General features: G+C 42.0%; 50 protein-coding genes and 5 long non-coding RNA genes across 97 annotated transcripts; 26 read left to right on the top strand and 29 right to left on the bottom strand.

Annotated features, from left to right (window-relative positions):
• Positions 1-2,791: 2,791 nt before the first annotated feature.
• LOC108129392 (dynein light chain roadblock-type 1) lies at positions 2,792-3,753 on the bottom strand. The gene has a single exon (XM_017247369.3). The coding sequence runs from the start codon at positions 3,639-3,641 to the stop codon at positions 3,336-3,338; it is 306 nt and encodes a 101-aa protein (XP_017102858.1). The 5' UTR covers positions 3,642-3,753; the 3' UTR covers positions 2,792-3,335.
• A 49,608-nt stretch (positions 3,754-53,361) lies between these two features.
• Positions 53,362-71,224, bottom strand: abd-A (abdominal A). Its single transcript, XM_043211758.2, has 5 exons — positions 70,216-71,224; positions 69,356-69,612; positions 66,076-66,123; positions 54,087-54,310; positions 53,362-54,013 (listed from the first exon to the last, which is right to left on the bottom strand). Exons 1-5 carry the CDS (start codon positions 71,088-71,090, stop codon positions 53,627-53,629), a joined length of 1,791 nt encoding a protein of 596 aa, XP_043067693.1. The 5' UTR covers positions 71,091-71,224; the 3' UTR covers positions 53,362-53,626.
• A 2,649-nt stretch (positions 71,225-73,873) lies between these two features.
• LOC122321574 (uncharacterized) lies at positions 73,874-164,602 on the bottom strand. Of its 12 annotated transcripts, none has more exons than XR_006246147.2 (6): positions 163,808-164,602; positions 140,297-140,794; positions 131,805-131,860; positions 102,610-102,647; positions 90,093-90,214; positions 75,926-76,090 (listed from the first exon to the last, which is right to left on the bottom strand). XR_006246147.2 is itself a non-coding variant. In XM_070280862.1 (5 exons), the coding sequence occupies exons 1-4, from the start codon at positions 137,230-137,232 to the stop codon at positions 76,074-76,076; spliced, it is 270 nt and encodes an 89-aa protein (XP_070136963.1). In that variant the 5' UTR covers positions 137,233-137,366; the 3' UTR covers positions 73,874-74,948; positions 76,064-76,073. The 12 variants fall into 12 exon arrangements, 6 of the variants coding, with proteins under 6 accessions (XP_070136963.1, XP_070136962.1, XP_070136961.1 ...); XR_011443052.1 differs by lacking the exon at positions 163,808-164,602 and adding an exon at positions 155,115-155,176; XM_070280862.1 differs by lacking the exons at positions 102,610-102,647; positions 140,297-140,794; positions 163,808-164,602 and adding exons at positions 73,874-74,948; positions 137,158-137,366 and having other exon boundaries at positions 76,064-76,090.
• Positions 76,186-77,027, top strand: LOC108129826 (uncharacterized). The gene is made up of 3 exons (XR_001773580.3): positions 76,186-76,408; positions 76,463-76,644; positions 76,703-77,027. It is a non-coding gene; the product is annotated as an uncharacterized lncRNA (long non-coding RNA).
• On the top strand, positions 148,029-154,144 carry LOC138926664 (uncharacterized). Its single transcript, XR_011443276.1, has 4 exons — positions 148,029-148,222; positions 153,091-153,431; positions 153,490-153,797; positions 153,866-154,144. It is a non-coding gene; the product is annotated as an uncharacterized lncRNA (long non-coding RNA).
• Positions 164,603-170,550: 5,948 nt separating the features above from the next.
• Abd-B (Abdominal B) lies at positions 170,551-214,301 on the bottom strand. 7 transcript variants are annotated; one of them, XM_070280857.1, is made up of 7 exons: positions 214,284-214,301; positions 185,840-185,891; positions 178,280-178,442; positions 174,014-174,246; positions 173,703-173,889; positions 172,602-172,820; positions 170,551-172,535 (listed from the first exon to the last, which is right to left on the bottom strand). In XM_070280857.1, the coding sequence occupies exons 4-7, from the start codon at positions 174,236-174,238 to the stop codon at positions 172,066-172,068; spliced, it is 1,101 nt and encodes a 366-aa protein (XP_070136958.1). In that variant the 5' UTR covers positions 174,239-174,246; positions 178,280-178,442; positions 185,840-185,891; positions 214,284-214,301; the 3' UTR covers positions 170,551-172,065. The 7 variants fall into 7 exon arrangements, with proteins under 7 accessions (XP_070136958.1, XP_070136956.1, XP_070136955.1 ...); XM_070280855.1 differs by lacking the exon at positions 214,284-214,301 and adding an exon at positions 214,169-214,187; XM_070280854.1 differs by lacking the exon at positions 214,284-214,301 and adding an exon at positions 206,015-206,112.
• Positions 214,302-218,814: 4,513 nt separating this feature from the next.
• Actn3 (alpha actinin 3) lies at positions 218,815-220,720 on the bottom strand. Its single transcript, XM_070281351.1, has 2 exons — positions 220,377-220,720; positions 218,815-220,325 (listed from the first exon to the last, which is right to left on the bottom strand). The coding sequence occupies exons 1-2, from the start codon at positions 220,606-220,608 to the stop codon at positions 218,866-218,868; spliced, it is 1,692 nt and encodes a 563-aa protein (XP_070137452.1). The 5' UTR covers positions 220,609-220,720; the 3' UTR covers positions 218,815-218,865.
• A 323-nt stretch (positions 220,721-221,043) lies between these two features.
• Positions 221,044-224,558, bottom strand: AhcyL2 (Adenosylhomocysteinase like 2). The gene is made up of 8 exons (XM_017247227.3): positions 224,168-224,558; positions 223,981-224,041; positions 222,776-222,845; positions 222,058-222,724; positions 221,680-221,998; positions 221,379-221,622; positions 221,195-221,315; positions 221,044-221,135 (listed from the first exon to the last, which is right to left on the bottom strand). The coding sequence occupies exons 2-8, from the start codon at positions 224,029-224,031 to the stop codon at positions 221,129-221,131; spliced, it is 1,479 nt and encodes a 492-aa protein (XP_017102716.2). The 5' UTR covers positions 224,032-224,041; positions 224,168-224,558; the 3' UTR covers positions 221,044-221,128.
• Positions 224,559-225,457: 899 nt separating this feature from the next.
• Positions 225,458-229,295, bottom strand: LOC108130056 (uncharacterized). The gene is made up of 3 exons (XM_017248411.3): positions 229,155-229,295; positions 226,288-226,334; positions 225,458-226,054 (listed from the first exon to the last, which is right to left on the bottom strand). Exons 2-3 carry the CDS (start codon positions 226,298-226,300, stop codon positions 225,783-225,785), a joined length of 285 nt encoding a protein of 94 aa, XP_017103900.1. The 5' UTR covers positions 226,301-226,334; positions 229,155-229,295; the 3' UTR covers positions 225,458-225,782.
• Positions 229,296-229,355: 60 nt separating this feature from the next.
• On the top strand, positions 229,356-229,877 carry LOC138926788 (uncharacterized). Of its 2 annotated transcripts, none has more exons than XR_011443443.1 (3): positions 229,356-229,566; positions 229,627-229,711; positions 229,757-229,877. It is a non-coding gene; the product is annotated as an uncharacterized lncRNA (long non-coding RNA). The 2 variants fall into 2 exon arrangements; XR_011443444.1 differs by having other exon boundaries at positions 229,769-229,850.
• A 1,002-nt stretch (positions 229,878-230,879) lies between these two features.
• Positions 230,880-232,482, top strand: MESK4 (Misexpression suppressor of KSR 4). Of its 3 annotated transcripts, none has more exons than XM_070282206.1 (3): positions 230,880-231,137; positions 231,344-231,631; positions 231,690-232,482. In XM_070282206.1, exons 1-3 carry the CDS (start codon positions 231,094-231,096, stop codon positions 232,063-232,065), a joined length of 708 nt encoding a protein of 235 aa, XP_070138307.1. In that variant the 5' UTR covers positions 230,880-231,093; the 3' UTR covers positions 232,066-232,482. The 3 variants fall into 3 exon arrangements, with proteins under 3 accessions (XP_070138307.1, XP_017103789.2, XP_017103788.2); XM_017248300.3 differs by having other exon boundaries at positions 231,305-231,631; XM_017248299.3 differs by having other exon boundaries at positions 231,200-231,631.
• Positions 232,483-232,506: 24 nt separating this feature from the next.
• EMC2A (ER membrane protein complex subunit 2A) lies at positions 232,507-234,078 on the bottom strand. The gene is made up of 4 exons (XM_017248298.3): positions 233,893-234,078; positions 233,362-233,770; positions 233,142-233,298; positions 232,507-233,087 (listed from the first exon to the last, which is right to left on the bottom strand). Exons 1-4 carry the CDS (start codon positions 233,924-233,926, stop codon positions 232,806-232,808), a joined length of 882 nt encoding a protein of 293 aa, XP_017103787.1. The 5' UTR covers positions 233,927-234,078; the 3' UTR covers positions 232,507-232,805.
• A 79-nt stretch (positions 234,079-234,157) lies between these two features.
• Positions 234,158-237,154, top strand: LOC108129666 (xylulose kinase). The gene is made up of 6 exons (XM_017247851.3): positions 234,158-234,371; positions 234,805-234,926; positions 235,219-236,046; positions 236,109-236,306; positions 236,462-236,651; positions 236,712-237,154. The coding sequence occupies exons 1-6, from the start codon at positions 234,315-234,317 to the stop codon at positions 236,964-236,966; spliced, it is 1,650 nt and encodes a 549-aa protein (XP_017103340.1). The 5' UTR covers positions 234,158-234,314; the 3' UTR covers positions 236,967-237,154.
• On the bottom strand, positions 237,075-240,089 carry Sf3a1 (splicing factor 3a subunit 1). Its single transcript, XM_017247846.3, has 7 exons — positions 239,867-240,089; positions 239,579-239,743; positions 239,349-239,520; positions 237,816-239,293; positions 237,585-237,760; positions 237,352-237,522; positions 237,075-237,292 (listed from the first exon to the last, which is right to left on the bottom strand). The coding sequence occupies exons 1-7, from the start codon at positions 239,973-239,975 to the stop codon at positions 237,191-237,193; spliced, it is 2,373 nt and encodes a 790-aa protein (XP_017103335.2). The 5' UTR covers positions 239,976-240,089; the 3' UTR covers positions 237,075-237,190.
• A 450-nt stretch (positions 240,090-240,539) lies between these two features.
• Positions 240,540-244,798, top strand: Irc (Immune-regulated catalase). The gene is made up of 11 exons (XM_017247849.3): positions 240,540-240,872; positions 241,704-241,812; positions 241,871-242,201; positions 242,262-242,445; positions 242,822-243,003; positions 243,065-243,642; positions 243,699-243,840; positions 243,899-244,066; positions 244,124-244,241; positions 244,297-244,459; positions 244,640-244,798. The coding sequence occupies exons 1-11, from the start codon at positions 240,776-240,778 to the stop codon at positions 244,671-244,673; spliced, it is 2,106 nt and encodes a 701-aa protein (XP_017103338.2). The 5' UTR covers positions 240,540-240,775; the 3' UTR covers positions 244,674-244,798.
• A 750-nt stretch (positions 244,799-245,548) lies between these two features.
• On the top strand, positions 245,549-249,843 carry LOC108129663 (epidermal growth factor receptor kinase substrate 8). 2 transcript variants are annotated; one of them, XM_017247848.3, is made up of 6 exons: positions 245,549-245,717; positions 246,455-246,893; positions 246,946-247,836; positions 248,583-248,970; positions 249,238-249,578; positions 249,639-249,843. In XM_017247848.3, exons 2-6 carry the CDS (start codon positions 246,456-246,458, stop codon positions 249,732-249,734), a joined length of 2,154 nt encoding a protein of 717 aa, XP_017103337.2. In that variant the 5' UTR covers positions 245,549-245,717; position 246,455; the 3' UTR covers positions 249,735-249,843. The 2 variants fall into 2 exon arrangements, with proteins under 2 accessions (XP_017103337.2, XP_017103336.2); XM_017247847.3 differs by lacking the exon at positions 245,549-245,717 and adding an exon at positions 246,247-246,320.
• A 1,076-nt stretch (positions 249,844-250,919) lies between these two features.
• Pxd (Peroxidase) lies at positions 250,920-264,975 on the top strand. The gene is made up of 9 exons (XM_017248107.3): positions 250,920-252,115; positions 262,231-262,397; positions 262,455-262,679; positions 262,731-262,942; positions 263,099-263,843; positions 263,901-264,057; positions 264,121-264,490; positions 264,546-264,651; positions 264,710-264,975. Exons 2-9 carry the CDS (start codon positions 262,231-262,233, stop codon positions 264,816-264,818), a joined length of 2,091 nt encoding a protein of 696 aa, XP_017103596.2. The 5' UTR covers positions 250,920-252,115; the 3' UTR covers positions 264,819-264,975.
• Positions 256,021-258,155, bottom strand: Adsl (adenylosuccinate lyase). Its single transcript, XM_017248109.3, has one exon. The coding sequence runs from the start codon at positions 258,044-258,046 to the stop codon at positions 256,601-256,603; it is 1,446 nt and encodes a 481-aa protein (XP_017103598.2). The 5' UTR covers positions 258,047-258,155; the 3' UTR covers positions 256,021-256,600.
• A 667-nt stretch (positions 264,976-265,642) lies between the features above and the next one.
• On the top strand, positions 265,643-267,575 carry LOC108129217 (uncharacterized). Its single transcript, XM_043211639.2, has 3 exons — positions 265,643-265,673; positions 265,742-266,398; positions 266,470-267,575. Exons 1-3 carry the CDS (start codon positions 265,643-265,645, stop codon positions 267,573-267,575), a joined length of 1,794 nt encoding a protein of 597 aa, XP_043067574.2.
• A 1,370-nt stretch (positions 267,576-268,945) lies between these two features.
• On the top strand, positions 268,946-271,119 carry LOC138926740 (uncharacterized). The gene is made up of 2 exons (XM_070281892.1): positions 268,946-269,025; positions 269,085-271,119. Exons 1-2 carry the CDS (start codon positions 268,980-268,982, stop codon positions 271,079-271,081), a joined length of 2,043 nt encoding a protein of 680 aa, XP_070137993.1. The 5' UTR covers positions 268,946-268,979; the 3' UTR covers positions 271,082-271,119.
• A 140-nt stretch (positions 271,120-271,259) lies between these two features.
• Positions 271,260-273,796, bottom strand: LOC108129370 (peroxidase). The gene is made up of 5 exons (XM_017247339.3): positions 272,310-273,796; positions 271,903-272,242; positions 271,643-271,841; positions 271,483-271,588; positions 271,260-271,423 (listed from the first exon to the last, which is right to left on the bottom strand). The coding sequence occupies exons 1-5, from the start codon at positions 273,518-273,520 to the stop codon at positions 271,342-271,344; spliced, it is 1,938 nt and encodes a 645-aa protein (XP_017102828.2). The 5' UTR covers positions 273,521-273,796; the 3' UTR covers positions 271,260-271,341.
• Positions 273,797-273,888: 92 nt separating this feature from the next.
• On the bottom strand, positions 273,889-277,733 carry LOC108129295 (uncharacterized). 2 transcript variants are annotated; one of them, XM_070282285.1, is made up of 13 exons: positions 277,567-277,733; positions 277,266-277,401; positions 277,103-277,213; positions 276,879-277,038; positions 276,795-276,821; positions 276,572-276,734; positions 276,173-276,508; positions 275,287-276,111; positions 275,056-275,227; positions 274,863-274,995; positions 274,674-274,805; positions 274,473-274,614; positions 273,889-274,409 (listed from the first exon to the last, which is right to left on the bottom strand). In XM_070282285.1, the coding sequence occupies exons 1-13, from the start codon at positions 277,659-277,661 to the stop codon at positions 274,172-274,174; spliced, it is 2,670 nt and encodes an 889-aa protein (XP_070138386.1). In that variant the 5' UTR covers positions 277,662-277,733; the 3' UTR covers positions 273,889-274,171. The 2 variants fall into 2 exon arrangements, with proteins under 2 accessions (XP_070138386.1, XP_017102746.2); XM_017247257.3 differs by having other exon boundaries at positions 275,287-276,108.
• Positions 277,734-277,935: 202 nt separating this feature from the next.
• Trm7-32 (tRNA methyltransferase 7-32) lies at positions 277,936-279,076 on the top strand. Its single transcript, XM_017248020.3, has 3 exons — positions 277,936-278,129; positions 278,206-278,882; positions 278,939-279,076. Exons 1-3 carry the CDS (start codon positions 278,009-278,011, stop codon positions 279,041-279,043), a joined length of 903 nt encoding a protein of 300 aa, XP_017103509.2. The 5' UTR covers positions 277,936-278,008; the 3' UTR covers positions 279,044-279,076.
• A 118-nt stretch (positions 279,077-279,194) lies between these two features.
• Positions 279,195-280,450, bottom strand: bdwf (bedwarfed). The gene is made up of 3 exons (XM_070282286.1): positions 280,313-280,450; positions 279,852-280,252; positions 279,195-279,795 (listed from the first exon to the last, which is right to left on the bottom strand). The coding sequence occupies exons 2-3, from the start codon at positions 280,245-280,247 to the stop codon at positions 279,220-279,222; spliced, it is 972 nt and encodes a 323-aa protein (XP_070138387.1). The 5' UTR covers positions 280,248-280,252; positions 280,313-280,450; the 3' UTR covers positions 279,195-279,219.
• An 84-nt stretch (positions 280,451-280,534) lies between these two features.
• Patr-1 (Protein associated with topo II related - 1) lies at positions 280,535-285,531 on the top strand. Its single transcript, XM_043211990.2, has 5 exons — positions 280,535-280,660; positions 280,874-281,846; positions 281,916-283,507; positions 283,569-283,814; positions 283,876-285,531. The coding sequence occupies exons 1-5, from the start codon at positions 280,625-280,627 to the stop codon at positions 284,152-284,154; spliced, it is 3,126 nt and encodes a 1,041-aa protein (XP_043067925.1). The 5' UTR covers positions 280,535-280,624; the 3' UTR covers positions 284,155-285,531.
• Positions 285,532-291,758: 6,227 nt separating this feature from the next.
• On the top strand, positions 291,759-306,026 carry Dad (Daughters against dpp). Its single transcript, XM_070282196.1, has 8 exons — positions 291,759-292,158; positions 293,108-293,246; positions 295,065-296,417; positions 300,838-300,876; positions 300,976-301,107; positions 304,169-304,378; positions 304,441-304,579; positions 304,648-306,026. The coding sequence occupies exons 3-8, from the start codon at positions 295,409-295,411 to the stop codon at positions 304,811-304,813; spliced, it is 1,695 nt and encodes a 564-aa protein (XP_070138297.1). The 5' UTR covers positions 291,759-292,158; positions 293,108-293,246; positions 295,065-295,408; the 3' UTR covers positions 304,814-306,026.
• Positions 306,027-306,173: 147 nt separating this feature from the next.
• Ns1 (Nucleostemin 1) lies at positions 306,174-308,340 on the bottom strand. Its single transcript, XM_017247719.3, has 5 exons — positions 308,210-308,340; positions 307,266-308,148; positions 306,959-307,209; positions 306,489-306,899; positions 306,174-306,430 (listed from the first exon to the last, which is right to left on the bottom strand). The coding sequence occupies exons 1-5, from the start codon at positions 308,229-308,231 to the stop codon at positions 306,255-306,257; spliced, it is 1,743 nt and encodes a 580-aa protein (XP_017103208.2). The 5' UTR covers positions 308,232-308,340; the 3' UTR covers positions 306,174-306,254.
• A 29-nt stretch (positions 308,341-308,369) lies between these two features.
• mRpS11 (mitochondrial ribosomal protein S11) lies at positions 308,370-309,378 on the top strand. Its single transcript, XM_017247725.3, has 5 exons — positions 308,370-308,623; positions 308,680-308,810; positions 308,871-308,971; positions 309,088-309,153; positions 309,221-309,378. The coding sequence occupies exons 1-5, from the start codon at positions 308,430-308,432 to the stop codon at positions 309,326-309,328; spliced, it is 600 nt and encodes a 199-aa protein (XP_017103214.2). The 5' UTR covers positions 308,370-308,429; the 3' UTR covers positions 309,329-309,378.
• A 625-nt stretch (positions 309,379-310,003) lies between these two features.
• On the bottom strand, positions 310,004-315,881 carry Keap1 (kelch like ECH associated protein 1). 4 transcript variants are annotated; one of them, XM_070281131.1, is made up of 6 exons: positions 315,784-315,881; positions 312,127-312,425; positions 311,799-312,056; positions 311,057-311,739; positions 310,793-310,998; positions 310,004-310,728 (listed from the first exon to the last, which is right to left on the bottom strand). In XM_070281131.1, exons 2-6 carry the CDS (start codon positions 312,415-312,417, stop codon positions 310,004-310,006), a joined length of 2,163 nt encoding a protein of 720 aa, XP_070137232.1. In that variant the 5' UTR covers positions 312,418-312,425; positions 315,784-315,881. The 4 variants fall into 4 exon arrangements, with proteins under 4 accessions (XP_070137232.1, XP_070137233.1, XP_017103204.2 ...); XM_070281132.1 differs by lacking the exon at positions 315,784-315,881 and adding an exon at positions 315,667-315,684; XM_017247715.3 differs by lacking the exon at positions 315,784-315,881 and adding an exon at positions 313,518-313,956.
• LOC138926566 (uncharacterized) lies at positions 311,645-311,878 on the top strand. The gene is made up of 2 exons (XR_011443126.1): positions 311,645-311,786; positions 311,844-311,878. It is a non-coding gene; the product is annotated as an uncharacterized lncRNA (long non-coding RNA).
• A 193-nt stretch (positions 315,882-316,074) lies between the features above and the next one.
• On the top strand, positions 316,075-317,049 carry LOC108129597 (lysophospholipase-like protein 1). The gene is made up of 2 exons (XM_017247724.3): positions 316,075-316,850; positions 316,909-317,049. The coding sequence occupies exon 1, from the start codon at positions 316,143-316,145 to the stop codon at positions 316,845-316,847; it is 705 nt and encodes a 234-aa protein (XP_017103213.2). The 5' UTR covers positions 316,075-316,142; the 3' UTR covers positions 316,848-316,850; positions 316,909-317,049.
• On the bottom strand, positions 316,854-317,839 carry LOC108129596 (probable histone-lysine N-methyltransferase set-23). Its single transcript, XM_017247723.3, has 2 exons — positions 317,110-317,839; positions 316,854-317,046 (listed from the first exon to the last, which is right to left on the bottom strand). Exons 1-2 carry the CDS (start codon positions 317,777-317,779, stop codon positions 316,895-316,897), a joined length of 822 nt encoding a protein of 273 aa, XP_017103212.2. The 5' UTR covers positions 317,780-317,839; the 3' UTR covers positions 316,854-316,894.
• An 804-nt stretch (positions 317,840-318,643) lies between these two features.
• On the bottom strand, positions 318,644-320,708 carry LOC108129335 (protein midgut expression 1). Of its 2 annotated transcripts, none has more exons than XM_017247301.3 (4): positions 320,566-320,708; positions 320,400-320,488; positions 319,040-319,242; positions 318,644-318,972 (listed from the first exon to the last, which is right to left on the bottom strand). In XM_017247301.3, the coding sequence occupies exons 2-3, from the start codon at positions 320,432-320,434 to the stop codon at positions 319,050-319,052; spliced, it is 228 nt and encodes a 75-aa protein (XP_017102790.1). In that variant the 5' UTR covers positions 320,435-320,488; positions 320,566-320,708; the 3' UTR covers positions 318,644-318,972; positions 319,040-319,049. The 2 variants fall into 2 exon arrangements, with proteins under 2 accessions (XP_017102790.1, XP_070138031.1); XM_070281930.1 differs by having other exon boundaries at positions 319,032-319,242; positions 320,566-320,707.
• Positions 320,709-321,258: 550 nt separating this feature from the next.
• On the bottom strand, positions 321,259-353,065 carry Cad86C (Cadherin 86C). Of its 7 annotated transcripts, none has more exons than XM_070281128.1 (13): positions 352,886-353,065; positions 352,548-352,830; positions 331,880-332,619; positions 331,289-331,372; positions 331,106-331,231; positions 330,881-331,030; positions 330,704-330,818; positions 328,293-328,485; positions 325,963-327,274; positions 325,768-325,916; positions 325,160-325,250; positions 324,614-324,804; positions 321,259-324,554 (listed from the first exon to the last, which is right to left on the bottom strand). In XM_070281128.1, exons 2-13 carry the CDS (start codon positions 352,738-352,740, stop codon positions 321,947-321,949), a joined length of 5,952 nt encoding a protein of 1,983 aa, XP_070137229.1. In that variant the 5' UTR covers positions 352,741-352,830; positions 352,886-353,065; the 3' UTR covers positions 321,259-321,946. The 7 variants fall into 7 exon arrangements, 5 of the variants coding, with proteins under 5 accessions (XP_070137229.1, XP_070137230.1, XP_070137231.1 ...); XM_070281129.1 differs by having other exon boundaries at positions 352,548-352,815; XM_070281130.1 differs by having other exon boundaries at positions 325,768-325,898; positions 352,886-353,064.
• A 3,866-nt stretch (positions 353,066-356,931) lies between these two features.
• Positions 356,932-359,989, bottom strand: TTLL15 (tubulin tyrosine ligase-like 15). The gene is made up of 4 exons (XM_017247302.3): positions 359,670-359,989; positions 358,431-359,599; positions 358,150-358,363; positions 356,932-358,091 (listed from the first exon to the last, which is right to left on the bottom strand). Exons 1-4 carry the CDS (start codon positions 359,715-359,717, stop codon positions 357,975-357,977), a joined length of 1,548 nt encoding a protein of 515 aa, XP_017102791.2. The 5' UTR covers positions 359,718-359,989; the 3' UTR covers positions 356,932-357,974.
• Positions 359,990-360,005: 16 nt separating this feature from the next.
• LOC108129373 (cyclic nucleotide-binding domain-containing protein 2) lies at positions 360,006-363,147 on the top strand. Of its 7 annotated transcripts, none has more exons than XM_070281135.1 (9): positions 360,006-360,332; positions 360,390-360,494; positions 360,552-360,692; positions 360,743-360,833; positions 361,419-361,552; positions 361,652-361,792; positions 361,849-362,046; positions 362,183-362,539; positions 362,634-363,147. In XM_070281135.1, the coding sequence occupies exons 1-9, from the start codon at positions 360,126-360,128 to the stop codon at positions 363,006-363,008; spliced, it is 1,749 nt and encodes a 582-aa protein (XP_070137236.1). In that variant the 5' UTR covers positions 360,006-360,125; the 3' UTR covers positions 363,009-363,147. The 7 variants fall into 7 exon arrangements, with proteins under 7 accessions (XP_070137236.1, XP_070137235.1, XP_070137238.1 ...); XM_070281134.1 differs by having other exon boundaries at positions 360,008-360,332; positions 360,549-360,692; XM_070281137.1 differs by lacking the exons at positions 362,183-362,539; positions 362,634-363,147 and having other exon boundaries at positions 360,009-360,332; positions 360,549-360,692; positions 361,652-361,796; positions 361,849-362,036.
• Positions 363,148-363,285: 138 nt separating this feature from the next.
• LOC108129899 (uro-adherence factor A) lies at positions 363,286-375,053 on the top strand. The gene is made up of 25 exons (XM_070281127.1): positions 363,286-364,621; positions 364,768-365,457; positions 365,508-365,651; positions 365,706-365,795; positions 365,860-366,018; positions 366,081-366,239; positions 366,303-366,461; positions 366,522-366,611; positions 366,664-366,753; positions 366,814-366,903; positions 366,963-367,409; positions 367,474-367,845; positions 369,194-369,280; positions 369,339-369,455; positions 369,523-369,639; positions 369,698-369,925; positions 369,980-370,033; positions 370,101-370,241; positions 370,318-370,455; positions 370,515-370,583; positions 370,638-370,790; positions 370,844-370,893; positions 370,950-373,029; positions 373,092-374,324; positions 374,384-375,053. Exons 1-25 carry the CDS (start codon positions 363,286-363,288, stop codon positions 374,533-374,535), a joined length of 8,445 nt encoding a protein of 2,814 aa, XP_070137228.1. The 3' UTR covers positions 374,536-375,053.
• Positions 375,054-375,077: 24 nt separating this feature from the next.
• On the bottom strand, positions 375,078-375,841 carry LOC108129901 (abnormal spindle-like microcephaly-associated protein homolog). The gene has a single exon (XM_017248197.3). The coding sequence runs from the start codon at positions 375,665-375,667 to the stop codon at positions 375,239-375,241; it is 429 nt and encodes a 142-aa protein (XP_017103686.1). The 5' UTR covers positions 375,668-375,841; the 3' UTR covers positions 375,078-375,238.
• Positions 375,842-377,831: 1,990 nt separating this feature from the next.
• Positions 377,832-380,346, bottom strand: Mcm5 (Minichromosome maintenance 5). The gene is made up of 4 exons (XM_017248401.3): positions 380,084-380,346; positions 378,919-380,029; positions 378,043-378,864; positions 377,832-377,978 (listed from the first exon to the last, which is right to left on the bottom strand). The coding sequence occupies exons 1-4, from the start codon at positions 380,233-380,235 to the stop codon at positions 377,862-377,864; spliced, it is 2,202 nt and encodes a 733-aa protein (XP_017103890.1). The 5' UTR covers positions 380,236-380,346; the 3' UTR covers positions 377,832-377,861.
• A 183-nt stretch (positions 380,347-380,529) lies between these two features.
• Art1 (arginine methyltransferase 1) lies at positions 380,530-382,298 on the top strand. The gene is made up of 4 exons (XM_017248010.3): positions 380,530-380,677; positions 380,741-381,025; positions 381,093-381,322; positions 381,387-382,298. Exons 1-4 carry the CDS (start codon positions 380,675-380,677, stop codon positions 382,006-382,008), a joined length of 1,140 nt encoding a protein of 379 aa, XP_017103499.2. The 5' UTR covers positions 380,530-380,674; the 3' UTR covers positions 382,009-382,298.
• An 8-nt stretch (positions 382,299-382,306) lies between these two features.
• Rbp1 (RNA-binding protein 1) lies at positions 382,307-384,030 on the bottom strand. Of its 2 annotated transcripts, XM_017248013.3 has the most exons (4): positions 383,906-383,987; positions 383,469-383,819; positions 382,621-383,182; positions 382,307-382,560 (listed from the first exon to the last, which is right to left on the bottom strand). In XM_017248013.3, the coding sequence occupies exons 2-3, from the start codon at positions 383,795-383,797 to the stop codon at positions 383,032-383,034; spliced, it is 480 nt and encodes a 159-aa protein (XP_017103502.2). In that variant the 5' UTR covers positions 383,798-383,819; positions 383,906-383,987; the 3' UTR covers positions 382,307-382,560; positions 382,621-383,031. The 2 variants fall into 2 exon arrangements, with proteins under 2 accessions (XP_017103502.2, XP_017103503.2); XM_017248014.3 differs by lacking the exon at positions 382,621-383,182 and having other exon boundaries at positions 383,892-384,030.
• A 154-nt stretch (positions 384,031-384,184) lies between these two features.
• On the top strand, positions 384,185-385,742 carry mRpL37 (mitochondrial ribosomal protein L37). The gene is made up of 4 exons (XM_017248015.3): positions 384,185-384,446; positions 384,503-384,850; positions 384,905-385,185; positions 385,250-385,742. Exons 1-4 carry the CDS (start codon positions 384,271-384,273, stop codon positions 385,666-385,668), a joined length of 1,224 nt encoding a protein of 407 aa, XP_017103504.2. The 5' UTR covers positions 384,185-384,270; the 3' UTR covers positions 385,669-385,742.
• A 110-nt stretch (positions 385,743-385,852) lies between these two features.
• LOC108129779 (uncharacterized) lies at positions 385,853-387,317 on the top strand. The gene is made up of 4 exons (XM_017248016.3): positions 385,853-386,105; positions 386,189-386,344; positions 386,414-386,580; positions 386,641-387,317. The coding sequence occupies exons 1-4, from the start codon at positions 385,972-385,974 to the stop codon at positions 387,315-387,317; spliced, it is 1,134 nt and encodes a 377-aa protein (XP_017103505.2). The 5' UTR covers positions 385,853-385,971.
• Positions 387,318-387,439: 122 nt separating this feature from the next.
• Desi (DM4/DM12 domain-containing protein Desiccate) lies at positions 387,440-388,627 on the bottom strand. Its single transcript, XM_017248017.3, has 5 exons — positions 388,441-388,627; positions 388,257-388,392; positions 388,047-388,200; positions 387,802-387,988; positions 387,440-387,735 (listed from the first exon to the last, which is right to left on the bottom strand). Exons 1-5 carry the CDS (start codon positions 388,533-388,535, stop codon positions 387,522-387,524), a joined length of 786 nt encoding a protein of 261 aa, XP_017103506.2. The 5' UTR covers positions 388,536-388,627; the 3' UTR covers positions 387,440-387,521.
• A 630-nt stretch (positions 388,628-389,257) lies between these two features.
• LOC108129450 (uncharacterized) lies at positions 389,258-390,005 on the bottom strand. The gene is made up of 3 exons (XR_011443195.1): positions 389,847-390,005; positions 389,581-389,789; positions 389,258-389,518 (listed from the first exon to the last, which is right to left on the bottom strand). It is a non-coding gene; the product is annotated as an uncharacterized lncRNA (long non-coding RNA).
• A 141-nt stretch (positions 390,006-390,146) lies between these two features.
• LOC108129383 (protein qua-1-like) lies at positions 390,147-392,344 on the top strand. Its single transcript, XM_017247359.3, has 4 exons — positions 390,147-390,304; positions 390,365-390,594; positions 390,645-391,911; positions 391,974-392,344. Exons 1-4 carry the CDS (start codon positions 390,261-390,263, stop codon positions 392,062-392,064), a joined length of 1,632 nt encoding a protein of 543 aa, XP_017102848.2. The 5' UTR covers positions 390,147-390,260; the 3' UTR covers positions 392,065-392,344.
• A 1,112-nt stretch (positions 392,345-393,456) lies between these two features.
• On the top strand, positions 393,457-402,813 carry LOC108129726 (protein anoxia up-regulated). Of its 4 annotated transcripts, none has more exons than XM_017247936.3 (7): positions 393,457-393,663; positions 397,423-397,449; positions 397,925-398,410; positions 398,538-398,650; positions 399,073-399,203; positions 401,235-401,436; positions 401,938-402,813. In XM_017247936.3, the coding sequence occupies exons 1-7, from the start codon at positions 393,589-393,591 to the stop codon at positions 402,749-402,751; spliced, it is 1,848 nt and encodes a 615-aa protein (XP_017103425.2). In that variant the 5' UTR covers positions 393,457-393,588; the 3' UTR covers positions 402,752-402,813. The 4 variants fall into 4 exon arrangements, with proteins under 4 accessions (XP_017103425.2, XP_017103426.1, XP_017103427.1 ...); XM_017247937.3 differs by lacking the exons at positions 401,235-401,436; positions 401,938-402,813 and adding exons at positions 399,339-399,506; positions 400,113-400,668 and having other exon boundaries at positions 393,461-393,663; XM_017247938.3 differs by lacking the exons at positions 397,423-397,449; positions 397,925-398,410; positions 398,538-398,650; ... (1 more) ...; positions 401,235-401,436; positions 401,938-402,813 and adding an exon at positions 395,575-396,252 and having other exon boundaries at positions 393,462-393,663.
• A 33-nt stretch (positions 402,814-402,846) lies between these two features.
• LOC108129727 (synaptic vesicle glycoprotein 2B) lies at positions 402,847-404,956 on the bottom strand. The gene is made up of 9 exons (XM_017247940.2): positions 404,872-404,956; positions 404,655-404,816; positions 404,426-404,588; positions 404,237-404,358; positions 403,762-404,182; positions 403,569-403,698; positions 403,224-403,507; positions 403,036-403,163; positions 402,847-402,968 (listed from the first exon to the last, which is right to left on the bottom strand). The coding sequence occupies exons 1-9, from the start codon at positions 404,936-404,938 to the stop codon at positions 402,922-402,924; spliced, it is 1,524 nt and encodes a 507-aa protein (XP_017103429.2). The 5' UTR covers positions 404,939-404,956; the 3' UTR covers positions 402,847-402,921.
• Positions 404,957-405,550: 594 nt separating this feature from the next.
• On the bottom strand, positions 405,551-407,899 carry LOC108129342 (synaptic vesicle glycoprotein 2B). Its single transcript, XM_017247311.3, has 9 exons — positions 407,692-407,899; positions 407,461-407,622; positions 407,151-407,313; positions 406,870-406,991; positions 406,504-406,810; positions 406,342-406,449; positions 406,153-406,282; positions 405,685-406,096; positions 405,551-405,626 (listed from the first exon to the last, which is right to left on the bottom strand). The coding sequence occupies exons 1-9, from the start codon at positions 407,807-407,809 to the stop codon at positions 405,592-405,594; spliced, it is 1,557 nt and encodes a 518-aa protein (XP_017102800.2). The 5' UTR covers positions 407,810-407,899; the 3' UTR covers positions 405,551-405,591.
• Positions 407,900-409,065: 1,166 nt separating this feature from the next.
• On the top strand, positions 409,066-409,949 carry Saysd1 (SAYSVFN motif domain containing 1). Its single transcript, XM_070281487.1, has 2 exons — positions 409,066-409,281; positions 409,352-409,949. The coding sequence occupies exons 1-2, from the start codon at positions 409,138-409,140 to the stop codon at positions 409,748-409,750; spliced, it is 543 nt and encodes a 180-aa protein (XP_070137588.1). The 5' UTR covers positions 409,066-409,137; the 3' UTR covers positions 409,751-409,949.
• LOC108129787 (post-GPI attachment to proteins factor 6) lies at positions 409,890-414,702 on the bottom strand. Its single transcript, XM_017248026.3, has 6 exons — positions 414,190-414,702; positions 413,242-413,618; positions 413,070-413,181; positions 412,866-413,005; positions 411,588-412,800; positions 409,890-411,521 (listed from the first exon to the last, which is right to left on the bottom strand). Exons 2-6 carry the CDS (start codon positions 413,570-413,572, stop codon positions 410,414-410,416), a joined length of 2,904 nt encoding a protein of 967 aa, XP_017103515.2. The 5' UTR covers positions 413,573-413,618; positions 414,190-414,702; the 3' UTR covers positions 409,890-410,413.
• A 1,439-nt stretch (positions 414,703-416,141) lies between these two features.
• Cad96Ca (tyrosine kinase receptor Cad96Ca) lies at positions 416,142-425,836 on the top strand. Its single transcript, XM_017248029.3, has 11 exons — positions 416,142-416,294; positions 417,086-417,272; positions 419,258-419,511; positions 419,572-420,381; positions 421,149-421,416; positions 421,744-421,832; positions 424,577-424,716; positions 424,771-424,876; positions 424,933-425,072; positions 425,128-425,269; positions 425,322-425,836. The coding sequence occupies exons 2-11, from the start codon at positions 417,137-417,139 to the stop codon at positions 425,544-425,546; spliced, it is 2,310 nt and encodes a 769-aa protein (XP_017103518.2). The 5' UTR covers positions 416,142-416,294; positions 417,086-417,136; the 3' UTR covers positions 425,547-425,836.
• Positions 425,837-427,174: 1,338 nt separating this feature from the next.
• On the bottom strand, positions 427,175-427,992 carry LOC108129471 (uncharacterized). Its single transcript, XM_017247448.2, has 2 exons — positions 427,814-427,992; positions 427,175-427,749 (listed from the first exon to the last, which is right to left on the bottom strand). The coding sequence occupies exons 1-2, from the start codon at positions 427,971-427,973 to the stop codon at positions 427,175-427,177; spliced, it is 735 nt and encodes a 244-aa protein (XP_017102937.2). The 5' UTR covers positions 427,974-427,992.
• A 2,961-nt stretch (positions 427,993-430,953) lies between these two features.
• On the top strand, positions 430,954-456,365 carry lobo (lost boys). Its single transcript, XM_017248153.3, has 9 exons — positions 430,954-431,503; positions 431,587-431,715; positions 453,694-454,053; positions 454,112-454,826; positions 454,877-455,055; positions 455,114-455,329; positions 455,394-455,615; positions 455,673-455,867; positions 455,938-456,365. The coding sequence occupies exons 1-9, from the start codon at positions 431,090-431,092 to the stop codon at positions 456,193-456,195; spliced, it is 2,688 nt and encodes an 895-aa protein (XP_017103642.3). The 5' UTR covers positions 430,954-431,089; the 3' UTR covers positions 456,196-456,365.
• On the bottom strand, positions 432,555-441,132 carry dan (protein distal antenna). Its single transcript, XM_017248154.3, is given in 2 exon segments — positions 432,555-435,509; positions 440,382-441,132. A coding segment is annotated over 1 exon segment (2,424 nt). The 5' UTR covers positions 435,457-435,509; positions 440,382-441,132; the 3' UTR covers positions 432,555-433,032.
• Positions 456,366-460,626: the final 4,261 nt, after the last annotated feature.

Raw genomic sequence — 460,626 nt, 5'->3', positions numbered from 1 at the left:
GCTTGCAGCCTGCAACTTGCAACTGCAACACCCGCACTTGGCTTTATGCGCCATTGCCATTATCGTTCCGGCAGAAGTCGGGGAAATTGAATTGAAGTCTTTGATTGGCAATATGCTCCGTTGACCCCTTAACAAGTTGCCAAGACGATCGTAAAGCGGAGTGGTCGAGAGTCCAGAACATGGCAATATAAATAAAGCCAAGGAATGCTTAATTTTAAGATGCTCGATTTAATTTGGAATACCCAAACTGGTGATCTAGGGAGTACGTGTCAGAGGGGTAACTAGGGGACTTGAAGATAATAGGACGAGGGGTATTTATTTTTCAGAAATTAAACCAATATTGTTGGCTGAAAAAAATCACAATCAATGGCTAAGCCCTCAAAATAAACATTTTATAGAGTCAAATTTTTATAAAATATTTTGATTTATTAAATTTTTAATTTTAATATATTTTTTTTTAAATCACAGTTTTACAATAACAGTAACTAAAACTTCAAAGGAGTAACAGTGGCTCTAGAACTGACAGTAGCTTCCAAACCTGTGTTGGAAAAAAGTACCTATAGATGGCGCATGCAAATTATCTACAAGATGCCATCTAGTGGAAAATCTTTGTAGCATCCGTAGTAGAGCAGAAAAATTAAATTTAATATTTATTTATTTTTATTTTAAGCTTTAAATTTAAAACAATTTTCTTGTTTCTAGTTCTCTTCTTCAAAAAATGTTTTTTAAATTTTTGCTAATATTTAAATTTTGCAAGTACTTTTTTTATGTTTCATAAAGATTAATCCTTATATTTTTTTTAAATTGTAGGAATCAATAAATTAAAAACAAATTTAGTTTTTTAACTTTTCTGCTCTACCTTTGCTAATTTTTTCCATCCGGGGCTCTGAGGTCTTTGGGCCCAAAAATCGCTCATCCGTCGCGCTGCCAAGCGACGTCTGTGCCGCAGCTCGTCGAAACTGGAAATGTGTGCGGTGGTTGAGCGAGCCAGAAAAAATCCAACATTTCATCACCAGCAGAAAATGGGCTTGGCCTTTTCGATTTGAGTGAGTAACTTTCGAGGTGCTCATGCTCCTGCAATTCTCCTGCTCCGCATTTCTCCACTCACTCTCTCCTTGCGGGAAGAAAGCCGTCGGGCACTGAAAGTGGAAGAGGTTTTTAAAAAATTAGTTTTATATTTAACGAATCTTTTTTAATATTTAAATATTTTTTAAACCCGTAGTATAGGCATGTCATTAAATTAAGGCATCATTAAAGCTTGTCATTATTTTGTAAAAATAATGATGCTTTTCTAAAATGAAGTTGATTTTTCTTATTGACCTTTGCATCAAAAATATAATGTAATATACATTATCTTATTTAGCTTCTTCCTATTATATCTTAGTATTTTTCCTAGTTAGCTTATTGACTAAAATTGACAACAAATGGGAATTAAATACTAGTTTAATGGGCTTACTTATTTTTAAAATATTTCCATATTTAGCCAGGACTTGTACGCCGTGCTTGGCTTTGACTTGTTTCCTCAACTTGGTCTCTTAATCATGGGGCAGATCCTTATATTTTTATTTTTTAGCTAGAAACCCTATAATGTCTACCATATAAAAGTTATATTCTTTTCACAGCTTCTTAGTTAAATATTCATAATCCTTCTCATGATGATTCTATTTAATATTTTAATAGAAACAGTAGTCGTCCGGCAAGAACATAAATATGAAATTCAAACTTCGTCGTGGACATCCTTTGGCGTCAAAGGAAGCGTACAATGGATGGCTTGGAAAACGTTTTATTCGAATTTAATTCAAAGTGTTTCTAATTTCCAGGGGCATTGATAATTTCGCACGAATCGCTTTGAGACCCCCTCGGCCGCCAGAAGATGAAGTCGTCACCGGGAATGGACCGTGGAGTAATTTCATTTCACGCTGCCTGAAATGAAGTGCGCAATTCTGACAGATACGGGGACGAGGTGGCATGGCAGCCGTATCCCTCGACCTTGCCACCATCGAAGCACCCGAAGTCGCTCCATTGTGCTCGCCCCGGAGAGTTGCCGCATTTTCAGTCGAGTTGAATTAAGTTTCTGTACAAATTTTTATATTTTCATATTTACCCAGGCACCACAAAACGACGCCAGACAATGGGAAACTGCTTAAAGATAGCCCCGGAGCAACGCAGCACAAAGAGCACCCCGGGAGCGTCTCCCGGTGATTATGGATCCGGGTTGAAGTCGGGTAAAAAGGCTAGATAAGTTATTGTTGCAACCCCTGCAAGGCTCTCGGTAAAAATAGGACAAGGCACTCGCACACACCGCCACAATCGCGCTCTCACAGATACATTCATCTGCCCGGAGGGTGCGTCGTAAAAATGAGTTACGAGTCCTGCCATTTTAAATTAAAATAGCAGGCAGCATCCATTGTGGATGAGGACGCAAGATGGAAGCGGCCAAAAAAAAAAAAAGTACGTAGAAAAAGGTCAAAGGCCACAGTTCCACCCCGAAACATTCTACGGCTACAAAATGGTCATGTTGACAGAAGTAAATCTTTTGAATTATCGCATTAGAAAGCCGCATTCTCACAGATCCGAATAGATTCCCGGCCCGATGAAGCCATGTCGTAAATAATCAGGATCGGAACGTCGCCGGGGAATTATAAAGGATTTTCGGGCAGCCCTGTTGATTTAGGCAAACTTTTCGAATTTGTTTGCTTTTCGAAAAAGGGTTCAACATCGAGCATCTTATTTAAGAAATTTTAATAATATTTCCAGTTACCCCCATTTCCAATTAAAAGTCCTGAAAATCTTGTTATATTATACTTTAGTGTAGTCATTGCCAACATATGTACATCAATATTAGGTCTTTATCTTCAGTTTGTTTTCAGATGATATCAGGTTTGTATATCTCGAGTTTATACATCAGCTTCATTTCAATAAAGACATCTTCCGATTTGAGTAGTGTAGTCATTGCCAATATTTGTATATCAATATGTAGTCTCTATCTTCAGTAGTTTTCAGATATGTATCAGGTTTGTACATCAGCTCTTTTCAATCAAGACAGCTTGAATCCAGAGTTAAAATTTCTTTGCCCACGACATTGGCATCCAATTGCCTAGAGGATTTAGGAAACAACTTCCCAAAGTGTTATGAGGCAACCTATTAGGAGATTCTTCCTAAAAGATTTAGGCAATCTCGGTCGCAACGCGGCAAATCTTTATAAATACGCTGCTAAAAGTCATTTTCGCTCTTCGCAGCATAATGTGTCAAAATATCCAATCCTATACGCCTCCTCACAAGATAAACGACCTTGTCGAGTGAAGAGTCTCAAAGCTATTGCGGATCTTCTCCGATTACTGGACAACGGTGATGGTGAAGTACTCCTCGGGGGCTATCAGGTACTCGAACTTGCGGGTAGCCACACGCATGTAAGTGAGCTTGTTGGTGGGGTCCAGGTCCCGGACCACACTCTGGCAGGCCGGCACCAGCGTTCCGTTGAGGTGCTTCACGATCGCCTGGGCACTGGTGTTGTCAAAGGAGGTCTCGGCCACGGCGTTGGCCATGTTGTCGGCGACCACGTAGCCGGCAGTGTGCTCGGCTATAATCCTTTCCACGATCGGGGAATTCTCGTGGATGACCTCTTCCAAGATGCGGTTCATGGTGTTCCCAGAAAGTGTAGAGTGTGTAGTGTGTTAAATGTGTAATGTTTTTTTTTGTTGAGAAAAGGTAGTCCTCTCTGCTCAGACTACAACGCCTTTCTGAACAAATGGGGTAGTACGAACTCGGAATATGACAAATGGAATGACATTTAAGGCAAGGAGGACTAGGAAATGATACAATAACCATAAGGAAGTCAATCATTGAAATTTTTATTTACTTTTAGTACGGAAACATCCAGAATGTTTTAAAAGATTCGACAATATAATTTTTCAAATATACAAAATATGTATAAAAGGAAAATATGTTTCTACGAGACATCCTTTTGAAAATGAGACCCCTTGAAAATGAGGTTTCCCCCTATATGACCCACAGTGATGGCAATATCTTCCCCAATTCTCATCCGATTCTCAAGCGGAGTACCTTAAACGATTTCTAGATTGATTCGCCACCATTCTGCATCAAAATCCTGAGACAAAATATTTTTTAGATTTTTTGTCCATTTTTCGTGATGGGATCCCTTGAAAATGAGGTTTCCCCCATATGGCCCACAGTCATGGCTATATCTTCCCCAATTCTCATCCGATTCTCAAGCGGAGTACCTTAAATGATTTCTAGATCGATTCGTCACCATTCTGCATCAAAATCCTGCGACGAAATATTTTTTAGATTTCTTGTCCATTTTTCGTGATGGGATTCCTTGAAAATGGGGTTTCCCCCATATGCCCCACGGTGATGGCTATATCTTGCCCAATTCTTATCCGATTCTCAAGCGGAGTACCTTAATCGATTTCTAGATCGATTCGCCATCATTCTGCATCAAAATCCTGAGACAATATATTTTTTAGATTTTTTGTCCATTTTTCGTGATGGGATCCCTTGAAAATGAGGGTTCCCCCATATGGCCCACAGTCATGGCTATATCTTCCCCAATTCTCATCCGATTCTCAAGCGGAGTACCTTAAATGATTTCTAGATCGATTCGTCACCATTCTGCATCAAAATCCTGCGACGAAATATTTTTTAGATTTCTTGTCCATTTTTCGTGATGGGATTCCTTGAAAATGGGGTTTCCCCCATATGCCCCACGGTGATGGCTATATCTTGCCCAATTCTTATCCGATTCTCAAGCGGAGTACCTTAATCGATTTCTAGATCGATTCGCCATCATTCTGCATCAAAATCCTGAGACAATATATTTTTTAGATTTTTTGTCCATTTTTCGTGATGGGATCCCTTGAAAATGAGGTTTCCCCCATATGGCCCACAGTCATGGCTATATCTTCCCCAATTATCATCGGATTTTCAAGCGGAGTACCTTAAACGATTTCTAGATCGATTCGCCACCATTCTGCGTCAAAATCCTGAGACAAAACATTTTTTAGATTTTTTGTCCATTTTTCCTAAAGGGATCCCTTGAAAATGGGGTTTTCCCCTTTATGCCCACAGTGATGGCTATATCTTCCCCAATTCTCATCCGATATACCTTATAGGGTTGGAGATGTCTCTTTCACTGCGTGGCACCCTTTTGACCAAAATTAGAATACCCTCTGCAGGCTTATAAAAATAATACTTTTATAGTCTTCTCCCGCATAACCATATCTTCAAACTATCCATATTTTTACAACCCATTTATAATTAGTTTACCATACACGCATATCGCATTGATTAATTAAGTGTGGGCCGCCTTTGGCATTATAACAGATGGTAGGGGAATCGAATAAATTGGACTTATCGAAAGTTTCTTATCTCGATGCCCGCCCTCCTGGCAGGCGGGCAGCCCCTCGCATGCCATTGAACTTGCCCTCCACTTGGCCTGCCCACTGGCCGAGGTCAGTTCGAATTACCGAGAAGCGAGAAAGAAAGAAACACAACACAGAATTGATATTCCCGCTCAAGTTCAAGTGGTCGCGTGGCTTTTCTCCTCCCGCAGGCAGCCTCATCAAGCCGTTTTCATTTAATTTTCATGCACATTTAATGGCGTCTGTTATTGGCTTTTAACGAGATTTCCACTCCATACCGCCACTCCATCCTGCAGCCCTCCGATGTATTTTTAGGTATCCGTATAATTGACTTTTTGACTTTGGATCGTTTTGTGGCAGGTCGTTGACTTTCCCCGCCACAGACACTGCCTCTGGTTCTTCCACAGCCACTTCCACTAATTCCGATGGCCTGGCTTAGCTTAAAGCGGTTTTTGTTTTGAGGCAGAAGCCATAAATCAGAGCTCGCAGAGTTGCAAATACTGGAGTTGCGGGTGTTTAGTATTTAGTACAGCACTCATCTGGGGCCTCGGCTCATCTGTATTCAGGGTTCCTCGTCGCCTCCTCCTTGGTGGCGGAGAAGTGGTTGTCGGACAAGTCGGGAGAGTGCATATGGAGGAGTGCACTGGCATGTGTATGCCACAGAAACACACACGTACTCCCTGCTTCGACGCTGCTCCGATGATCCCCGGATCGACCCAAAATGGCCACTCGAGCGCCCACAACGGCCATAAAACACTTTCGGACATGTTGTTGGCCCAACAACTTTCAACTCTGCTCCGCCCCTTCTTTTCTCCCAGTGATGGTCAATAAAATGTGCATAAATTCCGATGCCATTCAACGGCAACCCGAAACTGGGATTTGCTCGAGGGTCGGCAGGAGGCAATGCATTTAACGGGTTAACTTTTGAGATACAGTGGATTTTGTCCAGAACTTTCTGCAGGTTTTCTTAAAAGAATAGTTCTATAATAATAAATAACAATACCAAAGACTTTGTCATAAAATTTAAGAGCAACAAGGCCTTAAAAACATCTAAATATTCCTCAACTTCCTCCATAGAAATTTATCTACTTTTAAGGCCTTAAAAATATTAGACAAATTCCAAAAATCTATCCATCTATTACCATGGTTAAAAATGTATCTTTTTTTAAGCCGCTTTAAACATGGCAACCTCCAACCTCTCCAACGGCCTGCCATCTATGATTTGTGGTCGCCGAATGCAAAACGAGAGATTTGTGGCCCTGGAAAATGAATTGTGTCCAAGTTCGGGCTCTGGGCCATTTGAAACTATGCAAAATGCGAGCTCATAAATTGCCGCTTTCGAGTCCTATCTGTGGGCTTCAGTTGGGCCCGGGTTCCGGCCCGGGGGCGGGAATAGGCGGCTAACGCTTATCCGAGAGCGAGATATTCGGCGTTATGCCGGGACCATAACTCATTTAATTAGATGACTATCGCTGCTCCGGAATAATTCATCCACCAATAGACACAACTTTCAGATCCCCCGAAAATGCTGCTCAAAGAGGTCAAAAGGTCGGGCGGCAGCAAATGGCGGCATAAAAAACTATAAATTACTCCCAAAAAAAAAAGCACTCACGAAATGGAAAATGCCTTTGTTAATTAGAAAAACCAACATACACACACCAACTGGTGACTAAAATTAAAAAACAAGCTCATCAGAGTGAGGAGGGGCTGGCGATGCCAGAGATACCAGCTCGGTCACTTCCAGGGGCTTTCAGGGCGAAACACTTTCCCTGTCTCTGCTCCTGAAAATGCAAATGAGCTGCTCGAGCCGTGGTGTTCCAGGCCTTGGAAAACCGGAGCCCGAGCCGGGTCCGGTCATTGGCCGGCGGTCAAGCTCTTCACCTACATCTGTATCTGTATCTGGTTTTTTTTCTGCCCTTTTTGTTTTGGCCCTTTCGTTGCACCACACACATGGCACAAAATTCACAAATTGGCCGGGGGCTGTGTCCGAGTGGCCCAAATCTGTATCCTTACCCCCTTTGGAAGCCCACTGACACACTTCCCGACTTCTCATGTCGTCCGAATCCGAGTTTTGATTACAGACCCGGCAGCAGCCATAAATAATATATACAATGCACATAAAACTCATGTACTCCGGCATGTGGACTCACCTCCGAAACGTTTTTGGAATTTTTAATTTGGAACCATGGAGACAGTCCTGCCGGAGAGTCCTTGAGGGTTGCTGGCCAATTTATTTGTTGTGTGAGAGCTTTGTAATTGAAAATTAAATGAAAAGTGGAGGAATTATTTTTTTTTTTGCCTTAAAACTTAAAAAGTGATTCCCACAAAAACTCCCAATTTGGTATTAAAATTGAGGCTTAGTCATTAGCACATGATTTCATGATTTTTATCGACAAATTGTCGAGTCTCCTCCTTTGAGACGCCCGAGAGACAATAAAACCTGTGAAATTATTGCAGCCCCGAATTCGTAATCCTATTGACAAATGGCATTATTTGCTTTTCGAATTTATGTTATGGACTTCTAAATAACAACCAATTTAAGGTATTTATCTTTGAGAAGCGTAATTTCGTATGCAAATTCTGTGGCAGTTGTGGTCTGGCTAATTTATGGTAGCCGAGGTCTGGGCCAAAGTCGATCTGGTTTCGGCCAGCAGAAATACAAATATTTTGCGGCCAACCAATGCAAATTTTTATTAGCCATGAAGTCGGCCGTTAAAGTCATTTCAAAAACGCTTAAAAACGTTGCTCTCCACAACGACTACAAATCGTTAAAAGCATCCGAATCGAAGGCTCAAATGAAAAGGTGCAAAATGCCGCAATTTAATATATCTCATTGGCTAATTTTAATAACTTCATAAGACTCGTTTTTTACAAAATTAAATAAATAAATTTAAAATTTATAAAATTCAAGAAACATATCAGATATCAAGTTTCGGATAAGAACTTGAAACGAAAACGCTTGCCAAAACAAAGAAATCGAAATCATTTACTTTTATGGCTTAAAAAAAGGTGGGAGATGTTAAAAAAAATTACATTTTGGGGCAACAACAAAGGCCAAGGCGTGGCAGCAACGGCACACCACACATACACAAAAGCCATTGAAAAGATAAATTTCTTAATTTAAATTCAAACCCAGAGTTTGGGTCTTGTTTGTTGTTGTCGAGTTCCTCCCCCTTGAACCATTTTCATTTCCGTTACAAATGCTATTCAATTTTGCCAGAGCCGGGTCTAAAGCGAAATTCAATTTTCAAACGTTTTATTTCGACAGGGTTTTGATTTAGTCGCGCTCGCTCTGAATATTTTACGAATCGGTTTGATTTTGGAATTCAAATTGGTCTCGGGCCCGGGGATCGGGTTTAGGATTATAGGGCCGGCCGCCTCCATTTTCTCGCTTTGTGCGTTCGTTTTGTGTAACTATGGAATGGAATATTTATTATTTAAATTTCTCGACTGCGACTGCTACTCGGCGGCACTAAATCATGCGACAGGCTCATTCAAACACATACTCATTCCCGAAACACGAAAACACTCGCATATTCGTAAGTTGTTGTTTTTTTCCGAGGCATGATTTAGGTGCAGTCATAAATTCACTTTTAAGCTTTTTGGTATTTCATTTCGGTCTGGCCCGGGGGATCTGGTTTTGTGTGGCTTTTGGCTTTTTGGCTTCAGCGGGTCCGGGTCCGGCTAAGAGGCCAAGATAAACACTTGACAACGTGCTAAGGCCGGCACTGGCAACGCGATAAGCGCATAAATAAACCTCTCCAGTAATAAATTCAGCGTCGCATTTGACGCCGCCATCTGTGGTGGACCCATGGACCAAAAAAGGGGGACACTCTTGGGTAGAACATGGGCACTGGAGAGGTCGTTTATTTTGTGGAGACTGTACTCATCCGTCAACTGAAGTAGCTTCAAGAAACCATTCATTTCTCCTCTGTTATGCAGGACTCTAATATTCAAAGACTATTTTATAACTTTATTTTATATATTAAAGAAGTAGAATTGTAGCTCCAGCTGACCATGCCATAATTGCCAGCAGGAAGAGTCCTGGAAATATACGACATCTGCGCCGGTGAAACAAAAAGGATACAAAAGTATGAAAGGATAAAAGTCATGCAGCCAGCAATTCACGGCAATCAAGCAGCACGGTGAAAGGATGCGGCGGTAACTGTAAGAGTGCCGAGTCCATTAAAAGGACATTCCACGCCGGCAATCCACATGTGTCCTGTCCATTGAAAGGACGTGCCGTGCCAAACGGCACACCAACTTTGTTTGTTTTCCCTCCACACTCATATTTCCCTTCTTACGTTACATTTTCCTTCTGGATTTGTTTTTCTTTTTTTAATTTTTGTAAATTGAAAATTGTGTGCGGATGCGGATGCAGCATTGCGTGGCAATTACACAAGCCCTCGGCCGGAGTCATAAATACCGGCTGAAAGGAGTAGAGTGCGGCAGGGGGTCGTCTCTCGGTTCGCCTCCATCTGAGGCACTTCGAGGTGGCCAAGGTGGCAAGTAGAGGACCGTGCAGCATTTCATGTCGTGTTTACACTCACTTGGACATCACTCCGCCCCAGCCGGCGATAGGGTCAGGATATTAAAAACTGCAATTAACTCGGGCGAGTGCCCCGCGTCCGCCAATTACCCACCGCCGTGTTGCATGCACCTCCAATGCGACAGGTTGCGGTCCGACATATTTATATTATTAAAGTTTCTTTTTAGTAATTTATCAATTTGCCTTTTTACTTGCCGAGTGCATAATTGGAAAAGGGCTCATAAAAGTAATTATTGCATCAGGTGGAGGGGCTTAAGGAAGGCAAGGCCTTTTCCCTTTAAGCCTTTGGAAAAATAAATCTAGTTCTTAATTTTAAAAAGCCATTTAAAATATTTGAGTGCCACACAAGAAGCATGACGCTTGCAAGCCGAGTTCTTTGACCCAATTTAGAATGCATATGGCCAGGAATGAAGAAGACGGCAACGGATTTCATGGCAATTTCCAATTTTAAATTTGCCAATTAAATGTTTATCTCTGGCTAATTACCAGCGCCGTCCGACGCCTTTTAAGCCATAACAAAAAAAAAATTAAACTACATCGCCCGACGCCGCATTATTCAATTAAAAGTTGTTGCTGTTGTGTGGGCCGTGTTGTTTTTTTTTCGTTCATTTTTTGGCACGCACTAAACCCCATAAAAGTCATAAAGACCCGCATAAAAAACATAAAACGAAAATGAAAAGAATCTTAAAGAGCGGCGAGCAAAAGAAGCGATGAACATCAAGGGGGGGAAGGTAAGGTGGGATGGGGAAACAAGTTTAAGGTGATTTCTGATTGATATGGAAAACCACTCGCTGGGAAATCGCGCTCGCTTTTCCACTCAAAGGAAAAGCGAGTGGAAAGATGCGAGAGCAAGGAAAATGAGTTTTCCGCTTCGCCGCCTGTTGCCCCAAGTTGGCTCTCTTTTCTTGCAGCTTATTTCAATCAGTGCCCGAGCACAATGATTTTTATTTTTATGCGCCAACGTAACGATCTCGTTTCCACTTACTTAAATCTACATTTTAACTGCCTGGCACATTTTATGTCCCATTCTGGCAGCCGTGTGGAGTTGGCCAAGATGCGCGCGCTTTTTTCTCCCAGTTCTCCCCAAAAACGGTAACACAAAAAAGTCTGCCAGCCCCAAAAAGAGAGGGACAAGGAAAGCCTGGAAGAGAGGCTTTCTTCTGGGCGATTTTTGGCCAGTCTAGTGGTCACTTGGCAATTAAATCAATACTAATTAGGGCGGGCAAACATCTCCAGCAAACATCGGCAAACACGGCAAGAGAGAGGGCCAGCCAAGAGAGCCAGAAAAGAGCGCCGGCGGTGAAACAATTGAGCCACATTCACCAAACGATTATGAGGCCATCTCAGTCGCACTTAACGGCCATAAACGACGACAGTTATGGCGACGACGCCGGCGAGATGGCTCGGAGAGCGTGAGAAAAGCAATTCTCACGAAGAGCTGCGTATCGATTATGCTCAGCTGCGGCGATTTACTTGTTTTAATGCGAGCGCGACACGTGGCTGCGCAAGCGAGAGGCAGCCATACCGGAAATGCCCCATCTTGCTCTCGCCAGCCATTACGCTCTCCGGGCGCAGCCATTATGGTGCGCGGCTCTCTCACAGCCCTAGCTGCGTCCCGCTCTGACCAATGGCGGCCCAGTTTGCATCCGTCTCGCTCTCGCTCGCAGTTTTATTTGAGTTATCGGCACTTTGTCCGATTATGGCTTCCGTGTGCGGTGCTGCTGCTCCGGAGGGGGCGTGGCCTATCGGCCCAGCGCAGTAGCACTTCGCACTGGGTTTTATGGCCCCTCGCTGCTGCTGCTTCTTCTTCAAGTTGTTGTTCATCGGGCTGCTGCTTTGACATTTGCCGTCGCTTTGGCGGCGGTGAAATTGTTTGTTTGGATAATTATTTGGATTGTTATTAGATTGTTGCAACAACTATAAAAAGGTCGTAAAAAATATTTTTATTTCGCCTTAAATGATTTTTAGTGGCTCTGTGACGGCGTGGCTGCCTTGCGGTGACAAATTGCCCCAAAGATTATGCGCCTAATCACCGTTTTGATGTTTTCGCCTTTGTCTGCTTCTTCTTATGCTCAGCCTTGACTTTTGACCCGGCTCACATATCAAATAAAACGGAAATGGAGCAGTGAATATCATCAAAAGGGTTAAAATCCTTTTTTTTTATTGGCATTCTTTTAATCTTAAGTGGGTTGTTGCTTCAGATTTGTTCTAAAGAGGTTTTCTAGGGGTACCGAAGGTTCAGCATAGTTAATATCTTGAGATAATCTAGTTATAGTCATAGATTGTCATAGTTTTATTTTATGGTAGTTTACATTTTACATATTAGTTTATATTTTAAAATTGTCAAACTAGTGTTAAACACAGGGAAGAATTATTTAATACTTATTGTACTTACAATAATTGTATTTAATTCCCAATTTAATTGATTAATTAAAAATCTTCTTTAAATTGTTCATTTTACTTTAATAGTTTCTAAGAGGCGGTTGCGTATACTTGATATTTTGAAAGCTCATGTAAACCAAACTTGGTGTTGAAATTAAAAAGTTATTATTCCACAAAATATTTGATAAACTAAAGAAAAACTTATAAAACACCTACATAGGATAAACCAGTCATAAAAATATATGTGTTTCAACACAGTGTAATCTATGTACTACATCTTATAACTCAATTGAAATATTAATACCGACTTTTGAAAAATATACTGAGTAAACTCTTATTGACAGATATTTATTATTAAGGTAGATTGTTTCTTCAGTTTCGATTTCATTTCGAGTCTTTGGCTATACCAGACGCATACAAAAATGGTTTATTTATTTCTTTCTCATACGGCAAACATAATTCTTGTGGAATTCGAAAAGCCAGGCAACATGAAGTCAGAAAAATATTTCAGATAAAGAAAAAGCATTTTAACGAAACTGTCACGGCGCGGGGACGTGAGTTCCGTGATTGGATTGCCCAATAAATGTTTATCGAACGTCGAACAAATGCGTATCTATTCACTGAATGTTTGGCATGTTTCGGGAGTTCTTTTTTTTTTTTTGAGGAGAAAACACTTTGGATCCGACCAAGTCTGATTTGGAGTTTGGCCTTTTGTTGTTGCCACTGGGGGGCACAGCTGGCAACAAAAGACACGTTTGAAAGAGACAGTAATGGAGAGAAAAAGCAAACAGAAATGGCGGTAGAGACAAGTTATTTTTATGAAATTAATATTGAGTGCCGAGGGGCCATCTGAGTCCGAAATGGGTAATTAAAATAATAAAAGCATTTTTTCGACTGCCGATGCATTCGGAATTTTAATTAAAAAGTCGCCTGGGAGAAGAGGCGGCATGGAACGATTGTAAATTCTGCACTGCGACAGTTCAGAATGTTTTCGTAAACAAATATTAAGATATTTCCTTCGGGAAAATGCGTTTTTAAGTAGCATCTCGGCCATAAGCGATCCGATAAATTCTCATTCGCCGGCCATTCCATTCGTTTTAATTGACTCGCATGGTTTGACTAATTTTGGAACTTTTTCCCATTTCCCAGTCCTATTCCCAGTCCCATGTCTTTTGCTGTCCATCAACGCTTCTTCATACCCCGGCAGCTGCATTTTCCTCCCGGTTTCCACCACTTCAGATCCCAATACTTCGCTTTTCCCGTCCGCTTATGAATGTGTTTGTGTAAATTTATGTGCATTTTGTCGTCTATGGCTTGTTTTTTTTTTGGTAATTTCTTTGAAAATGTGCGACTTGTCATTCGGCAACCACCCCCGTCCCTGCGCCATTCACCAGCCCCACCCTTTCTTCTTTCGGGTCAGGCATCCCGTTTTCCACTTGCCCGGCGACCTCCCACTCCCCTGGTCCTAGCTGGCTTAATTATCTGTTTTTTCAATGCCATTTTTTATGTTGCACCTTTTGATTTGTGTTGCCTTGTGACGACGTTTGTCGCATCTCTGCTTTTGTGTTTTCCTTTTGGCCATACCTGTATTCTTTATGACTTTTTTTTTACCAATTACCTTTTACGCCGAAACATGTTCACTGTATTTTTTGTATGTTAACTCAAGGTCATTCACAAGGAGGGTATATGACGTTGACCTGTTCAGTTTTTTGAAAAATCTTCAATTTGTAGTTAAGACTCTTAATGGAAAATCTATTAGAAAAAATGGCTTGTAATTCCCCACCAGTTATCAAGTTTTTTAAACTATTACATATTTTTCATGTTTCTAAAAATTGTTCCACAATTTAAATACAGTTATCGACTTACTGATGCCATTACATATTTTGATGAACCCGAAGAGAAAACTCGCTTTAATTGCATTCATTTCAGTTCGGATCACTTTGCAACTGCTCATTGCAATTACTCGAAGCGCACTCGAGTGCATTTTAAAGAGAAACAACAATTACAAATTATATACATTTCGCATGAGCATCCTGGATGTGGCAGTTGCATGTGCATCTCACCGGCGGCCATCTACTTTCGTCAATTACGAAAGAGCTGGAGCTGGAACTGGTGCTGGACGTGGCATCCATACATACCACCACAGAGCTTGGGCAGCTGGCCCGGCGGCCAAATTATCCGAACGCCATTAAAGTCATTAAAGCCATTATTCGACGAGTAAAGCGTTTAAGTGAAAATACATCTTCTGGATGGGCATGGAGGACAGAGGATGTGTTTGCGCTTTGCCAGATGAAGATGGCCTGTATGGGCTTTGGGTTCTGACGGGTTGGTGGCCTCCACCAGCGACAAACGCATTCGGGATCCTGCTGTGTTATTACCAACATTTCTGGCAAAAAGAGTTGCAATCGGGTCGATTTTGAAGAAACTTGGCCATTTTTTAATTCATGCTCGAAAGCTCTTGGCCACACACATATAATTTGGACAATTCTGGTGCTCAGCGCGAACATTTGCTTAAATGGAATTATCGATCAATAACCCATTGAGGCACTGGAAATAATTTTGGGCCTAATACTATAGGTATTTGTTAAATTTATAATATTCCTCAAATTTCCTTAACTCCAGTTAGCTATCAAAACTATTAAATAAACATAATATTTGCACAAATCTCATCCCAAACCCTTTAATGATTATTTTTCCAGTGTAATACTTTATTATTGCGTTGTCATGCACCATCGATAATGTGGGACCACGTACTCCTTCCCACTCCCCTCCGATTGTAATATAATCCATTTAACTAAAGAGAAACTAGGCCTCCTGCCCCCCACCCGGCACTCGCCTTGGCTCGAAAGGAAGCTGCTGCTCTGGCCGGACTCGAGTGTCAGGTGCTCGTGTTAAAATGCCAACTAATTTCAGTGTTTTGGGCCAGGAGCTGATGGCCAATTGCCGGCTATCCAGTGAGCCTGGCTGGCCGGCCAATCGATTCACTTAATCAATGGGGCCGGAGCAAAGTGTTCCCATTTTTTGGGACGCAAAATGAAAACAAAACCATTATATGCTCATACTAAATGCTTAATACGAGTGTTTAAGTTCGAAAAAGTTGTCGCAGGAAATGGCTTTCAGTAGGGCCCTCCAGGGACCCTGGGCAGATGGGTGGGCGTGGTCAGCGTTTTGCCTGCTATCGGGCCGGGCCATCTTGGCCAAGTTTGCACACGTTCCTGGCCTGGCCGCTTAGTCAGCGCAACGAATGTCAACGAATTTTATTATTTGCAACCTTTGTCAGTCGCGCCAGAGCTGGTGGGTGGATGTGGAATGGCTGCCTAAATTATGATGCACGGCCGTGATAAAGTGCCAACAAACGTCACCAGTCCAGCGCCAATTGCCATGCCATGGAGCACTCAAAGTTGAACGCCTCCGTCGGGGCAATGTCTCCCGATCTGGCAGTGCCAGGAACTATAGTAGACATAATCCGGAGGAGGACGTGAGTCGCCGATTCTGCACTTAGATGGCGTCAGACCAAAGTATTCATATTTCATAATAATAAGCTCTAGACTCTGACTTACTATTATAGCCAAATAAAGAATATTAATTGATTTACAACATTATCCTTTCTGTAATAAGTTAAAACACAATAAAAGTCCAAGCTTGAAATCAAACACACAAATTATTTTTGATTTCTCAATGACCACTCCCAGAAACACGCTTCAATAGATACCAATTGATTAAGTAGACATTCGACGCCTTCTAGTTATATCAAATGGGCCATCAAAACTGTCTGCCCTGTCAGATCACAAAGCATTTGGCTCAACTAGTTTCGGCCCTCCCCCGAAAAACTATGGAATTATAAAATATTACGTATACGCCCCCGACCGCCGGCCCGTAAATAATGCCCGAAACTTTATAAAAACTTTTCTGCTGCGGCTCGGCTTTTATCTTTACCAAAACATACACAAATCTAGAAGTATTTCTGTGGAGAAAACAAACAAAGAAACCCAATAAAGCTCCGTCCGAAGAGCAGGGCCCGGAGCCCAAAGACGAAGGCTGGCATTCGTCTAATAAATTATTTGACAGTAAATTTGAAATTATCTTTTGAAATTGGAATTGCAGCGCATTACTTAAGCTCGCATAAATAAACAATAATACAATTGAGTAAGTCTGCAGCCAGAATATCCGAAAAAAAACCTAAAACAGTGGAAGAAATAAAGCCACAACAACTGCCGGCCGAATAAAAGGCCAAATAAAAAGCAACATTAACGAGCGATTCAATGGGCCCATTAAATTGGAAGCGTTGAGCCGCCGTCTGGCCGGGATCGTAATACACAGTAAAAAAATATAAGATTAATGAAATCATATATTTTGAGTAGCCATTATTAGAGTTTATTGGAGGAGAAAAACAAAGGCAAGCATATTTTGTCAAGATAGAATCGGTCTAAGATAAGAGGATATCAAACTGGTAATAGATTTCTTTAAAAACTTTAAACTTTTTAAGGTTTATCGTATTTTTTTCTATGTAGAAACCCAGGGGCAACCACAATCGGAATCGGAATTGAAGTTGAACAGAAGGAGGAGACATCACGATCACGGATCATTCTGGGGCTCTACCATTGCCCTTTGCATATCATTTTAGGCCGAAAATTTATAATTTTATTGAGTGCTTTCCTCTGGTTCGACCGATTCGTTTCATTATTGAAATTAAGCAATTTGGCGTAATTTAACAACACTTTCGATGCATAAGTTTGGCCATTGCCATTCCGTATGATAACAATGGAGTCGGTTTTTTGTTTATTTCTGTTTTCTGTTTATTTTTTATGCTGGTCAAATGACCGAGCAGTGCGTCGAGTGTCCATAGTCACGTCATTAGCTCAATTGTTCGCGGTTTTTATTGTCTTCGGTTCAGTGTCTGATGTGTCTGCAATGCTGATGTCTGCTGTCTGGTCCCAGGTCTGTGGCATCAACACGTCTTCAGTTGGTTTAATAATGGACTCGGTGCACGATATCATGGGTTATGCGCTTTGTCTTTGTTTAAGCAGTAATTTTAGACTTTAATAACTGAAAGTGCTCTAAATTCAATAGAACCTTAAATCCAGCCAATTACTAAGCATATGGCTCTTTCTTCCGCCCACTTGCTTTGATTGTCTGCCTTTTTATGGCGATGAGACACAATTATCCTTATCAAATCAAAATCGAATCGCTCCCACAATCCGGCGGGATAACGACACGTAAGTCTGCGGGCGCCACTCTTGTTTATAGCCCTTTTACGGCTCAATGTTCAAGTAGCCGGGAAGGGGAGGGTTTTACGAGGCTGCACTTGAACCACATCCTATCCGATCTGATCCGAAATAGGAGTCGAGGTCCGGGGGGAACAAGTGCTAGCTCGTCCTGGTGGCATTTCAACACGTCGTAAAATCATCTGCCCCGGCCGTTAGAACTCGGCTTTTACGATCTATAAAACGCACATAAATCGCCGGGGTGCTACTGCACTTTTGCCACCGAATCGACTCAATGATGGCATTTAATTGTTGAGCGAAAAGAGTATGGTGGAGTGGAAAGCCGTAGTCTCAGGGTCCCAGGGATCTGGAGTCCCGAAGTCCATGAGCGGGCCATAAAAACCTGAGCGTGTGCCGCAGTGGGCCAAAAGGAGAGGCGGGCGTCAAACAAATCGACGGCAGTGTGTTTTGTTTACGGCATTTGTCGAGTTGTAAAAATGTCGTAAACGAAATTGTTATGAATTGCGGCAAATTAAATAAACATCAAATGCCAAACGCTTCTGCTCCAGCTTGTTGTCTGTGGCTTTTTATGTCTTGTCTCATTGAATCTTTATGTCAGTCGCTGATTTCCCAGTCTTTAAAGTGTCGTTAAGTGGTTCCAACATGATTTACCGACTAGGGATGAGGTTGGTCTTAAAAGTTATTGGATGGTTTAATTCTCGCTCTTCAAACACTCGATATCCGCAAACGGAATCTTCGGGGGAAAAGCCATCCCGCTGAGGCTCCTCTTACCTGCAAAGCACGAAAATGTGACCCCAAAGTTAACAAAAAAAAAGTGAAGGAAACCAGAAACCGGGGAGAAAATCCAACTGCAACCGTTGATGGCGATAAAGGGTACCAGAAGAAGCCATAAAGGAGACAAACAACAAACAGGCCAAGACTCGGCTCGATGCCAAAAGGCCAAAATGCTGCTACGGTTCAAGTCAACAAATGGTACAATGGGCTTGAGAGACTATCGTGGTTTTTAGTTAAATTAAAAGATAAATGTAAAGATTAAACTTTTAAATCCCAAGTCTTATTAAATGTAAAACTTAAGCAAACGAATTTTTATGAAAATTTTTTAGTAAATTAATAATACAATGAAATACTGCCTTTCCAACCCATTGTCGTTTGCGGCTGAGGGTACCTTGGCATTTCTCTACCTACCTATGGGCCATATCTGCCCGGGCCTGGCCTGGCCTGGCCAAGCCTTTAAAGCGGCCTGAACCCTGTTCTTGGTGTTGTTGCATTCCAGCATAGCAATGACCGCAACAACGCCGGGTCTGAATCTGAAACCGGGATTGGGATTGCGATAGTGTTGGTCGTTTTGGAAAAAAAGGTAAAAAAAAATATCTACACAGATATAAGAAAATAAAGAAAACACAAAGGAAAAATGTCTTCGGTAATACGAAAGGCAAAAACAAAAACAAGGGGTTCCATAATGGCTGCGACATTCATTCGCATTCGTATCTGTGAGTGTATCTGGCCGAGTATCCGAGTATCTGAGTATCTGTGTGGGATGGCCTGCAAGTCACAAGATTTAAGATTGTCAACCATGTTGTTTATTGCCCTCTCAAGATTTGTCGCTGCCCGATCTGGTTGCCGTTGTTTTTGTATACCTGGAGCTGTTTTTATATATTTTTTTAAAGGTACACAGGGAGGGGGGCAGATGGCCGTCCGACTGCTTTGACGCTCATTCCGCGGAATTACTCAAAACGCTGAGAAAAATCTTGGGGAAAGATACGAATGCGAGAAATGTTTAACCGACGAGATGCGCAGGCATTTCAGTGATTTTTTCTCTGATTTATTCCGACTATTTTTCCTGGTTAAGAGATGTTTTTTGCCGTTTTCATGAAAGAGTTTCAAGGCCTCAGGGGTTTCTTTCGAAACACCATAAGCTTTATAAAAAGTGAGACTTGGTTTTAGTCCTAAAGTAATAGTGTGAAAGTTAAAAAATACTGACCAATTTATTTCGTAACAACGCTGTTATTTTGATCCTTACAAAATGATAGTATTCTTATCCTTTTTTTGTAGCCTGAAGAAGACTCTTGTTACTAAACACATCAACACCACATGGACATCCAAAGGATGCAACACTTCACATTCAACACTTTCCCAGCGAGTATGAGAAACATATGCCATCTATGGATTTTCATATTTTTCACACATTTTAACTCATTTCCGATAGCTGCCTTAAAAAAAGGAAAACCGCCGCCGTCGATGCGTTTTTTTAGCCGATCCGCAACGTCCAAGCACCCGGGAATTGGAACTCATACTGATTGTTTACAAAACAGCAGTCGCCGATTCCCGATTCCCGATCCCAGACAACACAAGAACAGAGGAAGATCCTGCAGATCCCTGGACCGCATGCAAAAGGGTCACGGATGTGGACGGATTTGGACACGGCCCGGCATCATAAATCATAAATTTCCAGAGGCTGCTGCTAAAAAACCAAATCCAAAACGCTTCGCCACGCAACGGGAATGTGCCATAAAAAATGTGTGTGTGTTTTGAGCCTTTTTTCCGCTTAAAAATTCGCACCAAGGTCAGCATAGCTGGCGGCCATTAAAAAAGGTGAGACAAGGTAGCAAAAAAATCCGGAGATAGGACGGCAGAGATCGCTCATTAGCAGCTGCACTTGTGTGCCTTTAATGAGTATAACCTGCCTCGGTTTTGGCCCTGACCTTGGACGTTGGCGTAGTTTTTTATTAGCCATGTCACGAAAATTATGATTGCCTTTTGTTGGCAAAAATCATATTTTGTTTAGGGCGTGCAAAATGATGCAACCTGCTTGGAAAATTGTTAGGGAAAGTCCGAGTCAAGGTTTCTTTTTTACTTTACCCCCATTTAGTGGACCCTCCACAGGCTGCAGTTGCCTCCTCGTCCTGTTGCCTTAAAATTTATCCTGCCATTGCCAACAGGCGTTGCAGGGACATGGAAACATTTGCTTCATTAAATTTATTTTATGTAGTGTCATGTTCAGCCTACAATTTTGGACACATGTGTGCTGTTTAAAGGGGTTCCGCTAAAGAAAGTTCACAAATTTTGAATTTAATAAACTTGCAGCTTTTATGAAACCCATCACGCACAAACATTTAACCATCTGGCCCGGGGACTGCATTATTGGGACCCGCGGAATTAACTTTAATGCGATATCCTATCCGATGACCACCAATCAAAGCGCATTTAAAGCCAGGGCGCATAATTTGAAAATGTATTTTTTAGCACTTTGGGCCGCGTTATTAGCCCGGCCGTATCATAATTAATCCTAAACACGCAATTTGTGCCAAATAATTACATTTAATATGGCTCCGCCCCCCTCGGCGGTTAGGTGGCCGGCAATTTGCATTGAAATGCTTAAAGTGAAATATATATGGCGGGTAATTAAAATGCATTTTTCATTCACGTGTGGCTGCGGCTTTTTCTCCCAGTGCCCGGCCATAATGGCGAGTGCATTAACAATTAGTTGACCGCATCCATTGGTTCTCTTTCTCTCTCTTCATGACCTCCCACCCCAGTAACCCGATCCTCCTAGAGCAGCCTCGCCCACAATCCTGCATCTCCTGAACACTCCTTTCCAATTCCCTTCTGGCCGGGAGCAGGACGACTGAGTGGACAGATTTATGCGAGCCGGCTGCTCGGCCTGTAAATCTTGGCCTCCGGCTGCAGGGCAATAAACACGCGTTGTTGGCCCAAGACAGCGCCCCACCCACTGGCGGAGGCAGCCACACCACCATTACCCACAACAAAAACGCCCACCTTGGAGTCTCGTTTGGCCAGCTTCAGTTTTTGGGCGCCAAAATCTTAGGCCTTAGATGCACAGATGGAAAAAAACTTAAAACTTATTATTAAATTTACGATTCTATAATTTTTTCGCTATTGAAACATTAAGTGAGAAAAGAGCCTAGATTTTATTTTATTCACCTTATAAATATTGTTTAATATCACTTGATTTTTTCACTGTGTTCCGTCCAAAGCTCGGCCACAAACTCCATTATATAAATACAGAAAAAGAAACATACCTTCATATAAATAAATACATGTATACAGGCTGTTTAGGCTCTTGTTGTTACAAGATTTAATTTGGTAAAAAAGTTACTCACGAAATTTACGAGGAGTACATGGCGTGTGGTTGGTGATTTTTTCGCTGGTGTGGTTGTGGGTTCGCATAAAGTGTTGCGGCTGAGATTTATGCGTCATGAATAAACCCCAGGGGGGTGGCGGTGGTGGTGTTGGAGCACTAAGGAACAACAACGTTGTCGCCGCAAACTGGCCCGCCACAACTTTGGCACAAAAAAATAAAGCCAGCCAGCTCCTCGGGGGCAGCACAAAAACATTTCCAATAAATGAATTCCACCGTTTACATAAGGAAATACTTGTGGGCTCGGAAACAAAAGCAAAAATCGATTTAATCATACATATATTAGTTGGCACATAAGCCTAATGCCTTTTGGTTTCAGGCCTAGTTAATGGAAAAGAACCAAAAGAAAGCTATTCCAGCCAACACTAGCAATATATATAAAAATACGTTTTTTTAGAGCTTTTTCTTAAAAGATTTTTCTTGTGTTAGCTTTTTTCAATTTATCCAAAGCAAGAGCTGCAACTGGAGCTCTCTTGCCAAACGATCAAATATTGGCAACACGTTTCGCCAATGGTCCAGACCATGTACTCTGGTAATTGAAGCGATGCGCAGAACTTGTAGAAACAATTGCATGTGGGGCCCACAATTTATTGGGCTGGCTAAATCAAAAGGATCTGGGGATTGGCCCGGACACTTGGGCTTGGCCTCCCTGGCCGGGATGGCAATAATCCAGTAGAACGCCATAAAAGCTGTTTATGGTTTCGCGCTCCTTGTGCCCCATAAATCGAGCCGGAAAAAAGAGGAGAGACCCAGAGACCCTGGAGTCTGGACTCTGTAGCCTGGATCTGGTTCAGATTCTGGTTTGGCGTAGAGCTCCTCGGAGCCACGACGGGCGTATATAATTTAGTTATAAAAATAACTGCTAGAGCGCTGTAAGATGAGATCTCCTAGAATGGCCGGATCCCCAGGTTTTTTATATATATTTTTTTTTAGTTCTGCCTCCTGGCACCGACATGGTGCGGCGTCATTGTAAATTAAAAATAAATGAAGTGCGTGCTTTCCATTTTTCCCATTTCGGGCTCCTATCTTTTCATTGCTGGGAGAACTGGGGGAGGGATATGGAAAAATTTCGATTAAATTATTTATCAGGCTTTTTGCATCGCTGCATTCGCGATTTATGCGCGGTAGCAAAAATGCGATGCGATGCTATGCGATTCGGGTTCGATTTTTGCAAACTGCAAGCTGAAAACTGCACTGGCTGCACCGTGCGAGTAAAAAGCCAATTAAATATTTTTATCAGTAGATTGCCATGCGGATGAGTAATTTTATTATTTATGGGAAATGGGAAAAAATAAATGAAATTAAAAACAAAGTTGGCTGGCAGAAGTGCACAGTAGCTTTTGTATTCAATAACGCATGTTTCCTTGCTGCCCATTTTTTTTTTGTCTCTGTTGCATATTCATAAATAATCCTTGAAGGGGGGGCAGGAGCAGCCGTGGCAGCCATGGGTGTTAAATAAATTCTGTTGGACAAATTAAAAACGCAAATGCTCAGCCACTCGGCCCAGACACTTCCATTTCGCATTTCCTTGCAGCTGATGCGACTATTATTAGACACATTTTGCAGATATTTATGCGGCGCGTGACGCTCAGGCTTTGTGCCGCAGAACACTTCTTTTTTGAAGACTCCCACCGCCAGCTCTCCCCCAAAAAAGCCACCTCCCATGGGTTCATGGCGTTCGCACCGCCATTTGCATAATCGCTTTCGATTCCTCGCACGGTCCGCGCCTCAAATGAGTTATTTGCGAGTGTGTCGCCATGGCTGCCCTAGCGAGTCTGCCATTGCCGATTCGATTAGTGAATCAATAAGGATCTGCTCTGCATTTTAATGCGATTTATGGTCGGGCGGCAGAACCTGCCAGATTGCCGCATAATTTTATTCCAATTCGCTGAACGTGAATAAAAGAATTTAAAGCGATTCAAAATTACTAGTGCCAGGGAGGAAATCTCAATTGAAGTTGTACAGAAATAGTCGAGGGGAAGTTGCAGATTAACAAGCTCTTCCATCACAACTAGAACTCTTAAGTACAGAAATTATGTTGCAAGGTGCAGTACTTACAATTACAGAGGGAAACACGATCACGCATAATCGCACAGCCCTTCAATTAATAAAACATTTCTACAAATGCTGCAACTTGTTTTAAAAACACTCCGCATTCGCTGAAATTAACATAAAGGCGTTGCTGATGGTTTCCATTGCTGGAACAGAGAGAAATCTCATTCCGTCAGTGATATAAATATTCATTACATTATTCTTGTTTTATATTTGCGAGGCCAACTCCCACACAACTCCCATATATCGGGGCGCGGGGATTTAATTAAAACATTTCCAGCTGATGACCAATGGCGGACAATTTACGATGCCTCCGAGGATCGGGCGCGGATCTGACTTGGCATTGGAGTTGGCTGAAAAACGAGCTGCGTTACAATTTCGCTGATTGCGCACAATTGCAAAGATACAGATACTCGGGTAGAATTTACATGCAGCCTCTGAAAGGGAAAAACACAACAATGGCAATCAGCGGAGCTCCGAAAATTTATAGTTCACTCGCGGCGGCGGAGCCAAAGTTCATAAAGTTTCATCAGGAGATGAAGCCAAAAAAAAATATATAAGAAAAGGAGAAGAAAACCTTTTTGGTCGGATCGACAAAAGACGCACATGAATATTGGAAAGCGACCAAGACCAAGCCGGAGGATGTCGGCGAAAAAAATATATTTCGCAGCGAGCTCCTTAAAATATGCAAATGAAGAAATAAATTTGCAACCCTTTCTTGTGCTCATCATGCACACACACTGGCATACCTCAAGCATCCTTGTATCTATGTGAGCTGCAGTTAGCCATGACACGGAGAAAAATAAGCACCAACTTAGAGAGAAAATTTCAAGATCAGGAGACTTTAACTACTTATAATACTTGGTTTAACAATAGAGCATTCCTATTTAATTTTTCTGTGATATATATTTTGTTTAAAAATATTTCTCCCGGTTTTTGGAGGACTGAGGTCCAAGTCCAAGACTCACGTCCCAGGCATAAATAGCACTAGCATATTCAAAGCCTCCAGAGGCTCTCGTGCTCGCCGCAGAGTCAAAAGATTAAGACACAAAATTCTTTATATGCTAAAGCGCAAATAACATTAAATTAAGCAACTTTTTGTGCCCTCCCCAGAGGAGCTTCACCGCATTCGAAACTGAGACAGAGACTGGAGACGGGAGATGGGAGACGGGCATGACTGGCATGGGGATGAGACGGAAGATGAGGTCTGGAGCCTGGAGAGGTCTTCTGGAGTCAAGCCAAGGCTAAAGTTTCTTGCGGTTAACGGCAATTTATGCATTTCGGGTTTTAATTCTAAAATTGTGACTCACAACAGGCCGAGGCACTGCACATCCGGATGAAAGTGTGCTCCACCTAATGGCTTTGGCTTTTCCTCCGGAGTTGCGAGTCCAGACCCTGCCCGGACGTGTAGCAATTACAGCATTTGTGTTTTCAACTTTTAGTCTGCCAGCCAAATGAATTGAGTTCACTTTACAGGACTCTTCTCTTAATGGTTGTACCAAAGGGTTTACTTGAATATTTCCAACTCTTCTTAACTCTTGTATTAGCAGATCTTTATTCGATAATTTAAACGTTGATCCGTGATCTTTCACCTCACCGATTACCTATTTACCCCAAGCAATTGCAAAGTGCAACATTGTATTGCAGGCTTGGTGATGAGGCCCATTCCTCTGAAATAGCAGCTCATTAAATGCCTGGAAATCTGCAGAGGAGTCCGCCAATTCACTTACGTAGGCCCGAAACAATGGAGCATCTTTGCCGCCAACTCTCGACAGGCCATAAATGGCAGCTAAGCAGCAGAGTTATGTGCCTCCGAGGCTGCCGCAGCCTCAGCCTCCAATTTGCCACCAAGGATGCGGGGCCATTAATGGAAACATGTGCAATGCCTCTCAAGAGGTGGAAATGCAGCAGTTGGACCTGTGATTGCACAGGAAAAAAAACTAGATTAATAAATAGAGAATAGATTGTTAGATGACCAAACCATTATATTTAAGAGATCTTTAGTAAAACTCTAGGACCTTAACTTTAACATTGAACTCTAGGACCAATCAATAAGGACTCTGAAAATTATTCTCTGTGTGCAAAATCCAGTTCCCAAATGGCGTGTTGATGCTCTGCCAAATTGGCCGACGACTGGGGAATGCGTGCGAGCGATTCCAAATTACATTAAATCATGCATTAACCATGAGCCTGGTCCACCTTCATCCCCATCCTTTGGTGGCCTCTCCAGCCTCCAGAGCGTTTTGGCAGCAATCCTTTGTTCCCGCAGTGCAGACAATGTTTTAAACATCGTCTGGTTGAAATGAATTTTTATTGGCCACAAGGTTTCTTTGACATTCGCTAGAGTTTCATGAATTTTTCAACCTCCAGCTCGCCAGCTTGCCAACTTCCCTTGGCTGGCTCTCATATCTGGCACCCGATAATAACTTAATATGAGTTTTTAATCCCGGTCCAGGACTACGTCCAGGGCACAAGGAGACGGTGTCGGAGAGACCACCCCAAATCCACTCTGATGATTAAAAATGATAAAATTGTTTAGTGCCGTCGGCAATGGGTCTCCCGGGTGCCCTAAGCTGCTATACACACATTATAAAATGGTCGACGGGATCAGCGAAAAGGGACAGGACGTGTGTCTGATTACGGACCTTGTTGTCCGTCCATTCGCAGTGTCCTTTCCCAGCAGCATCAGCAACATCCCGAAAACAAACAGGAAAATGTCAAAATTTAAGCTCACCAGGAGCCATGAATGCTTAATTGTGTCGCATGTTTCGGGTGCGGGTGGTTTCACTTGGTTGGGTGGTTCAGCGCCTCGGTGGTTGGGGTGGCAGGGTGGGGCGTAATTAAAGCCGGCTTACGGCGGTCATATATGACTTGATGGGCTGCTGAAAAAGGGTTCAACTGGCGGGGTTGCGTGCCGGCGCTTTATCAACCTGATTTGCGAGATTGGTTTTTGCCGGAGTCCTCGCCGGGCCGAGGCTTATACGGCTTTATTGCGGCCTTAGCGGTCATGTGGTCGTTTCAGCCGCAACCCAAACCCAGAAACTCTCCAACCAATAGCCTTTTATGCGCACACATATATTTTAGCAAAGTTTAACAAATTAATTCCGCAAAGTTTTCGCAACTTTGCACAATTTGGCCCAACTCCAGGACACCCGGAATTCGAGGGGTAAGAGGATGATCTCTAACCAGAAAGAAGATAATGGAACCTAAGCCAAATATTCTTGGCCAAGTTCCTGTCATTAATTCACATGTCAAGAACAAAAGAGCCTTTTAAAATTAACAAAAACGGTTAAGGAACTTAAGGATAATTAAAGGGACCAAGAATGTCTCTAAAATTGTTCGATAATCGCTTAGCCTGGCTATCCCGTTAAAGCCCAATTGGTAACCTTAAAGCCTAACCCGGCGATGACTCCATCTTTGAGGCACATTCCCCCCACGGCTATCGATCCCTGCCCCACCCAGTCCCAAAATCCGAATTTCGAATCCTTTTGTTTGGCGAAATGACTAACGGGCAGCCCAAAAATAACAGAGCCCGTTTCGTGATTCGTCTGCGTTAATCAACTTGGCTGGAAAGGTGAGCCAGGAGCTGTTATCCGTTTGGGAACAAAGCCAAAACAAAGCAGAGCAGAGAAATGGGAATGCGAAACCAAACACGAAAGTTGACATCACAGAGTTATTAGTGTGAGTGTGTGTGTGTTAGCCCTTTTGTTTTGGCCACAGAAGTTTATTTTCAACTTTTCCCAGGCAGCACGGCATGCGAGAAATGCGGACAAACTTGTGCTCCCTTTTTCGTCTTAATGGCCCAAAGGGACAAAACGTGTTTTTAATTACTCGTACTACGGCTCCTTTCGCTATTTATGTGTCACATTATCCATTGAAAACTTTGCCCTTACACCAACAAAAACCAAAAGCTACCTAAAATACGACAAAAGTGAAAAGATATTCATGGTTCCCCCAAAAAATGTTTAGATTTTGTTTAAACTTATACATCAGCTTAAATATTTTAAAACACAAACAAAAACTATTTGAAACTTTTTAGGAAAATGCTGTTGAAACTTTTCCCAGTGTCCGTACTAAAAGTTTTGCTGGCTTTGGGACTCCGCCGGAATTCGGCTTCTGGCTGCAGTTGCCAATGTTGAAAATCGCAAACAGTTTCGAAGCGTTCAATGGCGCATTAAAAACCGATTGCCTCTGCCCCGGACACCCCACGTCCTCCTGGGCGCTCCTGCGATTGGACGGCGGCCTTTGGGGCCATAAATTCAATTTCCGCGCCATGAATTCCAATTCCATTAATTCCACTAAATTGACCTGCGCGCCATCTAGCGGCATGTGGACGCACTGCGGCGCAATGGGGCCTAGACCTGCCCCTCGGCCCCACTCCTCCTTTGGGAGCTCCTATTTACTCCAGCCTGGTTTAGGGACTATGTTTACCTGGAAAACCGGTTCTTGAATCGGGAGCGAAGTTTCTGAAAAGCGGGTTTCAGAGCCCTACTTTTAAAGGCATTTAATTTTTGTAAAAAAAAAGTCAGCTTTCAGGCCTAAGAATTATATATTTTTGTAAATTTTAGAGACGTGTCTTGCATTTTTTACCCTCTTCGGATCTAAGCTCAACTGGTGGATATATAGATTCCTCCTCTGTTACCAACCTGGCCTATCTGTCCTGCCCAAAAACACTTCGATTCGGCCATAACAATTACAGTCGTATCATAAATTCCCGCAGCACCCAAACACAATTAAAATAACTGTCATTGTATTGGCATTTAATGTCAATTTAAGCGAGTGCGTGTCATTCACAGTCCACCACTGCCCCCGTCCCAGCCACTGTCTCTTCTCATCGCCCGAACCCTCCCCAACAAGCCCCTCATCCAACTGCCATTCGTGCAACACCCAGATTGGAAATTAGAATCGAAATCATGGCCTGGCAGTCGAGTTTCCGCTTCACTCTTCGCAGCACTGAATAAATATTTTCTCAGGACGCCGGCGGAGGCGGAGGAGGTTTCCAGCCGCACATTCAATAGATTTTCATCACTTGCTCTGCGGAAAATTAAACAAACATCCCCCAGTTGAGCCAAGCCCGGAGCCTGGTGCTGGCCCGGAGGTGGGGGGCCAGGGAGCCCGCCATGTTGGTGATATCGATTTTCCATACTTTTCGGTGGCTGTCTCCTTTGTGGAGTCTTCCATGGCGAACAGGATTTCCTCTTCGGTTCTCCTGCCTCTTCTGGATGCCGCCTGTGGCGACCACCCATTCAGACTCATTCAGCTGCACAGTCGATCAGGCAGTGACTGCAGAAAGCATTACACTCCCGGGAATGACTATAGGAATAAAAATTCTTAAGTTAAGGAATTCAAGCAAGAAAGTTAAAAATATACAGATTCAGATTTAATAAAATATTTATTTAGTTTTAATTTTTTATTAAAAGAAACCTTAATGATTTGCATCGCACTGTATTTTTTACATCGAATGGCTATGGCTTCCTGTCCACACAGCCCCACCACCCACCATCCACCCCTCGTTGGCAGGCGAGAACGGACTCTTTCCGGGATCATGAATCAGGCGAGTGGCCATAATTCTGTCGGCAGATAAAGCTATTACCGCCATGCCGGATAAGTGCGCAACCGTCGCAGAACGCAGGACACAGGACGCATAACGCTCGCGCTCCAGGCTTAGATTAGAATTTAAGTCCCGTGGCAGTGTGGCAGGGTGGGAAAACCACCCTCTCCTCACAGAGTAGAACGCCACTCGCATACACCATTACGGCGGATATCACCCCGAATGGCCAGGAACTCTGATTTCTGCGTGTATGAGGCGGGGAGGGGAGGTTGGCAGGACTTGTGGAGATATTGGTGGTGGCTTTGGGCTCCTTGCTCTCCGCTCCTGTTTCCTGGACAGAGCAGCTTAATACAAACATTGAATAAATCTCATTGTGGCGTTTATTTTAATTTCTACGTAAACATAAACTACGAGCACCAAGGGAGCGAGCTCCCTTTTCAAAAAAGGACGGATTAATGCGAAAAGGGGGCGAGGTGGGGGCGGATGGCGCACCCAGCAGGATATGAAATCCGGGCACCAGGAAACCAGTTCGCTCAGTAGAATTTTTGTCACGTTATATTCCAATTTATAAGACACTTGTAATTTTAAACTTTACAAGAAGTTAAACACATAGGATTAAAGAATATGATAAAAATATTTTATAAATAACATAGAATTTCCTTCTTACCTTCATTTTTAATAAACCCTGATTTCAAATGAAAAACTACAATCACAATTCCATATACTTAATTTATGACCGTTCCTCCTTTTATTTAGGACATTTCCATGCATAATGCCCAATTAATATCTAGCCCAGTTTGTTGTCCTACAAGCTCGTTCGATAACCTCTTATACCCAAATGCAATAGCCCTACGAACTACCCTAATGAACTGCCACCGAGATGGGTCGACGGGCCCAGAAGGGCGGTCTCGAGAAATCAGCCGCTTAATGTTGCATTTTATCGCCAAGATGCTACGGGCTTACCTTCACCTTATCTGGAGCGAGTCAGACCCTGCCCCTGGGTTTGTATCTCATTTCGTTTTCGAAGGTGGTGGGAAAGTCTTGCCTGGGAAACCAGGGAATCAGGCAACCAATTCGGCAGCATGTTTGTATAAATTTTTTATAGGTAATACACTTAAGGAAACGACACTTAGAGTCATCATTACAAGCGCTTCGGCTGCAATAACAGGCCATCTTGCACATAGTTTTCGCAATTTACTTGATCCCGGGCGTGCGGCAGGGTCCCTTGGTAAGGTCCTGACGGCCTGCAGGGGAGGTGGGTAACTGCCTTGGGTAACTGCTGGTCTCAAGTGCCCCTGGCAGTCGATTAGCCATATTTAGGCAAACTTCGGCCCGCAGCCGATGGCGTTTTCATCATTTGCTATTGGCCATAAAGGACACCGGTGGCAGGTTACGAGCTATGGCCAAAATATGCCAGACTTTTAATCTCAAAAAATGAAATTTTTCTCGTATCCGTTAAGCAGAAATGATTACAAATCGTGTATCATCTCCCAGACAGAGTTATACAAAAGGGAATAACGCCCCATTCGCTTCTAATAATGCAATTGATTCTTGATTTCTCAGAGCCATATAAATGTTTTTTTTTTACCCCCACTATAGTTTTTTTTGTGGGATATTGGAATAACAGTGATGAAACGAAGTCGGCGAAGGACCGCGAGGGCAACGTGCACATTCCATAAATCCCTGCTTCATTTTCGCTACATTAAACGTCAAAATATGAACCCATTTGTGAAACATTTTTGCCGCTGCCGAGCGTCCAGAATGGCACTGGCCCATTATAACTACAACAACAAGGGCGGCGGCAGCAACAAAAACACACGCGACTCCTCTACGGACCAAACAATATTACGGCAATAACGAGTCGGACAAAAGGAAAACTAGCAAGTACGGGAGAAAGGAGTCCGGTTGCCTGGACGAGGACAAATGCCATCGGAGTGGCCCGGACTTGAAAAGAGAAATTTCAGAAGAAAGCCAAAGATTCATGGAGTTCCCAAAAGCACAAAATAGTTTAATTAAATGGAAAATTCAGAAATAAAATCAATTAAGATCGAAATTAACTGGAAAGCCATAATGTTCTAAAAAAATAAAGTTGCAGAAAAGTATGCTAAGAAACTTGCAATATCAGGCTGTTTTAAAATTCCTTTTTAAAGAACCCCAAGTTGGAAAAAACTTTAAAACAAAAACTAAGGATTGGGGAAAATCGAAAAAATATGCTAAAAAGAGGCTGGGCGGTACAAGCAATTTCATCTTCTTATTCATGAATTTCCGGCGGAACGAGTCCGCCGAGTGTCATTTCCGCCGATGTCCTCCAACGAATCGAATTCAAGTCGATGTGATAAGCACGTTCCACGTTTTTCTTCTCCGGCTCGTATACAACAAAAAAAAAGCTAAAAAAAATAAGGAACAATAGCACTCATATGAGGCATGCAGCATGGCAGCAGGGTCTCTGGGGGCTTTGACTCCCGCTGCAATTACGAGTATTTTTTAACTGCTTATTGCGTTTTTGTCCTCTGGTCCGCCGCCGCCCTTCGATGCCCCTTTTCCGCTTCGGATGTGCGACCCAGCAACAAGCAAACAAGGACCAACAACTGAATTTCATTCGATTTCAATGCGAAAGGGGATCCCGGGAGTTGGCCAATAAAAATTAACGATACACGCATACACAGTTCACAAAATGTCAGACCAGAGTATCTCCCTTTTTTTTTGTATTTTTGGGTTGTTAGTCCTTTCGGTTGGTGGGTATTTGGAAATTTCAATTTTGCTGAAAACTCAATTGCATTGTGGAGAGCTCTTCGGGCTAACTTTAATTTCAAGTAAAATGGTTAAATTAGAATCCTTACTTTAAGGAGTATGTTCCTTTATCAATGATCATATTTAATATCAGCTTAATAGCTTGTCTTATAAACAAACATAAAAGGAACCCCCCCAGGGAAACAAGGACCTCCACCCATCCGCAATCACAAACATCATTAAAAATCGCTGCTTCACTTTTCTTAATTAACCACTCGAATATCGTAATTTCTCGACTAAAATCTAATTTAGTTCGATGGCCAAGGAAGCTGGTTTCTACAGCCCTCCCCTCCTATATATTTTTTGCACACCATAAGGATGCAGGATCCAGAGAGAGGTCGTAACAATATTTTCACGTTTTTCCCCAAGTGCGGAATGAGTTTTTGAAATTTATTTCGGGTTACGGAGGTGTAGAGAAAGCGGCCTTGCCAAGAGGGCAGCCAGAGGGCGGGGGTTGAGGGCCATTATTTTGATACTCAGGGCTATTAACGTTAATTTTCGTTAGTTACGTAATACGTATTCGAAAGCACCTTACGCCCACAACACGCACATACTCACACGCAGTCGCACACATATCGAGTTCCATTACGGAAACTCTCCTTCCATTTTGGACTTTTTCTTCGGGGTAAACAAGCATCCACCAGGCCCGGCTCATATATGTGTGTGTTGGCAGGATGTGTGGAACAGCTTAACCCCACAGCCCCGCTTGTCGGGCCGCACCTGCTCCCCCCCGGATACTTTCCGGTTGTCTCAGTGTGTCCGGACTCCGGACTCGGGACTCCGGAGGCCGCTGGCATTAAGGAGATTTACGAGTACATGATTTTGCATGTTCGGTGCCCCTGATGCCATTTAGATTCGCTTAGGTACATTTTCATCCTGCCACCACCACCTCCACCCACAAAAACACCCACCTCCCCACAAACACACACACAATCGGGCTGCATGTGTGTAGTGGTACGGGTACGTGTGTGTATTTGCGTACGCATTTAATGGCCCATTAGTGCTATCAAATACGCATAAATATCTGCACTTTGCCAGAAGTACACCCGGACAGATACCCGTACAAATTCAAAATACGGCCCGGATGCGTATCCCGAAAACACACACACATATGGACTGGCTCTCCATGTGTGTGTGAACAAATATTTGCAGATGCCAGTTTATTGCCAACTCCATTTGCCGTTTCAGCAGTGTGAGGGATTTGGAAATGCAATATTATAAATCGCACGCCCACAGCAGGACTTTGTTCTGATCCTTGGCTATTTTTGCAGGCTAGCAGGATAATGGGTTGTATAATTACTTGTCGTACATTCTGGTTAGTTAAACGGTTTCGGGATGGGAGGTTTTATTTAAAGTTCACCATATTACCCCTCGCAAAACTAAGCTAGTTGGAGGATATTTTAAGAATTTTTAAAGGTTTCATTTTAGACAATTGACATCATCCAAGGATCATAACTCGTTTAATATTCGGTAGATTGGCGAATGTCATACCTTTCCGATTTTAGAACTTGAAGTACTTTTATTTCTTATCAAATGTTATTTGATAATGTCTTATCTTACCAATTAAAATGTGGCCCATTTTTCTCCAATTTTCATAGGAGTAATTTTGGCCAAAATTCAACTCAATATTTTATTTTTGGTATTTACAAAATATTTTTAGGCAGTTTGACACAATTTTAAGATATGTAAATGGTATTTCTTTTCCATATCTGATGAAAAATAGTTTCAATATTTAATACAAGCTGACTCATAAATTATAATTTTGTGGCCATCCTAGAGCTTGACTTGGTCTTGCCTACATTTCTTGCCTAATAATGAACCGATCACTGAATGTTATTCCTTTCCGATCTTGGATCGTGGATACAACAAAAATCGGACCCTATTTTCACAAATTTTTCAAAGGGTTTTGGCCAATCATGATTTTGGCCAAAAATTTACCAAAATTTGTGTTTTCTTATTTTGGCACAGATGGAACGGCTCTGAAGTCCTGATTGAATAGGGCCATCGTTTTCAAATTGGATGTAAAATAGCTAAAGATCGGAATAACGACTGAGAAAAAAATTACGATTTTGGCCAAAAGCCATCTTGCATCATCTTGTAGAAAGTTTTTAAGCCTTAAATTTTAGTTTGAATCCAATGAGCATAAAAGCTAAGATAAGATACTCGCTGGGAAAGAGGAACTTCCCACCAGGCCAAGCCAAAATGGTTGAAATCAACTGTTTTTGTGGCAATTAACTTTGTCGACGACGACATTTTCTGTTCCTGGGCACTGTTTCTTGTCCGCGTAATTAAAAGTTATGTTTTGCAGTGTAAATTCATTGGCGGTGCCGGCACATTTATGAATTTATGCGTTGTGTACGCTGAAAGTTGCGTTGAGGCGAACATTCGCACAAACTGGAATCGAGTCGAGTTCCAGAGCAGCGACGGCAACAATCTTGTTGGGTATTGCAAATAAATATTAATTTGCATTTTGTCACATGATTTAGACGGCCATAAAGTCCAATTAATGAGCCACTGCAGTTGGGCTTCTCATTGAGATAAATGGCAGAAAAGTAAATGCGAAATTTTTGGAGCTCGCCATTGCAAAAACTTGGATCGTTTTAATATGTAAGTGTGCCGATTCTCAGTGGTTGGGATCTCGATCATGTCGATTTATCTATCCGCTATTTATTTAATCCACTCACCTGACCAACGGATACCTTAGCCTGCCTTCCCACGAGCAGCGCATGCAAATCGAGGTTGACATTTTGCGGCAAATATACGAGCCACCATAAAAATAGTTTACGACTTTTAATTACGGTCGCAGCATGAGGCCCCCGGACAGCGATTGCTGCTACTCAGAAGCCACTGCACATTGGTATTAGGTTACAAAAATATACTTTTTTAAATAAACACACTATTTTTTGTTGTTATCCAGCAAATGGAAAGATACTTCTTTCAGTTTCAAGGAGGTTTTATTAAATACTATTTAATAAAGCGTATATATATAATTTTATATCCCTATTTAGTAATTTTTTGTTGTGTTTAAGACACTGTTTAATGGCTGGGCTGACGGTTCGGGACCTTCTGCCTTTTGTCTTTTCGTGGGACTCTCCTGCCTAATTTATTGAATTATTTTTAAGCCTCCATTTTGGTGGCTGGTCCTGGCCTTTGTAACTCCCCTGAATTATATCTCAATTCATTCCCAATTCCCCCGCAATAAATTTGATAAATTTCTCATTTGGCTTACCTGTCCCGCTCTCCCGCCATCCCGCTGGGTGCTGGAGGTTCTTCGAACCGATCCGATCGGATCGGCCATGCCGCCGGATCGTAAATTAATGGAGGACTCTGCCGCCGCCATATGTTTTCGGTCCCACAGGCTGATTAAAATGTTCAGCTCCGGCCTGGGGTTAGGTTTCTGGGCTGTTAATTATTCACGTCTTGACGGAAATTTAAATGTATAATTTCTTTAAGTGAAATTTAAGGAAAATTAATTATTCGAGTGTGAGCTTCGAACGGAACGAACAAAGGGAGTCTGGATTGAATTGTAATTAGAGGCATTCGCTAATTGAAATGACATTTAAAGCTTTCTTATCTGTGGAAATGATTAGGTCTCTAAACTGGTATTAGTTTGGTGGAAGGAACTAAGTAAGGCCATGGTCCAAAGTACTCGTATGTGAATGAATAAATCCTCATCTGATAAACCCCAAAAAACACTCAATTTGTTTTCTGACTGACTTCATTTCGTCTTGAGACGTCGGCCAAGTAAAGTTCTTGGCCAGAAGGGCCAAAAGAAAAAAAGGAGAAAAGAATCCAACAAGAAGCTGGTACTGGGAAGCGCATGTGCATAACCGCCCATTTGCGTGGGTGGCGAGTTTTCCTTGGCTGTGTCCTGGCGAAAAGGATGGCAAGATGGCTAAAAATTCAGCGCCACAGCCAACGAAGGTGAAACTGAAACTGAACACTCCACGAACCGGGAGCCAAGTCGTAGTATTGATTTTAGTGGCGCATTTACGCGCGATTATCGTTTAGTCGGCGATGCCCGAAGTATTACGAGAATTGTTATGGCCACCGAAATGGCTCCAAACGATGCTCCCAGCAATTGCCAGGACCGAAGGAGACGAAGCTGCAGACGACATCGTCAGCTCCTTCGGCTCTTGTGGCCACCAAAGAAAGGGAGCCTTGGATGGAAGTTCTTGGCTAAAAATCTGAGATTCTGGGCAACAAAAAGTTCTCAAAGCTAAGCAGCTTGATATTTCTTTGTTCAAAGATTATGTCTTACTATTTCTGAGATCTAATAAATACAAATAATTATAATAATAATTTAATGGCTTTATGGTCTAGACAACTAGGTCTTGAAGTAATTTTTCTAGTAAATTATGAAAGTATGAAAGAATATGTTAAAGAAATAACTTGACATACCACCTAATCTATGTTATATCCTGATTAAGGCCACTCAATCGAAGGACTCTCGACTCAGCTCCAGTAAAAATGGGATGAGAAATAAGAGAATTCTGAAATGTCGAAAGGATGCATGAAAATTGCTTTCATATTTCAGGTGATAATGGTTTCCTTATGTGAATTTACAAAACATTAAAGCTCCTGCCATTGCTGTTGCTCCTGCTGCTGCGAGCGGGGTATACATAATTTGGCCAAAAAGCAATTCACGTTAACGGCGCAAAATCCCAAAAGGATAAGGCGGCGAAAAAAGTGTTTGCCCCCATTCTTCCTTTATTTTTCTTCGCTACCAGCGAACGGAAATGGCGAAAGGACATCCGAAGATACGGGCACGATACGCGATTCGGCGGGCGGGGTGCGGGATCCCCTCCGTACCCCCGTCAAGGCGACGCCAGCGCCTCGTTGTTTATTGTAATGGGCTTTGTACCGGCGCCGCAGGACGAAGGACCCGTCCCCATCCGCCTCTTTGGGAGCTGCGCTCCCTGCTTAGGATATACGAGCCCATAAACGAGATTAAGAACGCTGCTGCCAAGCGAAAAAACCGACCGAGTGGAACCGGGCCAGGTACTAGCTACTGGGTCCTTGGTCCTTAGTCCTTGCCCCGACTTGGATTCGATTTTCTTGTATTGGTCTTGTGGGAAATGCCAAGAATAATTTCGAGCATCTTTTTACATTCCACTCCCACTGACTAGGGTATTTTTTACAAGGATTTGTTTGGGCCGGTGAGCCGGTCTGGCCTTCGGGTCAGGACATTTTACCTGTTTCGGTTTTTTTTATGCCATTCCAAGTGCGCATTTCCAAGCTGATGATAATAACCGTGCAATATGAAATCTGCAAGTGCCCTCGGCAATTAACCTTGGTCGTATTTTTGCGGTGCAAAATAATGAGTGCAAAAAATGAGCACCTTGCCAAGGATAACTGTCCGTAAAGAATCGATTGTCCTTGAGTTTGTGGATAGTATTCAGCATCCTTTGTAAATTGAAGTTAAAAAATGTATCATTCACCTTGTAATAATAGCCTTTCTAATAGCAACATCCTGTTGCATACCAAATGGTTATCTTTCAATATAGAACATCGTTAAACTAAAAGCGAAACGCTTTCTGAATTTCCAACGACTTAAAGGCTCTGAAAGGAATTAGACAGGACCAGGAGCCAAAGAAACTGTAACAGCTGCAAAAAATTAAATGCAAATTAGAAAAACTCTCAAAAAACACAATCGCATTAGTCTCAGATGTGAGAAATGTGATATAGGAATACATATCCACCCCGGGCCCGCCCGGCTCCCGGACTAAACAGGAGATAGGACAAGTGCTGTGTGGGCAAAGTCATTTTTCTTGAGACTCCCCGGCAGAAAAAGCAATTTAGTAAGCTGCTGGGCCGAGGTCGAGCCAAGGATCTCTGCCCAGAGGAGGGGGTGGAGTGGGGCAAGCCGCAACGCGGGCGGGAGAAGTGGCAGAGCAAACCCAATTTCCTTCCCGGCCAAATGGAATCCGCCGGCTACGTGCGCCCCAAGAAGCGCGCGCGTCTTCCCAATAAATCTTCTTTACGAGCGCACACTCTGGCAACAATGGCCGCTTCCCATCATCCTGCACCACCCTGTACCGCCGTCCTGAGCCACCAGCAGCCACCCCCTGCTCGCCCACGGAAAATGAACCTAAGCAAACTATTCGAATGGCATCTCAGACCTTAAGACGTTGCTGCCTCAGAGGAGACGCACTGAAAAAAACTTCTTTTCAATAAAAGAAGAGAGTCTTTCTATAAGTTCTTATAAATTAAATGATTTTTTTAGTGTTTATTTAAGACTTCTTCTATTTTTAATAAAGATTTTTAATCTTTTTCCTTTATATTTAATCATTTCTCTTAGTGTAGCTACACAGCGGCCAAAGAAATGCGGCTAAAGCAAACAAACTGGCAAGGAATCTTTAAGGGTGGGTTGCCTGGCTCGCCAAGCTGCGATGGCAGCCAGCCATCTTCTATGTATCTTCCCCCCGCCGTCGCCATCCTTTTGGTCCTTTGGCACTCTGGCACTCAGGAATTCCGCACAGCCACCCCCGGAACTGCTTCCGGCTGCCTTGGCAGCTGCCTCTGGATGCGAACGCACGAAATGGAAAAAAATGGCATTTAAGAAAAGCGAAACGAGAAAAATAAGGAGCTAAACGACTTTGGAAATTCCATTTGAGCAAACAACAGGCGGCTCCTCCCACTCACTCCCTCCGAGGCATGTTGTGCTGGGAGGGGCAGGCGACTTGACTGAACCAATAAATGGAAACAAGTTGAACAATTTCCAGGCTTTAACTTGCTTACTTGCCCTGTCTATTGTTTTGGCCATGGAATCTAACCTAGGGGCTTCTATTTTTAAGTTAATTCTTTTGAAACATTTAAGTTTTAAAGCTCCAAACCACTTGAAAGCAATTGCATAATGTCATAATGTCTGTGTGTCTAATACTTGTCTATAATTTGCATATATGCCATAACTATATGCCATTTTATATTAAATATATTCTCTGGATTTCCATTTGCGAGCAGTTGTGCTCAGAGAAGGAGTCGCAATAATGCAAATAGCCAAAGACCCGAGCCATCGGCATCCGATCCAATATTTGCGGCAATAAATAAATTTAATGTACAAACTCCGTGCATGCAAGAGAATATTAAAAATGAAAATTATATTCTACCCAGAAGCTGCTGCCAAGCACGCATATTCATGGCAATATTCCCAGCCACCGAGCCACCCAACCTCCGCCCACATGTGCTTGTGTGCGCCTCGCATTTGCATAAATATAATTACGGAGCGGAATATTTAAAATTGCATACAGTTAGAAAAAAATATTTCTGCGCAAATTGAAATAATTGTATGCCAATGCCCATTAAAATGAGAAAATAGAGTTGACCAGCAAGGGAAAGGTGGTAAACTCCAGGGGTGCTGCTGATGCCCGGGTTTTAATTTTAGATGAAGAGTATTTCGTTAGACTTTAGAAAGTTATCAGAACCCAAAAATATAATCTTTTTTTAGCCTTTTTTTCTTTTTTTATGTGGAAAATTAATAGTAGACTTTGTTCAAAAGGAGTTGGCCAAAATGGAGATGGGAAGATTGCAATTGGTAATAATTAAATCTGGTAAAACTCATTCTAGTGAATATGTCAAGAATATCTTAGCCCTTTTGAAATTGGTTACCATTAATAGATCATAGCGGTAACTATTCAGATTTGTTTTAAAATTTAGATATTTCCAATTTCCATAACTTTGTTAAAACCTAACAGATCGGCAACTGTTACACTTTCCTATAATCTTCGTTATAGGCTTTCATAGAGTTTAAAATGGCTAATATATATGTAAGTTAATAAGGCTAGTAATATAGCTTACTTAAAGTTTTTATAAGAAACGTAATAACGGCGAAACCCTTTAAAGTCAAACTCTTTTTTTGTGGATGGAAGCATCCCCTCCCCCTCGAAAGGTGGGGCAGGAACAAGGCATTCATATTTATGCCTGCTCGATGGTGCGCACTTCGTACGTGTTAATATCCTTGAGGAGCACGCAGCCCTGCACGGAGCCATTGTAAAAATAAAATGCCATTGCATTTGTTCGTCTGGGGATAAAGGGGACCTTGTGGGGGCAATCGGGATGCTGAACAGCAACACGAATGGGCGGGGCCGTGGCCATGTTGCCATGCGGGACAAGTGGTGCGTATTCATTAAAACTTTATAATCACCAAACATGAACGATACGTGATTCGATTGCCAAGTGCGTGGGCTATTTATCGAGCATGAACCTTCGGATAAGGGCTGTCAGATATCAGGAAAACATATGGGGGGTGTTCAGCTTTCATGTTTCGGGCTTAAGCCGTATGCGAACCACATGCGAAAGTTTTCCTTGTACTTTTTAGGAAAATCTTGGCAAGTTAGTGTATTTCACTTAGCTTGGGGGCTCACCAATTAAAACTATTGTTAAATTAGATGAAAATTTAAAGAATTCAGCATAAATTATTCAAGGGATTCTTCCGTTCTACACAAATTTGCATTTCTTGATATACAAAAACCCTTTTGATTGGCCAAATTCAAAAGGTGATTGGTCCTGCAATTGAATTTAAACTTTTGCGATTCGAGGCGCAAACTACGGGAAAAGGCGGATAGAAAGCGAATTGAAGAGCTGGCCGCACCCGCCAGCTGCAAAAGGATCAACAATTGCAATCGAGAAAGGATTCGGCAAAGAGGTTCGCTCGCCGTTGAATGAATCCCCGAAGCGGCTTTATGCGCAAAAGTTTTGCTTGTTATTTTTAATGGCCGGCAATAATCGTTAAATGTGTCGACTGTCGTCGTCGTCGCTGTGCTCTTTTCAGCTTTTCTCTGCTCCCAGCTTGCTTTTTCAGGCTCCAATGCACTGTCCTCCCAGCAGTGGCAACTCAGCAGAATTCCCCATTCCAATTTCTGGCGGGTCACAGGGGCGGGTTGAGTGCGGGGGGGGAGCGCTTGGGAAGCGAGTTTGTGGCAACTCAACTGAAAATTTCATTTCGTTTTGGCAACAGAGATCCGATTTACAGCAGCAGCTACGAATGTGAACGAAAACTTTTTAGACTTTTTGTCGACTTTTCGCATTTTTAGTTGCGGCCAAGTTGAAAGTGCTGCCTCAGCAAAGGATGTGCCTCAGCAAGGGGCGGGCAGGCAGGGCTGGGTAAAAAGGCGGTACTACATGGCTGCCTGCTCAAAATGTTAATTTCATAACCCGAATCGTGCCCTGCTAACTGTAGTTTCATTTATTTGTGTTCTATGTAAATTCCCTCAGCTCACGTACGGCCTTCGCGCCTCTAAAGGTAGGCGTGGATCAGGGCCTGCCCCTACTACCCACCTGAGTTTTTATAAATATTTGAGAATTCTAATCAAGATCCAGTTGGGGCTCACACAGACCAAATAGTCAAAAAGCCACCAAAGCATCCAGCTAACTCGCTTTCAAGTGGCGCAAATGTCGTGTTGATTCTTTTTTGGTGGCATTTTAATGTCCTGGCGAATGTGCAATTTGGGAACGAATTAAAATGAGAATTATCCTGTGTTCTAAATTCCACTGCACATGGGAAGCTGAAAACCTAAGCACTATTTGCAAGAATATTTTAAAAACTATAAAAATCTAAAGTTGCATTAAAGGTTTTAGTCTTTGAATCATTTCTTTTAATCTAAATATGTGTATATGGCCAATAAAACCCGTTCTAGCCACTCTCGATCGCATCTTAATTTAAGTCATGGGTGGCCACCAGCTTGGCTTATTAAGAGAAAAGAAAAAAGAACAAACAGCCATTCGGAGGAACATTAAATGGATTTATGGCTCGAAAGTAGACAGCTGAGGCGGTTACGAGACAAAAACTCGTTTGAGCCACTCCTACGGCTCGACCGTTGGCCATCTGGGCCTGGACCAATGCTAAATTCGGCCCTCGGACTTGGTGTTTCAACTGAGTTACCAACACTACAAAGGTCGTAATTAACGAAGAACAACGCGACACCGGCGTTTTTTAAAAACCCATCCACGCCATAATTAATATCAGGCATTGCAACATGTCAGCGACATTGTTGGTTGTCGGTCGGTTTCTGTTGAAGTTTCTGTCGGTGTTGTGTTCATTAATTCAGGTAAAAACCACTCAACATCGGCTGGCGAATGACAGCGATGATGAAGTTGACTACTGAATTTATTGTCGGGCCGGTCAGGTTAACTATCACGTTCCATCTGAGTCAGGGCAACCTCTGTGGTTGAGCCAACCTGTTATCCTTCTTACATCGGAATTTCTCTGTGGAGTTTCGGTCCTTGGGATAGTTTAAATGGATATAGCCTTGGGGATGGGTGGATTGGGGAACTCCAAGATCTCCTTCGGTATATCCTTATAATTCCTTTCCTAAGTAATTGATCTCCTTATAATTTTTTTCGCCATATCTAGGGTAAAGGCTTTTTCTTCTGATGGTGTTTATCTTCTGACTGAAGTTTTCGCACCCATCTCATGCTGAAAATTTCCAGAGCTGAGCTGCCAAGGCCTGCCATTTTCCGAAAGTGCCATAGGGCACCCAAACGTTACATACTTTTTGGCGCCGCCATAATAAAACGGAATCCACTCGTGTATGTATGTATATGATTTTAATAGTTGGATCCGCGGAATGCCCTATTGTGCCTCAAGATGTTAGGGACCACCCATATTTATACTTATTTATATTTAAATATTTATTGTTATTTAGATAATAATAAAAATTTTGAATTTAAACCTACTCTTGGTTTAGCCAACACTCAAACCCAATCTAAGGAATGCAATCAAAATATAGAATCCAATCAGACACGAATTCTATATTTTTGTATCAGCGACATCTGGTTTTGAAGTTTAAGAATTAACACGGATTTCAATTATTCTTTAAATTTATTTCAAACTTAATTTTTATTCAAGCAAAGACGCAATAAACTAACATATTTTACATATTTCCATACATTTTTATTAGATTAAAAAATAAAATACCATTTAGTAATCAGCGAGCCCAGGAGCGACTGTCCTCATTCAAAACATTGCCTAAAAGTGGTTTTCAAATTTTTCGAATTTTTCCAAGGGGTCTCCTTATGAAATTGTGGATTTTCCAAGTTTCCCCACTTTTGCTCCTTCCTATAGACACAGCTCTGGCAATTTGTATCCGATCGGGAAATAAAGTACCATTTAGTAATCAGCGAACCCAGAAGCAACTTTCCTCATTCAAAACATTGCTTAAATGTGGTTTTCAAAATTATCGAATTTTTCCAAGGGGTACCCCCATGAAATTGAGGATTTTTCAAATTTCCCCACTTATGCCTCTTCTGATAGCCATAGCTCTGCCAATTTGTATCCGACCAGGAAATAAAGTACCATTTAGTAATCAGCGAACCCAGAAGCGACTTTCCTCATTCAAATAATTGAGTAAATGTGGTTTTCAAATTTTTCCAATTTTTCCAAGGGGTACCACCATGAAATTGAGGATTTTTCAAATTTCCCCACTTATGCCTCTTCTGATAGCCATAGCTCTGCCAATTTGTATCCGAGCTGAAAATATACTGCCATTTTGTATTTCACGCCTGCCCACCTCTTTTTAACGGATATCAAAAGTAAAAGGATTAACATATTTTAAATAATTAAATTATCTGTAATTAATTAGATTTTTAAGATTCGAAATATTTACAGCGCCTCCTAACGCATTAAGTGGCAAGCATATAGTTCGTTTACCTGCCAAAAGGGTTCGTTTTAAGAAGCGACATCTGGCATTGATGTTTTAGATTTACCAGGGACGAAAATGGCGGAATGTTTAAATTTGAAAATTAAGTTGAAGTTGGCTAGTTCGAATCTTCAAACGAATCTAGTTTTTGAATGTTTAAGTATCCCGGCTATACAATGAGCTTTAACTCAAGGTTTAAAAAAAAGAAGTAACAAAAATAAAGGAACTGTTAATAGAGAAAGGAATAATTCGGTGTCCTAGGACATAAGCCAGTTTGCAATCAGCCCCTTTGAAAGCAGTAACAGAATTTTAACTAGATCGAAAATTTTTTGTGGTTTTATCGATAGGTTCATTCAAAAAGTTCATTTTGCGAAAATATGTACTTATTTTGTGATTAATGTTGGGAGGATCGAACGAGATAAATAAGGGCATGCGCGTTTCAAATAAACAATAATTTAATTGTCAGTTTCCATTAAGAAGATGACTATCTACATCTTGGTTTCAAAAATAAACGTTCAAATCAAAAATATATTTTCTTGTTCGTTTAAAAAACATACCACTCCCAAGACAAAAAGTGCTAATTGGCTGTACACTCCTGCCCTTTAACATTACGGATTCATGAAATGTATCAGCTCATCAAAACGTGCACTTTATGAGCCCGATTATAAGCTCAGCCTCCATAAAATATAAATAAAACCCATATTGGCATTATTTGAATGGCTTTGCTGATTGTATCTTTAAAATGCGCGAATTGCATTCAGAAAATTTTGCGACTTAATTTGTACCTCCATAATTTATCTCAAGTTAAATTGTTTATACATCTTGCTTCAATTCGAACTGGTTTAAATGAGGTATGAATATTCAAATTTTAACTTCCCAATGGACATAGGTTTGTATGACTAAGGCTGATACTTCTAACATAATTTTTGAATAAAAATGTACACAATTATTATATTTGAATTGAGAAATCATCTCCTTGTAGACCCATAAACCATTTAGAGTACCGAAGTCAAAGACAAAGCCCGGGAAGCCATAAACAAGTTTTGGCTTATCTGGAAAGATAAAAATAATGGTTCCTACGACATTTTGCTTTCTTTGAATGTATCTTTGGCCGAGTTAACTCCCTCCCCCTGCCACTCCCAGACTCGGAATTTGTATCTGTCGGATGCAAAGTTACAACTGCCAATCGAGACGACAGCTGGGGATGTGGGGCGAGTATTTCAGAGCTTTAAATGAGCTCCATAAAAATGATTCAATTGGCGGTTGGGCTAATATAAAAGCCGCCAACGGTTTTTAGTGTTGCTCGGAAACAAGTTTCCATTTTGAACCGGGTCTTGCAGTTTCAGTCTCGGTTTCGAGTTGGGTTTTGGACTCTGACTCTGTCTCTGTTTCTGTTTCTGGCTAAATGCCGACTTATAAGTATAATGCGCCTTCGATAAAAAACGACGACAACGACAACGACTACAGCGATGCGAAATGTTAAAATAAAATAAATTTATGTTACAATTAATGGCAGCGATAAATTAGTGCCTACGACATGTTGCGGTCCATAAAGACACAGATCGGAAACGGGGCCTGAAAGGGGTTTGGGCCCAATGAGATTAACACATAATCAAGCTAACATGCGCGACATTTGCATATGGAATTGAATAAAATTTAATCCAAATTGAATCCGGAGACTCACACGAATACACGACACGTCAGAAACAGTTACAGACGCGATTTAAAACTTTAATTAATTCGAGAGAGCGGAGCTCCAGGAAAAGTTTTCCACAGAATTTCGAAAACGAGCATTCCCCAGACCAGCCGCTTCCTCCGAAAGGGTTAAGAACTGTAATCCGAAACCGCATGGCAAAAACTTTTGTGGCAACACACACAGGCACAACACACAAGAAAAGGACCAGGCCAGGAGATCGGGAAAAGAGCTGGGGAGCCAGGCCAGCAGTAAATTATCACAGACAAAGTCATTCGTTCCATTTCGAGTGAAGCGCGCCGAGTCAGAGTCAGAGGCGGAGCTGGAGCTGGAGAATGTAGGAAGGATGGGGGCTTCGCTGCAGGGATAGGGGTAAGCTGGCTTAAGTTCGAAACACAGAAAAAAATATATTTTAAACTCTAGAATGCATTTTATGACATCTTCGCGACTCCATTTCTAGCATAATAAATTTTGAAATTGTCTTTGGATTTTACATTTTTTTAGAGAATAATTTTCTTTGAGTGTATTTGTGGTCTCTGCCTTCGACGCGGTCTCGTATCTTTGGAATCACCATTCCATTTTAAATTAAAACCGAAACCGAAAACGAATGCTTGGAGGCCCCTGACTGGAGGGGAGCGAGAGCGTGGAAACCCAATACAAAAGACCCCAGCAGACGAGACAAAAGGCCAAAAGCAAGATGGCCCATAAAGGGGCTACAAATAAGATAAATTGCATCTTTGGGATCACACGCACAGGTAGACTGGTAGAGGCGCAGCATGGAAACATTAAAATATGCACATGATGGCCGACTGCGGTTAAAAAAAAATTCCAAAATGCGGGAAGCTCTCGTCTCCAATTGCAGGGCGTTTTTATCTTATTATTGCGAGGTAAGACAAGTAATCCGATCAGCTCCCACATCGGATACGTGTTATTCTATCTCCAAATCGAAATCAACCTGTTTTGGATTCCGCCGAAAGAGTTATCCGTCCATAATGCATTCATCTTGTTTTGAGGCTGCCGGCATTATCTATCTCGTTTAGTGCTTTTCATTGTAACTTCCTCAAAACTCATCTGCATATCAAAATGTATCCACAAAAAACACAAAGAGACTAAATAAATGCAGATGGTGGCTTTATTTTCAATTTTAAGTTTTGTTTGAAAACTTTTGAAAGCGTTGATGGCTGAGATAATTGCCTAGTTTTATCTGGGGTATTTCAATCTAAAGATTCCACCAAAAATCTGTTTAATATTTAACACTAGGAGAGGCTCTTGGAGCTATCAGATATACAACTTCCATTTTTGTAACACCTTTTATTGGAATCGTTGTTCTATTATCTCTTCTGAATACTTGCAATTACAAAAATTAGTAATAAACCACTTTTTAATTACATCTTTGGGAAACTACATTCCGAATGCGTAATTCCTTTAGGAGCACACGCTTCAGCCATGAAATATCCGGATTCCGGATATAGGAGCATCTTCAAGTAGCAGATTCGTGTATCTGGGAGCGATTGTGTGCCAGTGAGAGTTCGTTTTTATGAACTGTTTACCGCCGTAAAAGTCAGTTTAATGTGCCGTCCGCAGTCATAACTGTCGCCAGTGATGGCCCCGGCGCTGGGCTAGCGGAAATTGCCGGGATGCCGCGATCTTCGCACAGAAGCCGGACCAGGGACCAGGATCAAATTCAAGATGTGAGATTCGAGAGCCGTCTTCTGGCCGGTTCCCAAGGAAGCACTTGGCCCGCCGATAGATGGGCGACAGTTTATTGTCTGTTTACAGTCATAAATGCCGTTCAATTGCAAACGAGCAGCGGACATTCTGGGCGGACATTCTATGCATCTATGCCTATGCCTTCAAAGGGAAAGCAATTAAAATTATAACCAGTGGTGGGTCAGGGTTCACAGGGGTGGGGGGAGGCTGGCAGACAGTGGAAGGGTACGAGAGCCAACTGCCATATTTGTGTGGAAGGCAGCACAATGGCAGCCCCGTGTCTCTGTGCCTTGGTGTCATCCTCGCTCACCACACTTTATGGCCTTTCCTTAATCTGACAGATACGTCACGGCCGCTCCTTCCACCTCTGTGCCTTTTCCGCTGTGCTACTCTCTCCTGCTTGTGTTTTTATTCTTATCTCAGGTAAAAGTCTCAAGACACAGAGAAACATACCCCAGAATGCTTATTAAATACGATTGTATTGGGTGAAAGTTGAAAAATTTGCGCTGACATCTGTTCAAGTGGCTGCCAAAAGAAGGCGGCCCTTTCTTCCATTTCGTTCAAGGAGTAAAAAAGTAAAAATTATGAGAACGGTTAGTTGTTGGCACAACAAAGACGGGCCAGCGATAACGGTATTGGGAACTCGACGATTAGATGAGGTTGCCGATACACATCATTGCCACCCATATATTTTCCCCGAAACCCCAGAGCTAGAGCCTCGTAAATTGTCGCAGATCAAAACAATTGGCCACCGACCGAAAGTAGGTGCAGGCCATAACGTTTATTACGGAGCAGTTGGCAAATTGCGCTTCTCCTCCGGCTCCTTCAAGCTACGAGATGGCGATAACCGAGGCAATTTTCAGCTCAGCAATATTATGCAATATAAATCAGCAAATGGCATCGACACAAACACAACACACACACGTACTAAAAAAGAAAATGGCGGCAGGCGGCAGGATGGCATACACCCGAAGGATGTGGCAAGGTGAACCGTAAGTCGGGGGGTGGCAACTTTAATTCGAAATGATAACAGAAGTTCCGAAAATGTAACAAGCCACCGTGAAAGCGAAGGGAGCTGCCAGCCGACTGACTTTCTGGCCCGCACAGTGGTTCCGGTTCAATGGAAAGGCATGGTGGTCACATGGTGCTCGAGAGCTCAATGGGGTAATGACGAAGATAATTGGCATTGAACCAGCCAGTTGGGCTCTGTCAAGGTTATGCCACATGTGTTTTTAACCACGTTTTTTAGAGAAAGTAAACATTAATGATTTCATTGGAAAAATGTAAAAAATAACCCATGAAGGTCCGTCTATTTTTGATGAAAATATAATTTTGGATGGTCTATGCTACCAAAACCACCAATTCCCTTTAACTTTGCTCCACTGTACCTCCAACAAGGATGTCTGCTTTGTACCTGAAACCAATTCGGCCTCTCTTCCCGGCTACCAACATTCCATATAAATTTGTCTCTTGGGTGCAATTTTATTAAATCAACAAAAATTTGCAATGTTGGCAACGTGTTTCAGCTTCAGTTCTGCTTGTAGTTTCCCTTTCAGCCCTCGGTCTTTGGTCCTTGGAACTTTCTGGGGTCCTAAGTAGCCGTTGTTCTGGCCGATTTGGGGGTGGCGCGTTGGGATTGAGGGTGGTTACAGGGGCTATACAGGGGCTACTCGTATTAAAAAGATTGTCTTTCATTTGAATGCGGTGCACATTTGTTGGTTGGTTTCTCGTCGGATTATTATAATATATTGAAGATCGCTTAGTTGAAATTTAGTGTTAATGTCAATGGGGTCTTATGAGCGCAATAACAGCAGCCGGATGGCATGGAAAATGGCGTTAACTTTCAGGTCCTGGGATTAGATGGATGGATTTTCTTGTTTTGACATCAGGGTTGAATACAAGGATAACTACTTGTTCTTTAAAATACATTTAGATTTTGAATGGAGCTAGATTTAAAATAAGAAATTTGGTAGACCTCAATAAAATATTGTAAAATCTCTCAAAAAAACACATTGGCCAATTATATACCTTCCAAAAAAATTCTCACAGCCATTTTCTAACCCCTCACTTCATTTTCAATTAATCGAATTGAAAACTTGACTTTCCACTTTCCCCGACTCACTTCAAACCTATTGAAAAGCGAAAATTGTGATAAATGGGCGCCGAGGGTTTAAAATTGCTCTCGGCGAGTGCTGGGCGCAAAAAAGGCAAAACTCATTTCGCCGTGTTAATAAATTATGATGTAGCAGCGCGGCGGGATGTGTAATTTTGCAACACAAGATAAAGGTGGAGAAGGGAGCCGGGCTGGGCATAAAGGCCTACCCAGAGGAGAAGGAGCTGGAGGCTGCGACAGGCCAATCTTTTCCGCCGGAGGCATGAAAAAGTGTCAGGGGATAAAATCAACCTGTGCATTTGCGATGAGCTGTGACCTGCGAGCTGGGTGGGTCGACCAGAAAAAACAGAGGCCTAAAAAAAGACACCAAGCTCATCCGACTGGGATTGCGATTGGGACTGAAAGTACCACCCTTGGACATGATACGAGGTAAGCGGGGGATGCCATCGAACAGGGTGTTTTATGCCTTGTTTTATTTATGCAAAATTATGTTTCAATTAAACGCAACGCGCTCTGTAATTGGCCGCCATTTTGTCGGAAGCCAGGACTCCGGGGGAGGCATGTGGCAACATCTGCGCGCCGCTGTAATTAGGCCTCGCATATGCCGCAGCATCCACTGTCGTTGGAACAGAATTTAAAGTAGGATCAGCGCTTTGCAGTTGCGGCTTTGTTTGCCCTGTCAAAATATTGTAATTCTTTTTTTTCGAATGGGATGGGCCCTGCCCGCGAATGAATTTGAATGCCATAAAATGGCAGAGTTTATGAGCGATTTGGCATTAGAATTACACGGCCGACTAAAGCCATCCGCGGTTTAAATCGCAGAGTGGTGGATAGAGTCATACAACATGAATAAAACATATGCCGGGATTGGCTGTTCCACTGACTTTAAATCTTGGCTATGTTAATTCAGAAATCGTATGCATTTTAATAATGTAAAGTCATTTGTTTGCCTGGTAATTGATAGTGCCGCATTCGCTGTTAATCAGGGAACAGTTTTTTTTACAGAAAAAAATGAAAATAAAATATATTTCTGGCACTGGGTTATCGTGTGGATGATCGCCTTTTGGGGCAGTTTGAGCGACACAGGAAAACTTTTCCAATAACAGCATCCAAATGTGAACTTATGCCCGGCTCTTCTACGTGCCTGGCATCTCGAGCAGGCGACCCAAAATATTTCTACCAACTGCCAGGCTTCCTGCCCCTACTCCTACCCCACCAACTCAACCCAATCGGCCCCCCATCAATGGGACAATCTTTGGAACGCCATTTTGACGTTTTCGAAAGTTTCTTTTATTGCATACATGAGCCATTTGGGTGCCGGGGCTTCCGTTTCCGCTGCCAAGGACCAAGGACTAAGCACTCGTTGACGCTGCCATTACGCTGTCGCAGCTCCAAAAACAGGACGTGGAGTACGTTGTCTGGCCTCCACCTCCGGCAGGAAGACGGGCCCTTACCCACACCACTACAGCGCCGTATCCGTGTCCCGGATCCCTTCTCGGGAGTGCACATGTGTGGGTGTGTCGTAAATGGCGTCGTTATGTGTGCGCTTATTATCATAATCCGTTGAGTTGTTGCCGCATTAATTAAATTTAATTAAAGGCGTTTTGCAACATTTCCGGGTACGTGGCATCGCTGCAAATTGCAGACCCATATCTTACGAGTCCTTACTCCAATCGTCCTTGCCACGAGGCATGAAATCAATTTGCGCAAAATGGCATTCGTTAATTAATATTTGTGGCGGCGACATTAGCAAATGGTAATTTATGCCTCGCATAGGATTGGGCCATCTCCTTGATATTTACAGCATATGCAAGTAAGAACTTGGCAAATAATATAAGCCATTATGGCCACAACTAATGGAATGGATGATTTAAGAAAAGATACTGCCCCCTTTGATAGTCTGAAAGCCACTTATTTGATTTTATTTATTTATTAGTTTTTCTCTGCTGTTCGCTTAGGCTAACGCTATTTTTCAATCGGTTGACTCATAGGTTTATATTTCGACACAAATCTTTTCGAACATAGTACGATTCATGTGTTATATTCAGTGTTTCATGTTCTTATCATAGAATGCAGCTTTATGTACAAAAACGATGGCCAATATCTCTGGGCGCCTCTCGGTCTAATACTAGGATCTCTTTAAACTTCGAATATAATTCAGTTACGTATATGCGGGCTCTGATCCGAATACTTGTGTGGATGGGTGAGTAATCTTGTTTGGTTAGTAAATAGTTTTATCGACTTGATTCTACGTATATATGTTCCGTTAGGCATTAGCTAATAGTTAGTTTGATTTCGAGTTTTTCGACCTCATCGGAGAGGTCAGCGTATGGATGGGTTGTCGTTGCAGTTGCTTCCCAGTCGGAGTGAAACAAGGAGGTTTTTAATTTTTTTCGCATTCATTTTAAAATCGCATAAAATTATATAATACACAATTCGTCACAACTAAACTTAAACTAAAATTAACAGAAGGATTTAGCATTAGGGTTCAAACAAAATATTGATTTATGAGCTAAACTTAAACGAAACTGAAACGCAACAAAAAACAGAAACGGAAGTGGGAACAGGTCTTGAAAAAGGCGTGAATATCACTCGAACCAAGGCTAAAAGGGGAAAGTCGGAAAATGTGAGAGTCTGAGTTCCTCAAAAGATGTTTTTACTGGAAGCTGTTTTTTTTTTATTTTTTTGTGGGTGTGGGCTAGACTTTAACTTCTGACTTGACTGCATTTAATATTAACCATACTAGATACACATACATTTAGTACTTTTATACATATATAAGTTCATATTTGTATATATTTGTAATATATATTCATATATATTTGTCAATAATTGTTGTTTATGTAAATACGCGCTGTGTAAGCCCTCCGCCTCGGTTGTGTATAATAAATAGATTTGACTTTAATTCAACTCGCCATCCTCGAGAGATAATGCTAGTAAATTTAATTTCGGGAAGTTGGAAATCTACGTATATGGGTTTTCGAGCCGTTTTCCCCCCCTATCGGCCTACTCTCGACACATTGTCTGTTGTTGCAACCTTAAGCTAATACGTATTCAGAGTTCCTTTCTGTTTGTTAATTTTCTTTGTAGATTTGTAGTACATACTTTTTGCTTAACTGTATTTAATTTAAAATTGTAGTCACTGGCAAAACGACAATTTATTATTACATCTTCATTATTATTATTACGTATTTGAAATCGTGATTATGCTTTTGGGTATGTTGCATACCGTTTCGTCCTTAAAAACTGGTATTTATGGGAATATTTGCGCAATTATGTATGCAATGTTTGCTCGCTCGTCGAATTAAGATTAATATGGCATTGAAGAAATCATTGTATCAAGCGATGGCAAACAACAAAAATACAGCAAACATACAATAAACATTTTACTTAAACAAAAACATTGGAAGATACTTTCTTTTTTTTCTTACTTTTCTTTTCTTTCTTTTTTTTTTTGTTGACGAAAAACATAAACAGAAATTTCCAATAAATATTTAGATACATTTGTACGCTCTATATAACTCTATATGTAAGTATCTTTAATCTGTAAGCATATCCATATATTTATGTATTCATATACCGTTAAACATAGTCGAACGTGGCTTCTAAATATCGAACTAGGTTATCCTACAGCAGTCGCAAATAATTTTACAATCGAATCCCGAACGTTCTCATTCCTCTACTACCCCTTTTCGATGGAGGGCGAAGTGGGTCTGTGACAGGCAAACGGGTCCTTTGACTATCAAAAATCGCTCATTTCGTCAATATTCATTTATATATTATATAGATCGCGTCTCCTGCTAACTCCTGCCTTAAGCATTTACCGCTATTCTAAGTAGTTCAAATTATCCATTAATATTATCATTTCTCGTTCTCGTTGTGAGCCCCCTGGCCCAGAGGCCCTTCGCTGGGGGTTGAATTGCCGGTTAGCCGGTTTGCTGGTTTAGGGGTTGGACTGCACAGGAGTGAAAGGAAAAACATGGAAGCATGGAAGGATACACAAACTCTCGTTAGAGATCTAGAGAAAAGGCAGTCGTTCTATCAAATAGACAACCGAAAGAAACCTCAGCTGGCCTCCTCAAAAAAAGTAACAACTCAATCCTTCTCCAAACAGAATCACCTCTGAGCCGGTGGCGCCCCCCTTTGCGTTTTGCTTTTCCCTCTCTCGGGTTAATGTAGTTTTTTTTTTGTAGACTTATGCAATTATTTACTATGTAAAACTTTACGTATTTTAGTTATCGAGTTTATCTTCTGGTTTTTGTTTTTATCGCAACAAGATGCGACTGCGATGCGGCGGTGGTGGTGGTGTGGTTGGTGGTGGTGCTAGTGGTGCGGCTGGTGGAAGATTGGCTCGGCTGGGGCTCGTCATTTTGGGGGCCAGCTGCTTAGGAGTTTACCTTGCTGACCGCCTTCAGCAGGTCGTGATTGCTCTTGTCCAGGGCACTCATCATGCCCAAGTTGCCGCCCAGGCCACCACCGATTCCGGGGCCAATACCACCGCCCACACCGACTCCCACGCCAACGCCCATTCCCAGGCCGAGCTTGAGATCGTTCTGACCCACCACCGAGTGGTGCAAGTGACCCGGATTGTGAGAGATGATGGAGTGGTGGTCCTGCGGTTGTTGCTGCTGCTGCTGGTGCTGTTGCTGCTGTTGTTGCTGCTGCTGTTGTTGCTGTTGCTGCTGCTGCTGTTGCACTTGTTTGTTCTGCTGGGCGGATTTCATCGTCTCCTGGGCCTTCATCTTCTCCTGCTCCTCGCGATCACGTCGCGCCTTTAAGAAAGAATCGAGAAAACACCAATCAGTTGATTTAATTTTATTCAAATTCGTGGAAGGGCAGACTCACCTGTTCGTTTATTTCCTTGACGGCACGCAACTCCTTCTTCAGCTTCATGCGCCGGTTCTGGAACCAGATCTTTATCTGTCGCTCGGTCAGGCAGAGAGCGTGGGCAATCTCGATGCGCCTCCGCCGGGTCAAGTAGTGGTTGAAGTGGAACTCCTTCTCCAGCTCGAGGGTCTGAAAGCGAGTGTAGGTCTGGCGGCCGCGTCTTCGGGGGCATCCGTTGGGGCCTGCAAACGAAAACGGGAAGAGAAAGTCACGTCAGATGCCGTTGATGATGATGATGTTGTTGCCGATTTTTGGCAGCGTTTAATGAGCTGCAAAGACACTGGCAGACAGTCGAAAATGGAACTCTGGCTCGCCTTAATGGCCAGCAACACATGTCAGGCGTCGCCCCATGATTTGTGGCCGGGGGTTGGGGCCTGTGGATGCCGGATTAGGGGGGAAGGGAAGTGGGGAAGAGACACTGGTGCACTGTGAATGTCTGTCTGCAAATTACGAGCCAAACAAACAGTTTTTTCGAGCCACCAGTCACCAGCTACCCAGCAACCTGGCAACCTGGCTGGCAAAAAGGGTGAGTTGACGTAAGCAGGCGGTCGCCCCAGGACACCGACTCCCCGGGGTCCATTCCGGACCTGATTCCGCTATAGAATCGCATCTCACACAGTGCATGGAAGGGTGAAGCAACCGAGGCAACCGGCACCGATTCGCTCTCAGCAGCAGGTCTCGCCCTGGTGGCCAGCGCGCTTTTCCTCAATTTTCCCCTGCACATTCCTTTTCCATGTTTTTTTGTACACATTTTTTTTTAGCAATTTTCCTCGCTACCTGTGCGAATTTTTTACGCGGCAGTGCCGAGTTGCGCCTGGAATGGGCACAGGCTCCGTGTTTATGTTACGGAAATCAAAAATTCGCTATCTACAAATTGCTGTCCCAGTGCCAGCCGCCTCTCACTTTTTCTCGCTTGCCGTTTTATGGTTTTTTTTTTTGTATTTTTCCTCCTTGCCGCTTGCCGCTGCCATTGTGCGGAGTTTTTCTCCTAAAAGGTTTTCATGTCAGCGGCAATTTTTTATGGTTTGCAAGTTGCGACTTTCCAACATCATAAGCCCGAAACAATGTACGCAAAAAAAGGGACAATTTTTACGTAATATTATGAAAGGTGCAGATTTTGAAAAATCTTTCTCGGTTGTAGTTGTAAATCATCATCTGCAGTTGCATTTTTTATGAGATTGGGCAGTTGGCAAAATATTTACGGTCCGATGAGGCCGTGACATTCGAATTTACCTGAACTGATAAGCTGAGTTAAGGTGAGTCATGGGTTAAGACACTCTACTTTCCTTTTAGATTTCTCTTTTTTACATTTAATAGAAAATAAAAATACGATAAAATATCTGCTCTACTTGCAAATTAATTTCCTTCTCTTCCACTAGTAAATACTAGAATATTTTTAATTTCCAGAGAGCTGCCATAAAATGGGAAAAACATTCGATGCTGAGTGGACACAAAGTGAAAGGGGGAAATGGAGCAAGGAGCAAGAAGGAAAGCAATTTCAATTCTAATCAACCTCTCCTTTTCCGCTCTCGCAACCAGGAATACCAAACTAATCTAAATTATTTACACGCTACAATGAGCAGCTACAATTCGTCCCATAAATCACGACTCCCAGGACACACGCGCCCCTAAACAAGATTTACGACCCCCGCAATGGCCGCTGCAATGGCAGCAGGTGCGAGCGAGATGGCTGCACAGCGCTCGCAGGACCGGAGAGTGATGGAATCCAACATGGCTGCCGCAGTGTCTGCCCTCGCACAGGTAGACACACGCATTCACACACACACAAACAGAGAAGGAGAGAGAGTGTTGGCATGGCAACGGCTGATAGAGAAAGAGATGGACGGGGGTTTGAGTGGTGAGTCGGCGCGGAAAACCGGAATATGCCATCCACCGGGAAAAGAGAGAGCGTCTGCCTACACGTGGAGCTGCAGCCGGAGCTGAGCGGAAAAGAGAGCTCGGAAATTGAGTCACAAGCCGCAGATAGAGTTTGTTATTGATTTTCCACGGCCGCTGCTGCTTTTCCACTCAAAAACTATTCGGAAAGCCTTAAATCCGCTTGGGAAACGGACAATCGACGTTTTCAAATCGGGCTCTGGAATTTGTTTTCTTCTCTTTTTTTCTTTTTTTGGAGTGAATGCGTCTGGACGAGCGGCTTGGTGGGAGTCTTTCAGGGTTCAATGATCTTTTCACACAAGAGAAAATTTGGTAGAAATTGCTGAGTTAGTTTTTATAATTGAAAAATTACTGATTATGACTTTATAGACAAAACTGACGGCTAAAAATAAAATTGAAGCTTTATATAATGCTAGATTTTAGGCTATAAGCTAGTTGGAAGCAGCCCTGCTCTTTAGATTTCAATACGGAATAGGTGAACCTTTAACCTCTCCTTCTAGGAAATTGGGGACTGCCCTAGTAGGTCCAGATTCCGATGTAAAATAAAATAAAAAATAAAATAAATAAAAAATTAAAATAAAAGAGTGCATTAAAAAAGATCGCGGGCCTATAAATCACAATCCTCGAATCCCGCCGGCACATTGTCAGCTTGAATTTCCGGGTAATTGATGGTCGCCTTTTAATTGCATTCGCCACAAAATAAATTCCACATAAGACACACCACTTGCATCCCACCAGCTGCACCAACAAGCCAACCCGAGACCATATGCAAATTTAACAAAATTTCTTTGTGAATTCGCCAGTTTCGAGCGAAATAACTGCTTGCCAGCTAGTTCCCCATAAGTTCGCTAGAGAAACCCCATCATAGGTTGTGGCTTGGCTCTGTGAAAGTTGCACAAAATTCCAGTGGAGTACACGACCAAGATCGTAAATCACCTTCTTATACACCCGGGTCGATGGGGCCCCCCAAAAACCGGGCTGCTGCTGCCCATAACAATTGATCTCGATTTCGACTTCGGTGACAGTTAAACAGACACTCACTCAAAGCTAGAATCAATTGATCGATTTGTGCCAACAGTCTGTCGTCTATCTGCACTCGACGGGTTGTTTTGGGGCTCGTTAAATGGCTTTTTATGGGCGTTTTATGATCTATTTACGATTTTACGCATGGTCTTGCGCCGTGCATAACGATCGACTACCGAGAGCGATCCGATCCTCGTTTTATAGTCCCTCATAATGACGATTGTTGTTTAGCGAATCACCACTGTGTGTCCCGTTTAATTAGTACAGCGATTGTACAATGACAAGGGCGCTCGTAAACACGAGTAGCCACTGTTGATTTCTGGTTACAATGGGTGGTCATTAATCGGCATTCACATTCACATTCCGATTCCAATTCCCATTCCCATATCACTTGACTTAATGGCGCTCACTTTGTGGTTCAGCCATTATTTCGATTTTTTGAATAAAAGGCATGTAATTGTTAAACAAGTTGATAATTAATTAGAGTTGAAGCTTAGTTTATGATTTAAAGAAGTTTTCACTAAAACCAAGTAATTCTGTAATCTTGTATCGATTAGGGAGTCAGTTCAACCGTATCTGGACATTGCGCATACGCATAGTGGTCACCCCTTTTTGGCTTGCCTCTTTGGGCATGTAATTGCCAGCCGTTTAATTGCACTCGACCACTGACCAAACATTCCCTGGCCGGAGTAGTGTCCAAGCCGTCTGGAATCAGCTGAAATCGGAGCGTTCGTGCCGGGGTTCGCAACACAGAAGTGGCCGAAGTACGTGCCATGGCTCAGCTTTGGGCGTCACAGATCGTTTGATATTCGAGCGGGTTTAAGACCCTCTGCTCCCTCGTATGGGCTCTTGGGGATCCTCTGGTGTTTGTTTTGTAAATAAATCAGTGGCGTTGGCGTTGAGCGGAGTCATTCGGGCAATTTACAGCACTAATAGCCGCTGTTTGACAAGTAATTAACTCACCGAGTTCCAGTTGCCTGGATTGTGGTTTAGGTTTTCAAAAGTCATTTTCCCCTTGCAGAGTGGCCATAAAAAAAAGAGTCTTCAGTAACCAGAAGTAATTGGTTTATTTGAGCCTTACACCTCGGGCCATTCAATGAGATCCACACATTTCGAAAACAAGTCTTTTAGTTGTTTTTAAAGCCAAGAAAGTGGCCCAAACAAGAATTATATACTATGTTCTTCCATTGAGTACTATATCGGATCCTATACCTATATTTGAGATTTATGTTAATTTTTGGTTAATGTATGTTTTAATTTGATAAATTTGGGCAGTGATTTTTAGAGTATTGCTAATGTATTTTCCATTGAATTATAAATTAGTTAAGTTTGATGGAAAGGATAAATGATCGATTTTTGATATGATCTAACCTGAATATCTGACTCACTTCTAAACAAATGCCTTTTGAATTAATCACAGTTTATATTAACTATTAAAATAAAATCCCACGTTCCGATTTAGGAAGGCATCTCTCTCCCATTGCGTTATGATGATTTTCAATTACCCACTCGATCATAAACAGTATTTAAGCGCTCGCTAGACAAGCGCTATGCGGCTGTCTTGATCGCTGGCTTTTCGAATTTAGTTGCGGTGGCCGGTGGAACCGGTCCGTTGCACAATTGCGTAGGAAAAACATTTTCCAATTAAAAATCAATTAGCGCACCATAAATCGTGGCTGCAATTGACTGAAGCGGCGGCGGCCAGTAAACAAAAATCCGAAATAAAACGAAAAATTTGGGCCACAAATCCAAAAGGGAAATTCCAGACGCGGTGGCGTTGGAAACAAATACTATTTGGATGCCTATTCGGATGGAAATCGGTTGGGTTATTCACCGAATCGGGAGACGGGAAACGTAATCCGGGAGGTGACATTATAGCCAGAAAAGTCGTCCCAAGGCGTCGCTGTCAAGATTCGGAATGGGACCGTGAATGGTTATGGGTTATGGGGAGGAGAATGGTTATGAGAATGGGCCCGGCCAGACCCGGGGATAGCCTCTATAACAATGACATTAACAATTAAAAATATTAATAATCATAAACGTAATTGTTCAATAAACAGCGCCGCGTATAAATAAGCACAGAAACATACGAAAACGAGACGCTGAAAAAAACTCGGCGCAGACTGAAACTTATGATGACATAAAAATCATAAAAACAATTCAAAGCGTACAATAAAGATACTCGCACACATTCTCACGGACATTGGGCGCTGGCGGGGAGGTAAAAAGCGCCATAGTTTACCCAAGTATCTGTGTATCTATGTATCTATGTGTCTTTGTATCCACGTATCTGTGTGTTTTCTGTGGCGAGTAGCTGTGTGTGAGTGTGCATTCGAAAGTGGTTCCGTGGGGACGATGACGGGTATGGGGTACGGGTCTTTGGTCTTCTTCTGGCTTCTTGTTTATCAAGCGACACAAAATTGTACAATAAACAAACATTTTGGCTGTACGAGTATTTCGTGTTTAGTGTTTGGCTCCTACTCTCCCTTTCTAGCCACATTCTAGCGTTCTCGCTTTCGTTTTCGTAAATAATAAACAAATTTACATATCGCTTGACACAGACTTTTTGAAACATTGTGGTTTAGCAGCACTATGCGTGCTGTAGCCATATTTCTTTATTGTTCCAGAAGTCGGCAATTCCGGCAATTAGTCTGAATTCGAGTTCTAAGCTTTGACAAGCGTTTTTCCGGCAAAATACCCGGATTTGTCACAAAGAACTTTTGAAACATTGTGCTCCGCACTTTCGTGTTTATTCAGTTTCAGTTTAAATTTCAAATTCTAAGCTTGACCAAACATTTTGCCTAAATTTCTAGCGAATCTACAACCAGTATGTTTGTTGACTTTTGGCGCGCAAATTTTCGGTTGTGTATTTGTCTTTCAGAAGAGAATTTCCAGAAATCTTTCAGAGCTTCCTACTTTTGGGGGATATATCTGATATTCGCTGATTCAGCCAAGAGCCTTTGTTTTTATGGCTATAAAATTAATTTTTAAATGGCTTTCTAAGGAGACATAAACCTATCAGTTTGTAAGACACCAAGACACAGATCTCCCAGCAGCCATTTCTGTTTGAAGCCATATATTTATGGAAGCGTTTTCTTATTTTGGAAAAGAAGAAATTTCACTTGTGAATTGTGTTTGCGGCTTGGTGCATATGTTTTATGCTGATTTGTTTATATTTGGTATGAATTTTCGAAACTAACTTCCCGGATGGCATGTTGAAAGATATATAAACAATCGGCCGACATTTAACATGCCCAAAAAGATCCACCAGCCTCCGAGCCCATATGGATGGTACAGGATGATGATGTGAGGAATGTGGAAGTCCATGTCCCGAGCGCTTCTGATGGCTCAACAGTTTTTTTGGCTTTCCTGGAAGAGGCAGTTCATTGTTTCGCAGAGACGATCTTTTGGGCATTTAGCGAAAATTGCAATGTTCTCGGCTAAAATGATGTCCCAGGGGAGCAGTCTTTCTCCCACCAGGCCCCACCAGCTAGCAGGGATATGCAAATGCGCGAAAAAGACTAATTAAACTTTGAAAGAAAAGCCGCTTAAACGCTGTTCTGACAAGGCTCACGGGCAACATCTGGCTCTTTTGTGTGGCTTTTAGCCATCCAGGGGGAGGATGAGCAGAGGGGTGTTGGCAGAGGGGTGGTGGGGCAGGTAAGCGCCGCCATTAAATTGCGCTCCTGCTCGGCATTTTTGGGGGTGGCAAAGTGGCAAGGCAGAGAGTCGGAGGCAACTCCTGGCTGCCATTGCAAATAATTTATGTTTATTAAATTTATTTAAATTTAATCAGTCGCGCAAAGCATTTTGTGCGCCGAGAAGGACTGAGAGGCTGAGAGAGGGGGCGCAGGCAGGTTGGAAAAGAGGGGTGGAAAACCTGGATGGCGTTCGCCCGGGGATGCTTCTTCTGCAATTTATGTGAAGCGCGTTGCCAATGTTGTTGTTGTTGTTGTTTTGGGCTATCCGATCTGGCACGCCCCCAGTGCCAGAGTGCCAGCCGGAGTGCCAGGACTGCTAATTGTGTGCTTAATCTTGGAAAATATATGGCAAGCTGTCGTTGTCTGTGCTCTTCCTGGAGCGGAGCGGAGGAAATTCCCGGCAAATGTTGCAAATACTCCAGCTCCCGGGGGATTAATATATTCTCATCAAATATTTCACGCCATTATTGGAATTACTCCTCGTTGCTGCTCGTGATACTAGTTAAGGGGGATCAGGAATAGACTAGGATGGAGGTTGCATTCACAATTAAAATGGTATCTAAGAAGTCCATAGAGGAGGTTTTCAAAGCAAGCCGATAACGTATATATCCTTTAAAGTTAAATAATATTATTTAATTCAAGAGTTTAAGAATTCAAGAGAGGATATTGATTTTTCACCGAAATCTTAAAACCATTACGATTTAAGAACTCTTGAGATACAATTTTCTACCAAGTCATAGATCGTACGTACTTATACCATATGCTTTTGACATTATCTCTTCGGATAAGACCCCCGGATATATTGTATCTCAGGAAGTGCAGACAGCCCTAAATTTCAGCTCGGGCCAGCCAGAGCCATAGCAACATGGTAACAGTTCCTTTTCCACTTTTCCTTTTCCTTTCTCTCCAAAGAAATGAGAAAACCAAAAGAGAGAGAGAGGTTGTGTGTGTGCAAGCAGGATGGCAAATAACGGCAACGGCAGCCATTAGAGCCATTCACCCTTACTGTCTTTATGGCATTTTTAATCTCGTGGGTGGTTGGCGGCACAACCTTACCCCACAGCCACGCCCCACGCCCACAGCCCAACATTTTTTGCATGCACTGCAAACACGAGGGTGTGATAAGACAAAATACCCGACATAAATGTGAAAAATATATGGCCAGAAGCGAAAAGCGAAACGGGCCAAAGGAAAGCGGAAGAAGCCAGCCGCAGAATGGGCCTAGGGCCGTGAGTTGAGACACGAGGGCTTTTCTGGTAAGGAAAGCCTGCAAAATCAGACTCTTTTTCTGGGCGACCCCCCCTGCCCCTTTTTGGCCCATCGCACCGAAGTGGTTTCAATAAATTTCTTGGCCCACCCAAGACAGAGACGGAGCAAAGAAAGTGCGCCAGAACGAGAGAGAGGTGGGCGGACTAATTTTGGGCGGACGGACAGCTGTGGAGCATTTGTAGCGATGGCCTATAAATGGCATTAGGCGTCTAGAATTGGTAATCCGCAAGATTTTTGCAAACGGCGTCTGTTCCTGTCACTTCTGGGTGGGTGGGTGTTCTTCCTCCGTTTGGGGGACACGTGTCGCCGCAACTGACCGCAACTCGAGCACCCTCGAATGTATCTGTATCCCCTGCCTAGCTGGCTAGCTGGCTTTGTGTATCTGTCTGTGGCCGGCAATTTAATTGCAAATGAAAGGCGTTTAATGTGCGCCGCTTGCGATTAAAATCGCCGCGAATCGATGCGACACAATCAACGGCCATTCAATGATCACAATGAAGTGGCGCCACAGCGACTCTATGAAATTGTTTGTGTGTATCTTTCGGGTACACAGATACAAAGCTACTCAGATGGGGCTTTCAGCGGGTGGCACTAGGGTTCATCAACACTTTTTGGCTCCTTTGTTTGGATACTCTTATTCGGGGACTAAGAAAAGACAATGGTTGGTGGAAACTATTACTTGGAGGCAGCTGTTACTTATAAACATAATATATTATGATCTTTGTTGACTAAAAATTGATTATTAAATATAAATATTGCTTAGCATGGCTTCTGAAAATTAAAGATACCCTGAGCAGCTAGAAGGGTATGAAAAAAAAGGTTTCAAAGCCGTTCAAACATATCTGCAATTGGCCTCGTCTTGCCCTTTGGACGCCTCATTGGCTTCGGCGTGTTTCTATTCTCGTTTTTTGGGGAAAAAAGGCGAGGAAACTGAATTGAAATTGATTGCCTTCATTGGTTGCCACCGCCACATTTTTCTCTCCTTTTCTTTGGTTTTGTTTTTTTGTTGGCCGTTTCCAAGTTCATTTGCTCGTTCTATGAACCTTGGCAAGCATTATATCGACTTTTATTGAAAATACATATAAATTGAGCCAACTGCTTTCGACTGAGAACGCATTTTGGTATTGTATTCTGGGTGTTTTGTGTTTGCTTTGGTTGGGTTTTCCTTGCCTTTTTCGGCCCCGTTTTTCCCAACTACGTTCACGGCCCAGTGCACACGGGTCCAAGTCCAAGCACTCGATATCGCATACAAATACATATAATTTTTCCTATTTGGTGAAAACAAACACGAACTCCGGATTCCTATTTCCATTATTCCGAATGCAGAACTCGGGGGCAGATGTCGGCCATAACTTAGATTGCGTGGGCCGACTTGAAACGATGACGTATTAAAACGCCATTCGAAGAAGCACCCCCGCCCTCTTAGACCAGCCATCTCCCAGCTCCCTTCTCCACAATCCCCCCTCCCACCAAATGGAAAACGTGACACTTAAATTCGTATAAAAAGCATAGATCGATCGATGCGGGTTCTATATTTACCTAGGCGTGCGCATAACTCATGCTTATCCCCCTCAGCTGGAAATTTCGTTATAATACCCGGTGTACCCCCCGCTCCTGGAGCCACATCCCCCCGCCAGAGACGAGGTGTGGTCCTGTGGAGGGACCGCAGACCACAGAGAACCCACCTCGCCTATTAGTAATTCGAATCTTCCATTTCCTTTGGATTTTTTTTTTTGTGGCTGACATACTTGATTAATGGCTTACGGGGACTCGGTCTTTTGTGAATGGCTCTTGGAAAATGGTGGCTGATGCTGCAGCCATGATCCCAGACGACGGTCTTTTGTCAACGACAGGTTTTATTATTCAGGCCATTGAAGCTTGATCTTTTCAGAAGACGAAGCTCGGCCGGAATAGCAACTCCAATTACCTGAATTGCTTCATTAGGAGAGAGGGGCTAGGGCGCGAAAGGATTCCCACAAAGCCAACAACTGGAATAACGAGTTCCTCTAGGGGAGGATTCCCAAAACACAAAAGGCCCATCAGCTCCTTTATCCTCTGGAGGAATAGACGTTCCTGGAGAACCCATTCTTTACAATTGTAAAGTTGAAAAGTAAATCTCACAACGTATTCATTACAAATAAAAAGTGTTGGATAGACTCTCGGGTATGGAATCTCTCATAAATGCAGTAGACTAGTTACCAGTCGCATTTGGAAATGATTATGGCTCATCACAGAGAACTAAGTGCATCGTAAAAACTCTAATCTCATCCATTAATCGGGTAAAATAATAAATTTAAGCGGAGAACGAAGAGTGCATTAGCCGACACCGGCAGCGACTTGTTTAATTCCGCGATTAAATTAATACTAACTACTCCCAGTCTTTAGAATTTATCACAACCGGAAAAGTCGAGCGAAGTGGCGGCAGTCACGCATGCCACGCGATGTGAGAAGTTATATAGAAGAATATATCCTAAATATGTCGCAGCCAGTTCTATATAGAACTTTTGTGTAAATAAAATATTAAAATTAATGAAATGAAAGAAAACTTTTGACTTAAGCCATGCAATGCTATTTTTAAGCCCTATATGGATATTACTCCAACACTCTTAGGTTTTCTTCAAGTGTGACTAGTATGAGGGGAATAAACTGTGATCAAGTACTTCAAGGGGACTGGGGAATCGAGTTGGCAATTGTCTGTGGAACGTGTGCGCTTTTAATTTGATTTTGTCTGCGCCAAAATTTACATGTCTGACAGGCCCATGCCCCAGTCCATGCCCCCAGTCCATGCCAGAGGCCGAAACCGCGCCAGTCTGGCTGCCATTTTGTCCTCATCTCTGTGTCTGTGCGGCCGAATCCTGCGTCCCGGCTTTGTAATTCAAACCCCTTTGCCAATTTGCGCCACTTGGGTATTAAAACCGCAGATTAACAGCCGCATGGAGTAGTTAAAAAAAAAAAAACAACTCGAAAAAAAAGCAGCAGAGAAACGTGTCATTTCGAATTTTCCGCCGGCGGCAGGCAGGGAAATGGAAAAAAAACTGAAAACAACGACACGAAACGTGCCGATAACACGGTGTCGCACACTCCCCCTCGGCCAGGGGGGAGTCTTTATTAGAGGGAGATGGCAGCCATATAGACAGAGAACACACCAAAATGTAAATACAGAAAAAGGAAAACACAAACCGAAAGAAAACACAGGGAATCGGAAATTAAACAAAAACCGAAACGAAATGGAATTCGCTTATCGCGCCTCATAAATTAACCCTTGCCAGCCGTCGTCCATGTTGCGAGGGAGATAGCACTCCGAAAACCAGAGAGGGATGGGTGAGGGGGAGGTTGCATCAGGGAGAGGGGAGCTGTTGAGGGGTCAGCGGGATCAGCATTTATCTGCGAGATGGCGGCAAGGCGAAAACCCGATCCCAATGACATTGATCTCTCGTCGGCGGCCGCAATCGAATTGAAACATTGATATTGCATTGATTTCAAGCGCGACGTTCGAGTTCAAAGCTTGGAATTTGGAAAGAGACAGAGCCACAGACAGTGAAAGAGAGAGAGGCACAACCCCTATAATTCAATTCCACAGCGATCGAGCTTATCACGACCGCGCTACAATTATGGCTTGTAAAATTAATAAAAATAATATATTTTATTATTCACATAGCGCCTCTATCGCTGGCCGGGGAATGCGAATAAATCACGACGCGAAGATAAGATAACCCTAGAGAGCTGTTCTTTAGCGCAACAGTTGCCGGATGTCAGTGCCTTTTTCAGACATTTGCCAGAAAATCACAATACGATCGAGACAATGGCCCGAAGGATTTATGACAGGACATCACCAGGAGCGAGTCGAGTCGCAGGCGGCCAGCCGAGAAGGGTTTCGGCGGTGAAAGTGGCCGGGTGGAAGATGCATTCCCAGCAGGTAACACTCCCAAGCTTCAAGGCCATCTCAGCCGGCACTAAAAAACGCAGTCATATTCCATGCCCGGTTAGATGGATAACCCATTTTCTCAATGCCAGTCGGGAAATTAACTTCAAGGGTTCCGGTTAATTGCAGTACTTACCGTTGAAATCGCCGCAAACGACACGCTCGAAGGGACTTCCCATCCAGTCTGAAATGAAAAATGAGGAAAAAACGATGGTTAATATTTTTTTTTATTTTTTTATGGCCAAGGAGTTTGGCAAGGAGTTGGGCTAATGCAAAATTGCCCGCCAATAGCCTTGAGCGAGTTCCTGCTGAGTTATGACGATCTCTCAAATCATGCCCAGAGAACCCCTTCTTCTATATTTTTTTCCCCCCATATGTATGCCAGTTTTCATAAACCACTCAATGGGGTCGTTTTCAATTTAGTTGTCAGCGCCGGCCACAAAAAGCAGAATTAGCCGAGTGGAGACCACCAGCACAGTGAACCTCTGGCCAGTTGAACCGGCTCCGCTCTAAGTAGACCACGGAATGGCCCAGATGGACGGGGGAGCTCGGGAGCTTGTGGAGCTTGGGAGTTCGAGGAGATGCCAACGACCAGAGACGCCGACTCCTCCTAATTAATAAGCAGATGAAGCTGCTCGGCATCGTTGGCGTGTTTTTAATTAAAATACACAAATTTCTGTGCATTTGCCATTTGCCAGTCGCTGTTGCCATTTTATTTGACGGAAAGATAGACGGACACGCGGACCCGCGGACAAACGGACAGTGGCCAGGCAATCTCGTGTATAGAAGAGATTCTGCGAGGCCCAGACTTCTTTGTCGCATTGATGATTGCACAATTTATGAGCCAGTGGCTTCTTATCTAGCCAAGGCAGTCTACACCACGAGAAAAACTTTGTCTAAAGAATATAAAATTATTTTATCCTTTAATGAAAATATTCTAAAACTTCTTGCCTAATCAAACTTTTATGATTTGACTTTGTATTTTTTGTGCTTCTCCAAAACTAAAACTATTTTAGTTTTTGTTAAGTGTAATTTCTTTAGCCATTTTCTTATCCATCCTATCCCACCCGCTACCCCCTAAAGCACGTGCTGAGTTTGCGAATTTTCAGTGCGGAGGAAAAGCTTTTGCCATTTTCATGCTTTGTCGGGCTGCGCTTTTCCAGATAATTAAGAAAAGTTAACCTCTTTGCTTTCTTATCAGCATAATCAGGTGCAGGCGCGCCCGCACAGCCCAGGAAGACACCTCCCCACTGGAACGCCACCTAGCCACTCGCCCCCTCGGCCCCTCGGCAATCGTCAAGTTTGCTGGCAACATTGTTGATTTTGCTGTCCGGAGTCGGTGCAACGATGTGAAAATGAAAATTCATTCAGACGCTTTGGCGTAAAATATTAAAATTCATTAGTTAAATTGCATTTGGCAAGCATTCAGCTGTAAAACGTTGCCTTTTGCCGTTGCTGTTGCTGTTAAAGTTGCAGCATTTGTTGTTGCAAGCAAGTCCGGGTGTTGGTCTTGGGTCTTGCTAGTTTTTAGTTTTTTGGGTGGGTTCGGAGGCTTGGCCAAGTGAAAGCCAGCCAGAAAGACTCTCGGGGTAAATGGGGCGGGGAGCAGGGAAGATTCTTGGGCGATTCACATGCAACTGCATGGCTATATGCAGCAGTTTATGTATGTGGCAGGAGAGTGGAGGAGCAGGGGCTCTGCGCCGACGTGTCGCGCACTTGGCTGCCATAATGGCGTCATGCTCGTATTTACTTTCATCGCTGCCAGTCGCCGCAGTCGTCGCGTCGTCTATGATCTCGTTGACAATTTTATCGCCTTGACGCTGTGAGCACAAGATATGCAAAATATTTCATTGTGCGAAATACCGTTTATCTTACTAGCCATTCTTTTTTTTTGTTTTAGCCAAAACAGGTTTGTCCGGGCCAACTAATGGTGTAAAAACCCTATGGGGTTTTATAGTCTTCCCACCATTAGAATATATGTTTTTAATCTCAATCGCTAGTTATCGATTTACCAACACCCAGATCTGACCAAAAACCCGTTTATCTTTTTAGCATTTTGTTTATTTATTAACCGAAATCTTTAGAGAATTCTTAGATGCTCGGAGGTTTCTTAGATCCCATAAAGCTGCTACCTTGTTTTCGCTTATTAATCTGTCTGCAAGCTCATCAATTGGCAATCACTCATGCCTTTTAATTCACATGCCCGGGCCATAAACTGAAGCAAAATCCCAAGTGATTCCCGAGTAAATACATCGGCATCACCATCGCCGCATGTTTTCTCTATCATGGCGACCGATGTGCAGTCTATAACTTTGGGGCCAATTGACAGTCTATTCATATGGTGTCTGCCATTAATCACAAGCCATTCAACCCGGCGGGGGCAGACTGGAAAACTGAATTCGTTCAATTTCTTGTGTGCATTGTGGAAATCGAGTGGATGGCTGCCTCGCTGGCTTTCTGGCCAAAATGATAAATAAATCCTGATGTGCAAAAAAATGCGCGGAAAAAGCGAACGGATCGCGTAAATTAAACTGACCCACATAAATTTAAAGTGAGTTCGCTCATACTACGTTAGCCGCATAAAAAAAAGCGGCGGCCGCCCGCAAAAAGATACAAAAAAAATATCTGTATCTGTATCTTTTGGCGCGCTCGAGTATCTCTGTATCTGCTGGATTTCGTATGCGCGGGGGCACATCCCCAGCATTTGTTGTGTGTATCCACGCCGAGTGTTTGTGTGTGGCAACCTTGAGGCTATTTAAATTACAAATCGACGAGCCACCAAACCACACGACAAACAGACCAGCAGACCAACAGACAAGAGCGTTTTTCAAACTATTTTCATTTTTATTTACTGCCAACTTTTTAGCTCTTTAGCTTGTTTCGGTTTTTGGATTCCGATCCGAATCCATATCGCCCTGGAAGACTTATGCGATATAAACGACTTCGAAGTGCCCCGCAAAGTGTTCATTATGAATCGGAATTGTCGGCGAAACGGCAATGGGAATGGTTGGAAATCGGAATATCTGTTGTTTATATGATGAAGTATAAACTATCAGATCACTTTCAATATTTGGCCACTGGGTATTACAGCAGGTATTAGAATGTCTTACATTTCTTTCAGTGTAATTGGCCATGATTAATGTATACACAAAAATATAGAGCTATGGTTTCTATGGCCCACAGATTCATTCTTAATTTTATTGGATTTTCTTGCCTTGAAGTCGAATGATTGTGTATCTTTTCCAAATAACCAAAGTACATAGTTTTGTTTTTATGGAAAACTAGAAAGATCAGTACTTAGTGGAATGGATTCTTTAGGATTTAATAAGTGGGAATATTAAAGATTTGTAAGATTTTTAAGATAGATCGTCATAACTTTTGGATACGAATTTCTTAGAAACAAAACAACAACTCACCTGTAAGTGTCATCCAGGGATATCTCGGCAGATCGGCGATTCCTGCCCCACCGGCACCCCCGGCTCCTGGCATGACCCCGGAGGCGGGCTGGGTGCAGGCATTTCCGAGGGAGTCGACTCCAATGGCCCCGGCACTGGCGGCTGAGACCGCCGAGGCGGCGGCTGTGGCATGTTGATAGAACTGAGCGAACTGCGCCGAGGCCGAGGCAGGTACGCTCATCGACTGGTAGCTGTTCATCACGGTGTCTGTGTACCTGCTGCAGGTGAGAGGGAGAACAAACCAAAAGTTAACATACGGATGTGATGGCGATCCCTATCTCGTTCCCACCCATGCCCCTGGCCATTTGAAAAGTCAAATGCTAATGAGCTGGCTGAGCCCCGGGCCATTTGCATTTGCCCTTTTTCGAGCAGCAGCAGCTCCGACTGCGGTCGCCTCTAATTGCACACTAATCCGGAACACGCCCACGCACAGCAGGGCGCACTGTATGTAGTTTCAATATGCAAATGGCCACAGCGGAAGGTCAGTGTGCGTGCGAATCTGGTGGCCGGCAACAAATTGCCACCGGCCACCGCAGGCTGTTCTAATTTTCGTCCTTTTATGGCCATTCGATATGAATGTCCGGCCAGTCAGGAAGCCAAGAGGACCAGACCCGAGCCGATAATTAGAGCGCATTCGAAACGGATTTGTGGTTTGCGGTTTATGGCGGGGTTTCAGAGGACGAGGGTGTCAGAGGCATTCCAAATGGGTTCTTGGAAAGAAAGTTTCATATATATGATGACTAATCAGAAGATACCCCTCGAAAGATATCTATCTAAATATCTCCAAGATATACCCCCTTTATCCCTTCAACTTGACTCACCTGCACGACTTATCTTCCAGCCCCGAGAACCCGGCCATTCCGGAGAGCCCTCCATGGGTGCTCGGGTGATTCGATACATAGGGATACATCTTGCTGGTGGGGATCGCAAACGAGGAGCTGGCCGCGGCGGCGGCGGCAGCAGCGGCAGCGGCGGCGGCTACGGAATTGGCCGCGTTTACGGATGCCGACGTGGATGCGGGTCCGGAAACCGGCGAGCTGTCGTTGAGGCTGCGGTGCAGCGACGAACTGCCAGATGCCGACGGCGATGGGGAGCAGCTGCTGTCCCCGGCTTGCGAATTTCCAACTGACGGCGGAGTCAACAGCAACTGCTGGTGCGCGTGGGCGTGGCCGTGGGAGGCGGCGGCTACGGCGGCTAGCTTGTTGATGTGGTGCTGTTGCTGTTGCAGCTGGAGGGCCGCCGACAAGGAGGAGTACTGGTGGTGCTGTTGCTGCGCCTGTTGCTGTTGTTGCTGCTGGTGCAGGCTCTGCTGCTGCTGTTGGTGTTGCTGGAACGGCGAGGACGAGGACACCGGCGAGTGGGGCGACTGACCCAGGTGGTGCTGGCCCAAGTGTAATCCGCTGGGACTGGGAGACAGGGAGCCCGCTGCAAGAGTGATGTTGTTGTGATTGCTGCTGCTGCTGGGACTGCTGCTGCTGTTGTTGTTGATGGTGCTTATGTGGCTGCTGATGCTGCTGGTGTTGTTGTTGCTGCTGCTGGCGGTGGCTGAGACGCTGGCAGATGCGGCGGCGGCTGCAAGGGCGGCGGCTACTGCTGCAGATGACGAATTTGGGGGGGTGGTGGTTAGGTGCGAACTGATAAACGGCTGGAACTGTGGATACTTTGGCAGCATACTATCGAAAACAAATTTTGACATTGCACATATTTTTTCGGAGATCGAATCTTCGGAATTCAGTTCTATTCTTCTTGTTCTTGTTATGGTTTATATTTCGGATTTTTCGAGTCTTTCGGAATATTTATTTTATTAGTCGTTTTTTGGGGAATACCTATTGAATATTGAGCTATTATTTGGTGTTGCCTTTAACAAATTTTGTTTGAATTCTTATTGAAAGCGATATATAGAGCCACTCGAATATTAAATCTTTTAACTATGATATTCATAGACCTCATAAAATGATGTTTCAGTTGTGAATCTTCTATCTGCTCCCCTTTAAACTTTACTGACTTGTAATCCAATGGAAACTACTATAAAATCACTTAATAAATCACTCCCCAAATTGATCAAATTAAAACATACTAAAACCGAAAATAAAGTTCGCATTTAATGCTATAAATAAGAGAATCATCCGAATGGTAGCCACACACATATAGACTTTTTATAAAAATTGCTCGGAAAACATAAAAAAGAACATTAACCAAATTGAATATGTTTAGATTGAACATAAATCTCTCTTATAGCCAAGATATAGACCTCAAGTGGAGAACGTATATAATTCTTGTTTGTGCCTTGAATTTTCTCTGGATTGTGCCAAAGGGTTAGTAGAACTACTTATGGGGTTTTTTTTAGAAGTGACTTTAGCCCGCGATTAGTAATCTATAGAGATGGCAGATAGTTAGTAACTTTTACAGAGATACGGGAGGGGAAAATGGAAGTCTTCTTCCGACTTTAAGCTACTTTGAAATGCATTTCGTTACCTTATGGAGATTTCTCTAGCGAATTTGTTAAATTTGGATATTTTTCAGCTTTTTATTTCGCTCAAAACTGGCGAATTCACAACGAAATTTGTTATTTTATGGAAGAGCGAGGGTTTCCCTGCGGCTTTTTTTACGACTTCTCAAGAGTGTGCGTGTGAGTGTGTGTGGTTGTGTGCCTCCTGGAGAAATGCTTTCTTTTCATTCAGTTTTTAATTACTTTGTTTAAAATGCCGTAAAAACACTTGGCTGGCAGAACTATCGAACTCTCGAACTCGAACCTTGTCGATGTCAACTTTATGGCCTTTTTATTTTCATTCACCGCGCGCACACACCAAAAAGGCGATAAAAACCGAGTGTTTTGACAGTTTTTGTTTTTGATTTTTCACGCAAACATGGGCTTTTCTTTTTTTTTGTTTTATGCACTATAACAGTTAAATGACAATAAGCCGGCGGCGGGCGTAGGAACAATAAACACAGCGAATCGGAATCGGACTCTGGATGGAAATCATAATCCGAATCGGAATCGGGGAGCTGAAAGCCGAGTCTGGGTCTGGAATTGGGAGCTGAGTTCCGCAGACACTACTGCGCGCCACGATAATAAATATTATAATAAAACGAAATTTTTAAAAGAGTATAAAAATTTCGTGTAATTGGTAATTCTTGCTGCTGGCGCTGGCAGAGCGACGCCAACTGCGGCAGAGCAGTGGCAGCGACGCGACGCAACTTTGAGTCGTTGGAGAGTTGAGTTTTGTCTGTCTGGGGTATTGGGATGGCTTTTTGCTATTCTTGTTGGCCCGGACCTGAGAACTGAGAACGGAGAACGGAGACCGATGTTTACGCGCGAGAAGAAGGCCGCTGCCACAGCGTTGTGGCGTTACGAGCAGCGAAACGTTTATGGCGCAATACAAAAGCCATGCGAGCGTTCTTATGGGTTTCGTATCTTATGGATGCTGTTTCTGTTTCGGTTTCGGTTGCTGCGACAATTTCGACACACTCAACAACAATTCCACTCGCAGCTGGCGTCGACGCCGGCCGCAGCAGCGACGGCAATAAGAAAGATACTTGTATACTGCATACTGTATATGCTGTATAACTCATCCGTTTGTCTCGCTCACCCTGCCGCTGTATCCGGCGGAACGGCATCCATTGCTCCCTCTCTTTCGCATGATGGCTGCCGCGATGTTTGAGTGAAATTCGCTCGAGTGAATCAGACTCTCACTCGGTTTTCTTGTGTGTGATTTTAGTGGCCGGTTAATTTTGTTTATAACGTGAGAATGAGCGCTGAGCGAAACTATCGACTTGAGTGGCCACCGTTGAGTGGAATGGTTTTTTAAGTGTTTTACGCTTTGTTTGGCATTTATTAAATTACCCTGCATTATTCATGTCGAGTGGCATTTTGAGTGAGCGCTTTCCAATACAAATTAGCCGAAATTTAGTCACAGCAAATTTGTATTTCATTTTTTATTGCACCCCCCACTCCCACTCCCTCACTTTGCTGCTGTCTCTATCTTTATGTGTTGTTTTTACCCCCAAAACTGAAATTACGAAAAATCCATAAATTCGGGAGATGAAAAACGCCGACTCGGCGAAAAGTCATCTCTTCCTCTTGTATCTTTCGGCCACCGCCTTTTGTTCGCCTTTCTTCCCGTCCCTCTGTGTGTGTTTGGCGTTTGTCGCTGGAATGGTTGTTATGACATTTTTATGAAAAATTTGAAATTTACGATTCAAATTGGCCAACAACACAGATATTGCCCTCACCCCCCCCGTCTGGGAAACTATCTCTTGCACTGCTGTTGGCTCAGAATCGGTATTGAAGCGGAATCCGACTTTTTGCTACAATGTGGTCTACTAGGCGGATGAGTGATATTTTTTAAAACTGATATAAAACTAAATAGAACCTTTTTAAATGAAAATTAAATAAAATATAATTCATTTTTCACAATCTTAACATATCTTTATTATCTTAAAATTACATAATTTCTTTTTTTTATACTTAATAGTATCTACAATTCATTAAATCGTAACATGTACATAATTTATTCAACATTAATTTTATTCCATAGACAAATCAAATATTATTTAGATTTAATTATCTGATTAATAGCTCTTGCAATCCCAAACATCTGCCAATTTAATTGGCCTCCCACCTGGCCATCCAATCGGCTAATTCTTTTATAATGAACTTTCGATGGGTTTTACGGAGCTTCGCCCAATTGGAATGTGCACCATGATGGCCAAATCCAGGGCGATAACAATTGAATAATTGATCAATCAGCAGTGTGGCCAAACGCAATCAATTTTTGGCACACTGGCTTGTTAAATCTTTTATGGTCAGGAGGAATGGAAGAAGGGGGTAAGACAGCGTTAACGACCAGTCGAGTGCCTTAAAATTAATTACTCATAAATTCCAAATTAAACATTTTGCCACACTTTGGTTTGTGTTTATGGGTCAGTAAGAATAAGTGGGCACTGCGAGAAAATACTGAAATAAAGTATATATTACTGAACAAGATTCTTGATCATAAAGACAAAGTTTGTGGCCAAGTGTACATGATGTACTCACTCTTGGATACTCAGACGTTCACAGCGGGCTGTGATTTACTGCTTTTTGGCCCGGGGTTATGGGCCATGGGATGTGGGGCTATAAGCTAGGGGCCCGTGGCAGGTGGGCCGCCCAACGACCGGAAAAATGTAAAACGCCCATTTTGATAATCAAAACAAATAATAAAACAACTTCACACGTTACTCTTCTCCACAACTACCACAAAAACAAGAAAACAAAAACAATGAGGTAAACGCTGGTGGTGCAAACGAGGCCCATTAAAAGATAATAATCGTAATAAACTAATAAAAATTGAAACTGGGTGAGTGAGAGAGCAGCAGAAAGAAAAAATAAATAAATAAAAGATTCGTAATTTTAAGCAATAAAACACTATTTTGAGTTGAGCTCTCCAGGCTGTATGTAAGTTGTGGTGGTGGGAACCGGAGTTGCGTGTGATCCTCGGGAGTGTTAAACGAAAAGCGGAACAAACCATAAAAGAAACAGCTCAGTTGTAATCTCCCGTGCGACAGGTTGTATCTGAAATAAAATAGGCATAAAAAAACGAGGGAACTGAGCAATGAAAACACTTGTAAAACCATAAAGTCAAGCGAGGGATATGGTTAAAATAAAGTACATTTAAGAAGGAGTGAAAAAGGATATATGATATATTTTGAAGATTTTCCGCCAATAAAAATAGTACATTTTAGTTTTATTCCATTTATTAAACAATATTTTAACAATTTTTATTTACACAGTTTACAAAATGGTCTATAAATAGTATATTTACATATAAACCAGTTACTATAAATCCTTAACATTTATATCCTCAACTCTACACATCTGCAAGATACAACATACTACAAGGCTATGGCAGTCATGGCCCACTTGAAAATCCATTCACTTAATAACCAAACAGTCCGTTTTCCTTTCGCTGGTTCCCACAAATAGTGCTCACACCTCGGCGCCCTGCCAGGGACAGGGGAAGTGAAATAAACTATTGCAATTGCAATTCGGGCTCTGAGTGCCGATCGTAAAACCCGCTAGAAGACAGGAGTAATTGCCCATAATAACACTGTAAAATATTTCGGCACGACGCCGGGCCAAGGAGTGAGTAATGAGTCTGGAATCAATTGTCACTCCGCCGTAAAATCAATGGCATTGAGTGAGACGCGCTTTCCACTCAAGCGGCTCAGACACGGCGGTTGAAAATAAAAACACCCTGCACATCAAGTTCATTCCCTAATTTGATACACTTTTATAGCGCCAGTTTATGGCTTGTTTGGCCGGGCTTGTGGTTTTCCCCCTTCCGGCCCTCGGACGACTTGTCTGATGAATGAGTTTTTCGAGAGAGTGATTTCGTTGACGATTACTAAATGCCTTCTCACGCAATCATTTTTTAATCCCCCGATGCGGTCTGGTTTATGGGTCACCCCGGAATCTGGGTCTCCGCACGGCGTCGATCTCCAGTCACCTCCGAATTACTCAATAAAAATTATACGATTGCAAACCTAATGTCCCTATTCTTGTCTCCTTCTGAGTTTATTGTGTTTTAATTATATATACACTGTATTTTAAAAGCATAAAAAAATGTTACACATGCTGAGGACAACTTGGTCTTCAAAAGGATAAAAACGAAACGGGTTTCCACTCACCGAGGACTCGTTACAATAATATGTAATCTGGAAATATAAGAAAAATGGAAATTGTTAGTCTTATTGAATCTCGAAGTGTGCTTTTCGAAAAAAGACTTGGGTACAGGTTGACAAAGATTTTAGTTTAGAATCTGGCTTACAGTTGGAGTAATCATGAACAGACAGGGCTTAAAAAATAAACTAAACCCTTCACCATGGGTACTGAGAAAAAGGCACGAGCAAGAACTCCCAAATAGGGATAATGAACTTGATCCACCAGACCCCGAAGTTGATATTCCCCAACAATTGGAAGAAAAAGCAAAAAATACTTTGGAGACTATTTATAGGATGTGTGGTATTGTTGCTGTAAGTAGACCCCTATTTAAGTTAGACCTTCTGATATAAAAATTCCTATTGTAGATGAGTGTAGCTGTGGCTGTAGCAGGATATTCGAAATATTCGCGTTTTGTTTTTTCTTTAATCCTTATAAGCATCGTAGCTTTCAATTTAATATTATTTTTCCGATGTCGACACTTCCGGCCATCCTTGGGAGCTTTAATGCTTTTATTTGCAACCATTCTATGTTTTGCTATTCCTGTTTGGTAAAAACTTTAAATTACTTCTATTTGGTTAATGATTATTAAAGTATTTGATTTTTAGCCTCCACATCTTGAAAACTCTTAAATCGGACGCTGATGGAGTCTATTACAAGGGTATGATTCAAAACGGCATGGGGGTTCTAATATGTGCTTTTTGCATTGGACTCTTCGTAGTATCCTTTTGCGTTATGAATGATGAAAGGGATACTGACAGTTCCACTAGCGAGACTAGTGATAAAAATAGGGACTCAATGTACGACTAAAAAATATCCCTCCCTAAAATATAATTTCTAAATTAAAATATTAGCTAAAAATATTTATAATTTCTAAATCTTGATATGTTATAAAATGTATACCAATTAAAGATCCCTGTGGAATCTATGATATTTTTATACACTCTTCTTAATTGCTACAAAATATCGGACTCAAATTAATTTAGGGCTTTTCCAATGTTTTCCTTGGCCGTGAAGGAGAAGGAGGGAGTAGAAGTGAATGAAAGCCGTCATCCCAATCGCCATCGTTTCGTCATCGCAACGGGATGACGAGCGTGTTTTATAGGCCTCAACAAGACATTAAAACACACGCATACGCCTCGAGACGGCTGCCGAGAGGGTGGTGGCTGGTGGCCATTATGATACCTGCAGCGGTGGTTTTTCAGTTTTTCCCCCAGCTGGAGCTGGAGCACCGCCGGGAAACGGAAAAAGGGAGACAAGAAGTAGGCATTGGGACTCAGATGGCTTTCAGTTTGAAGATGGGCGATGATGGGCTGGCAGCGAAAGGAGATTTCAATATCATAAAAAATCGTATTAAGAGAATCTCATATTGGGAATCGTAAAGTTTTTACGACCGTTTAATGGACTCTTGCAGTAAGCGTGAGTATTTACGCGCTGCTTAAAAGCGGTAAAATATGGCCAAGTGGTGTTGCGGGACAACAAAAACGCAAGCGCACGCACCGCAAAGATACAGATAAGAAAATGCGAATGCCGATGCTGCGGATGGAAAACTTCAATTAAAGGCAGCAAAAATGTGTCTACCGGATGCATTGACGGGTTGAGCTTGTTATATTTGCACCAGAAATGGTTTTTGGAATGATTTCAAATAATATGGGCGGAACACCATTACGCCATCTGGCTGCCATTACGAGAAGCTGTATACCAGTTAACCTGGAAAAGCAGTTCAAGCAGTTCTTACTGCTTGCGGCATTAAATGTCCTGGCTAAGACTCTAAAGGGGGTGGGAGAGAAAAATAGGATGTCCTGAAGAGAATGAACATTTCCCGGAAGAAAGAGAAGGCTATGAGTTTTCGCAACACGCAAGAGATGGCCAATAACGATCGTAAGGTGCCAATAGCAGGGCGTGGTCTAAGCATTACGTCATTAGTTCTGATTCAGGGATAAGCGGAGGTCCTTTGGGCCTGCCTACCATTACCTGGCAAAGGTCAAGAAATGGGTGTGTTCGAGTAGTAGCAGAATTATGGTTGCTAATCTCTTTCAACTTGATTGAGTTTTCAGTTTTTAAGTTTCTTTAGAGAGTGGCTTTAACGAAAACGGAAAAACAGGCAGTGGAAATTTTTGGTTTAGAAAAAGTGAAAAAGAAAGTGCTTGTGAAAATTATGGTAATTCTTCAAGAAATGTTTTCAACTCTTGGAAATCTAAGTAGAATTACCAGTAAATTAGCTATTTAATAGCCGCCTCACTCTGATGGATGTCTGAGTTTGTTTGATGGCTAGGATGGACTACCACGATGACCATAGACCGGGTGATTGATGCAGGAAAACAGCACTTGGATAAGTCTCAAGTCCTATTAGGAACAACCATTATATTTATCATTATTTCCCGTATACAAACGCAGACAGTGCAATCGATTCGATGAAAATATCTTGGCCCACGTCACCTTCTTAACTTGACTTGGCTAACTGGGCTCATTGGCCGCCATTCGTAGGTGCAGTCACGTAGGGCGATCTATGGCCTATGAGCCCTAACAAATGTTGGCAGTCTGGTGACAACGACCCCACGACTTAATTAGACGCGGCCATCCATCAGCCCAAGGGGCGAGAGTTATGTGACTGGTGGAAAGGATTTCCTACGATTTTCCACCACACGGATAAATCATCTGCCCAATCCAACTTTATGCATAGTGAGAAAATTAAGAGGCTTTTTAAAGAAAAAGGCTTTATTGGAAATATTTTGTATAGAAATTGGTATGTAATTTTTCTCTCGATGCATCCTAGTCCCTCCGGGCCGGGCGTATAAATCAGAAAGTTCGAGCACTGTCGCTCGTAAAACGGATTCCGCCGAATGTTTGTTAATTATGGTTTTGCGTAACTCTCGCATTGGCTGGCTGGTCCCGGGTCCCGGGTCAGAACCACTCGTGAGTGATTTGTATTTTGGCTCGTTAAAGTGTCCAGCGAAATGAAGTGCTGGCCAATGAGTTTCTTCTCAAATGCGGCGGCACGATCGTCGAGTATCTCAGCCCATTCCCCAATATATCGCCAGAGGCATCTTCGGGAAAAGGCACGTTTTCAAACGCAATTTGCAACAATTTAAAGATTTTTTTTTGCGCCAGCTCCGATGGCCGATAGCCGAATCGCCAGAGAGATTGCCTCAGTTCGTGATGGGCTCCTAAAAAAAGGGAGGGTGCTCCAGAGCAGTGGGTCGAAAAAGGGTGGTGGCGCTTAGTGGAGGGGGAAAACTGAGAAGGCTGGAAGCCCCAAGCGCCGCATCTGGTTGCGATATGCGAGTGCTTCTTGGAGTTCAGCTGGCGTCTAAGAGGAAACTGGAATGTTTCGAGTGGTAATCTACGGGATTAAAATGGAAATAGGCAAGTGATTAAGTATGCAATGAAAACCATTAATTATTAAGTTTAGAACTCAAAGACTTGCCGTTCCAAGAACTTGAAGTCTGGGGAAATTATGGTATTTGTTTATGGGTTTCATGTGTAGCCAAATACTTATAGTTTGTTTCTAATATAATACATTATATAACTCGAATATATTTATCCAGACAATTAGACCAAAGGAAACTCGACAATCAATTTAATTCTAATTAGTTGTAAAGTGCCTCTGTAAAACATTCAATAAAACAAGCTCCATTACAATTTAATTAATTAACATTAATTGAACGCATAAACCCAGTAAGTTTGACATTCAGGGTGAATGGAAAACCTTGCCGCTAATTGCGATGTCAGATCCATTTGCATGTTTCCGTTTGGCAGCAAATTGATTCCCCAATCGATTAGCCCAAGTGGGCATGCATAATCGAGGGAGGACACTCACTTTTCTATTTTCCATTTATAATGTCCCCCAGGCCGGAGCTCGCTCAGGTGACATTTGGACCCGCAATGAGTCCCCGATAAGCCACCGACAGATTCACACGAGCTGAGAATGGTTTCTGGGGGTTTCGGGAAACCGGATCAACCACTTCTCGTCGGCGGCGGTGCAATGGCGGAGGCAAATGGCCGTGATAAGAGCACCGCCTCTGCACCGCCATAGTTTTGCTTTTGGATTGTTTGGAAAGACCTTCGGTATTCCGAAATAGATTCAGCTGAGCCCTGGCAGGGCGAATTCCTTTTCATCCACCTCCCTGCCTGCCTGCGCACATCTTGCTTTCTCTCCCTGCGCATTTCTCCAGGGCAAATTTTCTTTGTCTGCCTCAAGACCCAAAAACCAAAACGGGTTCATTTCTTACAGAGAAAGATCCGAAACAGGTTTTTCTTTAATTTTTAGTTTTACACAAAATTTTTACAAAATATATCAGCCATGGTTTCCCAAATATTGTGCCTAAAAAATAGTAGTTTTCGTAAATTTCGTAAAATAGTAATTTAATAACTTCTCTTTCAATTACTTATTATTTTTCTCAGTGCACTCAATGCCTTTCCTTAAACATTCGGTCATCGAGGAGGTCGAACTCTTGTCTGTCCTAATGCGTTGTTTTCGTCATTCAAACTTCGGGTCATAGTCATCCGATTATCGATTGACCGACTTATTGACCAACTGGGCAGGATTTTCAAGAATTTCAATTGGAGAATTGATTTCTGATAGTTGTCATAAATTGTCGGAAGATTAAACATGGAGTATTTGGTCGGAGCATCCCACACAGTAACTTACAAAGATAAATTCCATAAAAGCCATCGCCAATAATCCTCTGGGAAACAAGGAGGTGGATCCCTGGGTTCCTAATTTCCTCTGGCCGGCTGGCGAATTTACGTGACGCTGACACTTGCTATCTGGAGCCATAAACTCGTGGGCCTTATCATTGTCGGCGGCCATTAAAAGGGAGTTTTACTGTACGACTGGTCGCAACTTTAAAGCGGACGCACAACAATTATGCGCACAGCCGGACATGTTGGCAGCCACCCTTCTACACTCAGCGAAAAATCTACAAAATGCATTTTAAAATAATTTTTAATAATACATATATTTAAAAGATAGTCTATAATATAAATTTTAAAAATATTGGACTTTTATAATATCTAAATCATATTCTTCAAGTGCTTTTGCTTCCATCATCGGCCCATGTCCGCCTGGCGGAACTGAAAATTTACGAGAGCCCCAGACTGTCCAAAGTCGGACAAAGTCTGGCTCCCAGCGCAATTATGCGGCGGATTAGCTCGCGAAAAAAAAAAAACAAAATAAATTGGCCAGCCCTCGCCGCGAATAAAGTCTGCCACTGGGCAATGGAACTGCCACTGCCACATCGCGTGCCACACATCGAGACGTGATTACGCCCCACCAATTCAGTTGGCCACATTATGCATATGCATGCGACGGCCCGGTGCGCATCTCTTAACTCACCTAAACGGCCATTCAGCATACTTTACAGGTGCTTGGCGGGCCAATTGAGACGTCTCACATAGGCGGTGAGAAGCTTTCAAGACTCCCAGACAAGCCAAAAATATGGCTCACAAACTACTTGGCTTAAAGCTAAAGAAAAGATTTCAAAGTGTTATGGATATTTCGGTGAATAAATGGGCCACTGCAAAGGCTTTTAACGTAAAATAGTCAAACAGAATACTTTCAATGATTTGTATATCGATTCCCCATCAATCTGCAAGAAAATGAAGCAAACAATTATTTTTTAGATTTTTTGTCAAATTTTATAGAGGGTCCCCTTCAAAATTTGGAAAATGTATGGAAGGAACTATATGAGCCCCTCCGGTGCCTGTATCTTTGCCAATATTGATCCGATTGTTGAGCGGAATACCTTAAAAGAATTGTGGATCATTTCTCCATCGATCTGCATCAAAATCTAGGAATAAATTATTTTTTAGATTTTTCGTCAAATTTTCTGGGGGGTCCTCTTCAAAATTTCGAAAATGTATGGAAGGGACTTTATGAGCCCCACCGATGCCTGTATCTTTGCCAATATTGATCCGATTCTTGAGCGGGATACCTTGAACGAATTGTGGATCGATTCTCCATCGATCTGCATCAAAATCTAGGAACAAATTATTTTTTAGATTTTTTGTCAAATTTTCTGGGGGGTCCCCTTCAAATTTCGAAAATGTATGGAAGGGACTATATGAGCCCCACCGATGCCTGTATCTTTGCCAATATTGATCCGATTCTTGAGCGGGATACCTTGAACGAATTGTGGATCGATTCTCCATCGATCTGCATCAAAATCTAGGAATAAATTATTTTTTAGATTTTTCGTCAAATTTTCTGGAGCGTCCCCTTCAAAATTTCGAAAATGTATGGAAGGGACTATATGAGCCCCACCGATGCCTGTATCTTTGCCAATATTGATCCGATTCTTGAGCGGAATACCTTGAACGAATTGTGGATCGATTCTCCATCGATCTGCATCAAAATCTAGGAATAAATTATTTTTTAGATTTTTCGTCAAATTTTCTGGAGCGTCCCCTTAAAAATTTTGAAAATGTATGGAAGGAATATGTGAGCCCCACCGATTCCTATATCTTTCCCAATATTGATCCGATTCTTGAGCGGGATACCTTGAACGAATTGTGGATCGATTCTCCATCGATCTGCATCAAAATCTAGGAATAAATTATTTTTTAGATTTTTCGTCAAATTTTCTGGAGCGTCCCCTTCAAAATTTCGAAAATGTATGGAAGGGACTATATGAGCCCCACCGATGCCTGTATCTTTGCCAATATTACTCCGATTCTTGAGCGGGATACCTTGAACGAATTGGGGATCGATTCTCCATCGATCTGCATCAAAATCTAGGAATAAATTATTTTTTAGATTTTTCGTCAAATTTTCTGGAGCGTCCCCTTCAAAATTTCGAAAATGTATGGAAGGGACTATATGAGCCCCACCGATGCCTGTATCTTTGCCAATATTACTCCGATTCTTGAGCGGGATACCTTGAACGAATTGGGGATCGATTCTCCATCGATCTGCATCAAAATCTAGGAATAAATTATTTCTTAGATTTTTCGTCAAATTTTCTGGAGCGTCCCCTTCAAAATTTCGAAAATGTATGGAAGGGACTATATGAGCCCCACCGATGCCTGTATCTTTGCCAATATTACTCCGATTCTTGAGCGGGATACCTTGAACGATTTGGGGATCGATTCTCCATCGATCTGCATCAAAATCTAGGAACAAATTTTTTTTTAGATTTTTTGTCAAATTTTCTAGAGGGTCCCCTTCAAAATTTTGAAAATGTATGGAGGGGACTATATGAGCCCCACCGATCCCTATATCTTTGCCAATATTAATCCGATTCTTGAGCGGAATACCTTAAAAGAATTGTCTCCACGATTCTCCACCGATCTGCATCAAAATCTAGGAACAAATTGTTTTTTAGATTTTTTGTAAAATTTTCTGGGGGTCCCCTGCAAAATTTTGAATCCTTATAAAGTATAGATTCAGCGTATGCAACATATGGCCATGCTAAAGCCTTTATCGTTGTCTATTTATTTCCGATCGTTAAGAGGAGTGCCTCAAAGGAACGGCAGTTCCTTGTAAATCTCCGTGGAAATAACTGAGCAAAGCTTTGAAGAAACTTTCAATACCTTTTTCTAGTGGCATACATGAATTCTTGTGTGAATTCAAAAGTTGTTGGCAACTTGGCTTCTGCGCTTTGAAACAATGTCCTTTGCCGGGAATTGCGTGTCTACACTCTCGGTTTCCGGTTATTCTCGACCCATAAATCACAATCAAAAGGAGTAGAACCGTCGCGAGCACAACCACGAAATGTGTGTTGAACGCCTTTCGGCTCCGAGGGAGTGAAGAATAGTAATCCAGATGGACTTCCGCGTCCTTTTTTCTTTGGCTGAAGGGTTAAACTGTCCAATTGCGAAAAGGGCCGTAAAATGCCGGATTTTCTGCTCGGGAACCCCTCGAGGAGTGACAATAAAATGGCAAACAAAAGTCGCAGGGTGACCAGCTCTCGAAACCCCTTGTCCAGGATATGGTAAAAATATGGAAGCAGCCGAGGCAGAATGTCACACCATGTTGTCGCGTTTTACGACCGCCGCTCACCTTTTGTTTACGGACTTTATGGCCGCCAGACCTCCTTGTTGAGTTTTTTTTTAACCGACCTCTGTCCGCCATTTAACCGCTTCACTTTCGTTGACAAACCAACTCGAAAAAAATGAGAAAACCCAGCCAAACGAAGATTCAAAGCATTTTGCGGCAGTCTTGACATTTTTTTTTTTTAATTTATCGATGCTGGTCGGGAACTGTACCCGTTTACCTTGAGTTCAGATATTAACCAGTTGCATCTTTTTTTTTGGCAAACGATTATTAATAGTATACACCTTCAAGGACATTGGCTTGAGTAAAAAACTGCATCCGGAGAAAGGATATTCCATAGAAAGGTTAACAGGTAGGCCGCGGGGCAGCTGTCCTTAAAAAACGCAGGCGCAAGGCTAATTGCTTAGCTCAAGGACTTTGGAATACGGCAGGACCTGCAATGCCTTAATACTATCCGTGCAAATTGCATAACCCTTAATGGGACAGGGTTACAGGCAGATGACCTTGAGAATGAATTCGATGCGATGTGGGAGTTTCAAGATACAAAGGTGTACAAGGTGTATAATTAACATCCAAGCCAATTAATTGTCTAACAGCCTTAATTGCATTCGCTCCCCTTTAAATTCATCCATTAGGTTTGTTGAAGAAATTTAAAATTAATATTGCTTATTTGATTCGAATAAAAAAGCCATTATGATTTTATAAGAACCGAAATAACTTGTTCGCCATAGCCGAGTCGAGACGGGCAGAGTCGAGCCAACTGGCCAATTAACTCCAATCAAAATGGAAACAACCGTAAAAATACAAATAATAACGAACGTAAATTCGTTATTGGGCAATTCTACGGATTGTCACAGCTGAAGACGATTGGGGATCAGATTCGGAAATCAGAATTCAGAATTCAGAATATAATTTCGGGCGGATCGTTGACAACGCTTCAATGTCCGTCCACGCCAAATCATTCATAATTCATTCTGTATGCCGCATAAATGTTTTTACTATCAATAAAAACGCAATCAAATTAACATTAAACTTATTTCGCCGAGGTGGCTCCTCGCCGGGATCGAAAAAGCACGTAATTATTTTAAAATATTCCGCCATTCCGTTAGGTTATCGCATTCTTCCACATGGCTGGGGCTGGGGTCTCTCTCTCATCTGCCATGATTTTCTGTTTTCATCGTTTGTGGTGTCACAGAAGTCAAAAAATTCGACACTTAAATATAGAAATTGGCGGCGATCTGTGTGGGGGCGCCTTCTCCTTTTCTCATTTTTAGACACTTTTGGGCTTTCGCATTCTTATTAATTTAAATCGCAAATGTGTCGTCGGCGTGGAGCTTGTTGACATTTTATTTACAATGGGCGAAGGGGCCATCAAATTTAATGAACGGCTTATGTAAATGGCCAGTAATTGCGGACGGACATTTGGTGAGAAAAGCACAGCAAAACGAGCGTTTCTGCCATTTTCCATTCGCCATTTGTCCGGACCCTGGAAATGTGTTTTCCTAATTAGTTATTCCGAAAGGAGCCATTTCCATTGCCATGCCAGTCACATGCCCCATCCGAAGGGGTGATGATCTAGACTCTTAATTATTTATAGAAGTGCCGCCATAAATAAGTCGAGAACAATGGGGGACTGTAGAGTTAGTAGAAACCTATTCCATTATTGATTTTCTATTTGAAGGAATTTTAATTTAAATTAGTCGAGGATTCTGCTTAATAACATCTTGTTAACCAAAGAACTGAGAAACCACTCAAATATCTTGGATTCCTGAAGGCATAGCCAGTCCAATTATAATCCAATCGAGAAGTACATCTGCAGGTGATTAGGCTGAGCATTCGGCGTTCTTCCATTACCATAACCGCAATGGCCAGGCCAACACCGCGGACGAGTTGCCTTCATGGGCAAGTGCATATGGCATTGGCAGTGGGCTGTAACCGGGCTGGAGGCCTAGGGGGATGAGGGATATACTACGTACACCTCCACTTGAGCCAGTTGCTCATTACACTCGACTGGATAATTACGAGCATTTCAATAAACAAGCACAAGAGTCGTGTGCTCGAACTTGGCTCGAGCTCGGCATTATGAACTGTTTCCGAACTGCGCGCACATAATACCATATTTCAAATTTCAATTAAGTCCAAGTGCTGAGAGAGCAGCTCCCTCCCCAGACTCACGGGCGTCCCCCCTGGCGGAAAAGGCAGCCAATTGCAGTTCTCGGGGCCTTTCGGTCTGATGATCTTTCCCATTTCCTATTTAACTTTTGACTTTTCGAAATATAAACATTTTGTTTTATGGCTTTCAATCGATTTCCCCATTTTCCCACTGCAATGCCTAAAAGGGACTCAAGTGCAGTCCCACTTGGCCCAGTGCCTTGCCAAATTTCTCCATTCCCTCCCAGGTCCCAGGTCCTCCTTTCTAGCCTCTAGTCTTTTGGAAACTGGGAGTCTGAGAGTTTTAATTAAAAACTAGTTTCTTCATTTTGAATTTAAAAACGAGATTGGCCCGAAGAGGAGGGAATCGAACTTTTTTCTTTTTAATAAACCATAAAAATGTTTCTAAAGTGTCACACTCAAAATTTGGGCTGTCACATAAATTTAGATGCCTTAAAACAAATTCCAGCGATTAAAATCTCGAAAATGGACAACATTGACCACCTTGGGCAGCATTAGAGGCCCGATTGAAAACCCGAAATTGAAATCGAGCCTCGAGGCAGGGGCCTAGCCCCAAAGACTGAGTGGTTTGGGTGCTGGTATCTGTCGGATACAGATACGGCCAGATACAGCTTACATTAGGCAGCTCGGGCACTTGGGAGCTGGGCGATATGGAGAGCAAATTCCATTTTAGAATAACAAACTGAAAAGCGCGGTGGCCCTTTTGCGACACAGAGAAAACAAAGAAAGCGCTGTTCAAATTTACATTCCCGTCCGAAAGAGTTTGCTGTCTGGGACGGGGGGTTACTCAGCATACCGCCCTGTTGACTTAGGCGGATCCCGATGGCAGCTCAAACAATATTTTGCATATTCCATCGATTTTTCGACTCCGAAAACGAGTGCGCATAATGAGCCAGAGACAAGGACAGAGACGGCGCAAGAGAGTTTTCTGGGTGTGTCCCCGACTTTGGCTGACGAAAAAAAAAATACACATTATAGGAGGAGGATACAGGGCCATTCCGAGAGAGGAAGTTTGTCGCCAAAGAGGATTATTTAGTATCGATTCCACATCATATCCATGTCCCCGCCGCCGTTTGAAAGCGATTTTCTAGCGAATCTAAGTCTCTGGCCCATAAATCTCGCTAATTTATGTGGGATGCGTGCGAAATGCCAACAAACTAACTCGCCCACGCTCGGAGCCACTGAGCCACTCTGCACCACATCGCCCTGCACCACAACGACAACATGCCGCAGTACGACTGTCACGCGAGTGACTGTTCTGCATATCAAAATCGAGACTCGAGAATATCACAATGCACTGAGGAATAAAAGGGGGCACTGAGGAATTATTTACTATATGATACCTGGTACTTAAAAAGAAATAAAATGCCATAACTTTCAGACTATTTATTATTTATGTTTTATTTTTAATCACAAAATATTTTTGTTGGTGTAAAAACTGCATGTCCAAGCACAAGTCAAAGGCCCCAGTCTTCAACGAAATCCTCCAAAAGCCCGATTATAGTTCCTCCTTCAGTTAGCCTGACTCTTGTCGGGCTGACATCGCTCGATTTATTTAACTATCCATTTCTGTCGCACTTCGACTAACGATTTTCTAGTCAAGTCCGGGGCTCGGTGCGCTAATTTATTTGACTTGCCCGACATTCCAGCGATCATCAGCTGGGTGGGGACAATTTATGCAAATGCCCGGCATATTGATATTGTTATGCTTTTGTAATGGAAATGCCTGCAATTACCACTTGAAGCTCCATTGTGCACTGGCGCTGTGAAGGGCAATTAACGCAAATTAGTTCGCTGCGTTAGTGGAGGAGAACTATGCAAGACACCCAGGGGAATATAAGTTTATATTCCTCAAGTGTTTTAATTAAGTTAAAGTATATTTAAGAGCCATCCTCCAGTTGAATGAGATCAAGGATAGTTTATAAGTTACCTGGTATTCAGCATTTATGTCCTACCTTTGGTGTCTAGGAATAAATAACTCAAAAATAATAATTTCCGCTGTTTTTCATCATTAAGAACCATTATCATTACTCTGCTCTGTCCACCAGTGAATAATATTATTGTAATTGCGAAGCTTAATGAGCTCATATGCGGGTGCAAATGTCATTGATTACTTATAATGAGCTATTATTATTTATATAGATGGCTGCTTTTGTATTCCACATCCAGCAGAGATAGACCCGAAGCCGACTGGCCGGCCAGTGGCCACTGCCCACAAATGAAATAAAGTCATAAAATTATTTAAATCTGTATTTAAGTGACAATAAAGCACATTATGTACACTTAATGATAAGCCTCCATTGCAGGTTACGATTTGTGGCCGCGATTTTCAGTGACTCTCCGACAGTCTATATACTTTAATCTGGTTCTGGATTTACTCAGAGTATTATTAAAGCCCCTGATAAAAATGAAAATGGATTGGATTTGGGCAGCGCGTGATTCGCACCTGACAGGCGAAAATGTTTATGGAGGAGAAGGCTTTTAGTTCATAATTATAAACATTTGTAATTTATTTAATAAACTGAGTGTAATTCGATCGGATTACAAGCTTTTAGGGGGCTTTCAGAGCCTCATTTGTATAATACAGGTGCGGCTAATAAATGGAGTTAATCAAAGGAGAGTAGGGTTACTCAAAAATATTTCTTTACATTTAAAAATATTTTAAGAAACTGATTTTTATCTCGAGCTAAGTTTGAATTTGTTAGACACTACAAGACTAGAAAACATATTTTTTTAAACCCAAAGTGCATCGCCCTAATCCCACTTCTGTGAGTCTTGGATCCTCCATAAAAATGTGTGATTACGAGAATTTAATGCAATATATTAATTACCTCGCCTTCGCACAACCATTCCGCGTCTGAATTGGAATCTGAATCCGAATCCGATGGCAAATCCAATGACGATATCGCTGCCTCCTGGTCCGCCCCCCGCTGCCCGGGCAATTGAGCAGATTAAAAACTGGAATAACGTCTTTGTCAGTGTCTTTAAGCTCGGATGTGGATTCTGATGGCTGGATGTGCGAGTGAAGGCTCTCCGCCAATGACGGGCCTGAACTTGCCATCTTTTGGCGGCAAGGTGTACGGGGGCAGGTGGGTCAGGACCGAGCAGGGACAGGGCGGGGAGACGACACATTCGTTAGCCAATTTACGAGCGACTAATGGCAATAACGAATACACTTTATGGCCTCATCCATAATCGAATCGCAACGAAAACTGCACAAATCGTGCAATTTCTGTTCGCCAGTGCATTGGTCACCGCCAATCATATTTATAAGGTCATTGGAGGTGCCATCCAGCCAGTGACGACCAAACATAGAATAGCAGTTGCCAAATTAAATCATAAAGTCGCGACCAACAAAAGCGAAAACAAAGCCATGCCTCATAAACTTTTATTCACATTTTTGTGAACCATTCCCCATTTAATGGTCGCCGAAGCAGAGTTTAAAAGCCAAACTCTGAGCACTCGAGTTTCTTGGCTTGGTGTTTTTTGTTTTTCGGTGAAATGGAAAGCCGTCGGTTGGAGCTTATGGCCATGTTAATGTCTTTTTAAAGCGATTATGCGAGAAATTTAATGGATGTCCGAGAAAAATTATGATCGATTCATGCGCCGGAGTCGCCTGTTGGGATTAAATCATTATGCAATTAGGTTTTCTGCCAGATTCCAGCTTAGACAAAAGACGTTTACGACTCCGGTGGCTTGGCGCGCCCATAAACCGAATTTATTTAAAATGCTGCCTGATTTATGCGCCTTTGATTTAATCTCCCGCCCAGCTCAGATTCATATTAATATTAGCGGCAATAAAAGGCGAATATTTAAATTCGTATACCTACCCTTTTGTAGTGGCCGGAGTTGGCTGGAGCAGCAGCTCGGCTGGCTCCGCGGGGAGGTGTAGTTTTTATAGGCGTAATCCACAAATGTTATAAAAACACACCACACACGCGAAGACACAGACCTGAAACGAGAGGAGAGGCCAGGGGCTCTATTTAGTTTGTTTTCGAATAAAAATAATTGGTTTTTGAGAATTTGGTAAAAATGATTTAAATTAATTGGTTCATCCGATCTCAAGCGGAAATATAAAAATATTTAAATGAGTTTGGCTATCAAATGTGAAATCATTCGAATTCCTAAATACCATTTATTTTAAAGACTCTTAATATTTATAGAAAATTTTCCTTTATTTTTCATTAAAAGTAATCCCTGTTTTCTGTTTAGTACACAACCTTTAATATTTCGTTCCGCTCAAGCAAAGTCACCCTGAAATAATTTAAAATTTGTGCTTTTCAAATGAAAATTTCATATTTTCCGGCTCAGAGCCAGCCCCCATTTGGTGGCAACTAATTGAACCCAATTTGGCCAAGCCAGCTGCCATTTGGCAGGTCGTCAGGTGTGCAAAACGACAGTTCCCGGGTTAAAATTGGGTTTCATTCTCTCGGCAAAATTCCACTTAAATAACAAAAAGCTTCAACGTTGAGTTTTTGGAAAATCAATTCCGTCCGAGTATGGTTGGTGTTTCCTCCGGGAGCCTTCACGAGTTTTCACTCGAGGCATTTTCGCTCAAAAGGCAAACAAGTTCTCCCCGGCGACCGCTTTTTCCTTTCCCTGGAGCTCCGCAGCTCCAAGATTCCATCACACATCCCGTGAAAGTCTCCAACGCCGGACCGCTGCTGCGCTGCAGTTGCTGTCGTCGTCGTCGCCGCCGTCGCAGTTGCTGCTGACGCCTGCGCTGCGCTGCTCAGCACCCGCTGCCTACATTGCCTTCTCGCTCCCACCAAAATGGCCGCCATTTTGGCCCCACCTCGTTGCCTCTCGCTTGCACCAGCGGTCACCAGTGCTGGGTGCGAGCAGAGCGGACACTGCCTGGGGCCATGTGCGCAACAGGGCGCACACTAGTCACACTGCCACGCCCACGCCCACGCGCCCCCCAAAATGCGCGGTCGGGCCGCTGCTGGCGAAATCGCCGACAGTCGGAGGAAGGCACCGGCGGTCCGCTCGCACCGCCTTATCACCTATCAGCCGTGTTTGCCGTCGCGATTGCTGATGTTGCTGCTCGGCCAGATATTGCTGTTGTACCGCCTGAGGTTGCTGCTATGGCTGGTATAACCGTTGCAACTGATGTTGCTGCCGCAGTATCTGAAGTGGCTGCTGCTGCAGTATCTGTTATCAATGGCAATGGTCGGGGCTGTGGCGGTGCACTTAACTCGTCGCCTGGCCATTTCCAGTTGATTGGCTGCACTTTTCAAGATTTTCGATATCCCCAAACAACGAACAACGATGGAATTTGCATGCAGCAGTTGATGGTCTCTCGAGGGGCTGGGGCTTTGTCTTTATCCTGTGCACTCGCCCGAGGCAAGGACACTTACTGCCGCATCCGGAGCAGCTGCCAGTTGGCAGCCGTATGGTGCCAATGGTGCTGTGGCTTGGCGATGCGAAAAGTGAAAATGCAGTTTCGCATAATTTGATCCCCTGTCCAGCCACCAGAACCCAGCCATGATTGTCTATTTGGGTCCTGGGTCCTTGCAGCAACGCTTGCTTGTTGCAAGACAATGCCCGTTCTAATCGTAATCATGGTTGCAATGTAATGGCACAATGCCAAGAGCCTTCTCCTCTCTCGTCTCTTCCTAGCATTTACCAACTTCTTTCGGTGGTTGTCCTTCGCTTGAATTGCACTTTTTTATGGCATTGCAATTAGGGGTAAGCGCATCCATGCCAACCAACACAGACTCACACACACATACAGCGACAGGGACGTAAGGGTGCAACGGCGGAGCGGGCTAAGGGTTGTTAATTATCTACCGAGGGGTGAACGTCGAACATGCCGTGCCAACAATTATCTGAAAAATCCATATTGCAGTTCCTCGGAATGCTAAGCAAATACTTTCTGCATTATCTTGCTTTGCCAGGATTGTAGTTCTTCAATTCTATAGCTTTAACAAACAAAGCACTCCAGATGGATTATTACTTGATTTTAACCCTAAAATTGAGGGCTTATTATAGTTCCACCTATAACTCAATGTTGACTTTTTTAATTACAGACTTTAAATAAAGTTCTCAGCTTAGTTTAAGCGTCATTTTGTTGGAAAATAAATAATTGCATGCTAAATCTTTTGAAAATCATTAACACGTCCATCCGAATGATTGACGATCTGTTAAAGCCAACTTGAGTTTAATATTTGTAATTATACTAATAGATTCTAGCAGCTTGGGGTTGCTGGCGGAACTATTAGGAGGAGAATTTTTTAATACAAGTCGAGGCCAGAATTTATTATCAACAAACGATTTATTAAATGAGAAAACCAACAATAAAATCCCCAGCCCCAATCCCGTTTCAAGTCACAGTGGAATGCCAAGGTGAGGAGGAGGGGGCGGCCCAGTTGGGAGGAGGAGGTCTAGGGTCGGATGGTCCATTGTCGTTGTATTTGCGCATTGTGCAGAAAAGTCGTAAAAATTTCTGCTGTCTACGGCCAAAATGAATGGGGCAAAATGAGAAAAAGGCTGCCCGGTCCAGAGACAGAGTCAAAGTCGGAGACTGGATGTCGAATATTTTTTTTGGGGCACCAGAAGATGAGCGGCCCGACCCAGCAAACTGTTCTTGTAAACTTTACGAGCGCAAATATAATTCAAATGGTCGTTAATTGCAACAACAGCAACTCGGCTTCGACTCGAGATGGGCCGAAAGTGCCTCATAAATGGATTGAATACCCGTAGAGCCCGGCGTAGAGCCGTGTAGCAGCGTGGGCGGGGTTATATACCGAACCGTACGCACCCAACAAAAGCTAAGAGTCGGCGAAAAAAGCTCCCCCGTTTTCGAAAAACCGACCAGAGTTTGCAGCGAAAAAAGCACAGAAACAAAACAAAAGCAATGCCACCGAGCAGCCAGCACGTGGTTGGGATATTTCGTTAGAGATATGCTTTGAAATATCCCAAATTCGATTCTGGGCCAGTTAACTGGCTTGCCGCAAAAAAAGTACCAAAGAGGTTAGAGCCGGGGTGTGTGGTTGTGTGAGTGCCGCAGGGAAATTTTGGGCGCACGTGCGTGTGCCGCACACACACACACACACACACCAGCTTACCGTGTAAGCGGCAGGAGAGTTGCGCATGAACGGCACACCTATACACCGACAGAATGGCCCTCACAGATACGATGTACGTGCGCTCACACAGATACTCCGGCCGCATGGAGGCCGGATATCTGTGAGATACGCACAGACACAGATACCGCTGCCAGCTGCGTCGCTGTCGGCGTAGCAGTTGGCGTCGCCGTCGCCGGACCAGCGAGCGAGCGGCGTGCAAGAAATCGCTGGGCAACGGCTTCAAATGAACGCAAAACGTTGGAAAGCAAACAACCGCAAAAAAAGTCATCAGCTAAAAATAAAACTGCAACTTCGTTAGTGAATGGTTCTAGATATCTGTACTGTGTGCAATAGTGTGCCTCTTAAGTTTGTGTGTGCCGTTCAAATTAATTTTATTTCACGTTTGTATTTTTGTTTTTGAGAAAACAAATTGTGAAGAGGAAGCTTTTCTGGCTTTGGTTCACCGTTAGGGCGCAGCGTGAAACTGGTTTGCATTTGTATCTTTTACCGCTGCATTTGTATCTGCGGCCGTGAAGGTGTATCTGTATCTGTGTGTCTGTGTGAGTGACCCGCAGCTTGCAGTTTGCAAACCAGTTTCCGAACAATTCTAAAGATTCTAAAGTATCTTCATCTATATTTTGCTTTTTTTTGCAGATCTCGTGCCGCTAGCTGTGAGTGGTTAACACCGCCATAAACACCAAATAACAAATTTTCTGGCCGTTTTTCGTTTGTCAACCAAACACTGTCGCATGTCAAGGTCTTATTAAACATGGAGACGTGGTAGCCCCGTCGAAAGAGTCAACATGGATGGCCCCGAAAAGCAAAGTTCCCCAAATAGCTATGAGTGTGTGCGTGCCATTGACATTGACTTATGGCCGAGGGTGGGTAGAAGGGGCGGAGGGGTGGTGGTGTTGGTGGTAGGTCGACCCTTTGACAAAAACTTTGTGTTTTTGCTTATAGACTTTAGCTTTTTCTTTTGCTTTCCGTCTTCGTCGTCTTCGTCTTCTGCTTGCCACGCACATTTATGGTTTGTTTTGCTCACACACACACCCACCAACACACACACACACCGAACTGCCTACGCAGCGAAAGAGAGGCATAGATGCGGAGCGATAGAGAGGGAGACTCGTCTGGGATGATAAACGCCTTCTGCCTTTTTGGCGGGCCCATGAATGAAACAATTGCCCAGAATGACTGACTGCCAGACAGATAGCTACAGAAATGCCCAGTTCGTGGGTTAACAGAGCTTCCAGGGGGGGTCGTGCTCCAAGGGGGGGCGTAAGTACCGGGGACCGGAAAGCCGCCAGCAATAAACACGGTGCTACGACAAAAGTCTGATGAGGCAGGCCATGATGAAGTTCATCATCATGGGTATGATAATGCCGGCAACTGAAATGATTTTCATTTGCACATTTCCCCGCCCCGCCCCAACACGTTCTTGTTGTTGTTTTTGGCTGCCGGCTCACAGCCTCAGTTTGCATTCAGTGGGGCAGGTTATTTATGGCCCTCCTTCTATCGCCACTCACTGGGGTAACCGATTTTTATTGCATTAATATGGCTTTTCGCATGATTTGGTATCCGTCTCGTTATCACTTGGCAGGTTTTCCCTCGGAGAGGCCTATGGAAGTGCTCTGGACAGGTTGGTGAGTTTATAGTTTATTTTATGAATTTATTAATATTAAATATAGCTAACTTAATGAGAGGAATTTTAAGAAATATGCCTGCTTTTATGACTTAATAGAAAATATGAAGATATTTACTTTTATTCCTTATAAAATCAAATAATAGATCTCCTAACATTAATACCCAATTATTCTATGATTAACACTTCTTAAAAAAACCCTTGCACCTTGCCTTTAGTTAGAACAACGCTAAATTCACCCTAAGAATATTCCCACCGCTCACGGGGCGTATACTTAATTTTTCGGCGCATTGAGTTTTTGGGCCGAAATCGGTCAAGCTGCCACCTGGCTACTTATTAGCGGCTCTAAATCAAACCAGACGGCCCAGACAGACAGTTAACGAGTGGTCCGGGTCGTAGCTGCATTTTTCACATGCGTATAAATCAATCAAACAACGCCACGACTCCGCTCCGGAGTCCGGACCCAAAGGTCGACGAATCCCCCTCTCGGTCGGGAATGCAGAGATGCAGAGGTCGTTCCCTGAACTCGGAGAGATCAGTTACAAAACGACACCGGCAGACGACAGCCATAAAGTTTAGTTTTACGACTGCCAAACGCATAATTACGCACTCTGGCACTCACACACGCAGTCGCACCTACACGAACGCACTGCCAGGGGCGGTTTTTCACACAGAAACACCCATACATGGACAGGAACAGGATAGAACCACCCCTGGGGGGAGGGAGCGATGCTGCAAAATGGCAAACAGCCGGGTTGATTTTCTCTCCATTTATACGAATTTTGATTGCGATATTCGGGGATTTTTTTGTGAAGCGAACAGATGCAGGCGTGACATAGCCAGGGCACATGTTACATATGCACAGTCAGACAGTGGGCATTCGATATAGTTAACAGTGTCTGAGTTAGGTATCATCTCATCTCAATTTTTATATCTCTATAAAATTTAAAAAGTGTGTTCAAGCTTTAGTTATGCTTCAGTATCTTTAAAAAGAAAGGTTTATCTTTTCTTTTAAAAAATAATTTCACAATTATTGTAGCATCCCTCTAAAGACCGCCAGACAATATGGCGTTGCGAGTTTTGATTATTGCGAATTATCAAGCATTCATTTCTGCTGATGTCAGGGGTTGTTGGTTGATTATTTTGGAGGGGATGGCTGGCTATACCCACAACCATAATGGGATGCCTTGAAAGCGCCAGAGATGCGGACAATTTACATGTGTGGCTAACGCCCTCAAACATTAAATTTAATGTTCAGGGTCTCGGGCCCGGCAAGTTAGTTATCAAATTGCCGAGCGCGTCTTGAACCTTGAATGCATAAATAAACTGCTGACAGACAGTCGGGTCTGGCCTGGTCTGGTCTGGGTCTTCTAATTTGGCCATTCAAATTGCAGCTCAGACAAGAGGCAATCATTATGGCTGCCCGACTGCTGCTCCATGGAGCATAAATTGCACACTAATTGTGTCCATTTCTGGGCGTTGCTTTTGTCCAGGGGAGACCGCTGAGCCACCCACTCAACCACCCACTCATGCCACCGACCACCCATTAGTCGTTTTAATAAAACAAAATAAACTAAAATACAGTGGCGAACTCTGTGCGCAAGTGTCGTGGCTATCTCCAAGCCCCGACCAAGTCAGGGTCCCAGCCTGAAATTCAGTCTGTGTCTCTGAAAGACCTACCTCCTCCCCTCCCCTGGAATTCTCATTCTATCTGGGAATTCTCCTCTGCCGTGACTGTCGCCATCGTCTCGTGTTTAGTTTGGGTGTGAAATCTAATTTGAAAAGTTTGTGTAGTCATTTTGATGCCGGAGCGCACTCAGCAGCATATGCTACCCACCGCTCGGGTTTTCTTTTCTAATTTTGTTTGCAAGTCATTGACGCAATATTGCCCAGCTCCTCTCCAGTCCCCAATCCCACCAGTCCACCCCCCAGCCTCTATTTGCTTTCCCGGAGCAGTTGTGTCCACCGGCTGCGACTCGAAAATTTTACAAGAACCGCACCGAAGAACATTCGCCAGACATTGAATCGAGAATTCTGAAATTTAAATTAGAGTTCAAATGCTAGTCTTCAGACAGGGAACTAATAGGAATAATAATATTTTAATAAATAATCGAGGACCTGAAACTGAAACTTTAGAAACTCAAAACCCAAATAAAAGAATTCTCATTTCAAGATAAAAATCCCTTTGTCAGCGTTTTGAACTCTTGAATGCTCAACAAAGTCAGTTCGAGGTGAAACAAATTTGAAAACTAAATTAAACTTCAATTCCTGAGACATAATCCCCAATGGGCGATAAAGAAATATACTCGTAGGTCCTCCTCGCCCGCAAGAATGGAATAGAACAGAGCAGCAGAATAATTGAGAAGCAAAAAAAAGGTGGAAAAAATGGAAACTCATTTGGGAACTACGCCCCAAAGACGTCGCCCAAGTGCACAGGGGGCGGATCACTCTTGTGTTCCCTGAAAAGTTTAGAATGGTGCTGGATTCAGTTCTTTTTTTTGTGTGTGGGTGTGGCTGGGAAGGATACTGGATGGGATGGGGCTGCGGCGGCTGCCAAGCGTGGAAACAATCAACTGAAAGCGTTGATGGCGACGACTCCTTCTTTTTGCGGTCCAGGGCAGGTGAAACCGCAAGGGAGCGGGTCCTGGAGGCGGAGGCGGGAATTGCGGAATCGGAATGCGTCTGCTGGCAACAATGGCGCAATGGCGTCTGTAATTTCAAGCAATTGTTTCCGTTCCCCGGCGAATCCATTGTCTGTGCGTCCCGGTGAAACGAAGCGTGCATTTAACACCACATGCCGCAAAGGACTCATCGCATCCGTTTTGGACGCAGAAGCTCCAGCCATCGCTTAGCACCTTTGGCCAGAATGGTAGAATGGCAGCGATTTGCCATAAAGTCACGTTCCATCGAATCCGGCGATTTGGCGAACAAGGATTTCGGGCGATGGACATTTGAGCATCCCCCCAGGATGTTTAACTGACTCGAATTCTCCGCACCCATACGGCTCGTTGGCCCGCCAAATTGTCGCACATTCTTGGGGGGCGGTCTTTCCGATCCCAGCTGGGAACTCCCCAAAAGCCAACCAAATATAATTCCCCCAAAAACCTGGGTCCACTACTCGTTATGCGAGCGGATGCCCGTCCATATTATATGGTATATATAGTACATTCCACTGGGAGTCGCCGTTTTGCATTGGAATTTGCTTTGCCAAATGCCGCCATTTAGGGTTGTGCCAATAAAAAAATGATATTTATGGTTGTAACGGCCGTTTTGTGTGTACGCCCTCCCCACCTTTAACGTTGTCCTACTGCCACCCTCCCCAAAATGTCTGCCAAGGCCCAAAAGGAACTGTGCCTAGGCACAGTGGTTGGAAATCCAATGAATAATGGAAAAAAATAAATTAAAAATTTAGAGAAGGTTTCTAAAATATGTTGAATATAAAATAGTAATAGTGTGGAGGGGTTGATCTTTAATCTTTTACTTTTAAATATTATTTCAAGGGCTTAAAAATATTATAGAAATAAGGATAGAAAGTTTGCTTATATGGTCGATTAATTCCTTTTTTTAATTTTAATAATAATACATTTATTTTTATCTTTTATTTTTATAAGTTTAAAACTATATTATCCTTAAAGTAACCCACTGTTTTTTCGGGGGGTTGTCTCGGCGCACAAATGAAATCTCACGGGCATAACGAGCTCATGACTCTTTGCCGGCAAGGGTTGGGCGCAGGACCCAGGACTCAGAACCCTCACACACAGCTTGCTGGAATACATAGGCAAATGTATAGTGGCTGAGACTTGGGCACATACACATAGAAAAATATGGCACGTACTCCCCGAGAGCCATAAGTTTACGTTTTATATCGGGCAAACTGTGCAATATTATAAATTTTGAATTTTATCTCAGGCATTAGATTGCCAGAGAGTTGCCTGGTTGGCTGTGAAAGTCTCCGTTCGGCTTTCTTCTTTCTCCCTTGGCTCCTTTTTGGCCTGCTCCTGCTGTGTGTGTGTGTGTGTTGCCTGGGAGGCCGCCCCTTTCTTGTTAGGGATTAAATGAAAGGACGTGCTCGTGAGCGCAAGTAGAGGCTCCCAAAGGGGGCAGGGCAGGTGGGTAATGGATGGCAACAAAGGGTGATTATCGCGATTGGCGAAATAGTGGCACCGGGTGGCGGGAATATTAATGCCAGGTATCTGGGAGCTGGGAACTTTTGTGCGTTGCGTCGTAACTTCTTAAACTTACTGTTCACTAAAAGTCTTTTCTTTTCTTTTTGATATTTTCCAGGAGCCAGCAGCCAGGAGTCAGCAAAAGTCGAGAATAAAGACGGACTGAAGGCACACGTCTTATGTGACAAGTGCCGGGCTAAACGTCTGAGGTTATCGCAATCATTTTCGATTCTCTATCCGTCGCCCCCGTTGAAAACTCGATGAGCCAGCCAGCCAGCCAGCCACCACCAGGGCCAGGCACAGGCACAGGAATAGACACAGGACACAGCGGCCGGAAGTGGCTGTGGGCAGGAGGAAAATGCCTGTGAAAAGCCGCATACGAGTGCGAGCGAGACACGAACGGACGGCCCGAAAGGAAACGACAATTACGAGGACACGCCGGCTGCTTTCCTGCTTTTCCTGCCAGCTCGTTTCAGTTGCGGCCGTGCAATCGTCGGGTCAACAACGCCGCGACTCCCAGAATCCCAGACTCCCGGAGTCCAGTGTCGGAAATATATATCTTTAATTGCAGCACTACTATCTTACCAGCAAATTACGAAGGATGGTGATTTTGTGCAACTTCGTATACGTATACTGAATGTATCCTGAGTGTATCCTATCCGGTATACCTTCAGTATACGTAACACGAGGAAACACTTTCAACGCGGGACGTGAAAACTTTGTACTAGAAATATTTCAAACACTAAACACTTTTAAAATCATATAACACACAAGTTGAACACTTTTCACTGAATATTTTGTAACTTATCACTTTGTAAATTAACAGATTGAATAAATTGAAGATTAATATTGATATCATATACGTTTGTGGCTTTTACTGGATGGCTGGGGGAAGTACGCGCAACCTGTTGATGCGGCTTTTTGTTGCCAGATGATGGAACAGCTGACTTGAACTTGCCCCGCCAGGCAATTATGCAACAATGTTGATGGATTCGCCCCAGGATATATATTTTTGTTGATACAAGTATATGTTCTTCCATTCCAAATATTTTTGGAACAAAATCTGAAATAAATTATATTGTTTTTACGACTCATTGACGACATAAACAAATCTAGATTGTCGTTAAAATTAAATTTAGTATTCGCGATAAAACATTTTTGGCCTCATCATGCATTTTTCAACACAATAAATTAATTATGAGACCATGAATAACTTTTTTGTGGCAAACGAAGCATTCCCTGAATACACTTTATAATCAAATTAATTTTTTGCGTTTTTTATGGGCTATTTCGTTGAATGATCTATATCTTCCATGCATTCTATTGGGCTTAAGAAAAAACAATAAACAAAACCAGTAAGAAAACACAATATGCGGTTAATGCTGGTGTGATTTTTATTTGAAAAACATATAGAAAATTATAATTATTGGCTGTAAAATTAAGAAATCATGAGGCAAAAGAGCTATAACTCACATACATACATTGTTGCATTTATTCACTTTATTTTATATGCATTTTGGCTTGTTCGATTTTACTAGCGCCATTAACGGCCAGTTGCCGAACCTGAAAAGCGCCATCTCTCGAGCAAAGTCGTACTTACACACTTTAGTGCGCACAATCATTGTGAATGGAAATCGGGGTTGAAATATAGTTTCCTATAAGAATAGTATTGCAAAAAATAAAATTCGCAAGTATTTGCTAAAAATGGGTAGCACTAAAAAAATATTTTAAAAATTATATTAGACTATACCATTAAATATTTAATTAAATTAATAAAACTCCTAATGTCTTGCTCCTAAAACAGATTTAGTTTCAATATATTTTTTAAATATTTAAAATTGTTTCCTTTAGTCCTCTGATTTTCAGCTACATATTGTATCTTTAAGTTGCCGGTCGCCAACCTCGGCTCAAAGTCGAGCATACAAAGTATCTGAGAGATACCGGACCGGCTAGTTGTCTGGAGGAGGGGGTGTGGCAGGGGACAACCGCAACGGAGGAGATAACGAAAACCAAAACGAAAAAGAAATAATAAAGAAACTTGCTCGACAACAACAAGCAAATGAATTTATGAGCATGCTCAGCCCGTCTCCCTCTGCCTTCCATCTCCCTTTCCAACCACTCCAACCCCCGGCCAGTACCGTTGCCATGGCAACAATGGCCGCTGCGAAGGAGCGAGCAAAGCGGAGAACGAGAACATTTAATTCGGCCATACTGGATTTTGGACATGCTGTCATTGCTCTCATTTTTTAGTTTTTCCTTTTTCGTTGTCCGCTTTTCGGGGTGGGTTTCTCGGTATCTTGCAGTGCGTCTGCTCCGTTCATCTTCTTGGGCGTTTGCCGGCGTATCTGTATCCGTAGATTCGTCGTCTAACTGAGTATCTGCATATGTGGGTAGGTTTGCCGGTTCCGCCGGCTTTCGCCTTAACCTTTGACTTAATTTCCCGGCTCATAGCACGGCTTTTGGGGCCACAATCATGGCATGTTAATCCCTTATTAATTTTACGATCTCGCAGCCCCGAGGTTGTGTGCTAAACACGTCTTTAAAAGCAAATAAATCAATTTCATGGGGTCTGATGTCTGGGGACTGGGGATTCAGGGGCCCACCTATCGATTCCCCAATATTAATATGCATCGAGAGGCTTATGGGCCTAAATGGCCATCGATTAACTATAAAATTGGCGATTTACGATTGCGCCCATAAAATCTTGATTCGCCGGAGTTGAAGTCAAATCGAATCGGAATCGAAATCGTATCGGTCTCACGGAAATGTCGACTGCCAATGAGGTTTGGGGGACTGGGACTGCCGTTCCGTCCTTTCCTTTTCTTTTTCTTCGTTTTCTTTGCGGTGGGGACTACATTATCTATAAATATACCTAGTGGAATTTATGGGCGAGTCTAAAGATGTCGAAAATTGATTTACGACCCATGAGTCGACAGCGCTAACGATACGATCCAAGCCAAGTGAGTAAGATATTGGCGGAATGTCTCAGTAAAAACACATAGTCGTCCCATACACCTATCCTTAAAATGATTGAGGCTCCATTAGCTATCCAAACAAGCCGAAATAAAAATACCCATTTGGAAACATAATGACTTCGTACTCATATGCAGCATTTGATTTATTTTATTCGAAGAGGTGTGAATTAGTTTAGTATGGCCAATAAATGGATCCAGTAAAGCCAAATATTATTAATTAGTTTAATGGATTAATCTTGGTCTTTGGCATATTCTGCCATTAAAATGGTAATAGCCGCCATTTCCTTTCTTAGTCCTAATTAGATACCGGCCCATGATTAAACCCATAACACTAAGGACATGGCCCATAGCTCTGCCTCTTTACGATCCTGCTCAAATCTTAATGAAAATCAATAAAAAGCTGGCCTGCAATATGAATGCGAATGGGAGCCCATATTCAGATGGATAATAATGCGATTACTTATCGGCTGTTTATATCAATTGGCATAACTTACGAGTGCCCCGGGTATCCATCTGTCCGTCCCTCGAAGAACTGCAAGAGAAATGGAGAGAGATGGCATTAAAAATCTTTGCTTGGACTCTCAAGACTCTGCAGATTGGAGACTCCAATTGTCAATTAATGGTCTGGCGGGCAATTGCACTTATTCCTGATTTCCAGTCTCGACTTTGGACGCTGATAAGGCGCAATGAACCCGCGGCTGGCATCAATTTCAATAACTCGGGAGACGGAGATTTTTAGGCAGCCCCCGTCGGGGGGATGGGTAATTTATGCATTCTTTGTTCTGTCTACATGCCACTCGTGATATTTCATTTAAAAAACAAAAAGCCACAAGGGAAACAGCTCAAAAATATGTGCATGTAGTATTACTATATGTATAAACAAACACGCCAAACGTGCACTTCGCATGACAGACAGAAAACGAGGAGGGAAATGGGTTTGGGATTGGAATTGGGATTGGGTCTGGGATTGCGATTGTGGGACTGTGGTTGCGATTGCCGCGCTGACCACAACAGCCTTCCTCTTTCCGAATATGTAAATGCTGTCAGTTGGCCGTAAGACATTCGAAATTACCATAAATAAGCGGCCCAGTGACAGGCGTCATTTTCAAATTCCTGCACAGGCGATACGAAAAAATGAACTCTCGGTAGGATGCGTCATTGGCTACCATAGATTGTATGCTTCCTCCAGCTACTTAAGGATACAGAAACCACGCACGTCATTTCAAAAATCGAGTGAATATGGAGGGGCTTATTCTTTAGGGCTAGATTCTTTTTTGCGACCTCGAAATCATAATTCAGGATTTTATGGCCTTTTAAGTGCCATTAAGTCAACTCTTGCCTCGCCAGCGGCGTTTGCCGAGGCCACTTTCGTTTTTCCTTGAACACAGTCCCTCCCGGCAATTAAACATTTTGTAATTGCAACTCTTTGACGTGGCAGAACGGAACCGAAACGAAAACGATCGACCCGTCCCGGGGAGATTTGTGATTTTTTAGATTTTCACTCTATTTGCGGTGCTGCGCCCACACAGATACTCCTAAAACACACACACACTCCGATGCGACACTGCGTGGCGGCCATTAAAACGGCTTTATGGTCCCTAAAAACGAAAGCGAGAGTTTCGCCCAAGGAGTCGGTAGCCCAGGGCGGCAAAACATGTGTAGGAGTTTGTTTTCCCAATTCCCATTTGTGTTTTCCTTTCCCGGCCCGGCCACGAGGCGGAAGGATTAATATTTTTATGGAGCACTTTTCTGGCTGTTGGCTGAATTTTGCAACAAATTGTTTTATGGTTCGGGTGGGAGTTTCAACAAAAAAAATCTCTAAAAACTCAGTCAGCGATATAAATTACAAGGAATTTAAATGCGAATGAATAGTACTTTTTTATTGAAATATTTTTAGATCGATGATTAAAAGATTTACTTATGAAATTCTTTCCAAAAGTTAAAGAAAAAAAAGCAAATCTTTTTTTCTATTTTTGGTTCATCAAAACAAAACAAGATTTTACGACCTTATGTTAAAGTGTCAAATTAAAATTAAAGACCATAAATATAAAACAAATCTGCTAAAACAATTTGTAGATAACCAACAGATTTCAATGTTAACTCAGTGATTTCTATGCAAAATCGCTTTTTGAAAGTGTGAACCTAAGCGAGAGGAAACCAGCCAGATAGACAAAAGAATATTAGACTTGATATTGCGTAGACTGTTGTGAAGCCTGGCTTCTGTTCTGATCACCTGTTCGTTCACCTCAGGAGGCCCCACCCATCCACAAAAAAATAAACAAAATTATATATCGAATATTGGTCCCTACCCCGGAGATTTCGATCTCCCCTAGCGACGGGGAAGCGGGCTGGGCTGCCATTTATGTGCGGTTCGAAAGCGCCTAAAGTAAACATTTAATTGCGCCATTAATTGCGCGGTAAGTGTGCCAGATGCACATGTTCCGAGTTGCAGGGGCGGGATCCGGATCCACTGGCGGGTGAGGCTAAGAAAACAAACAAATTCCTTCGGTTTGGTTAAGTGCCCAGCGGAGCACTCGACGAACTCCATTTCCCTCTGGCCCGCTTCCCGAAAAAAAAATACTCCAACCCGCTGACTTTTACGAGCGTTGGAGTCTTCCATTAAGGCGCTCCAGGCTCCCTGCCCCTGATCCTCCATCTCTTCCAAGCTCTCTACCAATTAAAAATACTTAAAAAAATATGTAAAATGTATATAAACTATTTTTTATTTAAAAAGCTTGACTTAAATCAGTATTTTTTTGGAGGTATTGTTCATATACTGTCTGGTGTCGTAGGTGGAGGAACCCCCATTTTCTCTGGGTGTAGCTCGGCCTCCACCTTGTACCCCAAGTTAGAGTCACTTGGCAACTTCTGGGGCATTAACTTTGTGTGTTTAATGCGGAAAATTATTGTCAATACAATTGACTTTTTACGATGCTTAAGTTGACAGTTTCTGTGGCCAGTTCCTGTATTATTGTCTGCCCTTCTGGACTTTCCTGGCTGAAAGAGTTAATCTGGTAGGTCCCAGTTTATATGCGATTTCATAATTATGATTCAATTAATGAGAAATAAACAAAACAAAGCATCAAGTTGAGGAGGCTACTGTTTTTGGAGGTTTTCTTGGGATGTTCCTGGTCTCTATAAGTTCACTAATAGTTTTCATATTTCTGCAGTTTTTAATGGAAGACTACCCTTAATTTTTACCTTGTCCATAAATTACCCCCTTGTTATTTTAATGTAGAAGTCATCGCCAAGCACATTGTGTGCTTGAAAACACCTTGGTAAGCAGGTGTAAACCCAACCCAGAGCCACTGACTATTTGCGTTAAGATCGGGCCTGATTAAGCCAGTTTCATTTGCCAAAAACGAGGGGCGCCGCCCGGCGCCATTAACTTAATCGAATGGAAAACCAAACAAAGGCCGCAATTAACATTAAGCCCTTCTCCGTCTGGCCGGAGTTTCGGGGCAACCGTTTTTGGGGCATGGACTCGGGGATGGCCGGTCGATCCTCTTTCCGAGAATTAAGAAGCGAAAACCTGCCCAACCCATGGGAATGTTGGCTGGCTGTCGTGTGTGAGTGCGTGTGTGTTTGCTAATTTGAAATTCTGTGGCGTAAGCACTGGGGAACTTGCAGGCCTCTCCCCTCGGCCGATGCCAAGCCGAGCTACATTAAATTTTAGAAAACACAAAATGCCGCTTTCCGTGTTCCCCGCTTGGCAAACAATTTCACATAAATTTACGTTGAATTACAACCAACAATGTGTAGCAGCAAATGCACCCCAAAGGGGCCGGCAGGTGGGGGAGCAGTGGTTGTCAGGAGTAGGAGTTCTGACTTGGTTTTGTCGTCTTGTTTTCTGCCATCTTTTTGGCAAGCATGAAAATGTATTCCAGACACGCATCGGGCCATTTTGCAAACGTGCCACCGAATGAGGCTCAACTTTGCTGGTCCGCCTCCGTCCCCCGCCAAATTGAGCAAACATACAACCGCACAACGACATCCGCCCACCCACTCAGAGGATCCGGACTCCGGGAGTCCGGGAGCCGGCGGAACTTTCCGGCTGACTTTGCTTTTATTTTTCGTCCTCCCAAAATTCGTTTCCCTCCAGCATCTGAAATCACGAACGGAAAGAAGGACAAACTTTCCTTCTACTCTCTTTTTTTTTGGGAAAATAAGTAAAGTTTGAATTCGGCAGACATGAATTACTTTCGGGAGGATGGTTGTGGATGGGGCAGTGGATGCTTCTCCAATGCTTCCCCAAGGGCACGAACATAGTTTTCCATATTTTTTTCTCCTCTTTTGCCTTTTTTTCACATTTTATAATCGCCGCTGCTGCAAAATATATGAAATAAATAAATAATAAAATACACTTGCTGGGCGGAGGCAGACTCGAGAGGGCGTGGCCCTGAAATGCCATTTGCTGGCCTGGGAAAAAGTTTGCTCTTATTGCAGCCGTTGCTGTCGGACTGGAGATACTTCTGGGATGGATGGAAGGTAACTTATGGATACGAAGTAGCAGACAGCAAGGTGAGCAAATTGCCAAAGGGGCAGGGAACGAGGATGGAAATGGCAAGGCAGGGGAGTTGCCCACCTTGGGAAGCTGGCGTGTAATTTGTATCTAATCTTGCCTCATGTTTATATAAAAGCAACAGCAGCTCTGAGGGGAAACTATTTGCCCCCCACACAATTTGTGCAATATGGCGATGTGGCTGCCAGGACGAGGGTGAACCATCCCCTGTCAGGACCCTCGTCCTTGCTCACGTTGGGAGCCCTGAACTTTGCCAGAAGATGCCAGAAGGAAGCGAACTACATACATATATTCATAGGCAACTTTGGGTTCTGGAATGGATGAGGAGGGGTGGCTTTTTTGGAATTTTAATAAAATTGCAGCATTGCCAACTAAAGATAGATACTTTTCGTGTAATTTACGATGATGGTTGAACAGCAATGATGGCGAACGATAGCGAAATGACAAAACTATTCCAAGGAGCTAGTGTGGAGGGAAACCCACTAGCTGGAGCCAAGAAATCAGCGATGAAAATCAGCTTAAAGCTTCTCATTTAATGAAAGTATGGGAAAGTTATACAAAATCCAATCTAGAAGAAGACTATGTGCCAGCTATGTGTGTAATACCCATTATTGGTTAACTACCCCCCATATGACACAACTTATTATTTTCATGTTTCTTCGATGATCCATTTAGTTTGAATATCAAGCTAATAGTTATGAAAGTTTACCCTCATTTAAGCTAACCCTTGAACACCCATTTCCCCATGTGGCAACATCGCATTTAATCAGACAACTTATATCGCCGAGCACTCAGGGCGAGTTGGCCGGAGTCATGTCCGTGGAACAGGACAGAGTTCGGCTTATTTATTGATGAGGCCAACGGCACGTTGACACGAAACCCCACCGAAAATGACGGGGCCACCAAAGTGCCTCCTTAATTTTACCCAATTGATCAATTTCCTCCTGCCATCGGAGCCACCGGATGCATATAGAGTCTATGGTATATACTCGCAATCGTATGCAGATACACAGATGTGTGTTTCGCCGTTGATTGGCCCACAAAATCGAGTCGAAGACCTCCAATAATGGCAATCATCATGCGAGCGGGATGGGGTCCTGGCTCCTGGGCTTCTGTCCTCGCAAAGTTAATGTAATTGCAGCTTAGTAATTGCCCGTGGGTGGGTTCATTTCTTCCAAATTGGAAGGCAATCAAGCGACGCACTTTTAATTACGCGTGCGGCGAATAAATTGTCAATCGAATTAAGACCAGAGTCTGGTCTGTTCCCCTTCCCCTGTCAAATTTCACTTGATGGCAGTGTCTACCTAGTCCGAGGAGAAAGTTTTCCGTCCTTTACCTGAATCAGGTGTCCAGCCGCGATCCGGCGAGCGAACGAGTTGCAAACGGAGACCCTTTCCCCGATGCGTAAAATTTGTTTTTAGCCAAACAAGACACCCAAGTTTTTTCAGCGTGACGGCGACAGCTATGGAAAACGCATATTTCTGCATTATTTTTTTTATGATATGCGGCATAAATGGATTTTGAAAATGCTGCCAAACAGGCAGCTGAGTCCCATTGTGCGCGCCCATCCCTTCTGGCCTTTCCGTTTTCATTTCCATTTCCTTTGAACCCCGTCTCGTCAGGTTGCCAGACAAAGGGTTGTCGGAGGATGACAATTGTTGCGATTCCCCGGCACTGGATCGTAAAAACAAGAGGCCGTAAATCAAAATCAGAGTTTCAACTGCGCGAAAAGTGAAAGTTACTGGCCATGCCCCCTTGTAAGATATCGTAACCCCCGGCTCCTGGCAAGCTGCCATATTGAAAATGGCCAACCCCATTCACCTGGTGCCATGGAATGAATGAAAAAAAAAATAAAACTCCCAAAAATAATTCAGAAGTGGAAGGCGGAAGGATGCGGTCGCTTCTGGGGTGGCTTTATTCCGGGCATGTAAATGTTTCGTTTAATCCTTGTAATGGCAGCAGTTGCTGTTGCTCCCAGGGAACTCGGGCAGCGCCTCCTTTGTTGCCCTCCGTGTTTTCCTTCATCAGATAAACCGCAACAAAAGGATCCCCGGCCAGTGCCGCCCATTTTGTTGTTTACCTATTTATGAAATGCGCTTTCTTTATTCCACTTAATCACAGGATGCCATTTATTTGGAAATGCCTTCAATTGAAAGTCCTCTTACCCTGCCCCTATCGAGGGCGTGTCCCAAGGAAACCGCTTTAAAAGATGGGAGAACATTTTCCCATTTGCTTCAAAAAATGGGAAACCTTTTTAATAAATTCCCAGTCTAAATAATTGCGAGAAGTACTTGAATAAATTCTACGGTTATTATCTGGGAGTGACTTGGAATTGGGTTTCTAAAATATATAATTTTGAAAAATAAAACACAAAACAAAAGATAACATGCCTCAAATTAAATACTAATACATTAAGAAACTATTTCTCCTATTGATAAATATCACTTTTAGTAATCATTTGCTTTAAATCTCCTTTCGTATAAACCTAATTAGACTTTTAGATTCGACTGTTGAATGCTTTGAATGTCAAGCTAGATATTTTAATAAAATTCATGCTTCCCGATCGAAAATGGAAGATAATGCCTCGAATCCGTTGGGGACTTTGTTCGAAGAAGTGGTTAAAACAGCCTGATTGATTTACTGCACTGTCCAAAGTGGCTGGGAGATAACCGAAATGGATGCGGTGCGACTTCCCAATGGCCAAAGTGCCAAGAGAAATATTAAAATTCAATGCATTCGAGGCGCTTCATAAATTTCTCGTTCCCAATCCCGATCCCGATACCGATGTCGATCCCCAGAGGAGCTGGGGGCATGCCACAGATCTGTTAACGTTAGCGGAACATGTGTTAATTTCAGAATCGTAAAAATTGTGCCACAAGATATGGCGACAGAGATTGAGTTCGGTTTTGGTTTTTGGGCTGGCATAAATATTTACCAGATTCGAATGGGGAATTCAACAAAACACAACCGAAGCCAAACAAAACCTCCGAGACAATGTAAATTATTTATTTATTTTTTGAAATTTTCAAGTCACGCTGCTCGGCGAAGATAAGAGGGGGTCGTCGATGTGTCATTGTCGTTGCTGGAATTCGGTTACTAAAATACGACCTGGAATATGAAAATGAGCCTGACCACCAGCAACAACAATGTCTACAAAATGGTTTTAAAAATATTGAAAAACTAGTTTTCCGTCGAATTACAGCTTCTCGATTGTGTTGGTGTCTGTTTCAGATTTCGGGCGAGGGCCACCACTCGAGTTTCAAGTGTTAGGGGATCGGAGTTGCAATTAGATCATAGACATCGCTCATTCTGGAGTGATTTGCCTTGGCGGGCATAGAGCCATTTCGAAACGAAGCAAAATGAAAAATGGTGCTATACGAGTGGCATATTTATGCCTATTCCGATGTCGGGAATATCAACGAGTCATGTCGAGTGCTCCAAGGCAACCAGAAAGGAGATGGAGTGAAGTTTTCTGGTCCCGAACCGAACCCGATAAATGCAGCAAAGTTTGCGTGTTGAATTTCAATGGCGGACGGACACATACAAGATCCCAGCAATAGGTGTCCAGGGAAAACGAGAGATGTGTAGATATATGGCCATATATCTCCGACTTTCGACTCTCTGATGTACTTATAACAAGAGTCAAGTGCGAGGGCGCATTGGATAGCTCATTGGATTGGAGGGGAGGCACTGCGTCGCCCATTTTAATGCGTTCCTTCGACAGGCAATCAAAATATGCCCGGAGATTTTTAAAATGTTTTAATTGAAGCCCCAAACACACACACCAGACAACATGTCTGTTTTTCGTTCTCGAGATGCAAAAGTGCCCAAAGACAATTAAAATTCTGAACGCATTCAATTTACTTGGAAGTCTTTATGCTATCTGTATATATTCAGAGTTTTTTTTTCCTTTCCAATCTTGAACTGTGCAAATGGCGACGGCAATACATTCGACGATAGATTCAGATATAACCATATTAGTGTGTACTTTCTGATACGTGCGAAATAAGGGCAAAAGGCAATCGGTTGGCCAAATAGTTTATGCAAGGAAGCGGAATCATAACCACGGGTTATGGTATTTTAATATGTGGGAAAAACATTTACGATGTTTTCTTTCTGGCGACTAGCTTGTAAAGATTGGTTGACACAAATAAAACACGGAGCCCCGAGCTCCGAGCTGGCTGGGAAAAGTTCTAAGAACATCGTTTGGCCAATAGTGGAGTCGTAAAGTTTTAAAACCCAAAACAGCTCAAAAGTTTCTTTGTCAACGTTGCTGGTTATAGCACTTTAAGGAGCGCATTATTCAAAATCAGTTCATAATATGAAAGAAACTGTGGCAACAAGATTTCAAATTCTATTTTAAATGATAACAACTCGCAGGGATTAAGTTGTTAATCCGATTAAAAGTTGATTGTTTATATAAGTTATGGGATATGAGACTATGAGACTTCGTTTCTAATAAAAAGTCTAAAATTTGTAACTTTATTTCTTTGACACGGCGGGGATTCAAGATTGAGAGCCCTAATATTTTCTTTTGTTTTTTTTGGGTGTAATTTTTATATCCCTATTTGTATTTAAATCATTTTTTAATGTGCCTTTAAAAATTATATTTTTAATAAGAAATATATATTCAAATGGGTGATATTGACCGATTTTATGAGAGTTTTAAATAAATATGACACACCTTATAAAAATAATGGGCACTGCCAGTGCCATTAGTCGAAAAAACAAGTGAAGCCATATTTGTTTTTAAAATACAAATTATAACAATTAAATAAGCATTTTTCAGACTTGGTCTGTCGTTTTGGAAATGGCTTATGAAATATAATTGGCCAATTTGTTGGGCTTCAATAACGTATAATGAGTATAAACATTCAATTTACGACCTGAGTCAGACTGACTCGAATGTGCATTATATTCCGGAGATAACGAATGCAAATGCAAAGCTGTCCTTTGGTGGAGTGCCCCGCCAACAGGTTCGCGATAAGACGGGGCCATTAAGAGGCACTTGTCGGCCCTCCCCCGGTGTCCCCCCTTAGTGTCGCCATAACATGTGAGGTTTATGCCGAAAATTGAAATTAATATTCCATTCGATGGCTCGATTAAAATGCGTTAAATAAAGCCAAGCCAATGGGGCGTAAACGTATGAATGTATTGGGCAGCTCTGGGCGTGGCAACTGAAATGCTGTAAAAGTCAACAACGGACTTAAATTGATTTAAAGTTTTCAGCCTCTCCAAAGCCGTTCAAATGCAAATTGGCTGGGCTGACGCTCGTTTACCGTTTTATTGCGAATATTAAACGAAATTAATGAAATTTTCTGCGCCATAATCCTTTGCAAAACGCATAAATTTGCTCATTAAGTGTGCGCAAATACTGTATGTATTCGTCCTTTAGGTAAGGAATATATACCACCGCCTGTCCGCCCACAGTACATATATTCATATTGATTTTTATCTCGCCGGCATCGAGGGATGTTGTTGCCAGGCCCAGGACCTATTACATGGTCGTATATGTGCAGAAAATAAGCTTGTTAGTAACTAAGCGACGCCCCAAAAGGCCAAGCTTTGAGCTGGCTTTTTCGAAAATTCTGCAAACTCGAAAAGGGAAAATTTATGATTAGAGGGGATACGATTTCTTTCAACTTCTGTATATAAAAAGGAAATTTAGTATTTTATACACAAGAATATAGGTATTTATATACTTTTTTTGTTATTTTCATATTAAATTGAATTATTTAAGAATTTAATCATTTAATAAATTTCCTTTCTTGGGGAGTTTTAGCTGATACCCAAACCATCTGCGCTGGCGCCCTCTTGTGCTACTCTTGCGCAGCTGCAGGTTCTCTCTATGCCCGCTAGGCGCACGACGCACCCATCATGGCTGCTGTCATGGTGTGCGTGTGCAGGAGAACAAGAGACGGATATACCATCGCAGCAGCCATCTTGCTCATGGCCACCGTTAATGGCCGACCAAAAGGAATCATGGCCTCGCACTCTGGTTTGTATCTATGTGAACGTTCTCGCTGCGTGTGTATGGGTGAAATGTATCTGCTGCGTTGATGTCGCATTTTGTGTCAACCCCTGAAAACCGAGACTCATGCGCAGTCGGCAGCTGCTCGAATATTTCCAACAGAACTGATTTTTTTTTTTTCGCTCTGGATACCAGTTTATTAGACTGCAGTTAAAACTTGTTCAGCTGCAATCTTTAATAGTGCTGCTGCCAAAAGCAGAATACGCTGCCGAAATGAAAATGCAAATTTCCGCTGTTTTCGTGGATAAACTTTGGATAAAGTCTCTGACTTATTTAAGCCGCTGGCTCCGATTCAGTTTTTTTTGGATAAAGAAACCCGATTTCAGCCATATGCGTGACACGTCCGTATAATGCTGTCGAAAATTGTCACATAAATCAATCATATTTATACAAACGCCCCTGATATCCGAACCGCCCGCTGCCAGTTGCTGACAATATGTTAATTAATGTGGCCCCTCATCCACTTTGTCTTTGTCTCTTGCCTTGGCTGGCCGTGCCACGATAAGCAGTTGCTGAAAACGTGTTTTGGCATTTGATTAGTTGCCAACATGGCCAGGCAGCAGCGACTGGAAGAAGAGCTGGGTATTCTGCCGGCTAACGACTGGCAGACATGTCATTGGTCGCCGGATGGCGAGCGTATCTCTAAAAAACACTCAAAGCTGGGGCTTCAAGCCATCACAGGTGTTAAATTCCGTCTGCAAGTGGGAAGCACAACTGGAATATTCAATTACGGAAAGACTAATAAAAAAATGTATAATGTTTTTCAAAAGCTACCCAACTTGTCACTCTTTTGAAAAGTTTGTCACAACTCTAGCAACTTGTTGTCTTGACATTGCTGCAAAATGCGGCATTAAGACAATAAAATGTCGCTAAAAAAGCAACAAAAAGGGGCACCAATTTCATTCATAAAAACGCAGCCACAAGACGGGTTTCTTTTTTTTCCCATGAAAGTGGGCGGATGATAAGTACTTGACTCGCGTGTTTACGAGGACCAGGCTTGTAGTCAGAAGAAAAAAACTAGATGCTTTATTTAAAGATCCAGTTTCGGATTGAGGAGCAGCCTCAGCTTCCGGCCGCTCTCGACGCGTCATTTAATGACCGCCATAATAATGCTTTATTTTTACTGTCGCATGTGTGTGAGCTGCTGGTGGTGTGGTGGTCGAGTGTGTGCGAAAGTGTGTCTAGGTGTCTGGCAGCCGTCTACCGCTGACCGTAAAATTTTAATACCCCCACTGAATGCTCAACTGCTCATCTGCTCCAGCGGCGGTCTAAATCAATCTGCGGCACCTTTACGGCCGTTTTATGGTCTACGGTACACTTTTCACCTTGACATTGACCAGGTCTCTCCTCCGGCTTTACGTCTCTGGCCAGCTCCTCCATCCTCCGCCGACCTGCCCCACTGATTCTGGTCTGTCTGTCTGAGAGTCTGACTGTCTGTCCCACATGGAAAGTGTCGTAAAACATTAAGTGAGTGATGAGCGAGCGTTGTGCGGTAAGCGGTAGCGGCACAAGAGGCGGTAGCGGGAGCATAATCCATCATAAACATTTTTATGGGCACTCGCATTTGGCCCACTCACCGCTCCACCGCCCCACAAGTCTACCACCATCGTTCTGCCGGCTTTTGTTGGCGGTAGTAAAATTCGTTAAATGCCCAACAAATTGTTTATTACAGCAGTTTGGCAATAAATGCTGCCATTAACTCATTTAAGGTGTTGCCACCGCACTTTTCTGTTTACCCACTTGTCGCTGATACTCCAGAGCGACTCAATTGCCATTGATGGAGGAGTGCCTTGTTTTTTTGGATATAAATGGGCAATTGAAAGTCGCGAACGGGCAGTAGAACGCGCAATATTGAAAGTGAAATGGGGGAATTTGTTTACAATTTTGGTTCTAGCCCAGAGGGGGAAGTCAAAGCTCTGAAATATTTATCATTTTAAAGCTATAAACAACATGGAAAGATGCCAATTCTTGGCTTGTTAATTTACGACCCTGACAGTTGCATTCATTAGCCATATAGTCGCTTAGAGAAGCTTTCTGGTCCCATCACCAAATGCCAAAAATATGAATATACATTTTCAGAGAGACGTGGGTGTGCGTCTCTGTGAGATACATAAATTCTGTACCGAATTTCTGTGTCGTTTGTCCGTAGCTGCTTAATCCCAGTGGAGCGATGGAATCCGAATCTGACCCATCTCACAATGGGCCTCATCGACTGGCAAGCCCCGGACCTTCCCATTATAAGGAAGTTGAATGGAGCCGGAGTCACATCCGCACTACAAAGATACACGCAATTTGGCAGGCTGGCTGGCCGCCCAAAACGAGATATCCCCGGACCCAGATACATTCACTACCAACCCATCCGACAAAAGAAGGGCGGGGCAGCCTCCTAAAGTATGCCTGTTTATTTATATCTGCGGCGATGTGTCACTGTCGTCTGTACCCACTCCCTTGGCCCCCTTCCGTGACCTACTTGCCAGATTTTTGGCTCACAAGTCGGATGTATCTTTGTATCTGGTATCTGTATCTGTGTGTTTATGGGCCAGCACATACAACTAATTGCGTCGTCGCCATCCGTGTCTTAGTCTCGTAATTAATTCTATTGGCTCTGATTGGACTAAATTAAAATGATGATCGCTGAGGCCGGGCCATGTCGAGTTCCTAGGCGATCGCGTCGATCGATAGACGAGCCAAGTGTAAATGCTAATGATGCTAATGATTCCATAGTACAGTGGATGAAATAGATAATTGTTAAACTCAAATTAAATAAGTTTAATGGATTTTTGAACTTTACAAAACTCCTGTATTTTAACCCAGGAAATGACTTTTCATTTTCCACATTACCAGTCTAGCCTATGCTATCTCTATTCCCCGTAAGTACTTTATTTATTTTTGCCTTGTTATCTTATGACTGTGCCCACTGTATAGCTGTGACGTCGGTGGCTCCACCAACTTCTAGGAGCCATGGAAAGACCGGCAAACAGACTAATGGCCCTGGAGCTTTGCCTTTGCCCTGGCGGCATAATTTCTGGCAGTTTTATCGAATTGTGGTTCTGGGTTCTGGTTCGAAACGAAACGGATCGGATCGTATCAGGTCGGGGCCTGGGTCTGGGGAGGAGGGCCCTCCTCAAGCACAAAAACTCATTTAAATTCAATTCGAATGTGACATTTTTGTGTTTTTCTTTTTATTTTCTCTGCCATGGCCCGGACTCTTGGCATTTTTGGGTCTTTGATAAATGTGGCAAAGCTGCCAGGGAGGCGATGGCAGGGGAATCGAGTCACTGAACGCTTAAATCGAATTCCGATTCCACCTTTTACAATCGTCGTTCAGACTTTTTGTTTTTCCTGTTTCTTGTCGTTGTTTTTCTTTCAACCGAATGTTGTTTGTTTGTTCTTTGTTAGCTTCCCATTGTTATCCAAAATGGCTGCATTATTTGTACAGACTTTTTTCAATTCTTTTCCCTTTTTGTTCGAACTTGGCCCGAACCGCTCAGGACGTGATTCATGTGAGTGTGCGGCTGTCGTTTATATTGATGGGGTGTATTTTATTTTATTTTCACTCCGAGCACACCAGGAGACTCTCGAGGAGTTGGAGCATTAGGGAAAAGCTGCTACGTTATCGTTTCTGTCTGATTGTTGGCCATTTTCATAAACACACTAAATAAAATTTATGCGATTCGCGCTTTTTATATGGCTAATACAGCTTACCCTGTTCATAATCAATTTTTTGTTATCGGCTAGACCTTATGTATTTACCTGAAAATAGAGACAAAATGTAAAGAAAATTATTAAACAAGACTATGATATTCTGGTTCTTATTTTGCATAATTCCCTCATAACTCCAGACATCATGAAGTCGTTGGGCAAAATCATAAAAAGCAGCTCATTACATTGTAAGTAATTATAATTGTAGTCGCTCCTTACAGCACAGGATCATAATATGCAAATGCAGCTGGAGTCCGACTATAAAAATCCATTAAACAGCGAGGTCCAGACGCATCCAAGCCCTCAACCCAAATCCTTTAGACATTTAATCTTCTGTATTCCCCACAGAAATAACAAGGAACTCAAGAAAAAAAACTCCTTGAAAAAAACCCCGAAAAAATTGAGGAAAAATATAAAATTTGTTCTGGCTGAGATTTGAAATCCGCCCGACCATCGGTCTGTAAAATGCAGAACTATGTCTGGATTCCTAATCCCAAACAGAAAAAAATGAAAGAAGACTCAGGGGAGTGGAAAGCAAGTCATTTTTATTTTTAATTCAATTAAGCCCAGCTCAGTGAATGGGAAAAATGCGGCAAAGGGGCTTGAACAAAGGGAAAGAGTTTAAATGAGACACCTGCATATCAGATAGTTATAATATCTTTTGCTAAAAGCACTTTAATGTCTTCAACAAAGAGCCCTAGACACGTAGATGCTAGAATCATAAATATTATATGAAATACTATTCCACTTAATGGGTTAGAATAACATGTCGGTCTTTTGGAAAAACAAATTAAACGAAATAGCCAAGCAGACGGGACAAAAAATCTGGCCAATAATGTCCGAAACTAATGCACTCTATTTCACCTTCTAGCCAAGAAAAAAAAAGGACCCAACCATGATGTGGAAAAATGGCAACAAATTTGCGACTGCCAGAGGCAACAAAGACGCAGAAGAAAAAAGATTCAACGCCAGACAAATTTTATATAAATAATTCATTGTTGTAACGTGCAAAGCTCGTCGAGAGTATTTCAGTTAATTAATGAAACGCATCCAGGGGCAAAGACAAAGCCAAGGACCGAGACTGAAACAACAACTCGAGCTGAAACAGAAACTGAGTTGGATACCAAAAAAAAAAAAAAAGGAAAAGAAACGGAGTCTGGCACCGAGACGCAATTGGCGCTCAATGGCCCCATGTTGGGGGAGGCCCCAGGACGAGATGAGGCTGGATGAAGGTTGAAGGAGCAGGAAAATTAATAACACACAGACGCAGGCAAAGCTCGAAATTCAAGCAAATGTTTAAGAACTTTTGGAGAAAAAAGAGCTACAAAAAATATTTAACAAAATTCGTTAGAATTTTTTTTAAATAAATATTTAATTATTTAAAAATATTTAATAATTTCATTCCTAAGTTTAGTAAATCTTTAATATATATTTAAATAAATATTATCCCAGATTTTTTCCCAGTGCAACAAGGCAGGCATTTTCCTCTATGGGCCAAAAAAAACAAAAAGAGGTTTTCGGCTGCGGGCAAAAGTGCAAACAAAGTGAGCTCCTGACCTGGCGATGTGGTGGTTGCAACTCCATTTCCACCACCATTAAACGTACCTCACACAGATACACCACCACATGCATATGTGTGTTCGCCATGGCCAAAGGTGGTTGCTTGGCAAGCGCCAAATAAGCCAAACGATATTCAAATTTTCTGCAAAAACTTTACGAAGCGCATCAACAGCAACAGGACTCTGCGGCTGGGGTGGGCTGTGGGTTGTGGGTGGATAATGGGTGGAGGGCGCTATGGGGGCGCGGCACGTCACGAATTGCGGCTTTGGCATTAGCTAATAGTCAGGCAGCGTCAACAGAAAAATGAAAAAGAAATTAAGGGCATACATGAAGAAAATTAAATACCCTTAAAGGATATTTAAAACGAACTCTTTCTGTGCCCAAAATTATGAAAAATCTTATCATCTTTTAATGTAGAAAATTATGAGATTTTTTCTCTTATAAAGTCGACTATTCCCTGTCAATGTTAGGGTATAATGAACCGTCCCACACTCTCCACCACCGCGCTATGTTCATTACACAAAATTTGCATTTAGACGCAAACAACACGACACCGGGATGGGGTGAACCTGGGGCGGGGCAAGGTGATGGGAGGTCCCCGGGAAAGGCAGCCCAAAAAGTGCACTTAACCATAACTCAAGCTCGTGACATCGCGAAATTCTACCATTAGTTTTTCCCGCCACATCTCCCCCGAAAACCAAAAAACTTCGGCTGCATACAAAATTTTGTGGCAGCAATCAAGAAATCGGGCTCATAAGAGCATCGTCGAGCATCTCTCCATTGTTCCATCGACATTATCTCATCATTATTATCGATTGATGGGAATGCGATGGGGCGCTGTGATTTAAGTTCTCCCCCTCGGAGCGCTTATTTATGAGGCAATCGTGGCATCAGGCCCGGGCAGTGGAATACGGGGAGATGCCACTTTGTGGCTAATAAACCCATCGAGTTCTAAATGCATTGCCTGCCAAGATTCAGACAGCTACTGACTGATTTGCGATCCATTGGAATGCAAATTGCAACCGAAGCCGGCCAGCAAAATGGCTTAATTAGAGCTTAATTTTCGATTCACCTGATTTTTATATGCTAATTAGGCTTTAATGATTTTAGCCGTACAGCTGTTGTTGGCGGCCAGAAATCTAATCAAGTTTATACCCAGGGCACCCTGTGGCGGCTTCTCCTATAAAAAAAATCAAAGAGAACCCCCAAAATTCTCTTTCGCTCTCTTAAATTCTCGGAAATACCTGGGGTGGGGGATTATTTTCGGGGGTAAAATAATGGCAGTAAGTCTAAGAAGGGGGATGGTTTGGTTTTGTTTTGTTTTTTTTTTATTAGAATTTATGGATTATGAATTTTTATGAATTGCTTAGGTAGGGGTCTAAAAATTAAAGATAGTTTAAAAAAATAATCTTAAATCTCTTTAATCTTACCCTTTTATTTACTTTCCTTCCACCTTATTTTCCCGAGAAATCAAATTGGATTTTGTGATGAAATGCTTGAATGGATTGAATGTCGCCTTCCATTGCAAACTTCGCATCGGAATCCTTTCAAGGAGCAGTGCCATTTTTCGATTCAATTATTCTGAATAGAGGAAAGTGAGGGAATGCCATTCAATGCTGGGGAGCTCAAACGTGCAATCAGTAAAGGAATTTCCCAGCAAGCCATTTTTGTAAACTGCAGGGAAACGTCTGCGAGAAATACTTGTAATCAAAATGGTCGTTACTCCCGGCCAGAAGGTGTGGATAATTCATCCCGCTGCAGTGCCGAGTGGCGAGTGCGTTGGCCCTGAAGGACCAGTCTGGACATTTCCCTCCGGCTGCCAAGGATAATCGAGGCTAGCACCCCCACCCGCAGCAAGCTCAATTGAACTTAATTCCAAGGCAAAACGAAACCAGAGGAGCGCAGCATCGAGAATCGGGCTCAAGTCAGGATCCGAGTTTGCAGAATCCCAGGCCAGAGGCAGGGACGTGTTCAATTTGCGCTCATGAATGTTTCAGCATATAGTTATTGGATTTAGTTTCGGCACTTGCCACTAAGCATTTCTGCAAAATTTTCTGCCAGCTTGCGGAGCGTGCACAAAATTCGCAAATAAGCCAAGTCTGAGACGACCGTTCTGGCCAAAAACTTTCATAAGGCATCAGGAGAGTGTGTGGTGTGTATATTTAATAAATATTTTATGCCGAAAGCGGAAAACTTTTGGATTTTGATTAACAAACTGAGTCCTCTCAGTGAAAAAGTTTTGAATATTCTTCAAATAAGACTGCTTCCGATCTTGCCAGTTCGTTGAACTCTCAATAAACTGATTCAAACAATTGCTCAGATACCTGATCCCAGATCCCAGACAAATTGGGTCAATCGATGACGATTCGATGGCCGTTTAAGATGGCCATGGCCATGAAGAGAGAGCCAGAGGCAGCAGCAGCTATACGCCATAAAAGCGACATAAAATTCCCTGAGACGACCTTGAGAAGCAGTAAAATTTTTAATGACTCTCACTTTTTACGGCCAACTCTCGTAGACCGTAAAACTGTGGAACTGTGACGGGCACACGCACACAGCTACAGATACTCTGCATGGAGCACACCAACAGATACAAGATACATCTTGAGGAAAAGAAAGCCTGAGTAGATCGCTCTGCTCTTTCGCCGCAAAACTGTGAATGAGCCCACTGTGCGGCCATAATACGAGGATTTAAACTGGCTCTGCCATGTGTGTGTGATTGCTGTTGTTGTTGTGTTTTTGCCAAACCCTTGCCTTGAGCCTGTGCCTTGCTGTTTTTTACGTTTTTTTATGGCTCGACCTTGTTTTATTGCCGCGGGCCGGGGCTGGGCCTGGAAGTGACATTGAACAGAGCCGAGGGCCCAACCCTTTTGTCTAACAAGGAACTCTCAACCCTTTGCAGGAAAATGAACTAACGATAATTGCACGCAGGTTGCGCCTAATTTAGTTTCAAGGTCTGCTGAAATTATCATTTCATACTTTACTGCAGCAATGTGGCAGAGGCATAGGCAGGCTACATTTCCTTAATTGGCCCTAAAAAACTGGAAATAATCACACTCAAGGCAGCGCCAAGAAAGGTGTTGGCATTGAGGTACAAGACTGGTTTTCATATAAGAAATGATCTGGTATCTAAGATATACTTTGTATTTAAAATCATAAAACTATAATTAGAAAAAGGGAAGATTAATGACAGCTTTTGTATAATTTGTTTGATTTTTAAACATAAAACACGTACTTAGTAAGCTCTTTGATGCAACCTCTACCTTAAAACCTCTTTTTAATTTCATTCATATGAGATATACTTTGTATTTGAAATCATAAAACTATAATTAGAAAAAGAGAAGATTACAGACACTTTTTGTATAGTTTGTTTGAAACATAAAACACGTACCCAGTACTACCAAGTACCAACCTCTTATTAATTAAGCCAGCCATATTTCATTACATCCGATTAAGCTGTCAGACACCTGTCTTTCGGGTTTCCTGTACCGTCCCACCCCATTGGCCTTCTGCATTTTCCGCTTTTCCTCCAATAGCTTCTGTCTGCCGATAAGAATGTTTGTTGAGACAACAAAATGTCGAAAAGTTTTAATGAGAAATGTCGCCAGTGCAGGCGGTACAGGCGATGTGGTATGGCTCCATTTCCGCAGCCCGCTCCCCAGACACTCGCTGGATATGGTTATCCAGTAGCCCCCATGTATACCCCTCCATTTCCATCTCCAGTCATCCATTCCGTTCATCCCATCGGCGTTTTGGCGAACTCGACAATTTTCGTTACGAGCCAGCATCTTGCCGAAATGAGAAAACTTTTGCCAACACCAAACGTGTCGACGCTCCCAAATGCAGACGCAGATGGAGTTGGCAAAATGGAGAAGCTGCCACGCCCTCCTTGCGCCCCTTACTTCATCCGCCCACCAGTAGTGGCCCAAAAGTAAATCTCTTTCGAGTGGCTGCAATCCCCGTGGACGTTGTAGGTGGCCCCCGCCTCAGACCCGCACTTCCATTATTTGCACAGCAGTTGCAACGAGTCCGGATAAGAATGCCGGACACGGACACGGCCAGTGAATCTGGGAATCTGGGCATCGTGTGCCCGGAATCGGGGAAGGAAGCCACCCGCATACCGGACTCGACCGGAACCGTATAGGCACTTATTCCTGCCCCGGGCCGTGGCTCTGACTTTTCCTTTATTTGTGCACAAGGCAACGATTCGGAAGAATGGCTTCGTTCCCATTCCGGATTGCTTTTGTTTTTATTTTTTTGGTCGAAGGGGAGGAAGTGTGGGAGTGGCAGGCAATGGAGATGAAAAGGAAGTCCCTACAGCCGGCTGTTTGGCTTTTCTTGATGGTAGACGTTGCATTTCACCCAAGTGACGTTTCACGACTTGGCACTGAGAAAAATTTGGGATTGTAGAACTTATACATTTTTATACCCAGGGGATCCCATCACGAAAATCGATCCAGAAATCGTTTAAGGTACTCCGCTTAAAAATCGGATGAGAATTGGAAAAGATATAGCCATCACTGTGGACCCTATAGGGGAAAACACCATTTTCAAGCGATCCCATCACGAAAAATTGACAAAAAACTTTAAAAATATTTTGTCTCAAGATTTTGATGGAGAATGGTGGAGAATCGACCCAGAAATCGTTTAAGGTACTCCGATTGAGAATCGGATGAGAATTCGGGAAGATATAGTCAACACTGTGGGCCATATAGGAAAAACCCCCATTTTCAAGGGATCAAATCCCAAAAATGGACCAAAAATTTAAAAAATATTTTGCCTCTTTTGTTCTTTTTGTATAAACTTTTTTTTCCAGTGCTCACCGAAAAGATATGCTTCGCATGGAAGTGCCCCAATTGCCGCGATGTTGACTTCTATTTCGGGGCTGAGGAACACACCTAAGTGTGCCCACAAAAACGAGGCAAACAAAACAAGCCAAATATGCCCGGCGAATATGAAAATATGATATTCCATTCGGCTCCGGCTGTCTCTGTTTGTTTTCGTGAATGTCATGGCCCAGAGACTAAATATAAATTGGCCAGGGACTGGGAACTGGGAACTACAGACTGGGTATCGAGCGCTGAGGCTTAAAGGTGACTAAACTTGGAGCACTTGAGGCGGCATTTCTTTTTAATTTGGCTGCCGAAAGTGTTGGCCAATATTTCGGGCCAAAAGTTTTTTATATCCCCAGCAGATTCCGCTCCGAACGTTCTCGGTAACATTTTGTCAGATTGTCTAATGAAATTCGTCACCTTCTCCCCAACTTAGCCGGCTGACTGCCTGCTGGCTGCCGTTCTGTTTCTGTTCTGGCCATATTGCGCAAAAACTTGGCCCGACAGAACTTTGGCTCGTTTAATTATTTCCGGTGTTGCGAGGGTGTTTGTGCCTGTGACTGTGCCTGTGTGTGGCTGATTCGACTTATCAAGTCGTTAAGACACGGACACAAAGTGCATGCTGAGATGCGAATTGGATTGGAGACCTGAGTCCTGGGGATTACGGATCCAGGGGCCTTCATAAATCAGGCAGCCGAATGGGCGAGGAAAGCCAAGCCAGGCAGCCCAATCGAATGTAAATCGAACACTTAATGGATTCACCTGCGGGATATAAGCTGTAATAAATTTGCATGCATTATGAGCACGATATAAGTTACGAACTTTATTTCTGAATTAAACGCGAATGAATTAACGTGACTGAAATATTCCATCTTGGCCTGGCCAAGCAGAAACTCCAAACAGTCATGTCCGAGTCCGGAGTCGAGGCATTTGCATAAATTGTTCCTGTAATTCCAGCTGGATGGATACACAGATACCCAGATACTCGCTTGTTCAGATACTCGGATACTGAAAGATATTCAAAAGGGGGACGACTGGCTGGGTCTGTGCCAGTGTGAGTGCATATAAAGAAGTACGTTTTATGCAACGCTTGAATTAAAATAAATTCTGCATTCAAGTTATGCAAATTCAGCTGTGTTTATTTTCGATGGCAGATATGCAAAAATGGCCACCGAACACTGGCCACTTAAAGGCTTTAAGAGACTTTAGGATTTAAAATAAAACAAATTCGTGGCATGAATGAATTCTGCGCAATTGTCGCCTCAATTAGCGAAGGCTGGCTGTTTGGCATTCACCATTAGCATTTGTTGGCTAATTGTCAATTAGCTGAAGCCAGTGTGTGGTCCGAGTATTAGAATTTGCATAGAAGCGAGTCATGAATAAGGGAACAGAAACAGCGGAACTTGGATCCCCATCCAATAGATAGAGGTTCCAATAGAGCTCCAAGTGCCGTCGGCAAGTCTAAAATGAATATATGGGGTGTCTTTTATGAAATGGGTTAGGTTCTTTGACTTTTATTGAAAATAACAAGTGAGTAGATGACTTTATAACCTTTTAATATTATTAAAGAAATCTTTACACATTTTTTTATTAAGTTTTTATAAAGATAATTACCCTGTTTCAAGACATCGATTTTAAAGAAATATTTTATATTTAAACTATTCGATTATTTAAAAAGCTATCAAATAATAAAATTTTCAAGGTTTAAGAAGTTGAAAAAATTTAAAATGTTATATACTATGTGCTTATAAAAAAAGTAATAAGTTTTAAATAAATTTATTACCTTTTTCAAGTAGTATTAATTAATAAACAATTAAGAAAATATTCCTCAGACTTAAATTAATGAATTTGTTTGAATTTCGAATCAAAATAAGCAATACAATAAATTATTTTTAAAAGTTTTTAAGACAAAAAAGCATTGGTTATAAATTTTCAAAATCAAAACTCAAAAGTATCTAAACGATGGCCCGCATTTCGTGCGCATGTGAGTCGCCGGCGACTGCCAGTAAAGTCCCGGGCCAGACCCAGACCCAGTCTAAATTCCAGACACAAGATACAAGCTACGAGATACCAGATACCAGATCCCAGTCCCAAAACTCCACAACCCGGGTTACCATGACAACTGGTCCCCGAATAATGGAAGACACGCGCTGCGAGCCCCGCTCCTTTTTGTAGCAGTGAGGGTGCGGGAGCCCATGTGTGCTGGTGTTGGTGTGGTCTGCAGTGGTGTGTGTGGGCGGCGCAGCTGCCACTGCTGTCGACGGCAGAGACGTCAGCGTTGCCACGCCTAAAACGCCATCATGCGCATGTGCGAGAAAAGGACGCACACAGCACTGCGTGGCGTTCAAAAGTATCTACTGAATGCCTGTTCGCCAGATAAATCCAAGATGGCCGACCGGCAGATAAACTCGCTTTGCCACAAAAAAGATACGCGGCACTCGGGCGCCCCCTAGCGGCGTGCGTATACGTGTTTTTATCTGCCTCTGATTGGAACTCGTCTCCCGAGGCTGCAGTTCTGCCGCCGAGCGTGCCTGAAGGATACGAATGTATCTGAGTATCTCCCAGGGCGCAGCTTCCCGGCTTGCCCTCCAGATGGCGCTCCAGTGCCGTCAGATAAGAATGACGTCGATGGCCGACCACCAAATGGAGTCGCGCTCTTGGCTGGAATGCGAAAATCTGGCTAAGGTTGTTATGGCCCTCAATCTTGTTTGTCATCCGACCATTAGCTGCGAGACGACTGCCAATACATTCCTCATGACGATAATTGTCCAGAGAAGTGGAAATGCGATTGGAAGTTATTTTTCTGGGGGTTCAAGTCAATGGGGATTACCAAAAATGAAGTAGTTACATGACTAGCAATTGGTTTAGGGCCTTAGGATTGGTTTAATATTTTAGATATTTATTAAATTAAACAAGTATCGTTGTTTTTCTAACATTTTAAATGCTTTTGTGGGCTAAAATTCAAAGGTATTAAGTGACTCAGCTCATTCAGAAATAAAGACAATCTTTGGTAGCCCAATCCCACATTATAAACACATATATTAAGCTTTATCAGCCAATAATTCAGACAAGCTGTTATGTATTTAAAACTTCTAAGAGGACCGTGAAAGCTAACACTAATTTGTATATTAGGAATACACTTAGCAAAGATACATATGAAATTATTATAAAAACCCTACAAATCAACATGCATTATTAATTAAAATACTATCTAAAAATGTCTTAATCTAACCCTAGTTTAAAGCCTTAACCTTTTGAGAATCCAAAGAAAGTAACCCCTAAGAATCTGGGACCAATAAAATGCGGCAGAGGACATCGCCAGTAAACAGTAATCAGTAATCAGACACGGAGCTGTGGGCCCAACTGCAAAGGGGCAATACAAATAATTTGTAATCAGTGGCGTTAACAATGCGACCCATAAATTTCTATTGACCTCTGTACCCCCTGATCGAGGGCAACCCTGCAGCGCAGTGAATTATGCAAGTGGAGCGATAAAAGCAAAGCCCGCGAACTAAATTTATTGGATGCCATCCACTCATTAGCATCCAAATGCGGAGCGCGAAGACGAACGAACTCATTAACAGCCTCAGTGTCAGGGCTCCATCGCCCAGGTCCCTGATATCCACTCCGCCCAGCGACTATCCCCCAGTACTCAGTAACCAATCCCCCGAAATCCAAGTCCAGACCAGCTCCATGGCGCTGAATAAATAACAAAGTGACAACCACAAAAAACGACCACGGCCAAGGTGGAGCGGGTCGAGCAGGAAAGTGGATGTGGAGGTGGATGAGCAGGAAGATGAGGATGGGAAGTGGAGGCGTACGGGCAAGACAAGAAAATGTACCATAATTGAGCTCACAAATCACCAGGCAGAGTAGCTATACTTGGAAAAATTTAGATACAATATTAGAAAAATATATTTAAGAAGATCGAAAATAGAAAAGTATTTTTGAATTGTTTTAGAGGTTAAATTTCTCATCTAAATCCTGTCCAAATAATCTATAAAAAAGGAACTATGTAAATGCCTACATTTTCTCTCTGTGTATTGAATTGGAGAATCGAAGAACCAGAAGAAACTGACAGAATCTTGCAGCAGCCGGCACACAAGCGAACACGGACCAAGTAAATTGAGATTCTTTAAATTTATGCACATATTTTTTTCAGCAGCAGTACGTGAAGCCACTTAAGCTTCTCGACGGGCTACAGCCTCCTGCCACCCCAGCCCCTCTTGATTCCAACGGGGGACTGAGGGGAGGAGGGGGCAGAATTGACAGCAAATCTGCGCAGCGAGTGCAGAGCCACCCAACCACATCCGTATCCGTTTGCGCCTGGCTCCGACTGGCATTCTGGGTTGGTGCTTGCTGCCTGGATATGGATACAGATGTGGATATATGGACGTGGCTAGAGACGTGGCTGGATGTGGCTGTGGCCAGGCTGGATGTGTGTGGCGTGGCATATTGATGAACCGCAACAAATTGGCTCCACGGTGGCAATGCCAACAGAAGCAGAAGCCGTATGTCAAGCGCCGCACTGTGGTTTTTATATTAAATATTGAATTCTTAAATATAGAATTAAAGGAATAATTTAAGAAGAACTATAGAAAAAAAGAGGTGATAAATAAATATATTTCAGACATAATTATTTAAAACAAAAACTCTATTCTTTTGGGTTGGGATTCCCCCTAACCACCCAACCACTGTGCCACCTCTGGAAGCCTTGGGGATTGGCGCAACTTTTTCTAGCCATTATACTCGAGAGAAAATTGTAAAAAACAACCAAGAAAAAATAAGCAGAAAAAATGAATGAAAATAAAAGAAAAGAAAGAAAACCAGGAGGAGAGACAGACACACTAAAAAGCATGTTGCCTGCCCCTGGTGGCTACCCAGCGAGTGCCATTTGAATCCGTATCCGTATCTAAAGCCCCCCCCCCCTGAAGTTTGTAGCTGCAGCTTGGCAATCTGCCATCATTTGGCATAAATCCCCCTGATAAGGCACCGCGATTGCTCCCCAAAGTTCGTGGTGCGCACTAAGCCGCGCAATTTTGTTTTCGACGCAGGGGGCGTGGACTGGGTGGACCACCAGTCGGTGGTTCATAGTTCATAGTTTGTGCCCGCAACTACTTAGAAATAATATGAATTTTTCAAAAAGTTTGCCCAATCCCCACGGGCAACGCGAATAGCTCTCTGGCCCCTAAACTCGAGAGCAGACTAACTTGGATTGCCACGAAATGTAGCAATTTCTATGCCACCATATCCCTGGGATATTCCTAACAGTACACAGCAAGAATATTTTATATTTAACAAATCAATATCTAAAGATAGAAAAGGATTTTTGTATGAAGTAGCTGTCGTAGCGGTAATTATTTTCACACTTAAGGAATTTTAATGTTTTATCAGAGAATATTAAAATTCTGATTGTGTAGCCTTGAATAAAGTCTGAAAGCCCCAAGTTCATTGCACGATTCCCCAACTCTATGGGTTATAATCTGAATCTCCCCTCTATCTGGGATTGGCAGACATTACGCTGCAGCACCGCAAGTTAATTGCCCCTGCAACAAAGGTCATCATTCATAATTCATGGTTTTCTTCGGGGGATAGAAAGAATTTAAAGGTTGCAATGCAGCTACTACTGGAGAACTACCAGCCGTCATAAATCAAGATAAGTATATTTAATATTTCCCCCCATATCTCTAGTATTATATCAAACAATATGTTAACTCAACAATAATATACAAATCTCATTCAAAATATGTCTGTGAGCCAAGTTGTGGCCACTTAAAAACAAATAAACCTGCGCTGCAAAATAAAACGAATGGAAACTTGTTTGTGCTTTGCTTTCTTTATGGAGTGCATTAAAAAATGTAAATAAATGTGCCCCAGCACGCTTATACAAAAATAATATGAGTCACAAACAAAAAACTCACTTATTGTGTGCAACCGGAGAGCAGCACAAACAAATTTTCGGTTTTTTATCTACTCCTACGAGGGGTCAGGTCAGAGGCGTGGTGTTCTAGGGGGGGCTTGGTCGCCGTCTGAGCCTAGAATATAAATTTAATTTTTTTCTTTTTTCGCCTCAAGTCTATTTCAGGTTGTACGCTCGAGATTTGTTTTTTTTTGCGCAGTTGGTATGTGGAATGTGGCAGAAGAGGGTGGGGTACTGCTGGTACTGGTACCGGGGAATGGCCGCCAGCTTCAATGGCCGCCGCATCAGGAGCTGCCCTACCTGGCAGTGCGACAGAGAGGCAAGCACCATGTGCGCACATCCCACTAGTGGGAAAGAGTAAGCAAGCGGCCCTTCCATAGTGGTTGATTTCTTTTTCAGGTTCGGGTGCTACGTGAGTTTTGATTTTCGGATGGCATAGGTGCCACAAGCCATAACGGTACATTGTCCGAAACAGAAATCCAAATATGTAGCTTCGACCCGATCCATTCAACTTGAACCCGTTCGGTGTGCAGCTGTTTATGTTCGCTGCCACACCACCCCACCCCACCACCACTCCACCACCCATCCATCCATCCATCCATCAGCCTCTATGGAGAACCACCCACCCACCAGTCTGGCCGGCAAAAGTTTGTTTACGATTCGTGGCTGATTCGAATTTTTTGTTGATTTTGGATCTCGGATCCGTCCCGTCCGGTGCGCCGGAGGTGCTTTCATACTCCGTGTGTTTAATTAGCCGCGGCCTTCGGGATTCTGACGCAAATAAATCAAAGGCGAAGCAGCCATCCAAATATTGCCTCAAATATAGCGAAACATCGGTACAGAGAAGCAAGAAAAATAAATGCACTGGGAGAAATTATTAGGGAAACAGTACTACTAAAATATCTGAGATATATTCTAGAATATATATAAATTTTTTATAATTTATTTACATTTATTAAAATATTTTTTTATCCTTTTTAATTCCAGCCCAGTGGCCATTAATAATTTACTTGAAGGACAGCTTTTTAGCCAGCCTCCCGGGCGTGGGCATTTTGTAAATTGCCAGCACCTTCTGGCCCTTAATGAAGCCCTGAACCCAGAACCCTTTCCATCCTCCCAACTGCGCATCCTTAATGTAATCAAGTCAGTCCCCGGGCGAGGACTAGGATAAAGCCGCTTCTATGCAAATGTATCCAAGAAATTAGTTTAATTAATTCAATTTGGCCGCGCAATTGGAAGTTGCTGATTAAAATTTCAAATGAACTCCTCTATACATCTGCCCCGAAATGTTGGAGTACCGAATCCACTTACATGAAGCTATCTGCCTCAGACGAAATTTCATTATTTATTTAGAGGCTTTTAGACATGGCCAGTCCGATAGATAGCCTTCTCCTCCTATTCCGCCCACTGGAACATAGCTTATTTGTTTAAACAAAGTTTAAAAATACCAGAAAAATATTTCTGACAGCGTGAGAAAAATTCAATAATTGTTCCAAGACACCTGGATTTATAGACACTAAGGGGTTTGCAATTAAACAAAAATTTCGTTTAAAAATAAACTGAAATTAATTGCTAGTTGGTGTCTAGTTTAATTTAGTTTCGAGGCTCTCCCCTTTACTTTCGAGTTTTATTTTACGGCTATCTTATCTACTTTCACCTGCTTCAATTAAAGTTTTATTATTTTCGCAAACAATATGCTCCTCAATTACGGCATCGAAGGCGAAAACATTTAATTAAAAGGCACAAAGGTAAAAGGCAAGAGCTGGCGAATTGAAGCCACAAATAAAGCAACCAATTGAAGCGAGTGTGGCAAGCGTTTAATGAAGCCGGCACGGCAACTTGCCACACAGGCACAACTCGGGCAAATAAACGAGGTATTTATGTGGCGTCTCAAGACATCAGTCCCCCTCTTCCCAAACAAAGGGGGCGATACAGAGTCGGTTCTGGTGGGGGCGGAGCTACATACATAATTGACTGACGGGATAATTTACTTCCGTGCACTTGCGTGTTTATTAAATTTCTGGGGCTGTCTTCAGGGCATTGATTCCTCGAACGGAGCCCAGTACGAGAATGGTCTGGAGGGAGGGTCTGGAGCCGGGCTCTGATATTGCGTAACCACATGTAATTACGTGTATTCCTCATTAGTTTGGAATCGTGACTGGCTTTGGTCGGCTTTCTGCAGAGATACAATGTCAGGGAACAGTGGTATGGAAGAACAGTAAAGCTTTGGGAGTATATCTATGTATACAATATTTCTATAGGTAGTACAACTAAAATCATAAAACTCCTTATAGCCCCTGAGAAAGAACTTAATATCATAGTTTAAAAAACTTGTAGATAGAAACTAGATAATATCAGTAGTAGCTTCTATAATGTCCCCACTGTTCCAGCCATTGCTAATATCTGAAGCTAGAGGAGACATGTGCTTCAAATAACCAAAAACAGAGGCGGCCAGTATCAGGGGGGGAGACTCGATGAGGAAACTAAAAAGAAGGTGGGCCCGGCCAAGTCACGTTCGTCAGCCAACCCATTTACTTAGCTAAGCGATGAGGGTTGTGCCATCCGTACCTGCCCGCGCAGCCACCCCACCCCGCCGATGGAGGAAAAAAATAATTCAGGACAGCCACCCAAGGACCTTCCTCCCCTCCACCCAGGAAGGAGATTCGCACAACTTGTTACTCGCCTGCCCTGCCATTTTCCTACATTTCCCATTGCGACTTCGATTGATGGAAATCTTTGAGCTACACGTTTCTGCTCTTATCGCTGGAATATGGAAATTTTGCCATTTATTTGATCAACTTTTGCCTTTTTCATATCGAGCAGAATGGGGATCTATATGTGTATGTTGGGGGATGTGGAAAATAAATGGCAAAAGGTACAATTTTGTTCCTTGAACTATTTCATATGCCAAACACACTCGGTTGCCTTTTTTTGTGAAATGTAATTTAGCAAAAATCATGTTGGCGAATAAAAATGGAAACTGCCTCGGTGGGGTGAGTCTCTCGAGTTGCACCTGCGGCTCAGTTCAATTGGTTAGTTCGCCTGCTGCCAGATGGAGTTTTATGGGAATCCCCATTATTATAACTTTAATTTGGCATACGTATATTGATATTGAAGCTCACCTGATGCAGCTGCCGGCGGGTTCAGTCCTCGCTCCAGGGGTCGTTGGATAAACAAACTGGAATGGTTGCAAAAAAACAGGAATATATTTATTAAGAGAGGTATGACTTAAGGTTTAATAAATAAAGTTTAAAATAATTCCCCTTTAAAGTGGTTTCTATTGGGGGTTGGATATATTTTATATTTTATTAAATGGCTCGTGTATGCATACGATCCACGCTCCATTTCCCGGGTCAGGCAAGCGGAGTCGTATGTAAAACACTTTTCACAGCCGATAACTTGGATTACACCAGAAATGGCCAGAAAGGACCCAAGTCCCGCCTCCCAGTCCGGTGGCTGTGGTGGAGAGGATAAGGGACAAACCGATTTATGCCGGGACACGCTCTTCATTATTATTTCACGCTTATCATTTTATTTCAATTCATTTCGGCCCAAGCCCCAAACTTATTCTCAGAGTGCGCTTTCGTGTTTGCGGAAAACAGGAATACAATAAATTCATAGTTGCTTCCCAGGGACTGGACCAGGACGCTCTCACGCACCAGGGATATGTACTTTTCCGGAGAAGTGTCTTCGATATGCATTCATATTCCATGGGGTCCAGTTGCGGGTCTTCCGTGCGAGCCATTACCCGGCGCTCATTCGATTATGCCGCCGTATAGCGCACTCCCCCTTTTATGCCCACATGTCCTTCGAATGGGCCACACCCTTTCCCTCAATTTGCCACCGATGTTCGCCATTTTACGCCCCCACCACCCACCTACACCCACTGTAGTCGGGGTCCTGTCGAGTGGCCGCTGCTTGTTTTGTCTGCGGTATTTGTTTGTTTTTTCCATCAGAGCCATCTGCCCCCGTTCCCATCAACGGCGTCATCAATTTTCCTTTCCATTTTTTTCAGCTCGCCCCATGCGAGCATGGTGCTTGTGTGCCTTTTGCAAAACTTTTTAGTTTCCTTGTTTGATAGACAAACAGACGGCAATCGACCGACCTCGAATTCCCCAATGGAATATGCTCGTGTGCATAAATTCTGGAACAACGCCCAGCTCTGTTCCGGCCCCGAAACTGCTTTCATTTTCATAATGAGCAGCCAGAGACGTAGCCAGGGCCGGAGCCATTTTCTCGGAGTCCTCCTCAAAGTGGAGTCCTCAAAGTAATTGGCCGCGCAACTTGTAAATGACAAACATGTCCGTGGCAGCCATAATAATGGAGGCCAACCAACTAGCTGGCGGCTGTCAGATGTATCTGTATCTTTCAGTATCGAACTTCCATAAAAGGCCCCGGCGAAACGAACGGAGAAACTTTTGGCTCATTAATATTTTTTCGTTTTCAGAAGATTAGCTGCAGGCGGCAAATGGAAATCGAAACGAAAGTCCATTTTCCCCTCCGACTCCAAAGTGTTGATTTGTGGAATTCACTCGTGTTTCCATTTATTTATGTATGCTCGTTGTTATCGTAACAAGGGTCACGATGGGCCCAAGTCCAGGGATAAAATTGTGGGGAAAATAGAAACGCTTTTAGCTAAGACTTCTAAGAAAATATAGACAAGTCCCAAAATCAGGTCAGCTTTTCAACTAATTTAAAGGGAAACTATTCTTTAAATATTTTTTTAAAAAACCTAAACTAAAATTGTCAACCTGCATTCCCTGCTGCGGAAATAGAACTTCAGAGGCCATCTCCTACCGAAAAAGGGTTTTAGGGTTTCGTGTGGTTCAGACCTCCGACCTGCGACGGCTACGCTCTGAATGCAATTACCAAAAAAAAAAAATAAAGACAGAGTTTCTGGTCAAAAAATGAAGCGTCCCTAATATTCCCGGAAAAGTGAAAGTGATGCCTGGCGGCCCCGGTTTATGACAGCCATATAAATTGCAATTTTCTACATCCTATATATTTTTTTGTACTCGACCAGACTGAACGGGTTGGACTGAGCGGCATATGGATCTGGGATCTGTATCTTTCCGCTGCCACATGCCGACAGGCAACACAAATATTTGCCCTCATAAACTAGTCCGTCTCGGCTGTCGTCCGAGAGGCCTCTAAATGGACTGTCTGTTATGACAATTGATTCCGGACTGCAGCTTCCATTCTATAGCTTTTCATATTTTTCATACTCTTCTAATAGTTCCCCAGTTGACCGGAGGGGAGTGACCAGGGTCGTAAAAATTATGGAAACCAAATGCGAGTCCCGGACACTCGATGATGGCGTCGCCTGGCGGCCATTCGAATGGATCAACGAACCCAAAAATAACAGATGCACATTGCAGATTGCCGATTGCGACTGCGACTTTCGATACGATCGGGCAATTATTAATTGTGATTACTTCATTCAAAGGCAAAATGGAGCCCCCGTTTCGGGCCTCTCCCAGGTCGTCAAACTGGTTAACTGATGCAACCTGGCCTGCCGCTGGGCATAAATTGCAATTTACGTTAAGCCGCTCGGGCATTGGTTAAATAATTCCCTATCGATGGTGGGACGGAACGGGTTTTGGCCATAAGTTTAAATATTTTATTCTCAATGTTGCTGGTTGAACGAGTGACTTTCTTCCTACAAGGAGTGGAGGATTGGCCAAGCATTAGTTTAGAAATTAATTAAAACCTATTTAAAGTCATTAATTGCATTTTAATAACAATAGTTTGGTTGCCTGCAATTTCCTTTTTTAAGTTTATTCAACTCTTAAAAAGGTAATTTGGCATATTGGCCAATGGCCTCTTTTTAAGTAAAGTGCAAATTCAGCCTTTATCGGGCATCGCGTGTGGCCGGGGCCCGAAACCAGTTTAGGTTGCCCCACGACACTGCCACATTCCAACCACCCAGTTCTGCGCATGTGCGGACCAGCTAGCAGGAAAAGCTGCCACGACCCCTGGGAAATTGCTTCGCTTCCCTGCGCTTTTCCTCTGCTTTTCCTCCGCGGAAAATTCTCGCACATGACGCCACGCCAAAGTTCTCCGTGGATGCGAGGCCATATGGTGGCGGGATGCAAGCCAAAGACCGAAACACATGTGGCCCCTATCTGTCTCTGTATCTGTATCTGTGAGGGGGTATTTGTATCTGAGCCTGTGTGTGTGTATCTGTGTGGCACGATGGCTGCTGCTGGCGAGGAATTGAATGCAGTGAGCAGCCACGCGGTGGCCATATCATGGCAACCCAGTCGTCGACTTCATCATCTTTGCATTATAGAAAAGACACATAAATCACAGGGGAAAAAATATTTAAAAATATTCAAACTAATTGGAAAGAAGTAAAGACAATTTCCAATAGAAAGGCATACAAGTTTATTCTAAAATATCTTTTTTTTAAGCCTTCTCTACTCTGAATTTCTCTCTGTGTATTTGGCAATGCAGTTCAGTTGCTGGCTCACTTGCTTTTATACTCAGATAAGCAGCCGCTCAGACAAATTGAATCCCGAGTTGGCCTGGTCCTCTGCAGTCGTGGCCCGGTCCTCGTTTTCATCATCCTTGGCATCTCCACGACGTCTCACTGTCTCCCCAGTTGGCCAATCAGTGAGCCAATCAGTCAGTCATAATTTTCCCTTCGTTAAGCTTTTTCCCGCTCCCCAGATGGCTTAAACTAATGCAAATACTTGCCAAACTAAATAAAGTCAATGGCCACTGTGCCATATACTTTTCTTATCGTTTTACTTAAGAAAACTATTCTGTTTGTTGGATTAAAATAAAACTCAACTTTTCTTAATCAAGTTTTAGACTAGTTTTTTAAAAGTTTTTCTAAATAATTTCCAAAACTAGTTAGAAGGAAAGTCATCCTCCCGTTAAGTGAAACGATTTTCTTTTAGAAGATCAGCATTAGTTGCTGCATTAAATTAATAGACGATAAATGTAATCGGCTGGCTCTCGCTAAATGGCCAAGAACACGTAACGGAAATCTAAAGCCTGTCCCTCCCCCATCCCCCAGATACTCCCCTTTTATTGGCGCGTGCTTTGCTTACAGTACATTTCAAAAGTCCCCGCCTGAAGTGGGGCCTTGGAGACCAATATATAAACCTTCTGGTCCCTGGGAGGAGGTCGGGTCCCAACTAAATACGTAACACGAACTATGTGGGCGTTCCGGCCGGTTGAGTTGGCTCGAAAGGCTGCCGAAAGGGGGAGGCAGGGGGGATGGTAGAAAGGAAGAAAGCTACCAGGAATTCGCAGTTCCTTTCTCCGTCATCAAGGAACGTGATTTTCAATGTCGTTTTCTTTTGTTGTCGTCGGCGTTGGAGGGAAAATTATGATGCGAAACGAAAATGCTATGGAGACGACTTCGGAGTACGAGTTGAGAATGAGTGAGAAGGTGTATCTGGGAAATGGCCAAGAGGGCGGGGAGGGGATACAAAAATTGGCAAAAAGAAAAACAAAATAGATGGCACAAAGGACAACCATTGTCATGATGAGGATATGGACTTGGAAAAAAAAATAGATTTAAGGTTCTACCTCCAAAAAGATATTACAAGAAATAGTTGTTTTTCAAGCAAAAAAATCTTAAATAATTAAAAATAAAAATTAATTTCAATGTATCCTGTATAATTTTTAAATATAATTTTTTCTCCCTGTAATTGTAGCCTCTAGGGCATGCCATTGGAAATGGAAAACTCAACGAAATCAAAGAATATAAAATAGACAAGGGAAAACAACAAAGAGCTGGCAAGACGGACTGGCAAGCACCAGAAAAGAAAACTACAGAGGAAAAATGCTTTTAGACATTTCAAAGATACACACTCACACAGATACACACACTCTGCGATAATGCGGACTGCGGAAAATATTTCAAGTTTCCTAGCCTCGATTTTGTTTTTTCCCTCGGCCTTTAAATATTTCATTTTGTCAAGGAATGCACCGGAAAAAAATAGAGTGGAAAATGGGGAAACGACAGCAGCTGCTAGAAAAGCTTTTAGTTAAATTAAATAATTTTTTTGCTGCGCTCTTTTCTTTTTTTTTTAGCTGGAAGCGCTGAAAGCAAAAAGCGATGGGGCAGCACAAATAGTTTGGTTTCATTTCAGAGTCGGAGCTTAAAAGTGACAGCAGCAATCCATCAAAAAACTACAGAAGCATTCTCGCTTAATTTATGGCTTAATAAACCCGGTTGCTCTCCACGCTGGACATCCATGTTAATCAGATATTGCCGCTGCATATACCCAGATACTACAGATACTTGCCACTCGCCCCTGGGACTGGGTTTTGGACTGGGAATATGGCCGCAGCGGAAACCCTGAATGGGATTGGGTACAGTACAGGTGCGGGCTGGGAAACTTGTATGAGGATATGGGTTCGGAATGGAAATGCATTCCCCAATTACTATTCCCGACTGCGTGTGCACCGGATAATGTCAATCAGCGAACATTCTTCATTTTTGTTTATCCAACTCACCTCGGGGTTCTCCATGCTCGTCGGCTTTCGGTGTTTGTTTGAAATTTCCTGCACCCAGTTCGGCCTGCTGGCCATTTTATTTATTCAAGGAGTTTCCGAGGAGGAGGTGGAGCAGCAGGAGGAGGCGGAGGACCCGGCTCAGGTGCCGAAGCCGGGAACGCGCACTTCGAATGAAGATTGATTTTCAAATAAACATTACCGCTGCCGGTTGGTATCTTTGCTGCTGGCTCTTTCCCAGCCAACTTGCAATCGATTTGATAGGCCGACTTCGTTGTGGCCATAACTCATAATTGGCAATGCAATTAGTTGTGGCCTCAAGGCCCTAATGCATTTGGCATAGCGCGGACTTGATTGCGATAAGGAATTTATTCTGATTTTAATTGCAAACTTTTAAAAGCATGCTTAATATAATTTACTAACTTATTTTAATTAAAAAAAAGTCATTAAAATCAATCAAAATTTGGAAAACCCTTGACAGTATCACGTTTTTCTTCCTCATACGCCTTAAGCATGTAAATATAATTTTGAACAACCCCTCCATATCGCTTCCCTGACTATAAATCCTCTTCGATGTCTCCATTTTGGTGTACATCCATTGGACGGCCATTACGGCAACAATTGACACAGTGATTTACGGCAATGAAAATTATTCACCTGCCAGGTGGAGGGAGAACAGCCCCACCCCCTCACACATGCGAATCGGAGGACACACCTGGCCGGGGCGAGGCAGTGGAGACCGCAGGCGACGCTTGTCATAAAAAATAAAACGAAATTGTCGTCACTTTTATGACTCCCTACCGTGGGCCCGGTTCAGATTCTGGTTCTGGTACTGGAAGCTACCAGCTCCCAGTATTGTGGCTGAGGGGAAGTCGTATATTAGGCAGCTCCTTAAAAAGCCACTTGAACGGAAAACGCTACCAGATACAACTGGCGAACAATTTCAGTGAAAATGCAAATACAGGAGCTCAGTAAAAGTTTTCCTCTCAAGCTTTCTTGACTTTTTTTAATGAGCTGTCAGAATTATCATAAAGCAATTAAACGAATTTCACACTCATAACCGTAGGCAGGGCAGGTATTCAATCCACACGCACTGCCACGCCCCCGTGGCAGCACTGCCCCTCTCCAGCGAGTGTCTTTGGCAGTGACACTAATTGGTTGCTTTATGGCCCAGTTAAATCGTAAAACTCAAATTTTATGCTTTGTCACTGAAACGATTATGACGTCCGCCGCTGCTAGTCCTCCTCCACCGGCAGTTGGGAATCCCGTCAAGTGGCTTCATCTTCCGTCCGGCGAGTAACTGGTCCCCTTGATTTATGTCCCCTTGCCGGGGATATCTGCGCCAATTTACAGATTGATTTCGGTCTTAAGCTTTTAGTGTTTCCCCGGTTTATTCATTGTCCTTTGCACCTACTTGTTTGGCATTTATGTTTTACAAGCTAAGGATAAGGATTTGTGGCCAATTAAATGCCAACTGGTTTCAGGAGGCTAACATACGCGTTCGAACCCGTTTTTATACAAAGTGTTCAATTTTAATTGTTATTTACAGGCAATTGAATGACATAAAAAGGAATATTGGAATCAATGAATATTAATTATTTTTAAAATAAATTTAAAATTTTTTTTTGTAAATTTTAACGCTATTTTCTCCAAGCCCTGAAGGTCATGAATAAATTTGACCTCTTCGCTCGATAGTCACTCTATTCAAATGTGCAAAGTAAACAAAAAGCGAAAACACACCATGGAATATACGTAAATGTTTGTGTAGGCGCATTGTTTCAATAACAAACAACGAGATATATTTAAACATTTCCACACGTGTTGTAAGAAATTCATTTCTGATTGTGAGTATTGTGGGTGAAGGCGCGAAACTGGAAACTGTGACGAATGGAAATGCAATCGGGACGTTATCTCGATTTCGCCGCCCTTGTCCCTGGACCTTTGTTATTATAATGCCGCTCGATAATGGCCGATTTCGATTAATTTGACCTTAATGGTATTCCACTTTCAGTCGAGACACGAACCCTCTTGACAATATCCAATTGGAATAACAGCCGATTGGGAATTGCTTCTTACTTCTCTCTCTTCGGATGCTGATCAACATTGTTGTTGTGCTGTGCGATTGCCCCAATCATCCTTATCAGCGAAAAGCAGAGCACTGCCATTGTTTGGCATTTGCCACCCACAATGCATCCAACTTTGTTGCCAAGCGAGCGAAAAACTTATTATATTCCGCTCCAGCATCCTTCAGACCCCCGCCAGAAAAAAATGAATGCAAGCCCAAAAAAGGCGAATAGCAAGGCGTGTGGAAAAGCTCGGAAAAACCCAGCGAAAAAGAATGGCTAAGGAGGTATCGTAAAAAGAGGAAATTGCATTTCCCCAAAGCAGCGAAACTTGCGCAGGACTTTTGAGATTCTATTAAATTCTAACAAGATTTCAAGCTGCGTGGCAAGAGGCACGGAGCGTGCGGGGCAAGGAGCTGGGAAAAGTGCAGTGGCGTCCAATAAGCAAATGGCAACTGTCACTGGGGAGCGTGAAGAGAGAAAAACTATGGAGGGCGAGCTCTGAGGCAAACAAAAACATTGGGGAGCCAGGCCAGGCCAACGCGCCAAAAAGAAAAACAAACCCTGGGAGAGTGTGGCTTCGATAAAGAGCGCCACGTGAACAGGTGCAGGCAGCGGAAGAGAAAGTTAAGCTAAAAGAGAGTCCACAAAGCGAGTTTTCTCACCAATACATGCGCAAAAAGTGGCTCTTAAGAGAGCCAAGCTAAGAGAGAAGTCACGCACACACTGACAAAAGTCCAATTGGAAGAGAGCGTCCTCCTTTGGATGTATTGGTAAGCAAGAGAGCAGTTGGGTTTTTGAATAATTTGCGGTTTCAGTTTCTCACAAAAAATAAATGTAAATATTCAAGCACAAAAAACTGTTAAAAAATTTAAAAAGCGGAATAAGTTTTTAACTTTTATTCAAAATAAAATATTCTATGGAATTCTTATAAGCTTAGTTAGCCGTCCAATTGGCCTAACTGTTCTAGTAGCTTAGCGGTGACATCAACTATTTGGTTTGTGTATCAACTTTCTGCGCATCCACAGGATACTTCCATCCCTTTTTCGGGCGAACAACCCCTAATATTCTTCACTTACCCCTAGATGTTTTCTCCTTTTTTGTAGATTTTATTTTGCAGAACAACGCAGTCGCAGAGACTCTGGATAAAATTGGGCCGCACAAACGCACCCCTCGTTCCTCTGGCCATCCTGCAGCTGGTCCTGTTTGGTTTTCTGAATTTCGGAAGCCCCGAAAATCGCTCGCTCACGTCGCAAGAACTTCACAACAGCCGCCGTCGCAGGTGAGTGCCAGGCATGGCCGCTCCGAAGTCGCATACCTCCGTGGGCACGAGCGAGAGGGGCAACGCTCTCTTTCACATCCATGATGGCTGCCGTGGACGCTGGCAGCGCTGTCGACGCAGCCCAATCTCACACATTCCAATGGAATTCTGCTGCTGCCTGCTACATCTTCTTCTTGCTCGACTGGGCCATGATGGCGCTTCATTAATTCCGCTCTGGACTGCTTCTTCTTCTTCTTCAGCTGCGCCATGAATTTGTATGGCTGACAGCCGACGGCATTTTGTTTGGGAATTTCAGCTAAAAGTTGAAAAAAAATGATCACTTTTAGTTAAAATTTTTAATATTAAATTTGTTTTTGTGAATAAAAAAATATTTATTTAAATTTGTAAAATTGTATTGGACAGAAATCCAAGGGAACGGATAAGTAAAGCCACTTTATATTAATTTTTAAAAATGTATTAGTTTCATTTAAAACATTCTCTTCATAAAAATATATTTGAATTAAGGCTTTTTGTTAAAATTGATAATAAAACTTCAGCTTTATTAAGTCATTATTATTTTATTAAATCAAGATAAAAACCCAAAATGTATAAACAATTAATTCAAATTCAGATTCTAATGACTTTCATTTTTTGTCTTAAATATTTTTTAGCTTAAACTCTACCTTTTTAAAATTCAATCAAAAGTAAAACCATATTTTATTCCATTTAATAGCAGTGTTTTAAGTGGATATATAATATATTTTTAAACTCTTTCATTGTTTTTATATAATTTTAAATAATAAACAAAGCAAAGCTGCAACCAAACAATAAACTCCCTACTGCTACTTAAAAATTGCCAAAACAATTTCAACTTTTAACCGAAAATCAAATCAAATTCAAAGTGAATCGCTGGTGAAGTGTGCTCTTTGGTCTTAATGTGAAGACCGAAATACATTAGCGAAACTATTCCATGGGGCTGGCAATAAACCGGGAGACGGATACGGAGACGAAGACCCTTGCCAGAATTAAAACTCAGCGGCCAACAAAGGAAGCGACGCCTCGTTGACATTTGCCAATAAAAATAAATAAAATACCATTTGTTCAGGAATCCGACGACATCGGTCCCCCGGCGTCCCTTTCTATAAAAACTTTGGCCGTGTTCACCGGCGACGGCGACTAAAAATAAATGCCGTCTTTTAGCCAAGGCGCTCAGGGACCACTTTTCGGGGCGTGAGTGGGTGTTGGGGTTGGTAGAGCCCACTAGCTAGTAGAGCCCATAGACGTGTGTGCGTTGCGCATTTTAATACAATTTAATGCCCCATCGTGTGCCACCTCGACCTCCGACCGACATCCTGGCCCGCAGCTTCCATCAACAATCGAACGCGATAGCATCGGGATTGGGGCCGCCAGGAACTGGTATTGGGACGGCGATTGAGATTGAGATTGGCAGGATTCCGGCACACAGGCCGTACAGGAGGCTGACGAAAACCGAATTTCCGGGCCACTACCAAAGCCGTATTTTTATTGGAAAACGTTTATCCCGGAAAAGTCCCAACCTCGAAGTAAAGACGTGCCTTGGCTTGGAAAACTCTCCTGTACAGTGGTAGAGATTGGTTTCTTTTTTTGAAAGAAAATAGGGGTTTTTAACTTAGAAAAATATTAATAATATTTAATACTGCTAAACGAACTCATTTTAATATTTCACTAACTTATAGCTCACAAAGACCAACCCGAAATATTTGCTTCAGGATTTCAATATATAATTTCTTGTATCTGATTTCTTAGGATTCACTGTCGGAGGGCTGTTAGCTAATTAGGTTTCCCCCACGCACCCAATCCACTGTGCTCCCCGCCAAACCAGCTTTTGTTTTCGGCCTCGCCATTTAAGACACAAACGACGGAATTAGTTTTCCGTTTCGTTGGCATTTCAGATGCCGGGCATTATCCCGGGCCCATCCGCCCCCTCCGTGGATATCCTCCCACTCCAGACTCTCCTGTCATTCCATTCCCGAATGCCCATCTTCTCATCATTATGCGCTCCAGAGCTTTTCGGGATTTTCTACTTCATTGCTATTATCGGCCCCAGTGAATGGAAACAGCGTGGATGGGGTTATGCGGGGTCTCATCTGGAATCGCACTAATTTGACTCGGGACTAGCTCCACCCACCGTCTATCACCCAAACCATCCTGTGAGGCGTGTGTAGTTGTCGTTGCTCCGATTTTATGATGATGAGTTCAGAGTTCGGGCATGTTCTGCATTAATCGCATTACTTTATGCGGAAAAGGAGAAGCGGCAGCAACTTGGCCCAGCAACAACCTGGTCTCCAGCCGGGTAAAGAGTTCGATCTGCCTTGGATTCCCAGGGATTTCATAATGTCCTCGCATAACTGCGATAGGCCATAAAAAAAAGAGGTCAAGCCAATGACCCTGGGACAGATTTCGAATGAAAACGAGAGCACAGTTTCGATCAAATTTATTGCTGCCGGATGACCTTCGACACTGCCGAAAGGATTCAAATTTCATATTTCATGCCCTCGCCAGGGTTTTCTACTCAACTTCTGGGTTTCAGTTTCTCAGTTTCAGAGTCTCGGTCTGTTTCGGGGCCAATAAAAGCATTAATGACCATAACAAACGCCTTTGTGCCGGTGCAGCGCGGTTTGCCTCGAGGTCGTTTATCCCGCAGCGTATTTGGTGCGCGCATCTCGAGAAACAATGACATCCTGACCCTGCTCGGATACCTCTGATCCTACGCATTATCGATGTTTGTTCTTAAAGATTGGCCTACGTAGTCTACAATCTCCCGGGCACTCGGAGAAAAAATAAATATCTATCTTTATGTGATTCAATCGTTAGCCCTTTTAAGGTCATTTTTTAAATATCGTTTTCTAAAATTTATCTTGGTGTGTCTTGTGCAGTTTTTATATATTTTTGTTAAGCATCTGTTTCTGAATTCTGTCCCTGGGCCTCATAACTGCCACTGAGTTATGCGAGGCTGGGACCCAAGATAAACCCGTTCCGCCTCCCTCGCTCCCGACTTGAACTCATTTAATCCTTGAAATGGGAATGCTTTAAGCCGCTTCTGGCTGCTCGCTGGTTAGAAATTCTATTTTATGCTTGGGTTCCCATCGCCATCGCTATAGCCATCGTCTGCCAGCGATTCAGCCAGCCAAATGGCGATGGCATCTTGCCATGCAATTCGAGCCAGGGGCGTGGATGTGGCTTTGGATATGGATGAGGTTGAGGTTGAGTTTGAGGATGTTGATGTGGATGTGGATGTGCCGGAGGGTGTGGATCCTGCTTGGCTGCCCCAATCGGGCTGGGTTTCTAAGTTTTTTCGCCGACAATTTTATGCATGCCTTACACTGCTATAATATTTTTAATTAAATAAAAGAAAGGTTTACAATAAGAGTGGCTCGCAGAACAATGAAGACTGTAAAGGCAAGCCTGGTAGGTAAGCCTTTCAAGTATATTAAAATTTATGACTAGTCCATAATTTTCTTTCAGTGCATTTGTAATTTGAGCCAGAGAAAGAGCCAAATGTGAAAAACTGGAAAAAGGGCAAAAAATGTAAAAGGAGAAAAGAACGAAACAAAAAAATAAAAGCTGCTGCTCGACGACGTCGACATAAAACTTGCAAAATAAGTTTCGCATGTTTCAGCAAACTCAGGTGAGCAGAAAAGGGCGGAAAAGCCAGGGGTGGGCGTGGATTTGCAAAGGGCAAAGGCTCACTGGGGGAAGGGGCAGTGCCAGGTAAGGGTAAGGGTCTTTCGGTTCCTTCAATATGCAGCAAATATTCTTCAAACGGCTCTGACGTCGGCTCCATTTTATATGCCAAGTGCTGTGGGTGGTGCTGGGGCGAGGTCTGGTCCGCCCACCTTAACGCCAGCCATCCCTGCCACCCACCGCCTTCCCCCGCTCACCATCCATCTAGGTAAATGAGAAGATGGTCGCCAGTAAGCCGTGGCACGGGACGAAGCACGAAATGTACTCCAATTTAATCAAGAATTCTATTCTGTAAATTACTTGCACAAAAACACGGGGACCTGCCTTGGTAGAAGGTCGAGCGGGGCCAGAAAAAAGGGTGGGGATGGGAAACAGCCTTCTTTTCGGAGCGCGAATTTCCATTTCACGGAACAAAAACGTAAGGTACGTACGGAATTACCTGTAGTTGGAGCCGTAAAGCTTTAGAAGTCCGGAAAGGAAGGAGAGATATTTTTTCCAAAAGTACAGTGTCAGTGCCTGAATGTTGAATACCTGAGTGGTGAAGCTAAATGGAAATCCATGGTTTCTTTTTACATATTTTGTCCATAAACATCCCGATATATTGTATTAGAAACTCTCCTCTAACAACAAACTGAACTGATTAACAAAAGTAAACATTTAACTAATGTTCATAATCAGGTTGATAATGAAAGATGTCGTGTTGGGTCTCTGGATGCCATTAAATAAACATGAAAGATCTAACAATGCGATAGCAGGTGGAAACAACTGTTGGAAACCATATCATGTCAGAGTCGGTCTTTTTTTTTATTCACACTTTTCGGGTAAAGTAAGCTCTTTGAATTCAATTCCCCGGGCTGGGAGTTTTCTTTGCCCTCGAATCGATTGGTGGAAGCACTTTCCCCAAAAAGCATTCCATCGGAAACTGTAAAAATATGCCGGCTCCCCAGTTCTTGAAATGCATAAATTGGTATTCGAACACTCAGGCCCCTTCGGAAGATGAAGTCAGTGGGGAAAACGAATTCCGAAAGATGTATGGGGAGGGAGATGGATGGCCGACCGGCGTTGTTATTGAAATAAATTATTATAAATAAATACGCCAGTCGAATTTATGAAGTCGTAGTTGTCGGCTATGACGTTATGGTGTTTTTCTTTCCTCGGTCTGTTTGCCGGAGTTCGAGTGGTCTTGTCCGTTGCGGGGAATCCAGTGCCATTACTTTTGTTTATGTTCGCCGGTGAAGAGGCCTGGCCAAATGCGACGTGGAGCGCCGTTAAAACAAACAGCTTATTACGCCAAAAGAGAGTGCCCGGCAATGGACAGCGGACTCTGGACAGTCGGACAATGGCCTGGGGCGCCAATGACAGCCATTGATAACTGAAGAAGTTGAGTGGGGCGAGATGGAGGCCATGACTTTTGAATTTGTTTATCTTTCGTTTGTCAACATGATGTCGATTTCCGTCCGTCCGTCCGTTTGTTTATTTGTTTGTCTTCGATGCCTGTAAACATTGCGCCGCCAATTGAATTCGTTTCAATTTATTTACTGCACAGCGAAAGGAAAGGAAACTTTGTGGGGCCACACTTTTATGGCAGGGCTAAAAAAGACCAAAGAAGGTGGAGGCGGCATGCCACTGACAGTTCAATTAGAAAACGGAATAGGCTGAATGCCAAAACACATTCATCCGACACGGGGGCCAGCTGCTGTCGCGGCCAGGAGCCTCGTATTTGGTGACAGGGCGCCGGAGGGACAGGACGACATTAATTGCGACTGGAGACAGCGTTGGGCAATCATTTAGCTTCGCTTTTTATGGCACAGAGATTCAAATAGTTTTGAACTTTTCGCATCTCGGAGGATTCTTGATGCCGGGCCAAAACTAGAAACTCCCATAAGAAAGTTTACGATGCGAGATCCGAGATGTGCACAGCGCATATGTAAATACACAGTGGCGAATCAAAAAAGTTGTGTCCGGGGGTCGGTGGGCCTCAATTAAAGGCCTCTTAATTGTCGAGACCTCAATGGGGGGAACTCGTCGACGTCGGTGAGTTTCCAGAAAATTTACTTTGAATTTAATCAGCAATCGCAATGGGGCGGGCCTGACAACTCGACAAGTATTTGTGTGCCAGAATGTCCTAGCCCCAGCTCTCTTATTATTCCTTACCAAAACTTTGTCTTTGTCAGCTTGTCTTAGGGGGAGGTCAAGTGGCTTCTATTGCGTTTTTCGCAGTGCAACATTGCAAAGGGTTCGCCCCGGTTCTTGGCAACATTTCGTTACGCTTCCTTGGCAGCCGGAATTGCTTTGCCCAATAACGCGCAGCGAAATTCGCTTGGCTCCAACAGCGCTGTCAGCGATCTGTGGCTTTTACGACGAACCACCCTCCACACCCAGCCCCCTCAATCCTGGGCCACTGCACCGCCTTGCCAGTCCTTGTTCGCGTTTTAAGCGTCGAGGCAACAAAACTGGAAATGCAACCAGCGCGAAATTGCACAAACAGCGGCAAGGAGCCAAGTCGGGAGTGGCTAGAACATCATTTGCTGCAGGGGGGCTTTAACTAAAGAGGGGGAGGGTGGATGGACTGACTGTAGTTGGCTGCAAGTTGGTAGTGGGGACTCTTTCACTGAGAACTCGACCAGAGGCGCCAGTTGGCTAAGCGCATATAAAAAAGTTTAGCTGGTTTAAGGTGGGGCTCCAATGAAATCATTTACAGCTGCAGCGCAGGGAGCTGCCGAAGCCACTGAGTTTGGGTATCGAAGGACACAGGACAACAGGTTAAAGGATTTGGATTGGAAATTTTCTTAAAATAAGTTTATAATATTTAGATTCAAGCCTAATATAAATATTTATCAGACAAATTCTTAGTAAGTACTATAGATATTTAGATAATGCTTCTGGTTTGAAAAAATTAAAAAAAAAATTTTATTTTTGAAAGGGATGTCTAGAACGAATAATAGGATGTTTAGTTTAATAATATAGGTTCTAAGATGTGTAAAATTCCTACATTATTTAACCAACTGAGTATTTAAACCTCAAAATTCATAAAAATGTTCTTAGCCTTGTTAATAAGTGTTGTATCCACTGGCAAATCGATGGCTGAAATAAAACCGGCTAAAAGCAAAAGCAAAAAAAAACTGCAGATCTCTGGGTGGACAGGAAAAAGTTAGATATAGTTGGCACAACATATAGAAGTGTGTGTGTTTGCCTCTAAGTGGGTGTATGCAGTGGGCGTGGCATTTGTCGTGACTCGGTGACTTATTACTTTTCATGCTGCTCTCGTTTCGTTCCGTTACGTTTCTGTCCCGTTGAAGGAGGATGCTGTCAAATGAAGTCGTAAAAAGATTGGGCAAAAAAAGTTTTTTGTGGGCCACTCGCAGAAATACATGCATATAAAAATGGCAAAGTTGGGATTAGTTTCATCAAGGATAAGCCAAATGGCTGGACATGCCGGGCATGCTGGAGCATATAAACAGGCCATGGCATAAGGACTCAGGACTCAGGACTCTGTACTCTGGACTCTGGTATCCTCGTTGTCCTTTTGACCATTTTGCTATTTGCGCGAAAAACTTTTTATGCAGTTGGTGTCGGTTGATGTTTGTGGCATTCTGGCAGCATTACGTAAATGATCCATCCCCCACTCCCCCCCAACTACCACCTCAAACATATATGTTTGTTTGCTTGGTTGTGTTACCTTTATGGACGCACCACATCTCCGGTCCTTGGGAAAAATGTCATCTAAGCACGTTTGCAGGATCTGCATAATTTATGTTTGCATGTACGTATAGTATACTTCGTAGGTGTACTACCCCGGTTTCAGTTTCCGTTATGTTGGTGGCTGCTGTGGCGGACTGTGCCGGATTACCCTAGAAAATTAGGTTTCCCATTTGATGGAGGACGCGGAGAGTGTCGCTCGCATAAAAACCCGGCACGACCTGTCCGCCATCTTCATAACTCCCGGACGGGGGCAGCGACACGTGGAGAGGTGGTTCCTTGGGGGCGGTGCTGCATGCCCAAATGAATTTATATATGTATGGTAGGTATATATATTTTTGTGCCCGTTTTATGACTAATATCTTGGAATATATATCTCTCTGGGCAAACGGCGAAGCCCGGCGACTGACAGCAGCCGCCGCACTATCCATCACCACCCCCATACTCTGCCCCACACCCAAGCACACACGGTGGCATATTTTGCAGCGCTGTGAAAAATAAAACAGCAAAATAAACCCGGCCAAACAGAGACTAAAATAAAAAAAACACAGAAAATAATAATAAGGGAAAACACCGAGAAAACAAGTATAAAATTTGTTTTTCCAACATTTGTCAACGATGGCGCGATGACGATGACACGAGCTGACGCAGAGCATGGCGTCCATTTTCATCCTCATCCCCCCATTCCATTGCCAGCTCAGATCCCATTCCTGATCCCCGGCCTTCTGCCTTCTATATGTATAGCCCCGCGGCGTGTCATTGTCGTTGTTTTGCATGTGACGAGCTCTCGAAGTGCTAGCCTCCTCGCAGTCCACATTCAGAGCCCCCTTCCTGCCCATTCCAGGTGCCCCAGGGTCGCATCACAGTGGCACAGTGGTAAGTTAAGGTTTTTAAAAAGAGATTTTTTTTTAAATAAATTTAGATATAAGCTCCTTAAAATATCAAATAGATACTATTCAGGAAATCTACTACTTACAGTATATATAAAATCTTTTGGATAAGTAAGTTAACTAAAGAGAAAAAATTATTAAAAGAAATATCTTCCTTTCCTGACATAATGGGTGTTTCTTTATAAATATTTTTAGAAAAAGGATACACCAAAATAACCTGGCTAACCTTTTTTAAAATTGCCTAAAATATTCAATTCTTAAGCCACTGTTATTCCCTTGGCAGCATTTTGGGGCACAAGCGGACCGCCGCACAAGTTGCAGCTTTATAGATATATTTTTTGTGTTTTTTGTATTTTGCAGTTGGACGGACTCCTCCGCGCTCCGGTTGGTCTGACGACTTGGTCTCTAAAGGGGGGTCGTTGGAGGGATCGCCCAGCCGGAGTGGAGCGGAGCGGAGCAGAGCTCTTTGGTTATGCATGTCGCATGAGCAATAACAATATTTCCTCCGCTTTCGCAGTCGCTGCTGCTTATTCTTTTCGATTTGCTTATTCTCATTGGGGTTTTTTCAGTTTTTTTTTCTGCTTCTGAATTCTTATTTTTTACGTTTTTTATTCGCTTATTTGCAGGGATCATGATATGCACCCAAAAAAAAAAAACAAAAAATAATAATCATGGGAAGGGGCGTGGTGGGAATGGAAACACATGTATTTTGCCTTACAGGGGGAAAAAATGAAATACAAAATTTAAAATTTATGTACATGTATTTCCATTCTTTATTCGCATCCACACATGTGTGTGGGCCGTCACTGCCCGTATCCACACCCGTATCTGTCTCTGCAAACGTATCTGTATCTGTGGCTTTGTCTGGGTCCGTGCATTCCAATTCTGCATGAGCAGACCAAATCCCCGCGTCCGATATGACATCCAACTCTGTTTCTTTCTAGGTGGGGGCACATCATAACTTTCTGCCCCATTCCGTCCGTCCTGGTTGCCATAAACGAAATCCAAGGGAACGCGACACGTTTCGCTGATGTTCAATGTTCGTAAATTGAAAACAACAAAAAGCAAAATATTGAAATTTTCGCTGTGCTCTGAATATTGAGTTTGGTTTTCAGAAAATATTACTGCTGCTGCCAAAGGCCATCAAAAATTGGCGTAAACTTGGCGACTGTGGCGACCACCGGAAATGGAAAACCCCAGTATGACGCCAGCCATTGACAACAAACTTGCTTATGTGTTGAAAGGATTTACGTCCAAATATATATGACTATCTGCATTGAGTGCAATCTGGATAAAGTGTTAATTTTGTGTATGATATGCAGAAAAATTAAAGAAAATTTTAGTATTGCATTACGAGATGCAATACCATCTCTACCTATCTCTAAAGCTTCTATCTTTCTCATTATTTATCTGTCCTTCGAGACGAATACCTTAAAAGAATTGTATATTTATTTCCCATCAATCTGGATTAAAATCTAAAAACTTTTGGTGATCCCTTTTTTTTAAATTTCCCTGTCCCCTTTCTCTATAGCCCCTTTTAAAATATTGAAGAATCGCAGGACATGAATACCATTTTGAGAAGTACATATATCTTTATTATGGTTTATTCAATCTTTGAGCCGAATACCTTAAAAGATTTATAAATCGATTTCCTAATCTGAATTAAAACATATAATAAAAATTTAGGATACGTTTTTTGTCAATTTCTTTAAATTATTCAATAATAACAAGGAATTTAAGAAATCCCTTGTTTATCCCTTGTTTTTGAATAACACCTGGTATGAAAATATGGTGCACTGAAGAGTCTACATCTTTTCATTAATCATCGGAAACTATGAAACTACTAAGCATTAAACATTTTTTAACCTTATTATATCTAAAGTATTTGTTCACCTCTTTAAAACATAAACTTCTACCATATATCTTCCATATTTCGTGGTTTCGTTTAGATATGGCCCACTTTGAATCGTGAATGCTGGCACTCTGATTCTGTCTCAATAATGCCCGGCTTGGGAATATTACATCAGCTGCCCGCATTTGGGAACCCCATCACGCACTGCCCCTTTCGCTAGCCCCTAAGCCCCTCTGTCAGTCACCATCGCAAGCCTTTGATATGTGAGAAATGATTGGCGCAGACCGCTTATAGAAGCGAATGTCTCGGGACCGCTAATTGAGCGCTTAGCCAGCCGATTGCATTCGATTTCCATTAAGAGTCGACCGGAGACGGTTATGGGTCCCCTGCCTCCCCAGCCCCTTCCGTGAGCCATCGAACAGCGAATGCAAAGTGGAGAGCCCGCTCGAATTAAAATTGAATCATTATTGAAATTCGTTTGTCCTCGTTCCGTTCGACTGGCCATTAAAATGGATGGCGATGCCGGCGGAGGGTTAAAGCCAACCAGGCAGCCAGCCAATGGCGGCTTCCAGAGTGTATTTGCATTTGGCAAATTGTAAAAATTTAATTCGCATATCATGCGCGATAATCAGCGACGTACATTATAAAACCATAAAATCGCAAAGCGCTGCCATAAATGCTCCGGGAGAGCTGGATAGCTGGATGGGAGGGGGCAGCATGATTTTGGTGTGGGGTGGCTGGTGGAAGGGCAATTGTCGCATGCGGCGGCCAGTGACAATAAATATCCGTTTATATGGTAATTGTGACTGTAAGCTTGCTTCTAACTTTCAGTTTGTCTGCCGACTGCCTGGCGGAAATTTGCATTTCTGCACAGCTGCCAATGGCGGAATATGCAGACCAGGATTGCCAAATGGCATATTTATTTTATTGCCCTGCCAATGGGTATCGGTATCCTATGGCTTGGAATCCGAAAAGTCTATACCCCCACCGCCACCACCTTACTTTAAATTTCACATTAAATCTAGGACCAAGGCAAAATGGCGTCGTCAGGCATAAAATCTGTTACAACACCGGAAAAGGTGCACGACATGATGAATGGCGAGGGAGGCGGATCTTGAGGTGGATGAGGAAATGGGGCAGGAGTCCCGAGGCCCGGGTTTAATTTTCATGTCCATTAACCAAGCAAAATGGATACGCTCGGTAACGAGCGAAAGGATAAGCGAACCGGCCAGGCATGTCCTGAATTTTGATAGAACCATACTGGGGCGGGGTTTTGGAGTTCGAAACTGGAGCCAATGCGGGTATAAATTCAAATAAAGTTAAACGAAGCCCATCAGTGCACAGGGAGAAATATTTATCGGAATGAAAACCTACTCAGAAAATTATTTAGTTTATAAAGAAACCTATTCCTAAACCTACTAAACCTAACCAACTCAAGTGGCTCAAGAAACCTATGAGTGCAGCTTACTAAAGATTAATGCTTAGAAGAATGCTTATAATTCCTTGTCATTAGAATGAATAAAGAATGTGATAGAATGCTTGTCATTGAAGACTATAAATTATAGAATTTATATATCAATTTGCAAAAAATATAAATAAATTTAAGGCAATGATTTTAGAAACTTATCTAACCAAACCAGTTAGTTTTCAAATCTATTCTCAACTAATTACTCGAATTGGTTTGAAAACAAAGCTTCAATGATATACTATAGAACAGCTATCAGGCATATATTTTCTTTCTCTGCACTCTGAAGGATGGCGTTTGTGGGTTTGGTAGGCGGCCATGAAAATTATCAAAGCGTGTTATTACGGCCAACGAAGCGCAACGCGATGCCAACTCAAGTGGCTGCCTTCTGGAGGATAAACACGATTTTTCAGTTGGAGCTGGAGCTGGATCTGGGAATGCTGATGAAAATGAAGAGGACGTGGATTCTGGATATGGACATGGATGGAAATGGGAATGGGGATATTGGATGAGGGTTCTTGTGAGTGAGCAATAGCAACAGCAGCCACTTGTGGTGTGTGGCTGGAAAATAAATTTGTTTTTTCTTCGGGTCCCTCACGCACGCAAAATAATCAAACGGAACGCATCAAATTGGTGAAAGGGATAAATAAAAACAACAAAATGGTTGTCGATTTTTAAAAATACCCCAGTGCTTCAAACCCATATAACCCCAACCCACTTCCGCCCACTTTAGATATCGTTGAGTCAGCCCAAAAAAAAAATGGAAACAAAATTGTAACGAAAGAGGTACACAGGTTTGTTCTATAACTTTAAGGCACAGTGTACCAAGCTAAGAATTAAATTAAACTTTAATAAAATATGTTAAGGAAAGGTCTTTGCCATCAAGTCGAAATTATTTTTAATGTCTTTCTTTTTTTGTTTTAAATAAAACTTTATAAATAGAATAAACATTTTAGAAGAAAGACTCACCCCACTGTTTCCAGCTCCCCCTGATTTTTGATGGCCCAGATGAATTTCGCTGAAAATGCTCGCCCACCTAATAGGCCGAAACGGACGGAAATCGACCTCTAACTCCACGTGTCTACTTCAAACGCCCAGTTCCTCACATCCCAGAAATTGAAGTGGAGCGGAGGAATACAGGGCGTTGGGTTTCAATTTATCGCTCCAGCCATTGCCGAGTAAATCCCGGTGGAGCGGTTTTTAGGGATTTTTAAAATAAAATTTACGGATTAAGTTATTGTGCAACGTATGTATATACTCGGATATCCATGCATGGCTCCCATGGACTCCTGGGAAACGGAGTATACGAGAAGGGGGCGTGACGGTAAGGTCGATTACGTTTTACAGCGCAAGCATAAAAGTTGATTGAAAATGCTTATTAGATGCAAGATTAGATGCGATATGCATCAGAGACCCGGCCAGAGAGGACCAGGCCAGGGCAATCCCGATTCGAGAATCAGAGTCAAGCATAAAAGTATCCAGGAGCTGCGACGTGAGCAAATTTAGCTCTGGATTTTATATAGCCCCCGGACAGGATGTGGAGGCGGGACTGGAGATTCAGGATGGTGGCAAACTTAATTGAAATGTCATGGTAGAAAACTGTAAAGTTTCGAAAACCCAAAAGACGCTGAAAGGGCGGGCAAAAGGTGCGAAAGCAAAAATTAAGTCCACAAAAATTTACAACCGGCAGGTAATCTCATTAAGTCCGGATAATATTCCCACTCGGCGCGCGTCAGCCCCAAATTGAACATTTTCTAGACTCCCCCAAACCAAAGCGAAAAAAAACAAAATAAATAACCACAACGGAGCCAGAGGAAAACAACAAAATCATTTAGCCTGGAAAGAAGGCCACTAAAAAGTTGCTTTTGATAACACGGCTCATCAAAATTTCATCTACAAGAAAAAACTTTTTAAAACAACAAATTTAAAAGAAAAAGCCACACACAGCGTCCTCCTCCGTCCTCCTTCGATGACTCGACCCCGAATCAAGGGCCTTGGGGCCTCCAGAAAACTCATCTAAATTGTGGAATGGCAGAATCGTCTTCAGGGAATACTATGAAGAACTTTGGTTACTCTTTTAAAAGGTTTTCTTAAATACATTTATTGTAAAATATATTATAATGTAAGTCCATAAAATTACCTAAATAAATAACTCTAGATATGACTAGTACTGTAAAGATTTTACTACCATAAGAGTATTTTTATCATGCTAAGTTTTCAGCCAATTTTATGAAAAGTTCATAACAAACCATAGTCTCAACTGCCAAAGAGAAAGAATAATTGACCAGTCCAGAAACAAAATTAAACAGATTCCACAGAAAGCCAAACATTATTGGTTGCCTCAAAAATTTGGTCAGCACCCACAAAACATTCCTCTTTCCGGCTAGTTCGTTAACTTTCCGGAATTGTGGTCTCCATCAGCAGTTAATAAAAAAATGTTAACGTTTCAAGGCATTGGGGCTCGGGAGCTACAAAGTTAAATGGAAAAAGTTTTTGGCCCGAACTAAAAGTAAGAGTTTATTAACCGCAAGTAATTTATAGAGAGAAGCCTGAGGCCTACAATTTTAATTATTTCATAGCTTCTGTACATAATGCTATTTTTTTTTTTTAATTTTTAATCATTAGTTAATTGGTATGTATGGAGAAGCACTCAAGGTGTGAGATGTCATATCATTAGGAAATAAAAAATATATTTACCAATTCATTTAACATGGCACAACAATTTTTATGACAATATTGTATGAAGGCAATATTCAATAATTGCTGTACTCCATACTAAATATTTTTTATAGGTTTGGGTACGACACTACCAGCAGTTGGTACACTTGAAGAAATTAGTGTTTGTTGCATCAGAAAAAAGTTATATCATGACTAGAATTATTTATAAAAAAATTAAAATAAACAAATCATTATTTTTAAAAATTAGAAAAGTACTGTCTTAATAATTAAAATAATAATAATTACTAGAATAATTTCCAGTGCACTTTCTCTGGCTGTGAAAACTCACCCTCTGGCATAGCCTTAGTATGTGTTTGGCTAAAAGTAGAGCAGCAACCGATGGTGGTGGATTCCCGGCCTCGTCTCCCTCCCTCCCCTGCCTTGGAAATTCATGGCTGCCGAGATGGCAGGCAGCCAGCAGCGGCCATGGATTGCCGTCGGAGTATCTGACAGATACACAGCCGGCAGTTGCCACAACGCATGCACAGTGCGGCGCTTCTTGGGCGTGGCACGCCGACTACAGGCCGCAGATACATTTACATGCCAGACCGACTAGTTTATGTAAGCAGCCTGTTTTGGGCCGCAGCGACGATTGATGCAGGATTTTGAGCTGTTTTTTAGTTGGGAGACCAAATCCCGGCAGCCGCTGAATGACGTTGAACGGGCGGCCCATGGCAGCCCTGGGTGGACCGGGGGAGCATTTGCCTATTTGCCGTAAAGCCTGTCCCGTGTGTAATTTACGAGCAACTCGACGTATGTTGCGTAGGTGAGATGAGCCGGAGAAGGAGTCGGAGTGGGAGTCGGGTGGTGGGGAATACGGAAAAGACCAAGACTGCCGGGGCACGGATTTATGGGCGCATCATAAAACAATTAACAAGACCGAAACTCGTGCCACATAAATTTCTGCAGCTTCCAACTTCCCATTTGGCTCGTGGATTTTGGATTGCGGCTTGTGTTACATTTCACAACGTTTTATTATTTTAGCGGCAAGGCTCTGGGAGGGAGGAAAGATGGTGTGGCTCTTTTTTAATTAACCACACAAGATTTCTACTCATTTTCATATCGTAAACGTTTATCCAACTTAATAAGTCGTAAACACCGCTGCGACACAGCCTCTAACAAAGTTTCTTGTTGGAATTGCAGGCAAGGGCCCTGAACTTGGCCCGCATGTGTGTGGGATTTGGCGATTGGACTTTTGCTGACTCTGCAGGTGAAAGTCTCTGGAATGGCAGTGGAATGGGGCATGCCACATCCTGTACCGCTTTAGATCCCTCTTTCTATATTTTTTTTTACATATTTTTAGAGAGCCGTGCCCTGTCGCATATGCAGGCGATTACAAGACAACGCCGGCAAAGGTAATAAAAGAAATCGTTAATAACCAGCCGTGACAATGGGTGGAAATTGGTGTGAGTAGGGTGTTTTATAAATATAGAAAATATATAAAGTACTACCTAACTGTTCAGAGTTAAGTTAAGAACTGGAGTATGTGTCTGAAAATATCTTAGTTAGATTCTATTACTAGTTTTAGATCTTTTTCTAAGCATATCCTTCCTCGCCCATTGTAAAGGTTGCTATTAATTTTATATTTCCTGAACTGCGAGTGGCTAAATGCTTAAAACTGAAGCTTCAACCTCATTTAATATTCATTGCTGCTTCTGCTTTTTCTCCTGTTGCAGGTGGTGGAGATGCTCGTGCAGCTTTTTGTTCCAGCAGCACCTGACAATATTTTTTTAATGACCACGATTAAGACCCCTTACCTACCCTACCCCCTACATCGCTCGATTTAATTAAGTCGTCGCTCCACCTTCCTGTTCCCTTCCCGGCTCCAGATGGGATTTACAGCCCCGCCCACTCTGGGGATGGGTGTTGGGGTATACGAAAATATTTGTGACATTTTTTGCTGATTCCATTGTTTGCCTAATCTCTGTTTGCAGAGCGACCTACCCGAGTTTTGTGTGTGCGCCCCGTCAGCAACTTGGAGTCCTAAGGGGTTAGCCACCACACTCCCCATACAGCAAGCACACCAGCGGGCACATAAAGATCCACATTCAAGGGAGTGGAAGATACTGTCAACATGTTTGTTAATGCCATTTCGGAATTAACAAGTTCTGCCAGATAAACTTTGAATTTCATTCCGGGCCCGAGCCGGAATTGGCATGTGGCGTGGTCTCCTCCGCCCCTCTGCCCTGACTTCTCCCGGGATCGGGATATATAGCCCATAAACTGCGCATGTTACATTCTTGGCGTATCCTTTTAACCCTTTGACGGCCGAGTGGGCCAAAAGTGACTTGCCACTCCGATTGGCTTGCTTGGCACTGCGATCCGATCACCGTCACCATCGCCGATCACCGACGGCCGGCCGGCTTTCGACTCTGTGTGTGCAGTTTTTTGTTTTGTGAGTTTGAAGCCATAAACTTATTTATGAGGCCATTAAATCATCATTATTGTCCAGGCGACCTTGAGCCACTAGGCTGGCGGGGCGGAGAGAGTTTTTTTCTCACCCATTCCGAGGCACATTCGCTTTCTTTTCATTTCTTTTATTTGCCTTTTTATTGTTTGTCGCCTTTTAATGGTGCGTTTTCCTTTTAAGCCTTCTGCTGCTCTCCTTATTCTCTTGCCCTTGTCTTAATTGGGTCAGCAGTTCTGTGATTTGGCTAAGAAAACGGCCAGCTAATTGCCGGGAAGGTTAGCGACTTGTGAAATAAAATTCTGAGTAGTCTGGTGAAAAAACATAAAGATCTTGGAGGACAAACTGGAGAGATTGCTAAGCAAATATATTATTTAAACAAATGACTTAATTAATATCATTTAATGTTTTACGGAAGGATAAACATGGATCCTTTATTGTTCAATTCATTTAGGAAAAGTGTCTTCCAACCGCGACCTGTACTAGCTCTAATTAATAAAAGCCTAGAAAGCGAAACAAGTAATCCGTAATTGGAGTAATTTATCCAAAGAGGCGTAAGTGGAAGGCCGGAAAAGTTTGGGGACGGGGCATCGTTGGCTTTTATGGCGGCTTGATATATGTTTTCCTTTCTTAGCGTTTTTTTTTTGTGCGAAATTTCTGGCTGATAAAGCAATGGAATGACGCGCACGAGTAGTTTTGCTTTTGACTTTCTCGACAGGCACCATTTTTCTTGGCCCTGCTCTGTTTGGCTGTTTGTGTAAGTTTTCCATTTGGATAATGGAAAAAGGCCATTTCATGCCATTTGCCTGGCTTCGGCCAGCGGTCGGGGGCAATTCGAGGCGCACTACTTCGGAGAGGCTTGTGGCTAAGTGGGCGCGGCGCCACAGCCAATGCTGCCACTTGAGCTACGCTGCACAACAAGAAAAATAAAAAGCTTAATATTTTAGTAAAAATATAAGCAAACATGTTGATTAAATGGTCCCCAATTTTTGGTAAATTTTTATTTCATATTTTTATTAAAAGATATCTTTTAAAAGACACCAATTCTGCATATTTTTTCTCTCTGCCACAAAAGATCCTTTTTCTGCCCCGTGTCTCTTGTATGTGTGTGTTTGCTTTTGCCTTTTTTTTACATTTGCAAAATGAATTGTAATGAAGTGGAATGGGGCGTGGCAGCAGCAATGGCCGCCCGCCGAGCAAGTACGCCAACAATAAAATCATATTCGACGGGCGCCAGCCAGAGAGCTCGCATATAATTTTGCACAGAAAGTCGTTTACAGTGTCTCATGCGCTCCACTTGCTCCGGGGTCGAGATCGCCGGAATGGGAACCAGGGGCCCAAGGATGGACGGAGATGGTGGGATGACGGGGGTCGTGTTGTTTGGCACTGCTTTTATTGGTGTTATTAGGTTGAAAGCACTCTAATAATGGTCGCCTTCGCCTTCTGATGTGGGGCACTTAATGGGTTTCAGGTCAGCAGTCGCATAATGCGAATCACAGATTTCCAGCAGAGCGGCCAGAGGAGGAGGTGGAGTCCTAGGACCCATCATCGGGAGCAGCCGATAAAACTTGATTACCAGCGGGAAACGGGAGGTCGGGGAAAGGGGAGCTCGAGACCGAACAGATCGGATTGCAAATGGAGCAGTCCGCTGGCCTGGAGAACCAATCGAGTCGATTCCAATAATTTGTAAAGCAAGAAGAAAAAATCCATTCGGTTGCCATTCAACCCGCGATGATAAAATGCGTAAATCAACGCAAATTTATGGCTGAAACAAGTTTTTCATTGGCGCTGAGCGAAAAAACAAGTCCCCGGCACTGTGGATGAAAACAGAAATTTGTCTCAGCAAATTTATCGCCCCTGGTGGTCCCCGATTTACAGGACCAATATGCTGTCTATTAAATCCAATATCCAGGGGGTGTTTGTCGAAAAGAAAAAAAAAGGACTTTTAATAAAAATACTTTCTATAAACCTTAGGGCCTTGATGATATTACATTTTTTTTTAACCAAATAAGAACATTCTATTTTCCTCTTCCATTGTTCCCAAATCTATATATCTTTGTTTGGCTCTATATAAATTGCTAATTTTATGGATATCCCAGTGTCTTCATTAATGAAGCGTCTGCGTAAAGTTCAGATAGAAAGCGTAAAGCCCTGACACCTGAATTTTGGCATTTCTGAAGAAAAAAAACACAACGAATCTTAAATATGCAAATACCGATGTGTGTGGGCGGATGTTTGAAATCTTCCAAAAATACAAAAGATATTTTCAATTTATTTTCAAGTACGAGTATATTCCTCTCGGAATATGATTAGCTGGGGAATTTACGACTTCCTTTCGATTATTTTGACAAGCGAATTATGCCCCTTGACAAGGGTCCTTACCAGAGTCTATCTCGAAAGTAAATGCATCTGCAATGGGTTCTTGAGTAATCAGAAAATCGAATTCAGCCATTTGTCAAACAAGTTTTTCGTTTGGATATCGGAAGAAGCCAGTATGGCTGCAGTGGGTTTCCATTTTCCATTTTCGATTTTCCATTCTGTAAGTACTGCACTTGAATTTTCATTTGTAATCAGTCGGCGTTTTGATTTTTTATTTGTTTTAAAATTCCAGACCCGTTGCCTTTGATATTTATTGGCTACTTGACTTTCCTACTTGATCGAGCCTCGCCCCGCCCGACGTCTTACTTTTGGAAATCTTGCTCGGTCTTTGGCATATGAGTTATAGTTTTTCCTCAGGCCTTCGACGGTTGACAATTTGTTTAATTATTATGGCATTTAGAATGTTCCCGCCCCGTCATATTTCCATTCATCTTTGATGGCTCAGCACACGTGTTTGGTTTCCTTTGCCTAGTTTTCCCATTCAAAGTTTTATGTTGGCCATAAATCAATTGGAAAAACAAGCGATTTTAATTTGTGGAATGATGTTAGTTGGACTTCAGTCCAATAAATTATATCTCACAGAATCAAACATAATGCCGGTCTAATGGGAAGTTCTATGTTCTCCTAACAAGAAAGATCTCTAGGTTCTACTCTAGAATCTGAATCTTTTTCTCCAATTCTTGTTGGCTTCGAAATTGATTCTTATTTCCTTCAAATTTGGAAATCTGTTTCGGAATGTTTTCGACAATATTTTTCTGCTCAGAAGCCAGAAATCCAGCGGCGACGTCAACGCCAGCCAGCAGCACAAACACTTTCAAATCAGACTCACTCATACAGTCGCAAACTCTAGATGCAATTGTATTGGTAAGCAAGCGAAGAGTATGATTCTCTGAATATTCAGATAGGAAAGAGAATCCGAGAAGTGAATGGAATTTCAAACAGCCCGCTGCCTCGCTACCTCGCCCGCTGCGTAGCGCCATCTAGCCTTGAGCAGGCGAAGTAGGCATGCATACCCCCACCGCCAGAGGTCGCTAGGAAAGATGTAGGTAAACAGCGCGTAGACAAATTTCGATAAATTTTTAAGCCAGGTCTAAAAGGAATATTTTTTTTAGCAATTTAAGTTTTTGTTTTTATATTAAGAGATATATTCAAGATTATTTGAGGCATTGATCAATTTTCTCCCTTGAATTGCGCAACATGATAGACAAGAAAATACGTTTTACAAAACTAATTAGCAATTATCATGGACCGTAATCATTATAAACTCATAAAATTTCAAAATCACAAAACAGATATTATTATTCTCCCATCGAAAAAAAAAATCTGAAATATTCATTCTCTGAGCGAAAAAATAAAAATCAAAAATAATCATTACTAATTGTACATCTATCATCATAGACGTGTATGTGTATCATCTATGATGATATTATCATCAGTTATAAGTTATTAACAAGGTTTTTAACATTCTTTTATGAAAATATTCATAATATAAAATGCATACATTTTTATATTATTGTAACCTAAGCTTAGATTTATTTATCATTTCTTCGTTGAAAAGATAGTAATAAAGATAAAAAGCATAAAAAACGTGTTACATTTGTACAAAATTTTAATTTTAGGATAGGAATTTTTGTGAAATATAACTTTTAGATCTTTTTTAGGCTTGACTTAATAGAAGTTTTTTTTTGAATATAAACACAAAACTGATTCATTTAAAAATATTTTTATATTTTTGAAGTGATATCCACTATTTTAAGTTAACGGAACTACAGCGTCGGCAATATTATACTAGAGCCGTTCTGAAAAAAAAATACAATAAAAAAAGCAACGTCCTTTTCCACAAAGCAACTAGTAGTTCCTACTTTTTCAAACTCCATTGCACCATTTCCAGACTAATTTTAAAATAGAAAATTTGTTAGTTTCAAAGGACATGCGGGTACTTGATGTTCTGAGAACTATGAGTACTGAAAGACACTTCGTATACCTGCGGATTCAATTCCTGGCGATGCCCCGGACTCCGCACACAACAACCACAGTCTTTTGGATATCATCAATATTTATTTATATTTATATTTCAAATACCATTTAAATTTAAAAAATGTACTAAATTAAGTTAAATAAAAATTGTTAATATGTATTTTATTGTTTTCAAATAGGTATTCAAATTGAAATTGATGAAATTGCTTTTAATATTTTTCATCAAAATTCAAAAACAAACCTACAGAATTTCAATTTCAACGTTTCAATTTCAACGTTTCAATTTCAACGTTTCAAGGGAGGAGCCAAAAAAATTCGCCTTCGAGACATTTTTTTTTCAACTCAAGAAAAAAAATGAGTAAAATTCGCCTTCGAGCTGAACTCAAAAAACTCACCTCACTCATGTTAATTCTTAACAGCTGCTAAGTTTTTCAATTTTATTGAAATCATTCGCATCCACTCCCACGCATGCGCCGTCTCTGTCTAACATGGCGAAATGAATGATGACTTCTTTCTGCAGCCATTTTGAATGAGGAATGGCAGAGCGGCGCATGCGCCGACCATACGAAGATGGAAGTCGAAGGAAGGGGATGGGATGGAGGTGGGGGCTGTTGCAGAAGCGGCTCAGAGCTGGATTTTCCGTCGCTGATTTTCATTTGGATAAATTTATGCAAATGAGGTGGAGTCGCTTCAATATGGAAACTAGACTTGGCAGGCGGCGGAGCGGGGATTGGGGCCTGGGGACGGCATGCGTTCTAGGCGGGCAATTAAAACCGGGATGGCTTTATGATATCTCAGGGGTGCCGCGCCTAGGCGACAACGCCGTCGTCCAAGCCGGAGTCGGGGCTGGAGCCACTTTTTATTGTCGCGCTGCAGCGCATTGCAACATGTGGCATTAATTATGCGGCGATAATGTCTTGCTTTGTTGCTCAGATTTTTGGTTTTGGCTTTTTTATGAAAGTGTCGGAATAAATTACATTATTTTTGGGCCGTCTGTTCCCTGTTCCCAGGAACTGATAAGATGGAAACTCGAACTCGAACTGGCAAAGTAAGAGCCCCTTATCCCCGGAGCTCTTGGAATTTTAATGTGCGTGGGCGGTGTCGGTGGTGGTGACACGGTTGCCTGCATGTCCGCTCCTCGTACATATACCATACCTACATATGTATTCCTATTAATGTTCTTCTGAAACATATTCCCATTAATTTCCGGGGCCAGAAAGTGGTGCTCAGCACGCGCTTTTCTTCTCTCCCCCTTGGATGTTTGTCGCCAAAAAGGGGCAATTAAATTGTGACAGAACACCCATTCCACACGTCATCAATTACGGGCTTTATGTATTCATTGGTTTTTCGATTTTTGTCGGGGGTGGATTTGTGGGGGAACAGGAAGTCCCGCCATATGTGACAGTTACATCATCCAGGCCGTCACCAGCCGGGTTGCTCTAGATTCGGATTCGGGTTGCTCTACAACCCGTTTTCATGATCTCTTTCAGAGCGTTTTAGCCACGGTCTCGCCCGGTTCTTTGTTCTGACCAAAATATTTTGAGACCCGAGCTGCTGTAAACTGTTTATGATGTGGTCATAAATGACCCGCCTTCACGCTTTCGCCGACCCGAAAATCTCCGGGATCGGGCCCAGTTTGCAGGCATTGTCATCAGCATAATCCTCCCGAGTCCTGCGGATCTTGGTCGCCTTTTGCGTCACTCTTCCTCGAATGCCACTCAGTTCGCACTCAGCCATAAATCACTTCGAAGAGGTGTACTGGTATCTACACAACCCTTTTGGCTCTTTTCTACCTGTTTCCCATTCAAACTCTGGCCTCCTTCCGGCAACAGACGGTAATTTATTCATTCCAGTCAGCGGAGATCCCTTGCAGGAAAGACAACGTGTCTTTCTTAAGAAATACTTGTCAGTTTCGACTAACAGAATAGATCAAGATCGGTACTAAAGTTTCGATTAAAGGTGAACAATATATCACAGCTATAAACACTGAATAAATTAAGGCCCACAATGGGGAGTTGATTTAAGACTTGAGTGTATTTTTTATTGAAAACCAGTTTGCAAAAGCCAATTAATTAAAGTGCTATGAGAAGCAATTCAGAGTGTTAAGGTTAAAAATAATATGAAATTACTATCAGTATAATTACTAATACTCTCAATTATTTCACAAGTTTTATAAACTCCACTTCCATTAACAAAAATATAAAGTATACAGCACTTACCTCATGTTGGGGCTCTTTCAATTAGCCAGGTTAGTGGCGATTTCGTGTCTGGACGTCAATGCGTGACTGTGCGCCTTGTGGCAAATTCATTTTTTGTTGGTTAGCCGGTGGCCAGAGGACTACGAATGTACATGCTTCAGCAGCCCCATGAATCAGGCCAGCTATTTATGTCCCAAATGTCAAAAACGGAGGCCACAAATCACTTTAATTGAAGTCACGCCCCGTGTACTCGAGGGATCGGGATCCCAGGCCCGGAGTGGCTGCACCACCGGCTGTGGTGGTGCCCCAGTGACGACCACAAGGCGGAAATGCTGGCAAATTTATTTTTTCCATTTTTTTCTCTCTTGGTCTTCCATACTTGCACACGCGAATTTGTAATCCACATTCACAATTAGCCATTCGAACGCGCGCGGATACAGAGGCCATTGCGGGTGCGGATGCGGAGTCGGAGTCGGACGCGGAGTGAGGTCAAAGTTCTCTTGCTCTTTGTTATTATTATAATTAATTCTTGTATTTTTTGGCAGCAAACAAACCCGAACCGGCTTGGCTTGATTTACAGCCTGTTCTTTCGTTTTCTTTTGCCTTTCTTATTGTTATTATTTTCATCTTTTTTTTTGGGTCTGAGGCTTCTTCTGCGTTTCTCCGGCTTTCTCGGATTGCTGGGCTTTGTTGTTGGCCAGCTGGATCCCAACGATACACACAATTGGCACCGCCGATGCAGACAAAAGGCTCAAAAGTCCAACCTCGAATGCGACAACTGGCACAATAGACGGAGCAGCACACCGCAGCAGGACAATGGCCGCCAAGTAACGTATACGGAATACGGGAAACGGACTACGGAAAACGGGCTACGGGAGAACGGGAGCGGACTTGTTTTTTTTGGGTCTTCTGGCTCCGGGCGACGCGGCGGCGACCTGATGGCAAAGTGTCCAAAAAATAATATTTGCTGTTCACTTTGACACAAGGCAGCAGTCAGCAGTCGGCGGCAATCGGCAGTCGGCAGCCAGCGCGGTTGCAGTGGCTGAGGCAGCGACGTCGGCTGCGCAGCGCACAGATACATAGATACTCAGATACAGATACTGGAGCGAAGCGGAGGTTGGCGGCGGCCAAGGTAGCAGCACATTGTCCGCTGGTGGTGCGTCTCCAGGCTCCCAGGATAAGGCTCTGAGGATGATGTTGTGAGGTTGCGAGGTGAACAAGGAGGAGAAGGAAAAAGACGGAATACCAGAAGGTCGTAAACCCGCATCGACTGCGGCGCTGGCTGCGCGGTGGCAGAGAGACGACAGCCCGATGGCAACACTTGCGAGAACCCCAAAGAGAATGCCACTGAGTAGGAATGAGAATCCGGGCGAGACCGAGACCGACACCGATACCGACTCCGACACCAAAACCGAGACCCAATGCCAAAAGATGAAAAGCCATGAGAAGCGGCAATGGCAACGGCAACGGCAACGACGTCGGCGGTGGGTCATAAAACGCGCGTGTATCTCGCCTCTCTGTCGTGCCCCGGCTATCCCCGTCTCTCTTGCTCCTGGCCAAAAACAACCACCCGACCTGGAGCTCTCAGATACATACATACACATCCGTACATACAATGCCTACACTCACACAGACTGGCACATGTCCAATCATTTTATATACGCCATTTGCTGTCTGCCGCAGATACATTTGTATCTTTATGTGCGAAACAAGTCCCCGACTCATCCCAGCTCGACTCAACTCGTCTCGATTCGACGCTCGAAGCTGAAGCTAAAAACTGAAACTGAAACCGTCTGTATTTCGAGGCTGACGACATCGACGAGTCAATTTTGAATTCCAGTTTCCCATCGCGGTGGTTGTTGTTGCTCTAATCATTTGATTGTTATTCTTTCTACATTCTGCCCATCTTCAAACCACCACCGACTGTTCCATTGGGGTTCACACTGGGATGGCTGCTGCCTTGCTGCCTGCTGGCTGCCATCTCCTGTCCGCTTATCTTTTGATTACCAGATCGAATCGTATTGAATTAGGTACATATTCTCACCCATCTCGGGGCACTTCGGCGACAACTTTTTACCATTACCCCGCATATGCCGCGAATTCGACATGGATCCCGGGAGTAAAGGACAGTGTAGCCCCCTTTTATTCCCAAGATTATGGCCATTACTATGTGTGTATCAGATCGGAAACAAAATCCGTATTTATTTGAAAGACTTCTGGTTTGGAAAATGGAAAATGGGGTTTTGCTCTATAGGGTCCACAGTGATGGCTATATCTTCACCAATTCCCATACGATTCTCAAGCGGAGTACCTTAAACGATTTCTGGATTGATTCTCCACCATTCTGCATCAAAATCCTGAGACAAAATATTTTTTAGATTTTTTGTCCATTTTTCATGATGGGATCCCTGAAAATGGGGTTTTTCCCTGTATGGGCCACAGTGATGGCTATATCTACACCAATTCTCATCCGATTCTCAAGCGGAGTACCTTAAACGATTTCTGGATTGATTCTCCACTATTCTGCATCAAAATCCTGAGACAAAATATTTTTTAGATTTTTTGTCCATTTTTCATGATGTGTGTGGCCCACAGTGATGGCTATATCTTCACCAATTCTCATACGATTCTCAAGCGGAGTACCTTAAACGATTTCTGAATTGATTCTCCACCATTCTGCATAAAAATCCTGAGACAAAATATTTTTTAGATTTTTTGTCCATTTTTCATTATGGGATCCCTGAAATTGGGGTTTTCCCCTGTATGGCCCAAAGTGATGGCTATATCTTCACCAATTCCCATACGATTCTTGAGCGGAGTACCTTAAACGATTTCTGGATTGATTCTCCACCATTCTGCATCAAAATCCTGAGACAAAATATTTTTTAGATTTTTTGTCCATTTTTCATGATGGGATCCCTGAAAATGGGGTTTTTCCCTGTATGGGCCACAGTGATGGCTATATCTTCACGAATTCTCATCCGACTCTCAAGCGGAGTACCTTAAACGATTTCTGGATTGATTCTCCACCATTCTGCATCAAAATCCTGAGCCAAAATATTTTTTAGATTTTTTGTCCATTTTTCATGATGGGATCCCTGAAAATGGGGTTTTTCCCTGTATGGGCCACAGTGATGGCTATATCTACACCAATTCTCATCCGATTCTCAAGCGGAGTACCTTAAACGATTTCTGGATTGATTCTCCACTATTCTGCATCAAAATCCTGAGACAAAATATTTTTTAGATTTTTTGTCCATTTTTCATGATGTGTGTGGCCCACAGTGATGGCTATATCTTCACCAATTCTCATACGATTCTCAAGCGGAGTACCTTAAACGATTTCTGGATTGATTCTCCACCATTCTGCATAAAAATCCTGAGACAAAATATTTTTTAGATTTTTTGTCCATTTTTCATTATGGGATCCCTGAAATTGGGGTTTTCCCCTGTATGGCCCAAAGTGATGGCTATATCTTTACGAATTCCCATACGATTCTTAAGCGGAGTACCTTAAACGATTTCTGGATTGATTCTCCACCATTCTGCATCAAAATCCTGAGACAAAATATTTTTTAGATTTTTTGTCCATTTTTCATGATGGGATCCCTGAAAATGGGGTTTTTCCCTGTATGGGCCACAGTGATGGCTATATCTTCACCAATTCTCATACGATTCTCAAGCGGAGTACCTTAAACGATTTCTGGATTGATTCTCCACCATTCTGCATCAAAATCCTGAGACAAAATATTTTTTTTAGATTTTTTGTCCATTTTTCATGATGTGTGTGGCCCACAGTGATGGCTATATCTTCACCAATTCTCATACGATTCTCAAGCGGAGTACCTTAAACGATTTCTGAATTGATTCTCCACCATTCTGCATAAAAATCCTGAGACAAAATATTTTTTAGATTTTTTGTCCATTTTTCATTATGGGATCCCTGAAATTGGGGTTTTCCCCTGTATGGCCCAAAGTGATGGCTATATCTTCACCAATTCTCATACGATTCTCAAGCGGAGTACCTTAAACGATTTCTGGATTGATTCTCCACCATTCTGCATCAAAATCCTGAGACAAAATATTGTTTAGATTTTTTGTCCATTTTTCATGATGGGATCCCTGAAAATGGGGTTTTTCCCTGTATGGGCCACAGTGATGGCTATATCTTCACCAATTCTCATACGATTCTCAAGCGGAGTACCTTAAACGATTTCTGGATTGATTCTCCACCATTCTGCATCAAAATCCTGAAACAAAATATTTTTTAGATTTTTTGTCCATTTTTCATGATGGGATCCCTGAAAATGGGGTTTTCCGCTATATGGCCCACAGTGTTGTCTATATCTTCCGAAGTTTTCTTTTCTTGCCACCGATTTAGTCGAGGCAAATCCTAATGGTTTAATTGAAAAACTTATCCCAAAAAAGTTTATCTAAAGGCTTTATTTGATATGCCACAGGATTCTGGATCATCTTATATCACCTTGGACATCACCAGGAAGACACCTTAATGGCGCACCTTTTCGATGCAAGCCAAGTACCATATAGACAATATCCGCAGGATCATCATCATGCCGGCACACCTCTCATCTCTACTATTATGGCATATTAAGATTGCAACTCCTGAACAAGACTGAAACCAAGAACAATTATGGAGGCATGCCCCAACCTGTAACTAACATAATTTATAAATAAAAATGTTTTTAATGTAATGTAGTGGAAAAATAAAAAGTAAACTTAAACTGCATAAGCACTTACCATTTTCTTAGGCTAATAAAATCGATTCATTTTAAACTTCTCGCATTACTGAAAACTAAAATGTTGGCCACAGGGGTTGAAATTTCATTGGACGCAACCACCCAATATCCACCTAGCCCATCCTCATCCCCAATCCACCCATTTCCACCCAAGTTAACCATTCGATGGGCGACTGCGACTCCTTGTACATAACATAAAAAACGCATGAAACCGAACAGGACCGAAGCACTTTATCTCGCAATCTGTGAACCTTTCAAAGAGGGGAAATGGGTGTGTTTACATAGCAGGGTGCATTTTATAGTATATTCGTATTCCTCCCCGGGGCCTCTGCTCCGATCCCATGGCTCTAAGCTCAGCATCGATGGAAACTTATTTAAATTTTTCTAGGTAGATACAAACATGTGTCAGAGGGTACATACACAAATAGATATTTGCACAGACTCTATGTACATTAACTTCCATATGCATTTATCCGATTTTGAGAAACCTCCTTCCAACCCCTTGGATGGGGTTGAACACCGTTTAGGTAAACATGAGATTGGAGGGCTTACTTTTACGATCCGAAGGGAGGCAATTATCAATGCAAATGTTTACTTACGATATCGATACCAAATCCTAATGAGCAGAAATGCTTAGGATCCCTTTTTGGTTAATTTCTTGCAAAAAGATTATAGGTGTATTTTAATCATGTTATGCAACGTTCTTTGTTTTAAAGTCCGTGGAAACACGTTGTCCCAGGAGTCCTGCTTTTAAATTTCAGTTTGGCTGTGTAACTTTTTGAAATCCCAAAATCACCAACAATGTTTCAGATCCTTTTTTGGTAAATTTATTTGTGTTTTCCAATTTTTTTTCTGTTTGTCTAACTGACTATTATAATAAATATGGAAATAAAGTCCTTGTATTTATTTTAGGAAAATATTTTGAAAAAATCAACATTAATTCTTTTAATCCAATACGATATTTGGCTATAGTGGCCGTGTTAGATTTATAGAAAGGTTGCATCTAAATTTAAAAAAAAAAGATAATGCTATGGAGTATATGCCGTTTGAAACCATTAAAGTATCATATTATATTTAGAAGCTATTTTTTATACGTTTTCTAAAAATAACTAAACTTTGTATTGATAAAAATCAAATATAACTCAATTTGCTTAAAAGGATATGACACTTTCCAAACTTATCCCATAACCTAAAAACCTAAAAGCTTCCAAAGCTGCCACCGTAAAGTTCAGGATTAAAAAAGCTTTCAGGATCACCCACGAGTAAAGAAGTTGCTTTCGTATTTTCGTAATAAGGAACTACTTTGGAAGAAAGATAATACCTTTAGCAGTAACAGACCCAAAAGATTCTAAAATGTGGGTCCAAAATAAAGGAAGGTTAAAGCTCTACCAAGAAAATAAATTAAATTTCTTACAACCAGTTTTGTAGGCACTTACGTTTCCAGCTACTCCATACAATCCCCAAATCATTCAAAAATCCCCCTCACTTGTCAAGATCACCCCCATAGAATTTCTTCCAAATCAAAGAAAACTGCAAAGAACACAGTTACATAATAATTTATTTAATCTTACATATGCCGAAACAAAACTATTAATTCTATTTTATTATTTTACTTTATTTAAGCGCTGTAATTATTACAATACCAGTGGCGAACAGACCCTGAAACAAAAAATCAGGGAAACGAATGAAAAAAAAAGAAAATTTACATGAACCGAAAATCCTTCGAGATGTAATAGTTTTATGATCGGAAATCCTTTAGTGTTTAGTTTGGCTGAGAGGTTGGTGTGGGTGCAGTACAAGTGAAGTTTTTGGCCTACGTTCTGTATGTATCTGAATGCCTATGAATATGAATAAATTCGATGGTGAGAGGTCGCTTGCGATGTGTCGACATCCTCTTCAAGGGTGTACTTACCAAAATAATAGATGAACCAAAAGGAAAATATAAAACAATAGTCAATGTATGGAAATAAAGTTGATATCGATCAAGGGATATCGAAGTTGGGATACTTGGTTTTTGAATTGTGTGTATATTTCTTGCAATGATGCAATTGTTGTTTTTTATTCACAATAATTAACTTTTTAAAAAAGAGAATTGCTAACGCTAGATTAAAATTCACTAAACAAACTATAATCGAACATAATCATAAACATAACCGACTTTAGACTACAACTTATCGAGGGCTCGAAATAATAATAATACAAGAACGTGAATAAAGCAGTGGGTGAAATCATTTCATCAATTATGTATCAATTAATTAATTATACACATAGAATGAGAGGCATAGGTGTAGGTATAGGTATAGGTATAGGCTTTAGGTTTAAGGTTTTAGGTTTTAGGTTTAGCATAATAATATAATGCTCGGGGCAAAACATTAACAAAATCGATAATTACACAACACAACTAAACTTAGACTTAATATCAGGATCAAGCGGCGTCGATACACATGAAAATATATGTATGCATATGTACGTTAATATGTACTATATATAAGTAGCTGTTACGGTATGCTAATTACTTCCTCCTCGACCGCTCCCCTTTCTCATCATCGTCATTGCTCACACTCGCTTACTTTTTAGTTAAATTTTAATATTTCCTTTCTTTTGTTTATTTTTTGATTTTTTCAATTTGCTTTTTTTTTTTAAGAATTACGAGTACGAGTTTAGAGTTAATTTAATTCGAAAGCGACTTCAACTAGGGAGTAAACATGCACACACACATTGAAATTTTGCGACTTACGATTAACATTTTTGCTAAAATCGAATTCGAGTTCATATAGTAGTACAATTACTATATAAATATATATTTGATTTTAATTTAATTATCGGGTGTTTGCTTCGTCCGGAAGTCAGCGCAATGTCTTAGTTTATATACAGGAACTTAAATAGTATCAAAGGACACGACACGACGAACATTGTACGACAAAATTTATCCTAGACCGCGGAGATTGTGTGTGGATTTTGTTGAAGTTGAAATTGAAGTGTGTGTATGTGTGCCAGCGAGACTGGGTGTTGGTAGTGAGGAGGGCTGAGAGGATCTCGTTAAATTGTTATACAATTTTAGTTTTTGTTTCAATAACATTTTAGCTGGGTCTACGATGTGCTCATCCTACCGCTCTTACATGGATAGTTATGGTAAAATTTACTACTCGAACGCGTGTTTTCATAATTTATGCGGGATTATATATTCATATTTTTGTTTATAATTTATAATTCAGAAAATTCATAGTGCTCGCTTAGGGTTAATGAAAGCTTTGAGAGAGAAATACATACATCTTCATATTTATATATATTTTCAAACAGTTGCGAATCTAAAGTGCATCTGTGTCTGCTGCTACTTCTCCTCCTTACTTGTATCATGTATCTTGTATCTTGTATCTATATTCATCTACCGAACTAAGCTGAATGCATTCGGCTTAGATCTCTATTACTTAATAATTAACTGCATTTCAATCAACATCTTTGTCAGCAATGAACAGCGACGCCTGCGAGTCCTAGCTTACTCCTCCTTCCAGATGCAGTTCCTCAACTCCTCGAATCCCAGAGATCTGCGTTATCCATTATCTTTTCATTATTTTTTTGTACATTTAATTGATTGGCTAACAGGGGAAGTCCAGTGCCAGTTCGTTTTTGATCAGATGGGTATTCGGATGCGGATGCGAATGCGTTTGCGGATCGGCCATCGGGTTGGGTGGATGCGGCTGGGCGGGATTCCCGGTGCCGGTGCCGGAAGCTGGACCCAAACCCGGGTTGGCTAACTGCTAGTAGGTGGCAAAGCCCATGGCGCCCGCGCTGCTGTTGTCCAAGGGTCACTGGTGCATCTTGGTGGAGTGATGGCCCATGCTCAGGCCGAGGCTCAGGTGGTGGTTGCTGTGGTGCTGCTGGGCGGCCTGGGCGTGGTTGTGGTTGCTGCTCGAGTTGTTGTTGTTGTTCTGCTGATTGGCCTGGCGCTGTGAGTTCTTCTTGTTTTTCATGCGCCGGTTCTGGAACCAGATCTTTACCTGCAAGTCCATTTTATTATATTAAACACGCTCCAAAAACTTGAAAAGTGTATCTCAGACTTACCTGTCGCTCGGTCAGTTGCAGATTCCTGGCCAGCTCCCAGCGCTTCTGCTTGGACACGTACGCATTGAAGAGGAACTCCTTCTCCAGCTCCAGGGTCTGGAACTTGGAGTAGGGCTTTCGCTTTTTCCGGACGGACACCTGACCGGTCCACTCGTGCAGGGCGTTGTTGGGCGTGCAAGGACCCACGGCACCCACTGACAATCCTCCGGAGGCTCCTGAAAATGATCAGCACGAACAACACTGAGTTAGAAAAGTGCGGGTGGTCTTGTGGACGCCATTGTGTTCATAGTTGTTGATACAATATCAGATCGTTAAGTTTATAGGGCCATTAAGGAAATTGTTTAGCAATAAGCGTAATACAAAATTATTCAATTCAGTGTTTATGGCCCCTTAATTGGTGCGGTACGGGAGCGGAGCTCCCAATTGGCATGAGGCCCATTCACACCCGACTGAATAATGGGTAATGGTTTATGGTTAATGGATGCATTCGTTCCCGGTCATTGGACGCCCAAATGAAGCAATTAAATTAATATTGAAACAAAGTGGCAAGTCGGATTTATGATAGCTTAACCCCTTAAGCTCTCGCTAAAGTTAAGGGATTAGTAACAAACTAACTAAAACTTTTTAAAAAATTCATTCAAAATCTTTACCCCAGGAGATAATTAAGCACAGGTGGCTATGGCCAATATTTGACTTATAATCTACCGTTCAAAAGATAACTTGCCGAAGCTTAAATCTTTATCCCAGCAGATAATTACTAAGAGGTGGCTAAGGCTATTATTTGATATATAATCCTCTGTTCAAAAGATTACTTCCCTAGACTGAATGCAAACATAAACGTGCTACCCCCAGGCACCTGATGGGGCTTTCACACCCACATTTAGGCGTAACGCTCCCCAAATAGCGACAATCGATTTATGGGCTGTTTTGCAGTACGCTAATTGAACGGCAAACTTGACGGTTTCGCAATTCGCAACCGATACGGTGACAAAATTGGCCAACAACAATAAGAACAACGGCAATAGAACGCAATACACAGCAAGAAAATAGTGCTACTCATCAGGCAGAAGCTAGAAAAGTATCGATCTTCGACTTACCTGAGCTGGAGTAGGCCTCGCTGGGATAGCCGCGAAGTCCGCCCGGCGAGGAGTAGGTGGGCGGCTCATAGCTGGACTGCGAAGTACCCTCGACGGACTGGCGGGCCGACGCTGCTGCAGTCACGTGGCGGTCCTCGGTGGCGCTCATGTAGGTCGTCTGGTCGGGGCGGTATGTATAGGGCCAGCCCTGTTTTCGAGAGGGGGAAGATACAGAAGAGAGTTAGGGTCGGAATTGAGTTGTTTACGGCCGGCTAGTCAGATGACGGGGCCTTGGAGAGGGTGCAGGTGCAGCTGCGGGTAGAAAAACTCACCTGAAACTGGGTATCTGTATAGGGGGGGTACGGGAACATGTGCTTGCGATCGCGAGGCTCCATGCCGTACGGTGATCCGTATGTGTGGGGGTATGTCTGGTTGAACTCCTCGTTGTAGGCCCAGTGGGCCGCAGGGTGCCGCTTGACAGCCGCCGAGGCGTCCGTCTCGAACCCTGGTCCGGCCCGGATGGCGGGTATGTGCAGTGGCGCTAATTGGATGGACATATTTATGTCTGAAAGGAGAGGTTAAGAGTTGGTGGATTAGTTATTTTTATATAGACTGGGGTAGTATAATATAAATTATGGATATTATATTATTCTATACTAAATATTACTTTTCATGGAAAATATAAAATCAAAGAAGAGTTTCCTTTTGATCTTTTAGTTAAATAAATGCTAGGTCTATCTTAAAATCAACTTTTATGTTGAATAAATAATATCTTTTAATGGTTCTTATTTCTAATAACTATTATGATTATGAATTATTTTTATATTAGAATAGCCTAAACTCTTCCCTCTGCTTTCTTGTTTGTAACCAATATTTTAAGACTATGTAACATTTCAGTATTACCACAATTTGGGTCAATGGCGAAAAGAAACAATTACTCCTCAAGAGAAACGCAGCCGAGGTCTCTTATCAACGTTTGCAACCGTGATGTAATTGCAGAAACTGGGACACTTGGCAATTGTGACTAAAATATAGAACTCAGCCTTGCTCCGAAAATACTTGCATGAATACTTGTTAAGATCCCAATAGGACTTTGTATTCCATGAAGCGACCTTCTTGAAGAATACTTCATGTTTTAGGAACTATCTCATGATAATTATAGGGAGTACTAAAGATTCAACTAATAAGATACTATATAAGTAGCATAACCCCTGTGTAATTTTAAGGACTTTCGTCCCTAGAAAACCCTAAAGAACCTCACCTTCCTTCTGCGAACTAACACTGGAGGGAGAAACACTCGCCGTGGTGGGCGCAACGATTTGTGTCTGGCCAGGAGGGAGCGTGGAGTTCTGCTGCTGCTGGAGATTCGAGGAGGCGCCACTGACCACGCTGTTCGGGGTCTGTTGCTGCTGGGGCAGTTGCTGGTGATGGGGCGAGGTGAGATGTTGCTGCTGCGTCTGCTGTTGTTGCTGCTGCTGCTGTTGGGCGGAGGGTCCAGTGGGAGTTTGGGCGGGACTGAGGGCGCCGGCCACCGGTGTTGTCGCCAGCTGTTGTTGCTGCTGCTGCTGTTGTTGTTGCTGCTGCTGCTGCTGGGGAGCGGGGAGGTGTTGCTGCTGCACGGCGACAATTGGCACAGGCGGGGGATCCTCGTACATGACCGCATGCGTGGGCGTGGAATGTGTGGTGGGTGTCGTCTGCTGCTGCTGCTGCTGGAGCACCGAGGAGGGCGAGGATGCGACCACGGAATGCTGCTGCTGGTGGGGCAGCGCACTGTGATGGAGGCTGGTGGTATGCAGAGGCTGAGGCAGGTGGTGGTGAGCGGCATGCTGATGCAGTTGCTGCAAGTGTTGCTGCTGTTGCTGCTCCTGCTGCTGCTGTTGTTGTTGCTGTTGCAACTGCTGCTGCTGCTGTTGCTGCTGCTGGAGGTGGTGCTGCTGCATGGCGGGTAGCGAGGGATGCGCCTGATGGTGCGGATGCGGATGCGGGTGCGTGGGGGTGTGGGAGTGGGTGTGCGGTGTGTGGTGCCCCCACCACGCCCCGGCAGCGGCGTGCGACCCGACTGCCGAGACATCGTGGGGGTCGTATAAAGCGCACGCCAGCGGGATGGTTGGGGTTTGGGGGAGGGGTGGAATATTTACGGTTATCTTGGACGCGTTTCACTTAAACTTGGGCGATGTAGCAACGATGTGGTGCAGTGGTGCAGTGCAGTCGAGATCGTCTCGACCCACCGACCTGTTTATCGTTTTTTTTTCCAACCCTATTCCTCCCCCCAATTGGCCAAGTCCAGTTAAGTAATTAATTTTCTATTTCACACTCCTCTGTTTATTTTTCTGATTTTTATTTAAGCAATTATTTCTCGTTTATATTTTTTTTTATTTGCGTACCGCACACGCACACACTGCTGCTGGCACACGCTCACGCACACTGACACCCTCACACGCATACAGCGCTAAGAGCGGCGAAAAGAGAGCCACAGTTTTTTTTGGTTGTGCGTGCTGGCTGGCAGGGGGCTGTTCCGATCAAAAAACCAGCCAAGAGAGTTTCCAATTCACAGGGTGTTCGCGGTCACTCAATATTTTCAAATTGGTCACGAGTTTGATTTTTTTGAAAATTTTTCCAAATTTGTTTCAAGTTTTGAAGTTTCTTAGTCAGTGTTTTGGGATGGTTTGGGATTCAATCACTTGTCGTTGAGCAGGGAAAAGCCTTTTCATTTGATTTATTTTGTTGTGATTATTTAAATAAATTATTTATTTTAGTTTCTGCTGGTGGGCTTTTAGTTTTGGGGCCGGCACAAGTCGCGAGCGTAATTTTTAGTGAGTGTTTGGTGTTGTTGCTGCCTTGGCTGGGGCTGGCTTTTTATGTTGCTGGTCATAAAATTTGATTTTACGACCAAAACAAACAATTAAACTCAATGCTTGCAACAGTTAACAAAAATGTTATTATATTTTTTCACCACATAGCTGCTGTCGATTGTTTTGATTTTTATTTTTTACTTTTGGCTCGAGTTCTTATTTGAATTTTCAGTTTTTAGTTTTTGAGAAAAAGCACAAGTTACGCGAGCGAAGCACTCCAAGTCGAATAAGCCAAGAAGTGTTGTATGTTGCTGGCGTGTTGCTGCTGTTGCTGTTGTTGTAGTTGCTGCTGGGACGCCCGCGCGTCTTCCAACCGACCAGAGCGACGACCGAACTTGAAATGAAAATGCTGGCGACGCACAGCACAGCGACAACACCGACACCGACAATCCAGAACCAGAAACTCAAACAGCAGCAGCAGCAACAGCAACGGTGGAGTCCCGCTTCTGCCCTCTCTCTTGCTCTTGCACGCTCGCCAGCCAGCTCGCCTCCTAAGAGTCAAGAGGGCAAACAAAAGGCAGCGGCGCCTCGGGGGTGCAGGAGTGTGCGTGTGTGTGACCCGAAAGAGAGAGCCCAATATTGGGCATGCGCCTATGTTGCTGTCGTGCTGTGTTGCTGCTGTTGGTGTTGCTCCTTTTGCTGGTGGTTGCTGCTGGCTTTTGGCTCTCTTGTGGCGCATTATGCACACGTACACTGTATACAGCGTGCGTGTGGATCCCAGACTCGTCGTGGTATGGGTACCAAGAGAATGGAGCCCCACAGCAAAAAACTCCACAGCCATCGAACAATGCTCCAACTTGGAAGAAAAAACCCAACTATCTAGTTAAACAAAAAAAAAAAGATAGTATCTTACGGATTTCGCTGAGCTCAGCAGGTGCATTGAGGTGCTTGACTCACACGCACAGTGTACGTGTGAGTCCTCTGCTCTCTCTTCGCGATGCTCTCTGCTCGAGACCTTTCTCTCGCAGTGCTTGGGGGCTGATTTGAATATTTTTTAACACGCGCACCACAGCGCCATCTATGGCCGAGATTTGAGAGGTGGGGGCCTTGGGGAGAACTTGGCGCAAAACATTCCGACATTGTGTGTAGTTAGTGGACTGTTTTTTTTATCGATTACCAACCAGTAGCCAGTAGGAATAAAACTAAGGACTTACATAACAGAATTTGCGCTAATTAATGACAATTAGCTAAACAAATAAATGACGACAATACCCGGAAAAGGAGTCGCAGGAAACCCCCGGGTGCACTCTTTCTATCTCTCTCGCATCCTGTCTCACTCATAAAGTATCTTAAGGATTTCCTTTCTCGTCCCTGGTCGCTTCAGGCGGCAATTGCCGAATTTAACGCTGCAATGGACAATTATGGGAATTTTATGGCAATTGCCATTGGAAGAAAGGAAGACGGCACAGAGTCGAGGGCAAGGAGATGTTAACAAATCGTAAAAAAGGATGCGACTGACACGGCTGGGAGGGATACTCTCAACCCGTTCTCAAAGCACACATAAAACCCCGACTCCGACTCCGGCAATTACAATAATAGATTTATGCAGGGGTTAAGGATGTGTAAGGACATCAAAACACACAAAACTTTGAATCTGTATACATTTTCCAAGCCATTACAATAAGGGATTTATTCAGACTGATAATTTATGTTATGTCTCTTAAAATTATGGATTTTCTTTTCTTAATATTAACTAATACTTATCTGAAAACCTATCATACTCTAAAAGATTGAGTTTAGACTCACCTGGAGGATGGGAACTGACGCTGGAGGGAGAAATGCTCGCCGCTGTCGGCGCAACAAGGTGGCTTTGGCTGGACGCCACTGCTGGGAGTTTTTGTTGGGGCTGAGGCTCAGGTTGTGGGTTCTCAGGATGAGGCTACTCCGCTGGATTCCACGACTTCAGAGGCTGCAAGAAAAAGATACAGAAAAAGCGACTAAGTAAGCCTGAACTTCGAAAGCCATCAATAAAGGCCTGCTGCAACGTGGCGCCACTCATCATACTCATAGTGGCTCGTTTTCCTTTCCCTTCCATTTTTTTTTCAATTTTTTCTCGAAGGAACAAAAACTGGGAAACTAGGATGGGAAGCTGTCGTCATCTTGTGCCTTTATGGCCGGCGCATACGTCTTGTTTGCATTTGACACCGCGCGAGCAGGTAATAATGCAGGCTAAGTTGGCAGCCAACCAGGGCGCAGGACGCAGGATGGAAGGAAGGATGAAGGATGCCGCGATTTCCCGCAGTGTCTGGTCTCAAGCCACTGCGGAAGTGAGCGCCGGGTCCGGAAAAGGGAAAGGGCCGATTCTGGGTTTTGTTTTTTGACTCTGAGTCAGGCAGTCAGTAAGACAGTGAGACATTCAGACACTTGGACAGATAGACAGCCGTCAAACACGTCGTAAAATTTGTTTCTCGTTTCGCATTTGCATTGTTCAACACTCGCATGCTGACTGCTAGCTGCTGGCTGACTCGTACAGATACACGTACTTTCAGATACACATAGAGATTTTCCGGTGGCTGCTGGCTGGCTGACTGGCGGTCTCAGGGTCAAAGTCACCGCCTGCCCTTCGACTGTTTGTACTTTCATGCCCAACTGAACTCAGGAACAGGCTAGAGCCAGTCCCCAGTGTCCCTCAAGAGTTTCGCTTTCGCTTTGATCGCCGAGACGAGCTCTCTCGTAAAGTCATTTGACTGAAACCCTAGACCCTGGGCCCCAGGAAATGGGCATTTTCCTTCAAGCGGAAAACTGAATGATCATTTTCGCATGTCTTACTACACTAGTCCCCTGAATGTCTTTCTTATTGATTGAATTACTGAGTAATAAACAGGCCCCCCTTCGGAATATTAATTTTGCTATTTTTGGACATCATTAGGAAAGTATAAAAAATGCATAAAACCATAATTCCATAACCCGATTCCCAACTGCAATCATCGTGGGAAGATCAACCTTGTGGGTGTCACAATTATTGTGAATAATTTGTATTTCTTTTGTCATCAACAATAAAAGCCTTTCATTCGTTGTCACCCATTCTTATTGTTACTTTTTTTATTTTGGGAGGGAATAGAGCTATAGCCATAAAAAGAATTTCTTCCATTTTTAACGATTCTTGAATTTGAATAAGTTAATTAACAAAATTAATATTCAAATGGGTTTATGGCCGAAATGGTGGCTTATGGCTTCATTATGTGAGCCCGACTCTGGGCCGAAAAAATTTAAATTCGGGCAAACAATAAACCTACCACAAAAAATATACCATCATCTTGGACAAATTCACATGCAATATGTCCAAAGAAAGGAACGGGTAGTATGGTGCGAGAAGTTCATTGGCCAGCCGCCATAAAAAAAACGGAGAAACAACCAGAATTTTTGGTTGTTTTCGGGTTGTCGCCGTTCTACGGGAGATGCTGCGGTGGAATTAAATGAAATAAAATTAAATTCATGTTATCCAATTAGACACAGCGATCGTTAATGATCTTTCTCCCAACTAATTATGATACTCCCAGCCGGCTCCCAGAACGGGCTGGAACCTTTAATGGCCTGGAATCTCTTTATTCTCGGAACCCTTTTTTTGGAGACTGAACCTTTTCCGTGTAAAGACCAGCAACCGGAGACGGAGACGAATCACAGATATGCGGCCCGATTCCGATTCCAAGTAAACTGAAAAACTAAGCTCGGATCGCGGCTCTAACTGGCACTTTTCCAGACTCGAACCCAAACAAGTTTTCTCATTCCTGTTTTTCCCTATGTGAGCTGTGTGTGAGTCTGTATATATAAGTATTTTTTGTCTTTAATCGTGAAAACGTGTTCTGTGCCCTCCATGCTGGTTGTTCTGACGAAAAGACTCTGCCAGAAATTGGGCAACACAGCCGACAGAATCATCGGAGCGAAAGATACAAGATACACACTGCCAGCAAACTCATCCCGAGCCATAATTAGAACAAAGAACGAAGTCGGATGGAAGTCGAGGGGTGTGCAGGGGAGGCCGAGTGGCAGGGACTGGGACTGTGGCAGGGGCAGAGAAAGATATATCGTGCTGACAGCTTCCAAGCGAGACATTTTGTGGAAAGATGTCAGATGCAGTCACCGCCATGTATCCCTGAGATACAAATACTATATGTTCATGTACGGATGCATGCGTTCTCAACATGGCCACCGCCCCTCCTGAAAATTTCCCTTCTTCAGTTTGTTTACCCGGCAATTTGTTGTTTCCCATTTTTCATTTTCCATTTTTTTTTTTTTTTTTTTTGGCAACATCCTTTGGATGGCATCCATTGTTGCTGCTAATTTATGATAGGAATCTGCTTTGTTTAATTATGTACACACAATGTCATTGCTCTTTGTCTGGGATAGGAGTAATTGGCACTACCAACAAAGATTATCCGATTCTATATATTCTGTAACCCCGACACTGTTGAATTTTATGCCAGAAGATCATGAAACTGTTTGTAGAAGATCAGAGATATCTCATAAACATGTCATAGGATTGTGTGTAATAAAAACTTTTAATAGTTTTACTTATTATTTTCCATAATATAAAATACAAATCTTTATTTCTAGAGAAATCAAAGCTCTTATAGCCTTGACAGGCTAGTACCAAAGGTGGCTGGAACCCTTTTAGCCACAGGGGCATCAGGAGGATCACTAATGGAGACCCGCACTCACTCGTTTAATGCCGAAAAAATGGGAAAATAAAAGTGGAAGCCACAATTAGCCGAGATACCCCTAAACGGGCGTTTATCGTATCTCGCATTCATATAAGTTAAGCACCTGAGAAAGTGCCGTGTCTGTACTCGAGCCATATTTTAGTACATTAAATCTAACTAGTTAACTGCCTTTTATTGCCACCAAAGCGTTTTACGACAGACAGCGAGCTGGAAAGCAGCTCGGCAAGCGGCAGAAGGAATGGCTGGCTGGGAAAGGCCACGCAGGAGAGCCTCCCCCCGCCCTCGACTCTGCACAACTCTTTGAGCGAGTGAAATTGTATGTAGATTGCATTATATATTGCAATAAAAATAAAAGTAAACACCCCTAAAATTAAAACAACACTTTTCCGCCGCTTTATGGGGAGTCGACTGTGGCCAGTGGCTGAGGCACCAAGTGGCTCGGAATTGTTTTATGTTCGGAATTAACTTGTGTCAGCCTGGTTGACTTCTGTCTGCCATTACTATTTTGGTTTCTGGCTATAGTTTGGTGTGAATGGAGTCATACATATAAACAGGGGCCATGTCAGGGAGCTCCTTAAATTCGAGCACATAACTTTCACCTTCTCCTCGAGCTCCAGGCTGTGTCATCCATCCATCTATACATCCATCTTCTCCAGAAAGCGACGACGACCTTCGGGCACATCATAAATTTAATTACACTCTGCGCCACGTGGAAAGAAAAGGGCGGCGGGGCGAGGACGGGCATGACAGTGGCAGTCATAAAAATAGGCACATTTGCAGTCGAGTCGTCCGTCACTTCCGAATCGATTCAAATTCTGGCCAACGATTGCTGATCTGAACTTGAACCACAAACGAGTGTTGTTTCCGAATTCCAGCAACGTTCACACGGCACTTCCTTGAGACTCTTCCGTCCTGCAGACTCCTCCGGGAGGTGATTGATCTTTAACCCATTGATTCAGTCGGTCAATCGGTCGCACCTTCACAGCCCATCGGCTCTTGTTTGACTTGGTTTATGGCCAGTGGGCCAAGAGTGTTAATTGCTCCGCTCCACTCCAATAAGGTGTTAATACCATGTTTATGGGCATTAAATTGGCCACCAGTTAAAATTCCAGCAAACACGCCGAGACACGAGTTATGATGTCGTTAGGCTATTTGATGGCGTATTTGAGTTGAGGAGCACATCCCCGCATATTTGTACCCATCCCCATCCCCAGCCCAGTCCAGAGTGTGTGTGTGATAAAAGAGTCTGAAATTTTATGGCGAATTAATTGTCACAGAACGAGAAATACTGACGAAAAATTCGCCACAGATTCGGTCTTCATAACCACTATGTATGCAAATCCCACAGCCCCGGCTAGATTCTTTACAACTTTCAAATTTCAACGAAATTGAATCGGGCCTTAGACTCTGGCTTAGGACCAAAGCCAGGACATAAAAAAAATAAGCAGAGAAATACTGAAATATGTGAAATCATCAATTTTGTTTTTCCTTATCCCCTAGAATAACTCTCAACGGGGGATGGAAAAGTTTGCTACTTTGTGTGTGTTGTTCTATTTTCCTTTTTAGAGTTTTCCCTCTCGACTCGCCTCCCATTTAAAGGCGACTCTGCCTCATTTACATAAGCATAATTTCCACATAGAATAGTTACATAGCTAAATAACACAAAGGAAGAGATACACAAGCAGCCACCCCTTCGCTTCCCTTTCCGCCTCCCTTTTTTTTTCTCGGCTGGCATGCCTGGCAGCCAAAGTCAGCAAAATATTTATTCAAATAGCGTGCGCGTCTCCGGCTCCCTAAAGGTTAATTTCAGTTTCGCTACATCAACGGCCTCCATCCGCCCAACCACCCACGCAACCAACCCACCCAGGCCACCACCCACATCCGCTGGATGCCAGTGTTGGCAAACAACCCCCGCAGAACGACAGGCGGCGGCGATAAGCAAAGTCAAAAGCATTCAAGGATAAAGGAAAGCCAGCAGAGTGAAAGAGAGGGCCAAAGAGAGAGAGAGAGAGTAGAAGGAATGGGGGGCGGAAAAGAGGGCGCCACGCTTGAGGGCGGCTCGGAAAAACAAGAACCACCCCCAAGGACCAAGGGTAGCCAAGTTTGAAAACACTTTTGCTGACGTCGTCGCTAGCTGAACACACACAGATACTATCCATCCACACATACACACCCACGCCAATACACCCACAAGGAGGCAAGGACGTGGGGATGGGGCAGGCCTGGCCTGCTTGTGTTGTTGGAATATCGATCCCTCTTGGGTCGTTGCCTGCACTCAATGAGTTCTCAATTTACTTTGTGCCAGGGCTTTTGTACTTTTTCTTCACTTGTCTGTGGAGAAAGATTTTGTATCTGTCAGATACACGACAAAAAGGCGGCAAATGGCAGAGCTTTCGGATACATTAACGCATTCCTGCACAGCAACTGGCATCGGCCATTTGCCTGAAACTCAAATATCTTTCTGAACATTATTAATTGAATTATAAATTTTACATTTTATTATTGTCTCTCAGCTGCAGGTTGAAATGGTCAGAGGCGGAGACTCCAGAACCCTGAACCCCGATCTCAGAACCCAGAGCCCACGAATGCGCTACGTGATAAGCCTGGTAAAATGGTAGAATGTCCACCTTTTCCCCACCCAGTCTTAAATATCTTTCTTTCTTTCATTCGTTTCCATGGAATTCCTGCTGACTAATATGGTGAGGAGGACCTCAAGCTAATTTTCATTTGGGTGCCCAGGCCAGAAGTCAAATAAATGGCGCACGGTGGGCCTGACAGAGATAATTGGGAAGGTCTTTTTAAGGTTATATAATATATATGAGATATATCCAATATTTTGAGGTATAAACTATTGATTCTGGTTTTAAGATGCAAAAGTACCACTCTAGCTAAACCCCATTTTTTAATATATTTAATAAATATCTTAATAATTTTTGTATCCATTTTTCTTAATCCCATCCACGGTTTAGCCAGAAGGGAGAAAACAGCGAGTTCTCCTCATTTGAGCTCCGGGCTCGATTAGCCAACTGAGGGGAAGAGTCGAGATAACAAGTCGAACCGGTCCGTTGGCCGCTCTGTCCGTTTGTCCGTCCATGAGTCCGCTTGTCCGCTTGACTGCCTCACTGTCCGCCGGACAGACACGCGGAATGAGAAAAAGACATGCGAGTAGAAAGCCACAATCAGAAATTTAATAATGGCTGCACAAAAGGCAGCACGAAGCGCGTTGACGTGCACATATTTTATGGGTTTTATACAGGCACCAGTACCACTGGCACTGTACTGAGTATCTGAGTATCTGACGGATGCACATGTTACGCCCTGGCAGCAGGGGAGAAAGGTGAAACGCCGGCAATTGAAGCTGCCGAATGAAGTCATCGAACATGGCCACGAAAATGGCCTGGATGGCTCTCTCCCTGCTGCTGGAAAAAAAACAAAAATGTCGAAATGCCGGGGAAAGCGGCGAAGGTGCAGCACCTGCTCACCTGACTGTCCAACCTCCAGGCCGACGATCGGTCGATCTTCCCAAAAATATAAAAACGAAAAAATATAGATATGGCAGGAGTCCGGGCAGGAATTCGGGCTTGAGTCCGATTTCTGCCACCGATAAACTCTACCAGCGTGTTTTCCCTCTGTTCTCGTTTTATTACTTCATAAGTGGAACTTGGCTGCTATTTTCCTGTTGTCGGGCACGATTTCCCCTTTGTTCTGGCGAAAGTCGTTAAAATTTTTCTGTTTTTTCGGTGTCTTTTTTTTTTTTTTTTTTGGATAAGCCACATACGCCAGTTGCCCTGAGAAAGTCTGCCAAATAACAATGGGAATGGAGTTGTAAATGTCAGGATTTTGAAATGCATTGCTTAATCGAGGATGCACATGCACCTGACGCAAAGTCGGGAGTTTAAACACCAGAAAGAGATCTCCATCTGGCGTCAGTCTGGAGGAGGTGCTTCAGAAGTCCGACTTCAGAGAAGAAAGGCCACCGGTCGGCGGTAATTAGTCCATTTGTTCGATTTCTCACGGCCATAAAAGTAATTCACTTAAACTTTCAAATGAATTTATTTCATTTGAACCACCGCACCACCCAAGTGGTCAACAAACAAATCCACTCATAAGCGACTTTTTCCACGCTTTTGTGATTTTTGGCAATTGATTTAATGTGTCATTCATAGATTTTTATTGCGCCGTTTTATTGCCGTCTTTAACTTCCGATTTACCACAATTGGCCCGTTCGGACACTGTCCTCCCGCCCAGCCACGCCTCCCGCCTCCTGCTTTCTGCCCTCGTGTCCTGTGTGGGATCTTAACAGGGAAATCATGTACTCGCCGTACTTTACTTTATTTATTGCCATTTTTAATACCGCCCGCCTCGCCTGCCCGGACACTTTAACGCCCTCTGCTTGTCGCGAATCAGGACTGGGCTGGGCTGTCAGGGGGCTGTGGAAGGGAAGTGTGGGTCAGCAGGACCACTTTATGTTACAATAATGCTCCCCCGACACTGGCCTGCAATCGAATTGTCTCGGCCATAAAAATCCAAAAGGTAATTCGCCCGAACTCGGACTTCGGCATGGCTCTGACTTGTGGGCAACCAATTCGACCTTAATTATTACAATATTTAGATATCGGAGGGACTATTTAGTATTACCACTTACCAGCTTAAATTATTGATACGGCAAATTCTGAATTTTTCAGTCAGAAGTCAATCTGAAAGAGAAGAAAACACAATTAATCTTTGGTTCCTCAAATTATTAATTCTTCCTCCATTAAATAACTCATTCTGCATATTAAAAAGTCATTACACAACATCGTCAAATGCTTAATTACATAATAAAATAGAAATAAACGATTGTGTCAGCCATCACTCATAGAAATTAAGATGTAGAACTCACCACCCCGAACAAATCTCTGTACTCTCGGCTGATAAGACTCGGCAAGTATGTAGATTATTGAAGCCAATCGGCGGGGCAAGAACTCGAATATTGAAATGAAATCGATGCACTCATAAAATCCCTTCAGAAGCCGTCGTAAAAGATCGGTTCTGAATAAATTTTTAATGTAGTTATAAATAAATTTGTATATGCATATATTTATAATTTTGATTTTTGTTTGTGTGTATGTTGAATTAGTAGCGTGTGCTTGGCATCACAAAGTAATGAACTTTTCAAAATGTAAGAACTTAAAATTCTCGATTTTATGACCGCCGTTCAAACGACATTCAATATACTTGTACGAAACCAAACGACATAATTTATGAATGACCCGCACACACTCGCGCACTCTCGATAGCCGACCGATCGATTGCCATCGAACTGGATCCGCCTTTTTTGTTGTTGTTTTGGAGGGTAGGAGGGTGGACCTTTAAAAACTGGATTGCAGATTTATGGAAATCGGATCTTGGTTGGCGAAAAAATAATACCAGGCTGTAGACGGGTAGGAGGCCACAAATTATTTTTTGACGGAGGCGCGAACGCGACATGCGCATGCGATAACGACGCCGAAATTGTTAGAGAGCAACTAACACTAAAAAATTAAATTCAATATTTTGTTGTTTAGACAAAGCCCCAAGCTGAAACGAAAACTGACGCGAATGCGAACGAGAGAGCTCTCGGAACTGCCGATCTTGGTGTTCCGATCTCCGACTGCTCCGGCACACGAGCGCCATCTAGCTGGCGGAGGGGGCATAGAGGCGATACAGGGTCTCCTCCTCCTCGAGGGGGTCTAGGGGCCGGAGGCGGGACGGGTCGGGGTTCGAGTCGGCAAAGAGAAACACACAAAACATTTTTTTACATAGTATTATTTTGGGTTTTATGGCCCCCGAAACTGGCAGACAGAAAGAGACACAAAGACGCAAACAAGTGAACATTCAAATGCGATCTGAGATCACAAAAAGGGGGAGGGGTTTCCGCGGGGGGACCCAGGGACGTCTGTTGAAGGGGGCCAGTGGCAGTTGGCAGGGCGCAAAAGTTGGCGACTCTGTGCGCTTGTCTCACAAAAAAAAAAAAAACACAAAGCTCACCGCCAAAGTTCAAGAAATATACACATTTTTGTATTTTGTGTTTTGCCTTTTTTTTTACATTTGCGTTGCTTCCCTTAATTTTAATTATAACATACTGACTGTGCATGTGTGCTGGTGTGACTGCGGCCATTTCAAAAGCCAGAAACACACACACCAGCACACACACTCTCGGGGATGGGTATGACAAACCTACAAATGTTTTCCCAAACAAAATAATATAGTTGATATTCCATTAAGATCATTTTAACAAGTTCTCCTACAGGACCCTTTAATCTACATAAATTAACTTCTTATCAAACGTGTTGAAACATGTTTGCTTGAAAGACCGAAATTCACCACACCCTCCTAGCTAACCTAAAAATGTGCTTATTTTAGAATTTTTATCCCAGGACTTTTTAAAAATTGCTGCAACAAATCTTGAGAGATCAAAATCCAATCCCCCGAGAAATCTTCAACCTTTCCCCCTAATTTAGTTCACATCCATGAAGTTCAAACTGTATCTTTCAAGTGCTCGTGCATTGGCCATTAAAGGCCACTTGAAGGCAACTTGGCACATCGCGGCAAACTTTGCGGTTGGCTGGCACAACGTCTGGCAAGTGTTGCGTGAAAAGTCGCAAGGAAAAGCCAACGAGCGGCAGCTACTTGATGGCCCATTCAGTTGCCAAAAACTCATTTGCTTGACAGAAGCTGGGGGGCTGGACTGGCCAAGACATTAATGGGCAGCGTTCTAACCGATTCATGAAACTGGCGACTCATTTGAATACCAAATAGATTTTCAAATGCAAATAGAAGATGGGTCTGACGGCTGTCCAAGTTAATCCGGCCTCCTGGCCTGGCCAACTAGTTAGTAAGCTGTTAGTTAGAGACGGTGAAAGAAAGTCAAGTACTAGTACCAGCAGCAACAGCAACAGCAACAGCAGCTCAGCTGAGCTCTGCCTCTGTAATTTGCTTTGGGGATCGTAAAAACGTCTTCGGCATCCTGATTCGTGCTACCAAAACCCGTTTGGCCGGCTCTCGGACTGCCAATCAAATGCAAACCTGTTTCGCGTCAAGTGCGAAAACAAAAAGCAGCTTTGAAATTGCAACTAAACTGAAAATCAAGTTGAGCTTTAATTAAAAACCTGGAAAATACAATTAAAAAATACCCGTCAGCCACAGCGGCAGCAACTTGTGCAATTAACTTGAAATGAAGAAGGGAAGTCACGGCAGTGGTAGCAGAGGGGGGGGGGGTATCAGTGTGGCAGAGACTGAGGCAAAGGTAAAGGCGGTCTAAAGTCAAACAAAATTGTAGAAAAGTCTTGGCCAAGTGTTGTATGTAATTGGCCAACCAACTGGCAAGATGGAAAAAGGCTGAGCCAGAGTCGGCATTTGTATCTGTATCTGCTGCCTGGCGGTGGCCGTGAACAGATATGCGGACGCTGTCCCGCCCCCTGCTAGCCTGCTAGCCATCCCCCTGGCCATGTCCCCCCATCCGTCCGATCGACGGCCTTGGAGACTGATTGCGATTACCTGAGCGGCCCTGGCGCGACTTGGCAGCTCTTGGCTTTTCGAGGAGAAGTAATAAGCGTGTTTCATAAATTGAAAGCTGCCGCCGCAAAACCAAACAAAAAAAAAGAGAAAAAAATATTATTAAGGCAAGCAGAAAAAAACGCCATTTAGATTGCAATCTGACGGTCAGTGCGGCAGGCGGGAAAGCGTTCGCCTCAAAAAAATGGCGGCAGCACACACGAAACAAAAACGCGGCCATAAAACGCTCCAAAATTGCGGCTCTGAGCCACAAAACAAAGCCACAGCAAAAAAACCAACCCAAAAACAAAAAAAAGACAAAAGAAGCAGCGCACAAAAAATGCGAGTAATTATTTTTATTAAAAAAGAAAAAAAAAGCGAATGGCTAACGATGATGATGACCCCGTCCCCCCTTAAACTCGAACTCCATTCCACTTTTTTTTTGGCTTGTTTAATTAAAGTTGGTCACACTCCGAGGGTAAAGCTAGAAGCGAGAATCTGAAGGGGGAAGTAGAGCTAATGGAGTGTCTCAACCCTGGAGAAACCTCTTAGATATGGCAGAGGGCAGGGGTTCGAACACCTTGGCATCTGTTTCATTTTTAGGAAAACATTATTTATTCTATTCTATGTATAGTAGAACTTCCAGTTCTTCAAAGTATTTCCCCAGTTAAGACCCTAGATTAGCCAAAAGTCATGACACAACTAAACAAAAACCATTAAATGGCCGAAAGCAAATATCAATTGGGAAAATGCGTTTGATGGCTCAATCTCCGCTGAGAAAAGCGGCCAAATAATTACCCATCCAGTGAGGGGAGGTGGTATGGAGGGGCATGCTGCGAAACTATGCGGAATATGCAACTAAAACAACAACCAATGGCAGCACTGTTGAATGGAAGTTGAAAGCCAAAAGGGTCGAGTGGAGGAACAGTTGAAATAGCAGTTTTTCATCCATCATAAATAATGTTAAGCGCCACGGCTGAGGGAAAAACATGCACGGTCCATTAACTTTCTGCGGAGAGATGAAGGGCGGGTGAGGGTTTTGCAGAGTGGATCGATGAGTGGTTCAGAGTTGGGGGATTCTGCCCCACCACAACGCCAGTAAAATGGCCTCGACACCGATACCAAACCGAAAGTCACTTGGAAAAAATTATAAAATTTCTATACAAAAAAGTTTCATAGATATGTTAAATAATGAATTAATTATTTTATTATCTTAGCAAAGTATTCTTAATATCCCTCGACTTTTTAAGAAAAGTTTCCCGCTGAGAGAAAAACTGGTTGGAAACTCGGTTTTTACTTTTTGCAACATTGCCACGGACTCCACACGTGTGTGTATATGTTGGGGCAAAAGGTTAAGCTAAGGTTAAGTGGGTTCACATTCAAATTCAGATTCATATCAGAGTTGAAATTTTGTGGCTTTTCGCAAGCGTTTCTGCTCTGGTGAGCGTCGCGTCGACCGCCGAGCAATTTCTTTTATTATTCATATAATATTATTTTAATTACGCTCGCCCGCTGCGCTGCTTCCTTTTAATCTTAAGTGCCAATAAAATTAATTGAGAAGCGGTTAAGTCGCCTAGAATTGTGCATTTAGTAACAAAACGCAGGTCCATTAAAAGTGCATCAAACATTGTGACTCACAAGGCGTTAAAGTCAAGATTAAAAGTTAAAAGAATTGCCTCCTAAAAAGATAATTTTATAAAAAATACTATCCGACGGCAACAGGAACAACAAATGATTAGGCTTCTTAGTTTATTTTCCAAAATCCAATAAAATACCAATCCTACTGTTTAATTTTTGCATTTAAATTCATGAGCTTCCTCTTAATTATCATTTAAATTATGTAGGAAATAACTCTGCTGAACGAAAAACCTGTCAATGGACCCCGAAGCGAGTTCCATAAAATGCATTGTGTGCATTTACTGTTTGGAGTAAGTGTCTCTCCGAATTTACATTTCAATTTGGCTGAGAGCATTTTCCCCAAAAAATTTATTCAGCCAACAGAAGTGCAGCGGCAGCTGCATCGCAAACACACACACACACACGGAAAGAACAGTCACGCCATGACGCTCTGCCGGCGTCTCTGTCGACGCTGCAGCAGCCGCCATCAGCGAGGGGAAACTCACCATGCACACACACATCCAAACTCACCACTCACCGGCCATGTTGGATCGGCACGAGTGCGAGCGGGATGCCAGACCAATGGCGTCCGGTGATGATCACTGCCCACTTTTGCAGGAGCGAGACAGATAGCGCAAGTGCACTGAACGAAATCTCAAAAACGATTTTTTAATTGCGGCCGATGATTCAGCCATGAAATGCCAAAGCAAACAGCGCTAAAAAAGCCACAATAGCTGCGGCAAATCAAACCAAATGAAATCAGAGCCCCACGCCTAGTGAAATTATTGCTAATATAAAAATATATTTTGTTGGCTCGTAAAAAAGCGAACCTCCGCCCCCATTCTAGGGGAGTGGCTCTGTTTGTGTCTGACTGACTGTCCTTGTTCTGTAAGTGTGAGTGTCTCAGTCTGAATAGAAGTGTGTGGGTTGGATGGGGGTGCCTTGTCTATATGGAGGAGCGCCAAAAACGCAAATACAATATTTTAAGGTCTAATTTTTTGACGAGTTTTTAAACGATTGTAAAACTCTTTCCCCAAACACACTCGCACACATACACTTTTCTTCGGTTTTACGAGTGCTGTGGCCCATTCATGTGTTTTGGCCGGGTGAATTATGGCCAATGGATGGAGTCTTAAGGCCCGGGTCCTCCAGACCCAGACCCAGAACCAGACCCACTCCTATACCATATAGTATCTTTTGTTGGCGGTGATGGTTTACGGCCGAGTCGGTGTGACAAAGCCGGCTAAACTGCGTGGCGTTTATTACGTGAGTTATGACACCTTTGGCAGCCATTCTGGCATACTGGCATTCAGTCTCGGCCAGACAAACTATTAACAATGCCAAATTAATTGCAAAACAATAAAAGCCGCACTGAATATTGCATAGAAATGAGCGCTGGGCTGTCTGTGACTTCGAATGGAATCCGCATCGTCAGGTAGCCCTCGTAAAAATGCCAATTACAAAAATCACAACAAATCATAAAAGTTTTTTAATTGCACGCCGCCAGAAGCAGAAGCAGCGACGGCTTTTTGGCATTCTGGCCCATCAATCAGCCAGTTCCTCAGACCATCCATCAATCAATCAATTCCCTCAGAAAAGTTTATTTAATAAGCAATTCGAAATGCATTAATAAAAGATCAGAAACAAGTGTTCCCGGGAACACTACTCTTTATACTACTGTTTATATAGGTGAATGTATCTGGATTTGTTCATTGAATCAAGAGCTATCGAGGTGCTAACAAGGTTCTTTATGCGAACTCATAAATACACCTGTTCTACGCGCTCCCCCGCTCGCATGCCCGAACATATTGTAAAACAATTATCACCTGTTGCAAATTATTCGGATTTTATGCCCGCCGCGTAATATCAGTGGCTGCCATGCTCCCGGACCCGGTCTCGGTCCCGGTCCCGCTTCCCTTTACTCCATGTACTCTTCCCTTTGGCAGGCGCTCATAAATACTGCAGAGACATCATAAAAATGTTTGAAGCACCGCTGCCAACAGGAACAACAACAACGGCGAGCACCATAAATCCTGATTATGGTCTCTGGATTTATTGCACGTGGCGGGCTGCCCAAAACGCCGATCCGGTCAGAGGGCTATGGACATTTGTAGCAACAAATGTTTCCCTTCTTCCACATAGTAATGCAATCAAAACCAATGAAATAATTGCACAGAAAGAAATTAATAGAAGGAGCCTAGAAATTATTAATTTTCTGAAGAGTCTTGAGAAAGAAAATCCTATCTGAAAGATCCATTTTTTGGTCTTGAGTTCGTTAAACCAAAGATCTCATTGCACTTATTTATTTTCCTTCAACACCCCAACCAATTATTGACTGCAAAGCTATTTCTCGATCTGGTAAACAAACGTGTTTCTTTGTCGGGGTCTCTCTTGTAAATAAAACCGGACATTGTTTATGGAAACATTTCTCTCAAAAAATAAACAGGACCTGCCTGCCCCGAATGCAAATGAACTGATTTAATGTCTCTGGTGTTTTGACCAAAGCATCTTTGGTGTTTACTTTGATTTCGCAGCAGTTTGTTCACCTCCTCGGCTGCATTTTGGCTTCTAGAAGGGGGAAAATTTATTCCAAAGCCAAAATATGCAAAAGGAAAGCCATCCGACCGGCTGACTAATCAGCTCAGGCTCCCTGCGACTGCGGCTGGGTGGAAAATAAAAAGTGACACTTTTATAGGGCACTTTGGAATGCGCCGCGGGTTGTCGTCACCGTGGTCTCTGGCCGAGCATAACCAGTCGAGAGTCGAGGGGCCATTTGCATATGCCTCCGAATGTGCCTAGCCATTCGCAGTCAAAGATACATATTGTAGATGCGCCTAATTTACATATGCATCTGCCAGATGCAGGCCCAAACGGCCAACAAACATGGCTAACGAGCCGGAGATGCATTGTCGTTTTCTTCTTAATTTTTTTTTGTAGAATGTAAAGGCGTTTTATGGATCCACAGAGCCACGCTGTCCACGAAAGAAACAACCGAGAAAAAAGGCCACCCTGCAGACTGTATCTGTATCTAATGGATGCGTGAATATCTTGCCAGAATTAGGGCACGACCTGCACGCGCACCAAATCAAAATATGTATTTGTATATTTATAAAACAGAAATGTCAAGCCAGGTCCCCCTTCCGTCACTGTCTTTGCCCAAAACCCTTAGAGTCCCCTCCCCCGCCGAGCTCTATTTGCGTCCAGTTAACGCGCCGAAGCCATAAAAAGGAAAGCCATCCATGAAAAACGAAGCCAGAGACCAGAGCCCCGAGCCGAGATTCAAATTTTCCGTTTAGCATCAACATCCCAGTTTCCCTTACACAATTCGGTTTTATGATTTTATTGCATTTACGCATATTGCCCTCCGATGTCGTTCTCGATGTCAAAGTTGAAGGCGATGTTCAACTGATTTATGGTGGCGACGGTTGGACGGTCGAACCGAATACCGAATCCCCGAAAGAACCCTTTTTCCTCTTACAGTTTCCATTTCCATTACCATTTCCATGGGCATATTCAAAACTCAAACAATGCCAAAGAGACCGTGAACAATGAAATTAGAGCAACACATTGAGGGTGACTGGGACTGAGATTCGACAGATATGATACACAAAAGGATTGTTTGCTTATGTAACTTTCTAAAATATATCCTGCCACTGTCACTGCCACTGCCTGGCCTTCTGAATCCTGAATCCTAAGGTACTTTTAGTTGTAATTTATAAACCAAAATGATTGGAAGTCTAACGAGGATGGAGATGGAGAAAATGGTAGATAGTTGGAGTAGAATTTCGGCCCTCCTTTCTTTCAGATCCTTACTTTAACTTGATATAACACTTAACACAACACTCTCTATCACTCCTTTTTCTTACTTTATTTGTTACTTTTTTTTAATATTTCTTTTTGGATGAGATCAGCAAAACTAAAAAACCCACAAATAACTACAAAAACTTCAAATGCCATCTATCCAAAGGCATGAAAAAGTTTAAAGGAAAGATAACGAAATATAAAACCACCTCAACAGCAGATACAAGCGACCGACCGGCCAAGAGGCATAAAAAATTCAACGAAAACACTGGAGAAGATGGGATTGGAATGGGATTCGGATTGGATGTGGAGATGAAGATGGAGTTGGAGTTGGAGACGGCAGAGTGGCTGCCCAACCTTCATGTCTATAAATCCATCGAAATAATGGATCGGATAAGAGGCGCGCATTCGAGATGAGTTCCAGTCGCGCCAGTCAAGTGGGCTGAGTGCCCACACGATGGCCATTCCATGGGATACAGATACTTGGACGATGGGCAATGGGCAATGGGTAGTTGGGTAGATGGCCAGATGCAGACCCGGACCAGGGTCTCAATCAGGCCATCGGGCTGAGCCACCACAACGAATCGAGAACTGGGGAAGGGGCCACAGAAGGCTGGGGGCAGGCTGCGGCGGCATCTGTATCTCTCGGATACACTTGGCTTGGCTCAGCAGTTCAACGTACGCCTCGCCGCATCCGAACATGTGCAGATGTCAAATCAAAAAACGGCGGAAATGGCAGCGACAAACTGAAAGGAAAATGGCAACAACTATGGCCAAACGACGAGCGCATCGAAAGTGGCTTTTAACCCCTGCCCGCCATCAGGGCCATATGTCGACCCACCATCAAACCCCAGAAAAGCCTTCCATCCACCCGGCTCAACCTCATTTTCGGGACTCATCAAAAATTCCAAATACGTTTCAAATTTAATATGTGCATTTATCCCAACAGCCCGGATCGCAGTTTCCCCACTGATTGTTCGGCTACTCCACTCCTTTAGCGCTCCTTTATGGGGCTTAAATATGTATAACCCCAGGGCTCTGTACGTGTTTGCGTTTGCCCGAATGTGTGGTTATATGGGTATAATATTTCGACTAAAAATTCACGCCCTGCTTTATTCTATCAACACCTCCGCATTGTCGTTGTCGCTGTAGCCTGTCACTGTCGCTGTAGTTCGCTTCTACCTCACCCCTTACCCAAAAGAAACGATGGCGGACTCGCATACGAAATGAGATTTGTGGCAGCCACTCCGGAGCTCGAGGTTTTTGGAGTTCTGGGTCCCAGGATTTGCCGGCGGGGGTCTTTCAGGCGGCGGGGATTACGCCTAAGTCTTCGCGCCGGCTCACGTGTCAGCGGCGTGGCTGTACATGAATCTTTAAATACATATTTCATATATACCTTTATAAACATATATGTATCTGTCATATATGGGATTTTAAAGGCAAATGAGACACCTAAGGATTATGTTCATAAACAAACCGACGTTTGTTGAGAGCTTTGTTTAAAAACAAATTAGCTTTTGTTTAAAAATCTTTTCTTTTGAATTGAAATTCTTTCAAAAAGAGTTTTTAAATTTAAATTATAAAGAGCTGAGCTCCAAATAACGTAATGAAGTTATATAGTTTTTGGTAAAAGAATAAATTAATGTTAAGTGAAAATCTTAAAGCTCAAACTTAAAAGGTTCAGTACATAAATTTTGCGTATCTACCTTTTCAATAATAGAATTTAAAATATAAAGAAAAACTCACAACTATGAATTTTAATATTCAACAAGAAAAATATATATGAATATTATATTAAAACAATAAAATTGAGATTCAAATAATATTGTATATAATAAAAATATATAGTTTTTAGTTAAAATATTTTTTTGAAAATACATATATACATATTTTGAAGTCAAAATCGACTTATTTCGAAATTTTAATTCTAATTTTAAGGTTCCTGGAATAGCCTGGACTTCAAACTGTGTATTGTTCGTATAAATCTTTTTTATCTGACTTTAAAATAATAATAATTCAAATATAAATTAAAATCATACCAATTAACTTAAAAAATTTAAACGAAAGAGTTATCTACAATTAATGTCGTAAATATTGAGCAATGGGCATACATGATTTTATATTTATTATTAATTATAGCCAAGTTTTGAAAACAAAAAGCTTTTCAAACGACCATAAAATACCATTATCTTTTGTATTTCTGTGGTGTCTGCTAAAAACTACTTTGGATAATATATTTGTTGGCCAATGATCTCTCATAAAATTCAAAAAAAAAAATCCATCATTCGAGATTCGTGTGGGTGTCGCTTCACATGGCGAGTGGAGATGAATGGGGCCGATATCCATATGGATTCTTGGACTCTTGCAAATGCCAAGTCGGCAATGGCAATCCAAAAAATTTGACATTTTGAGGGCCGGCGGCGAGCGAAAGAAACAAATGAGAATAAAAAACTGAACAAAGACCAAAAAGAAACAGAATTATAGTTCGTGTAATGAAGTTATTACGAGTCTTAATGTTGAAATTTATGCGCGGCCATTAAAAATCGAAAGACACGTTTTTCGAATATTTTAGCTTTAGCCGTCGCTGTTGCCGTCGCATAAATTAGGCGACGTGACTTGTTTGCGCCGCCCGATAACGAACCGGGTCCGAGTCCGAGGCTTCGTCCATGGGCGTAGTCCGTCCGCCAGGGGATCGGGGGTGTGGCCGATCATATCAGCCATAACATCGGCTGGATCTCGAACTGAATTTACAATGCAAATTCACGGCGCGGACTTAATCGAAATGCGCGCAAAATGGAGTCCCGCCGCCAAGATGACAAGATCGGGTTGCAAATTGCAATCGAAATCGCAGAAACCTTCTCGTGAAGCGGTTTGTGCGAGCTTTCAGGCGGTGAACTTTGTTGCAGGTTGGCGGAACATATTAATTGCATTTTATTGGCCTGCGACTGTGGAGTGACTTTACCAACTCCAGCTCCCAGTACCAACTGTGGCTCCAGCTCTGAGCTCTGACTGGAGCTGCGGCCTGTGGCTGGCTGGCTGACTGCCTGCCTGCAATTTAATAACGCGCATTAAAATCACAGATTTATTGCTACACGCAATCCGATTTCACGACTACGACTGCGACTTGGAAACCGCAATTCGCTGCTCTTTTAGCCAACATGCATATGGATGAGTTTCCTTAGCCATTTCAATCGCTATTTTCAACTTCCATTCCCCCCAGACTCTTAGAATCAGCCTCTGGCTTACTCCTTTCGTCCCAACCCGGCAGCTGTCGGAGTCGGGGGGTTAGAGAAGCCATTAAACAAACGCCAAGATAATTAAAATATCTGAGAGGCAGGAAAATTCTTGGCTGCTTTTGCCAAATTTCATTAAACATTTTAATTGCCGCCATTTTGTGCGCCCCGGCCCGAAGCCAGGCAACTTTTGTTTCAAATTATTGGCATTCCAGTTCCAATTTCCCGAAAATGAAATACAATTTCAGCGGAATGTTTGGTCCTTTTTTTGTTTTCGGAACCCTTTCCTCGAGAGGTGGCGGTTGCTGGTTCGTCGTCGGTCGTTGGACCCTTTTTTCGTAATCACTTCGGCACGCAAACCGAAACCCCCATACCCCCAGAAAAGCAGCCACCCAGCCGATTCCAATTCCGATTGCCTTGGAAATATCCTGGCACGCAATTTTAAAACAAGCCTCACGCATCTCCCGACCACACGGACTCACGGACAACACGGACACACCCCGGCGACAAGGGTTCGTCCTGAAAACCGGATGTTGGGGGTGGTGGGAGGGTAGCTTTTGCTGCAAAATGGCCCAAGGACTCCATCCTGATTTCGCTCGCTGCTGCTCCGTGTTCGATTGCGTAACTTTCCGTTGGTAAATGTGTTTGTAAACTTCCCCAGCCGTCGCCGCACTCTAAATTTAGTTAATGAACGTTGTCGGGAAAACGGGGAAAAGCCCCTGGACTCAGAAACAGCCCCCTTGGATACACACACCAGCCAGCCAGCCAACCATCCGTCCGGGTAATTTGGGAAAGACTCACGCACGCACATTTTTGAAAGTAAACAAAATTAGATATGATTATGTTTGTGCCTCTCGGCACATAAAATAAATTGGCTCCCAACTAATCCCGGCGTGCACGTGGAACGGAGCCAGGGATTGTTTTTCTTTTTTCCATCCTAGGATGTCAACTTTTGGAAAAGTTTTCTGCTGGCTAAAATCAAGATACTGCTTTGAAACTTCAAAATAACAAAGAAATAAAAACCAACTTTAATTGAAGTTCAAAGTTGCAGATAAAAAGCCAAGTTTTAAAGTCACAAATTAAAGAAGTAAAGAATCAAAAATTAAATTTTTATTCCACTAAATTGATGCCATTAATTTGGCATTAACGTTTCAATGTGTCAGTGGAATGGTCATTAACTTTTTCAAGTGCCTTTAAAGCCGATTCTAAAATAAAATATGAATTGAAAATTAGTTGCGGTTTTTTTTTTGGTTTTGTTACTTTTCTTAATGGGGACACGAACAAATTGCTCTTTAAAATCAAAATAAATTTTCAGCAGAGGTGTGTCCCATGTGCCATTACTTCCTCTATAAATATTCATATAGGCGCACATTTAAGCATTTTAAAGCCCCATCTGGTCGAAGAGGGAAGCCAATATAATTTGGGACAGTAACGGGAGCATCTGAGATGGATGGCGCACCAATACTCGTAAGTGTCGATAATGATACATATTCTATATTTGTTACCCTCAGGGTCGCGGCTCGGGGTAGTCAGTGGGCAGCCATATGGGACTGACTGGCTGGCTGGGGTCTCAGCGGAAGTCGCATTTCGGAATTCGAATTCAGAAAAAATTTAAAAAAAAACCAGAAACCGGTGAAATGTGGAGCAAAGAGGCTGTCACTTCCACGAATCTGAGAAACTTGTAGCGGTCGCGTTTTCCCTGGGAATTTCAGTTTTTGCGGCAAATGGAAATGCTAATGGAAATATTCGCGATCGCCGGCCAGAATTGTTGCCACGCTCGAGAACTTCTCGGAAGAGGAGGAATTTCATCTGTACGTGCACTGCCAGTTTCCCTTTTCATGCCAGCTCCCATGCCCCAAGACCCCCCTGAACCCAGACCCCAGACCCCATCTACCAGACCCATCCCCCTCCTAGTCTTGTAGATACATGCTTGGGTGACTCTGGCTTCCTTTCCACCCCAGCTCCTCATCCTCATCCACCTCCACCTCCGCGACATCCTCCATCTCCGCCAAAGTAAACTCGATTTCAAAGGCATGGGATGGGACATGAAGAACACGTCCCGCGGGAACTGCCAAAGGCAACAAGCGTCCCTGCACCCCATACACTTTGGAACAATTGCACTCGAAATTGTCCAGAGATAAAATCCAGCAAACTGGGTAAGAACAAGCGAAGCGGGGCTGTTTTGTTGTTGTCAAGCGACAATGAGAACGTCCCCCCGACTGACTCCTGACTCCACCCCCGCCGATTCTCATTTATTTTTCCTTTCGGATCCTATCTGTCTTCCATCTGTCTTCCATTTTACTTCAGAAATTGAACCATTTTAGAATGCCTTCCCAGGGATGTGTACCTCTCGTGGAAGAGGTACATTTTAAGAAGAGTTTTGAAACATTTCCAAAAATGTGTGGAATCGAAAATGAGAAATTATAAAACTTAATAAATCCATATACAAGTATGTACTAATGTTCAACTCAGGGCACAATTCACACAATTTGATAAAGCATTGGAAGGGCAATACGACCCACCTCCAAGTCTATAATTATGCTAACATTTTTAAGAATCTGCTATAAAACCTAAATTGCTTTACATTTTTTGTGGGGTCCACTTACAAATTGTGAAAATTTAAAGAAATGCCACAATGAGGCTATGGCCTCGGCAAAAACTACACATATCATTCCCAATTGGCATCCGATCTTGGAATATCTTAAATGAATTTCATTTCGATTTTCCACTAATCTGCATCAAAATCTAGAATCAAATTAATTTTTAAATTTTTTGTCAAATTTTTTAGGGAGTCCCCTCCAAAATTCTGGAAAAGTATGGAAATGCCATTATGAGCCCTCTCAAATCCCATATCTTTCAGAATTTTCATCCGATTCTTGAGCGGAATACCTCAAATGATTCTTAGATCGATTCTTTAACAATTAAAATTCGGAAACAAATTACTTTTTTTATTTTTTTTTGTAAATTTTCTAAGGGACCACTTCATAGTTGTGAAAATGCCTCGATGAACCCCCGCGATGGCTCTATCTTTGCCATTTATCATGCCATTTATAAGCGGAACATCTTAAAAGTTTTTATCAATCTGCATTAAATCTAGAAATAATTTTATTTTAGACTATATTTCTTCCAATATCTTCTAGGAAATGTTTTACAATATTGAAAATGTATTGAAATTAGTAAGTAAAATAAAGCGTACTGAGGACCCACAAAATATCTTTATCACAGCCATTTTTTAGTCGGTTTATTAGGGGAACATTGGAAACACTTGTCAACAGATTCTTCCCCCATTTATGTACATAAAACCTGGCTAAAACGGATAATTCTACTTCAAAGTCTGGCCTTTATTATCCGTCCTGTTTATCCACTTCTGATAAAACACGCTCTCTGTCGACGATTCGGCGCAATAGCCCTCTCAGTACACGCACCCTGTTCACAAACCCCAGAACGCACGCAGCACCCCTGGCGGGGAAGACCCGAACTTCAAAAATAACTGGTATTTGAACCAACATTTCCGTAAAGATATAGATACAAATTAGTTGGCTCTCAGGGCGGCATAAAACGCATCTTATACGCACGCTCAAAGAGCAGACCATGCCTACCCAAACCGGTTTGTGTTGCACTGGAAAAAATTATACATTTTAACTACAATATTTAAGGATTTAAGTATTATAGATTCAAAAATATAGAGTACGATAGATATCATTGATAAGAGATTAAATATTTTATGATATATCAGAAAAGAATAATAAGTGTTTCAACATATTTAAATAAATATTTAAAATATATACTTATTCATTTGTATTTGAATATAAAAATGAAATTATATTGAAAAAAATGATAGTTTGCTAAATTTTGCTAAGTGTAAGCACACGCACACCCCAAAAGTCGATACTTAGGCATACACTCCTGAAGTCAAAACAGGTTGGCTGATACTTCTCTTAGCCTATCTCCCTCTAACTCGTTTGCTTCCCATCCCGCTCTCCTCTTGTCCTCTCTCTTTCTTCCCAAGACCAGCCCAATGGAACCTCGACTCGAATTCAAACCATCATGGCCGCTCGTGTGAGAGATTGGCAATTATGGCCGTCGGCCGGCTTAGCCAGTTGTGAGCCATTTTATAGTACGCATGTCGGGGCTCGGGACTAAGGGATTTCTCAGCCAAGAAGGTAACGGCTTTAAAGCCGTCTTTCATTGCGTTTTAATCAACTGGAGCGACTCTGATCAGGGTTTATGGCACAACAGCCTAGCCAGCTAGACCGTAAAAGCCAAGCCAACCGACCTGCGATTAAAAATATTTATGAAATTATTGCCGCAATTACGTCGGGGTTCAAGGTGCAAAGGTTGAGAGGTGCGAGGTGCCCCAGAACCAAGAACCCAAATGGCCAAAACCGCACGCAACGCTGGGCAACTTCGATAGGCGATGGCGAAGCGATGGCGATGGCGCTAATGATTTTAGTACCTCTCATAAATCCATTCAAGCACACAAACAGAGCGTGGTGTGCTATTAAGTGCGCCATCAATGATGGTGGCACTCAATTGAGGAGATTCCATCATAAAACTTGGCCAGAAACAGAAGTCAAAAGGCAAGAATAAAAAGGTAAAGGATTCTATGGAATGTACTTAACACCTGATCGGCAATGAAGTGGGTCCGGTAGTGATTTCTGGTTATTTCGTAATAATATTATATTAGACATTTTCTTGTTGTTAAGAAACCTTTAAGGTCTATCAGGGTCTATCATAAAAAAATGTGTGAATTCAAAAATTACTTTATCAGTTGTCAACTAAGATTAATAATTAGGCGGCTCATTAAGTTTAAAAGTCTACATTGTAGACTACACGCATCAAAAATGTGATTCAATTAAAAAATTAAATGATAATGAGGTTGCGACTTTTTTATTAGGGTTATTCCATAAGAAATATTTTGTAGATTGTAGCTATTAGCTAAGCACCGAAAATAAGTGTGTTTCAAATAAATATTACTTTGAAAAATGGATTCTACTTGGCATATCAGTTTCCTAGACTCATTAGGAATCAAAATGGACCATTATTTGTGCTTTTAATAAACAATTAGATGGCCTTTTTTGGTTTTAATTACCTTCATTACTTATTGAAGGGCATTAAAGTTTTGAAATGTTAAAGCCAGGTCCGTTATCGGAAACATCCACGTCATATACCTTGAGTTTTAGATCTAGGATAGATGAAAACCAGTCCACACTTCACACCTTATTAGCCATGGCAATAACGAACTGCATTTATTGGAGTAATGGCCATGTTAAGGACTTTCAAGGCGACCTTGAGGAGTTGACACCTTTAGTTTTCTGGGTAACCTTGCAGCTAACTGCATACTCAAATTGGACACACCTTTCGCTTGAGTCTGCGAGACTCGAATCTGGGGCACTTACATTAATGTATCTGATGGATTTATTAGCGGCTGCTAGGTGCGGTTTGTGGTAAGATTGGTCAAAGTGCCGGCGGATGGTTTGGCTTTGACTTGCAACAGCATTTTCACTCACACTTTGGCCGGCGGTCGAATTTCGCGGAAATCGGGGGTCAGATTGATGGGTAATTACGCGGCAGCTTAATAACTTGGACGTTTGCTTATTGATTTGCTTGGCAACAGAATTGTTTCTTTTTTTTTTTGCGATGGCTTGTGTTTTTTTTTTTTGGGCTCCCTGATTGCTCCGCTCCGCTCTCGCGCGATCCGCTCTACACCAACAAGAAGTTTACGACCAAATGCCATAAAATGCGATGTAAAAAGTCGACGAGGCTGGAAAATGTGTTTTCCGTTTTCAGTTTTCCCCAATTTCTTCTCTCAGCAGCATTGACTTTTCTCAATTGGCCCCGGAGCTGCTCGTCTCGCTCTCTCTTTGGGTGCTCCGTCTCTGTCCGCAGAATGTATCTGTATCTGTTTGGTGCGCCTGCCATGTGTATCTTTTGGATTGTGTATCTCAAAAATAAAATAAAACAACCCCGCCATCCATTCTCATTCGCAGCCATTTTATTGCTCTCTCGTTTTGTGTCCTCTCTTTTGTCTGTTTTTCCCACATTTTTCCCATTTTCTTTATATTTTATTTTATTTTTTTTGGCTCCTTTAACGGCAAAAGTATAGGAAGTACTGCAAGAATTTCTAATCAGCAAACTACTTAGGAGCTTTAAATGCTCAGACTCATTTCTGGAATGCTTTTTTCTAAAGAGAAAATCTTTTTAAATATCTTTTCCAAAGATATAAGATGAAAGCCTTTTGTAGAACTTGTGGGTCAAATTTCCAATCGGTTATTGTTCTCCTATTAGGACCTCAAAGAAGTAAACTAAAATATTTCTTTATTCCTTTAATGAAACAACCATGTTAACCTATTAAATAACAAATCCTTCTAGAATACAAAGTATATGTTTTATTAAAGGTACAGGCACCTCTGTCAACACTAACACGTGTGTATTATATTAGAACCCCGCACATATTAAAAGATGGTGTAACTTTTGGGACTCGTAGGCAACTTTATTTCCGTAGAATGCTAATGCAGATTCCGTCCCAAGGCCCGGGGGTTGCGTTTTTAATGGCTTTTTCCCCCTTGCCCGCTTTTACGAGCCACGGAAGCGGAAGCAGAAGCCGATGCCGAAGCATCACCCCCAAAAAATACGCAAAATCCCCAAGCGAAGCCCCGAAAAACACCCTGGTCCCATTCCGTTTCTGAGGCCTTTTTACGAGCTTAATTCGCCTGCCACCCCCGAAAATGTTTGGGGGTTACAGGATGCTCTCCACCGCCATTTGCCAGGACTCCCAACCCCAAAAGGTTCGAGCCTTGGAGCTACAGAAGCACATAGCTATTATAATTTTACAAAATCCGAAAAGGTAATCATACAAAATGCGTCTGACTTGGTGTCTGTTGGTTTAAGGGAGTATGTTTTTACAGAGGAAAAAGTTTGAAATTTCTTTTCATTTATTCCTTAATTTAGTTTGGATTAAGATTCTCTTCAATAAGGAATAAAGATTGAAGAAGTCTGTAAAAGTACTTTCCTTGACTTTGTTTTAATTTTCTTCACAATATTTATACTATTTTAAATTGATATATATTATAGTGTGTTTTTAGGAAGGCCCTTCGTAACTATTAATAGAATCGAAATACAATTTCTTCATCTTTTTCTGCGTGTAATGGACTTTCAGTTGCGACAACTGCGCATTGCGGCTTAGTCCCATGTTTTTGGGCCATAAAAGCTGGCCAAAATACACACATTCCCCTCCCTCAATGTATATAGGACAAAAACAAACAAAATTTAGAATTAGAAAAAGGGGAGGCTGGGCAGGCCAACTGCCAATCTGTTTGCGTTATTTTTCGGGGCAATTAAAAAATGCCAAATGCCCCGAAATCGGACCGGGCAGCTGACGGGGAAGCCGTAGAGCGTCTTTATGATTCAATTTATCTTTTTATCAATTTGCTGGTCACTCGTCCCTGGCCTCGGAGGTCCGCCATCCAATTCCAATTTAACGAGTACTTAATTTGAGCAAGTGTTTGCTTGGCTGTAAATATTTATGGCCATCGTATGTGCTCACTGCGATCTTCTCTGCCAGTTCTGCCAGCTCCCCACCCGCCGGCTATCTGCCTTTATCTATCTGAATTCGGAGCGTTCCATAACTTTATTGTTTTATTGCCATTATTATGCATTAATTTTATTGAGATAGTCGTAAATGGCCGGGCCGAGCACCCGCAACGCCAATTGGTCCAAAATGCAATTAGCTAAACGCTTTAGTTCGCCTAATTAGACGCAGGCCCAGTGTGGCATGTGGTCTCTGTTTCCCGAAATTGATCAAAAAATGTCAGGGCAATCAAAATAATAGTATTATGGCCTATGGCGTTCATGGCCCATAGCTGGGCCGTCAAGCGAAACATTCAGTCGGTGGAAAGTCATTTGGAATTAGCATTTCCCGACCAAATTGGGCAATCAAGTGGGAAATTAATGAAAGTGTTAGAATTTTATTGTTTTATACGTTAATGAAAGTGTGGGGTGTATTAGTCATATTGGTTAATTTTTTTTTAGTTTGGTAGTTAAATAGTTTCGTAGCTTTGCCTATATTTAGTTCGGATTTAATTCAGTTCCATAAAAAGCAAATCAACTGATAGTTTAGTTTAAAAAAATAAATTACATCACCCGGAAATACACAAATTTAATGCCTTGATTCCATTTTTGATCAGCCCTTAAATCTTTTCAGTCCTTAAAACCTTTTCAAAGTATTTTTTAAACTCTTAAACAACTTTTTAGATAGATTCTTTTAAATGCAATTACAAAAATTCTGAACCCCCTTTTAACCCAACACTAAATTTATTAAACATGAAAATTGTAAACAGTATTTAATCAAAAAAATAAGATTTATTGGATTAAATCAAATATGTGATTAAATTTTTAAACAGATTAAGTATAAAGTTTTGATAGAAAATGAAATTGCTTTTAAGCTTTTTAGTAAGAGTCTATAAGAGTGGTTTAGCTCTTAAAATTATATGAAGTATATAAAGTTTTTATTCGTTTATTTTCATGATTATATATAAACGATTCATCAATAAAGATTTAAAAGTTTAATTTCCCACAATAAAATATTTCTTTCCCATGGCATTATTATTATTTAAAGAACATTATTGAAATCTTAACGCATTTTTCTCACTTACCGTCGCAAAATTAACAAGTTATTTTTTTTTATGATATTAAAATTTTTATGATATTTTAAGAATATATATTTTTAATGAATTGCCCTCGGATCTGCTTCATGTTTTTTTAATACACACTTTTATTAAACTAAAACTGAGTCAAATATTTCACTAAACACACTCCAATTTAATTTAGCCTCAAGGTTTTTAATTTCCTTTTCCTATTTTTTTAAGAACCGTGGCTCTATTAAATAACTTGTTGAAAGTCAATTCGGTTTTTGCTTTGATTTTCAATCACGATTTGCGAAATGTATTAATTATGGCCTGAGGTCGAGCTGCGATTGAGCCGGATTAACCCGAGTTTGGGGATGGGATCAAGTAGATTCTAGTGCTTTATGGCTGACACTCCGCGGTTTTAATTTCGACTTTATGCGGCGATGATGACGACGACAATGACGACTCGCGGTACTAAAACTCCATTGTAAAGTGGTAAATACTCGGGCGGCGCACCGTAAAAAACGCCAAGCGCCAAAACCAGAACAACAGCATTAAAGAGGTATACACACCAACAGGATACACACATACACACACTCCACACACAGATACTCTTTCCTGGGTGTGTGCGAGAGTGCTGGTGTGTGGGCCGTTGTCTGTGTGTGTGTGGTGTGTTGCCTCTGTGTGTGAGAAATACGAAATCACCACTTTGCGACGCTCAGCATGGCGAGTACGAGTAGAAATCTCTTGGCTTTCGGTTGGTTCGCTCTCAGTTCGTGATTTTGGTCCCCATATAGCCCCAACTTCCCCCTCTGTTAGCCACCTCCCTCCACCTCATCCGTCCCCCTGCCTCCGCCAAGTATTTAAATTGAAAATTCGAATTCGGCTGAGTTGCAGGTTGGACGTGGCAACATTTAGAGGGTAGATGAAAATCCCAAATACGGAATACACCTGGCACCCATCTATAATCAATAAAAGCCATCTTTCTAGGCATTTAAATCAGTGAACCGCATTACAAAAGTTTCAGTTATTAAAATAATATTATTTAATAAAGTTTGGGTTTAGTGGCGGAAGTTCTAATGGGGAATCTTATGTATTTTTTTCTAATAAATACTTTAAATGCGGTTTTATGTCTAAAATTTTAAGGGAATTTTAAGGGCATAATAAAATAAAACATGAAAATAATGTGTCATAAATATTAGGGTTTCTAGGTCTTAAAAAAAAAGGAAATCAAATACATTTAATAACTCTTTTTGAGAGATTTCCATGAAACATGGATTCTTATGGCATATATGTACTTTTTAAAAAGTTTCAAAAAACTCATGAATTTTAAAAGATTTTATGGATTTGATATCTTTTTCTTAAACTAAAAAATATACTTTTCAAATATAAAACAAAAAGTATTATTCATCCTAAGAAAACTAAAACAAATGACTGGCCATGACAGATTTATGTTTTGTGTTTGGAAACAATTCCACGATTCATTTGGATTTAGTGGAATACAAAAATTACGAGCCAATAATTTACGATTTCGATTCAGTGAGCTTGAAAATATTTGCAATTTGCCGAAATTGTCCTCCTTCCCAAGGCCAGACGGCCATCTTGAAAGGACTTTTTCCGTTCCAGAGAAAGAAAGAAAAAGAGAGAGTGAGTAGTAGCGGCGCTACTGTATCGTATCCTTGCTGACAAAAGACGGCTGCTAATCGGGCGACTGGGCGAAGGCGATACATTTAGGAAATTGTGCACCATTCCGGCATTTTGGCATTCCATTTTTGCGGGCCAAGAGGCGGGCGAGCATTTACGACTTATAAATTATCGTTGTTTTTCCTTTAGTTGCGCTGCCGGCCACAGGACACCCAGAAGGACGAAGGGAGTGGGGTACGGGTAAGGGTGCGACCACAGTCCTGGATCTGAACGCTGCTGATTGTGGAGTTTTTGGGACATTAAGACACTGACAGCCGCAATTTATGGCCTTCGCAGTTGCCGACTTCAGGGCAGGGCTTGGCACTCATTCTCCTCGCCTGCCAGTCTTTCAGTCCTCCTCCAGTTGCCAGTCGTATTTACAGATACACAGCCAAAGATATATATGTATATACAGAAACCCACACTGTGACACATGAGGTCCTGGGCTAGGCTTCGCCTTTGTCCTGCCCACCGCCATGGCCAACTAATTTCCAATTTAACTAATGAAAAATAGCCACGGCCCAAAGCAAATGCTTCAATTGAAGCGCAACGCCTCCAAAAATGGTGGAATTTCCAGCTTGGTGATATTGAAAATTAGAATTCTTGGAAAGATTTGGTTTAACTGGGATCATCTTTAGTGGGATTTTTTTTATTTAAAAAAAACTATTTATATGTCAAATTTTAATCTTTCCAATTTGGTAAAAACAGACATTTCTCGGTGAAAACCCAAAAAATACAAATTCTTAGAATCCCAGATTAATTTTTAAAGCGATAAGCTCATTTTTCACTTTACACGCTTGAAGCTCCAGAACATCAAATCTGTTATGCAAATTACATTTTAGATTTTTTTTCCAGGCGCGTTATCATTCATAAGGTTTTATTATAATTTGTTTTCGCCCATCTAGGGCGTGTGTGTCTGGGAGTGGAAGGACAACATCTAAAGGATGTGCATTTGGCATCAGCTGCTGGAGAGGAATTTTATGCTGCCGAAAAATGTAATTTCCGCCGTTGCCGTCGTTTTTTGTCAGGAGGCCATAAAAGTGATGCACAACTTGATCGGCTTTGGTCTTTCCTTTGGCTCATCAGCGTTAAAAATACGATGGCGGAAAAGGGCAGCTCGGAGGGGAGGCGGAGCAACAAAGACGCTGCAAAAAATGTCACAGTTAATCGAGCGGAAGCGAGGAAAGTAAAGGATGCTCTTTCGCAGCCCTCACCACCACCGGTACATCGCTCATACGCCCCGTGGCACCGGATTGAAGATGAGCCCGACGAGGGGCGCGCGCAAATACTATTCGACTGGAAGCAGTTCTGGGTTTTAGTATTTTGTTTAATTGGCTATAACAGTTTTTTACAATCGGACGGCAGAAGTAGTCGCCACTGCTTTCCAACTGGCTCATCGCCTTGCAATATACTCAGTGCAGTAGTTACGACTGCTGTAGGTCTGAGGGTGAGGGCTTTGAAGCCAAACTGTTTGTTTTTTTGTTATTGTTCGGGCCCATTCGCGAAACGAAACGAAATATTATTGTCGATTCAAACTAATTGAGACATAAACTTAATTTGATGACTGATTTCATAAAACCGACAGCCCAGCCAAAGCCAAAACCATCCAATCAATGCAATGTGGGAAAGCAAGAATTGCGTGTGCCGTCGGCAAGGCGAAAGAACTCCTATTTACATAACAAAAACCTAAACAAAAAACACCCAAAGCAAGTGAAGCAGGCTCATTATGCAAATAAACAAATGAGTATTCACATGGCAGGATTTATTATCGAATGAACTGTTAGGCCATAAAGTATGTTCAAACATATACCTCGAATTTTATTGGCTTCCTCAAAGTGCTTCGGGGCTGGGAAAGTGTGTATTCTGATTTATCATTTGTTATGGCCCCTTTGAATAGTCAAAATGACACATATTCTCGGCAGATTGGTTAGCAGGTTAATGAATAATGGTTTTAAATAGACATTTTTTCAAAGGCGCACATTTTTCAAGGCTGTAAGCCAGATTTTGTATATTTTTTAAGCATTTTTTGTCCTATGAGGCTTGTTTATCTACGTTTAAGAATATAAAACATACGAATTCAACTATTCCGAGTTTTAAAATTCTTTAAATTCTTTTTTATCTCAGGAAGATATTATATTCAATTCTCATCATCAATTATTGAATAATTCTTATTCATATTTTACAATTAGTTTCCTTTTAACTTCAAATTTCTTATGTCCAAGTTCTTATTGATTTAAAATCTTGTTAAATATTTGCTTTCTAAATGTAACCACATTTCATGAAACCCCTAAAACGTAACTGAGTTGGACTCCTAAATCCCGACTTTACGGAATGGACTCCAAATGAGTCGGCTGATGATAAGTTGCGATACACTGGCTCACACAAAGAGGCCTATAATTTATGTAAATGCGAGGAGGAGGACCGGGACCAGCATGACGTTGGCCCTGGGATCGCGGTAAGTGGTTTGAGGTTTAAGGTAAGGTTTAAGGGGCTCCACGCGGGCAAAATGGTGGCTCAGGAACCGTGGATGCTGAAAGATGCTCGGCCAGGGACTGAGACAGAGCTGCGACTACCCGCGCCTCGCCTTCAATTACAAACACATAAATTCTCATTTCCATTTGACACATGACATCCCATAAAACTTGTTAAAAAGTACGGCAACAAAGGCACTGGGTTTGGGGTTCGAGGTTCTGAGTCTGTGTCGGAGATGGGATTGGATTCGATTTGATTGGAAACGAAGCGACCGACACATACACAGTCAGACAACAGACACTGCATCCAATATGGTACATTCTGTCTCACAATCTGGACGACTCAGCGTTTGGTCGTAAAAACGTAAAAAAAAAAAACACAAGGGTTTACGGACGCCGAATGATATCAGATTTCTTTTCACTGACTCCGGGCACTGCCTTTCATTTCGTTTCGTTTTGGCTGTGGATGCGAGTCTTTGGATTTTGATTTGGGTTCGGATGAGTGAAGGAAAATGGCGGAGTGGCATTAAGCGAACTGGGCACCGTTTTATGGAGTTCGCCCAAAGCTGAGTACAAAGCGGGGCTCATTATATATAAATCTCATTGATCCGCCATTAAAAGATACAGTTTAAATGCCGTTGGGGCCACGGGGAGTGCAACAATGACCGAATATCTGGCATTTAATGGCTCTGACGGAGTGGAAGACCGGCCTGCCTGCAGCACTTACATTTCTAGGAATGTCTTAGAAAAATAGCCGAGCAACCCATTCGATAGAGCAACACAAAGTATCCCCATAGAAGGCATCTCTGAATTCGTAATTTTGAAATCCACTTTGAGACAGACATCCGCATAAGCTCCTCAAACATTTGATGTCATAAAAACGAAATTGACATTTTCGCAAAGTCCGTTGCTGGGCAATAAATTTACTTTCAGCTTCTTTCTGGCGTTTCCGTTTATTTCTACTCATTTCTTGGCATTCGCAGACAAAGGAGCTCACCGACATTGTAAGGGGCTATTGTCTGGGTCACTTTTGAGTTGAACGCTTGGCTTTTACGAGTTCACGTAGCCGCGGAGTCCTGCCGGATCCGCCACGGAGACAACGATTTGCGATTTACGAGAACGCTCTAAAAGCGCTTAGATTTTGAATGCGATTATAGCCGCACGAGCAGCTCCGACGGAAATTAAGCGAATTTTCATTAAAACCGGATAGCGATCGCCGGTGAAGAGCAGCACATGTTGCGTACCGCTGAGCCCGCGGGCATACTGATTTGCATTTGTATCCTGCCAGGCAGCCCTAGGATCCTGCAGGTAACCTTGAGGTCACAAAATCGCTCAGCGATATAACCCAAACAATGCACTTCTCTCAACTCTTTTCATCGCTGCCAAATGGCATTAGAAACTGGGCTTCGTTTGTCTCAAGGACACACATCCTTTTCCGTTGCGCAATGTTATGCCCGATCGCCCAAGTTGCTTATCGACCAAGGTCGTCCAAGGTTACATTTAATGACTTTGAAAGAGGAGTTCACACGTCGATTGTAAAAGAGAACATTTCGAGTAAATGAATCCTTCAATTTATTTTGTAATGTTTTTGCCTGATGAACTTCACTTGAAAAAATTATTAAGAAGACTTGCCAAAGCTAGTAAGCAAGCTTGAAGACAATCTAGGCAGAAGCCAGAATCGCCCCATCGTTAAGGGGCGATAAATCCAATGCGCCGAGGAGCAATACGTAGAGTTCGCATCCAGTAAATAAAATCTTAAAAATAGACTAATTACTAATTTTAATTAATTTTGCTATTTATTAACCAAACTAGTGGACTTTAACAATAAAAAGCCGAATCCAAGAATGGAGTTAGTAGGTGTTTTTCCCCAAGTCCACTGAAATAGGAACAAATCAAATTACGCGAAAATTAAAATTAAAATAAATTAAATTATATTAATAATTAATATAAACGAAGTTCTTGTTCTGTTTTCAGTGATGCTGAAGATTGGATTGTACCCCACAGAAGAACCAGTGCTGTCTAAGCCTTGACCTTGTCAAAGCCAACCCTTTTTTGAAAACTAAAAAAATTATTTAGTTATATGAAATAAAAATTATATCTTGTCCCAAAACTGTTTTTACGGAATTATGCGAGAAAATTTAAAAATTACTTTTGGCAGCCTGAGACGACCGGAAAGCAGTGTTTCGCACCCATCTCAAAGCGCCACCTGGTGCTCACTAAGCCTGCGTATCAACACAATCTCAAACCAAATGGTTGTGAACCTTACTATAGACGGTTTTTCTACCAAAAGGGGCGGAGCAATAGAAAATAGAATGGCTGTGAAAAACAAAATGGATGACAAAATGGCTGTTGCACGGAAATAAATCTCTAGCCTTTTGAAGTACACAACATATTCACACATACATACATATTTTTATATCCATATTTAATTAAATAATATAAAAAATGCTAAAGTTCGAATAAATAAGACATTTATTAAAATATGGATTTTGATTATGGATAATATTTTAAATATGGATAGTACTAAAGTGACTAAAAGGTCATTGCTTTGGCCTATCTTAACGTGACAATCTCTATGGTTTATGAAACACATTTGTTAATCTTCAATTGTTATAAAATTCAAATATATTTTTTGAAAAAAAAATGCATCTGAGTGTATTTTTATTGTATCAGTTTATCTCGGAGACACACATGCACAAACTTTTATAGGGGTGGATGGTATCTTCGTTAGATAAACAATTTTGGAATGAAAAGAGGGGTTGCAGTGCGTGGCTCCATTTTGCGGAATTGGATCAAGCGGCGGTGGTGCTTAAGTGCCGCCATTCCATTTCCCGTTATGAGTTGCCGACACTTTTATGGCAGGACGTGATCTTGTAGAACAAAAGTGCCCCTGGCAGCCGTGGGAACTTTCCAGATGCCCTTTATCGCCATGCCATAAACGGCAAATGGCGGCCGGAAATCAGTTTCTTCTTCTTGTTTTTAAATCAACATTGCTGCAAAAGAATCTCACTGAATGGTATCACGCGCATCCACCCATATAGCGGGATTGAATTAAGAAGGATATAAAACGCCACTAGGACAACATTGTCGCTCTAAATGGGGTTACTGAAATGAAAAGCATTCGCGGGAATTGTTTCTAAGGCTCTTGATTAATTCTAATTGCCTTGATTCAAAAAGAATTTAAAAATAAATGTTGCAACAGGGAAAAGCTTACCCGTCATTTTTATAATCCGCAGAGGGACACATTTTAAGAAATAGATTGGATGGGATGTTTATGAAAGTACAATTATTTTCGTGTTGTAAAATGTTCTATTCCGTCAAAGTACCTATTTTATTTTGAATCCCTAGTAAAATGTTTAGCACAATATGTTGTGTTTAGGCTTTAAAAAAAATAATTATCCCATTTTAAAAATATTCTTTTTTCACGATTCATAGTATATTCAGGATATTGGCAACTGAAATAGGTCTATAAGACCTTGCCTAAGTTTTATGGCTTTTAGGATTAAACGAAATTCGGATTTATACCGGTTAAATAAAAATATTTTGATATTGAAACCATAAAAACTTGAATTTTATGCCACAAAAAAAACCCCAAAGATAAAAAAAAACGTGGTATAAAATTGGTAATTTAAAAAAGATATAACAAACTAAAATAGCATGCATCTCTGTAACGAAGTTACAAGTTTTCATAATTTAGGATGACACAGGGGCGAAAGAAAATAAAAACAGATTCCATATATGTTCAAAATGTTCACTAAGAGCCTCTGACTTTAAATGATTTTAATTTTAAGCATTCCTAAAGCATAAACCATATACGAATGAAACCAAATCGCAATTACTTATTGACAATAAAAAGTGATGTATGTAATTCTTGTTACGAAAACTTTAATATAAATAAAGAGAATCTCATACAGATATTCTGAATAAAAATAACTTATTAAGAATTACATTTTCAATTCTTATTTAAACTCTTTGCAATAAATATTTTTAGTCCCAAAAACCCGACGTTGCAACAAATTTTACTCACCCACGACCGCTTTGCATCGGTATCAAGCTTTATAACTTGCCATTTAAAAATAAATGTACTAAATTTTTAACAATCACTTAAATAAACATGCAAATACTGCAATCGTGTCACTCACCGTCGGCTCTGAATGCAATAGTAATTCAAGACCGGATTACTGGAATTATAGGCAATTGGGTAGTATAATTGATAATGGCGAGATATTTGCCACCAGTCTGGCAGATTTAGGTTCGATTTGATGGTGGCTATAATTTAAAGCACATAGTAACTTGGCTACCGCGGAATGTTTATTAAAATTGCACATTAAATTCCTTGTTGAGTCTTTTTTTTTGTGTCCAATAGTCTCCGACAATTACGAGTGTTATAGTTCCCGTTTTAGGGCCCCGATGTTTCTGGAGTTCTTATTGCGGTTATTGTTGGTTTATTATTTTAACACTTTCGTGAAAGAACGCGCCGGCGGGGCCAAGTGTTAGAGCCAGTTTTGGAGTCGAGCCGAGACTGAACTGAATGGTGTGCGAGCTCTCCGCTGTCTGTGAATGGTTGTTAGTTTCCAGGAATCGCAATCGCACACACGCTCAGAAAAAAAAACAAACGACAACCACGCCGACGCCAACGCCACCAAGAGTCACCCAATGTTCCGATGCCAGTATGGTTAAGGCTTTAGCTATATCCACAGATACAGATACAACACCCAGCTACAGATACAGATACAGCAATGGCAATAGGAAAATCGGCAACAACAGCGACCGTGACGAAACATGGGGTCCCGGGTCCCGGGGAGGATTCGGTATCATAAATAGTAGATAAACAAATAAATACAGCGGCATGGGGAACGGAACTAGATATATGACGGGCATATATCTTGCGAACGGCACTCGCACCCGCACCCTCACAAAAAAAAACCTCACACCCCCATAAGAATTTTTCAATATTCTTCGATTTCGATACATCGAACTGAGGGGTTGCAGGCACCGCTCCAGATACATAAATTCGCCAGGGACAGGAATCAACCACCGCCCCCACATACACATACGAATGCTCCGCGTATCCGTATCTTTGTCTGTGTCTGCGCAGTGCGCAGCAGTACCAGTCACTTGCCACAGATAAGGATACACGCAATGAGCCGTGTTCGTGCCACGTCAAAAATCAATCACCATCGGCGGAACGGATGCATTTTATTGTGCGCAGACTCCGTTTTATGGAAATCCAGCTTGTCGGGGTGGACGCCCACATTTGGATGAATTTTGGGGCTTATTTACTTTTTTTTTGATTCTTTGGTTTAATATTTAAAGCCTTAATACGGTAACCTGCTGAGTTTTGTTAGGCCCTAAATCGAATGGAAGTAGTCCATTTCTATAAAGCATACATACGATATGCAAAATATTAAGTCTATTGGCCTTGATATAAAAATATTACTAATAGTTATTTAAAGTTAATGAATAATACCCAAAAGGTCATTAGTAAAAATGAAACATAAAACAAAAATTTTATCTAATCTTAACAGTCCTAAAATGGAAAGTACCATAAAAAAAAGTGCCCAAAAACAAGAAAATATAAATAAAGCTAAATTTTAAGGCTTTTTAAAATAAAACAATTTAATATCTGCAAGTTGTAATAAATTATGTTCTAATGCTAAATAGTATTCTTATGGTATGACATTTGGAAACCAAGTTCTACCTCCTTAAAAGGACATTTTCTGTTAAGATTCTACGAACATAGGTTAACTCTAACATGGATACTCCTATAATAATGTTTCAAAATATTAAACATTTTACAACATAATAAGTGTCATTGTAAAACTGAAAGTAATTTCCATATGAAATTCCTCTTTTTAGCCACTGGTTTTCAAAATTCTAGGCCAATTTACCTGGGCAGGGTAATGTGTGAAAACCAAAGCCAACAAAGGCTGGGAGAGCTCTATTTTTTTTGTTTTTCGAGTAGATGTGACGTCGCCTAGCGGAGAGTGACTTTCAAAACAGAAAACAGGCCCTTTCCAAGATACTCCAATGGGTAGGAGGAGGTAGTGGGAATGGGAAACAGCGCCAACGGAACCGCCACGGTCCAAAGATTCGACGCGACGCCCGGCCAGGTGTTTACCTGCGAAATGTGTGGCAAGCTTTGTGTTTGGAACACTTCCTTCTCCGATGCCAAGACCGCTCCAGCCGCTAAGTAACTAAGCAAACAACGCGTGCTAGAGTCGTACGTCTAATCCGAATTGTCCAGGCTCTGGCACTCAGCACATCCATGTGAGATGCGTTCAGAAATCCGGGGACAGTTGTGCTAAAATCGCATCAATTCTCAGTTTGCCTTTAAATAGCACCCACCTAGCTTTTAAAAAAGTTTAAATACGACTGGCTAATACAAGTTCTTAGTAAGTTATAGTTATGCTTTCAACAGTTTTATTTTTTATAGATTTGATGCAGATCGATGAAGAATCAATGCACAATTCTTTCAAGGTATCCCGGTAGGTAGGTTTCAAGGTAGCTCTGGAATCGGATCAATATTGGGAAAGATATAGGCATTGGTGGGGCTCATATAATCGCTTCCATACATTTTCCAAATTTCGAAGGGGACCCCCTAGAAAATTTGACAAAAAATCTAAAAAATAATGTGTTTCTAGATTTTGATGCAGATTGATGGAGAATCAATCCACAATTCTTTCAAGGTATCCCGCTCTGGAATCGGATCAATATTGGCAAAGATATAGGCATCGGTGGGGCTCATATAGTCGCTTCCATACATTTTCCAAATTTTGAAGGGGACCCCCTAGAATATTTGACAAAAAATCTAAAAAATAATTTGTTCCTAGATTTTGATGCAGATCGATGGAGAATCAATCCACAATTCTTTCAAGGTATCCCGCTCAAGAATCGGATAAATATTGGCAAAGATATAGGCATCGGTGGGGCTCATATAGTCGCTTCCATACTTTTTCAGAATTTTGGGATTTTATAGCAGCAGGTTGATGCATTACTTAGTTACCAAAACCAATATTTGCCGACGGTAATGAGAAACGAATAATGCTATCTCTAGTAAAATTAATAAAAATCAATGAAAAACAAGACAATTTTATAAAATTTTCTAGAAAAAGCCTGTTGTTGGCGCTTGGCGTCTTCTTTTCTCTTGCGAGTCAAAGTGCAATGACTGATAGCACTTGCACTTGCTTTGAGGTCACTCTGGGAAATCAGTCACGCAGTTTTTTTGCTGTCGCCCACACTCCCTGAATAGTCGTCGAAGAACTCTCAAATATTTTGACGGTTCGTCAAAGGCATTGTGTTGAAAAGACAAACCTGCACCTTAAAAAAACCTTAAGAGCCGACTGTGTTAAAAGGGAAATCACACATTTTGGACCGATTTGCATTTGCTTGCGAGTCAAAAAAGAAGAAAACATCAGGGCTCTGTGATTTACGATATGCAATGGATTTGGCAACGAAACATGCGTATAGTTTTCAGTTTCAGGGGTTGGGAGAGGTGCGAAGTTGACTTGCAATGCTAGGGCTACTGTTCTGCACTCCATAAGGACGAGACCTAATGGATGGCCGCGAAATAACCGTTGCCAGCCTGCCAACTTGGCACCGGACGTCTTGATACTTATGGCGAGAAAATGGAAAATTCGATGCCGCCATTAACATTTATTGCTACTTTGGGAAAACTCGATTACACCACCACCACCACCCTGGCCAGCACCACCACCGTCCCAGCCAACATTGCATTGCCATTTCACAGCCGCCATTTTATGAGTCGCGCCCGGGCACTTATGGCATCATCTCAGCCCCAGATGGGGGAGCGAGACCATCCTGCCAGGATGCTAGGATACCAGGACAACTGATGGCTGATGGAGAGCTGGCAGTCCTCGTAAAACGGATTTTGCGCTTAGTCAGGGATGCGTGCAGCGGTTTTATTGATGCCCACTCGGCGCACTCGGAAAATGTATACAGTTTTCCATTTATACAACCTTCCCCGCTCCGTTCTGCAGCCTCCGCCTGGCCTGGTCGCTGGCCATAAAATATCCAAATGTTCGCAACCATAAAAGTTTATGAGTGCATCCAAATTGGGTTTCGGCTTGAATGGATGCCACCAAGCTCCGCTTCAGGGGTTCCTTCGATTCAAAGCTGAATCGCAGGAATCATTTTAGGAGCGAAAAACTAGTCAAAAGTTGACAGTTCTACAGTCTGTCGTCTCCGGAAATGGACAAGTTCGTAGTTCTGGGGTTGGTGACCCTAATCTTCCTGGGCATTGCCATTGTGGGCAGCCTGCTGGCTCGATTGTGGCAGGAGAGCAGCGTCATCCGTTGCTGCATAATCCTCACCTGCGTCTGCTGCTACATGGCCTGGCTGATCACCTTCCTGATGCAGTTGAATCCTCTGATTGGGCCTCGTGGTGAACGGAGAACCCTCTTCGGCATTATGGCCTATTGGCCGAACTCTGGTTTCCACGATCAGCTGGACTCGTAACTGCATGATTCTGTATATTTTCAATGAATTAAATAAGTGATAGAAATGATATGTGTAAAAAATTATGTGAAATTTGGCAAAATGGGAGAGATGGCAATGTCTGCTGTATAGACTCCGTATTCATAAAAACCTTCAAAAAAACCCACAGAATAAAAAAAAATTGATCTTAACTTGATTCAAAATATATAGAATATTTATTAAGAACTGCAACTACACCCGTGCCTTTACGAAAAGTACGAAAATATACTAAGGAAGTGCTTCCAGGCAACGCCGTAGTTCCTGAACGAACTCTAGTACCCTCTCGTAGTTTGGCTTCTCACGGGTGCACTCATCCATTAGATCAATGGGGCTACAAACACCCAGACCCTTGGCAACATCAACGCCAAATTCAAGCGTCTCCACCGGTCCGGTCCGTCGTAGATACTTGGGGGCAATTAGCTCAGGCCGGTAGGCGTGGATGAGGGCGCATAAGGCGCGACCGCTGGTCCAGGATTCGGAAAACTCGTACATGGGAACGCCATAGGGTCGGATCTTTTCTTTACACCACTTCAGAGCCCATAGACGACGGTCACCGAAGGTCTTGCCGTCGAAGATTGAAAACGAAGAGACGTTAGAGACGACGCTCCTCGAACAGTCCTTGCTTGTTAAGGATATCTTGTCCCACCGCATCTCGGGGCGCGTTTCTGATTTTATAATAAAATTACTAGCACATTTTGTAGAATTTTGTTTAAGGTAATTCAAATCCAACTGCCTCCAATTCTCACGGACCGCCAGAAGATTGTTCTGCAAAGAGCGGCACACTACTTTCCATTTTATTTCGCAGGCGGGGAACTTCAGTTGCTTATGATACTGAAGAGCTTTCAGGGTATCATCGATTACTCGCATAGTTTCTTCTCCTGTGTGTTTCAGAGATTTAAAAGAAGTCTTATAGGCTATTTTTTTGTTGGTTGAGCTTGACATCTTGGTATTGCTATAGCACAGGTTGGAGATATCCCGCTTGATCTCTGACACGATTTTCTTGTTTTGTGTCAACTCTTCTTGGGCATATATTAGTTGCTGTTTCAAGACTCTTATTGTCTCTGGTACCAGTTCCTTTCGTACTACTTTCATGGCACTTGAAGTTTTTAGAGCTTTCTTTGAAAGCTGGGTTTTATCAGGGATAGGATCTCTTTTGTACGTGTGATCTCTTTGGATAGCCATATAGCTTTTCTGCAGCGTTTTATTGGCGTCCTTGAGTTTCCTGATAATCTCGTTGGCTGATTCTAATTTATGTTCGGTATGGGCTATAATCTCGTTGGCTGATTTTAATTTATGTTCGGTATGGGCTAGACGATTCTTAATATCCGCAGAGTCACTCTTCTCCTTGTCCACCATCTCTTCGGAATTTTTTCTGGTTAAAATTTCGGCGTTTTGGTCTGAAATAGCTTCCTTCAAACCCAAAAGCTTGTGAGACACGTCCTGCAGTTTTTGTATTGCGTCTAATTTCTTGAACCTAGCCCTAAGATCGGCCAACTCATCAGTATTCACTGCCTTGGGAAGTGCCTGCTGAGGGCGAGGGCTCTTCGACGGATTTTTGGCCATTTTCTCCAGCTCCACAAGAACCGAACTAAGCTTATACTGATAGGTATTTTGTATATGTTGATCCATTTCAACTCCGTCGTTATCCCAAGGAAGGATTAAATAAAGTTCCCTCATTATCTTTGAGCCTGCATATAATATATTCGTAAAAATGGATGTTTCATAAATTTGATACTCACATTTTTTCAACACCAAGGAATTCTCATCCTTCTCCGGATCTATATTTTCCTGGGATTCCACGTATTTTTCGGACATTAGCCTGATCAATAAAAGGGTTTCCCCCATGCACCGCTTACTTTCCAAAAATTTAGAAACCGGAGAACGGACTGGAGTTGGACTGGAGGGCTGATCTTCCTTGCCGTTGGATAAAAGTTTTTTTAATTTCAAAATGCGATCCATAAAATCAGTCATTTTAAGTAAAATTTTTAAAATTTAGCAAAGCAAACGAATGAGTGGTTGACTACGGGGCGAAATAAAACCTATGTATATATATCTGAAACTGAGACTTTCTAAAATTTGACGGAAAAGTAAATGAATATATGTATGATAGTTTTATTTTATAATAGAAATAATTCTCGAATATGCAGTTAATAAAAATGATTCCTTTTGTTTAAAAAATACTATAACTGGCTGTCAAAGAGCGACCCCTCTTGTCAGTAAATAACAACTACAGCTTTGCCTATATGTACAACAGAGGGCGCTAAGCAATTAAAAGCGCGATGCAATAGATGAACTAGTTCATTTTTGGGCGCAAACATTTAAATAACATTTAAACTAAATAAAAATAATAATAAAATACATAATAACTAAATAGTTTACAAACTAAATGATGACCATTAAATAAAATTTTAAATTTTACGAGTATATATATATTTTTTCTAATATCAATTTTACAGAACAAGAGTAACAAGAATATAACATTTAATACTGATTAATATCTGTAACAAAAGAGGGATATTAGATTATAGTTTAAAGAATTAAACACTATTAAGGGCACCTGTAGTAATTGGCTTTAAAAGGTCCCGCCTTGTTCAGGCCCATGAACTTCGCCTGCTCATCCGTGAGCTCTGTGAGATGAGCATCAAAAGTGGCCAGATGCAGACTTGCCACGTATTCATCTAGTAAATAATAAAGTTTAAAATTATATAAATTTTTATTATTAAAATTTACTCAACACCTACCCATTTTCTTTGGCAACAGATAGACATCCGACTTGTACCTTCCTGGCGCCGAGTACAACTCAATCAGGGCGAGGGCCTGAGTGGAGGAGGCCACGGAGACCACGAACGAGGAAATTGTGGAGCAGGAGAGATTCACCAGCCTGCCTTCCGCCAGAAGAATAATCATTCTGCCGTCGGGCCAGATAATGTGATCAACCTGGGAGCGAACACGTTCCCAAGTCAATTCCGGCGTATGCAAGCTGTTCTGTAGAGGAACCAGATATTAAAAGATATACAGGAGTCTTGCATTCCCAGTACTTACCACATCGATCTCGGAGCAGGAATGACCCATATTGCAGAGTATGCATCCATTTTTCATGCGATTCATGTGATCCCGGGTAATCACGTTCTTGTTTCCGGTGGCTGTGACCACCACATCCACAGTCCGAATGACTTCGTTCAGCCGTACCACCCGGAACCCGTCCATAGCTGCTTGGAGGGCACAGATGGGATCCACCTCGGTGATATAAACGATGCAGCCTTGGCCCTTTAGGGATTGAGCACATCCCTTGCCCACATCCCCGTAGCCACAAATCACCACCTGTTTGCCGCCAAACATAATGTCCGTAGTGCGTTTTAAACTAAAAATAAAACAATTAAATCAAAAAGTAAAAAAAAAATAAACGTAAACTCCTCTCACCTGTCCAGTATGGAGTCACGGCATGTGTAGAATGTATCAAACTTGTTTTTGGTGACCGAGTCGTTGACATTGATGGCCGGAACGGTGAGCTTTCCTCCCTTGGAGAGCATATAGAGGCGATGAACCCCCGTCACGCTCTCCTCCACAATGCCCCGAATGCCCTTGAAGAAGTCCGGATACTTCTTTAGCATCAGGTGCGTGGCATCGCCGCCATCGTCCAAAATAAGATTCGGGGTCCAGCCCTCCTTGTGAATGCACCTGTCCAGGCACCACCAGAACTCCTCCTCGGTTTCGCCTCGCCAGGCAAAGATCGGAATGCCCGCCTCCGCCAAGGCTGCTGCAACGGCATTCTGGGTGGAGTATATATTGCAGGCCGCCCAGCGAACGGTGGCCCCCAGCTGGACCAGGGTCTCGATCAGAACCGCCGACTGGGCGTTGACATGGGTGCAGCCGACGATGTGTGCTCCCTTGAGGGGCTTCTCATCCTTGGCCCTTTTTCGGAGTGTCATGATGCCGGGCATTTCGGATTCCGCAATCTCGATCTCACGACGGCCAAAAGTACTCTTTGATATGCTTTTCACGCAAAAATCTGTTCCGCCGGCGGAGTTGCGTTGATGGTTGTCCTTGGGCGAGATTTCTTCCTCATCGGAACTTCCCGTAAAACAGGCTAAATATTACTAGTTAGTATTACTAAAAGCTTCATAATCCAAATACTTACTGGAGCTAAAGGAGCAAGTGGAGACATCGGAAAACCGCCGAGCTTCGATGCTGGACTTCTTCACAGCAGTCTAATAAAAAATGGAAAACAATTCATTAATTTCCAGATAATATAGTTTTGTTTACACAAACATGTTCATTTTTATCGGAATTAAGCAAACAATGGCTCTAATGATTTTAATTAAAAATGAAATCGTGCATATGAGCAGGAATAAAATGGAAAAATTATTAGCATTTCGGATCTTAAATTTAGATTCCCATGCAAATCAGAGGATCTTCTTCTCTGGCAGACTCAATTGTTGGCCAGTTTTGTTAACACTTTTATGAAAGATCATAAAACCAACAAGCGGTAATGGCACCAATTCACAAGCCAATGAATTTGTTGCACTTTTCAATTAACAGGTGGCCATCGGATTAATTTATTTCGCACTGATATGTGTTTATGACAAACAGACGTAGATTCGGATCTGATTAATGTTTGATGAGAAACTTACGGGTGTCTTCTAACTGGTGCTAAATCAGTAACAATTCCGGAGAAATCCAGATTTTAATGCAAAGAAAACGCGAATGGAAAAACATGCGAATAAGCTCGAGGCACGAAGCTAATTGAAATCATTTAGCATACCGGCGATAATTCGACGCGCCAATTGATCGCGGATGGGAATATGAAAACACAAATGTACAGATCCCGAATCCGGACCTCCATATAGTGCATGTAAACATACGAATTAATGAAATCCACATTTGTGCCTTTGCTATTGTTGTTTACAAATCGCCGGGCCATATGGAATAACACGATCTTGTATCTACAAGATTATATTATTCTACGATCCTAATTAGTTGAGATTTACAACCGATTCATGGCCTAACAAATCAAAGATCGAAAATCTGCACTGGGATAATGACTTGGAAGTTTATAGTGTAAATTTGAGAAATTATCTTCCGGTGTATATGATTTTATGGACCCAATTATACGATCACTTGCACAGAGGGTATTCAAAACTTCGAGGTGGTTTGACTAGACTTTATGAATATTTTTTAAGCGGGTTGCTGGGGCTTTTGTTTGTTTTGCTTTCACAAGATGTCACGTGCTGTTTTTAATTTAGTCGCCAAGTCGGGTTTTTACCAACACACACCTACCTCATAAATATTCCATATAATATTTCGAATAAAATTCGTCTAAGAAGTCGACGTATGTATATTTACCTTATCAGCCAAACTCAAGTCGGCGAACGTTGTCTCTGGCATTTTAGACATTTTGAAGGCACTGAGAACAAATTATAACCGAAAACGAGGAAAAAAAATGAAAACAAACAAATGTCGTCAGGGCCAGAAATTAAAAACACAAAAAATAAGCTCAATAATAATGAGAGAACGACCTTGATGGACTTACATTTGAATTGAAAACTGGTTATTTATGCCGGAGCTTGTTTCGTTTCGATTACTAGTGTTCTATGCACCCCCGGAGACCAGCTCTAATCAGCAAGTGCAAGTGCTAGATATCGGCTATGGTGGCTTCTTTATATTCTACTGAGCAGGAGGAGGCGGAGAAACACGTCAGTCCGGATGGAGATCAGGCGGCAGACTAGATCGGATCGGACTCACTTTGCTTCAATCGGCCAGCGATTCGAATTCAAACAAGATCGGATGGGATCGCCTCTCGATTGCGTTCGCTTTACTGGGCAATATCTCCTCCGTGTTTCTTAAGTATCTGGAGCGATCGATGATCTTTATAGATCTCAGATCTCGGTCGTCCGCTCTCGACTGGGGCTAAAAGCAAACTGAGTCACTGGCTTATACGCTCAAGCAACGAGCTAATAAAAAACGAAAGCAAAAACTTAAAAACAAAATCCAAAAACACAACAAAACGCCAGAGCGAGTATCAGTAAATAATAAGATTGCCACATTTATGAGAATGTTATCACGGTACGGAGGAGCTCTTATCACCGCCCCCCGAACGGCTATACGGCTCTCCCCGTTCTTATCCCCCACGAGAGCTTATCATGATCCAACTTCACTCCACGCCGTATACGCGAGATTACGGAAATCAGTTTCGACTCTGACGTAGGCCAAGTTCCTGTCCGGATGAGTGGAATTTCATTAACAAATTTAAGCACTTGTGATAGTTTTGTTTAGAAAAGCTTGACAACAATTTAATTGAAAAATAATTGATTTTTTAAAGTGCAGGTAGTTCTTGACTTCAAATATTAAAGGCATGGCTGTTACTAATTAGTTTTTCCGACCCAATATTGGGGTGGCTCATTAAATTCTCCGTTCGGCCATTTTTCGCCAACGCTGTCCAATGGTATTATTGCATAAAATTTTATGGAAGGTCCGTGGCTTTTAACATGGCCATAAAAAGGGAATCGAAATTTTAATCAAGACACCACATCGTAATAGGAATTACGCCATCAACCCCTAGAGGGGATGCTGGACAAGGGATGCTGCCGCCACGGGGGTGGATTGCTCTAGAGTCTGGGGTTGCATTGAGGCCATTGTGTTCCACCGACGGTCTAATTGGTTGCTTGGGATTCCTGGTAGCAACTCAAAGAGAAGTGGCCCAGCATTGTTCGTGATGAATATTTACAATCCAGGCTTCTGTTTGAATTCCTGGGATGCTTTTATCAACCAATTTTATTGCATATATGCGAGATATCCATTATTAAAAGACTAGACAGAGTACTCTTGGGCAAGTATTTCGTTTATTCCATTAACTATCTTTGTGATATTTAATCTGCATAACCTTATGAGAAATTACACACTTTAGATTACTATCCACAATCCTCCACTTGCAATCGTATTGCACCAATGAGTTTTTCAAACTCCTTGTCGATTTATACAAAAATTCATTAACCACACAGTTTACGCATAAAGTCTATTTACAACGTACGTACTATTTAAAAATAATTAAATCTACGCTTGCTTATGTACAAGAGTCTACTTAATACCGTCAGGCTGTATCCTATATACACGTATCTTGTGCCTTTGCCAGCGCAACCGTTATCCTTTCACAGAGATCCCACTTTCTCCATGAGGTACCAGGGCAGGAAAACGGAGGCGGCCACCACGGCGACGCAGGTGGCGCACATGGCGACTGTGGCCGAGAGACTGGTCATGGAAAAGTGGTCCTCCTTGTCCTCCAGCTCCTCGTGCGGATGCTTCTCGAACTCCAGGACCTCCACGTCGAAGCGAAAGCGTACCTTGGACTCGGGCGAATCCTTGCGCCAAACTAAATGGCCCGAGGACTCGCGTCGCTCCAGGCTCCATTTGGGATCGAGGACTGAAAAAAATACATAATATTTAATATTTGAATTAATATTTGAAGTAACTATATTTAGCTACAAAAAATGTGTAGACTTTTCTACATTTTACTGAAAATCTGCCCCAAAAAGTATGCCACAATAATTTAAAAAACAAAATACTGAAAACTTGCCACGAATAATTTACACATATTTGTTACTTGGCTGCAGTTTTTTGTTTAATTTTTTTGTTTTCTTAAATTATAATATTTACCTGATCCAGTCATAGTGCCTTTTTGGTTTTCAATTCAAGAGGAAACCCTGAAATTGCACAAAAAAGCATTGAATAAATTAATTGAAATTCATAAATAGTCGCATTCGTGTACTGCCCGCTAGCCTGATCTTGGTGGAACCTGATCTGATACCCCTGTGACGAATCAAACGTTCTAGGTGAAGTTCGTCTAACTAATTAGCATTCCGGGCACACGATCAATTAGTGCTCACACTTCCCGACACTGGGGCGCTGAATTAAAATGGAACACGGCGGTTAAGTGTCTGACCCTGTCCTTCCCATTGCTCAAATGTCGCCAATAATAAATTGGATAGATTTTCCCAAAGCATATATACTTTTTCTGTATTATTCCATTAACCCCTGGCGTGAGCTCGGTTCTGACTAGACTTTGGTCTCTAAAATTCCAGTCTGCTTAATTTCTCACACTAGCAGGAAGGTGAGGAAGAAGCCACCTGACTTTTTTACTTTTCCCTGGTTTGCACGTTGCTGGCATTGATTTGGTTTTTGTCTTATTTTGTCATGCGAAAAAGTGGTGTGACACTTGTCGAGGCTAAAGACCAAAAATTAATCACGTCTCATACTCTTCACATTGTTGGCGAAAAGTTTATCACAGGCCAATCAATACTTGTAAATATTGTAATATTGATAAGCTTTTTAAATGGCAACCGACCAGTCCAATTTATTTTCCCATTTAACCATTACCTAAGAATTTCTTATCGGTTATTATTGTAGTTTCTACCGAATTCACGATAACTCAATAACAATAAAGGTGTCAAAAGTCTATTTGCTGTATCAGAGGTATTCTAATAGGTTTTTTAAAAGAACCCATGACTTTCCGCCTTTTTATTTGGGCAGAATCAATGAAAGACCTTGTCCATATTGAAATTAAAGTTTTCATTGCCACAGAAGACGATAAGTTCTGGACTTTAATTAAATTACCACTAGTCCTTATCGCCAGTCCACTAATTTTAATTCTGTAAGATGATAATATTCACCATTTGGATAAAAACAGATGTGGTAATAAAAACTTGCCATTTCAATGACGCAAAACGAATGCAAAGCAAAAATAAACTACATGAAAGCAACAATGAACCTTTTCTTATTTTTGTCTTAAAAATACCTGGTACTTGATTACTTATTTTAAGAATTCTCCTCCATAAATCATTGTCTCTAAAGTCTTTAAAACAATTCACACATGTTGGAAATTAATTTTAAAATTGAGGAATAATTTTTAAAGAAAATAAACGAGACTCCCTGGGACTACGAGGTATAAAAAATTCTGTACTGTGGGTGATCTCGATTTTGAATGCGATTTTTGCATATTTTACTTAGTTAACTGGGTGCTCGTATTTCGAAATGACATCGAGAAAGGTCGTCGCGCCAAATTAGCATTCACGCATTTGTGGGCTGCCCTTGAATTCCAGAATTACGAAAGCTTACAAAACCGCTTCCACGACATTTGTCTACTCATATGGATTTACAATAATGAGCCATACGATCCGATCCATTGGGTCGAAACTTCCTATTTTCAACACGTTTCGGTTTAAAAAAAACAAATAAATAAAAATATTAAACAAACCCTTGAGCAGGCGGGTTTGCTTACGTGGGGCAGCACTTTGTGAAAGTATCCACATTTCTAGTGTTCACCTTCTCACTTTTAGAATTCTATCTAAGACGTTGAGTGATTTGACAGTTTGATATTTTCATTCTTTCCCCGATCAGTTTTATTTCAGCACTTTTCGCAATCGAATGATAAACGTTAAACTTTTGCTATTGTTCGACCGATCGGACGGGAGAGTGATTGGCGAGTCAGACAAGATTTTAATGGACTTTGTCCAGTCAATTCCAGAGTTCTGATACACTCGCAGTATATATACGATTTTACTACGCAAGTATCTGCATTTAAACACACCAATTGGTTTTTTTTTTTTTTTTGCATGGAATTAAGACTCATACGATCGAGTATATTGGTGTTTTTTAATTGGGTTTTCCAATTGCTGCCACTGGCTGGGAGCTAGCTCTCTGATAAGATTCACAAAGAAAGAAACGCCAACGTCAGCTGAGCACTTTAATCAATGAACTCATTCGCCTCCCAGATGCCCACATACCACTTGAGCTCCTCCACAGTGGTTCGTCGCTAAAACAAACAGTGCATAGAAGGGTTTTATTTTTAAATTTTTTGCTAGCTTGATATTTGCTCATTTACTCAAGCATTTAAGCTAAAAACCGGCTTTGGCCAATGCCATTTCCATGCAAGTGGCGCAAGTCGTTCGCCACACTGTCGGTTTCACGGTAAAATGGTCAAAAGCCATGGAATAGTTTCCACAAGTGCGAATCGCAATCGAAACAAATCAGCATTAAAATTCACTGGAGGTAAACACGCGCCAACCACAGATAAGACCTCTTTCGTTTAATTGATGTACATATAAGAGGTATATACATATATATGGTTCATACTGATGTACAAACATAATCGTATGTTGTACGAGTTAATCAATAAATATGTGGGAAGTCAACGTTTAAGGTTTAGGGGGTCTTTATGCAGAGAGAAAAACCTATGGTGTCTAAACTTTTCAAATTTTAAAAACTTCCATTAATTTACCTTTAAACTACATAGTTTTTATTTAATTTATACTTTTTTCAACCTGACCTATTTAATGTTATACATTTTTTGCCTGTGTGGGAATCGATTTAGTGGGTATCTTTGGGGGTGAGGTGATATGATGGTGCCACTGGCAACCCGCGTAATCAATAAACTCGATTTTGTTTTTGTTATGCTCGCATGTTCGATTGCATTTTTATGTAAAGCTTGTTGTTGTCAAGTTTTTTTTTTTTTTTTTTGTTATTACCGCTGTGATTTGATATGATGACTGGATGTCGTGATTTGTGAGTCGAGGCCGAACACACCGATGTCGATTGAGAATTGAGAATTAGTCAACGCCACTCAAAATACACTCAAAACACACACTCGAAATGTCGAATCGGAACGAATCGATCTTGCTGATGTTTTGCCGCGAGCAGGCGCCGAACTATTGGGGTCTAGAGCGTGGAGCAGACTGTCGACCAAATGAAACGCTCGCAACGCTCTAGCCCCCATAGCCCCATAGCCACATCGCCCCAGCCCCAGCCCCGGTTCCCGTTCGTTACCCAGCTCCAACCCATACCCCAAGCGGTAGCGGTAATGGGTCCGCTGAGAGCGAAAGTCTACCGGGGGCTCGCCGCGCCCCCAATATTCCATCTGCGCTCTTGCCACTATACTATGTATGTATATATCTATGTCGGTGTATATATAAGCTGAATAACAATATAAATATGGCATAGTGGTTGCCCCGGCTGCGGCTGCGGCCACTTGTTCGAGTGGCTTACGGATTTGCGAGTGCTTATGGCCAATTAAATGAATGAATGAGTGAGTGATTCGCTTATTCAAAGCTCACTAAAAAGTCAAAGACAGATCTATTTTTAGCACACACTTGGACAATACGATCACTCCTTCGTTGTAAGCACAGTCAGACTTGTCTATGAGGAACCACAAAAATATATGTACCTCATTAATTAATAATAAAATATTTACGAATAACAATAAAGTATACTTTGTTAATTTTACTACTAAAATTTTAGTCATTTTCTAAGTAAACTTAATTTTTCATTATTCATTTTAATGGATAGTACTCTTTGTACTTTTATTACAAATGAGGATTTATGACCACTTTAATGACTATTTAAATAAATTTACGACAGACCGTGCCCACTAATAATTTAGATTTTTAATCCACACAAAGTTGAAATGTTGTTAGTTTATGAACTCTTAATAAAAGGGTTAAAATTAGACTTCTTTAAATGTAAATCACGTTTAATTTTAGGTGCATATTGTCACGTTTTCAAGAATATAAAATATGTAGGTAATGAAATCAATTCAAGGCACTCAAAATATAAACAACTTTTAAGTAAATTAATATATATGTATAAACATCCGCACTTATTCAAAAACAAACTTCTATAGAAAAATGTAATAATAGTAACGAAAACAACTCAATGAATTTCAAACCAACGACCTTTTATTTCTCTCTCTTAGATATATAAAATATTCTAACTTAGTACTTTAGTTTAGCAACGTGTTGAAGTGGGATAAGTTTTCGTTTAATCTGACCTTTATCTATGGGCCTATCAGAATACCAGTAATCTTAAAGTTTCTGTCAACCGATTAGGATAAGAAGAAAAGGTACCCCTTACTTCAGAAAACAATGGCAAAGAAAAGGAATTATTTAATATTACATTGCAGGGTATCACCATCAACAAAGAGGAAACAATAGAGTGTACTTTGTTTTATTGTTTACAGCTTGTATGTGCAGTCATACTTACTAATCTATGCACTTAAAGAAAGGGAGTTTAAAAATAAGGACTCATAATGATATAATTCTTAAAATCTTATGGTTTTGCAGGGCTCTGGTTTTTGGTTCGTTGAGGTAAGCAAAGGCTCAAATCTATTTTGTTTTTAAGATACATATAGATTATTTTTTGAGTGTATTTAAAGAGCTCTGGATTATTCTTTCCACCGACATGACAATTGTTTTAATACAAACACTCACACTGGAGCACCAGCGGAAAGAACGAACCGAGATAATCTTCGCTCGGAGCGAGAACCCAGTGTCATTTTTCCATCAGTCTGTCACCAAACTTGGAACCAAAATAAAGACGCTCTGGTGGCCTCTTCTTAAGAATAAGACCCAACCTAAACAGGAGTATATTGAAGCTACCAATCCTAGCCAGTTATGAAAACCCAGTGCCGTTATGTCCGGGACATCGAACTCTGAACGCTCCAACTCCGAAGACAGGTGAGACGCTTCGATACCTGGAGAAAATAAAGTGCTTTCAAAGTATAAAATATCCGGTGCAGTCCATCCAATCCCTGCCTGACGGAGGTACTGCGGAACTGTGCAAACATCCAATCCCTGGAAAGTCTAAACTACGAGTACAACGACGTTTATTTCAACGGTTCCAGTGAAGGCAAGATGATCTCACCGAATCCTTACTCCTTCAGTGGCAACATCTCCATCGGCAGCTGTCCCAGCGAGGATGTGTCCTTTACGGAGAGCATTCTGGAGGACAACGGACGCATTTCGCTGGCGTACGAGAACCTGAAGACCATTCCCCGGCGACTGGCCGACAAGTTCGCGGCACAGACCAAGTTCCTCGATCTAAGTCACAATGATTTCCAAAATCTCAAGTTTCTCTCCTTCTTCGAGGACCTGGACACCTTGATCCTGGACCGCAACACCAATCTTGACCTAAACACGTTTCCATATTTGCCCAGCCTGAGGATCTTGTGGTGACTTAAGGTTAGCTGAATGTTTCCATACTTAAACTAAGATTTCATCCCCTTTTAGGATCAACAACTGCGACATAGCCAACGTAACCGACTGGATACATCGCATCGAAAGGCAGTGCCCGGCTCTGGAGCAGCTCTCCTGCATGGGCAATCCTGGCATACGAACGGTTTTTGGAAACCAGGGACCTCGTGATTACATCCTGGAAGTGCTGCCCCAGTTGAAGTATCTGGATGGGTTGCCCATTTGTCAGAATAGTGGGAACGGTGGTCTAACCACACTCTCCTCGTCCCAGGGTCACGGTCAGGACTCCACCAGCTACTCGGAGAAACCACTGTCGGCCCCCTCACTTGTGTTCAAGGACTTTTTCCGGTCGAAGCCGTCAAGAAAAGCGCACGGAGGTCGGACCTACGGCAATGGCTCTTCGACGAATTAAGATTGGAAGAAGATTTGGATGGGAGGGGTATTCTTTAGATAGCATTCTGTCCCATTGTTGGACTATTTTTAACCGTCCGCTGGATTATCAGCGCTGCCCTCGGATGCCCTGCAGTCGTCGATTGCACCTACAGTACGATGCAAGTAAATATGTGACCGATAATCGTCATGGACTGAATGCGAGCACATATGCAAATGTATGCCGATGGACATGCACGAGCCTAGTGAGAATTAATCTAGTGCATTCAAGCAATTTTTACAATAAAGCGAGTCAATGGACTCTACGAATAGTCGAGTAAACAGTAGGTATACAATAATGAAATTAATGAGCTCAGTGACGTTAATTGTCCGCTAAATGGCACAGACATAAGCTGGTATTTTAAATAAATTAACAAATAAACTATGTATTAAACGCACAAGACATTGGAAACAAAATACAAAGTAATTGATTTTGCTAGATTTATTACAGAACTAGGTATTTTCGAATAACCCAATAGCATTAAGGGTATAATTTATCCGAGATTGAAGCCTACACCGCCGAATCGTTACCATCAAAAAAATACTATCTCGGATGCGCTGATTATAAAATTGTTGTGTTTTACTCCTGCTGTTGTTTTTTGTTTGTTTGTAAGTTTATCTTATGAAACAGAAACTGGGAACCCATTTCTGAGAATATTTGGAATCTTTCTTTTCTGGCATCTATTGCACATACGATGTGATGTCCATCAGTGCTTGTATTGGTCAATTCGATTTGATTTCCAGGTTTCCTAAGGCAGCTTCCAATGACAGGATAAGTTTGTCGTTGTTTTTGATCGTGGACTGTTTGGTAGTGTGCTCCGCAACCTGCTCAAGGGCCCAGCTGGCTAGTTTTTGCAGCTCCTTGCGCTTGGAGCTTACTGCTCTGGAGTTGGCTAAATAGTTGCAGCTCAAGTACAGACCGTAGAGAGCCCTCAAGTTACGGGGATTAAGCTTAAGGGCCTGCGAGTAGTAAGTGCGAGCCGATTCCACGTTCTCAACGCCTCCCTGTTACAAAATGTGAGTTATTTGCTTCAAATGCGGGTAAACCACTTTAGTTACCATTGTGTAGCGAATCTCCGCAAGGCGCTGGTGAATGAGGTGACTGTGGGGGTTGTGCAGCAAAACCTCCTCCATGCAAAATGCTGCTTTGCCGTATTCGCCTTCAGCCAAATACAAATTGCATAGCTCGTGCCAGGCCTCCTGGTCCGACATGAATCTAACAATGGAGATTAGGGAATTAAAGAGGGAAAACAATAGTTAATATAAACTTCATCCATACTTTTTTAGATATTCGTTCAACTCCTTGATAGTCTCTACCCTACGTCCACGGGCCTTTAAGATAGCAATCTTACGCTTCCTGGGCGCGGCATTAGTCTCATCCTTGGCAATTATGGCATCGAGCACCTCGTCCGCCTCATCGTACTGCTCCCGGGCCTCGTACTGCATCGCCTTGAACTTCAAAACCCGCAGACTGCCGGGAAACTCAGCGCCCAGCTGCTTGGTGCACTGAGTGGCGATATCGAAGCGGGCAGTATCCAGGGCCGCGATGATCACCTGCTCCAGGATCAGATGCCGCTCGTTGCCGGTCTTGTGCACTTTGTCCTCGAGAACCGCCACCCACAATTGAACCACCTCCTCGCTGTGGCGGGTGTTCTCCTCTCGCCACTTCCGGAACTGGTCACGCACATCTGAAAAATCCATTAAGGATGCAGTTAATGTCCACTTTTCATTCATTTTCTTTGGGTTCAAGGGGACACATGTCAAATTGGATTACTGACGTGGGCCCGGGTGGGAAAAGCGGAAAACTCACCCGACCAACTCATCTCTTCGTAGTTCAGCGACATGGTAGCTTCAGCAATTCAGGTTGTCACCTCAATTTAACTCAATTTTTCAATTGTAGCCGAAACCTGGCTCCAGTTATAAATTAAAATTAATTTAAAATTAGTGTGGCTGTGACGGCCCTCAGCTGTTTGTTTGTTTGTTCCAATTTTTCTTATTGTGGGAGCCCTGTTTCCCAGAGAGAACTAGTTCCAAATGTGACCAGTCTGGAGGTAAAAGAGAATCCCTACATCAGCTATGGTTACACTGAGCCAAATAAAATACAACCGAAAAAAACAACCTCCCGGCAGCCTATTTATTTAAATTCTTGTATTTGTCAGACTGAGGCTTCACATGTTGGATCCCACCAGCAGACGATAGCAGGCATCCAAGCAAACCGGAAGCAATTAAACAATGGGTCCGCAGCAGCTGAAACGCGCCTTTCTGGGATTCGACTTGAGCACCCAAAAGGTATGTGAAAATGCCTACGTTGTATCTTGTATCTTCGTATCTGAAAGCTACCAGTGCGTGGGAATTAGTAGCTTACTTGGTGGTGTTATTGGAAAAGGTCAGACGGAACTCGGCCGCACGGAACCTGTTTTCAACGCTCCCCCAAATATAAAACAATTCGCCTTATCAGTGACCCATTGACAAGGCCCGCCGACGGCTTATCGGCCCAAATAGTACAACTATTAGCATTTTTATTATTGCAAATTCACGTTCGAATGGATTGGCCCCCGCTCATTATCTTAACCACCCCAATAACTTTCACAAGTCCGGATGACGCCAGCGGTGACTCCTAGTTGCCCTCTGTCTGTTTGATCGTTACTTTTAAGGTGTGCCCCCCCTCCCCCACTCTTATAACCATTGTTTAACCCCCGCATCTCTATTTATTCTCCCCCAGCTGAAAGCCATCCTGCTCAGCTCCAGCCTGGATGTGGTGGCCTCGGCGGAAGTGAAATTCGACAGCGATTTGCCAGAGTTCCGGACACAGGGAGGCGCCAATCCGGGACCCAACAAAAATGAGTGAGTTGTGGATAATTGGTTTAGTTTGTAACCAGAGGGGTTACATGTAGAAGGGGGTTACATTATTATTAATTCCTCTAGCTGGTTATGAACGTGGCTCGTTTGGCTGTCGATTATTTTTAAAAACACCTGTTGATTTGTGGGAGGGAAACCCCTCCTTTGCACAGTAATTAAAAGGGACATTTTCGTATTGGTTTTGAACTCTCCAGTTAAATATAACTTCTTATAAGTTATATATCTAAGATATTTGCACTTTTTTTATACTACAATTAACCCATCCTCCTTCCCTCAGGTTCTTTGTACAGCCCGTGATGTGGGTAAAGGCCATGGACATTGTCCTGGACCGCCTGGTCATGCAGGAAGCTGACCTCAGCACAGTGGCGGCCATCAGTGGCTCTGGACAGCAGCACGGTTCACTGTACTGGTCCAATCACGGCGTCTCCACCTTACAAAATCTCGATCCCGATAAGTTCCTGCACGCACAGATAGACGATTCCGCTTTTGTTGTGAATCGGACACCCATCTGGATGGATGCCTCCACAACAAAACAATGTCTCGAAATGGAAACGGCTATTGGCGGTGCTGAAGCCATGGTGGAGATTACGGGTTCCAAGTGCTATGAACGCTTCACTGGACCTCAGATCCGAAAGATCTACCAGCAGAAGGCTCATGCCTACGAAGATGCCCGTCGAATCTCACTGGTTAGCAGCTTCCTGGCATCACTTTTCCTGGGCAATGTGGCGGGAATCGACTACAGCGATGGCTCCGGAATGAATCTGTTGGATATCCGTCAAAAGAACTGGTCCCAGGCCTGCCTGAATTCCTGTGCCCCAGATTTGGAAGAGCGCCTTGGAACGCCGGTCAGCCCGAATACTATTCTGGGCAACGTTTCCGAGTATTTTGTGAAGCGGTTCTCCTTCCCGAGTGACTGCAAAGTGGTGGCCTGCACCGGAGACAATCCATCGGCATTGGCCGGTATGCTGGTGGACAGAAATTGGTTAAGTGTGTCTCTCGGCACTAGCGACACCCTGATGATGAGCTTAAAAGAACCTCTGAACTGGCAGGAGGGCCACGTGCTCTGTCATCCAACCGAAATTCAGGAGTACATGGGTCTTCTCTGGTACGCATGAGAAGCTTTATTATATTATCTTGTAAATCCTTAATATTTCTTTACTTGTTTAGCTTCAGAAACGGTTCCCTGGTGCGGGAGGGAGTAAACAAGACGGAGACCAATGGTGATTGGCAAAAATTCAACGAACTTCTCGAATCCACTCCCCGTGGAAATTTCGGCAACATGGCCGTACACTTTAACGAAATGGAAATCATTCCAAAGGCCCAAGGAACAATAAGAATAAACAAGGAAAATCAAACTGTTATCAAGTAAGTCGTGAAAAACCCTAAAGCTATAGAGATATTGTAAAAATGGTAATAAACCTGATAAAAATGAAGGTTGCTTATCGAGTTAAGTTAGCCATAAAACTTGTAATTACACTGCAGTTGACTTAATTCCTAACTTTATTGATTTTTGTTTACAGATTTAACTCACCGCAAACGGAAATACGTGCCTTAGTTGAGGGACAGATGCTGCATCATCGCGCCGTGGCCGAAGACATGGGCCTGCACTTTGGGAAAGAGACCCAGATCCTTGCCACAGGAGGCGCGTCGGTTAACAAATCGATCCTCCAAACAATCGCTGACGTGTTTAATGCACCCGTCCACATACAGGTGGGTGATTAATAATATTTTTTAAAAACCAAAACATTTATATATATTCTTCTCTTGTAGACTGAAAGTGAGGCTGCTTTAATGGGAGCAGCTTTTAGAGCCGCCTACGCCTTGTACTGCCAGGACCTGGAAGAGGGAAAGACTGCTCTTTGCTACACAGATTATATCCTCAGTCTAACGCCCAATAAGCTGCAGCTGGTCTGTGAGCCCCACAAGGACAGCGAGTCTATCTACACTCCCATGCTGCAGCGGTATCGGAACATGGCCAAAGCCTTGGCTGGCGGAAAGACAGTAACGTGCGTGTGCTCTGACTAGCATGGAAATCCCAACGTAACATTCCGATTTTATACTCCAATCATTCCCCCCCGATTAACCTGAACCGATTTTTAACCTGAAAAGTGACTAAACTAAAGTGCAATTAACTAAATTCTGTGATTGACAATTTATTACAAATTTATGCGAAACCATTTACAAATAGATTTCTTCCATATGGAGCATTCTAAGTTTGTCGCATGGTTTTATTGTTAAGTGAGGTCCGTTTATTTTTTGCGACCACCGCGCTCCTTGACTTGTAAATGCACAGTGGTACCATTGACGAGGTTATAGAAAGCCATCGTATTGCTATCTTTGAAGAACATGCCCTGAAAATAATCGAGATATTAATTTTGTGTTATTTTTTAAAAATATTTTTATAAATTACCTCGTAGAAGATCTTTTGCTTGGCCGGTGGCATTCCAGTTTCCTCCTGTAGCTTCGATTTGAGAGTGGAAATAGGCTCGGTAAGGGGTAAAGAAATAGCTATCATCTGACCATTTAGCTTCCACTCGGACTTGTCCGAGTTGGGAACTTGGACTTGTATTGTCACAGGACTCTGTAAGTTAAGAAGAAAGGAATTAGACTTAAGATTCAATAGATTTCTTTAAAATACCTCACCTTGTGAGTGGCAATGAAGTCTGCCTCAGGAATCAAGTTATCCTCGGAGCGCATCTTTTTGGTTGGTGGCTCATCCTCCACCATTAGATCCACAGGCGGAGCGGGAGCAATCTGCGAGGGCGGTCCGCCAGCTTGCATATTCATATAGCCACCGGGACCACCTCCATAAGGGTTTTCTAAAAATATACTTGGATTATTCTCTGACCAGATCAAAGATCTATGCGAACTTACGCATCATGGGTGGCCGAAGTTGCATCAGTTGGACCATTGGTTGGGCTGGTGGCTGCTGATGATGATGAGATGGATGGTGCTGTGGAGGGGGTTGATGTGGCTGCGGAGGATGGTGGTGGTGCATACTGTGATGACCATGGTGACCTCCACCACCACCGCCTCCTTGGTGATGCTGATTCTGGTTGGAGTGGCTGTGCTGCGTCTTGGACGAAGGCTGTGGTGGAGCCGAGAGAGTGGCCTTGCTGCCAACCGGCTTGGGTCCGATCTTCTCCTTCTCTTCGTCCGGCAACAGCCCCTTGACCTTGTGGATCTGATGAATCTGCTCCTCCAGCGTGATATTGGCTCTGGCTGCACGCGTAGCAGCCTCCACACTGGAGGTGTGTCCGTCCCAGGTGACACGGTCGTCCTTCTTCGTCTCCTCCTCGCCCAGCTTCTTGCCGATCACCGTTTCCTCGTCGCCAACACCAAAAATATCCGTACGCCGCTCGGCCAGTTGCTTGAGACTCGCCTCGATGGCAGTTCCCGCTGCAAAGACGTTGTCCTGGTTGATCTTTTCCACGGTGTGCTTGTCGCGCTGCTCCACCCAGCGCGGATCCAGCAATCCGATACGCATGTGCTCCGATACCTTTGAAGCCGGGATTTTCTCGCCGGTAATTGGAGAGATGAGATACTCGTCCGTGGGCATTGGCGCTGGCTTTGGTTGTGTGGCCTTGGGATCGTATTTCTTGACCACCACTTTGTCGTGGGTGGGTGGCAGCATCGGTGCCACAGGCGGCTGAAGTTTGGACGTCGGAGTGTCCTCATCGCTGGAGGCCTCGTCCATGTCCTGCACCTGAGTGTTGTCCCGCTTGGCCCCTGCTGCCTGAGAGTAGGAAGATATGTTCTTCATCTGAATACCAACACGATTTTCCATTTGCGAAAGCTTGACACCGCCGCTTTCCAAATGGCCAGGCACCGGCGCGGCGTCCTCGTCGTCAGATTCGATCTGCATTTCAATGTCGCCCTCTTCTTCCATAAGACGCTCCTCCATTAGCACGCGGGCACCCACTTCGTCGGGATTTGTTGGTGGCGGAAAGTTTCCGGATTCAAAAGGCTGATAGTCCACAGTCTCCACAACCACAAAGTCGTGCCAGTCGATCTGGGCGTAGGCAACACGCTCCCGCTCCACTTTCTCTTCCTCACGACGCCGTTGAGCCTCCTGATGACGTTGCCAGTTGGCCCGGTATTTGACTTGGTCCAGCACATGGTTCATGCTACTTCGTCCCGGGGCGCTCTCGACCCGCAGCTTTCCCAGTAGATCCTTTGGGGGGATCAGCACCTTTGTGTATTGCTCAAGAAGTTTGGTAAAGTACTGAAAGAGTGAGTGCTGAGGACGCAGGAAGTCGAACTGAAAGTTTCGCTGTTCTCTGCTCATCAAATTGGTCAGGAACTGCCGACCATTACGGGCAACAAACTGAGCAGTTAGCTTCACAATATCCCTGAAAAGGATGGGTGTGGATAAATAATGGACTGGATCATACCAACTCGACTTACAAGTCCAAAGCAGAAATTGACGGCGGATCGGCAATGAATTCAAACTCCGGGGGAGGCTCCTTCGGCACAAACTGCTGCTCCACCACTTGCTTCAGTAGCTCCTGCTGTCGCTGCTGAGCGGCACTGGTCACGGCCAGTTGCTTCATACCAGCAACGGCAGCAATCCCGGCATCTGTATTGGTCAAATTAGGTCATTGGCTGCTTCAAAAAGGGTTGTACTGTAACCTTACCATTCCCCTCTCGGAACTCGTTGACTTTGTGCCGGTAGTATGCGTGGTAGGGATCGCCTCCGTTCAAGAAGTTAAACTTCGGGTTACCCAGCTCGTTCTGCCGGATTCGCGCCTCGAACTCCGGTCCATTGCGTGCTACAAAGCTGGCTGTCTTGTCAACGATATCTAATAGTTAAAACTGGGCAACTGAGTAAGCGGAAAACATATTAAGGCTGAAAACTAATTAATAATTAGGACAAATAGGGTTTATTAAGTGTCGGATGAAGTTTTATGTTTGTAAAAGGATGCTTCTGACTTCCGGCGGCGGGTAAATTATTCCAATAATGGGCCCCGACATTGGCTTGGACTGGTCATTGCCGAACTGCTCGTCGGTGGCTTCCGCATCTAACGCTGACATGGCTGGCGATATACTTCTCTTTTATTGATAAAATTCAATTTTCGGCGAAATATATTATTATTGTTAGACAATGCCGTTTGCGAAGGTGGAAAACATCAGAGACGAAAAAAACTCGATAAGTAATGGGTAAGAAACATCGATACATCTGAAGATGGAAAAGTACCGATAACTTTGTTTGCAGTAATCGGCGGGTTATTTAAAATAGCATACTCTTCAATTCGCCAAATTCTTGGCTGAAATACAATTGAAATCTTTGGAATAAGTATTTCTAATAATCACGTACTAGGACGTGCCACATTTTAAATAAATAAGCCGTGGTGCAACCGTGATTTGCATTTTACGTTTGTATTAGTAAGCACGGCTTTGCTTCGTCACATAAACAGATTGATTCACCCGACCTGGCCAGGTAATACAAAAATAACATTTGTTTACACTCGTACGCGACTTTTTTCGAGAGAGAGTCGATTCTAGAGAATCTCGACTCCGGTCATGATGATGAGCTTCATTGTGCGTGATAATGATCCGGCTCGGCATCGGCTTTATTTCACAGAGATGTGCTTTGTATTTCAGTTCCCCATGAGCCGCTGAGCCGTTGACACGGTTTCCACCCAGAACGGAATAAATATCTCGAAACGCAGTTCGAATCGCTTCCTTATCAGACGCTCGCGACGTGACTTAAATCCAAGTGACGTGTTTTGGGGTCCAGAACGTCTTGGGAATCACAATCGCGAATCGGGGGCCCTCCAAGTGTGTTTGTTCTGAGCAGCTCTCACATATATTCAGGAACAAAGAACAGTGCAATGGGTGGCGGAAAGTACATCTGCCTGCTGGGTCTCATAATAGGAGCATCTTTACTGCCCTCAATTAGCAACGCTGCCAGATTTAATTTTCCAAGCCGTAAGCCTAGTTATTTATAACTATTTAAAAATAAAATCAATAAGCCAACAACTACCATGGATACAGTCAATAAAAAATTTAGCTTTTTATTATAATTTTAGATGGCACAAACCGGAATTCTTATAGGCCTAAACGGCATAATTGAGTGTTTATTTTATACTTAATAGTTTATTTATTTGCCAGGAAGTTGTTAGCTGAGTTTAATGTTGAAGATTTAATAGGTAGTCCCCATTGGAACTATAGGCTGAGTGCAATTAGTAGACTTTCACTCTTTTTTCGACTTTCAACGTTCAAAGCTTAGGTTGTTATGTCATATGTATGTGGCGATGAGACTATATCTTTTTAACTATATGTATATTTTCAAAGTATTAGCTTGGAAATTTGAAAGACCCTTTATACAAAAAACACATTATGAAAACTGTGAGTTTTCCCAGCTTATCATTCTAACTTTTGAAGGCGTGAATTCCTTATCAAAGAAAATACATCACCGCTTTATAAATCCTCAAAAAAAAAAAAAACTATTACTATTTAAAAAACATCTCATTTTAATTAGGGAATGCACACCCGAGAATGACCCTAAAAATCTTTGAAAATTCCCTAGATTTAGATCTTCATTCTTTGAGTGACAAGCTTTTTCTTACAACAATGATCTTTGTGATATAGTAAGTAGTTTAGAATCGCCTTAATTAAATTGTTGACAGCGTTTAGATTGTGGAATATTCCAAATGGCATTTGAATTATTGCCAGGAAAATAAATCATTTGCACTTCAAAAGGAAATCTTTATTACAATTGAGCTTGAATTGTCGGTAAACTAAGTTCTGTCTTTCCAGCTAACAACAATTTGGGGCAAAATGTTAAATCGTACTTAAATAGCCTTCCATCTTCTAAATGGATTGAGCTTGTTAACTCAGGACTGGATTCAATCAACAGACAAAAAAGGTTGGTAATCATTACTGCGAGAAGAAATAGAAAAAAATTTAAGTTTTTTATTTTTTAGACTGGAAGACAATTTGCTGAATTCTGATATTACTGTCAAAAATGGCAGTCTTTCGCACACCCAACTTTTGGACACACTACCTAATACTGAATCCAAGAAGGACAGTGAAATAGCTGTCAAGATTTTAAAGTCCAGCTTGTTTGTGTACAACAGCCAGTGCCTGCCCCATGACATTAATGAGGAGCAGTGTCGCATCTACTTGGAGCAGAAGCCTCTTCCCGAAAGGACTAGTCTTCGCAGCGATTGCCAAAAACTGCTAAATGGCAACCGTGAGGGACATCATGCTTACAGAAGACTATTGGAGCCTTATTACAAGGATGGTTTCCATCGGGTGAGTGGCCTGAAAGCTCTATAACTCTATTATAAGATCTTAATCCTTTCGATATTTAAGATGTTCCCGGAGACTCGATCGTTTCCAGGACCATGGTACGTCAGTAGGGCCCTATATGATCCGGACACGACCCAAAATGCTCAACTGGTACAATCCTTTGAAAAATTGCAACTTAATTTAGGATTCGCACAATGGGCTCAGTTTGTGGAGCACGATCTAAGCAAACCCGTATCCCAGTCGATGAGTAAGTCTTAGAAAAAATAATATCAAAATAAAGAGTGGTTTAATATAATTTCTTATCTTTTTGTGGTTTTTAACCACATAGTCATGTAAACTATGATTCAACTTACAATCTTCAAATTTAAACCAAACAAAGTAAAACATCAGAAAAAAATAGTTGGTATTCCCCTTTTAAAATATATTTTTTTATTGCTTTTGATAAAAAACAATACAAAATATTTGTTCTTAGAAATTTTTTTTACAATTTTAAATCGTCAAAAAAAAATATTTTAATTATGGAAACAGGTTTCCTTTGGCATTTTAATGAGTGTTTCTAGGAAAAATGTGGACGATTTTAAATTTATTATTTTTAATTGGGTAAATATTTCTCCTGCTGACAGGCAACGGATCGCCGATAGAGTGCTGCAGCCGTGACCAGAACAACCTTCAGCCCCGGCATCAACACCCAGCATGCGCCCCAATCATCTACCAGCCCAGTGGGAAATACGACGTGCCCAGCTGCCTTAATTATGTGAGAAGTGCACTGGCCGTGGCCGACTGCAATTTTGGTGCTGCAGAGCAGGTGAGTGGGAAAAGCCAAAAATCACATGAAAAATATAAAAAAAACTATATATATGGAACAGCTCAACCAAGCCACTAGCTCATTGGATCTGTCCCAACTGTACGGCTTCACCACGGCAGCCCAGCATAAGATGAGGGTCTTCCAGGATGGTCTTCTCAAGTCCACACCCAGCGACTTCAAGAACAATGCTCTGTTGCCCATGACTTCGGACACGAAAGATGTGGAGAACTCCTTCTGCGCCTGGGGAGCCTCTAGCAACTCCACCTGCTTTGCAGCTGGCGACTCCCGGGTCAATAGCAGCCCCTTCTCCATCGTTATCTACACCATCTTCATGCGCAACCACAATCGTCTGGCAAGGGAACTGAAGGAGAGGAAGCCACGTTGGAGCGATGAACGCCTCTACCAGGCCGCCAAGGCGGTCAATGTGGACATCTATAGGCGGGTGGTAATGGAGGAGTGGCTGCCAGAGGTTCTTGGCCAGACCCAGGCCAACGAGGTGCTCGACACCAAGCCTTCCCGGGAAACCCCCAAGGAGATCTCCAACGAATTTGGTGCGGCCGCCATCAGGTTCTATTACTCATTGCTGCCCAATGAGCTCCGCAATCGCAGTAGTGATAACTACAATGATCTCTTTGAAGAGTGAGTTACTATTCTAGATTAGCTATTCATTCTTATTTGAAATGAAAATCTTACAGACATGGTCAGACCAATCTGTTTGTGCTGAAAAACGAAATCTACAAACCTCATCTGGAGTATACAACCCACAAGTTAAACGAGATCCTGGAGAGCTTGCTCCATCAGAGAGCCATGCAAATGGATGCAGCCTACGCCGAGAGTGTGAGTTGACCCTTTGAATCTATAATCGAACATATTTCAATAGAATTTATATTTTAAGGTTGTTTGGCCAAAGAACACAAAGCCCACGCATGCCGATATCCTAGCTTTCGATATCCAGAGGGGCAGGGATCATGGAGTGCAGCCCTATTACAAATATATGGAAGTTTGCAACGGTATTGATCTTGTGGATGATTGGAGTGACTTTGCGAGGTTCATACCTAAAGAGGTAAGCAATATACTGTAACGTAAGAGGCTTTTGCTATATGTTTCAACATATTTTTAGACCTTGGACAAGCTAAAAACTATTTATTCAAGCTGGAAGGATGTCGACCTAATTGTGGGTGGCATTTCCGAGACTCCTGTCAATGGAGCTTTGGGACCCACTTTCAACTGCGTTTTGGGTAAGTATTTTTGCATCTATTTTGACATTTTATATTCATAAATTCTCCTCTTTAGCTGAACAATTCCGGAATGTGCACCTTCAACACCGACGCAATCCTTTCCACGAGCATTCCTCCCTATTGTCGGAGTATTTGCATTTTAATGGCACAAAGCTACTTTGCCTGAACTCTGATTTGAGGTCGGCCTCGCAGAATATCTTCAAGTTGCCATCGGCCAGGTGAGTTTCTCGTTAATAGATCGGCAGTCACCTGTTGCTGGAGTTGAGTCACTGACGACAGAACCCTATTTGAATCTCATTTAATGATAAATAAAAGTATGCCGGGGTAGTGATAAGCTCTGGCAACAGCAATTATCAACAATACAACCATAATGATTGTTTGTGTTTGTTTCTTTTCAGCAATCTGCTAGTCAATTGTGACGATTTGGTGTAAAGGCTGATGCCTAGCGGGCGTAAGGCGTATATAGTACTCATAAACCGATTTTAGATTATGTTCCTAAGCCAAAAAACTAAAAAACTTTAATTTTATGATCAATAAATACCTCAAGGAAATTGCAAGTTTTGGTTTGTTTGTTTATGAAAGTAATTGTGTTTGTTTTAAGAAATTATCATTATAGTTTCAATTGTTAGAGTCACGCAATCAAAGTGTAATCAAAATTGTTGTCATTTTGTAAAGTATCAAGTATAGTATAATTAATGGAAGCTATGGCAATAAAGTTTCTTGATTGTTCCCAAGCCCTTTTAATATTTATTTTTCAATAAAAACACGTAATCTAGTAGATTCTTTTAAGATTTAAGCTCCAAAAATTCCGTTTAAGAATTCCAAATGATTCACATGCAAATATATTTTTAAAAATTTCTATCATACCATAGATAATAGAGGGAAATCGATGACTTTAACTGATTAATTAGTAATTAAATATGTCAGCGTGAACAAAGTGTGACACCCCACGTTCCAGACTAATGCACTTAAGACCCCTAACCAAACAAAAACAAAATATTAAATTTCTACATTTTTACACCTGCCTATCTTCAGGGACAATGTGCTGACCATTACCTTGATACGGACAGAAGTTTTTCTCTCTCTCTCCCTTCAAAGAGGTAAACCGTGTAGTGGCGTTACTATTATTTCTCTGTGGGTCTGATAAGATTGCCACAAGTGCCAATGGGCCAAAAGTATCGAGCGATACGATGCACAATCGCGACAATGGCAAACAGAGAGATAAAGCTCACTTTTGCTTTTTGCGATAACGCACCGCCTGAAACAATTTCTGGCAATCAATTAATGAGCGAGGAGCCAGCCAAGCCAGCTGATATCACCAACTCCCTTCGGGCCCGGCCAACAGAGCTGGTTAGTTGGAATTCGAATTGAATGCACAGCGGATCGAGAGTGCGAGTTCGGACCACGGGATCAAACAATTGGAAAAATCATTAAATAAATAAATAAAACATTGTGGGCCATCGTGCGAAGTACAAGGTAACCCAGAAATCCAATTGTCTCTTCTGAGACTATAAATCACGATCCCGAAGATACGATATCTTTCGGATCTGATGTCATGCCAGTGAAAGCCATCAATAAATCTCTGAAATCTAAAACTACGCCATGCGCTCCACGGGCTCGCAATAATTGGCCAATAATCATGGCCTAAAAATACATCAAACAACGCGATGTCCAGACCTTTATGTAATAAGTTTTCCTTAATGATTGCTTCATGTGCCAAGAATTTGCTGGAATTTGTGATAGCTGCCAAAGTAAAATAATGGCAATAAGGTGGAAAATAGAAAAAAAGAAAAAGCTATCGCAAAGTCAATGGCGTTTATCTAATCGGGCAGGTAGCTACCACACACAGGCATACAGGTGGAATATCATTCCTACATAGGCACCCCCCATACCCCCGGAATATAGTTATTATTTACTCGTAAAATCGTCATTTGGGGTATGTACAATTTTCTGATTTTCTGTCCGGCCGGACATGTTAAGGGGTCTTCGACCATCATTCGATACTTAAGTCCCTTCGAAGATGGTCAAGCCCGGCTATAGAACCTTGAAATATTTCCGGCCAATTGCGGTGATACATGGGTAAATATTGAACCTGATAGACAGGAAACTATAGCCGATACTGGCCAATAGATAGGCTTTCATCGTAGGCACTTGATTAAAGTGTAAAAATATATGTCTATTATTTACTGTCTTTGCCATTATCGTCTACGCAGGATGCCACGCAACGGCTACGAAAATGGAGTCCCTGCAGGGGACCTGGCCAATGGACACTATGACGAGATTAAGCCCACATATGCCCTGGAGCACTTGGCCACGTTTAAGCTTAAGAACGAGGCCGAAATCAAACAGCCCAAGGAGAAGATGAAGCTACTCATCGAACTGGACAAAACCGGAGGCATTTGGCCTCACAAAATGTTCATGAGCTTCAATGGCCAGTGGCTGGTGATGCTGGACAGCGAAATGAAGGAGATAGAGAACTTTCCTGGAAGCCTCATCACAGAACCCACTGCCTTCATCAGTGATGATCCCAAAGAAACATACAACAATATCCTCATCTTTTCGGTTCCCGGCATATCCCTAGGAAACACGGAAATGCACATCTTTCAGGTGGCAGATGTCAGTTCAGTACATTTGGTGGAGGATTTAAGACAGGTAAGTGGATATTAGTTGGTGTGGAAACCCTAGATTAATCATCTTCCTTCAGCTAAGCAAGGGCACTCCCATCACCGTGGATCGCAACAAGACGCCAATCCTCTTGCCAAAACCGGATAGGCCTCAGAACCATCAGGCCAAGGATCAGTATGGAATCGCAGCTGCAGTGGCCGGAATAGCTGCGGAAAAGAATGCACTAGACAGAGAGCAGACCGAAAAGGATGTACAGGTCCTTAATCACTGCTTCGAGGATATCGAGAGGTTCATGGCCAGGCTGCACTATGCCGCCGAAGCTCTCAACGAGCTGAAGCTCCGTAAGGAGCAACACAATCCTCATGGGGAAGGACTCTTGGTTCTGAGATCCCGTCCTCCCATTGAGAGCGAGTTCCACGACATCTTGGCCAAGACCAAGCTGGCCTTGATCTACTCCGTCCGGCTGCAGAATCACTTTACAAAGTCCACAGACCCAGTGCACAATGTCTTCATTTCTCTGAAAACCATAGTATCGGTCTGCAACGATATCTATGTTGACGCTGGCATCCCGGAGGCGGTGATGAATCCCCTCCTGCGTCGCGAAACCATCGCTTTCCTTAATGGCACTCTAGACTCCAATGAGAAGCAGTTGTGGCAGAGCCTTGGCCCCAATTGGACAGTGCCAAAGGATCAGTTCAAGGACCACAAGAGCTCCTACCATCCGATCTTCTACGACGACTGGTCACCGGATTGGGTGGTGGACGAGGAGGTTCAGTATCTGGCTCCGGCTCTGAAGAAGACACCGTCGCCAGTCCCTGTTCCTGTGCCCATTCCGGCAAGTCCTGGAGGCGGCAATCGCACTTGGCTGAGTCGCCTGGAGAGTCGAAATGTAAAGATTGCTGAAGTGGCATTTAACAAATCAGCCACCAACGACAAGGAACTGAAAGTTACCAAAGGGGAGTACTTGGAGGTGAGTTCTAAAATTATATTTATATTTAATACTTAAATTTGAAAAATATTTGACATTTCCTAAAAGGAAAGTTAAATAAAATTCAAAACGTATTCATATTAAGGTGCACAACAAACCTTGAAAAAATAAAACTTTTTGAACAAATATAAATATTTAAAAAAGTATTATTCAAATTATATTAATTGAGATTCAAAGCAGTTGAAATATTCAGCCAGTAATTGAAAGTGAAGTCATTTAATTTCAATATGTTCATTCCAATTAAATTGTAAGATAATAAAAATCGACTTGATATAGCTTTTTTTTAGGGTAAATCCAGTTTAAAATAAACTAAATCAAATATCAAGCAGGCAAAAATCAAAAGAATTAAACTTCAATAGGGAGTTTCCCAAGTTGTATCGTATTCTTTATCAGAGAAATTTTGTTACTCATAAAAATAAAAGTTATCAGTAAAACAATAAACCCAAATCATTGCAACAATCAAAATATACTTATGACATCAATATTTACTAAAGTAAACAATTACTGATTCCATTGAACTATATATATAAAAAATATTCTGCATCACTGTGATTTAGTTTATATTTTTAACTTTAAACAGATCTACTTGTTAAAGTATAATCTTATCTATGCGTCACCCTAGACCTACTTACCATTTCATATCAATTATCGGCTACTAAATCGAAGATATATAATCTATATTTCCCGTCGCATATTTAAACATATCTGTGTTATCATGTTGACCTTAGATTATTGACGACTCCCGTAATTGGTGGAAGGCCCGGAACTCCTACGGAAACATTGGCTATGTGCCGCACACTGTGCTTACGCCGTACAACTTTGAGCCCGGAGTGAATGGCCGGGACACAGAGTCCATTGCATCCATGGCGCTTGTGGAGAATGGCGCGGAGTTGAATGGCGAGGCAAATAATCCCATGTACCGCAACACCATGGCATTGTATACTGCTCCTGTGGAGCGGGAGTCCCAGCCACCCCTGACCAATCCCAACATGGCGCGTTCCTATTCGATGCCCAATGTACCCGTGCCGCCGCCAATGCCACCACCAAGCGACAGTCAACCACCCACTCCGAGCGGAACCCTCAAGAGGAACATGGCAGCTGCAGGAGCTCTGGCAGGTGGGAATAATAAATACTACACAGACTTTTATAGATTAATTTAGGAGTTCAAAGAACTAAGATAAGCTAATTTATAGACTTTTTCTTTGTCAGATATTTAGAGCCTTTTGGATTCCATTCATTATTGAACTCAATTATCAGAACGCAAATCATTTATCCATTAAATTGGCCAATAAATAGCCATAATAAATGCTCCCAAATTTGGTTTAGAGTTTAAGATTTCCGAAAACCAGTTTAAATTTATATTTATATATTTACCCTTCTCAGCCATGCGTGCCAGGAACGATTGCGAGGCCGATGACGATACCTACTACATGCAGGACGATGTGAACGACGAGCTGAGGGTCATGTTGCAGCAGCGACAGCGCCGCAAGGACTTGGAGATCCTGAAGACGCCAGAGATCTTCATCAACCAGAACTCGAAGCCCAAGGAGGTGGAGGAGTGGCTAAGGGGCAAAGGATTCTCGGACACCATTGTCAAGAGGCTGCACACACTCAGCGGCGAGGAGATCTTCGGTCTGTCCCCGCACACGATTGAAAGTTACTTTGGCCAGCGTGAGAGTCGTCGACTCATCTCCCAGATTGTGCTGCAAAAGAACTTCTGCGAGGTAACAAATATTAAACTTTTAAAAAGGATTTTTTTATTAAAATTCCCCATTTTTTTACAGTACAAAACCATACGATCATCGGAGCTCTCTGCCAAGTTGGCTCGTGCCCGCCAAAAGGCAGACCAGTCCAATGGCGATCCGAATGAAGTTTTCTAGGACTTCTTCAGTCCGAAAGCTCTATACTTTGCCATTTATTTATTTATGTGTAATGAAAATTGAGTGTTTTATGTAATATTACATTGTACATTAAAGAAAAAAGACAAAAAAGCACCTTAAACTAAATTTAAAGTTGAACTAAATCACGTACATAATTCCTGCATAATTATCACACTTACAACACGGACATGATTAATTATCCAAGAACATGCTTATCGTTACAGGAACCTTATATGAAACTGGTTTTTAAACAGCTTTAATACTGTGTTTTTCTTTTTCGACACACTTACATTTTTTTGCCTAACTTGGCGTCTAAACTGAAGCGAATCATAATAAAAATCACAGACATTCAATAAACCAGCTTTTGCAATGATATAAAGATGACCACTCAGTGTTTCATGCTTGAGTGGCCATAAAATATGAAAACCCCTAAGTGGTAGTCTTCATTAAATCCTAAATGAATCCTAAGTTCTGGCCGAAAAAAAACTGTGAGGGTGTGACTTGTCAGGTGCCTGGTTTTTGGCCATATATTCTGCGGGGGCAAAAAGTATGTTAGTCACGCGCCCGTGTATGTTCGCCCAATGTTTTGAATCTGTGAAGTCACATGTTTGAAGGCTCCCAACCGGTCCCTGGCGGAGACATGTGTTACATTTACGTGGAGAGACTCTTACGAACATTAAAAAATCAACATTTGTCAGTTGTCCGTTACGGATTTTGTATTCGGAATTCATTTTGATTTTAATTTCGATTTTTAATTTCGTTTCGAGTTTGTCCAGTTGCATTCGATGTCCAATTGTTTCGCTTTCTGCGGCAGTTTTGCCAATTAGAACGAATTAATTTTGCAATTACGCGCCACGCACAAACAGGTCCGCGGGTTATTTGGGTTTAATAGGCGGTCAAATCCAATCAATTATACACAAATTTATTGTAACGAACAAACAAAAACACGTTATGACTGAATGAGTGATACCTGATTTTTTGTCAACCTTTACAATATGTTTCTAAAGTGTTTGGGACTCCGAAATCAATCACTAAAGCATTTTTCCCGCATCTGGCAGATACTTTGTAAGTGAATGCGTCCAATGTAAACTTTTTTCCATGCAACATTTTACGGACAGTTAATGTTGACAGGTAATTACTAACTGTTTGGAGATTTTGTAATGCGATAGGCTTAGACAGCCAAGCATTCCTTGTTGGCCAAAAAAAACTACTTAAATATTTGGAAAATACTTTAAAAAAACGAGCCTGTTATTCAGCAAAAAAAAAACTCCTCAAATGCTACGGCACTTCTTCATTTTTGTCAAGTCTTTTATTCAGCACTCCCATGAAGTATTATTTAGCGACTTTGTACACCTACTTGTGGCCCAAATTTTGTACATTACGCTCTAGGACAGCCAAAATGTTTAATTAATGATACCAATTAGCCATAACGACGGTCACGCAGACCCAGTGACATACAAGAAGGCATTTCAAAACATTTTCATTTTCGAAAGAAAAGCTTTCTAGGTCACAGCTGCGTTGTCACCAAAACTATAGTACATAGTGGAGTTGGAAAAGCCACTTAAAAAGGTCACTGTGTTGCACGATCGCCCTCCTCCGCCATATTGGCCAAGTATATTGGCCATAACCAATAACATTAAGCACACTTCAGATATGCGAGTCCTAGCCAAAAACGACAATTGTCCAACATAAATTACATAAAGCATAAAGCAGCATTTTCAATAGCGCGATTAAATTGGAGCACAGACAGAGCTGAGCAAAAACAGTCAGCGCACTATTTGATTTACACACTCGCCGATGCCGTCGATACAAGTACAGTGGAACCGGCCTGCTGCTCTCCTGCTGCTGCTGCTGCTCAGATACAGATACAAAATGCTATAGCTAACGCTAACGCTAACGCTAAAGCTAACGCAAGCGCAACGCTGCCGTCGTTGGCGCCTGCGCTCCAGCGGATTCGGATGCGGATTCGTTATAAAAGGCCCAAATTCAGCGGCAGCGCAGTTAGTTCGCCTTGGGCCTTGCCACAGTTAACCAACCATCCAACGGATCCATCTGATCCGATACAAAAAATATATACATATTAGACCACCAATAAGCCCTCAATCAACGTGGGCAGGTGCAAACCAGCGGCTAATTAAACTGTGAATTGTTTTTCAAGTCAATAGTAATCGCGAAAACCAACATAATTCAAAGTAATTTGCTCACCTCACCGTGGAATTCGCGATTGCGCATTCGAAATTGGTGCTTCGTCGAATATCTCGAGGGAATATCCCCCACAACGTCACTGCCCCTTCACCGAATTTTGTTAGCAATAAAAGTGAAAGAACTACATTGTTTTCTTGATTAATAGTCCGGAGAAAGGATATTTGCTTAAAGCCACGGTAAGTATAGGTTATGAGGGGAAAAATGCGGTAGCAGCGTTTTAATGGCCATTCATAAGTACACATTATCATTTTTAAAGCCTCAAACGCAAAAAGTTAAGTCATCTTTGGAGTGTCTGAAAAGTATTGAAGGAAAAGTAAAGAGAAAATATGCAAATCATGCTTTCTATCTTAAGTTCGTGAACCTAAGAATTAGATTTTAAATAGAAATAAAACTTGAGACTTTAAGGATTGTCCATAGTATCCTTGAAGACTATAATAGAAAAACTTATTGGAGTTCTTTATAGATTTTTGGCGCGAATTTTTAAAAACTATGTTTTATTAGCAAATTTAACTTCTGATCAATAATCTTAAAATTTAGATACTTATGACAAATAAACTAGAAAACAAATACATCATTAAAATAGTTTTTTTCAAACCTGATTTAAAGATCACAATTTTATTTAAATAAATCAGGCAATTATTATTTTAATTTGCAAAATAACCCACAAATTAGATTACTTTCAATTAAGGGCACAACAATCAAAGACCCGGGGGATAATTGTTTTCTTTTCACTTGAAATTTAATCCAATTTACTTAATTACTTTATCTATAATCGAAGATTGGCAAACGGGCTCTATTTTATGTTTGGTCAAAAAAATAGGGCACTGAGCAAAGTGACAAAAACATTACAAAATCCTCGAGATCATAAAAAAGGCCTCAGGTTTTGAAATAAATTAAATTTGGGAGCTCTTTAAACAGTTTGGTTAACTTTTCGCCTTCAAAGAGGCGGCTAATTGCGAAGCTCAATAGCATCACGTACTTAAAGCACATACCGGTTTACCTGTGTGCTCTAAATTACACATTTTAATATATAAATTACGGTCAATTGCTGTTTTTAAAAACCACTTCGTTGTGGTTGCGTTGAAAGTAACAAATCTTTTAATTACAAGTAAGACATTTATTTAGAGATCCAAAGCGAGCGACCTTCAGGCTTCCGTTGCCAGTCGGTCTTTCGGTAAAGGTTTTGAAAAAAATAACAAAAAAAATACCTCGATCGATCGGCACCCGCGGCGGCCTTTTGAATTCCTTGTCGAATTGATTTCTAAAAAACAGAAAATAAAAACATTGATGGCATTCTGACTGTAATCTGAGATCTGATACTTTGATATATGTATATCTCGGGCTTTGACAGCTGTGATATTTGTAGGCCACAAGCCGAGCGTTCCTTTTCCTTTCTTCTTGCCAATTAAACACTTGGCTTAATTATTCGCCGAGAACATTATTCATTCAAGAACATTAAGATCAATCGCCGGGGTCAAGCAGGTTTCAGATTGCCCCTGACTTGAGCTGATTTATGCTTGCGTATTTTTCCGGCGCGGTCTTACTTTCACTCTCAATTGGAATTTAAGATTTAAGCCTGTTATGCAAACGCAGCCAATTGAGTGGGCATACCTACACACTTTCATAATATCTTTGTATCTCTACCTGGATTTATCCGCCGCTTTGACGACTTGCCGTTCACCTGGCACTCAAGCCGCCATTTAGCTATAAAAACCCCAGAAGTCAATTATGATCTTTGGGCCGCATGGGCTGGCATGTAAATGATTTATTCAGGCATAAGCCATCAGGGCAGGTGTTGTACTCGTATATCCGTCATTTGATCGCACATAAATTTAATTTGTTGTATAGGAAAATAATGAGACCTGTGCCGAGACGGTATCACAATGGCAGAGATTAATTTTGGGAAGTAATAAGCCTCCCTCCAACAGCCTCCCTCCACGATTCCCAATTAGTTAGTTTCACGAAATTGGTGCAACTCTCGAATATGCATAATCCACTTCTGGTGTTCAATCTTGCCAATCTGGTTAATTGGGCCAACTACAACTCCGTTCCAGAATTGCGTGTGCGGACTGGAAAGCCACTAAATATGCATTTAAATGGCTAAAAATAGCTTGGGAAATACATATGTATGTATGTATGTACATAAATGCCACAGTTTTCAGCAGGAGCTGGAGAATTTGGGCGTATCTGCGAGCGTGTTAGCCTGGCTTGCCAAATCGAAGGCATTAGTGCCTCCTATTGCATTGGGCCGGGGCGTTTTCGTGGCAGACAGAGCGGCGGCGCGTGCGCTCCCCACATGGCAGGTGGTTTTCAATCGCTACGGATTGGATTGGCTTTTAGTGCTCAAGAACCACATGAGCACATGGCACCTTCCAAGCGCGACTAATTAATACAATTACTTAAATGAATAAAACAATTTCATAATTAATAAGCCGAGGAGTTTGTGAGGAATGTGGAATGATGACCGCAGTCTTTCTAAATAAAAGTTAAATTTTTATAAGCAGAAACAATTATTTCTAAAACTTTTTAAAGGTTTTTGTTTTCAATTCCAAGTTCTTCGTATCTTCATTTATTGGGAATGTTGATTCTTTCTTCCGAAAACTTGTAAAATTGGTATAGGATGACATAATTTTTAGATAGCTCCGAGGCCACCTTTTAAGTCTTCCTAATAACACCATGAACCCACTAGGATTGCAATTTGTTTGCATAACAAATTCCATCAAATGCACTTGCGGCGACAGTAATTCGATGCAATTGACATGATTTAATCCCGATAGCTGTCGGCAAACTCAAAACGCTGGAATACGGGCCGAAGAAAGCGATCGACTCCTCCGTTTGGGGACAGATCGAGTCCAACCAGTTTGCCAATTTCACTTCGAGCTCTTCGCTGTCGCTATGGCTAGCGTTGTCGTTTTCGTTTCCGATTTCAAAGTCAAGGTCTCCGTACCCGAAAACCGTTGTATATCTTTACCGGCAACGGTCAATGGCTGTTGGCTGTTGGCCGGCGGTAGCCAGTTAGCCAAGCTAAGACAACACAGTGCGGCCATAATTGGTCCCCATTACAACTTCAGTTGGCCGGCAGCCGTCGCCGCCGTCGATCGTTGGGGGCTGATTCATGGGGCGTCTGTCACGACGGCGTCTGGTTAATGAAATCCGAGATATTCGCAAGTCTACGATTTCCTACGCCTCGTAAATCCCCCTCCAAAGAAGGTCGGCTCATAATCTTGGGAATTAAGTAATTAGGCAGGGGTGTTGGTCGTTGGTCTTTGTCATTTTGCCGCTGAGATTGCGTGAAAGCATAGCCAGAAAAATGAGCCGACATTGCAGTAATACAGATGCATAATCAAGAAATAGTATCTCGCGTGCCCCATGAATTGTCTTTGCCGCTTCCGTTTTGGCGGTACAACTCCTCCAATTGCAATATATGTATGCCGTGTGATTTGCTCTGGTTGGCATTGTCACTGCCGTATTTTGCGTGTTAACCGGACCATTGTAATTATATTACGATTTAATTGTGGCAAGTCAATACAAATTTCAACCAGGTAGCGGATCATAAAACGGTGTATGTCTTCGTTATTGTTTCTTTATTTTACATGACATGACACTGGGCCTAATTAGTCCGGCTGCCAGTGTCTCTTGCTCGGCGCTCAACCAAGTGCAGAGAAGCACGTTCGGCTCATCATTTTTATAGCCATCCAATCCATCACTCGAAAACTAAAAAGGAAACTTACAGGTAGCAGTGACGACGTCTTGTCGTCGACTGCCAGACATCTCTATTAGCCTCAAAAAGATTGTGAAAATAATAAACAAAAACAATATTTTAGATTAAATTTTTTTCATATTCATTTTGGTAAACAAGAATTAGGTTTAATAGGCTTTATAAAAATAGACTCAGATAAAAGCAGATAATAGTTTTTCTTAAAAGAGACTGTGTTTTTCTTAGGGCATAAAAGCATAAGCTAAAAGTTTTACAACATTTTTTATAAATTCAAATTCTTTATACAGCCTCTTAATAACCCAATTATGCAATTATTCAATCCCCCATCTATTATCTCAATAAGCTAGATTGAATTGTAACACATTTAACTTTTATGGGATCGTGTACTTGATTTATTTCGTCGTAAAACAATATATGTAAATGAGAACATAAAACTGAGCTTCCAATTTTCTAGTTTATAACCGGTAGGCGCTAACAACCATAACAATTGTTCAAAATAATTCTCAGCTACATATATGTTTTATGTCTGCATGTCGGATAATTAAAAGTATAACTTGAGATCGACCCGCAGACCCACGGTGCTGGCTGCCTTGGAGTCGTGATATGTCAGCCCAAGTGGCGAAAGGCATAGGCAAAGGCGGCAAGTATGTTTACTCGGATCAAGAACGTCAGCTCGAGTTCGATTCGTTTCGATTCGAGGCTTGTGGTTTTGTTAATTGTAAATAAGCTGGCGAAAAAAACAAAAATAACAAACAGAAATATCACTCCGGGGGTCTGACTGGCATTCGACCCCTTCGGAGCGTTTCCCCCTGGTGATAATCTTGAATTTCGACTGCAACTGACGCAGCTGATTAGGTGTGGATGTTAGTGTGTATTTTACAATAGCGAAAACAAAGTCTGCTTAATACAGGGCAACATAATCGTAATCGATGTCGAGTGGAATTTAAATATTGAGCTTGACGTCCTGAACGGTTTTCAAGGCCTCCGCATACCGTGCCAGCACTGGTTGCACCTCCTCGGCTACAAACTCGCCCACCTGATCGCTGGCTCGGCCCGTAAATGTCCTGGCATCCAGAATTGTGTCCAACTGCTCCAGGATCGGGGAGAAGTAGGGATCCTTTCGCACACGGTCCACCAAATCGTTGTCCTTGCCGTGCTGCTTGACCTGGGCGCCCGCCTCCTGGGACAGCACACGGATCTTTTCGTGGCACACCTGGCGATCGCCACCAGCCTTCACCATGGCCATGATTATGTTCTCCGTGGACATGAATGGCAATTCCTGGGCAATGTGCTTCTCAATCACCTTCGGATAGACTACAAGTCCTTGCGAGATATTCAGCAGGGTGAGCAATGCTGCGTCGGCAGCCAAGAAGGCCTCCGAAAGAGTCAACCTCCGGTTGGCCGAGTCATCTAGTGTTCGCTCGAGCCACTGGGTGGCATGGGTGTTGGCAGCACTGCTGAACAAGGTGATCAGGTGACGGGCCAAGGCACAGCAGCGTTCGGAACGCATGGGGTTTCGCTTGTATGCCATTGCCGAGGAGCCAATCTGAGTGCTCTCGAAGGGCTCCTCCAGCTCCTTGCGTGAGGCCAGAATGCGCAGGTCGGTACACATCTTGTGGATGCTGGTTCCAAGGCTAGACAAAGCGGCCACAATCTCCACATCAACCTTGCGTGAGTAGGTCTGGCCAGTCACGGAGTAGGCTTTCTTGAAGCCAGCCAGTTCGGTAACAAGCTGATCCAGTTTCTTCACCTTCTCGCCATCCCCCTCAAAGAGTTGAAGGAATGAGGCCTGAGTGCCAGTAGTTCCCTTGACACCGCGGAAGCGCAGATCCTCGAGGCAGCGATTTAGAGCTCGCTCATCCATTATCAGGTCCTGGATCCAAAGACAAGCCCGTTTTCCTACGGTAGTAAGCTGCGCTGGCTGCAGGTGGGTGAATCCCAGCGTGGGCTGATCCTTGTAGCTTTGAGCGAACTGCGACAGTCGAGCTATTACACTGGCCACTCGAGGCAAGAGCAGTTTGAGGGCATCACGCAGGACAATCAGGTCCGTGTTGTCACCCACATAGCACGATGTGGCACCCAAGTGGATCACTGGAGCCGCCGCAGGGCACTGCTTGGCAAAGACATGGACATGGGCCATCACATCGTGGCGGGTGAGTCGCTCCTCAGCGGCTGCCGCCTCAAAATCGATATTTGTGATCTCCCGCTCCATCTCAGCAATCTGCTCGCCTGTGATCTCCAGCCCTAGCTGGCTCTCTGCCTTCGCCAGCCATACCCACAACCGGCGCCAGGTGGAGAACTTGTTCTGGTCGCTGAACAGGAACTGCATCTCCTTGCTGGCATACCGGGTGCTCAACGGGGACTTGTAGCCTTCGTAGTTGCTGGCCATGGTGGGATGTTTAATTAATTAGTTAGATAAGCGCACTGATTGCTGATTAAGACTCCAAAACCAACTGTTGCGCCTAATGAGAGAAACTAATAAGCATGTGGACTGCTAGTGTGACCGCACGCAGGTCTCTAGAATATGCCATCAGAATACCAATCACGAAAAATACTTAACTCGATCTTAGGAATAGACTGTTATTTAAAAATTATTAGCTTTATTCTTATAAAGCAGTAGCTTATAAAACTTAATTCGTTTTGCTTTGAACAGTAAATATCAATGGCTCACCAAAGATATTTTCCTATTAGCAAAAGAATAATGAATTCATTTTCATTCAATTATTTTTTAAATGAAACCATTATTATAGCCGCAACATTTATTTAAATTGGAATTAAAATGACCTATTAGCCTCCGATCTAAATATTTGCCAAGAAGCCAAGTGGCACAATCATTTCTTAAAACCAATTCATTCCAACGAAACAAGAAAAGCGTGATAATTTTCTTAGGACATTTATGAAAAAAACCTGCAACATTAAAAACTCGTTACATAAAACTTGGAACAAGAAAATTTTTGATTTTGAAGTGGCTTGTTGGCCAACAGGTAGCGAAAAACAATTTATTTTCGCCGCTTTAAGTGTAGTAGGATACGTTGATGTGAACTCGTTTTAAATAATTACCGTGGAAAATAAAATGGCAAACACACAAAAAAACGTGCTTGAAATGTAAGATGAAAATCTCGCACGCAATATTTAGATTTGTCGCCGAGATATGTTAATGAGAAATCGTAGAGTCATAAAAATCGAAACTATGCGAACAACTTGATGGACAATTTTAATTTGCATCAGACCAAAACATGAAGATAATTGACAGCCAAAAATAGTGAGCAGTTGGAACTTCAAGTAGACAGGCAGAACTGGTCACCCGAAATCGGTGCAAGGCAGTAAAGAATCAATTAGTTGTCGCATCTATGGCGATTGCAAATTGCACTTGGGGCATGTGTGAAAATATCCAAATGGCAGCCAAATACGTGCACCGATCGGAGACGGAGACAGAGTTGGAGACGAAGGAAACCTTAAGATCGTGGCCCAGAAGCGTGGGGGTTTTGGGGCTCGAGCACGAGATTTCTTGAAGAGATGGAGTTGGAGTAGATCATGTGTTGCGCCAATCACATGAGACTTTTGGCTATGAAATTGCATATTGATGGCGCTTTAACAAAAAGCTGCCATTGCCTTGCATAAATTTGATTCCAAACGACACACATATTTTGTAATTAACGCGCGGATTCCAGGTGTTGCGACACTTGGTGGATAAATAAGAAAAACCACAAAAAAAAAACCAGAGCAGTGACAGCAGCTCCTGATGGGCACCCAAGACAAGCGATCCGCGGGTGCCACTTATAGATGCCCCAAGCTTGGGACACTTTCCATTTAAATGGCCATTTCAATTAGTGCTTGTTACTGTATCGGTCGGACAAATCGGAATGTCCTCGATTTGTGTGCACACCACGTAGGCCCAACGCGTTTTTTCATACCTATATGCTCCCATATAGGTTCCCCAACTCTCCGACTCCCCAACTCCGATTGCAATAATGTTGTCGCTATCCCCATATAGCATATGTTGCATCCTATATGGCCAGACCAGACTCGGACCATAGCCAGCCAATAAATCAATCACAGTAGCACTCCATTTCTCCCATGCCCCGCGATTCCAGCGTCCCATGTGCCAAGCACTATTTTACACTTTAATGATCACCAAATAGCTCGGGATATGAATTCGATTTTAATTAGAAGTCGTTAAAGTTGTAAAAAATTTGCTCGCATTGGCCAAAATCGGCTCTGGATCTGACCAAATTAGCCACGCCTTTGATGGAATGGAAGCCAATGGGCCCACAATGGCCTAACCACATTTGGTAGGGTCGGTTCGCATGTAAGTGCATCGGTTATTACGTACGGTCTATGTCAATCAAAAAATTAGAGCCAAATACTTGAAATAAATTATAAAATATTGCCAATACTGGTCGGAGGACCCTTGGCTAAAATAAGTATTTGAGCTAAATACAAGATTCTGAACAACTACACCTTTACTTATTTTCATTCACCTCCTTAAGATATTTTTACGATATTCATCTGGAATTTGATTTATAAAACCATTATTCTTTCAATCTCTGCATCAATTAAGGATTGACAACCATTTAAGATGTCTGAAAAAATTAGCATACATTAAGATTTTAGAAAGGGTCTGCCTGAGAGACTTTTTCGAGCATGATATTCACGATCTTTTTGATTATTCAGAAAGGTTCTCTTGTGTTTTGTTACAGATTTTCTGCGATAGCTGCGGTCGGATAAATATATTTTTATGTCCAAGTCATTCGTGTTTGGCTTAGTTGCAGCTCATTAATACCGACAATGTAATGTAGATGACGGCCCTGACCAACGGCTGTGTTAGCCGGGCCAACAAATAGTAGCATAGCTTTGAATACGACAACGGATTGCCTTGGCGTGTCCGTCGCCCCAGACTGCAATTCAAATTCAGACTTAGATTCGAGTACTAAAGCTTTTTCCTACTGACAAGCGGTGACGTTGGCGTTGTGGTTTTCAAATCCGGCCAATCATCGGTTCCAATCACTCGCTGACCCCATTTGAATTTAGAAATCGAAGATTTGCACCTAGGAAAATAATAGGTTCTTTTAAAACTCATTGCGTTCAGATAATATTATCCTTTAAAAGTATGAATAGGCTTCTTACTCCAAATATTCAGTTATGCTTCATAAAAAATATGGAAACCTGAGTAGTTCATTAGACTTAACTTCAATTTGTTATTACCTTTTTCCCAAGTGCAGACGAAGGTTTCCTGGAGTGGGCGAACTGAGACCCTGGGTCCACGTCCCGGAAAGTGTAAGACTCATGGCACGAACTCGAATTGCTGGCTGGTCCATTGTTCTGCACGGCATGCAATTAAAACATTGACAGAGACTGCCTTTGTTTTTTATATACACCTCTCTATACATATCTATTTTTTTCCGATGCCATGAGCATTTGCATGAACAGCAGCTGCTGGCCTTTTGAGAAAAAGGTTGTTGTGCATCGAAGAGTGGGTTGGGGTGTTTTCTGAGCTTTTGGCGGGGTTTTGTAGACTGCAGAACGGGGCCGTCGACAAATTCATTATGTAAAGCTAACCATTACTGTCGATTCAGACTGTTTACATAAGTAGCTTGCAAATTGGTCAAATATGCCGTTGCCACTAAACAATTATGAGACTTTTCACGCTTGCACACGACTTGGCAGCAAAAAGACACAGAAACTGAAACTAAAACTGAATCTAAATCTGAATCCGTTTCATTGTGCTGCTGCTGCGGCTAAGATTTTTGCTATGGGTTTGGGCCAATACCATCTGGTATACATAATAGTCAGCGGGCCCACATGCCAGGGGTATGAGAGCAATGAACATGTTCCTACTAAAATGTCGCAATAAATAATAATGAATGCGCACCAAAACGGTGATGAAACCTGTTGTGACCATATGTGTGCCAAAGGAGTCCGCGTCCAGATCGATTGGCTGCCTCCAAAGCTGCCACTGCCACAGTCGCAGCCACGAGAGCTACAAAAAAATGCAAAAACGTTCCAGTTGTAGTTCACTGTATCTGTCTGGCAGCCGGTGAACATGAAATGTGTCCAATGTGTCCAACATATGTGGCTCGATGTTGGCTAGACTGCTTTTCTTAGGCCGCCAAGTTACCTTTACCTGTATCGTATGCTCTTTTGGCCAAGTTAAGACACTCGGCAGATCTGCACAGCATAAATTGCCGAATGTGTTAGGAGTGCAAACAACTTTCCCATGTAGTTAAGGAGGCGATATCAATCGACCATATATGGTGAAGACCTTGGACCACAGAAATAGCTTAAAGAAACATTATGTCCTGAATTCCATACTTCTGTTCTCCAACAACATAATTTATGTGGAATCTTAGAAGCACTTTTATGAATTTAAACAGAAGCCAAAACAAGACTGGATTCTAGTATGTGGTATTTCAAATATGTGGCTAAACGTTTATGATTCCTGTTCTCCAAATGTTGCAATGATTTTAAAACTATATGGCTGCATATTGCTTGTTTTTGAAAGTCCGACTATAAACATAGCGATAAAGAAATTAAACATTTATTTATTAGAAAAAAATCCTTCTTTTTTTGCAGATGTTCAGGGCACGAGACATTTTGTTCTTGGCCCTTTTGGGATTCGCCTCCACAGCACTGGGACTGAAAGTATCCACCGGATACCACATAGTTCACAACCAGCCTTATTCCTATCCAAGCCCTCATGGCTTTAGTTACCTTCAGGGCTCGGCTCCCTTTGTGGTTGGGTAAGCTTTTTTTATCTTTATCGGTAATCTCTTGTTTAACACAATCTTTAAATTTAGAAATAGCCTTCCCACCTCGCCTGCTCACAATCCGTTCTCCCAGCCTGCGCCTGCACCTCCTGCTCCTGCACCAGCGGCTCCTGGAGCTTATGGTTATAGTTTCCCCACAGCCGGACAAGTCAACTGCGCCGCTCCTCCGGCGGCTTGTGAGAAGTCCGCCTACCGGACACTGGATGGATCCTGCAATCACCTGGAGCGTCCTGGTCTAGGTGTTGCCAATTCCAAGTAATGTCTTAACAATCTCAAGCCGAGAAGCTTCTAAAATATTCCTTTTAGATATGGTCGTCTTTTAACTCCCAAGTACGCCGATGGCATCTCGGCACCTCCACGTTCTGTGACTGGAGATGAACTGCCAAGTGCTCGTCTGGTATCCTTGGTGGCTTTCGGAGAACAGGATGTGCCAGATCCAGAATTTACCCTGCACAATATGCAATGGGGTCAGATTATGACCCATGACATGAGCATGCAGGCCGGTGGTACTCAGTCGAGTAAGTAAATCCTTCAAGCATGGTTTCCACCTATGGGGTTTCCTGCGACGTCCATAACTTTGTCGATTTTCATCCGATCATTGCACTGCTGAATTGCTACATTTTTGCTACTGAAAACTACATTTTTTTTTAATAATTAATATTTTTATCCACCAGAAAAACATCCCACTCGTTGCTGCACTGATGACGGTCGCCTGATTGGCCTGGACACTGCCCACAAGACTTGCTTCGCCATCATTGTGCCACCCCATGATCCGGCCTATTCCCAGGTGGGAACCGAGTGCCTGAACTTTGTGCGGACGCTGACAGATCGGGACTCCAATTGCCAGTACCGCGGTGGTCCAGCTGAGCAGTTGACCGTGGTCACCTCCTACTTGGATCTTTCCCTGGTCTACGGAAACTCTATTCAGCAGAACAGCGACATTCGCGAATTCCAAGGCGGTCGGATGATTGTGGAGGAGCGAAATGGAGCCAAGTGGCTGCCACTGTCGCGGAATGTAACCGGTGACTGCGATGCCGTGGATGCCAGTGAAGTGTGCTACCGAGCCGGAGATGTCCGCGTCAACCAGAACCCTGGCCTGGCCATTCTCCAAACAGTTCTGCTTCGTGAACACAACCGCATAGCGGATAACCTGGCTGCACTGAATCCCCACTACGATGACCGCACCCTCTTCCAGGAGGCTCGCAAGATCAACATTGCCCAGTACCAGCAAATTAGTTACTACGAATGGCTTCCGATCTTCCTGGGCGGAGAGAATATGCTAAAGAATCGTCTGATCTACAAAGCGCCAAAGAGCAGCTATGTAAACGATTTCGATCCCAACATCGATCCTGCCGTTTTGAACGAACATGCCACGGCTGCTTTCAGATATTTCCACTCCCAGATCGAAGGACGTTTGGAGTGAGTAAAGTTTTCTTTTTGGACTGTCTAAAAATATATTAAAATGGGCTTTTTCAGTCTGTTGTCTGAGCTGCGTCAAGTCCTTGGCTCTCTGACCCTCAGCGATTGGTTCAACCGTCCTGGTATTATTGAGGTTGGTGATAACTTTGATTCCCTGACTCGAGGACATGCCACCCAACCTGAGGAACTCACGGATATTAACTTCGACAGACAGGTAAGTGAATATTACTCATAGAATAGAGATGATTGCCTATTCAACCCCAATTACCCCTTTCAGATCAAACACTTCCTGTTCAGAAGGAATATGCCTTTCGGTTCGGATCTGCGATCTTTGGACATCCAGCGTAATCGCGATCACGGCTTGGCGTCCTACAACGATATGAGGGAATTCTGCGGTCTGCGCCGAGCCCACTCTTGGGAGGAGTTCGGTGATCTCATCAGTCCCCCGATTCTGGAGAAGCTCAAGTCGCTGTATGATAGCCACGATGATGTGGACCTGACGGTGGGCGCCTCCTTGGAGGCTCATGTGGCGGGAGCATTGGCTGGGCCTACTTTCCTTTGCATCCTCACCGAACAGTTCTATCGCACCCGAGTGGGTGATCGGTTCTTCTTTGAGAATGGAGATAAATTGACTGGCTTTACCCCAGGTATATATGAATCCTTAATAATCCTAAAAAAATGTATTAAACTTTTATTTTCTAGACCAACTTGCCGAGTTGCGAAAGTCCAGCATGGCTCGCCTGCTGTGCGATAATGGAAACCATATTTCTTCAATGCAGCCCGAGGCTTTCCGCACAGTTTCTGCCTCGTGAGTTTTCTTTTATTTATTTAAATACTTGAAATCTATAAAAACATTTCATTTACAGTAATCCAATTGTGCCGTGCTCGAATATTCCCCAAGTTGACCTCTCCAAGTGGATTGACCAAAAGCCATATGCCGCGGTAGACCCGTCCGCGATTCATTTTGGAAAGTAGGGATCGGCAGATCGATCTGTTATTAACTAGTTGAATATATAAAATACCTTTTAGCTTAATCAGTAACATAATCATTAATGCATTCACCTCCCTTCCCCTTGTATCATAAATACCCTGCGAATTGATGTACAGAAATAAAGCCCTTTTACCAATTAAATCCGTCTTTTAATTGAAAGGTTAAGAAACTTGCACTTTTTAGAGGCAAAGTCAAGGGCAGAACAGATTAGTATCAAAGATCAAGAATAATAATACCCGGCTTTACGTGCTTACGCAATCTTCTCGAACCCGAAAACCTTTACACTTTCATTGACTTGGGGCTCGAACCGATCGAATACTATTCGGCTTGAGTCGATCGGGGTTAATCATATTGAGGCGCGCGACTCGAGGTGTGAACAACACGATAGAAACGGCCAATTAAGAGACAAAACGCTTTTTTTCTGCCATTTTGAGGCATTCATGTTGGGGGAAATACAAAGAATGGGTTCTTTGTTTTTTCTTTTCCATTTATTTTTTTTTTTTGCAAGCACCTCTTCTGTATTCAAATGCGGAGTTTTATATTAATATGTACTTCAGAGGCGGTCCACTTTTTGAATTGACATAAATTTACATAATTTTTGGGAGAAAGAACATCGACAGATATCATCATTGACATCGTCATCGAGAGATTTGCAGCGCAGATTTCTGAATGGACATGATATAACGGTTCTGATGAATCTAGATTAATGAAAGTGATTTAAACAAAGTGTGCATACGAGATTAGCAGTTCCTAATGCGGTATAAAAATGATCCATCTGCCGGCGAAAGGCAGCAGATGCCATTTCGCCATGAGACTGTTCGCAGTAATTTTCTGGTTAGGTAAGGGTCTAAGTCTTGGGATCTATGTGGGGTCCGTTTTCATCTGGATATCTTTCTCTCCCTTGCAGGCTGGTCCTTTGGCCTGACCAGTGCCAAGAAGTCAAGCCCGGAGACTGGCAGACTTATAGCTAGTCTTCAGGCTGCTCCCGCTCCAGCGCCACCCCAGAGTGTCATCTATAAGCTTCCGCCTCAGCACTACTACCCGCCACCACCACCGCCTCCACCTCCACCGCAGCCGCACCACTGCAACTGTCCGCCAGGGCCACCGGGTCCACCGGGACCTCCTGGTCTACCGGGAACACCTGGCCCCCAGGGCTCGAAAGGACACAAAGGCGAGAAGGGCGACCGCGGAGAGAAAGGGGAGCGCGGACGCTACGGTTTGCCGGGACCTCCAGGAATTCCTGGCCCTATTGGACCACCCGGCCTACCAGGTCCTCCGGGACACAAGGGAAAAGATGACCACCACGGTCATCATGATCACCACGATCATCATCATCACCATCATCCACCGCCTCCACCGCCTCCACCACCACCGCCGCCACCGCCTCCTCCGCCACCACCAACCAACCCGCCACATCACCATCACCATCACCCGCATCCTCTGCCACCCATCCTTCCCCCACCTCCCGTGATAATTCCTATTCCCGCCCTTCCACCACCACCGAAAGGCGGACATCACCATCACAAGGGTTCCAAAGGACCTCCAGGACCACCAGGACCTCCGGGTAAGCTATTTTCAATAAATTTCTGTGATGCTCGATATTAATTTATTAAATATACTCAAAATATCTCACAGGAATGGGTGTGCCAGGCCCTCCAGGACCTCCAGGCACGGTGTATCCCCCTCCACCTCCTCCGCCACCACCACCACCACCGCCGGCTCCTTATCCTCCACCGTATCCGTATCCTCCCCCAGCTCCTTACCCACCACCCTCCCCCTGGATTCCAGTGCCAGTCCCAGTGCCATGGCCATCCAAGGGTCATCACAAGGGTCACCACCATGGAGATAAGGGTCACAAAGGCGACAAGGGTCACCACCACCACTACTACCCACCCCCGCCACCTCCTCCACCACCTCCTCCGCCGTATCACCATCATCCCTCGCATCATCACGGGGATGGACATCATCATCCCTCCCACCATCATGGTGGAGATGGATGGCACAACCACGGAGATGGCCACCACCATAACCACGGCGACGGGCACCACCATAACCATGGAGATGGACACCACCACAACCACGGAGACGGACATCATCATCCTTCCTCTAATCACGGAGGCCACCACCACGGAAAGGGAGGATCCAGCCACTATCCTCCACCACCTCATCATGGAAAAGGTGGAAATTCTGGAAACAAAGGAGATCCCAAGGGAGAAACTCCTCCACCCAAGCCCACCGATCCAGAACCCACCGATCCGAGCGAGGGAAGTGGAGACAAGCGTGGTGACTTCGACTTCCTAGACAACGATGTAGAGATTGTGGAAAATCTAGACAACCTAGTCGATGAGAATGACATGGCAGAGGGACAGGACGAAGCCCCATATGAGCAAACTGGCTATGAGACGGAACCCGAGGAGTTCGATTACAATAACTATTATGAAAACAACCTGAACCAGGCTGAACCCAATGATTCCATTGAAGAGCCTTACCAAGAAGAGCCCAATTTAGATGCTGAATCTCAAAGCGAAGCTGCCGGAGATCAGGAAATGGAGGAACCCATAACGGAGGAACCAATCGAGGATCAAATGCAAGACCAAATGGATGTTGGTACGGGATTTGATGAGAACCAATCTTATGAGACTGATCAGATCGAGGAACGTACTAGCAAAGGACCTATAGTCCTGGCCATTGGGAGCCCCAGAAATCCGTTTCACTTCTATGCCTATGAACAGTATAATTAAAAAAACAAGCCACTGATATACGTTAATAAAAAACCAAAATATGAATATATAAATTACCTTTTTATATTGTGTTTTCGGGTTTGTTAAAATCGTTCTACCTAATATTTTTTCGCTCCGTGCTCCTGTAGGAACCTTAATGTTGGATGACCTCAGTTACTTTTTAAAATTAAGCCATACAGATTCCTACTTTCATAGATGAAATTAAATTTGTGGCTAATATTTTAGTGATATACTAAATGCCAATGAAAGTCATAAAACTAATAAGATTTTCTATTATTCATCAATTGGATCATCTGCTAAAATTGTATAAAATAACAGTTTAAATAAATAACCGACTAACTCTTTTGTTGTCGAAAGACTCGATAGTTCCGTTGTTCTTAGAAATGACTTGGGGCTTTGTAATCCTTTATTTAATCGAACAATAGTCAATGGCATGTGAAAAGTGAAATCACAAAGAAATTTCAACAATAATCCCCCTGACGCGCGACAAAATTTGCAAATCTAACATCTTTTCACATAATACAATAAAGTATTGTTTGAACTCAAGCTTAAGGTTATCAGACGAAGCCGCAAACAAGTAAAAGTTTTAGTTTAAGATACTTTTTTATTCTAGGTACTTCCCCTTTCTCCCAATTACTGAAAAAAACCGTAAAACCTTTCGCCTAATTACTGAAAAAATATATTTTTAAATATTTTCTTTGCCAACTGGTTCAAAAACAAACATATATATTTTTAACGATAGCCAAACTTATTCTCGATTTTTACGACACCCGCCAAAACTTAATTTTTCCTGTTTCCCTAACTATTTTGTGGAAACATTAACCCAATATTCAAATAGAAATTATGGAACGATAACTGTTTTCTATCCTATTCTTGCATCTGATTGATCTACTATTTTATTGCCAAAAAGAATTTCCGTGTGACGTCTAGAATTTCGCTAATTAAGATCAATTTGTATGAGGACCTTATAAAAAAAATAATCATTAAAATCTATAAAGTTGGGCCAGTTATTGTTCCATTTTGGCCATGTTAGTCTTTTTATTGTTTTTGGACAGACAATGGGTGTGGAGGAAGAACATCTGAAACTAAAAGTGAATGAACCTAGGCAAAAAAGAAACATATTTGGTAATAAATAAGTAATTAAAAAAAACAGTTCCACGCTACACGTGACTACATTTTACAGATTTTAAAAGTTTCAAATTAAATTACTTTTCTTTGAAAATAAAAATGAGATTAATGGAAATTAACCCAGTGGCGAAATTAAATTTATGCAAGACCGTTTAGCTGGCTGCCATCTGATATTGACTCAGCTCGGATTAAAGGTGTTTCTAATTAACCCATTATTTAACGGTTTTAGTAGGCTATATAAGACGGGTTCTAACCTGGCCAGGTGAACACTCTCGAATGGTGGGCCTCAGCATGAGGCTGTTCGCTGTTTTGCTTTTATCAGGTGAGTAGAGCTATAATGTTGTCTGAAAAATCAACTAATAATTTTATTTTTTTGGATAGCTATAATCTCTTTTGGAGAGGGATCATGGATTTTAAGCTCGACTCAGCCTGTTAAAGCAGATACGCGGCCCAGGGCAAAGAAGCCCCTATTTAAAAACTATGATCTGTACTTATATAGACCCGAAACTTCCTACTATGGCGGATCACATTGCCAATGCAGACCAGGACCTCCTGGGCCACCAGGGCCTCCGGGGCTGCCTGGAGTGCAGGGCGATGAAGGTCCCCCCGGAGAAAAGGGAGATCGTGGTGATCCGGGTGAAAGGGGAGAACGTGGCAGAGCCGGTAGACCTGGTTACTATGGCTTCCCCGGACCCATAGGTCCTCCTGGGCCTCCTGGAAAATCCGTAATTCACCACAAAAGCGAACCTCCTCGAATTATTTATTTACCCGCCAAATCAGAGGGCAAAGATCCACCCAAAAAGGAAACCTCAGGCGACGAAAATCCAATTAAGAAAGTAAATAAACCGCAAACAGCACAAACTGATAAAATTAGAGTTCACAAAGTTAGAACACAAACAAACCAAAACCACAAAAACCCAAGTCACAAAAGACCAACTGGTAACCATGTTTCCGTCAATCGCAAAAGAATCAATCAGGCCATCAAGCCAATCCCATCTAACAAGAAAAGAAAACCAACTACTAGGCCATCGTCCCATTCCCAGAAGCATAAACCTAATGTAATCTCACTTCGGGATCCTAATTTTGAAAGTAGTAAACGAAAGGTAATTAAGACAAGTTCAGGAAATCGCAAAAACTCGACCATCTCAAATCACAGACCATCAGCGTCAAAAAACAATGGAACCCACATTAACAAGAATCCGATTTTAACAAAACCAAAACCACTTGCTCATTTGAATATCAACCAAGTGGCATCGCAGAAAAAGAAAGAACCACCTATTAAAAATGTACAAATTAAACAAAATGAGTTGCCATTGGATTTGGCAAACTTAAGCAAAGATTCAGAGCCAGAACATCCAGAAAAAACACCATTATTAGATGAAGTGACAAAAGTGAAAGTTGACCAAAATGATGTACTAATTAAAGAAGTAAATAAAGAGGAGTCTCTTACAAGTATAGCTTCAACAGAAGGAGAGGGATTAAACAATCATTCGGAGACTACAACTGAGAGCATTAACTCTTCAACAGATAAATTAATCGTACAGGAAAACTCCGGGACTAAAGATACCGAAAGTCAAGTTAATAAAAAACCAGAATCAGATACACCACAGGATATTCTGACAACTACTACTGAAGAAGCTCCTTCTTCTGCGGAAGCCCAAATCTTTTTGGATAAAACAACTTTAAGCCCCAATGAAAATGAAAAATCAGAAAGTCAAGAAACCACAACTGTAGCAGAAGATTCAATAAAAAATGATTTGGAGGCAGAACCTGAAACAAATATTCAGATTGTTGAGGAAATTACTGAATCTATTACTGAAACATATGATGTTAATTCTTCAAAGGATACTTTAACGGACCCTATTAGGAATGAAGACATACTGGAAAATTCAGAGACTCCCTCTACAGAAAATACCCCGACGACTACTGAGCCTGAAGCCACGACAGATACTTTTTTAATATTGAATCAGAGTTTCACAGATTCAAAAATTTATCATATACAGAAAAATACTGAAATTAAACAAGCTTCCAACAAAAGCGAAGGGTTTGAAATATCACCGAATAAAATAATTTCTTTAAAAATAGAAAAAGCACCAGAACCTCAAGAAGAAGCCACAGCTAGTCCAATAGATGAGGAAGAAACTAAGGATACTACACTTAAACCCACATCTATCTCAGAATCATCAGCAAGCCAGAATACTTTCTCTATTGAATTCACAACTGTCTACCCGAAAATGGAATCCATGAAATCTCTTGTCCCTCAAGAACATAACATTCAATCAATAAATCTTGAGGAATCCTTGTTTGATGTACCCACATCTATAATAGTTGATAAGAATCCTGAAGATACTACAGAGCCTGTTTTAATGGAGGTATAAATAAAATCATGAGTCTGAACTATATCTTTAATAAAATCAAGAAAGAAATATACATTTTTTTTTTATTTTTCATGGGGAGTATATTTATTGTACTAACTTAAAGCGTTCAATTTAATACATAACAAATGATTAAATACGAATTGAAGCCTTACTCATTATGCAAAAAAGTAAGATGAAATATAACATAAAACATGGGTATCTGAAGGCACAAATTGGACCCACCAATCTTCCACAGATATAAAAAAAAGCGTACATTATTTTTAATGTACCAGTTGAGGTCTTAGATCTTGCCACTTGCTAATATCAAGGTGATGTATATCGTTGCAGTTCAACAGTAAGTTCCTATGGGAAAAGCAATTTTTAATATGCATTTTTCTAATCAAAAATATTCTTAAACTCACTGAGAATTGGGGAATACAAATACGTTTGGCTGAATGTAGTGCAGATAGTCGGCGTTGTTGCAGAACAAACTAGCCAAGCTTACTTTACGGATCTCGGCCAATTGATCTAAGGGATGAAAATATTAAATAATTGTTTTCACCTGTAAGTTACAAAACATACCGCGAGTAAATCCAGCGCTATGATTATCCCTCTCAAAGAAGAATCTATCACCACGTCGAGTGTTCAAGAACTGTTTTCCAATCACACACAAAAGAGTTGGTCCGAAAAGGGCCTCAGGTACATGGTATTCCAAAGAGCCACCCACACTCAGCTCCACATCATCCGGAGTGGCATAAAGCCGACGCAGCAAAGAGATTTTCTAAAAAAGAAGGGATTTTAAATAGATTATTTAGTTAAAATTATGCTTTTGCTGATATTACCTCGCCAGGAATTTCATGAGCGAATTCAGCCCAGTCCACAGCACGCCTCAATCCACAAAACTCTCGCACGTCGTTATAGGATGCCACTCCAAAGTCTCTTGCCCTCTGAATATCTATGGACTTCAGATCCGATCCGTATTCCTCAAACTCCTTGCGATTGAAATAGTGCTTAATTTCACGGTCAATATTTCCATCGGATTGCTTGTGCAACTGAGTGGCCAATCCTCTGAGAAGAGCAGCGTAATTGTCGCTGGAGTCCAGCAACTTAACGGTCTCCGCGCGGTCAAAATAATCGCTGAAGCGCAGGGTCTTGTTGGAGCTCCGATTTGGAGCCACTAGACTATAAGAAAGAAAGTTACATTAAAGTAATTGAAATTAAATTTAGGATAAAGATAAGAAAAACCTACGAGAACCATCCGGGGATCTGGGTGTGGGCATATCTGAAGGCCACGGCTGAAAACTCAACATAGGGGCCTGGATTCACGCTCTCGTCGTAGTCGTTGACATACTCAGAAGGCTCCACTGGGTACAGCAGTCCATTCAAATAGGTGTAGGTGCGACCCAGGATCAAGGGGAGCAGATCGTAGTAGGTAATCTTTTGGTACTGAGCAATATTGATCTTTCGCGCCTCCTGGAAGATGCGCTCGTCATCGTAATCTGCATTCAAAAGGGCCAAGCTCTCGGCCAGACGATTGTGCTCCCGCACCAGAAGGGTATGGATAACAGCAATGGTGGGCGAGAATCGATTCCGTATATCCGGCAAGCTATAGCACTCGCTTTTGGTGCCGCACTCGCCATCGAAATTCCGGTTCACCGGCAGCCAGTGCTGTCCATTCGTGTAACTGGTTCGGAGAAGACCACCCTTGAAGAGCCTCACATTCCTATTCTTAGCAGGGGTGCTTCCATACACGGAGGAGAGATCCAGATAGGCAGTGGCTACCGTAAGCTTCTCCGGATAGGGTGTACGGCTCCTAGGACAGATGGCATCGGCTTCGGAGGCACTGCGGGCGAAGGGCAGACAGGTCTTTCCAGTGTGATAGGCTATGGGTCCTCCTCGGGGTAAGGCTATGTTGTCACAACGTGGATTTCTCGGCTCCGAACAGCAATCCTTGGGCGCTCCCTGCAAGCTCAACTGGCTTATGTCGTGGGCCACAAACTGGCCAAACTGCATGGCGGCCATGGTTCGATAGCGATCGTTCCTGGTTTGTTCTCCATACAGCGACAGGGAGATCAGTCGGGCATTTGGAGCCTCAATCACCTGCCTGGGAGGCAAGAGCCTCCTGTACTTGGAAACAGAGATTCCATAATCCGGATACAGCAGGTTATTGCAGGCTCCATCGATGGTGCGGTAGTGCAGGAAACGTGTGTCATTCAGGCAATTGGGGGGCGGGATGCTGCACCTCAAAGGTGGTTGATGCGATCCGAGCGGTTCCACCCATCCGTTTTGTGCCGAGTTGCCACTAAAATCCTTGATCAAGGCATCGAAACTGGAATCACTAACCGCTGGACGAACTTCGAATTCACTGCGTTTGGATCTGGACAGATGATCCATCGAGTACGGACATTTTGTGGCCAGTGCCACCGCCAGAACACTCAAAGCCAGTAGTAAGTACCGCATAGCACAAACGACGCCGGAAAACTTAATGCACCATGCATGTCGTGTGTGAAGCCATATATAGATCTTCGCTGCACGATCTGCGTAGCACTCAGACGTGATAGTGCGCAACGGAATTCTCGGTAAGATGTCCAAGATTGTGGAACGTGCAGAAATATGCGAGCATAATTTCCAATATTCGGTCGACGCCAGCCGTGGGGGTGAGCAGACTGTGAATGCAGCTATAAAGTCCAACCGAACGTGTTTACGGTTCACAAAAAAAACGTAGAATGGTCAAGTTCTTATAAAATAATGAAATCATACAACTGATAAAAATAATTCAGTATTTTGGCAATATTTTTTCAACCATCAGCAATGAAAATCTCTTCGCATAAACAAATCTGACTCATTTATTTCTTTATCGAGTATTACGTTTTTTTTTACTTTTTTTCTACTTGTAAATATCACGGCCTTTCTAGGCTAATGGATAGGAGTATTACTTTCGTAGCTTAAAAAAAATTAAATACATAGATTCTATGTAACATAGTTATATTAAATATTGAAACTTAACAAGACACTTCTATGTGTCGGAACATAACATAAAAAAAATAATAATATGGCTGTCACGGGTTTAGGTTTTAAAAAAAAAGTCTAAGCTTAGGAAGTACATATAAATTATGCCACAGGACAATCTTTGGACTTAACCAAAAATTTCTTCAAGCCGGATGGCGTCTGAAGGTAAGAGCTAAGTATCAACTTCCACTTGTGATGATAAGCACGATATTCTGCGAATAGGGAACTTCCCTCTTCATCTTTTAGATTTTCAATCTGATGCATTAGTCTTTTTAACAAACACCAACAGCTTCCCAGTAGCAGTACAGGGTACCCTGCATCTATATCCGAAGAATCAATCCTGTAATTTTAAATAAAATGTAATTAAAACTGATTTTATGGTATCCATTTTTAAAACACTCACATGATATCAATATATTGTTCGATTATTGAACGAATAATGCAAAAAATTTGGTGGTAAAGTGCGGTGTCTTCGAAACAGGTGTCTTCCTTCTCCATTACATTAATTATGTGCATTATTATAAAGCTGGAATGCTCCAGAAAACCTAAGAATTAAATACAATTATTAATAATATAAATAAGAAATGATTAACAATATTCGAACCATTTGTGGCGAGGAACGTGGAAAATTTGAGCACTCCCAGTAATCGCATCGGATGGCCATGCGGGAAATGTAAGGTAAGAAAACTATTGTAGGCTCCATACAAAACAGACAAGTCATGTTGAATCCTAAAATCTAAAATATGTTTAACATTATAAACACATATAAACTATAGTGCTTAAACTAAAAAACCTTGTGGGGATGTTTTCCAATCGGAAACTTTTTTTTTGATATGACAAATAAATGCCATATTTTGTCGAATCACATCTGGAGAAAGGTTTATGCGTTCAATACATCTATCCTCAATACTACAAGTTATTCCAAACTAAAATATAAAAGAAAAATATTAAATTATTTAACCATTACTCAGGATGAAAGTACTTACAGTGTGATTTTCATTACGTATATACAACGGGAAATCGTAGCCCAGGCCTTGTTCCATACACGTTGTTGAGTGCAGCGCGCTTTTCTTTATGAAATCGCAGCACACAACCAATTCGGAACCAGATTTAACTTTTTTTGTTGTAACTCCTATAAAATTTCCGCTTGACATGCAACTAAAATGAAACATAAAATTAGGAAAAGTATAAACTGTGGTTTCAAAGCCAAAACTTACATTACTTTAACGTTTTCTTCCCCGCAACAGTGACGAAAGGATTTCAACGTCGAACAAATGGAAGACTTCACTTGACGATAGTTTCTGTTACGTTTTCCTCTGGTAAAATACTGCATAGCAAACTGTTGAAAGCGTTTGGTGAAGGTTTTCAACAATTCACACCGCTTTGAAGTGTTCAGGGTTTTTATTTTATCAGCTATTTCCTGTGCGTTTAAGGATTTCCCCTCTACAATATCTTCAACACAGTCCACTTCAGTATTGTTGAGGCAAAGTGAAAGCACCTTATTGATAAACTGGTATATGGGACTCTCAATTGCCATGAACTTGTCAAAATTATTCCCGCAAACATCAAAAGAATTGGTTACGTCATTGTAACAGTTTACAAAATCAGCTACCGCATCCAGTCCATAATAACTGAATGCATTTTCTTCTACACGATCCATTTTCGTTTTTAGTTCATCAAACTCTTCGCTTGGATACTTATTCTCATTGATGGCTTCTTTAAATGGTGCTAATTTCTCATGGTGGGAGTTCAATAGAACGTGAGCTGCCAAGCGCAGAAGAATGGAACCTATTACCTTAATCATATCTTCTTTTTTAAGTGCTAGCATATAAAAATATTTCTCTTTAAGATTGGTATCGTTGTAAATAAAAACAGCCAACCGAAATGCTTTCGTTATGATTTCGATGTAGTTTTCTTTGGTCACCTTGTGGTAGTCGGGCTTGTTGGCCAAAAAGTCTCCATACATGTTATACTCCTTCTCCTCCTCTTTGGCATGTTCGAGTATGAAGCTCCAAGCCTCTTTGGCACTTTTTATTTCTCTACTTTTAAATGAATTAAACGTAATTTATCTTATATATTAATAGTAATAAATATTATACGAACCCGCCATCAAGAGCAAAATCGACTAGAGCCGGTAATATATAGTCAGCTGCTTGAAGAAACAGTCGATATAAAGTTGTCGACTCCAACAATGGTATAATTGCTATTTTAAAGCCGTAACATTCATACTGATGAATCTCCGCGTCGTCTTTCATGCATGATTCAGAGCAATATGTTTTGTAGCGGCAACCAGCACAGGTGTAGACCAATTCCTGGGGAGATCCGCACAGATCACAGTTACTAAATGGTGCACCAAGCTGATAGTAGGCAGGCTCCTCCACCAACACGATTTCTCCTTTGTCAATATCAGTGGTTGCAAACACTCCAGCGTTTTTGCCACTGTTTTTTGTATGGAATTATAATACTATTAATATATACGCATTAACCTTAAATTCTACTTACATATATACACAGGCACTGCTAGCATATGGTATTTTTCGTATCAGCTTGAAACCCTTATAAGGTTTAATGGGCTCATGTGTTATCTTGGGTTTAACCTCCTTAACTACACAGGTGCTGATTTTCGCTTGGTATTGCGCCAACAACAAAAGAAATCCTTTAACATCTAAAATATGGAGAATAGGAGTTAAACAATATATTTATGTTTTCGATAGAGGTTGCTTACCGGCACTGTTGAGTGGTGGTGATTTTGCTACAAAGAAACAATTTTAAGTTGAATTACATTTAAAATTATAGAAAGCGTTTTTACCAATCATCTCGTTGAGATCGGCAAGCCTAGCCTTTGCTGTATTAAGTTCGCCTGCCAAAAAAAGGGAAACACATGAAAGAATCCGGGAAATAACAATGCCCTCTGGTGTTTTGAGTTTTGAATCTAAGCTCTCGTAAAACGTCAAGTCTTGAACGGCTAGCTGTAAGGAAATAAGAAAGATTTCGATTAATATTAGGGATAAAATTGTTAACAAGCATACTTACCGAGTAGCGATTCCTTTTCATATAATGAATGCTTCGTGCTAAGACAGCATCTACGAATGTGTCCGTGTTGCAAGGTGCCCGGCAAATGATTTCGTTCATGAGCTCAAAAATCTAAGGAAAATAATTGAAAGAACAATAACCACATAACTTTAGCAAGGCTTACCAGCTTCAAGATAGTCGGATCCTTTTTGTCCATGTTCTCCTTGGCTACGACAAGGCAACTGGGAGCTATATCCGCGAAATGATTGAACACCGCATCCGTTTCTTTCTTCAGCACTTTAAGGAAGAGCTCAGATTCTCTGAAAAAGATAGCTTGCTTAAACTCTTTACAGAACACGTTGTTTTAGTCCAGCAGTACATAAACCGTCATTTTACAAGTTTGGACCCATAAATGTGTACAAGAAACTTCATGATTTTTCTATTTCGTTTTTTGCACCAAAACACCGCACGCACGTCATACTTACATCAAATTACGCGGAGTCAGGACCATGGACATTGTGTCATACTCCCGAGCCCCGGGATTGGGGTCTTCAACCAGATATACCGGAATTTGGTGCATAATTTCATAAGAAATTGCAATTAATCCTTGCAATTGCACTTTTGAAGCGAAAGCGGGAAAGAATGTGACCAAATTTCAAAGACGTTAAAAATACCAATATTTACTAATATAGTTCCTGTAAAATAATAATATGAGAAGTTTTTTTTTATATATATTTTTTTTTTCTAAATTGTTTATTAAATTAACTGTTATTGAATAAATTATTATCACTAAACTCCGAATGAGGTTTATTTGCAATAATTTAAAGTTGGTATTTTGGGTCGCACATTTCGAGCTTTCCGAAATGAACTAGTTCCAACTGCTACAAGCATACTTGTAACACTATTTATGAATTAAAATCTTTAAAAATGGGGAAAACTTCAAAAGACAAACGCGATATTTACTATCGACAGGCTAAGGAAGAGGGCTGGCGGGCTAGAAGTGCCTTCAAGCTGCTCCACGTGGACGAGGCATACGGCATACTAAATGGTAAGTGCGACATGTTGCCAAAAAAAAGTATGCATGAGATTGTAATGATAAACATTTCAAATATGTATGTATGCAGGTGTTCAGAGGGCGGTGGATCTTTGTGCAGCACCTGGCAGTTGGTCTCAAGTACTATCACGAAAACTCTACGATACCTGCCAAACAGATGACGAGAAGGCCGCCGTTAAAATCATTGCCGTGGACCTGCAAGCGATGGCTCCTATTCGGGGAGTGATCCAACTGCAAGGAGACATTACAAAGCAGTCCACAGCAGAAGCCATCATTGGCCACTTTGGCGACAACAAGGAGGATAAAGCCCAATTGGTCGTCTGCGACGGAGCACCGGATGTCACCGGAGTGCATGAGATGGATGAGTATATGCAGCACCAGTTGCTAGTGGCTGCTCTTAGTATAGCGACCTGCGTGCTCGAGACTGGAGGCACTTTTGTGGCCAAAATATTTAAAGGCAATGCCACTGGGCTTCTAAGCTCTCAGATGAAGATTTTCTTCAAAAAGTTTGATATCTACAAGCCCCCCAGTTCAAGGCCCTCGAGTATAGAAGCATTCGTGGTCTGCTCCGACTTTTGTTTGCCAACTGGCTACATACCTCAAGTAATCAACACAGCACGGGATGATATCCGAATCTTGGCCCAGAAAACTGGATCTGAAGTAAATCGAAAGCTTGTGCCATTCATTGCATGTGGGGATTTGGGCGAACTCAATGAAGATGCTGAGGATTCAGAAGAAGCAAGCGACGTAAGTTAAAATATTTCTATTAATCTTCAATATTTATTATAAATTAGGAAATTCAGGACGCGCAATATGCATACGACGTTGTCATGAGCGATGCCTTCTATCCCCCAGAATTCAAGGAAATCGTTAAACAAGTCTACGAAGAACAATTACAAATAAGCTAAATGTCTAAAATAAAAATGAACTTAAATAGCCTATGTTATTCTTATACTGGTATTCAGTTGGACTCGGAGTGTGATAGAGTATGGTAGCAGATATAAAATTAGACAACAGAGAACCTAAATACCTAATCAAAATATACAATGTTTTAATTCCAACTCTTCATACTTAGTGAGTTTAGTTATTTAAGTGATAGTTTCCTTTGCTCTATTTCAAGCAGTTTCCTTTTAAGATCGATTTTCTCCGCCATTAACTGCTCCATGGCAAGGTGATGCCTTTTGTCCTCATACAATTTCTGTTTGTACAGTAAGCAGAATTCGTTAAGCGCTAGGTGTACACTACTGGCGGAATCGTTCACCAGACTTATGTTGTCCTTAATCTTATCAAGCAGAGTCTCTTCTTCCATAACCCGGCTGTTGGCCCGCGGCCTCCTGCTTGACTGAAGATACAGAGGGTCTATTTCTACTTTGTCCTCATCGGGTTCATACACATATTCGGCAGGGGTTTGCAGAGATCCGCCGCTATCGTCCTCCGGCACCACATCCTCCACTTCGTCTACGTCGAACTCGGTGGTAGAATTCTCGTGCATGTCATCGTCGTCGGAAACTTTCATTATAATTTGGCTCACATCTTCGTTTAAGCGGCAAAGGGTTGCAATGGTTTCCTCCGATGAATTGAGACTAGTGCCAAATGGCATGTTGTGCATTTCATTTTGCTCAACCTTTTTTAAGATAAACCTCTTCCAGTCTTTCAGGGCCTGCAAGGATAACAGATATTTGGGGTTACAGATTTTTGAAAGTTTTGGTAACAAACCTTTTTCCAGGTAGGTATATCTTTTCGCGGCGGCCCATGCCTGTTGAGTTCATTAGTCAGCTGTTCCCATAGAGACTCCAGATTATTTCGCGTCTCCCACGTCGGATTCTGCAGCAGGCGTGGGTGCTTCTTTACAAAGTCCAAAAGAATCGCCTCCTGTGTAGCGTTTCGAGGCTTGGCTTTATTGCGGTCCATGTCACCTTCTTGCGGTCGACGGTGGAACTTAAACTTGTGGCCTCGAGCCATAGCCGTAGTTGGATGCATTCTGTTCATGTGTTTACTTAGATTTGTGGTAGTGGTCTTGTACGACAACTTCGCCTTGCAGATGTTGCACACCGCGTAAGTGTCGTCCACCGCGCGAAAGAAGCACCAGATTTCGCTCGTCTTGCGCTTCATTTTGGCTGCATTCAAAAATAAATTGTGATAAAAAATAACAATCTGCGAGATGCGTAAACAATAACTTATGGAACCAGCTGCGTCGGCGGGATCTGGATCAAACTATCGGCTGATGGAAATCTTCAAAAACATCTTGTAGACAACTATTTATGTTTCCTATGGTTTTATTTTAGATAAATTTAAAATTTTACAAAGTATATGAAATTAATAAAAATATTTTATTTAAAAAACAAATAAAAACTATCGAACCAAATCCGTCACCCACGATTCCTGTAATCGATAGTGGATAAGTGCGCCCGCCCGGCCATCGCTAGGTCACACTGACAACTTGTCACTGACAAGTCATGATAATTTTTTTAAAGCAATAGTTTTTCGCAATGGACTCGTTTTTCGGATTCGACACCAATTTACCGGTAAGTAATCTCGCCCCCACGCAGGTGCTGTGTTATTTTAGAGAACAGGCCGCAAAGAAAGCCGCTATTCCGCTGGCTACTTTCCCTTGAACAAGAAGAGTCTCGAAGTGTACACCACACGAACTTTTCACTTTCCGAAATGGGGAAACGAAGGCCAAAGAGGTCTAGAAATCTAGGAATTACTTGGACTAAGTTGCTGTATTATATTTCCAGGATGAAGATGGAGGCGACAGTCGCCTTGGTGAGGAGGACTACGATGCTCTGAACGACGAGACCTTCGGCTCGGCGATAAATGGAGACTGGGAGGAGGCCCACGAGACGATGGTGCGCCTCGGCGGCAACGGAGAGCGGGCGCGAAATCGGGTCGTGGACGGGGACTTTGGAGAACCCAGTGACAACGGAGCCTTCCGGCACCTGAATCTGCTCTCCTCAGCGCCCTCGTCTAGTGGATCCACACCGGCTCCTTTCCGACAATCGCGTAACATCGGCGACTCTGATCTAGAGCTAAACATCTCCGCGATGAAGCTGGACGACATGGATTTGTCCTCATATGCCGACAGCGAAGCCGGGGGTCTTAGCAATCGCATCAACTTGGACTCCAACGTGTGGACCTCGCAACCCTTTCCGAACAGTCAACCGCCCCTTTTCAGGGAAAACCTACGCAGCGCTTTCAAACCTCAGCAGCCGCAACCACAGCAGCATCCTATGATGAAGCCTCCGCCAGAGGCGAATGCGAACTTTCCTCCGCAGGGATTGAAAATCACCACTCTTGAAGACATTGAGCGGAATCTGATTATCCAGCAGGCATCTAAGCAGCAACAACAGCAACAGGAACGTAAAATGTTTGACGACTTTAGCCTGGCCAACCGGAGGCAGGTGGCCACACCAACTATGCTGCTTCAACAGCAACAGCAACATATGCAGCAACAACAGCATCTACAACAACAACAGCAGCTACAGCAACAACAAAAGCTGCACCAGCAACAGCTTAACCAACAACAACAGCTTAACCAACAACAACAGCTTAATCACCAACAACAGCAACAACTTAATCAGCAGCAACAACAACATCTTAATCAGCAACAACAACAACAGCTTAACCAACAACAACAACACCAGCAGCATCAGCAACAACAACAGCATCATCAACAACAACAGCAGCAGCAGCAACAACAACAGCACAAGGGTATAAATATATTATTCTGGTATTATTATATCGGGTTTCAACTAAACTCTACTTTCTTTACATCCTTAGCACCTCCTGGCTTTCTAGGAACGCCTCAGACCTCTCCACCTAGGCCAAATTTGGGTTTCCCTGGACCTGGACCTGGCCCAGTGCCCGGCCCCGTGCCTGGTTCACATCCACTGAACGAGCTGCTACCCACGCCACCATCGCAGCCGCAGCTAAATGGGCCTGGTGGAAACCGTGTGCCTCCCGGATTCATTTACCCGCCAGCTATGACAGGAAACATGCCGCCACTGCCTAACCAGCACCCGCTGATGCCCAACTATCCGCTGAACCTACCACTGAACTATCCGTTGCCCAATGGCGGCAATCAGCGCCCACTGCCCAATCCCCATGCCCTGCCAACAGCGCTGAACAACTTCGCTATGCATCCAAGCTTTAATGCCATGCGCGCAGCAGGCCTCCATTCAACGCCACCATTTATACAACCCGGTCACCCTATGCCACAGCCTCGGATGCCACCGCATCCAATAGGCCAGCAACCGCCGAACTCGATGTACAACATGTTCAACATGCGGCTGGTGCAGGAGATACAGCAAAACCATCCGCTGCTCCAGCAAGCGGCTGTGGCGCGTCAAATGCAACAAAGTCGCTCGGGTTCTGTGACCAGTGATCGGCAGAAGCAGCCATTGCCGGGGCAGCAACAGCCGCACGGGCGCCGACCTGATGCCACAGGAAATCTGCCACAGGACGACTATGATGAGTATGCTAACCTCATGAGCACGCGCGACAAGCACTGGCTGATCGGCATCCAACTGTCACAGCTGAATACGGATACGCCCTATATTGACGATTACTACTATACTGTGTACAAGGAGCGTAAGGCACAGCAGAACGGACAAACGCGTCAGAGTCAGGCGCATAAGGATAACCAACTTAATCATCCGCTCACCCAGCCGCGCGGCCACGCGCAACTGGTACTTGTCCAGCTGGGCAACAAGAACGGAACGCGCAACGGTCACGGACGCGAACGTCGCAATTCGGAGAATGCCAACAACACTAGCGGCCACACCAACAACGGCCCAGGCAATAATAATACGCTGCCCGGTTACATATTTTCACCGCTGAAATTTGAGAACTCGCTGGGAAAGCTGCAGTACGGCAGTGTAACGGCTCCGCGCAAAATCATTGACGCCGACATTATGGGCGCGGATTCGAATGCCGGGCTAGATACTAGTGCCACATCCTCAACCTCTAGCACGAATCCCAAGTCGCATGCTGGAACTCCATTGTTGCCATCCAACGATCGCGATATCAATCCAAGCAGCATGCGCAAGTCGCGTCATATTCTGCTGCTGATCGAAACGCTGTACCGCTATCTGTTAAAGCTGGAGGATCTGGAGAGTCCCGAGGTCATGGCCACTATAGCGCTGAAGAAAAAGAAGGAGGCCGAACGAATCGCGGCCCTCGAGCAACTGGAGATGGCCAATAAAACGCCCGAAGAGCGAGCTGCCGAGGCTGCTAACCCGCAGTCAATGAATCCACAGTTGAAGAATAAATTTAATTACGAAGTGGAGACGAATTCTGCTTTGGTGAACAAGTTGAAGGCTGGTTTGACCCTCGACAAGGTTATCGCCATGATGAATGTGCGCAAGGGAAAGGTATATCGTACAAATATTTGTTTATCATTCGAAACTAATCTAATTTATGTGTATCTTTCAGATACTTTTACGTCGAATCATGCCTTTCATTGCGGATCAAAGCATTTGTTGGACCGTTTGGAGCGGTATATTCTGCTCGCTGCAGACCGTGGTCAAGAAGGACAAGGATGATGTGGAAGGAGTCCTCTACGCACTTTATCCTGAATTTAAGAAGCACATAAGCAAGGCCAGTTTTGAGAACCTTGTTAGCATTTCAGCTGCCATCACGCTAAACGACAAAAAGCTAACAGGAATTTTTTGCACTCGCGTAAGTATTTATTAACCTAATGAAAATTATCAAATAAAACCAACTATTAATTCATTACCAGTTTGGCATCCTGTCATTGGTTGCTCTAATACTACGGGCCGAGGAAATTTACGTGGCCCGTTCCGACCCCACTCTCAACGAGGAGAACAAGCAGAAGTGGCGGGAGTTTTTAACTCAGGTAGCATCAAGCCTCAATCTAACCATTCAGAATCAAACCATCTCGGCGGCCATCGAGTCCGATGCGATTCAGCCTTTAATGGACCACTTTGAACGGTTTAAAGACCTTAAGCTCGATGCCCTTCTGGCATTAATCACTGAAGCCAGGCAACAAATCGACTAGGTTGAGTTGTAGGTTTATTTTTCACGCTTAATGGAAATGTTTCAGAAATTGTAAAATGTATGTAGCAGAGTTAATTTTTTTCTTTACTCAATTACACATATGTTTGTATAAATTATGTATCCGATACTTACATATGTACCGTGTTTACTTTGAAAAAACAAAAAAATATTGCTACAGGGTATACAAATCTCACACAAAAAAAAATGAGATAGTACTCAATCGTCAATAAATTTTGATAATAGTTTGTTAGAAACGTTATTTTATCCAAAATTATGTGCACTTTTTAAGAGTCAAGTAAAACAAAAAGCAAAAAACACAAAAAAAAGAGGCAAAGAGAAAATGTTTTTATAAATAATATCGAATGGTAGGTTTTGCTCATTGTACATACTTATATCATTTCATATTTGATAAGAAGTACTTTTTGGCATTTTCCTTAGAGATTTTTGAATGATTAATCCACCCTAAGATCTGTTAACGAGAGCATTCAGCTTATTTTCATAATTGTCTTAAAGGCTTAAAGTTTTGGCCGACATTTTTAGAAGCAAGGAATTACAATATCTACGTTTATGAATTTTTCAGCGCCGATGCAAATGGGCGCTTCACATACTCATATAAATTGCAAAATCCAACTACATATAATAGCAACTATTTTCTGGTATATGTAAATATCGGTTTTATGACACTTCTACTATAAAGTAAAGTTTTTGGGTTTCATTGAATGAAATTTTGTGTGGAGCCCGTTAAACGAATCGAGACATTCAGCATAAATGTATAACTACATAAAATAGGCAGTGAGAATGGTGCAGCCGAGGACGTGTTTATTGAAACAAAATGATCAAAATTGTGATACATTTTGACTTTTAAACGTAAACGAAAACCAGAAAGGCGGATGGAGTTACATAGTTTAACACACAAAGAAACATTATAATTGAAATTAGAAAAGCCGCAATTGTCATATTTCTGGATTTTTGTAAACCCAGCGGATAGATATTTGTTGTAAGTATCCGTTGTGGAGCATCATAATTTTATTTTGTTTTTATTTAATCGACATTTTCGATCTTATCATTTTGAGTGTTGTTTTTTAAGTCATATATATTTTTATACCAAAATTTATGTTTTTTTCCTATAATTGTAATAATCATTGCAAGAGTTTGGCGTAAAATTAAACAAAAAAAATATACGCTTTTTAAGCAAAAAACGATAAAAAAGAGTCAAAATACGGTAGCTGCATAAGAAACTAAAAGCATATACAATAATTATTGTAGATTTATTTGTATTTATCACTTGCATATTTAACTTTGCCGATTGAGAAACAACCTTTGATTATTTTTATAATTTCAAAAAAGTATAATAAATAAAGCATACCATTTCACAGGACACTGTGACTCTTTACTTGGTACTTGGGTCTGGCTTATACATGGGATCAATTAAATCCAATTTTCCATTTCATTAATATATTAACTACAATTTCCTATATTAGTTGTTATAATGTGGGGGGACAATCGCATCAAAGGAGCGGTGACAGACCGTGTTTTGTGGCTGTCTGTTTTGTTTTTGGCGCAGAATCAAGCGTCGAAGTGTCGGCAGTTGCTGTCCGTGCGGGACATTTTGTTGTTCGGAGGCGCCAAAGTGCGTAACAAGTGGCGGCGGCGGCGCTGTGGAATTGTTGCAAATTTCTGAGTCGACGACGCCAACCATGGTGGCGACGGTCACCAAGACGACAACTTGTCGGCAGCAGTCCGCCCAGCGCTAAGGGATGCGCCCCGAAGCCCACGCGCCCCAACCCACCCCATTTAATGTTGCCGGCAAACACACTTGGAAAAATTACACTAGTTAAGACTCGGAATTTAACTAAAAAATAAAATAAAATAATTAAAAATAAGTAAGACTTAGTAAGTCATAAATAATACATATCCTTTAAAAAATGGAAAAATGTATGGGACCATATGGTCAGGTCCACATCAAAGGCTATATCTTTTCCAAAACAAATCCGATTTTTGATCGGGGTACCTTAAATGATTTGTGGATCGATTCTCCATCAATCTGCATCAAAATCTCGAAACAAATTAATTTTTCGATTTTTTGTCAAATTTTCTAGGGAGTCCCCTTAAAAAATGGGGAAAATACGTGGAGGCTCAATATGCTCCACAGCGATTGCTATATCTTCGCTAATAATCATCGGATTCTTGAGTGGAATACCTTAAAAGATTTGTAGAGCGATTCTCCGTCAATCTGCATTAAAATCTAGAAACAAATTAATTTTTCGATTTTTTGTCAAATTTTCCCCTTTGAAAATGGGGAAAATGCATGGAGGCTCAATATGCTCCACAGCGATTGCAATATCTTCGGCAAAATTTATCCGATTATTGAGTGGAATACCTTAAACGATTTGTAGATCGATTTTGCATCAATCTGCATCAAAATCTAGAAACAAATAAATTTTTCGATTTTTTGTCAAATTTTCTGGGGAGTCCCCTTCAAAAATGGGGAAAATGCATGGAGGCTCAATATGCTCCACAGCGATTGCTATATCTTCGCTAATAATCATCAGATTCTTGAGCGGAATACCTTAAACGATTTGTAGATCGATTCGCCATCAATCTGCATCAAAGTCTGGAAACAAATTAATTTTTCGATTTTTTGTCAAATTTTCTAGGGAGTCCCCTTTAAAAATGGGGAAAATACATGGAGGCTCAATATGCTCCACAACGATTGCTATATCTTCGGCAATAATTGTCAGATTCTTGAGTGGAATACCTTAAACGATTTGTAGAGCGATTCTCCATCAATCTGCATCGAAATCTAGAAACAAATTAATTTTTCGATTTTTTGACAAATTTTCTAGGGAGTCCCCTTCAAAAATGGGGAAAATGCATGGAGGCTCAATATGATTCTTGAGCGGAATACCTTAAACGATTTTTAGAGCGATTTTTCATCAATCTGCATCCAAATCTAGAAATGAATCAATTTTTGCCATTCGATTTTCCATTGCTGTGCATCAAAACCTATAAACAAATTATTTTTTAAATTTTGTGTCGAATTTTCCAAATTTGTGCGAAGGCTGTATCTTTGCCAAAAATCAACCGATTCTTAATCCTCCGGTAGGAGTTTTTTAGCTTTATAATTCTCTAAGTTTAAAATTTATTTTGTTTTAACCAAACTGCTTTAAAAAAGCTTTCTTTAAGTGTAGCCAAAGGCTAGACTTAGACAGACGATTGCGGCGACCGGTCTTCTTCGGCGACGGCGACAATGGCACGACGACAACACCAGGACAACAGGACCAGGACTCTGGGGCGGAGCGAAGCAGACAGTGGCGCAGTTCTGGGCAGGACACAGCGGATGCGGATGCGGATACGCAGAACTTTGATTTGCGAACGGGCCAAGTGAGCGCCACGCCACTGGGCGCCGTTATTATTGCCACCATTGTCGCGTCAAATGCCGCTGCTCTCACAATTAGATGCGAAAATAGCCGGCGCGTCGATGATGACGAGTTATGTCGCGTCTATCTGCTCGTTGTTTTTGTTGACGACTCCAGGATTCGTTCAGCTGGGGATGGGGGTTAAATGGCTTATTTTATAATTTCCAGATACAAGTGTAACTCAAATGATCCTTCCATTAAATCGAGAGACCTTTTAGTGTCCTTAAGTAATTAAGACATGACCCCCCTTCTACTAGGTGACCTTATTTGGCTCACCTGTCGTATAAGTAATTTATTGGTTCATCTGCTTGACCCACATGTCGTATGAGTAATAAGTTAGGCCATTACCTGCCTTAAGATCTGGTGAACCTGTTAATTAGCGGTTAATGACATTAGGTATGTTTGTTTGGATTTGCCTTATTGTTGCCAATAATCTGCCGGTCTGCCGGAGTCATTCAAACTTTCGCAAATGTCTAGCGCCCTCGTGCTGTGTGGTTTAGGCCAACTTCGGCCGACAGACGCCACTGGCACTGTCGTCGTCCGAAGCCAGCCGGCAGCCAACATTTGAAAAACGAAATGGCGCGCAGATTAGACACCACTAAGACTAGACCAGCTAGACGCGTAGTGACGCCACTAAAAATTTATGTACTTACTTCGTACGTTTTTTTTGCGATTCCCCCAATTTTCTTTCAGTTTCGAGTATAGGGTTTCGTATTCTGTTTGCCATTATTGGGATTTATGGAAAGAAGGGGAGCCGCAAATAATTATTCTTTATGAATATTTCGTTATCAACATTTTTGCAATTGTAATGAATAGTTTTGTAGGAAATATACATATGTATAACTAATCAAGATCATATTCCCATTCTAAATATTAATCCTAATTATTTAGTTCCCATACTTCGAATAAAATATAATAACTTTTTTTTTAAGATAATACTGCTAATAAAAAGCCAGAGATCTGGTAGCAGCGGTAGCCAAAAACCAAAACAAACAAAAACCAAAACATCCAAGGCGTCCTGCCGGAGGAGCCAACAAAAAAAAAGAGGAAAACGACAATAAACTCAAATATCCACACACAGCCGTATGAATACCAGTATATGGAAGCATGAATGGCTGAAGCTAACTGACAATGAGTCAGAAGTCGGAGTCGGGACAGAAGTGGCGTCGGCGTCCAAGGATTCGGCGTCCGTGGCGACGTCGCCGCCGGCGAGTCCGTGTCCGTGCGCAGTGGTCGCAGCAGTCCAAAAGTCCCAAGTGCGCACCGCTCAAGCAGACTCCGGTCGTATCCTTGCCGCGAGTATAAAAGGACGAGTCCGTGTACGGATGGCGCTTAGTTGGTTTAGAAATGTGTCACGGAATACGTCCGATTAAACCGGATTACGGCAAATATAAACGCGGGCAATTAAAAATATAACAATCTCATATGAAATAACTCAATAATATTTTAAAAAACTTTGAGAATATAAAACATTTTGAAAAACTTTTTAAATGACAAGCTATCCAGGTAAGAAAAAATCACCTCGATAGTAAGTTTTTCTTTTTAGAAACAAAGTTTTACTTAAAATTTATATTAAAATAGTGATAGTGCTTTAAATAAGTGTTTTAAAAATATTTTATAGAAAAGTTAGTTTTTAAATAGATATAAAATAATATAAAAACCAGCCAAAAAATTATATTTTTAAGGGAAAAACAAAAACATGGCCTATTTTAGAACCATTTTTTGATCTTGTTTGTTTAATTAAAAAACCCCAAATCTAATGACTCATTTACTACAAAATTATGTGAATTTCCGTTTATTTAGAACCTAAACTTAAAAAAAAAAAACAATAAAAAAGAACAGGTAAGTCGATCTTGCATTCGAGGGCCAAAGAAATTCTTCCGACATTTAGGGACACACGCTACTCAGATTCATCTTCCTTGAATGAACTCTCGAAAATTAGCTTATGAAATTCAAAACCCGGAGCAGTTGTGGGGCGAAGGCGAAGATGATGTTGTCGGTGGCGAATATCAATGAGTAGAAACAAAAGGTCTGCAGCTCGTTAAGGGGCATACAAATCTGGAAGAGTGGCACAGGATAAGATGATGATGGAACGATGTTAAACTGGTTTTTTCAGCTCTGCCAAGAATTTCGTCGGTTTCGGAGGAAGTCCGCTGCAGATATGCGCTCGAATGCAGCCAAGAATGCGTTTCTCCGACATCCGACGATGAAGGGCCACCCAAGTTGGCTCCTGTCAACTGGACAATCAGTCAAAAATTCTGTAAAAGAGATCGTCCGCCGATCCAAGTGCAATTAAAACTTATTAAGAGTGGATTACACTACCCGGAAGGAGTGTGGGAAAACAGAATGTGCCGATTTAAAATATTAATTTTCATTATAGCCCCTAGATCGATTTGCCCTTCTAGAGTCTGGATTGTTTTTCAGGTTTCTGAGAATTCCTGGGGGCTGAAAATTAGAAAAACATTTCAAATGAGCCGAATTCCTCAGCTTGTCGGCATTTCTGAAAGCACTGCCCCAAAACCGAGGCCGAAACCGAAACTTGATACTTTCCCAGCATGCCAACTCGTAAACCAGCGCTGAGCGAGTTAAGATTTCATAGATGTCCGTCCAACTACTACAACCCACACTAAATACATATAGTTATGCTAATATACTTGTATGTACATATGTACAACTTTATGCATTTGTACATAAAATGACGTCACCACCATAAAGATTACATTCTCCAGATAGGCACACGAGGTGATGAAATTTGAAACAACACCTCTGAACAAATAAGCAAACAAACTATATCTCGGATCATGCGATATATTATTTAAAAAAGCTGAGGGAAATAAACAAAGTAATCAGTGTTTGTCCCAGCCATGTATGCACCTTTATTTCGAAATTATTATTCATAATAAATGACAGCATTTTTAAGAAACTACAATTTTTTTTTTAAATCCCTCTATATAATTACCAACATAAGTTCATAACAAAAAAGAAAATGTCGGTTCCAGCAGGTAACTCCTACTCTCTTATTATTTGTTTAACGTTTGCGGAATGTCCCGGACCTCATAAGAAAATAATGTATTCAAACTCCTGCTGTCCTTTCCCGGGGTAATGCTTCTTTAAGTCAGTGGCCCGGTGCCGATTCCAGGGTTCTGGCTTATTTAACGCTCACGACGCCAGAGTACCCGGGACGGCGACGAACGAATTCCTCCTGCCAACATCCCAACATCCAGGCGATCGCCACAAGTGGCCTGTGTTCCCTGTTTCCGACCTGTTATTATCGTAATGACGGGAGCCTATTTGCTTTTGTGTTTTCGAGTCGTCCAAACGAGAGACAATTATGTATTTTTGCTGGGTTCCTACTGGAGCGTCTGCCTTGCACTAAAAAAAAAACAGTTGGTCTTAAAAACTTAAAATTTTCAAATAAAAAAGTTAGTTAATATATTTAAAATACTGGCTTTACAACTTTTTTGAGGTACATAATTTTTTAAAGACTTGGTTATAGTTTTATTTTGTAGAATACATAAAGTTTTCTCAGTGTAGTTTCTGATCCTCGCTGGGAGTGTAGGGTTTTTTGTGTCTGCACGCTGCAGGGGCGCCAGGTTGTAAGGGTTTGTGTGTTTGGGACAGACATGGGCAAGGCAATTGCAACTGATATGCCCTTGATCACAACCATTCATCACATTTTGCGGCAAGGAACACCGCGCTAAATGTTGATGTTGCTCGCAAAGCTTGGTTGTTTTTTTAAGATACACCTTCTAAAAATTCGTAATATTTCAGTAATTATTTTAAAAACTCTTAATAATTTATTCTTTTATAGTAAATTTTATTTTAAGAAATAAACAAACGTTAGACCCCATATAAGTATGCTTCTTATATTTAACAACAATTAAAAACAGATAGGATGAAACTTCTTTCTAAAATTAAAAAATTTTGAATATTGATACAGTTTGTAACACTAAAAACTATCGTATAGTTAAACAGTGTTGATAAATCCCTCAGTCAGCTGCATGTGGGTGTGCGTGAGAGTTCAAACCACCACCTCACCACCAAACTGTCAAATGTATGCGCAGAGAGTATCTGTGTGAGCGCAGAGAGTATCTGTGAGATACTTCACTGAATGGTGGGTAAAGCCGTGGTGGGTAGCTGTATCTGTAAAAATATCAATTCGTATCTGAAAGTTATTTTCAAACGCGCGCTCAACGGAGAAGCATCAAACCCACGGAATCCGATGAAAGTGTGAAAATCCTCCGAATATATTTACGTGATTTCCGTGGGCCGAAGGAAGCAAATTACCGACTCGTTGAAGCAAAGCCGGCCAAAATATCGTATCTTTAGGAAAATCCATTTGACGATACAAATATATCATTCTCAAACAAAGAATATTGATATTTTAAAATATATTCAAGAACCCTAGAGCGGACCCGTCGCGATTCCGAACCGTTTTATTCCGTTCTTGGCCATACCATATACGGGTTTTTGTTGCAAGTGGCTGAGTCCTGAATTTTGTTTCCGTAATCGAGAACTGTTTCTCTAGCCGAGCAAAGAAAAAAAGTGAATGAGAAGTGAAAGGGCGAGGAAACACAAAACAAAGTGTGAGTGCAATCAATCGAAGTGAAAATATGATTGGAAAGTCAATCGCAAGTCGGTTATAGATGCCTTTTTTGTCTGTTATGAGTTCTATGCATATGTATGTATGTAGTCGGTTTGTGGGCGTGCGATGAAGAGTATCTCTGGGCATTACTTGCCAGAAAGAGAATCCTTCTCCCCCGGCTTTTCATTTAGCTCGCCGCGTATCTCACGGATACGGATCTCCGATCACGTTGTCAGCCACCAATTGGAGATTGTGTTAATTTGCGACGGCAAGCTGGTCATGTGTGTGTTTGGTGTTGGTGTGTGCTCAAATTAAAAATCGATAGCAAAAGAAAAGCACAGCGCAGGCGAAAATAATAAAAACCATAAGCGATTTCGCTGTCCGAATAGAACTTTGGTTCTGAGTGAGGGTGTTCGGGTGTGTGTGTGTGAATGTTCGAGCCTTAACTGGTCAAATAGCTAGCAAAAAAAAAAAAAGAATAAACTAAAAAACAAACAAAAAGAAATGAAATGCAGTTACCAGTACGCCAGCCACGTACACACATTACAGTGCCCGCCGAGTGCAGACTCATCCATACAAACAAATAAGCCAAAATACACACAAACAAACAGTCAGCAGCGGGCAGAAAGCAACGCAAATCGCACAAATCGCAAACCTAACGAAAACACCTTTTCCACCACGTTCATTTGTTATTGTTTTTTGCGGCCACTGGCCACTTCAACATAATATTTAACAAAATCAACACATTACTCGCCCCCCCTTTATGAATCCATTCTCACAAACCCGTACATACATACATACATATGCAGACCCCAAAAAGTTAAAAAGTTACTGACCAGTGCAAAAATAAGACGACTGCGATTGCCATTCATAGCAAAAAATAAGTAAAAGAGGCTTTGGCACGTGTAAAGTTCAGAAATCAGAAATATAATAGCCAATTTCTTCTGCAGTCATGTAATTCCGAAAGAAAGTGAACTTCTTAAACACACATATCAGAAACGCATGTAGCTAAGCACATGTTTGGAAAAGAAATACATATCATCCTCCAAGGATAAAACGGATACCTTAATGTGAGAACGTACTTCAAAAGTAAGTAGTGTTTTATTTCAATACTCGTGTTTATGGTTATTGTTGATAAGGATTTGAACATTTTTTTAATTACATACATTTATGATTTAATTGGCCCAATTTAGAGAGTTCTATTTAAAGATTTTAGGTGTTGTTCCGCCCTTTTTTTTTACCATCATAGGCCTTATTTTTGGAGGATTGATAAGTGAAATTTTTTAATATTACTGGTTAGGTTTTGTACCTGTACATATCACTGCTAATCAAGGTGCCTGTATCTACCAATTGAACTTCCAATTAGTCATGCTTTCATTATCAGAAGACCTGCTACCTGAACACATTATGTGTATGTTTGAATAGATCTCTCGAAGCGATTTTTTGACAAACAAATAGGTAATGGTTTTGAGGAGTGACCAATATACTAATCTCCAGCTTATAGATTTGATCATAATTATGGGTTTCGCTTGTAGCAACACACTATCTACAGATAAGGATACATGTGTGTTTTTTAGAAACCCCCGAGATAAATCGATTTTGGTTTTAAAAAACCCAAAAATTCTTAACTTTGATGAGTTTTGAAAGAATTTCAAGTGTGTGAGCAGTATTTCCCATTCCCACCACACACCATACACCATACACCAACACCATTATGTCGGAAGAGTCTCTCCCGCATTCTCTTCTGGGCTCTTCTGACCACAGTAGATTATTCCAAATTCACCTCAACCTTAAATTGTTGATTCTTCAACTTGTCAAACCGGCTGACAAACCGACTGCCGCCTGATATAAGCTTATATTGGTGGCGCCATTCCGCCGACATCGTTACTATTATTTCTTTTATTACGTCAGTGGCGCCAGCGTCTTGTGTCTCGCTTGCACTCCCGTCGCCCAGCCTTTCGGCTCTGCACGCAAGCGAGCGTGTCTGTCTGTGTGAGAGAGAGGGAGTGAGTTTTTTTTTGTTCAGCATATGCATGTGTATGTGTGTGTGTGTTTGTGGGGCTGACTCGTAATTTTGTTGCTGTGGCTCGGTTCTTGTCGTTGGTGTTGTTTTTGTTGTTGCCGTCATGCCGGCGGCGCCACTTTTGTCGTCGATAAGGAGCGCAAGAAATGCCAGCAACAACAAAATGGAAATGCTCGCATGGGCCACACACAAACACCAAACAGACAAACACTCACACACACACACACAGGCACAAGCCACCAGGCAGACGCACACACAGACGCTGTTAATTTGCGGCGGCGGCGCCCCCTTCTTTCTTCCCTTGCGCCCCTCCGCTAGCCGACAAACCCCTTCTGTCGCCACTGTTTTGGGTCCCCCATCCCCACCACTTCCCGTCTCCGATCTTTTGCATATGCAGCAGCGTCGGGGGGCACGGGCATTACTCACTCAACCGATCCGATACGATCCGATCCGGAGGCAGATTCTTGCTGCGGTTCCAAGGGCGTAGGCGTGTTATAAAGAAGAGGGGGAATATTTACATGGATGTCTGAATGTAATAAATTACTTTTCTTGCATGGGGAGTTGTTTTCTTAAGAATATAAGAGTTTAAAAAAAGCTTAAAAATTATAAAGTATACGCACTGTTGTCGGTTCGAAAGTTAATCAAAAGAAAGTTGGCATTATATATTCTCTAATATAGAATGCATATTATTTATTAAATTTTTATCCTATTAAACTCCCATTTAATTATTAAAGATTTAAAAAAAATGTTTAAAGCTTAAAGCTACATATCAAGTATACGCACTGTTAGCCCTTTAAACTTTAGCCATAAACACGAGTCCATAAGAAAGCTGAGAACACCTATTAGGCCAATGACTAATCCAAAACCCCCATCTTTTCTTGCAGAGTGCACACCACTGGAAACAACATATCATACCAGGCGCAAACATATCAAAAGCCAACAAGTGATACGAGGGAGTCTAAAATCGTTAATAAATAAAAACAAAAAATAAATAAATAAAACACTCCCCAAGCCCCCTGTTACTCCATGCCCCCGTAGACCCCAAATAACATCAACATTTGCGACAGAAGTGAGAAGCGCAAACTGAACTGAAAACTGAAGTAAAAAAATAAATACCCAAGTAATACCGTGACTAGCCGGCCCCGTCGAGTCCGCGAACCAAGTTAGTCAATTACAAATAATGCGCATACAATAGGATCGATGTTACCGCAAAATTGTATGTCCCTCCATGATATTCCCAAACGAAAAGAAGAAAGATTTATGGCGTTATGCGTCCAGAAACAATCCGGGGGTGCGCGATGGGGTGTCGTCTGTAGCGGGCGACCCGCCACCACGGCCGCCGCCCCCTCCACCTCGACTCCGCCCTCATCATCCGCATCAGTCGTTTGGCTACTCCGGCGAGGAGGACTCCTTGGCGATGCGTCAGACCCCGCCGCCGCCCTACAGCTCGATGCCCTGCGCCATGGATTGCTCCGGTTCCTATTGCCAGAGTATGAGTCCGAACCACAACAACAACAACAACCACTCGTACCGTCACCTGCCAAACCGCTTGGAATTCCCACCGTCGCCGAGCTGCGGATCAGTATTGGCCGGCGAAAGCTCGGACCTCTACTGTATCGGACCTGGCTACAGTTGCGCAAGTTCTGGCGAAGATATGCTGATCGAAGAAAGCGATCAGGAACGGAGTCGGGTGACAGCGAGGGAGCCGGATCAGGTGGAGCGTCTACCCCATCCACGGACGAATGCCGCCACCTTAGTGACGATTTTACGAAACTGCTGCGGCGGAGCGACGGAGTCCATCAATGGGGACGATTCGATATCCACAATTCCAGCCACTGCGAAGACTCTCCAACATGCCCAAAGCCGGACCCAAAGCCAAGCCCATTCGCAGCTCCAGAGCACCCGGCGGTTTCGCGAGGATTTCGATGGACTGATGAAGCTGCTGAAGCGCAAGCAGGTGGCGGAACTCCTGCAGGCGGTCAAGAGCCGAGTGGACGGACCAACAAAAACCCCCCAGGCCTCTGCAACGACCCCGCCCACCTACCTGCAGTGCATCCTGTTACCCCACCCCACGGCCCGGGAGCAACATGTGACGGCCAGCCGGCTGTTCTTCTGGCGGGACCTGCGGAGCGGCGAGGAGCTGAAACGCCTGCCCTCCTGCCCCAGCGCCGGCGACCCCGTCTACACGTGTTGCAATCCACTGCACTGGTTCCGCATCCTGTGCCTGAGCGAAACAGGTAATGAGGGGGCATATCTTTAATGGTGTTAGAATTATTTGGGGTTACAAAATACAATACTCTATTTATATATAGAGATCAGTTTATCCAAAGATGTTGAAGTTTTTAATTAAAATCAATTAGAAGAGGTAGAACAATCCCCTCAGAGCCGATTAGAATAATGCCGGCAGGTGTGCCCATTCGGCCAGACGCGACTGTCGGCACACACACACTCGCACACACAAGTGCAGTCGCCGTTTTGTGTGTATTTGGTGGCGCCAGGGCACACATACACACTTAATCGCATGCGAAATCCATATGAAAATGCGGCTGCTCGCCAATTCAGTTTTTTTTTTTTAGCTTTTTTCGCAAAGAGCCACTCGAGCATGGGTTGCACTTTGCATTGGTGTGGGTATCTGAGTATCTATGTGAATGTTTGGCCTGGAAGAGCGAGGCAAGAGACAAGGTGCAACCGGTCTGTATTAGGCATTAAATCGCTCCCGCAGAAAATTGAATTTCAAGTTCCTGCGCTCACTGTGCGCCGCCGCCTTGACTTTTGCCCAGACACCCATACCATTACCGGATCCACCTCTCTCTCTCTGGCTCTCTCTCGGTGGGGCTCATTTATTCCGCTTTATCATTTGCCGCACTCTCACACACACACACTAATGGAAAGAGGTGGGGAGCCGACGGTGGGGGAGAATGTGCGTGAAAGCGCCACGCAAACGGCAAGCGGTCGGCCCAACATGACGGCAACTAAATTCTTTTGAAAATAATTTGCGTAAATTTAGAAACTGGCGCCAGGAAATAATCAGGCGTCGTCGCCAACGCAAACGCAAAAGCTACGGCAAAGTCAGGCGGCGGAGTACGTTACCCATTACCCGTACTCGTTCCAAATACAGTTGCAAATCTTAAAAAAGAATCCATTATTCAGAGATAACTCCAAGGAGTTTTCGAAGTTTTCCTTTTTTTTATATTTTCAAAAACTTTCCTTAGTCCTTTCCAAAATCCTTAGTATTAGCTCCTCTTAATTAGTTCCTCTTAGGAGGTCTGTACTGTAGTAGTAGAGGCCGAGGCATATCCGTCGCCACCAGCTAGTTGGCGCATCGTTTAGAGATCCCATTCGCACAATGTGCGCTTTCCGATTTGTTTGTTTTTATTTTTAGCACGGGCATGCACACACCTCGATAGAGTATAAAAAAATACAGATACAAATTATAAAATTTGAATCGAATGCAGCCATGCAGTATACTCAAATACTCATTCTTAGCTAATCGATAGGAACCAGGATGAGCCAGAATCAGAGTAGTACTATAGTAGTATAGACCCCTATTTCATTTGCTGGAATCGTTATCTAGAACGTGCGTATCACTCGACCGAGCTTACAGCAATATGTGCACATGGATCGGTGGGCCGGCTATAATCTAATCGGTCTATTATATCAGCACCAAACTGCATGCATGTAATACATCATCCGTGCGAGTGTGGGTTATTTTCATCAATCAGTCAGTAGTGGTTTGTGGGATCTAACCTCAAATCGGAACGAAACCCCACTTGTCAATTGCCATGTGCAGAAAGGAAATCGAAGGGTTTCCATGGAACTCTATAGGAATTCTTTCATCTATCAGATTCTTGTAGATCTCATAGTGCTGAGTGAATCTTAAACAGTTTATGGAAGCTAACTTATTGATCCTTTGGCCGCAAATTAATTAAGAAATTGCATATGTTTACCTGGCGATGCTTAACTCAATAGCAGCCAAGATTAGGATCACCGTTTCTTCCATTTTTTTGTGGGCATTCTTGAAGTGGGCCCCTAACCGATAATCACTGTAGATGGGATGGCGAAAAGGCATGTCTATACCGACATTCCTGTCCACAAAAAACACAGCGAACTAAAGGAAAAAAAAAACTACAACAACGATCCTTTGGGAAACATGAAGACTCTGTTCGTGCCGGGGCTGTAGATACAGATACATCTTCAGCTTCCCTTGCCGCTGCATGTCGCTTATCTGTGCCACTTACCTGTGTGTGCAACAAGCAACGTACACCGTCGAACGTTGAACGGCCAACGGGCAACAGGCGGCAACAGCAGGCAGCCGTGGTTCTTCTGGCTTCGTTGGCTGTGTCATCGTCTGGCCGGCGGATGGACGTCCCGACAGTGACTGGTTTTTTAATGATGGCGCCGAACACATTAAACAAGTCGATAATGTTATTCCATCCGCATCGGCAAGGGGAACACAATTCCAGGAATTGTAACGACGAGTGGTCGCCGGTCTCTTAAGTCTTTGGACCTGGTCTTCCTCTCTCTCCATTCCTCTGACGCCCCCGGCGTCCCAGCGTCCCCTTTGTCTCAGTCTTCTCAGTCTTCCCCCCAGTGTGCACCCATAAAAAGGATCATTTTGCGTGCCTCAGCCCCATCCATCCGATCTCATTCAGAGGTGCGGTTCTTGTTCGACGGCTCCACTCTGCTCGTTTATACGCCTTGTACGGTTCAGTTTTTATGGAGACTGGCTACGAAGACACATCTTCAACACATACAGATACAAAAATACATATCTATAGGGCTCTGGGGCCTAAATTGTTTTGGGGGCTATTCAATGGCATTAAAGAGAACTTGACTAATTATGTTGTCGGTTAGAAAGCGTCAATGTGGATTTTTATTACATCCCATAAGCAGTTACATTATTCGTTGACTTAATGGGTATTATGAGTTTATCGTTGATCATAATTCTCAATTATTCACTGTTCATTAGAATTAACGAAATCGAATCTAGAACATAGACTTTTACTAGAATTTCAATTGTCAGAATTCTGTGGACAGTATCCAGTTCCCCTAACCCAGAACCGTGATTATTCAGTTGACTATTTTCGCCGACTGGCCGGCCGGTCATACGATCCATCCATCAGTTGGCTGACGGCCTGGTGGAATCGTTGGGGCTCCCTTAGGTTTCGGTTTCGACGCCGCCTCGCTCGTTTTTCAAGAATCGTTAGATTTTCGATGTTGGGGATCGACGTCGGGGATGTGGATGACGCGGCCGGTTAAACTGGTACATTTGGGCCCCGGTGGGGCCGGATCGAAACGATTCGAGTCGATTTGAACCGGGCGCCGTTGACGAGGCACATCAAGCGATTTATGCGCCGTCCGAATACCGAAAGCATTACAGATCTGTCATCCAGATTCATATCAAAAAGCTTATCTGTTAAACATCTCAAAGATATATATTTCAAAATGATTAAATTAATCTTAAGCTCCATAGTGTTAACTTAAATCAATAAATTTTTGAATATATTTATTCACAATTTTGTAGACTATTTTAATCCTATTATATGCACATTTAAAAACATAATTGCCAAGCCCCTTAGCTTGGGGTTCCCAAAAATCTTCAACATCATAGTCTATCTATTCGTTCATATATCTTATTTCATGAGTATTTAAATTTTAAAACACTCGACACTGCTGTTATTATTGAATTTTAATTTCATATAATTTCTTTCTTATTTAACCCAAAAATCGTTAATCCGACGTTTCATAAATTATTAAATTTATTGAATCGAATTGAATGAATTGGAATGTATGGCCAAAAGTGGCAAGTAATTCATTGAGGTTTCTCGACTGGGACTGGGTAGGTAGGTAGGTAGATCTTTGCCATCGAATACGACCTGTTCCGTTCGTTGTTTTTGTGTTATTTATTTATTTTATAGAATTTTTTGTTGGTCTTTTGGGGTCTCTGTTTTTTTTTGGGGAGTGAAATGAGAGAATGAAAACGGAGTAGAATGTAAGCGAGATTAAATAAAAGCGCCAACATCAAACGAATTCTGCGCCAATGAACCATTCCCCCAGCCTCCTAGTCACCCAGTCCCCCAGCTACTCTGCCTGATATGCAAAGATTATTTATTTTTATATCGCCCGCTGATGTTTGGCTTGCTTACGCTTGGGTTTGTTTCTTTTTTATTTTTGCCCCCCCTCTATTTTATTTTATTTTGAATGTTTTGTTGTATCTGATTGTCTTGTTTTTTGTTGTTGGGCCCTCTCTGTTTTGTTTCGCTTTGATTTGCTGAACAAATATTCAAACACTAGCATGTATTAGTTTGGCGAACCATGATCTAATCATATGTGCGCTACGACTAGAAGACGCGCATTTATAACTCGAAACTTTGATTGTAATCATCCATAGAGATGGGTTTCTATCTGGAAATGATTCTACTTGCACATGGAATATGACATCTTTTTAATAAAAATGTATATAATTGAATAATTTTAAGATAAATATTTAGGCATAGGTTTTTTGAAGAACTTATATTTCTTTATAAACTAATTTAATAAAACATAATACTAATATTGTAGTTTAAGTTTATTTCTTTACTTTGAAATAAAATCTAAATTCAAAGATTAAAAATTGAAAAATATCTGATAGATACGTATCTTATGTTCGCATTTCAGATTCCCATCGCTCAAAAATGCTGAGACTGAAAGATGCAGGTGAGGATACCATTATATCTATTTGAGTTTGATCCAGACTTTGCTGACATCCCCCCTCCCCCCTGGGTTATTGGCCCCCCTCTCCTACGATATTTCTAGATTCCGAAGAAGACTCACAGAACGATGCAAAGTCAACGGCGCTGAGCACGTGGAGCAGCCCCAGCATTTCGAGCATCTCCAAGCGGGCGGAGCAGCCTTCGCTCTTCGAGTCGTTCACTACTGACGGAAAAGGTGAGTTTCCTGCCCCATGTCCCCCCATCTCCTCTCCCCCTTATCGTCGTTCATGCGGGAGAGGCGATTATTTTGCACTGCCAATCTATAGAATTGCCATGTAGGTGTGGTGTGGGGAAATTCTGGTGTGGGGAACAGAGAAAGAGTATTGGGGGCCTGCAGTCGCGTGTGTTGGAGCTCACCGGCAGCGACGCCGGCTGAGGCGGCAGCGGTGGCGGCGACGGACAAGTTGCTCGTGGCGCCAGCTTGCCGCGTCAGGTCGTCACTTTCTATATTGATATTAACTTTTAAGCGAAAACAGCAAAAACGAAATGAAAATAAATAATGAGCGAAAAACAAACACCGTCTGAGAGCCGCCGCGAGAGAGAGCGGGGAGCGAGGTGAGTTGGCGCTCTCGAAGGCGCCACAATCTTACTTACAAGAGTGCTCCACAAAGGGGTTTTCAAGAGGGGTGAACCGTGAGACGCACCCCCTCCGCACTCTGCCGTGGGCTTCACCTCCATGGGTGCCTATGATATCATTCATGGCATTACCCGGCGACTGAGACTGAGACGGCACCGTGAAACTGGCCAGTTTCTGGCCGACACACACACACACACACACGCACACCAATACGAGTGCAGGCCAGGCCAGGCCGTATTGGACTTTTGTGTATTTGACTTTTTTATGGCATTGTACTGGCGACAAAATGACGGAAAACTATTACATTTAAATGGACCGTTAAGTTGCGGCTTTACGTCGATTGGGTGACAGGCCGGTTAAAAATAGATTGAAATTCGAAATTGATTAATTCAGAGTTTTTCGGCAAATTGAACTCAAATTATGCATTACGGTCCGTTTTCAGGTCAATTTCGTAATTTTAAGGAGTTAGGACACCTTGTAAGTTCTTCCTGGATTTATATCCCTTTCCTCTATTTATCGATTTAATTATCTAATAGCCTTGCAATGCCGTGGCGACTCCGCTGGCGGCTCTGCAATGTGGAGCACAGACCACGAATTCGAATCCGAGGCGTTCACGTTTCCCCGAAAGTCCCAGTCCCACATGTGGGCCACCAACAAACTTACAGGCCACTGCCTCGACCCACACATGCACACAGATTGAAGATAAAATATTCTAAATTTAAAGATGATGTAGCAGCCCGTGGATTCGGGCATCTAACAAAAATGTATGTATTTACATTTATGTACAAACAGACATTCATACGTTTTTACATGAATATTAGCAAAGGGGAGAACAACAACTATGAAACGGCGCTACAAATTCACAAAAATTACAAAAAGTAGCAACAAAGCATTACGGCTGAACAAAATAAGCGATAAAAGGTGTGTTTTACGAAATTTGGGAGTATCTAAAAACACTTTTTTAAGATTTCTTATATTATTATTATTAAAAACTCTTTTGTGAAACCCATTCCAAAATAATTCGGTGGGTATTTAAAAATATATGTAAATATATTTATTTTTCAAAACTCCTTTTATAAGAAATTTATTAAAAAAATCTATAGTTCCCCATCTTTGCCTAGATACTGAAAATCTTTAAAATCCCAAAGAAAAGTTTATCAGAGAGACGGAAATACACACATACATTATAGTGTATGGTTTCTCCACATCACCTTTCTCTGTGTGTTGGATCAACTTCAGTGGCCCACAATCTTGGCGAGAACTCTTGCCCAGTCGAGCGCGACGCCAGCCTGGTGGGGTAAACAATTTTTCGTGGCCATGGCGAGACCCGACGGCAGCGCCGGCGTCGACCTAATTAGGTAAACATCGGACAGGCGCCACTTGCAGCGTCCAACGCCCCCGGCCCCCGCTTCCGCTCTATACGGCGCCTCCGCCTCCGCTTCTGCACCCCAGTTCTCCCGCTTTCGGCACATTCTTTGCCATGCAAAATTTTAAAAGCCGTCTACGGATTTATTGCGATATATTTTTACTTGGCGCCACTGTTCGTCCGTCTGGGCTTGGCCTTTTTCGCCTTTCGGCCTTTCGTTCGAATTTTATTCTCGGCGAGCGCGTGCTGGGCATTGTTGTTATTGTTTTGCTTTGCGATTTTGTGATTTTGTGAGCGATTGTACTTTGTTTGCTGCCAATGTGCACACATTTCTTGAATTGGCTCTCGCCGTTATGGCCAAATACTCGTACATACTAGTACACCACCTATCGACGACTATCGACCCGCTGTCGGCTGTCGGCAGTCGTTGGCAATTGCAATTTGTAATTCGCTATGGTGGCCAACATGGCGTATGCGCGATGTCTCACAAACAATGCTTTTTAACCCATTGTTGATTGATTAAATCTACTTAACCCTATACCCTTCACAAGGGTGTCTTAATGCTAAAGATCTTTGAAGATCGGTGGCGTATACGCAATATTCAAAAGCACAACACAAACAAGCCATTGTTTATAATGGAATTAAATGAAAATTCTATTTCTAGATTTATCATTATTTTATGTGGCCATAAATATTAAATAATTTGCGAGCAAAGCCCACACATTCAAGAGTCTTGTTAGCAAGGATTTGGCATAAAGAGTTGCACTTGTTTTGTGCTTTATTATTGCCGAGACACGCGTTCGGAATTGAAATCGGAATACACGGAATATACTACAAATGAACCCATAAACAGACTCTGTGGGTTTACGGCGGCCTGTTTACGTAATTCCCTGGCGCCAAAATTATTACCATTTAAATGTCTGAGCACACAAGTGAGTGTGAACGTAATGTGAATGCGGCGCTTGTTGTTTAAATGTGTTCGACTCGCTGAATTTGCTGCCGTCTTCGCTTAAAGGTGTAATGTTTTTTTTTTTTGTTTCTTACCCAGTAATGTAGGAGGTAGATCTTTCCCCCGCTCCAAACCAAAGCCGCAATGTTTAAATCACACTTTATTAGCCGACGAAAGAGTTATTGCCTTCGCTGAGCCTACACTTTGTAAGCTCGATTTAAAATAATAGTTCATAAATATTCAATTTTTAAAAATATAAAATAACTCGTTTAAAGACTTTGGTTGGTAATAATTTACTGTTAAAAATTAGCATTTATTAACTTGGCAAATCATTTTATTTACAGATCGCAACATTAATGCCAATGGCTGGTGCCAAATCGCCTATTGGGAGATGTCCGATCGGGTCGGGAAGATGTTTCACGCCAGGACGACTGCCGTCAACATCTACACAGATGGCCTGGTGGACAGTGGGGGGGATAGCATGTGCCTAAGTGACCTCCCGGTCGGGGGGAAGACGGAGGAGGTGCAAAAAACGCGTCAAAAGGTCGGACTAGGTAAGCTGGATATATCTTATATATTTTCCTTAAAAAATTCTTAAATAAAACTCACTTTTTAGGAGTAACATTGAGTCTGGAGCTAGGTGATGTCTGGATCTACAATCGGGGCCATGTTCCCATCTTTGTTGGCTCACCCACCTTGGAGCGTGTCAGCAAAGTACTGCCCGGCTGCTGCCTGAAAGCCTTCGAAACACACAGGTATGAAAATACCTCATATCTTCATTCTTTTCAAATAACCTCATATGTTTATATTTTTACTTTTTTAGGGCTCAAATGCTAAGCATGAGACAGCAAGGACACCACCAAATGGGACCCATCGACTGGTTCAGCCTGAAGATCAGCTTCGCCAAGGGCTGGGGACAGTTCTACCGGCGACAGGACATCATGTGCTGCCCCTGCTGGCTGGACGTGAACTTCAGCCACTTGCGGTGACAGTACCTGTTGCAGGCGCTCTCGGCGGTCACCTTACCAGATCTGCCATCTCTGGCACCGTGCCAGGACGAGAAGGCAGGACACCGACACCGATCGCGCCAACTGCTCCGAAAGGCCCAAAAGCTACTGACCCGGCTGTGCAGCAAAGTGTGCTCCTTTCCGAGCTTCGAGAGGGCCAGGACGAGATCGAGAAACCTGACTGGGCGTAGGCAGGGACGTCAGCTAAACATAAAACAACCAATAATTTGGAACAACAAAGGACTGCAAAAGAAATCATTTTAAATGTTTATAAACATAATTACGAAACAAGTTTCAATTACTGCTAGTAGACACATCGAAATTAATTTTAAACGCATCAGAGTCGCATTAAGTGAGAGGAGATCGGAGGAAGTCAGAGGAGTCAGACGAGTTGAATTGAAATACATAGTAATTGTAATTGATTGTTAAACATACATAGCAAAAATTGAAATCCTGTGATTCACTCTATATATATAAATATATATATATATATATATAAACATGTAGTATGTACCGACGCACGGGGCTAAAGCTCTGTGCCAGTAGCTATATGATATGTATAAATAACTAATTTATATATACATACTTAAAGGAAAGGCACATCAGGGTTTACCAGTTTCGAGATCGATGGCAAATAGACTAGTTACCACACAACATTCAGAGACCTCTCGATCAGCATCTACAGACCTTTTCTATGCGACGTTTTTATCCGTTGGAATCAATCCAAACCATAATTTATACCCCACCCAAAATGAAACCAAACATCACTGAAATACAAATCTGTTCAGTAGACTCTGCATAGATCCTAGGTTTAAAATGATTGTAAACTATTAACTAAATTCGAAAGGGTTTGAAGACTGGCTCTGGCGCTTTGGTATCATCCCATTGGTTTTAAGAAAGCACATGTCATGTTCGAACATTATTTGTTTTATGTTGATATTTTGACTGTTTTCGTTGTCATGTCAGTTCATCATTCATCTTATTAAAAGTCATTCGTGGACCATATACGTTTTGTAAGCCCGGATTTCGGTGGCCTTTCCAATCCTATGGAAATGCCAATTCGATGTTTTTATAGGGCATAAGGGAGTTCCATGCGCCAGAGCCCGTTCCACCAAACAGAATGTAAGCCATCTTAGAATCCCAGCCTTGTATGTATATTGTTTTAAGAATAAATGCGATCCCCGTAAAATTGTTACCACTTTTCTTTCTATTCCATGGAGGAAACTTAAGACTGAAGGGGAAAAGATCAGTTCATACTTTTAGGTTTGTAAAATTTTAATAAAACCTCAAAAGGTTTAAGATTTTCCTCGAAAATTTTTGAAAAAAGAGTTCAAAAAACATGTTTAGATATTACACTCTTCTATATATTTTAGTGTACCATCAACAGAATTATCATAAAGATTAAAACTAAGGCAGACGATATTTATTCAATCACATAATCCTTATCAAAATCGTATTTGTCGGCCTTTGTAGAAACGGAACCTAAGCTAAAGTTATCCAGAACGTCCGTAATTTTGGAGATTTTCTTCTCGTTGCGTACATTCTGTTTCTTTTTTCGCTTCTGCAGTTCTTTAATGCCTTTGTTAAGGGACTGGTTTTCTATAAAAGAAATAAAAAATTAAATTGATTTTTAAAGAGATTTTTTATCTTTACAAACCTTCTAAAAGCAGAACAGGGTCTGGCTTTTCCTTTTCGTCATCCAGTTTGCGTTTACGACCTTTCTGTGACTTTTCCTTTTCATTGATTATCAAACTTTCAGCCTGCTTGGCTGCTGTATCTTCATCCTCACGGGGTTTCCTGATCTCAAGTGGCCCGGTCGATGCTATTTCCATAATATCATCTGTTTTTACGGCACATTGATCGAGGATTTCAGTTTCCATGCTTTCAAAGTTCTCCACATCGAACTCTCGGGCCTCTGAATGCACAATCGAGGCACTGATGTGAGCACTTTGTGTGTCCTTTACCTCTGGAGGCTGCGTGCAGTACTTAATCTTGCCTGTGTTCCAGTCATTCAGCACACTTCTCGCTGCGGCCACCACATCTGGAACTCCCTTCTTGAGGAATTTACCTAGGGATTTTCAAAGGATTATGACTATGGATTTATTGTAATCTAGAAGAGAAACTAACCCATTCTGGATGCCTTTTTGGCGAAGAATTCTTCAAAAGTGTCGTAGCTGGTAATGTCGTACATGGTGCAGAAATAGTCCTTGCTGGCGCGCTTCAAAACGCTCTCGGCAATGGTAAAGGGATCTTTTACATCGCCCACACGCTGGGCGTTCTTAAGAACGGCATGAGAGTTTTCCGAGCCACTTGTGAACACGATTCCAGGGCAATCAATCAGTTTTATTTTGGAATCCAGCTCCACTTCCTGCATAGCTCTGTGAAAAGCATAGAATTAAGAAACAAATTCCAACCAAAACAGAAGACCGCTTACTTTGTAACACCTGGAGTGCTGCCTACCATGCAGGATCTGCCGCGGGTCAAGGAGTTGATGATGGAACTCTTACCCACATTGGGAATGCCAACCACTCCCACACGAATGGAAGTTTTGATGCCCTTGTTGCGACAATAGTTACCCAGCATGGACATCAAAAGTTCAGCTCCTATGCACACTGAGCCCTGCATGGCCTTATCAGTTTTCATCTCGCGCAGCTTGCGGCGTCCCAAGCGCGACGTCTGATCCTGTGTGGAGGCCTTGAAAGCGGTGACAGGACCGCTACGACGGAAGTACTTGATCCAGTTGTTCAAGTTCTCGCGTGGCACCAGATCTGCTTTGTTTAGAACCAAAACCAGGCGCTTATTTCCTGGAGCTCCACGAACCGCTTTCTCCACCTCATTGCAACGGGTACCCAAGGGATCACGGGCATCCACTACTTCCAGGACAACATCGGCGTTCTCAATCACCTTGCGGAACTCTTTGAAGTATTGCTTCAGGGATTGCTCCTTGGTCACGGCATTCTTGTATTTCTTCTCGGTGTCGTCCTCGTCGTTTTCGTGCATTATTCCGTGGACGGTGCTCCGCATGTCCGCATCCTCAACCATGGACTCGAGGGACTTGAATTTGTTCTGCTCCTTCTCCAGTTTGAAGGCTTCTCGGCGAGCCAGGCGCTCGTCCTCCTTTCGCTGCTTGGCCTCCTCCACCTCCTTGAGGATTTCATCCTTAAACGGGCAGATGTTCGGGATCTGGATAAGTTTCTGTTTTTTGCTGCCCTTTTTGGTGGTCTTCTTGGCCGCACGCCTTTCCTTGCGGTTGTGATCGCGCACCTTCTTTTCGATTTTGTGCTTTAGGCGGCCAGTCAAGCGCTTGGACTTTTTAGCTAAATTAGGAGTGCGGCAATTAGATAAAATTTAAGAAGCTTAAATCACAAAATTACTTACTCTTCAATCTTTTCAAAGCCATTTTAAACAAAAGCAACCACGAATTAAAAACAGAAACACGTGAAATGCTCTTCTTCTTTCCACCATCAAGAATAACATGCCCGTAACAGCACTCTGTTAGAAGAGTGTTTTGGTATATTTTGGTATTTTCGGTGTTTTTCTGGTCACTCTGCTGAAATGATATAACTGGGGAACACGAAACAGCATAAATAAACTTAAAATGTCACTTAAAACAGCTTTATTAGGTGCCTTAAGGCATGTACAAAGGATAGTGCCCATACAAGCATCGAGTATCCATACGGGGGCATGTCTTCGCAAGGCGGAGGACCGAAAGGAGATGAGAGCATCGCTGCCGGCCAAAGATGAAGGAACCATCGGCGAAAAGGTCGTGGATATTGACACCCTGATTAACCGGTATGGAATTATTAATTAATTTTTTAATTATTCTAAATCAATTCTATGTCCCTCAGCAAGGCCCAGTTCTTTCCTGATGCCAGCACAGCCACCCAGCTATTTAATGGAATTCCCTTCAACGAACTGCCCATCTGCAACATTCGAGTGTCTTCCAATAACACCATTATTTCAGTGACGGATTACAAGGGTAGGGTTCTTCAGATCCTAATGATGTTTCAATTTAATAAGCGCCCAATCTTCCCTGTAGGTGTCCTAAGGTTGATACGATCATGTGGTATTGAAGGCTTCAAAAACACCCGCAAGGGCACCAACATTGCCGCCCAAGCGACAGCAGTTTCCATTAGTGCGGTACGTTGTTTCTAATTAAGTTAGCAAAAGCCAACTTATTTTATATGGAAGCTATATACATTGGTCATATGGTCACCCATCTATAATTTATAACGCTTTCCTAACTTATATTACAGAAAGCCGTTGAACTGGGCTGGAAGACGGTGCGCGTGAAGGTTCGTGGCCTTGGTCCTGGAAGAATGGTGAGACTTTTGCAGAAATTCTTTCAAGAATTCTCATTTTTAACAAATTAAAACTATTTTTTTCCAGTCGGCCATTAAGGGACTTCAAATGGGAGGCCTAAATATCGTATCCATAACCGACAATACGCCAGTTTCATTCAATCCTCCAAGACCTCGAAAGCAACGAAGTCTTTAGGGCCTTAACGTTAATTCTTTGTTTATGCAAAAAATACAAAAAGTTAAAATTGATAAAAAATTGTTTGTCAAAATGAGTTTTTTGTTTAAAGGGAAGTATAACTGATTAGCAATGACAATTAAAATCAAAAAGTTTATTGTCATTTATCAAAGTTAGTGAATGAGCCAATAGCACCTCCGATAAAGAATATTTAAGAACCTCATTCCCAAGCGAAGAAACTTCAAAGTAATTATTTTGTTTTGTAAAAGTTGTTTGGTTTTTTTTTATTTACCTTATACTTATTGGTTTTTTTTTTTTATAAATAACTATGATGCGTTAATTGCCTTGGATAAACCTACACTAAAACAAAAAAGTACAATATGCTCGCTATCATAAGACGCCTACAATTACATAAAATACGACACTTTCCTTCCATTATCAACTATTAACCCTAATCAATCTTTAAAAAATCGGCTCACGATCGCCAGTTAATGTTATGGATGCCATAAAAACGGTTGACTACTTTCATAAATATCACCTAGCGAACACACTAGCAATATTTCAATGGAATGATTCTCAATATGGAATTCTACGAGATGCGGGATCTGGCTTTGTACAATGAATAATGTTTTTGGTTGTGGCTGGGAGTGTGTGTGTGTGGGTGGGTGTAAGTGAGAGGCTCGGATTGCATTATTGTCATGTGACCGTTATTTTCCGGAAACGTCCTTCGATGTGGTTGTGAATCACTTTTGCCGCTGCCGAAAGGATGCAAGCTTTTCGTTTCTCTTGAAAGGATTCGGGTGGATCGCGTCGATCTCTGTATGTCATTCTGGACCACGGGCAGTTAGGATTCATTAGCTCTTCGTTTCTGATGGCGGGGATTTGAAAGTTTCTCGATTCCTCGTCTACTCCAAATTTGACCTCCATTTCCGACTCGCAGTTATTGCAGCCACTCGTGCCGTATGAACTGTGGAATTGCATATTTGGCGACGTTCCTGGATAGTTTGGACTCCGGCCCCCGAACGAATCACGGGAGGAACCTCTGCCGTCGTCGCTTCTACCGCCTCCTTGCATGGGTTCGCTTTCCTCGTAATCCATAAACGTGGTGGCACTTGCTGGCTGGTAAATAACAGCGGACGCGTGACCAGATCTTCCCGATTTCAGTGGTGTTCCCTTTGTCCATGTGTTGGTTCGTGGATCGTAAACCTCGACAATGGACAGGAAATTGTTGCCATCGAACCCGCCAATGGCGTACAGTTTGCCATCCAACGGAGTCAGCGACAGAGCACTGCGAGCTATTTGAATGGGCGCCACCATGTCCCAGGTCTCGTTCTCGGTATCGTATCGCTCCACGGTGGCCAGTTGCCGCGTCCCGTCGAAGCCGCCTACCACGTAGATATATTGGTTAATGGCAGCCACACCTGAATGATTAAAATTGAAATTAGTTCTAGTAATGCAGATAAGAGATGGAGTCGTCATGCTTACCCGCTCCACTGCGACCGGTTTGCAAAGGTGGCAGAAAGCTCCACTCATTGTTCTCCGGATGGTAGCACTCCACGCTGGCCAGACGCTCGTTGCCATCGAACCCACCAATGGCATAGAGTAGACGATTCACGACCACCACGCCCACTCCGAGACGTTTCGAGTGCATTGGTTGTACCAGCGTCCAGCGATCGAGGTCGGGGTCATAACTGTAGTTGTGGACATTATTAATATTTAATTACTAAATATGTTTGTTATCATACTCACTATTCCACCGTGTTGTGGTATTCCGTGCCCGCAGAGCCCCCCACGGCGTACATCAGTTCGTCCATCACCGCCACTCCCACTCGATGTCGTGGCACAGACATCGGGGAGCAGGGACGCCACGACTCGCTGACGGTACTGTAGCGATCCACCCAATCTGAGTCGTAAGAGGAACCAATGTTGTTGTTACGCCCGCCTACGGCGTAAAACTTTCCCTTCAGGAAGGCAGCGCCGAGACCGGATCTTGGAATGCGCAGGTTGGCCAGAGTTGTCCACGTCTTGTCGTCCACATTGTATGCTTCCAGGATGTCCAGGGAATGTCTGAAGAAACCGCCCGCCACGAAAATCATTCGAGGCGTATTGGGCGTCCGTTCTTTCACTCCCGGGCACTTGTGTAGCGTGAGGTCTTTGAAGATCTTGGCCAGGTACTCCCGGCAGGCGGGAACCTTTCGCAAAACGTCGCAGTTCTTCATTTGCTCCTTCAGGAAGTTGGGCGTGAGAAACTGGCAGCGTACAGCTCCTAGGATGTGTTCCATTTTGCAGTGTCGGTTGTCCTCGTCGTACTTGACCCATTTGAGCACAGCGTTGTATACCTCTCGCTCCTCCTGGACGTTGAGTTCATCTTTTCGTATAAGAGCTATCAACTGATACGCCGAGAGCTGGAGAAATTCCTCTTCTTGGCACACCTGCGGTAGTGGACACATATTAGCACGTTTTCTGGGCAGGATTAGGGGTATAAACTAACCTGCGTGAAATTCCTTTCAATAAATACATTCGCCTTCTTTTGAAGCTCGACACAGCCGTGCTGCTCCGCAAAGTTGGCAATGCCAATGGCGTTCGTGGGATCCAACTGGCGTTCCAGGAAGGCACAGCAAGCATCGATTACGTTTGGCACTTGGAACATGGTGGCCGCCGGCAGGAGCTGGCACACCGTCACCTCAGTAACCCGTATCTGGCCGGTGTACATGAAGTAGAGGATGCGGGACATGGCCGTGGGACAGACCTGAAAGGAGAAAACCAACGAACTGTTCATCCATTAAAGAAATTGTGGGCGTCGCTTCAGCAGAACTTACCCCCTGGAGCTGCACCCGCGACATTTCGGCCTCCTTGAGACCGCCAGTGAACATGGCCTTAAAGTAGGGCGATGCCGCCGACAGCACCACCTTGTGGGCAGGAAAGAGCTCTTTTTTCACTTCGAGAACGACGTCGGTTAGCATGCCGTGGGACCTCATCATGAACATCATCTTGAGGGCTTCCTTGGCATAGTTGGACATGCAGAAGGTCATGTCGTCGTCGGTGGCATCGTGCTCTTCGTACCGGTAACAATTCGACGCAATGTCGCATCTTCCCGTAGTTTCGCACATCTCAGCCTCTGGAAATGGAAATATAATAGTGATTAGTTTTTAGTTTTAAAATATTAATAGATTTTTCATTTCTGATTTAATATTATTATAATATTTCAAGCCAAAACTGGCTTTAAAGTTATCACCACTATTTAATAGCCATTTGGTTGCAGTTCCAAGCTCATAAAAGCATGTATGTAAATAGTAATTCTAAACATTGTATTATTCATTATAAATTCTATTTTATTTTGAAGTAATTAAAGCAGACTTTGAAAGCTAGCCCTGTAACCCTTGTACCCTGCTGGTTTGTACCTTTCATATAATATGGATTGGCAATCAGCTCCGGCTGTATATTCTATTGTTATCTAATCTGGTATGAATTAGCAAAAAAGTCCAAATATAAGATGACACTTTAAAAAAATCTTCCAAGTGTTAAGTTACGTAGTAACATTTAGTGCGTATCTCAGATAGCAGAATGTGGAAGATAGGAAAGGGTTTCTTTTAGTATCTTCTGGAAAAATGGTGATTATTTTTAAAATGGAATCCAAAGTTCAAAAAAAGAATTAGGAGTAATCATAAACAAACAAATACAACTAACACAGTAAACAAATAAACAAAAATATTCCCATGAACCTTATCACAGATTTAAACCAAAACATAACTCAAGGTACCCTGACTCTATTTACTGTATAAAGGTTTACTTCTGTTAGTGCATACTGTGGCTACTGTGGCGGTACAACCGGATTTTGAATTGTCACCGCAAACTTGTTTCCCCGCACTACTGTTATCTGCTGCCGCAATATAATATCCCAGACGACATTCAAGTGTCTTTAAATATTCAAATTCGACACACGACTGCAGCTGCCAAATGGTATACTGCGTTCATCATTTAGACACTCCACTGTGTGAAACGTTTTAGCAAAGCTACAAACATTTCTGCCAATCATTGTGGGCTGTTTTGGAGAACTTGATTCGCAATGTGCCCCGTCATGATCAGTGGTTTTTTTGTTGGCTCTAAAAGCGCGAGTAAAGAAATTATCTGGCAAACTGGCAAACTCGTTGGAAATTGAACTGTAGACCTTGATCGTACAAAAAAAAAAAAAGCCAAATCCCAAACGAACCTTCTGGCAGGCGGGTGGAGTATATCCTGTGGTTGGGTGAGGATAGCTGGGAAAGTGGGGAGTGTTGGGGTTCATACTGCATTTGGGTCTGCATTTTGGCACTGGTTTCGGTTTATTTTCTTAAATATTGATACTGAGATCAAGATGCACTAAATTTGTTTAATAGTTTGTCACTTCACGGTAATTAGAGGAAGTAGTGATAGCGGTTATCACAAGTGTGTATGTAAACACTTCACGTCTATAATGATAATTTTAAAACAATGCTGATCGATCGATCGATCTTGACGAACAAAGACTGCTTGAGTGAGCTCTCATCTGGGGTTTTCCGCGTGAAAATGAAAGTGCGCGATCTGGTGATCAGCTGCTCCGCCCGCTAATCGAAATCCGCTCCGGCGATCATGCGTGCGCCGTGGAGAGAGCCCGTCAACCGACTGCCGGCGGACCCATTCCGTTCGCCCATCGAGAGCCCCGTGCGACTTATCTTTCGGATGGCCGGCTCGTTCGGATGGCAGAGCACCGTCATCATTGGTGGGTTACAAAACAGCGCTATCATGCTTACATGCCCTCTCCTCCCTTCTTTCGCACCTTGGCTTACAGGTGAATATTCAATACTGCTCTACTCCTTTGCCAGCTTTTCCACACCGATAAAGTGTATCTATAAAATACCTCCATGAATGAAGGCTCAGGTTTACGAGCGCTTTTTTATTTATGCGGGTAACGATGATGTTCATAAATCGGGCTTTATAAGCAAATATAATTTGGGTCTTGATTTTCAACATTAGGTGCGAATTGTTCAACCAGCCCTACTGGTTTTTCGAAGGAAAATTTCAATTTTCAAATGGTCGGAGTTTAAAGGCCTAGACAAAACTTTTTAAAAATTGAAAATAAAAGTTTATTTCTAGAAGCTACTGTTTAATACTTGAGATTATTCTAAAATGAAATCTAAAGATTCTGTGTGCGTCATTGGAACCTCTAGGAATTCGGTTTCATTCAAACCAAAGCTCAAAGTCGACAAATTAGCATTAAAAAGAAGCAAAATACATGTTTTAATACATTGTAGAAAAGTTTAAAAAATGTGAGAAAAGAATAAAAGAATCTTTTTTTTTTTTTTAAGAATCTTTTACAGAAATTTTTTTTTTTATCTATTTTTTCTATTTTTAGGTTCAGTGATCGTTTTCTAACAAAAACATACAATTGACTTATCATTCTTACTCCGCATATTTAGAATGTCATTGGGGGAATTTCCAAATATTTGTTAAAAATATAAAAAGCCACAAGGCACACCCACAATTTTGAAAGAATTAATCATCATCTCTATTATTCATAGATAAGATCCCAAAAATAAAGTCCTATTTGTAAAATCTAGTTACTAGTTACCGGTTATCTTTAAGATGCCTTTGTATCCGAAAAAAAAGAGACTTTTAAATGAGATAAGAGAGCTTAGACAAATAGGGGCTTCCCCCGTTTTTCCATTTTGAATCGCTACGCATACAACTTTGTAATTCCAATCACGGGATTACTTGGAACTTTTTTTTGGCTTGGTTTTTATCAATTGTGGTTTTAAAATTTCCGCGTAAAGTGACGCTGAGCGTGGGGAGGGTATGGGGGAATGATAAAGCCAGAAACTGGCAAAATAATGCCGAATCATGGTGAGGAGGCAAAACCTTATACACACGTTCGTATCCGCACGTTGTATGGAATTGTGTAGGTGAAAAAAACAAATAGCGTAATCAGCATTGTACGCCTGTGTGAGTAAAGGTACCGTTGAAATTTGAATCCATATAAACAAATATTAATCACTCCCCCCTTCTTTCGCCCCATCCACGATAATCCCTCCCACTCATTGTTATGTACAGAATACATATGTACCAACATACATATTTACAGATGTCTCAATGCCATGTGCGAAACAGCTGATGGGGGAAATTAAACGGACGTAAGGCAATTTACTTTTTATTTACAACCGTAGTGTGGGTGGAGCTGCTTCTTCCACCAGGTTACAAAACAATTATTTACACCACAGTTGGTGGGATTTTGAAAGATCATGATGCTTCTATATAAGCAGTACATAAACAAAATACATAAACACGTCTTATTCACTCGCTTTCATTGAAGTTTTCACGTGAGAATTAATGTCTGATTCACTCACTTTTCTATTTAAAAAACGTATAAAATGTAGTATAGGGGTTTATTTATTTATTTTTATTTATGAAGTTGTTTAACCATATTTTGTTTATTGTTTATTCCTTTTATTAGGGCTACTTACAACTTTATTTATTTATTTTTTTTCTCTTGCCACTTTTCGTTTCTTTTTCTTAAGCATTCGATAATCTCTAACGCCTCAGTTAACAGAGCACTGTTGCAACAGGTAGATGGGTTATCGGCAACTTTACAAACCAAATAATATTATTATGATTAAACCTTTTAAAATTTTTGAAATATATATCATTTATCTTAAGTTTAAATTTTTAACACTTATTTCATTTAAAATAAAAGTAAAAGTTAGGTTTTATCAAATTTGATAAGAAAGTAACCGAACGTTTCTCACTTTATTAAGGCTGGTCACTCTGTTGCACTTTGATTATATTTTGTCCGTGCAATAACCTTCCAAAAGTTGAATTAAACATGACGCCTGCCCTTAAAACCATCAATGCCACTGGCAAACATACTGCTTCTGTGATATTCTTCCATGGATCCGGGGACACCGGCCCGAATGTGCTGGAATGGGTGCGCTTTTTGCTCGGCCGGGATCTGGAGTACCCGCACATAAAGATAATCTATCCCACGGCACCGCTTCAAAAGTACACACCGCTGGATGGTCAGCTGTCCAACGTGTGGTTTGACCGGAAATCTGTCAACATTGCCGCCCAAGAAAGCAAGAAGAGCATGTCCCGATGCTACGATTCGGTGAATAAACTAATCGACGAAGAGGTGGCCAACGGAATTCCATTAAATAGAATTATTGTTGGCGGATTTTCCATGGGTGGAGCTCTGGCCTTGCACACCGGCTATCATTTGCGTCCCGAACTGGCTGGGGTCTTCGCCCACTCTTCGTTCCTTAATCGTGGCTCTGTCGTTTACGAATCCCTTCAGAATCGCTCACAAGCTCTGCCAGAACTCAGGATGTTCCACGGGGAACGGGATACCCTGGTACCACAGGAGTGGGGCAAGGAAACATTTGATACTCTTAAAAAACTTGGGGTCAATGGCACATTCCATCCGCTAAGGAACACACTGCATGAACTGAAAACCGCGTCACTGACGGATCTGCAGCAATGGATCCTGGAAAAGCTTCCACCGCTGGACAAACATGTTCAAAATAAACTTTAACTGGTAACTTTTATTATATTATTAACTGGAATTATTAACTATTCAATCTATTCTATTGAAGTGTTTGGCATAAAACCCGTACAATTGGCAGCAGCGCAGAGACAAGCCTTTCCTTCGTTTATGTTTTTGGACTGCCCCTCTCCGCCGTAGTGGAAACACAATTCCTCCTGTGCCACAATGTCTCGGGCTGCAAATATTCCTGCCGATATAGATACGTAAACTTATTTCCAGTAACTGGAGCAAAGTAATCAATAAAATTTACCTAATTTCGGTATAGGACAATCTATTCGTACAGCTCCTATTTGGCAGTTGGGATCACAGCTGTGGTTCAGATAGCGTCCAATGTTTCCTCGCCGAGAAGGATCCACAATAGTCACCTGTTGCTTCTTCTCGTTTGAATATTCGTTAAGAACCAATATGTAGTTCATCAGGCCAAGCTTTTGGTTTTCTTCCAATCGCTTTTTTGCCTCACTGACTGTTAGCAGCTCGCCAGCATATTCACAGATAAAGGCTCCTGAAGGTATATTAACTTTTGTGCGTAGACCATGGGATCTATATTTAGGGGAATGGAATACCTCAAGATTCTTCCTTGGACCATATTGAACCAGGCGGTTTAGGCAAGAATTTTTACTGCAACCGCATAAATCATTGCACTCAATGATGGGGCGTACAGTATTTATTTTTAATTTCTTTAAAGTTAGTTCCTTTTCTTTGGGTTTCATCTCGTATTGTCCTCCATGAGTACATGTTTCTATATTTTCACAGGCTTCTGTATTGCACCGGCACTGGTTCAGAAGAATTGAATTATATTCCTCTGCTAAAAGGTTAAATTCTAAGCTGCCATCGCTGGGCATTAGCACGGATTCTAATATGTATTCCACATTGTCAGGATGCTCATAGTCGTCATTAAACTCAATCTCCGAGTTCTCCATTCGTATACTTTATTTTTGTTTACATTACTCTGGCTTATACGTGATTTCACAGGGTGCGAGATACTCAACATAAAAATACTTGTATTTTTTTTGTTTAGGTAGTTGGCCACACTCTAGATTTTTAAAATATTGTATAATTTAGCGCATATTTAAAAATTCTATTTCTTTAAAGATTAAATAATGATTCAAATAATTATTTTAAATGCGACAGTTTTATTGTAGAGTGTTGCCGGACTGATGGAAAAACCTTTATTTCATCCTTTTTGATGAGCTCCCATTTCCCCTCCATGTTGAGTTTCCACTGCTCCCCCGTGTCTGATTTCCCCCATTCCCCAGCGCCAGCGCCGGCGTGTTGAGTTTCCCATTTCGGAGCGATGAAGGGGCTGATTTGGGTCCAAATCGAAGTCGTCGAACGATTGGCAGCCGACCTGTACTTTATGGGAGCCTGGTAGAAGTTCATCGAGTCGATGGCTCCAAAATGGTTCAGAACATATCGATTTTATTGGTGATTACCCAGGAGTTTGCAAGGAGAGATTTCCACAAGGTCGTGATGTTACTTTGATTATTCAGTACAACGTTTAGACTTTTATCGCTGTACTGAATTATTCCCTAAAGAAATGATTGTTTTGCGTAGATTTTCCCATTAAAACAAGCATAGTTGATAAGAAAAATTTTATATTTAACTTAGAAGACGACCTTGAGAAAGAAAATTTCTTGTAGTTTAATTCCAGACATTTTTTCATGAACGGAAATGAGTTTATCGTATATATTTGGAATAAATAGGCTGCTCGCATCCACGAATAATATGGGAATCTCTTAAAATAGAAAATGACTTCATCTTCGGAGAAAAGAAAGACCAAAAGCTTTTAAGCTGTATATGAAAACTATTTATTAAAAAGGCTCCGCCACATTTTACATCAATCAATTCTGTCTTAAAAAGTTTTTAGTTCTGTTTTAAAATATTTAAATAATTTAATTTTACAATTTTTAAGCGTTGGAACATTCTGTTAGTCGGAGATTCACAATAGTATGGGATTTTTAAACATTTTGTTTGTACTGGCATTAAAAAAGTTTAACAATCATCCTCGACTTCAAGGCTTCGGCGGTATTTAAGTTTGTTCTCGTTAAAGATTGGTGGCTTATCTGGATCAATGGAATTGTATAGCTTGGAACATTTAAAGATGTGAATTATTCTGAAATTAAAGGCAAATTTAGTTAAGATGAAGCAGAAGAAATGATTTATAAATCTTACCAAAAGATGATGTTCAGCTTATCTGCTGAGAGCATCTTTTATTTTGTCAAAGCTTGATTGGACGCTATCGGTAACTTTGTTGGTAAGTTTTGTAACTTCGTCCTCCTGCTCGTAGTAGTAGATGAAGTAGACCGCCAAGCCCACTACAATGATGACCACCAGGAAAGTACTGATGATTGAAACGAGCATACTAATGGCGCAGCTGCAGCAACTGGAAATAATAGGAAACAGAATGAAAGTTTCTCATTATTATTTCGTTGACTAATTAACCATATGGGTGGGGAATAAACATACATCATGCGTAATACTTTGCGGGTTAATTACGCATGAAGAATTCCTCTAATAAAAATGCACCCTAAATAGCATTCGCAGAGTTAATTTCCACCCCAGTACATATATTTCATGGCCAAGAAGTGGCGGCGACATTCCTACGGAAATGCGAAACCGGCGACAGACGGACGACCCCGAACCTTGTTGGCCAAAACAATTGAGGGGATGGAGATGAAGATTCCTAAGGGTAGATATGTTATTCCGTCGCGCCTCACTGGTGCCAGGACTCTCTGGTGCCAGTGTGGCATTCCACCATTAAGTTTCGGTTCCCCTTCCCCCGGCTGCTCTATGACCCGGTCTTGGTATCTAATAGATACGCAAATACGACTGTTTTCAATTGTGGTCACTGTACGCGAATATGAATACATAAAACGAGGGCCTTTGGGAAGCGTGAGCTGGAATAATAATAAGCAGTCTTCTGTGGATTCCGCGTTGCATGTCATGTACCCGTACACATTCTTCGCAGCCACAGTGCGTATGATATACCCACAGACAATTAAGTAATTTATTCTACCAGCTTGTGTGAGCATTAGTTTGAAAAAAAAGACGATGAGAATATAACGCCGAAAGTGGAAACACTTTCAGGTAGAACCAATCTGAGAGCGGGTCTGGCGGTTTGTTTACCTGCACTCATTGTTTTCATTTGTGATATGAATACCTGTGTGTACGAGTACATACCAACGTATAAGAGACGCAAGCTGTAATTCGCACAGGGGATATTTTCAGAGTTTCGCAGTAAATTCTGCTTCCGTTTTATAAATAAAAAATACAATAAACAAAAGGGAAAGTAATTCAAGCTAATTGCTTCCTTTTCAATAAAATAAACACACTTTAGAATGCGTGAATAATTAGAAGTGAGTTATGCTATCAGGTGGTTGCAAACTTTCTTATCTGCCTTCTTACTCATGACTTCCCGATCTATTTATGTATATCTTACAGCCACGACCTTTTTAATCTATGTATATATACAAAAGTATCTATTCATCTTTTAATTCCTCACAAGCTCAATACTCAAGATGCTCAATTAAATCCACTCACCAGCAGGCTATGTTTCCGGCTAGGCACTTGCACATTTTGCTGATGATTTTTCACACAGATGTCGGGTTTAAATTAATACTTTGGGAAATCTGTAATTAAATAAATGTTTTATTTCATGTCCGAAATATATGGAGCGCGGAGCGCAAACAAAAACCAAACAACTCACATCCACTCAAGAATTCGAATGAGCTCTCGGTTCTGAGGCGGCAACTTCCCAGCGGCAAACAATGAACAGCAGAGTGGGTTTCGGGGCATTACAAGTAATGGAACTGGTAATCACCCTCTGCGACTACTCAGCCAGGGCGTCCGGAAAGAGAGGGAGAGCTTTCCAACATAGTGGTTCGACGAGGTGGTTGCTTTCGATCACCCAACATTATTAAAACATATCTCGACTTTATAATACCTATTACTTAACCGGAATCTTATCTAGCGAGTATCATATTTTTATGTAAAAATCGTAGTTAGTGGATTTCTTTTTAAATAAAATAATTTATCTAGTTTTTCCAAAAATGATTAAAACAAAATCGAAATATTCCTTATATCTCTATAGCCAACATAAATTGTACATGATTATAGAATATATTCGAAAGTCCACAGGAAAGATGCAAGTTCTATAAGATACAAGATATTTTTTTGGTTCGAGTGGATGCGTTCGAACCAGGTTCGTTCCGTTTCCGCCCTAACTTAGTATGTATAAGAGCTATAAGAGATATATAAGAGGCTTAGCCAACTTCACAACCAATAGAACCTGTTTTTTCTTAATATTCTTTGACACCATCGAAGGGTACTTGAAGATATTAACCCTTGTTGGGTGTTTGTTGACGTTCAGGGGCAAGATAGAAAATAAAAAACTAAGTAATGGGATTAATTTGATTTATTTGCATAAGCTTATAGTTACAATATTTACATTTACTCGATACTGATGTTTTAAGATTATATTTGCAAGTGTTTTCAATATGGCAGGCATTACTTTATTCGACTGCAGAATGTACACTAACTTACGAACATACACATTTGCACGAGTTTTGTGGTAGGAAAGCACTTGGTAATGACTTGTCCGCTTTAACTAAACTACAAATGTTCGTATGTACACAGTAAACATTAAACATATAAATCCATATATAAATATTCTTAACAATTTTGGTCGTACATAGTCCAGTTAATTATGCATTTAATAGGATAGCTTTCAATACAAGTGTGCGCGAGAATACTATACTCACTTGGTTGTCTAAATATAACGTTAAATATATAAAAAAATGTAACTACATTTCGTCGGCTTAAGATTAAATATGAAAGCGGCTAACCAGATCCGGAAACGTAACTTAATTGCGGTGCACGGCTGAACGAGTTGAACAATTTATTTTCAACATCCCGTAGACTACGAAGGGGGTAACATGCATGCTGGCATTTGGTGTATATTTTATACAGTATTGCAGATATTGTATTGGTTCGATGATTCGCAGGTAGGGAGCCTTTGAGGCTATCACATATGATTGTTCCTTTACAGGGTTTGGAGTTGCAGTTGCAGAGTTGGAGTGGGGAAGGCCCTAGGAGTACTGGGGCGATTCCCCGCCCGAGTTGATCTTCTTCACCCGGCTGACGTCGTCGTAGGCAATGGAGAAGACACTCTTCTTCTCGGCAATGGGATTCCTGCGTCCCAAGCTATTGAGCAGCGAGTTCATGGCTATTCCGGAATCGTGGTCGTCCTCCAGAGTGGAGGCGTTCAGCTGTTTCTGCGTGGGATTCGCCGAGCCTCGATTCTCCACATAGATCTTGGAATTGGAGACCTTCACTTCGTTTTCCCTGATGGGCGAAGGCTTCGGTTTCAGGTCCTGCTTAGATTTGGCCTCCTTACCGGGGGCAGGAGCAGCTGCATGGGGTGGAGTCTCCGGATACATATAATGGGGCAGTTTTGTGGGTGCCGCAGGCACCTCCATGGTCTTTTCCCTTTCGAAACGGTGCTCCGAGTGCTGGAGAAGTGGGTGGTTTGTGTCAGTCTCGATTTTTGGTTTGTGCTGTTTGTTCAGAGCCCGATCTTCCTTCAGCATGCGACTGCCCTTCGGTGGCGATCTCCGTGGAGCTGGTTCTGGCTTGTAACGCCCTCCGTTACCCTCCTCATCATCCTCGAAATCCTTGGGCTGCACAGCTATCCGGGTCTTAGAAACCTTCTTCTCTGCGGCACCCATTTTCTTTTTGCTGGATGGCTGGGACTTCGACGACTCTGTGGAAGTGCGTCCACTTACCGAGGACTTCTTTTTGTTGTAGTACCACTCCATGTACTTGGGCACATTTCGTTCTCCCTGGTCGGGATCAGCCAGCTCTGTTTCACTCTGATAGCTTCTGTCGGTAAGGGAACGCTTGGAGCCTACAATTTCCGTGGAAGTGGCTGTGAGTTTCCTGCCATTTTCACTTACGGTGGACTCGTACTTGGAAATGGACACCCGATTATGTGGTGGTTCCGAGGAGGTCTGCTTTCTGGAGCCTCGCTTGGAGCTGTCTCTTCGGGACAACCGTGGCTTCGCCTCTGGCTGGTCGTCCTCTGGGGAGGGCGGCTTCCTCTGGTGACTCTGCCGGCTTCGGTTCTCCTCCCTTTCCTCTCTTCTGATGTACCTTTCGTGATCTTGACCCCTGCTAGGGTAGTTTGTCCTGATTACTATCTCATCCCCGTCCGAATCGATGGAGTACTCTGTGTCATCCTCATCGAAGTCCCCATCCGAGTGCTTGTAGTACTTCTCCACTTGAATCTTTCGTATGCTGTGGGAACCGGGACTGGCCAGTTCATCCATGGAATCGGTAACTTCCATGAAGAGCTCTTGGTCCTTTCGAGAGTGATTTGACGTTTGGGTTTCCCCATTGCGGGAATTATCCTTTCGACTTTCGTCACTCAGCTGCTTGCGCAGGATACTGGTTTTGGTTTCCCTCAGAGGTTTCTTTGGAGGCACTCGCTTCTTCTTTTTATCCTGCAGCTCCTCTTCCTCCTTGATGGGCGTACGGATTTTTCTCTTCACTTCCTCGACCATGACGATTCGTTTTCGGGGCTGGCGAGTACGTTTTTTTGTCCGACGTCTCTTTATCCAGTAAACCCCTTCCGGACTGTTTGGCGGATTGAACCGAACGTATTCGTAACCGTCTTCGGACATGGACTCGTCGTTTTCGCTTCGAGCTCGTCGGCGGGAAGGCTTCGCCAAGGATATCTCAGGATCTAGGGCATTGTCGAATCCCTCGGTTTGTGTCCCAGCATCGCAATCCGTCTGCGTTCCAATGGCCATAGATTGTCCCGGCAGGGATTGGGTCTCCAGAGCCACCTCGTGCTGTGTGTAGGCATTCTCTAGCTTCTCTTTCTCGAGCAGAATCTGGCGGAGCAGGGCGTTCTGCTGTTTCAGGGAGTGCTCCAGCTCGTGGGTAAGTGACTGATTGGAAACCGCAGGCTGAAGGGGCAGTTGTTGCTCCAGGGGCATGCCATCCTGGCCAGCCTGGACGGGCTGAGTGTGGATAACCTTTACCTCGGGCTCCAACTGGGAGTAGACTATGCTGTTTGGACCGGACTTGCCCAACGGGAAAGTGTCTCCCTTTAGAGTGGATCCCTGTTGAACTTCATTCGGCATCGACTGGATGTAGGTGGCTCCTGGTACTATTTGGTAGTGCTCCCGTATGATCTGCTTGCCATCCGGTTGCTCCTCAATGAACCTCCGCATCAGGATCTCCTTCCCGGAGTTGTCAACCATCAATAGCTGGGGATGGGAAAGATTGCCCGCTGGCTTTAGGGGGACGTTCACATAGATGTTGTCATCGTCCAGGTTTCCACCGTCCCGCGTCTTGTCTCTGGTCATTAGCTGGAGGATCTCCACGTTCCCGTCCTTGATGAAGAGCTCCCGTTTGCTCTTCAGGCTGTTGTTGCGAGCGGTGTTGAAGTCAATGTCACTGCCCCGGTCAATCTCGTGTCTTCGCATGGAATCATCGTCAATGTGCCGGACTTCCGTGGAATCGTAATGCTTCCGGCGATTCACCCTGGTCCGGGAAATGTGCTCCCTCTCGTGCTCCCCCAGATCACGGTTCTCAATTACATCCTCCATATAAATGTCGCGGTCGTTAATCAGATTGGTCCTAGAGTTATGGAAACTAAGATGAAGATCGTCTTTGGCTGTGTGGTTATTCCTGGTAATCCGATATAAATATAAATTAGTTAGTCTTTTTTTAAGATTTTAATTACTTACTTGATGCGAACTCTACGATGCTGCTCCTCGGCGGATTGGATGTGTCGCCCCTCGACTATGTCCTGGCTCCTGCCTAGGTTTTCGTCAAGCTGTTCACGTCCATCGTGGAACTCCCAGCGGGTGGGCTTCGTTCTGGTATCGGGAGGTTTCTCCGCTGACCAGGCATCGCGTCTTCCCATCCACTCGGCGACCTGCAAGTCGTAAAATTAATGATTTATTAGTTTTTTTTAATTAAAAATCATAAAAAATGTACAAAAGTAAGTAAAGAAAAAGCTTTAAACAAGGCAGTGTTTGGAGTTAAATTTCATTAAATGAAGTCTGCTTTGCTTAAATTGTTCTTTAAAATAAATTAGAATATGTTAAATGGACTTCCACATAAAATGCCTCTTTTTATTTTTAAGTGTGCAAATTTTACAAAGCGAAATAAATTTCGTAGTCGATAAGGAAATCAAAAATGAAAAACTTAAATTTGTTGCATAAGTGCGCCGTCTTGCATTACATTTAGAATTTAACTACAAAGGAAGTTCGAAAATGTTCAAAATCTACCTGAACAGATTTTGTATGTTTTCCATTTGCCATTTCCCTATGCACTAGATGCACATCGTCTTCAGTTCTACTGATATTAACTATTCTTTTGCTACAAGAGAAAAATAAAAGATTATACAAGATAGAATGGTTGTGATGTTTGTCGGTTTCAAATGTGTGTTAGAATCGTAATCCCATTAATAGGTAGGTGTTAGACAGTATACCTTATTCTAAATGCTAGAATGTTAGTCGATTTACATATTTGTCTCGGGTAATAAAAATAAATTAAATTTTATTGGCTTTAATGTCGCATTTACGACTAAAACGTTTTTGCAGAATCGTAAATATTTAAGATGATTACTATAGTTTCTAATTTGTTCAGGTAATACTTTTATCTTGAAAGGTATTGATTTATGTAGCTTTAAATATTTTAAAGATATTAACTTGGATACTTTATTTAGGGCTTTAACTTTAAAAAAAAAAAGTTAATAAAAATATATATACTTTTAAACTTTTTGCTCTGAGTATTCTTTAGACTTGACACGATAGATTTAAGCCTTTAATTTCTTTGAAATATTATTACTTCTATAACAATCCAAACCCCTTTAAAATATATAACTTTTACTCACGTTGCCGCTCCGTACAAAGGACACCAGGAGCAAATACAGCAGAGCAGCAGGATGAGGATGGTGAGAGCCACCAGCGTGGCCAGGAGGATGAGTAGCCAGAAGAGCACCTTGTTCTCCGCCTTGTACTGGGTCTGCAACGGAGTGAGAGTCTATCAAAATGCAATGAAGTACACCGATCCACCCGAATATACTTACATCCGCTCCGGACGAGTCCTGTGGCATGATGGCATACGAATTGTTGTGATGGGAGAGACGCTGCTGGATCTCCGATATGTCCACCACCGAGGAACTGTCGTAGATGACAGTGGCGGTGACCACACTGCGCTCCTTGATGCCAGGATTTCCAGCCGGGATGTCCTTGGCTCCCGGCTCGTCCGGTCGCAGGGGACGCATGTTGTGAATGTAGACCTTGCCGCCTGTAATGGCCGACAGTGTCTCCTCCGTCTTGGCCTTGTCTGGATTGTGGCCCGGAACTACAAAGGTCACGGTGCGCTTACGGCTCTCTGGGGGATAAATGCGGATCGTGGTGGTGGAGAAGCGGACAGGCACACCCAGGTCATAAGCCCGGGCCGTCAGGATAAACATGTCCGTGTCCTCCTCCCCGGTCTGACGTCTTCTCCTGGCCTTGGCATTCTTCTTGGATCGCAGATGTATCTTCTCGCGCACCGTCAGCTCTCCGGTGACCTTGTCCAGGGCAAACTGATTGTCGTAGTTTCCGTTGATGATCTCGTAGCGGACTTCGTTGTTGGGCGCCGTGGCGTCCTTGTCCTCGGCATGGATCACAGCCGTGGTGGTGAAGCCCATCAGGTCCGGGGCCAGGATGAACTCGTACAGATCCTTGTCGAAAATGGGCGTCTCGTCGTTGACATCGATTAGCTTGATAATAAGGGGCACCTGGGCGCGATTCCCCTCGCCATCCATGTCACGGGCCTCCACGTAAAGGTGGTACTCTGGCATGACTTCCCGGTCGAAGCCGTGCTTGTTGGTGGACACTGTTATCAGGCCCGTTTCCGCATCCAGATTCAGGGAGGTGTTCAGGTACCCAAGGATGGCTGTGTAGCGAACTTTTCCGCCCAAGCCCGAGTCCGGATCGGTGGCCAGCACCTGCACCACCTTGGTGCCCACTGTCATGTTTTCTGGGAGCTCCACCGAGTAGGCAGGCTGCTCGAAAACCGGAGCATTGTCGTTGACGTCGTTGATGTAGACCGTGACATTGACCACCGCCGAAAGATTGGTGGCTGGACCGAGTTCCTGGGCCAGCACTTGGAACTGCACCGATTGCCGCTGCTCGTAGTCCAGGAGGGAGTTGTCCCGCACCCGTATAAGGAATCCTGCACTTCGTTCGGCCACATTCGGGGTGATCTCGAAGGTGCCGTTGTTGTTGAGAAGAGTGAGTGAGAAGACGCCATTCTTGCCCGTATCGTCGTCGTAGACCCGCGGCACGTAGGGATCAACGAACGTCAGAGCCGTGCCTTGTGGGGCGTTCTCGTCCACCCTCGAGACATAGCTGCAGGAGGATGAGGAGTTTGGGAGGAGCAGGTAGAGATTCAGGGGGACGTTCCAATGGAAGGGAGTTGACAGGAGAGAAGAAAAAATCGTGAGCCAGAGATTAGCATGGTGAAGGAACTTCGTGAATGCTGTACACTAATGTAAAGGCGTGCGACAAGCTGCTAGTACAGTCCGCGAAATAAATGTCAAGTTTAAATACTTCATTTAAAAGATTTAATAGATATCCTATAAATTTAATTATACCCGTTAATAACATTAAATAAATTAAAAACGAAACTGCTGCTGTGTTCCTTCATAAAAACATCTTATTCGGAGAATTAGTCTTCTAATCTCTAAGTAAGCTGACATCTAGTAAGATTGAAAGATAATTCGTTTTTTAATGATTACAATTTTCTTTGGTGATGATGAGCATCTAGTAATAATTAATTGGCAAACTATTTTTCCTTCAATGTAATGGTGATTCTTTTCTTGTTGACTTTTGGGGGACTGGACTTCCCAGTTACCAGTTTGTCGGGAATTCGGCTGGGACTGGGACGAACTGGGAGAGTTCAAAGTTAGTAAAGCGCATAAATGGATGTTGCAGTCGCTGATTTCAGCAGAAGAGTTTATAGTCCTCGTCCAAGTCGTCTCCCAAGTCCAAGACCAAAATCCAAAACCAAGTCCAAGTCGTCGTCTTGTCGCCGTCATCGTGCTAGCCTATGCCAAGAATTTTAGGACTTTATGCTAATGGACGCGGCTAAAATTTGTTGTTTGTGTTGGCCGCAGCAGCTTTGGTGTCTTTTTTGTTTTTGGCTTTTCCTATTTGTTCTGTTTTTTGGATGGGCAACATCACTCCTACTTCGCCAAATTGCAGATTGGCGGCCGAACGTAGTCGGGGGGGAGGCCCGAGGGTCCGGCCATAGTGGTTAAGCAGGTTTGCCCTTGCCAGAATATTTGGCATGTCCCCCCGCCCAGCCTTACAACATAAAAAACAAAAAAAAGGAAGAAACGTCGATGGGAACCGGCCAGGTACTTACTGATCGTTCTCGAAGTACGGCGGCGAATTGGTGCGATCGGGCAGGAAGAACGCCAATTGGACCGTGGAGGCCAGTGCGGGCGGCTCGTCACGACCCACCTTAACCTCTTCCGCAATTACGGTGAGCAGCACCGGATCCCCCACATGCGTGATGAAGGCAATGTCCTCGAGGGGTCGCATCAGGAATATCTCACCTAGAAAGTAAAATAAAAGGTAATTAAAAATGAGTTTTGAGCATGGCCCAAATAACTGAATGGTATGTGGCTTGTAAATATAATTCATGTAGTTAAAATATTATATATCATGTTAAAACATAATAAAGTTTATAACATGTTAGTTTTCGTATCCAATCAACACCTTTATAATAGACCTCTTCAAAAACACTCTCATAAACTTTTTTTTACGACCAAGAAAAACATTTTCCACGATTACGAAGTTACAGAAAAAGCCAATTATGAAGGTCAACTATGGGAAATGCACTTCTTTCCTGGCAAGGTGATTTGCGTACGAATCAGGAAGAAAAACTCAATGCCCCAGGGCTCCATGTTGTAAAAGTTCAGATTCTGCCTGGAGAGGAAGAAAGAAGTGCCTTGTTTTTGCAGTTTACCGTCATCAGTAAACCTGATAAATGGTGCAGAAAGCTAGTAGTTCCCACGCCAAGTTCAGCTCACGTTGATTATGCTTTTTTGTTACCAATTTTTTATTGAACGATCTTTTCTAGTTTTTTTTTCCATTTAATGTTCTTCTTGTACTTTTCTCCCGGTGGTCGGTCGGTGGCGTAATATGCAAAGATTCTAGAGGAAAAGTTTCCCACTCATAAACCATTTTCGAGACAGACAAGGTTAAGAGCTACCGAATTAACCTGGGTCCCACTGAGTTGTCTGGAAAATACCACCCACAGAATTTGCATTGCTAAACAGATTGCCTCCAATTTCAAATGGTTATCCGTTTTGGTTTTTTAACCACCGAACCGTTAAGTAATTAACTATTACATGGCGCTTAAGTTGTTTACTAAAAATAGTCTTAAAATGCATACATATATGTGTATATATTGAAATCTGGCCAGTGGGAATATCGACCAAAAGAGCTGGTTAATTGTTTTGCCCCGAAGGGATTCCAATTTGAAATTCATTTGAAAAAAGTCAGCAAACTGTGAATCTTCGTGGAGGGAAGGCCGTTCACCAAACTTCTTCCTAAAAAGGCATCAGCGGGGAGCTGGGGGAGCAGGGCAGTCATCCATCCAGCCTGGCCATTATGCTGGCCCCACGAGCGGGAGGGAGTAGGGGGCGTCATCGCCAAAGTCATCAAAGTGCTACTGCCAAGCCAAAAAAAAAAAAAAACCAGACGCGACTAGCACGAAACAAGGAAGTCTCTGTGCATTTGTGGCTGGAAGTGGTAGAGGCGAAGAGGCAGGGGGGTTTGGGCCAAATTGCGGCACAGAACTTGGCCGCAACGAACGGGTATTGCCGCTGCTGACGTCGGAGGAAGTCGGTTGGTTTGGCGAAGATGGTTGCTTCTATCTAACGAGTCTGACGACAAAGCGGGTTGCCGTGTTGCCTGCACCACAGACTGCACCACCACAACCTGCCCCTGCCACCCTGCCACTCTGCCCCCCACCTGTGTCCCCTTGGTAGTTATGTTAATATCAGTTACCTGACGTTGTTCTCCAGCCATTCCCTCTTTCTCTCACATTTGCTGTTGTGGTTTCTGATTTTCGTCCAATTTATTTTGCCTGCCTTATTTGTGGTCAATATTTTTAAGTCTGCTGGCCAGGCTCAGACCATTTTTCTTGCTTCCTGCGACTTTACAGGAGATTTCTATATGCATCTGGCTATGAGAATCGGCGATGAACATCTCACAGCCCGCAGAAAACTAAAAATTTCCAACCATCCTATCTGGCCACTATCAGTGTGTGTCCCATGAAGATGTTATCTAATTTTATTGCACCAGACAATGGAGAGGGTAGGCAAAGTACTATGTAAACATTGCAAAAAGGTGACCACAAACATTTTTACATTTTTTCACTGACCATGGAAGAAGGAGGTATTTCTCCAGGCTAACATTAATTTTAAGAATCTTTAAAAATCATTCCTAAATCCGCAATGTCTTGGTTCTAATGGGTTAAAAATTGTTTAATTTTTTTTACAGCACTATCGTAAAGCTTTATGTTTGATGAGTTCATTAAATACCAGTTTAATAAATCCCATATAATTTTTTGGCAATCAATTTTATGCCAGCTATTTGCATTTTTATTGATGTTTTAGCTTCCAAAGCACCAGACTTTTCAGTTATTTGCATGAAACATACATTTATTTTATTGAATAATAAGAGCAATTTGAACGGCTTCCATAAAATGGTTATTTTCTTATAAAAGCCAGCACTTTTAAAAATAGAGATTTTTTTATTACTTACCACTAGTCTCGTTTATATCAAAAAACGAAGTGAATGGATTGTTTTCCGACACCAGACCATAGCGAACTTCCCGAGGATTCCCCTTGTCGCCATCCTCGGCATGAACTTGTAATATCTGGAAATATTAAAAATTAAATAAACATAATAATAAATAAGAAGCAATATCTAATAGTTTACCTTATCTCCAGGCAGTATGCCTGGTGGCAGTTTGGTGACTGGTGGGGCAGATGTAAAAACCGGTGGCTGATCCTGAACATCCTGGACAATCACTACAATCTCCATGCCTGCTATATTGCGACTGTCCTGCCCAGGCTCGGCGTAGGCATCCTGCGGCAAGGATATGGAAAATTTATTATATTTTTTCTAATCATCTTATTTCTTGGCAATCAAATGATTACTCACATTGGCTAGTATCGTTATATGGTACATGGCTTGCTTCTCAAAGTCTAATGGCCCCAGGAGGAAAACGGTGCCTTCTGTGGCCTCGGAAGATACGATTTTCTGTCTTATGGCAAACAGCGGAGAACCCTGTACATAATAAATCATGAGCTCAGCTCTGGCTGGGTTATAGGGGCATCCACTTACCCATAACTCGAGGTAGACTGGTTTCTGGAACAGCGGATTTTTGCGGGCAATTACATAATCCAATTCCGTGCCGCGTTTAGCATCCTTTGAAGATAAAAATGAGATTAGTGGGGATTATAGCCATGGCTAAGGATATTTTCGGTTTCGGTTCTGGCTAGTAAATTACACATTTGACCCTGTCTGAATCTGCTTGTAATTTTGCGCCATAACAATGATTATCGTGTACGAGGATCGCTTATGAAAAGCGTATGGCGAATCTTGCATTGGGAGACGTGTTTCTAATGGCTTATCTGATTACTGCTTCATTAAAGTGTCTACACTAGGGGAAATTTCTTATAGCTTTATAGGGGGAACTAATTTATAAAAAAATTAAAGAGGTAATAAAGAATTTTTCAAGGTTCTAACAAGCCGCAATTGGGGTCCCATTAGACTTCGTTGAATCCTAATATTCTAACTTCAAAGACCCTTTAATATTTTCCAAGTGCATTGCAACCATCTTAGACTTTAACCCTCTTCACGGGCGTTTCAGGTAATTGGTAATTGAAACGTTCTGATCGGCGGCACATGTGGCACATTGGAAAGCGTTCTCACCTCGGGTATCATTATGATGCCGGGCTTGTGGGGGAAGATGAGGTCGTGCGGCGTGGTGAAATTGGTGGCAGTAATTGAGCAGAGCTGAGTGGCCATGCCGCCCTTTGTGTCCTTCACCGAAACGGTGAAGTCATAGTATCTGCCCGGCTCCAATCGCCGCTGCAGCACGATGTTCGCCTGACAGACCGAATTGTACTTGGTGCAGGGCAGGGACTCCACCTTGACCACGTTGGTGGAGGCACTGGCATCGCCCACGAACTCGAAGGTCAGCGGATAGTCGAACTCCTCGTCGGTGGCACGCAACCTGTAGATTACCGAATTGACCTGTGCGTCCGCCGGCACCAGGACCAGTCGCATTCGCGTGGTGGGATCGAACTTGGGGTCCACTCCGTGGACGTGATGTGGACACAGAATGCCAATTAGGAGGCTGATTGTCAGCAGCCGATAGGCGGTCATTGCGCCCAGCCATGGTCCGATCGGACCCATCCGCGATGGCCATCCAAGCTGGTTCTGATGTTGCTGATGGCTATGGCTATGGTGGTGGTGATGGTGGTGCTGGTGGCTCTGTAGGCGGTGGTGTGGGGAGTTGGCCGGGGCATAGTAGTAGCACTCCCTCTGCCCACTGGGTTCTTCCTGGGCCTCCGACATCCGATCAGCAACGATCGGATCCGTTCCCAGGCGGCTAGGAGGGACATGTGATCGGTTCTTCTCCGGCTGACTGCTGCTATTGGAAGCCATTTCTGTAACGAATCACAAAGTTTGGGTTTTAGATTTTATGAAACACAGGAAATTAACTAAATAACTTAAATAACTTAGCCATTCAAAAATGGGGTAAATGGAAGAAAATATCAATAAGGCTTATGGCTCACAGGAATGTCAATATGTTTCTCAATTTTTATCCGATTTTTGAGACGAGTACCTTAAACAATTTGTGGAAGGATTCTCTGTCAATCTGCATCAAAATCTAACAACGAAATATTTTTTAGATTTTTTGTCAAATTTCTAGGGGATACCCTTCAAAATGTTGCAAATGTGTGGATCCCCAATATTAGCCACAGTGAAGTCTATATCTTTGCCAAAATTCATCCGATTCTTGAGAGGAGTACCTTAAACGATTTGTGGAAGGATTCTCTATAAATCTGTATCAAAATCTAACAACGAAATATTTTTTCGATTTTTTGTCAAATTTCTAGGGGATACCCTTCAAAATGTTGGAAATGTGTGGATCCCCAATATGAGCCACAGTGAAGTCTATATCTTTGCCAAAATTCATCCGATTCTTGAGAGGAGTACCTTAAACGATTTGTGGAAGGATTCTCTATAAATCTGTATCAAAATCTAACAACGAAATATTTTTTCGATTTTTTGTCAAATTTCTAGGGGATACCCTTCAAAATGTTGGAAATGTGTGGATCCCCAATATGAGCCACAGCGAAGTCTATATCTTTGCCAATAATCATCCGATTCTTGAGAGGAGTACCTTAAACGATTTGTGGAAGGATTCTCTGTCAATCTGCATCAAAATCTAACAACGAATAATTTTTCGATTTTTTGTCAAATTTCTAGGGGATACCCTTCAAAATGTTGGAAATGTGTGGATCCCCAATATGAGCCACAGCGAAGTCTATATCTTTGCCAAAATTCATCCGATTCTTGAGAGGAGTACCTTAAACGATTTGTGGAAGGATTATCTATAAATCTGTATCAAAATCTAACAACGAAATATTTTTTAGATTTTTTGTCAAATTTCTAGGGGATACCCTTCAAAATGTTGGAAATGTGTGGATCCCCAATATGAGCCACAGTGAAGTCTATATCTTTGCCAAAATTCATCCGATTCTTGAGAGGAGTACCTTAAACGATTTGTGGAAGGATTATCTATAAATCTGTATCAAAATCTAACAACGAAATATTTTTTAGATTTTTTGTCAAATTTCTAGGGGATACCCTTCAAAATGTTGGAAATGTGTGGATCCCCAATATGAGCCACAGTAAAGTCTATATCTTTGCCAATAATCATCCGATTCTTGAGAGGAGTACCTTAAACGATTTGTGGAAGGATTCTCTGTCAATCTGCATCAAAATCTAACAACGAAATATTTTTTAGATTTTTTGTCAAATTTCTAGGGGATACCCTTCAAAATGTTGGAAATGTGTGGATCCCCAATATGAGCCACAGCGAAGTCTATATCTTTGCCAAAATTCATCCGATTCTTGAGAGGAGTACCTTAAACGATTTGTGGAAGGATTATCTATAAATCTGTATCAAAATCTAAGAACGAAATATTTTTTAGATTTTTTGTCAAATTTCTAGGGGATACCCTTCAAAATGTTGGAAATGTGTGGATCCCCAATATGAGCCACAGTGAAGTCTATATCTTTGCCAAAATTCATCCGATTCTTGAGAGGAGTACCTTAAACGATTTGTGGAAGGATTATCTATAAATCTGTATCAAAATCTAACAACGAAATATTTTTTAGATTTTTTGTCAAATTTCTAGGGGATACCCTTCAAAATGTTGGAAATGTGTGGATCCCCAATATGAGCCACAGTGAAGTCTATATCTTTGCCAAAATTCATCCGATTCTTGAGAGGAGTACCTTAAGCGATTTGTGGAAGGATTCTCTGTCAATCTGCATCAAAATCTAACAACGAAATATTTTTTAGATTTTTTGTCAAATTTCTAGGGGATACCCTTCAAAATGTTGGAAATGTGTGGATCCCCAATATGAGCCACAGTGAAGTCTATATCATTGCCAAAATTCATCCGATTCTTGAGAGAAGTACCTTAAACGATTTGTGGAAGGATTCTCTATTTATCTGCATCAAAATCTAACAACGAATAATTTTTCGATTTTTTGTCAAATTTCTAGGGGATACCCTTCAAAATGTTGGAAATGTGTGGATCCCCAATATGAGCCACAGCGAAGTCTATATCTTTGCCAAAATTCATCCGATTCTTGAGAGGAGTACCTTAAACGATTTGTGGAAGGATTCTCTATCAATCTGCATCAAAATCTAACAACGAATAATTTTTCGATTTTTTGTCAAATTTCTAGGGGATACCCTTCAAAATGTTGGAAATGTGTGGATCCCCAATATGAGCCACAGCGAAGTCTATATCTTTGCCAATAATCATCCGATTCTTGAGAGGAGTACCTTAAACGATTTGTGGAAGGATTCTCTGTCAATCTGCATCAAAATCTAACAACGAAATATTTTTTCGATTTTTTGTCAAATTTCTAGGGGATACCCTTCAAAATGTTGGAAATGTGTGGATCCCCAATGAGCCACAGTAAAGTCTATATCTTTGCCAATAATCATCCGATTCTTGAGAGGAGTACCTTAAACGATTTGTGGAAGGATTCTCTGTCAATCTGCATCAAAATCTAACAACGAAATATTTTTTAGATTTTTTGTCAAATTTCTAGGGGATACCCTTCAAAATGTTGGAAATGTGTGGATCCCCAATATGAGCCACAGTGAAGTCTATATCTTTGCCAAAATTCATCCGATTCTTGAGAGGAGTACCTTAAACGATTTGTGGAAGGATTCTCTGTCAATCTGCGTCAAAATCTAACAACGAAATATTTTTTCGATTTTTTGTCAAATTTCTAGGGGATACCCTTCAAAATGTTGGAAATGTGTGGATCCCCAATATGAGCCACAGTGAAGTCTATATCTTTGCCAATAATCATCCGATTCTTGAGAGGAGTACCTTAAACGATTTGTGGAAGGATTCTCTGTCAATCTGCATCAAAATCTAACAACGAAATATTTTTTAGATTTTTTGTCAAATTTCTAGGGGATACCCTTCAAAATGTTGGAAATGTGTGGATCCCCAATGAGCCACAGTGAAGTCTATATCTTTGCCAATAATCATCCGATTCTTGAGAGGAGTACCTTAAACGATTTGTGGAAGGATTCTCTGTCAATCTGCATCAAAATCTAACAACGAAATATTTTTTAGATTTTTTGTCAAATTTCTAGGGGATACCCTTCAAAATGTTGGAAATGTGTGGATCCCCAATATGAGCCACAGTGAAGTCTATATCTTTGCCAAAATTCATCCGATTCTTGAGAGGAGTACCTTAAACGATTTGTGGAAGGATTCTCTGTCAATCTGCATCAAAATCTAACAACGAAATATTTTTTCGATTTTTTGTCAAATTTCTAGGGGATACCCTTCAAAATGTTGGAAATGTGTGAATCCCCAATATCAGCCACAGTGAAGTCTATATCTTTGCCAGTAATCATCCGATCCCCAATATGAGCCACAGTGAAGTCTATATCTTTGCCAGTAATCATCCGATTCTTGAGAGGAGTACCTTAAACGATTTGTGGAAGAATTCTCTATCAATCTGCATCAAAATCTAACAACGAAATATTTTATTGATTTTTTGTCAAATTTCTAGGGGATACCCTTCAAAATGTTGCAAATGTGTGGATCCCCAATATGAGCCACAGTGAAGTCTATATCTTTGCCAATAATCATCCGAATAATCATAATAAGAATCTTGCAAACTATTTTCGGTTTGATTTGGCCCAAACAAATCTAAAAAACAATTTTCTTTAAATTTTTTTCTCAATTTTTCAATAAAACTCTTATGGAAACAGAAGATAAGAATTCATGAGTAATTATTAAGAACAGTTTTCTGTCAACGACCAGCATTTTTGATAACACGACACCTTTTTGATGATGTGTTATTAAATAATCGCATAAAATTAGACACGATAATGATGCTAATTAGGGACAAGTCAATGAACTATGATGTTTTCATTCAAAATTTGCAAATTGTAGAGCCGCTGACAGAACCGACATCTTAATCGTCCAATTTAAAATAAGGAAATATTAATAATAGGCCAAGATAGCCCCTAGATATTGACAGAATACTTGTGCTCAATAATCGCTATCAAAGTTTTCAATAAACAATTTCCAAAAATTGGACCAAAAAAGAGAAGCCATCATTAAATATAATTTTGAGGCAATGCGTATCGAATGGATAGTGTTAATTCGGGGCTTTGTAGGTAATTCAATTAGGGGCTCCATTTGAACAAAAATACTTGTAATGCCGCATCATTGATCAATTAAATCAAATCGTGGCAGCTGATCTGAATCTACTCGAATAGATAGTCGAGGGGTTCACTTGAGAAATGAGAGTGGTTGTGCAATTCGGTGACCACAGCCCCAAAACCCAAAAACCAAAACTTGAAACTTAAAACCCAAAACCGAGCCGAATCATCGTTCGGACCAACTGCATAATTCAGGCCCAAAGTCGGGATCGGTTTGTCTAGGCCTCTGTGTATATACATACTTATATATCGTGGTATATATGCAAGTGTGAACTGTTAAAGTTTAAGGCACTTTGGCGTCCGGTAAGCCAGACTTTTTCGAGGCTGACCGACCGAGTAGTGGCCGGCCGTCTACTTTCATTTTCCGTTCGGGGCGGTTTGTGCAGCGCGGCACAGCGCTACGAAATCGAATTAGATTTCATAATTAATACTGCAGCACTTTCATTTTTCCTTAAGCCATATAGCCATGACCAACAGAAGAGACCAATTTGTACAACTTAACCACAGTGTTGAGAAAAGCAGGCAATTTCTGTTGTGATGTGGATGTGGTAGTCGCTTTTGATAAATAAATGCAATTAAGAGATCTACGAATGCTTATTTGTCGCACACCCCACTCTGTTTTTGGCACCAAAACAGCAGGCCAACTCACTGGCGTTGTAATATTATTAATTAACAAAATAGTTTCGGCTTTATGCAATCTAGCTTTTCACAAGCGATTAAGACCAGTTGGTCAATGCTTTTCCGCCGTACAAGCCAAGTGGGGTAGGTACTTTAAAGTAAATGTCGAAAAGAAATGAGTAAGTGAACCGAAAAGTCAAAAAAGTTGAAAAGAGCTGAAAGCGGTTTGGCAATATGTTGAAATGGGCATAAATTATGAACTTAACACTTAAAAAGGTTATAGCAAATGAAGATGAATCTCCTGTCCGAGTGACTTTCGTTTCCCTCGGGCGCCGAGACCGTACAGTTTTAGATCCTGGTTTATAGATAGGTGATCTCTATGACCTTTCCGTCTAATTTCGGTTAAATGTGTTAAAGGTTTCAAGATGGTTTATCTTCTTTAATTGTTAAATTTATCTAGCTGTTAAATAATTAAGACTAACTATTTAGTTAATAGATGTGAACTTGGCCTTTATAATAATTATTATTAAAGTAGCTTCCAACTTCAAAACCCAACCCACAAACAACTATACCTTTTGTTACCACATTGATGAGATTTTGTTTGAAAGTAAAAGAAATGAAAGATCATCTTTGGCTAACCGCAAATCATATAATAAGACATTGATGACCTTTATGTAATATAGAGCTCCATTAAAAACCCCTCAAGTGTCGATTCATTTGTTTCAAAGAGAAAGATGAGTAAGAACCATTATGTGACAGGTAGTAGTGCCTTCATCTGACAGGTACCACTCACAGCACACATGAGTATGTGATTCTCGGCCTAAAGAATACCTTGTATAGACAATAATTGGGCTATGGTCTTGACTGAAAGTCTGCTCTCCAGTCATCATATCGGTCATCAGCTTGGTAACGCGGTCATCCGAGCGGTCACGTCGTCTTGGCTGTCTAAACGCGAAAAAATTTTATTACGTTTAATCATGTGCGACAATTACAAGCGGTACTTTAGACCCGAGAGCTGTACATTATTCTTACAAAACGTATCGCAGTTATTTCTGGTCTAGTTGTTCTTCTCGTCTTTTCTGCTTTTTCTCTAAAACGTTCAAACAATTCCAACTAGCTCTTAAAACTTGTTATTCTAATGAAAATTCCATAAAGCAAAGGGTATGTGGCTTTTCATTTCTTTTCTCCACACACACACACACACTCTTTCTTGAGTGATGGCTGCAATCACTTTTAAAGGAAATAAAGAAATAGATCGAGACGGCTTTCGTTTTCTTAGCCCAAATTGCTGAAATTGGTAAGTACACACAGCGTGAAAGATGATAAGACCCTGACCGTAACGCTGACACAAATGACAATGGACATTAAACGGTGTTGAAATGGCAGTGTAGACTTTTTTGCACTTCCAATCAGAAGAGTGCTCACCGTCGAGCGTTGAGCGTCAAGCAAATTGAGGGTCTCGGACAGCGGGACACACGAACAAACGGACAACCCGACATTCAGTGGCAATCTTGGCTCAAAGAACCCAGAGCCTTTTCTTGCCTGATTGCAGGAAAATCATGCAGTCCAGCTACCAGCCATCAGACAGTAGCCAAAGCCAAAGCCGAGGCGAATCATTGACCAAATCCTGGGGACCATTTGCTGGCCGCATTTGTTGGCCGCATTTGCTGGCCCTTAGCGTTCACGTGTGTGCTCCACGTAACTACAAAACTGGCCAGGAGACAGCAGTGGTAACAACAAAAGAAACACTCGAAAAAACAGGTCCATAAATTCTTGCATAGTTAGTCTTTGAACTATACTCCTATAGTAACAATTTTAATACTCCATTATAATCACTAAAAATAGGAGTATAATAGCCCCCTCTTTCATAATAAAAGCTCTGCAATTAAATTTGCAATAATTTTGAATTCATAAAAAGCAATTGGTTTTTAAACATAAATATTTAAAGCTGAAGATAAAATTCAAGTGAAACTTTATGATCTGAACTAAAAAGTCTGAAGGTCTTGAGATAAGCTGCTTTTATTTTTCTAAATATTTGCACAAGCCCTGTAGACATAATGAAACTTTAAGAGTCACTGGAAAGGATGTGGGTTACCATACATTTTTGGTAAGTGCATCGTCTCCTTGTGGCCAAAACCGAGCCGAACCGAAGCGAGCCTGCTTAAATTGCGAGCTCAGACTTATTTTTTTTTTAGCTCGTCAGTGAGCTATTGGCAATCCGGTTTTTGGCCCGTCTGCTGTTCGTGCTAGCTGTATTTGCCAATTTCCAGTTTGTGCAGCTGCATCTAAGTGGCATCGTCGAGTCCTTAGCCGCTGGAGCGGCCAGAGCTCCACAGCCAAACAGCCATACAGCCACAAGCTCAAGCCAATGACCAGTTATGTCAGCCGGATCCCAGGCAGCCAAGATCGGAGGCGAGGCTTTAACTCTGGATCTGGCTTTGGCCACCCGACACCCTCGCTTTTGGTCGCCAGCGTGTTGCAATATTTTCTGGCTGCCCGCATTTGGCTTAGAAAGGCTGACTGCTGACTGCCGTCTGCCGTCTGTGGCCGTTTTGGCCACATAATGAATCTGTGTGCATATAGGCTCTATGGCTGGCAAAATAAATGTACGACCGATAATGCATTCATTTGCAAGCGCCAGGCCCAGTTTAAAGTCCCCAAAAACTAAAAAACCGAAAACCCGAATCCTGTTCACGTTCCCGCGATTTGGGGTCTCCGTATTGCGCAACAATTGTAACACACATACATCCAATATTTTAGTGCCATTTGACCGAATTTCTCTCGACACACACATATACGAGATACGAGATGCTGGATCTGAAGTTAAAACTGGCGCGGAGCAGTCAGACAGCCTGCCTGGCCAGCTACTGGCAATGAATGTGGCCAACGCCTTGATGTCTTTTAGCCATTTGCTATTGCTATTTCTCAGCCGGCTATATATAGGATTAAACAATCGCTCACATAACGCCGAGCATTCCGGCAAGACAACATTTCTTTGGCGGAAAGGAGTATATGAGTCAGTTGAATTTATTACCACCCAAAATGGCTTAATTTCATCCACTCAGAAGTGTGTTTTTATAAAATGAGGTAAACACCTGGGCTTCTACTTCCTGATAGGTGACCTACATATATTGTTTTTATTTAATCGTGGGTGTTTATAGGTTGCAATTAATGCTTGTTCAAGGCAATATCATTAAACATTGCCCTACCTTTTAATTTACAATTTAAAATTAAAATATATTTGCTGTCCACGTCTCTGAAAAAATATTGTAAGTAAGACATCATTTGAAATTGATTAAACACCTCGTAGCCCAGCCTTAAATCATAAAAAACATACTTTTAAAACATACTTGTTTCTACACTAACCATAAAAAGCAAATAAAAATATACAAAAATAATTATGAGAGTCCGATGAGTAAAATTAACTTTATTTTTAGGAGTTAATTATAAGCACTAAGTTAATAGCTTGTCGTAAAAACAAATTATTTTTACTCGGTAATAACACTCGGTACTTGAAAATGTGTAAACATACTTCTTACACCTTTTCGGAGTGTGTGGCAAGTGAAGGGTATGTCAACTTCGACCCGCCACTAATGATCTGTGTTGTTTTGGGCCAAGTCTGTGGTCTAGTCTCCGGTCTAGTCTGCGGTCTATAGTCTATGGCTATGCTCTATGGTTTATTCCGATTCCCATTCCACTTCGGGCGCGCCACAGCTCGTGAGTTCACTCTGGAGCAAAACAAGATTTTGGGCGTTGTTCAATTTTTTGGGCTGGCTTGGATCTTGCCTCTTGCCTCCTGCCACATGGCTCCGGTTCAAAATGCAACTTTAGCTTAGCTCCGACTGCCAAGCACGCAGCTTCGTGAGCTGTGCACTTTTTGCCTCCTTATTTTATTTTTTCTTTTTTTTTTTTAGGTTTTAGTTCGGATTCGAATTCGGGCTGGGCTGCTGCTGGTGCTGCCACAGCAACTGCAACTGCATCTAATACTGGCTGACTGCACTGTGGCTGCACACAAGTAGAATGAAAATTTGTGTTGCAAATAAAGTTGAACCTGATGGCAAACTAATCTGCTTCACGACAATAGAGCTTGCAGCCAGACAGCAGCAGCAACAAACTGTTGCACTTTGAATAAAAAATTGTTGCTACATGTTGCTATACAAATGGAATAAATATGAATCATTTCTTGTACTAAAGGCTTAATATTTTATATTTAATATTATTTAATATTTAATAATATTTCAGGAAATTTTATTTTATAGAAGTCTATCAAAACTAATTATATAGAAATTTTAAAGTCATTAATGTTGTCTCTATTGGTTTTACTATTATTTTATGTCCGTTTTCTTTAGAGGATTCTTTAAGACATACTTTTTCAATAAAAACACTAAGATTACAAACCTTTTTCCTATCCATTATAAAGATGAAATCTATTATGCAAATGATCTATTAAGAGTTTAAAATAAGAGATGGGGCCCAAAATATTGAGATTTAAGGAATCCTGTTTTAAAGTTTTACGAATTATCAGTTTGCTTGTTAAGAGCCATTCAGAATCGCCATCATTTAGTATCCCTAAACCCCCCAGAATTTTTTCTCAGTGCTTTAGCCAGCAGACGGCAAAGTCAGCTAGCGGCACAGACTCGTAATCAACGTTTATTTCGTGGTTCGTTCGTGTCCCCCATGCGACCGTCGACCGTCCTTCACCAAGCTAGAAGCCCCGTCTATCCTTTCCTGTTTTGACTCCAGGAGGAGGAGAAGGAGGACAGGGAGAGGGAGCCAAAGAGGGCGGGGCTAGGATCGGGGTTTGGAGCTGGGTTTGAGGCTGGAACTGTGACTGGGACGGCTGTGGCGATGGCGACTGGGCCCGCTGGCCGTTCCTTTCCGTCTTTGGGGTTTTTGTCTGACTGTCAGCTCGTCAGCATACAAAAACACAAATATACATACCTATATATGTATATTTATTCATGGCTTTGGAGTAGATTTTTGCAGTGTACGTGTACATATCTGCATCTATAAAGTTTTTATTGCCGCAGCTGCGGGCGTGTTTCTGGGTGCGCCTCGCTGGGTAAAATAAATACGCATAAAGTCCAAAGTAGCCAAGCGAAATGGAAACAACAGGGATAACTGCGAGCTGCGACTGCATGTCGGAAAACTACAGCATTTTTTAATATATTATTCCTGCATTTTAATTGTGGCCCATAAAGTGCTCTGGAAATATGATTATTCAATTTACATAGCCATAGGGATACCTGACTGGCGTAGCTGACCGGGCTGGGCTGTCCTGCCGTGGCTTAATCCTGCCCAGATTTATAAGCCATACAACATTTTACCAAACCATCATGGCATCATTGGAATTTCTAGTCAACTTTCAGCCATCTATTGCCTGTAATAATCTGCTGTGCCGCCAACTTCAGCCATAATTATAAAGCAATTAAAAATATGTAAAGCAAATTTGCTGTAGTTTTTTATTGGCAGTGAAGGCCGTTGGTTTTATTTTTTATGGAGAGACTGGTTCCTCTTATCTCTAATCTCTATTGATTGCGTTATCTTGCGGGTTTTGAAAAGAATTTTCCAAGGCTTGGAAATTGCCAAGCCAATTATTAAAGTAAATATGAAATAAGTTTGGCTTGAGACTTGCAAATTGCCTTTTTCTTACTTCCAACATTTCACACTTTGTTCGCTTGGTTTTCCCTTTCCCTAGGCTTAGTTATGGATGACTAAAGCATTTCTTCAACTATGACCGTTTCTCCAGTTTTTTTTTCTAATTACCATCGAAGCCGACTGTGATATTTTTCCTTTCATCTCAACAATTCCAAGCAGTTGACTGACAACGTGTTTTTTTCTCCCTTTGTTTCTATTATTTTCCTATAATTAACAACGCACAGCGACCCAGACTTGCCTTAAACTGCAGACAGTGCACTTAGAAAAATATCTCTTAGATGAAATATAGAAAAATAAGCTATTAGATATTGATATTATATGTGTCGACTTCCTGAAAAGGAATCTTTACTTGTGCTATCTTACAATATCATGTTTGTTATTTAGAAAATGTATCTTAATTAAATACTCTATTTTTCCCTGTGCATCCTTTTGGCCTGCAGCTCACAGTCTATTGTAAATGAAGAGCACAAACAATGTTTTTCAATGCGCTGCTGGGACTCGAGACTCGGGAATCGAATTCAGATTCAAATTGAACAACCACTTCGGGGGCTGGACCCTAGACTATTCGATTAGTTGGGGTGCCAACGCCAACGCCGTAGGTTTTAGTATTTAGCCGCGGTACCAGCTCCCAGCTCTCAACTCCCATAGCCATCACCACCGTCTGATAAATATTGAGAAACCCCCAGATCTACACCGTCATCGCCCGCGCCTTCTTCAATCCGGAGTACGAAGTTCGTCTCGCCTGTCGGCTCTTGGTTTTCTTTCTTTTTTTTTTATCCGTCATGCTGCTGCTTTGTTTTCGGGGGGAGGAGGGAAAGGGAGGAACTTGGATCCTAGGCAAACGCAGTGAAAATAAGCTAAAAATAAAAAAATAAAAATGTAAATAAAAGACTCCAATGAATGCAATAACAGCAATCGCGGTGAACAGCGTCATAAAATGGTGCGTGGGATTGACAGCGAAGACAGATACAGCCGAAGAGATGGCTTCGTAGTCGGAGATGGAGCATGCAGCTTGCAGCTTGGAGCTGGAAGCTTAGAGCCCAAAGAAGAGCTGGGGTCTCCAATCCAGGGCCCGGGACATCGTGCCCCAGGCTAGCCGATTGGCCGGCAGCGTGCCGTTGAGCACTCAAATTGAATCTCGACTTTATCGGCACCACAGGCCCGTGTGGCAGACGCGAAATTAATTGGCTTAATTTATGTGAACTTTTATAAGAAAATGCACTCAGGGTCTGGGCAAAGTTGATTTACATTCATTTTCGCATTGCCAACGCGCGGTTTAAATACCCATCACCACACGTCGTCTAATGCTTGTTTTTTTTGCAGTTTGTTTTCTTGTTGGCTTGCCAGACTCCGGCTCCTTCTTCCTGATCCTACTCCTTCCTCGATTTCTATAGCCATTCCATAGCGACTTGTACATAAAAACGCCTTTTGCCTTCAGTCTGGTGGATTACCAACCGTCAACGGATGAAGGAAGCCATGCAGACGGCCAGACAAAGACTGTGACTGATGGATGCCTGGCTGGCGGACCAATGGCCTGGGGTATTAATACACTAAGAGAATTTTAGGGTTTTTAACTATCTGCATTTTAGATGAGTCTATAATCTGAGAATTGATAATATTCCCAACAGTTTCCTTTCAAGACATGGCTGGTAGAGCTTCTTGAATTAAACTTTACAAGTCAATGATACTTTGTTAAATATTTCTTTCAGTGCCATTGACTTGGAGTGGGACTAAGATACGAATTGGGATTGTAACGTTGGCTAGGGCTGTGTTAAAGAACACAAAATCTATTTGCAGGCCGTTGTAAGGGATCGCCGCGTCGTTGTAGGCCATAATTGCTCTCCTCAATAAAGCAAAAATTTATTTCCACTTGAGTCGAGCAAAGCTTTGGCAAATGGAACGCGCTGAGAGTCTTTTGGCCAAGAGTTGTTGTTGTTTTTTTTTTTGGCCAAGACGGAAGGCGAGCGAGTCGAAAGCGGGCCAGACTTGCAGCGGCGACATTGTGGGCGTCGAGCATAAATAAATGTCTTTATGTGCCTTCGCGCAGTTATTGTTCTTCATTCTGCATGCGGTCGGTCGGTCTTCAGTTTTCAGTTTTCAGTCTTCAGACTCCGAATTGTATTTTCAAGACGAGGTTGAACGACACTTTAACGACTCCAGACTGTTGAGCAATAGTCGGCTAAGTCGAGAACTAGTCGCCATTACGAGAGTACGTGGATGTTGCTGTGCGTTGCGTCGTCCCGTTGGCGGCGGCGACGCGTTGCCTTGTGGCAATCAAAAGACTGAAGCAACGAACGCGATGCGATGCCCCGGCAATGTAATTAACTTTAAGCGTCTCCGGGCCATTGTTAAACGGGATGCAGCGATCGAATGGCTTTCCAGTAGTCTAATTTGGCGTTTTAGGAGAGGCCAACAGCCTGCCCCCCAATTAATAAATACGACTTGTGCCCCAGCTGCGGTCGTAGCTCAGAGTTACGTTGCATATAAAAAATAAATCATAGCCTATAGACCATCGACCCGGATGGACTGCACCCCTCAGCGGCGTGTCGGATTTTTATAAATGGAAAAGCTTTGCGTCACTCCAGTTCTCCACTTCGCCACATCTCCACATCGCACTAAGATCGATATGGCCGGGAAAAAGTTTTAAGAACAATACCAGGCACGAACATATTGTGGATGTAGTAGATGGTTTTTTGCTTTTTGCCGATGCTTAAGCACGCACGGGGACGGGCGCACATAAAACACATCCATTATGGATAATTTTGCAGCATAAATTGTAAAATGCCGCAAAGCTGTCAATTTTGGCACTGCCCCGAGTAAAGTGGGTCAGGCAAGGTCGCTCCGGTGTTTTTGTTGTGCCGCGGCTCTCAGGTAAAGCCAAAGCAAAAGCACAACGTAAAAATAATAAAATAAAAATACTACAAAAAGAAAAAATAAAAAATAAAATAACAACGCACAAGTAGCTAGTTGTGTGTTTGCGTTGGTTGGTAGCAGCCAGCCATGTTCGTGTGTCTCGTACTCGTACTCGTATTTATGCCGACATGGCTAGTTCCTGCAGCAAAAGTCGCTTTACTTGCTAACTTGGCTTACAGATGAATATGTACGGCGTACACTCTATCGAGTGTACTCGCAAGCATCGTTATGTAATCCATCAACATGGCTGAACAATTTGATTAGGTTCACCATATGGTTTGATTTTTCCAACATTTGTGGGACGAGGAGGTTGTCCTCTAAAAATAGCTAATGCTGTTTACTAGATGTCGAATTAACCAAACACAGTTTCTTTTTAACTCTTTATTGACGAAATTAATTTTAATGAAAAAACGGTGTTGCTAACAAAGAGACTCGGAATTGAAATTAATTTATTGTTGGCTTTTTATTTGTACTATTACCTAATGGCAAGTCATCCAGTGTAAGTTTGCCAACTTTCGTCTGGGACTTGGTGATTTATATCATTTCTTCTTCCTTATAACCCCTGAACTAATTAAATATGTACATACAAACTAGTTCAATTATACCTTTTGAATGCTTAAAATGCTGCTGGGAAGTAAATTGTGGAGAAAAATCGTCGTATCTTCACAGGCTGACTTTTAATTTTTAACTTTCCATGTGGTCGCTGTTTTTTTGTTGGTTTGTTGTTTTTATGCACTCCACTGATGTTGTTTCTCGTTTGTAATCAAGTGATTGACATTTTCGGACCCGCACTGAATATTAATTGCCGAAATCACCGCTGTCCCATTGGCTTCCATTTAGGAGCACATTTTTTAAGGTTTTATTGGCGCTTTTTGTATTTTTTTGTGTTAGCTATCCTTCCGCATCCAGCACGTTTCCAATAAATTTTGTTTTGGGAAGACAGGCCACTGATGATCCGTGTTTCTTTTAAGCTGGTCTCAGATAACCAATTTGGAGTTTCGCTTGAATGAACTGCAAACGACCTTGCCTTCGGATTAGATCAAAGTTGATCAGATCAGTTCAAATTAATGGGGATCCCAAGCGGGCAGACCTGTCACTCACTCTACTAGGAAACCATTTTTTTGCGTAACTTAATATTGTCGGTGATTATATATCTTTTTTTTTTGTTTCGATTATTTTCGGAACTCGGCGAATTTTTTAAACGTTCTTTTGTTTGCCAGCCCCGAACGCCGAACGCCGGTTAAAGTCTGGAGTTGCAAACAGAAAAGTATGGTATGTACAGCGTCAACAAATTGCTGCAATTATATTGCTTGGTCAGCACTCAGCTCGACTCGCTTCGGATTCCTATTCCGATTCCGATCCCGATACGATCCCGATCTTGTTGGCGATTTAATGTAATACAAGTCGCCCCGATCCGGGTTGGTGTGTTGAACGCGTAGCCGACGAAATGCTACTGCCTCCGCCAATGGTCCGGAAAGAGTGCCGCAGCTATTGAAGCTTATCTGCCGCGGAGAATTCTTCGGCAGAAAGCCGGTTTCAATAGCGCAGAGAGTGGAGCACTCTCTTCTGGAGACTCTCTGGGAGCTCTGGGAGGTGGAAACCCGTTTCCCGCTCGCCGGCAACTCTCAGTACTACCACAAACTCACTCCAATGAACCTTGATATATTCCCAATAATAAACAAGCCTGAGAACTATCGGAAGCGGACGAGTCTGCAATTAATCCTGCAACTCGCAGCTCCAGCTCCAAGCTCTTGTATTCGGTTGCGTTCGCACATGCAAATGGGGATTTCTTTCAATTATTTAACTATTGGCCACAACTTTTCACGGCTTATACAATAGCCAATTTGTTGTGTTTTGTTTTCACGGCAATAAAAAACTTTGTGATTTGCAGAATTAAGTCATGAACTCATTGTTGCAGCTTGAAATCCTTTGTTTATATTTAATTGAAATTTATTTTCTTCATGTTTTAAGGTGCCAAAAATAAGAGTTTTAAAAAAGAAAGAAATAAGTGAAGAATTATAAATAGGATTTAATTAAAAGTCTTTTAAAAAACTATATCGACAATAGATTACACTGGAAATAAAGACTTCAAAATTGTAGTACCTTAATCTTGGTGCCATCCAGACTAACTACCATACAGAAATCCCAACTCTTAACTCAAATATTGATTACAAAATCCATCTCAGCACATTCTGATCATAATCTATTAAGGGATTAAAAAAAACTTGCATTGAGATAAGAAAACACATCAAATTCCAATGTTCATTATTGTTTCCCAACCCCATGACTATGCTAATTTTGAAAACAGTCATGTTTTCGATTAATTACTTATGTCAGTTTAATTAAATTGAACCCAAAACATATCCGAGCAAATTAAACCATTTACAGAATCGGGGAGTGTGTGTTTGTGTTCTTTAAGAGCTGTGTGAGGTTCTACACACGAAATTGCAGTAATTCGATCATGTTTCCAGCTTGTTCAATATGTGTAATCGTGTTCTGTGCTATTTATCTTGTGACCTGCATCTAATGCAGCAGGCAGAGCGCCAGAGCAGCCGGAGCCTATCGAAGGTACATTAAAATATTTCCAGTGCCTCTGTCTGGCCTGTCTCTCTAGGATATTTATACATGGCCCCAGAAATACAGAAACCAAAAACGAAAAAAAAAACACAATGAGGGCGGCAACCTAAACGAGTTTACCACCAAAGCCCCAAACACCAAACCAAACCGAACACAGCCAAGAACGCTGTGCAGATGTTGAACCCATTTTTCATATTAACCTCCATGTGCTGGACCCGGGAAAACTTGAGATTTTGGCCAAGAGGGGCCCACGTGGTGACACACTTTTCCAGAGGTTTTTCCAATTTTTTGTCTAGTTTTTTCGGTGTTAGTCACGTCTTACAATGACGAAGCCTGGGCTTGTACTTCATCCCGACTCTTCCATATCCCATACTCGAATAAGGTCAACCCAATAATGAGGACAACGTATCGATAGATGCCTTATCCAAATGCCAATAGGTTGGTTACGCCCTAAATCGAAGCCACAACTTGGCCTAGCTAACGGGCTAGCTGGCTAACTGGCTGGCTTTTTGGCCATTTCGATTAAGTTGGTAACCTCTCTGACCTACAGATATATTAATTCTGATGACGGCGTCGGCCTGACCTTGTGTGTCCAGGCGGCCAAAACAAATACAGACGGGGCCAAAAGGAGTTCGTTAGGCCTCCAAATCGAACACGTCAAATGTCCATTATCATACTTAAGTATACATAAATATATAGTATATACGTGTACCTACAATTTCAAGTGCAATCGAATTATGACTTTAGTATTCAATATATTTACCTCATTTTGATTAAATTCCTTAGTCAATTTTAGATTTGTTGCGCTCCATTACTCTTAGGACTCGTGGGTTTTCTTCAAAGCACTTTATTTAATTTTAATTTAATCGACATCTCAATGGCCACTGACACAACTATATGAAATGTTTCGTTTTTGGGATACAAGACAGTAGTAAAACAAATGTCATGTTGTTATTCAAGATTCAATATTTGCCAGAAAGTTTTTGGGGCTTTCACTGTCATGTTATTTTCATCCGCATGGAAATTTGAATATAGAGCGCCAATCACGCGATGCGCTTCGGCAACGGCAGTGGAAACTCTGACAGCTTGCAACATGTGGCTTCCACGGTCTAACAATGGCCTCCTCTGCAATGGTGCAATTTCATTTTATGGCCTCTTATCAAATCGTTTGTAAGCCATTCTTGGAATCTTAAAAGTCACCGCCAAGAATCGAAACTAAAATACCATTCGCAGGTAAACTTAACTTGGCTTAATGAATTGAAAGTTTTCACACGTACTTGAATACTCGTCATACTAACAATTGGGGTTAAGATATTAGTGCCAACCACCGTATATAAAGGGTTAAAATGTTTTATACATTTTAAAGGTGTTTTAGAAGACTATTATTTGTTTAAACATTTTTTAGAGACTAAGCACCAGTTCATATACATATTTTTTTGAAAATATCAATTTTTTTAACTTCAATTGTCGGTATGTACTGTATGTAGAAACCTTTTGTTAATGCTCTACTTAGGGAAGTCTGGCTGCAGCTTTAGTAGATCAACGCGTATGGCTTATCTTCGCTTTCAAAGACTTTGAGGCGGACTTGAGGTTGAAAATTTGGAAGTACAACAACCTCGGAATCCGCCTTGGCACCCAGCAGTTATCGCACCGTCGCCACTTTCTTAAATTATTTTTAGGGTAATCAATAGAATAGAACGGGGCTGGGCGGAGGCAAGAGAAAGAGTTCACTGCCAGAAAAATAATTAATCTGGCTTTTGTTGAAAATGTTCGACGGCCATGTGGCCGATTTTTCGCTCTTCTGACAGCCTTGTCGGAGTTTTTTTCTTTCCAATTTTTTTCACCATCCGCTGAATCAAGTTTATTGACCCAAAAATAATTTCACATGTTTTGATTTAATTTGGCATACATATTTTACACACTTTTATATATATTATTATTATTTAACAAATCCAACACTTTTTTAACCTTTTGAGAGGTAACTACAAAATATATAGAAGCGCGAAAAGTTTGATAAGCGCGAGCAAACCGTTAGGCTCGAAGTCTTGACCAGGTCTAAAGGTCTTTGAATTTGATTTGCATGGCAAAGGCCCAAAGGCTCCACTGGAAAGCACCACTGAGGGCTGGACACTGAGGAGTCAGTACAACCTTCCCCCGTCAATGTCCGAGTAAATTAATGAATTAAGCCGCGATTTATTCGGAGCTGGGCCTTAAGTGTATACCCTTTGAGGTGTTTTTTAAGGCTAAGGGCCGGGGTTCGGTTGAATTGTGGCTCCGGAGAATGTCATTGAGACACCCTAATCCAATTTGCATACTTATTCCCGAAGTGACCTCTCTCTATATTTTCCACCATTAAAGTCTAACACCATGGTTACCGGCCATGGTCAAAACACGCTACTGGACTTTCCATTAATTTATACAACAGGATGAATGGTGGCATGAATCCCAGCTATACACATTTCTCCACTCCGTGCATTGTATATATAGAACCTCAGGTGGTTGGGAGCTCTTTTCGATATCGTTTGTGTCCGAGGTTTGAGGTCTGAGCTGTAAGCTCTGGGCACTGAGCTCCGAGGACCGAGGACTGAGTTGTAAGGACTGAGAGTATTTCCACACCCACACCATGGGTTTGTGAAAGGCAAACTGAACGAAATGTTTGGGTTTCCGGTTTGACTTGTTGAGGTTTTATTTGCATGCGAGGCTCTATGCTCCCAACCGCCAATTGTGGCCAGAATATTGGAATACTTAATTATTCCCTATTGGCGCTCGCACATTTTATTCTCTCATTCACGCAATCCACGCAACTGACCCCTAGATGGCAAATCAAATTCTGCTTTAATTGCAAGATTTCACCGGACCTGGACTTACGTGAAACATCCCACAAATTTTTGGGTGGACTTTTCAACTACCTCAATTGAGGTCACTCACTTGTAAAGTGTGTGGGAGTACGTGGTTTTCCAATAAAAATAAAAATGATTTATGAATTGCCTAGACTTTCTTAAAAAAAAAAGGTTGTGGTCAGTTTAGTGGGAAGTATGGTTCATGTGAAATTTACCAAAGACCTCTGTTTATCCTTGACTTTATGGAAGTATAACTCAATTATATTATTACTTATTTTATGGTCTTGAACTCAAGGGCATTTCTTTGGCCATATACATTTTTATTTCCAAAATATTGAAGGTACATTTTAATGGCCTTTGATAATATACAAGAAAAGTTATCAGTCCATAAAAGTATATAAGCTTAATGAGTCAGCTTTCTCACATCCCTATACCTTTCGTTGTTTTCTTTTAATAAAGTATTTGATTAATTATGTTACCTTGGTAAAAATAAAACTCCAAATAATTATACTTATTTAAAAAACAAATGAGGCATATTAGTGCTCCCCTTTTGGTTACGTTTTTATTTATTACCCTCTTGAGTAATTAATGTTAATGAACAGTATAAATGAATTATGCTGCAGTTTTTCTGAAAAATTACATTTTCATTGTGCTGAAATTAAGGAGAAGCTCCAACAGATTTTAGTAGATTTTTCCTGCTTAACTATCTGCCGCAACTACTCTAATAAAAAGTGCTTTATGCTAAGGCCTCGAAGGCGCCAATGTCGCACGCCACATATTTCCCGGGCGCTAATTTGAGTGGCTCATACAAAGGCAGAGACCCCCGGGGACCCCACCCCAAAAAATAACATATTCGTTCTCACTGGCATACCTACATACACCATATATCTATGGGCATTTACATACTTGGGCCATTTTCGATTTATTCATGCATGGAAAAGTGTGTAAGCGAATTTACAGGGCAGTCCGCTTAAATTGTTGCACTTACCTCGTGGCTCGAAGACCGTCGACAGGATGTTTTGATTCGCACCATGGAGGATGAGCAGGAGCGGGGGGCAACTGGCCGCAGGATTGGATGGAATGTAGACCAGCGCTAGGACGGCGAAGGACTTCGGTGTCCTCTTGGAGCACTCACAGCCCGGCGAGAAGTTAAAATCAAAATTGGCAAACGGCGTTCGCATTTCCGATCGACTCTTCAGTTATTTGAACACTGGCCAATATTTGGAGTAATCCACCGACTCGACGACGTACAATTGCTGCGATTCGAACCGCTGGGTGCTCAAGTGCCGACTGTCAAAGCAAATAAAAATAACAAAATGGCCTCACCTGGCACCTGTATCCTGGCAACATTCATTAAAACACCTCCGAACTCGGGCCTCGAGTTTAGAGTTTGCAGAGCTCTCTGTGCCGAATTTGGCGGCGAGCCGTGGACGTGGCTGTATGGATATTAATCCTTATGCACTCGGCTATGGAATGTGTGTGCATCCACACTCTATATGCATACATATATATATTTGTTTGTATATACAAATGCATAAGACAAATCGGGCAGCGGAACCGATTTCTCCAATTTCTCGGCCAACTTGCGACGCTGCGAAACGAGCGCATTATTTAATAATACCGTTTGTTTATTGAATCGCAGTCAAAACTTTTGGCACAGACGGAAACCCAGGCCCTCTTTTGCCGCAAGTTGGTGGGTCTGATTCTGTTGGGTAGTGGATTGTGGGTGCTGGGGTCTGGGGGCGTGCGAGTGGTGCAGTCAACGGCAACGGCAACGGGAACAGGAACGGCAAAAAAAAAGCAACGCCGGCATGTCTGTCACACCCCGAAAAGTGAAATAGCTTCTGTCAATATTCTGTCAATAGGCACATGTTTCCCGATGCCGTGCGGGTGGTCCTCGGGGTGGTATATACATACCTACCTATATTACCCAAACTGGAGTCACGTTGGATTGCTGGGTGGTTGGGTGGTGCGGGGCTGTTGCTGCGTTTTCACTTTCGCCTGATATTTAATCGATCTCCTGGCAATGAATATCGATCAATAATGCGTCCGAAACTGAGTGGGTGTGGGGCTCGACCCATTTCGTAGATGGTGAGGTAAAGAGTTATAAAAGTAATAATAAATCTCATAGCTACACTTAGTTGCCCTCTTTCTGTTTATATGTAAAAACATCTTTTTGGCCTATCTTTACGAAGCCATAATGCAAAGTATCTCATAGTTTTGGCCAAGTGACGATGTAGGGTCAAGACAGTACACTCGTATGTACATCTGTGGCGAACCAGACAAGGATCTGAAAATTGCAACTCCACCAAAGAGGCGACGAGTTGCCGCAGCAAGTCCAGTCGACCAGAGAGTCTCGGATATGGGAACCGGCAGCTCCAAACACTTTTCTTTGGCCGCCGGCCATACCATACCAAGCCATACCATCCATGCACCATAATTTTCAATAGCTATTCAAATTCTTTGAAGTTCTCGAGGTCACCTAACGGATGCAAGGCATTGAAATTGATCCAGGCCATGAGCATCGTAGTTGCCACTGCCAACTGGCAGAGTCGCTGGGTTTTCGCCATTTTAGCCTTGGCCATTAAACCGGATAGCCTGCCTAGGCTCTGCCTAGCACTCTGATAGTCCCTAGCAGCTCTTTGTTATTTTTTTTTGCCAGACATTTTTTGTTTTTTGCCAGAAAGATGCTGCGGCTGCCTCAGCCTATGTTGCAAAGATGCATCATCACATCAGTTCGATCGAATCAGCTAGTATTCCGTACATTTATCTGGCAAGCAATTCCAATTTCGACTCTAGCAATCCAAATAATCACTGGTTTTCCAACTAATCAATGGGGTTAAATTGCATCAAGATGCTTACTTAAAACAAAGTTGTTTTTATAAAACGAGGAAAAAAAATCCTTTAAAGTAGCTACATAAAGCCCCAAGACTTTGATCAGGCCTTCGCATTTCTCCTCAACTTAATTAATTGTGTCTGTACCGAAAATGGGCTTTAGTATGTTCATTAAATAGTATTATTGCACTATTAGTGAAAACTATAAAACAGGAATTTTTTATGATATTTTTATACAACTTACGAGGTCTTAAGTTACCAAAATCGTGGGATCTTTCCTGGCCAAATCAACAGGAAAATGTGCAATTACGAAAGGATGTCAGTCTCTTGGAAGTCAACAAAAAAATCTCTATTTAAACATGTAAACTAAGTACTTTATTGATGAAAAAAACCTGATTTCCTTAGGAAATACTTGGATCAAATCGTTTTTTTTAATGGAAACTTAAGTACGCATATCAGATTACAAGATTAAGAGTCCGGTCCTGAGAAGTGATGGGATCCTCATCTTGGCCATAACGGTGAGGTGTCATCCAGGTAATGACCTTAAGAAGAACAGATGTTGAGTCCGAGGAATTTGCATACTCGAACTAAAAACCAAAAACCTACCCAATTCAAAGCCGGCTCGGTGGTGTTAAGTATAAGCTCGAAAATGAGCAAATGAATTTAAAGAAGGAAAAAAGTGGAAAAAAAAAGTAATGAACCAGTTCGCCCATGGTCGCATATTAGCATCCTGCAAGTACTTTATTTGCGCCAGTGCTTAAGCTTCTTGGTAGCTTCTTGGACGCCCCGCTTTAAGCCAAGATGCAAATGAAATATGCGCCGGCATTAGGAGCAAAATTACAAATTTCAGAGGAGCGCGAGAGGCAGCTGCTTCTGGCTAAATGCAGTGATAAAAATATATAACAAATTTTATCTTAAATAAATAGTTTGTAGATAGTTTTAAATTCATAGTTTTAGATTCAAAGAATAGCTCATTTTTTGAAGATCTGTAAACTTGATATACAAAAAAATTGATATACGGCTCGTTGTTTTGGACCTCAGAGAGGTCCTGTCTTATATTTAGTTTATAAACCTTTTAGATCCTTATTTTTGTGATCTAATTTTTTGTTACTGTGCATGGATATACGATGGCGCTGGCGATGTGGCGCTGCCTTCTGCACGGTGGCCATTTCCTGGCATTTTAACTGGTTTTGTTTGACGGTGGTTACAATTAGCGGCTATTTAAATTGCCACGCATGAGCCGCTATTAATTACGGAACGATGGCACCGCACCAGCACCATCCACTGCCGCATCCAGTCTCAGTTTCTTCAGTGGTTTTTTCTGCTTTTCTGTTTGGAGTCTCCACCGAAACCGAGAAGAGTTGAAGAAAAAGTTGTTTATGGCCAAGTATGCAGAAGACCAAGATCAGAGCAGGCAAACCGTTAAACGGAAGCTGAAATGCCTTTCAAGTACCGATTAAGAAGTTCATAGAAATCGAAATACCAAAAAGAAACCGAAATCTCGATGAAGTAAGGGGGACTAGAGTAACTAACTACCTACCTACATATGTATGTACATATGGTACATTGAACTAAATCCCGGGGGAAGAACATTTTATCAAAGAGCAATTTGCACCTATCAGTCGATCAAGTCGATGGTTTACCTTTTGAGTCCTAAGCTGAGCTTTTTTTTCTTTTATTTTCCCATGACACTCGCACTCGCTCGCGCCGCCATCGCCGCAATCACAACTAATGCACAGCCTTATGGAGCCTCTAAATGTCGAATGAAGTCAGCGATAAATTCAGCTGGTTGATTAGCTGTTGGAGCAATAAATCCATCGCTTCACACCGCCACAAGTAATTGCCGACAAAGCGTCTTCTTCGCCGTCTTCATCTCCATTTCGACGAAAGCACAAGAACAACAAAAAGTATAGCCATAGCAAAAAAAGTCTCAAAGATGGTACCTGAAGTCCGTCCAATCCAACTGTCGCATCCATCTATTCTTTGAGCTTGGACTTGGTTTTCGAAGTGGGACTCAGAATCTCGGACTACGAGTTGGACTTGGAGCTCTGGGGCTCCCAACTCGCTCGCGAAAAGAGTAAGAATGTGTGCTGGCCAATATTTTATCAAACCTGACATTTCCTCGTGTAGCTCCGATTATGGCCCGGGTTGCGACGAGGTCGCGCATTTGTGAAGTCCGGATGGGAGACGGCGGGCCGAGGCATTGATTGCCACTGACCATGCCCGTGTGTATTTATTCCGCTGCTTATGTTTATGTTGACATTGACATATCTCGCGTCTTATCGGTTTGCAATAAGTGTACACCATTGGCTGGCTGGATGGCATTGCAGAAATGAACCGAACTGAGCCGATGCCGGCAACGCTTCAACAACGTTCCAATGCCAGCAATGTCACCAAAGGCGGAGAGCCAGCCAGACGACACTTATTTAAGCCAGAGGATTGGGCCCTCTGGTCCCAGCTGGGTTGGATTGCAGGTAAAATGGACAATGACCTGCCGCCACAAACAAGCTGGACCATAAGCTTAAACAATCTGTAAGTTTGTTAGAGTTAATAGTTTATTTTTTTCCATTCAATTTATTTGCGACTCACAGGCTTTTAACAATTCTAACTTTAAGTTTAGTTAAGGGGTTATATACAGTTGTACCGCGCAAAAATATGGATTTTTATCGATTTTTTTTTGACACCATAGAAAATATTTATGAAAAATGTTTTACCGACGTTGTTTAGTACATGTTTCTGGGTACTTAATTAAATTTTTTCATACAAAAATATTACATAACAAAACTGTTATAGCCGAATCCCCGGATCGTCTTTTTTCGATGGTGTCTTGCGGTGGACAAGATTTCTCGAAAACGGTTCATCCGAAATCCAAAATTCAAAAAAGTTTAGTTAGTACATTGTATTGTCTAGTCCGTGAACGAGGGATTTTTAAAAATTTTGATGAAAAAAAAAATGGCGATGTTTTTAACAAAAAATGTACTTTTTCAACGTATAAGATTTTCGTTTTTTGTGCTTTAAAAAAGGAGTTTTAAAAAAAATTGAAAATCCCTCGTTCACGGACTAGCTAATATCATAATAAATAAGTGGTCAAAATTTGGTGTTGATCGGATTAGTAGTTTTTTAGTAATCGTGTCCACCGCAAAGGTAATTTCCCAAAAAAAAGATTCTGAGATAATCGCGTTTAAAGTTTCAAGGTTGTTCAAGTTTTATATGCAGATAGTGCGCTTTAAATAGCTACAGCTTCAGTTCTAATGCTCCGATCGTTATGAATTTTTGTGAGAGTATTCCCAATAAAATATACTTAAAGAATATGCAATAAAAAAAAAATCGATTTTTTCATATATCACAACTGTATATAACCCCTTAAGGACGGTCTTTTGTTGGATTTGTACATGTTTTGTTTGTCTTTTAAGAGCACCTAATGGTAGTTTCATAACAGACTTAATCCACACCGGCGGATTTTAGTCTAATAATTTAATTTGGCTAACCAATTATACATAAAATACTAGATTTGATTCATGGCCCTTGGAATCCTAATTAATAACTAATCGGTGGCCAATTTTATAACAAAAAAAACTATTTAATTGCACCAGTTAATATCGAATTGGCATTTGTTGTAAAACCAGCGGGTCATCCAGGCATTTTTTTTCGTCATATTCAAGGTTTCCTCCAATAGATTGTACTTCTTCAAGTTGGTCTGAAAAAAAAATATATTTTTGGTAAATGGTTTAAAAAATAATTAATAAAAGTCTTACAATGGGTGGCGGAAAAAGGCGCTTCATATCAACGCGGTGCAGGTGCTCCTGGTGGGCTCTCTGAAGTATTTGATACTGAGATCCACTAAGACAGGGCAGGCACAGATCACACTCGTCCTTGTTGCAGGATTTATCACAGTCGTAGGCCACACACTTGTTTAACTCAGTGGCCAAGTTTTTGTCTGCGGTGAGCATTTCTAAGCTTTTCGACAAACTGTAAAACATAATTTATTATAATTTATTATTTTTATTAAATTTTAATAGATTAGATCTTCACTTACTAAGCTCCAGCTGTAGATTTCAAGGGTCTTATTCCAACCAGGTTAAAAACACTGTAAATAACTTGTTCGTACAAGAGGGAGTTCAGTTTGAAGTGCGCCGAGGAGAGATTTGGCGACATATTGGCCTCCATTAGGGAAACTTTTAGATCTTCATCAATGAACAAATCGAATCGCATTAGCTCGAAGAAATTGTGTGTTCTGTAATAGCTCAGAGTCTCCACGATGTCCTTCTCCTTGGCGGCCAATGTGGTGCGTATAATATGCTCCACCTGTGGCCATATTCCTGAAGGATCCTTTCCCTGGTCGCGGACATAGGCCTCGAAGACAGTTCTCATGCTTCCCTCAAAGCGGTTGTAATACTTTCTCAGGGAAGGAACCTCCCAGGTGGGCAAGTAATCGTCGCCCACAATGTACTTATCAACGTTCTCGGGATCAAATGGATAGTACTTAACAGGACAATACCGGAACAGAACATCTCCTGTGTATATATAGGCCCTCAACGGATTGATCGAGGTTATAGCCACGTAAACTCCAATGTCAAATTTATGACCATCCACGAGGAAGGGTCTTTGGACGAATTCCTGGACGAAGGAATCATTTGATCCAAAGGCAATCTCACTGGGTGTCCGAATTCTGATGTGTCGGTGCTCGTTGTGTTTCTGGACAAAGAGGACATCTGGATTGTCCTTGGCGTACTCCAGGAATTCTTCCCGTTCCGCTGGCAACCGGAAGGCACGTGGCAGAAATGGAAGCTGTGTGGTGCACAGATCTACCTTGTTGGTGAGGTAGCCACATCCGGGAAAATGGTTTACGACTTGGTTTTGGTCCAGATTCTTCAGGTTTGGCAGGGAACGGAAGGGGTAGTCGTGGGCCCAGAGGAGATCCCAACTCTCATTGACACCCACTCTCTGGTAACCGAATCTATCCAGCACATCTACCACATGGACCAGGTGCTCCTCCGTAGGGCTCCTACCAAAGATCGCATAAGTGGGCGGGGGAACCTGTTGCTGATCTTCTGTTGCATATTTTCGTCTCCAATTGAAAAACTGGCTGGCATGTGGGAAAAGTTCAACTATCACAGCAGTAGCCACTGTGGCTGCCAAGAAAATCATGACCGGCAGTAGGCCAATATGGCCCTTTAGTTGGGAAGAAGATGTATTTTCGGCCAACTAAGAAAGAGAAAGTTTTCAGCTGCTTAACCGAAATAAAATGTTTGTTTCTTCATGCTATTTTACTTACCTCATCCTCAGTTTTCTTTGTCTCATTTTCCTCTACATTCGTATCCATTTTTTAAGTTTAAATTCTATTTTAAAATACTAAAACAAGTAACTTATTTAAAACAACCTTTAAATCACGATCTCCAGGGCAACCAACAACAAAAATTCCCTTTTGCCAACCACAATGAGCGCTAACACCTTGCTTAGAGATGGCACTTTACTTCAGCTATTGGGAAATTTCCCCTTTATGGCGGTTTTTTGAATGTACCATCCCTAAAAAGACAAATTCAGGGGAACACCAAAATATGTTTTTTAAATTGTTTTAAAAAAGGAAAAACAAAAAGCTGAGAACGCCTTTAATAACATTTCAAACTTCTGTTAATGTAATTCCAAAACAAACAAGTTGAAACTTATATTTTTGTTTGTTTACACGTTGTTGTTTGATTTGTTTTCTTGGCTCTTCGGGTGGGGGGTAAATATGAGACGTATAAAAGATACTGCCGAAAGAAAAAGGATTCAACGACTTAGAGCTTTATTCAAGAAAGCTGTACGAATTGTGAGCCTGAACAATCATTGGGTGGAAACTGAACACGATGATGATCAAAAGTTTTCCTTCAATGTTCAGAGAAATGTATCCTTTCTTGTGAGAACTAATCGACGTAAAGCGGGCTTACTTACATCAGCGGTAACTTTAGTTCATAAATGTGCAACGAAAAATAATGTAACACAATTTTATGTACAGGAAAAGACTCTAATTCGCATTCCCCATAAATTTCGTACGATACCGGAAAGAAAAAAGCTGTGCTCTTTGTTTAGTAAATTCAGGTGTTTCGTCGGAATTTCACCTGTAAATTATATAATATCTTTAAACAACTCAGTATATTGTAAAATTATTTTTTAGAAGCTTCGAGCTCGTTTAGTTCCACTCGTGAGATTGTTGCCCCTTCAACCTGGCCGCATTGTTATAAGACATGGAGACTTTCCAATGACAGTTTATTTTATTTTGGTCGGAGAATTACACATGCTAAGGGGCAAAACAGGCAATGTAATTACTATATAAGCTTTATTTTGAAATTTTAAGAAAAACTATTACAGGAGGTTGTTGCTGTGTATGGACCTGGAGAAAGAGTTGGAGGAGCTGAACTATTGGAAAACCGCGAAAGAACTCGTACCTTCAGGACTGCCAGTAAGCATTTAGACATCTACACTACTTTTACATTTTTCATACCTGAAACAAGTAAATATTGCGTTTGTAAGGCAATTTTATCGCACTTAGATTTGATAAGAAAATAAATTAGGCAAACTGCATCATTTGAGGCTCATGTCGAAATAAATGGGAAATACATAAGTCAGGCACGCGATATGTACAAATATCATTGTGTGTATTGTTGCTTCATTTGCGATTGCCTGTACCCACCAATTTAATCAGCAATAAACAACGTTAAGTCCTAATTCGATTCAATCAAAATGAATAACAAAATACCCGCCGCCCAGGTCCGCGTCCGCGTCACGTGCCAGCCAGCTCCTAAAGTAAAGTATTCAGTCAAATATAGGTTGGCCCAAAACAACACCCGCCTTTCATTTTGGGCTTGTTGTGCTCCGCCTGTTACACTCCTCGCCTGTTGGCCATATTCTTTTTGTTATTTTTGCTTTTTGAAAAACAGATGCACGCCACCAGAGCACTCACTATATAGAAACGAATCGAATCCAAGTTAGTGGCAATGTTCCCATTTCCCAGTGAGGAGTAGCTATTGAACGCTCCACTTTGCAGGCTACTGCGAGCTCCTGGTTCTTTTCGACTATGATTTCGATGCGATACTCCGGACACAGATGACTAAGACCTGGGAGGAGAAGAAACGGGCCATCAAGGCACTGGACTATTTCGAATTTCTCGATAATGACCAGGTAAGGATACAAACCAACATTGTATTATGGTAAAGTAAAGGAGCAAAGCGCTAGATTTTATCTGAGAATTATTTCTTGAAACTTAAATATGTATTCTAGTTAATAGAAGCTTGTCGATTTGGAAGCCTCAAGCAGTACAATCCACTTGAAACCATATACTTTGAGGACAAAGGAAACGTCTCCAAAGTTCATTTTGTACTCAGTGGCCAATGTATTATACTCCAATGCCTGACTGTTGAGGAAGGTAAAATTAGTTTTAAATTTATATTTAATCTAATTTATTATTAATTTTACAGAATGTAGTAAAAAAGGGGAAAAAAGTGCTACAACTATCAGCTGTGGACTCTGATTCATCAAACATATTTAAAACTGATCATAGATCCACTTTCACGACTCAGAGTGGTAGAATTATGGAAGCAGGTTCCAATTTTTCAATAACTGATCTTGTGGAGAGTTCAAGCTCCTCAGACGAGGCGAAGAAGAAACACTCTTCGGTGAGTTTTTTAATATACAAATAGCGCGTCCCCGTTAGCAATATCTTCGAATTATGTATTTTAAAATCTACCAGAGTCTTAAGATGGTACATGTTTCAAAAGTTTAATATGCTAATTATACCTTAAAACTACACAGATGCGAAAAATGGAATTAAGAGATATACAAATAGCTTGTGGTCTTATGAAAAGTCCGGGAGCAATCGTTCCTATCATACGGTACACATTAATACGACGTTCAAAAGTGCCGTCGATCAAAAGTATGAAAATTGTAGAAGACGCTGAGGAAGAAGATATTTTTGAAGATTTTTGGGAGGAAGATGTTATCTTCCCCTTTCCCCCTAGTCCTGTCCGATCTCAGTTAGATTTTGATGTGGGTGTGGAGATAAGAAAACCATTTTATCCGGGTTCAATTTTAGAAAGCAGAAAATCCGATGAAAGTGAAATATATACGATATCCTCAACTCCATCGAATTCAACTGACAGTACGAGCTTTGTAAGTCGTTAGAAAATCTGTTTTTATTCGTAGCAAACTTTTATTGCATAAATTATTCCCATTTCATGCAATTTTCAAATATATTTATTTACAGATAACCTCGAGTGAAAGTCGTTTCATTGATGTCGGAACTCTGACTTTCGGGGCTATATTTGGCCTAGGCGAAAACATGACCCATCGGGTCATAATGGCGAAAACTATAGTTCAGTGCTTGACTCTTCCCAGATTCTTTTTGCTGGACACCAAGCAAAATCCGGGAAATATTTGGGAGCGCCGGTTACTTTACATAAACACCATGATTCCCACAAGGCAGGAACTTTTCGAACACTTGCTCCGCACCCAGGAATGGAAGAAGTTCAAAAACGATTTTATTCACGAATCTGTGAAGAATTCGGAAGTTAATTGTGCCGACATAAAGGATGTCCCCATCATTTGCCGAATTATGGAAAAAGATGAAGATATTAATTAGTTTAAAAACTAAAGGCATTTAATGCAATTCCAGTTAAGCTAAAAAAATATTGTAAAATGCTTACTATATTTTATTAGCTTAACAGAAATATGCAACCGGGTCTTTTGAAATAATTAATCTTTGATTCCAATAGAACTAACCTATGAAAATATATAAATAGATTCCAGAAATAAATTACTTTCCAATTACTGTTATTATTTTTGTGTAACTCTGTTCCAAATGCAACAAGTTGTAGCAACGTCAGCTGGTGAAATGTTTTGGCACCCAATTTGTTGACATGGTAACACATGGTGGCAATCGAGGTTTCCAGGCATATAGGAACACCTTTCTTGGCCAGTATCGATTCAACCTTTTTCCGTGGACGTTCTTTGAAAACACCAATATGACGACCGCTAGTTTGCCCAGAGTTCCAGAGGGACTTCGGGACCTTATGAAAGTCTACACCAAAGAGGTTTTGCGTGAAAAACCATCCGATCTGTACGAATTTTCGGCAAAGTTTTTTAACATGATTGTTGGTGAAAAGTCTCACCAAGCCGTGAGAAAATATGAACCTGCCCAGACTTACGAAACCATTATGAAAAACCGTATACGTCAGCAAGTGCCCATATCTATGGTTTTTAACATAATACCTGAAAATCTGACCGACTTGATCAAGCAATTTATAAAGGCTGTTCTAAGAGAGAAGCCGGATAATATTTATATTTTCGCGCAGGAGTACTTTCAGAGGCTATCGAAGGAAAAGTCAGGTCGTACTGAATACAAAAAGTATGCCACATACGAAAATTCATTGAAGGACAAGGAAAACCTAGGTCCTGTGGCAAAGGTAACCTGCGAATGTGGACGTGTTCTCAGCGCAAAAGCAAAGGATGTGGAAAATAATACAGTTCTTATTGAAAAGGAAGAAAAGGAATCTCTTATTATGGCTTTACCCAAAAAAGATGATGACGCGAAAAATGTAATTAATATGACCTACATAAGATCCGTGGTTATTATTCAAAGGCACTTTCGTCGATATCTGAAGCGTGTGAAAACCGATCGAAATAAAAAGGATAAATGCAATAGCATGGAATATATGACTTCTATTTTGTTGCTTCAAAGACAATTTCGGCGGCTTAATGCCAAAAAACGAGTGAAAAAACTCAAGCTTTCGCGTTTAAATGAACCAAAAGGAAAAGTTGATACGGCCAACTATATGAAAGCTGTTCTCATTATTCAAAAACATTATCGCTTATATTTAAAACAGAAGCAGGAGCAAAATCGATTAGAAAATGACAAAGTTTCCTTGGCAACAGCCGCCATTATAATCCAAAGAGCCTTTCGTAGAATGTTGGCCGTACATAAGGCCAGAAGAATAACCTCGGCCAGTGCCGATCATCCCGAGGACCTTAACGACAATGCCTCGGAAACAGGATCCTACACCTCCGTGTCGACAGCCCTCCTTTCAACGGAGTCCACCGAACTGGGTGGCACGAATTACGAGGAACGAGTCCATCAGAAAATAATCCACGAGGATGAGGAAGTGGAGAACAGCAATGTGGATGGTGGCCTGGAAAAGGAGTATTTTGCAGAACCCATTAAGAGCGACAAAAAATCGATACATCTGAGAAAAAGCGGTAATTACTTATGCATAAGTTTGTTGACTGAAATTTATTGCTGTAATCTAGTTCGGAATTTTATTGCTCTATAATTTTAAGCCAACTTGTAGTACTCATTTATTTGCTTACTTTCAATGATTTTTCTTCATTTTGGCAATTTGCAGATACTTTAAGTGGCCCCTTGATCGATAATCAGGAGGACCATGAAAATAATGAATACTCTGAATTTGAGGTCAAGAAACAAAAAGAGGAAATTGAGGATGAATTTAGAGCTATTAAAAAACGGGATACAGAAATCCAAGCTATACCGGAACATACACTGGAAAGACAAGATGAGCTTCAAAGTAAGAAGGAAAACGAGTCGGTAGATGTAGCTGATCTTGATATCATAGATTCTGTAAAGGCTTTAGACTATAAAAAAGAAAATGATATTGTTTTGGAAACTAAAACTAAAGCAAATCTTGAATCCCAACCATCTATTGAAAATTTGAAATCCAAAAAGGAAAAAAAAACTGAAAACAAAGAAACCAACATTGATTTGGAACCAATAATGACAGCTGAAATAAAAGCTACAAACATTTCGAATGAACTTAAGGAGACTGAATATGAAAAAAATCTGAAAAGTGAATCTCAAAATGGGGGAAAAGAAGATAAAGAAAAGGAAAATTCAAACAAGATACCCCGCGACTCTTTTGAAGGTTTAGAAAATGTAGATAATATTAAAATCAATGAAACCATTCCGCCTCCAAAAGTTATCAAATCTGAAAGTCAATTGCAAGCAACTCCCACAATTTCTATAGAACATGTTGATGATAGTCCCGAGGAAAATTCATCAATTCCATCTGAATCTAATGGTAAAATGCACGTTTATCTTTTAAAATGTCAATATAATATTTTTTATTAGATGTTGTGGCTGAATCAGCAGAACCGTCTCTAATATGCGCAGCAGAACTACCCGAACGTGTATCTGAGATTGATATAGAAAGTCGAAAGACTAGCCAGGATACTAAACCTAACAATAAAGCAACCAAAGAAGGACATGATCAAGGTACCCAAATATGAAACGAATGTATAAATATTTGGTTTTAATAATTTTTTACAGAATCTCCAAAACAACCATCAATAGATAATGACAAAGAAAAGCCTGTTGAATCTTTAGTTTCAAACACAAGTCGGGATAAACATGATCAAGGTATGCAAAATTAAAAACAGTGTCTAAAAATTTGATCTATTAATTTAGTTTTTTTTTTCTTTAGAATCTCTGAAACAAGCTTCAGTCGATAATGACAAAGAAGAGCCTGTTGAATCTTTAGCTTCAAAAGCTTGTAAGGATGGAAAACATTCAATCGATGATGACATGGAAAAGCGAGTTGAATCTTTAGTTTCAAACACAAGTCGGGATAAACATGATCAAGGTATGCAAAACTAAAAACAATGTCTTAAAATTGTATCTATTTATTTAGTTTTTTTTCTATAGAATCTCTGAAACATACTTCAGTCGATAATGACAAAGAAGAGCCTGTTGAATCTTTAGCTTCAAAAGCTTGTAAGGATGGACAACCTTCAATCGATGATGACATGGAAAAGCGAGTTGAATCTTTAGTTTCAAGCACAAGTTGGGATAAACATGATCAAGGTATGCAAAACTAAAAACAATGTCTTAAAATTGTATCTATTTATTTAGTTTTTTTTTCTATAGAATCTCTGAAACATACTTCAGTCGATAATGACAAAGAAGAGCCTGTTGAATCTTTAGCTTCAAAAGCTTGTAAGGATGGACAACCTTCAATCGATGATGACATGGAAAAGCGAGTTGAATCTTTAGTTTCAAACGCAAGTCAGGAAGAACATAATCAAGGTGGTCAGGATTAAAAATAAGGAATTAATATTTGGTTTTAATAATATAATCCCTTTTCAGAATCTCCAAAACAATCTTCAATCGATACTGATTTGGAAAAGCCTATTGAATCTTTAAATTCAAACTCAAGTCAGGAGGGACATGATCAAGGTATAAAAATAAGGAATTTATATTTGGTTTTATTAACATAGTTTTTTAACAGAATCTCCAAAAAAACATACAACCGATAATGATTTGGAAAAGCCTGACAAATCTTTGGTTTTAAACGCAAGTCAGGAAGAACATGATCAAGGTGCCCAAGATTAAAAATAATGTATTAATATTTGGTTTTAATAATATAATCCCTTTTCAGAATCATTAAAACAACCTTCAATCGATACTGATTTGGAAAAGCCTATTGAATCTTTAAATTCAAACGCAAGTCAGGAGAGACACGATCAAGGTGCCCAAGCTTTAAATAAGGTTTTAATATTTGTTTTTAATAATATTTTCTTTTCACAGAATCTCCGAAACAAATTTTAATCGATAATGATCCGGAAAAGCCTGTAGAATCTTTGGTTTCAAACTTCACTCAAGAAATACAATCAACTGAAGATACTTCCTCAAAGGATGATGAAAAGGATACTGTAACTGATCCCATATATAGGGCTAAGAGGAGTTTAGAAGAGATTGAAACTAACTTAGATAAAATAATGGAAAATTCCAAGGGAATAGGTGAAGAAACAAAAGGTGACGAGTTTGTGGAAAAGGAAGTGAGCCTTAAGAATAGCAATGATCAAATCGATCCGGATAAAGTTAAAGAAATAAGTTATGAAAAACGTGAAGAAAAACAGGAAATTGAACAACTGGGGAATTCAGAGAGAGATACTGATACGGGGAAAGATTCCATAGAAAATGAAGAAAAACTATTAACACTTGGGGATGAAGTTGAGGAAATTAAAACCCTAGGTAAAGCACATTTAATTTTAAATCTCAAAATATATTAAATTAACATTTTTAAACTATTTTTTAGGTGATGATATAAAGAATGATACTTCGGAAACCATCTCAGGAATAAGAGAAGCTATAAGTGGAAGTACAGATGCAATTGAAGTTAGCGACGAGAAGTTATTAAAAAAACAGTCTTCTAATGAAGTAATAAACGAACTTGAAAATAACGAAAAAGAACACAAGGCAGATCCCAATGATAAAGAAGTAGTCCTGGAAGGATCACATAGCAGATCACAGCAAAGTCCTGAAAAAAATAAAATAGATGTGGATTCCGACAACAATTCTAAAAATATATCAGAGGAAACAAAAATTCAAAATGCATTAATTGAGGAAGGCGATTATGAACCACTGCTTCTATCCGGAGAAAAAGTTGAAGGGAAACCTACAACCGAAGGTATAACATATTTTTTCCTTTTCTTCAGATATAAATTGAAAAGAATTTTTCATGATTTTGATACAAATTGGTGGAGAATCAGTGAATTGGTGAGAATCAGATGAGAATTGGGGAAGACATAGCCTTTACTGTGGACCCTATAGGGGAAAACTCCATTTTAAGGGATCCCATCATGAAAAATGGACAAAAAATCGAAAAAATATTTTTTCTCAGGATTTTGATGCAGAATCATGGGAAATCGGCCCAGAAATCGTTTAAGGTATTCCGCTTGAGAATCGGATGAGAATTGGGGAAGATATTGCCATTACTGTGGACCCTATAAGGGAAAACTCCATTTTAAGGGATCCCATCATGAAAAATGGACAAAAAATCTAAAAAATATTTTTTCTCAGGATTTTGATGCAGAATCATGGGAAATCGGCCCAGAAATCGTTCCGCTTGAGAATCGGATGAGCATTGGGGAAGATATTGCCATTACTGTGGACCCTATAAGGAAAGAAATCGGCCCAGAAATCGTTTAAGGTATTTGAGAATCGGATGAGAATTGGGGAAGATATTGCCATTACTGTGGACCCTATAAGGGAAAACTCCATTTTAAGGGATCCCATCATGAAAAATGCACAAAAAATCTAAAAAATATTTTTTCTCAGGATTTTGATGCAGACTCATGGGAAATCGGCCCAGAAATCGTTTAAGGTATTCCGCTTGAGAATCGGATAAGAATTGGGGAAGATATTGCCACTGTGGACCCTATAAGGGAAAACTCCATTTTAAGGGATCCCATCATGAAAAATGGACAAAAAATCTAAAAAATATTTTTTCTCAGGATTTTGATGCAGAATCATGGGAAATCGGCCCAGAAATCGTTTAAGGTATTCCGCTTGAGAAACGGATGAGAATTGGGGAAGATATTGCCATTACTGTGGACCCTATAAGGGAAAACTCCATTTTAAGGGATCCCATAAAAAATGGACAAAAAATCTAAAAAATATTTTTTCTCAGGATTTTGATGCAGAATCATGGGAAATCGGCCCAGAAATCGTTTAAGGTATTCCGCTTGAGAATCGGATAAGAATTGGGGAAGATATTGCCATTACTGTGGACCCTATAAGGGAAAACTCCATTTTAAGGGATCCCATCATGAAAAATGGACAAAAAATCTAAAAAATATTTTTTCTCACCATTTTGATGCAGAATCATGGGAAATCGGCCCAGAAATCGTTTAAGGTAATCCGCTTGAGAATCGGATAAATATTGGCAAAGATATAGCCTTTACCGGCCACCAGATAATTCGCCTTAGGATTTTATTTTTTTACTAAGTGTTTGTAACAAAATATTTTAATTTTAGGGTCGTTGGAAAGTGAAACTGGTATTTCAACTGAATTAGTTGAATCCTTGAAGCGCGGAATAGGTAATAAGCTCCTTGAAAGTCTAGGTAAGAGAATAAACTTAACAATTGCCGAAAACAATATCTTCAAAATATAATATTTCAGAGATAGAAGCAAATAAAGATCATCCAGTCGATCATCTGGCTAATAAAGACGAAATTCTAATTCCTACAAAATCTCAAGAGGAGTTGTTACATAATCAAGAGTCTGCAAGCACAGATGGTAAGAAAATTGTTTTCCACCTAATTAGATTATCTATAGAAGTAACTTCTATTTTAAATTGTCATAGATGAAATAAAGCCAGTGGCAGCCACCGATTTGAAGGAGGATCTTGTTCAAATATCTCTTAACGCAGTAGAAGACTCTGTCTTTGCAATTGCTCATATGAAAGATAAGAATAGTTTGGGTAAGTCATTCGACTCTTTTTGCTTTAAAAAAATATTCTTTAAAATGTTTATGTTTAGAAAATGGAATAGAAAAATCTGAAATTGTTAAAAAATTTATCGTAGATGAGCTTCCAATTGGATCTTTAAATGAAAAACAACTTACAAAATCCGTTGAAAAATTAACTCTAAGTACAAGTCAAGATGAATTAAAACCTAAGAATAATATTTCTTTAAAAGAAAGTGAAACAGGAACGGATGAGCTTATAGAAGAAAAAAACATTGACCAATCAGCAATGGAAAAAGAAGGTAGTAATACATTACTTATTTACTAACAATACTTAAGTTTGTTTATAAAAATAGTTGTCAAGGAAGAAAATGGACACTTTATAGAGACTGATACTGCAGATATCACTGGTAATCTAATTTGTAGTATAATTTTTGTTATAAAATAAATTATGTGTTGATGAATAATTCTTTTCAGAAGACACCATTAAGAATAAACAAAAAACAAATTCGGAAAAACGTTCTTTGAATGAAATGACAGATAGTTTAAGAAATGTTACAGAAGAAAAAGAATTCGATCCTGAAGATAAAGAATCTGAAAAGAAAGTCGCTGCCATTGGTGAATTTATATTTATTATGAAATTTGTTATAATTTGATTAATTTTGTATGTTTTAAATTACCTTTTTGTTTACAGAAACATTTTCATCTGCCGACATTACAGATAGCCCTCCAGAATCTACCGATAAACATACTGTTTCGAGGGGTTCCAAAAATTCAGGAGATAGTTCTTTTTCCCCAGAAGATAAACCCGAGGATGCCAAGCTTGATGATGGTTCGTATCTTCAAAATATATATAATTTTTAAAAATTATAGTTTAAATTTTTTTTTTAGACGTTACTATAAGCAAAGATGGCGAAAGTGGTTTGAAAATAACTAGCAAAGAAAGCATTAATAAAACAAGTGAGAAGTGCTTTCATAATTTTTGAAGTGTATTTTATGTCTGCTTTTTCTTAGATACAGAATCTGATTCAGGAAATGGTCAAGAAAAGGAACTTTCGGAGAATGATTCAAAAATTAAAACAAAGGAATTGACAAACTTAGATGACGTAGACATTAAGGAAACGCAAACCTCTAATGGTGTTCCTTCTGCTAGTGACGAGAAAGATGGTAGGTAAAAATAAAATTATCACAAATGTATTCCTAATATTGTTTATTCAAAGTCCCAGATTCGAAGGCCGAGAAGATCGATTCAATTCCTTCGAAAACTGAAGTAAATTTTGGTAAGATTGTAAAAATGAAATGTTCTTAAATTTGTTTTTGAATTAGCAGAAAAACTCTTCATTGCTTGTATCTAATCAATTAATTGGCACCCAAAATTTACCAACTAACCCTATTGAGATTGAAAAGAACACCAAGAAGTACTCTAGCGTAAATGTAAAAGATAAAGATATTGGCACTTTATCATCGGGGCGACTTGTTCCCACACCAATTGCTGAACTGCAGCTGAAATCATTTAAAAACACCAACGACGATGGCGCCTGGTATGATATATATGTGGAGAACCAGATTCCAATAGATACAGATTCAGGGAAAACAACTGATTCTGTTCAATCTATTCAGATTGATGCCGATCGACCAGGAGAAATAATTGAAGAACCTATTATTCCTCAAGAAAGAGTTCCCAGCTATTATACGCCCCAGAAAATTGTTGAACCCGAAATACCAAAAGTTAAAAACTCTGTTTCGTTTTTTGTGTCTTTTGACTCCGATGATGGCAAACCCAAATACAAAATACCAAAAAAGTTTCAGAATCAATCTAAGACAAATATTCCCGAGAAAAGTCAACTAAAGGCCTATTCTGATTCTACCAAACCTGGGGAAATTGAAACTTCTACTGCAGATGATAATGAAAATGAAGAGGAAATTGAAGTTATTGAAGTTTCAGAAGGGGATCCCGAATACCAACAGATGGCTGGAACCAAACTTCAAACCATCTTGGAACTAAATGAAAATGAACAACCCAGTGATTTGCAAAATGAAGGTAATGAAGCTGTGGATCCAGAAACAGGTGAGATGTCTTCGGTAGTTAAAAGTAAATTGAGAAACTCCAAGGAAGCTAATGAGGAATTGGAAAATCCTTTGCCAACAACTAAAAAAAGCGATTATGATTTTGAAACTATCTACAAGGCTGATATTTTAAGCCTAACCAAATCTGTTCAGATTATAGAAAGAGCTTTCAAAAGATTCAAAAACAAAAGTCAAGAAGTCCCAGAAAACCAAAACGTTGAAATTGATGAAGCAAAAGCAAACAATGCTGCTCAAGTTATACAGAAGTGGATTCGGAATATTTTAATAAAAAAGTCAAGTAAACTTTCATCAGATATTGTAGAAGATAACCACAAAATCTTAGCTCCAAGAAAAATTCAAAGAGCATATAGAAACTATGTTGAAAAATTAAAGAATGAAAATACAAACAATAAAGAACTACTAGATATACCCACAGTGGAAATTGAAAATAATTATTTATTAGAAATTGAAAATGAAGAAAAGGACTCACAAAAAATTGAAAAACATAACAATGCTGTTTTAATAATTCAAAAGGCATTTAGGCTTTATTCTCAAAGAAATAAAGCTAAACAGAATAAAATGAAATCAGATGAAAATGACGTAAGGCAAAATGATGCTGCAACAAAAATTCAAAGGACATTTAAAAGATATTTGAAATTAATAAAAAATCCAGATGTGGTTATACAAAATCAGTCTAAGAAAATCGAAGAAGTGCAAGAATCTGTGAATTCAAACATAGTTACCACACAAGAACCCATACCTGAACCAAATAATGCACCAAAAGACGATCTTAAATTAGAAGCCAAGGCAGTTCTAATAATACAAAGGGCTTTTAGACAATATTTGGAACGAAAGAAGTTAGAAACCCTTGAGGAAAACTCATTTGATTCACAATCAATTACAAGTTCCCGAATAACAACCATTGAAAATGTTAATTATCCAACTGATGCAACACCAACAGATAGTTTGGTTCAGGAATCTGTTGAAAATACACCGGAAATTAAGCCAAAATCAGAATGGTATGTGGGTTCAACCCGGATTATACCAAGCCAGGAAGTCGTTGGGGAACCTCTCGAGATAAATCAGGAACTGGCAGCATCGGCACGTAAAAGCACGCAAGTAGTAGAATCAATTGAAACCGTAGATAGTTCGCATGGCTCGCTTGAATCCAAACTAAATTCTGGTACTAAATTTGATGAGATCGTAGGCAAGGATATTGAAAAGGATAATGCACTGTCTTGTGGTTTAGCAGGTCCAGAAGATGCAGTTGAGGCTGAATCAGGTTCCAATGAGGACGACATCCTATTGACACAATCAAACTTGGATAAAATCGAGCGTGGTAAGAGGAATATATTTATTGTTTATAACACAAACTAATTATAACAATATTTTGTATTGTAGATATTCTATCCACTCAAGAACTGGTAAATAATTTCTTGGAAAAAGAAATTGAGTTCTCCTCGGCACAAGGACCTTATGAAAATTCAAGCCCAGAGGAAGTTGTTGAAGAAACTTGCATTAAAAAATCAGCTTCGCTTGTCAATATATCTGAGACGGAGACCGGAGATCCTACGGATTCTTCACTTTCGGAAACCACAGGCTTAGATACTTTGTCTGCGGATACCATAGACAAGGCTACAGTGAAGTTGGCCAAGCCCGAGGAAGTGATTGAGAAAATGTCCCAGTTGCGAGAATCCAGGAGTCAAACTTCCCAGGAAAGGATTCAATCCGGTGATGCCAGTTTCGAGGAATCTGTTGTTCGTCCGATGAGTTCTTTGCAGGAACAATCCAGCCTGGACATTGAAGATGGCGATATTATTGTTTACAACCGTCTGCAGCGAGATGAAACCCGTGAGAGTTCTGCCCAGAGTGATTCCGTGGTTTTTGGTGATCCAGAGACTGAAAAGATCGTGGAAAAAGATGAAGAATCCGGCAGAGTACATTTGATGCGGCACTACACCATTGCTGGAGATGATCCCCGAGGCCTTTTCCGTTCTGTGACCATTGATGATGCACTAAATTATGAAGAGGATATGGATTCGGGTCATGGCATCAAAAGTACCGCCAGCTTCTACTTGGACGACGAAACATCGGAGAACATTCGCAAGAAAATGATGGCCTACTCGCTGAGTGAAACGGATTCCGATTACATTGATCCCAGAAAGGTCAGCCAAGAAGACTTTGATGTAGACACCGCCATGGCAGATGCCATGGGCACCTCCACGGAGACAGAATCGACCATCGTATCGGCGGCCACCAAAATACAGGCTGGAGCTCGGGGATTTCTCACCCGGCGCAGACTGCGACGCGCCAGTGCTGGCACCAAATCATCCACCCAGGACACCAAGGCGTCTTTCGGCAATGATGCCATAAGCGAATCTTTGGAAAGATTTATCGAGGAGGAGGCAGCAAAGAAGATTCAGGCTGCATATAGGATCCACACACGCAAACGTAAAGGATACCCTCGAAAAATGGAGGGCATTAGTCTGGAGAGCAACCTGGCTGCCAGGCGACAGAAGCTGCAGCGCGGGGATGCCCTGCGGAACGATTCTACCCCGGATGATGAGCACAGTGTGGCCACCAATGGAGGGCAGACTCAGAAAGTGGCTAAGCCTCCGCGCCACAAGTTAGTTGGTAGGTGTGATACCTATTTTCCATATAGTATTGGCGTTAATAATTATTTTTCCGCAAAGGTGATGCCAAGTCCAGGGCCGCTATGGAATTGAAATGGCTTACCATGAGGCAGAACTCAATGCCGGTGCAAATCGACTGTGAAGTATTCAGAGTCATACCAAAGCATATGCGAAAACGTATAAAAAGCGCAGATGCAAACAAAAGGAAATAAAACGTACGTATAATTAAGTAAATACGCTGAATTTTATCCAAATAAAATATATACATTCGATCGACAATGTTTTTGTTATCAAACAAAACTGACAAGCTTCCGGGACAGAGGCGGCTATTTATTTAAAATTAAATGAAATTTATTTAATTTGACTGGGGATGGGCGGATGTTTTTTGTCTAACAAACTGTTGGCACCTTGCTTCGAAACGTTGAACACATTTGACAGGTTTATGAGCTGGGTGTGCACCTTGGGTCAATGCACCGAATCCAAACAGCAAATGTCTCGCCCCAGCCACCAGCCTGGTTTTATTCTAAATTTAATAGGAATTTTGTTAAAATTTGGGAAAATACGCATACGTACGCATCCGATTTTATTCGCAACATAAACATTTATCAATCAAATTAGACATTCCATCGAAATGGAAAATTTATATCCTTAACAAAAATGTTTATGTACACACGCAGCACTTGAACCCAAAAATAGGCCTTAGGAAAATACAAACAAATTTTGTAACGTTAATGGATAAAGTTGTCTTTCAAGATTTCAGTTTCTTGAGTGAGAGTATTTTATTCTTTGTGGAGAGAAACTATCATTTAAGATTAAGCTATTTACACGACACATATTTGACTAAAAGGTAGGTATTTGAATACACATATTCTTGTATGTACAGTAGAAATTCGAAGGGGCGGACCACCCCATCCACTATGCAATGGGCTCACATTGTTTTAATTCTTTGCGGGCCTTGAATCCCCGGAAGCCAGCCTGAATCTTCACCGCCGCATCCTTAGCAATCTTCTGCTGCTTGCGCACCAGGAAGCCCCGGAATCCTGCCTGGATCTTGGTGGCACTGCGATCCTCTACCGACTTTCCGCCATTTTCTCCGTTCGCCTTCGCATCGCCGCCATTGGGGCGAGGAGTGTTTCCCTGGTTCTCCATAAGGGCGTTGTTCTGTGATCTTTGGCGCTGGTTTCGCCGATGGCTGGAGGTGCTGTTCTGGCTGGAGGACTTGGTTGATCGATGGATCTGCTTGCGCACTCGGTATCCACGAAATCCTGCCTGAATTTTAATGGCCGCACTCTCTTCGGACTGCAAGGATGATGCTGATTCCGGGGAGCTCGGGTAAATGTACATGATCCTCTGATGCAGGGTGACGGAAATTTTTGTTTCTTGGGGCCCTTGAGCTAATTGAATCCGCGTTTACTACCAAAGACAATCAACCAGCATCGGGGGTATATAGCTTTTCCGGACGAACGTGCTCGGTCGAGATCTAAAATTGTACTGACGTGCAACAGATGCTGGCTTGGCATATGTACGACGAGAATTTTCATTTTCATTCATTCACAAAACAAAGGCCCCACTCAGTGTGTTCGCTCTTTTGCTTTTTGCCCCAAAAGTATCTTACAGGCACACTCACACGTGCCACCTCCTTCGTGTCTGGGCCATTCTGTATCTACACCTCGGTGTTACATACACGTATCCGCCAGATACATTTCGGTTGGCGCTCTCTCAAATATGGGATGCTGATGACGTTCAAAAAATTTTATTTCGGAATATGTGGAGGCATGTTAGAAACAATTATCTAATTCCCTCGACGATCCCAATTAATAACGAAAAACAATAATAATTGGCGATCATTATATAACCGTGATTTCTGTCCTTTTTTGTGGCCGATTGCTGGTTGGAAATTTAGTTTCTAAAACTAAAACTGGACACCTCCACTGGAGGCGACAGCACTGGGGGACTTGTTTACGTTAGATTTGGGGTCTACGTAGCGGGTGGCTGGAAAGTATAAAGTAAATTGATTTAGATGAAAAGCAAGGTACCAGATACACATGGATCCGTACACATATGTATGTATTTATGCAATGAAAAGAACATCGGGTGCATCGCTTTATTAATGGAAACGATGAACATGCACAGTCCGAGGTAATTGAAAAATATTTACACACATGGGCATAAATATTGCAATATGAATTTCAATTAAAATTTTATTGTTTGACTTTTGAATCATCTTGACCCTGGGTATGAAAGGGCAAAGTACCATAATATCAATTAAACGTAACCGGGAGAGGGTGTTTCAGAATTTTCCCCCAGTTGGAAAATCTTAAAATTTTGAACTAAATTAAAATGATACAATTTTATATCAAACACATGTGGGCGATTGTTTTTCAGCGAATGTGACTATATAAATTGTGGAACTTTTTAAAAGTTTTGGAAACACAAATACGGAATATTTTTAGCAATTTGATCAATAAATTTTGGAAGAACTTGACGTCAACAAAATGGCGTCACCAGGAATGAATGTATCGGAAATAAATATTATTGCCACGAAGCTTAAAAATAATAAAGTCATTTTATGGATACGTACGAGTATTTTGTGGTAAACAAACATGTAAAGATTTCCTTCCGGAAATTCATAAATATCAAATGCTTATATTCGCCATTGTATTTAAATACCAAGAAGAGTACGAGAAGCTTACGTATTTCTGAAAAATGTTGCATATATCGAGTACATTTCTGCGTGCACACTTATGTACTATTATGTGGCTGTGCATGCGCAAATATACTAATTGAGTTTTGTATAAAAGGAAGTAATAAACGTTCTCAAACAGAGGAAAAAATATTTTTAAAAAATTGGCAAAAGGCCAAGGTAATATGATTGGTTTTTGTGATTTGTCCGAATGACGTAGGCATACAAAACACACCCGAATCTAGAACGAATTTGTCCGTTTGTGGTGGAAAGTTGGAGGCCGACCCCACCATGTGTGTGTGTTCCTGTTCAAGCATCATCAACAAACAAAATTAAGATCTTGCTTATAATCTCGTTTTTCTCAAATGTAAACAAACTTTAATATTTATGTAACGAATCATCTGCGGGCCGATTACCTTATGGATTTCGAAAACCATGGGATTTCCTCGTTATCCGAATATTTTGGAAAACGCGTATAAATTTCACTTTTGTATATTTGCCAAATCTTGGGAATACTTGAAATCTGAAATCCTTTTATCTAAAAAGAAAAGCATCTGTACAGCATCATGTATGTTATGGGACAAGGCAAAATTTGGCAACAATTTTTTCGGTAATACTCGGTATTTTATGTATATCTGTAGCTTTAATAAAAATTTAAAAACCCTCTAAACAAAATTAAAGTTTTTTTTTTATTTTTTTAATAATTTTAATTTTAATTTTTTTTTATTTTTTCAACTAATTTTTTGTATGAAAAAGAATGTATGTTTTTCTTAATAATAAAGATGAGGGTACAAGAATGACAATAGATTGTTGTAACATGAAACGAATGATAAATAATGATTTTAATAACACTGGTTAGCAAATTCGGTAGAGCATCTTTCGCTGCATCCTGTGCTGAAGCTCTCCGCGTCGAATCATGGTGTGAATCACTTTCATGATAGTGCGTTCCTCATACTTCTGACGTAAAAAGTCCTACAAATAAAACAAAATATGTATTGTTAGGTAAATAAATAAAATGTTTAAGCAAACAATGTACCTGCAATATGTTCTGCTCAGAGACTTGAGATCCAATAGCAAAACGACGCTTTAACTGCTTTTCGATGCGATTTAGAATTTCCTGGTCCTCTTCCGTGGTGAATCCTTCAGCTCCAGCCAAGCTGCCAGTCATCGCAGCATCCAGAGTTGATACTTGGAAAAGGCGAAGTGCCTCGTTTACATGTTCATCGGTGGCAAATGGAAGCAAGCGTATTTTCGCGAGAGATTCTGAGATCCGGATGACAGCCTCCAGCTGGCGCACGGTGATCGGAATGCTCAGTCGCTTGTCAGAGTTCTTCTCCTGCTGACCGGCACCACTGCGCATGAGGACGTAGCGACTCTTCAGCTTCTCCCCGGCGGCCTCACTAAGTCTTGGACCGCAATGTGTACGACAGTAGTGGATGTACTTCTTGAACGTCGACAACGATATCTCTCCTTCTGTCATTTCTTTTGGTAAAGGTTTACTAGAGCTAAGATGGACGTTGATGATATGCTTGGCCAGAGTAATATCCCGCGTTTCATCGTGCACATCCTTGACAATGAAAATCATATCAAAACGGGACAAGATAGTGGGCATAAAGTCAATGTTCTCCTCGCCCTTGGTATCATCCCATCGTCCGAAAATGGAGTTGGCAGCCGCCAGGACCGAGCAACGGGAGTTCAAAGTGGTGGTGATGCCAGCCTTCGCAATGGATATGGTCTGCTGCTCCATTGCCTCGTGAATAGCGACACGATCGTCTTCCCTCATCTTATCGAACTCATCAATGCAGACCACTCCTCCATCGGCTAAAACCATAGCGCCGCCTTCCATGACAAAATTACGCTAAGAAAAGAGTAATGTTAAAGAAACTCCAGAAATACAATAAAATAGACCTACCGATTGCGGATCCTTTATAACCGAAGCCGTCAGACCGGCAGCACTGGATCCTTTGCCTGACGTATATACTCCAATTGGCGCCACCTTCTCCACAAACTTAAGCAGCTGCGACTTTGCTGTACCAGGATCACCCAGCAGCAGAACGTTAATGTCCCCACGACGGCACAAACCATCGGGAAGGCGCTTTCGGGAGCCACCAAAGAGCATGCACGTAATGGCTTTCTTAATGTCCCGCGATCCAAAGATACTCGGAGCCAAGGACTCGGAAAGCCTCTCATAAATATCGCCAGAGGCGGCCATGCGCCGGAAGTTCTCTTCCTCGTCGCTGGTGATATTACTATACCGGGAGATGGCACCCGCTCCCTCTGAATCAACGGTAATGCCCACCACTCGCATATAGGGAGCCCGAACACCTACTACTGCTTTTTCACGTCCATCTTGGCGAGAAGGTCTTCCAACTTTACGAATCGAGTAAATTCCCTGGATCAGGACGCGATTGCCGGGCACTACACGCTCACACAGCGAGCGATCGCAGAACAGCTGGAGATGCCTGGGAATCTCACCCTGGGGCACAAAGTCAGGCAGCTCCTGCAGTTTGAGGGTTTGAAAATCTACGCACTTGCATTTGTCCGGCATGATAAAGAACGGATCTAGGGGACATTTGGGTCTACCAGCCTGCTCTGTCGTACACTTCCTGGGCAGGGCATAGCCCTCCAATCCAGGATTCACTTTAAGGTTTGGTATGACAGTGCTGCAAGACATGCACTGGATGGACATACGTGTGGCCTTGGCACTAATTCCAGAAGCAGCGACAATGATACCAGCTATTTTGACCAACTTCGACACGCAGTCAGACTTTAATTCGCGTATGTTCGTGGGATTGGCATTGGAGGTCAGCAAAATCTGAATGTCGTGCATGTGCTCCTCGTGTTCGGGACGCGGAGCTGTGATCTCGTCGGCCACCTCCCGGGCAGCTTCCTCAAAGATCTGCAAGTGCTCCGTGGGCTGCTTGTTAAGCTTGTCTGCCAGAGCCTCATCGAAGCCAACCAGGTCCTCCATTTCGATCTCCAAGAAGTACCGCCCATTGAGATAGTTCCTCTTGAGAGTATCGCTAAGCGTAAATTATAATTAGTTGTGTTTGGTTTTTAGTTTTCATTCCACTCACCGATATTTGTAAAAGAAGTTATCCTCATTGAAGGTGCGTATGAATTCCTTGTACTTCTTCTTCACTGCCTGAAGATTGATCTGCGTATCCTGCTGGTTCTCGCCACCGAAATTGTCAGAGAAAAACACTCCTGCGTCATCAAAGCCTTCCATCTTAAGCAATAAACAAATGTAATATGAGATAAATAAAAGGTTTGTGGCTCGCTTGATGCCTTGTGCTATTTATTTTGCCGCCAAATTGCCAAGCGGTAATGTGGCTGTGTTTTGATCGCAAAAAAATACACCAAAAACTTCAGTACTTTGCAACACATGTTGCAACATGGGCGCCGAAAAGGGTTTGATCGGCATTTAATTGTTTCTCTGTATTTATTATGTTTTTGATTAAAGGTGAATACAGTTTTAAAAAATATTTCATTTACATACATTTTGTCAAAAAAGAACAAAAGACTCAAAATGGTTCAGCTAGAGCTACCCTTAGATGCAGTGTTGTACAACGAATTCGCAAACTAGCGTGCTGTAGCAATAGTCCATTTTTTAGTCGCTACCTTTTTTCGACGGGAGAATTTTTGACAGACGCTAAAAAAAATTAATTATGGTGAGTTCACGTTGATATGTCTATAATTCTATGAGGAGTATAGCTGACACATTCACCCGACAGGCCAGCACAGACATCCCGATGGAAGCAGCAGTGGAAAACGCGACCGGCCTCACGCCCAATTCAAACAATGTGCTGAAGAAGCTGCCCGCCAGCGGCACGGATTCTTCCACCGGAGCCAACGCTAACGCCAATACAAATGCTAATGCCGATGAGATGACATCGCGGGACTACTATTTCGACTCCTACGCTCACTTCGGCATCCACGAGGAGATGCTCAAAGACGAAGTGCGCACCGTCACATACCGCAACGCCATGTACCACAACAAGCATTTGTTCCAGGGAAAGGTAGGATGGAAAGGGTTTTGGGGTTATACCGTCTACATTTGCTTATCGGGGATTCTCTTTATTACAGACTGTTCTTGATGTGGGTTGCGGTACAGGTATACTTTCAATGTTTGCCGCTAAAGCCGGCGCCGCCCAGGTCATCGCAGTGGATTGCTCCAACATTATTGAGTTTGCCCGCCAAGTAGTCATTGACAACAATCTTCAGGATGTAATCAAGGTTGTCAAGGGCAAGATTGAAGAGATCGAACTGCCGAATGGTATTGAGGGAGTGGACATTATTATTTCGGAATGGATGGGGTAGGTTTTGTGGACTGCCACAACCAAAAGTACTTTTAGCTTATGTATCTTTTTTTGTATACAGCTACTGCCTTTTCTACGAGTCCATGCTGGACACAGTGCTGTACGCGCGAGACAAGTGGCTTAAGCCCGGCGGCATGATGTTCCCAGATCGTGGAACTCTTTACATTACTGCCATTGAGGATCGGCAGTACAAGGATGAGAAAATTAACTGGTGGGATGATGTATACGGCTTTGATATGAGCTGCATCCGTAAAGTGGCTGTGACTGAACCATTAGTGGACGTGGTTGACCCCAAACAAGTAGTATCGACATCGTGCATGGTCAAGGAAGTCGACCTCTACACCGTCCAGAAGGCGGACCTCAACTTTGCTTCACAGTTTAGTTTGACAATCAAGCGCAATGATTTCGTCCAGGCGCTGGTCACATACTTCAACATCGAGTTCACAAAGTGCCACAAGCGACTCGGTTTTAGCACGTCGCCCGATTCCACATACACACATTGGAAGCAGACGGTGTTCTACTTGGACGACCAAATGACTGCAAAGAAGAATGAAGAGATCACCGGTACGTTCCAGATGAAGCCCAACGAGCGGAATAATCGCGACCTCGACTTTGTGATCGACATTAACTTCAAGGGCGAGCTGTCGGAGATACATGAGACGAACACATACCGTATGCGCTAGGTCTGCCATAAAAATCCCGATTTGCATTGTGGACTGGGGCTCAGAGCCCGCAGAAAGGTTATATAAAAATGACTAGACGTAAGGTATATTCCAGTGCGAAATGTGCAACGAATTGTGTTGCGTCTTCTCTTAAGTTTAAAGTGTACCTTTGTTAGTATACAACATAATTTTACGATTGTGCGCCTGTTTAAATTATTATCCGATCGTACGTTTGAGGAAAGTTGTACAGTAGCACGTCAATTCTCACATAATAAACTGTGTGCATCATGCATGTCACTTTTTGCTGGAAACAGATATGTTTTTATTTCGTTTTTCAGTGTTTCTTTATTTGATACAAAAAAAAAGGGATTCTCGAATGCATCGCATAGTGTCTATTGTCATTTTCAAACTATGTGCTTACTTACATCGCAATCCAAGTAGAGATTGCGATTTTACTTAAATGGTATCCTCTTGAAAACATCTCAGTGGCGATCTCGGGAGTCCGACCGGCTTCGGCGATCGCAGGAATAGCTCCGGCTGCGTGGCGAACGGGAGCGACGAGGAGAACGGGATCTGCAATTAATGTTTTGTGGGAAATGATAAATAAGTTTATATATAAATTCATTTGCGCACTACTGAGAAAAGAGAGAGTGCATGTACATACGCCTTAAAAGTTGCTGAAAATAAACGATGCCTCTAAGATGCCATTTTGGCCAAAAAAAAAATTGAAAACAACTAAGGTAAACGCGGAATATCTTCAGAGAATTGTGCTTACGAATTATTTTCATTCAATTATAAAAAAAACTTGAAGTAAAAATTTAAATAATTGAGTTCTGATTGATTTTGTGCCTCATTGTAAAGCTTCTAAAGAATTTTAAATGTGGAATAGGGTCATTTTCAGTATTAACACAACAAAAATATTTCAAAACTAGTAAACGTCAAGTAAAGCATATTGTTTGATAAAAAAAATGCATTTTTTTAAACAAAAAAAGATACGCAGGATAACTTCATAAGTAGAACTCTGGCGACTGCAATGCTCTTCTTCTACGATGAAAACGCGCAGAACTTGATAATTTTTAGAGTTGAAAGTTGAAGATTGCTGGCAGTGGCTGTGAAGATGGTTGCAGGTTGTGGGTTGCTGATGTTGTAGAAGGAAGAAGTAGCAGTGGAAGTAGTTCTAGCCGAAGGAGTTATCCTGAAAAAGTGTCGATAACTCTTATTTAACACATACCAAACGCTAATATATCATAAATATTGTAGGTGTAAGCAATTAGTACCTCCATGTACTTAGTCGAGGGTAGATCTTACTTTGCATTTGTTGGGTAAACAATTTTAATTTCACTTACTAATTGCAATTTGGCAATAGAGCAGAATAATTAATATTAAATTTATATGGAAATGAAATGTATTCAGTTTTATGTAAATGATTTCCAGAGATTGGCCTTCAACGGCCTAGGTCTGCCCTGATATTTGATTATTACCTGTAACGTCCGGATCCGAATCGTCCGCCACTGCTACTGCCACTTTCGAATCCGCCTCGACGGCGGTCACGTGAGCGGCCCGAGGACATTTCCACTCGAATGCGTGTGCCGCAGCAGCGAGTGCCGTCAAGCGCCCGGGTTGCATCCTCCGCATCACGCCTGTCTTCAAACTCAACGAAGGCAAAACCAGGTGGGTTGCGAGCAACCCATACGTTCCTCAATGGTCCATATTTTGAAAAGGCGTTCTCTATTTCGTATTTAGACGCCGATGATCCCAAGTTTCCCACATATACCTTGCAGGCCAGATCCCATTCTCTGTAGCGGGGCATGTCTCTTGATGCTCGTGAATTACTGGTCAGATATATAATAGGTAAAATAAGTAATGCTTAGCTGGGATTGTTGAGACAAATATATTGCAATTACCTCTTAATATTTACCGTCAATTAATTGGTAAAAATCTCCGGCAAAGCACCGTGTTTGCAACAATCGCTAAAAGTAAGACCGTACTCACAATATAGTGTATGGATCTTGCGACGATAGTTTTTGCGGCAGTTTTGGGTCATTACAGGTATTTAACTTAATGTTAATTATTTTTAATAATTTATTATAAAAAAAAAAATAATAAAAATAAATGGCCTCATATATTAAGATATAAAATTTAAAAATCAGATGGAAGAGAAATTCAGTGACATCGATAACGATAATTCAGTGACTGCCTATCGTCCGTCCCTAATTCCCATTTCATAACCAGTCCGCCGGGCTCCACTTTTTTAACAAAAACATTAGCTAAATCTTAACTGAAATGAGGCTGACAAATACGTTATGTGCCCAGCATATTGGCTGGCATTTTAAGAAGCATTGGCTAGTCCAGGGAAAGCGAGTTCCAAAGGAAACAGGAGCAGCCGCCGAGCTTTTGAAACTGGGGATAACCATCAAGACACCTGAGGACATATTGAACCCCAGGGTGGAGTTACCGAGGTTGGTTTGAATGCAAAAATTACCTTCATCTTAGATAATGTATTGTTCTCTTTCAGAGTCAACATAGTGGGAGACCGGGAGCGTCCAATTCCTCTAGACAGTTCACATCCAAACTGGCATTCGAAAGTCTGCCATACGATTTCTGATAGCAACGTTGTGATTGGCGGTTTACCCCAAGCCCAGGTCCTGACCAACTCTATAGAGATTCCGACGTTTCCCAAGAAAATCGAGGATGCGATTGCCAACCAGGAGTTGCCTAGTTCCATTGACAAGAATGTTAAGCACGCAATATTAGCTTCCCACGTGTACGACGCGGAGCAAGTCAAGTTGCCAAAGGTTAGGAACCCAGATCGTCCCAATTTTAACCTGCCGCGAACTTATGGAATTTCCCACGAAAGAGTCAAGTAGGTGAAATCTTCATTACTTTTAAACATTTTAATAATTTATTTAAATTGTAGTCGCCTGTTAATCAACAAACTTATACACGAAAGCGACAAGCTAGCCAACGAGTCAGTTACGTTGCAACGAAAGTTGATGGACAATGCTCCATTCCAAACGTTCATAAACCACGACGAAAACCTTTTCAGCTTTGATCTGGTTGCGCAAAAGGTAGTTGTTTCCAATAAAGCTATTGAGGCTATAAAGGGAAAATTTGAAGGAAATGTTCCCGACCTGTACCCAATGAAGTGCACTATTTCGATTCCAAAGCAACATATTTATGTTAATGAGAACTTCTACCGTAAGTTTCAAATCTTCGTTTATATAAATATCAATTTTTCATAAAGTTTCTCTTTTTTTTTTAGCTTTGAGTGCTACCCAAACCTGTTCGCATCCACACACGATATTCTCCGTTTTCAACAAGCACTTGGTCAATAACGTACACAAATCCGAGGTTACAACTTCGCAGCTGCATGCGAGAACCCTGCTGAAAGCTTTTGGTGTGGCTGTGGCGAGGGCCAAGCAATTACATGGGGACTCGGCCGGCGGTGTCCTGCCCAAACCAATTGTGGTGCAAAGTGTTCAGACCGACGGCAGAACCTTCCACTTTGGTGTACTGCAACTGAACACACTCGATCCCAACAGTTCTACAAAGAACTTGTGGTTCCAGAGACAAAGCTATGATCTATTTTCAGAATGTGGCTACAAATCTGGAAAGTCATTTTTGGAGAATTATAATGGCGATGTCTTCCGAATCCTAAATGCATTTTATAACAACTCTTAAAATATAAATGCACCTTAAAAATAAAAACTGTTTTTGTTATCTGTCCCGGATTAAATAAATAGAATTAAAACATGTTTGCTTTCGATAGACTTTGAAGTGTGGCTTATTGTCGCTTAGCTTTTCCTGTTTATCCTTTGATCGATATCCTCGACCCTACCCCAAGCTATTAAAATATACTCCATGGCAACGCGGATGCACAAATTTGTTTATGCATCGATGTATTGACTGCTGATAGGGGCTTTTGAAGACTTCATTTACCCACACACATTTAAAGTTTAAAAAAGTAAAAAAAAAAACGCCATCATGAACAGGCTTAAGTCAGCCACAAGCTCCAACAACAGTGGCACATCCTCGGAAACCAGCGAGACGCAAAGTGTGGATGACCAGCAAAGTGCTTCGCAATCGAACGTTCGTGCTAGTAGTGCATCATTGAATAGGTACATAAGTATTATGCCAATTAAATTTAGTTTAACAAATAACATCATTAGTTTACTTATGAAAAATAAATTTATTTTAATAGAGCAAAAAACAGTTGGAGACGCATGAAGGACCTGGCGGCGGAAAAGGAAAAAGAAAATGAGTCCAAGCGCCCACCATGGCGCGCTGTTAGCGTCTCAACGCTCACGAAACCTGATAAAAGTGCCCTGTTGCGGGCCAAATTACTGGACGCTTCAAGGTTAAAAAATTTGTTTACCTTATTTACACTTAAAAATAATTAAAAAAAAAATGGTATACCCCCAAACAGACGGCTGAGAGCGGGTAAGGCCAATGTAGCTCTGCAAACCGACTTCGTGCCTACAAAGCTAATGAAAGAGGCCAGCTTTGGTGTCCAACATGACCTCATTCTTCGCAAGGAAATAGGCATTCTAACCGATGGACAATATTCAAAGAAGAAAGATGGGTTTCAGCAGTGTAAGTTTTATGAAAAATATTCACATTTTTAATATTTCTAAGGTCTTTATTGAATTTCAGACGTCCTGACTTACTCCATGTCTCAAATGACCGATAGTGTGGATACTGTTTCGCGACAAACTCAAACCCTACTGCCCAAGGCCTACAATAACGATCTGGTAAACTCGTATTTGACGAACTCTGATGAGGACGGCAGTGAAATTACATCCGATGTTGAAAAGAGACTTGGCGATCAAATTGCAAAGATACGGAAGCTTAACTTTAACGAGTCCTCGCAGCCTAGAAAAAATATTAATAATTCAAACTTGGCTCCAACTCTTGCGTCTTGGCATTTCGACGACGATGCAGTGGAAATGGAGTCTGAGCGGCATTTTATACCCTATATTATTGAGCCGTATAAGCCCTGGCGAAGCTTTGTACCTTTTCCCTTTAGGTTACGAGGTAATTCTCTTATCGGAACCCAGAAAATCGATTGGTATGCCTTGCTGCAGTCTATTGACGATTTGATCAAGGAGTCCAACAACTTGGTTGACAAGCTGGAACACATTATGCTTGAGGGTCGGGTACACCGCAATTCTGTATTGAATAAGTTGGATAAAATACCAAAATTTGATCCTGGCAAGTTTATTCTGCCCTCAGAGCAATGGTTGCCTTTGATTGAGCAGCAGGAAAAGCAGCTTCAGATTCTTTTACAAGGCAACGAACCAAATAATACTTATTCACATCCACAGCTTTAAAAAAGGTATAGATCACTGAATTATCAGCCATAGGCTCAATTTTAATCATCATTAGCACAAATACAATGTTAAAAAGAAAACATTCTGTTAAATAAAGGCAAAACCATTCTGTTTTATTTAATTTTGTAAAATATTTTGGGTCGGACAGATTAGTACTATAAATGATGGGAAACAATTTTTTATCATATTAACAAACAACTAAGCCTATGCTTTCTTATCGCGAGAAATTGCTGACGATTTTCCCTTTCCCTGGGGATTTTTCTTGGGCATTAGTTTCATAATAATATCAGTGGCTGATTTGCTGTCTAAAGGACAATTGGAGTAGACTTCCTCGCAAGGTCGGTCCCCAGATCGTTTTCCATGTTCCAGGGCTTCTTTTATAGCCGTACCATCTAGCAGATAATCAACGAGAGAATTTCTAAAAAATAGGGAAAGTCAAAATAAGCATTTGAGAAAATTATATTATTTAAAAAATGTTCTTTACTCGGAGAGCATATGAATAAATTCATCCATTTGGTCTGAGGAACCTAGTTTCATGTTGTACTCCGTCGAGCGAACGTATCCACAGACAGCACGTTGCATGCAACTCGTCGAATCTATGTTATTTTGTCCCAGGACATCGTCGATTTTGTTTATCATGCTACTAAGAGGCGTCAGGTCATTGTCCTCACCTGTAAGTTAAATAACATGTTTTGGAGTCTAATCCTATATATTAAATAATATACTTACTTCGACCGTAGCCTCCATAACCGCCGTGGAATGCGGACAAAATCTTAGGAATCAAAATAATGGCGCCAATGCCCACTAGAGTTCCCAAAACAACGCCACCCAAATCCAGTTTAATGGGATTGTATGCCGACAATCCAGTTCCACCAGGATAACCCTAAAGGCATAATGATTTAGTGTCTTAGGCTTTCATTATTTTAAAATCGTTCATACATTTAAAGATCCATATCCTGTGGTATATCCCAATCTTTCCAGCCTGTCTTTTGTGGAAGCAGTCTGCGGTTCACTGGGTTGGGTTTTGTTTTCATTATAATACGACCGATCTCGCTGTGCTTTTTCCGCATAGAATCTGCAGTTAAAAGTAAGTATTATTTCCCGATAAATAAAATCAACTTACTTATGACTGTCTTCGTATTTGGGAATTGCACTGGCATAGCTTAGCAACAGCATAATTCCAAGCAACTGCAACACGACAAGGCAATTCATTTTCATCCTGATTTGTTGTTAAGTATAGTATCCTTTGGGCTTGTGGGTTATTAAATATTCCTTTTTGGCGTTTTATCCAGGGGATCTAACGGTGTGCTCGTTTGGCTTCAAACTAACTTTTCGAGCGGCAGAAACTCCACTATTTATAGGAGTTGCCCAAAAATTCAAGCAATTTGTCAAATTACAAAATGTCAGGCAGTGTGCAGATTTGAATGCCGTTTATGCGAGTATTTGGGAAAAGTGAGGAAAGAAACTCATTCTAGCAAGACGAATGAATAGGTGTTTGTAACCACAAAGGCACTTAGGTGTGTGCACACACGCACAGTGTAATCCCCGTGGAGTAAAAGCATCATAGCATTTATGCCGCTGTAATGCGCAATTTTCATTGCAGACTCAATTATTTAACAAAATTATCGCAGTCAACGTAAAGTCGCGATCACGCTTTGTGGGCGGATAAATTGAGCAGCCATGCAGTTAAAACTATACATAAATATTTATGTACTACGTGGCTTCCAATGTATCGAAATCGCGACTTGGGACCTCGGAGACACATGGAAGTGCTTTGCACCTGCGACAGTTGCATCATTATGGGGCGCATCGGACCGAGAGATTTCTGGTATTAAGTCACTGACTTTTTGCCGTTCATCTCGTAAATATTTAAATACTACTGAAATTAATGGCTTTAATTTATTACCAACCCACTTATATTAAAAAGAACACCCTTAAAATAATGCCTTATAAAATAATGTTGTTTATTACGACATGAGTGGAAAAAATGTTGGCCGAAAATATGAGTAAAAAGCGAAAGAATGCACCTTCTTTGCATATTTAAATTTGTAAATTTATAAAATATATAATCCTAGTTCCATTTTATTATCTTCTCTTGGTTCCTGGATTTTTCCTTTTTTTTAAATAGCCTCGAATCCTTTCCTTGCTTTCCAAAATTGCTGCATAACCTCCTTGGCTTCGGGAAACGGTTTTTAGTGAATCTTAATAATTTATATAAGTGTGAAATTTAAATTTTCTAGTGTTAAATAATAGCGTAACTTACCCCTTATTTCATCTAGCCTGGATTTTTTATAGCTTATTGCAAAAAATTCAGGACATTCATCCTGAATTATTTGATAGCAAACTTTCTTAAGCATCGAATAAGTCTGGCAATTGAGGCAGAAAGGTCCATTGCAATAGCGGCAACAACAGAATTGGTCGGATCCTTCAGTATCCTGATGTGAAACATTAGCATACTTAAGGTTTGATGAGCTGAATAGAAATTGCGTTAAAAAATGTCTTAAGAAATCACATCGTAGACCAACATACCCACTGGTATTATCGTCATCCCACATTTTTTTGTGGATTTATTAAAAAAAAGCTTTGAATTTTGATCTTTTTAGGTTAGAAATAAAGTTATAGATTGAAATAAAATTAAGGGCTAATGTGTCTACGAAATCTACGAATGTGATGAGTAGAATTACAGATTCGAATATTGCAGAATCTTTGATTTCTTTTTTTGCAAGTGGATTTTAAAATTTAATTATTAACTTCTATGTTTCTTATCATTTTATCTCCTTGGTGGTTGATTTTAACATAAAAAGCCGGAACCATGAAAACATTTACAATTCAGTTCTCAAGTCTTATCCCTAGGCGTTGAACGTCAGTTTTCGGGATCTACATTTCGAGCCAAAATTCTACAATCAAAATTATCTGTTTGGAAAAAATGCATATTATAAAATAATGGGCATAGACTTAGAGTACATCTGCTGCAATCCAGCGTCTAGGTATGTATGTGTGTTCAAATTTGAGATCCTTATAACTAGAAATCCATTGGTTTTAAATAGTTCCTCAAGTTCGACGAAAATATTCTGTGACATTGAAAATCCTTGTAGCCCATGCAGATGTAATCGGTGCTGTAAATCAAACTTTTTGAACGATCATACCTATGCAATACTCAAGAGGATATGCCATAAGATAGTCAAAAACTGCAATCGACAGCGGTGTCGGGAACAGTATTCAGTATTTGATGGTGGAAATAGCACAAACTTAAAGCAACTGATTGGAGAACAAAGAGGTTACTTCAAGTCATTAACTAGAAATCTAATATAAGTGATTATCTTACAGATGCATACCTACAATACGGTGACGGCAGGAATAAATACACGGACGCGTTCGAAAGGTGCCGAAAAAGTCGAGGGCGCGGTGAAAGAGATGGTGACGATTACGGAGATGTCTCTAAAAGAAACCAGAAGTGCAAAGGCCGAGGTGGTGTAGACGGTGATTGGGCGGATGGATCTCGGAGAGGCAAAGGTCGTGACTACGACGGCGAGGACACTGAAGAATGGAACAAATCCAGAAAGAAAGGTCTAGGTGACGACGAAGATGGCGGAGATTCGCAGAAAAAGAAGGCCAAAGGGCGTGGGGGTATTGGTGACGACGATGAAGACGGATCCAAAAGCAAAAAGGGCAAAAAGGGTAAAGGCAAGGATAAAGATGGTGACGAAGATGGCGAGGCGGGAAAAGCTAAGGGAAAAGGAAAGGGAAAAGGGAAGGATGGGGATGAGGATGGAGATAGTGCGAAGAAAGGTGGAAAGGGAAAAGGAGCAAAGGAGGGGGACGAAGATGCCGATGGATCTAAGAAAGGCGGTAAGGGAAAAGACAAGGATGGAAAAGATGGCGGAGATGCAGCCGACGCAGCCAAAAAGGCTGGAAAAGACAAAGGCAAAGGTGAAGACGCAGACGCTGCCGCTGCTCCCAAGAAGGCTGAAAAGGGCAAGGGCAAAGGTGACGACGCAGATGCAGACGCTGCCGCGGCTGCCAAGAAGGCTGGAAAAGGCAAAGGCGAAGATTCCGAACCTGCAGCCAGAAAGTCTAAAAAAGGAAAAGGCGAGGAGGCAGACGCTGCAGCCAAGGCCAAGGAAGCCGCCGATAAGAAGGCTAAAGAAGACAAAGCAAAAGCCGACAAGGATGCGGCGGCTGCTAAGGCCAAAGCCGAAAAGGAAGCTGTTATGGCGCTAGCTAAGGCCAAGGCCGCTGCCGATAAGGAAGCTGCTGCGGCGGCAAAAGCCGCTGCTGCCGCTGCCAAGGCTAGCGGCGCTGCAGGAAAAGAATCAAAGGCCAAAAAAGGTGAAGGTGAAGGTAAAAAAAAGAGAGACTCTGCAGGAAGAAAGAGCAAATCTGGCCAAGGTCGAGCCTCTAGTGATCGTGGCAGTCGGGGTAGACGTGGAAGTCAAGGACGAGAAGGTGGCACAAGAGGGAAGGATGGAAATCGCCAGAACGATGGCAAGTCTGTAGGAAGATACGGCGAAAATCGTGATCAGCCAGGATGTCGTGTCGTCCGTACCTGCGATGTCATGCGATGTCAGTTGGAGCAAAGGGATATGTACAGATTGTGAGTCAATTCCGAGTTTTAAGCACTATCTTCTATTAATTCATATCTTTTTCAATTCACAGATGCTTTTGCCCCTGTAACGACGGACCTTTGTGCAGCCCTTGTACGCCTTGCTTACCTTATCCACCATGTTGTCCGCCCTGCATGATGTAGAAGATAGTTCAAGATCAATACAAGGCTTCTGTAAAAAGTAAACGAATCTCAAGCAATAGGGAAATAGTTGATAGAAGATAGTTACTAGAAGTAGAAAATAGTGGAACTCCTGTATATTCTAAATGTCTCTTATATAAGCCCAAAATACCCCTATAAGCCTTGTCGAAAACTAGTGAGACTGTGTGTTAAGGAGATCAGACGCTTCATTCATGTATACGCTTCATGTAGACCTCTTATATTTGCTGTTAAAATCTAATGTGCATTAAATCTTTTCATCATATTTGGTCTAAACTAGTTTTGAAAATATTCGTTTCTTTGGAATGTCCTAGTGGCTGTCTGCAGTCAGCTCTCAATGACATATTTGTTCTCCGATTAGTATGATTCTGGCAGCCTTGAAATTACGAGTCATTCATTGCCTCTCGTTAAGGTTAATGTCATAAAGAATTTGCTTTTTGAATTTCTGCCATGGTTTTTGTTTTTATATACAGGCCAGACACCTACACACGCGATTTAATACGGTGGCTATACGAAGATGATGTGCAGTTTATTTATATGTTCACAAATACACAATCGCCATCATATTGTAAGTATGTATGAGTAATCATGGCCTCAAACCGTTGGAAAACAAAATTTATTTTTATCTTATTTTCACGTTTGTTATTTTAATAATTAATTTCCAGACATGGGTGTATGTGTGAGACCCACTGTGTCCGATTCACAGGTGACTCTCAAGGCATATTAATTAAACTAAGGATTTTCATTTTAAGGTCCATTAATAATATTGTGAAAGCAATAGTGAGAGAAAGTAAATAAATAGAATTGTATGTCTGGCAAGAGAAAACATAAAACACTCTGTGATCTCTATGTTTTTAATTATGTTGAAAAGTTTAAAGAACTTTAAACATAATCGGAAATGTCACTCAAATTAGTGGCTATATTGTGGAAGGAAATAATACACCTTTATAGGCCGGATGCTTTGGCTTTATGAAGAATGAAAACAATTGCACACTATCGCCCACTCTAATGTTTTGATGGCGGAATTTATAAACGATGACTAACGATCGCAAATATTCTGGAAACAAATACCCGAAATAGATTGTTTTTTAAATAAAGGGCTATCCTCTGGGCAAAAAAACAAGCCATTTACATATATATTTGTATAGGCTTTCCCTGATATATACTTGTATTTGAAAATTGCTGGCTTTATGTAAACAGAAATTGCTTGCTCTTTGCGTCGAGAGATGTCAATGTTTCTTAATTCCAAAAATAAGTTTATTTGGGAGATGAATAGAAAAAGAGGAACTGACTGGGACGGAGCGTGAGAGAGCGAGACCGAAAAAGAGACTGAAAAGCTTGTGAAAATTTTGAAAATCAAAAAATTATAAGCAAGTGCTCCGTGCCATTCTCAGGCAGATCAACTCGAACGGGCGTCCAGTGAACAACACGCAACGACGATAAATCCGAACCAAATCCAACGAACAATTCATTAATACATCTACTAAGAACAAAATCACCAAAAACAAAATGGTTTACGAAAGTGGATTCACAACTCGCAGAACGTACACCTCGAGGCCGGTGACGACTTCCTATGCCGTTACGGTAAGCGATTGGATAAACACTTAGTTACACTTGACATACGGTAGTGTGGTTTACCTTAATTTAAATCTGTGAAATCTATCTGTGCGTCCAAGTTAAAAAATCTCAATTTATCATTGCCCAATATTGTGCCCAAAAAGAATCTTGTACATTCAAAAACGCATTGGATAAATTTGACATTTTTGAAAGCAGTTAGCTAATCAAATGTTTGGTCGAAATAAATATTTCAGTTTTAAGCGCTTGTGTCCCACTTGCTGTACTCCACGGTTCTATGTTGACAAGCGAACAGATTAATTAAGAAATTGAAACAAGTTTGAATGAAACGTGTCTACCAATTATGAATATCGTATCGAACAACTTGTAATTATTAATTGTAACTTATCCACTTGTTTAAAACAATACTTTAACGAAACAGTCTCAGAAACTGAAACAGAGCGACAGAGTTCAGGGAGAAAATACTAGAAATTTCAGGTTCAGTTATAGATCATACATGCATTATTTCTAACAATTTAATCGCTTTCATAATAGATTCTACATACGCCTGTATGTACCTGTACTATATGTGATATATATATCGTTTCGTTTGTGTGTGTTCATGGCTTAACCATAAAAACAGGCCATTAATTAAAAATATTTGACAAAATTATGCGAGTGTGAAGGCATTACAATTTTCTTGAGGTCGTGGGAATTCAGTTTTTTCCTAAATTTATGGCTGCTCGATGATCTTCATATCTCTTTCGGATATTCGCGTTTACTCATCACCCCAAAATATATGTGCATATATCAGGCGAACACATTTTAAGATTTTAGCGGAGGCCGAACATCCGAAATTTTCTTCTCTATTCGAATCTATTTTATTATTATTTACAAAAAGTTGAGGTCCGTCTGGTGCCCAAAAATGTTTAGAATATACAGGCGAGTGGAATTCCAAACACATGCGAATTCTCGATGAATCCCATACAAACGCATTTCTCTCGATAGGGGGCTTTGCTTTTGTACGGGGCCGTGGTTTTGCTTTTTGTATGTGTAATACTATATGCGCGCGCACTTCGCTCTTCGCTAGTCCTAAAAATATCTTTCCGATTTCCATAATATATTCAAATAAACCGAAGCCATGGCAGAAACCAACAATAAAATAATGCCAAGATTTTCGAAAATTGGAAGATAAATGCTGAGGAAAAAATACAAAATAACTAAACAGCCATTTTTCTCCGAGCGTATTAATGGGTGTTATAATAATCCAAAGCAAGGATATATATGTTTATAGATAGAGCTATATCCACAAGAGACACCTCGCAGTCTCTGGACACTTTTCGTATTGGTTAATTGTTGTGTGGAATACATATTTTCGCATTCTTAAGTTTTTTAATGTCTCACTTAGATGTGAATTTCAAAGATGCTTTATTAAAAATTAACTTACATATTATAATATTGTATATACATTTATGTTTACTGTTGTGTTCCAACTTAATGCTCCCATTGCTCATTACTTACAACCACACTACGTCGTATCAATTTGCATATGTGTATGTGTGGCCTAGAGGGGACCTTTGGTAAAGACAATTTTTCATCTTGCTATGATAACGGGTCAACACTGCGTATGAGTAATGCCACGCCAAGGTCCTATCTAATGTACATATATAGATATGCTGTTTGCGTCATAACCTAAGGTCTGTCGAATATTGGAGTTATTGCTTGACCCACCCAGCTGTATATAAATGCCCCACCATAGCACCACAACCAGGCTTTTCAACTCCATAGTTGAGCGTGTATATATATAGATGAGCTCCCAGCCTCATGCCACAAACCACCAGCCAGCGTTGTTGTCTGCACCAACTTAACCAAGTAGCCACCTAATTTATGGCTATCCCAGAAATTAAAACAAACAAATCTGTGGAATTTTGGGATTTGCAGAGACCAAAGAGAACACCAATTGACTGGGAGAAAGTACCTTTTGTGCCGCGGCCCTCGCTCATCTCCGATCCGGTGACCGCCTTCGGAGTGCGGCGTCCGGCTGCCGAGCAGAGGAAACGGTCGATCCTCGACCCGATCAATCGGGCAGCGATCAAACCCGACTACAAGCTGGCCTACGAGCCGATTGAGCCGTACGTGTCCACCCGGGACAAGAACCGCGAGCGGATCCTTTCGATGGTGCGCCAGCATATCGACACCGTGGAGGCGGGTGGCAACACCGCCGCCCGTACCGCCCGCGACAGTCTGGACACCCAGCTGCCGCGGCTCCACCGGGCGGTCTCTGAGAGCCTGCCGGTGCGCAGGGAGACCTACCGCAACGAAAAATCGGGCGCGATGGTCACCAAATACTACTATTAGGGCGAACTAAAAAACCCACAAAACGTATATATATACACCCTGTAACCCGAACCACATCGAATCTAGCCGAACGAAACTAAAATTTCACTTAAGTATCAATAACAAAAAACACTCAAAAAAATCTGAAAAATAAAAAATAATGATAGGCCAACATTTTAGCATATCCATAGTTGATACAAAAACTTGTGTTAACCCACTAAAAATTGTGTTTTTATAATGTATACACAAAGAAATAATACAAGTTCGATAAAGAAAAACGTATTTATATTCGTTTATATTTAAACTTTTAACTAGCAATTGATTAATGATTGTTTTTGCATTTTTCTCTGTGTACCCTTGTATCTAACTTCTCATAATCCCATAGAATCATAACATATTGTAATTTGGCATAGATGGTTGCATTAAGCTCTAAAGTTAAACAGTTCGAACATGTTTCAATTTCCCTTGTTTCGAGTCGCAATGCGTTTTTGTTTTAATTTTGCATATACAGTTCTTGGAGCAGCAAGTTCAGTCGCCTTATACCCTTTTAAGTGATGCTTGCGAAAAAAAACATTTTCTCTATATCAATATCAAATCGGAATTTATAGACTCCACGCTTAGACCTGTGCACGGACAGACCCGGCTCGCACCGCAGCCGCGCCTCCTCGGACTACTCGTACACCTCCAAGTCGTCCGTGGAAAAGAGCAGCTACGACTCGAGCAACCCGTACTCCTCCCGTCCTGAGCGGTCCACTTACTCCTCGACCGTCGAGAAGACCTCGCGCAGCGGTCCCGGCGGCTCGTACAACTACAGCACTGAGCGGACCAGCACCACTGGCGCCGGACCCGGCGGCTACAGCTATTCCTCGACCACTTCCGGCAACCTGCCGGGCGGAACCCGCTACCGTCACTTCTCCTACCACGTTTAGGAGCTGCTCTAGCTATGTGTTATGGTGTGCCCGATACTAATACGTCATTGTTTCGAATATATATACGTATATATATTTATTTATTTCAATAATCCACTTAACCCGCTAACCTTGAGTGCCTATATGTACTATATATGATGTTTTCGATGCTCGTATTCAAATGATGTAAATGTTTTGACTTGGACTAATCCCCACTAATGACCAAATAGTTTCGCATACAGACTAGATTTACTGCAGCAACGATATTTCTACGTATTCGCCAACCTTCAAGCAGTCATGTTAAAACATATTTGTGATACAATAAAATAAACACGGTCTTATCTCAAAAAAATAAAAAACTTATTCATTATACTTTGGTTGAATTCTCAATAAGAAAAACAAAAACAGATACGATATTCATTCTGAAGACACATTGTAGCAAGATAACTTTTAGATAAAAAAAAGGTGAATGAAACCGTTTTGTCAAGATATCATAATTGGGTTTGAACAGAAAATCAAATGCGTTATTTTGTATTAATTGCAGTACCCGACTGTCTCGAAAGTGACTCGAGTGAGTATTTGCTTTTCATTTTATTGCCATACATAATCGCTCGTCATCCATTTTTCTATGGTTCACTATTCTTTTCTATTGACTATTATCACACTGTTCAATCACTTCACCAAAAATCACATCACCATCACTGGAAGTCTTCTCGGTTAGTAGTAAGCCTTCTTCTCATTAAGTAGTTTTATTTATTAGTGAGTTAAATTACTTTTTTCATATCAAAATTAATAAGAACCTCTCCAATAAATTTATTAGTAAAAGAAATTAAAAAAAAAAAAAAAACACAAAATCCATTTAAAGACCATAATTAAAAATCTCATTTACTGAGAAGTTCAACTTTTATTTGTTTCTCATTGTTTTTTGATAAACTATTATTTCCTTCCATGGCTTTCTCATTCTAAAAATTCTAGTTTCAAACTCATTCCATGCCTTGGCCATTCAAGAGTTGTTTGTTAATTTTTGAAAACATCCGCAAAAATAGGTGTACAAGTCGAGTTACCCCATCTACTCGAGCTACTCGGTGCCCAGGTATGGTGGCACCCGGGTCATTACTTCGCCCATCCGAGTTGTAACCTCTCCCGCCCGCGTGGTGTCCCGCGTCATACACTCTCCATCGCCGGTTCGCGTTGTCCGCACGACGACCCGAGTGATTTCATCGCCGGAGCGCACCACCTCGTACTCCTACACCACGCCATCGACCTACTATAGCCCCACAATTCTGCCATCGAGCTACTACACTTCGACCTTGACCCCGACATCGTACACTACTTACACGCCGTCGTACCACTACAACCCAACTACGATCACCCGGGTGTACGCTCGTTCGGTATCTCCGGTGAGGATCACCACCTCCCCGGTTAGGATCACCCGTACCCCGGTCCGTGCCGTGCCCTCGTACCTGAAGAGGCTGCCGCCTGGCTATGGCGCCCGGGCCCTAACCAATTACCTCAATACCGAACCCTTCACCGTAAGTTGGTCCACCTTTTAAAAGGCTGCCGTAGCTTCGCATTATTTGTTCAGTGCTTTGTGCCTGTTTTGGAAACTGATATTGAAGAGGTCCTGGCTAGCATACTAAAATGCCGTCCAAATTCCAGACCTTCTCTGAGGAAACTAGCCGGATTCGCAACCGCGCGCAGTCCCTGATTCGTGACTTGCATACTCCTGTGGTTCGCCGCGCACGCAGCTGCACTCCTTTCCCAGTCACTGGGTAAGTAACTAATAGTCTATTATTTTGGGTTTATAAAAAAATGTTCCTCAAATTATGTTGTTAATAAGAATGTTGGCATTTTTAAGTTGTTTTATAGCATACTTTTGTGCATGTATGCCAAGAGGTTGCAAAAATCTTGAATTATTCATATAAAAAGATTTAATTACGTGTGAAATAATTTTAAAGTTTATTATGCATGCACTATTTTGACATGCACCATAAAAATTACAGCCAGACAAATATTTCTTGGCCCACATGACGTATGAGTAATATGTATGCATATAAATTACTCATACGCCATGTGTAACCAATAGAATTCTCAGAATTAAAATAAGAAAACAAATTAAATTGTCATCTAGGCAGTAGTTTTCAAATATACAAATTTTTAGAATATATTTTTAAGTAAAATGTCTTGCTTATAGTTACGATTATGCCCCAACTTCGCAATTGGCTCTTGATGCCTATGTGGCCCGTGTCACAAACCCAGTTCGCCATGTTGCCAAGGAGGTTCACAACATTTCGCACTACCCTCGGCCAGCTGTTAAATATGTTGGTAAGTCCCTCATTTCATGTAGTCAGATGTGCGATTGTTGCATTCCGTTCACAACTGTGGTTAAACATCATAATTTATTGCCTAGTGAACTATAGTTATTAAATACCTATCTTTTAAATAATTAAACAATAAAAGGTAAAAGTCATCTTGCATCAGTAAGGATTTGCGGTGACAAGGCCTATAATATTAGAAGGCCAATGTACGATTCGGACAAAGTTCGAACTGATATTAACCTCTTGTCCTGGTACCTTAGACATCCCACTTGGAAGAGTGATAAGCAATCCACTGTTTCTCAGAAGGAAGGTAAGTCCTGTTACTTCAGTTACATGACGCTTGAAAATGACACCTGTATATAAATATCATTCAAGCATATATGTTTTCGATGTTGCCGCCAAAATACTATTGCCAGTCAAAAAAAAAATTTTTCTTGTCTTGAAAATTTTCTCGTCAAATTATTTCTGCTCCTAAATATTTATATTAGTTTGTTAGAATTGAAAAGGATTAAAGTAAAGATTGTAAGTCACTATCTCTTCCACAACTACTCCGTTTTTTTTTGTAATAGACATCGTCCATGTTATCGTATCCCATAAATATATTCTTCATCTTTATTTCAAGTCAATGAATTCATATTTAACCTTGCATTATGAATTATTACAACAACGGAGTAGGTTTTCTATAATATCAAGCACCTTTTATTTTTTATGTTCCCATAAATGAATACCTCCCTGAATATCTTAATAAGAAATAATTAAGAAAATATTTTCGATATCTTCTATACTGGTGCTCCAGAAGTTGATTTAATTTATTCATTTGTAACTAACGTACATATTTGGTTGCTGCATCCTGATTTGTTCCGTTCATTGTATTTCACTAACGTTATACGTTTTATGATTGATTGATTCTTTCCAGTTGAAGCTGTTGAAGTTGAGGCCTAAATGATAACATGCCTGATTTTTGTATGGACATACACTTCTATTTCTTAAATAAACCAATCTAAAAGACTTTCTTTTGCGTGGTAGACAATTAGTCGATATCTACAAGAAGAACAAATGATATCGACCCACTCTGGCGCTTTCACTACTCAGACTAATATTCACACAGATCAGATCAGATCAGAAAAGCTTAAAATCGATCGAAAAGAAATTCAATACAATAAATTCAGCGCATCACTTGTGATACTAACATTTTTCATGTGACTTACCCAAATGTAGATACTCCTTCATCTTTCGATTTGTTTTAACTTAAGTAAAATATATAAAGCCCGTCAAAGCTGACATTTAAATTTATGTTCATAATTGTTAAATAATATTTATTGAATTCATTTGCATACTTTTTTTTTGGCATTTAAGATACGAACGTCAGCGAGAAATTTGTTAATAAATGTTATGTTCAAGCATATGTAAACTCACTTCTAGGGATATTTACTTACCATATATGTATCAATATATTAATTTGTAAATACTGATCTAAAACGAATCTTTTTTATGGGGAATCTGCAGCGGTTTTTAGGATGGGTTGGTATAATTTTTTAGCAACGAAGTGATTCCAGCAAAGATTTACCTTGAAGACACTACAAAAAGAGATCTGATAGTTTGTAAATAACATTTTTGAAAACAAAAACTTTAAAATTCAGAACAAATACACACAATTCCGAATCTCGCAACCTCAGCTTGATTTATGTACAATTTTGCATTTTGAGATGTATATATGTATGTATGCTTAACCCATTAACTACATTTTGGTTAATTCTTCACACCCCGAACCGAAATAAAAATACAAAAAAAAATCCCCATTAATGCCACACAATACTCTAAAACCATTGGCGTCTTCTGAACTGCAATTTTACCTTGCCTCGTCTAAAACCAACCCACCACTCCACTCGCCGTCCGGAATAGTAAGTATTAGTCTTACACAGTAATTTAAAAAGTAAATATACGAAAGATCAACGAGGTTAAGGATAAATGTTCCACAGAGAAAACAAGCAACAAATGCAGAGTGGTTGTGGAGTTCATGACAAGCTTTACATTTCAGATGCCGAGTTGGATCCTAACCGTCCGTCTAGAAAATTTTCTGCTCCTAGGCCCCTGGAGGATCCCGTCGATCTCGAATCGAAGGAGAAGCAGCGCCTGCGCCAGGAGCGTCTCCTGACCGTCAACGAGGAGGCCCTCGATGAGGTGGACTTGGAGAAGAAGCGTGCCCAGAAAGCTGATGAGGCCAAGCGTCGTGAAGAGAAGTAAGCAGTGCCAGTGCCAGTCAGTGCTGCCAACTGCCATTACCAAAAATAAAAGAATACTTAAAAAAAATTGACTAAAAACAGTACACAACAAATAACAAGAAAAGACAAAGACATATTTTTATATAATCATGTTTTCATACAAATTTTCTACCGGTCAAAAAACCATTCTTTTGCATCAACAGTTCAGCCTTCTTTTTCATAATAAATTTCAATTTAAATTAATAATAAAATTTGTATATATTTATCATCGTTAAATGAACTTGAAGATAGAGATTTTTTTATTAAATTTTTTATTAAATTAAATTCATAGAACTAATGTAATTTAAAAGGCTTTAATTTTGAAAAGAATTTGACTATTTGTTTGTGCTACTAGAAAATTGTGCTACTAGAATTAAACGGACCACAAAGGACAGATAATTTTTGGAAAAAGGACAAAGGCAGCACTGATTCTTATACAAAACCTTACAACCTCTAAAATATATTTAAATGGATTTTTAGAGCTCTGAAGGAGGAACGCGATCGCTTGACCGCTGAGGCCGAAAAGCAGGCTGCTGCAAAGGCCAAGAAGGCTGCTGAAGAAGCTGCCCAGAAAGCCGCCGAGGAAGCTGCCCAGAAGGCCGCCGATGAGGCTGTTGCCCAAAAGGCCGCCGAGGAGGCTGCCCAGAAGGCCGCAGAAGAGGCTGCACAGAAGGCCGCTGAGGAGGCTGCTGCACAAAAGGCCGCCGAGGAGGCTGCCCAAAAAGCTGCCGAAGAAGCTGCCCAGAAAGCAGCCGAAGAAGCTGCTCAGAAAGCCGCTGAAGAGGCTCGTCTAGCCGAAGAAGCTGCCCAAAAAGCTGCCGAGGAAGCTGCTCTGAAGGCTGCCGAAGAAGCTGCTGCCCAGAAAGCCGCCGAGGAGGCTGCTGCCCTGAAGGCCGCTGAAGAAGCTGCTGCCCAACAGGCTGCCGAGGAGGAGGCCCGTGCCCAGGAGGAGACTCGTCTGGCAGAGGAGCAGCGTCAGCGCGAACAGGAGCTGGAGCGCTTGGCGGAAATCGAGAAGGAAGCCGATAGCGAACTGGCCCGTCAGGCTGCCGAGCTGGCCGAGATTGCCCGCCAGGAAGCCGAGCTGGCGGCCCAGGAACTCCAAGCCATTCAGAAGAATGACAACGAGGAGAATCCTGAACCCCTGGTCGAAGAGCCTGTAACGCCTCTGGAAGAACAGGAGCCGGTGATCGAGCTCAGCTCAAATGCTGAGGAAGCACCCACTGGTGGCAACAGCTACGACGAGGAAGCCCTCGAAGATGATGAGGAGGAGGAGGAAGAAGAGGAGGAATAGATCCTCAAAAGAAAAGGCAAACTGTCAGTAAAAAAAAATAATTAAAAAAGAAATAAAAAAAATATTATAACACTATAAAGAAGCATTAGTTCTCATTAACGGTGACTGAAATTACTAATTTCAAATAAGAGTGATTTATTTACATATTTTTGAAAAACGAAGGAAAATTATTAGGCTGAGTTCCGTATAGGGAGATAATGAACAATAATCAAGCACACTGCAATAAAAAAATAAAAGTTATCAAAAAATGTACTTTCTATAGAAATCCAATCATTAATGCTTACCCACTAGCGTACAAGTAAAAATCGCAAAAGTGGTGTTACAATATGGTTGCAGCATCACTCCCATTAAATTAGTAGCAGCAATGATTCCAAGTCTTCCCAAGGACATGCAAAAGCTAACAGCCTTAGATCTTTAGGAGAAAATATAATTATACTTGTAGATTTAAAAAAATTTAAAAACCTTTTTATACCTCAAATGCGTGGGCACCAAGTCCACAATGGCGCCAATCATGATTGAAATCGAAAGTCCCGGCAAAAGTATGTAGAGGCAGAAGGCAATAAGGACACCTGTAGGATTGGCAAGAAAATGCAAAAATATTCCACTCAACACGGAAACCACAATGGCTGCCACGAGAACATTCTTTCGGCCCAAAGGATTCAGCAAAGTTCCCTGAATAGAAAAGCCAATTAAAAATGCAACGCCAACAATTATGTTATCGATGTAAGTTTTGCTGGATATAGTAGCTGTGCATTCCTGTAATTTAAACAAATTTAAGAATAGGAGAAGATTGGTATTACGTTTTATAATATACTACCAATTCTTCTGTAATATTGTCAGGCTTTTCCACGGGTACACTAAGAATTTCGCAAACTGTAGACGTATTGTTTTCTGCGCCAGATGAACGATTCACAATTTCCGGAAACCAAAGTTGCATGCCGTTTGAGCTGAAAATAAAAGTATTACCTTAAATTGCCTTGGATAAATGAGATTGTAGTAATTTTTCTTACCTAAAAAACATGCCAAACATTACCAAATTACAGAGAATAAAATTAAAGCCATGAGGCTTGTAAAAAAGTGGAACCGTAGCCCGGGCTATCTTGGAGAGTATTCCAATGCCACAACCTTGGTTATCGGCCAGTATGTTCTCACCAGCAGGGTCTTCCGACTTAAGTACAATTTCATCGCAATTAAGGATATTCTGTATCGGTTTTCCTCGATTGAATTTACTAATCCAACCCACAGCTTCCACAGCCTCTTGGTCTTTATTTTGTGAAAGCAGAAACTTGGGGCTTTCAGGATAATATAACAAAACCAAGCCGCCAATTAGTCCTGGTAGTAAGCTGACAAAAAGGATTAATCTCCAGGGCAGGAAAACGAAGTTCCCCACAGTGATTGACCAATCGGAGGAGAGTACCAGCCAGGCAGTAGCTAAAATAAAAATTTGAGGTATTTTTTTAGGGACAACGACAGGACTATAAATACCTGGTACATAAATTGCAGTCACACTCACAAACATTGTGGAGTAATTAATTGCCACTGCCCTGTGGCGGGGAATATTGAATTCACTCAAATATGCATAGAGTGCTGCTGATACGCCTCCCATACTAAATAATAGTCATTACTCGGATCTACTGGATATTACATTGTACACAGATGTGTGTTTGCACTCACCTAATTCCAACCAGAAGATTGATAATGTTGAATAGCCAAACGCTTGTAACAAACATGAGAATAAACTGAAGGGCATTCGAGGCGAAAATGCCATAAAGTAAGACTTTGCGACGCCCTATATCATCGCTGATGTAGCCCCATATATAGGTTGATAAGAAAATACCTGGGCAAGCATTAAAATATTCCATTGTTAGCTGTGTGAGATGCCGACTCGATTCACGATTCTCACCTGTAACACTGGCAGCCATCATCACGCCTTTTTCAGCCTGTGTGGTTTCGAATTCGCATTGAGAGGCAATGACAATGATACTCATGGCTTGTTGGGCGGCAACCGAAGTGATTGTCAGCAAACCACTCACAATCAATAGTATCCATTGGGTTTTTCCATACCCTAAAATTGAAATTATTCTTGAAGAAGTGTAAACATCCGAATGGTATGTGCTCACCAATCTTTTCCAATATCGTATCATAGTCCCACACATTGGGGGTGTTGCTTTCCAGCGAGCTGTGCATCTTGAGATTCTTCGGATACTTGACAACTGACTGGTCAGTAAGCTGGTGCAGCACCTGGCTTTAAGCATTGTATTCTAATAAGCTACTCGAGAATGCTCTCAGTTCTACATGTGAAAACCACAACAAACCCGTTTTGAGAAAAGCCATTTGGGGATTTGTTTCAATTTAGAACAATGTGCTGAGAGTTTAACAACATCAATGAATTCGATTTTATTTGCAAACTGGTTAGCAGTAGAAGGGACAATGTTCTGCTTAAACCGAAAAAGTACAGTGGGGGTGATCTTTTAATTAGGAAACTTGTTGACAAATTATGAAAATGAAACATCCCAAAAAGACTGGTGTAAACAATTGCAAAGCACAATACTAATGGTTTTCATAAGATGGTTATACTTGGCTGCCCATGAAAATGCAATCTAGGCTATAAAAAATGAAATGCAGTCTTTTATACTTTACGTCTTTTTATGTTGTTTTCTTCACAAGTTGTGGAATCAAAAAAAATGTTGCCTCAAAATCTTAAAAAAGAGAACAACGTAATTGTCTTAGGTTTAACAAGTTGAATACTGTTTATTCATATTAACAAGAAATTATTAAGTTAATTCTAAATTATAATTAAATATAAATTAAACTAAATTATTTATAAATACATAACAATCTCAAATAGGCAGTATCAACGTCAATAAGGCGCAAACTGTAAAAAAGTAAGATGTAAATAAGGTTTATGTGAAAAATAATGTTCATCTACCAACCTAAAACAAATCCAGAGAAAACCCCGAATGTGGCAGTGCAATAGGCGTCCAGTAGTACTCCAATAATGTTGCTACCAAATACGCTTCCTGTTCTTCCGAGCATCAGACAAATACATACTGCCTTTCCACGGAGATGAGTCGGAACAAGATCGACTACAGCTCCACTCAGGATCGAGATGCAAAGTCCCGGAAGAACCAGATACAAGCAGAAAGCTATCACAATAGCTACATCGTCTTTGATCCAAATTAGGGCTATGGCACAGGCTCCAGCGAAGGTAAGGCCAAGGAAAATAGAAGCCTTTCGACCAATTTTGTTGATAACGAGGCCCATTAGGATATATCCCACAATAAGGGCAGTTCCATAGGTGATTGTATCTACGTAGCTCTTAGTGTTTATGTGATCATCGCATACCTAAGAAGCATTTGGTTTGAGCATTAAATTATTAAGATTAATATAAGTATAGTTACTTTGTTAGTCTGATTGGCTTGCATCTGATCAATGGAGGCATCTATAACATTGCAGACTGTCAAATTGTGGGAGTCAGAAGAACCTAAACGATTTTGAATCTCTGGATACCAAAGACCCATACCAGAAGAACTATAGATGGAATACATTATCGTAAGACCCGAGAATCCTTAATATATTTAAGATATTACCTGAAAAATAGGCCACACATGATTGTGCAACTTATGACAAAGTTAACCAGATGTGGTCTTTTTAGAAGTGGTAGTGTTTCCTTCCACATTTTCTTTATGGTTGCTGAACTAGGGTTTAATCGATTATTTTTAAAGTCAAGGTATTAAAAGAAATGAACCTACGCTGATTTAGATATTAGTAGGATATTTTCCCCATCAGCACAGACTTCGGTTTTAAGTTTTTGTACTTTGAACTCATGCAAATGTTTTCCAGAGTTCTTTACTGCAATCCAATCCACAACAGAGAACGCCTCTTCAGTTTTGTGTAAGGACAAAAGAATCTTGGGACTTTCCGGTAAAGTCCAAAGCATTAAAGTTCCAATGACACCGGGGAGCATGTAGCAAATGGTTAGAAGTCTCCATGGACGGAAGGCAAAGTCATCCGTCACACTTATACTCCAATCCATGGATAGAACCAGCCAGGCAGTGGCTGAAAAGAATGTTTTGTTAGCATTTAACATTATATAAACTTTTAATATCGTTAATTACCTGGCACATAAACCGTGGAGATTCCCACAAAAAGACTGGCGTAGTTTATGGCAATTGGACGATGGCGGGGAGTAAAGAATTCTCCCAAGTACGCATAAGTGGTGGAGGAGGCTCCAGCAATGCTGTTTAAGCAAATAAGACATTAAAATAAAACCGGAATTTTTTGTCAATAGCATTATCTTCAATATTAGTTCATGATAGCACTTCTTTATAGAATCATATTTAATAAGTTTACACTTTAAAGTCACGTTGCACTCTGATACAATTAAGTCAATACTTACAAGAATCCTACACCAAAACGTAGAAAGACGTAGAACCAATAGTTTGGAATAAATATAGAGCACAATGATAGGACATTTCCAGCAATAGTTGTATAAATCAAAACCGGCCTCCGCCCTACAGTGTCACTCAAATATCCCCAAAAATATGAGGAACAGAATATTCCTGAAATGTGTAAAAAATTCACGCATAAAATATACAACTAGGAAAACGTGTAAGATAAAGATTTAACTATCTAGATTAACTATTTATCTAGAGAACAATTTATTTCACGTGAACATGAAACTTGAAATAGAAAAACTGCGCACTCACCGATAAAACTGGCAGCACTCATAATGGCTTTATCTTTTGAATTCATTTCAAAATCACACTGGGAAACAATGGTTATATAGGACATGCCCATGGTCTCGTTTATGACCATCATCAGGAGGAGTCCTGCCGCCAGAAGGACAATCCATTGCACACGCCCAAATCCTGAATTCGGAATATATATTTATTTTTAATTACTTAGGAACTCTTGTTCTGAAAGGATTCTTGCACTACCGATCAGTTGAAGCACATCCTCGTATTCGTGACCAGCACTCCGATCTCCACTTTCATGTTTTGTGGCAACCGTGTTTGTTTTTGCCTCAACGTCTTGTTGGCTTTGTTCCGAAGTCATTTTGATCTCTAGGATTGACTTTTAACTTTTGTGGCATTCCCGAACCTGCGACAAACTAAAACTGAACCGCATTCCGCTCGGATGTGGGTATAAAAGCAGTGGCAGAACTTTATTGGAGTGCCAGAGGACGCCCCTAGAGGTTGGGTTATCAGGGGGAACAATAAAGATAATTGAGGGTCTAGATGATATTATGTTTATTTATCAAATGTGTATCACTCACTGGGTCCGTCTGCTGAATCTGAAAGAAGAACGGCCCCGTACTCCCACCCGAGTGCCTCGCTTATTCTGTTTTTTTCCAATTCATTAGAGCAAATAATGCAAAGGTGGTCGTCATTCATCTTCACCCAGAGTTCCAGGTGGAAGTCACTATCTACTACTCATATAAAAATGCGAGTAATACTGTTTAACAAAATTCCAGGGTTTTACCGGTTTAAATTATTGTATTTTCTACAAAGTAATCCTTATTCATATTATAAACGAAACATATTTATCTTTTTGAATATATTTGCTTCACCTTACACTTTAAATAATTTATATATTTTTAGAGCTTCAAAAGTTAAAATTAAACTTATCTAAATTTTTAAACCTTTTTGTTATTACCCTCCAAAGTAAACACCTTGTGTTAAAGAGTGAATGTCTTGGGCAATAATTGTTGATTACTTTAATCACTAACGGTAGCAACCACTGTTTCATAAAAAATATTTATGTTTACGTTCTAACGTTTATAACAATAAAAAGTGTGAAAATGGAATGCTACCACTAGATTACTGACATAAATCTGGTGGCGTATGTCGACATATCTGTTTGTTTTTAGGTGAGGAAGTTGATATTCTACATATAAAAAATAATTACACCTTTAAGCAACATAATTTATAACCTAAGGAGCTCCATATGGCCAATCGTTTGGTTAAACTAGGGCAAGAATATTTTCTTGGAAATGCTTTCCAATTATTTAAAAAGCTGTTCGCGATTCAACGCCTTGAACCCGTTGAATATATTTGGGAACATTTCTAAAAATGCATACCCGGTTAAAATTTAGCAAGATAGATTGTTTTATTTAAAAAAAATCTTTTTTTGGCAGACCAACACATTTTTTTGTATTGAAAGTTGAGGAAGTTTAAAAAACGCATAAAGTTTTTTCAAACTTTTAAAAAGGTAAAATAACAGTAGGGTTTTTATAAATACCCCTAATATTTCCCTAAATGTATCGATAGTTAACAGCTGACTTTAATATATCGATATCTCAACATCTGACTTATTTTAGTTGTTGACGCGTCTCAGTTTCCTTATGTTTATATTTTGATCAAAATACTTGCAAGCTAAAATTGATGGCTGATTTTCAAGAACAGTTGCGACAATATCGCCTCCAGAAAAAGCGGCAGGAAACGGTAAATAATTTCAAGGACAAGCTGCGAAGATTCTGGATGTTGGGCACCGGGGCGAATAAAGATACAACAATCGAGGTACAACAGGTAAGTGTCACAAGATTCTATTAGTATCTTAAAGATCGTTAGCTATTTACCTTTTTGTTTGGTATTTTAGGACCCAGCCTCTACTACAAAAAGCTTAGAAAAAATATCAGATGACGAGACAGCATTCTCCAGTGAAAATGAACTGCTGCCTGAAGAAGATACTACCGCATCCGCATCCACAGATCATCACTTCAAGGAAAACAATACCCTAAAGTACATCCTTTGGTTTGTTTACTTTCTGTTTTGGGTAACCGTTTATGTGATAGCCATTGAGCTAAAGTTTGGCTTGGTCTACCTCATGTTTTCGGCTCTGTTTGCGATCTATTTCAACACCCGGACGGGTCCTAAGAAACGGAACGAGATGAGCGCCTACAGCGTTTTCAACAAAAATTGCGAAAGCATAGATGGGACACTGAAAGCCGAACAATTTGAGCGGGAAATCCGATATGGATCAGGAAGTGTACGATAGAATATAGAGCGAAGTTTTAGAGTATAGATAATATGTAAAAATGATGCACAGAAATAGTCAATAAAACTATAAAAGATTCTAAAATATGACTTAACTTATTGGTCAATAAAACTATTAATAAAACCACTTTCTTCCATCTTGTTTATCAGTTTTAAACATATATTTTATTATTAAATTGCTATTTTTTTGTATTTAATAAGTGCGATAGTGTTTATGGAGTATGACCTAGTTATGAACTAACCTTATAGTATGCGATTTATCTAACAACAAGATATTATGTACACATCAAATTATTTAAAACACATTTCCATGCGTGCACTCCATTAAGTTTAGTAAGGCTTTTTGAATAGTTTCTAAATGTAAAACAGATTCGTAGTAGGTAATGCTTGCACTCTTAGAAGATGCAGATACATTGGCTAAAGAATAGGTTCTTTTGTTCTAAATAGACTCCGTGCATTCCGCTTAGTGAACATTCAGTGCTTAGTTGATTCAATTCCAACTTATCTTTGGATAGTTACTATTTACAAAATGAAAGCTATACGCTATATTCTAGGTCCTGTAATGTTGTCCGATGAGGAAAGTAGTACGAAGTCGATGATCTCACATGTAGAACTCCTGCTCAGCCAGCAGAAGCTCCCGGCCATGGGAATCAAACTCCGCGTGCTAGCACTTTGGCAGAAACGACTTGCGCGAGGGCAGCAGGCACAGGATGCTCAGTGCCATGACCATGTGCCAGATGGAGTGGACGATGTGGTAGTTCTGCTTAGTTTGCAGGAATGCGTAGCACACCAGTCCGGCTATGACAAGGGTCAGACCAAAGGGCAGCCAAACGGAGAGGTATCTCCTTGCAGGGAACAGCTTCCGGCTCTTGGCGCAGCGCAGGCCCCAGCTGGTGGAGATAAGGCAGATTCCGGTGAGGGCCGGCGCGAGGAAGACCCATAGACTCTGCTTGTTTAGCTCCGTGCCGAAGGCCAGAAGGATGGCTCCGAACATGTGCAGGAGGGAGACCAGCTCCGACCGGACATGGGCCATGGCCACCAAGGTAACCCAGATGCTCAGCAGGCCGCAGTAGAAGTCGCAGAACTGCAGCACCCCGATCTTCACCAGGCAGAAACTATAGTCATCCTCGCCGGCATCGCAGGCGTGGTAGAATATGGAAAAGAACATGGCAAAAAAGTAGATGACGCCCTCGGTGAAGTAGCGCCTCTTGATCGCCATGTAAATGCTGGGGAAGAAGAGCAGGTTGCTCAGGGTCAGAAGCAGCGTGGCCACCAGGATGGACATGTTGGTGGGCACCTGCGAGTCTTCTGTGCAGTCCCAGCCTCTGTATCCCTTCGAGCAGACGCAGGTGGAGAAGACAAAGCCGCCGGACATGTAGTGGTAGCATCTACCAAAACGACCACACCTTCCTACCACACAAGGACTGGAGGACACCGTGAACACCACCGAGGTGTTGCAGTTGTCCAGGGCCACGTGCTGCTCCATCGCCGCTCGGCGGTGCTCCTCAAACCGTTGCGTCATCTTGGTGGACTCCACTGCGCAGTCCATCATGCACTCTTTTATCTCGAGGGCTTCGGATTCGTTCATCTTGGCCAGGCAATCGGGGGCTGCCAAGCATTCGGAGTAGCGAGGAGCTTTGGTGGCACAACCACAACTCGGTCGCATCTCCCGCAGGACTTGACGGTGCTTGCTAATGAACTCCTTGACGATCTCTACGATGGCGACTCTAGCCGTTTCCGCTCCATGACAAAATAGGCCCATGGTCACATACCTGTAGGAGGAAAGGGGATTACATTCCATGAGATAAGCTATAGTTGTGATACGATTCTCAACTCACCATCGTCCACTTTCGGGAAAAGGAACATGCACCAGACCCATAGTCTCTGTATGATTCACAATCGCAGATGCGGGCTTTAATCGCAACCCGTAGCGGCACTTATCCGGCCAAGTAGGCACCCCGGGCTCACCCAAATGCATACAAACGATAATCTGCATACTCTGGTTATTAGATCTGGAGTCCGGGGTCTTAACAGGCGGGACAACTGCTTCCTTGGGATCTCCTATAAGCCGTTCGGCGAGAATGCCTCCCAAATCTGGCGACTGGGTGGGCAGTGCGATCATCTTCAAGCTGTTCCGATGGGCTTCCTTCATGGAGAGGGCAAAGGTGAGAGTTCCACCGATGTCGGACACGTCGCCCAAGTCAAAGGCAAAGCCTGAATGGGTCTGAGCCGTGAGATTGAGGACTTCCGGCACTGTGCCGTTGGCATCCGGCCGGAGATCGTAGTCGAACATGAAGAACTCGCGATACGTTTGCCGCAGCAGCGAATAGAAATTCATTTGGCGGAACTTTGTGGGCTTCCAGGGATTGGTAGTGGAGCCATTTGTTGGCTCATCGTCCTGTTCCTCCGGGGCAAGGAAATCGATTTTCAGGGCATACGATATGCTGTGATTGCCACTCACTATTTGCGATTCATCATCGGCCACAAAACTCATAGCGGCGTAGTGCCATGTGTTGGGTTGCACGCCGAACGGAATTGAGATTTCGTCCGTCTGATTTACCCGGATGATGGAGCCGTGACCCAGACCGCCCATCGGGTATCCATTCGCCCGGACATGGAATCCCACGGCCGGACAGTCGGCGCACACTTGCTCGAATGTGATCCGGGCCATGGCATCCCCGATTTCCTCGGGTATATAGAATCTGTAAACGATTTCATTGTTTGCGGTCAGTGGTGTCGTGTTGTTGCTGATGCTGCTGCTATTGCTGTTGCTGCGGCTTTCCGACCCTGTAGAGTTTTGAATTCTGCCGGATTTTCCACTACTGTCATCAGATAAGATTTCCACTGACTGTTTTTGCTTTTGTTTGGGCGGCAGGGAGCGCAGGGGTCTGGACGTTGCGTTGAGTCCTTTGCTAACAGTTGTGTTGCCATCGGGCAGGACATGGCTCGTTAAATTGTCCTGGTGCTCTTCAGCATTGTTTATGATTATCGGACGGAAGCGGGAAACCGACATTTCGGCAAAAAGCAAAGTGTCACAGTTGGCTGCGATTCCTAAAGGACATAATCAGATAATTTAGATACATAATTATTACATGTTATGTATTGTTCTTGTTTACCTTGCTGTTCAATTCGATCATTATTGGGATCCGACCAGCTCACAAAGGCCACCGCAAACCAGCTTCCAATGTGCGGCCCTTGGATGGTAATACGTTGTTGTTTCTCATTTGAAAGGAACTGCAAATCATATACTTTGAATCTGCAAAAATAAAAAATATTAAGTCCAATCCAACTTTGTTTCAATGAAAGCATCTATAGGTTACCTTTGATCAGAGCTAAAAAAGTTCTTGGGAAATGTAATATTTTCCGGACTTATCACTGGAAAGCTGCCAGCCTTCAGATGCAGCGTTACATCTTTGGGTTTACACTTTCTTTCTATAAAATAAATACAATTTAATGCTACCAAGTCTATCTTTTTTTATGGCGGATACTTACGAAAGGCACTTTTTGAATCTTCGAAAGCCTTAAAGGTAAAATAAGCTGTCCGAGTATCGGGCGGTACATCGAAGTGCAAAATGGAAACATCCTTGTAAGATGTGTACTTGAGCAGTGAGTTCGAAGGCAATCGCACAACAATTTCCTCATCCTCCAGTACCTTCATCACATCGATTAGCTCCTGGATATTGAATTCCGCGGATTTGCCATCGTTGGGCTCCGTGAGGACTTGAAAGCTGGAGTCCACAGAAAGCAGGCGGTGATCAATTAGGAGCAGAACAAAAACCACCAAAGGACTGCAGTTGAGACGATGCAGAAGCCTCTGAACCATCGTCGCATTAATGGTCCTTTCAGTCCTGGTTAACTTGTTGCGGGTCCTGCAAGGCAAGAAATAAAAGCGAATAATGTATGCAAAAAAACACATATGCTTTAGCGGTAAAGCTCCAGTAATTTGTAGTTGTTTAATAAATCCATTTCTGAGAGCAACGAAAGGACGCCGGCAGCACACTTTCCATATATGTGTATAGGAGTCGTGGCTTCACGGTAATGGCAAAAACTGCCGGGATGAACACACAAATATGTAGGTATACACATACCTAACCTATTCCACTCCAAAGTTTCTATATATATTTTTTTTTTCTGCTAGAGAGAACACCGGCAGACAGAAGGGCTTTATGTGTGCTTGGGAAAGTAAATTGCACCGTTGCAAAAATGCCAAATTCCGGCCCATTTATGGGGCGCGACCAAAAACCAATGTGCTCTCTGGTCCAAGCCATGAAAATTGTCCCACAAAACAAAAAGCAAAACTAAAATGCCTCTGCCCTCCATGCGGAGATGTCTGAACTATGCATTTTTGTTGCTGCCCCGGCTAACACCTACTATAATTTACGAGAAAATCTTGCAACCAAACCACTCCAGAGGAGGCCATTTCCATTCGAGTACTCGTACCTTAAAGCTTCGTTTTTCGTTTCGCATTCAATCACATATCTTATTGTCTTTATTAAATAATGACCTTCTGGGGTCCACAAGTGCAGCCAATTTTATTTATAATTTATATAGCATGTGCTATACACATAATATATAGGTTTTGGGCGAGCTTTCAATTAGCAAATGTAAGCAACACTGACGGGAGACGCGAGGCAACTGAACCAACCAGCTTGTTTGGGTATGTTCGATTCATGTTTGCTCCAAGGTCTTATCAGTGCCACTCAGGGTTCCAATGAATAGCCACTCTTATCGCCAGATTGTGGCCTTATCAGAACTCTTATCATCTGAGGCATCGACTTTTTAGCTTAGATTAATTTACTATTTGTTTTTATGGTTTTCGGAAGCTGTGAAGCTGGGTCTCACGGAATGTGATAATTTTTTCAAGTGTAGCACGTTAGACACAAACACGGTGAACAATGCGCTTTTTACTCATTATTTAGATGGGGTTGAACGAAATTGATACCGAAAGTCGAGCACTTGCATGTTAGAGTGTTCACATTTCTATGGAAACTGAATCGGCAGTGACAATTCAATCTAAATACAAGGTTCGGAAGCCTTACCTCGAAAGCTAATAGTTCACATTAGTTTTATTGACGTTAGTCTGCAGAATTTATGAATTAAACCATCAAGCTAATGACACTCCGCTCTGCCGTCCATCCAACGACTGACTTTCAGAGCTCAAGCCTACCAGATTTGGCTTGTTTATATTTTATGGTTTTTTTGTCGCTTATAGCAGCGACATTTGGCAGGTTTTGAAATGGCAAAGACTTGTGAATGGGACGCTCTCGAAATCATGTTTTTTCTACCTTTTGGGCAATTCTCCGGAGCTGGGGAAATCCGGGTGACGCACTGCATTTAGGTAAACAGATTGATCGGTTGCACTTTAGCAACCTGTCCAGGAATAAGCTGTCCAGGAAGAGCTTTATTGATTTGTTTTGGTAGCCACTCACTTGCCGTTGTCGTGGGCGACGCCGCCACTGCAATCGACCCCGATGCCATTGGGAATACCGTGCCCCCACAGATAAATGCTTTGATTTGTAAATCCATCCTGGTACAAAGCGCTTTTGTGCGTGGAAAATGGAAAAATCCCACAACAAATCATTTAAGACACGGGGGTTTTATTTGACCGCAAAAGTCAGACATGGTTTTCATCTTTATTATCTGACACTGGTATTACTTTTGATGAGTTTTAGTAAATAATATATTAAATCAGATATAACTATGTGTTTTCTCTTCATTAAGCTTCTGTCAATGAATGTTAAAACAATTCTAAAGTTGGGGTTTCACAAGGTACTTTCTGATTGCCAAGGATTAAAAATGGATTGATTAATATAATTTTCTTTATTTGATTGTAAAAAGGTTTTAATTACCACGAATATTGTTATTTAGTCTAACTTATAATCTTTATAGCCATATTCAAAAATATGTAACTTAAAAGTTTTGTTTTATTCGTTTAATAATGGCAATATAATGTGTATTTCAAAATAAAAATCACAGTTTTTGAGGATATGAGTTCTCAACATGATTGGATTAAAATCATTGATTAAGTCTACATGTTGTTTTTAATTTTGTTTATTTTTTTTAATGATTTCCCTAATCAGTATTTTTTGTCGTGTCTGCAACTGAAAATTGAGTTCAAACTGAATAAGTATTATCAGTAAGCCCAAGATAATTCAATTAAGTTTTCAAGTTCCACAAACAATGCGTGAGGGAGAGCGAGTGAGATCTGGAGAGAGCGCCGGCCAACTCAAGATCCACACGAGAGCAAGTTCAAGTTTGTTGTTTTTGGATCCCAAACAAGTTATTCGTTTTGGGCTGTGAAAGAGAGGCTAAGATAGAGGGTATCTGGCTTCGAGAGATCGGCAAGTCGGCTTTCTGGCCAAGCTGGGGCTTTTAGCCATCTCACAGTCAGCCGAGTAGTCAAACGCAACGGTCGCTTCAGTCCCGCTCAGGGATCTCCCGATACCCAAGCCCGTGAAAGTTTGTGGATACCAGTTTCAGATACCAGTGGCTTTGTGTACAATCTATATATGTGAAATTCAACGCGAAATCCCACCCTAAAAAAAGTAATAATAGCTCCATAATGAAAATTCAGTATATTTTATGTGCGTAGTGATGACTCATGGATATGGAAATAGACGCCAGTGAATTTTAAGGCGTGTGGCCTCTTTCCGATGTTTAAAGCCTAATTTATATAATTCAGCTGCTAATTTCGTCACCTGTGACTGGGCCAATATCTGGCAAAAACGAAGCCCATGCTAAAGTTTTGATAAAATCCTATAAATTATTTAAATACACACCTCTCTCTTTTTTCCCTGTGCGATCTTTTACCAAACATACTCGTACATACGTGTGCCGTGGATACCTATATTTGTATTTATATGTATACATTTATATTGGGGCTGTGCTCGGTTGCCCAGTTTGTTTTGCTATTGCGCCATGCACCCGATGCCGTCCCCGTCCGTACGTCCGTATACGTCAAAAAGAGAAATCGCCGACCCGCTTCATGACGCGCGTCGTCTTAAGTTATATTTTCTTTTAGTTGAGTGCGATGTGTGCCCTTCACTCAAACCTTTTTCAACGTACTTACATATCCTGGTTCACTCTCCCATCTCCCATGTTAGTTTGGTCTCCCATGCCAAAGTCAGCTGGAAGTGGCGTGTTATTTTTCATATTTCCGGCTTCGGTTGATTTAATAACGACGAAAGCAAACTAACATAGAAACAAAAAGAAAAAATATTCGCGAAATTTACGGAATCCAGTCACTATGCTCGCCCCCAACTCATATGTCACTTGTTTCCCTTTCAACACACAGTGTACATTCATTTTTAATTAAAATTTCATCACCTTGTCTCAGTCCTCGGACATCTGCCGCTTGCAGGCTGCCGTTTAGGCGGTTGATTGCGCAATGGTTTATCACCAACACAACCACGATATCCGGATAATACACTGCAGAAAACAATTAATTACATGGCGAAGGAGGAGCTGGCTGCTGGCCATTGCTATGGTTGCGGCATCTGTGGTTTCTCTGATTTCACAAGAAGGTAAGAAAACGGCATAATTTTCGGTCCTGAGGCTTAATTAGTAAGATAATGTATCGATTCCTTTTAAGAACAAATCTTAATTAAAGACAAAGCCAAACCACTGGTAGTAATAATTGTCCTAATTAGTTCTCAAGACACTAATTAATCAGGTAAAATACATGGGCCAAATGTGAATGTACTATCGGGTCAATAGTCCCTCTCTATCTTGATGACAAAACACGTTAATGACCACCACACACACTGCGTAATTGGTATCCAAAACAATGCGAAATAGCTCTCAGAGTCCCACCTGTAATCCATATGTCCCCGTGGGCGAGAAAAACAATCGGAGCTCAGCTTCAGTACAAGTCAGCCTTGACCGTGAATGTTTTCTGGGCTCCAGCTCCAGATCGGTAGTGTCATTGCATTGGGGGCGTCTGAATCACGGCGCTTGAACTTTTAAGCCATCTAATTATCAGGAAATGGATTTGAATCATTTCGATTTGGATATTAATTGATTGAAGTCTTCAATAGCATGTAGAAACCTTTAAAAGTTAACTGTAGAAAATTGATTACCAGTTGGTTCTCATTGAAAATAAAAACTGGTTAGACTATACTATAGCATATGTACACTATTATACTATCAGTGTATGTTTCTTCTCGTAAGTTATACTAAAAAGAAAGAAATATTACGAAATATCTTCCTCGTGTTTTTAATTTTCCAGTTCGGAGAATTTTTTGGGAACCTGCACACTCTGCAGAGTGGCATTCGTGCACGTGTGAGTCCCCCGAGCATATTGTGCAATATTTAAATGAAACGGAACACTTCTCCGAGCACTCATAATATATAGCAGTCATATTTATCTGGATGAGCTTACATGCGGACAAAGTTAAATCCGCCCGAAAGCATGTCTCAAACCTGTTTGGCGAAACAACAAGCCGCCGTGCAAAAACATTCTGCTCACTTAAGTCGCGCTCTTGGCGAAAATACACACACTCTCCTCCTTCTTTAAGAGTTTAGCTCCGTTTTTCCACACACAGATAGTCGGATACACAGACGCGTACAAATATCACGTATACGTATTCGTTACATGTGTGCGCATTTGTATCTGAAGGTCGTGAAGCTAAAGCAGAGACAGCAAAAGATACAAAGGCAAAAAGATACAAGTGCAAACAACCCAACCGGTTATCACGTCACGTCGCTTAGGTCCATTGAATGATGCTTGACTTATGGGGCGCAAAGAAATCAACTCAATATGGGGAATATTTCATGGACATTCTCAGTGTACAATGAACCGATTGATATTCGCTAGAAGAAATATAACACTTTTTTCAGCTGCGATGTTGCAATCTGGCCCCATCCCAAAACCATCTTTTGTGTCCGCTTGGCACTCGTTCAATGCCACAAATAAAACCAGCCTGCCACACTGCACCGCCACCGAGTAGTGCTAGACATCCGGGTCAATAGCTCGTACTTGGGAGTATCTGAATGAACTTGGCAGCCATTCGGGCCTGGCCCGGCCCGGTCGATGCAAATGCATGAAAAGTTGCTGAAGAGCTCAGCCCAGGGCCCAATTAACATTAACCAATTAAGCAATCTGTCGTCATCAGATTGGACTGTGTAGGCTGGCTTTGAACATGAGGTTTTCTAAGGAATTACAAAACAAGTCTTTGGTCTTAATACGCTTACGTGATATCTGGGTTTTCAGCGGAAAATATAGTTTTGCAAGCACTAATTGCTTTTTTTATTAGTGGTAATTGCTTTTAATTGGGACTAGAATGTAAGGGAATTTACAAAAGTAAGTGCCTTTCACACAAAGTTACTTTTACATTTTAATTATAGATAAAAGTCTCTGTAATTAGATGGACTTGTTAGTCTAACGATTTATTTTAAATCTTTTTGATTTTAAAACCATACATTGAGGTTTCCCATATCTTTTTTTAAGCTGCATTCCAGCAACCTGTTTTGTAATAATCTTTACAATTGATTTGAACATAAATTTCAGCTGCTGCCCACGACCAAAATGCACCTCCAATACTGTATGTTCGAGAGCGAAACTGGCGAATACCAGAATCAGAAAGAGTGGGCCAGTTTATTGATCAGGTCCGGGCCGAAGATCCCGATGGGGATGACCTGATATTTGGAATAGAGCCTCGCTTTTCGCCGATTCCCGGCAGTGGAGATACTCCAGAGAAGCTGCCATTTCATATAGACAGGGAATCCGGTGTAGTCACGCTCAACGAAAGTCTGGCAGGAAGGGTAAGCACTTTACAAATATAATTTACTTAGAAACTTCAATATATTTCTTAAACCTTAAAGGCCGGTCAAAATTTTCTCATCTATATAACTGTCACCGATGGACGCTATACGGCCAAAAATGAAGTCTTCATAAATATTTTGGGGGAACGGGAGAAGAGCATCGGCCCTCGACCGCAAACATCGATTTCGAACGTGGTGCACAATATATCACAATTTCTGCCCCGGTTCGACCAACTGCCCGGTGTCCAGTCCATTCGAAATGGGCTGCCAAATAACCGGCCAGACTTTCGATTCCCGCCGGTGCCCCAGAGTCCAGGTGGCGGCCTTTTCGGACCACCCCCATTCGTGAACTACCCATCAAACTACCCGCCGCCGCCTCCGCCCCCGGATCATAAAACAGAGGCCAGTTCCGAGGACACCGAGCCTGATGGTGATTCTGAAGTGACACCGCCAGAAACACCCCCCAGGATAAGCTCCACAACGCAGAAGAGCCGCACCAAACTGACGCCAATAAGTGCCAATAATTCGACGAGGGTGGAGCAGCCAGTCCAGAGTGGCAGTGGTAATAACACCATCAACGTGTTCTCCATCAAGTCCGGCACCATTCCCATTGTGGTCACCATTGGCGGTTTCGTTGCCGCCCTGGCAGTCTTCCTGGCCTTTTTGTGTCGCCGTCGCCTGTGCGCCATCAGCAGAACTCTGAAAAAGTCCAAGGAAAAGGAGGAGCTGGCCAAGAAGTCCAATCCCAGCCAGCTGAGTAGCACTCTCACCGACGATAGTCGCAACTCGATGGTGATGCAACAGTGGCAGGGACCCGTGGCCTTTGCGAATCGCTACGTGCCCTGGGAACGGGACCAGCAGATGGGCATTGTGAGTATGAATTACTTTGAGGTGCATCTCAAAAAACACTAATCCCCAGCGAGATGCTAACAGAAATGAGTAATACGATTAGACAGAGTAGTTTGGATTTTTTTGCTCAAAAAATTACTTTCTGTAATAATTCCTTTTAACTATTTTCTTTTCAAATATAAATTTCACTCTGAAAAGCTTTCCTTTAGTAATCCCACAAGCAATGTTTTCATAAAATATCCAAGAAAACTATTTCCAGGATTTTTCCTGCAATCGACAGCTATTCAGTCGCTGATTTCAGCCTCAATTTCCAGTTGGCTCACTCAACACCTTCACTGAATCCTCGTCCTGTTAGCTGTTGTGGCCATATCGGCTGTGTAATTGACAGGAAAATGGAGCTGGATGCACCTGCATAAAGGCGTCTACTATTGACGTTCCTTCAACTGATTTTTATTCACTGACAGCGCATGTATAATCCAGTGAATTCATGGCAGCAAAATAGAAATGTTTCCCCATGCATGTGGCTGAGATTTATGAAGAAAATAGTCAAGACATTGATGCTCATTTTTAAGGCTTTCGCAATCATTGAGGAGATCCTTTAGTAACCCATTTTCTTTGCTTTATTTCTCCCTATGCTGCGTATATTTGTACCTGTCACTAAAATCAACAAAACTGGCATTTCCGCCGCCGTGCCATGATGTTGGAAACTACCTTTCATCGATGGCCATGTTGACTTTAACCCACAATGCTGTCGCTCAACTTGCCAATCTAACGTTTGGACGCAAAAGGCAACTTCCCAGCTATCAACAGGTGTCCCCAATGCCGGAGATGCCACTGCAACAGCCCAGAGTCCTGGGACAGGTGAGCCCGGTCCTGGGGCCGGAGGCATGGCTGTGGGTGGTGGCACTTCCGGTGGCCTCCAGGCGGAAAATGGTATTGCTGGCGAGGCAAAGGGCGACCGCTGGGAATTCCCGAGGTACCGATTGAAGTTCTTCAACATATTGGGCGAAGGTGCCTTCGGACAAGTGTGGCGTTGCGAAGCCACAAATATAAATGGTAAGTGTGTCAAGTACGTATGAGAGAAATATGAATTTAAGTAATTTTATCGTCACGTAGAAAGGTATTTTAAATTAAGCAGATTGTGTTTTCAATCAGCGCGGATTATGCCACCTCCTCGTCCGAGGACTCAGGTGTTCATGTGGCATGTGCATGTGCCACATCCACCGAAAACCATTTCCACAATCTACCTTTTTTTTATGAGCACGTAAAGTGGACAAGCAAAGACAAGTGGCTTCTGCATATATATTATGTTTTCGTAGCCAACAGGCAGTAGGGACTTTTCGAAATAGTACCAAAAGACTTAAATATATTCTTTCTTTACAGACTCTGAGGGCATTACAACGGTGGCGGTGAAGACCCTTAAGGAGAGCGCCACCGAAGTGGACCGCAAGGACTTGTTATCCGAGCTGGAGGTAAGCGTAATATGAAAAAACAACAAATTATTGTAAATTTGCATTTACAATAATTTAAGATCCTTGTGAAGAGTATGCAAAATACCGACAAAATCGTTACAAGCAAAGTTGGCTAAGTGACGACGACTTGGTGAGCGCAATTTCTCGGCTGCCTTTCACTCTGTCACTTTTCATTCAATTGGTTACCATTTCCCCATTTTCTCCATTTTCCCTACCTATTTTCATTTCCTACCCTAGTCCTTGCTCCCTGCGTCCCTGTCACCATCCTTTCTAGTCCTATTCCCACCCAAATGCCTGACTGAATACCGAGAACTGTGCAGGCTGCTGGGCAAATCTTGCCAGTCGGTTTTTCTGGTTAGATGAAAAAGTTTTGTAAATTGAAAATTAACGATGCTGAAAAGTTTTGAAAGAATTTCTTTTCTACTCCTTGCGACTTGCGGACTTTAGCAGCAAAGAAATACAAGAAGAAGTCAAAAAAAAATGCAGGACTTCCATCGTTTGCCCCTCAAGCCTGGATTTAATGTTTGCCTTTTTAATGAAAACGTAAAAGAGTCTACTTATGTGTCTCTACTAAAAGTTTGCAAAATGTTTGAGTTCGTTTCACGGTCTTTGCAATTGAAGCAAATTTTAGAGAAATGAAGAAGTGCTTTCTAAAATTACTTTCCTCAAACTTGTTGTGCCATGGGTATGTAGTTTTTACCTTTGGGTAAGCAAAGTATCAGGATCCCAAAAGAGAGCCGTTTATTAAGGAGTTTTCCCATCTAAAGTTTAGCCATCTTAGTCTGTTGAGCTTCCTGTTAAGTGTCCTTCCTGTTGTTTATTTTATTATATTAATTAGCTGGCCTTGATTCGCTTTGTCAGGAAGCCTGTCGTGCCATAAACTTTTTCTATGAGCCTCGAACTCAAAGCCAATTAGAGTCTTATCAACTAAAAGGTAATTTAAATGCTTCTGACACTGTCGTGTTGCCTAAATGTCAGCTCGGAAAAATAGCCTGGCTTGTTGCATATTCATGCTCGCCAAAAATACTGCGACAAAATTATTAATTTATGCCCTTGTAAGTATTCCGGTGTCAGACTTGCATATTTAATGCCTTGAATCCTTGATGCTGCCACTCGCACTCGCACTCATATGTGGAACTCTGAAAGCTCATCGAAGGGCCGAACTAGCGATGACATCGCGAGGATGTGTTTTTAAAACAAAGAGCTCCCATCGTGAAATCGTGTAAACCAAATAGCTCTGCAGACAATTGTCCTTAATGAGGTATATTACGGAAAAAAAGCAGCATGGATTTGAAAACAGGGATCACGAATCAATAAATTCTCAACTTCGAACTGTGTATTGTCCTGGATCCCGCACGGCTCTTTTGTTGTGAACACATTTATGGTCCTTTAATGCCATCAACACTCACTACAATTTGCATACACTCGGGGGGAATAGTGGAATGTTGTCATGGCAATCGAACCGACAACATATTTATTTCGGCCCAGAAGCACCACTCCAGCTAAGAGTAATTTTTGGAGGCAGTCATGAGGCCCGTAATGATAGCAGCCCAAGAGGGCCAGGGCCATTCGCGTATCGATTAGCATTTACATACACCTAAAGTTGCATTATTACCTCTGAAAGTGCCGGGGTAGAAAAGTCGATGGTTAGCTAATAAGACCAGCATTTGAACGCACCAGTACACGCCACTTATTCAAGACAAGCTGCCACAGGATTCACGTATTGGATAGTAAACATTGGGATCTCCACGAGTCTCGTACCCCGCAGCCAAGCAAATGGGATATCTTCCCTTTTTTTTTTTGGCTTTCTTTTTGGGCAACCAGCAACAACCGCACAGGACGACAAAAAATTGGGATCCCGGATAGATAAATTATTTTTGGACCACGCGCTCCGACGCCTCGAAACAAACTGATTCCTGTTGCTGTTGAAACTGACAAATGTGGCAAAGACCGCAGCATCCTCTCGCCCGCAGGGCACTACTTATGGTCCTTTATACTCGCACACATATACGTTCATGGATATCCTCTCGACCTGCGCACTGACACTTTTCGACTTTTCGGAGTTCGGGACCTTCGTGGCCCCCGTGAATCCCCCAGTCATCTGGATCTGAATCTGAATCGGAATCTGAAACTGAATCTGACTCGAAGGAATCGGAGGAGGAATCTGGAGAGCCACTCTAGGGTTGCCGTTCAGGTCGCGTCCTTCATCATTAAAGTCGCATTTACAGGATGTCTGCCCAACCGCCTAACAGCCTGGCTGTCTCACTGGCTGACTAGCTGACTGGCTGGGAAACACCGGCACCAACTAGAGTGTGCGGCGGCTGTATATCATGTTTTGCGGATTACCCCAGAAACGAGAATAATTGCACTTTAATTTTAGAACAATGAAAAATTATGAATGGCCCTCGGCTAGGTTCCCCTTCTTCCCGACGCTCTCTCTTGCCCTGCTAGCCGACCATTGTAAAGCCGAAAGTTGATGTCTTTGTTGCTTAAAGTTTTTGAATTGAATTAGTAGCAAAGGAGCTGGGGTCTGGGCTGAAAGAGAACAACTTATTAACTGATATAAATTGCTGCTACTTAGCCAGAAGTAAATACCCGTAAAAGGGTTGTCCATAAAGATAAATACAGGCCTTTATTACTACCACTTCAGGTAACAAAGAGCCAAGTTCCAAACTTTACAATCTTCGCATAATTAGAGGTCTAAGGGCATAAACAAAATTAATGACATTTCGTATTTATTGCAGGTAATGAAGTCCTTGGAGCCGCATATCAATGTTGTCCGCTTGCTGGGCTGTTGCACCGATAAGGATCCGACTTTTGTCATTTTGGAATTCGTGAATCGCGGCAAGTTGCAAACTTATTTGCGCAGTTCGCGAGCAGAGAGGTAAGCTATGATAATTTCGGCGGAAACTAAATGCTTATTGTATATCTTTCACAGGCACTACGGCAACACCCATGGGAAATCAAATATTCTTACCTCCTGCGACCTAACATCCTTCATGTATCAAGTAGCCAAGGGCATGGATTATTTAACTTCTAGGGGTGTAAGTGATATTTTTCTATATTTTGAGGAAAATTTAATTTAATGAGCTATTGATAGATTATCCATCGTGATCTGGCTGCTCGAAATATTCTCATTTCCGACGATCACACCTGCAAAGTGGCAGATTTTGGCTTTGCTAGGGACGTCATTACTTCGAAAATATACGAAAGAAAGAGCGAGGGAAAGCTGCCAATAAGGTAAGACTCAGATAACCTAGTAAGCCCATTTAATAACCTCTATTTAATCCTTAAGATGGATGGCCACAGAGTCACTTTACGACAATATATTCTCCGTAAAATCCGACATCTGGAGCTTTGGCATTCTGATGTGGGAAATTGTAACCTTGGGATCCACACCATATCCTGGTATATCGGCAGCCGATGTTATGAGAAAGGTTAGTAGATATAATTTATAGTTAAATAACAACTGAATTAATTCATTTATAGGTGAGGGATGGCTACCGTTTGGAGAAACCAGAGCACTGCCGTCGAGAGCTCTATAATATTATGTATTATTGCTGGTCACAAGATCCGCAGGAGCGTCCACTCTTTGCGGAAATAATCCAAATGCTGGACAAGCTGCTTCACACCGAAATGGACTACATAGAGCTGGAACGATTTCCAGATCATAATTACTATAATATTGTTAGTCTAAGTGGTGAGAAGTTGTAGATCTATCCCAGGATACCGTGCACTGATTCCCAAGAGCTTTATTACCTCCAAGACGAAAGACTTTGGGCAACCGGATACCCCTCTCGAGTCTTTGACAGAAATCAGATAGAAATAGGTATTACTGCCATTATTTATTGCACCAGGACATATCTGTTCCCATCTGTAATTCCTGTTTAGTTGTAAGATAACTACATCCTTACGTTGTATGTGTTCACGTTTTATTTATTTGATTCGTATTATGTACTCTAAATTATCAACCGTGTATAAAGTTAAAAATACATATACCGTATTATTGTTAAACAAAAGAGCCGCCTAGGCGGAGTGTGTCTTGATGGGAGGGCATTATGCAAAGACCCAAATATTTGGCCAGTGACGGAGCTAATGCCGCAGCAACTAAACTTTGCAGGCCAGGAAAACTGAGTACGTGCATAAATGATGCCAGAGGAGCGTCAAAAAGCTGCTGAAGCTGATACCTAAAAGACTTTCTACGTGATGTGCATTTTGAAATTCTGCATATACTCCTCGTGCGGAACGTATTGATTGCCCAGCACAAGTGTAACCAAAGTTTGGATGAACAATTTGAATATGGAGAAACTTTTTTGGTTTTTCGGAAAGCAATTTTTACCGAAAGCTCAAGTTTTATGGTAGTTTCAAAACTCATCTAGATTTATTCCAATAAATGGCCAGAAAAATGCAACAGGTGCAGATTCTCATTTAAGTTTGCGTCTTGAATAAATTAGTTTTGGAGTTGAACAACAGACTAATTGTAAGGGTAGACGAATATTGTCTAAACATCACTCCCTGACCATCAATTTCTTTAGACAAAATATTTTTTTGATTTTTTAGAAAAAGGGGTCTTTCTTATATGGTCTACAGTAATGGCTATATTTTCCCCAATTCTCAGCCGAGTCTCAAGCGGAGTACCTTAAAGGATTTCTAGATGGATTTCCCATATTAGCACACAAATTTTTAAAAGTTGCAAATGTAGCCAATCCTGGTAAGGGTATGCAAGTTCCGGCAACACCCGCTCTTATTTCTTGTTTTCATTCTGAAGCACGTGTTAATGTTGTTTGGATCAGAATAAGCTATTGTACTCCTTGTGTCCTGCATTGTTAAAGTCCTTGTTGTGATTCAATGAGTTTCAAGACTTTGAGAACAAAGCCTATGTTGGTTTATATAATATTTATTTAAAAAATTTAGAAATACTACCAACTAGACGACTATCCCACTGCTATAAATGAATATAATAACACAGGTATCATCTATTTTCTGACAATGTTTATTAAATGAAACATTTATTTACATTTCCGTAAAACAAAAAGCTTTCCTTTATTGAGAGGACATGCGCACAAGCCACAAGCTTTCTTTTGACTAGGAACCACTCCGAAAACCCACACAGAATCCCCACAACAACGGATTTTAGTTCATTGATAAATACTTTATTTTGATTTCGAAAAAAATAATCAAAGTGTAACCTAAGTTAATCTAATAAATAAAATATAAAGTCTTGATTTGGCTTCTCTGGCATTATTAACTACTTTAGCCTAAAAATCAGTTCAATGCCAGCATATGAACCCCTATTGCACAGCCCTATTTCGAAATATTCTCTCAGACTCTATCCGGAAACTTTAGATAAAGTCGTCATCCTTTGAGCCGTGCAATTTGGTTTCTTCGTTCCGGCGCTCCCACTCCTTCATCTTGGCCTGCATGATCAGGTCCTGGAAGGAGCCGTACTCCGAGTTTTGACGGGCCATGGCCGTTAGGCCGGCATCGCCCTCGTCATCTAGGATGTGATCATAGGGATAGTCAGTATCCTCAGTGTCAGAGTCGGATGGCATTCCCGAATCCTGGTAGTCGCCCTCCTCATTATCCAGATCCGAATTCCGGGGAATTCCGTGCTTCAGATAGAAGGAGTTGATGAGATCGTCAATTTTCCAGGATGGCATGTCGGAGACCATCTTGACGGCGATCTTTCGTCGGGGACGCTTAAGGGTCTTGTGAGGCCTGTCGGCCAATTCAAAGTTCAAGGATGTCTTCAGCATGCGCTTGGAGGCGGTTAACTTTTTCAGCAAGGAGCGGTAGATTCCTAGAAACTGGTCGGGCTGCTCCTTCTTCTTTGGCAGGGCTTTTGGGTTTTCCAAAATGAAGCGATTCAACAGCTCCTTGGTGCCCTTCTGGTCCTTTTGTGATTTCAGAATTTCAACTATAAAAAATAAAATTTTAAGTAAAAGCTCCAAAGATGATTGTGTTTAAATAAAAATACACACCTTTTTGTTGGGTTAGTCCAAGGGTATTTTTGAAGACTCCCCAATCGTCCTTTTTTAGTTCAGTGGAAACTGGGCTTTCACGTTCAGCTTTCTTGATGTACAATCCATAGCTGCTGTCAAGGATTGCCAGCAGCAGGGCGATAACTTTAGCGAGGTGCATGGTGATGTGTGTGTCTCGGGCAAAGGATGCGGCGAAAGTGATGTCCTGGCTAAGTGAAGAGCTACCTTTTATACCCTCCTCCCAGCCTGATCCCGCAGCCCGTTAATTGACATAACCGCACATAAACGTTGCGTGGACGATAATCAGACAAAGGCTGCAAAGGCGCTTGACACTCCGCAGACATCCGCAGGCGCAGTCGCAGGCGCCCAGGAGTCAACACGACAGGCAGGACACACAGGACATAGAGGACACATGTGCTTGATTGAGCGCCGATTGCCGCGCAGCACAGCGATGTCTTTTGTTTTTCTTGGGAACACTTAGCGCGAGCCGCGGGCAATTAAACGGCAAACCGAGCACCGAAGCACTCTAAACACAAAAATTAGTGCTTACGCATCTTGCCTCAGACACAGACAACAGGTAGTCGTCCTGGTGGCAGGACTCTGGACAGGACAGGCGACTGCCAGAGCGACGAATGTGGGAATCAAAGTGCAGTAATTGAGTCGCTTAAAAGCGCCAAATGGTTTCATGAATGTAGCATCAATCCATCAATCCCAGGTAGACGCTCGCCTTTCAAATGCGAAAGGAAGTACAAATAAATCCTAGCGCCAGCCATAAACGGATCAACTGCGCCGATCTCAATCCGCTGATGCTAGTGCTGATGCTCGTCGTGGCTCTGTCCTCTGGCTCTGTTCGGTGTCCTGTGCCCTCTGCCGGCAAGTATTTCGCTAATTATTCCTGAATGCGGGTTTTATTGATGCAATATAAATAATGCAAATGCAATTTGCGGTCCGAGCAGACACACGGTGGCTAAGGATGTCGTCCTTAAAAAAATTACCAAGCCGGCCAGATGTTGCTGCAATTCTAGCATTAATATAAAGCCGTCCAATAATTATGCAAATTATACTGCGATTATGTGCAACAATTTACAATACATTTTTATATTATAGAATTTATTTTATTATTATATTATTATAATAGAATTTTATTATTATATTCTTAATAAAATTTAAATTTAAAACCCATTCTCATTGCAAAGCTTAATTTATCATTACAATTTGTAATGTAAGTACATAACGAATAATTTATATTTTTAGGCAAAATAAGGTTCGCAAAGTAAGGAATTAATTTATTTTTATTTAAAATATATATAAAAACAGAAAAAAATATTTTTCACAATAAACCACCCTTTGAAAAATAAATGATTTTAACTAAGTATAGTATCATACATTTTCAACAAAATGACCCAAACATCAGTGGAAATCTGTGGAAAAAAAGGATCATAAGTCTGCAGACATTCGTCCGATTCTATGGCAAATAAATATATTTATATATCGCCAAATATATTTGATGAAAATAATACTTTGTTAAATGCCTGTGGGTGTTTAAATCATGTGTTTTTCACTAAAAAGTTTTAAGCCAGTTCTAAAAAGCTAAATCATCTTCCAATCATCATCGGTTTCGCCTTTAATTTTCTTCATTTTAATAACTTGCAATAACAGATAAATTAAAATAGAGTATATAAATTAAATAAACTCCCGCCAAGTCAGTCTTCAGCTTTTGATTTTGTGTTTAGTGTTGATAAGTCACAATAAATGCTTCGTTCAACAACCGATAGAGGGCGCTGCAACAAGACAGAAACTCGAAAGCCAAAATAACGATATATAAAGTGCCAATACATGATGGTAAAGCAGTTCTCTGGTTGTGTTTCCTATATAAAACGTTAGATGGCGCCAGCCTTATGGAATGTTTTGAAGAAACATTTAGAAATTAATGAATTTTTGCTAATAAATGTTTTTAAAACGTCTTCAACCCTTCCTTCCCATTTTTAGACATTTTCAAGATGTTGGTAGATCGCTTGAAGTTTCTATTTACGAAGGCGCCGAAGAGGCCTATGAAAAAGTACAAAGCATTAAAGATCCCCATGACCCCGAAACAACAATAAATTGTTTCCGATTGTTCAGTTATATGGCAGCTATAGGATACAGTCGACCGATCCTTATGAAATTTGGTAGGTCGTATCATATGGCCCAAAAAAGAATCTGTAGGAACTTCCAACTTTCTATCTTCAAAAACACGGATAGGAAAGATGGGATATAGTCCCCTATATGGCCCACAGTGATTGCTATATCTTCCCCAATTCTCAACCGATTCTCAAACGGAGTATCTTAAACGATTTCTGGAACGATTCTTCACCATTCTGCATCAAAATCCTTAGACAAAATATTTTTAAAATTTTTTGTCCATTTTTCGTGATGGGGTCCCTTGAAAATGGGGTTTTTCCCTATATGACCCACAGTGATGGCCATATCTTTCCCAATTCTCATTCGATTCTCAAGCGGAATACCTTAAACGATTTTTGGAACGATTCTTCACCATTCTGCATTAAAATCCTGACACCAAATATTTTTTACATTTTTTGTCCATTTTTCGTGATGGGATCCCTTAAAAATGGTGTTTTCCTCTATATGGCCCACAGTGATGGCTACATCTTCCCCGATTCTCAACCGATTCTCAAACGGAGTATCTTAATCGATTTCTGGATCGATTCTCCACCATTCTGCATTAAAATCCTGACACCAAATATTTTTTACATTTTTTGTCCATTTTTCAAGGGATCCCAATCCCTTGAAAGTGGGGTTTTCCTCTATATGGCTCACAGTGATTGCTATATCTTCCCCAATTCTCATCCGATTCTCAAACGGAGTACCTTAATCGATTAATCGATCTGGATCGATTCTCCACCATTCTGCATTAAAATCCTGACACCAAATATTTTTTACATTTTTTGTCCATTTTTCGTGAAACGAATCGATAAGGTCCACCATTCTGCATTTAAATCCTGAGACCAAATATTTTTTACATTTTTTGTCCATTTTTCGTGATGGGATCCCTTAAAAATGTGGGTTTTCCCTATATGGGAAACTATAATGCCCTATGCAAGGGTATAAAAACCTAATAATAAATGTTATCAGTCTCCTTTCAAATGTCCCCTTTTTTTATTTTCTGACACATCTGATCGAATTGGAAAATATATATTTTTTGCCTATCTACCGTTGTTATAGAAACACAACGTTTTATTTATTATTGTGTGGAAAACAAGCAAAAACACCGCCAAAATGCCGAAGGTAATATTCCAGAAGTACAAGAAGGTGGAGGCCACCATAGACCCGGACCGCTATAAGGCAAAGTTCAAGGAGATCGAAAAAGAACGTCAGTCCCAGGTGGATACGGATTTCTTTGAGGAGGAGGAAGCATACTTCGAGGAGGAAATGGGCGATGTTGAGGAAAGTGAGTTCAGCTTGTCCGAAGGTGAGCCGGCCTTGAACATTGGGAAGATTGATCTGTCCTTTCCGGAGACAACTGAGGAGTTCCATGACAGTCCCCAGTGCTATCCAGTATCATACTATACGCTGTCGCCGAAGGAGCGACTGCTTCTGCTCTATGCCGAGAATTTCCGCAAGCAATTGGTTCTCACCTATCCAAAACGCCGGGCCATGGTCCTGGCTTTGCCCAACGAATGCCGAGTTCAGGTAAGTTCATAAGCTTTTAAATTAAATGTTTTTATCATATTTTTTGTTTCTAAATAAAACAAATTGGCTCGACCAACATGCAGAAGTTCGTGTGCACCACCATCAGGCCCACGGCGTTTATTTACCCCGAACTCATATCCAGCATTGAGGAAATTGCCAAGTTTGTTGCAGATTTCATTCAGTACGAGCCACTGGAAGATCAAATAAATTTGGTAAGAACTTTTCTGTTTGCCTTTCATAAAGCTTCTGCAAATTCTCTGAATTTAAATTTATTAACCAAAACCACAAAAATGGAATTTTATCCATAGAGAAACCTTAGAAACTATTCTGCGAAAAGATGCTTGTGTTTTGTACATTATTTTTATTTCCATGAAGAGAATATATTCATTTTTATTCTAGTTTTAAATCAAAAAAAAGTTTTTAGTTTGATAAATTAATTCTTAGAAAATAACTCCTTTGTTAGGGCTCCGATTACTGTTTTATTAACTAAAATGAATTATTTCTTTAAAAAGATGCTTGTTTTTCATAAAATTATTTTTGTTTCTATGAAGAGAATATACTCATTTTCATTCTAGTTTTAAATTAAAAAAAAAAAAGTTAGTCGCTTGATAAATTAATTCTCAGAAAATAACTCTTTTGTTAGGGCTCTGATTATTGTTTCATAAAATTTTATTCCCTCTAACTTTAAGTTTAAAACTTTGTCAAAAAAACCTTAAAAGGTATTAAAAAGTATACTGTTGGGTTTTTCAAACTTCAATGCCGAATCACTTTTTTTATTTTAGAAAATCATACCTTCTATGCAGTCCCTGAAAAGTTCCATAAAAAGGTTAGATCACCTCTATAAGTTTCCAAACTTTTAATGATTAAACCATAAAACGATCTCCATTTATTGTTTTTTTTAATCCATTATAACCTCACCCCATCATCAAAAATAAAAAGACCAAGAATTCCAAGAGTTTCATAAAAATTATCTAATTATTTTTTATTGAACATGTATTTAAAATTACATTTAAATTTGTAAATGTTTCTTTTTGCTTTATTTAAATATCGCATTAATTTCGAATTAAGAAAATTCTTGTTGAGCACATTGTCGTTATGATTTTTATGAAATTTAAAAACGTTTGATATCAAATGCATGTCATTATTCGTTTGCGGCAACACACCTTACAGTTCAAAAAGTTTCGTAACAAAAAAATAAAGGCTATAACATTTGTCCTAGAATGCATTAGGGAAACACAGGATTCGACTCATTTGCGACTTGTTCCGTTCCAAAGTATTAATAATAATAATAATAGCTACAAAGAGAGATGAGATTCATCGATATATACACTTTTGTTCGTTACGGTTTCATTACGATTAATTAATGCAAGACAATACAATGCAATGGAATTGATTTGAAAAAAGATGGAGAATAGCTAAGCGTCAGGCTTATCCAGTATCCTTATCCTTACACGATAGTGGGAGAGCTTGGGGGTTCACAGCTTGGGGTATAAATTCAGAGGAGCACTTTCTAACTGCTTCCTAACTTTCTAGCTGCTGGAACTCAGTTCGTCGTATTGCTGATACTCGCCCGTAATCTGGCAATCGTCCGGGTCATCGTCGAGGTCACAGTGTACAAATTCGTAAGGGGGGAAGAAGAGTGAGCTGAGCAGAGTGGCGGAGGACTCGTAGATAGCGGGCTTGTACTCCTGGCACTTGGCAGTACTGGCCACCTCGTCGTCCTTCTCGACATCCTCCTCCTGCTCCTGCCCCGGCTCTGGAGCAACTGGGGGCTCCTGGCCCTGGCTTGCGTCCTTGGGGTCCTTGGTATTATCCGTGGCTGGCTGCGTGGGCGCCAACTTTGGCTTTTCCTATTTGCGACGCCGGCTCTTGCCACGGCCGCTACCCTCTTCGACTTCAGCCATGTCCTTGCTGTCCTTGATCTCCTCGCCGGCTTCTGGCTCTGCCAGGCTCTTGTTGCATGGCTTCTCCATCAGCCCAGGGGAGCTCTCATTTCCCGACTTGATGGCGGCGATCAGGAACCTCAGTTGCATTAGTTGCACCGCCGTCACCCGGGGATTGCTGCAGTTCTCCAGCCACTGTAGGAACTTTTCCCCGTGTCGAATGGCCTCGATATCCTCGTCGTCCGTGCAGTCCAGATACTTCGCCTTCTCCTCCTCATCCGTCTTATTCGAGTTATTGTTATTGTTGTTATTGCTGGCACTCATGTCGTTGTTGTTGGTATGCTGGAAGCTGTTCTCCGACTCGCATCCTGGCTCCTGGCCACTTATCTTGAACAGCATGTTGTCCAGGATTTTCTTGCAGTCGTTGGAAGCTGCCCTGAGAGTGTTGGGGTGTTCGGCGTCTTTTGATCGCGGCTCGGGACTTCTGCTATCGCCTGACGGGGAATGGGCTATGGGACTTTGTGAGGGCGTCATCACAGCCTTACCGGCGGCCGAGAGGTCCTCAGGCTTACCCGTCTCCCCCTCCACCTCCGCCTCTCCGTCGTTGTCCACGTCGGTCTCGGTGGCCTCCTCCTGGTTCTGTTCATTGGAGGAGGACAAGCTCCGCACTGATGGCGTCTCAGTCTCTTTGGTGAGATGGGAGTACAGGATGTTGCTGGGATCGGTGATGGCTCCTGGACCGGATCCTGGCACTCCCACTCCCCCCATTCCTCCTTCAGCCGCCGCCTGCTGGTGCAGTGAGTTAGCCTGCAGAGCAGCCAGAGTGGCGGCGTTGGGATTGAGGTTGTGCAGACTGGCTCCGAAAGCCTTGCACCAATTGTACCATGCCGCGTTCTTCTCGTCCAGACTTCCGGATGGCGTGGAGGAGGGTGTCAGCGGAGTCGAGGGAATGGGCGGGGTCTGGGCATGCTGGTTCATGTGCTGCGGCGTAGAGGACCTGATGGGGGGACTGGTCACGCCCATGGGGATCGTGGGCGGGTATAGACTGTTTAGCCCCAACATGGTCTGCTGGGATTTCAGCCAATACAGCAAAGGATCTTCGGCCAGATTGGAGAGTGTCATCATCTGGGAGGGTGCTATGGAAGGACTTGGGCTCTTGATGTCCCCCGCCTTGATCTCGTTCTTAATGCTTAAGTTTAGACTAGCCTCCCCTGGAGGAGGTTTCTGTTTGGCCCAGTTCTTGACCGACAACCCCGATCCCATTCGATCACCACTGTCGCTCCGGGGGCTCTGGCTTTGGACCTGCAAGGGAACGGCTTGCTGGGGCGGCGGCTGTTGTCCCGGCGTCTTGGGGTTCCTTAGACTCGAGGCCGCTGCTGCTGCGGCTGCTGCTGGGAAACTGTTGAGACCAGACATGGCGGCCAGGCCGGGATTCAGCTGAGCCAGCAAGTTCAGGTTTGTGGTCAGCTCGTTGAAACTGATCGCCAGCGGAGACTGCGAGAGGCCCGTGAGACCCGACAGATGCGTCAGGCTCGAGAGCGGACTGATGGCGTTCAGAGAGGGATCGGTGGCGGCCGAGGGCCGGTTGATGTCAGCCCCAAAGACCTTGGCCTTGCCGACGCCCCCGTTGAAGGCCACATAGTCCGGCACCGGCAGACCATTGTAGCTCAGCTCCGACAAGTTCTTGCCCGTGCTGTAGTCCAGTCCATTCAGGGGGGATCGCTTGAAGGCCAGCTCGTCGAACTTTAGCTTGTTGGAGAAGTTAAGGGGCAGGGCATTGGGCTCTAGGCGCTGACGCTTCTCCGGAGGTCCTAGCAGGCCGCCGGACACGTCCAGCTTGTCGGAGAGTGCGTCGGCGCACAGCTTGTCGGTGGTGGACTGGCGGGACATGAAGCGCAGCTTGTCCTCGTTCTTGCACCAGCCGCGCAGCGTCGACTCCGGTACGCCGATGTCCCGGGCCACCGAGGCCTTGGACTCGCCATCGTGGATCCTCTGGATGGCGTGGATCTTGTCGCGGGGCGTCAGGCTCCGCAGCGGGCGCTTCCCCTTGGTGCCCATCCGGATGTTCATGTGGGGGTAGCTGGAAATATCCAACTTCAGGCCGTTGTCGAACAGCTTGGCGCCTGAAAAGAGTCGGACAAGAGGTGGAAGATTCGTTAATTAATTACCGTGACACAGTTGCTATATCTCTACTTCGACAGTGCGTTCTCATTCGCCAGCACTTGCCACATAGCGGTGTATATATGTGCCGCACGAATGGCGAATGCCGTGTGCGCGCGTCCATGTACAACGTGCCGCATACTGCAAGGGGCGGGAGGCGAGGCGAGGTGGCATGTTCGCACGAGGCTCCAATAAAATCGCCGCGCGCTTTAAAGTTTTACAGACAACTCGCGGTGTAAATAAACCGCCGTACACCCGGGCGTATGCGCTATATTGTGTATCTATCTGCATATATACAAATACATACAAACATATATACACAAGGATTTTCGCACACGCACAAGGCAACCAGGATACTCTAGTGCTCAGATGACAAAATTTTGCTCCTGCTCTCTGACAGCGGCAGCTTTCGCAGGCAAATGAGCTGCGGCACGCCCCCGTTTGCTTCTAGCCTCTTTTCGTTCGGCGCACGAGGATGCCAAAAATGAAAAGTCCCCCAACCCCCAGCTTGCCACCCAATTTTGTGTGTTTGTGTGTGTATACGGGGGAGACAATGGAATATGCTAATTGGTGCGTTGCCTTCGCGCCGCGACGCGCCTGCTCCAAAATGCAGCGCGCAACGCGAGCTACGAATAAGCAACAAGAACAAGCCATTCGTCGGGCTCCGGCTCCGGCTCCACCGAGCTCCACCGAGAAGACGAACCCTGCCGACCGAGTCCGGCCTGGAATTTATAACTTGTTTACCTGTTTCGTTGCCTTGCTGCAGCGCAGTACGCAGAACATCCCCCAACTTCGGGGCATCCATGCCAATGCCAAGCCCGCCTGTTGCGCCTTGCCACTTGCCACACTCCCATTGCCCCCCGCCCATGGCCAAAAAACTGAACCGAAAAACTGAGCACAGCCCAAGTTGCAGGTGCAGATGCAGATGTAGATGCAGCGCGTCTTTTTTGGGTCCCCCATCTCAAGTCGCTTCCTTTGGGCCAAGTCAGGTTGTTGGCAAGAAGACCAGGCCTGACCAGGAGAGCTCCTGAGCGAACGACAATATGCTCCGCCTCCATCTCTCCAGAAAGTGAGGCATGCAAAAGAGCTCGCCCCATGCTGCAATTTTAAAATGAAAAACACGTTTTGCGCATGACTGACACATGATTTCTTTCCTTCTGCATATATCTTCAAATATATATATCCATATCTATATATATATATCGAATGGACTTGGCGAATATACAACTGTACGGAGAGAAGAGGCAGTCGCTGAGGAAGAGAAGCTAAGAGAGCCGAGTGGCGAATCAAGAGCAAGTGGCAACCAAACTGGTGGAGTCTTTTGTTTGGACATTCATCCATCGAAATGCCGAATGGTATTTACAAGATGCCAGTGTCTTGGCGGGTTCTACTACCACTTCAGATGGCTTTTATACTTGGCTTCGATAATTGGGAGTCTTTATAATATTATAATATTTTTTTTTTAGTAATTTAAACAAAGGGGATATTAAAATGGATAAAATATTCAATATAATATGGTCAAGGCATTTTTTAAAAATAAGTAAAGTAGAATCTGGGGGTATTTATTTCCTAACTTTACTTTATAGAGCTAGCTATATGTCTTATATTTTACAAAGGATAAAATATTAAATATAATAAATAAATGCACTATATAAAAATAAAAAATACTAAAAGCATGGGGTATTTATTTCCTAACTTTACTTTATAAAGCTGTCTATATTTTTTATATTTTGCAAATTATTTTGTATTTAATAAGATAATCTATATGCTATACACTTCATTAAAATTTCTAATCAATCTAAATATTTATTGAAACCTTTACTCTTATATTTTTTAAAATATTTAAAGAAGCAAGTCTTGAGCAAAAAGTTTTATAGGATAATTAGGGGAAATATTTATCAATGTTTTTAAAAAAACCAAAACAATAGATCATTAGTATTCTGAATAATTATTTAAAATTCTTGATAAATTAGCTCCCATAATTGCGGTAGAATTCGATGAGTCCAAGTAACCCAATTCAAAGCTATTGGAATGATTGGGCTCATTGATTTATGCGCCTGACACCTCATTCAACTTGTGGCTTAATGCATACTTAGCCAGGTGGTAATCGCCACCCAAGCGGGCCAGGACCCTACTCTCTCCTGTGGGTGGGCCAAACACCTAATATTTAATCCCTGCGGCGCACATGCAGACATACTTGGATGCTCATAACCAATAGAGCAGCAAATAACTGTGTCGACTATGGTGCAAACCTAAACCCAAACAACCTGCCACCCCTCTCGACTCTAACCCAATGCCCAAACACATATCGAATAAAACTTTTACAGCTGTATAAAAATTACAAGGTCTTTGGCCATTCGGAGCCAAAGCCAGAGCCGGAGCTGGAGCCAAAGCAAAAGAATTTTTACTTTCACTTTCGCACACTGCCGGACCATGTCCTGGACCCAGTCCGTCCTTGTCCTAGCCGGCTCGCCATTAAACTTTTCACGAACCGAACTGGGACAGTGAGAAGTGTGTAAAAAATCTAGTAACAACAGAAAAAGATGAAAGAAATAAATATAAAAGAATTACACCAAGTTTGTCAGTGTGTGTATGTGTGTGGGGGGGTGTGGAGTGTAGAATGAGGGGGTAAGGGGGTATGGGGTTTTCTGTCTATGTCTGGACACACTTACCCATGCACACACATTCACCTACACAAGTACATAAGTATGCCGGAATGACCATACATATCTATATGTTTGTAATACCCAACCGTCTGGTTTGTCCGTTTTATGTCCTGCCACTGTATGTCTGTGTGTGTGTCAGTGTGAGCCTGTGTGCTAAGAGCTTCTGATTTTCCTATATACAATTATAATTTTATTGTATTTACTATTTTTTCGTTTCTTTGGCTTCTCGTATTGAACTCACTCACAGACAGACAGAGGATACAGGGGCCAAGTGGGCAGTGCATGTGGCAAGGACACTGGCTGGATGGCTGGCTGGCTGGCTAGATGGAGGAAAGTCTGGCAAATGGAGGTCAACGACTGAAACTAGCACTAATATGTGCAAGCGTTTGATAGCTCCATTCGTTTTGTGTTAATGTAAAAAGAAATAAAACACCAAAAGAGGCAACAAATAAAAATAAGAACTCCGGAGATAAAAGAAAAAGTTGCCTCCGTCTGATCCCGATTGTGTTTCTGTGTTTGTGTGCTCCAGTGTCTGGGATTCCTGTTCACACATTAGTAATGTCTGTGTACAAACATGTGTGTTGCTTCTGTAAGTTTGGACCTGTTGGAACCAATGATCTATGTCATGCTTAAAGCATTATTGCACCTTTTAATGGGTGCTTGTGTTTGCTTATGATTAACTCGATTAATGCTCCCTTCGGCCCCTGGACTGGGACAATCCCAACTGATTACAATTCAATGGAGCTAATATGAACTTTTCCGGGGGTGTTATGCCAGACACTTAGAGTCGTTAAGATTATGGAAACTATTAATATGCATGGGATGTCCTGCTCGTCTCCGATTCGATAATCTGCTTTATTATTTTGGCACATTGTCTGATATGGAAATTTTAGGGCAATAAGTGGCAATGTTTTCTTTAAGTGAAAATATGTTTATCATTAAAAATATTTCATGTCTTTCTCTATTAATTTCTCAAACCATTTTACTTTATGTTTTGAGGCTAGTAATGTTTTTCAGAGTCGTTTACCTCTTACAATATTCTTCCTTGGAAACCTGTTGGTTTTCATAACCTGATATTATTTTAAAATATTTAAAAATTGAAGCTTTTGTATTTTAATAATCTAAGGAACATTACTCTACATTCATTTTTAAGAACACTATTATATTCATTTTACAATGATTTTTGATACAAAATTTTCGATTCAAACTTTACTTGTACCTTATGAGAATGATAAGTTTATTTTTCAAGTTAAAACAAAAGCAAAACCTGTCTTGTTACCTGTAAAAATAAATTTTTCTGATATCTAAAATCTTATTTGTGATCTTTAGAAAAGTGTTGGAAACATATAAGGACTATTCCATGATCCTTAAACATTACTTTTGCCGAGTTTGCAGAATGCATCGGTTACGAAAAAAAAATGTTGCATACTTCAGGGGGATATGGAATAAGAGCGTCCTAAGGGAATCTATTTAAAATGCTCATCAAATTAAAATAATTAAGTAAAATTTCTCTATGAAAACTATTGAATATCGCTAACATATTCTATGTAGATTTAAGGAATTGTACCATACTTTAGAATCCGATAATATTATATGAGTATTTAGGATCTGAACGTAAAGAAATTATAATTAGTTAGAATTATAATAATTATTTTGGAATAATGGTTAATCAAATGCATAAAACATGAGTTTCGGTTGTAAAAGTAATGATTAGTTCTGAGCGATATATAAATGCAAGAAAAACATAACTTTTAAAGCAAAACTTATAACGGTTGACACTTTTAAATAAGTTAAACTATAGATTAACATGTTGGTACTATCATTTAAATAACTTTTCTTGTGGAGGGTACAAATTACTCATCTTCATCAATTAAAAGACCTGTTATGTATGTTTTAGAAAGCCTTTAGAAGCCTATCTTTACTAAATACACATACATAGATATGCTTTTTTTAGTTGTTCATTGTAAAATAACTAGTAAACAAATTCTTGGCATATTTCTTCAATCGTTTCAAAAAACACCGGGTGTGAAAGATTTTTAAAATTACACTTTTTTTAAGGTATTTATAAATGTTCTTATTTTTGTAGGACTCATTTAGAAATGCGTTAAAATTAAATATCACAATAATGAAAATAATCACAATTAATCACAATATGTAAGTTATACAAACCTTTTTATGAAACGTCAGGGAGAAAAATATGATTTGGGCCTTCTGGGGAAGGCGGCTAATGTCTAATGGATGATTCGATGAGTCTCAATAGCACAGCTATTGATTTTTGGCTTTTGTTTTGATTTGTCCAACGAAACGTATTCTGTTCACATTTAATTCACATGTGGCTTGCGGAATGTTATTGTTTTGATATTAAACCGATGACCGGTGAGATGATAATAATAAATCGTTCTCGGGGGCAAGCACAGGCACAAAGCACGGAGTGCTCTGTGGAGCAATCAAACACTTCCTGCGCGAGGCTGTTTACCACCGCTATTACGGATCGGAGCGTGTGCGAATTTTTAGCGGCAGCGGCAGAAGGACATGCGGCAGGACAAGCGATGCGCGCTCGTCGGCGGATGGGACGAATTGATTGTGCGAACCTGAGCGGCGAGCGTGCGGCGACAAACTACGCGGCCGTCGTGAGCTCGACTTGGCTGAATTTTGATTTTAGCGCGGCGAATTTCCGCACGGCGACTTCGAGGACGACGACGACGGCGGCGGCGGCGACGACGTCGTCAGCAGCGGGAAATTTAAAGTCGCACGTCCACGAAATACGCGCCTCTCGCACACTCACACACACACACACATGCACCCAAACACGTGCGAAATGGTGGTGTGTTGGTCAGTCCGGTGTAGTTGTAGTTGTCGTTGTCGTCGTCGTCGTAGTGGACTTCTTGTTTCTTTTTCGCTTCAATTTACGTGGCCGTAGGTGTGCGTGTAGTGTTCGCTCTCGCACTCTCTCGCTCTCGCTCCTACTCTTACGCCAGGATACGCTCTTTCGCTCTCTTTCGCTCGCGTTCGTCCTTTCTCGCTTTCACCCGGAGACTGTTGCTGCTGCCGAATTCGCGGCCTTTTCGGTTGACAGCCAAATGTACAATGATTAATAACGGGCCAAGACAAGACGGCGGCGAAGGAGAAGTCGTCTCGCTTTGGCTTTGCTTTTCGTTTTGGCTTTCGTTTTGGCCATTTCGCAACTTTTGGCCGGCCCAACCACAGGCCACTGTCCACTCGCACACACACATACAGATGTGCAACGAAGACGACGCAATCCTCGTGCTAGGCTTTTCGAGAGACGCACATCCTTTTGGGCCTCTTTTCTTGCGCCCACGTACGCATATGAGTGTGTGTGTTTCTAAGGACCTGCAAAAACCCAAAAACGCATTTGTGTTAAGGACCTCCTTCATAGTCGTCTTCACCCCCGCCTTCCATTCGTTCTTCGTCCTCCCTCCATCAAAATAGGCACCTCGAACCGGTTGCACAAATCCTTGCCTACTTTTCGCCGGAGGGGGCAGGATTATGTTATCGCCGCTGATAATTCTGTTTATCTTTAGATTTCCCGCTGTCATGTGCTGCATTTTCCGTTTTTATTGTTATTGCTGCGGCCAGTTTTTCTCGCTTTGTTTTGATACATGCCTTCATCACAGTTTATGTGGCCTTGTCTCTCTTTCGCGCCCACTCGGTGAGCCACCCGAGAGCCCAAGGAGGCGTTCAGAGAGTCCAAATCCGCTTATTAAGAGAGCCAGGGGGATTCCTCCGAGAGCGAGAGACAAGCTCGACAGCTGAGCAGCTTTCGTGCTGGCGTTCGGGCTTTAGCTGCCTTCAGGGGGAGAGGGTGGCAGGACGGTCCCCCATTCATCCCAACCGACCACTTCAAAACAAGGCGAATCCGTGCTCTTCTCATTTCGCTGGAGCGTGATCTTCCAAGTCGAAGAAACTGGTATTCTTCGGCCGACTTAGGATCGGGTCTTGCTGCCGGTGGTGGTTTCTTCAGTCTTCAGTCGGCTCTTTCAGGTAAATTGCCATGGCTAATAACCGTCACTGGCGAAATACTCAATACGTCAATCGGCCAGGTTGCGAAAATATGCAAATATCAAGTTGGGAAAAGAGGTGTCAATCAAAATGAAACAATTTGCATTTGTCTTCATGGGGAATGATGCTTTTATTACTCAGATATCATGATTAGTAGCTTTAACTAGCTTAAGAAATAATATAACTTATAATGGGTAATATATTAAGACTTAAGTGTATATTCTTCAAAGAACCTATGTATTTTAAAAGACCTAAAGATTCCCAAAGAAACCTGTTTGGTAAGATTAAGAAATTTACCTTACAAAATACTATAACTTCTTTACATGATTCTTAACGTATATCCTCCAATATTCATAGCCAGTTTAATAAAACGTCAAGGCTGGTAATTCCTCAAAAAAAAAAATTATTCTTTAATCTCTAGAATTCTAAAAACCTCTACAAATACAAAATTAATTTCTGATAAATTCCCAATTTATAAAGGCTAGTGCTATAAGTCCTGACAAGTGTATTTCGGCTGCATCGAAATGTCGGCGCGGATATCCCGGAGATTATGATCTTATATAACATGGACATGGGACATAGGCATTTTGAGGTCGTAGACATTGTAGTTGCTATGCAAAATATTTGCGCAGAGTACACATACTCTTACAGCCATACACTATCTAGCTGTATCCATTGTGTCCGGGCAACGAAGGCGGTTTCTGACCATCTGACCATAATAACAACAAAAACAATAACACCAACCAACAACAACAACATCTAATAGCAACGAAAAAGACAGCAGCAGTGTCGCCAGCGCTGCCTTTCGGGAAATCGCTAAGAAAGGTTTTTGAATCCATGTCCAAACGCACACGCACAGCAACAAATATACAAATACATATACATACATATATAAAGAGGCGTATACACAACAACAAGGAGCAACAATAACACAGGACTCCAGGACCAGGTCCTGGACTCTGGCTAGGACTACAGATGGCCGGCATGGGGCCGAATTGGCAAGAAACATATCCTTGCCACTAAAAAGCCAAGCAGCCTGCCCGGGTCGCTTCATTTCATCACACATACTCGCATACAACTGCTCGCAAGGATATTCGGACAAACACACGCACACGCACACGTACGCAATACACGCACACAGACGCACATTCTTCTTAGCATTCGCAGGCACATCAGCATCTTTAGCGTAAATTTTGCTGCTGCGAAAATTTAGAGTTGTTGCTTTGTGGCGATACACACGCGCCTCCTGCCACACTGCCAGTGTATGTGTGTGAGTGCGTGTGTATTTGTGGGTATATACTTCAGATTTTCATCGGCTGCCCAACACAGCACCCCCCCCCCCCCCCCCTTACCAACGCCCGACGCCCCACACCACCCATCTCCCTTTTGGCAATAGCAATAGCAACCCAACCCGTCCGACCGATTGTCCATTGTCCTTTGTGTCCACCAAGGCAACATTTTCCATTTTCGTTCGTTCTCTCTTTGGCCGCCGGACTTTCTCTCATATCTGCAGCTCCTTGCCAGCTGCCTTTCGACCAACTGCCTTTCGCCCAACCACCCACTGCCCATCACCCTCAGGACCAAAAATCTTCACCCCCCCTCCTCCTCCTCCTTCTACGTACATGTGTGTGTGTGTGTGCGAATCCTTAATGTTGCTGCGTGTGTGTGTACAATTACGAATTCGTCGTCCTCGACTAAACTCAATTCACTTTCTCCCCGGCCAGTTCGCGTCGTTGTCACCGTCGTCCAGCCAGCCTGCCGTCCACCCATCCGCCCACCATCTCTGCACCGCACCGCCCCGGTCCCCCACTCAACCCCTCATGTCACACCTCTGGATGGCGAAGGAAATTTTCGCGTGAATTGAAAGATGAAGGCGCACTGGGCTGGACGCTGGTCACCCCCGGAATAAATGTGTGCTTGTGTTTGATATATGTATGCGTGTGTGTGTCTGTGTGTTTGTTCGTGTGTGTACATATGCTAGAAGACGTGTGCGTTTGATTTTCAGGACACCCACCCACCCATGGACCAGGGAATCTGCATCCTCTGACATTGTCTTTGTATAACTGTTCCTAAAACAAAATTTTCAGTTTGCCTTCTAAAAAGATAAATGTGTGTGCGTATGGGTATGTGTATGTGTACATGGGTTTTCCGTGCGGTTCCAACCGTGCGTGCCAGCTCGAGTTTTCCTTGCTCCTAGCTCCTTAATATACAAGGATCCTATTTTGAATATACATCTTTAAAACTAGTTCTTTGCACCTTGCCTTCAACTAAATAAATATCAACAAACTGGTAGATTATTTAGTTCTTGAATATGTATTTGATTTTTAATGAAAATATTTTAATTTTTGAATAAATAAATATTTAAAATATTTTATAATTGAATATTGGTTTGGTTCCATATAAGTTTTAAGGCGTTTTTGTTTAAAAGAAACCTCTTAACTCAAAATGTTTCAAAGTAGGTCATATAGGATAATAGGTCATTTCAAAATATAATAGATTTCTGTTCTCAAAATCCACAAAACTTGATGGTATATAATATTATAAACAAATATTCTGGATTCGATTTAAAATTAAATCATAATAAAATTAATTATTATAATCATGTTTAATTGTAATCCGATATTTTATGAATTTTTCAAAGCATTTAATATAAAAATATATCAATTAACATAGATCCCAAAACCCCTATTTTAGCCAATCTTAAACAATTCTTTTATTACCAAATAGGCTACCCCAAGGGTAGATAGAAACCTGTAACCTTCCTGTAGATAAGAAACTATATATTTCAATCCACCTGATTTTGTATTTCCCAGATATGTATAGATTTTGGAATTGTTTTGCGGATCAGTACTTGCAGCAGCGCTCGGAGACAACCTAATCCATTGTCCGCCGCTCGTGCTGACCTGGGCCGTCCTGCAAGACACCCTGCTCATCCTGCGAGCTCCTTGCTACCTAACTTGGCATCTAACATGGCCATTCCGCCGCCCCGGCCCTTGCCCATTATCTGCAGTTTTGTCTAAGCTAAGGCGATTTGAGCAGACAAAACCGCAGCTCTCGCAAGTTGTTTGGACCCAGTTCAGTTTGTCCATCGAAGACCCTTTGGTCGTCGGCACCCAGCCCTGCCTTCGTCCTACCCCTAGGATTGTATTCTATTTTGTGCCATGCATGTTGGCCGGTCATTGCTGCTCCTGCGGCTCCTGCCACTGCTGCTGCTGCTGCTGCTGCCATGTTCCTATGATTTGCATATTCCAGCTCGTAGCTCCTTTGTTTTAATGCGCCTTCCCACCCAACCCCGACTTACTCCTTTCTCCTGGCCAGTTTTAGCTCTTTTGTCAGCATACCTGTGAGTCCTGTGTGCGTGTGAGGACGAGTGTGTGAGTGCGATGCTAGGATGCCGCGTAAGAAGAAGGCAAAACTGGCCAGGCTGGAATTTGTCCTTCCAATCTAAGCCAAATGCAGGCCGCACTGGCTGCTCTGACCGCCTTCGTCTCCGAGTTTTCCAGCGAGCAGGAAAATTGAAACAATTGAAGAGGTAGCCCGTGGATGGAGCCTGGCAGCCAGGACAGCCTGGACGTTGAGGACGGCCAGGACAACTGGGACAGCCAGACGCAGCATTTTCGACCATCAACTACTGGCCACTTACGGACTCGCCTCCACCGCATCTGCAGTGTCCTGCTGCGGAAGTAGAGAACGAGCGAGCGAGAGCGAACGATATATCCTGGCCAAGTGAGTGGCGGTGCGAGCGGGACGTCCTATTGCCACAGCTCTAGCAACGGCAGTCGAATCCTTTTCAAAATTAAACTATATGCAGCAAGTGGAAGAGCAAGAGCAAGGCAAGAAATCCTCGCACACACACACACACACACTCATACAAGGATATAGAGCTACAGCCACAAAAACACATATATGAATACACCTCCTTCAGCCGACCGACCCACCGACCGACCACTGCCCACTTTTCGTATCCTGGCAGGAGAATCAGAATCAGTCGAGTGCGAGCCACATGCAAATAACGCAGACACATGCACTTTTTCTCGTATCCTTGGTCCGTCCGCATCTTATGTACTCGGCAGAGCTTTGTTAAGATATTCTTTGCACCTAAGATGGACGACGTTAGATACGGGCCATAGTTATAGCCATGGCTATGGCTTTGGCTCTTACTCTTGCCGTGGCTATAGCTATAGCTTTGGCTATTGCTTGTGCTAGCTCACAGCTTATGTACAGGTTCAATCAGTTGCTAATTGCTATAGGTCCGAAAACACAGTCATGTGTATGCCACCCAGCATATATAAATGCGAATTTTCTTCTCAGGATGCACAAATACACATACATACTTATTTATATATGCATATATATGTGCTTATGCAGCGAAAATGTGTAAGTGCAAATTCCAGCACATCCCAAAAGGACACACACCCACATACACAAAACTTCTTGCGATCCAGGCAAGTCCTTTTCTGGCTCAAGATGCAAGTTTCAAATATACCTTGTAGTAGTAGATCCTGATCCTCTCAGCCAGGCTTGACCTTAAAAATCCTCGGCCATCAAGTTCGATTTCACTTTGGGACACTTGCTGGACAAAAAATAAAAGAAACTGAAATAAAATCCCACAATTTGTTTGGCACAGTTTTTTGCTCTTTTCTTGCCGGCATTCTTTTTCTTATTTTAAACAAAAAACCTTTCGCAAGGATAAAAGGAAAAGTTTGTCTGGCTTTTCATGTGGCTTTTTCCTGTGCCTCTGAATAGTAATTACTTTTATTTTTTTTTTTACGTTTGCCTCGTCTGAAATAATAAACAGGTCATTGGAATATTTGAATTCTAATTTGTAGGTTTCTCAAAAATAAATTGAAATATCAAACAGATATGTAAGTGTTAACTTGTATATCCTTTGTCGCGAACAGAAAAGGTTTCTTGTCACCCCTTCAATAGGCTGGTTTTTGAAGTCCTTCTTTCAGACGTGTTCGACATTCCCTGCAGTGCAGTAGAAAAGCAAAAAAACGCAGAACTTGGGCTATCCAACTAGACTAATGAATACCTATTACTTAACAAACAAATATTTCAAAGCTTGGTCTTCAATATATACCCTCCCCACTGATATATTTCTAAGAAATATACAATACCCTTTAGTAGACAAAAAGGACATACCCTCTAACCTTAAGTGTCACGTGGTATTGACGTCACAATGCGGTTAAATGATGGCGATATGCGCTGACGCTGTAAACTCAAGAGTGATGTCCTTTGACGTAGGAATGCCAGGACATACTACCAAGAAAAGTTAAGGAGGCGATGGCAACGGAAAGCGATAAAACGCGATTTTATGCACGTGTTGAGTGCAAGGCTAAGAATCATGGAAGTCAAAGGAAGTTGAACCGGAAGTTGGCAATATCTATTAACGATTATTGGATTGAGGCTAATACTCTGCGCGAAAAACAATTAGGTCGGGCACTTAAATGGTCAACAGATGTTCATTAATTTTTCCAGACAGAAAGGCGTACTCTCCCCCATCTGTCAATAAATTTAGAAACCATTTTTATATAAACAATCTATTACAAATCCAAAGGTCAGAAGGGTCTTTAATCTGAGAAATTTTTTTGTACTTTTGGTTCTCATCATCTTTTCATTTTAGTCTGAGCCAAAATTTCGGTCTTGAAGTAAGTCGGAGGAGGTCGTATGGGGAAACCAAATACGATACCGGCAGCGATGTGCCTTCCTACCACGAGGGGGATGAAAACGCCGTCGCTTCCGGTTGAGTGCACGGGTCTCGCGGAGTTCCAGCGACGTAGAATGGCGTGTCGTGTTGCTTGGTCAGTTTTGCAATCGCAATTGCGAACCTTGTCGTCTTTCGACATTGGTGACAGAAAGCAGGAGTGACACTGCGTTAGCGAAAATAAGAAGGGAAGCAGGTTCTCTTGGGTTATTTTAAGGTCGAAAATGGTATACTCTTTCAGGAGCAGCATGACCTTTGTTTTTTAAGAAGTTCACCCCATCCTTCTCTGGTGACCGTAAGGTTGTCCTTTTGTTTATAATAGTTTTTAAAGAATTTTAGTTATATTTGTTGATTTTATATATGTTTACTTATTTCTTATATTATTAATAAATTAAATATATATTTATTTAAAACCTCTAACAAAATCTATCTAAAACTAAAAGGAGGGTACGAAGGCAAAAAAAAAGAACTGAACTGAAAATGCGCCAAGATGTCTTCCAGCTACTCGTCTTTCGCCTTTCCCCGCCAACTATGCGCATATCGATTTCCTTCGACTCGAGAGCAATTCACTCGAGATCGGGCCAAGTGCCACAGGCGAAACACCCATGCCCCAAACCAGAGCCCTAGCCAGAGCCCAAGCCAAGGGATCCGGGCCCCAAACTGCAAAATGCAAACTGCGCGTTCTCGTTCTCGTCCATGTCCTCGATTCCCTTAGATTCGATGGCAGGAAAGGCAACGACAACGGCGGCGCGGTTCCAACCCTTTCACAAAAGAAAGCCGTCTCCCTGACGGACAACTGGCAGGGGCAGTGGCGGCAGTGGAGGCGACTGCCACGGTAACGGCGACGGCGAGACTTCACGTCCTGGACTCAGGATGCAGGACTTGGCCATATATGGTCAGACAGGCGAGCGAATGCCGCGCGGCAAGCTGATGACGTGGGCTTTCCCTTCCCCGGCCCATTCCCATGTCCAAATGGCCACGAAATAGATGCTGTTTACCATGCCATTGCTGGCTTTAAGTCGCAGGACATCCGCAACCCCCACTAGCCCATGCCCGAAGGACACCCCTTCTCGAAAGCCACCGCATCCGCAACTTCCCTCCGCCAAAGGTGCTCCAGCAACAGCCTTCGTGGCTACAATAAACTAGACGCCAATTTCGCTGTCGCTGACACGGCCATTGCGCGACCATCGAGATTTGACCAGTTACACTGAGAGAAAACAATAATGAATCCTTTCATTCAGAAGGACTTGCAGACCATGCCAAAGTTTAGAATTTCTCCATCCATCAGCTAGGCAGGGTAGACGGAAATTATTCAATTCCAACAATTGAATAGATTATAGGTTTTTTCGAGTGCCCCACGTAGCATCTACATCTACACCGTCTGCCATTGTCGACTGCAGGACTCGTCGACTCCACTTACTCGCCTTGCCCGCGACGGAATGGCGTTTTCCTTTGCTCAAAAGCAGACCAAAACCAAACACACATCGACTTTGTGTCCGAGTCCTCGCATCAGTGTCCGCATCTGTCTGGATTCGCGACCCCCGTCACATCACTCGATGCCCGGGTCCTGGGCATTCCGCCCCTCCTCCTCCATCACCATCCCCACATCCTTATATCCCAGCCCCCCGCCCCCCGCCACCCTTCTTAGCGACGTCGTCTGTCCGTCGCATTTATCCTCGCTGTGGGCAACGCCATGTGACTTGGATCGAATCTGTGATTGTAAGTTGTGCGGATGCCGTCGTTAGGATGCCGCATTTGCCGGGGCGCTTGGTGGCGTCTCCCCATGTGCTGCCCATACGCCCATCCACCCCACCACTCGGTCACATTTCCACTTTACTGGCCCGTGTCCACCGGCTGTCCAGGGTTTTGTATCCTAAAGACAACGGCGGAGTTTAAAACCATCATCATTGTATACATACTCGCTCTTGGCTCAGACAGCGCGATATTGAATAAGAATGGCCGGAAAGTTTAGGTCTGAAATTTAACCCATGCGATGGGCCATTATTTATTAAGATGGCATTATGTTCTATGTATGTTTCTAATTATTCAGATATTCTTGGTTAAAAATGCAAGAAATGTGAGTACAAGTACTCAAGGGACTCTATTGATATTGGAGTATAGGAATTTTTAATTTAAAGATATGGTATGTTCTTCTCTTTTCTTACGTTTTCAGATAATTACCCTTTATTTTATATATTATTTCAGTTTAGTAAAGCTTACCATACCTCTTTCTCCATGAAACGATTTCCAAAAAGGATTGAAATTCCGATGCTCAAGGCATTCAATTAACCACCCACGAAACTAGGCTAATAAACCGTGGCCTATATTAATAAGCCACCACTCTCCACGGTTGAAACTACATATGAGAATCCCAGCCAACCCAAAGCATTATTCTCGAGCTGAAAAGGAGGGAATCAAATGTCTTAATTTCGCGTGTTTATATCTTAATCTTGGCCGTTTTTAAGAGCGTCTATTGGCCGGGGGGACTTTTATGGGCCAAGGGACTCGCAGCTCGGAACACGGAAGGCAGGGTCGCGGAAGGCAGGCAAATAATAAAATCCCCGGCTCCGTGAAAGACGCTATAGACATCCACGTACATCCAGGGTGCAATATTAAGAAAGACGCGCAAATAGTGAGCGGTTGGGTCTTTGGGTTTTCGGCCAACATTAGGGGTATAGCCGGAAAATCTTATGAGCAAAGACGGAGATGGAGGTGGAGACATTGCGCGTATTATGGCCGCTAGTGTTGACGCCGTGTGTCCTTTTGTCCCCAGGACAATAACACTTCCGTGCAGTACATTATCATAAAGGGGTTAAGTCGCTGATTTTCATCGTGTGTGCTCATTTAAAAACTTACACATGCCGGCCCGCAAAAGCCCCGGCTTGGGATTTCCTGAAGACACCCACACACACACACACGCACACACATACCCACACATGCTCAGTATGTCCTGTAAGAAGGACTCTGCGGCTGAACCGAAGGAATCACGCTGAATTTCACCGCTTTGTTTCAGCGCTCTTATGAAAAAGATGGCAGCGGCTCATTATGCATCCCGATAAGCGATGTGCCGCCTCCCAAGTGAGTCCTTCGCCCCCAGGTTAGTTTAACGAAGGGATGTCGCCGCACTGGGTGGCAGCCTGGAGGCCGTGTCGCGAGGGGGAGGACGGGAGCCGCTGCATTGTGTCAACGAGGGAAGGCTGTCAGTCCTGCCCGCCAGTCCACCAGTCTGCCAACCCCGTCTTCTTGAGCCCTTTTCTGTGTGTGCCGCATTGTTTTGAGTTGTGACCCGCGAGCGGTGGCAGCCATTCAGCAGGGTGGCAACTGAAAGTGATTCTGTCTCGGCAGACTCTGTTACTTGCCACCCTTTTTTTTCGCAATTTTTCGCCGCTTTTGGCGCAGTTTTATTTTTCTCGCTTTTTTGTACTTCTTCCTTTCGATGGACGTTGTCGTTTTAGTACCCATTGTTTCTTGGGCTGGAAGAGGGGTATACTGGGTTTGGGTAACCTATAGTAGGATTTCAAGAGCTATATAACTTTGTTAGACTATTTTAGGCCCCACAATCGTAAAGTATCTCAGGGACAACACTTTGGATCAAATCAGTTGAACAATCAATACATTTTTTATTCCATTCATTTTTCTCTCTATTATAAATAATAAGAATAAGTGTTTAATTATTACCGGGTATCACACAGTCGTCCATCTCAGCCCAAACAATGCCCAATGCATGGCTGTAATTTGAGCCAAGACCCCGGCTCGAGCAACCGGGCGCCCGTTGCTCCATTCTCGCTGTGCTGTGCATTCGACGACCCTTTTGTTTTGGTCATGTTCGCTCCTCCATTGTTGCCACTGTCGCTTAACCAGGAGGCCCGATCCTAATTTAACACGTTCGAATAACCTTGAAGCGTTTCTTATTACGCGCGACCGCAGTGATAGCGTCGGAGCGTCAGAGCGGCAGGGGCGGCAGAGCGGGAAAGCGGTATTCGCGACTCCAGGAGGAGGAGTAGGTCCAGGGGCAGGAGGCAGGAGGAACCCAATCCGCTGGCCAGGTAAGGGGACGGCATGAATCGAATTCAATTAGAGGCCGCTGACTGACTGAGTGACTGGTTTTCGCTGACTAATCGATTGCAGCCAGCAGCGAGTGTGTTTCTGACCTCGAACTCCTCCTTCCCGGAGTTCACAATTCACTACTATGTGTGCATGCATACCTTTCCGCTTCTCCCCGCTGATAACCGATGACTCCGGGCCTCATTGTGATTCTTATGGCTTCACACGGCGATTTTGCATTTTAATGGCCTTCTTCGAAGCGACGGGGCGTACTCGTGCAGGGTGGAAAACGAAAGGTGCAGGACCTCCGCATCGCTGAAATCCTGTTTGCCTCTCACTTCCAAAGAATTTGTATTCAATATTATCAGTGTTTGGCAGGGAAACGATTAAAATTCTAATTGAAAGGGACACAAATTAGCTAATCAAAAGGAGCTAATACTTTCTCAATAAATGTTTAAAAAATTAAAGTTTGTTAAAATTAGTTTCAAATACTTAATAGTACCTTTTTTCTAAAATATCAGTACACTTATTCATTATCTTTCTAGAATCTAGATTATTAGACCTCAGATAATCCTTACCTCAGAACTGAAAGGACTTAAAGTCAGTAGAAAAACATATATCCATTATTGAAATTCAACACTTCCTCTTATAGTTTTTGGAAGAAAAACAAATCTATGTTTATTTTTTGATTTTTGAACTGCTCCTGGTTGTCCTGCCCCTGCCTCCTTGCCCCTTTGCTCTGTTGCAACAGTCTTCCAGCCCGAAAGTGAGATTCAGGATCAGGCCTACGATAATTGTGAGCGTTTCCCGCGTTAATGGCCGTTTCGCTACGCTTCACAGTTCCACACAGGACGCGGCTCAGTCGCAGCACATGCACAGAATTCCTGGCAATCCTGGAGGGATTGTCTCCTAAGTCTTCGCGGAACAGGAACGAAGATGAATGGCACGGGGTCGTGCAGCCACCTACGGGCCAAGTTGCAGATGCCGTGTGCAGGTAACAGCAATCTGGACAATCGGCGTTGACAAAGGACAACCCGAGGCAGATTAAATGGGAGTGGTCGTCCTTTCCCGTTTGAGCGATGCAACACAAACAGACCGCTGATTGTCCTTGTCCCACTGAATGACATCCGCAAATCGCAAATGCATAAAAATAAGCGGATATAAGTTAAGTTAAGGGGTCCTTGGAGAGATACGAATAGACCGATTTTTCAGATCGTTTTTAAGATAAAATCTGTTTTTAAATATACATATTTTGAGATCGAGAGGATCGATCAAGTCCAGCAGGTTCTCAAGGATACATTTCACACCTCGCCCTTGTTGTTAACTTCCCGCTGAAACGGATATAACTTTCCAGAGGTTGTAAAACTTAACCTCCTCGATTCTTGACTCCTGCTGTGTTTACAGGCCCATATATATATTGGCATATATATGTAGTTAAGGTAAACATCAATTTTCTCCAGGCAGGTAAACGATTCGAAAAGGTGGTTCAAGATATCCTCTTTGTCTCGTGCTGCGCAATAGATTGTGCCAAATTTCCTGGAAACTTCCTTGCTGTTTCCTGAGCCCGGTTTATAATTATTCCTCTATACATATTTATTTAAAGGCACCTATTAACAAAATGTAGAGCAATTGAATGCCAGTGATTGGCTATTCAAGGATACAACTTTTTAAGGACTCTAGGCAGTTTATCATTTCAAATCCATTTTACAGCCAACTCGCCTGATTTCACCCGATACTTTGTTGCGAAGACGGAGGGGGAACTCATACGAAATGGCCACCCTTTTGGTCAGCATGCTAACGGGGGCAGGACACCCCGCCTTGGTGGTGTCCGGGGTGGCCCGGGAGGAGGTCGTTGTCAACGACCAGCTAGCCATTCCGTATCCCTACCCGATCGTCGAGGTCGAGGCCGAGGAGATGCCGCCGCCCGTCGAAAAGCAGGGTCAGAAGTATAAGCTGCGCGGATTACCCGATCTGTCGAGTCATCTCGAGGAGGATATGGCCGAGGTGCACAGGCTGAAGGATGCCGCAGAGAAACGGGTGCAGGACGAAATTATCAGGAAGCAAATGGAGGTAAGCATGCACTTGTTTGCTTGAAACGCAGATTAGGATTTCGGTTTTTCCTAAAAAGGATCTTGAGCTGCTGGCCGTGGATCGGCATCATTACCGGCGCAGCCATGCCTGGGTGGTGATCATCAACAATGCACCTTGGAGTGTGAAGCCCAAGACCACCTACACGGACGTAAATGGCGATGTCGTGGAGGCTCCTCCCACGGCCATGTTCATTGAGCCTTCCACGGGCTTCATATGCGAGACGGGGTGTAAGCAGTACATCCTCATAGACAGTGTATGGAATCAATACAACTACTATGTCAACAAGCAGAAGCACCAAAGAGTCGGGGATCTGCGCTGGGATCTGAGGGAGACCAATGATTGGGAGCACATGCTCCCGGGGGAACCACCGGAGATGCGAGTCTACAAAGTCGCCTCCGACGAGAACATAACCGAAGAGGACCGAGACATTTACGAGGAGAAGCATCTGGATTGCATCGGCTCCTGGGTGGAACGCCTCCACATCGGATTGGCCGACTACGAGCAAAGGTTCCCCAGCTCCGAGAAGAAGATCCAGTACAAGGGGGCCATCCACGAGAGATTCTCTCCGTATTCCCAGCGGGACGGCAAGGTGATGCAACTGACCATTTACAACAATGACGAGTGCACGGATCCCAAAGTCCGGTATGAGTATTACGAAAATCGTGCGGACCTAATGAGGCATGTAAAGTATACCTATGCCACCGATCATTTTGAGGAAATATTCATCAAGGGCCGCAACGACAGTTTAAAATGTAAGTAAGATAAGTTACTATAATACTTTATAAAACATTTCCTACCGCAGCTATGGAGTACTTCTCGGATCCCATGAAAACACGACATGTGTACTTCTATTCTGGTTCCCGGATCGACTCCCTGGACTTGATGGTTGTCAATCCAGAGAGCTTGGTCCTCCACTACAAAGGTCGTTGTGACAAATGCTGGTACAAGGAATTCGACTTTAGTTCCAAACATATCCTTAAAGTAAATTAATTAAATTATTCCTGAAGCTAAATGATGAGAAAACCCCCTTTTGTTACAGAAAGTTACTGAGAAATTCCACAAAGCCAGTGCTCATGATGTGGGAACCACTGATATTGCAACTCGCATATTTCTGTTTCAACAAAATAAAATTATCTTAAAGTTTCATTATACTTTTGGAGCACTTACAGCCACCACTGTGGAGTTCACAAAGCCCCCTCGACCGGATTACGGCAAGGAACTTGTTTATGACGAGAAGCTAACAAAAATATACAAGGTACAGGGATTAGATGTAGTTTTTGAGACCACTTTCTGGAAATTAATAGTTTAATCCTTGGCAGGCAAATCCCCTAGATCCTACACGCACTAATCTGGAGCTATACAAATTGCTGCGCGACCAACTCGCCTACGAGGATCAGTTGAGGAAGAATTTTGAAAAAATCAACGAGGACATCAACAATATCTTCGACTTGCGTAAGACTGAAAAAGCTGATCCTAAGCTCAAGTTTAGCATATTTGATCCGCTGAGAAATGGAGCGGCCAGAGCTATTCGAATGAAACAGGTTGGAACTACTTTTATTCTCAATTTTTCAATATGTCTTAACATATATCTTTTTTAGTTTGAGGAGGAGGAGGAACTCAAGAAGGAAATCGCCAGCAAGCCAGCCGACTTCTTGGCTCCGTATTTGGTGCCTTATAAGGACCAGGATGAACTCACCCCGGAACAATCCTTACTGGTCTACAATTCCTGTCTCAATGATTTGAGGACCCGGTTCGTGAGCTTGCTAAATAATCTGCAGCGTCACTACGAAGATGTATGTTTGTTATATTATTTTCTTTGAAAGTTTGTTGTTTGTTCATAGAGTGCTTTCTTCTTTTCTATAGCTTACCTCCGAGTCCAAGTCACTCAATCGGTTTCTCAACAAATTCGAGAATCAGTTCGACAATTATGACTATAAGCGTCTGGTTCAGCAATCCAAGAACTTGGAGCTCAATAAGCGGATGGTGCAACAGCGCCTGACCCTAACCCATGAGGAGTCCCAGAAGAAGTACGAAACGGTCAAGGCCTCGTTGCTCAAGGATTCGCGTCTAAATCTTAGGAAGGAGGACTTGGCCAGGAGAAGCTCTTCAGCTTCCAAGTAATAAGATTATTGCCTCAAAGGATAAGAATAAATGTTGCCGTACAGTATTCCATAATAACTCCTAATGACTTGCTAAGTCTTCTTTTGTCAAAAGGACATTCTAATGGAAATCAAATTAATTACCATAAACTCTTGTAAATTGGTCAGAAACATAATCTGATGCCGAAAATGCCGATTAAATCAAAACCAAACTGAATAGAGCTGACTTTAAGATGCAGATACGAGAGCATCTGAGAGTTTCTTCCCTGGGCGAGGGGTTAAGTGGATTCTAAAATTCGAATGTCGATTTCATGGCCTAGAATCATTGCCGCCGCTCCGCGCGAACAACGTCGCTAAGGGCGCTGCTACGGGTGGGTGGGCCTGTATGGGTGGTGGTGGGTGGTTGGGTGGTGGTGGTGAGGAAAATTCGTTTCAAAAAGTGACCGTTTGAAAATTGGACAAAGTGGCTGATGCTGCTGCCGTGTACGGACCCGCGCCCAAGGCACACACAAGCCGTAGTCGACGTCGCCGTAGCCGTAGCCGTAGCCGTAGATGTACGGCCGTGGTTGGAGGCACAGAACACACAAGCACTTACAAACCCACACACACACACACACACATGTGGGTGGGTGGGTGACTGTCTGAGCTGGGCGGCTGTCCATTTAGCGCGATACCCATGCCACCAAATTCGCTCACACAATCGTTCACGACCCACGCATACACACAACCAACTTATGTGATGTCCGTGACCACCACCCTGCCCCCCAAGCCATCGCCCAGTCCGGCTCCTTTTCCTTTTTCCAAACACTCGCCCCAACTCCGGCCACCTTCCTCCCCCTTGATGGGATGGCGAAATTGGGTTCGTCCCTTGAAAGAATCGTCCTAAGATGAAAGTGCTGTCCCTTGTCCGCCTACCGTCCGTTAGCTTCGCTGAAAATTTGCTCGTGGCATGAACACATGTGGCGTAATTTCGTCGCAGATTTTTGTTCGCTAACTGGACAAGGAGATTTCGTGCACTGGCCGAAAAGGGGTGGCAGGTATTCCCAAAGGAATCTCAAAAAAAATCCTCTAACTATTGGTACATAATTTGACGGGATATGTGACAGGTTTTTATATTCTTCATTTAATATTTTCGAAACTTGAGTCCGACTCTAGACATTTTGAAATAATCCCTTCTCAAGGACTGAAGAGTTATTCATGATCTTAAAGTTATGATATTCTGAGCTATTTTTTAAGATCCCTTTTTTCCTGAATACCCCAAAATTTTTCTCAGTTGATCCCCAAAGACTTTGGTCCCTTTTTGCGCGGTGTCCTTTTTGGACTTCCGAGTCGCGGGACCCTGCAATAGCGGCTAGTCAATGTTGTGCGCCAAGGCGTGGGCCGTGTTGTCGTCCCCCGCGGTGGTGGGACTTCCTATGCCGTCCTTCGTCTGTAGTCCGTAGTCCTGCGTCCTTTCACTCCGCCGCCAATGCCGCCCCCACCTAAGCATCCGTCTCCGTTTCGGACTTGGCCAGTGACCGGCTGGGCATAAGTACAGTTGTGTAAATACACTAGCGGCCGCGGCCCAAGAATTTGTATTTTATCAGCATCATTCACATCGCGTAGTCAAGGACTCCCAATATTTACGCGAAGTATACACACCCACACACACACACCCACACCCATATCCACGTATGTATAAGCAGGACATGTGATGGTGTGTGTAAGTGGGTTCTTGCCGAAGCAAACAGGACATGTGAAGGTGGTTGGGGGTCGCGCGAGGGTTTTGCACACACGGGTTGTCGACTCTCCTCGGTATGGGTTTTCCAGTATACATGTATACACGTATGTGGCAGTGTGTGTGTGCGCGAGGACACACGTTTGCGAGGGGTTGGGCTATTGGCGGGTGGGGTGCGATCCTTTCATTTTATTCCTAAATGTCCTTCCTTCAATATTTCAAACGTGCTTCGTGACGCGTCCGTTTTGCAGCCTGGGCGACTTGCAAGTGGGCCTTTGCCTTCGCTTTTGTCGCGCTCCGTTCTTCAGCTTGTTGTTATTGTTCGCCGCTGACATGTTGCCGCTGCGCCGCGGTGAATTGAACGGAGGCGTCGCGGTGGAGGGCCGGACGGCCGGAGTGGGCGGTGGTATGGCTGGGCGGATGGGTGAGTGGTTGGTCCAGTGGGTGGGTGGGAGACCCAAGTCCCATAAACACTTGGAAAAATATAATAACGTCTACGTTTGGGATTCTTCTTCAAGAAGTGGTGTAAAAATGTATTTTTGTTAAATTTTTCAAAAATTTACTGCGATGGGGTTATTAAGTTATGGTTTTAAAGGCGATCTATAACCATTAGTTGTTAAATTTCATGAAAAAGGAAATCATTCTATCAACAAATCTATATCCTTTTAATAAACTCAATTGTTAAAGTTAGACTTTTCTATTGAATAGATAAAATAGGATATATCCTAAATAAAAATAAAAATAAAAAAGCAAAGAACCTCCTAACAATTTCTAACTGATTACATAGACTTCAAGACTTCTCCTAAAGGTAACAACTTCAAGACCCCCTTTAAAACTCCAATCCGAAATTTTTTGTCATATAGCTAAGGTAGAAATTTTAAGACTCCCCCTTTAAAAATCCAATCAAAAATTTTGTCCCGTGTATAAACATGGGACCTGGCTAGCCGCTCCTGTAGGAAGGAGAAGCTGGCCAGAAAACTTTTATCTCGGCGCATTTATTTTTCTATTCCACTTATAATATATGCCAGAAACAGGATACACACCCACATGGGCATATATTGGATATTTATTTTGTATTCGAACGCCCGGCGACGGACAGCGAACGTGTCAGCATCAGCATCAGGACGGGACAACAGCCAGGACATGAACGCGGCCGGGAGCGGGGAGGAATCAGCGGCCTCGCCGGGTCGCCGGACGGTTAAGTGGGGTAACCGTAGAGTCCGGGACTGGACTTTCACAGGGTGGGATGTGTGTGTGGAGTATACAATCGCATGAGTGTGTGCCGTGTGTGTGTGTTTGGGCCTTCGTCCGGACAAAGCGACGGACGCTGAAAAATGGCGTGAATTCACTTGGGTGATTTGCGCGACGTCCTGCACGATACACACATTTGAGGATGATGGAAAAAATGCTCCTTCACCTTTTCATTTTCTCCGCGCTAGAAGTTCGTCTTGACTCACACACACTCGCAAACAATATAAAAAAAAGGGAAAATCGAAAAAAAATAAATGAAAGAATTTTCGGTGGAGGATGGGAAGGACTCTGACCACATGGAAAACTTTTTGCTCAAGGCCTGACGCATATTTGGGACATTCTTCCCACCCCTCCAACATGGCTAATTAATTTAACAATACTAAACCTAAATTCTCCTTTGTATTTAACCAAATAACATTTACAGACGTATTTTTTTGAATTCCATTTACGTACATAATTTACAAGAATTTTTTGGGGTCCTTCATTAAATTTTGCAAACTTTATTTATGTGGATTTGAAGACTTAAAGTGTCTCACAATACATTATAGACAAAGCAAGATTGCTTAAAGAAGCAAGCAAGCTATTCACAAATCATTTAAGGTACTCCGCTCAAGAATCGGATTTATTTTGTCAAAGATACGTGGGGCATATTGTCGGTCCCATACATTTTTGCACTTTTGAAGGGGACCCCCCACAAAATTTGACAAAAAATCTAAAAAATATTTTGTTCCTGGTTTTTGATGCAGATCTATGGAGAATCGATTCACAAATCATTTAAGGTACTCCGCTTAGGAATCGGATATGTTTTGGCAGAGTTATAGCCTTCGAAGTGGGCCATATTGTCGGTCCCATACATTTTTGCACTTTTAAAGGGGACCCCCACAAAATTTGACAAAAATTCTAAAAAATATTTTGTTTCTGGATTTTGATGCGGATCTATGGAGAATCGATCCACGAATCATTTAAGGTACTCCGCTCAAGAATCGGATACATTTTGGCAAAGATATAGGCAACCTTGTGGGTCATATAGACGTACTCAAGCTTTTCCTTATGTTTTGGAGGACTCCGTCATTCCTCCTTCATCACTCATTTACTCCCAACCTTCATAGAAAATGTATATTAATAAACAAAAAAGTAAATACCCTTAAGATTGAAATAAATCGACTTCATAAAAACAACTCGTCACGGGTAAATCAGAATATTTACTGCATGGAGCTCTTTCCGGTAGCGGTCAGTAGTGTTATGATCCTGCGGCGATAAACCGCTGAAAAGCCGTACACACCTGCCAAGGCTGATTGTTATGGCCAAAGCCATTTCCATCAAGTGCTAATATACCGACGTGCCCGTTGACGCCTCTTCCGCGTTCGGAGCCCCAGTTTATGACTCTAATTGCCCCCAACTTGGCAGAGTTGATACTGGTAACTGCTTATCTGTGCCCAGTTGATATGTTGATGACGTGTTTACTGCAGCATAAAGTCCCTTTTA

Source organism: Drosophila bipectinata, chromosome 3R (genome assembly GCF_030179905.1).
Source record: "Drosophila bipectinata strain 14024-0381.07 chromosome 3R, DbipHiC1v2, whole genome shotgun sequence".
NCBI lineage: Eukaryota > Metazoa > Arthropoda > Insecta > Diptera > Drosophilidae > Drosophila > Drosophila bipectinata.
Note: the sequence above shows the minus strand (reverse complement) of the source record. Positions and strands in the feature narration are given on the sequence as shown.

Coding starts and splice junctions, on each gene's coding strand:
- LOC108129392 (XM_017247369.3), bottom strand. CDS start 3,641: ATGAACCGCATCTTGGAAGAGGTCATCCACGAGAATTCCCCGATCGTG.
- abd-A (XM_043211758.2), bottom strand. CDS start 71,090: ATGTCAAAATTTGTTTTCGATAGTATGCTGCCAAAGTATCCACAGTTC. Junction 69,613..70,215: donor CTGGAAGATAAGTCGTGCAG/GTGAGTCAAGTT, acceptor TCTCACCTGCAG/CAGGTACACAGACACCGTGA. Junction 66,124..69,355: donor TCCCTGGATGACACTTACAG/GTGAGTTGTTGT, acceptor TTTTCATTTCAG/ACTGGATGGGAAGTCCCTTC.
- LOC122321574 (XM_070280858.1), bottom strand. CDS start 137,232: ATGGCCAGCAGGCCGAACTGGGTGCAGGAAATTTCAAACAAACACCGA. Junction 90,215..131,804: donor CCCGCCGGCAGCTGCATCAG/GTGAGCTTCAAT, acceptor CTCTCGTTTCAG/GTCTGTGTCTTCGCGTGTGT. Junction 88,026..89,093: donor AATGGTTGTGCGAAGGCGAG/GTAATTAATATA, acceptor TGCCCTTCACAG/CGCCAGTGCACAATGGAGCT.
- Abd-B (XM_070280851.1), bottom strand. CDS start 175,621: ATGCAGCAGCACCACCTCCAGCAGCAGCAACAGCAGCAGCAGCAGTTG. Junction 173,890..174,013: donor ATACAGATACCCAGTTTCAG/GTGAGTTTTTCT, acceptor TCTCGAAAACAG/GGCTGGCCCTATACATACCG. Junction 172,821..173,702: donor CGAGGCCTACTCCAGCTCAG/GTAAGTCGAAGA, acceptor GATCATTTTCAG/GAGCCTCCGGAGGATTGTCA.
- Actn3 (XM_070281351.1), bottom strand. CDS start 220,608: ATGACTGATTTTATGGATCGCATTTTGAAATTAAAAAAACTTTTATCC. Junction 220,326..220,376: donor TTCCTTGGTGTTGAAAAAAT/GTGAGTATCAAA, acceptor TATTATATGCAG/GCTCAAAGATAATGAGGGAA.
- AhcyL2 (XM_017247227.3), bottom strand. CDS start 224,031: ATGTCTAAAATGCCAGAGACAACGTTCGCCGACTTGAGTTTGGCTGAT. Junction 221,623..221,679: donor CCTGCTCCGAGATCGATGTG/GTAAGTACTGGG, acceptor GTTCCTCTACAG/AACAGCTTGCATACGCCGGA. Junction 221,316..221,378: donor TCTGTTGCCAAAGAAAATGG/GTAGGTGTTGAG, acceptor ATTATTTACTAG/ATGAATACGTGGCAAGTCTG.
- MESK4 (XM_017248299.3), top strand. CDS start 231,094: ATGTCCGGGACATCGAACTCTGAACGCTCCAACTCCGAAGACAG. Junction 231,138..231,199: donor CGCTCCAACTCCGAAGACAG/GTGAGACGCTTC, acceptor TATCCGGTGCAG/TCCATCCAATCCCTGCCTGA. Junction 231,632..231,689: donor CCCAGCCTGAGGATCTTGTG/GTGACTTAAGGT, acceptor ATCCCCTTTTAG/GATCAACAACTGCGACATAG.
- EMC2A (XM_017248298.3), bottom strand. CDS start 233,926: ATGTCGCTGAACTACGAAGAGATGAGTTGGTCGG. Junction 233,771..233,892: donor CGAAGAGATGAGTTGGTCGG/GTGAGTTTTCCG, acceptor TGGATTTTTCAG/ATGTGCGTGACCAGTTCCGG. Junction 233,299..233,361: donor TTGAACGAATATCTAAAAAA/GTATGGATGAAG, acceptor CTCCATTGTTAG/ATTCATGTCGGACCAGGAGG.
- LOC108129666 (XM_017247851.3), top strand. CDS start 234,315: ATGGGTCCGCAGCAGCTGAAACGCGCCTTTCTGGGATTCGACTTGAGC. Junction 234,927..235,218: donor CCGGGACCCAACAAAAATGA/GTGAGTTGTGGA, acceptor TCCTTCCCTCAG/GTTCTTTGTACAGCCCGTGA. Junction 236,047..236,108: donor GAGTACATGGGTCTTCTCTG/GTACGCATGAGA, acceptor TTACTTGTTTAG/CTTCAGAAACGGTTCCCTGG.
- Sf3a1 (XM_017247846.3), bottom strand. CDS start 239,975: ATGTCAGCGTTAGATGCGGAAGCCACCGACGAGCAGTTCGGCAATGAC. Junction 239,521..239,578: donor CGAGTTCCGAGAGGGGAATG/GTAAGGTTACAG, acceptor TGACCAATACAG/ATGCCGGGATTGCTGCCGTT. Junction 237,761..237,815: donor ACTTCGGCCACCCATGATGC/GTAAGTTCGCAT, acceptor GTATATTTTTAG/AAAACCCTTATGGAGGTGGT.
- Irc (XM_017247849.3), top strand. CDS start 240,776: ATGGGTGGCGGAAAGTACATCTGCCTGCTGGGTCTCATAATAGGAGCA. Junction 243,841..243,898: donor ATGCAGCCTACGCCGAGAGT/GTGAGTTGACCC, acceptor TTATATTTTAAG/GTTGTTTGGCCAAAGAACAC. Junction 244,067..244,123: donor CGAGGTTCATACCTAAAGAG/GTAAGCAATATA, acceptor ACATATTTTTAG/ACCTTGGACAAGCTAAAAAC.
- LOC108129663 (XM_017247847.3), top strand. CDS start 246,262: ATGGTCAAGCCCGGCTATAGAACCTTGAAATATTTCCGGCCAATTGCG. Junction 246,321..246,454: donor CCAATTGCGGTGATACATGG/GTAAATATTGAA, acceptor TCGTCTACGCAG/GATGCCACGCAACGGCTACG. Junction 249,579..249,638: donor TGCAAAAGAACTTCTGCGAG/GTAACAAATATT, acceptor ATTTTTTTACAG/TACAAAACCATACGATCATC.
- Adsl (XM_017248109.3), bottom strand. CDS start 258,046: ATGGCCAGCAACTACGAAGGCTACAAGTCCCCGTTGAGCACCCGGTAT.
- Pxd (XM_017248107.3), top strand. CDS start 262,231: ATGTTCAGGGCACGAGACATTTTGTTCTTGGCCCTTTTGGGATTCGCC. Junction 262,943..263,098: donor GGCCGGTGGTACTCAGTCGA/GTAAGTAAATCC, acceptor TTTATCCACCAG/AAAAACATCCCACTCGTTGC. Junction 264,491..264,545: donor ATTGACTGGCTTTACCCCAG/GTATATATGAAT, acceptor TTTATTTTCTAG/ACCAACTTGCCGAGTTGCGA.
- LOC108129217 (XM_043211639.2), top strand. CDS start 265,643: ATGAGACTGTTCGCAGTAATTTTCTGGTTAG. Junction 265,674..265,741: donor CGCAGTAATTTTCTGGTTAG/GTAAGGGTCTAA, acceptor TCTCCCTTGCAG/GCTGGTCCTTTGGCCTGACC. Junction 266,399..266,469: donor AGGACCACCAGGACCTCCGG/GTAAGCTATTTT, acceptor AATATCTCACAG/GAATGGGTGTGCCAGGCCCT.
- LOC138926740 (XM_070281892.1), top strand. CDS start 268,980: ATGGTGGGCCTCAGCATGAGGCTGTTCGCTGTTTTGCTTTTATCAG. Junction 269,026..269,084: donor CGCTGTTTTGCTTTTATCAG/GTGAGTAGAGCT, acceptor TTTTTTGGATAG/CTATAATCTCTTTTGGAGAG.
- LOC108129370 (XM_017247339.3), bottom strand. CDS start 273,520: ATGCGGTACTTACTACTGGCTTTGAGTGTTCTGGCGGTGGCACTGGCC. Junction 272,243..272,309: donor CAGATCCCCGGATGGTTCTC/GTAGGTTTTTCT, acceptor TCTTTCTTATAG/TCTAGTGGCTCCAAATCGGA. Junction 271,424..271,482: donor TTTGTATTCCCCAATTCTCA/GTGAGTTTAAGA, acceptor CTTTTCCCATAG/GAACTTACTGTTGAACTGCA.
- LOC108129295 (XM_070282285.1), bottom strand. CDS start 277,661: ATGCACCAAATTCCGGTATATCTGGTTGAAGACCCCAATCCCGGGGCT. Junction 277,402..277,566: donor CTGACTCCGCGTAATTTGAT/GTAAGTATGACG, acceptor TATCTTTTTCAG/AGAATCTGAGCTCTTCCTTA. Junction 274,806..274,862: donor TTGGAAAACATCCCCACAAG/GTTTTTTAGTTT, acceptor AACATATTTTAG/ATTTTAGGATTCAACATGAC.
- Trm7-32 (XM_017248020.3), top strand. CDS start 278,009: ATGGGGAAAACTTCAAAAGACAAACGCGATATTTACTATCGACAGGCT. Junction 278,130..278,205: donor GGCATACGGCATACTAAATG/GTAAGTGCGACA, acceptor GTATGTATGCAG/GTGTTCAGAGGGCGGTGGAT. Junction 278,883..278,938: donor ATTCAGAAGAAGCAAGCGAC/GTAAGTTAAAAT, acceptor TAGGAAATTCAG/GACGCGCAATATGCATACGA.
- bdwf (XM_070282286.1), bottom strand. CDS start 280,247: ATGAAGCGCAAGACGAGCGAAATCTGGTGCTTCTTTCGCGCGGTGGAC. Junction 279,796..279,851: donor ATATACCTACCTGGAAAAAG/GTTTGTTACCAA, acceptor TTATCCTTGCAG/GCCCTGAAAGACTGGAAGAG.
- Patr-1 (XM_043211990.2), top strand. CDS start 280,625: ATGGACTCGTTTTTCGGATTCGACACCAATTTACCG. Junction 280,661..280,873: donor GATTCGACACCAATTTACCG/GTAAGTAATCTC, acceptor TTATATTTCCAG/GATGAAGATGGAGGCGACAG. Junction 283,815..283,875: donor CAGGAATTTTTTGCACTCGC/GTAAGTATTTAT, acceptor ATTCATTACCAG/TTTGGCATCCTGTCATTGGT.
- Dad (XM_070282196.1), top strand. CDS start 295,409: ATGATATTCCCAAACGAAAAGAAGAAAGATTTATGGCGTTATGCGTCC. Junction 296,418..300,837: donor CCTGTGCCTGAGCGAAACAG/GTAATGAGGGGG, acceptor TTCGCATTTCAG/ATTCCCATCGCTCAAAAATG. Junction 304,580..304,647: donor AAAGCCTTCGAAACACACAG/GTATGAAAATAC, acceptor TTACTTTTTTAG/GGCTCAAATGCTAAGCATGA.
- Ns1 (XM_017247719.3), bottom strand. CDS start 308,231: ATGGCTTTGAAAAGATTGAAGA. Junction 308,149..308,209: donor GGCTTTGAAAAGATTGAAGA/GTAAGTAATTTT, acceptor CTCCTAATTTAG/CTAAAAAGTCCAAGCGCTTG. Junction 306,431..306,488: donor CCCTGTTCTGCTTTTAGAAG/GTTTGTAAAGAT, acceptor TTTCTTTTATAG/AAAACCAGTCCCTTAACAAA.
- mRpS11 (XM_017247725.3), top strand. CDS start 308,430: ATGTCACTTAAAACAGCTTTATTAGGTGCCTTAAGGCATGTACAAAGG. Junction 308,624..308,679: donor ATTGACACCCTGATTAACCG/GTATGGAATTAT, acceptor TATGTCCCTCAG/CAAGGCCCAGTTCTTTCCTG. Junction 308,811..308,870: donor TTCAGTGACGGATTACAAGG/GTAGGGTTCTTC, acceptor TCTTCCCTGTAG/GTGTCCTAAGGTTGATACGA.
- Keap1 (XM_017247715.3), bottom strand. CDS start 313,611: ATGCAGACCCAAATGCAGTATGAACCCCAACACTCCCCACTTTCCCAG. Junction 312,426..313,517: donor CTCCACCCGCCTGCCAGAAG/GTTCGTTTGGGA, acceptor TTCCATTTCCAG/AGGCTGAGATGTGCGAAACT. Junction 311,740..311,798: donor TTGAAAGGAATTTCACGCAG/GTTAGTTTATAC, acceptor CCACTACCGCAG/GTGTGCCAAGAAGAGGAATT.
- LOC108129597 (XM_017247724.3), top strand. CDS start 316,143: ATGACGCCTGCCCTTAAAACCATCAATGCCACTGGCAAACATACTGCT.
- LOC108129596 (XM_017247723.3), bottom strand. CDS start 317,779: ATGGAGAACTCGGAGATTGAGTTTAATGACGACTATGAGCATCCTGAC. Junction 317,047..317,109: donor TTGTCCTATACCGAAATTAG/GTAAATTTTATT, acceptor CTATATCGGCAG/GAATATTTGCAGCCCGAGAC.
- LOC108129335 (XM_017247301.3), bottom strand. CDS start 320,434: ATGTGCAAGTGCCTAGCCGGAAACATAGCCTGCTG. Junction 319,243..320,399: donor GCCGGAAACATAGCCTGCTG/GTGAGTGGATTT, acceptor TATTATTTCCAG/TTGCTGCAGCTGCGCCATTA.
- Cad86C (XM_070281128.1), bottom strand. CDS start 352,740: ATGCGAACGCCGTTTGCCAATTTTGATTTTAACTTCTCGCCGGGCTGT. Junction 331,031..331,105: donor ATATAACGATACTAGCCAAT/GTGAGTAATCAT, acceptor TCCTTGCCGCAG/GATGCCTACGCCGAGCCTGG. Junction 328,486..330,703: donor TGATATAAACGAGACTAGTG/GTAAGTAATAAA, acceptor TTTACTTTCTAG/GTGAGATATTCCTGATGCGA.
- TTLL15 (XM_017247302.3), bottom strand. CDS start 359,717: ATGGATACGAATGTAGAGGAAAATGAGACAAAGAAAACTGAGGATGAG. Junction 358,364..358,430: donor AAATCTACAGCTGGAGCTTA/GTAAGTGAAGAT, acceptor TATGTTTTACAG/TTTGTCGAAAAGCTTAGAAA. Junction 358,092..358,149: donor GCCTTTTTCCGCCACCCATT/GTAAGACTTTTA, acceptor TTTTTTTTTCAG/ACCAACTTGAAGAAGTACAA.
- LOC108129373 (XM_070281134.1), top strand. CDS start 360,126: ATGAGACGTATAAAAGATACTGCCGAAAGAAAAAGGATTCAACGACTT. Junction 360,834..361,418: donor TCGTACCTTCAGGACTGCCA/GTAAGCATTTAG, acceptor TCCACTTTGCAG/GCTACTGCGAGCTCCTGGTT. Junction 361,553..361,651: donor AATTTCTCGATAATGACCAG/GTAAGGATACAA, acceptor TATGTATTCTAG/TTAATAGAAGCTTGTCGATT.
- LOC108129899 (XM_070281127.1), top strand. CDS start 363,286: ATGGTAACACATGGTGGCAATCGAGGTTTCCAGGCATATAGGAACACC. Junction 366,904..366,962: donor TCAGGAGAGACACGATCAAG/GTGCCCAAGCTT, acceptor TTCTTTTCACAG/AATCTCCGAAACAAATTTTA. Junction 370,791..370,843: donor TGCTAGTGACGAGAAAGATG/GTAGGTAAAAAT, acceptor GTTTATTCAAAG/TCCCAGATTCGAAGGCCGAG.
- LOC108129901 (XM_017248197.3), bottom strand. CDS start 375,667: ATGTACATTTACCCGAGCTCCCCGGAATCAGCATCATCCTTGCAGTCC.
- Mcm5 (XM_017248401.3), bottom strand. CDS start 380,235: ATGGAAGGCTTTGATGACGCAGGAGTGTTTTTCTCTGACAATTTCGGT. Junction 378,865..378,918: donor TTATAAAGGATCCGCAATCG/GTAGGTCTATTT, acceptor CTCTTTTCTTAG/CGTAATTTTGTCATGGAAGG. Junction 377,979..378,042: donor CTGAGCAGAACATATTGCAG/GTACATTGTTTG, acceptor TTTTATTTGTAG/GACTTTTTACGTCAGAAGTA.
- Art1 (XM_017248010.3), top strand. Junction 381,026..381,092: donor AGCATTTGTTCCAGGGAAAG/GTAGGATGGAAA, acceptor TCTTTATTACAG/ACTGTTCTTGATGTGGGTTG. Junction 381,323..381,386: donor ATTATTTCGGAATGGATGGG/GTAGGTTTTGTG, acceptor TTTTGTATACAG/CTACTGCCTTTTCTACGAGT.
- Rbp1 (XM_017248013.3), bottom strand. CDS start 383,797: ATGCCCCGCTACAGAGAATGGGATCTGGCCTGCAAGGTATATGTGGGA. Junction 383,183..383,468: donor TTCGGATCCGGACGTTACAG/GTAATAATCAAA, acceptor ACACTTTTTCAG/GATAACTCCTTCGGCTAGAA.
- mRpL37 (XM_017248015.3), top strand. CDS start 384,271: ATGAGGCTGACAAATACGTTATGTGCCCAGCATATTGGCTGGCATTTT. Junction 384,851..384,904: donor ATTTCCCACGAAAGAGTCAA/GTAGGTGAAATC, acceptor TTTAAATTGTAG/TCGCCTGTTAATCAACAAAC. Junction 385,186..385,249: donor TGTTAATGAGAACTTCTACC/GTAAGTTTCAAA, acceptor TTTTTTTTTTAG/CTTTGAGTGCTACCCAAACC.
- LOC108129779 (XM_017248016.3), top strand. CDS start 385,972: ATGAACAGGCTTAAGTCAGCCACAAGCTCCAACAACAGTGGCACATCC. Junction 386,345..386,413: donor AAATTACTGGACGCTTCAAG/GTTAAAAAATTT, acceptor ACCCCCAAACAG/ACGGCTGAGAGCGGGTAAGG. Junction 386,581..386,640: donor GAAAGATGGGTTTCAGCAGT/GTAAGTTTTATG, acceptor ATTGAATTTCAG/ACGTCCTGACTTACTCCATG.
- Desi (XM_017248017.3), bottom strand. CDS start 388,535: ATGAAAATGAATTGCCTTGTCGTGTTGCAGTTGCTTGGAATTATGCTG. Junction 388,393..388,440: donor AAATACGAAGACAGTCATAA/GTAAGTTGATTT, acceptor TTTTAACTGCAG/ATTCTATGCGGAAAAAGCAC. Junction 388,201..388,256: donor CAGGATATGGATCTTTAAAT/GTATGAACGATT, acceptor TTATGCCTTTAG/GGTTATCCTGGTGGAACTGG.
- LOC108129383 (XM_017247359.3), top strand. CDS start 390,261: ATGGGCATAGACTTAGAGTACATCTGCTGCAATCCAGCGTCTAG. Junction 390,305..390,364: donor TGCTGCAATCCAGCGTCTAG/GTATGTATGTGT, acceptor GGTTTTAAATAG/TTCCTCAAGTTCGACGAAAA. Junction 390,595..390,644: donor ACTGATTGGAGAACAAAGAG/GTTACTTCAAGT, acceptor ATTATCTTACAG/ATGCATACCTACAATACGGT.
- LOC108129726 (XM_017247936.3), top strand. CDS start 393,589: ATGGTTTACGAAAGTGGATTCACAACTCGCAGAACGTACACCTCGAGG. Junction 397,450..397,924: donor CTGTCTCGAAAGTGACTCGA/GTGAGTATTTGC, acceptor CCGCAAAAATAG/GTGTACAAGTCGAGTTACCC. Junction 401,437..401,937: donor GCCAAGCGTCGTGAAGAGAA/GTAAGCAGTGCC, acceptor ATGGATTTTTAG/AGCTCTGAAGGAGGAACGCG.
- LOC108129727 (XM_017247940.2), bottom strand. CDS start 404,938: ATGCACAGCTCGCTGGAAAGCAACACCCCCAATGTGTGGGACTATGAT. Junction 404,359..404,425: donor AATCTTCTGGTTGGAATTAG/GTGAGTGCAAAC, acceptor ACTATTATTTAG/TATGGGAGGCGTATCAGCAG. Junction 402,969..403,035: donor TTTTACTTGTACGCTAGTGG/GTAAGCATTAAT, acceptor TTTTTATTGCAG/TGTGCTTGATTATTGTTCAT.
- LOC108129342 (XM_017247311.3), bottom strand. CDS start 407,809: ATGACTTCGGAACAAAGCCAACAAGACGTTGAGGCAAAAACAAACACG. Junction 406,450..406,503: donor CTACTAATATCTAAATCAGC/GTAGGTTCATTT, acceptor ATTAAACCCTAG/TTCAGCAACCATAAAGAAAA. Junction 405,627..405,684: donor TTTCTCTGGATTTGTTTTAG/GTTGGTAGATGA, acceptor ACTTTTTTACAG/TTTGCGCCTTATTGACGTTG.
- Saysd1 (XM_070281487.1), top strand. CDS start 409,138: ATGGCTGATTTTCAAGAACAGTTGCGACAATATCGCCTCCAGAAAAAG. Junction 409,282..409,351: donor CAACAATCGAGGTACAACAG/GTAAGTGTCACA, acceptor TTGGTATTTTAG/GACCCAGCCTCTACTACAAA.
- LOC108129787 (XM_017248026.3), bottom strand. CDS start 413,572: ATGGTTCAGAGGCTTCTGCATCGTCTCAACTGCAGTCCTTTGGTGGTT. Junction 413,182..413,241: donor AGATTCAAAAAGTGCCTTTC/GTAAGTATCCGC, acceptor TTTATTTTATAG/AAAGAAAGTGTAAACCCAAA. Junction 412,801..412,865: donor TGATCGAATTGAACAGCAAG/GTAAACAAGAAC, acceptor TATGTCCTTTAG/GAATCGCAGCCAACTGTGAC.
- Cad96Ca (XM_017248029.3), top strand. CDS start 417,137: ATGGTTTATCACCAACACAACCACGATATCCGGATAATACACTGCAGA. Junction 421,833..424,576: donor ACTTGTTATCCGAGCTGGAG/GTAAGCGTAATA, acceptor TATTTATTGCAG/GTAATGAAGTCCTTGGAGCC. Junction 425,270..425,321: donor CAGCCGATGTTATGAGAAAG/GTTAGTAGATAT, acceptor ATTCATTTATAG/GTGAGGGATGGCTACCGTTT.
- LOC108129471 (XM_017247448.2), bottom strand. CDS start 427,973: ATGCACCTCGCTAAAGTTATCGCCCTGCTGCTGGCAATCCTTGACAGC. Junction 427,750..427,813: donor TGGACTAACCCAACAAAAAG/GTGTGTATTTTT, acceptor TATTTTTTATAG/TTGAAATTCTGAAATCACAA.
- lobo (XM_017248153.3), top strand. CDS start 431,090: ATGCCGAAGGTAATATTCCAGAAGTACAAGAAGGTGGAGGCCACCATA. Junction 431,504..431,586: donor CCAACGAATGCCGAGTTCAG/GTAAGTTCATAA, acceptor ACCAACATGCAG/AAGTTCGTGTGCACCACCAT. Junction 455,330..455,393: donor AGCTAACAAAAATATACAAG/GTACAGGGATTA, acceptor AATCCTTGGCAG/GCAAATCCCCTAGATCCTAC.